Source organism: Chrysemys picta, chromosome 6 (genome assembly GCF_011386835.1).
Source record: "Chrysemys picta bellii isolate R12L10 chromosome 6, ASM1138683v2, whole genome shotgun sequence".
NCBI lineage: Eukaryota > Metazoa > Chordata > Testudines > Emydidae > Chrysemys > Chrysemys picta.
The window spans coordinates 30,720,941-31,297,656 of record NC_088796.1 but is presented as its reverse complement, the minus strand read 5'-3'; the positions used below and the strand labels follow the sequence as shown (position 1 = coordinate 31,297,656).

Here is a 576,716-nt window from a genome sequence, read left to right as displayed (position 1 = left end):
GTGCAGAGTGAATTTTAAAAGGGGCAGTTGAATTCCTGCAGTTTTAGAGGCTTTGATGGTTTCTGCAGCAAAAAGCCTCTTTGAACACCAGGGAGGCAAGCAGAATAAACAAGAGTAATTGAATCTAGCCCTCCTTATGTTGGAAAAAAACTATGATAGGAAATCTTGATAAATCAGAAGGCAGAAACCTACCACCAAGAAATATCAAGGAACACAGCAAAGAGACTGGAGCCGAGAAGAATTGCTGCAACATTGCAGCAGCAGTGGTTAAAAAGGAACCGGTTTTAAGAGGATGGTGAGATATATTAGGGACTCCTATATCAGCTAGGCAGATGCATGTGTATGCCTCCTGTTGGGGACACAGTTAAGTAACTTTAGAACTGTAGGCTTAACTTCTCAAATCTGAGTGCCAAAGTTAGGCTCCTAAATCCATAGGCAGGCACCTAATGGTACTGATGGAATTTGCAGCTGTACTTGACTTAAGAGGATGCTCAGGACCACTGAACACCAGGCCACTTAATATGTGCAGCTGCCACCCATCACATACTGTGACCACAGACCCAAGAATGGACATTTCCTATCATTCATACTTTTCAAGGAAGGAATGTGTTGTACAAATTTGTTCAGATAATGAATGGGACTTTGTGTCAGCTGTGGAGTGCAGCGTACATTTAAAGTATAATATTACTTTGGGTCCTGAAGAGTATTTTCCTTAAGGGGAGGGTATTTTGATTTAGGGATAGGATACATGCATATGAGTAAATAATAGACTTGCTCAAACTGTCATATCATTTTCATTGTGTTTTACCAATGCTTCAGTTCCACCCAAATTGACCAGGGTGGTGGATCTTGGAAATAAGGTGATTTTGTGAGAGGTCTGAGCTGCAAAGTTAAGATCTGAAACAGAATTTTCCCCAATTTTAGGATCTTCTGATGGGAGGTGCTTTTTTACCCTTTGTTTAGAGATAGAGGCTAGTTAATACATTTTGATCCTGATTTACACTTACCACAAAGTCTACAGGTCTCTGCATCCAAGATTTCACTTCAGAGCCATCTCCTTAGAAAATCCTCACCTCTTCACACTTCCCTGTGTGAAACATGTTTTGAAATTGCACTACTGTTGCACTACATTTTTTTAAATTGTATCTCTATGTATGATAGAGGCCCAGATACTAGGCTATGTCCAAGTTGGAGCAGCACAGGATGGGGAGCAAAAATGGCATAAGTATGGTTTAAGGCTTTCCGAGATCCTCAGGCTGCCAGTTTGCTACCTGACGTAGTTTCACTTGTACAGTAGGTCACAGTGTCCCAACAGCACTATCTATTGGGTAGCTCAGTACAATATTATTAATCGCCTTTGAGTAGTTCAGCTGCGTCTCATGTAATTGACAGTAGAGAAGCTCGTCATACATAACAGAAAACCATGCAGTATGCTGTATGGGGTCTATGAGAGGGGCCTCAAGCACATACTAGAGCCCTATTAATGGCTGCCTGAGTTTGTTTAAAATTGAAAGCTGATCTGGCTGTGGTCCAGTTCCCAATGACTGATAACTTTGCTATACAAGTCATGCTGACCGTGAATGCAAAAAACACTCATGCACAAACACACAGAGTGCCAGAGAGAGTCAATTATACCAGTGGTTTTCAAACTTTGTTTCTAGCGACCCAGTTAAAAAAAATGGTTGATGCCCGCAACCCAACAGAGGTTTGGGGTGTGAGAGGGGCTCAGGGCTGGGGCAAAGGGTTGGGGTACAGAGGTGAGGACTGTGGGGTGGGGCCAGGAATGAGGGGTTCAGGGGTTGGAGTGAGCTTTGGGGTGCAGGAGGGGATCAGGGCTCTGGACTGGGGGTGCAGGCTCCGGTGTGGGGCTGTGGATGAGGGACTTGGGTTGCAGGAAGGGGCTCTGGGGTTGGGGGGGCTCAGGGCTGGGGCAGTGGATTGGGGCGCGGGGCCTGGGCTTACCTTGGGCAGCTCCTGGTCAGCGGTGCAGCGGGGGTGCTAAGGCAGGCTTCCTGCCTGTCCTGGCACCGCGGACTGCTCTGCGCCCCGGAAGTGGTCAGCAGCAGGTCTGGCTCCAAGGCGGAGTTGTGCAAGTGGCTCCGCGCGGCTCTCGCCTGCAGGCACCATCCCCCAGCTCCCATTGGCTGGAAACCAGCCAAAGGGAGTGCAGAGCCAGTGCTTGGGGTGGAGGTAGGGCACAAAGCCCCGTGGCCTGCCCGCCTAGGAGTCGGACCTACTGCTGGCCACTTCCAGGGCGCAGCGCGGTGTCAGAACAGGTAGGAACTAGCCTGCCTTGCCGGGAGGTACCGCTGATGGGACTTTTAATGGCCCGGCCGGTGGTGCTGACTAGAGCTGCCATGACCCACTCCCTTAAATTCTGCAATCCATACTGGGTTGTGACCCACAGTTTGAAAACTACTGAGTTATACCACAGTTCCTGTAAAAATGTCACTAGATGGTTTCCTAAAGCCTCATTTTTTCTCCTTGTTTGGAATTATTGAGCTTAAGGATTGGACTAATTAAAAGGAATCATTTAACCATTTCTTTTAAGAATATTTCTCTAGCTGCTTTTGTAAATTTAAAAAGGAATCCATGAATCACTTGGATGCTATCAGAAATTCATAATAAGCACAATTACATTGACAGGCACTCATTAACAACATCATGCCGACCACTGATCATTTTTTATGTTAAATCTCTGCCAGCAAATGGGTTCCTACAGGCACTGTCTAACCAGTCCATTGGAAAGAATCCCATATTGGAAAATTCCTTGGAAACCAATGTTTTTCAAATTCTACATTGCTGCACATGTACCCACAGAAAGTTCTCTGGACATATTTTGGAAACAAACAAAAAACCATCCAGAGTCTTTTTAGTTATATATTATACATACTGCAGTGGCAAACAATGACTGAAATATTGGTGAATTGAATGATTTATGGAATTCCATGAATCACATAAAGCTCCATGCTAACAAAGGCTCATTGGTATTTTTCTAAATGTGAAAAATTCACACAAGGATTTGGAACAAAGGTGCTCCCGCAAGCGGTTTAGGTCCAGTTGTGACCAACTCTAAATCTGAAACGAACTGGTGTTCTACATCTGTACATTACCAATTTACAGCAAGTAACCAAATAACCGTATCATTATAAACTTTGTCCTCACTTCCAGCTACTCCCTTGTCACCCGCACAAAATTCTCTGTTACTCATACACTCTAGGGGCACCCAACCTTACCCTGTTCCTAGGGCTCAGGCATAACCCTGTTAATTTAGGAACCTCTGCGCTTACTCTTCCATGGGCACAGGGCAAAATCTTACATACTGCAGGTTTGTGGGGTCTTTTACCAGTGAAAGAGCCTTACACAGTAATATTCTACTTAACCTCTATTTAACAATTACCAAAACAGAATGCTCTACACGTACAATGTTCACCACTCCCAATGAGATAGAAGAACTTTTCTTGATGGGCAATCAGAATCAGGTCATCTGGGAGACTCCAGTTTCTGCACGGTGTCATTGGCAGAATGTTGAGGTCTGGCAGTTCTGTTCTTGGCTGTGTCCTGGAGTTGGTTCCCAAGAGCTTTCTTTTGGACCCCAATTTATATAGTGAAACTTGAATTCTGTTTAGCTATACCTTAACCAATCATTTTACTAAAATTTTACTAACCAATCATAACATACTGTAACAAAATTCTCTAACCAATTATACCCCACCAGCTTAATTAATTTACATCTAGAAAAATTAATTATGTAACAGACAGAAACAATCAATGAACCAGACAGAGATCATACAGACAAACAATGGAGAAGTAGGGACCATAAAGATAAAACAAAGAAATGTGGATTTCACAACCACAATTATTGATAAGTAATTTCTTGCCAGACAGAATACTATCAAACTAAGTTTTCTTAAACCATCTTAAGATCTGTTTCTTTATCTGGTGATAGTGGGTGCTATTAGGACAGGATCTCCTTTTTAACAGCCCGATATTACATTGTTTTAATGTAATTTAGATGGAATGTGAGGATGTGACTTTCTGCTTCTATGAGCTCATGGCTGCTGCTCCCGTAATATGGCTGCAGACAAAGGCCTTAGGCCTTACAATATGGCTACAGGAAAAGGCCTTATCCTTACACCCTCTCTGTATTGTTTGTGACCATCAATCATATCATGTAAGAATTTAGGTCCCAATCCTGCAAGGGCTTATCCGCATGCTTAACTTTACACACTGAGTAGTCTCTTTGGCTTCAGTGGGGAACACTGCGGGAGTTCAGATTCAGAACCAAACTTTTCAGCTCAGACTTCTCTCTACTGAGAAGGGGGACAGTGCTCTCTGGGGCTCTAGTACAACAGCAGTTGTACCAGACCCCCCCATAGCCAGTAAGTTTCTAATTCCAGCCATCAGAATATAAGGAAGGTGGGGGAAGTGTGGCCCCTAATTACACAAACAGAGGAGCCATTCTGACTAAATTCCACATACACAAGGGGGAGGGAGTAGGAGGAGAAATCAGTCGTCCCTTAATGTTAAAGAAAAAAATCAATAGGGAAAGGCATGTTATTTTCAAGTTCCCAATTGGGTGGTGCTTCTGGCATAAATGTCTGTTGTTATTAAGTCAGCTCTATAATTATTGCATTTGAGTGGATTTCTTGTTGAAATAAGGACATTCAAAAAGCATGGCGGTCACTATTTTGAGAGACGGCCAGTCAGATAAAATACCTGACATTTTCACTAGCTTCATAACACCTCTGAATTCAGAAGGTGCCCAAATTTCACATTAATGGTTTGGTCCATCTTTACCTATGATCTTTCTTTCTTATAAATAGATTCTTAAACAAACACAACAGCAGAACTATTTGTAGAAAAAGTTTCTGCTAGAACTGTGCCATGTAAGGATATAGCCATATTTCCCAAATATTGCCTCTGCTGTCTCAATGTTTCTAGGTTTCTGGGGGTGGGGGTGGGGTGTCTGTCCTCAGTCTCCTTTTCATCCCTTTTACTTGTCTGTTGGGTGACATCATTCCTATGGTCTCAGTTACCACCTCTACACTGATAACTGTCAATCTACCTCTCTGCCCACCCTTGAGACATCTCATTTGGGATCTCCACAGCTGATTCCATAACTTAATTTGTAACAACCAAACCTGTCTTTTTTTCTTTCCTGTTCCTTCCAGTCTCCATCACTGTTTACAATTCCACTATCCTCATAGTCAGTTAAGCCTACAAGCTTAGGGTCTCCAAATTCTTTCCCCATCATATCCAGGCATTTACCAAATCCTGCCACTTCTTCTTGGATCATATTTCTAAAACCCACTCCTTCCTCTCAGTCCTTCCTCAGACAGCTGTAGTTAATGTCATGGTCTTTTCTCAAATAGACTACTATAATTTTCTCTTCTCCAGCCTTCCCATTAGCTGCAGTTGCATTGCCTGGTGTGGTGTCTAATTTATACTGGTCAGGAACTTCCTCTCATATTTCTGTGCAGTACCATGTACATGTATGGTATGTTGTTGTACAAATAATTCTATATTGAAAAAGAGTGTGTGTTAAAAAAATTATAAAGTTGCAAACTGAGGCACTCCAAATGTAGAAAAAGCCAGAATTAATGCATCTCCATACATTCCATCATGCTCATTCGTTCCCTCTGAATGTTCACAGTACAACTTTAGCTGAACTAATTTTTCTATAACACACTAGATCTGATGAGTGTGATCCTGCCACTCCTGTACCTACCACATATGTATTAAGCAAAAGGTTTCTTGTAGCCCCATCACCAAAATGTCTAAGTGCTTCCAATTTAAATGAAATCTGCATTTTGGGGCACTGGATTACAGGTTGTTTTCTGCTGTTTTCTCTTCTCTGAATAAGGAATAATTATTTTAAGTTGCTATCGTCATTGTGGAAATGCTTTCTCAAAAAAGGAAGGTCTTGCAGCCTACTGGCAAAGTGGCCAGACTTTGGATTAGTCTGACTTCCTCTAGAAATTCATTCCTGAACTGAATCCCCTTGATCAAAGCCTGATCTACACACAAAGTTGTACCAGTTTAACTAAAGATGCGTTTTTAAACTAACTTCATTAAACTAGTGCAACTACTCTTCTTTGGATCAGGGTGATAGCCCTGAGAGAGTGAGGATTACACAAAGCCATTTCTTCTGCTAAGTTCTTCTCTCTAGGTACTTCCTGGTCCTATGGCAGGGAACGTAAAGTTTTCCTGCCATTCTTTATTAGTTGGTTTATGCCTATTCCCATTACTTGTCCCAGTCTTTCCTGGAGATTTATTCTGCCTGCTCCAAAAGCACATTCATTGTGCTCCCCCTCATCACAGGATGGGCACACCAGGGCTTTATACCAAACACCTCTTATTGAAAGATCCATCCACCGTAACACATCAGTAACATTCTCAAGTACCTGACAGTTTGCTTGAAAGGTCCATTGTTTATCTGGAGCACTTTCTGACTGTGTTCTGTTCCATGAGATTCCCTTTCAGCATTTTCTACAGAAAACATTTGACCCAGCGTGTGAGGTCTGGGTCAAACAACAGGCATTTTTCCATTGCCTCTCTAAATAAACAACAGACCAGTTAGCCATGGGAAGTGTCATGTAACATATCCATCAGGTTCACAATGTTCACTGAGCCTATTTAGATTCCGATAGGATGTTTTCCCCTCATTCTTTTTTATTTATTTATTTTTTAATGCAACAGGAATCTCTCAGCCAAATGTGACAGAAGTAGTTGAGCAATCAGTGTATATGATTTTATTCCTGGACTATCTAGTTGTATCAAACTATGTAATAAGGTGAAAGCTCATGGTAGAGTTGCCATCATAGTAATTTGCTTAAAGATGTTATCTTTGGAGTGCCCCAGAAGCACTTGCCCCCAGCAACAATCCTTCAACTCTCAAGATTCCATTCATTCTGCTACTGATACCGTTATCTTTTTCTTTCAAGGAGTAGCTCTTTATCTGTTATTTGAATAGTATCCATAATCCCTTACCCTTTATGATGGGGGCTTTCTTTTTCATCAGGGGAGGTTTCTCTCTTACAAGCCTTCAGAGGCTTTGAAAATACATAGAGCTCAAAAGTTAACTGTGTTGTTATTGTCAGGTAAAACCAGTCATTACATTGTTCCTTCTCTTTCTCTTTCTATAAACACTGCCCAGTTTTTCTGTGTTATTCCCCTCCCCACACACACCCTTTAGAGGACTCATAGTGGAATAATAATCTTTTCTACAGTGAACTTTCAAATGCAAAATAAATGAGAGAAACACCAGCCTCCAACTCAGCAAACTCTCCGTTCTGAAGCTGCTTTTGTGCAAAGCAGAAAGAGATAAGATGTCTGTGGCTATCTCATCGGTTTTAAAGTCAGCTGTTAAAGGTAAGGTGGGCTATTCCTGTACTGTAAAGCCACATATAGCAACAACCTTCACACAGAAAAGAGATTCTATCACTAATTAGAACAGAAAGCACTCCACTCTACCTTCAGGAAAAGGCAGACACTTGTTAAGCTCATGTCTTCTCTGTGGAAGAAAAGGAACTGGGTAGTTGAGGACTTGGCACATTCTACTTAACCCTTCAGTTATATGGCAGTGGCTCTTGCGTGATTCCTGAATTCTGAGCCTGTTAGTGAGCTTCCAACCTCTCACACCTGAGCCTTGAGAACCCAAGAATGGGTATTGACTATAACACTTACCTTTGGAGAATAATGAGAATAGCTATTACTGTTTCGGGCTGCAAGTGAGCCAGTGACTTACAGGGGAAAAGTCACTCACACCCCCATTTCTCCCCTGCCTTGGTTTAGGAAGCCAAGTGGAAATACCACAGTAGATCACACAAGTGGAAATTGTTAGAGGTTTGCTCTCCAATTCAGAGTCTGACATCAACAAGCCATTTATTCAAAAAGCAGAGTTTGTAATTGATATGTTGCTGGAGTCATCGGTATGATAGATTTGGAGGTATCTTTTAGTTTTTCTAATGTTAGCAAATAGCCAGATTATCCGAGGCTCTGAGCACTCATTTCACCTCTGAAAATCAGACATAAGTGGTTAGAATGAGAAAAATAAGATGAACTCAAACTACGCTCTCTGTTAAGCCATTGCAATCCTATTGAAAATAATGGGATTGCAATAGCATAAATCATGGTAGTATTTACAGTTTATAGTAGTAGTGACAGTTACCTTAATTCTTTGTATTTCTGCACCAATTCTATCTGTTCCGTACTCCCTCCATTAACCATAATAAATACAAAGATCTCTCTTCGTAAATAATTTAAAAATTCCCTTAAACTTCTTTGCCATGATCGGTTTCTCTTTCCTCTTTACATAAACTAATCTTCTTATGTCAGCCTCTGAACACAAGAACAAATTTATTCAGAATTGTTCCTTTTGAGATCTGCTACAACCAGTTGTTCACAAACAATTGTCTTCAGAGTTCTAACTGGTCAAATTGTGCTGGCTTTGTTGCTTGCCTCTCCCTGCTAAATTACATTAAAAGCATATAAAATGCATTCATTGCTTTCCTATGGTACTTTTCCATGTAGACGATTGCTGTATCTGTCAGAAGGATGTTATGCAGTAGAAGAAGGTGGTTTTCACAATCATGAATGAGTGGGAAATTGGTCCATGAGACAATATTTCTATATAGATGTAGTGCACACAATGAAAAAGTTTGAGAACCCTTGTGCTACTGGTATTTCAACATGTGCTGCTAGACAGCAATATCAATAACCCGAGGAGGTTCAGGAAAAGAGAATAAAGGGATATCAGGTGGCCAAGTTTCTCATTTATGCCAGGAGATGCAAAAAGAGTAATGGTAATATCAGGTGGCCAGGATCGTGTGAGCCTCAGCCACATGAGATTGGTCTCAAGTTAACCCTCATATATTCAGGCTGAAGAGAATGGCTATGCATACAGATAAGGAGGAGCATAAGCTCAGAAAAAATGCTTTATCAAACTAGACACTGATACTGCTCTTCTTAATCAAGAGTGCAGAATTTACACCGCTTCATTTCAGTATGACTGAATATAAGTTAGCTGTGTGTAAATCAAAAGCCATACTGCAAACGTAGGTAAAGCAGATAAATTATAAGGTTGTTGATATAAATAAAGAAGGCCTGACTCTGTTCACATTCACTGCAGTTTCACACTGGAGTAGCTCCGTTGATTTCAGCAGAGTGACTGCTGTTTTACCGCTTTAAGACAGAAGAGAATCGGGCTAACACTTGCTAGTAGTGATTATAATGTCACAGTGGTAGGTTTACATGGCTATTCATCAATCAGAATGAATAGATTTATTTTATGTCTTAATGAAATTAAAATATTCCATCCAGTAAGTATAACAAACACATTTGGGTCAGATTCTGATCTCATTTATTTGGGTGAAGTTTTGGAGCAGCTTCCGTCAATGGAGTTACTCTGAGTTGACACCGGTTTAATGGAGATTAGAATCTTACCATCTGTATTTAAAAGCTAGCAAGATTTAACTAACTACTTGATGCAGATCATTTCCTACCCCAAAGAAAAATCCATTGGAGGGGGAAACACTATGCAGATGAGCACGGAGCCTGGGATCTAACCATGTGGATCTTGAGACTTGAAAGGAATCTTGTCCCCTTGTCAGTCTAGTGGATTTCAGGGCATCCAACTAGAAGGTCTGTTGTTCAGACTAATCCCCAGGAGCCTACCTCACATGCCAAAAAAGGAATGTCTCTCTCAGGAGACATGCTGCCATGGGCTATATCCACCAGCACCTCCCCTCCATCCTCCTTCCAATGGTCACACATGTGCTCATGGCAGAGTGAAATTCTACTGGATTATCAGGGGACAGCAGCGGTCACCCGGCTGTACCTTACCCTGCTCTGATTGTCTTCCTCACAAAACTCCCCCATAGAATCACAAGCACACAATGTTTACATACAGGGGCCTTTTGGAGGCTCAGAAAGAAGATGGGTGTAATTGGGTGACTTCCTGGCTTGCCTTTGGTCTGAACATCCTGGGGCTAAACCAGCCAAGATTACAAATTAGCATCACCTGTGGGGAGTAGGGTGATCTACATGAGAATGACTATACTGGGTCAGACCAATGGTGCATATGGTCCAGTATCCTGTCTTCTGTGCCAGATGCCACAAACGGAATGAACAGAACAGTGCAACTGTTGAGTTATCAATCCCCTGTCATTCACTCTCAGCTTCTGGCATACAGAGATTTAAGGACACCTGGTGCATCGAGTTGCATCCCCAACCATCTTGGCTAATAGCCATTGATGGACCGATCCTCCATGAACTTATTTAATTCTTTTTTCAATGCAGTTATACGTTTGGCCTTGACAACAGTGAGAGTGAGAGTGACCACACCTCAACACAATACAGGAGTTACAGAAAATGATTTGATTAGCAGCACAGAGTGACTGGATTGGATAACTCTGCATGCCCCTCCCTATGCATCGAGGATAGGACAAGAAGCAATGGACTTAAATTGCAGCAGATTTAGGTTGGACATTGGGGAAAAAATTGCTTTCAGGGTAGTTAAGCACTGGGACAAATTGCCTGGGAAGGCTGTGGAATCTCCATCACTGGAGGTTTCTAATAACAGGTTAGACAAACACCTGTCAGGAATGGTCTAGTTAAGTCCTGCTTTGAGTGAAGGCCACTGGACTAGATGTCCTATTGTGGTCTCTTCCAGTCCTACACTTCCATTATTCTTATGATTCAATAACTCAGGCTCATTTTGCTGAGCATGTATGTTATGTATACTGGGGCTAGTTACTTAGCTACTGGATATAGACATAGCTCTCCTGACTTCTCTTTGATCTAAGGAAAGAAGAGGGAAGCTAATCAATAATTGATTTATTTGGCTAGGAGCACTACTGAAAAAAAATGGAGTAGGCTACGGGTTTTAGCTTACTATTTAAACAGGTATTGTGAAAATGAGCAATGCTGAGTAACTTACTTCTCCCAGATGCTTCCTAAAGAGTAAAGACAATTCTTTATATTTAAATAGCTAAATACTACAGATAAGCTCTCAAGTGTGACCTTCCAGATGCCATTTGCAATAGCACCATTGAAACTCTCAGACAAGTGTTTGGACTTAAAGGCTTCAAGATGCAATTTTTATTGAAATAAACACAGTATTGAGATTAGCTGGCACCTCCTAGTGCCTGTGGTCACTACTAGTGTATCTTACAGTGAAGGACCCATATTCCACAAACAGAAGGAACAGACTGTATATCTGACTTGCATGTGGATTTAACATGATGGCATGGGATATGGGCTAACAGTATACACAAGGGATGCACGGATCGCCAGTTATGATTATTTTGTGTGCAGCTGTCCAATCAGAATGCATAACTGCAGTAATTATGTGAACAAATTGGGCATGTGATTGCATGTGCATTTTGCTCCTAATTTATTTTAAGATCAAGCCCTTTCCTTTCTTGTATTGTGAGACAGAAAGACTATCTGAGCATTGTAATGAATGTAATAATATATGTTGATGTCTGCTACTCAAGTGCTGAGTGATCATCTTTAGAATACTCAGGTGATTCTGTTGAATACAGATGCCTACATATTTTCTGAACTTGAAAGGTCATCGTAATTACATCTGCAGCAAGCTGCTGCAAGAAATGTAATCTCTGGGTCATCAACCTCATCTAAACTAAGAAATTTCTGTTCCTTCATTCACGCCTGAGCGTGTCAGTGAAGGAAGAACCTAAATTGTGCCATTGAACACCGTGGGTGTAGTCTGTAATACCTGTGAATATCCCAAATATCTGGCTGCTCCTAACTAGCTGGAAAATGTAAGATCAGAAAAATGTGTGATGGACCCTGAAATCGATTTGGATTGGTTCTGTAATAATTTATGAATAATTATGTTGGCCTGCTTATTGGGATGCTTACTGTGTGACTAATTGGTTTAACTCAACAAGACTGCCTGGAAAAACAGGCAGGAAGGAAAAGCATGGCTTAAGATAAAACATCCCTCAACAAACTCTTGAGAGTTTTTAATGGACAATGTCAGAGCCAATGGCTCTCAGGACTCCTGCTCAATGTCTGGCTGAACCTACAGGAACTGGTTTGACCAGAAGACTCAAAGCCTGGGAAAACAGAAAAACCAAAGAACTATAGCAAGGTTTAAAAGGGACCCCTCTCTCAAGAGAGAAGCAATAGTTGTTTGGGGGAACCAGACAAACACAAGGACCCATTACGGTTGTCTGGAGAAGCAAAGCTTGCCATCAAACAATGGTAGGGCTTTAGGTAAGAGCAATATGCGTTCTCTGTTGTTTTAAAAATCATTTTTCTCTAACTGCTTTTTTCCTACTGCTAAATAAACAATATTTTTGTTTTAAGAAGCCTGTCTGATAGCTGTACACTACTGGTCACAGAGTATACCAAAAGGAAAAACTACAGGAGCCTGAAGTCAGAACTGATGGATGAACACAGTTGATGCACAGGGTACTGTAATACAGGGCCCGGTCTAGGAATTGGTCCACCTTGGGACAGGTAAAGGCATGAGGCCTGAGACCTGAGGGGGTACACAGAGAGATCATAGAATCATAGAATATCAGGATTGGAAGAGACCTCAGGAGGTCATCTAGTCCAACCCCCTGCTCAAAGCAGGACCAATCCCCAACTAAATCATCCCAGCCAGGGCTTTGTCAAGCCTGACCTTAAAAACCTCAAAGGAAGGAGATTCCATCACCTCCCTAGGTAACCCATTCCACTGCTTCACCACAGAGGGGGACAGAGAATCAGTTAGCCTGTAACTGTGACAGATCCAATTATCCTTTCAGTCACTCCAATTTTACAGCACTGTAGTTCTATTGACTCTAGTGGGGATCATCTTGATTTACACCAGTGAACATGAGAGGAGAATCAAGCTGGCAAAACATGCCATTTGCCAATTGCTTCACTTAGAAGTCACAATGTGTGATTTGTTAGAGAGCAAATTCAAAGCACAAATGAAGAACATGATTTATTTATTTTTTATCTTCCCCACTCTCTACTTTTAATGTACTTATTCTTCTGCAATTTTCTGATTCCTTTACACTTTCTCTCTAGGCTCACAAAGAAATATGCTTGTTTGCCACAAAAGCATTAAACTCCACAGACCAGATTCTCACTTGCATTCAAGGAGCACTGGGTACAACAATGGGAGAGGGCACAAAAAGCCATGTGTGCTCTCCCTCAAGCCAGATCCTGGGGCTGGTTTTGCAGGCATAGGTTAGAGCAGTGAAAGGGTCATTCTGGCAGCTGAGAAACACCAGTCATGTCTTTTTTACCTTGGACACACACCCCTACACTGCTGGTTGGGAGAACAGACGTTGAAGAAGGAACCATTATGGTGGGCCATTACCACTGGAGGATTTCTCCACTGCTGAGAACTGCCAGCTTTAGAGCAGTTTTGTTCCAGGGTGCTAGAACAGACCAAGAACTGGGCCCTATGTCTGCAGTCATGATGTTCCTTTTTCACATTTAACATCACTTTTGCAGATATCTGTAGGTCTGAATCATACGTACTATCATTGCTTGGTCAGACAAAACTCATGCATTTCCTTCTCAGTCAGACATAAGGCAAATATTTATCTCCATTAGTTTTCAGGCATTTGTCCTTTAAAAAGAGACTAGCACTCCTGGATTTTCAGACTGAGGTAAATTCCACCTTTAGGTTATATACTTAAACTCTGGAGTCTTCAGGTAATATAATTTTGACATAAAATTTACCATATACTTTCTTTTGTAGGATTAGATCAAACCCTAAACTTTCTTTTAATGTGATTACATTGGGCCAAATTCCAAGAGGTATTGAGCTTTCCAATGGAAATACCTTGTGACAATCCTCAATGCAAAATGTCAGATTATGACAAACCTCATTATTCTCATAAACCACAACTTCAAACTTCAGGGAAAGGCCTATGTTCCTGTGTTTAACATTTGTCACTAAAATGTACAGTTCAGGGCAGTATGTGGTGGATTAAAGGGAAAGCTATAATGAGGGTTGTGGGCCTAATTCTATACTGCCCTGCATCTTTGTAGCCCATTATATAAGTACAATGTAAGTGCAAAGTGGGTGTAAAATGTTTGGTAGCATCTTGCACAGATGTAGATGAGTGGACAAAGGCATAAAGTACACATAGCACCGGTTTAGCAGCCACCTGGTGGCTCCCCCAATGCAGAGGGAATCCCTGGGTGGTATAAAGCAAGCATAGTCAGCCCTATAGCATGCTGTTTCCAGCCCCCAGCATAGGGAGTGTTGGAGGTGGAAAGAGACGTGGCGTGAATGCACTGCACTCCACAATCCCTGTCTAGCTGATGACACTTTGAAGGCCACAGGTAGGACATGGGGAATAAGGGATAAACTCCACCCTCCCAAGGAAGAATACAGAGGAAACTCTTCAAGGGAAGTTTGTGGAGGATCATCATCCTAGCCATATTTCAAATATCCCCCTATAGAGCTATGATATCCCCCAAATATGGAGTTCCTGGATTTAATACACAGTGAGTGCACTAATCATATCATAGAATCATAGAATATGAGGGTTGGAAGAGAGCTCAGGAGGTCATCTAGTCCAACCCCCTGCTCAAAGCAGGACCTAATCCCCAACTAAATCATCCCAGCCAGGGCTTTGTCAAGCCTGACCTTAAAAATCTCTAAGGAAGGAGATTCCACCACCTCCCTAGGTAACCCATATTTCATGGCCCAAATTATAATTTAAAGGGAGTCTTGCTGCCTTGGGGCTGCTCTACATAAGATGTGGGACCATCTGGCCCCCAGTTCAATCCAAGATCAGGGAGTCACATGTAGGGAAGGCAGATTCAAGAATAGTTAAGAGTCCAGGGCCCAGAGGAGGCTACCATCTTCCTCTTTAAATGATGTTGTGAGGTTTGACAAGGGCAAGATGGGTCTGGGATGAGATAAACAAATCTGGAAAGGTATTAGATGGGGTCTCAGTCTTCTTCAGGGCAAAGCAAACAGGATCTACATGTTCCTTCCATAGTTATATATTCTCTGCAGTACATATATCAATGAAGTTAATGTAAAGAAGTAAGACTGACCTGAAAGGGGTAGATATATGCAGCAACAAATTTTCTTTAAATATGAAAATTCAGAGAGTATTCTCATTTTGCATACTTGGCTCTTCTCGGATTCAGCACAGTCTTTGGTGAGACAGGCAACCTAATTTATAACATTAATGCAATGAATTTAGAAACTATATACTGGTTGGAGAGATATCACAGAATTTCATTGTACATCAAAAAATAAGCTACCTGGGAAATCATGATTTCCCAGGGAAGTTGCTGCTCTTCATACTTTTTAATTTGTATAATAATCCTCTCTCCCCCTTTACAAGTAAACTTGCAATTAACATGTAGGTGCTGAGTAAACAAAAAACCCTTTGAAGCTCTGCAGAATATATCTAAAGTGGTGCAAAAGACAGGAAAAGCTCTACTTGTGATTTAAAGACCTACCATTGGTTGAGGTGTTAATCTTTCAAAAGTCAGTCTCTTCTCACTTATATATGGTTCTAATGCACAGTTTTAAAGTTTTTTTTTTCATTGATAGTAAGATCAGTGGAAAATTTATCTGAAATCTACAGTACATACTAACAAGCACCCCATTCATGTGATATAAAAGCCTAATTCCAGAGTGACATGTTTCCAATATAAATATGACATTTATAAAATTATGCTTTATTGTGAAAGAAGAGTTTAAAAACACATAAGTTAGGATAAAGTGTGGTCTTAAATGGAAATCAATAATGTACACTGTCAACAGTTCGGAGTTAGCATTTCATCTTAGAACAAGTGTAGTGCTAGTTTACATCTCATATGGTCTACCCCCTTTATGGGGAATACAACTGGCACTTGCAAGTGGATGGACTAGGGGACTGATCCTGGGACGGGCCGAGTTTCTTCAACTCTGATTGATTTCACATACTGACTTTACAGCACATAGGAAATTCAGTGGAAAATGAGGATGCTGAACATCCTTCAGATGGTGATCAGCATTTTGCTGGGTCAGATCCTAGATAATCCAATGGATCTCCTCCAGCTCTGACTTCGGTTAACCAGATTCCGGAGTGGTCACGGCCTAATCTGGACTGCTGTTTGCTGCTATACAGGAAGCCCAGATTAGACAGGGTTGCACACCTTGACAACAGGCCTCTCTTATAGACTTGCCCTTCCCTCTTGGAGTGTTTATGATAAAGGGCCCCGTTACCTCCCAAAGAGATGGGCAGTGTCATGGGACTTCCTTGTGCCCCCAGGAATGGTAGCAGGGCTGCTTCCCCTCAGGAGCAGATGGGAATTCTTCTAGAAAAAACGGGGTGGCAGCACAGCCTCCCCACTACTTAGCTGAGATGTACCTGCTGGGTGGGCTTGCTGATTCCAATCCATTCTTCTCCTGCCACACACAGAGTTCTATTCTGGAGTGATGGTGGTGGGCCCCCCAGACCAATGGGGCTTGGAGTTAACACCCCATTCAGATGCCTGGGGATGCTCACACCTCCCTGGGTTTTTGGTTCATGCTGTCAGGTAAAAAATCATTGCATTTGTCACACTTGAGTTACATTTTCAAACTTTTCTTCACAACAAGGAGGGCTTTATTTCTATCTTTGTTAAAAATTAAAGCTGAAATTCTGGTGTAATCATATGGCTCCAGGAACCTATAGTGCCTATGCCTTAATCTGGCCCTGAGGTTAGATGTCCTTATCCAGAGCTGCAGATCAGTCAGTCTATCATACTACTGCCACAGAGGTCACATGAATGTGGTACAGAGTCAGACGGACCTCTGTGGATCCTATATTCACTCTACCCAAAACAGCAGGAAAACTCACATAGCTGTATCACTCACATTTATGACCCCAAAGTGAGCCTCAAGTTTTCAGCTTTCAGCTAATTCAGTTTCTTTTTGTTTTCCATTTTAATCCTTCTACTGAAGATGTACACACACACAAACACACACACAACTTGCACTTCCATGGTAACTAGGTTGATTTCATATTGTTTGAGAGAAGAATTAGAAGCATTTTTGATGGCAAGAAGCTGTTCACAAATTAAAGCCTAGTCACATGAAATGCAAGGAATTCTGCAGTGGCCTGTCAAAGATGAAATGTAATATTAATGTGCACCACAAGGTCTGTCTCAGAAGCTAGCAAAGACATGTGAAAGTGAGAAAATTAAAAATAAGAACTGTGCTTGCTGAGAAGAGTATAGGCACATAAAAAGGTTTTAAGCAGACTGGAGTTCTGAGGCTGTCAGCTTTTCTGTTTTAGTAAAACAAACCGGAGACAGACTCTGTTCTTTATTTTGACAGCAGAGAAAGATGTTAAAGCAGTGAAATAACTATCATCACGATCTAAGTGGAGAGGATCAATATTTGAAGAGTTTGTGTGAGTGATAGTTCAGAAACTTCTAGTTTTGTTATAATTATGTAATGCAAGTTATATAATTCCCATAGATTTTACTTTGCACTTTAATTATTTGTATATGGAAAAATGGATTCATTCAAATATAGACAGGGCCAACGTTCTCCAATGTTGATGTTTAAAGTTAAGCACCTAATTCTGCATTTAGCAGGCTGATCTTCTGAAGTGCAAGCATGGACTGGAGCATCCAACTTTACACAATGTGTTGAAAAAATTTGGCTACAGTATATCATACAAATAGTCAATGACAACAGCTTCATGAGGCCACAGAGCCACAAAAGTTGGTCGCAACTTCAAGGGTAATTTCCCCTTGGATCGAGGCTATGGAATGCTACTTGAGGCATTCTGTGGCTTCTTGCTATTAACCACATCTTCCCTGCAAAGAATCTGTGCCTACACTTGGAACTGGGAGTGTGATTCCCAAGTCGAGCAGACATACTCACGCTAGCTCTCATTCAGCTAGCACTGTAATAGTGTAACTTCATTAGCATGAGTAATGTTAAGCAGATGCACAGGCTAGCTTCCCTGGGTCCAGATGTGTTTGTACTCTAGGCCAATACTTATGCCACTGCTCACGGCTGCCCATGCTACTGCAGCTATACTACTGTTTTGAGTGCACTAGCTCAATGAGAGCAAGTGTGAGTATGTCTATGCTAGCTGGTAAATTTAACTTTGGACAGATCCATCATTTTTTCAATCTCCTATCCTGTTTCTTTGATTAGTTTAATCAAATACTTGCTATAAATGTTGACTAAAGTTGGTGACATTATACAATATTGTCTCACTCCTCTCTTGATTTCTATTAGATTTTCAGTTTCATCTCCCATTATAATCAAGTGTTTGATTAAAGTATTTGAAGAAACAGAAGAAGATATTAAGAGGAATGAAAAATGGGTGAATAACACTTGCTATACCAGTGACACAGTGCTGTTGGCTGATTCAGAAGAAGATCTGATGAAGTTAGTGGAGTTTATATGAATATGGCAAAGAATATGGTGTAGAGTTGAATGTGGACAAGGCAACAACAATGGAGGTATGAAGGGAACATGGGAAACCATGTGATTCCAGAGAATGGCACAGCTGTACAGCAAGTGAAAATTTATTGCTACTTAGGAAGCATCATTACAGAAGATGGAAGATCAGAGCCTGAAATCAGCACCAGAATAGCAAGAGTGAAAGAGACATTCGGAAAGAATAAGCCTCTGATGAGAAGGGACATGAATCTGAAGACTGAATTCTGATTCTTAAAACCTTACATTTGGTTTATGTTACATTATGTCTGTGAAACATGGACACCAAACAATTGATAGTAAAGAAACAACTATCTTTTGAATTATTGTGATAGAAGAATTCTGAAAATATCATGGATAGAGTGTGTAACCAACGAAAAAGTTTTGGAGATTATTGGAACTCCGCAAACACTATTTAGATATCTTATGAAAAGAGAGATTCACTTTGCAGGATACATTTTAAGAGATTCAGTGGGAAACCCATGTTTACAGGCAAGAAAAGTTGGTGGCAGAAGAATACAAGGCAGACAAATGATCTTGGATGGACAATGTAGTATCCTTGGTGGATCAACAGGACAATTCACCCACAAAGAGATTAGCAAAGGATAGTACAAAATGGGCTACCATGGTTGCAAACTTCCATTAATGGAGATGCCACATAAGAGGAAGAATACAGAGTCAAGCCAGAGACCATGCATTTCATAGGCAATAGCCCTCAGCCAAGGAAAGTACTTAAGCAGTGTTTAATTTTAAGCATGTAAGTAGTCCCATTTAAATCAATGGAATTACTTACATGCTTAAAGTTCAACATGTGCTTTAGTGCTTAACTGGACTAGGGCCACAGGTGAGGTAAAGAGATAAAGGATCAAATTTTGCACTGGTTTGCACCCCATGAAATCCCATTGAAGATTATTTGGTTTCATTGGATTTTAATTGGGACAGAATATAGCCTTTGGGACAAAAGAAGGGTGGTAGAATTTGGTTCTCTCTCTCTTTACTTATTTACTGTAAGGTCTTGATTTACACATGTGTTCTTAATATGCCATAATTATGAACGTCTTATGTGCTTGACTGAAAAGTGTCAGATGGTAGAAAGAGAAAAGAGAGAAAAAATTGTATTTTCTTCTGCATTCATGAAATCATAGAAATTAGACATGGAAAAGACTAATTAAGTCATCCAGTCATTCCCCTACTGACAGTTCAGAATAATTCCCTATATTTTCAAGTCTTGAAAATGCAGCATTTACATACAGATGATAAAATACATTTTAATGAGCCAGGTTCTTTTCCTGTGCAATCTGGGCAGAATTTTTCAGATGAAGGCATCTCTGTCTTACAGTAGAATACTTCTAAGAGATCTATACACTGCGTCTGAGAAGAGTACATTACCATATTAAAAGGTGTATTAAAACAGGTAATTAAACATTCTTTCAAGTCAACAGTATTGCCATACCACATAGAAAAATAACACACGGGATTTTAGATGAATCAATAAGTCTTCCAAATGTCAATATGGCTATTAAGAGGTTAAATATTACCTTAGATATTATGCAAGTTGTTCCAGTGGCTAAGATTAGGTAACCTTAGATAAACTCTATTCAGTGTCATTCAATTAAATAAAGATTAGGGGTTCCTTCATTAGTTAGTCTGACAAAGTGCCATGTGGTCAAGGATTGTAACCTGAGAATATCTAGCTATCAATGAATAATAAGGTCACGGTGTATTTATAGTTCAGAAGAAGGCCCCAAGCGGCCCTGGTAACATAATGTGACTCCTTTTTAAGAAGTTATGATCAATATTTTGATCTTCAATGCAGTCCCAATTAGACTGCTGAAAATACTTTCGAAAAAAAAATTACAGATGATGAGATAAAGTAGGGTTCAGAGATGCTTTTTCATCTTTTGGTGGATACTAAAAATTGCCTTTCATATGTTTTTAAATTAGATTTTATTTTTAGACACAGAGTTTTGCATCACAATTCAGAAGAATGTCCAGACCCTGAATATTATACTATTTTATTTGGGGATCCTTTCCCTAAGCCATTCTTAGTGAATTTTTTATTATGTTATTTTATTAATAATACAAAGGACAATAAATATGTGCACAACATCCTTCACAAATATTGGAATATGTATTCTTTGCCTGAAAGAGAGGTACTGGAGGCCAAATTTAAATTGCTAGGAAAGAGATTAAAGTCCAGCACTTCCACAGTAGGATTCTCTGAAATGCTTCCAGTTCCATGTGCAGGACCAGTTAGACAGCAGAACTGCAGGGTCTCAATGCATGGATAAGATAATGCTGTTCGGAGAAGGGATTTACCTTTATTAGGAACTGGGGAACCTTTGGAGAAAGGAGGAGCTGTGATGCGGTGGCCACCCCATACAAGACCTGAAGGGTTTAAGGTGGCTATGGGGGCCAATTAGGCTGCACCTGGAGTAGGAGCCAGGGAGCTGTGAGGACTAATTAGAGATGAGGCTCAACTGAACTGGAACTAGTAGCTGAGTGAAGAAGGGGGCTGCAGAGATAGAAACTGCAGTAGGAAGTAGCTCAGGGACACAGCAGTTAGGACTAGGACTGTGCAGACCTTAACTGCTTGTTGTAGGGTCCCTGGGCTGGAATCCAGTGTAGAGGGCAGACCTGGGTTCCCCTAGTAGCTACAGGGAAAGTGGCACTGTTAAGGGGTAGTGGATGGGAAGATTGTCTGGGACAGTGGGTCCAAGTTGATAAAGTTCAGGTAGGAACTGAAGCATAACAGTCCAGTGAAAAAGAGTCCTATTCAATTACATCACATGCAGGCAGAAAACTAAATATTGACAAATTTTATAAGGGCTTGTACAAAAATGAAAGAAGTCTAAATACTAAGATAGGTGAACTTGAGTGCCTGATATCAAATGAGGACATACATAATAGGCATCACAGAAATTTGGTGGAATGAGGATAATCAGTGGGACATGGTAATATCAGGGTACAAAATATATAGGACTAACAGAGTAAGTTGTGCTGTGGGTGGAGGAATGGCACTAGATGCAAAAGAAAGCATAGAGTCAAATAGAGTAAAAATATGAAATGAATAAAACTGTATCATAGAATCTCTATAGATAGAAATTCCATGCTTGAATAATAAGAGTACAGCAGTAGGGATACACTACCGGCCACCTGACCAGGATGGTGATTGTGAATTGCTCAGGGAGATTAGAGATACTATAAAAATAGAAAACTCAATAATATTGGGGGATTTCAACTACCTCCATATTGACTGGGAACAGATAACCTCAGGGTGGGATGCAGAGATAAAATGTCTTGACAACATTAATGAATGTGTCTTGGAGCAGCTAGTCCTGGAACCCACAAGGGGAGAGGTAATTGATTTAGTCCAAAGTAGTACACAGGATCTGGTTCAAGAGGTGGATATAGCTGAACCATTTGGTAACAACAACCTTAATGCAATGAAATTTAACATCCTTGGGGGGGGGGGGGGGAATACAAAGGGAACCCACCACAGCTGCATTTAAATTCAAAAAGGGGATATGATGTCCTACCCTTTAAAATATTTGAGCACTCTCCCCTCTCCAGTGCAAAGCCTCATTTAATTTTCACTTCAGTTTCGCTGCAAAAACAGTGAAGCAAGTACAGCAGACAGCTATGTTTCTATCAGTTGCCTCTGTGTCTATGCCAATCTCCTTCTCGACAGGGTCCGAAATATAACATTGGTGAAACAGGATTTATATCCCATAAATTTCCAGATCTCCCATTGCCTGAACAATAAAAAGAGAAACGAAGCAACTAAAAATTTTATTAAGGCTAATGTTAAAATGATCTAATATACAGGTTAAGGAAAGAGTGCATCTATATAGCTGCATATAATGCTTAAATTATCCCAAAGTACAAAGTTTGGTTTAAAAGTCATAACATACATATAGTATATAATCTACAATAATCCAAATTAAGGTTAATACATTTAACAATACAGTTGAAGTATTAGTATTCAAATATTCAGGTACATAACAATGAGTGTAGATTGTCCCTCTGTACTTGAGAATTTGGGGTAGGTTGTCCCTCAGTAAATACAACCAGAGGAGTATTTCAGTTACTTTTCCAATGGCACTCCAGCTCATCTCTGCTGGTATTGCTGATGTATGGAGATATGTTCTAAATAGATGTCCCTTGATGGCATCTGACACACCATGAGTTGCCCCATCAGCCGAGCATAGCACTGACCAATTCCACATTCCCAGAACACTTGCTCATTACTGGGATCACATGCACACAGGGCTTCGATGATCAGCGCATGTGTTTGAACCTGGTAACCCTTAGCTCTCAAGGCATCAGCCAGAGGGGCGTATTTCTCCACCTTTTGAGTTCGGGTGTCACAGAAGGCTGGGATCCTGTTCTCAAAGGGAACTGTGACATCCACCATGATGATCTTCTGTTCCTCATTAGTGATGATGATGTCTGGTCACAGTTGACTCTCTGTTCCTGAAATAGCAGAGTTCATGGCAACCTTATCCACAGGTAGCAGGATGGCTTTGACTTTCATACTACTATGTAAAAGAGGACAAAGTTCACCTAGAGGCACAGGGTGACAGACTGCTGGTTTTGGTCCTGGCTCAGCATGAACCAGCCAGCTAGAGAGGGGGAGGCAGGAAAATAAAGATAGAACAATGGATAAGAGTTCTGCAATTACAGCTGGAACTGTTCATACAGAGCAGTGAAGTGGAAGCAAGCAGCCATCTTGACTGACCTCGTGCAGAGGCAGAGAAACAGGTTAGCCTGCACTGAGAGTTTATTGCCAGCAGAGGGAGCCCAAGTAAAACCAAAGGAAGAATTCTGTAGTTTGCAGTGTGAGCACACAGCTTGTGAGCACACAGCCAGCAGAAGGTGTTCAACTGCACATCGTGCAGTAACATAAACAGTTTTCTTGTGGCATGAGATGTCCAGGAGGCATGAAGTCCAACCGGAGAGCAGTGAAATGGGACCTTTCTGGGGCAATGTTGGTGAATTCGATGACAACTGTGAATCATGGGTGGTGTATTGAATGTTTTGAGCAATTTGTACACTGCAGCACCATTCCAGATGGACGACGAATTTTGACCTTGCCGACAGTGATGGGTCCAAAGGCATATGGACTGTTGTGTTATCTATCTATGGGTCCAAAGACATATGGACTGTTGTGTTATCTTTTGTGTCCAACTGTGCTGGAATTGCCATGTACACTTCAATTACTGCAGCAATGCAGGAACAGTTTTCTCCTATCACGATGATAGCAGAATGATATCAGTTTAATCAATAACAGCATGGAAATGGAGAGTCAGTAGCAGTTTGTGGCTCTAACAAAGTTGTCAGAGCATGGACAAACATTAAGTGATGCCCTGCATGACAAATTAGTCTCTGGATTACACAATGGCCAGGTCCAAAAGAAGTTATAGACTGTATCATGCTTACATTCAGACGCTATGGAAGTGGCTGGTGCAATGGAAGCCACAGAGAAGGATTCTCTGGAATTAATGTAACCAAAAAGTTCATCTCATGAAGCAGCAGGACAGAGGACCACAGGAATGTAAGGAATTTCCATGTGGCTGTTGTGCACAAACAATGCATGCTGAGAAGGATTGCTGGGCATGCCAGATTACTTGCAGAAAGTGTCAGAAGAAAGGACACATTGCTGAGACACAGTTCAATGGCCAGCAACATAGAGTAACATTACACGCAAGAAGACACCTGTGAATACTAAACCAAAGAAAGGACAGAAGTCGGGAAATCATACTGTGGAAAAAGACAAGAGCTCTAGTGATATTGATCAAGATCTAGCATTGCACATGTTATCGAAAGCTGGAGACAGAAATGGCGTCTAGATCATACTGTTGATCAAAGGCGTACCTACAAGAATTGAGTTTGATACTGGAGTTTCCATGTCACTGATTTCTGCATTTAGCTATCACCAGACTTTGTCCCAAGTTCCTCTGGAAGAAACCTCCACAATTTTGAAGATTTATACCAGGTGAAAGTTCAGCTAGACAGACAATTAGTTGTTTTGCCCTTTTATGTGACTGAAGGAAAGTATCCACCTTTATTTGGCAGATCTTGGCTTGAGAAGCTCAAGGTGAATTGGACTGAGATCAAGGTGATCATGAAAGCACCTCAAAATCTCCAAGAAATACTGGACATACACTCCGAAGGTTTTGAAAAACAGCTTGTAAAGGTAAGCAACATATCAGTGAAGCTCACTTTTAAGTCTGACAGCAAGCCAAAATATTGCAAGCTCAGCTTTGTGCCTTAGGCTCTGAAGCCTCTGGTAGAAGCTGATTTGGACCATCTAGTGAACAGTTTTGTTACCAGTTTCACATAGTGATCAACAAGTTTTCACAGTACCAGTGATCAAGAAGGATAGCTCCGTCTGAATTTGTGGAGATTTCAAAGTAACACTGAATGTGGTTTTATGTGTAGACCAGTATCCACTACCTTGTATTGAAGATTTGTTTGCTACTCTTAGTGGTGGACAGTGATTCAGTAAATTGGATTTTCTCAATGCATACGTACAAATGTAGATTGATCTGGCATCTTGCAAATCTCTCACAATCAACACACAAAGAGGCTTATTTTGTTACAGATTGCCTCTTGGAATCACATTGGCACCTGCCCTGGTCCAGAAAGCCATAAATGAGATTCTGAAGGGACTGAACAGAGTTCAGTGCTATTTGGATGACATCCTTGTTACAAGGAAGGATTATCTTTGAAATTTGGACACTGTTTTACAATGTTTGAAAGACCATGGACAACATGTGTTGAGACAAATATGAGTTTTTCAAACCTTCATTTGAATACCTTGAACATGTAATTGATGCCATGGACTTAAGGAAATCACTAGAGAAAGAGCAGGTAATTCTTGAAGTGCCACCCTCAGAGAATATGTCACAGTTACATTCATTCTTAGGACTGCTTAACTATGACAGTAAATTTCTGCCTAATCTGGTGACAGTATTGGCATCTTTACATGAACTGTTACAAGTGAAGAAAAAGTGGAAATGGACTAATGAGTGTGATGGTGCATTTAAGGAAGCAAAGAAACTGGACATCAGCCAAAGTTCTTATGCACTTTGATGCCTTGCTAACATTAACATTTGCTTGTGATGCTTCACCATATGGAATCGGTGCAGTTCTTTCTCACATTTTTCCTAATGGCATGAAGAAACTAATTGCCTTCACTTCACAAACACTGTCTACTCCTGAGAACAATGAGCAAATAGAGTTAAAGGCTCTCAGCATTATCTTCAGAATTCAAAAGTTCCATACCTACCTGTATGGTAGACATTTTACCCTGTTGCTGGATCATCACCCATTATTTTCGATTTTTGGACTGAAATATGGAATTCCATCATCAACTGCTGCTTGAATGCAATGATGGGCATTGCTAATCTCAGCTCATTCCAATACTATTCAATTCCATAAAGGGACTCAGCACACAATGCTGATGGGCTCTCATTCCTGCCATCCCCAAGCTCCTGTCAACCCACAGAAACTTCAGATGAACTGTTCTATCTCCATTTGATGGATAGTTCCCAATAATTGGTACAGACATCAGTAAAGAAATGGCTAAGGATGATGTGTTTTCTCTTGTGAAGGGAAATGGTACTACAAGGTAGTGTTGGATCAAAAGAATCCCATTTACACAATTTGTGTCACATCAGCGTGACTTATCTATGAATTCTGGTTGCATCTTATTGTGAATGCAAGTGATCATTCAAAAATCACTTCAATCTCAGGTTTTGGAAGCTTTTCGCAAAGGTCATTTTGGCATTTTACAGTTGAAGGCCATAGCCCAGAGTCATGTCTGGTGGCCGGGGATTGACAAAGATAGTGAAAGGAAGGCAATGTGCTGTGCTGTACTGTATGTCAGCAAATTCAACATGATCCTGATCCAGCTTGTCTACACCCTTAGCTGTGGCCTCCTTGGACACCTATTCATATGAGCTTTGCTGGACCTTTAGAAGGTTCTATGTTTTTGGTCATAGTTGACACCCACTTGAAAGGGCCAGAAGTTTTCAGAATGAATTCAATTACAGCTACCAAGACCGTTGGACATCTTTGTACCTTGTTTACCTTTACAATTGGTGAGTGACACTGGACCTCAATTCTGCTCTGAAGAATTTCAGCGGTTCCTAGCTTCAAATGGAATTCAGCACATTTGCTCTGTTCCACACCATCCTGCTACAAATGGACTATCAGAATACTTTTTACAAACACTTAAGCATGCCTTAAAGCTAAGTCATCAGCAGAAACTGGACAATTTCTTGCTTGTCTCCAGGAACACTCCACATGCTACTACTCAAGAGTTACCTGCATCTCTTTTCTTGAAGTGATCTTTGCATACCAGTTGGAACTGCTACATCCTGATATTGCTTCACATGTGGCCAAATCCCACACTATGCAAATTGACCAATGACATGAGACTTATTGTTTTCTTTATGTAGGAGTTTTAGTGTGAACTTGCAACTATGGTTCTGGAGTGAAATGGTATGTGAAGAACTTGTAAAATGCACATAACCTCTTTCATTCATGATAAAACTATCCAACAGTATTTTATGGAGACAATATATGGATCAGTTATAGCCTAAAAAAATATGGGAGCCCAGGGATGTTCCAGTAGGATTTTCTATTCCTCTGATCAAATCTCCTGTTACAACTCCTAATTTCAACAACTTGTTGGGAGAAACTTTGGAACCACATCCAGTTGATTCTTTACCACCAACTGCCCACTGCCCACTGCCATCATCATGTTATCCCAACAGAGTGCGAAAACTAGTTGTGTGTCTGAACTTATACATTGTTTAGTAACTGAGTTGCTATTCCAGAGCAGAACAATTCCTTGCAATTTAAGATTCTCTGGCAGTCCACTCACATATTTTAGTCAGGTTATACAGTGTTTATCGTTAGCAGGTAAACTGATAATATATAGGTGTTTGAAACGGTTTTTCAAGTATGGTGGAGGAATCTGATGTCCTGTCCCTTTTAAATGTTTGAGCGCTCTCCCTTCTCCTACGCAAAGCCTCACTTTCGTGTTAGTTTGTTTTACTGCAAGAACAATAAAACAAGCACAACTGTATTTCTATCAGCTCTCTCTGTGTCAATCTCCTTCTCTGCTGGGTCCAAATATAATAGAGGAACTTTACAAAAATGAGAAGGCTAGTTAAACAGAAATTAAAAGGAACTGTCAAAAGAACGAAATGCCTGCAAGCTTCGTGGAAACTTTTTAGAAACACCATAAAAGAAGCTCAAACTGTATGTATACCCCAAATAATAATAGTAATAGGACCCAAAAAACTCATCACACCACGATAGTTAAAGAACAGAGTAAAAGAGGAGGTTTGAGACAAAAAGACATCCTTTAAAAACTTTAAATCAAATTCTACTGAGGAAAATAGAAAGGAACATAAACTCTGGCAAGTCAAATGTAAGACTATTATTAGGCAGGCCAAGAAAGAATTTGAAGAGCATCTACAGAAATACACAAAAACTAACAACAATTTTTTTTAACTACATCAGAAGCAGGAAACCTGCCAAGCTACTAGGGAGGCCACTGCACAACGGATGTGCTAAAGGCGCATTCAAGGAACATAAGGCCATTGCAGAGAAGCAAAAATGAATTTGTTGCATCAATCTTCACTGCAGATGATGTAAAGGAGATTCCCACACCTGAGCTATTCCTTTTAGGTGACAAATCTGAAGAACTATCCCAGATTGAGGTGTTAATGGAGGAGGTTTTGGAACAAATTGATAAATTAAACAATAATAATAAGTCACCAGAACCAGATGGTATTCACCCAAGAGTTCTGAAGGAACTCAAAGAAGAAATTGCAGAACTACTAACTGTGTTATGTAGGCTATCACTTAAATCAGCCTTTGTACCAGATGACTGAAGAATAGCTAATGTGATACCATTTTTTTTCAAAAGGCTCTAGAGGTGATCCTGGCAGGCCAGTATGCATAAATTCAGTACTAGGCAAATTGGTTGAAACTATAGCAAAGAATTGAATTATCAGACACACAGATGAACATGATTTGTTGGGGAAGAGCCAACAGGGCTTTTCTAAAAGGAAATCATACCTCACCAATCTGTTAGAATTCTTTAAGGGGGGGGTCAACAAACATGTGGAGAAGGGTGATCCAGCTGATACAGTGTCCTTAGACTTTCAGAAAGCCTTTGGCAAGATTCTTTACCAAAGGCGCGTAAGCAAAATATTGAATAATGGCACAAGAGTAAGGTCCTTTCATGGATCAGTAACTAGTTAAAAGATAGGAAACAAAGGGTAGGAATAAACAGTCAATTTTCACAATGGAGAGAGGTAAATAGTGGGGTCCCCCAAGGATCTGTACTGGGACCAGTGATGTTCAATATATTCATAAATGGTCTAGAAAAGGGAGTAATCAGTGAGGTGGCAAAATTTGCAGATGATATAAAATTACTCAAGATAGTTAAGTCCAAAATTGACTGTGAAGAGTTACAAAGGGATCTCCCAAAGCTGGGTAACTGGGCAACAAAATGGCAGATGAAATTCTGTGTTGATAAGTGCTAAGTAATGCACATTGGAAAACATAATCCTAACTATAGCTATAAAATGATAAAGTCTGAATTAGCTGTTACCACTCAAGAAAGAGATCTTGGAGTCATTGTGGATAGTTCTCTGAAAACATCTGCTCAATGTTCAGAAACAATCAAAAAAGCTAAACAGAATGTTAGGAACCATTAGAAAAGAGATAGATAATAAAACAGAAAGTATCGTAATGCCACTGTATTAAATCCATGGAACGCCCACACCTTGAATACTATGTGCAGTTTTGGTTGTCCCATTTCAAAAAAGAAACATTAGGGTTAGAAAAAGTACAGAGAAAGGCAACAAAAATGATTAAAGGTACAGAAAAGCTTCCATATAAGGAGAGACTGGGAGTGTTCAGCTTAGAAAAGAGATAACTAAGGCGGGATATGATAGAGGACTATAAAATCATGAATGGTGCAGAGAAAATGAATAAGGATGTTTTATTTACCGGCTTCATAGAACACAAGAAGCAGGGGTCACCCAATGAAATTAATAGGCAGCAGGTTTAAAACAAACATAAGGAAGTACTTTTCGCAATACACAGCCAATCTGTGGAACTCATTGCCTGGGTATGTTGTGAAGGCCAAAAGTATAACTGGGTTAAAAAAGAATTAAATACGTTCATAGAGGATAGGTCCATCACTGGCTTTTCCACTTTGGACTCTGCAGAGAACTTTGATAAATATCTGAAAAACAGACCATTTTGAGCTTTTTTTTTACGTCAGCATAAACAGACAACACAAATTATCTGTAAAAGCTAAAAAAACATCATTTTTAACCTTTGAGCATCTGTCTGACTAAACATAATATGAAATGGCTGATCAAAGGAAAACCAATATCTTTATTTTTTTTCATCATAGAGCTGCAAACGTAAGCTTGGCATACTTTTAATAAGACTTGATACTCTACCAGTTTTAGGAGCTACAGAGTGAATTCTCACAGAGATAGTTGGCTCAGATTCAAAATGATAAACACATCAAGATAGGAAAATCATCTGTTTCCTTAAAAATTAAATAAAAACATGATTTGAGATGTCATGCTTTGGCTGCATAAGCGATATTTCCCAAAGCAATAATCCAGAATAAGCTCTTTTATTAGTAGTGTGGTGTCTGAAGGCACACAAGCTAAATGTATGTATTTAACATGCCAAACATGCTTGGAGTAACTCACTAGGATCTGTTTTATCTCTTCATGCATATATGGCATTTTTTCATATTTAGAATTTGGTGTTTGTCATATGTCTTACATGAAAGTTGTGATCTGACTGGCTGAAGGCAATTCCAAATTCATGAGATTATCTCTAAATCCATACAGTTGTCTCTAAACAAACATATTTAAGGGCCTTTCATCATTGCATGTGATAGATGCAGGTAGAAACAGTACTCCAGCATCTTTGGGCACATAGACTTCATCTGGCCACCTTGACCCATCTCTATTTTATTGTCAGTCTGGTCTGCCTTACTTTCTGATTTAACTCACTCCATGTGACTTCCTGAGCAGTCACCAACAGGGCCTGATCCACCTACCTGTTATTCAGTTGATAACTTTTCCTTGGAATCATTTTATTGGGTTACTCTTCCAGGGTTCCACTCACTACACTGCCCCTCATAGAATAATGGGCCATATACTATTTAGAAGTCAAAATCCTAATTTTCAAGGCTCCCCAGGGAATTGGCCCAGAGGATGACAATCTCCATTAGCAGCTTCACTCATCGGGAACTAGAAACGTGTCCACCTGGTGGTAAAATTTGTGGCAGCAGGAAACAAGGCTTTCTTAATAATAGGGCCAAGGCTTTGGCATTTACTACTGGAAGAAATTAGAATAACCACTAATCTCATGGTCTTCAGAATCTCTCCTTTTTGATGTTGCTTTCCCATAAGTGCAACAGGAAAGGTTGAGAGAGGGACGAATGAGGGGCAAAACGAGGTGAAGGCAAGAAGGAAGCAAAAGAAAATGAAGAACAGTAGAAGAATGAACACAAGAGAGAAAAGGAAATAAAAACTGCTCCAAAATTGCCCGTATCAGGAGACGAGGGGAGGAAAATGAGGTCAGAGGATATTTGTGGATTTGGGGACAGATTCATAATTTATATAATTTGTCATCACTCCATTCAAGTCAATGGAGTGATGACAATTATCTGTTCATTGGTTTATAACTTTGAGAAGTGCTCAGATACTACAGGGGCTGTTATAGAAACTGAAAGACAGACAGATAGATCCATTTCAAACTGGCAAGTTTCACACAGCTCTTCTCTAGATTACTTGAGGCAGCTGGGGGATCAGCTATTTTTGGCAACAATACAGTACTAAAGCTTCTCTTTTTTAAGTTACGAGGCAGGGATAGAGAATGTATCTTTTATTCATGATACACTGAAGTCATATGAATAAAGCTTAATTTCACTGCTTCAGAGACTGAGGTGCATATTGTTTATGCAAAACAGTTATGAACAGTATTGCTGCATTTTGACGGTGAAGTAACCATTTCCTGCAGACTTTACCAGCATACAACATGAGCAGTGTTGCTAGTCTTTCATATGATATAGGGGGGAAAAGAATGTAATGTGTGCATATTAAGTAGAGAATTAGAGGACAAGTATTCCCACAGTTGATCTTAAAAGGCATGTTGCACGGGCTAGAAAGTCATGCTTTTTCTTGTGTATTTTATCTTGTTTTTCCACAGGGCCCAAAAGAATTTCCGTGGAGAAAAAACTCTATTCAGATGAAAAACTGGGTACCCCAGGGATATGTATCACTCACAAAAATAATTCTGTCTATTCTGTCTGTTACAGCTGTCCCCCGCTGCATTCCTTTTCCCCCTCTCCTTTCTGTTTGTCCTGTGTGGCCGCCCCTCCCGGCCATTGTGCTAACTAAAGTCACAGCCCTATTCCTAGGAATGGCTTGTACAGACTAACTGGAGCCATTGCTCTGCCTAGGGAGGGGGCTTCTTGCTTCTTTGTTCGGTTCCTTTGTTCAGACCTGGGCTCGGTGTGGGGGGCGCTGCCCAGAAATGCAAGACCTGAAGTGGCCAACTAATTAAGCATATGAGTCATACCTGTGGCTCAGAACATGCCCAGGCATGCCTATGCTTACCTGCAGCCTTTCCCTGCCTTCTCTCCTCCCCTGTATCAAGAGGAGTCAATCAAAAGTACTGGTGGGAAACTGCCTGAGTTTGCCTTTAAAGCCGGACATTTTCTGATCAGACCTCGGAGAAGGGCCTTGCTTTGCCTCCTGGTCTGATCAGCTATGGGTCTTTGGGGGGCCCTCTCCCCGCTCTCGTTTGTTTTTGAGCGTACCCCCGTTTTTAAACTCCTCTCCCACGAACAACAAATTTGTGCCTGGAGATCTCCTGTTTATTGTAAGCGAATCGAGTCCTCTCTCCATCCTCCGATGCTACTGCCGTTCCTGTCTCTGTGCTTGCTACTGTCCTGGGGATTGGTAAGAACTCCCTCTTGCAAACTTCCCCTGTCCTAGCTGCTGGCCTTGTTTCCCCAGTAGACAGACCCAAGCTAACTCCTTGGTCTGTATCTGTAATCTGTTTCTTGCTCCGCAGTGCCTTTGCTGCTGGAAATAAGCCTGTGCCGCTGCTAGGCTGTGCCTTCCTGGACTGTATCCTGGGCTGCCGGCTTGCAGCCACCCCACTGCTGCAGCCACCACTAGTTAAGCCCCTCCCCTCCCGGGGCTGTACCCTGGGCACACACCACTCTGCCCTCCGGAACTGCTCCCGCTCCCGATCAAAGAACGGCATAGTGTAAGGTGCACCTATTAGAATCAGGCTCTTAGTCTAGATAAGTTGTAATTTCATTTTGCATAGCTGTGGTTAAGTTAGGTTTAAAGAATTGTTTGTATTGTGCTCTGTAAGTTAAGTTTAAAAAATTGTTGCATTGTGTTCTGTTACTTGCTAATTTGTGTAGTCTTGGTTAAGTTAGATCATAGATAAGATTTGTGGTTAAGTCTGTCTTCCCGCTGCCCTAACCCCCCCCCCCACCCCCCGAGTTTGCCCGTGTCTCCCCCTGAGCTCCCCAGTCACTCGTTGCAGTCTCTCTGCTGTTTAAACTTGCAGCCTGTCTGCTCTCTGTGTCTCCCTGAGTTTAAATCTCCCTCCGCAGCGTCTCTGCCTTTGGTCTCTGCTCCACCACGTGCTCCTCTTCCCCCATCCCCCAACCTCACTCCTCTACCACTGCCTTTCTCTCTCTCTCTCTCTCTTTTAATCCCTTCCCCCACGTGCTCATCCCGCTCCTGCTGCTGCCAAACCTCAATTGTATTACTGAAGTCTAGCATAAAACCCCATTGGTTACCCTTTTTCTCTCTAACACATTTTACCTCACATTTTACATTTACACCACTGTGACATATTTTTACCTAGAGTTGTTGGTTATTTAACACATTTTACCCATAACTGTTAGTTGGTTATATGCTGCTGTGACACACCCTTTACATAGGAACTGTTAGCTACCTGTTACATTTATACTTCAGTGTTAATTGGTTACCAACTGTATTGGACCCCACTGTATTGTACCCCACTATTGAAACCCCCTATCCTATTTACTAAAAGAAACCCCTCCCCAATTGTCTACCTTAACAAACCCGTACCCCTCACTATTGAATTTTCCCTGTTTTTGCATTTTCTTAATAAAGTTTATTTTGCACCCCACCAGTGCAGTAGTTGTCCCCCAAGATCCCCTGCCTGCTGGCAGGGTCATATCCAAACTGTAACTAATGAACAAATGAATCAGTGAATTACATTCCATATTTCTACTCACTGCCATCTGTTACTGGCAAGAAATTTTCTGTTTGTTCCTACCTACAAACCTCAAAGAAGCTGATTACCAGCAATTTAGGAGAGAGAACAACATTGAGTGCTGCAAAAATGGAGTGCTTCAACACTTCTAGAGATTCAGTACCTCTGCACTTCTGTGGCTGGTAAAAGTCGGCAGTTACCAAAATAGGTGCAATACATTTTTTTGATCTTATGGTTGCTTTTTAATTATTTAAATATTGCAAGGGCAGACTGAACTGCATTACATCATTATGTACTTTACTGCAGGGAGCAATTCTTCATAGATGCATTGAGAAACAAAATGGTCAGATCTTTTCCATTTTTATTGCCCATGCACACCATAACACTGTGATCCCATCACATCTCACATGTTAAGAAAATTGGGCTGCAAGGTACGCAAGGCTCTCTCCCTAGTGTTACAGAAAGTGGTGCTGCTGATACCATAGCACTGTGCTGCTGGAGGTGCTCTCTTTCACAAGGATGTAAAACAAAGGTTTGGACCAGAGCTGGGCAACACTGGTGAAACTTTTTTTTGAACTTAGAGTGACTTTTTTTGTCAATTGATTCCACATGGTTTTCACACCCTTCAAATTCTGGGGAAATGAAAATTATTCACAGTGAAGCAAGTGTGAGAAAACTCACATCAGTGTTTGGATCAAAGCCATGTAATGAAGAATATTTCACATAACAGCATTTTGTTGAATATTTTTGAAGCTTCATAAAATTGATGCAGCTTTGTATTAGTTTGTGAGCTCAGGGAAATTTCTAAAACAGCAACAAAAGTCATTTCACCTTGTTTTAGCCCTGATTGTTTCTAAACTAGTCATTAAAGATCCTATGGTATTCTTTGTAAGAGTCAAGGTTATTTCCAGTGTCCTCCTGTCCAGCCTGGTGAAGTTATTAACAGGGTTTGTTATTTTTATTCAGAATAAAAATGGATTTTGTTGGCTAATTTCATGGAGGCATAATGACAGTAGTGAATCTCTAAGGAAGGATTTGAAGCAGAAGAGAATAATGGCTTTGCAGATCATCTCAGGAAGGCTGTACATTGTCACAACCCCAGTTTTCCTATGCCCCAGGTTTGAGTAAGTGCTGCCACCACCAAGCGTCACACTTGGAAATTTTACCTTGTGCCACTCCATGCTCGGCTCCCTTATTCCAAAGGCCCTGCCCCCAGAAGGAGTGTGTTCACTGACAAATATGGTAGGTGCTCTTTGAAGGTCACTGAAGGAAAACCCAGCCTCCACAGATCCACTCTGGGCTTGTTTAATGAACACTTACTTTCTAATTCCAAGTAAAGTCACAAATAAATTAATTTAGAGTCCTTCCCTGGCACCTTGAGCGTTGTCCTGGAAAAACCCACCTCCAGCTGGAAAACCTCAAATCTCCCTTCCACTGGTCCTCATGCAACTGCTCCATAGTGGCTCCTAGCAACAAAATGGGCCTTTGCTTCCCACAACTCCACACAAAACAGCATTAACTTAACACACTATCTAACATGTGCAGGCAGTGCTGTGGAAGATAATACAGAGTTGGCTATTGGAGAAGAGGACAAATAGGGTCATGAGGCTGGTGTCATTAGAAGAACAGAGGAAATAAGAAGTAACATAAGCTACAATAAATAGTTTAGACTCATTTTATTTAAAAAGCATGGCTGTGTCCTAAAACTGAGATGCTGTTACGTGACCTATTAAGTTGGAAGCCGGAGGCTGTGAAGGGACACACACACAGCAGGTTGCCTAGGGAAGGAGAAAGCTGCCAGCACCACTTTACCTGCTTCACTTAGATGGCTTCGGGTGCTCCACCTGTCTGTGTGAGCCACAAATGCGAACATCAAAAAAAAAAAAGGAATTTAAGGAGAGTTGGGATCAACCAGTTTGCAAACTTTGAGCAAAAGGAAGGTTATTTAGAATCCCAAAGTAAGGCTGGTTTGAGAAAGAGCCATGGGAATATCATCTCAGCTACAATTTACTCATTACCTAATTGACCTACCTTTAAAATCATTGTAGGGCTCCTAACATGTTATCAGGTGATCAGGGGAAGGATACTCTTTTAAAAACTGTCATGAACCCAAGTGATGGACAAGGTAAATGTAAGAAACACACTTTACTTTGTGAAAGATAGTTACCATTGTATTGTATTTAGATGGCAGATTAATTTGAATTAGACCATGGAGATGGACTAAAAAATCCTTTCCACACTTAAGATAGTCAAATGTTTGAAATCTGCCCCCTGCTATCTCTGCCCAAAGGAGCAACTAACCTCATTCCAAAAATGGTGGCCATTAAGCTAGTCTGCACACATTGATCAGATAAATTAAGATCCATACTCTATTTATTCTGCATATGTAAAGTGGTAGCAGGGTACCAATCAAAGAGCCACCTTTAATATCTGAAATAAGGTGGTTGGATAAGACTTTTCTGCTTTGAAATAAAGTATCTGAAAATGTATTTTGCACATTTTAAACAAATCCCTCTGACTCACTACTGTGGCTCAGAAGGGAAGTATTCACAGTTAATAACATTGTATATATTACATCTCATCTCATCTCCTCTTCTTCTCTGGCTTCTCTAGTCCCTAGTCCTGCTTTGAAGCCTTTCTATCAGAGGAGGAAAGTGGCACATCTACCGCACTGGTTGCAAAGTTTACTAATTGAGGTACTGCTGCTGCCTATCACCTCTTAGTGGCACTACAAATAATGCCCCTTTTTCTAGAGAAATGAATGGCATTTACCACTGAATCTCTTCCAAATGTTCTATAAATGTTAAGAAGTGATATTGTTTTAAATGGTGGCTGGTTGGCCATTCTCTGTCAGGGCTCTAAGACTTTGGAACATGGTCTGAAATAGCATATATTGGTGGCCCTCCAAGCAAAAGACACCTGTTTGGCAGGTAGTGTGGACAGGGCCAGCTCTAGGTTTTTTGCCGCACCAAGCAAAAAATAAAAATAAAAAAAATCTGAAAGCGCAGCTGCCGAAGCAAAAAAAAAAAAAAGGGCGGAATGCCATCCCTGAAATTGTGCCGCCCCAAGCACGTGCTTGGTTTGCTGGTGCCTAGAGCCGGTCCTGATGTGGATGGTTGAGGATATTCTTCTCACAATGATGGAGGGATGGGAAGGAGTTCCTGTGGTGTCTGGCTGGCTGAGTTTCCATTGGAATTAACCTTAAATGTAGTCCATAAGGAAAATATTCTCTGAAGTCTCCATTGCACTGTGAAATCAGAATGAAATCTAATTTTAACTAAAAAAAATGTATGTTGCTGTAAACAATGTATGTAGACACAATGCACCATAAATTATACAGAGACAGTTTTGAATGTGGGTAGGCTGTGGGGTAAAAGGAGGGCTTTCCTGTATGGATAGTAAAAGAAAGGCACTGAAGTGATTAATTCTTCTATAAAATGTGGTAGCAGTTTAACTACTCTGTATGTTTGTCCTCTATTTCCATTCAAGCCATTCTTATTGACTTATGTGGTGGATCTGATTCCCTCTTTTGGAATCTCTTGTCTACGTAAAGGTATGTACACAACTCCCTCTCCTCCATTACTGTAGCATCTGAGTGCCTCACAACACCCTTGTGAGGTAGAGAAATGCTATCACCCCGTTTTTTTAGATGGAAAATTGACACACAAAATTGCCCACGATCACACAGGAAGTCTCAGAAAGAGCAAGGACTTGAAGCCAGGTCTCTCCCAAGTCCCAGGCTAGCATCCTAGTCACTCTATCCTTCTTCACCTAGATTTCTGAGCATGGAGACAGGCAGCAATTTAAATCAAGGGTGGCATGCAGGTGGCATGGGGTAAGTATTCTCTATTAGTTTTGAGCAATTTGCCAAATGTTACTTGTTTTATAGCATGTCATTACACAGTATGGTTTCCTTAAAAACCAGCTTTACACGTGGTGGATCGCCTATGAGGCAAAGCCCAAAAGTTCACTTTTTGAGGTACAGTTTGAACAATTTGGGTTGGATTCAGCCTTAAAACAGCTGCGAAAGCCAGTACAGGATTGTACAGTGCAAGGGAATCTCTCCATTGTCTTAAACGCAGTTATAGGCAGTTCTGCTGCTTCCTGCACTCCCCTGGCATAAGGGGAAGTAAGAGGCACATTGGGGTCTTTTGGAGATGGGGTGTGAGTGGGAGAGGCAAGGGAGTGGTTGTGGCAGAGTCATGCTCTGCTATCCTACTCCTCCTCTGGCATAAAGTAGGGCTTCAACCATGCAGCCCTAATTTGTGCTGGGGTGAGCTGACCCTGACTCTCTTCAGGTGGCTCCCTTCAGCTCCACCCCTTCACTCCATCTAAGCCCTGCTGAGATTAGCCCTTTATTCTCTAGGCAAAAAGCAATAGAGAATTGATAACCCTTGTCCATTCTGTAGAATTTAATAGAGAATTACATACATCCCTGATTTTGAATCCTATATGTACATTTAGGATATAACCAATAGGATATAATTCATCCATTAATTCAATAGGTTTTAGAGTAATCTCTATACAACCCTATTAGTTACATCCCTATTAAGTTCTAGAGGGCATGTCCATAAAGGATAAGTTCAGTGCACTCAATATTAGGGCCAGATTCTAACACCTTTACTCACTTTGACTTCAGTGGAGCTATTTCTAGAGTAAGTTACTACTCAACATGAGTAAGAGGACAGGGGTCAGAATCTGGGCCTTTTTCAGTAATTCAAATATTGGTCCAGCATTTTGACTTATATAAGCCAACCAATTACAATAAAAGAACACAAATTGGTGGTGGGAGGGGAGGAGAAAGGGATGTTTGTTTCCTGGGTTTCCCACGCAAGCCATAACACTATGTTTCATGTATAGTTTAAACATGTTAGTTTATGGTGTATGTTAATATGGTATATTATTAAATGTAAATATGTTATTAAATCTACTGGAAATATGTGTTTCAGAGAAAAAATTCAAAAGCTAATAAGTGACAATTCAAAAACTAATATTTATCAAGATACACTGCATGCAACTTTCATTTTCTTTTGGGGCTGTGAATTGAAGCAGATATGGTGAAAAATACCTTTAGAAAAAGATGTATATTTACTTATATAAAATATATTAACTAACACCTATAACATAGTATAAATAATTCATTGCATGCTATTCCGGTCAATTGCATCATGTGAGTCTATGTGAGTACTCTGCATATCTATGTTAATATTTAAATGCAAATATATTAAGACTGATGCTTAAAGTTGGCACTTAAGAAATCTTTAACAGCCATTAAATATTTATGAGGATTATTTATAGTATGAAAGGTTTTTATTTTACTACTTTGCATTCAGAACAACAGCAATCTAATTTATACTAGTGAGTCATGACAAACAACAATCATATATGCAAAATCTGCAATTCAAATAGGAGGCTGGAGTCCAGTCTGATAAGAGTGGAGTGTATTTCAATGCCACTTGTCTCATTACTTTATCTCCATCTGCCCTTCCCTTTTACTTTCATAATCCTCTATTTATTGCATAATAGTTCAGCTAAAGTGGACCAACGATGAAGATATAAAATCTAGAGGAACCAGGTCAGCAGTTTAATTAGAGAATTTTCAGTTCTCCAGGAGCACCCACTCTAAAGAGCAATTAAGAGCTCTCTGACATATACAGCATTACTATTTAGATCACTACCAATTGTATCTTCTCATTCCGATCAGGTGGAGAGATAGAGAAATGGTTTAATTGAGATCATTATGAAAAATCTTGATTGCTTTAGTTTCATTACAATTCCATAAATCTTCATTCGTCCCACAGTTTTCTAAATTGTTTAGAATCTGTGTGGTTTAATAGATGACATGCAGTATGAATGCTTATATGTGCTAGAAGTATTTGAAGTATCAATTGTTATGTAAAAGTAATCCATTTTATAAAGTGGTTCAAGCTCTATTAAAGAGAATGAGACTTTTAAGATTTGCAGATGCAAATATAAACTTTTTTTTTGCCTCAAAAAGATGTGTAAATCCATTACATCCATTTTATAGGTCTGATTCTGCTTTCACTAAAGTAGGTACTCAGAGGCATAAGAACTTTTAAAGCAAGGCAACAGAAGCCTTTCTATTGACTTCGGTAGGAAGATCAGACCCTATTGTGTACAAAAGCTAAGTTATTGAAAAAAATGTGAGATGAATAAAGCCGTGGAGTGACAAATTCTGTTCTTGGGGAGAAAATCCTCTTTCTCATGCTCAGCTCAGGGAATGTAGCTGAAATTATGGGCTCAAATCTCTGCTCTGGGAAGTTTGCTTTGTGCCAATTCCTAGCAGATCTAGCCAGTTGAGGATTCTATCCGTGTATGTGTATCATCTGGTGACACTGGGCTGATATAGAAGCTCCTATGCCATTCCTGCTTCCCAGAGGAGAGGAGTGTTCAGAAAAGAGGGAGTGTGGTTAGAATATCCCCACCCCAACCCCCATAATCCTGGGCTAGCAGAACAGCCCCACTGGTTGCTGAGGTACTTTAGAAGAGCCATGGAGGCTTCTCTAAACTATGCCAGGAACTGGGCTGATAAACAACTGGCTCCAAGGAAGATGATTTTTTGTGTATCACTCTCTGTAGTTGCTCTCAGTCCTCTTTGGCACAGCTGAGAATCTGGCACTAAATGAGGAGAAACAATGCAAAGCTTCTGAGGACACAGATATAAATACATTCTTGAGCTGTGAGAAAATGAAGATAAGACACACAGCTTCTTTTTGCCCAAGCACTGCTTTGTTGATCTACCAAAAGTTATAATAAAGTCAGATGTCTGCATGGTCTCTCCTCCTAGCAGTCTGTCATTTGATGGGATTGGGTTGCTTGAGGTTAAAACAAGTTTCCTATATATGTACTTCCAAATTTTTTGAAGGCAGGTAATCTAATTGGAAGTCCAATTAATAGTGTTTGGCCAGGAAAACTTGACTGGGGGTGAGCTACTCTCTTTCACAATTTACAGTGCTGCAACTTTCTTGCTCAGGGGTGTGAAACACCCCCCCGAGTGCAGCAAGTTTCAGCACTCTAAAGCGCCAGTGTAGACAGTGTAGCACGGCTCCCAGTGCTGGTATGCCTCTTGTGGAGGTGGGTTTTTAGAGCACTGGGAGAGGTCTCTCCCAGCACTCTGCTGCGACTACACAAGCCATGTTAAAGCACTGTCACAGCAGCGCTTTAACATTCCCAATATAGACTAACCCTTAGTCTGTGGGCTTTGCTACAAGACCCTTTGTTTAGGGGATAGTGTTATATATAATTAAAGGTAGAAAAAACCCCAAACTCTGGCATCATTTACAACCTTGGGGAAGATAGTCGGAAAACAAAAAAGCAAAAGAGGTTACAACTTTTCTTAGGGAAGCCATGGCCCAGCCAAAAGAGGACTCAGTCTCTCAGTCCTGGCCCAGATGCAGCTACATGGGAGAGCCAATGCAGAAGTTGCTGCACAGCATCCAGAAAACTACTAACAACTTACAGGGCAAATACAACTAGTATCTCCAGCTTTGGCAGGTGTTGAAAATATTTATGGGCTCCTCTAAACAAAGAATGGTGGGCAAGAAAAGACATTGAGGAGCCTGGAGGATACAGCGGCCAGTAATAATATAATGCAGTGAAGAAGATGAGCCATGAAGTTATGAGACTGTCAACAAAATAAAAGAGATTCAACTACTTAGCTGCAGTCTTAAATTAGTTGGATACCCCGAGTGGGAAGAAGACAGTATCATTCTCCCATCTACTAGCTCTTTGCTGCAGGAAATATTCTCCATAGGTTTCTCCAGAATGTGTCAGAGCCCCAAATCAGTGAGGAAAGCCAGTGCATGTTAGAGGCTCTACTGACTTGCAATGCTTCCCTCTCAGCACTGTGAAACTCCATTTTAGGATGATCTTGTTAAGAGCTGCAGCAAAAAGAAACCTAGGTCCTACAAGAGTTGCCCTCCAGGGTATGTCTACACTGCAATTAAAAACCTGCGGGTGGCCCATGCCAGCTGATACAGGCTCCCAGTGCTCAGCATGTGGGGCTGTTTAATTGCAGTGTAGACATCTGGGCTCAGCTGGAGCCTGGGCTCTAGGACCTGAGCTGGAACATCCCGCAGCCCAAGTCCTGCGAGCCCAAATTAACTGGCATGGACCAGCCGTGGATGCCTAGTTGCCGTATAGACATACCCCAGGAGACAGCAGAGACAGCGAGGCAGATGGCAGCGCAGGGCAAGGAGCAGCTGCATGTACATCCATTGCCTGTTGCAGACCCCAAAGGTTCTGGGGGGAAAAAAATCCTTGATTCCTGAGGGTGGGAGGGAGTAGGGGAAGTAAAACTTGCAGAGAGTTTAATCTAGGTGGGTTATTTCTGTATAGGGAAGAACAGTGTTTATAGTGATCTCTGATTATTCTCCCATATAGGCCTTAATTAAATTTCTAGGAGAGAAGAAAGCCAAAGACATTGAACTTTGACTGAAAATAATCTGCACATAATAATAATATAAAAGAATTCAAGAAAGGTATTAAAAACACTTAGTAACCAATGGTATAGGGGGTGTTTTGGATAGAGCATTATGGGAAGCTGCCAAGCTGTGCGGCAGGGTAAGTTAATAGTAATTGGCAGTAAAAAGACAGAGAAGAAAAATGCAAAGTTTTTCTTAGGAGGAGAAGAATTTGGAAGCCTTATTTAACCAAACAAATGGAACACAGCAATATAAAATCTGAATACACATACATGGGGAATTCAATTTTCTTTTCAAGAAATGCAATGAAAATTGTAGCAGAAAGCTCCTGTTTTTAAAGATAGCAGTAAAACAAATAGGATTTTTGTTGATAGGTTCTAAAGAAAAGGCATAAGTCAGATAAAAGGAAAAGCCCTAAAAGTAAGCTAGTGACCTGAAAACAAACTCATTCCCAGATCCCTACAGTAAAGCATATACCTCTCAATACTTTAATAGTCAATAACTAGAAAAAACTGAATTTGTCTAAATTGGTTTTGGACAAAAGGGCCATTTGCCTGGAAAAAGAGGGGAATGCAATAAGTAGATTGAGGTCTGGGTTACAAGATAATAGGAGGAGCATTTTACTGTCAGTAAAGATTAAATGTGGAAGAATCCAGTATATATGGCTAAGTAAGACAATTTAAGATAATGTGTAAAACAACTTGGGGACATCTGAATGTGGCATTTGGCAGCCTGCAGGTTGGGTTGTTGCTCTTTTCTTACCAAAGCCACTTCTTGCACACAGTAGGGAAGGAGTATTAAACATGTAAGTCACATTTCCTAGCAAGTAATTGCAAATGTTTTTAGCTCTCTAAAATGTATAGCACTATGATCACTTTATTTTGATATTTGTGACTTTTTAAGCATGAGTGAAAATAATTTGTCTTTACAACTAAACAGGAGGTTGAATCACTGCAATGATTCAGCAAGTACATCGTAGGTGACATTTTTAATATTCTATGCATGAGGTGGCATAGTAACAAGCTATCAGCTACAGCAGGTTTGAAAACAATACTTTCATTTTAAGAGAATTTACTGTTTATTAATACCCCTGCAGCCTGAAATCAGTGCTTCAGCCTGGACCTAAAAGACCACCTCCAGCACAGAGAGGGTAATTCACTCTTGATACCTTAAACTGAAACCAACTCATTTAATAGATCATGATTTGTCACTATCTATGAGGGCTAGATTTGAATTGGTGACTTGCAGGAGAAAGGGTCTATAGCACATTATTTCATATCATCCACCACTAGGTCCACCAGTAAGTAGCCTGTCCCCAATTATATAGACGAGGTAGCTATAGATACAATAAGAAAAACCACAACGAAAAGGCCAACTTGGAAAACTACCTTCTTAATCTACGCAGAGGGTCTGTCACCCCCTTATTCAGCAGGAACTGGGAGTGATGCATAGACAGCAAACTCAACAGGACACTGGAAGGAACTAATCTCAGTTCAGTCCTCCTAAATAGAGGCTAGGAATGCTGACATAATGAATGAAAAAAGAAGAACAGGAGTACTTGTGGCACCTTAGAGACTAACAAATTTATTAGAGCATAAGCTTTCGTGGACTACAGCCCACTTCTTCGGATGCATCCGAAGAAGTGGGCTGTAGTCCACGAAAGCTTATGCTCTAATAAATTTGTTAGTCTCTAAGGTGCCACAAGTCCTCCTGTTCTTCTTTTTGCGGATACAGACTAACACGGCTGCTACTCTGAAACCTGACATAATGAATATATACAAGGAAGGAAAAGTCACCAAAGTTCTATACATGTTCTATGACAACAGGTGCTGCCATTTTCTGATTTTAAACAAATTTTCATATCAGAGATAAAGCAGCTTAGCTAGTAAAAACAAAAAACAAACAAAAAAAACCTGTGAATGCTTAATGTTGCAAGCTACTTTAGACTGATTGCATTCTTTATGTTGCATGTATGGCACTGAAGTAAGCAGCTAGAAGACTGCATGACTGCTGTCCCCCTGGAATCGTCATAAAATGGGGATCACATGGTGCTATCCCAAAGAGGAAAAGTTTACCTAGATAACTTACAGCCTAGGTCCTTATTTCATGACCTTCTCTCATTTCCTCCCTCAAGTTTACAATAGGTAGGGAGGCAAAATAAATGAATACAATTAATCAAATTTTATGCTGCAAGACATAACCCTTCTTTTGTAAAACCTGCCGGCAGTGATCTCTCTCCAATAAAGTCCCCATACTTTCTTCCATTTAAGACATTAACCTATGTATCCAAATTCTCTCTAGTGGAATGTCAGATCTTAGAGGTAGGAGCTTTTCTTTCTACATACTGTGTAAGGCTCTTTGAATATTTATGATGCTATAATAACAATAATTAATACAGTAGCTCTTCAGTATATTATTCTAACACTAGGAGATGCATTGCAAAGTACTGAATTCTGCAGAGTGGCAAATAAGTGAATTTTGCAGATTAACAGATGAACCGATTTTTACAAATGTATTCATTGTTTGCAATTGCTTAATGACAAGTTTGTGCAAATATATTTTAGTTTATGGATTGTTTGCCAAATGAATACAGAACATTTGCCATTTATTATTCATGATTTGACCCAAGTTCAGCTAAATCACATGGCATTGTTACTTTTTCCTTAATGGATAACCTGAATATTATATCGTAGAAGCAGCTAGAGGCCCAACAAATCAGAATCCCATTATGCTAGGTGCTGTACAAACAGAGAAAAAATGATAGGTCTTGTATTTAGGTTGTAAGCTCTTCTCTAAGAGCTGAGGGAAAACAAGCATTCTTAATCCATCAATAAATTCAACTCACCACCTGCCTTCAGGTTATACATGAAATAAAACTAATGGAGAATTTATGTCACATTCAATGTATAAGAGATACATTTTGTATCACACTAAAAAGAAAAATCACAATGAAGTAATAATAATATTGCAACGGTAGAATGATGTCAGAGTCCATTAAACCACCCAAATATAATATTCATGTCTAGGAATGATAAATCTTTCATGGTGAAGTCAACAAAGACAATTGTAATTTGATGTTTAGATCTAGTGAAATGTTGTAAATAATGCAGTGTGTTAATCTGAACAATGTAATAAAAAAGTAAAATTTGCATGGTTGATTTTCTCTCATTCCATCTAGGCTCTGCCATTGCAGCCTGACTGTTTATGCTTCATTTAGTCGGTAAATATTTGGAGTTATGCAGGTGTTTTCCTGTACTCAGCCATCTAAGGGTTAACTTGAGGTCAAAGCTGTGCATTCATTAGTTATTTATAGCAATGATTTGTAGAATGACTAATATCATAACAATTAGATACTACTTACAGAGATTTAAAAACACAGGGCCATATCGTCCCTTCTAGCTCCGTGGATGATGGGAACAAAAATCAGATCCAGGTGGATGTGCAGGGGATTGCTATCTTTATGGTATTCTCTTCCCTTCTCTTGTAGAGGCTCCTTTGTGAGAACCCACAGGATTTTGTTTGTACAGTACTGGTAAAAGAAAGAAGGTGGCAGGGCCTTGTGGAATGGGCGCTATCCATACTACCTTCCCCCAAGCCTTATGGGACTATGTTTCCTGTTAATTCATATTCAGTTTCCTCCTCTCCCACTCACTAATTTACTGTAAAAGTGCATGCCTCTTGTTTCTATTGCCTGCTCAAAATGTCTGAAAACTACCACAGGTGGACACTTACGTTCTTTTGCTTCCTGATTGTTTCATTCACATGGTGAAAATGAGGGAGCAAATCATACTAGTGTCACTGCTAAGTCAGCTAACTGATTTGCAAAGTCCACTTTAACCAATTGTAGTAAATAACTTATAAATGTTGATGGCTATTTTGCATCCTTTCTTACTGTGTAACTATACTGAACTATCCTGCAGCATTTTTTCATCTGTTGCTAAACATCTTGCAATTATCCTAAGTCTTTAAAAAAATTAATTGCTATTAGAATTTGATCCTCTTTTATAACAGGACTAGGGATGCATGAAGTATTTGCATAAACCCCATGCAAAAGTGACATGGTTGTGAGTTCATTACAAACTCAACATTCAGATCAGATTTAATAATTCATGTAGATTAATCATGTTGAGATTTCATATGGAAGATACTATCACAGTGCAAAGCATTATGACACAAGTACATATTATTTATAAAACACTTCAATCTAAATATTTGCCCTTCACCAAACCCATTATTCTTTTTATACAATGATGAAATTGTCTTATCTTATATATTTTTATTTTCTTCCAGTAGATAAGGATTTTATATTTGCTGATACTTAGCCTCCTAAATACCCCTCACAAATTGTGTATGTGTGTATGTATGTATATATTAAGGGAAACTCAACAAATTGCTCTGTAAAAGATGGCACCTTTAAGTTGTCATGTATTTAGTGGTATAATTTTTCCATCTAAAGTCCGCTATGATTTCCATAATACTAAGGATATAACCATCTTGTCATAATAGCAGACATCTCTACATGAAAGGAGGAAGGCTTCGTAAGCATAGGGTGAGCTATACACAGACATAATCTCATAGGATAGTCATTTGAGGACATAGTATTTTCTTATGTCTCTTTTCTGTGCAGTAAGGGACCAGAGATAATACTCCATAATAAGTAATGTAATGTAATTAAGGATAATCTGTAACTTTAAATTTAGAACCACACCAGCAATGTTCTCTGTGCCTTAATTAGATATTATTAGATTAGATATTATGAAAAGCTTTCTAACTATAAGGATAGCTAAACACTGGAATAGGTTATCTAGGGAAGCTGTAGAATCCCTTTTATTGTTTAGACAGATATATGTCAGGGATGGTCTAGGTTTACTTAATCTGACCTCAGCACAAGAGGATGGACTAGATGACCTCTCAGCATCTCTTCTGGTCCTACCTTTTGTGGTTATCCATCTAAGTATGCATATGTTTATATCTTATTGTTTAGAACCATCTCTCTCTCTATTTGTAGAACTCCAATAAAGCTTCACTTCTTTAAGGCAAGGTGAAATTGGTGTCTATTATAGGAGGCAGTTGCTGGCTGATGCCTCAGGGAGAGATGAAGTTGTTTGGTCTCTGAAGGGAATCAGAGTAAAGAGTGGGCAATATTCCTGTAGTATGTCAGGGGCACAGAGAAGTCTGCAATCTTCCTCTGGACTGCTTCCAAAGAGTAGCTTATAAAGGATGCTATACATAAAGAGAATCCAAGTAATTTAATAAGGAAAAGACTCAGTTATGCATTGTAGGCCTGATTTTCTACTTCCCTACAGCCCCCTTCCACTGCTCCAGCTTGAAGCTACCTTTGTTCTCCTATTACAGCACTAACAAGGGCATAGTGGGAAGTGACACTCAAGGCATTCTGCCTCATGATTTCTGCAACTTGGGAGCTGAGATAAAACTCTGGAAATGTTTTTCAGGTAATTTATAACAAAGAAGGCATTATTGTACTTGATGCCTATCGCTCTCAGTATCAAAGTAAGTCTAACATTTTCCAGCTGCTGTTTAGCTACTTTGCTAGTTGGCTGAAAGTGAAGATAGATTAGTAGTAACAGTGTTTATGTGCAGTTCCTGACATACAGACTCTAGTCCCTTCCTAGATCTTTCACTTGTAAAACTCACAACAGGTCAGTCAAACAGACGCAAGGTACTTCGTATGCCTGAGGCTGAGCCCCTGTGAGGTGCAATTTATTGAAAAATAGAATGCGATAACAGTACCACCTGCCCTTTTAAAGCCTCAAACACAGAGACAGAGAAGGGTTCTTTCATCCGAAGACTAAAAGCTATAGAAAAAGGATTTCCTCAGACACAATGCAAAGTAAAAATATAGAGGAAGAACAAAGTAAGAAGTCTTTTTCAGCCATAATGGAGATAAAAGGAACCCAGGGAACTCCCACTCTAAAATCAAAGTGTGTGAGTGTTCTCTTTTCCCCCTCCTGATTTACATAACCTCCTTCCATTAAGCATGCAGATGCTTGATGCCAATGAAGCTAATGGACATTACTGAGAGGAGCACCTGGTTAGCCAAGTTCAAGAGTCAGATTCCTTTATAAGAGATGTTAAAATAAATTGGGAATATATAAAGATGTCAGTTACTCTTTTAGATTTTTATTGAAAAGAAAGTTTTTGTGTTAGTCCAGACCGCACTTCCAATATAGGAAAAGTCATGCAGGAAATTGAATCCCACATTACATCTATGAGTCACAAAATTTAGCATGATGCCAAGGAACTGCATACACAGTGAAGAGCAAAAGGAGTCTGTTGTTCCCTGTATGAGTATATATGACTCCCATTAGGATGAATGAGAAATGTGCATATGTGAGATCAAAGGGAGATCAAATTGGTAAGTAAAATGACCTCTTTAACACTACTTTCAATACCTTGAGAAGGATAATCCTTAAAATTAAGAAACTGTATAATAGAATGATGCAAGATAATTTTATTACTATGTATGACTTGTGCATCAGTATATTTTAGTACCTATTTTCTATATATTATCCTCGGACAGTTGCTTAACTGATCAGAGCACTTTTTTCTGTGCAATAAAAGACAACACACTATCATAGTATCAGAGGGATAGCCGTGTTAGTCTGAATCTGTAAAAAGCAACAGAGGGTCCTGTTTCAGAGTAGCAGCCGTGTTAGTCTGTATCCGCAAAAAGAAGAACAGGAGGACTTGTGGCACCTTAGAGACTAACAAATTTATTAGAGCATAAGCTTTCGTGGACTACAGCCCACTTCTTCGGATGCATCCGAAGAAGTGGGCTGTAGTCCACGAAAGCTTATGCTCTAATAAATTAGAGGGTCCTGTGGCACCTTTAAGACTAACCGAAGTACTGGGAGCATAAGCTTTCGTGGGTAAGAACTTCACTTCTTCAGATGCCAAAGAAGTGAGCTTCTTACCCACGAAAGCTTATGCTCCCAATACTTCGGTTAGTCTTAAAGGTGCCACAGGACCTTCTGTTGCTTTTTACACTATCATAGGAAGTTAGCAATCAAGTAAACTTTGTAAACTATCAGCAGTCTTCTGATGAAATGAGCCAGCTACCGTCCTTGGATCGTCCCCTACTCCCACCTCAAACCTAGGGGAAGTTCAGATCTGAAGCTAGACTTTGTAGCTCAGGCACCTGTTCAGCCATCTGTGATTTTTTTGCTCTGCTGGTGCAGAATTAGGATAGACAAACTGCAGCTCCATTAAAACCACTCAGGCCTCTTTGGTCTATATTCCTAGAGGCAAGGGCGAAAGGGTTCTCCCCAGGCACCAGCCAATGCAGCACCCCTAGAGAGGGAGATGAGGGGTGATGCCCAGTGGGGCTCTTTAAGCCAGAGCAAGAGGGTGGCCTCCGCCCCCGTGTCCAGTCATCTTTCGCCACCTTTGACCCTATGTTCTTAGTCTAGCATGCAAATTGGATAATCACACAAATAAATGCTTTGGAGTAACTTACGTCTTTTCAGTATTCCTGCCCACTTTTGTCTGAATTTGACTGGAAACACCTTGGGGCAGGGACCTGTCTTATTTCATATTTGTAAAGCCTTATGCATCTGAGATGCAACCCTGCAATTTACAATTCATAGCAAGGCTGCTGATTTCAGAGAAGCTCCCCAGGGGCACAGCAGTCTTCTGGTCTATTGGAAATTTCAGAATCCGGACTTAAAACACGAATAATATTAAAATGTGTGGTTCACTGAACATACTGTATTGTTTCAAGACAAACTCTTCACTTACAAAAAACATATTATTTTAACTGAGGCTATCAAGTCACCTGCAATAGGAATGAACAAAATCTGAACATTTTTCCCTTTCATGCATGTGATATTTTGCTTGTGAATGCACGAATAGGGAAATTAAGGCTGTACTTTAACAAGTCAATTTGTTTTCTACTTATGGTAGATGGAGTTGCACTGGGTAATTATTTTATTTCCAATGTGATATAAGATTAACAAAGGCTTTTCTCTTTCAAGAAAAAACAATATAAAAGAATGGGATTGATTTGAAACTGTGCCTGGTGCAGATGGTAATCATGCTGAGATAATTGCTTTAGAGTTACCGAATAAATTGCCGTCTTTGACTGTAATGTTTGATCAAAATGAAATTTGATCAAATGCTGAATTTCATTGACAGTTGTGGCTCTGAGAATATTTATTCAAATTCTGATATGCCTTCAAGATGTTCCTAATTGTTCTGGGGACACTTTGTCAGTCAAGTAAAGTTTCACAAAATGTAAAGCAATATACAATTATTTCCTCTCTCTAGAGTATCAGTGACATCTATGAAGCTTAGCAACATTTTCACCTGAATGTGATGTATTAAATTATAGTACAGACTGCCATAAGACTAAAATGCATCTGTGTATGCAGATGGGAAAGTACAGTTATTCACAGGTGTTCAATTCTTGGTAATAGGAAGGCGAAGGAGAGTGTATGCTCTATGTGTGGTTGTGACAGATTTCTGTTACCAATCTGCCTGAGGCGTCAGGTGATTAGGCTGAGGCCGCAGGATCGTTTGGGGAGAAGATGATGAAACACACCAAGTGCCTAAGTTTTAAAGCTTTATATAAAATAATAAAATAACAGCGGAAAGTGCTGGGGATCCCCCACGTCATTCAAGGGGAAAAAAGCAAAGTGTTAGTGCCCCAAGCCACTTTCATACTCACACATGCACTACCCAAGGCTGGCCAAGCCTGGGTGTAACGTAAGAAGAAGAGTGGGGGGAAGGGTGGACGGTAGTTTTTGTTTTGGGCCCAGGTCATCCGGGGTCCGCTGTGATCTCTGAGTTGCTCTGGCTCTCAGGAGGGTTTTAAAGTCCTGGGTTTCTTTGGGGGTGTTCCGTTCAGGGACCTCTGCTCCTGATGCTCTTTGTACCAGTTAAAACCAGCTTTTTGTAGTCTTCTCAACTTTCCCAAAACACACTGGCTAGACTTTGTTGTCCTTCTTGTTTTCCTCCGTGCTGGCCTTTGCTTGTTTTGCTCATTAGGGGCTGCCTCTGCAGGTCTGTTCAGCTGAATTTTCCTTTTTCATGGCTGGTCAATGGATTCCAGGCCCCCATCTTTCTCAGCAGGCAGCAAAGTGTCAGTTGTGAGCTGCAGCCTTGGACTGGAGTCAGTGCCTTATCTCCAGCCTGAACAAGCAGGAGTGTTGAATGAACCCGTTCTCTGCTTTCTTTTTCCTTCTCCCTCTGGCCTCTGCAGCCTGCAAAGACATTTTCCATTTCACACTCACACCTTTAACCCTTCCCCAAAATGCCTTGCAATGTTTGCAACAGCGTTAGCAATATACAATGCTAATCTGCTTCCCCAGGGGACACCCTGAGGGAGGGGGCCACTGGGTTGTAACATGGTCAGTCACTGCGTGTTTGTCAGGGATATTTATTTTGGAGTCTGCTCAGATTTAGTAGCATTATGCACTCCATTTTTCAGCCAAAAGCCATTTACGTGTAGAAGCTTGTTGAGGCTCAGTCTTCTACAAAGCTGCAAATTGGGACTGAAAAAAACACCTCTCTCTCCTGGCTCTAGGAGCCACAATTCCCTCTGAAACTGGGCACACACTCTTCTTCATCAAAAGAAAACTGTTTTAAACAGGGGCTGACTCTGGTCCCTATATATTGGGATTTTTTATAGAAGTATTTCCATGCTTCTAGTCAACTTTGTAGCCTGTCTCTGGACTGCGTCTATTTCTGGTATGTCTTTTTCACTGACTTTGTAAAATGACAGCCAGGTCTTTTTCCTTAGTAGGTACAATTAATTTAGAACCCACAAGGCACATGAGTAGTTAGGATTATTCCTTCTAATGCCCATTACCTTGCATTTGTCAACATTTAATTTCATCTGACATCATGATGACCAGTCACCTAACTTTATTAGGTTCCTGTAGAGTTCCCCACAGTCTTGATAACCCTAAGTAATTTGATATTATCTGCAACTATTGCCTTTATAAGAGCTAAATGTTATTAGCCTAAGGAACTCTTAATTTCTTTTCCTGTCTGCTGCTATATTTGTTAAAAACCAAACCAGACTATACTACACCATTTTTTCATGTTTCTTTTCCCACATTCATGACCATATTACCAGAAAGCTACTAGCTGGTGTGTGTATGTATTTTGACCTATTTTGGAGACTCTCCTTTAGATCAAGTGACAGGGCTCTGTGTTTTTGGAGAACGAGATGCTGAGTTATATTCTTATTGCCATTCTGAAGTTCTGAGTGATCATGATGTGCAGCACTGTGACAGCTGTGAAGTTCCAAGGTGGCCAGGGATTCATTTCAGAATAATCAGCACATAGCAATGAACATCACAAGCTGCTCTGGCACCACACTGTAATTCATAGTGTAGGGGTGTATTGTAGCATAGAATAATCAAAACCATATTTGCTGTAAGGTATAATGATTAATCAATTCAGCCTGCCACTTTAAAAAGGCATGAAGCAATTATGGACTGTGAACTCCAGGAGTTAGTTAACAGAATTCAAAGGGTTGATGAAGCTTAGTTTGTAGTCACAGCAGGTGGGATTAATACTCTTCAAAAATACTATTGATACAGCATTAAATATAGTCATCTTAGCAGAATCTTGCTGCTCCTATTATTACTGTTCTTCCTACAGCTGTTATTCAATAGGCAGCGTCTCATGAGCAATAAAACCTTGCACTGATGGTTACTCGGGAAGGAAATATTTGTCGTCCAGGATATGGGCAATTATTTTCTCATTCCACTCTAAACTGCTATGGAAAATTTGGGAAACTTTTTTAATACTGTGCATGTTTATACAAATAAGAAGAGAAAGATGAAAAGTAGAAGGCTATTCATAATTTAAAACAGTTCCTTTACCTAGAAAACCACTCTCATTTGACATATGAACAAACTAATCTTTGAGTTTCTCTCAAAAAAACAGGCACTCCTTTGACATGAGAGTAGGAGAAAATAATGGAAGAATCAAAAAGAAACTCTTCCTGGTCTCAAAATTGTCTAAAGCTTTAATGGACAAAATGCATTAGAGGAACGTTAGTCTGTTGAATTATTTATGTTGACTTTTAGTTGTTTTTGATATGGTGTCTGAGTGTCTCTGTTTTACTCTTTATGCCCCATCTAACATACTTCTTCAGAGGATAAGACTATAGCTGAGGGAGAATAAAAAGAAATTAATATCAAAACCTCTGCCCATACTACTCATTAGTAATCTTCAATTTTATCCCATTATAGTATGATGTAGAGAAATCCTATCTCTGAATCACTGAAAAGCATATTTGCTCCGTTTTATCCATGAGACACTGTACTCTACTAATACAGGACTAATTTATGCCTTTGGGCTATGCAGCTGTGGAAGGAATTGTGACTTCAGACAACGGTGAGAGACAAGGGGCTGAATACATGACATTCACTACTGTGAGGAAGTGGATGTGTGGGGAGTGAGCAAAGCCCACCTCCCAAACACATCAGCCACCAAAGCCAGTTGGAAGGGATTGAGCAAGAGTCCAGGTTACTCTTGGTGTTATGATAGCTTCCAATTCAGGGGTGCACAAGACAATATTTGGGAACTGAGAGAACAATACTTTTCAGAAATGCTCTATGGGAGAGTACAGCCTTAACGTTGCATAATGTTAGTTCTCTCTTCTTGTGCTTGAACAGAGAACATGGTGTCAGAAGTGAGTTAGCTTCTAGATTCATAGAGATTAAGGCCATAAGGGACCAGTAAATCATCTAGTCTGACCTCTTGCATCTCATTACACCTCACCTAGTCACCCTTGTATTGAGTCCAATAACTTGTGCTTGATTAAAGCATAACTTGTGTTTGGCTAAAGTATATCTTCCAGACAAGCAAGACAGTCCTGACTTAAAGGCAACAAGAGATGGAGACTCCATCCAGTGCTGGATTTAGGGGCAGGCGACCCAAGTGGTTACCTGGGGTGCCAGGCTTGGGGGACGCCAGGCTTGGGGTGCTGTAAGGTATACAAAATAAATGGAGGGGGTTGCCGAAGATGCTTCTTGCCTGGGCACCATTTGGTCTAGTGCTGGCCCTGACTCCACCACTCCTCTTGGTAGTTTGTTTCAATGGTTAATCATCCTCACCATCAATAATTTTTGTCTACCTTCTAATTTGAATTTGTCTGGCTTCAGCTTCTGGCTACTGATTCTTGTTATGACTTTCTCTACTCAACTAAAGAACCTTTTCCTATCTAATATTTTCACCCCAGGAAGATTGTTATACACTAATCAACTCAACTCTCTATCTTCTTTTTGATAAGCTAAACAGATTGAACCCTTTGAGTCTCTCAATGTAAGACTTTTTCTCTAGTCCTTAAATGTGGACACCATAACTAACTGTACACAGTACTCCAGTATCAGTCTCACCAATGCCATATGACTTACTTAACTTATGACTTTGTATCCCATGTGGAACATAGAGCCTTCACCACTGCCTTCTATGATGATCTCTTGCTGCGGTCTTAGCTTCTTCCCATGTCATTATAATAGCATTCAGTTATGCATTTCTACGTTGTTCTTGGTCTACCTCTTCACCTCTTGCCCTCTGGGTTCCAGTCCAGTGCCTGTTTTGTTATACCATTCGGTTCTTTCCTTCATATGTGTCCTAGCCATCTCCATTTTCATTCCATAATTTCCTGATCTATCAGTTTTGTTTTGTTCTCCAAACAGTATTGATTTCTGATTTTTTTCCTGATATTCAGGATTTGTCTAAGACGGGTGTTTATAAAAACTTGGAATTTAGATAAGGTTTTGATAAGTCTCTAAGTTTCAGTCCCATATAGCAAAACAGACTTTACAATCATGTTAAATATTCGAAGTTAAGTTCAGAGGGCCAGGTTTCTGCTCCTCCAGATCAGCTTTGGGGATGCGAAGGAATGTCTGGCTGTCACTATTCTGGCTTTAACATCTTCATCTGTTCCACTTGTTTGGCTTATGATGCTGCCAAGATATGCAAAGTGTCAGACCTCTTCTATGTCTAACCCAGACTTTAACCTGTCTGGTCATTCAGTGACAGACCTGCGGGTGGCTATATTACAACAGAAAAACTTCAAAAACAGACTCCAACGAGAGACTGCTGAGCTAGAATTGATATGCAAACTAGACACAATCAACTCCGGTTTGAATAAGGACTGGGAATGGCTGAGCCATTACAAACATTGAATCTATCTCCCCTTGTAAGTATTCTCACACTTCTTATCAAACTGTCTGTACTGGGCTAGCTTGATTATCACTTCAAAAGTTTTTTTTCTCTTAATTAATTGGCCTCTCAGAGTTGGTAAGACAACTCCCACCTGTTTATGCTCTCTGTATGTGTGTATATATATCTCCTCAATATATGTTCCATTCTATATGCATCCGAAGAAGTGGGCTGTAGTCCACGAAAGCTTATGCTCTAATAAATTTGTTAGTCTCTAAGGTGCCACAAGTACTCCTGTTCTTCTTTTAACCCAGAAAGTGTTATTGATGTTTCTTGTTGTGCATTGATTCTCATTGTTTTAGATTCCTTTGTTGATTTTCAGCCCTACTAACTGTGCATTGGTATGAAGATGATTTGTTTTAGCTTGCCTTGAATATGGAAAAGCAGGTTGATGTCATCTACAAAGATGACATCTTCTTCTAGTTTCTGTCTGTAAGTCCATTGTATACCCCTTGGTTGTTCTGTAGTATCTCATTACCCAATCCATTACTAGTAGGGAAATCATGGGGGTGACATAAGACATCCCTGTTTGATGCAGATAGTTACCTCAAAGTCTAATCTGTTCACTGTTATGTATTTCTTGGCATGACATTTTTTTCATGGAAGCTCTGAATAATCATCACAAATTTCTGGGGGATCCCATAATAGTATAACAACTTCCATAAGATTGTTTTATCCATGTGTCAAAGGCTTTATGGAAATCACTTTTTAACGTATTGATTGCCTTCTTTTCTTCTTCTATTCTAACGATAAGTCCTAATTCAACATCCAGATATTGTCCTTCCTGTATGGCTGGGGATTGACTACTGGCTTGCCATTCATTAGTTGCTTAAATACTGCCTCCATATAATTATTCTGATGTCTTCATGGTTAAAATAACCTTCATTGTCTTGAATGGTCAGTTGGTGTTCTTCCCAACAACTGTCTAGTGATGTTGCACAGTCTCTTCATCTGTTGCCATTTTGTCTATAAAATCTCATTTGCCTTTCCTGGCACTCGTTTTGACCTTTTTTTGTGGAATATTCCTCTTGGAGTCACTGCTTCTGTGTTCTTGCTTGAGTTAATTTATTTAATTTTACATCTTTCTTCTATTTTTGGTCATGTATCCTCAGACAAACTCTTCTTCCTCAATCCCAGCACTTCTTTTGTAGGTTTTGTTGAAAATTTCCTTTACGCATTTCCATTTGCCTTCTACTGTTGCATTATCTTAATCTTTAAGTGCCTGGTAACTGTTTGCTAATGCAATTCTAAACTCTTATTGTGTTATCTGTTTTAGCTTGGTGGTTTTATAATGTGGGCATCTCAGTTGTTTGGTTCTCATTTTTGTTCTTATTTTTATTCTAAATATAGTTACTACTAATGCATGGTCCATTCCTGCATCTGCACCATTCCTGATACATACATCCTCTAAAGTTAGTTTCCATTTGCTCCAAATTGTAATGTGATCAGTTTGGTTCCCTGTTCTGAGGTCTAGTAACCTCCAATTTATCTTGTGCTAGGACAGTGAGGGAAAATAGTTCCTCCAATGAGCAGGTCATTCATTCTACAGAAATTACCAAACATTTCACAATTTTTGTTCATTTCACGAAAGGCCTGTTTCCCCATAATTAGGCCCCTGCCAGTATGTTTCTCCCCACATTAGCATTCATGTCTCCAGTTACTAACTGGACATCCCTTTTAGGGACCTTGTCAACTATTCTCTGTCCATTAAAGTTTAATTTTTTCTCTCTTGGATAGCTTGATTTGTTAGTGCATAGCATTGAATAATGGAAACTTGCTGGAACTTCAATGTAAATTGTGCTGTTATAATCCTTTCTGAAATTGATACCAATTCTATCAGGCTTTTAGCTACCATCCTTGAGAGTATCTGACCTAATTCCATGTCTACGTATGTCACTGGTGTTCAGTAGCCCAGAAGATAGTAGGTTGTGTCCAGTTGACAAATTATTTGTTCTGACGTTACCCATCTCATTTCACTTTGACCTAGTATATCTAGGCCATTTCTTTGGTTACTTGGCCCATTTTACCAGACTCATAGTGTCTGCATGTTCCATGTATCAATTTTAGTTATAGATTTAGGAGAGAATAAATTTATCCCTGGAGTAGCTTCCTTATGGGTTTGGCCACTTCCTATCATGCCTTTACTCGGTCTAACTGAGTTGAATTGAATCGAGTTGGGATTGTTGAGCTGAACAGTAGTTTAGGTTTCCCATGTACTGTCTTTTCATGTATTGGGAAGGCTTGTGTGATCCCATGACCCTGAGAGCTATGCTGACAGGAATATAACTGGTAGGGCCACTCATGCCAGAAGTGTAGGAGCCAGACCAAAGGTAGTCAACTGGTCCTTCTGGTAGGGGGTTGGAAGTGGGCTAATGACCTACCTCCTGTACATAAGTAAGTAAGTAAATAAATAAATAAATAAATAAAAATAAACAAAGGTGTTACAGGAACCTACCTATGTCATATACAGAGGTACAAAACGCCCCCCTACTCCTGCCTTTAATACATCCAAAGATCACATTACCACTTTTTGCTACATCATCACACTGGAACTCATGTTCAGTTGCTTGTCCAGTACATCTCCTTTAAAAAAAACAAACTTTCAGATTCACTGTGTACCAGACCAGTCCCCAATTCTGTAATTTTGGGGGTCATCCCACTTTCCCTTTTTAGATATTGGCACAACATTAGCACTCTTCCAGTCTTATGGAATTTTACCTGTATTTCAAGTTTAATTAAAAATGCACATTAGTGGTCCAGAGATCTCCTCAGCCAATTCTTTTAGGACTCTTGGGCGCAAGTTGTCCAGGGCTCCTGATTTAAAATTGTTTATCCCTAGTATATGTTGTCTAATCTCCTCCTCAGTTACTAATGGACTGGAAAGTACTTCATTCTCATATGATATGAGTACATCTTCCTGCTTCTTTTCATATACACTACAGAAATATGTATGGAACACTTCTACCTTTTCTGCATAATTATTATGGGGGGAGGCATAGCTCAGTGGTTTGAGCATTGGCCTGTTAAACCCAGGGTTGTGAGTTCAATGCTTGAGGGGGCCATTTAGGGATCTGGGGCAAAATCAGTACTTGGTCCTGCTAGTGAAGGCAGGGGGCTGGACTCAATGACCTTTCAAGGTCCCTTCCAGTTCTAGGAGATGGGATATCTCCCTTAATTTATTTTTTTATCAATTTTATCATTTCCATCTAGTAATGGGCTTTATTCTGGTCCTAAAACATTTTTTAAACTTCTTTTTGTCCTTACCCCTGCCACCCATAAATTTTTCCCTGATGTATTTAGCATTCCTTATCAATTTTCTGTACTTCATAAATTTGCTAATTTATATCAATTGTTTTAATTTCCCCCTTTTTTCCATTTGTTATATAGTGTTTTATTTTTAAACATCCAATTCATGTCCTCACTTCACCACTGAACCAGGATGGGCTTTTAGACAAAGTTGTCTTCTTGTTTTCATAGAGTCAAATGTAAGAAGGCACCATTGTGATAATCTAGTTTGACCTCTTGTATAATTCAGGCCATAGACCTTCCCCTTACAGGTTAAATTTAGAAATCTTAAAATTTCTAATGATTGTACTTTTGTGGAATGTGCTCATAAATTGATGGGGTTTTGTCTAAAAAGTGGGTTATGGGAGCAAAAGCTTCTGGGAGTTTTGATAAATTTCTAGACTTAATTACTTTGGAACAATTATTAAACATTGCTGCTTTAATATTTTCAGGTGCTATCTGTGCTAGAGCACCAGATTCTGTTTTAAGGGCTGCAGCAATTGCTGATGCTTATCTGGAGAATAGAAATCATGAAAAGGCTAAACCCCAGTTTAAAAGGAATGAAGGGTTTAAAAGTAGGTCTAGGTCCAGTTCTTTTAGAAAAGCTCATGGGATTCCAGAACATAAAAACTCTTACCCTAAGGGGAAACAGGTTATATGCCATTTGTGTGGTACACCTGGCCACGTAAAGCCAGATTGGGGAGTTTTTCAGATTCAGACAAATACCACAATAATACTAATGCAATTACTTTAAGCATGGAAGGTAACCAAATAAACCACAGCACTGCTATCTTGTGTGCAAATGCTGTTACTGTGATTTCAGAAAGAGTTAGCTTCATGACTCATATTAATGCTAAGTATGGGAATAATAATAAGGAATCCATTAGCAGTGCAACAATTAATGGGAAAAGATGTTTGGCATGGAGGGAGACTGCAGCTGATATTACTTTAGTTAAAGCAAGTCTTGTCAGGGAGTAGAACTATTTACCAGATCAGAGTGTAGACATTGTGGCACTCTTTGAGTATTTAATGAAAGTGCCTTGGGCTAAAATCCACCTTAAGTGGAAGGGATTTGATGGTGTTATGGTGGTTGGTATAAGGGATTTGATTCCTGCCGATATTTTAATTGGAAATTATATTAAAGCTATGTTCAGTCAAGTTAATGTCATTTTCCCATCAGTGTACCTGTGTGATACAACTCTACCTGAATGCATAGAGTTAGATCTAAAGCAGGGGTCGGCAACCTTTGGCACGTGGCCCATCAGGGTAGTCTGCTGGCGGGCCTCGAGACATTTTGTTTACATTGACCGTCTGCAGGCATGGCTCCCCACAGCTCCCAGTGGCCTCAGTTCACCATTCCCTGCCAATGGGAGCTGTGGGAAGTGGCGGCCAGAATGTCCCTGCAGCCTGCAGCACTCCCGCAGCTCCCATTGGCCGGGAAAGGTGAACCGCTGCCACTGGGAGCTGCGGGGGGCTGTGCCTGTGGATGTAAACAAAATGTCTTGTGGCCCTCCAGCAGATTACCCTGATGGGCTGTGTGCCGAAGATTGCCGATCCCTGATCTAAAGAGTTCTTTTAAAAGAAAGGTAGGAAAGGTAAACCATAATGAGTATTACCCAAACAGCCACTAGGCTTGGCACCAGGGTTGCATGCCAGGGCTGATAATCTGAAGATCACAAGACCCTGTCAAAGGTTTGGTCCCACAGAGAGGAGGGGGAGAAACAGTCAGCCTGCCATGAGACTGACATCCAGATGGAAACTTAATGAAAGCCAGGATCTGCGGCAAGCAAGCTGTAAGTTGATGCCAAGGGAAAACAGAGGACACTAAGGGCTAGTCTACACTGGCAATGCTAAAGTGCTGCCGCTGCAGCACTTTAACATGCCTTGTGTGGTCTGTAAAAACTCTTACCCTAGTCTGTAAAAACCACCTCCACGAGGGGCGTAGAAGGGACAGCGCTGGTGCACTGTCTACACTGGCACTTTACAGCACTGAAACTTGCTGTGCTCAGGGGGATGCTTGTCTACACTGGTAATTTACAGCGCTGCAACTTTCTCACTCGAGTGTGAAAAAACACACCCCGGAGCGCTTTAGCATTGCCAGTGTAGACTAGCCCTTAGGGCTAAAACCTGTACCTTGGTGCTCAAAGGGGCATGCCAAGTATTGGTAGGACAATATGCATGTAGATCTCTGTTGTTTTAAATCCACTTTACTAAGCATTAGGTAAATCATACTTTGTTTGCTGCTTCCATGTCCCTGAATGCTGTTACTGTCCACAGTCTCCTGGAGGGGAAACTCTTGCAAGTGCCAAGCCCATTGGCACCTTGGAGGGAGGATGAAACTTGGAGACCCAGTTGATAGAGGTTGGATTGTGGGATCATACCCCAAAGAGAAATGGAGGCACAGGCCTGCCATTTGCAAGGGGTGAACTTGGGGAACTGGAAAAGGGTCTCAGAAAGGGCAGCCTACCCATAGACCATGACAGAAGGCATAAAGTCCAAATGTTGCACTGTCTTGGATCTTTCTCATGCTTGAACACAGAAAACCTGGGGCACTGCAGCCTCCACCCTTCAGCTTTCTCTGGACTGAGGCAAATAGATCATTTAAGCCAAAATATGTAAATATATTGTTTATATTTTATAGTTCTATTTTAATTTAATTTAATTTATTTACAGGGAGATAAAACATTCCAGCTAGGGGACTACTAATCAGTTCAGTTGGTGTTTCTCAGCGAGCTAGTCCTGCATGGTGAATATGCTTCTTTTCAATTTAAAATACAAAAGATATCAATACAAATTAATTACATCCTCAGAATATATTTCCTTTCTCCTAGCAGACGATTTCTACATTAACTTAAATAAATTGTAGACTACTTATAGATTGAACCTTAATGTTAATACTTGTTCCTCTTTATTTTGTCTCCTGCACTTTCCACAACTGAAATATTATGGCAGGGATCAGCAACCTTTGGCCCGTGGCCCGTAAGGGAAATCTGCTAGCGGGCTGGGATGGTTTGTTTACCTGCAGAGTCCACAGGTTTCTGCCAATCGTAGCTCCCGCAGTCCCTATTGGCCCTGAATGGCAAACTGTGGCCAGTCGGAGCTGCGATTGGCTGAACCTGTGGACTCTGCAGGTAAACAAACCGTCCCGGCCCACCAGCGGATTTCCCTGACGGGCCATGTGCCAAAGGTTGCCAATCCCTAATCTATGAGCTAAGACACATGGCGTAATCAGATTTCATCTTATGCTGTTACTCATGTTATAACAAATTATTTTCTTTCTTCTGAAAGAACACAATAGTTGCCTCACAAGAATATTTCATGTATAGTGTGTGTATGTACTTGTGCATTTACCTGTATCCTTGAAAGGTGCAGAACTGTATATTACAAGAAAAAACATAAACCTATTAAATAAATGGCTTTCAGACTTTAACACTAGATTTTCTCATTTACCACAATTAAAAAAATAAAATAAAATAAGTCAATGAGAGCACCATCCAACTGTCTTATTTCCTATATTTGATGGTTGTAGGCTGGTTTAAAGGGTTAGAATATATACTTAATAATGAATACCTATGCAATGGGATCATCATTTTTAATTATGTAAAGTATTTGCATCTCATTACATTACTAATTTTTAATTTAGTTCCACTTATAAAAATCACAGTATTAGATCGGCTGTCTTACTTACTACATAAGAGGCACATGCTTTGTTTTCCAACTTCTCAGAATAGCTTTAATTTCCATCCAAAGTTTTTCTTTATAAAGATAACAACAATACTTCAGATAACATCTGCATTTCTTTCTGTGTCAGTGGGATACTATGACAAACCCTCTATATTGCATTGGCTTCTAATGTTGTCATTACCTTTAAAAATGGTATCATCCAAATATTTAATTGGTTCTCCTTTTTGGTATTAAGTTCTTTCATTATAGCTCTAAGACATGTGTATACCATTGTACTGTATGCATTATTTAATACTGAATTGGCAGAGTTTATTATGTTCTTTGTCTGATATTATGTTGTTGTGTTATTGTCTCATCTGGCCTTGGCCTTAAAAAAACCAAACAGGTTAGAATAAGGTAGTGGCTGCATTTAAAAGAGTGTTCTATGTTTTCAGAACCACATATATTGTATTGTCAGGGGTTCTTAGCCTTTTCTTTACTGTGTGACTGCCAAAACATTCAGCTACTTTAAACTGATCCGATTCAGATGTGAACCTGAATCTTCTCTGGCACTTCTTTCAGAGTAGCAGCCGTGTTAGTCTGTATCCACAAAAAGAACAGGAGTACTTGTGGCACCTTAGAGACTAACAAATTTATTAGAGCATAAGCTTTCGTGGACTACAGCCCACTTCTTCGGATGCGCATAAGCTTTCGTGGACTACAGCCCACTTCTTCGGATGCATCCGAAGAAGTGGGCTGTAGTCCACGAAAGCTTATGCTCTAATAAATTTGTTAGTCTCTAAGGTGCCACAAGTACTCCTGTTCTTCTGGCACTTCTGTGTTCCTTCAAAGGAGGTACCATGGGAATTGGTGAAATGGTTTATAGAATTTCTGGCATGTGAAGCACACCCAGATGCAAGTTCATAGAAGCAAAGGGTTTATGTGAAACTAGAAACAGGGAATTGAAACTGGAAAACAGCCTCCTAATCAATGGCTGGGGACCCTCATGGAGGTTGTGAGCCAGTACCTGACGACTCCTATAAAATACCGGTATATACATCAAATATATTTTAATATGTAGGTTTTGTTAGTGATTAAACACACCAACCCATTACATCTAAATGATATTTAATTATAGTAACCTGCTCATTACAGTGACAGTAATTCTCACTAGCTCCCAATAAAATCTCTTGCAATCATCTTGTAGGCCGGATTTTGAAGCAGGCCAGATGTGGCCAAATATATTTTTTTGTCTTTTCTGTACTACTAATAAAGAAAATTCATTTACCTACAAATTGCCCTAAAAAGTTCCCCCTTCTGAAATATTGGGCTTTGATTTATTAGTGTAAGCCTTTCTTTATTTAAAAGATGTGGATTGGATCCTCTGCTGGAGTAAATTGATGTAGTTCCATTGAAGTCAATGGAAATGTACTGATGTACTTCAGTGCAGGGTCTGGCCACTTATTTTTAGTCCCATCCGAGAGTCATATTCAAAGCTACTGACTATTCAATTACCTTGATTTGTCATCCCCCTTCCCTCCTCCCCCGTGCTGAGCTTATTTATGCAAGAAGTAATGATAGTGCTGTAGTGAGGCTTTCATTTTAGATCTAAAAGGTACTTTTATTAGAGCAGCTATATAACTGCTCTCTACGGTATTGCAAGCATCAGCTAAAGTATCAAGAAACTATGCTGGCATCATGCTTTTTAATCACATTATTTGGACCAAATAGAACTTTGCATACAAGTTAAAATAAGTAGACACAATTCTGTTCCTGGATTCCTTCTGAAGTTAATGGGGGTTGTTCCCATGTATCTGAAGGATCACTTGAGCTTAACATGTCAGAATATAAAGAACAGGTCAGATCCTCATCTGGTGCAAATACGGAAAACTCCATTGACTTCAGTGAATCTAAGCTGATTTGCAGCAGTTTAAATGTTAGAATTACACATACATCAATAAAATAGGCTTGAGTAAGCTCCAATGATTATGCTTAGAGCTAGGTTTTGTCACAGAAAATGCTACAAAAACATCTTATGAATGAGTCATGGCAAATTATGGTTAAATCACAGATTTTGTGACTCATTGATTTTTACATTGTTTCATCCCACCCACTGTTTTAGCTGGATCCTTTTCATCCTTCTACATGAGAACAGGCATGACAAGTGTCTTCCCCCCTATTTCAGAGGTGACAGGAGCAGGAGCAGAGGGTCTATTCACCAACTTCCACCCCCTCCAAAGAGCCAAGGAGGGGGAGCGGCCACATCCTTAGGGAGAAAAGAGGTGGCCTTTCCTGGCACCTGCAGAGAATCAAAGGAGTGGGATGAAGCCCAGGATGTTCCAGAAAAGTAGAAAGCCACAGTGTGGAGGTGACAGAACAATCCTAATTATAGCATATTAGCTTTGCCATGATTTCTTTGGTAGGCCTTGGCTGAATTCAGCAATACCACTGATTTAGCAAATAGTGTAGCTGTATCAGTGCTGACTACCAAGTGAATACAAGGGCATGGAGTAATAAGTTAACAGGTGTTAACCTCCATTTTGAACCCTTTCCCTAATATAAACAATTGGGCCCTCATATGGAGGTGACTTATCTGTGCCCAGTAAGGCTTTCCCCTGCAACTGTTCTCTATTCCTAATCTCTACACTTTCTGCCTGAGTTTTGGGAGATGGAATCCTGTCTAATCATGGATAGAGGTTAAATAATTGTGCTGTTAGTTTCCCCTCAACTCTCTGTCAGTACACAGCCCTTTAGTGATGTATGATGAGCATATTAAAAACATCTGCCCCAACATTAGAAAACCAGATTCCATCTACCGGATAAAGAACTGGACAATTGCAGTAAATCCTCTCATGCCTGACCACATTCCCTTTGATGATGAATATAATTTTTCTCATCTTAATTAATAATGCCCTCCCGTGACATATGATCTACCCTGTCAGCTCCCCACTAAGCTTATCAAGGAAGCATTTCAGACCAAACTAACACTATACTTTGGTAACCCTGCTTTGACTGTAAAGAAACCCTATTTATCCTGATGAGCAAATTAATCTTAGTTTTAATTACCAAATCATCTCCTGCAAATGAATAATCAAAATCTGCAGCTGGCCTAAACGTCATCTCATAGAGCAGTAGCAAACTGATGAGCAGATTTCACAGCATCTCTTGTGCTCTTTGCTGGCACAAGATGCCTTAATGTACATCAGTTGAAATGTATTCATTCAAAACATTATTCATTAGTATAAGATCATGGATACACTGAGTTTTCTTCAAAAGCAAAAGGATAGAATATCAAAGTTTTATCCCAGAATACTTGAGTCCAGTACAAAGCAGGACAACCCAAAAACAAACAAACCAAAAAAAGTCAATAAATTCACCATTTCTGTTTTTTTTATATTGAAAAGACTTCTAAAAACTACAGATTAAAAATTTCTTAATCCCAAATTCCTGTATGTCAATGCCTTCCACCTGATTAGAGGTATAATTCCTAAAGTCTGTCTCTTGTAGACACACTTAGCTCTAAATTAATAAATATGGACCATATTGTACTATTGATTTTTTTGAAAGCACAACTCCATATTGATTTTAATTGGGAGTTGTGGTTTAAAAAAAGAGATGACACAATATGACCCCAAATAAATGATCATTCTTCACATGCTAGTCTGCTTTTCCTCTGTCTCCTAAATCTGACCTAAGCTGACTCTTTCAAATGAACAGAGTGATTTTGGTTTTCTGTTGGTTTCTGATTAATATTAAATTTGGCAATAATTGTGACACAGCAGGGGAAAAAACTCAAATTTGTGAGTTTATAATAAATTGTCCATAGAGATTAACTGCGCCCAATCTATGATAACTTTCAAGAACATTTGTGTTATCTTAAGTAGAATGCCATATAAGTTGCCTGGTGGTTTGGAAGAAGACAACATGCTTAGTTTCTTGAGTAAGGGATTGAGTGATTAACATCTGGAACAAACTACCAAGGGAATTGGGAAGTGGTGGATTCTCCACCTCCTGATGCCTTCAGATCAACACTGGATACCTTTTTGGAAGTTATGCTTTAGTCAACCTCAATAGAGAGGTAAGTGGGTGAACTTTAATGGCCTGTGATATACAGGAAGTCAGATTAGATGATCTAGTGGTCCCTTCTGGCCTTAAACTCTATTAATCAATGAAAATGAAAACATTTAACTATATGAAAGTATAAGATATAGTATTTTTATGATGAAATATAAATGCTTCTCTTTATTGTTTTATATTAGATAAGGAATAAAACATGACCTTAGTGCTAAATTTAGCCTCTCCTTGTTTGGTACAACTGCAGAGGGAAGAAAGAGAGAGCCACAAAACTTCATATAATCACCACTGCTTGAAGTCTAGCACTCAAGGAAGTGCTGTGAGAGTTGCCTAACCAACAGGGCAGTCCATGCACCACTCTCCCCAATGTGCTTGGTCTTCAGGACAAGACACAACAACAGCTAAATCATCTGCTGCCATCAACATCAAGTAGATGTATGAAGAACAGAACAGTTCAGCTGAGCTGAGCAGCAGAGCCCCACGGTGCACTACTCTGGAACGCACTATGGAATTCTACCCTACCAGGTAATAGTTCCTTAGTAGAGAACTAACCTGGCTGCATATTTGATTCTCCTTGTGGGCTATTTTGCTAGTGCCAGGACATGATTTGTCTCACAATGTACCATCTAAAATAGGAATACAATACAAAAGAAATGAGCTTTATTTATCTTCCTATAGCATCTTACAACCACAGATCTCAAAAGTGCTTTATAAACAAGCTAATTATGCCTGTCGCCCATTATCCTCATTTTAAACAGGGGGGAGGGGGGAAATGAGGTACAAACCACTTAGAAGACTTGCACAGGATTATCCAGGAAGTCTGTGGCACAGCCAAGGATTAGATCCAGATCACAGATAGAACCCATATGCTTACAAAGCAAATTACTGTTATTTAAATCCTCACACGCGCACACCTGAGACATCACACACAAAGAAAAGATTCCACTGAAATGAATGTGTGGGGAAGAAAAATCTGTTCATTTTTAAAAGCCCTTAATGTATTCATAAACCTCTTCTAGGACTTTGTTTAGCCATAGTAGGTGTTCTACGTAAATCAACACATTAAATAATTAAATTCCCCATATAAAGTATTCCACATTTGCTCTCTGCAAGAGATTTCATTTTGCACAAGCCTAGTCATGTTTGTACTTAATTTACTATATTTGTCAAAAGAAGTAGCAAAGCTAAATTATCTCTTCTGCATGGTGGACTTGAAAGAAATGAATGGTAACAGTGTAATCAAAGATGAAATAAGAGAGCACAGGAAAATTAAACAACTGCGGAGAAGAAGTATTTTTTTTAAAAAAACAGGAGAAATAAGGAAGTGCTCCAGCGGAAAAGACAAGAAAGTTGGGAAGTGGGAAAGCATGATATTTTGATGTAAAACACATTTAGCCAACAAAGAACCATTACAAAGAAGAAATGTGGATGACAGATGTAATTATGTATGAGCAAGACATGCATTATAAACAGAGTTACAGCTAGAGCTGGTAAAAAAAAAAATCCCCATCAGAAAATGACATTTTATCAAAACCAAACCATACCAAGCCAAAATATAGCAAAATAACAGATTCGCTCTCGCCTGGTGGTTAGGGCACTGGCCTCGGACCTATAATGACCCTCATTCAAATCTCTGCTCTGTTTTAAGGTAAGTTGGGGTGAAAAGTTCTCAGAATTAGGCAGAGCAAGGACTTGAGCTAGGCTATCCCACAACCCAGCCAGCATCCTAACCACCAGGTTATGGAGAGTGATTTCTCTTTCCTCCGCCCCCACCACCATACAGACAAGAGGTTAAACTCATTCTGAGGGGTCTCATTATTTTCAAAACATGGATGACCCTTAAAATGGTTTTAGTGACCAGTGAATGTAAAAAATTGAACTGGATTTACTCTTTACAGTATTAGGCATAACGAGAGCAATATAGTCTTGTATGTATCTGTTGGTATACCCGACTTAGGCATCATTTTGCTAGATGCTGCACAGACATAGAAGTAGAAACAGTCCCTTGCTGGAAGAGTCAAGAAATAGTAGTAAACACAGCAGGAGAGAGAATAAACGCTGATTTTGGACCCAATCCATTCATTGCCGCAGGAGCTGAGGATGCTCAGCCTTTTGCAGGATCAGAGCCTTAATAACTATTTGCTTGAGCTCATGCATTTTTCTCTTCCTGTAGCATTTTATGGATTTTTCTGACTTTAAGTCTTCATGAGATCCCATACTGTAGCACAGTAAATACTAATATGTTAGTGCTAACCAAGGTAAGTGTCAGCTAGTGATGGAAAATCCAGTCATTGATACCTCTCACATTCATAGTCCCCGATCCTGTAAACATTTAAGCACGTGCTTTATTTTAAGCATGTAAATAGTCCTATATAAAGCTAACCTTAAGCACAGGAGTAGCCCCATTAAAAACATGACTTTGTGCAGGATCAGAACCTTAGAGCATATTTTTCACCAGATAGGACAAAACAGGATTAGGGACTATTGTTGTTGGAGTTTGGGAAACACATAATAAAACTGTGCTGAGTTAACTAAACCTCTGATCTGAGTATGTTCAGAAGCCATTGAGAGTCGCTGCTCAACATATGGCAAGAGTTCACCCTTTTTACCATTTAACAATATAGCAAATGACCTTGCTTCAGGTTATGCCAGATAGGACTCTGTGGTTGACTGCTCTGGAAACTGCGTAAGCACATCAGCTTGGAAAAAGGGCCGGCTAAGGGGAGATAAGACTGAGGTCTATAAAATCATGACTGATGTAGAGAAAGTAGATAAGAAAGTGTTGTTTACTACTTCTCATAACACAAGAACTAGGGGTCACCAAATGGGTCACAAATAGGCAGCAGGTTTAAACCAAATAAAAGGAAGTATTTCTTCACACAACGCACAATCAACCTCTAGAACTCCTTGCCAGAGGATGTTGTGAAGGCCAAGACCATAACAGAGTTCAAAAAAGAACTAGATAAATTCATGGAGGATAGGTCCATCAATGGCTATTAGCCAGGATGGGCAGGGATGGTGTCCCTAGCCTCTATTTGCCAGAAGCTGGGAATGAGCAAGAGGGGATGGATCACTTGATGATTACCTGTTCTGTTCATTCCCTCTGGGGCACCTGGCACTGGCCACTGTCGGAAGACAGGATACTGGGATAGATGGACCTTTGGTCTGACCCAGTAGAGCCATTCTTATGTTCTTATCTGGCACTGGATCAGAGTTCCATTTTGGGGATTGAAATGATAATTTAAAAATTTAATTTTTAGTGAAAACAATTAAAAGTCAAAATTGAAACAAAATATTTTGAAATCAAAACAAAACATTTGATGGCTACTATATGATTTATTTTCAGTTTGCAAAAAAAATTGAGATTTTAAGTTTTAATCTTGATTTGTGACAGGAAAATTTTCTGAAATCTTGAAAATTCTCATAGGAGAGGATAAGGATTTTCTACTCAGCTCTAATATATGCCTGCTTTTCATGACTATGAGTAGTTCACACACATGCAATGATGCTGGAGCTTTGTTGTAAGAACATATATAGGATGGGTGGGGGGAGATCTGTCTCATCTTTATTGCATCTTTCCTAATAGCAGTTAACTCACATTTACATCAATAGCTCCTCCCTGCTTCCTCATCACCTTAATTCTATAATCTAGGGATGTTACTGGTACCTCATTAGGTGCTGCTGATGAACAATATATCAATGCCTGTAAAACATTCACAGACCCTGCCATGCAAGGAATTGGGTCAGTGGGTCTAAGAATTTAACTCAGCAACCAGGCTTTTTGCATAGGTGAGTGGAATGACACCACCACTGAAAGCATGTCAGGCCCTGATACTGAATTGTGTATTATTTGTAGAGTAGAATTGCAGGTACAGTAGAGTTATAGGTGTAGTAAAACCTTGTTAATTTTCATGAATGACTGGGAGACCAACTGCAGATCACCAAATGTTTGTAAAATAGTTAGCAAGCAAACCAACATGATTTAAAAAAATGACGGGAACACTGAATCACACAATGTACTTAGTTCTTTATTTTGATCAGTTTGGTTTGGCTTTAAATATTAGTGACAATGCCACATATTTTATTAATAGATCCATTGCATTATACTTAGCACCATTAGGTCCCAATTCAGCAAAGTACGTAAGAATGCACATAAATAACTGCTGAATTGGTGCCTAATTAGGCTAAATATAACTACAAGTGGGTGGGAAATGGTTTTCCCATTCCACAAGAAGTTTTGAGATTTAAAAACAATAACAAAAAACACTCCCATCTCGAGCTGGAACAAAAAATTAAAATCTGGAATTTTTTTGTGAACTGAAAATCCAAGAAAAAGTTTGGATGATGCCAACTAAAATGTTGTTTCAATTTTTATTTCTTAAATTACAGTGTAGTAATAAATGTGAGTTTGAAAATAAAATTGTTTCAACCCCAAAACCCAAATTTTTTCATCTTAAATGATGAAAATTTTGAAACTTAAAAAAAAAATTGAAATTCATCAAAGCCAACTGTCTTGTGAACAGTTTCATGTTGGTGAACTGGCATTTTCTTATGAAAAATATTTAGTGAAAAGATTCCTGACCAGCTCTAAATATAACACAACATAACACATTTCCTATAAATATGTGGCATCTTCATGAAGTCAATAGGACTAGTCACTTGTTTAAAGTCTAGCATCTTCTTAAGAGCTTTGTTGGCCTTAATGAAATCTTAGTAATCTGAGATCGTCTCAACAGCATTTGTTTACAAAATCTTTGTTGAGAAAAATGTGAGATTTTGAGCACTAATGGATTTAAGGATTACTGAAGTGAATTATCAAGTTTCTATTGCATTTTTTCCTCTTTGGGTAGCGTATTACAGTGTGTTTGGAATAAAAAAATAAAAACCCATTCTTTCTTTAAATAAAATAATTTATCACACCAAACATAAGCCATAAAACCTAAAGAAAACAAAACAAATACTTTCCTATGCTGCATAGTTCTCAGGGTGCAATACAGTGGAATGTTTGATCTGAGATATTAATAATCAAAAAGAATATTATAGCAGGCTTTAATGTGTCACTGGAAGTACTTTATTATTCAGACAAAATATAGGAAAACAATTAAAATTTAAACCAAGCTAAAATGAAGAGAGATGTGTTCTAGAATTGAGCACATATAATGCTACTGTTCCTTCAAATCGATGCTTGAGTAGAAGGGGAAAGTAGTGTTTAATTTTGCAAACTTTCATAATTTGTAACACTAGGAATTCTCAAAATTTTGAAGTACCAACACATGAACTAAAATAAGATTGAAAGCTGTCATTCTTTAAATTGAAAGGAAAAAATCCATGTTAACAATGTATTTGAAAAAAGTGCATTTGGGACAGTTTTGGTGGTGGTACATATCATTTGCTTTTTGCAGTCATGGCCCAGTTTGTGAACTAGCACCATTGAAAAAGTAAGCCAACTGTTTACTTATGAATGTTGTTCCTGCAGCCATCTAAAGAGTGTATAGATGCTATTCCTGGTACTCTTACAAAATAACCTAACACAAGAAAAGAAGATGCATCCTTCACGTAGTAGCCTACTGCTTTACTTCTTAAATGATCTGTTGATCTTGTGATTTGTCATAGTGCATATCACATAGCATCTAAGGTGCTTAATAGACTTCATGAAGTTTTCACCATTCTTCCCTTCTGTGGTTGGTGCATTTATAGTTTGTTTGTTTATTTTTCAGTCCACTTATAATGGGAATGTTTTTAAATCAGAGGAGGACCTTGCAGTATGCCCTAAACAGCTCTTGGCATCTGACACAAAGCCCACTGAAGTAAATGGACAGACTTCCTTTGCCTTCACTGGGCTTTGGATCAAGCCCTTGAGTAATATCATTTTTTCTGGGACTCATTCCACACCCCAACTCCCTTGACCAAGAATGATTTGTCATATGCTTCACATCCTAGGCTTTGCAAGATGCATTGCTCTAGAGGAGTACAACCGTCTTGCTGGATCATGGAGGAGAAACAGCTGCTGGGTCTTGAACTGGTGATGGCTTTGATGATCAGGAACAACATCTTGAACTGGCAACAGATATTATCTGGGATCCAGAGAAGGGTTCACCAAGTGGATCAGAAATGTGTTCATGGTGGGCTTCCGTATTCTGCATAGCCCTCATGTTTCTACCTTTAGCCCCAGTTAGTGACTTTTACAGTAATAGTGTGCAGATGACATATGCATAGATCACATCAGCCAGATGATCATTTGAAAAGTAGGGGTAAAGGACAACAAGAGTGGTGTGTAGCAAAAATTATTAAAAACAAACATCAGAGGAATTGTGTTAGGGGTTGCCCCAGGAGAGAGTGTCTCTACCCAGTTATCCTCAGTTCCTCCCCATGGTTTGTTGCTGCATAACGATATCTAATCCTTTTAGGAATTTGTTTTACTCATTTTAGCTAAACAGATATAGAGCCAACGTTTAGAAATCTGTGGCCACCTGCACTCAGAAAAAAAATCATATGATGTTTTTAAAAGGCAGCACATAAGTAGTTGTTCATAAGTAGAAAAAAAATCTTCTAGATATCTTCAGTAGTGTTTAACTACATTCTGAACATCATGGGTTATTTTCAGTCATGTAAATACAGAGTAACTCTACTGACATCAATGAAGTTGTTTCTGATGCAATGGAGAGCAGAATATGGCCTTATAAAGTAAATCTGAGGAAGATCTTCAGTAAGTTTCAGGAGCCTTCCTTCCCTCTCCATAATCAAACATAATATCTACAGCTAAAAGAAAACACAGAGTTAAACAGCAGAGGTGGCAATTAGAAGAAGACCATTTAATTTTGTAAAATATTACAAATTTGATTCAGAAAGTTCTTGCCATCTCGTTTTTCCTATTTATAAATCCTCTCAGCTGTTTATTTATAAGCATTGACCTAAAAAGTAAGATAAATACAGACCAAAAAAGTGTGCATCACAATTATAAGAATTAAATGATATGGAAAAAAAGGAATCTCTGGTGTAACTCAAGTGAATTCAGATTACTGTTTGTGTATTTTTTAAGTGGACTTTTCCTTTTGATACTTAAAATTGAGATAGATTTGTTTTCTGCATAGCTATGTATGGCAGTGATTGAACATCAGAAACCATGTGTTGTAGAACTCAAAATATGTTGAAAGAAAGGTTCTTATTCTGACACTGCACTGGTATTTATTATAGTCATAGCTGATAGTGCCTCCTGTAGTTAAGATTGCCCAATGCTTTTCATTACAAGAAGCAATTTTCATTTGCTTATAACTTTTGCCAGCCTTTAACTGTTCAAGCTGAATTTTTCCAGGTGTGTGCCTCAGGCTGATTTTTTGGAGGAAAATTTCAGAAAAAATGCTTCAGCCAATTCTGAGAACAAGGTTTTGAGAAAAATACATTTTTAACGTGTTAAATTCTGTACAACCATTTCACTGATGAGCTCTTGAGCCACCATGCTTTGATGCAGGGACTTGAAATTAGGCAGTCATGTTGCTCTAGTGTCAGGGATGTGCTTTCTTTTGCTGTTCTTCTGAAAGTCTATCAATTTTTTTCCAAGTTATAAGCCGCTGAAAAAATCTTAGTTCAGACATGCTCAGTAGAGTCTTGTACACTCTGGCCATATGTTCTGAATATTCTATCTCTGAGCATGCTTCAGCCCAGAGCTGCTTGGGTTGACCAGGATTTTCCCTGCAAGTGTTTTTTCTGGGAGCCAGGGACTGCTGTGGTGAAAGTTACAGATAATGAGATCAGGGAGATTGTCTTTTCTGCACTCTCAATGCTTTCCCTGATGGCACCCAGGCTGCCTGGAGGAGGAGGAAGCTACATGACTGGAATGCATAGAGATGAGGATCTAGGCCTGGGGGTGGTGTTGAAAGAGGCTGGGGCAAGGAGCCAAAGGAGTGGGAGGATTGGGTGAAGAGTTGGTGAGGAAGGGACTGGGACGAGGTGTCAAGGAGGAATAGGGGACTGGAATTGTGATATGGAGCTCCACCGCCTCCTCTCCAGCCATGGATCTTCCACTAACCTGATGATGGTGCCCTTTGTCAAACTCTGGGAGGCGTAGTGCCCAGCTGGGGTAGACATACACGTGCTAACTCTGCTCAAGCTAGTGCCTGTAAATAGCAATCACTTAGCAGCATCAACCAGCTGTCAAAAAAACAAAACAAACCCCCTAAGAATGTGTATTTGGTCAGAGATCTTCAGAGTTATTACCTACTTATCTCAGACTACATTGAAAATCATGGTGCAGCCCAAGATTTTGACTGATAGCCTGACAGCTCCAAGGGGATTGTGTGAGCAGAGGGGTATAGCCTTGGCCCTTAGCTGCCCAGTAACATGATTGCTCTCTCAAAGCTAGTTGTCTCATCACTAAGTAGCCTGCACTCACACTGCAAGGTGAGCGGGTTAGAGACCTTGTTGAAGTGGAACCCATGCTCTAACTTATGTCCTTAATTGGGTCAGCTAGCCCAGGTTTACAGCACCTTCAAAGCTGGTGCATGTATTTGTGTATAAACAATAAGGGGATTTGGGGGAAAAACCCATATAAGACCACAGGTTAACTCTGAAGTGGAGACATACCCTAAAGTTTAGTCTTAAACTCTGTTGCTTGGTTACTTTCCTTCCCCGTGTGTGAATGTGCTAAGAGATCTGATCCAAAATAGTTGTAAAAAGTAGCAAGAAATTTAAATAGGAGCTATGTTCAACTCATTGTCTTTCCTGAGACAAGACTCAACAACCCACATCCAATTACAATTCCACCCACATTTACTGTTTTCAGGCTGCTGCTTTCACGAGTGAGAACTGGTTGCTATGGAGGACATATAGAATACCAACCTGAGATGCAGTTCACTGCTTCTGTTGTGCTAGATCGTGTCTACGAGGCACTGGCCCATGTTGAGGGTATTGCAGAGCCACCCCAAAGGGAGCTCTGTGAGACATTATGTTCTTTGTGCCACTCTTTAAGGGCATACAGCACGTAGGCTCCCTCATGGAGGGTCAATATTTCTGTCCAGAGCAGAGAGGAGACAAGGCCAGGGGTCTGCTTCGTCCAAATCCTTCTCCCTTTGGAATGTCTGCTGCCATCATGGTTTGCCTCTGTGAGGAGACTGTCAGCAAAGGGCAGATGAATGCCTGGCACCCTCCACAACTGCAGAGCTATGGAGGGCCCATCTACAGTCTTGCCCTTAGTCCAGGCAGGATATAACCTCACATTGCATCATACTTCTCAGCATCCATAACATTTCTAATAGACTATTTCTGATATAACTAATGGCCCATACAAAAGGTGAGACTGGAACAGGCTTGTGTAAATTTGAGTAAAATAAGAGAAAGTTTTGAGACGTGGAAACATTACACCAACATCATGTCACAGGCACTTAGGGCTCTACCGTAAAAAAATTGTAAGTGGCTTTTACCCTTCCCTGGACCATATTTTCCAACAGCTTCTTACCCGTGGGCCAAATTCATTTCTTATTTACAGGTTTAAATCTGCATTAACTCGACTGAAGTGACTGACTGTCACCGACGTCAATGAGATCAAAATTTGGACCAACATGTTCAGAGCTTAATCGCTTATCTTTTCAAATCAGAGGCAACAGACTTCTAAGAGGTGTGGCCTTAGTATGATACATGCAGACAGGCTTTAAAGAGATGTGGCTTCATTCACAAACAACTAACTCTGTATTTTCCAAGAGCATATCTGAATTTGTATGCTACCCTGCATTTTATTCTTGCTAATACCTCGAATAGAAATAGAATTTGTGCTTTGCACAAAACATAACAGATTAAGACATTTCAGTCCATATTCTTGCTCTGATTCATATCTATTCATTCCTTCAGCTCAAAGTGTAAGAGGACAGAACTATTACTCATATTTTAAAGGTTTCCTACTCCTTTCTCTCTTTTTTTGTGAGAAAGCAGACAAGCTTTTGTGTTGCTGTGGAATGCAAGGGAAATATGGTTGCTTCTGAAAGTATATATGTTAAAAAAAACATTGCTTGCTCTTAATTTGAAACTTTCCTACCTTTCTTGAACCCTAGTTTTCTAGATTATGTACAGTTCTCGCCCTCTGCTTTTAAGCCAAACCAGCCTACGTAAAAAGAAGAAATGACTCTTAGTTGTGGGGAGAGAAGAAGCATAAATATTTGCAAAAGTAACTGGAGCATCCACTCCCTCCATAGCCATTCCCATGCTGACCTATGGGCCAGATCCTCAGATCCACAATGGACTTGAATGGAGTTATGTCAATTTTACACCAGCTAAGAATCTGACCATATGTGATTACTCCCTCCACATATTTATCTCCTCCTCCTGCATGGAATGGAGGCCTCTCTGCTGGTCTGTGGATGTATATATGGGAGGAGGGCAAGGTCTAGGTAATGTGATGGGGCAAGTCCAGATGGCTACAGTAAAGTAGTGAGGAACAGGTATGTTAGCCCCAAGCTAAACAAATCCCTGGTACCATGGTAACCAAATGGCAGTTGCTCCAGGTTAATCAAGACACCTGGGGCCAATTAAGATCCTTCTAGAAGGCAGGAGAGACAGCTAGATTGATTGGGACACCTGAAGCCAATCAAGGACTGGCTGGAACTAGTTAAAAGCCTCCCAGTTAGTCAGTGTGGGGTGGGTGCCAGGAGCTATAGGAGGGAGCTGCCCTGTTGGAGGAATGAAGTAGTATGAATCCATATCAGGTGCAAGGAAGGAGGCACTGAGGTAATTGTGAAGAAGATATTGAGTGGGGGCTGCTGTGGGGAAGTAGCCCAGGGAATTGTACATGCCCTATTTCCAAAAAGTCAGCTTTCATAGCTGCTAAGTTTAGGGTCCCTGGGCTGGAGCCTGGAGTAGAGGGTGGGCCTGGGCTCCCCCCCTCCCCTCCCTGATTAATCACTGGTACTGGGAGACAACAGAGACTGTGTGAGGGAGGGTTGTTTCTCCTCACCTCCCTTGCTGGCTTATGATGAAAATGGCTCAGTAGACTGTGACTCTTCTCTCTAGAGAGAGAAGGGTTATGTGGAGGGTCACAGTGAGCGTCCGAGGCTAGCAAAATCCATCAGGAAATGCAGGACCCACGGAGTCAAGGACAGAACTTTGTCACAGTAAGCTAAGGGGAAAGTGTTCTGGTTAAAGGAAGGATATGGCAAGGATATGTATTTATTCCCCCCTGATGAATCAAGAAGCAGCCTCAGGACTACAATTCTTTAGAGTTCCCTCTGCTGTAGGGATCTCACTGTAGTAGGATTGGGTGGTGGTGATGGGGATAGAGGGGGTTGGGGGTTTCCAGGATCATCTTTGGCTAAGGGAAGCCCTGGTGATGCTGCACTGCCATGGAATGGGACCAGATATGCCATAGGCACACAATTGCTATGGAAGCTCCATTCAGATAGTCAAGGCCTCCCACTGACCTATGGGTTTTGGAAGGGAGGCCCATGGCCCTCTCAGCGGGGATCCTTCCACAGGCCTCTTCCTTCAAGATTTACAGTGGGATGGGACAGGTTGGCCTAGAATTGAAACCTAGAGCTCTTGAGTATTAATTCTGACAAGTTACCTTTTATAATTTGCTAAGCCTACCCTGTTCCTGAATGAAGTAAAATATTTACATTTTTAAGATGCTAGCCACAGTACTTAGGGGCTTGCACACTAGTCTAGTGTTGCAAAAATGCAAGATGAAGCCTCTGGGACAAATTCTGATCTCATTTACTTCATAGTAAATCCATTGGCTCTAGTGAAGTTACTATGGACTTACATGGATGTAAACTGAGTCAGAATCAGACTCTTGTTGCAGCTGAGGAGTAAAACAGAAGGTGAGTATGAGAGGGCAGGGAGTTCAACCCAGACATAAGAGGATAGTAAACTTGTTTTCCTTTTGTCTGGTTTAAGCAGAGAGCTTGTTACAAGTGTTACTATTCTAAGGGCACATGCAGAAGCTTAGAGCATCTCACAGATTGAATGGTATTTGAAATGAAGATTTAGCACTGCTTGAAAGTGCCAGCTTTTTCTAGAGCAAAATAAAGGGAAGGAAAAGAGTTTTTTATTTTCTCTTTAGAAAAGGAGCAAAGTTGGGAGGCTGAAATATGGAAAGTAGAGAGTCCACTTTTCAACATCTCTGCTTACCTTTCACAGGAAATCAGTCTAACAGGAGGACAATTTTACTTCTAGAGAAAGGGATATTTTGTCATGAATCATGCTCAAAGTCCAAACTAGTCAGTTTATATGAATCAGAAGGTAAAATTTATTTATCCGGAGATAAAGTATTTTTTTGTTCATTCCCAGCCCTTCAGATCAAAAGCTTCTTTTTATCCACAGAATAGGGACAGCTTGGGTAGTAGTAGTACAGAATTGAGCACAAGAGCCTCAATCCTGACGTGAACTCCTGTGGGACTTTCCCAGTGGGTGCGAAGATGCTCCACCTACCCATTCCATCCTTGATCTCTCTGCTAAGACTGACAACAACAGAGTCAATTAATAACAATTCTGTGTGTGTTAACATCTGGGCTGAGGCCACCAAACTCATTTCACATAGTTCTCCCAAAAACAAAAACAAAAACCCTCAATTGTTAGTAACTTTTGATTACTACTAATTGGAAGTGAATTTTATCAGAGTATCTTGGGGTAAGAGACACTACGTCCCATTGAAAATCTGGCCTTAAACACTTATTCTTCCTTCGAGGCACCAAGGCAAGTGGCCAGATTTTCAAAAGAACTATGCATGTTGGTTGCTGAGCTAACCAAGTCTTCTAAATATTTGGTTATAAGTTTCACAATGGAAGCTGCTGGGTACTGAGCCTAAATGGGAGCAGAACTCCTAAAAACCCGGCCCTTAGTATTCCAAGTTCAAGATTTTGGGTGAAGACCAGTTTAAATCTGAAATAACTTCATTGACTGGTTTTAAATAGAGCAGAATCTGGCTCCTTAATTTTAATGTAACTAGGCTTTTGGTGAAATCAGAATGAAAGATAATAAGCTATAACCATAATAATATAGTTTATGAATTAATGTATTCTAGCAAGAGTTATTCCTGATCGTAAAGCCTGATATGGACAGTACAGAATTGTTAAAGGTAGGCAAATAAGTAAAACATCAAATTGAGCACTAGGGATGGACATATACTCAGATAATACAGTAATAGGCATAAATACTGTGGTGAAACTGACAGATTGTAAACTTCTTGGGGCAGGGACTGGCCGTTACGGTTGATTCAGCACCTAATACAATAGGGCCTTGGTCTATGATAGAGGTCTCTAGGCGCTACCACAACACAAATAAAAATGAGACAATTAGGCAATATCTTTTAATAGCTCTCAAAGACTTCATGTTAAATCATGGCTGGCTCTAAGTAGGCATGGTAGGAGTGTGACAGGAATGTCTTCTCCTTCACTGCTTCTATGAAGAAGCCAGAGATAATTTGTGTTGGTGTGCAGCAAAGAAGGGAGGGAGGCCAGGTAGTGTTGCATCCAACACACAGTAACTGGAGGGACCTGTATGGGTAGGGACAGGGAAGCACGTTACTTTGCACAGACAATACTTGTCTTGGCTACATAGCATGGCACTTACTCTGCTGTTCCTGAAATCAGCAACACAAGTTGCACTGGGTATATAAGTAAAGGGAAAAATTCTTAGCTGGCTATACATTGAACCATGAACATCATTTATCTGTAGACTAGTGAGAGAGTTATTTCCATTACATTATTTAAGAAGTGAATAGGCTTTACTGAAATTGCTATTTTAAAATGCCTCTGTGATAGTGTGAGTGTGAGAGGGAGAGATATGCAGAGACCTTGCCAACTTTCAGTACTCCGTTTGATGCTTCTTTGTATTGGAAATAGTCTCAAAAAAGAAGCTGCAGTCAGAAATGTGTATTGCCAAGAGCAATGGAACAGTGAAACCAGAAACAAGTTTAGCAAAATCATTACTTCTTCTTTCTATAGTATTTCTGATATGCTCCTTTAGTAACACATCTGGTGGTACTTTTTCAAACACAACTCAGATGCTAATAAGGATAATAAGCATTTTGCCCTATACATTTTTGCTTAATATTGAAATCCCTGGAGTAGCTCCTAAACCCTTTCACCAATAGTGCAGCTCCCCTTGACGTTGATAGGGAGTGTTGTGCCTAAATCCCCATGCACACTTTGAAAAAGGCAAAGGTTTGGGTTTTGTAAAATTTTCCCTGTTCTCTGCTGTTTCTCTATCTGTTACATGGATAAAACACACCTGTAATGTGGAACAATCACCTTTTGAGTGCCTCTTTGCCATTAGGTGTGGTACTGTAGTCCTTTTCTTGCCGCAGCACCCTCTGCAGGCTGCCAGCTGACCTTGGCAGGTCTTCAGTGGCTTGGCTCACCACCTAACTCACAAAATCCAAATGTACCCTAGGAGATGTTCTAAAGAGTCCAATAACTAACACTATGTGCCCTCACTAGTCTTCATCCCCAGCTCTAGGTCCTTTAAATTCAGCTCTTTTTTCAGGCTCCAAAATAAGGCCTGGTTCCTTCTTGGGTTTAATACCACTTTACCTGTGGCCAGTACAGGAACCCAGGCTCACCCACTACTCTGGGTTCTAGCCCAGGGACCCTATAGACAGCAGCTACACACTGCTCCATTTTAATTTGTTGCTGCTGCTTCCCAAGGCCTCTCCCTATCTGGCCCCTTTTAGCTTCACCCTTAATTCAGGGTTAAGTTCTTAGATCTTCTCTCTTCCTGCAAACTCAACTATATAAAATGCAGCAGAAAACAAACTCTAGCTATCCCTCAAGCACCTTTGACCAGAGAAGAGCTCCTTTCCTTATACTTCTGGTCCCCACACCTGCAGCTCATTTTATCAGAGCCTGCTGGACTCTAACTGGCTTCCTCCATAAGGCCTCTTTAGGCAGGTCTGGAGGACCCACCTTTGCTGACCCCTTTCTGTCATTTTGCTGGGGGGATGCAGTAGAACTATAGGGTCTCCTGTATGACGCTGCAAAGGTCAGGCCCCATCACAATGCTGTGATGCATGCCCCAGGCGAGGGGCCCATCACAATGCTGCTCTCACTTCCTTTGTGCTATTAATAGTAAATATATGTAGGAATACAATAAGAGGTCCTTGTTTATGTATAAAATCAGTGGTTTTTGATTTAAAGGACTCCAATAGACGTACTACTGCTACTGTTTTTGGCTGTGGGGGAGGGAAGGTGTTTGGTGGTTTCTTAGCTTTCTTTCCTTTTTTTTTTTAACTTTTCTAAACTGTAGTTTTCTTTTTAAAATCCCTGAAAGTAAAGAGTGTATTAAGCTGCCTTCTCTTAGATCAGAGAGAGTTGCCATATTAAAAAAAGTCATATTAGATAAAAGAACAGTTCAACCCTAGAAAGCCTTACTGTTAGAACCCACCTTCGGATCTCTCAAAGCCCATAACAGAGGAAGGGGGAGAGGCAGAAAAAGAGATGGAGAGAGAATAAGCAAAACTGGATAGGTCTCAACATCACAAAAGGGACAGTGCTGTGTGTGCTGTCTCTACACCACTGCACCCTCTGCCTGACTGGTAGCAATGAGTCAAGTGAAGTGAAAAATCAAGCACCGATTCAACTGATACTATTGCATTGCAGTACTGTTAGACTGTACGGCAGATGGCTTTGTTCTAAGGAGTTTGAATTACATCAGTAATCTTCTTTTCTTGAAATAGTGAAGAATCTTATTAGCCTGTCTCTTCTGTCTTGTGCAGCTCCAGCAAGCTCCTTCTGCCCAACTCCGGAATGGTGTTGATGAGCTCTGGAGGGAGCAGAAAAATGGTTGTGATGATGCTTGACCTTGACAGCATGAAAGTAAAGTAAAACCAAATAGGGCATCCAAGTATAGCGTGTAGCAACCCAGGGGGAAAGAATAAATCTTGAAACAGTCTGGGACAAAGTAAATTCTCATTTACACCCACACAATCCACTGAAGACATAGGTTGGATGTCAAAAGCAGACTATGGCTGTTTGTTTGTATTTAATCTATTTTTTTTAGGTTCCCACAAAAGTAGATACAGTAAACAGAAATGTAAATGTATTGAATATCCAGATCAGACTCTGCTGTGGAATGTTGTCTGAGTAGCCTCCATGCAAAAAATAGATTAATTTACACTGATAAATACCCTGATACAAAATCCAAGATGGCAATGTTGTGTATAAGCAGAAATAGATGCAAAGTCTGCTTAATTGGCTCATTACTTTGGGAAAGCACATGAATGTCAATTTCCAACTCATTACCAAACATCTGCATATTTGATATGTAGGTAGAAATTAAAATGAGCATTTTCTTCTGAGTTAGATTAATCATTCCAGCCTATAAACCAAGAAAAAGAAGTCCAGCAGTCTCCTTTTTTCTGGGTTTCCTATATCACGGCACACCACCCCTCATGGTTAAAAGCAAGGCCTTTTTCTATTGTGAATGTTCTCTATCCATACACTGAATCATTAAAATTAGAAAATAGAGGAGTGATTTTTTTTTTTAAAAGGCCTCTCAATCCAGGCTATGCTTTGTGGATGCAGTTTGACACACTGAAATAAATAACTGCACCAGATATTTTGCACCCACAGTTCATTGTAGACACAATAATATGCTAGAGCATAAGCTTTCGTGGACTACAGCCCACTTCTTCGGATGCATATAGAATGGAACATATATATATATATCACACACATACAGAGAGCATAAACAGGTGGGAGTTCTCTTACCAACTCTGAGAGGCCAATTAATTAAGAGAAAAAAACCTTTTGAAGTGATAATCAAGCTAGCCCAGTACAGACAGTTCGATAAGAAGTGTGAGAATACTTACAAGGGGAGATAGATTCAATGTTTGTAATGGCTCAGCCATTCCCAGTCCTTATTCAAACCGGAGTTGATTGTGTCTAGTTTGCATATCAATTCTAGCTCAGCAGTCTCTCGTTGGAGTCTGTTTTTGAAGTTTTTCTGTTGTAATATAGCCACCCGCAGGTCTGTCACTGAATGACCAGACAGGTTAAAGTGTTCTCCCACTGGTTTTTGAGTATTTTGATTCCTGATGTCAGATTTGTGTCCATTAATTCTTTTGCGTAGAGACTGTCCGGTTTGGCCAATGTACATGGCAGAGGGGCATTGCTGGCACATGATGGCATATATCACATTGGTAGATGTGCAGGTGAACGAGCCCCTGATGGTATGGCTGATGTGATTAGGTCCTATGATGATGTCACTTGAATAGATATGTGGACAGAGTTGGCATTGGGGTTTGTTACAAGGATAGGTTCCTGGGTTAGTGGTTTTGTTCAGTGATGTGTGGTTGCTGGTGAGTATTTGCTTTAGGTTGGGGGGTTGTCTGTAAGCGAGGACAGGTCTGTCTCCCAAGATCTGTGAGAGTAAAGGATCATCTTTCAGGATAGGTTGTAGATCTTTGATGCACTGGAGAGGTTTTAGTTGGGGGCTGAAGGTGACAGCTAGTGGTGTTCTGTTATTTTCTTTGTTGGGCCTGTCTTGTAGGAGGTGACTTCTGGGTACTCGTCTGGCTCTGTCAATCTGTTTTTTCACTTCAGCAGGTGGGTATTGTAGTTTTAAGAATGCTTGATAGAGATCTTGTAGGTGCTTGTCTCTATCCGAGGGATTGGAGCAAATGCGGTTATATCTTAGAGCTTGGCTGTAGACAATGGATCGTGTGGTGTGTCCTGGATGGAAGCTGGAGGCATGTAGGTAAGTGTAGTGGTCAGTAGGTTTCCGGTATAGGGTGGTATTTATGTGACCATCGCTTATTAGCACAGTAGTGTCCAGGAAATGGACCGCTTGTGTGGATTGATCTAGGCTGAGGTTGATGGTGGGATGGAAATTATTGAAATCATGGTGAAATTCCTCAAGGGCTTCTTTTCCATGGGTCCAGATGATGAAGATGTCATCAATGTAGCGCAAGTAGAGTAGGGGCGTTAGGGGACGAGAGCTAAGGAAGCGTTGTTCTAAGTCATCCATGGCCCCACAATATGCCAACATTTTTATGGCTGACTTAGAACAACACTGCTGAGCTAGAATTGATATGCAAACTAGACACAATCAACTCCGGTTTGAATAAGGACTGGGAATGGCTGAGCCATTACAAACATTGAATCTATCTCCCCTTGTAAGTATTCTCACACTTCTTATCGAACTGTCTGTACTGGGCTAGCTTGATTATCACTTCAAAAGGTTTTTTTCTCTTAATTGGCCTCTCAGAGTTGGTAAGACAACTCCCACCTGTTCATGCTCTCTCTGTGTGTGTGTGTGTGTGTGTGTGTGTGTGTGTGTGTGTGTGTGTGTGTGTGTGTATATATATATATATATCCTCAATATATGTTCCATTCTATATGCATCCGAAGAAGTGGGCTGTAGTCCACGAAAGCTAATGCTCTAATAAATTTGTTAGTCTCTAAGGTGCCACAAGTACTCCTGTTCTTCTTTTTGCGGATACAGACTAACACGGCTGCTACTCTGAAACCTGTCAATAATATGCTGTCATTTAGAAAACTAAGTACAAACTTTATAAGCACACTCAGGTATTCAGACACCTGAATGATAACATATCTTCAGTTAACTGAGGGCACAATTATTTGCAAGTGCAAAATTGAATCTACAGAAATGGAGGTCATTTTCAAAATCAGGTACTTTTAATATTGGTATGACCCTGAGTCTGACTACATTCAATGCTAAGCTAAATTAAAGCTAAGCATGTGCTTAAATATTGTCCTGAATAGAGATGCTTTCCTGAATTATGGAATTAGTCTCCTGGCAAACACTGCAAGTACAATCAGACAGACTATACCTGTTGTTCTGCTGAAGGTTCCAGGTACATTCTAACATTCCAGTAACGTAAATGTAATCTTAATAGAATAGTAGGTTCAGTGTAGGGCCAGCATGAAAAAGGGTTAATGATCACAATAGCCCAAAGTAACATTGAATTTTTATTTACTGTCTTTCAGGCCCAATTTGATGTAAGAAACAACATTCAAGTTTCTGCAAACAGTGCTTCATCAATGACTAAAACCCTTAGCCAGAGTGACTACCCATTTGGGAAGTGATGAATTATTCATTTCCTAGGCTAGTTCAGTAGTGAACTTCTCCTAAGCAGAATCTGACAGTCATGCTGTCTATTGCCTAGTATGTGGAGATTTTTGTAATGGGAACTGTATTTCATCAGAACTGAACTGAGTACCAGATTTCTTTTGTGTTCAGTTACAATTTAATTTTCCTTTCTTCCAAGAACAAGGGAATAGAACCCTGTGCAATACAGATGTGGAAGTTTCTCTGTGTGCTTCCCTCTTGTTTTTGCCAAGATAGAGAATGTGAATTGAGTCTGAGAGCTCTACTAACATGTATAGTGTATGAGCAAGTTTCTGCTTGGATCTGTGAATGGGCAATGGGAGACACTGAAACTCCAGTGGGCATGGAGAGTTCACCAGAAGATGGATGGAGGTCTATATGGATGGGCTGAGAAGCAGTCTCAGGGAAATGGGGGGAGAAAGGAGCTGCTAGAATGAGCATATGTGCATGCAGGTGTGGGGGTTGGGTATACACTGACTGAGGGTTGTCTGGCCAGTGGCATGTGTTTAAACTGTACTAAAAGACCCACATGATAACTACCAAAGCATACACGACCTCCTGTAAGACATGGATTTAGCAAACATAACTTTGAATATGGCAATAAATATATTTCAGGAATTCTACAGTATATAAATACCTTTAGCAGTAAAGCTCAGGAAAAGCACTAAATAAGTGTGGAGTTATATTGCCCATTTAGTGTCTCAACAAAAAATATGATAATGGCATTGCCAAGTAGCTTCATTACAAACACAGAAATTAAAAGCATGGCTAAAAGTAGTCATCTTTCTTAAAATGATACTTCACTACAGTAACAGCTCTATAGACATTAGCATATTGAAGCAATTCTTTTGCAGCAAAACTGCAACAAAACTTATTCTGCCAGGTTGAGCTGGTTCATAAAAGGCAGAACATTTCCTATCCAGCCTGAGTTGATAGTTAACAAAAATTGTTCCCAGCTGATGGCTATTAAGTGGCATATGTGAACTGATTTATTTGTTCTCAGTGAAGCTCCCAATGAACAAATATCTTTATTTCTAAAATCATAATTGGCATTGGCATGAATGTGTTCCCTCGCTGGTAGTGGATTAATAGGTATGGAATGAAATTCACCCCAGTACAGAGGGCAAGCACTAGACTTAGGCACTGCTTAAATTCCAGTTCACTCATCAGAATAGGAGTGAACTTCTTCCACAGAGCATAAACTACTCCCTAGCCCATAAAAGTAGTCTTTCCAGATCAAGGGTGAGAGAGACCCCTGTGAGACAGCATGAAGTGTCAACCTCAATTGCCCTTGCTGTAGCAGTTCTATTGATACACAAAGAATATAATTCTCTAGGACTGTCAATCTAATGCTTTCCATTTGTGATAGTCTGTTTAGTAACAAATAGAATCATGCATGCACCAAATATATTTTTAAAAAAGAATTTGTGCTTTGGAGTCATTCCAAATTGTTCATTAAATATCTAACTAGACTTTTTTTTCCAAATGTATTATGAAAGTAATATAATGAAGTCTTGAGAACATCATTTATTTTTTGACATATCAGGAAAAAATATTTTATTGCAAATCAGACATGAATCCCATGGAATTAAACACTCAAAATAACAGTTATTTTATCCAGTGTGCCAACTTAACTCCTATTAACAGTAATGAGAAACGCATGCATCAAGAGAATAGACACACAAACTAGTAAAATTAGCTTAAGAAAAATTAGTTTCCCTTTTCTTTAGTGTGCAGGAACACCGCTGAAGATTCTCCCTACCCTCAGTTTGTAATTCTCCACGTAGCTAGACTTTGCGAGTCCACAAAGCCCTTTTAATTTGTGGACCTGAAACTGTAAAATAGAATGTTGGCTTTCATTTGGCAAAAAAGTGAGTTTCTAGCCCTTTTCTTTGGGAAGATAGCCTTGAAAAAGTATATATAAACCAATGCAAATCAATCACTAGAGCTGAATACTTCTTGTGAATTTTCCTGAATATTTTTCTAAAATATTGCATGCTATTTACATACCCCTTTACAGACAGCCAAGTCTGGTCTTTTGGATCTAGCAAAACCATAACCAATGGACTCTGGAATTAAGAGAAGACCCGCCACTCAGTTCACACTTAAGGATATGCATGATCCCCATCAGCCAAGTGCCTATGGTTGAGACAGCTCTTCTGTTACATTGACAGCATGACCTCTGGCCATAAAGAGGTTCTTGGGGTCAGGTGTCAACATTATATGCCAGATGTTGAGGTGGTACCTGAGCTGCCTGCATGCTCACCAAGTTTACTGTCAGTTCCACCAGCACAGATGGCTGTTATCTCCTTCAGGTGGCCAGTCTGCTGGTGTTTTCAAAAGTCAGGAGAAAAGTGTTTTCTGCAAAATTGAGAGGGACACAGGAACAGTCCCAGAAAACGAGATCTTCCTGGTTTACCCTATTTATCGATAAGAATAGAGATTGTGTGGTTCATTCTCATTAATGGAGTAGGAGCATGGGGACAAGAGACAGTGGGGCGGGGGAGCGTTGCTGGCCATTTGGTTTCAGGAGAGGGAGTTGCCAGAGTGAAGAAGGAATCACAGGTTTTCCTGCAATCTCTTGCTTCCGGTAGTAACAAAAACAAATCTCATGATACTCCTGGTAAAATTGTGAGACTTGGCAATACTGCTTGCTTCCTATGCTGGTAAGAGCTGTGAGCACAGAGTTAACAGTACAAGCAGTGCATCTGGGAATGTGGAGGTTAAGGGAGAGTATCTTAATGTTGCTCATTGGTGTGGTGTATTGAAAACGGTGTTAAAATTGTGATCAATAGATCTAAATTTCAGGGGTTTCCTGGACCTGCTTGCAGGCAGGGGGCTCTGTAGGGAAGTGCGTGGTTAGACTCAGTCTTTAGAAAACCAGTTTAGAGTCAGGTGTGGTGTGTGTTGTGCTTCTGTTTTAGGGAGCAGCCTGCTTTGTCTCTATCTGTTTTGGGGTTCCTCTGTATTATCGTTCTGAATCCTCAGAAATAAAGGAGTGTTACATTGCAATCTCTGAGCAAGAGTATTATGGTTTTTTTTTTAAATCTATTCTCTGTTTGTATGCCATGAAACATAATCAGGAACTTCTTCACCTAATGGGTTGGCATTGTTACCGACTGAAAGAAATCCTATCAAACCCTTCTCAACCAGAAGAATGGGATCTATGATGCAAGCTCTTGGGTGGAGGAGCTAAAGAATGGCCAATCCTCAACCTTCCAGCTCTTAGCTGCAGCCCTATCTTCTGGAGAAAAAATTACCAAAGCCCACCAATTTGTCTGGTAAAAAAATCTTTACAGTAAGGTTTATCTGTGACAACAAGAAGAGTATTTCAGTGCAGCTGCATTACACACACTCTTACAACATTACATTTAAGAGTATTGTATTTTTTCTGATTAGAGTACATCTGTATCTTTCTTGTTAATATCAGTCATTCCAGTTCTCATTATATATTTATAACCCACCCCATATGTCATAGGGCACCTGGAATTTCCAAAGGAGATTGCTGGGGTAAAATAAGATCTGCTCCTGAAGTTCTCTTCCTCAGCTTATCATTAGATATTAGGGGAGAGCTCATTCCCACCCTGCTGGACTCCTTCAGGAATTAAACTGTGCTTTCATAAGCAATTTCTTTACTGTTCATTACTAGAGCTGGTTGAAAATATTTGAAATTCACAATTTTGATAAAATCTTGCTAAAATTTGTACTTTCAATTGAAAAAAAGGTCAGAATTTTATGAAAATATTAATGAAAGAATGAGGTCTTATTTTTCAACCAGCTCTGATTGCCACAAATCATAAGGGATTCCTCCAGAATCACCATATAAAATATAATACCAGGTTGTGTTTGGCAATGTGTCTCGTGCCAGTGAGAAATGCCAATCTAGTGATGCTGATCACCTCTTGTGATTTGCTGACTGCCTACAATTCCCACTGTAGTGATTTGATTTGAATGTGAGTTGAGACAGCTTGGCACCTTTCAGGAGCGGACCCTACAAGAGCATAAATTATGCATAGTAGTGGTCATGTGCAGCAACTGATCTGTTTTGATCAGTATTAAAAAATCAATACAAAGGTACAACAAGAAACTGGCATCAGCTAATAAAATGGATAGTTGACAAGTAAAATCTGGGGCACAAACTATTGCAGGATGTGCTTTTATAGCACAGTACAAATGATCTGCACTTCCTGCTCATTTCAGACGTCAGCAAAAAAATAATCCCTTGAGGATTAACACCTTTCATGTTTATTGTTATGATAACCTGTCCTTGAGATGTATTATCCTTGGAAATGTATTTTCAGCTATAATTTCATACATCTCTCTGCAAGTATATGTTTTTTGATACTATTTATATTCATTTTAGCATATCTCATCACTTCACTTTCAACTCAAATACACTAATTGTTTAAATGTATTAGTGTAAAAGGGTGATGGGAAAAAATCTGATATAAAATTTAGAAATTAAAAAGACAACAAAAGATTTCATGAAATTCCCGAGCACCTGCCAATCTCATGACTCATGGTTTCACATGGTTCTGTTTTAAATTGTTGTGATATTCAGTTCTGCAGATACACTGGAATATAGAGTTGAACGAATATTTCTTTCCCCATTATTTGAGCCATGTCATTGTTAGTATAAGTAGAGAGTGCGATGAGAAAAAAGTCATTATTGAAATCTTTAGGTCTTTTTGAACCAGCTTAGAGCTAACAAGCTTAGAACTAACAATCGTGGCGGGAGCCTGTGTTAGCAGAATGTAATATCAGGTAAAATTATAGGTAGAGGTATTACCATCCCAACAATACCTTCTTCTGAAGAAGATCCAAGATTCTACAGATGTCATTTTATCTGGTGCAGTGAAAAATGCTACTGGATGGTTTGTCTTCTGTCCTGAGTGAATGAGATTAAGTGACTAATAATATATGCTTGGACCAGGCAAGATGTAGGCGGGTGCTGTACAAGCATTCATCCACCTGATTAAATGTACCTCAGGTCTGAGATGAAACACGCCTCCTGTTCTAGGCTTTCATATCTCTTGATCAGAGTCAGTCCAACATCTTGAATTGTGTATTGATTTTTGTTACCATTCTGTAGAGTGCAAGAAAGAATCAAACAAACATACAAATACATAATGCAGGCAGGTTCTCTTGTTCCTGCCAGTGTCCAAAGTCATCATTACTGTTAATTTAATCTGTTAGATAGGACCATTGTCATGCATGACATTTTACAGACATATAAGGAAGACAAGGTCCTCACCTTGAGGAGATAGATAAGTAACTCACCAAATAATGAAAACAATCAGTGGGTATAGGATGGGAAGTAAATGGAAAGGGAAGACAGCTTTGAGTGTGTAGCACATTGGTCTGTTGATAGAATAGTCATGTGATATGCATAATCAGTAGTTGTTGATGTCAATAAGTTTCAGGCCCATATTCAAGTCAAGAAAATAGTGACGGATTAGTGTGTGTCCTGAGCTCCCCTCACTATTCTCTGGACTGGACTTTGGGACTGAAACTTATCAACATCAAAAACTACTGATTACAAGATAGATAATCTTTTTATTTCTTCCCTACATAATAAAGAGCCCTATCCTGCTTTCCAATTGGTGTCATATATACACATCTTGAAAAATCATTTGTGGATGTACTATGAATGTAAAGGAAAACATAAATGTCATAGTATTGCACAATTTCAAAAACATATGTGCAATGATGTACAAAACAAAAACAGCTCAGATAGTTCAAGAAAAACAAACAAACAAAAACATTAGAAACTCTTTACAAAGTCTTGAGCCAATCAAAGACCACATCTACAAGTGCCTTTTTTAACCAGGGCCATTGTCCTAGGCAGATACAAAACAGGAAGGAGTTTGATTCTCATCCAGTGAAAATATCATAAAGCCTTTTGTAGAGGTAGAAGTGTCTTATGATGACAGGTAACTGGCCTTGAGCCCAGATCCAGATATCACATCACTATAGATTATGATTAGGGACCGAGTCTTTGTTTGACGAAGCATCTAAAAGTTCAGATCCTTATCCTGACTTTAAAATGCAGTTCTACTCTGAAAATGGCTCTGTGAGGCTCCATGTTGTTTGTTGGGGCTCAGTGAAACATGCTCTGAAAATTAAGCTGTGTTCTTCTTGGCTCCTTCTCCAACATCAGGTTTTTTCCCTACATAGAGAAGAACTTTCAGGCAGCATGACTTTTATTTTATCTTAAGGAAATAACAAACCTAGACTGATTTCCACTGTAGTATAGAAAAGCTGCTCCCCTTGACTTACTATACTGCACCAGGACCCTTTGTTGTAACATTAGGCCCTACAGGCTGTGGTTAGTTAATGGGGGAGCAAGACAGCTGGAGAAAACTAGTCTTATTAGTCTTCTGCTACCTTCATAAAATAGGCATTTATTACTGAGTTGTGTTAGTTAAGGTTGAAGTTAGATTCCCATTATAAGCTTAGTTCAACCCCACACTTAAGTTCCCTAAAAAGAAATCAACCCTACTGTTTTCACATTTTGCCCAAAGTTACATAATATGGGATTTCACAGGTTGCGCTAATTATATTACACTGGTGTGATCCTACTGTAAATACATTAATAGGGTCAATAGTTAAATGCCACAATTTAAATCCAAAATCCTTTTATTTTTTGTTGAAGCACTGAATTTGGGTAGCAAACAGTTTGGGGTGACCATCCAATCGGATAGATAGCAGGTATGGTTAAGACAAGGAGCAAGTAACAGGCAGATGAGGTGAAAAATGTGCAATATACATGAAAAAATGAAGCAGTGATATGTGATCCCAGTGCATAGAGCAAGAGAGGGGCAATGGATGATGCGCACTGGACCAGGGAACAAACAATAAACCGATGAGATGCAATTTATGGCAATGGAAATTAAACAAATGATCTATAGTCCAGCCACCCATAATGAAGGTATGATATGAAACTGCCCTTGGTAGCTGTAAACTATGCCACTTTAATCTGAATGCAGGGTTTTCAGGACTAAAAAGAGAGATGGACCAAAACCAAAACTCTATATCTGAACAACCCAAAACTTTGAAGGAGTTCATAATCTGAACACAAATCCAAGTGCAAATTACCAGGTCTCCCTCCAGTTAAAAGGGAGGGAGGGATTTGAGGGCTATCAAGCTGTTTTTAGAAGGAAACCCAGTGTTCAGATTGCTGAAGCTATGCAAAGAGTATCTCAAAGAATCATGCGGACTAAATGAGCTAAATTTTGTATCATGTGCCTTCATGGCATTTATAATACATATAGTTGCACATTGTCTACCCAGTGTAACAACTGATGCATTATTTCAGCACTGAAATAATCAGCTATGTGAAATGAGCTGTTTTACCCAGCATCACAGTCTTTTGCATTAGCTATCAGTGCAGTAACTTAGTTGATGCTGGGAAATCATTTATATGCATGCATACTTCCAATCAATTACATTTTTAGACAGTTTTGTTGCGCATTCAAGCTTGGATGCTATAACAAATTTGTTATTCTGGGCACTGCTAGAAAGCCATAAGCTGCATGGGCAGAAAATCATTTTTTCCTTTCTGAGCATGGGCATTTCTATCATTTATAACATCACCACCATTCCCTCGAGGTATGTCTGTCTGCCAGGCTTCTGTGATGGCAGAGAAAACCGCAAACTTTTGAACAGTGCTTGTGGTATTGACTGCTTGTTTGTGAAATATACTTAAGAACCTAGAATGGAACTGGTTACCAGGGTACTCATCCACTGCAGCTTTTGTTGCCAACATGAACCATAAGTTCTGATTTCACAGCAGTTTCATCGATACCCAGTGCTCCTTTTGTGCACAGGCAATACTGAGGGTGAGTTCACCAGACGGCAGCAGGAATGTTTCTTTTACTTGAGTATTTTCCTTTATTGTCCTTTGTGGGCAGAAGTATTGCAGGATATAAGCATTTTAGTCTTTATGCATCCCTAGAAGATTTTTCCCTCATCAATCAGTCCAACCAGTCATAGACATAAAAATGTTGCTTCATGAATATAATTCCTATTATCAGATTCAAAATCATTTACAAGCCTGATTTTTTTAATTCTAACCTCGTGTTTTAGTATGTATTATAAGTGGGTCAGTTCCTGTCCCTAACCACTGGGAGGTAGCAGATGTATTATGCATTTATTATTTTAAGATCTCTGAAACTGTGCTGGAGACATCACCTACAATATAATCCTGCTTCCACATGCTGGTAACCTCGGATCTACTATGTTTAGTTGGAAACAGTACATTATGTAAAATACACAGATTTTTAAAATATCTACCTAACTACAAGTAGTAAATGAAAAAACATATTCACATTTTACTAACCAGGTACCGAGGCCTAATTTTCTTCTGACAGAGTGTGAGCAACTTGCACTGCAGGCAATGGGAGTTGTTTGCAAACTGCAATGAGAGAATAGGACTCCTAAAATTGCACATAAGGTTATCCCTCCCGCACAAAACACAGGGTAAAACAATGGCTCTCCTTCAGTTTTTCTCTCTCAAAATGAATACAGTTTGCACTAAGATCATTTCAAATGAGGGAGGCTTTCCAGGACCTTAGAAAATTTCCAACTAAATAGTGAAATTTGTACAAATATTTAAAAATACTTTAGATTCAGAAATAAACTATTTTTAACAAGGGCTTTCTCTGCGTTTGCCTTTTCTTTTGAAAGATTAAAAACATTGTTACAGCATAAGTACCTGCTACTTTCTGGATGAACTCTAGGCTAGAACTCTCACAAGAAAAGAATTCCTGTTTCTATCTGATCTGGCAATATCATGAGAACAGCTCTTTTCCACATGCAAATTGTTTATTAAAATGTATAGTAACTATACAAACAATAAAACTAACAAAACCTACTTGCACAAATGAATTATAGATAAGAATGGGGAAAAAATAAATATTTTTGCACCAAAACCCCCAAAGCCTCTCTGGTTTGGCTATCATCTGAATAGGATCTATTTAATTACAGTTATAACTTCCCTTGCATCACTGCATGGACTATATAGACCCTGGATCTAGGCAAGTGGAAGAAAGTGGGCATCCCCTGTTAAGATCAGGTGGTTGAGAACAGATGTAGTGAGGCAGAACTTTAGTTCCTCCCTCCAAGATGCCAGCTAAGCCAGAATAGTGGTGCTTTACTTTTTTCCTAGTATAGGTCAGCAGCAAATTACTAAATTCTACATTTCTTACTCGCTCACACACCAGGAGCAAAGGGGAAACAAGGAAGGAATTGTACCTCGGAGAGGCATCTCTGAGGCACAGTGCCTCCCATGGCTACTCCACAGTACAGGTGGTTCCATTGATGCACCACCCCTTGCATACATGGCTATGCTAAAAGGCACAATCTAGGTTTTAGTGAGTCATCTAGGTTCACACCACGAATCATTGGCAGAGAAAGGTTTAGAACACCCTTATTCCTGAGCTCATTCCTCCAGGCAGTTTGTCTCCTGAAAGAATTCTGTTGCTGCGGTCCTTACTTCTGGAAAAAGATAAGGAAATTGATAAATTAGAGCCAGATGTAACTCTTTCAAGCATAGTGGACTGTAGTCACCGCAATTAGTCCTGGTAGATAAGGATCTTTTTCTCTCTTGCTCTGTTCACACTATGGTAGCAGTAACCAAGTTTATATATGATTGCTGTTAGCATGTTTCTAGCCTGAGAATTTTTTTTTAATTTTCTGAGAGTTATGTTAGAAAACTGTACTCTAAATGACTTAGGCAGGCCATTGATGCAGTTTGGTTAACACAGTTCTTTTAAAAACAATCTCTGTTCATTCTGCTTAAAGAAACTGGGTGGGCGGCAATCCAATTTAAACATGATTATTGCTTGCATGGGCTCACCTGTAATGTAGCCTGCATTTTCTATCTCTTCCCCCATAAAGGAAATTCTAGGGTTATTCTCCCCCACTCCTCAAATGGAATTACTTAAGTCTAAAATCATTTATTTGTGCCCTGTATATTAGCTCTTATATGTGTATCACCATTAACATGTACACAATATACACCATTTGGTTTCATAACCAAAGATAATCTGGGTAGGGATCCAGTAGGATGTAAGGTCATAGCATCATTCCAAGAGGATATCTTCTTTTCACTTCTCTCTCTTTATCTGAATCTTCCATTCCAACCTGAATTTAGACTGTGGCTTCTGCTTCACAAGAACAATTCTTTGCACTTTCATAGCCTATTCCCTCTGGAGAGCACAAAGTGCTTTACATAACATTTAATGCATTCATCCTCACATTGTCTGTACTTAAATAATAACGGCATTATGATGAAGGTACATTTTTATTATCTTTATTTTACAGATGGGTAAAATGAGGCAGAGTAAGGTGAAGTAATTACCCAGGTTCACAGTGAAGGTCAGTCAGATTTCTAGTCTGTACTTCAACCACAGCCCATCTTTGTATTATGATTTTGATTTGACTTCAGACACTGATGATTCCAGTTCTGACATTTAGTTGTTGCTTAACAGATAAGCACAGGAATTTGGCTCCACTTGCAAGGCACATCGAATGACACTTATAATAAATGCTAAAACACTGAAGAAACAAGTTCCTGTTACAACATTTCTTATAATAACAATATACGTTTTAGTATAGCACTATGGGTGAATCTAATATGGTTCATAATAGATATTTATTCAAAGTATATTCAAACATATTTAAACATCTTTGGTCTGGAGACTGGTCTGAGAATTTCATAGGATTTTCAGACCTGCCTGGATTAAAAAAAAACAGAAATACTGTAAAAGCAGCCTTTCTTTCAGTCCTAGATAAAACTCAAAAAAACTATGGGTTAAGGTTTTGGTTGTTTGTTTAATATTATTTAAACAAGTCTAGATTTTTGTGCACATTCAGAATGTATTTTACCCTTGCATTTTTCATGGATTGGAAAGTTCTACCAATTATGGTAACTACACTGGTAATATTTCATTTCCAATACATTTCTATTTTATTCTCTCCCTGTACTTAGTTTCCTTTAGATAGTAATGGCCACATTTTAAAATGTTAATGCTCACACAGAGGTTCCGAAATATAAAATATACAATTAGTGCTTATGTTTGCTTGTATTCTTTTGTTCATACAAATGCCAGATGTGCTTGTACAACTGGTGCAAATGCAAATTTTCTGGAAACAGTAAAGGCATCAGACTTAAAACATGACACTAATTTTTCATGAATGAAAATCACTTGCCCATCAAAGTTTCATTGTTTCCCTCTTTTGTCTGAGCTTTTTAAAAAATAAAATGGTGTAGAAAGTGGGGGTTGACTAGAAAATACTGACAAGAACAAATATCTCTGGTTGTATGTTTTATTATTAGTATGCTGGAATGGAAAGGAGAATCTGACTAATTCAGAGGATTTATCACATGAGCGGCTAGTAGTCAGCTGATACAGCTCTTGGATGCTAAATGAAGCTACACAGATGGCTTAGAAAGCTTGACAAGGAGCAGGAGAAAGTAATTAATAGCCGCAGACCTGTGAGTGTTATGAAGACGTGATAGTGAATCAGTAGTAAGAAGAGCTGTGTGGTTAACTGGCAACAAGCAACTTATTTGGGGAAATATAGCTACTCTTCCTGTTCACAAATTAGCACTATTTATTTCTTTAGTGAAGACTTCAGTGGGTTGGACCAACAGTGTATGACATATGTGACTTCAAATAACAAGTAGTATTTCTTTGGGGGAAATTATTTTCTTGTTGTTTATTATTCCATTGAATAGGAACTTCATGCAAGTCAAAAACTTTGTCAAAACCAAATCTTTCCTGAAAAAATGTTTTGTCAAAAAATTGCCACCCAGCTTTACTTATAAGTTCTGCATGGAAACCTGATAGAGACATATTTCTCAATATTCAATAGATCTGATTATGGGCAACCTCAGCTGGTGCTTGTTTATGGGGTGATACTGCAGCATGATTCTTGTTAGAGGAGGTCAGTCTTCTAAAAAGCAACCAGCTAATGCAGCTCTTGAATGCTGAATGAAGATGCACAGATGGTTTAGGAAGTTTGACAAGGAGCTGGAGGAAATAATTAAAAGATCTGCAAGTATTATGAAGTGCGATCGTGACTCAGCAGTAAGTAGAGTTAGATGAACATCACAACAAATAATGTATCGGGTGAATATAATCACCCCTTTAATGAATTAATACAAGACTTTTGATGTCAAAGCAAAAACCAGATTTTTAAATATGTGCAAATTTGAATACTGAGATTGCCTACATAGAGGAAGAGGGGAAAAGGCAGAGATACAGATGCATGCAGAAAGGAGGGCAAGAAGAAAGAGAAACAGTGGCAGGGGAACTGAATTGACTGATGGGAATGAGAAGCAAATAACAGGGAAATGTGGAGGCCATAGTTGCATTGTTTCAGGGGTGGGATTGATTAACAAGATGTTTGTTTCTATCTTAGGTATTGTCATGACCCTCATCACTGTGATATCTGAGCACCTCACAGTCTTTAATGTAGTTAGCTTCACAACACCTATGTGAGGTAGGAAAGTACTATTAGCTTCATCATATAGACATGGAAATATGGCACAGAGAAGCTAAGAGAATTGAATGTGAGTTTTCTAGCTCCTAACTTAATGCTCTAGCCACTGGACCACCTTACTGCTAGGAGGGGTTGATGCTCCTCCCAGCCTGGAAGAATAAAGTGTTCACCTTTCCCCTCTACAACTCTCTGTCTCATCACCCCTTCTGTCTCTCTCTTCCCTATCACACCATTTTGTTTTCTAATCCTGGCCAGCCTATACCTTTAGGGAAATGTTTAGCTCTTCACCCTTTGCTAGGCATGGGCAGGATTTGGCAAGAATTCACTCTCTTTCAAGCCAGAGTCACAAGGAGCAACAGCTCCCCAGCTAGCTCTCAGGTGAGAAGGCAGAATCGATCAGAACCACTTCTGGACCTTCAGCAGGGAGAGAGGAGAAAGTTCAGTACTCTCACACGAGGAGGAGGGGAAAGGATGAAAGGCAGCCAGCCAGAGACAGATTTCCATGTAGACTGGAGGGTTCCCTCACTGACTGGAGGGTTCCCCAGTGCTATGGACTGGCAGTATGTGAAAGGTTTGGCATTGGGGAACTATTCTGTGCTCCCCAAAGACCCATCGTGACCTAGTCAGAAAGATCCAGATCCACAAAGACATTTAGGTGGTGGGATGCTCAGCACTGAAATGCCTAATTTTTAGGCACCTAGAAAATCACAGGAACAACACTGTGATCCTAAACCTGAGTTAGGCACCCAGGCTACCAGTACAATGAATGGGGAGAGATAGGTGCTTTAGAATGTGATCCATAACACCCAGCATACCTAAGCTAGCCAATGGGAGATGGTGACAAAAGGGGTGTGTTTCAAGCCCCTCCCCTCTCATAGAAATAGATGCCTCCATGTAGCCTGGACTTAGATGCCTATCTATGCTAGCCATCCATGAACCAGAGGAAGATAGGTGCTCTTCCCCATACCTTGTATGAGGGGCCCGATCTGGTAGGCAGGCTCAGAGGCCTCCTAACTCTGGGCTATAGAATGATTTTCACTCTTTCTGGGCCATTTAATATTTAGTTATACATTTAAAATAGAAAAACTTCCCTAGGAGAAATTGTGGCAGCCCCACATCCAAATATTCCATAGTCTAGTGGTTACAGCACTGACCGCAAAGGTTCAAAACCCTTCTAATCCGGTAGATAGGGGACTGGAAGTGGGGGTTATTCACATCCAAAGTGAGAACATGAACTGTTGGGCTAACATGTTATATACAGAAGCCTGCCTGCTGCTACCTCCTGGCTGTTTTGTGTGGCATTAGGCAGCTTCTGAGCGCAGCTGCTGGATTGGGCCCTGTGTGCAAGTTCCGCAGAGGAACACCTATCTTCCCCAAGGTCATAGATTGCTCTGGGGGGGTCAGGTGTTCAAGCACTTAGAATAAGGCAGCAGTGCTCATGTCAGAGGGAGTAATGTAGGCACGTAGGGAACTTTTAATGCAAAAACAGAGGTGCTGAAGGAGTTTAGGCACCTACAAGGTTCAGCAGCAGCCAAGTAAATGTTTCATGGATCACAGTAGTGCCTAAAAATGGGACTTAGGGTCCTAAGTACCTTTGTGGATCTGGGCCAAAGTGGTCTGTTCCTCTCCTTTGTGGATCTGGGCCAAAGTGGTCTGTTCCTCTCCTTAATCCCCCCCACCAATCTTTTCAACAACAAAACAAAGTTTTCATAGAAATTTTACAAAGGGATCTCTCTAACCTGTCAACTTTGGATCTTCTGGTGCTTTACATCTTCTGTATTGCTATTCAGGGTCAAATACTAGTACCAGCAAAGTAATGGCAAAGCTTCAACTGTGCCATGGTTTGGCCCTTCCCCAAAATGGCAGAAGCAGCATTTATGTTCCTATAGAGAGATTTCTTCATGCTGTGCTAAACTAGCATAGCCTTCATTCAAGTATGATTCTGGTTTGCATCCTTTTTTATGTGTTAAGCACTGACAGCATGCCCTGTACTGTACAAGGCACAAAGGAAAAGCTATCTGATTCTACTGTGAGTGACACATGCAGATGCTATCCACTATCATCAAATGTTACTCAAAAAAAGTTGATGGTGCTTAAAGCATTTCCCAAGAATCATAGAAAAAGCTTTTAAGCTTATTAGTAAAGATTGGAATTCATAGGCAGTAATAGTCTTCTAGATAAAGTGTTCCTATGGTAATGTTGTTTTGCACAGATTAAATTCAATAACAATTTTCATGTGGAAGTACCATATCAGATTTTGATCCTTAACACGATTTTACAGATAGTCAAATTTACTCAAATAGTAGCTTCTAGACACTATGTCCTTCATGAACTCTGTGTCCGAAATATGACATCTCAAAGAATATAAAAGAAGTACATAGATGAAAATACTATGGCAGAACAGTGATCCATTGATTCTCCTCTCACACTTGTGTAATTCCATTAATTCAGTGGAGTTATTACATATTAAACATCTGTAAAACTAGGAAGAGAATCTGTCCCACTGTGAAGAGATTATACTCTCTGGTAATGAAGGACACACACCACTGGGCTGTTGCTGATAATTTTACCATAATCCTGAGATTGCATGCAGTAAAAAATAATGCTATGCTATTTTCAGATTGGTGTACTGAACTAGTCCAGCAAATTTTACCAATATGATGCATTGTTCTCATAGACAACAGTAATGGCAGGAACACATAACAGGGATACATTGATTCAAGGGATCGAAACCAGAGTAAATATTAAAAATACAAGCGGTACATTTTCTTACTTACTCTGCCAATTTCCAGACTGTGAAAGTCAACCAATATTTCAAAGCAATATAGTTTCAGCAGACAATCTTTGCCATTTCAACTGGCATAGGAGTGTTCTGAATTAGACCTTGCAACTCCATGATGTAAAAAAAAAAAAAGACCTTTTTGCTAGCTTGTCACAGTTCCAAATCATTTTAGCTACACAGTAGCACCCATGCAAATGACTTCTGTAATACAGAGTATTTCACCCTACTAAGTAGAATGTATTTTCATAGTTTTGCATTACAAAAATGTAGCAGAAAATATACTGGAAGAAAACTTGAGTTGATTAAACCTGCAACATTTGAGGAACCAGTGAGATTCAGCACACCTAACGTTATTATAATGAAGTTAATTATGATGGAATTAAAAAAAGAGAAGCGATGTATTCTGTACCTGAAAACAAGGAAATATTTGATATCCATACTGTACAGTAAAATAACCAGGTCTCTGAAGCAAAGTTGTCTTCCTGTTGACACTTCAGCTGTGTTGCAAGGTTTGGATTTAGCAGGTATACCCCCATTTTCTTAAGAAATTGGTAAAAGTTCATAAGATGTTAACAAGCACTATTACAAGTTATTGTGACAGAAAAGGGATGAATGGGAGACAGACTAGGCTAGTGTAAGCGTGAACATATGTATCTCACATTAGTACAAATGAAAATGTGGTAACACAAGGACCATGTTGATAGTGATTTGTAAACAGAGACATTAGAACCAGAAAAGGACCAAAACAAGTATGTAAGAAATTAAGCCTAGTTGGTGGTATGATGCGGTGTTCACCTCCCACTAGCTTAAAAAGGGTTAATGTAGCTCAGCAGGAGCTAAATAACCTGATGGGCCATTCCTGAGGGAGAGTTACGCTGATAGGCAAGCACTGATTGAAGATGGGCCCTGGTTGGTCAGGAGCAGGCAGGACTGGTATAAAGCGAAGAAGTTTGCAGCAGCAAGGTGCCTGCAGTGTGGAGGTCTGCGGTTGTTCACTGGGCTTAGGGTAGGAAAAGGAGATAATGCAGGGGGAGAAGCCCTGAGGGAAAAGTGTACCCACAGGGAGGTGGAGAAGGAAGCTTGATAAAGGGGGAGTAGGAAGCAACCCAGGGAAACAGCAGCAAGGTTTGGGGCAGTGCAGACCTTGGCCGCTGATTATAGGGTCCCTAGGCTGGAATCTCGAGTGGTAGGTGGGCCTAGGTTCCCCTACCAGCCATTGGGAAATTAGCACATCCTTGAATTGGAGGGCTGCCAGGAACAATACCCAGACAGACCCTCCACTGAGATGTTTGATACCCCCAGAAGGGAAAACTATAGTGACCTGGCTGGAGGGCAAAGCCACTAGGAACACCCCAAGCTATGGAGAGGAAGCACTGCAAGTCCTGGAGTGTGAGAAGAGCTGCAGCATGAATAAGACAGAAGGTGGCATCAGACCAGGCAGAGCTATTCCCCACATGATGCCACAAGAAGGTACCCCAGCAGTGAGTAGAAAAATAAGGGAAAGACTTTTTCTGCTCATCCTGTTTCTTGGGTCTTTAAAAAGACTTTGGGAAGCAACATGGACCACTGCGGAATTCCCTTGAGAAAGGCCAGTAGGCCTCTGCTTTGCTCCATAGACACTATCCTTCATTGACAAGCCTCTATAATCATTGTGACACCCAGAATTTAGCACCTGGGGGGATAACAGACGGTCACTTTTGGACTAAGAAGGACGCCAGGATGATACATGAGATCTCTCTGTCCTTCTTGCCTTCTGCATTCCATTCCATCCCCCACTATTTTTACCTACCCTTTCCCCCCCTTTCTGCTTAAACTGACCTTGAGGCCAACTGCATTGCATAGCACCAATGGGATGAGATGGCCCATCCAGCTCTGCCCCACCTGAGAAGAACCAGTGAAAAGAAGGCCCTGAGTAGACGAGCCAGATGATATTCCAGACCGAGGAAGTGAGCTAGGGTCCAGAGCAATGTCTGCTGTGACTCAAAGCATCGTTCCTGACTCACTAGTCCTGAGAATGTCAACAATAAATGTTTGTTTTCTTTGCTATTCTAGCTCTTCTCTCTCCTTGAGTCTGTCTTGTCAAAGGCAGGAATAGTGATCAGAAAACTCATAGCTGAGTCAAACTTCAACAGAAGTAATCCTTTCTTCTCCTTTTAAATATGATTGCTTCTGAGAATAAGACTCAAATTGATATTTTTCTCTCTGAAAAAGAGACTTTTTTTCATAACCACTCAGTTTTAAAACACTTTACATTTTGGTTTTGATTTTTTTTTGCCTTTTATGTATCTAAAACAATAAATTTCCAAATGTTGGCATCAGTGTTCTGGGGTGTTTGCTAGGGGGAAAAGCAGACCAAAATCTCTGTAGTGACATGTGCACATTAACATCTTTGACTCACGCGCCCTATTTATTCCATTGGAATTAACACAGCATCAGGAACTCCAAAAATGGGGAAATATTTGTATCATCATGGATAGAATAAGATGGCTATGGCCACAGTTCAGCAAAGTACTTAAGTACATGCCTAACTTTAAGCATGTGAATAGTTCCATTGAAGCCAGTGGTACTATTAGGTCTTCAAATGTTTTGCTGAAACAGGATGTGAATAAATAGGGGTTGGAAAAAACGGAGAACCTTCTCCTAAAACTCCTGCAGGTTAGAAGCATATAAGAGATCTACAATACAGATAACACAAACAACTAGCAAAGTCTATTCAAAGTTATGAGAATGTGTGTCTTGTAAGGACAAATCCTTCATTGTTTATTTCAATGAGCAAAACAAAAAATAATCAAAAGTTCTTTAGTGCCACCAATCCCTGCCAACAGGCTGACACCAATTTCTTTAAATATCAATATCGTTAAAGAGTAGCTGTGGACAGTAAGCCTCTAAGGCCTGGAATGAAAATATTGTGCAAGCAAAATGGATAATCTCTTGAATATACTGTAATTTTCTGCATTTTGATTAATTCATGGCTATAGATGAGGTGACCCACGTGGCTGTGATCTTTCTCAATATTTTTCACTAGAAAGGCCACTTTATAGCTCAGCAAGCCATTCTGACCATCAGTTAGGGACACTCTTACAGAGAAAGATAAAGTACACTACATTTTAATCATTGCTGCTATATAGGCCAGTGGTCAAACAGCTGATTAGATGACCATCGTGGCACACTAAGCAATCTTATATTCTGATGTTTTTGCCCTATCTAAATCACACAGAATCAGGCAATGTGCAGCTCTGTATTTTATATACATTCTTATGTTAAAGATTATATATATATATTAAAGATTTGGAAAAAGGACTATATTGCAGTGAAAGGCAGTAAGCATTTATGTGCCTATATGATAATAGTCTCAATTGTCTATAGCATTTGAGTTAGAAGATTCAGTTATGCTGGTATAGAGCAAGGGGGGATTGTACCCACCTATGGAATTTAATTTGAGGAAAGGACAGACTGTTTCTCTACTACCACCTTATTCCAAAATTCCACTAGGGAGGTCAGCTTTAATCACAGCTATGGGGTCTGGGATCCCCATGGGAGAAGAAATTGCAAGCATGTTGTGTATCCTCTATGCAGGCAAGTTTTCAAAATGGGGGAAACCTCAACCAGAATGTAGGCTAGTTTTCACTATAGGGTCTGCTCTAGTGGATCTGGCCCATAGCGTATATTGCAATTACTTCGATATATCACGTCCACTGCTTTCCCCATATCCACAGAGCAGTTATCTCATCATGGAAGGCAATCAGGTTGGTCAGGCATGACTTGCCCTTGGTGAATCCATGTTGACTGTCCCTGATCATCTTCCTTGAATTCCTTGAGGACCTGCTCCATGATTGTTCCAGAAACTGAGGTGAGGCTGTAGTTCCCTGGATTCTCCTTCTTCCCTTTTTTAAAGGTGGGCACTATATTTGCCTTTTTCCAATTATCCGGGACCTCCCCCGATTGCCATGAGTTTTCAAACATAATGGCCAATGGCTCTGGCCAATGGCCAATCACATCAGGCAACTCCTTCAGCACTCTTGGATGCATTGCATTTGACCCCATGGACTTGTGCATGTCCAGCTTTTCTAAATAGTCTTTAACCTGTTCTTTCATAGGAAATTATTTTTAGATCATTTTAAGAGGTGGTGCAAATGCATTGGTTTTCATTTTTCTCTCTCCATGTTTAGGGTAGTACTCACAAGAAATGGAGTCTGGTTTAAAAGGTTGAGGGATACAAAGTATAGTTCCAAGAGTTCTTAAAAACTCCTTGAAATATTCCTAGAAGGTTTCCGTAGAAGATATGGGGTATTCAGGCCTTCAGTACCTACTGGAGTCAATGGAAAAGTCTCCTATTGACTACAGTGGGCTTTAGGTCCAATAGAGAATACATACTGTGTTATAAAACTTTTGGCACACATTTGCAATGACCTGCACACTGACTTGTGAATAATAATATTCCATTTCTAGTTAAGCAAGATAAATCCATTCTATTACACCAGGAAGATTCCTCTCCTCATATACAGTAGACATACTCAAGGAGTTCCAACTGATTTGAGGAATATTACTGATTCTACCACTATGCCTCTTTTAAGTATAGCAAATCTCTCAAACCAATAAGGGTATAAAAGATTATAAAGTGAAACCACTTTGTGCGAGTGTATCTATATGTAAAATGTACTGAGCCACACTTCAGAGACAAACTTCTACAGCATTCCTCAATATCATTGATGCTGAATATTACTGATTTCCACCCTTCAGAACTGATTTTATAGATTAAAATTCAAGCAACACATTTAGCATTTTACTTGATTCTAATATTAAAAAAAATGTTTTTAATAAAACCTCAAGTGAAAACTGTGAGGCAAACCCACAGCCAGACCAGGGCTGCTTACTCAGCTGCCATTACTCACTCCTGGACTGTATTATCTTTAATAATCTCTAACTGGCCCAGGACCTTCACCATCTTGGGTGTAGGGATGGTCTGTTCCTGGACCAAGAGTATCTTCTGGGCATTCGGCTTCAGGCTCTGGTTTGTGGGCTTTTTCTAGGTGCTGTACGCCTCCATGGGTGCAGAAGGGGGTGCGAGGTGCAGGCTCTGGCCGGGAGGCGCTTACCACAGGTGGCTCCCGATCGCTGGCACAGTGGGCTCAGTCAGGCTGCCTGCCTGCCGTGGCCCCATGTTGCTCCCGGAAGCGGCTGGCTGCTGGCACGTCTCTGCATATGGCCCCTGGGGGGAGGGAGACAGCGGGTCTTTGTGTGCTGCCCATGCCTGCAAGCACTGCCCCCGCAGCTCCCATTGACCAGGAGCTGCAGGGACGGTGCTGGGGGTGGGAGCAGCACATGGAGCCACCTCACCCCTCCCTTCCCCCAGGGGCTGCAGAGACGTGCCAGCAGCCAACCACTTCCGGGAGCGGCATGGGGCCATGGGACTTTTAGCAGCCCAGAGATTGAGATCAATGGGCTGAGGCTCCAGGATTGACCAGTCGTTCGCAATCAATGGGGTGGTGACCACTGGACTAGGATAATGACAGGTTGGAGGGGATGGCACAGAGAGGGTCCAGCTTAGGGGAAACAGAGACTGTGCCCTCCATAGCATGGAGTGAAACCTAAGATTCTGGGCTTTTGCTATTCCTCTGCTGTCAGCAAATAGCTGTGAAACCTACTAGCATCTCCCCTCCCTTCTAGTGCTGGTCCACAGAGAGGCTGACAACCTACCATTGTTATCAGGTACTCCATTAGTGGGAGAGGTCTACATGCCGGATCTAAAGTGGGGGTTTTTTTGTGTGTATATTGCCATCTAACATGAATAATGTGTGGTATTCAGACTGTAACAAACCATTAGAGGGATCTTTTGAGGTGAATAACTTTATACAGTAAAGGGAATATCATTTAAGCTTTTCACTTTTTTCCTAGTTGTTCCTTAGAGTGGTATACAGATCCAATTATATCAACCAATTTTTTCTCATTTCCTCCTACGTGCTCAGTCCTTGTGGTCAGCAACATGCATTTGGTGGTTTCACAAAGAAAAGGGTTTCTACTTACAGTATGATAGAGCTTCAGAATCCAGACCTGTAGCTCAAAAGCAGCTTTTTATTCAGACAAAGGGGAAAGGATAGCAAAGTGAACTGCTGTGTCTAAATAGGTCTTGTATTTTAGCAGAGATATGTGAAATCAGAGATGCATGAGTAAGCTTGTCACATGAGCTAGTCATCTAGCTAATTTTGTAATCAAGTTAGCAGGTCACATAAATACTGGGATTCATTTTATTCTTTCAACGGTGATCTTTGTTCAGTTTGCTCATTTCCTCTAACCACAGGTGATGAAACTTTAAGAATTAAATACTTTACAATAACTAGTCCTTTCTTTGATTTTTAAATTGTCTGTGCATCACGATTGCTATAAATTGATTTGTTCTCAATTGCTTAATGAACAGCCTTTGTGATCACATTTGGGTCTATAGATTAAGTGTTCTTAATAAGTATTCAATAGCAGATATTTGGAATTCTAATAATAATTCCATCTGGTCATCTAAATCTAGGGTGACCAGATGTCCCGTGTTTAAAGGACAGTCCTGTTTTGGGGACTTTTTCTTATATAGATGCCTATTACCCCCACCCCCTGTCCCGGTTTTTCACAGTTGCTATCTGGTAACCCAATCTAATCACATGGTATTGTTCCTTGATTAGATAATTTAATCATTACAAGATGACTGAAACAAATTTTGTTCCATCACAAAATAAGTTTTTTTTCTTGGTTAAACAAAACTCAACTAATTATTGTTATTGAAGCTTATTGTTCTCAAATTATTCATTTGAACAAAAGTGTACTTACACATCTTTGTAAACAGTAATAAAGTATGAAAAGTAGAACACAAAATGATTTCTAAGATGAGCAAACTGTTCATGAACGGATTTGTACATTATTCAACCAGCGCCACAACTCCACACTCCCTAGTGTGTGGGGCTAGCTAGCGTGGGGGATCTAGCGAACAGGAGTGACTAACAGGGGAGTTTTGCAAGGGAGTTTAGAGGAGGGAGTGTGAGTTGGGGGCTAGATACACTTAACATTCTTTAAATTTAAAGCCAAACACCCCCTAATAAAAACAAAACAACAACAAAGGAACGAGCTTCAGGAATAAAAAGGCAGAAGTCCAGCAACAGAGTGGGAGCTATCCGTTTATTGCACCAAATGCAGCATGTATGTTTACCTGCCCTATGGGCAGGTGGCATATTTGTGCATTCGGTGCAAAGAACTCCTGGCCCTCAGAGACTGTGTACGGGCTTTGGAGACCAGGGTGGCTGAACTGGAGGAGCTAAAGGAGACAGAGAGATACATAGATGAGACTTTCTAGGACCAACTGGAATTGATGGCAAAACATTGCCATTATGCAGTAAAACAGCTTTAAGACTCGTCTTCGATGAATCAATGAACAGTCTCCACTCATCTGGATCGTGAACGATGTCGAGGGCTGCCATCACACCATTGATGTTGTTGCAGGCTACAAGATCACCTTCCATGAAGAAGAATGGGACAAGATCCTTTTGATGGTCACGGAACATGGAAACCCTAACATCACCTGCCAGGAGATTCCACTGCTGTAGTCTGGAGCCCAACAGCTCTGCCTTACTCTTGGGTAGTTCCAAATCCCTAACAAGGTCATTCAGTTCACCTTGTGTTATGAGGTGTGGTTCAGAAGAGGAGGATGGGAGAAAATGTGGGTCCTGTGACATTGATGGTTTAGGACCAGAAGTTTCATCCTCTTCCTCGTCTGACTCAAGTGAGAATGATTCTGGTGCATCAGGAACTGGCAGTCCGTCTCCGTGGGGTACTGGGCGTATAGCTGATGGAATGTTTGGATAATGCACAGTCCACTTTTTCTTCTTTGACACACCTTTCCCAGCTGGAGGCACCATGCAGAAGTAACAATTGCTGGTATGATCTGTTGGCTCTCTCTAAATCATTGGCACTGCAAAAGGCATAGATTTCCTTTTCCTGTTCAACCACTGGTGAAGATTTGTTGCACAAGTGTTCCAGCATATGTGTGGGGCCCACCTCTTGTCCTGATCTCCAATTTTGCAGCCAAAATAAACGTGATAGGCTTTCTTAACCATAGTGGTTATACTGCGCTTTTGTGATGCAAAAGTCACTTCACCACAAACATAGCAGAAGTTATCTGCACTGTTCACACAAGTACAAGGCATCTCTGCTCACTTTGGCTAAAAGAAATGTGTCCCTTTGCAAAATCAAACACTGACAAATAAGAGAGCATGACACTATTATTTCTAGAGCTGATATAGGGCAATTTGTTCAGCAGAGTGATGTAAGCTTCGTTATGATTGCATCATCCATGACTTCTAGGAATAACATGATGCAATTCATATCATGTATGATGCAATACCAGCTTCAGATTGCATCATTCATTGTTTTGTCTAAAAAGCAAGTACTGTCCAAACCCAGTCATAGATTTTTTCATAGATCCAGTCAAAGATGTATTTTAGTCATTTCTGGTTTAAATTGAGATCCCTTCCCTTTATAACTCACTTATCCTCCGCCATTCCCAAGTCAAGGGTCGTATATACTGACCCAATAGCATATCTTGAAAACTAGAGCCAATCAACAATTTTAAGCATCATTTTCGTTCTCAGTAACCCAGAATTAATAAAGTTTGACTACATTTATTTCAGAAGCATTTTGGCTGTAGAGCAGTGTTATCTATCCTTTCCCAATGGTTCTCAAAGGATGTATGTGATGAAATAGTAGGAGTAGGTGAGAATTAGAATTCTCCTACCTGACTTGAGATACTGTGGCTTAATCGGGCTCTGATAATTGTTATTGTTTACATTGCAGTAGAGGCCTCAACTAGTTAAGAGCCCTATTTAAGGCACTGCACAGAGTAAGTCCCTGCCCCAGAAAGCTTAAAATCTACGGGACAAGATGTAGCAGGTGGGTGAAACAAACAAGTAAAGAGGATAACAACAGGATTGTTTAGCATAGATAAGCTGAGTTCACAATTCATAGGTACATTAAACAGTAGCATTAGTTACATCAATCAGAATTTGTCACCTGCCTAGTCCTCATTACACGTTAGTTATCTACAAGCACCACAGTAGAAGCAAATTTCGAGGATTTGCTTTATGTTCTTTTCTTCATCTCTACTGATACCTGGTTACAGCTGGACCAGAGAAGTCTTTCATTACATTCCTCTTTCTATCAACATGTCATGAGTATCCAGAATAAAATATTAAAGTTACATTTTCACACTGGAACTCCATTACTTTTGTACAGTAAGTCTATGCCTTTGCATCATGTAAGACAGATAATGTTTTCACTGTTCTTAAAGTCTGATCACCATCTGTCCTATCTATTGTTATGCTATCTGGGAAACAATTTGGGTAGATAGGAAGGTCTCATGCTTTTAAAAACAAGAAAGACTAGAGAGTTCTCTGCTAAAATACCAGATATGTCACCTCAGAAGTACCATCTACATTTCATTTTAGCTTACATGGGATTACTGCATAGAGTGTGAATACACCAAGGGGCTTTTTACAAGCTTTTTGGGATGAATTTGTTTGGAAGTTGTATTTCAGGTTACTTTCTGTCCTATTATAACTGGTCAGAGCCATTTTGTACAGATCAAAGATCACCCTCTTGCTTTATCCAATATAATCGCCTCCACTCCTAATTCCATTTTCATGTTTTCCTCCTCTTCACAACTATAATCTTCATATAAACACACTTTATTTCTTTTAAATCTGCTGGCATAAAGTGATATTGACATCAATTGAGCTACACCAATTTATGTCAGCTGAAGATCATCTAGCTCTCTATTTCAGTGTGGTACACCTTGACACTTAAGTTTATTTTTTCCTCACAATGGCTCAAGTTAAACTAGGAAATCTAAAATGTGCTTAATTGGTGTAAGTCACAACCTTATTTGCATTTCTCATAGAAATATAGTAATGCTGGTCTAGAATACTGTGTCAAGGTACTATTGTAGTAGTATCAACATTATCACCAATAAATATCAGTGTAAATTTAAAAGCAAAAATATCACAATTTTAGTTCTGGGTATCTGCCCATCAGTCACTAATCTATCCACTTCCCAGAGGGAAAGTCAGGGAGTATGGAAATCTGCTTCCAAACACTTCTAGTATTTGAAGTGACAATAGTTCGCTTCAAGCATTTATGCCACTTACGGAGCTTTACATTTTTTCAGCAGCTCATGTTTTACTCTTTGCTTTTGCCAGTTGTGACAGCTTGTTCACCTCCCCTGCACCTAACACTGGCTTTAGTTACAGGAAAGGCAGGAAACTTGTCAATACTGGTGTGAAGAAGAGACAAGAAAACCTGGCAGCAAAAATTGGAACAGTTCTTCCTGACTTTTGTGTTCAGTGTTATCATTCAGCCTGCACCGCAAAAGCATAAGAATCAGTAGAGACCAGAACTGTAACACATATAATTAGAAGCATACATTGTTAGAAATGCCCATATCTCCTGCATATCCATGATTAACAGCAAGTTTCCCACAGGTAAAATTACCTAGTTTGCCAGATATCCCAAAGAAGACAAGTGGTAGAACTGACTCTGGATTGATCCAAACTTTGGACAGCAGAATCATCTATAAGGTAATCTGTAAATAACTGCCTACAAAATTGTTATTACATAGGACTATAGTGTCACTAAACTATTTTTTTTTTTTTTTGAAAAATTGAAGCTTTCTACTTGTATTACTTAATGAGTTTTTCCATTGCAATATGTAACCCATGGGGCTACATCATGACATCAGTAATTAAGGAGAACACCCTGTCACTGACACCCATTCTCCTTCTGGCCTTCTCCTAGGCATGATCTTAGGAACCAGCTAGTTGAAACCTTTTAAATATAGAGCTCCCCATATATATACACCTTTCTTTTAAAGAAACAGGAGGGATCTTGTGTCCACATTTACATGCTGAAAATAAATGTATGGTTCTTATCAATGGTGTATGTAAACAGGTATTCACAGGAAAATGATGTTGTCCCATTACAGAAATCTGCAAATCTAACAAATGACTCAGGCATATTATGTGCAGTATGAGGATGAGTATTTGTAATGTCTAAATCAAATGAAATATGATGTTTGATTAATAGATCTTAAGTGCTCAGACTGTCCAAGTTAATCAACACATAAAAGTAGATTATAGAATTAAAATTGACAGCTATTAAGACCTTTAAGAGACCTAAAGATCTACAAGAGGATGTATATCCACCTATTTTAGAAATGCCTTACCAACTCTGTCAACTTATTGAAGTTAACATGAACAAGTGGTCAAGACTGCTGATTCCTGGAAAATTTTGATTATAGAGAATATTTCTCTAAAGGCACCATATTAACCAATAATATAACTCCTATATTTGTACTATACCATAGCTAAAGATTGAATGTTTTATTTTACCATCACTGTAAAATGTTATGGAAATAAAGCAAAAATGTAAAAGCTTACCTATGCTGGCATGAAAGCTTAGATAAATTAATGGCATTCTTTTTAAATTGCCACTGCTAATGAAATACAAGTTCTTGTATTGCCACTGTAGCTACTGTGTAATATTTACACAATTATGTAAGAATTTTGTTTTATAACAGGAAGCAAGTTAGTTATATTTTACATGGAATTGTATTGTCAGGTAGATTATAAATTTAACTTTTTAAAAAAAGATATGGTCTATTTAGTTCATTTGTTACAGAGGCAGAGATTAGAGGATCTTGCAAATACTAACAAGCATAGAGCTTATCACTGTGAGTTGACCCATGTGACTATTCAAGCAGTAAACACTACGCTCAATACTGTTTGCAGGATTAGCCTTATATTAGATTGGAGCGTTTTATATAGACATTGTTTCTGAATATTTTCTGTTTGTTGTATCAAAGTCTTAGTTCCTCAAATCAATAAAGTTAAGTAATCACAAAAGAGAGTCATTTTTTCTTCTAAAGAGAATTGAAGTGTACTGGATATTTGTATGTTTACATGTAAATACACAAAGTACTCTAAAATTCACATTGCTTAAGGATTCAGGTTTCTTTTCAAAACAATTTTGCTTCTAAATCTTCCCTGATTTTTTTTTTTTTTTTTTTTTTTTTTTTACAATTTTCATAAGAAAAATCATTTCTGTGGGACTACAAGTGTCTGCAAATCCAAAGGTAACAAAGAAAAATGTGCTGTGATTTATTGATCTCATATTAAAGAAGAACTTCAGGTATAGCTCAGTTCTGTCTTTTCACTAAGTTTTATTACTTCTTAATAATAGTCCGGGTGTATGTTAAGTGCTGCCTCTACAAAGAAGGTTAGATGAAGATGTGGCAGTTTATTTAATATACATAATGAAGAATAACCACTAGTATTAAAACATTTTTCAAAAGAAGGTAAAGACCAAAGTATAAACCTTGAGACCATGTGAAAACTCCCATTGATTTGAAAGTAAATTTTACATACAATCATGTCCAGAGAATTAGTAGCTGGCAAGCATGAATTTCAGTACTATAATTCCATCAGGGGATGTTGGCAACATTATAAACACCTCAGCTGTCCAGCCAATTGTTGTCCTGAAGCCCAAAAGTTGATTATTGTATCAGGGATTTACCTGCTCCAACATTGTGACACAACTGCAGACTCAGTTTTCTCTCAATGATGCTTTTCCTCAGGGCTAGTAAACTGATTTGGCAATCCTGCAAGGTCACTGCAAGTCCTTCCTTTCTGGAACAAACCAAAATGAGTACAGACAAGAACAGGCTCTTCACCCAGTTCCACACCATTTCTCTAGGGGATATCATAGGGCTGCCCAAGCCCTTCATCTACTCAAGTTACCAATCCTATCATTCTAAATTGTGGACAGCAGAATGCCCTGAATCCAAGGCTGCCGTGGTCCACCCATTTCCTACACTTCCTGTTGCTGGTCAAGTTTTCTTCTCTGGCTATACAGTACATAAACCCTCTCCAGCATCCTTCTAGACCCTATCCCTTAACTTGTCCCAGATTTTTCACCATCTCTCCATCTCTCTCAGAAGGGAAGTTTCCACCAGTCCTCCCACAGACCATGGTTCCTGGAGAACTTCACAGTACTGCTTTTGCATATCCCACTACTGAAAACAGGCTTCTTATATTTCCCAGAAGACCTGGCTTTCAGTCACATGGTCAGAAGTGTGTGGCAGGCAACCAATGATAGGTCAAATTTGGGAGTTGAGGCCCAGCTCACCCATGGAAGTTATCATTATTAGAAATATGAATAATTGACAGTTAATGTATTAATCCAGCTAGTCTTGCCTCTTCTACTATTTGTGAACTGCCCCCCCCCGATAGATCACTGTTTTCTCCAATTTGTTATTCAAAATTAAAATTACTTCCTGAATAACTTCAGTAATTTTGTGGTGTATATCTCATTTACAAGCAGTTCATTAAGTATTCAAAATCAGCCTGTTGTCATGAATACAGGTCCCCTGGTCCCCTGTGGATGAGCATAACTTGAAATTAGCTTCCTGCTGTGTTTATGGATCATTACAAGTGTAAAATTATTCTCTTTCTATAGATACTCTGCAACATTCACTTAAAATTAATTGTTTTGGCAAACAAATATTCTTACCAGTAAACTCGTTTGATGGAATATGTATGTCACACATTACAAAAGGGGTATGGACACAGTCAAACTCAGTATGGTTCAAACTTCAAATGAATAGAGATAGAAAATGTTCTGCAGTATCTGCCCAGATTTAGTCTTTATTTTAGCTTGCATACCTTGTCTCCTTTTTAATCCAGCATTTAGTGTTTGACTTCGTGAACTCCTACTGTGTGAATTCCATAGGTTCAATACACACTGACTGAAGAAAAATTTCCTTTGTTTTAGGATTATCTGCCATGAACTTTGAGTGTCCTCTTATTTTTGTATCATGAAACAGTATAAAAAAGGTGATGAAACATTTTAATAATTTACAATCTTAGATAACCTCTTAGGGCATGGTAATGAGTCTCAGGAAACCTATGTTTTGTTCTCAACTCTGCCACTGTCCTCCTGTGTCATTTTGGGCAAGTCACTTCCCCTCAGTTTTTCCATTGGACTATCTACATACACTTTCACATGCTTTACTTCATGTGAGAAATATCAGGCCCATTCATTAAAATTGTGGTTAAATTAGAAATGAAATCCAAAATCAGGCTCCACAGAAACCCAGCCTTGGATTCATCTCTGGAGAGACACCATCTTTTCATAATATGGTCCTTAACCACATTCTTCAGACCTACACAGACTTGCTATGCCCGTTCTTCCAGTTCCATCCTTTGATCTTCTATATATTAGAAATGTGAACCTAAAGATCCTCTAACCACATTAATGTGCCAGACTGGGACATAGGAAGTCCTGGTTCAATTACCTCCCCTACCAGAAACTTTCTGGGTAACCTGGAGCAAGACACTTAGGCACAGAGTCTCAGCTTCCCACCTGTATAGTAGGGATTATAGTACTTCCCTACCACACAGTGTGTTGCGAATATAACTATATTAAAGATTGTGAGGCACTCCTATACTAAGAGAACAGAGAGCACATAAATACCGAAGATAAATACATTATTTGGCAGACTTCAGATTCTATACTGTCAAATTCTGGGGTGCAATCCACACCAGTAAGGGGTTATGTCACTGCCTGCTCTGTAACCTTGGTTACCTCACAGTGCTTTTGCTGTTGTAGCTCCCAACCTAGGCCCTGCTCAACCAGCCTATCGGGATGCAGGTCATACCCTGAGTGTCCGTGTGCTAGCCAGCCCTGCTTCAGCAGCTCTTTCCCCAGCAACCTGTCTACAGCCCCATGTTGGCTTCCACCAGCCTTGGTTACTACTTGAAGAGAGGCCCTGACACACTCTCAGTCCAACATTTCTCCCAAACTGTATGCCCTGCAATGTCCAGCCTCTTCTGGATAGTTCAAAGAAATAATATGGTTTGTTTGCTCTTTAAAGGAGACAAAACACACCAGTTTGTCACATTAACTGGAGTTGACATCCACTTTCTACAAACACAGAACTATTGGTTTAGATGAATAGTAAAACAAGTGTATTAACAAAAGAAGATAGGATTTTAAGAGATAAGTTAGAAATCGTTACCAACAAATAAAAGTGAAAACACACATCTAAAAGTCTAAAACTTAATCTAGCATATTTTGGTTCAAGGTGGCCTTTTTCACCCTCAATCTTCCAGTAAGATGGTAGCTAACCCTGTCCTGGGTCAGGATCTCTTCCAGAGGCCCAAAGGTGCTAGTGCCTTTGTCATCTTAGGTGAAAGAGATAACTTGGAGTTTTCTGCCCTGTTTTTGTATATTCTAGGGAACCTTTGAAATGGATTCTTCTGAAGGTTACCCCTCAAAATAAAGTTTATTTAAGCAGTGAGGAAGGCAACATGGAGCCTGGCGGTGAATGAGGCGCTACACTCTTTCTTCTCCCACTTGTGTTTGCTGAAATACAAATTGTTCTGTTTCCTGCCATCTCTTACCTCTGCCACCTTGATGATCCAATTTACTTCTTACATGTAAATTGAAGTAAACACACATTCCTTTGTTTAGGATAGACCTGTTTAACAACTTTTGCTTAAGTAGGGATGTCTGGTTTTGAACATGTGCTAATGTCATCATAAAGGGGGAATTCATAATTTTACATATAATGTTGCTACATACATTTCACCAAGCTATTATTATTGACCAACAAGTTACTAGTCTTCAAGTGATACTGCACAAGACAAGTTTTGTACAAAGATTATTACAACGGTGTGTAGTGTGTGAATTAAGGGTGCCTTGGGTCACACATACGTCATGTGTGCATATACATTTATTTTAGATTTGTATGACTTTTGTTCTACGTGATTAGATAATATCCAGAGAGCTCAAGTGAACACAATCAGAAAGTAAACTTTAAAATATGTTCCTGTGTAGTCTGTATTGCTTAATATAAGTAGGATGTATATCCAGCATATATGTAGGAGGGATAGCTCAGTGGTTTGAGTATTGGCCTGCTAAACCCAGGTTGTGAGTTCAATCCTTAAGGGGGCCAATTAAGGATCTGGGGCAAAATCAGTACTTGGTCCTGCTAGTGCAGGTAGGGGGCTAGACTCAATGACCTTTCAGGGTCTCTTCCAGCTCTATGAGATAGGTGTATATCTCCATATATATGTGTGATGTACAAAGCATATATGATGCATACATTGAAGAACTTGTTTTTGCATAAGTTCTCTGAAATCCTAGGAGATCATCATTGGCAGTCCCTCAAAGTAAAGGATAACTGTATTTCATGGATTGTCCATTTCAAGTTATCTATGGATCCACCGATGGTTGAGGAGGCCTATTCTAGAGCCACAGACTCTTCCTCATTGCAGACATGTATTTCCAAGCAGGATGGGTGAACCTGGGATGTTGGTTTGATCCATGGCACACTCTTTTCGTTGCTCCTGTTTTTCTGTTACATATAGTCACATCTGGTTCTCAAAGTACTTAGTTCCCTTCGTCAAGCAATTCCTCAATTGTTGTTGGTCCTGAACTGCATTCCCATGAGTTAATGTCAATGTTGCATTTCCTCATACTAGCCTTGAGGACATCACTATAGAATTTTTTCTACCCCCCTCTAGCACATTTGCTTTGGCTGAGTTGAGAATAAAAAACTTGTTTTGGCAGTCTGGAATCAGGCATCCAATCAACATGACCTGCCCAGCAAAGTTGATGATAGATAATCATTGGCATGATGCTCATGATATCAGCTTGCAAGAGAGGACACTGATGTTAGTGTATCTATCAAGCCATTTAATTAAAATAATCTTACGCATACAGTGTTGATGATACTTCTCCAGAACCTTAAGAGGTCTCCTGTATGTTGCCTCATTTCAGCTCCATGCAATAGGGTGAGGATCACAACAGCGTTATAAACTATATGTTTGGTTTTAATTCTGATGTTGTAATCTTCAAACACTCTCTTTCTCAGATGACGAAAGCTCAGCTAGCACATTTGAGCCAGTACTGGATTTCTCTGTCGAAGTCAGCTGTCTGTGAGGTGGCTTCCAAGATATTGGAAATGCACAATGTTCTCTAGAAGGTTATTGTGGATATGTATTGATGGTGCTGGGAGTTGTGCACCAGGAGCTTGCTGATAGAGGACCTTTGTATCCTGGGTGTTGAGTGTCAGTCCCATTTTCTGGTATGCTTCAGCAAAGACTTTGATAATCACCTGAAGATTTGTTTCTGAGTGAGCACACACTACAGCATTGTCAGCATACTGAAGCTTGATGACTAAAGTTGGAGACATTTTTGTTCTGGTTCGAAAATGGGCCAGGTTGAATAGCTTACCATCCATTCTATAGATTAGCTGCACTGCTGCCGGGCTCTTGTCAGTGATCAACTAGAGCATTGCAGCAAGGAAGATGGAAAAGAGCATTGGGGCAATGGCACAATACTGCGCAACACCCTTCTTAAACTTAAAAGGAGCTGGAGTAGATCCATTATGAAGGGATCACTGCTTATGTGTCATCAGGAAGGAGATGAAGAATGGTGACAAATTTCAGTGGACAGGCATACTTCAGGGTTTTCCACATCACTTCTCTGTTGATGCAGTCAAAGGCTTTTGTCGGGTCAATGAACATCAGATATAGTAGTCTATGTTGTTCTCTACATTTTTTCTGCAGCTGGTGAGCAGTAAAGATCATGTCAGTAGTGCCTCTAGATGGTCTAAACCCACATTGAGATTCAGGAAGAATGTCTTCGGCAAGAGGAAGAAGACAGTTCAGGAGAAATCTAACGAGGACTTTTCCTGAAGTTGCTAGCAGAGAGATTCCTCTAAAATTTCCACAGTCAGATGTATCTCCTTTCTTAAAGATCATCACAATCATAGCATTTCTAAATTCATCTGGAATTTCTTCATGATTCCAGATTTTCAAAATAAGAGTGTAAGGTGAGTTCCTCTCCCCCCGCTTCTAGATTTCTGCAAGAACTCCATCAAATCCAGATGCCTTGTTGTTCTTCATCTGCTTAATAGCTCTACCTGCTTCTTCCAGGGTTGGAGGTATTCCAAATTCATCTCTGTTCTGGTGTTGTGGAATGAAGGTGAAGACACTGTCATCAACTGCAGAGTCCTAATTGAGGAGATCTTCAAAATGTTCCTTCCAGTGTGCATTGACGGCTTTTATTTATTTGATCAACTACTCTCTATCCACCAATCTCAGGGGGGTTGGCCCCCTGCTGCATGGGCCATAAATGGTTTTAACGGAATTAAAGAAGTCACGCGTATCATGAATTTCAGTAAGGAGTTTAAGCTCATTACTTCTCCAGCCATGGAGAACTCATGTTGTGAGTTCTTCTTTGAACCTCTGCCTTTGCTTGTTGATGAGCTGACTTCTTTTGCACAGAATTTATATCAGACAAAAAGGCCTTCTGTTTGTGATCGATCAGGTCTTGTATCCCCCAATCATTTTCATCAAACTAATCCTGATGTTTCCTAGTAGAGAATCCTAGCATCTCTTCACAGATGCTGAGGATGCTAGATTTGAGGGCATCCCAGATTCTGCTGACAGATTCCAGTTGCCTTTCTTTGGAATTTGTCAGTTTTTTGCTGACTTTGCTGATTTCGACTCCTACAGGGTGATTCCTCTGGATGCAGCAATCCAGATGGAAGGTGTGAGGCAGGCTATGTAGATGGAACATTTTCTAGCCCTCTCCCCATATAGGGTAAGCATAGCAGATCCTAAAAAAGATTGCTCAGTCGCAGTTACAGCTGTCAAAAACGCACTCCTGCCTCATCCACGTGCTTGACGACCATCTTGTAACTGCAGTCTCCATGCCAGTTCATGACTAGGAACTCCCAGACATCACGATCCTGTTCCTGTTGCCATTAGCTAGTCGATGAAGGACTTAAGGTATGTGCTGGTAGATAGTGGTTCCATGAAAGACCTCTGTGCATGGATTCTTTTAATGTGAAGAAACCGTTGCACACTAGTTTCCCCTCAGATTCTTGACAGGACATGATCTTAATCCAATGGCAAGTAAAGCAAGATGATTGGGAATCTAGCTGCCCTGCAGTCTATATCTACCTTTAAAGCTTTTGAAGATATTAGAGTCGACATCTGCCTGATCTGCCATTAAAGGTTTTGTTCCCAATAGTTTGGGGCTAGGCAGGCTTATTATAATGGCAGCCTGAACTCACCATGTCACAGCATTGTGAGAGGGCACATGTGGCTTTTCAATAGGGACAACGTTGCCATCTGCTGTCTCCACCATGCCCTGATGATGTTGCTGCTTGGTCTGTGACTGCTTACTCGTCAGAGTTACCTCTGCTTATTTGGCAGCTAACCTTCACAAGTCATTCCACTATCTGCCACCTGTGAACATGCTGGGTAGTAGTGAAGCTCTGCCCCAAGCCTAGGAGATACTGATGTTGCAAACACCATCAAATAGTTTTATTATTTTTAAAGATCCGTTCTTGGGATGTAAGATAGGGTTAGTTTCTTACAACATCTAAAAAGATGAATCATGTAGGCAGTAGTAATCATTTTCATGAGCCTTCCATTCTAGTGGCTGTGGAGTTCATACCAATTAAGGATGGTCATGACATAGGGAGAGATTTCCTCGGCTGAACAATCTGAAAATAAAATTTGTTACAAATAAAATGGTGACAAACAAGAAGCAAGATGCCCCTGTTGTGTCCAACAGGTCTTCATTTCCCCATCCCTCATCCTACTGTTCTGCATACACACAAATTCACATACAAAGACAAATAATAAAATTAATATGGACACAATATACACACAGGTGATATATATACTAAATACACATACCCGCTCATAGGTTTTACTCAGCTATATTCATACAGGGCATATAAACCCAGAGACATGCAAGCATTATATATACATATACCCCCATATTAATACACACATACAAAATAAAACTTTGCTGTGAAGCAGGAAGTATTGCTATACTCACACACACACACACACACACACACAACATGCCTGACACAAACCCACAAAAAGCAAGGCACTGAAAAGCTAAGACACTTATCTATACATACCCTCTACTCCTTCCACAGGCACACACTTTATCATTATCACAGCTGCTGTTCACCCTACCTCCATTTACTCTTTTGTACACACCCCTTTACAAAATTATATTTCCCCCTAAAATTAGCAGCTGTGGTTGTTTGGTGAGGGTTGGGTGAGGGTAGTTTGGTAAAGGGTTGTTTGCAGAAAGACACTTAAAGTGTGTGGTGAAAGGCAAGCATCCTTATAGAGGCAAAGTCAAGTTTGCAACATGTGGTCTGACATATGGTAGGTGTGATAATGGTAAAGTGTATGTTTGTGCCTGAAGAAGGACTTAGCTTTTCATTTCCTTGCTTTTGTGGATTTACATTAGGCATGGTGTGTGAGTAACAACCCTAACTGCTTCACAACACAGCTTATGTGTTAATTGCATACATTTTTAATCATTAACTGGAGGTGGGCATTGGATGCAGACATTGGGATGCAAGGAGCCCCTGTGGGAGCAGAAGTACATCAGAAGAATATTTTATCTAACTGCAGCTATGCATGGACCTTTCTCTGTTGCAGAATGAAGTCTGAAAGAAAAGCCTAGCTCCTGACTGAGAAGGTTTAATGTGCACCTGGACCCCATCAACTAATCATCCAGTGCACATACTCCTCCCTCCTCCATCAGTCATGCTTGCATGATCAGCTCCTGTCTGTCAGTCTTAGATGTATCTCCCTCCACACCCGATCATCAATAAACTCTATGTATACTTTGCCCCCTATCAAGTTTGTGTGCACAGTGCATGAACCCTCAGTCATAACATGAATGGTTAAAAGCGACCTTAAAGTGATTAAAAACCTCTCATAACCTAACAGCTACCCCTTGGACAAGATTCACATCAATCTAATCTACTTCTCTAGCGAGCTTTGAGTAACCAGACTTTAAGAGAAGATATAGGTCAGTAACAGAGAATAGGATGCTTGAAGAAAACTTTCACCCTGAAGCTGACTTCAGAGGCATTCTATTAAAAATGTATTAACAAAACAACCCTATATGGAGAATTTAAGTGGTCTGAAAAACTAAGCCAATGTGACATTTACACTGATTGGACTCTTTTTTTTTTAAGTAGAAGTACTTATGTTCCATTTTAAGCTATCAGACATTTCCATTATATAGTCACACATACACAGTTATATCCATGTTAGATATTGACACAACTTTTACACTCTGTAGCACGGGTTAGTAATTTCTTCTCTGATATCACCTGTGGCCACTGCTTCAGCCACCCTTTCACTGTTGGCAGTCTCTGTCCTGTGCTCACCAAACCAGGGTAAATTCCTTCCCTTTTAGTTTAAAGAGATGTCTAAAATTTTCATTCTTCAAGGCAGAGTCTAAACCTCACACCTTTCAGCCAGGGCTTACACAGAGTTATTTTACCACCACTGGGCTTCTTTCAAAGCTCTTTGGTGGAGGGAGACCTACAAACACCTCCTGGTCTCTACAAGTAGCTAGCTCTCTTGCTTTCCCCTCTTCACCCCATCCCTTCTGGCTTTCTAACCCCAAACACCCTGCCTTCCCTGAGATATTTTCCTCAGCCCTTTGGCTATCCCTCTAGGCATTTTCAATAATCATCCCCAGGTACTTTCGTCACAAATACCCAGCAACATGTCCTACCCCCTTACCACTAAGGACCTGGTTCTTATATCCTGGCTGCTTCCCTCCCAGCAGGCCTTGCTCTTCCTGCAGTCCCCAGAGCTCTTCTGAACTACAAGCCCTAGACTCCTTCTATTCTGGGCAGAAAATACTAATAGGAATGTGTTGGACCTGTGCCAACCCTTAAAGGGCCAGCATACCATATTACCCAGACAAAGAAACCACATGCAGACATGCACACATACAGGTTTCACCTATTTGCATACCCCTACAGTTTCTTATATGCAATAAAATGTGTGGTCATACAGACACACAGAATTTCAAAAATAGCACATTTATTCACAGAAACACAATCATTTAGGCACACAATAATACATATTTTCAATATTATCCAGAGAAAGAGCCTTGCTCAAAAATATACATTGTCTCACATATAAAAGCACACACACACAAGACATACTGTCAGTCACTGCAACATACAACAACACATATACACTGTTATAGTAAGAGACAATTACATAAACGCCTAATGAGAGATACATGCTTGTGTGATTTTGTGTCGCTGTTCGAGTTATCTTGTGAGTGAAAAAAATAAAAATCACTAAGAATCTCATGCACATAGCAGACTCTCATCTCATTTTCAGCGATGTAAATCCACAGTAACTCCATTCATGTGAGTGGTGTTTCTTTGGAATGAAATTTGTAATTTAGATTAGAATATATCTCTTGCTATTTCTCACACACATAAGTCACACAGAGGCCAGGTCAATAATATTTTATTGACAAGTGTTGTCAAAGATTACAGGAAACATAATCCTCAGGGAGTCTGTCAGGTAAGTACAACCTGCTCAGGACAGAGCTTCCCACTGTATTTTGGGTTTCATCTTCTGTGACCATTTATCATTATTGTCCATTTCTGTTCTGGTGGTAGGTTGCTATAGGGTGCTACGCCCTGCCTCCTGTCTCTTTCCTTTCTCCCAGGGGTTGGCATATTTTTTTCCCTATTTTTTTAATAAAAAAAAATCTTTAATCATTTGTGATCATCTTAATACCAGGCCTCCTACATACTGCAGACACAGGATTAAAAATCACCACTCTTTCTGAGTCTTTTTCTTGTCAAATTGTTTGCACAGGTTTGCGCATACACACATACACAAATGCAGTCTCTCTCTCTCTCCCACCCACAGGCACAGAGTGACACCCCCAGACAAAAGGCACACTGTGGCCCCAGAAACAGGCCCATGTGCAACACAGGCAGCGATGCTTTCCGTGCACACACACAGAGGGCTCTGCTGCATACACCAGGCACAACACAACCTGATTTTGAGTCCGTGGCTCCCACTCGCGTGGATACACGCAATCCCACACATCCGCTTCCAGGGGGACACACGTGCAGTTAAAGATGGACACACGGAGCGAGGCGCGCGCACACACACACACACAGAGTCTCTCTCTCGCCCTCCCTGTCTCCCACACACGCCCTTCCGCTGCCGTCTCCCCCTCCCAGCTCCCGAGCCCCTCAAGGACTGCGGGGCGCTCAATGTCAGGCCAAGGGAAGCGGGCGGCCGAGCAGAGCGCGGTACGGCGTTGCCGCCAGCAGAGGGCAGGCGAAGGGAGCTGTGCGAGCGCCGCGGCTTCCCTCCCTCTGTCCCCGGCGTGTCAGTGCCGGCTGGGCTCGCAATGCCAGGAGCAGCAGAGGGGCTGAGCTGCTGAAGGGCACCGGCGGCGGCAGGGAGGGAGGCGGCCGGCCCGCTGGCTGCGCTGCCCCGGACTCCCAGTGCCGCAGGAGCCCGGGCCAGGCTGGAGAGCGCTCCCCGCACAGCATGGAGGCGGGCAAGCCGAGCTCCTCGCCCGGCAGTCGGGACGATGGCAGCAGCAGCGCCAACGCCTTGCAGGCGAAGCCGGCGTTGGGCAGCCCGGGCGGCGGGAAGGAGCACGGCAACTCGGTGTGCTTCAAAGTGGACGGCGGCAGCGGCTGCGAGGAGCCCGGGGTGGGCTTGGAGGAGGCCGAGGGCGCCGGGCGGCAGTATGGCTTCATGCAGCGCCAGTTCACCTCCATGCTGCAGCCCGGGGTCAACAAATTCTCCCTCCGCATGTTCGGCAGCCAGAAGGCGGTGGAGAAGGAGCAGGAAAGGGTTAAAACTGCGGGGTTCTGGATCATACACCCCTACAGCGACTTCAGGTGAGTCCGGGCCCCCCGCGCGCTCCCCGGGGAAAGACCCGCCCGGCTGCCCCGGGGCGAGGGCCGGCGGCTCACAGGTGCCTTCTGCACTCAGGGACCCCCGCCCCTCCGCTTCAGCGTGGCGGCTCCCCTCTGAACAGGGAAGGGGCCCCCACCAGGCAGCGCGTGGACAAACTTTGGCAAATAAAGTGCAGCCAGCCGTGCAGAGCGCCGCCGTTTGTAGCGCGCCCCGGGTCACGCCAGTCCCCCATTGTGCGCACCCTGCAGCGTGTCTAATGGCCGTGCGCTGGGGACTTTCTCTGGGAGGAAGGGCGTTGGGGGACAGTGGAAAGGAGCTACCTGGGGGCAGGCGGCATGGTCCCCCGTGTGGCTCTGAGGCTCGGGATAGCCTGGGGCGGCATCTGGCATCTCTTGTCTTCAGACGCCGTAGGAACCCGGTGCCATGGCCAGCACCGAAGCCCCGCCGGGCTGTGCAAGGGCAGGACCTGAAACCCAGCGCTGGCTTCCGAGTCCCCGAGGGGGGTGGGGGGGAGAAGTGTTTCCAAAAACGCCCGACGACCTTGGCTACGAGTCTGTGATTACAACTTTGGCGGGGGGTCTCTTCCGGTCCCAAATCTATGTAATATACAGCTTCACGGGGAGAAGAAGGAAACAGGCAAGGTAGAGAGGCAAAGCTCAAGACGAGAGTTGGTGCGAAAACAGTCAAGCTGGAGGGTACTTTCTGCCAGTCGGTGCATTGTGCGAAGGTTGCAAACACTTGAGACAGACATCCCTTGTCACGTTATTTTAGAGTGAGAACTCGCTGTTCGAGCTTTGCCATTTGATGCTGAACGCACGGCGTGAGCTGTTCAGAAATGTTTAAAGGTTATATATCCATGTGAATAAAATGCATGGACTTGAACAAGGACTAGGTGGACGGAGGGGGAATGGAGGTTTGCTTAATGATTTTTTTTGCACAGAAAGAGGTTTGTTCCTATTTAATTTACCTGGAGCTTGAAAGTCATCTAGAGAGCCCTCCCACCTTGAGCTATAACGTTGTGTACTGGGGAGAAGGAAAACAGGGAGAATTTCTACCCGGCCCCTAAGTGGGAGCTAGCCGTGGTGCTGAATGATATGGTTTCTGAAAATCCCGGTCCAATGCTAAGCATAACCTTGGAATCCCTGCCCTTGTGTTTCCTGGAATATGAAGTATGTCAATGTCCATATATACCGTAGAAAATATAATTGTGCACAGAAAGGGCACAAAAGATGCTGAAGAAGCAGACAATGTTAAGAATCGATGACCTTTTCAATTTAATCCATTAATAGTTGGTTTGAAAGCATTTCCAAATTCATGAGGTCTGTCAGGTAATATAAAGCTAAAAAGGTTCTGTAGTATCATCAGAGAGGGGAAAATGACCTTTCCCACATCAGGAAAAGCTTATTTTGTTTCACATAGTGTCACATTATCGTATTATGCCAGGAATATATTGGAGTTCATGCTTCAAAGGAACTCAGAAATCACTTATTTATTTCTATTTTTTCAAATACTATACAAAATTTGCTTATGATTTAAGTATATTATAGACTTTAACTGCACATACATTTTTTTCAAAAAATTAAAGTGCAATATGACTTTTTATAGTTAAAACGGTAGATGTAATATTCAATTAGAATGTTAATGCCAAAATATTTTGATTCGCTTTCAAACTTCAAAATATACAATTAAAATAAAAATGTATTTCCAAAAGGTACAATCATAAACATATAGGGAGAACTGTATTTATATTAAAAATCAATTCTTGTGAAGAATTAGTTGTTTTACTACTTCATAAGAATTGGTTGGATGCCTTTGTACAATTTATTAATTGCAATTATAGTAGTACTTTCTGAAATAATAAATGTGCTTAAAAGGGTTGATAGTGTAAGTAAGCAATTCATCAGTCTCTTCATATACATAGAATAGTGAGTGACTGTCATAGAAAGGGATACACCTGTTTAAATCAAATAGTTACACTGTTCTATTAAAGAAAGAAGTAGGTTAAATAGTACATTTTTCAAAAGAAATGAAAGAGAGATTCTTATTAAATCCTTGGTTCCAAAGGGACTATTTGCAGAGTGATGTATCACTCAATGGGATGTACTGGAACCTTGCATTCAAGCCCAAGTAAAGGTCAGCACAGCTATGAGAGGAGCAGAGCAGTCACTAAATTGTGACTCTCAGAGTCACGCTTCAATCCTTGCTTTGTCCTTGATCCCTAGGGGAAGTAAGCTGCATTAGCTCTTTTCTTGGAATAGTTTTTTTCCCCTTTCCATGCTAGCTCAGCTGCACTGGCAGGTGCATGTGGAGAGTGGAGCGGGGAGTCAAGCTCCACCTATTCCCCACTTGTCCACCCACGCCCTTCCTGCCTAGGAAGGGAATGTAGCAGCCTGCACAGGGTCTGGTGATGTGGATAGCATGCGCAGGCAATTAAGGAGGTTCATTATGCCCCCTTGTTTCCCTGCATGAGTGGGCAGCCAGGCTCACAGTTCAAACTAAAGTGAGTAATGGTGGCAGAGTCTCGAATTTTAGGCAAATGTAGAACATGAGTAACTTTACTCATGTGAGTATTCCCATTAAAATCAAGTGGACTACTCCTGTGATTAAAGTTATTCAGGAGTATACGTAGTTGCAGAATTGGACTCTTAAATGATATATACAGTAGAATAATGTTTTATGCGATATTAGTTTATGAATTAAATAGATTTCTGCCTTACAGGTGGAACATTTTATCTGATAGACTCAGATGAAATAGATGACAAGTATACTGATGGTAATCTAACACAATAAGGACTGACTTTAAAAAAAATGGTATGAACAGTAGTGTGGAAAGCTCATTGCATAATATGTAAAAACTCAGTAATTTGATTCAGTTACTAAAATTGTTGCTGTGTTTAGCACCATGTTTTCTGGAAGCATTAGCTTGTCTGTGCTGCAGAGAAGACTGTGTTCTCCATCAGATACGTATGCTTTTGGGGAAAGAAGTTCCATAAGTATTACGTAGTTTCCCCGTAAAGGGATCATTTGTTTCCAGTAGTCTCTTGCAAGAGAACAACTCCATCTTCTGGGGTTTAATGTCTAATTAGCAAACCATTATGTAAGCTCTGTACTAAATACATGTCAGAAACTCTGTAGAATGCCTCCATTTATCTCTTCACAATCTACCGGTGATTACTGAATCTGTAACCCTGGATAAGATTTCCTTTTGACTGTGATAAACACACTGTTGTAACTCATACAATTGTTTTTGTTACAGGGTGTTTATTAAAATGCTGAGTGTCTTCTGTGGGATGTAGAGTGTGATCCATTGAAATCAATGGGCCTGCTCACATGTGTAAGGGCTACCCATGTAAAAGATAGTCGCAGTATTGGGCCCTTAATCTATCAAACATGCTGTGAAATAGAACACCGATAAGGAGATATTTGAGTTGCTCTGAATGACTCACTTATTTTTGTATATGTTTTAATCATTTGATCGCATGCTCATTATTGTAATTAATGGCTAACCTTGAAGTAGTGTGACTTATTCATTATCTACTTCCTCTATTAGGGATATTTTATATGGCTGATTTTCAATTGGGTGCTTGCCCCTAATTACTCAACCCGGCAACATTTAGGTACATCAGTAGTCCTATTAACTTAATTGGGACTGATCATTTGTGTTAGGGTCTCAGGGTCAAGCCCTATGAAATCTTTCTTTTATACATGACAGACTCACAAATCAGCTCACATCTTCATAGAATCTATGCCATTGTGCATATATTATATAATATCAGGCAGTATACATACAAAAGTGAATTAGGAAACAAAAGAGAAAAAACCTTAAGATTTAGAAGGGTGGATATTCTGCTTTACAAAAATGGCATTCAACTCTTGACAGTTTTAATTGTCAGAATCCCTGTGCTGAAACCTTCTATGTTAGGAGTTCAAATCCTCCTCCTCCTTTTATGATGCCTGAAGAAGAAAAAAATAAAGCCAGTTCTAAAACTTCAGCAATTAAACAATAGTGGTTTTTATTTATATTGCATCTACCCAGATCCACAAAGGTGCCTTAGTCCCAGTTTTGGCTCCACTGCAATCCACAGAACTATACTACTACATTAGCTAACAGCTGACATGACAAAATTGCAACCTTAACTCAGTTCACGGAAGCATTTAATCAATATCAGGGAATACTTCCTGGCAATAAGGTCTACTAAGCTTTGAAATAGTTTCCCAAGTGAAGTACCAGATGCTCCATCATTTCTGACATTTGAAAGTAGATTGGACAAAGCAATAGGAAGTGTAATGTAGGGTCTAAAACTTTGTCTTCATGGAGGAGGGATGGACTAGATGACTATTATTTTAATTTGCATAATGCCTCACGAATGGCAGTCACTGTATGACTTGTTTGTTTAATGCTCAATTATCCAACTTGACTAACTAAAGTTAGTCATCAATATTTATTTTAGACATCTAAATACCAGTTACAAATACTTTTGTTAAAATTTAGGTGCATCGATAGTATCCCAGTGGGATGAGCGACATGGTTTCTTGCCCCCCAGTCCTCTCACCATCATCAAGCAGAGCTGATCAGACATGCAAGTGAAAGCATGCTTCCCTGACTAAGGTTACTGCAGTAGGCCCACACCCTCTGTACACCCTAATGCTCTGGGAAGGACTATGCCTTCATTTATTTAAAGAAATCATTTCATTTTACTGATATGTTATCCTTATGGCTGAAGATAGTGTAGCATTAAAATGCATGGTCTCAGCCCAAGTGCATTTCCAGTATTTCACTAGAGTGTTGTTGTACTCTAGTATAATAATACATTCATTACATTGCATCTCAGAATTAAAATATGCAATTTTCTTTAGCATTTTTTCCCTCATCTTTTTACAGGCAGGTCAGTAGTTCTAATTTACAAACAAATTCTAAGAAAGTTAATTTAGATGCAGCAATATATCTAGTCACAGCGGGAAAGAGAACTCAATACACTTAGCAAAAAAATCCAAACTCTCATTTTTTCAAACTACTTTCAGTTTAACTTAGAATTTTCCCATAAATTCTGTAGCACCCAAAGGAAGTGCACATCAGTTCTTGTTCTTCATAAGAAATGTTCACCTTTTAGTATTCAGCTAGTCGCTGCACATTTCAAACAAATATATGTATGTGTACTGTGTTCACTTGTGCCTCTAGAACATGGTGCTTCTTGGGCATTTTTGAGTCTTTAAAATTTTGTGCATGATGGTTAATCATATCATGGTAATTTTTCACCTTTGTTTCCTGTACTATTTGCTGATTTGTTTGTACTTCAATGATATAAAGTTCTTTATTTTATTTTATTTTGAAACGTATACGTTGTGAGATCAGCATGATATTTGGAGTTGGACAAGAAGATACAGGTTACATTAGCAAGGAGAAAACTGTTCTTATGAGCTGCCAGTCACTGTATTTTGCAACCTTTTTGTTGGCCAATTATCCTAGGCAGCATTGGCATCCACTTCAGCAGAGCTCTGTCCTTGTTTGTCATTTTATAAAGGTATTTCTGGAGTGACCCATTTGGAGGAATTTGAAGTTAGTGTATTGTGTGGTGTATGCATGACACAGTGATTAGAGTACAGAACTGAGAGCCAAGGTTGTTGGGTTTATTCCCAGCTTCACCCATAACTTACTTTGGCAAACTAAAAAGACTTCTAATTTTGAATGTCTCTGTTCTGAGAGTCCAGTGTGAGATAGCTAGGTGTCTCAAGATACTCAGAAATAATACCTACTTACCTAAGAGGAATATTGAATATTGTGAGGCTTAATTAATGTTTGTAAAGTTATTTTGAGAGTCTCAGATGGAAGGCACGATATAAATGCAAAGTATTATTTTTATAAAATATAAATGTACAAACAACAGTGAAAATTCACTTAGTTTGGTGAAGTATGAATTTCTCAAGCAATGTGCTGTCTCCTTGTGCTTTCACCTGTATGTGCGAGAGCCCTACCTTTCTATCAACATGAAATTTTTAAGAGAAGAAACTCTTAACCTAGTTTGTAACATTTAATTTTTAACCGTACAGTGCAGTGCTTGTTAATTGTTTGAAAGGCCTTTAGCCATCTATTTCCTTGGTTCTTTCCCAGAGGCTTGATTTAATTTTAAAAATTAGAGTATTCAGTTCTAATTATTGGAGGGCTCATTCTAGACATATAGCAAGGTATGTTAATAACCAAAAACAGTATCAGCTGGAGTCAATGTCAGTGGTATTTGAAGGACACTGTCATTTAGCTTTCATAAAAATTGTATGTGAGTAGAGTGTTGGTAGTCAGAATACAGAAATTCAAGCAAGTTGCATGATATTTTGAAATAGACCCTTTCCTCCCCTAAACTCCTAATGTTACTGCTTTTGTTCATGATACAACTTAGTACAAAGCCAGAATAGACCTGTTTTTGGAAAATGTTTATTTCATTTCCACAGAAATACTTTCCATCAGTCTGCAGAATAAAATAACGGAGGCCAAATTCTGGTCTCAGTTACACTGGTGAAATTCCCTCAGTAGGGGTTGTAGCTGTGTAACTGAAAGCAGAATTTGGCCCTTCCACTCTGTTATATAGAAATCTTATACAATGAAGTATGTTTTTCAGTAAGTTGTTGATTGATATCCTAACAGATTTCAACAGACTGCTGTGTCAAATCAACATATTTTCCAAATATGAAAAAATATCACAAATAAGTGATACTTGTTATGCCATGTAGCTTGTTTTGTCTTGAATAGGTAAATGCTGAAATAAGACAGGTTCCTTTGAATATGAGATTAGAAATGGTCAAAGCAGTAAAAGAGTTTAATTATAGACAGTTGTCACCATGCTTCCGTGGGTCACAACTGAGAATACCAAATTCAGGACAAACTGCTGAGGAATAGGGCAGATATACCCAAAAACTTGAGGTTATTCTCCCATGAGATATACCAAACCAGCAACAAAAGTAAACTTCTATTTCACCACACTGGTGAAGTCAGAACAGCAGTTTACTTAGGCATTCCAGTTCTTGTATCACCAACAAAAACACTAGACTTAGAGATGAGTGGTTCTTTAAAACCAATGTAATCAACTAAAAGGTGGTTCTGATCCCAAAGGACCAGCCACACCCCCAGGTCAATATACAACTCAGATCTTACCCAAAAATCACGCTGTTGCCAATCCTTTAGAATTTAAAATCTAAAGGTTTATTTATAAAAAGAAAGAAAGAAAGGTGAGAGTTAAAATTGGTTAAAGGAATCAAATACATATAATAATTGCAAAGTTCTTAGATCAGGCTTGTAGCAGTGATGGAATAAACTGCTGGCTTATGTCAAGTCTCTGGTTGCTTCCAAATCATTGGAAGGTCCTTGACTCCTTGGTTAGAATGCACCCGTTAGTATAAATCCATATTCCAGAGGTTTGAGCAGGAAAGAGGCAAAATGGAGATTTTCCAGTGCCTTTTATAGCTTCTCCCATGTGGCGGGAAACCCATTGTTCTCACTGTGGAAAATGACAGCAACAAGATGGTGTTTGTAGTCACATGGGCAAGTCACATGTCCATGCCTGATTCTGCTTAGTTATAGTAGAAACCATTACCTATACCTCAAATAGCACATTCACAGGAAAGTCCATTCAGGGTAGGTGGGCGTCTTCCATTGTGAGTTAGATGTTCTTTTGGTGGGCCACTCAATTTGAATAGTCCCTCCAAGATGTGCTGGCTAATTACCTTGTGGGTCTTACCCCAGGAGCAAACATTTAGAAATACAGGTATAGAGCCAATACTCATAACTTCAAATACAAAAATGATACATGCATACAAATATCATAATTATATTCAGCAAAGCATAACTTTTCCATAGACATGTTATTTGACCTTTGTACAAGATTTGTTGCAATTATATAACAGTGGTAGCAAAAATGATCTACATGGTCATAGTTTATCAGATAATGTCACAACAATTATAGAGTTAAGTTTGATAGTGTTTGGAATTAATCTGTTTTTTGCATTTTTCTCCCTTTATCTATCAAAAGAGGAAAAATGGAAAGCAAGCATTGCAAATATTCTTTAACAATATCATACTAAATACCATGGACCAACTTCTGCTTTAAATTACACATGTACAACCTCATTGAAGGCAAATCGATTTAAAGAAAAATGTGGCTTGTTGCCTTTTGAGTGTTTTTTCTTTTTTTACTATAACTTTAGGCTCCACTCCTGCCAAATGTATGCATATGCTTAATTTAAAGCATGTGAATAGTTCTATGAGAGTTAAGCATGCCTGTGTTTGCGAGACTGGGGCCTGAAGCTCAAATCAGGTACATAATATACTGATAACCTACAGATTTGCTTCTATCACCATAGTAAAGAGTTTGTCAATCTTCGAGTTGTGACACTTCCTCTGGATTTCAGAGGCTTTTTGATGATAGTCTCCCTCCTCCCAAACTAATAAAAATCCACAAAGGTGCCTCTCTACACTTGTATGTCTGGCTGATTTCAATGGAAATCAGGAGCCTAAATACTTTTGTGTATTGGGACCATAGACAAGTGACCTAAAGAAAGTTAGAGTAGTCAGAGTTGTGGGCAATATGAGGAGATTTTGCAGTAATAAACATAAAATCCTGCACCAAGGAGAAGAAATAAACAGAACAGATACAAAATTTCAGTACCCAGGAAGATAATGGAACAAATAATTAAGCAATCAATTTCCAAACACCTAGAAGATGATAAAGTGATAAGTAACAGTGAGCATGGATTTGTCAAGAACAAATCAGGTCAAACCAACCTAATAGCTTTCTTTGACAGAGTAACAAGCCTTGTGGACAGGGGGGAAGTGGTAGATGTGGTATAGCTTGACTTTAGTAAGGCTTTTGATACTGTCTTGCATGACCTTTTCATAAACAAGCCAGGAAAATACTAGATGGAGCTACTATAAGGTGGGTGCATAAGTGATTGGAAAACCATTCCCAGAGAGTCGTTATCAGTGGTTCACAGTCAAGCTGGAAGGGCATATCAAGTGGGGCCCTGCAGGGATCAGTTCTGGGTACTGTTCTGTTCAATGTCTTCATCAATGATATAGATAATGGCACTTATATACTTATAAAGTTTGCGGATGATACCAAGTAGGGAGGGGTTGCAAGTGCTTTGGAGGACAGGATTAAAATTCAAAGTGATCTGGACAAACTGGAGAAATGGTCTGAAGTAATTCTGAAGGATGAAATTCAATAAGGACAAATGCAAAATACTCCACTTAGGAAGGAACAATCAGTTCCACACATACAAGATGGGAAATGACTGCCTAGGAAGGAGTATTGCAGAAAGGGTCCTAGAGGTCATAGTGGATCACAAGCTAAATATGAGTCAGCATTTTACACTGTTGCAAAAAAAAAAAAAAAAAAAAAAGAAGCAAACATCATTCTGGGAGGTATTAGCAGGAGTGTTGTAAACAAGACATGAGAAATAATTCTTCTGCTGCACTCCGCGCTGATATGGCCTCAACTGGAGTATTGTGTCCAGTTTTGGGCACCATATTTCAGGAAAGATGTGGACAAATTGGAGAAAATCCAGAGAAGAGCAACAAAAATGATTAAAAGGTCTAGAAAACATGACCTATGAGGGAAGATTGAAAAAATTGGGGTTGTTTAGTATGGAGAAGAGAAAACTGAGAAGGGAACATGGTAGCAGTTTTCAAGTACATAAAAGGTTGTTACAAGAAGGAAGGAGAAAATGTATTCTCCTTAACTTCTGAGCATAGGACAAGAAGCAATAGGCTTAATTTCAGCAAGAGCAGTTTAGGTTGGGACATTAGGCAAAACTTCCTAACAGTCAGGGTGGTTAAGCACTGGAATAAATTGCCCAGGGAGGTTGTGGAATCTCCATCATTGGAGGTTTTTAAGAGCAGGCTAGACAATACTAGAAAATACTTAGTCCTGCCATGGGTGCAGGGGACTGGGTTAGATGACATCTTGAGGTCCCTTCCAGTCCTGTGAGTCTATGATTCTATGAAAATTGGGGAATATAACCAAGTATGCACACCTGTCACATTAAAGCAAAAAATCTATTTTAATCACATTATAACAGGGTGGTCTGCCACTTTTAGGGCCAGTTCTGGAGAGGAGCTCAGCAGGCAGGTACTGGGAATCATCCAACCTATCTGGACAGCATCAAGTGATTGGGGTAGATGATTCCCAGCTAGGGCTGTGCATATGAGGGAAGTTGGACCAGAAGATAGATGAGAGTACTCTGTCCTGTAGCTGTGGCAGAAGACTAAAAGAGGGCCAGCAGACCATGTGGACATGTCTGGGCTGGGGGGAGTTCCTGACTGTTAAACTGTCCAAGGTCCTCATAATCTCGGTTGGGAACAGGACTATGACTTTATGGAGGTTTTTTGTTTGTTTGTGTTGACTAAACATGGCTCTAAGGTAAGGGCTATAGACTGAACTGGGTGTGGCTAACTTTTATGCCTGGGCTGGTGATCAGGCCCACCAGCCTACACATGTCTTTAATAAATCCAAGCAGTATAGTTGCTGCAAAGATCAAGGTTGGGAGTAGATAGGGCAGTGATCTTCCAGAGTATTTCTGTTTTAAGAAGGGGTGAAAAATATGAAAAACTTTATGAGCCAGAGACTTATTAAACAATAGAGGTTGCATGTGGGATAATTCAGAGATAAATAACCTGATTTAGGGGCCTCCAAGACCAATATAGGATTTTAATTGTATGTATTCTCTCAGTGACTATCCAGTGACTGTTTATCACTTTGTATTATAGGTGCTTAGTGGAGTTAGAAAAGTAACTCAGATGTGTGTTCTACTGCCTTTTTTATGGTCTACTAATCTATTATTCATCAGTCTAAAAATGGTGGCGGTGAGCACCTGTGTGTGTGTACATCTGAGGTGAGGGATGGATTTTTTTACTGTAGCTATCCTTAGAACAGAATACAATATTAAGAACAAAAGTTTAATGTACTAGAAGAGTCACATCCCTTGGGCTCCTAAGTGATGTGGGATTTACACTCTCAAATCACTTAGGTGACTTTTGATAATTTTACTCCATAGTCCCATGCATTGTCTGAAATGAATCTGAATCAGTTTCATATTCACTGTTGGTCGGATTACATACTTGCACACGCTGTGTTTTCCAAGCTAACATTAACTTTTCAAAGTGTGTCCTTCTTTCAATAATCTGAATGGATTTTGTGTTTGTTGTTTAAGTTCTCTTTTTGGCACATTAGCATAACATTTAATCCCCTCGGCTTCCCCCGTATTTTCCCTTACCTCCAGCATTGTTGAATTGGTGTATTGATTATTGTTTGATTTCTTAGACCACAGTAGTCAATAAAGGTTCAGTCTCCTAAATGGCTACAGTATCAGGAAGATTATTATCAATGTTATTAGAATGAGAGACACGAGGAGCACGAGACACAATTGCGATTTACCATTAGTCTCTTTATTAACACATCCACAGAGCGGATAAACAATATCACAGTAGAGCGACAGAGAATGTACAAAGAGTTTAGCCCTACAGCTGTCATTACTCACCTCTCATGCGGTGGAACCACATAGTGTCAGTCATCCTCCTCCTCAACTTCATGGTCCTAATCATGACCAGTGGGTGTCACCCTGGTGTGTTCCAAGGTACACAGGCTGAGATACAACTTTTATAATGGTACATTGATGCCCACTGAGATTCATACATATTTATGTAGGTTTCAACCCCTTTTCCTTATCTACACTTCCACACCCAACTAAATTTAGGGTGCCCCACTTTTCATAGGCTAACTTGTTAGTTCCCCTTACACTTATTAACATTTACATTATTCAATCACCATAAAGACTTGTGGTTATCATATTACTAATACCCTATGTCTGCAAAAATCCCCAGAATACTCTAACTGGCTTTAACTGGTACATTACAGAACATAGCTCCTAAATACCAGCAGTATAAAACACTTAATGCAGCATTCTGTCTCATGACATCTTGAGATACAGGGTCATTGCGCTCTTGTGACAGCTTACAATCATTCTAGGGTCACTTACTGGGTAGTTGCTTTTGTCAAGTCTTTCCTTAGGCCTGGGGTCTTTTTTGGCTAAGCTAATTATCTTATAGAGCCGAGGCCTGTAGACTCTATTACAACGTTAATTAATACTTATATTTATGATATAGAGGTGACATATAACTGATAACTTCGTAGCCAAGGATAAAATATATTGTCTAATTGGATGTTTTAGTTAATATTGGGATTCAGCGTAAATGCCAGCCAGTCTGTTTGAATTGTTCATAACTGACAGTCTATATACTATATGGACTAAAGCAAATTAACATTTCTTCTTTTAAAAAATTAAACCTATCTTTCTTAAGGAACATTAACATCTGACTAAAAATGTTTTCCCAAATCTCTCAAATAAAATCTCTTCTGCTGAAAGAAAGATCCATTTTCATTATATTTAGTCAACTGAATTTAAAGTGAACCTGGCTGAAAAGTGAAAATAGACTTTGACTCAAGTGTTTTTTCAACCCAGTAAGTTAGAAGGTTCCTTCTAGTTTATCAAAACAATAATAGTTTTAACTGTTAGAAATAATTTCCCTTTTACTTTTCATGATTATATTTTCAGATCATAAGTCTGTCATTGAAGCTTCTATGAGTGCTACTTCTAGCAGCTTATCAGTGGTTACAGCTATAGGCAACTTTACTTGCAGGCAAACACTTTCCTTTGTCACCTTTAACCCATACTTTGGGTGGATGATGTGAAGAGCAAGTACTGGTGCTGTGCAGAATCATTTAAGAATAGGAAATACTTTGTCTGAACTCTCAAAGATCAGAAAGAATTTCTGTACTATGACACTTCATAGTGGATAGTGGAGAATAAAACATTCAACCAAAATATAAATCTTGCTGGTGAAGTAGATTTTTAAATTCTCTTTATATTTTATTGGTTTTGATTTTATATATATTGATAAATATTTATAGGTGGAGCATGTAGTTAATGTTGAACAAGTTTTCATTTGTGAGGATTCTTTTTAGATACTTAGAACTCTATCAGTCTTCTGCCTCTCACCCTGAACATTGGCATATTTCTTCTCAGCTGTAGAGTGATTTCTTTTCCATTTTGTGTAATTACACCTTTTTGTGTGACATTATTTTGAATAGTTCTGTTGTGTGAATGGGACAGGAGAGAAACAAAGTTTGTCAAGGACATAGCATGTAGGTCAGAAATGTGCCTTTCAGTGGTTCAGTTAACATCAGTTTTCATGTAGCCAAATTACAATGGTTTTAAAATGCATTTTGTGCATACATGCTTGTTATAACCTAGTGGTCTGCCAACTTTCTATGAGAACTGTCAATGCATACATATACAAGTTGAATGCAAATTTCCTTTTTATAAATGGATCTTGATGTTCTATTGCAAAGATACATACATTTATTTAAAAAAAGTAAATGTCATTTCCATTAACATGGACTGTGACTTGTGGCAATGCTGATGACAAAGGTACGTGTTGGAAGAGGCAGAGCTCTGGAGGAGTTCTGCCTTGCTGTATCAGCTAATGTGAATATGCATATGAAATGAGGCATGAGCTCTAGCCTCACTGGTTGCACACATTTTTCAGGATAGAGCACTTTACTGCTTTCTAGCAAATAGTTGCACACTTATTAAAAATAGGCAGGGAAATTCCATTATTATTTGGTATTGAAGTAGTCTGCAAAGGACCTATTGAGGAATGGAGCTCCATTGCACTAGGCTCTGCACAGACACATGAAACACTGTTCCTGACTTGAAGAGCTTAGTCACTGAGCTTCAGGCTGGTGGACTATGTGGGATTTGTGCAGCTCTACCGTGTGGAGCTCAGTGAAGCTTCAGAGCTTTTCTGAAGGAAAATGGAACAACAAGGGACTTGTAATGAACAGCAAGAGCCTAAGGAGAAGGGGCAAGGGTAATAGTAATATGTTTACATGGTTATACAGGCAAAAAAAAAGGCACATATTGATGGCACACCCTCATTTGGAAAGTCATCTTTTCTGTAAATGAATAATTTAATAGATATCAGCTATATTTAATAACTGTGCAAGTTAGCTGACAAGTTTGGCTGATTCATTTTAGGCACCACAGCATAAGTAACCAGGCTAAAAGAAATCTAGATTGCACTTCAGACAGTAAATCACTTTTTTTTAAGGTCGCTGACCATTATGATACAATCTCTAATTGCACATTATTTGCTATTTTCAGCACAGGATTCATGATCTCAATCAATGCATATGTTGGATGGTGAAAAAGGCAGTGTTGTATAAATGAAGTTGGGTATGGAAGGAGAAGTGCATAGGAACTTCTGACTCATACAGTGTAGGGATGGATGATTTTTGTCTTGCTTTGAAAGATGAGGATAAAATTAAATATTGAAGTGCTGTTAGTCACTGAACATTGTCCACCCTACATACCAAATGAGGCAGGATTGCTGCTGAAAATATAATATGTCATCATTTAATAAGATTGCATCATAATAGATACAATCAGGGGGCAGAGTTAAGGTTGCTTACACAACCTTAACTTTGTCATTTCCTGTATGTTTTGTGTATTATGTATAGTCTTAAGTATTCTTTACTGCCTTGCTATCAGAGAATGACATAAAATAATATTTCTGTACAAAAAGTTCCATCCCTTGAAAGCACAACAAACAATCTTAATTTGTATATTCTAATATGGTACTTGATTGAGGATATAATACCAACCACTGTCTGTAAAAGGTAAAATGAATAGATATGTTACCTTTATTTAAAGTTTGCAGGTGCAAACATAGGCGTGGGAACTAGCGGTGCAGCAGGTGCTGCAGCATCCCCAGGTTTTACTGTGAGAAGTTTGCTGGTGCTGTCAGAACGAAGCTAGCATTATTTCGCGGTTCTTTAGAATGCCGGAGCTGTGCTGCACCCATATGGTGTGAACGGGAATTGTGCTTTTTCACATTGCTTTTGAACACACATGATTTACAGTTTCGTTAGCTGGCTTTCAGCATCCTGGCTATAAAAAGTGTGCCATTGGATGCAAAATCTGGTCACTATAACCTTGTAACGCCCAGGTTTACAATAAAAAGTTTCTTGACCCTTCAATGATGCTTTTATATGAATATGCTGGAGATGATAATACAGAAAGGATTACCTGAAAATTTTTTACACTACATTCTCTGTATTTATTGACACATTCAGAGTAACAGGGAACTCAGAGCAGAAAAGTCAGACACATAAAGTGAATCAGCTAAGTAATCATGTAACTCGATGTAACAGTATCATGCTTCTACTTACATTCATTCACATTCTACATCAATATCACATTTCAGCCACATATGTATCTGTTAATAGGTAGGGGGATCACACCACACACAGCACTGGGTATATTTTGCCATCTAGACCTTTGTGGAATTTTTTATACAATTATTAAATAATATAAACATGTTGAATATCTTTTACCTTTGTTTTCTGCAGTGTACTTTGCATGCAAAATATTAAAGTCTTCCTCATTTTTTAGGTTGTAACCAGGATTTTGCTCCAGGGTTTTTGCCACCCCAAGCGGCGGGAAAAAAACCCACAAAAAACCCCAAAAAGCCACTATCACAATTGCGATCGGCGGCACTCCGACAGCAGCTCCACCGCGCCGCTTTCTTCTTCGGCAGGAATTCAGCGGCAGGTGCTTCCCTCCAAGAGGGACCTGCTGCCGAACAGCCCGACATGCCGCCCCTTCTCCTTGGCCACCCCAAGCACCTGCTTGCTGGGCTGGTGCCTGGAGCTGGCCCTGGTTGTAACACCATTTTAGTGTGGTCTTGACTGTATACCTAGTTTTGCATACAACAGGCCCAGTTTTACCATGTGATAACATAAAATAAAATGTGTACAAATGTTTTTGTTTTCCTCAGCTCTGATAACGAACTCAAATTTTTGTTATTCAAGCTGCCAAAGAACCATGTGATCAATTTCTGAGCACAAAAGGGAGAGGGTAAAAATGGATATTTGAATTTACACTCACCTAATGCCTGCTCACATGTAAGTGCTCTATATGTCCTCAGAGCCTTTTACTTAGCCACATAATGAATCCATCTTCTACCTGAAAGATCTTTCTGTGACCCAATGCTATAATGGCCTTACCTTATAAATATTTAGGCCTCAAGGACTCTAATCCTAAAATTAGGGAGGTTATTCCCATTGTATACTTCTGAGATATTGCACCTGCTAAACCCTAACACAAGTCTTACATCCACAATATTCTGCTACTCTATATTATTCAGAGAAGTCTGATTGTAGGAAAATCTCTGATTGCTGTGTAGCCTTAAGTCACACCAACCTATGCCCAATTGAGAGATGCAGCCTCTCTGCTTATTGGAGTTGTGAGCCCACTGACAACTTATGTTAGATCAGCCTGGAAGTGCCTTAAAGAAGAAATCATAGATTGTAAATAAACATCATCAAGGACATTGTGCCTTGCTGAAGCGCTCATTATTCCCCATGCTGCAAGACAGTGGAATACTGAAAGGAAAAACAAACCTGAGTAACTTCTTCCCCAAATATATATGGCCCTTTCAGTTGGAATAAGCAGGGTCTCTGCAACAACTAAAATAAGTGACAGTTGAAATGATTTAAAATAAAATTCAGTTTCCCCAAGGCTAGTTGAATAAGGTAGAGAACAAAATACTACATAGCGCTCATATACTTCTTTGCAATGCAAAACACTGTACAGACATTAAGTAATGCTAATTAATTCTTAATCACTAGTGGGTAGGCATGCATTTTAAACTGACTCTTCGTCTTAACTAGGATGTCCTGGGGCAATAAATAAACCAACAAAGCTTCAGTAGATTCCAGAGGTGTCAAAAGCACTATATCTTCAGTGAATGTAGAGTAGAGTGACTGTAAGTAAAGAGGTTTAGCAATCTGTAGTGGGAGAGATGTAACTAAAAGCAAAATTCATATATTAAAATAAAACAGAAAACACTTTAATAACAACTATAACCTGATTATATCTTTTTGCTATTTAAAATAACTCCTTTCATAACTGAAAAGTCATACAATTTATTTTGTGACTTTCTTATGAAAATTTGACTAAGAAATATTAGAACTCCCAGTGATTTAGAAGTCAGGCTATTTAGTTTCTGGGTTGATAAATGCATGTAAAATTAAAAAATTCGGATAATAACGCACAGTGAACATGAATTGAAAATTATGGTTTAAAGGAAAGGAGATACTGTTATCACCATCCCAGTCTGCACTCTTCAGGCTCTTCATCCTGTTTCCAGTCTACTTGCCCAGCCAGTCCTAGTCTCCCTTTCTGAGCTTCACGTCTAAGGGATTGTCTTCACTACTGTGCTACATCGGCGCCGCTGCAGTGCATCAGGTGAAGACGCGCTACGTTGCTGGGAGAGTACTGTTCATCTTGTCCAATCTCAGTCTATGCCACCCTTACTCCTTCCCCCGCCACAGTTTATTTGATTCCCTATGTGGTTTTATACCACGCTCATCACCATAGTGTCTGATCAACTTCCAGTAGTGCTTTAGGCAATGAAACTAACATCTGTCATGTGATGGGCTGCTTGTCTCGCTGTCTAGCCAGTCCCAGTTCTTCCCCTGAAGCCTGAGTTTTTGATACATCTGTTTCACTTCTCCCGACAATGGTTCCTACTCCTAGTCTCCTTGTTCAGCTGGTTCGTTTCTTCTCCTCCCCCAGTTGCTGGGGTGATCTCAGTCCCTCCCCACTCATTTCCCTCCTTGGCTCCCAGTCAGTTGTCTTTCTCAGCCACTCCAAATCCTTCCCCAACTCCCAGTCACTAGATTTATTTTTCTTTTCTCTTTTCCTTCCCTACCCCTTCCAGTCCCAATCTAGTCCTTTTCCTCCTCTCCCCACACACCCCAGGTCTGGTTGTTTTTCATCTGCTGTCAGATCAGGTGGTTTCTTTCTCTATGCTGCATAAGTACCAACTGGGGGGCTCATTGAGAACACAGGAGAGCCAGACTGTTCTCAGTCTCAGTACCGAGCCACACATTGGCCCAGAGCAACTGGGAGCAGCAGTTACAGTGAAAGTCCATCTTATCCCCTGTAGCCCTTGCCTTGAGCACGCTCATTTGCTGTATGGGGGTGGTGCAGTGTCAATCTGGTCACATGCAAGAACTGTGAAGAGATGGAGCATGCTCAGACATTCTGTGAGGGTGGTGCATGCATAGCCTGCTTACCTCTAGGAATGATGAGAGGATGGAGTACGCTCCATGAGGATGGAATCTTCAGAGATTTTAGCTGCTAAAATCTAATAAGACTATAGTGTGGTGGGTGATTTCCTGTCCTTCCAAAGACTTGTAACTTGCACAGATTTTCATGGGAATGGCAAAAGGTACATGTGTGACTCAAAGACTAGTCCCCTATCAAATTTCAAGTCCCTGCTCTAAATCAGGGGTGTGCTAGAGCACTTCAGAGGAAAGATAGCTAGTATTTTTTAACATGGGCTAAACAATGCATTTTCCCCAGCCCTTGTTTTTGCAAATGGTTGCACCAAAAGAGTTCAGTCTGACTCAGACACCCATGTAAAATTGCAGTCCAAATATTTAAGTTGGCAAAGTTATAAACAACTGAAAACTGGGTCTATTAGGGGAAGTATAAGGCAACCTTAATAGGTAGTGCTAACAGCCCCACCTGTAATAAATATAAAATATTTTAACAGGCACAATAACATATATAGAATACTGACAATCGCAGATAATGAAACTGAAATTTTAGGTATAGAGATACAAATGTTCAGTTAGGTCCAAAGGACCTTTACTGGACTTAATTTTTAAACCTTGAATAAGAGGGTTCCAGAGAAAATGCCGACAGACCCATAACTACATTGTGGCTATTGCTGAGGTGCCATGTAAAAGCTCAGAAATTAGAACCTCTGGGACTCAGCACAGATATTTTTTAAGTTCATTTGGCTCTAATTACTGTTTACTGCAATATTTCTGTATCTTTATATTAATACTCCCAAAGCACTGTCGTAAAATTCTTGGATGCTTTTTTTTTCTTATTGGACTTTTAGACCTTACCCTATCTACACCCTAGTTCCAAGTCAAATAACTCTGGATTAGGCACAGGGATATCCTGACTTGTCCCACTAGCTCGAGGATATAAAGCAACAGCAGAGCTGTCGTAGTTGTTCCCCAGCAGAGGGAGGGAACTTACTTCGGAAGTTTCTGGCATAACACACCCATCCATTTACCTGTCCCTGAACACCACCTGCAAACTGCTGTTTCTACTATGATGTTTTCAAAATAATGAATCAAATTGAATTTTACACTACAAATATAATGAGATACAACACTGGTTCTTCTCAAATTCTCCTCTTATAAAAGCTTATAGTTGTACTAACTTCAGAAGAGTCTTTATAGGATTCATGGAATTCTAAATTTTCAAGACAAGGGTTTGGTTTACAAAAAATAAAGATGTTTTAAAATGAAATGCTCTCTCTGTTCTAGTGGCAGCTCACAGAACTGCCTCGTGAAGCATTTGAGCATACACTCTCTTACCTGAACAGTAGAATGGTCTGACACTGTCGGTAGGAAATGCACTTTATTACTTTCTATTTACTTCCTTTGCCGTTCTGCAGTAGAGGCTGTAGAAAAAGATTCTGAAAAAGATTTCGTGGTTGTGGTAGATAATCAGCAGAACATGAGCTCCCAGTGTGATGCTGTAGCGAAAAGAGCTAATGCAAGCCTGGGATGCATACACAGGGGACTCTCAGATAGTAGTAGAGAGATTATTTTACCTCTGTATTTAACGCTGGTGTGATTGCTGCTAGAATACCGTGTCCAGTTCTAGTTCCCACAATTCAAGAAGGATGTTGATAAATTGGAGAGGATTCAGAGAAGAGCCACAAGAAAGATTCAAAGGTTAGAAAGCATGGTTTATGGTGATAGACTCAAGGAGCTCAATCTAACAAAGAGAAGATTAAGGGGTGACCTGATTACAGTCTATAAATACCTAGACAGGGAAAACATATTTGATAACTGAAGAAGTCCATCTGACATGATCCAGCAAGTGGAAGTTGAAGCTAGACAAATTCAGACTGTAAATAAGGTGTAAATTTTTGACTTAGGATAATTAACCATGAGAAAGTATGACATGTCCAAACTGTCTTCGTTCCATACAATCTGCCTCAGGAAAATCCATATCTTTTGGCCCAGAACAATCTCAAACCAAGATCTATTGACACAGTGCAGCCAAGAGGATCTGAGCACCATCATTGCTAGGAGGCGCTGGAGATGGATCGGTCATCTGCTTCAGATAGAAACTGATTCCATCACCAGAGTAGCAATAAGATGGACACCTGAAGACAAGCGAAAACGAGGCCACTCGAAAACAACATGGTGAAGAGCTGTGGAAGCCGAGCTGAAAAAATGGGCACAGCTGGGGAACCATTGAAAGACCTGCCAGAAACAGACAGGAGTGGAGGAGCTTCGTCACTACCCTAAACGCCAGAGGCGTAACAGGAACATGATGATGATGAGGAATTAACCATTGGAACAATTTACCAAGGGTCACGGAAGATTCTTCATCACTGACCATTTTAAAATCAAGATTGGATGTTTTTTTAAAAGATCTGCTCTAGGCATTATTTTGGGGAAGCTTCATGGCCTGTGCTATATAGGAGGTCAGACTAGATGATCACAATGATCCCTTTTGGCCTTAGAATCTATGACTCTAGATGCAAGGGGGTGGGGCATGTCCAGCCAGCCCATCTCTCCTGAGAGAAAGATACACAATACAGAACAAACAGAAGTATACCAGAGAATTTTCTAAAGGAAAAATGAATACTTTCAAAATGAGATAGTGATCTATTTTCTTAATAACTAATCAGATCACATTATAATTTGTGGAATAAAAACTATTCAGAACTTTGATACAATCCTATAGTCTAGATTTTTTATCTTATTTTGTGCTATAAACTCTGATTTTGATATAAATTTTTGCTGACATTCAGTGCAAGGAAGAGCATAGTGGTCTGCATAATCACAACGTATAATTAATCCATTTATACATTGGATTGTTCTGGGATGAAATTTCTCCATTCAGCATTCCGGATTTTGTTTTGCTCCGTTAGTCTTAGTTATATAACTACTTCCTGTGACTCTTAAACTTCCAGGTCAATTAGAAGTCAAGCAATGGCTTGTTTAGGAGTGAACCATAGATAAATGTGCTTATGCTATGTGATTATTCAGGATTTCTTGGCGAAGTTCATAAATGCTCTCAAAGCAGTTAAATCACTTTGGGAGATAATTTTGTAGAAGTGATTGCAGGGATGGTAATTATGAGCTATAGCACTATTGTATGTGAAAGTAGAACAGCTTTCTCATCTATGCGGCAGTTCTAGCATGTCCAACAACCCTATTGTTGTATAAACTCAAGATCCTTTGTACTAGTTTTGATAATGAACTGTTAGGCATTTACTCCAATGAATGTGCACCTTACCAGCAGTGTTATCAAGCTGTTAATCAAATTGGAGCCACAATTTGTCTGGAAAAAATGGGAACATTTTGTAAGTTTTGCTTTCATGCTTTGTTTATAGCAAGGTTTCAAATGCACCAGAAAGAAATAAGAGTGCATGAAATAGAGGGAATTACTTGCAAGAGTCTGTTCTGTGTGAATTTTTGAATTTCATTTTAAAGATACTTTGATAATAAAGACTAATCTCTTTTGACTTTTGTTGGAGCAAAGATTTTTTAGCATATGGAATCTTTCTGGTTGCCCGATAGTGCACTTTCTAGTTGTTTTTAGTATCAGAGGGGTAGCCATTTTAGTCTGAATCTGTAAAATGCAACAGAGGGTCCTGTGGCACCTTTAAGACTAACAGAAGTATAGGAGCATAAGCTTTCGTGGGTGAATGCCCACTTCATGAGACGCAAGTTGTTTGAAGATTTGGATGTTGTTGTTTGGGTCTTATTTTTGCTTCTGGGTTTACTGTTTTTTTCCAGTGCAGTCATGGCATGAGTATACTTAGTGTGTTATCTGCTAGATTTTGGGTTTCCATTTGGATGGAAGGCAAGAAAGAACTTAAGTCTGATGAAGTGGGCATTCACCCACGAAAGCTTATGCTCCTATACTTCTGTTAGTCTTAAAGGTGCCACAGGACCCTCTGTTGCTTAGTTGTTTTTAGTCCTTTGTATAATTAGTTAGATCATTTGTCTTCTGACCCTATATAATGTATCCAAATTAATAGGCAGCAAATTTAAAACAAACAAAAGGAAGTACTTCTTCACACAACACATGGTCAACCTGTTTAACTTGTTGCCATGGTATGTTGTGAAGGCCAAAAGTATAACTAGGTTCAAAGAAATAATTAGATAAGTTCTTGGAGGATAGGTCCCACATCCCCATGCTCCAGTTGTCCCTATCCAACTGCCACAAGTTGGTACTGGATGACAGGGGATGGACTACTCAAAATTGTCCTCTTATGTTCATTCCCTCTGGAGAATCTTGCACTGGCCACTGTCATAGCCGGGATACTGGGTTAGATGGGCCATTGATCTGACCCAGTATGGCTGTTCTTATGTTCCTTAAGACGTGGAACTATTCCTTTCCAATTTCTGTCCTCTTTGACACAAAGCCTACCTTCCCTTGAGTTGTGTCCCATAGAAAAGTCATGCAGCCCCCTACTTAAAGTCCCAGCCTGAAGCCCTTCCATCCCAAACCCAATGGATGCATGTTCTGTATGGCAGGTTACCGGCCTGACTCCCATTTCTGCAGTAAACATTCAGGATTTGAGACTGATACACCACAATTGGGGATAATTCTCAGCCTCAAAATGTTAAAGGTCAAGAAACATTGGCGGTAGAATGGCCAGCAGAGCCTTTCTGGGTATTTCTGTTGCAGTATGGAGTAATATGCTACGCACCAGGCATCTAGAAGATGAAACTAGTGGGATTCTGACATGGGAGTACCTAAAACTATTCAGTACAGCTGCGTGAATAATGGATTTTTCAGTTCACTGTCAATTCTGGGAAATCATAACATTTCATTGAACCAAAAAATATTTAGAAATTTTCAGCAAATCAAAAGGTAAAAAAACCTTCAAGTTGAATTGAAACAAAACATCTTGTTTTGACCCAACTCAACATTTTTCATTTAGACTTTGGGCATTTTGACAAAATCAAAACAGGCCTAGATTCACAAAATGGAGAAGGCTAACGATTAGAACTCTCAGCCTGCTAGCTGGGGACCTCACCCCAGATGTGGGAGCTCCCAGGTCAACTACCATCTCAGCCACAGAAGTGATTTGAAAATGGGTTTCCCACCTCCCAGATGAATGATCAAACTACTGGCTATTGGATGTTTAGGTATTGGTTTTTCTTCATCTCTCCTGTTGAAGCTGTTCCAATGACTTTTGTCATTCATAGTGGCAATTCACAGTCATTGGGCCAGGGGAAGAGAGTGAGAATGAATCTGTATAGCCTAGTGATCAGGGCATTCACTTAGCATGTGGGAGGTCCAAGTCTCTGCTCTTATGACTACTTAGTTAGACGAAGTGGGACAGCTTCAACAGGAGAGATTGAGAATGACCCATATCAGAATATTCCAGTGTCCTGTGTTCCCTAACCACCAGGATAAAAGTTATAAGGGAGGTTTCCTTCTTCTCTTCTCTGTCCCCAGGCCATTTTGTGATTATCATCTTACTTTGCTTTTTCGTCAAAATGCCCAAAATTGAAAGGAAAATTTTCAAGTGGGATGAAAACAAAATGTTCCATTTGACAAAGCCCTGGCTGGGATGATTTAGCTGGGAATTGGTCCTGCTTTGAGCAGGGGGTTGGACTAGATGACCTCTTGAGGTCCCTTCCAACTCTGATATTCTATGATTCTATGATTCTATGACATTTCCAAAACTTTTCAGTTTGGCTGAAAATATTAGGTGAACTCCACATAAATTCATTAATTATTTCTGGTTAACCAATGCTGCATTTTAGAGTGAATAAATTATTTTCCAAAAGCATTTTTTCCCCAGCCCTACTGTCCAAATATTTTAGTACCCCACAAAAGTTTTGTTCAGGTTGAAAAAATGGGTGAAGATTTGGATGTTGTTGTTTGGGTCTTATTTTTGCTTCTGGGTTTACTGTTTTTTTCCAGTGCAGTCATGGCATGAGTATACTTAGTGTGTTATCTGCTAGAATTTGGGTTTCCATTTGAATGGAAGGCAAGAAAGAACTTAATTAGCTTGCTAAAGCAGTCATGATTGACACCAGGCATCAGCACTTTTTATGTAAACATACTGATAGGTTTTGACAGGAAGTCTGGGGAAATCTACTGAATTACATATTCACCTTTTAGATATGCTATGGAGGGAATAAACTAATGCCTTGTCACAATTCTGCATTTATCTCAGATGCCAATCACTAGTAGGCAGATTGTGAAATTTTTATATAATTATTAGTCTTTACAGTGATGGTGCATGTTTCAAATGGCTTAAAAGAAAGAACTCTCATAGCCTTAATAGAATAAATAAAATACACAGAGGAGATAATATTGTATATGGGTCTCATCATGTAGTCCTCTCTTAGGCAAAGCTGCCACTGATTTGCATATTGCCTACAGTGTGCCAGGTTCTTTACAGACAGCTGCAAAGACAAGAACCTGGTCCCAAAGGGCTTATAATATAGATACTCAATATTAAATTGATGTTTTTTATTTTATAACTGCATCCATAATTCTATTTGTTGTTTTTATTTCTTGTAGGTTTTACTGGGACTTAATAATGCTTATAATGATGGTTGGAAATCTTGTCATCATACCAGTTGGAATCACATTCTTTACAGAACAAACAACAACACCATGGATTATTTTCAATGTGGCATCAGACACTGTTTTTCTATTGGACTTGATCATGAATTTTAGAACTGGGACTGTCAATGAAGACAGCTCTGAAATAATACTGGATCCTAAGGTCATCAAAATGAATTACTTAAAAAGCTGGTTTGTGGTTGACTTCATCTCATCAATACCAGTGGATTATATTTTTCTCATTGTAGAAAAAGGGATGGATTCAGAGGTTTACAAGACGGCTAGAGCACTTCGCATTGTGAGATTTACAAAAATCCTCAGCCTGTTACGTTTATTACGTCTTTCGAGATTAATTCGATACATACACCAGTGGGAGGAGGTAAGACATATATTTATATATCCATTCACTAACATTCTATTCCTTTAAAAATGAAGAATTAGAACTCTTTAAAGAGCTATAGATAAACTGGGCATGGAGAATCATGAAATCTATGACTCAGAAAAAGGCATCTTCGTTGCCCATTCAGATTATTTACACATAAGGGCTAGTTGATGTGCCTGTTTGTATGACGAAGACATACTGGTGTTACCAGTTTCTCTCTATATAGAGAAATGTAGAATATATATGGCAGAAGAGTCTGTGTGTGAGCAGGGGCTCAGAATGAGACTCTGTTGTAAAATTCAGGGGTCAGTTGGAATCCTGTCTGGTAAAACTATTTCTTTATACTGTCCCCCATTTGTTTCAAACAATTTAGGGTAGGTCTGCGTGGCATCTGGGAATGAGCCTCTCAGCTTAGGTTGATAGACTTGCATTGGTGGGGCTCGTGCTCGCAGGCCAAAAATAGCTGTGTAGACATTGTAGACATTGTAGCTTGGGCTGGAACTTGGGCTTGCAAGTCCACCCCACCAGTCCCCAGGCTTGAGATCCTGATCCACAATGTCTATACAGATATTTTTATCATGCTAGCATGACCCCAGGCAATCCAAGTCTGTTGACCCAGGCTGGGAGACTCGCTTCCAGATGCAAACTAGACGCTCACTGTGGTTTCATGCCCATAAAAATTAATAGGACCTGCACAGCTAAACCCTTGTGTTAATCCTGGACGTTTTAACTTTGACTATGACAGTGAAAATGGAAAGCATTTCCAATCTAGCAGGTCTCTTGGAATACAAATGTCTGAAGGCTTGTGTGTAGGTTGAATATTTTGAATACTGACCTGGTTTAAAAATGGTGATTGCCACAATCTTGAGTTAGCTCCTTCTTACCTACCCACTTCCAAAAGTAATACTTTGGGAAATGATCTCATGCTATCTATCAACTTGACAGAGGTTACCTTTCCAGAGTTCCAGGAATGAATGGCATTCCCTAGTATTTGGCATGCCAGGAAATATAACCATAGCCAGGAAAATGTATTTGGGAAGGCTTTCATTACAAATCAGTCATTTAGTTTCTTGCTTATATCCATTTTTGAAATTGCAGACCATGAGTGTTTTGTTTTTGTTGTTGTTTATTTTTTAAGTGTGGGGAACTGCCAAAAGTAACAAAATATAACTGACTGTTAAGACTTCTGTTGAGTAAGAAACCTGAAGAAGGTTTTGTGACTAAAAAATATTTTTGTGAAATGAATGCTGTAGGATATTATGGTGCCCTTTCCATCTCATATGTTTATCAGCTGTACCCTTTTCAGTGCACTAGATTCTCCTGCTCCTTTAAAAAAAACAACACTAAGTTTGTCCATAATATCCAGCAAACAGATCAGTTTGTGTTAAAGGCCTGGCACTGAGAGGTGTAGAGTACAGTATAAAACCCTTGTTCAAGCCAGTGGTGATGGCTGGAAAACAGAAATCCCATGCAGGTTGATGAGAGCTGCTGATGCTCAGTACCAGTTGGACTCAGTCCCTAAATTTTCTTTGTGAAAACTGCTTATTTTTGCCTTCTTGAATGACATGGTAGGTGATACTGTATTACAGTGTAGTTATTATTGAAATGTTAACAATACACTGCACTCTTGTACTCAGTTTAGCTATGGCAAGTGATTAAGAAACTCTTGCAGGCCTCCCATAAACCTTTGCTTTTACCTCTGCCGTTTTTTCTAGAGGGATATTCTTGTGAATTGTTTTCAATGACATTAATTTGGTTCAGATCAAAATAGGTTAATGACATGCTACAAATCATGATGCCACCATTGATTAGTAAAATTTCTAATTTCCAATTTATGAGCAAACACAATATTTTTAAATCAATATAATAGACGTGAGATCTCAAATCCAATATAGGGACATAACGTTTGTACTCAGAAAGGTTTCTCTTCCAAAAGGCAAATGTTTTGTATCATCTCTGTTGGCCAATAAACTGGCACAAACAACATTCCTTCCCACCAAAAAACAAAAACAAACAAAAACAAAAAAACACCTGACAACAAACAGAGAAATGAGTCCAAAGCAAAGATAATCGAGTAGATGCTCCATCTAGTTTACAGCTGGCAGCCACTGAGAATCTCCAGGGCAAACAAGCTCTCTTGGGCTGCCATGTTACTTCTTCCTTGATTCCACTTGTGAATCCTCAGAAATGTTTTTGGGTTGACAATTTTTGTGTTTCTTTGGTTATAAGCAGTGGTAGTCCATTTCTCTGGGAATTTCTACCATGCCTATCACCTTGATATCTGAGAACCACTAGGAAGACAGAAAAAGAATCCAAAACAAGCTATTCATATTGGTTTTTAAAAAACAAATATTTTGTTTTTTTTTTAAAAAGATCCCAATGACCTTGAAAATGTACAATTGTCTTAACAATGTGGACTAAATCAGAAATTGTCACCATAAGTATTGATGAATACATGAATAAAATTCATCCAATGAAAAATATTTCTCTTCCCATTCTATGCATTTTTTTGATATTTTAGTAAAGTTCCTCATGGATTTTCATACTTTGCTTTCATGTCCTCTAATACCATATTGCTATTTTAAATTTAGTGAAGTCTTTGACAGTGTTCTACATGATTATCTCAGCTACAGATTATAGACTGTACATTAGGATATGATAACAGCTTAAAAGGAAACAAAGATAGTTTAAGTGTAGAATGAGCTGAGCTTGAAAGAACATTAGCGGTATGATCCCTCAGAGTGCTCAGACCTTTGCTGGTATTTATTTACACTGCATTAGGAGCATGCATGCACAGGCATGAGAGAGAACAATTGTTAACTTTGTTGATGACACAAAATTAAAACCTGTTTCTCTGTATACAAATTAAAGGATTTGATCCTTTTTGCATATGGGCTGATGTGGGATTTTAAATGTGATTTAGAAAAATCTGAAATACTACATATTTGGATCAAGAATGGTGAATACTAGGCCAAAAACACCAGAAGGGCTATAAGTGATTCCTTATTTTAATAAACTGCCAACAGAATGCGCTCAGGAAAACAGAGTAATAGACAAACAAGTTTGTATAATAACACTGATCCCACTGAGATTCTTTTATAATCTAAGCTACAAAAGACAGGTTGGAATTGTTTGGGATATCCCCAGAACTCTAAGATGAATAGGCTGCAACTATAAAAGGATTTTTATTTGATATCTTTCACACAGGTTCACATACTCTCCTTTCTTTGTTCATTTTTACATAATTTAGTATCCAGCTGCTAATAGCCACATTCAGCAATTTTGAGACAGTAATGTGGGTAATGTTGAAGATTTCCCTTTAACCACGAACCATTATGAAGGAACACAGCTGCAGCCTGCAGTATAATTTATATAAATTCTGACTAGCTGTCATGGGGTGTCTCCTGAGAATCCTTAAAGATTAAGTACAGGACACAATACTTCAGGTCTCCTTCACCACCACCATGTTGTATTTTGTTGTTCCAGTAGGCTGCCACCTATCGTACTATTTACATATATTTACAAGCTAAGCTAAGCAAACTCCCCCACTTTTTTCTGGGGAATGAAATGGGGCTTGAACAGCCAGCTCTGCCTTCCGCCAGCTCTCCCCTTTCCCAGGGCTTCCTTCCTCTCAATTTATATGCTCACAACTGCTGGGATTTCTTCCCCCTCTAATTAGCCCCTGAGCAATAGCTCTGCTGTGTTGATTGACCTTCCAGTTAGGTCCCAATTAACCTATATTGAAGGGGATTTGAGTGACAGGATGCTGTCACAGGAGCATAGTTAATGTTAGTAGTTAGACCGGGGTGGGCAAACTTTTTGGCCCGAGGGCCACATCTGGGTATGGAAATTGTATAGCAGGCCATGAATGCTCATGAAATTGGGGGTTGGGGTGCGGGAGGGGATGAGGCCTCCAGCTGGGGGTGCGAGCTCTGGGGTGGGGCAGGAAGTTGGGATGCGGGGGATGGGGAGGGCTCCATCTTGGGGTACAGGCTGTGGGGTGGCGCTGGGGATGAGGGTTTGGCGGTGCAGATGGGTGCTTCAGGCTGGGACTGAGGGGTTCAGAGGGTGGAAATGGGATCAGGGCTGGGGCAGTGGGTTGAGGTGCAGGAGGGGGTCGGGGTGCAGGCTCCAGGCAGTGCTTATCTCAAGCAGCTCCTGGAAGCAGCGGCATGTCCCCCCTCCGGCTCCTATGCAGAGGCGCGGCCAGGCAGCTCTGCACACTGCCCCATCTGCAGGGGCCGCCCCTGCAGCTCCCATTGGCTGTGGTTGCCGGCCAATGGGAGCTGTGAGGGCAGTGCTTGGGATGGGGCCAGCGTGCAGAGCCCCCTGGCTGCCCCTACACATAGGAGCCAGAGCGGGGACATGCCGCTGCTTCCTGGAGCCGTGCGGAGCCACAGCACGTGGGGAGTGGGGCAAGCCCCCAACCCTACTACCTGGCAGGAGCTCGAGGGCCAGATTAAAACGTCTGGAGGGCCAGATGCGGCCCCCAGGCCGTAGTTTGCCCACCCCTGAGTTAGACCGCTGTCAGTCAATGAGTGGTAATGAGAGAAAACATTTAAACGAAGATGGAGTGGATAATTTGACAGGAATTTAGTTTCTTTATTTATAAATTGGCATTAACCTAGACCTATTATTTTTTACTCTGGCTAATGTACCCTACACTCACAACCCATACATCAGTAAACAGATGATATCTTGTTAAATAAAACCACACAATTTTAAAGTAAGTAAATTTTTGAAAGAAAAGGGGGAATTAGTATGCAGTGTATTCTTTTTGGAAAAAGGTTCCTTTCCTCCTCTGACAGCTCAGCATGCACTTCCAAAAATATTAAATATAGAATACTGGACCAAATTTCTACCTAGTATAATTTCATAGAATTCAAAGAATCAGACAGAAAGGACAATAGTATGTGATTTAAGTGACTGATCACACAGCACAGATATTGAATCATGGGAAGTGAATACTCAAATGCAGTTGTCACAATGAATAGTTCAGAAGCAAACTGATAGGGGAAACTTGTTCACCTAAAATATTCATTGAATTTGAATTAACAAATTTAAAAACTATTATTTTTCATGGTAAAACTTCCAGTAGAAAATGGGGATATGTTGATCAAATTATTTACTTTTGATAGGTCAGAGGTCTGTATGGGACTAATCAGCTATTCAAAAAAATGTGCAATCATCTTGAGGGAATGGACCATTAAGTAGGGAATAACTCATGTTAGGCTCATGGCTTTACGTTTTTCTGTAAAATTCCTACTTTACTGACAGCACTTTCAATTCTTATTTTGAATCTGGCATATTACTCTTGAGTTTGTATTCAACTATTTTGGTTGTATAAATTTCTTTCAAACTGCTGCTTTCTTCACCAAGGTACTTCTAAAAACATGATTTGTAATAGACATAGAGATTGCTTTTTTGCATTGCTACTTGTAATTACAGAACAGGCATCAATAATATTGCTCCCTCAGCCTGAATGCTTAGCCAATATTTGGGTCCTTTCAGGTTTGTTTCAGTTAGGAGGAGAAATTTGATAATGCAAGTCAGGTCTATTTTTTGGTTCAAGGCTGTTTATTTTTTAAAAAAAAGGATATAAAATCGTGTTTCCCTGAATATAATAGAAACAAACAATATAAGGCAGTTTTTGCTTTCAATTTCTAAGACTGCCCCTCCTGTCAGTTCTGTGCCCTGAGGAGCTCTGCCTCTCTGCTCCCTCTCAGCACCAGGCTCATGACTAGGACCCTACCAATTTCATGGTCCATTTTGGTCAATTTCACGGTCACAGGATTTTAAAAATTGAAATTTTCATGATTTCAGTTATTTCACGGTGTTGTAATTGTAGGGGTCCTGACCCAAAAAGGAGTTGTGGTTGGGTTACAAGGTTATTGTAGGGAGGGTTGCAGTACTGCTATCCTTATTTCTGTGCTGCTGCTGTCAGTGGCACTGCCTTCAGAGCTGGGCGGCTGGAGAGTGGCGACTGCTGGCCAGGAGCCCAACTCTGAAGGCAGAGGTTCTGCCAGCAGCAGCGCAGAAGTAAGGGCATGGTATGGTGTTGCCACCCTTACTTCTGCACCACTGCCTGCAAAGCTGGGCCCTCGGTCAGCAGCCATCACTCTCTAGCTGCCCATCTCTAAAGGCAGCAGCGCAGAAGTAAGGGTGGCAGGGTATGGGTATTGCCACCCTTACTTCTGTGCTGCTGCTGGAAGGGCGCTGCCTTAAGAGCTGGGCGCCCAGCCAACAGCCGCCACTCTCTGGCCACCCAGCTCTGAAAACAGTGCAGAAGTAAGGGTGGCAATACTGTGACCCCCCCCCTAAAATAACCTTGTGACCCCTTGAAAATCCCTTTTTAAGACAGAATCCCCAATTTGAGAAACACTGTTCTGTCCCATGAAATCTGTATAGTGTATGGTAAAAAGCATACAAAAGACCAGATTTCATGGGGGGAGACCAGATTTCACAGTCTGATGCATTTTTCATGAACGTGAATTTGGTAGGGCCCTACTCATGACTGCTTCGCTTGCTGTCTACTCACTTTTCTCCTGCCTTTCTGTCCTTAACATGTGTCTAAGATTTGCCAAACAATCCTCTAGCCCCTGCATTTGCAGTGAGGAAGCCCACATGCTAAACTTCTGTTCAGTTCTTGCCATGTGGTCCATTGACTTGGGAGGTGGCTTCTATTGTTTCCAGTGATCTCTGTATATAAAGGAGCTTAATCACCTTCCATTTAGCCAGAAAGAAACATGCTGAGCACACCCACTGGCTTTTAACCATGTTTGTGATTTTCTGTAGGTCAAAGACCCAACTTGATGGTTGGCACTAACACCTTCCAGACTAACAATAAATAAAACTGTATTCCTGGAAATGCACCATAAATCTATGTGATGTTGAAACACCTGTTTATTTGGGATTTAAACACATTTCAAAATGGCTACCCAACTGCTAATTTCATCTGAGTAGGGATGGGCAAAGAAGGCAGTTTTGCAAAATTCAGTTACCAAAAGTAACTATAAATTTAAGTAAAGCCAAAAATCACAATAAGGTATGGGTGACCTCTGGTTTTAATTTTGCCTGAACTGCCAAAGTTTAATGAGTCAAGAGGATTATAGATTTCGCTAACACTTACATCTGAGCAAGTCAAAACTCCACAGAAATGTCTTACTGTTTTTCTGTTTGCTATATTGTTGTAATAGCTGACTTTTACAAGCCACACAGTAATGGGTGCCCACATCTGAGACGATTCATGCTTGTAGCCTGGGAGAAGCATTCAGAAGAATTAAGAGAGTTTATTTTGGCTGTCTTGATTTGGAGCAGTTTGTCCCCAAAGCTCCTGAACGTTCAGGTAGCAGGCATCACCAAAATTCACTTTTCATACTGGCATTTGGCTAGAAGGTTTCAACCTTTTTTTAGAATGTGAACCTGACTATGATGGTGGTGTGACATACCAGGATACAATCCAGACTAATAAGTAGTTGTGTCACCCTTGCCCTGTAACATCAAATGCCCTTTATAATACCTTGCTGCTGTAGCTTCCAACCTGGACTACTCACAAACAGCCTTCAGCATGCAAATCGCTCCCAGCTGTGTCTCTGTGTGTGCTGCAGCCAGTCCTTGACTCTTACCAGCCTTGGGTATGCTGCAGGGTGAGCCCACCATACCCTCAGTCCTGGATCTTCCCCCAGAAATGTATGTCCTGTATTGCCCAGCCCTCTCCTGGATAGCTCAAACACAATAAATCCATTATTCCTTTAAGGGAATAATATGCACACAACTTGTTAACCCAAATGGAGTTACCCAGGCATTTCAACTTGAATACATTGGGTTAGATAAAATAATAAAACAAGTTTATTAACTACAAAGAGAGAGATTTTAAGTGCATATAAGTAATGAGGCATAAAAGTCAGAAATGGTTACAAGAAAAATAAAGATAAAATGATAACTGGTGCTTAACTTAAACTATATTATATATATGGAGATAGCACTATCTCATAGTGCTGGAAGGAACCCCAAAAGGTCATCAAGTACAGCCCCCTGCCTTCACTAGCAGGACCAGGTACTGATTTTTGCCCCAGATCCCTAAGTGGCCCCCTCAAGGATTGAACTCACAATCCTGGGTTTAGCAGGCCAATGTTCAAACCAAACTGAGCTATGCCTTGTCCCACTGGCATAAATTCAAAGCAATGTTTTCTGATCACATACTTTCAAGCAGTCTTACTGACCAAACTCTTTCAGTCAGGACTGCTCCCCCAGAATCCAAAAGCTGCTTCCTTTGTTTCTTCAAGTGCAGTGAAAGCGATGGGCAGGGAGGAAGAAAGAGGTTCCTTGGGGTTGTTTGTCCTCCTTTTCATAGTTTCAAGTCTCCCTCTTGGAAAACATTTCTTGCTGACACCCAGGAGACAAGGGGTATATACAAGAGAATATTCTCTGCTGATTTTTCCATCTGTATGAACTTCCTTTGTTTTCCCTCACTGCTACCGTAAATGCAAATTAAGGCAAGTATACATTCATTCATTCGTTTGTTTAGGACAGATTTGACTTCTGCATGGACAGGGCTGTGGGGGTTGGCACATGTATAATAACACAGGGGAATCTTATAACTTCACATACAATGTTGCCACACATACTTTACCAGGACAATACTGATTTTCAAATGATACCTGACAAGGACATACTTGGTACAAAGATTATTACAGTAGTGTGTAGGGTGTGAATACAGGGTGTATTCTGTCATAGGTGGTTATCAAGATCAGATTACATACTATCCTCTGCCTGGGGCTACCCCAAAAGACCATTTAGAAACTCCTGGTAGTGCACAATGCAGAACACAACTTGCTTAGCCTTGCTTAGCTGTGTTTCCTGTAGGGAAAGTATTTTGCTCATGTGCTGCAGTAACTGCTAGTTCACTTCTTGGTGCAAGCCATAGTGCTGGCACTCATTTATAATTTAATTTTGAGCCTTGACAGACTCTCAAGGAGATTCTTAAAGCATTTGAAATCAGCTAAGGTACTTGATCCATCACTCTTGATCCTATAAATCCAGAATCTGTTGACTTTCAGGTTATGTACAAAGTCCATCTCATTTCCCAGGCACTCATGGAGGGGCTGGGCTAGTTATAAGTGAGTAAAAGGGGGTTGTATTTATTAAACCAGATAGGTGGAAGGGCTAAGGAGAGTTCATAATATGTTTTTGGTTTATTGAGTATGGTTCGCTTATGTTTTTAAATGCCACATGTGCTAGAAGTGAAAGAGTAGGCATATTTTAGAAATCCACATAAATTCATAAATAAAATATCATTGAATCCAAAAGGTGACCAAATAACTGCACAATTTCTCAATGAATAATAATCCCTGAATGTAAAGGTATACAAATCTCAGCTCCTTTCCCAGTATGTTAAATTTTGCTGTTTTGTGGTTAGCAGTCTAATTTATATAATTACATAAAAGTACACACTAAACTGCTAGTGTTCCAAATGAGACATGTTCATAATTTTTTCTTTTCCCTCAACTATTTGCTCTTCTGTGGAACTGCCTATATTTTGCATATAATGGGATAAATTCTCTTCCGGTTACACCAGAACAACTCCATTGACTTCAGTGAAGTTACACTGGTCCAACCAACTGGAGAATTTAGTTTTGGAGCAGAAATGTGCACTCATGGTTTATGGACATACTGTAACATGCTTTGCAGTGAACTGTATTTTTTGAAATTCAGGAAAACCCACGTAGCTAGAAAATAGAATTAGAAGCCTTATTAAATTTTGGTCCATGTGGCCCCCCTGATGAAATAACTGATGTGAAAAAGGAACACCACAGTTTGGTTTTATAGCAGGTAATTAATAAAGTACTGGCAAGACCATAAAATGCTTGTTTTTATTTTTTTGCCCTTTATGGTACTGGTTTAAGTATAATCACTGATGTGAGGGGATAAAACCTCCTTTTACTCCACAGAATTAAAATTTTCATTATGAGGTATTGCCAGAGCAAGGTTACTTACATAATCTTTTTACTCTTCACTGTGATTATTTGAATGGGGCCTCCTGTAATTTATACTTTGTGTGTGTGTGTCTTCTCTAGCAGCTCAGCCACAGAGAAGGCCCTAATAGTACAAGCAACTATGGGAGTTTTCATTTAGCTCAAATGGCAGATGCCTCTGTTTTGGCAATGAAGGACAAGGGTTCCAGTACTGCTTTTTCCCCTCCGAATGTGTGTGACTGTAGTAGTTTTTGTAGTAATATTGTCCATTGTCTGCAGTCATGGATTTATTACACTGCCTCTCTGTATCTTACCTATAGTAGCATTTCTCAGTCATTCCTATCAATCACTTTTGCAAATAATCAGAACTGAGTCTTCCTGGGTTTGAAAATGAAATGCAACCCAAACTTTAAAAAAAATCATTTAAATTAACAATGTTGTTCATCTCTTTTGTGCAGATGATTGCCTAATTGTAGTGAGTGATCCCACGCTTGCTGTGATTCTTCCTGAAACCTATATGGATAGTCTTGACTGCAGCTTTGAAGGAGATCCTCTCATTCCTTCTCTAATCAAGGCTTGTAGTACAGATAAGCCTACTCAGCAGTGCTCTTTGCAAGCCTTTTGTAGGAAGTTTAGGCTTTAATGTTAAAAAATGTATGTAGAATGACTTTCATTAAAAGGGTAATGCATGCAAAATAGATACCAAAAAAGTTTAAGTTAAGGTTCTAAGTTAAACAGGAAGGTATATTGTGGCAATGCAGAATTTTTATCATACGTTAGAGCAGGGGTTCTCAAACTGGGGGTTGGGAGTGGGACCCCTCAGGCGGTTGCAAGGTTATTACATGGGGGTTCGCGAGCTGTCAGCCTCCACCCCAAGTCCTGTTTTGCCTCCAGCATTTATAATGGTGTTAAATACACAAAAACGTGTTTTTAATTTATAAGGGGGGAGGGTCTCACTCAGAGGCTTGCTATGTGAAAGGGGTCACCAGTACAAAAGTTTGAGAACCACTGCGTTAGAGTCTTAAAACAATGCACAATACTATTGTATGCAGTACTGCTGACCTTAAGTGTTTAGAAAAGAATGTTGGGTCTATTTTTATTTGACTTCTGGATTTTGAGCCTTTAGGACAAACATTTTCAAGCACCAGGGCCGGCTCCAGCATTTCTGCCGCCCCAAGCAAAAAAAAAAAAAAAAGCCACGATCGGCGGCGGCAGTTCGGCGGCAGGTCCTTCGCTCCTAGAGGGAGTGAGGGACCTGCCACCCCTGAATTGCCGCACATGCCACAACTCTCCCTTGGCCGCCCCAAGCACCTGCTTTATAAGCTGGTGCCTGGAGCCGGCCCTGCCAAGCACTTCTTCACAGCCATAAGGATTGCACACTTCCTTTTTATTAATCAAGTTTGAGATTCTCACATAATGAAATGACTCTAGGAGCCTACTCCTGATACAACAGTGAGTGCTGGCAACATGGTGTACATAACAGAATATGCAGCTATATTTGACAAAATAAAATTTAGACAGAGGAATCTTTACCTCTAAGTTAATGTTCTTGGCTAAAGTTAGAAATATAATTATGGCAGTGACTGGCAAAACCATGAAACTGTGCAAATGTTTGCAAAATTGAGGCCTTATATGAGGGTTGCTGCATCTTCTGAGAGATCCCTCCCGGTGGTGACCAAATGTTATGCACATTCATTTGACTCTCTACAGAATGAGACAGACGTTTATCAGTCCCTCCTTGCTAGGAATTGGATTTTTCAGGTGTTTTTGCTCCATTTGAACCAGAGGAGTGTGTGTGTCTGTGTGCGGGGGGAATTATTTTTGTTTTTTTGTTTTTCTTGATTATGTTCCTTGGAGCCTAAACAATATCCGTTTGTTGGTTTTATGCATTTTAATTTTTATATTTTAGTTGGTACCAGTTAAAATGACTCTTTCCTTTGATTTTATTAATTCATGATATCTTAACCCAAATTAGCATCTGCTTTTCGCTAATGCCTTGCTTTTTTCCCCTTTGTTAATATAATGTCACATCTTGGTTGACTGAGGCAGGAAGAGATCAAGTGAATGAGCATTCAGGTCTCCTCTAGGTTTCTTTGCTCTTTTTCTGTAACTGCTAAACTACATATCTTCCAAGTGAGCTTAACAATACCCTTTGGCTATTCTATGTAGTATCTAAATATGGCTTACTCAGTTTGTGTTGTTTCAGAAGAAAAAGATGTACCTTGGTTGATAACCTGATGTGTCATGATGTGTAAACTGAAATGGGAGATTCATAATCCACTGAAATATGTGATCTATAGAAAAGCAGCAAGTCACCTTTACAGGGAACAGTTACTAAATGATGAAATTTGAGGGACAGATTATACAGTAAGCATTAGCTATACAAGGCTTTATGGTCAGAGGATGGGTAGGAAGAATTTTAACTTCTCTCTAGTGTCCTGTTGATGTGCACATTTTAGTTTTTAAATTAGAGCAGTCATGTCTTAACGGATGAAAAAGTGATGCATTAGATTCCAAGATTATATAATCATAGAGTCTATTTTGAGTAAGGGCTGTCAATTAGAATGATTTTTTTTTTGGTTTAAAATAGAAAAACCAGAAAACCTTTTTTTATGGCTGTGGTGATTGGAGTTTTGGGAGTGTAAAGGGTGGGGATAGTTAAAGCAGTGGTGGAAGATGGGTTTTGTTGGGGAAGGGGATGCCTCAGGCATCTCAGGAAGGTTTAGGCAGCTGAGAGGTGGTCAGGATGATGTGCTTGTCACTAGGACCTGCTGGTTAGGGGTATTTGTACACCATTATCTTATACTAGGTATGTCACTTTACAATGATGGTGGAATTTTATCAGTTTATAACAACTGCATGGCTGGGACTGCTTATTTAAATATTTGGTGCTATTGCTTCTTTACTGGGGAACAGGGTACTGTTTTAATACTAGAGAGTGGAAGCAGAGTGCTCTTCTACAAAACTGAAGTGATTTGAATTAAATCATTTGGAGAGTGCTGTGTGATTGCATCAGTCAACTTATAGTGACTCTGGCTGGCCAATGGGAGGCAGAGAGCCCATAGAGGAATAATAGCCACCCTTGCATTTCTCCAGCATGCAGTATTCCCTCCCTGATTTTTTCAGCGGGTCCCCCTTCCTGCTCCTTGCTGGTCCTACCAAATTTCCCATCCATTGATTTTTGTGGGTGACATTTCAAAATCTTCCATGAGCCAAGGATGGCATGTAATTGTGCTGCATCAGATGCAGAGCAGGACCCAAATGCATGAATTAATGTGCTTTAAACTCAAACTAAATTATATGGGCATATTTACACAAACATGAACCTAAATGTGAGAGTTTTTTAAGAATAGTCAGAGGCTAATATCTGAAGCGTCAATAAGTCCCTCCAATATCTACAATAACTGGTGGTTTGTTTTTTTTTCATGGTTTTTTTTGGCCATTCTGAAAACTGTGTGTTTGGCGAGGTGGGGGGAGGACTTGCTTCAGGTAGAAGAAAACATTTTGTTTGACCTAAAAGGAAACATTGTTTTTGAGCTTTTTAAAATGCTTTATTTTAAATAAAATGTTAGTACATTTCAAAATGAATGCTGAACTTTCTTTTGGTGAAAAAATTATGATGCAAGCTTGAAAACCAGATAGAGAGAGTAGAGGTATATTTTAAAATGAATCTATCTTCTTGAGGCTCAGAGAGACTTTGGCTGAGATTTCCCAAAGTGCCTTACTGAATTAGGAGAACAGTTCCTATTGCCTTTAACCCAAAGTGATCAATTCCTTCTCCAGATAGAGACATGAATTGTCCGACAGCCTTTCAAATGAGTGATAGTGAAAGAGCACACAGCAGCAGTAGATAAGCAGCAAGGGGATGTAAATCATGCATTGATGGATGCTAGCGAGAAAGGGGAGCAGTGAGTATGGCCTGCCTATCCACCACTCCCCCGTGAAGGATTGAGTTGTTTTCCTCCATTCCCTCAAAATATTATTGTTTAGAGTTTGTGTATAATAATGTATTACATTTTCAGTGCCATAGAGATGCATGGCACTTTAACATACAGATAAAAATGAATTCTCTGCCTATGACAGAGTCCTGTTAGCAGCTATAAACTGAGCATTTTGGAACCCAGCACCCTGGCCACTTAGAACACCCAGGGTACCGGATGTAGTGAGAATAAAAGAGACTGCTTGCACCTATAGGGAGCCTGATGAGCTAATGAGGTAACTAGCTTTGAGAGAAGGGAAGCAATATAAACAGCTGTGCCAGGGAGCAGGAAAGGGGACTTCACATAATTGAAGCTATGTTGTGATGTACCTGGAGCATAAAGATATGGTGGAGATACCCTGCTGGACAGCGTGTGCTGCTTACTTCACAAAGAGGGCTTACCAGCCAAGGTATCCAGGAGCTGAAGGGGGAACCCATACGCACTGCCCCAGAGATCGACTAACAAAAGAAGAGAAATTAGATGTCACTAAGACAATGTGTGCAAAATAATTTTCCAAGGGAAGAAGTGGAAGTCCCATTGCTTGAAACAAAGCACTTGCATATATACTGTAGGGAATAAGTCAGCACTAGGCAGGAGTAGGACTAGGCTTTTTCTGTCTCTGACTTCTGAGACTCAGATGCTCCCAAACAACAACACTGCATGCTCCATTTTTGGCAAAAACTTTGGAGAGGATGAAAGCAGTATGAACTGAGGCCAACATTTTCAAACTTAGGTACTTTTAGTTAGATACCTAAATCCACACTTAAGTGCCTAGGGTGAGATTTTTTAAAAAGTGCCAGTGGTATTATTAATTTAATTATTATTATTTATTAAGGTATCCAGGCATCTAAAGATGCGCACAGGTGCCTAGTTGGATTTTTCAGAAGCCCTGAGATGCTTAACTCCCATTGATTTCAATAGATGCTGTTGAAAATCCCACTAGGTATGTATGTGCATTTTTGGTTGCTTAACATGACCCAATGACTGGAAATTGAAGCTAGACCAATTCAGAATGGAAATAAGGCATATTTTTAACAGAGAGAGTAATTAACCATTCGAACAATTTACCCAGGGATATGGTGGATTCTCCATCACCGGCAATTTTTACATCAAGAATGGATTTTTTTTCTAAAAAATATACTCTAGGAATTATTTTGTGAAGTCCTATGGCCTGTGTTATATAAGAGGTCAGACTAGATGATCACAATGGTTCCTTCTGACCTTGGAATCTGTGAACCTTAGGAGTACAAATTCTAGTGACTTTCAAAAGGAGTTGTGTCCCTCAGTCACCTCGAGATAACATTTTCAAAGTCATTTAAATCCCATTTTCAAAAGTGACTTAGGCACTTTGAAAGCTAATAAGTCTTAGGCTTCTGTTGTGGTTCTCAGGGTACCCAGGACTGAGTCACCTTGTTATCCCCTTGTGAGAGAAAGCCTTGTTTGTGCTTAACCAGATGTCAACTTCCTGATATTTCAGTCTAATAGTCACCTAATCTCCTTTGGGCAAGGCCAGTCCTTACTTTGCTTGCAGGTAAACAGTAGGTGCAGCCCAATCTCTGTGCCCCTTTTGAAGTATTTGCCTATAGGTTCAATCACTCATCCACTGAACACCCCCAGTACTGTCAGGTATGCTCTCCCCAAAGGAACAGAATACACACCAGCTTTAATGATTCAACTCAGGATTAGCTCCTTTTACATTACCACAGCACTAAGTTATATTTATAGCGAATAAACGTATGGTTGTTTTTTTTATCAAACATTAAGATTTAAGAGATAGAGTAAGAATAATGGAAACAGAAGGCTTACATATAAAACAAAATCATGAAGTTTAGTCTGCTTTCTAGGAATCATGTTAGCAGTCTAACCATTTGTCTAAAGAAGCTTATCTCACCCCACATATCCTTTGCAGAGTTTCTAACCAAGGCTGATTTGGATTCTGTTTTCATGAATGTAAAATGCACTGTCTGTTTATTTCTTTGGTGAAAGATGAAGGGGTGTCTTCCTATACTCCCTAAAGTTCATTGGGTGCCCTAAGAAACTGGATAAACCCCTGTGGTTCAGTCTCCAGTGTCTTGACTCTCTGTTGATTTCCCCTCCGCCATTAACTTGGTATATAAGTAGAGTTTCCATTGTGTTGGCTCACAATGCTAAATTTATATCTGAAGTGAGATAGACAGGTGAATATACATCCTTTGTCTGACAGAAACCTGTTTGTCAACACTGCCAGAATACAGATTTTAGGAATATATATTAGTACACATACATAACTCTTTACATAGTACTTGCACATACATTTCATAATATGAATATGTAAATGACCAGAGTGACCCTGGCATTCGTTTAAGACCACACATGACATCATTTATGGATAAATACCATGTAGTTATAGTGAGCTAGGTGTAGCGAGTGCTATAGTGCGTTTGTCAGGCGTGTTAGGAGTTGCTGTTATGCAACATTGAACCCTTTGCCAGCAGGCACCAATGGGCCTCTCTGTCATAGGTCCTAAGTATCTAGGTCACTTTTGAAAATGGGACTTTGACTATTAAATCTTCTAGAAGCTTTTGAAACTTTTACTCTTAAACACCTTTGAAAACCTTGTCCTAGGTGCCTAAATATAAATTTAGGAGTCTAACTTGCATCCAGGTTTGAAATTTTTGTACTAGGGCTGTAAACAGACCTTTCAACTGATTGTCTTTTTTCTCTTTCTCAAATCTTGTCCACAAAAATGAGAGAGGGGAGAAATGTGATGGGGAACTTAACATTTTAAAACTGCCTTGATCTTAAAAAACTGAAAGATTGATCAATAAAATATTCACCAAACAATTCACAATAAGACAAATAATGGGCAAATTCACTGCTGTTGTGCTGCCCAATTATTTTGCCATTTGACCATTTCACATTTTTTTTAAATTCCCAAGACATGTGCTTTGAACCGTAGTCATATAGCTGAAGCATTTCACACATTATATAACATGAACAAGGTCTGACTATCAATCCAGAGGGGAGCCATGCTTATCAAATAAGGGAGCAAAAATAACCCCCCAAGGCAAACTCCAGGGTTGCCAAAATGACTTTATCACCTTTCTGAACATCAGTAGTTTGTCTAAAACCAGACAGCATAGGAATTGCTATGTCATATGAATTCAAATAGTACATTAATTTTTAATTCACTAGTGACTAAAATTCTGACTAAAATACTTGAAACTAGATAATTGGTCCCATCTAATAGTTAACCTGATTTAACATTAAAATGAGTTGGCAAGAGCCAGTAAATCCCTACTGATTCTTTTTATTTAACTATTTAATGAAATGATCTGGATAGTGATTAATTTTATTTTCACAGTATTGTTTGATGTGGCTTGCAATGGGAAGCATAAATGAGAAACAGATTGAGAAGTCATCTAAAGATTTTTTGTGGCTTGTATCTCAATAACTTCCATGGAAATTTTATGACTTCCTGCAGAAATTCTTCTGAACGAATTACAGTAATTCATCACTCAACTGCCTAGAGTAAATGAAAACACTGAGGCACTATTTTCCCTTCTGTCTTCCATGGAGAACGCTCATAAGTATTTCAAAAGGCTATGCTACAATGGTGCTCCAGCACTAGCTACACTAATACCAATATATATTCTATACCTTAATAGAGATGGAGAAAGGAACCATGCATTACTTTTTAATACAGTGATTTTTATACTTACCTTATTTTTTCAATTGAATGTTAAAGGGGCACTATCAAGGTAAGTGAATTTAGACATACTTTAACACTTACATATTAAAGTTTAATGATCTTTTTAATATTAGAGAAGCATATTTTACTTTATTTAAATTGCATTACAGAAACTAGAATAACCTATAATTGATTTGTGTGTGTGTGTGTGTGTGTGTGTGTGTGTGTGTGTGTGTGTGTGTAAAAAAGGTTTCTTAACTTTAAATTATCGGGAAAGCTACATGTATAACTTATTTGTCCATGAAAATTATCAGCATGGAGATATTTAGTTCCTGATTTTCCATAGTCTTGTGCACAACTGCTTACACAAATGTATACATAATTTCATGCATGCAATTACCATGAGTGTGTATTCAGATTATTTAGAGTTCTATCTGGTTATTGATTCATGCAAATACCTGATTAGTGTGTGCAATCAAAATACCTGTCTAATCTAGCTGCTTACCTCCATCACCAAAATATCTGAGCAATTTGGGAGACTCACATTTTGAAAATCAGGGGGCGAAGTAGGGCAGATCAAGCAATTAAATGGTGCCAAATTCAGACAGAGTACAGGTAGTTGCTGCTCACCTCACACACTTCAGGTTTCAATTTTGCATATAGCTCTCCTTTATAGAGACAAATTTTCAACTACTCTTCTATCTGGACTCCATTTTGTCACACACAATTGCGCATGCACATACATATGCCTGCACTTTTAACCTGTTCATGTAAAATTAAAATACACTCAGATGTATAAGGCTTTGCACTCACAAAAACAATTTATCCCAATGAATATATGATTTCACCAGTGTGGTTTATTTTATCACTGTTCTATATTTAATTAATACTTCACACTCAACTTGGAACATGGATTAAGCTATATTTTCTCCCAAATCTTTCAAGAATAGAAGACCGTGTTATAGTCTAAGTTTAAACAATGTTTTTTTATTTTTATTTTTATTTGATTTCAAATATAGGCCCAGGCATTTTTTCAGGTCATGCCAGGAGACAGTACTTTATATGCAACATGCATTTTTCATGTTCTTTGAAAAAAGAAGTAGCCTGTGCCAAATGAGCAGTTCATGGATTACTTTGGCACACTGAATATTTAGGGTTGCAACTATTTCTACACAGTCTATTCATGCAGAGTGCCATGCAGTGGATTCATGGAGAGTGGCACGATGCGGCCAATCCTAGTGCATGGAGCTGCTCTTTCCATATATTCTTTTGATACTGTCAAAGTATAGATTGGGAAGGTGGGTCAAAGGCAGTATTACTAGCTTCAAACATTAAAAAAAACCACAAGATTATCTTTCAAATCATGAGATTTTTAAAAATAATATATTCTGGGTTCTTTTTATTTATTTTCTAGATTTTGAGCCTTTAGGGTTCATGTTTTCCAAGTTTTTCTCTGCAACCAGGAGGGCTAGTGTGCTGGGGTGTACTAGGCTCAGAGGCCCCCTGCTGGATGCCTCAGGGTCCTGCCACACTTGTTCCAGGAAAGGAGCAGTGGAGGTAAGTCCTCCAAGCAGCCTAGAGAGACTGCACAGGAAGCAGCCAATCAGGAGGGGAGGCTGCAAGTGGCTAGCCAATCAGAGGGTTGCAGGCTAGTATAAAAGGAGTTGCAGTGCAGCTAACAGTCAGTTCCTCACTGGAGTTTGAGGAGTTCACCTGGTGCTCCTGGATGGCTATAGGGAGCTGCAGCACCATGGATAGCTCAGTGCTGGCCTGAACACAGACAAGCCCCGAGGTAAGGGTGAAGCATTGGTGAAGTCTGTGGCCACACAGGGCCAGATTAACTCTCCTGTGGGTCTGGGCTATTAGATTTTGTGGGGCCCCTGCATACAAGTCTTTTTCCTGGGAGGGAGTTTGGTGCAGGAGGGGGCTGGGGCAGGGGATTGGGGTGCAGGAGGGGGATTCTGATCTAGGGCATGGCATGGGGTCGGTGTGAAGTGCAGGCTCTGGTTGGGAGGTGCTTACCACAGGCGGCTCCCGGCCAGCAGGGCTCAGGCAGGCTGCCTGCCTGCCATAGCCCCATGCTGCTCCCAGAAGCGGCAGTGATAAACCTCCAGAAGGGGAATCTACTTAGTAGCCAGCTGGGAGTGGACGGGCCCCCAGAGGGCAAACCATTTCCTCCAGGGATTTAATTAATATTCCAGTACCACAAACAAGATGAGTATATTTATGGTTCTTTTTAAAAGAGTAGCAATTCTGTGCTTCCAACTCTCATCATTTTATAGTGTCTCCTAGCATTTAGTGTGTGAGTGGTTTTTTTTGTTTTGTTTTGTTTTTTTGTTTTCTCTTCCCCCCCTGATCCCTTAAGATCCCAGTTCCTGGATTGATGTGATATCAGAATCATTTTTGAAAAAGTGTTTCTAGGTGTAATGGCATGACACCTACCTCTTGTGAGTACCCCTTATGGTTGGGGTGTCACTGTTTATCTAGTCCCAAATCATCCCTTCCACTGCCAGGCAGAGAAGAGAAAAGCCTACAGAAATCAGTCTTGTATAGAGGACGGTGCTGGAGAGTGTAACCTAAGACATCATCCTTCCTTCCTCCTCCAACCCGATGGAGTTTGCTTTATGGTTTGGATGAATGAGGGAGGGGCAATTGATAGGGCAGAAACTGGGGAAACATCTGCTCCATAAATGCCATCCTTTGGCAAAACCACAAGTTTTCTGTGGAAAAACTCCAGCAGGAATTAATGCTGTTCCTTTCAACTTTAACTCTTGTTCCAGGCCTTCTAATGCCTCAGAGGGCAGGGATTAAAGTATAGATGGGAAGCCACTGGCCAGGATGGCTCCTCAGGAAGCCATGCTGCCAGTAGGATGGTAGTCTGCAAAGCAGAAAGGTCCTCCCATGGTGCTCTGGGATTGTCCCATGATTCTAAAAGCTCTGTGCAGTTAGAGGATCATGCTCCCTTCCCATTTGTGGGACAAGGAATTTGAATCCCCACCTCATCCAAGGTCAAATGTATATATCCAGAATCTGAATTAAAAATTAATGTACTATTTGAATTCATATGACATAGCAATTCCTATGCTGTCTGGTTTTAAACAAACTACTGATGTTCTGAAAGGTGATAGTCATTTTGGCAACCCTGGAATCTGATGTTCATAAAGAAACTTCTCTTCCCACAGGTTTTTCCATGGGAGGGGATGATTAGTCTCAAGTTAATTATGACTAAAAACATAAACATCTGCAGTATCTTAGACTATGTCTACAATAGAGACCTTACAGCAGCACAGCTGTACCAATGCAGCTGTACTGCTGTAAGGTCTCCCATGCAGCCATGCTCCACCATTGTGCAAGAGCTCTTCCATCAGCATAATTTAACCACCCCCAACGAGCAGCAGTAGCTACGTTGGCAGGAGATGCTTTCCTGCCAATGTAGTGCTGTCCACGCTGGCATCTCGGTCAGGGGTGTGGTGTGTGGTTTTCCCCCCCCCCACACCTGACTGACACAAGTGCTAGTGTACACATGGCTTAAATGTGGGAGACTATGACAGTTCACATTAGGGAAATTGTGACAGCTGTAAGTATTGAATGCTGTACTGGTACATTTTCATCTGGAATGCAGTGCTGCTCGCATCTCATTTGTCAAAGCCAATATGCTAGTAAATCCAGATATCTGTCAAGAGAGTGGGTCAGATTCTCTTAGCTTTCTAGCTACAAGAGAACAAAATCAAAATGAGTATGTCTTGTTAGCAGACTTCTATTATAATGTTAGTCAAATAAGGAGCTGTCACCTAAAACCTTGTTTTGTATCAATACAATTTCCATGCTGAAGAAGGACCCAGAGCAATGATTTCAGTAACGTGCTCTACATCAATTCTGACATCATAACTCTTGCCTTTAAACAGGAGGCTTTATGTTTTCCAAGATACTTCTGACAAAATTTTACAACAACAAAAGTGACTTAAAGGATACTACAGAATTAATGTCTGGGGGCACTTTTTGTGTGTCAATAACTTACAGGAGGTCATTAAGTATATTCATACCTAAAATGAGGCACAAATCATGTGCATGAAGTGCATCATCAACACAAATCATTGTTAAAGGTGATAAAAGCTATAAAATGTTAAATACATTTGTGTGCCTGTGGTGTAATTCCTCACGATGTTCAGTTCAAAACAAAGCATCCAGCAAAGAGAGCAGTTAGGAATATATAGCAATATCTATTCTGCTAATCAATAGGAAAAGTGTCCATCTAAAATATTTAGAGGTGAAATGATGAAAATGTTGCACAGTGAATATGTAGTCTTGAGATACACTACACACACAGCTTCTCATCAATTTGTGGTTTAAAGGTTATTGATATACCATCTCATGCCACTCAACTAGGCCAGCTAGGGAAGAAGGCAGCAGTCAGGTATATGGTCCTGCTGAATGAGGGACCAGCAAAGCAGGCTACCTTCCTGTACATACCAGTGAGATGTGTTTGCATGGCTGGGTGTTGCAAGTTCATCTTGCCAACTCCCCCCACCTCCCAAGGACTCCAGACTGGGAAGTCTGTCTCCCAGAGATCTTCTAGTTGAGTGAAAAACACAAGGAGCAAGCACAGTGTCTATTTGAGAGGGAATTCATAGGGTGGGGGAGAGATTAAATGTTTGTTAAAGTGTCTTTGTTTGTGGGCTGAGTTTCAAGTTAGTAAGTAACAAAGCTCCACACCTGGTGAAAACAGAGGATTGTCAGTTATAGGGTCCTAAGAAACAACACACACACAATTAATCTATATGATGCAGTTATATAAGAATATACTTTCAATGTAAATCAAACATGTAATCCTCTGCATTCCCAGACTGGTATAAATGAATCCACTTAAGACCTAAAAGTTGACACTTAACAAATATAACTAGTACTACTTAAAATAGTACTAATACAACTGGGCATTAAAAGCACAAGGTCTGTAACTACAAGTGGAACGCTGCTCTACATGCTATGGGAATACAATGCATGCACCCTAAAAGAAAGAACTGACATGATTCTAGAAACAAACATGCCCCTTCATTTTATTCCAGAACGTGTTGAAAATCCATAAAGAATAACTAATTGGTGCAGAACAACCCTGAAGAAAACAGCTCTTTTTTTCTAATCAGGGGACCTTGCAGAAAGAGGAAATCCTTCCAATGTTGGTACCGAAAAGGTGCCCATCAAGACTGGGGCCCTCACTACGTGAGGAACTGCACACTACATGCTAAAATGCCCCAAAGGGATTGCAATCTAATTAAGTGAATGAGTAAAACTTCAAACAGTCTTGGAAATAAATGACAGGCTTCCTGATTTCCAGTGTCTCCCCCCACCCCCTTCCCACCTTGAAGTTTTTTTTTTCACCTTTGAAAATCCAGTGTCCATTTGATTAACCAGCCCTACTTCTGATACAATCACAGAGGTCTCTTATTGACCTGAGCAATCGTTTACAGCTTAACCAAAATGAAAAACAAAGATCAACAAGTTTCAGAGTAGTAGCCGTGTTAGTCTGTATCCGCAAAAAACAGGAGTACTTGTGGCACCTTAGAGACTAACAAATTTATTACAGCATAAATTACAAGATCAACAAGCACGTTAAAACACAACATTTAATTAAACTCCATCTCACAAGTTAAGATAGAAGTCAAGTCCAGAATGCTTTCTCCCATTAGTATTCAAAGAGAGACATGGTTTTGTGGGGCAATTTTTACTGATTTTCACGCAGTTGTCTTCCTTCATTTGACTCCTTCCTCTGTGTATTTGAGATGGTAAGAATGCAGTTTTATGGAGAGAGAAATAAGTCAGCATTTTGCTGTACTTTCAGCCATGGAGTATGTCAATGTAACTGTCTATAAACACACGAAAAACATCTTCTTTTTGCCCTGCCTCGTAGTCCCTTTCTAATTTTCATGTAACTTGAACTAAAAGATAGTATTGAAGGAAAATCTCTCACTGGAACAATATGATGTTGATCCTCTCTTACATCTTGGGAAACATACCAGTTATGTTGTGGCAGTGAAATAAAAGAGATTATTAGAAAGACAGGGTCAATATTCCAGGAGGTTACATGTTTTTATCTCTCTAAAATGTGTTAAGATATTGCCCCAAAAGGAACTTTCCTGATCACAATTTACTCATCAGCACACCCAAATGGCTTGAATTACTACAGAGTTTCTCAGGATGAACTGCTCTCTTCTTGTACAGTCTCTCTCTAACATATTAAGCTAAGTACTGCCTTTTCTTCAGCATCGGTCTTCTCCTGCCATCTATTTATTTTGGCCATGTCAAAACAAATCCAACTTGTCATAAATGTTTGCATTTCCTTTGTCCTTTTAATATTATCACATCTTAGTTACTGATTACAGATTCTAGTTCCTCATTAAATTATTTTTTTCTTGGAAATAATCCTCAATTAATATTCAAGTACCACAAACAACATGGGCATATTTATGGTTCTTTTCGAAAGAGTAGCCTGTGTTGCCAACTCTCATCATTTAGTAGTGTCTCATGATATTTGGTGTTTTTCTTAAGGTCCCAGCTTCTGGATTAATGTGATTATATCAGAATAATTAAAAACAAAAGTTTCAAGCTGTAACAGCATGGCATCCACCTCTCACGAGCGCCCCTTTTGCGTGACTACCTAAATTGAATTGTTCTACTACAATTGTGATAAGGATGAGACAAAACTTATGCAGTGTACCACTTGATTATAGGGTTCATAGCTTGAAATACCTGTTTTATCACAACATAAGGTAATAGAACAGAAATGTAATTGAGTGAAAGGGATCCTGTTCCCTGCAGTTGTTAAATTGGAAGGTAAAACCCTTTCTTACGTGTTGTGTATCAGAATTAAAAGATCAGTGTGCTTTCTTTTTTATATTGTCTGCTTTTTGGGTCATGGCTCTTGTTATTTGTTACAAAGTTTATGCAAAGTTAATTGTTCAGAACCATGTGAACTTTTGATGCTATAACTGTGTACTGAACAACCAAAGCCTTTATCCAAATCTGTACTAACTCCACGGTTAAAGGATGCTGGATCCAAACTAGCGTCTCTTTACAACTAGAGTTTTTCCTCTCTTAAGCCAACCTTAACGGATAATTTTGTAATACCGATTCAAGGTGTTACACTTTAAAAAATCCTTCATTTAAGGAAGGTCACATTATGTTAAAACAGTGGTTCCCACCTTTTATGATCAATTATAGCCAAATGCAATAGTGGGTGACTAAAATAACAAGAATTAGGGAAAGGCCAACAATGTCGTCTTGTAATCATCATCTTTGCTGTATAATTTAAGAGTTCACAAGTGAATTTTTTAAAAAAGAATCTTAGTTACACTAAGGCAACTTAAAACAACTTTGTACTGTCAAAGCAGTGTAAAGTGTCCACTTTAAAGTCACTTTTTACTAGACCTGGGCAAAAACTTTTGCACAAAACTTAAGTGAAAAATGCAGCTTCAGTGACACCAAAATATTTTGCAAATTCATGGTTTTTTTTTTTTCTGAATATTTTTAAAATAAGTTGTGTGGAGATTTATCAAAACAAAAGTTGCAATTTCAGTTTGAAATTTTCATTTCAAGATTTCCTTTTAATTTTTTTAATCAAATATTTAAAATAGTCAAATCAAAATGAAACATTTTTGTCTAATCCAAAACCATTTTTTCAACTTTTAAATTTGCTGAAAATTTAGAAAGTTTGACCTCAAATAATCTTTCCCAGTTTTTCAGAATTGCCAGCAAACCAAATGTACTACAAGTGTATAATGTAGCTAGCCACATGATATCAAGACATTAACATTTCTAATGTTAAGTTAACTTATTTCTGTTAATCAACCTATAAAAGTTAAATTAATAACTTATAGAATAATTATAGTCTTTGTGCACTGCTGTAAAGTTATGAGACAGTTAATTAAAAGGTTCTCTGAAATACTTCTGACCCTTTTGGCAGTGTTTGCTGTTCATAATTTTTTAAAATTACCAACTTATTTCTAAATACTATTCCTCCTGATTTTAAGTGTATTCTTCTTAATATCCCACAACTCTCAAGGAAGTAGAGAGATACTGGACCAAACTAAACCCTGGTGTAACTCGTCAGTGACTTAATATGATCCATTAATCATATCTGTATCATTGCAACCAACTGGCTAAAGTCATAGAATTCTTCTGTATCAGAGGTATCAACCTTAAGTTTGGGACTGGCCTATAGTTCATATGGATCATTGAGTTCAATGGGGCTACTTATGTAGATGAGCAGCTTTGTGTTCACAACAGTTTGCTGGTTTTGAACCTCACACTGCAGTCTCCTCGGGGGCAGGGACCATCATGGGTGAGATTCTGTGCGAGAAGTGCAGCACAGGAATAGTGACCAGGAGTAGGGAGAATGGAACTCAGATGGCTTTGAGACACCTTTGCGCCCATCTATTCCTGGGCGCTTCTGTGGGTTGGAGCAGTTGCTGACATAAACTAGACTTCCCTAGGGGCCTATCTAACTTACAAAAGTCTCCCTAGTCTTCCCTATGGCCTACAGCACTGCTTGGAATTTCCTTAGCACTATGTGCTTCAGCCCCAGCTTTCTCCCCTGAGGCTAGTGTGGGCATCTTTAGGAGGCAGCCTTATAGCTGTCTCCCTCAGTCCCCATGCCAGAGAAATCCTCCCCTGGCCAGTTCTGGAACTTTTGGGCCCCTTTATGCCACTGCGGTCCTCTGACCTGAAATAAAGGTGGTGGAGCAAGGATGAAGATCTCTCCCCATGCCTACAGCACATACCACACTTTTTTTTATGCTTGAAGAATGATATAACTAAATTGTTATAAAGTGCTGATTTTCCACAAATTAAGTAATTATCACCCTAGATTTGTAATCCCCCCCCACTTTTGTTGTTAGAATTATTTATGTGCTCAAGTTCCAAACAAATGACAATTTAACAAAATTGCCCTTTAACTACTCTGGCTATTTCCTTCAAACTGTTTGAAGATTTTAGCTTTAAGTGCTTGCTTGTGGATAGAGGAAATAGATGTAAATGGCATTTGGGGGCCTAGAGAAAAATGGAAAGAAGGAAGTTCACAGAATATCTCCTTGTAATGTGCCAAGTTCTGCAGTTATATCAGTGCAATTCAAATGAATCACTGAAGTGGCATCAGTGTAAATTAGATAATGGACAAAATTCTTCTCTATAAAATCTTATTTCTCCTAGTTGGTTGCTTTGCCACCCTGCATTCATCTGCTGGGGATGGGGAATAGAGGAGAAGAGGGAGATGTTTATTGAAAAGCTTTTTCAAATACAGCAAGAAAATCAAACGCCTTTTAGCATATGGTTTTTATTTAAGTTCCTGTTTTTTTTTATTTATTTTTTTTAAATCAAGTAGGTAACTGATGAGGTCTGTCCCAGTTCTCAGATAATGCTAGAGAAGTTTGCTGAAATGTTGCTGTGTCTCATATTGTACTTTGTGTGACTTCTCAGAGAACCTGTAAGGTGGCTGAGGTAGAATAATTAAATAGCTGGTCTTCCTGACAATCTTTCCCTGGATAGCCCAAATGTGCATACCTGTAGGACTAACATCATACTCATGTACCATCCTTTAGCATCTTATTTTTGTCCGGGGAGGGGGGAGAGTAGCTTGTCAGGATGGAGGGTGGTCACTCTCATGCTGTCTAGAGTAGCTCACAACTGAGCTAGAGGTCAGACTGTCAGAAAACTGGGCAGACACTCCAAACTGGTGGTATACTCTATAATTAGATTTCACCAAGACAGTAACAAATGTGAACTCCTGGATTACTATTTACTATATTAGTTTTACATGAAGTTATACACTGTTATATACAGCTCCTTTAAGCTCTCCAGTGCATCTTGCCACCCTGACAAAACTAGTCTTTGTGATGAAAGATTATTAAAACCAAAAATCCTCACATTGGAAGTAACCTAATCTCAAAGGATTGATTATTTAGTCCCCCAGATCAATGGATAGTCTCGATCTTATGCCAAAAACACTGCTGACAGCCAATTTCTTTAGTAAATTAACTAAAGATTTATTAGCTAAGAAAGGAGTTAGAGGTTAAAGTAGGTAAAATACATTAACAGGTGAGTCCAAGTTTGTAAGTCCAAAGTGGTAGCAGATATATAGTAATTGCTAGTTTTCCATAAATCTCTCAGGGCTACCCAAAATAACTTTGGGGATCTCTGTCTTGCATATGGAATGCTCACTGAAAGTGTCCAAACATCAGAAATACAGGATCATTCCCTGGATCCATTATTATAGCTGTCTTCCCCAGAAAGCAATCTGGCAACTGTTTCCATCACAGCATGGGTTTTTCCTCTGTTGCCTAAATGCAGACTGGGTCTGTGGATTTCCCATTGTTAAACACAGTGACCCATGCTTTGAAGTTAGCATGCTGCTTCATTTAGAGTTCCAATGCTCTGATCCTGTTTGATGGGCAATCCAATTAGAGATATACACAATGCATTTAGTTACAGCAGTCCAAACAATCTTTCATTAAATTTCATGCAGTTTACACATCAAGTAAATTCTTACTAACATACACTTTTGATCTAATTAAGTACAGGGTATACATAAATGTAATGTGATAGTAAACAGGTTATAGGTAAGTGAAGACAAGAACATTAACGTTTATTTGATATTCACACACAAGTGAATTGGCCTTTGGCTTTGATTTGAGCTGATCTGTGAGCATCACACTGAGCTGGTTTATCAGCATCATAGTCACTCATACTATTGACAGACCTGTGAGGTGGAAAGAGCAATTAAAAATCCTTTTAACATACAAACAGGCTTCAAATTCACCAAATTTTGCATGTTAGTAGTTTATAGTCCATCTAAATAAAATGCTCTTCTGAAAGATGTTACTATTTTTAAACTAGTCATTAAAGTGTAGTATTTCTGCCAATTAGCAATACACATTTTATTGTACCAAACTTAAAACATCATGTGTCCAGTCTGAGCCATTAATACGATGTCTGTGAAGGAGCTAGGTGACTTAACGTCCTGATTCAAAGTAGGATGGGATAAGCTACCAGTAAATGGGGGGAGGGAAAGGAGACAAATGGGGGTCTAATACTAATCATCATAGGGCTGGAAGGGACCTCAAGGAGTCATCTAGTCCAGTCCTCTGCACTCGTGGCAGGACTAAGTGTTATCTATTTAACACCTGACAGGTGTTTGTCTAACCAATTCTTAAATCTCCAATGATGGAGATTCCACAACCTCCATGGGCAATGTATTCCACTGCTTAACCAGCCTGACAGGAAGGTTTTCCTAATGTCCAACCTAAACTATCCTTGGTGCAATTTAAGCCCATTGTTTCTTGTCCTATCCTCATAGGTTAAGGAGAACAATTTTTCTCCCCTCTCCTTGTAAGAACCTTTTATTTATTTGGAAACATATGTATCCCCTCAGTCTTCTCTTCTCCAAACTAAACAAACCCAATTTTTTTCAATCTTCCCTCATGGGTCATGTTTTCTAGACCTTTAATCATTTTTGTTACTCTTCTCTGGACTTTCTCCAATTTGTCCACATCTTTCCTGAAATGTGGTATCCAGAACTGGACACAATAATCCAGTTGAGGCCTTATCAGTGCATGCAGAGGGGAAGAGTTACTACTTGTCTTGCTTACAACACTCCTGCTAATACATCCCAGAATGTTTGTTTGCTTTTTTGAAACAGTGTTACACTGCTGACTCCTATTTAGCCTTTGATCCACTATGACCCCCAGATCCCTCTCTGCAGTACTCTTTCCTAGGCAGTCATTTCCCATTTTGTATGTGTGCAACTGATTGTTCCTTTGTAAATGGAGTACTTTGCATTTGTCCTTATTGAATTTCATACTATGTACTTCAGACCATTTCTCGAGTTTGTCCCGATCATTTTGAATTTTAATCCTATCCTCAAAAGCACTTGCAACCCCTCCCAGCTTCGTATCGTCTGCGAACTTCATAAGTGTACTCTCTATGCCATTATCTAAATCTTTGAAGATATTGAACAGAACTGGACCCAGGACTGATCCCTGCAGGACCACATTCGATGTACCATTCCAACTTGACTGTGAACCTCAGATAACCATTCCCAGAGAGAGCAGTTTTCAAACCAGTTGTGCACCCACTTTATAGTAGCTCCATTTAGGTTGTATTTCCCTAGTTTGTTTATGAGAAGGTCATGCAAGACCGTATCCAATGCCTTACTAAAGTCAAGATATAACACATCTACTGTTTTCCCCCTTTCCACAAGGCTTGTTAACCTGTTGAAGGGTACAGAGAATACAGATCTGCTGCCCCAAATAACTAATCACCATAACAAATAGCAATGAGGCAAATTGACTCAGCAAAATGTGAGTACTATGCTCAGAGGCCTGGGGTTGAGTCAGAATTCTGCAGTCTGTAGCTCTTCATAATCATGCGTCAGAGGTTTTTTTAACTATACACCTCTACCCCGATATAACACGAATTCGGATATAACGTGGTAAATATATTATTTACACAATTTTTATTTAAGCCAAAATTTTAAAAATTAACCTTTGATTTTGGGTGCCTAATTTGGCACATCTTGAGCCTGACTCTGCAGAGGTATCAAAGACCAGCTGTTCCCAGCATTTCTTGACAGAGGCTGGAATTTAATGGAGCCCAAACTCTGCTAGCTGGATTTGGTATTACTGTAGTTTTAGTCCAGTAGAGTAAAGCACTTCTGCTATGCAGTAGCCCAAAGAATGAACAGAATAAGTACAAAGAGGAGAGTCCACACCAAATGAGCAAGTGGTCCAGATTTAAAATAAATAAATATATTTTAAATCTGGACCATATATATATATATATATATAGGTAGCTTCTTTAAAAACCTATCTAAACAGTAGATTTCCATGTAATTATTTTACCATCGCAAATAAGTAAGCAATAAATAACCCAAAATCTCACTGATCATGACACTATTACAAGACAAGTTTTGCTTAATGGTCAACCATTTTTGAACAGTATATCCAGCATATAAATTGTCACAAATATGTTCTGCTCGAAATTAGACATGCAAGTTATTGTGTTCAACCTCTCTTTTGGGTAGTGGAGGAGGAGAGAGGGGAATTGTAATGAATGAGGAAAATTCTACTGTTAATTTAGGATTGAATTCTTATCCCTAAACCAGTAGTGGGGTTCATACTATTGTCTGGGCTTGCCATACAAGAGACAACTTCTGCGATAGCGATACTAATGTTTACCCCTGTGTAAGAATAATACTAGTAGCACAAAAAAAGTGGTATGCTGTTCTTGTATTTTGTTTTGGCTATGTTAACTCTGGGAATGGTAAGATAAGCAGAGGATCATGAGTAGAGATGCACAGGATCTTATTTTGGGAGCTTACTTCAAAATCCCAGTATAAAATAGAAACAACTGAATTCAGGAGCTTTCTGAATCAATAGTTCCATCTTGTACACCTTGAGGATGGATATTACTCCTCTTGGTTCCCAATTCCTTGATCCTTGCCAGTTGCCCCATCACTTGTACCAGTGACAAGATGTGGAAGTAGTTGCTCCTAGAATATCTGAACTGGCATAATGAGAAATGTTAGCATGGACAGACTTTCAGACAGTCCTGCTGCTGTTTGCTATCAAAATGGTCAGTGCCAGTGTGTGTGTGTGTGTATGTATATATATATATATATTTTAAATACCCATTTCATTATATGAAATATCAAGAAGGCTGGTCACTTTACGCAGTCAGTCAGTTTATATATATATATATATATATATATATATATATATATAAACTGACTGACTGCGTAAAGTGACCAGCCTTCTTGATATTTCATATAATGAAATGGGTATTTAAAATTAGGCCTTCAGATATTAGCAAATCCAATATTCAGATTGGTTTAACCAGTGTTTCATATGCTTTGTGCAACTAATGCACCAAATCTGTTCATATAATTCAGGGTAGAGAAGTGGAACAGAAGATGTAAATGTAACTTCTAGATCAGAGTAGATCACATCTTCCTTCTTTAGCCAAAGGCTGAAAAGAATCTGGAGACTCACTTCAATCTGTGTTATTGGAAGACATGTCTTGTCATAAAAATAAGAAAATTATTATAAGATATAGTGCCACAATGCTCATAGCTATTTATACTGTTTCCCTTGTTCATTTTTGTTTCATTTGACACGTCTATTTCAATTGTTGCCTTTTAAAATTTTATATTGCATATAACACAAAATAAGGTCAAAACAACGACATTTTAAAACGTAAAATTGAAACATTTAGTTCTGAAAATGTTGAAACAGGATTTTTTGCCATTGTTAGAGCTTTCCCCCCCCCTGCTTTTCTCCAAAACAAGTGCAATTTCACAGTGTTTTAACTTCAGTGGAATTGCATTCTCCAATGGAAAATGGTTCCACCATATATTTTTCTGATCACCTCTACTCCTCAGTCATGGAAATGGACATAAGGTTCTTCGTGTGTGTGTGTGTGTGTGTGTGTGCGCGCGCGCACACACAGAGATGGGGTTAGCATATGTTTGCTTAAATGTCTCATTTTCCAGAACAAATAAAACAATTACAGGGTCTGGAACAATTATGATGCTATTAGTCCTTTACTTTTCATTTGCTGCATACCTAACTTAATGCTAAAGACATTACTTTCTGGTGAAAGACGTGATGCCATCTTTGCTCATTGCTAGAGTAAGAAATTAGGAACATTGGAAGAGACTGAAATCAGTCATAAAGATCCTCTTTGAAGAGGAGTCTCAATGGCTAATTTTTATACACTACTATGTCTATAAAAGAAATGGTCCAAGAAGATACTTGCTAATCAGTAGAGATCTGAGGATGATATTATACTGTATGGTGTTGTGATTTCCTGTTTGAAAATAACTCGCAGCCATGAGTGGAGAAATGACTGTTTTTTTTTTCCTCTGACTCTCACACCTCTTCTTTTGAGTTGTGGCATATTTTTTCCCATTTCTAATTTAGTTAGTCAGCCCCTCTAAATATCAGCCAAGATGGGTGTCTGAGGTTTATATCAAAAGGAACACCTGAGGTCAGTTAAGATCATTAAGGGTACATCTACACTACAGGGGGGAGTCGATTTAAGATACGCAAATTCAGCTACGTGAATAGCGTAGCTGAATTCGACGTATCGCAGCCGACTTACCCCGTTGTGAGGACGGCGGCAAAATCGACTTCTGCGGCTTTCTGTCGGCGGCGCTTACTACCACCTCCGCTGGTGGAGTAAGAGCGCCGATTCGGGGATCGATTGTCGCGTCCCGATGGGACGCGATAAATCGATCCCCGAGAGGTCGATTTCTACCCGCCTGAATCGGCGGGTAGTATAGACCTAGCCTTTGACTCTAATGCTCACACACAGTAAAAGATTTCTCCTCCCTTGAACCTCACCACTATATAAAGACTGAGGTTTCCTTTTCACTATAGGAAAGTGAGTACAGTTTCTCTGAGGGAGGAATAGGCTGTATTCTTTAATAGAGTGACTGATACTCCCTGTAAAGCTTGGCTCTAATGTTTTCTTATGTTTTTTATTCTCTTCCCTCCCCCCTTTTTTGTGTGCCTGTAACCAAATTCATTTTTACTTAATAAATATGGAATTCCTAGCTCTCTGGATATTTGGACTCTTCCATGAATCCTGTTCTCCAGAGAGTCTATGATTTTTCCATCCCCCTTTTTAAAAAAAGTTTGGCTTTGAAGTTAAAATTAAGGTCAATTTTTAACTATGATTAAATGCTGCATTTGTTCATCCACCCATTGTGCTATTAAATTCAGTCAACTTCTACCTCACTCTGTTCTGCTTGATGGTATATTGTTCTATAGGAATCCTTTAATGCAACCATTCTTCATGGTTTGCACTTCCTTTTATTGCATTTTGGTAAATTTGATGTATTATGTGAGACAGGGAATCACACTATTGTTTTTTAATGATAGGAACATAACTGTCCATGCAGTCACCTTCCTGAACCTGAGCTCTGAATTTACCCAGTTGTCTTATCATAAATCTGGGGCTGTTGTTGGATTCTAAGGCATGTTTGTTTTTCAGATGTGGTGGGAGAGAGAAGATTTTTCTAATATAATAGGCCTGATGGGTATTTTTCATGAACTATCTTCTGTTTCTCCTCTCTGCCCCCAACTCCCACCACACATCCAACACCCCCCCCTTTTATTTTATTTTATTTTATTTTTTTTATTTTAGCATAAGGGAAGCTGTTGCCTGCTTGCCTTCTCTGAATTTTGAACAATATTTGTGATTCTATGCCATGCAATGGCGGGGATGGGGAGGAGCATATAGTCTTCAATTTGTAACTAATGAGAATCAGTAGGACAGGGTAAACCAATTTATGCATGTCTGTAACTAGACTTTTTGTAATATGGACCAGTTACTGAATTTTAAGGTAATTTTAAGTTGTTTGATATTCACTTAACATTGAGGTCTATTCAGTTCTCCATTAAGCTGCTAAACTAATCCTGAAATGCAGTAACTAGAGTTAAGATTGATCATTTTTAATGAATAAAATGGGAGCTGTTCAGGAAGATAGCAGCATGAAAGCTTTGGGGAAAATAGTGTCCTGATTTTTTTCCAGTGAAAGTATGGTAATTTGATATCATTAGCCATTATTACATACGAGCACAATTTTGTCACATCCATTACTAGAGTCATGAATCAATCTGTTTTCCAATAAATGGAATAAAAATCTATGAATTTTGATCCTGTGGATGAGAGAGTATGAATGAACTGAATAAACCCATTGATACTCTGACAGAATTACCTGAAAGAGTTGTATTAGCCTAGGCAAGAGCAAATTGGTAGGAACACTAAGGACCAGATAGCAACACTGGAACATAGCAAACCCCAAGTGTCCAAAATGTCAGTCCTTTTTGGGGTCTGGTATAGTCTTAAACATTATGGAAATAAAACCCCCAAACATTGAGTCTTTTTGCATTGTGTTCTATATTTTGATCCTTTAGGGTTCATGTTTTCAGGATTTTTTTTTTTTTCTGCAACCCTAAGAGGTAGAAGCTACTTTAATAATAAAAAAAGTAGCAAATAATTGAACGTTGAGATTCTCAGTTGTATAACTCAGAACACCAGGAAGAAAAATGCCTGATATTATAGACTCACATGAGTTAGCAACACTGAAACTTGCATTGGATTGTATAAATTACATGTCTTCATCACGATATAAAGCATCATACACCAGAGCAGAACAAAGAGAATATAACCATATGGCCATCTAGCATTAACCTCTTTCCCCACCCCTACAGATGTACACACATTTATGGAAAAGAGAGGGATGATATAATTACATGTTGATCTATTACAGAAGTGCCAAATTGAGATTGGAGTCACATGTTCGGTACAGCACAAACACAGTGAAAGACATGGTTCCTGGAATGAAACAGCTTACTATCTAATGTAAGACAAACAAATTAGTTAAATGGGAGAAGTGGAGAGAGAGCAGGTAACAGTAGAAAGATCAGTTTGGTTTTGGGAGAAAAAGTAAAGCAGTTCCATTCTGGCGAAGTTAAGTTCAAGCTGATGGCAAGCCATTCAGGAGGAGATGTCCGAGAACAGATAAGATACAGGGTAGGATGGATGGAGACAGATCAGGATCAGATGGATAGAATCATGAGCCATTGGTGTAAAGATGGTAACTGAAATTGGTGCTTTCATCCACTCATACCAGAGAAAAGGGCACCAAATGAGAAGAGCAGGGGGCCAAGGAAAAAGCCCAGAAGGACCCTTTCTGTTTAAACTGTCACCACAATGTTTGAGTACATTGGAGATTGAAAGAGGAGGAGGAGCTGGACTCTCTAGAAGAGATGCTAAAGGGAGGCATGGTAAGAAGGAAGAGGAAATAGAAGTAGTGGTGGGAGGAGACATAAGAGGGAGGAGATGATGATTCAGAGAAGTGTGAGCAAATGAGGGGACTAATGTGAAGAGTGAAGGTACAAATACCTGAGCACCAAAGGGGAGAAGGACTTGCACAAGAAATATGAGATCCAAGCCTCAGGTCCCAGACTGGTGCCCTACTCACTAGACCATCCTTCTCCTCTAGGAGTTCTTGTTGCACCTTAGCAACTAACAAATGTATTTGGGCATAAGCTTTCATGGGCTAGAACCCACTTCATCAGATGCATGGAGTGGAAAATACAGTAGCAGGTATATACATAGTACATGAAAAGATGGGAGTTGCCTTACCATGTGGGTGGCCAGTCTAATGAGACAATTCAATTAACAGTAGGATACCAAGGAGGAAAAATCACTTTTGTAGTGGTAATGAGGGTGGCCCATTTCAAACAGTTGACAAGAAGGTGTAAGTAACAGTAGAGGGAAATTAGTATGGAGAAATTTAGTTTTTGTAATGACCCATCCACTTCCAGTCTTTATTCAGGCTTAATTTGATGGTGTCCAGTTTGAAAATTAATTCCAGTTCTGCAGTCAACTATACACCACACAACAAAAACACTAACCCAGGAACCAAATCCTGCAACAAACCCCGGTACCAACTCTGATGGTGTCCCTTGAATAGATATGTGGACATAGGACCTAATCACATCAGCCATACCATCAGGGGCTCATTCACCTGCACATCTACTAATGTGATATGTGCCAGCAATGCCCCTGTGCCATGTACATTGGCCAAACTGGACAGTCTACGCAAAAGAATAAATGACATCAGGAATTATAACATTCAAAAACCAGTAGGAAAACACTTCAATCTTCCCAGTCACTCAATAACAGACTTAAAAGTGGCAATTCTTCAACAACAAAAAAACTTCAAAAACAGACTCCAACGTGAAACTGCAACTCCCATCTTTTCATGTACTCTGTGTGTGTGGGGAGGGGGGGGAAATAGTAGTGAGGCGGACAGGCCTCCCTCCCCCATGGCGAGTGAGGGAGTGTTACACGCCCCTAGGAGGGTGGAGCCTAAATCTCCCCGCCCCCCTCGCCGGAGGGAGAGGGGCGGGGCCGGAAGTATAAAAGACCAGACCTGCAGCCCATTTGGGGGGAAACCTGCAGAGGAGAAGGACGTCCCGCTGGTTCCAGAGCAGCCCGAGGTGAATCCCCCCCACCTAGCTCAGTCCACGGCCCAGACGCGGACGACAACTGGCCTGGAGTGCCCGCTGCCGTTTACCCGGAGGAGCCGGACAACGTCTGGACACCGGAGATACCTACTCCAGGGGAGGCAGGAAATGGCCCAGGGGCAGCTACTGTAGAGCTGGCTGCAAAGCCCAGACCCCCAGCATCAGCGTGTTGCGGCTGGATCCCCGCCAACCCCGGGGCAGCTAGTGTTGCCCCTGCCAGGGCTCTGGGCTGGGATGCGGTGGAGTAGGGAGGGCCCGCGTCCCCCTGCCCCTCCCCCTGCGTGGCTGACCCTCATTCCTCTGCAAGGGGCTCCCACTCTGAAGAGGAGTAGCCCCAGCCCCCTTGAGACTATTATTTGCTGGCTGCCTGAGCCCCGCCCAGGCTATAGCCAGCCCCCTGAGACTGTTGTCTGCTGACTTCCTGAGCTCTGCAAGCCCAGGCCCCAGCCTGTCTTTGAGACTGAGGTGGTTACTGGCTGCCTGAGCCCAGGCAAGCCCAGTACTCAGCTAAACAGAGATCAGCCTGGAGGTGGGCTACCGCACCCCTCCAGGCGCCTCCCTCCCCCGGGGTGAGTGAGGGAGTGTTACAAAATTTTTATTTTTATATATATATATATATACACACCTGCTACTGTATTTTCCACTCCATGCATCTGATGAAGTGGGTTCTAGCCCACGAAAACTTAAGCCCAAATACATTTTTTTTAGTCTCTAAGGTCCCACAAGGACTCCTCGTTGTTTTTGCTGATAGAGACTAACAGGGCTACCACTCTGAAACCTTCCTCCTCTAGTGTTTGTAAGTATGGAAAATACCTCACGATTCCTAACAGAATATTCCATCAGGATAAGACAAGCTATGGATCAATGAAAAGACCAAACAAAACCAAGCAAACCAGCAATACACACACAACCTGCTCACATATGCCACTTCAAATAATATCATTCATGTGTTTCTGCAGAAACATATTGATGTAAGCGGCTTGAATAATTCAAAGTACAGGCACTACACTTGGACCACAGCTCAAAGAGCCAGGTACTACTGCTGCTTTGCTGACAAATCTGTCCCTAATGTATATCATAATTTTAGAGGCTAGTCACATTTTGAAATGTGAAGATTTTTTTATATGCAGAAGAAGACATTTGCAGCATTCAGGAAAACATGAAGTAAACGCTAACTAGTAAGAGGTGTTGTTATTAGCGCTTTGGATTTCTTAACATTTTCTCCTAGTTATATTTTCAGCACCATAATTGAAAGAATCCACCTGGATGGATGGGTGTGAAGTAGATGAATACTTATATAAAATGCAGGTCGGAATAAGTTACTTTTAGTCCAAATAAGACACAATAAGCAACGGAACAAATGATATTTATAAAATAGGAAAGTAGAGTGCAACCAGTAGCAAAGAAATATTTTCCAACCAGTATAGCAACTCACTTTACACAACATGGCTTTAGCTGGCTGCCTACACTTTTTATTTTGTGTGTGTGTGTCAAAGGTGAACCCTAATGCAAACATATAAAAGCTTTTGGAACTAAAAAGCAGATAGTGTGGTGGTGCTATCTATTTAAGACTCTTCTACAAATTAGTATTATCAAACAAGTAGTCCCAGGAACCAAGGAGTGCATCTGAAATAACTGATAAAGGAAGACATGAAGCCCCAGAAATAAATTTTAATTGGGCCCCAAAGGAATGTTTGTCATCACACTGGGAGAGAAGCGGAATAGTAGAAGTTTTCCAAATGCTGCTAAGCTCACTTGTGGTCTCTCAGAGGCAGAGAATCCCAATACTGGGTTGTACCGCTGTCTGATGGACTAAATGTCAGATATGAGACAGTATTTCTAAACTGGATGCTCACATGGTAAGAGGCAGTTAGAACTCTATTTCAGCTTGATTATTATTTACCAGAGTCATTAAACTACTACTGCTAAAGTGGGGCGCTCAAACACTAGTTTCCGTCCTTTACTAATCTCTTAAGGAACAGTTCTGAATTGTCAGCAGAGAAAGAAAAGAATCCCGGAAAGAAAAGACTCTCACCCCTGAAATGGCTTCTGGGATACCCCTGCTAAAGATGTCCAACAATTTGTGGCTATATTGATTATTACATTTTATTATTAACAGGAAAGATTCTTAACACTTTATTTTTTTCAAAGAACTGGGAGATAGGGAAGAAGAAAGTCCAAATAGTTCAGTAAAGAAAATAAGTTGTTTCTAAAAAGGAAACCTGAGCACACTTCTTTACTGTTTGGAAATTTTATATAGGATCACAGAAGTTAAGCATTCCCTGGGAGACTATCCTATTGCCCATTCTAAATGAGGTTTTGATGACATTCAATTTAAGTGTTCCTTTTCATAACTGAATCCTGGTACTCCTGGTTATAACTGTGAATACCATACTAAGAACTAGATTGTACCTGTCAGACACTTACTTTCTTTTTTGAAAAATGAAAATGATCACAATTAAAAAGTAAACAGAACAAATAAAATAGCAAACAGTCTCGGCCATTTGCCAACTGATCTGCAGGGCAGAAGGTATTCCTACAACTAAACAATGTGAATCCTGATATTTGCTAGTATAGTCAATGGGAGGTTTTATATATGACACCTGCAACCATTCATTGAGAGCAGAAAGATTATACATCAACTGTACTTTTTATTTTTAATAGGAGACAGTCACAAGTTCGTACCCCCGCAGAAATCTTGAAGCAACTATGATCAGTAAAAAGGATGACTTCAGCATTCTAAAAAAGTTTATGAAAAGAATATTTGTTGGATATTGGGTGGGTGGATGGAGTTGGCATTCTGGCTTTGTATGTTTTATGTTTTCTGTACCATCAGCTTTAGTAAAAGTTAACTTTTTTTTAAAGTGTGTGCCTCATACAGCATTGGACTAGGTCTCAGGAGATGTGGATTCTATTCCTGGCTGTACCACTGATCTGCTGTGATATTGGGAAGCCACTTCCTCTCTTTTGCCTCAGTTTCCCCATCTGTAAAATGGGGATAGTTATACTGACTTTTGTAAAACACTATTAGATGCACTGCTGAATACTGCTATTTAAGAGTTTATTATTTTATTATTAATGCTGATCATACTCTGCATAAAAAAATCATACACTATGGTAAACAGCTGTTTTATCAAAATGGTGTGAAAGGAAGCAGAGATTGTGGAAACACAAATGGGAAGCTCTTGATAAGTCAAGCAGTGGGGGTTTTTTTTTTCTTCTGAAAATTGAAAGGATTTTGATGTATCCTTTATAAGATGCTGGATCTGAAGATAAAGGAAATAATATTCAGCAATGGTTATCAGGATTTTTTAAAAAAACTTTTAAACTCTCACAACATCATTGTGGATGGCTTCAATTTGTGACAATTGGCCAGAGGATTCTGCTGTTCAAGAAGTGTTAGAGTGGATTAACTCCAATGAAATTTCTCCTAAATTTACTAAACTGGAAACCAGGATTGGAGGGGAAAAAAAGATGAAAAACTGCAGGACTTAGACAGCAAGATCAAGTTAAATGAAAATTACAGATCTGAACAGCAAGGGCAGTCTACAGATCTATTACCATATGGCACCAAACCATCGATGTGACTACTTAGATAATTAAGTAAAATTCAAAAGTGTAAGAGTATTTGGTATCACACAGAGGAAGACTCCACAGTCTTACTCTGTTTGATAGAAGATCTTATGCAAAAGATTCTGAATCTAAATGTAGGAGATGGCCCTATCTATTGGAGAAAGGAATGCAGTAGGCTATCCGGAAAGTCCATGATAAAGCCAGGAAAGTACAATTAGAATTCTATCTGATCAGAAGGATGAAGATCAAATTCTGCTTGAACAAAATTAACAAAATGTAGAAGGCCAAACACTGATTTTGCTAGATCTTTGTCTACTCTGACAAAGAAATATTGGACAAATCAGTGACGCTTCATATTTTCTCTCCAGCAAAACTGTTACTTTTGATGGAAAATTACATACATTCTAGAACCAAATATCCATGGCTATATTCTATACGCTATTCAAGGCATTACTGAAGGCAAGGATTATGAAAGAAGAAATTAATCAGGACTGATATAGGAGTCAATGTCTAGAATATTAACATTACCCCTTGGTTTAATTTCTTCTTTTGCAAAACCATTGTTTCACACAATGTGTCTTTGTTACATATTACTGGTGACTCTATATAATTCTTTATGCTGCATCAGTTAGTAGTTATATTTTATATAAGTGTATTCCCTTTTCCCAAATGGTGGACTCTGACACATAGTAATTTGGTTCTCACAAAATGGTCTTAGGTTACTAACAGTGCTAGGAAATCTCAGTGTAAGACTGCAGGTTTTACAATAGGGTTTTTTTACTTATCTCTGATGGGATTTTTTTTTTTTACTTGTAAATTATTTGTTATCTTGTGTTTTCACTTACTCCAATGCAAAGCGAGTGAAAAATAGATTGAAATACTGCCAAACCAGAAGACTGCAAAAGACACATTATAAAATGATTTTGGGAAAAACAGAAACAGCACTGTCAATGTTTTTTTACAGAATGACTAGTTGGACCAACCAATCATGAACCAGCACTCCATTGTACTAGGTACTATTGATCCACTATGTTGTGACTCTCAGTGGGAGTTGAATTAGGTACTTTATGCAACAGGACTGAGATTTTCAACAATGCATAAGGGATTTGGCTGCCCCGTTTCCAGTAAGAGTAATGAGAACTGGGTGTGCAAATGCCCTAAATGGCTTTGAAAATCTCAGCCTGGCTGTTCATATTTTGGTCATTTAGGTTTAAAGTCTAATTAGGGCACAAATGAACAAGAGTTTAATGATCTCATCCTAGAATCTAGCATAAAATCATAGAATATTAGGGTTGGAAGAGATCTCGGGAGGTCATCTAGTCCAATGAGGTGTGTTAGCATGTTTTGGGGTGTTCAAAGTAACTATCTCAACACACTTGTACAGTTGGTAGCTTCCAATGAGCAGAGATCTAGTACTAGAATTAGCAGATGATATTGCTGGTCATGACTGAATTACACTGGCAGAATTTTGTGGTTGTCTTTGCAACCTATATTGTATGGTAGCATAGGTCCCCTTACACACCTGACTTTCCTGCCAGAATGCTACCCCTGATTCCACGTAAGTGGTCCCATTTGAGTACAGGAAGCCAGGGTAAAAATTAAAGCTCCCTGTTCAGGGAGTTGCACTCTTATTTTCCATCCTGTCTGCCTGGCTCATATTTGGAGGACTAGCAGGGGCTGTAGAAGAGAGCTGTTGTAATTTTTTTGGATGCAACATTTTTGCCATTGAAAAATGCCACTTATTAAAATGAAAATGTGAACATTTGAGGAAGTGAATTGATTTTGAGGAAAATATTTCCCAGGTGAAAATGTGCATGGAGACTATCACCTAGTCGTTAGGGCACTCGCAATGGATGTGGGAGACCAGGTGTCCAAGTCTCTGCTCCAAATCAGGCAGAGCAAGGACTTAAACCTGGGTGTCTCCGTCCAAGTGAGTACCCTAATCACTGGGTTATTGGACATTCTAGGTGGCGGGAATACATGGGCTCAGTCATCAGTAGGGAGGAAAATTAATTGGGGAGAGGGAGAAGACTCACATGGATTACTTTTAATATAGAATAGGGCCCTGCAAAATCTGGAGCTAGCTTTATGAGAAGCTTAGTTGGTGCCTAACTAGCATGCTGTACCTGAGTCTAGCCAAAGCCCCTCATTTTCAAACACATCAAATTCTACCAGTGTCTTATTGGCAAGAGTCTAGGCTTCCAAACTACAGATCTATACACTTTCCCCCCCCCCACACACACACTGTTCAAGCTGTTGCATTGTAGTATGTTATTATCTAGTGTGGCCATGGTTCGCCATTCCCAGCCAATGGGAGCTGTGAGAGGTCATACCTGCGGACGCTCAGGTAAACAAAGTGTCTCATGGCCTGTCAGGGGCTTACCCTGAACAAGCTGCGAACCAAGTTTGGGTACCCCTGATTTAGGGGTTTTTTATTGCTCCCTCTGGGAAAATGTAAATGATATTGGACATCAGTTGGGTAGCTTTCATCTTTAATGCCTACAATGCTCAGTTATACGGTGTGTGAATTTGGAGTTACCAAGGTGTGCAATCAGAATCAATGTGTGGACATCTGAACAAAGATATTACTATAATACAGACAGGTCTACCGGTTAAAGAATTCAGGCATAGAAATTTGGAAAATTCCTAAAGATTAATTAAAATATTGGTAAATGTCACCTTTTTACCCTGTTCATGAATTGTTCTAAAATTCATTTATAGGTTGAAATTATTTCCCATTTCTATTTCTGCAATTAACTCTTGGTCTGCAGCTTATTCATAAATAGTTTACTAAAAACAAACCTGGTCTTGAACAAATGGGTCACACAATGTTTCTGTTCCCTCACGGAGAGAATACAAGGCTGCTAATCAGATTTCTGGTAAATACTCTCAAAAATAAATTAAAATGTTGTTTTCTGATGGTCTGAAGTATGTGCTTAAAATTTCCTGTTTTTTTTTTTTTTTTTTGAAAGTATCCTTGACACAAACTAGCTTGCTGGAATATTAATGAGAAGTGATCAGAGGATGGTTGGGAACAGAATCCAAGTGGATTTGACTAAAAATTCAATGTAATATTAACTGAAATTGTTTGGCAGTATTTCCCCAGCCATAATATTCCACTGTCTAGCATACTAACTCATTCAATTGTAACAAGGCTTTAATCTCTGTGACATGATGATGTTTTCAAATGTATCCAGTTCACTAACCACTTCAGTTTCAGAAAGTAGGAAAGAATATCAATGTAAATGAATTCCTCTAACAGTCCTCCTATGAAACATCTCATTCCAAGCACTGTCTCTGCAAAAAGAATAGTTCAAGAAATGTAATCACAGTTTCTGGTAATCAGGGTTTCCTTTGCTGCAGTATCCTATCCTAAAAAAATGCAGCATTTGATGGTTGAAACATTGAAAAACAGAAATGACATTTAAAAACAAAACACAACATGCTTCAACTGTTGCTCAAAAAACTGAGTTAATAGTAAAATACTGGCCCTACCTCTGAGTACCCATATTTTTCTAAGTATAGTAGACTATAGAATAATTTTCATCTTTTATTCTGCTTTGACTCCATTTCCCAGACAGCCTCTCTTTTGCTCCTAGTTTGGTTACACAAGTATTGAGCTGACTTCTCTGCTAAACTGGTTGTTTTATTGCAACCTCATCAACCCAACTCTGTTTTTTTTTTTTTGTTTTTTTTGTTTTTTTTTGTTCACCTGTTGTGTCCTGTCTGAATTTTCAACTGAGAGTTCTCTGGGGCCTGAACTTCTTGTTAGTTTTCTGTATAGTGCCTAGCAGAGTTGAATGCTAGTACTTGATTGGAGTTTCTAGACCCCACCATAATACAAATCAAAACTATTAATATTTTAATCTGAATTCTGATGTCTCACTGCCTAAAACTGTTGGAGCCTCCAAGGTTATAAGTGTTGCTTAGTTTTGTATTACTGTGGTGCCTGGATTACCTGAAATCAGGGCCACATAGTGCTAGGCACCGTAAGACACATGGCAACTGTCCCTTACCTCCCAGCAATTGAGCCATGACCATTTGTATAAATAGAGGATCTGTACCAGAGACATTAAGTGACACACAGTCTGGAACTATGAACCTGGGATATGAATTTAGACCCCCTGATTCCCAATCTAAAGGCTTAACCAAAAGACCACCCATTCTCTCTAAACAAAGTAGTCATAGCAAGGTATGAAGAGATTTTTTTTTTCTGTTTATCCAGGTAGTTATTTATGATGTGTCCATCCCACAGTATATAGGTACTATTCATCTAATTTCTGAAGCATAATTTCCATCTGAAAAGACCATACTCTCCTCCTTTTAGTCATAAGTACATACTTTACTTTGACATAGCTGAGCCATCTGTCGTTGTCATTATTAATGTTAAGTCTGTGCAAAGAGAACCCTTGCATTGAGTTTTAAAGGTGGTAATAATCCAGCCTATCTTAATTTTTGCCAGGGAGTTTCATAGCTGATTTAAAAAAACAAAAAACCCCACACATTGCTCCCAGTGGTTTAGTATTCTGTTTCAAGCTTCTCACGTTTCCTCATTATGGATTCTGATGGATGTTAAGGATTCAATTCTGAAAGGTGCTGAGCTGTCTGCTCTCCTTCCTGCAAAATGCTTAACTGTAAACCTGAGTAGTTCCATTAAGTTCCAAGACACTGAAGGGAAGAGTTGAGTGCACAGCACTTTAAAAGATTGAGCCCCAAATTGTAGAGTTCACAGCGAACTCCATCTTTTTTTCTTTATGCAGTTCTGCCTTTCCCCACATAATGATGTTCACTATAAATACAAAACTAAGCTTATTACAGCTAAAAAGTAGAGTTTAGCAAGCAGTAAGCAGATTGATTTGCATAATAAGCAATTCTGAAATGTTGCTTAATATTGATCTTATCTGTGTAGTGCACATTTAAATTTAAGCAATAGCAGTTAGTGTTAAGACATTTATCTCCTTTCAGAATTGCCTTGGGGTTTATGGAAAAGCATATAATACTGTAGTTAAACATGCCTTTAAATTTTAGAAGACAACCCATTAATAGCACATTTATGAAAATTCATTTAAAACCACAACCACTATTTTCATAGACAAGTAAAGAGATTTGTTTAATCTGCTCTATTTTTAAAGCAATGTTTTAAAACCATGTGACACAAGGTATTATTGTTAGAGAACTAGATAAACACATTACAGTAATTAACCTTCCTGGGAAGAGGGAGCTTCTGACTCTGGACTTGGTTGTCTCTGTTACAAAGTTTAAGCTAAAAACAATGAGGAGTCCTTGAGGCAGCTTAGAGACTAACAAATGTATCTGGGCATAAGCTTTTGTGGGATATAACCCACTTCATCGGATGCATGGAGTGGAAAATATAGTAAGCAGGTACAAATATACAGCACATGAAAAGATGGGAGTTGCCTTACTAAGTGGGGGGTCAGTGCTAACAAGGCCAATTCAATTAGGGTGGATGTGACCCATTCCCAACAGTTGACAAGAAGGGGTGAATATCAACAGAGGGAAAAATTACTTCTCGTAGTGCTAACGAGGCCAATTCAATCAAAGTGGATGTGGCCCAGGGGTTGGCAACCTTTCAGAAGTGGTGTGCCGAGTCTTCATTTATTCACTCTAATTTAAGGTTCCGCGTGCCAGTAATACATTTTAACGTTTTGAGAAGGTCTCTTTCTATAAGTCTATAATATATAACTAAACTATTGTTGTATGTAAAGTAAATAAGGTTTTTAAAATGTTTAAGAAGCTTCATTTAAAATTAAATTAAAACACAGAGCCCCCCAGACTGGTGGCCAGGACCTGGGCAGTGTGAGTGCCACTGAAAATCAGCTCGCGTGCCGCAGGTTGCCTACCCCTGTGGCCCATTCCCTGCAGTTGACCAGAAGTATCAACAGAGGGAAAATTATTTTTTGTAGTAACCCAGCCACTCCCAGTCTTTATTCAGGCCTGATTTGATGGTGTCAAGTATGCAAATTAATTCCAGTTCTGCAGTTTTTCGTTGAAGTCTGTTTCTGAAATTTTTTTGTTGAAGAATGGCGACTTTTAAGTCTGTTATTTAGTGTCCAGGAAGCTTGAAGTGCTCTCGTACTGTTTTTTGAATGTTACAATTCTTGATGTCTGATTTGTGTCCATTTATTCTTTTGCATAGAGACTGTCCAGTTTGGCCAATGTCCATGGCAAAGAGGCATTGCTGGCACATGATGGCATATATCACATTGGTAGATGTGCAGCTGGTGAGGCTGATGTGGTTGGGTCCTATGATGGTGTCCCTTGAATAGATATGCAGACAGAGTTGGCAAAGGGGTTTGTTGCAGGGATAGGTTCCTGGGTTAGTGTTTCTGTTGTGTGGTGTGTAGTTGCTGGTGAGTATTTGCTTCAGGTTGGGGGACTGGCTGTAAGTGAGGACCTGTCTCCCAAGGTCTGTGAGAGTGAGAGATCGTCCTTCAGGATAGGTTATAGATCCTTGATGATGCGCTGGAGAGGTTTTAGTTGGGGGCTGTAGGTGATGGCTAGTGACGTTCTGTTACTTTCTTTGTTGGGCCTGTCCTGTAGTAGGTGACTTCTGGATACCCTTTTGACTCTGTGAATCTGTTTCTTCACTTCCCCAAGTGGGTATTGTAGTTTTAAGAACACCTGATAAAGATCCTGTAAGTGTCTCTGTCTGAGGGATTGGAGCAAATGCGGTTGTATCTGAGGGCTTGGCTGTATACAATGGATCACGTGATGTGTTCTGGATGAAAGCTTGAAGCATGTAGGTAAGTATAGCGGTCAGTAGGTTTCCTGTATAACGAGGCGTTTATGTGACCATCGCTTATTTGTACTGTAGTGTCCAGGAAGTGGATCTCTTGTGTGGACTGATCTAGGCTGAGGTTGATGATATGATTTGGGCATTAGAATTTATTTAATCACAAAAATATTACCATAAACAGAGTGTTGTTCTATTTGTTTGGTACTAGGGTTACCAGGTGTCTGGTTCTTGACTGGAATGCCCAGTCAAAAAAAGGAACCCTGGCAGCTCTGGTCAGCACTGCTGACCGGGCTGCTCAAAGTCCGGTTGGCGTGGGGCTGGCAGGCTCCCTACCTAGCTCTGCCCGGGTCCCAGAAGCAGTGACATGTCCCTCCTGCTTCTAGGCATAGGAGTGGCCATGGGGGCTCTGCGCGCTGGCTCCGTAGCTCCCATTGGCTGGGAACCTTGGCCAATGGGAGCTGCTGGGGTAGTGACTCTGGGTGAGGGCAGTGTGCAGACTCCCTGTGGCCGTCCCTGTGCCTAGGAGCCAGAGGGACATGTTGCTGTTTCCCAGGAGTCGTGTGATGTAAGCGCTGCCCGGAGCCTGCACCCCTCACCCCCTCGCTCATCCCAACCTTGTGCCCCAACCCTGAGCCCCCTCCTGCACCCAAACTCCCTCCTGGAGCCCGCACCCCTTCTTGTGCCCCAACCTCCGACCCCAGCTCAGAACCCCCTCCTTCACCCAACTCCCTTGCGTAGCCCACCCCCTGAACCCCTCATTTCTCTGTCCACCCCAGAGCCTGCACCCCCAGCTGGAGCAACCCCAGCAGCCCCCGCCTACACTCCAAACCCCTCACCCACTTCTGCACCCCCAGCCTGCACTCCAAACCTCTCACCTGCTCCCGCACCCCAGACCAGAGCCCCCTCCCACACCCTGAACCCCTCATTTCTGGCCCCACTCTGGAGCCTGCACCCCCAGCCCAGAGCCTGTACCTCCTCCCACACCCCAATCCTCTGCTTCAGCCGAGCGCCGCCTCCCACACTCTGAACCCCTCAGCCCACCCCACCCCCCAGCCCGGAGCCCGCATCCCCAGCTGGATCCCTCACCCCACTCCTGGACCCCAATCCCCTGCCCCAGCCTAGTGAAAGTGAGCTAATGAGTGAGGGTGGAGGAGAGCGAGCAAGAGGGGTGGGGATGGAGTGAGTGGGGGGCAGGGCCTCAGAGAAGGAGCGGGGCAAGGGTGTTAGGTTTTCTGCCATTAGAAAGCTGGCAACCCTATTTAGTACACTTCAATAATATTGCTATAAAATTACAAACCTTAGATTTTCCATCCTCTCTGGTAAAATACAAGTGCAGTCTGATATGAAGTAGATGAAAATTGCAAACTAGCCAAAGCTTTGGATTTTGATTCTACTTTTAGTATTTTAACCAGATATGAACTAAGCAGTTATTTAAAATTAGCAGTACTCATAAGATGATCTTATTCTTTCTTTGTATCATGTTTTCCCTCCTCATACTTTCTTTCTAAAGCTTAAAATATTTTAAAGTCCTCTTGTTGCCTTTGCTCCTATTCAGCTTTCACCTGTCTCTGAATTGATTCCTTTTGAGGCATCATTTTTCCTTTCACATACTGTATTACACTGTACTCATTTCTCTCAGTACATTTTCAGGTGAAGTAGACACAAGATTTTTTTTTTTAAGTCACTGGGGTTATAATACTGCCCCATAAGGAATCAACAAAAATGTGGGTTTTAGCATTTAGAAGGTGGCAGATTAACGTGAAATTCCAATACTTCATAATGCAGTGAAGTCTCTCAGTGCTTTCTACTTTTCCCTCTCCATCTTTGGGTGTGCTGTATGGTATCAGGTATGTGCAGGTTAAATCAGGTTTAGTGTCTATCCTTTAAACATGCAAGATGGTGCCATAGAAAGATGCCCAGCTGCTGTGGATATTTTCCAGTGTTGCTATCTCACTAATGTAGCCCTCCATCAAGGCTAAGTGAGCCTCTGATGAAAATTGAACTTGTAACTTGCTAATGTGACCACACTGTTGTATGTCTGTGTGAGTGCCATTACTCTTCAAAATGAAACTATAAAAATTAGTTGTGCAGGAAGAAGCCTTATGGAGAAAAGTAAAAAAGCTAAATATCAGTTTTGTGTGTTCTAGCTGATATGAATTTTTTTTTCAAAAGAGGAGAAATAAATAAACTATTTATTGAAAAAAATATTCAATTGTAGATTTAATTTTTTTTTTTTAGAAAATCCATTTTATAATTAAAAATAGGAGACATACAATAGAATGAGAGTACATTAGGCACAATGGTCTGCTCAAGATTTCATCATGGATATCTGAGTGCCCAACCCTGAATGCTTTTTTATTTTTCCACTTAGACTTCAATACCTGCTGGATCTCTGGTCTTTGAGATGTTTAAATACAATGGTGGGAACATTGATGGCTTTTGATCAGAGAAATGGAAAATCTACTTTATGAGAGCAGACTCAAAGAGCTGGGCTTGTTTAGCATAACCAAATTAAGGCTGTGGGGAAATATGATTGCTCTCTATAAATACATCAGAGGGATAAATACCAGGGAGGGAGAGGAGTCATTTAAGGTAAGCACCAATGTTGATTCAAGAACAAATGGATATAAACTGACTAACAAGTTTAGACTTGAAATTTGATGAAGATTTCTAACCATCAGAGGAGTGGAACAGCCTTCTAAATGGAGCAGTGGGGGCAAAAAACCTAACTGGCTTCAAGACTGAGCTTGAGGCAGGAGGTCAGACTAGTTGATCGTGATGGTCTCTTCTGGCCATAAAACCTATGAGTCTACATGTCTTAGCAACAACTGATAAACCAAATCATCCTAGGCAAAGGAAGGTTGCCAACCAAATGTAACAGGAAAAACTAAAACTATGGTAAAATGGAACACAAGAATTCAATAGGACGTTAAAAAAAAAAGTATTAAGGCCTAAATTCCAGATCTAATGCTAGAACAGAAGGAAAGGAATACTACACAATTTCTCTAGTTTTGTTCAATATATGATTTCCAATATTCAAAATAATACTCAAATACATGAATTGAATTAAAATTTTAAACATGAGCTCTCTGAGCTAGTTCTGAATCTGGCAAGTAAATTACTCCTTTAAATAAAAATAAACATAAGTGACATTCTGTACCTCTCTTGCTTCTGTAACATTAATACAAGTTATAATAAATATAATAATGAATAAGAGATACTGTCCAAAGCATGACCTCATATATTTCCCAGCAGTGTGTTAAAGATGTCACCAGTAGATTTAAAGCACATTCCAGAAAGTGATTACAGCTGATTCTTCTTGGCAATGAATGTAAACTGACATTAGTCTCAGGCGTGATAGTGAAGTATTTAAGCCTTTTGACCTAACATGTAGTACGCATTGTTCTTACTCTGCTACCATGGAGAAAATAAATGCAAGAAGTAAACTTCACTTCAGGCACACTTGGAGTTCAAACTTGCAGTCTTTTACTTAGGCAGAAGTCCCAGGACATGAGTGGGACTTTAGCCTAAGTAGGACTGCAAAGTATTCTCTTACTTCAAACTTCAAGATCTGATGGAACATGAACCCAAATGCATTTGTAATGGACACTCTGTACATCAGGGTATCGCTGTTAGTGTGGTAGTACACCAGTCCTCTCTAGGTATCTGGCACTATGCCTGTGTATCATGAACTTGGAGGAAAGCATTGTAGGAGCTCCAAGCACTGCGCTCTACAGGCTTTAGCCCTCAATGGGTGCCCATAAATGCTCACAGATTCTATGCAATAGGATTACTTTCCTAGGAGTGTCAGAGATAGAAGAAAAGGAGCACTGATATCAAGAACCAAGGTGTTTCTACATGGAACTGAGAAGAGCAAGAAGATGGTCAGGAAGAAGGCCCTGCAAGCTGTGCCTGTTCAGTCTTCTGACAGCCTAATGAGCACACCTGGGTTGCATCAACTAGACCACCTGGTAGAACACCCCTCCTGATTGACTGGGGAAGCTAGCAGGATTGCTCTGAACAGGGCCAGCTCTAGGCACCAGCTTACCAAGCAGGTGCTTGGGGCGGCCACACCAGAGAGGGGCGGCACGTCCGGCTTTTCGGCGGCAATTCGGCAGTGGGTCCCTCACTCCAGCTCGGAGCGAAGGACCTCCTGCCGAAGTGCTGCAGATCGCGGCTTTTTTGTTTTGGTTTTTTTGGGGGGGGGAGGGTGGCCGCTTGGGGCAGCAAAAACCCTGGAGCTGGCCCTGGCTCTGAAACCCAGCCACAGTAGTTTGTTGACTTCTCAAAGCATGGAGCCATGATTGTGATAGCTCCTGTGACTGCTTGCTCCCAGCCCTGCCTCGCCTCACTTCAGGTAACCTAGTTCTGGCCCTGAGCTCTGACTTCTACTTTGTCTCTGATCCTGGGCCTGATTCCTGGCTACCAATGCCTGTACTAACAACTAGGAACCAATGGAATGTTCTGTTAAAAATCAGTGGAACGACATGTTTCTCATATCTTGCTGTCAGCGAGCTAGATATTCCTTGATTTCCACCTGCAAGAATTCTTGGCACTTAAGTAGCAGGGTGGGATATTTTATTAACAATTGGTTGTTGACAGAGTGGCACTGCTCAAATTCCCTTCTTTGTTTTCCCCTTTGAATTTCACATTTTTTCAAAATCATCCTTTGTCTAAAATCACTTGTTTTAATATCTGATCCCTGTTACTCATTTCTACTGATCATGCACACGTACTATTGTATCCTGCTATTCGCTTATCTCTGACCCTATGTTTCTCTGGTGTGTCAACTTGTATAAGTCTCAAGATTTCTAAACCATATGGTGCTTCTTGGACAAGTCTAAATCTCTTCCCACACAAGATCATCTTCTCAATAACCTTACAAGGTATCAGACAAACACCTTGAATCTAGCAGCAACTGGATTTGATCTGTTTCTAGCTGACACTTTAGCAGCTCTGTGGCCAGATAGGACTTTATTGCTGTGAATCTGTATAGAGCTCAGGCTTTTCTGCTGCAAAATACAGTTTGCCACTGTTTTTAATATGAAGCCAAATCTTGCACTGCCTTTTCTGTAGGACAGTATTTTCCACTCTAATCAGTATATAAATCAACTTTGTTCTGATGGCTGGAATTCTAAAAAAATTAGGAAGAGAGAAAAATCACTGATTGCAATTAAAAAAAAACACTTTTGACTTCTATTCCATTATCATTTTCTTTCTTAGTAATAATATTTTACAAAACAATTATCTGGGAAAAAATAGGCATTGTTTGTTTTGTTACACCTTTTTTAACCAGTTTTATATCTATATTTTTTTCTTGTTTGCTACTATGGCTATCTTTCATTATGAAAACATTGAGCTTCAGAGCATGTTTAGTGATATATATTTATGCTTTTCTCAACAACAGCAAGGTTTTGTGGACAGTAGTCCAAAAGCATTTGAGATCTCATGGCTAGAGCTGGGCAAAAATTTTCCGGTGAATGGTAAATTTGCCAAAAAATGCATTTTTGGGGCACCAAAATTCCCAAATTTGGACAATATGGTGAATAATTTTAGCTGAAACAAAAAGACTGAAAGATTTTGGAAATGTCAAAACAGTTTTTTGTTTTGGAAATGTCCACACCATTTCATCTTTTTGTTTTGAATCAACAGTTTGGAAACAAAATGTCAATTTGAATAGATATTAGAAACATTTCATTTGACCTGAATAAAACCTTTTTTGTTACTTTGTGAGCTAGGATGGGGAAAATTTCTGTTCAGAATTAGACATTTGTTTTACTTTATTTTTTCAGGTCAGCCATCAAACTGAAAAAATCAACTATTCACTCAGATCTACGCATGATGCTGTGTTGGCCAATAATTAAGAATATATAAAAGTATGCAATAACTTATACATTCTGACAAATTGTCCATAAAACTGAAAGCATTAGACTTTCAGAATAAGACCCCGTTAATAAATCCATTCTATGATACCTGCATCTGAGAGATTTAGGCTATAACGGCAATAATGTGTGCATCATTCTGCTCACTGTCGATTAGAATTTTCTGATTTTTAAACTCTGATTAGTTCCATGGAAACACACTGATATAATAAAGGACTATGCTGAAAAGTACAGGATTATTAGTATTGATTAGTGCTGAGATTTCAAAGTCTCAATACTTGTGGACAAGTAAATACACATGTATTGGGTCATTACTTGTTCAGTTCTGCTGCTGCTGGAACAGGATGCGTCATCTCATCTGAGCTAAGCTTAGAGAACAAATATGTGACTTGATATCTCTATTAGTTCTTGGCACTGCTGCCGGTAGCTTCAGTTTATCTTTAAGAGATGGGAAGCATCTGCTACTGGGGAAAAGAATCTGCCTCTCAACTATATATGTGGGTGACAGTTAACATCAGGGTGAGCTGGCACCTCTCCCAACTTCCTAGCATGTGGTATGAGTGACTAACATGGAGGGGAAACATCCACTGAGCCCTGCACCGGCCCCTCCCCCTCCCCCCCCCGCCTTCCCAACAAGAACTGGAAGTAGAGGTCAGCTTCAAATGGAGATGTTAGCCAGCAAGGGGACAATCAGAGCAAAGACACTCATTACCCAGGAAAAAAGTTGTATTGGAGGTGGGACGCTGACCCCATGATTCCATTTCCTGATCCCTATAAGCACATTTGTTTTGGGGATTTCCCCAATTCTGGTTCTCCCCTCACCCACCCTCAGGCTTGTGGTTCCATGTCATAGTATGAGGGGTGGAGAAAGGGGGTCAGCATTTGCAGAGAACCAGTGGACTGCGTTAATTGGTTTCAAAATTTCTGACAAACTGGCATTTTTTGATGGAAAAACATTGTCTCAGTAGACACATCATAAGAAAATGGCTCAATTTTTGACTAAAATTTTCTGGTGGAAACCTTCCTGGTTTTTGCAAAACACCCAAAAGCAGGTGCTGGTAGGGAGTCAGGAAATGGAGTCATGGGGCTTCTCAAAAGCCACTGAAGTCACCTCAGAGTCTGGGAGCCCTGGAATGAAACAGGGCTTCCAGGTTCCCTGCCACACAGCTGGGAACCTGACAACTCTGCCCTGGCTCAAGCTGGTGCTCTCAAGGATTCTATGCTCCCTGCTCTTCATTGGTGGACTACCCCAACTCTGGAGACCCCCAGAGTCAGGGACAGCCTAGGGAGTTCTCCAGGAGCCAGGAAACCAGCTGCTCTGTTTTGTTTGTTTTTGGTTTTGGTTTTGAAAAAAAAATCAAATATTCTGATTTTTTTGGGGGCAAAACAATTATTTGGGGGGGGATTATTTTTGTTTGTGACTCAGAACAGAAATATTTTCAAAATGTCAATTGTCCATGGAATGGAAATTCTAAGTTTTGACCAGCTTTATTCATTTGAATGGACTCCACATGGAGTGACTGAACAGCTCTAGCAGTTGTCATTGCCAGCTTTACTATCTTCAGGATCAGTCAGTTTTTGTGGAGCTTCCATTTATGGGATTGGGGCCCTTTTGATCCCTTATTGGCCCTTATCACCCATAGGACAATGTAATAAAACTGTCTGTTTCAAGACTTTTCCTTGGGAAAGATTTTGTGTAGCTGAGAGAACTGCAATGCTTGTGAAATAATGCCTGAAGCAAAATACTCCATTATCACATTGTCATACTGAAGAATGCTTATCACAATTTCTGAGCTGATTCCATTTCTTAGAGATAGGCAGAGATCAATGTTTTAAATAAGAGCACACTCACTCATGATGAGCAGGATTTATAAATTAATGACCCAACTGTGACCTATTCCTTTTATATGCAGATATGTAAAGGTTTGCACTATACACTGGAGGCTTACTGGCAAACAGCCTAACTTCAATGTTTGCTTTCTTTGAATTGTTGAAATACAAAGTACCTAGATCAATATTCCACAAGCAGCAGAATTTAAGACAGGTACAATTATTGGAAAATAATTGCTAGACTGTAGCTTAAAATTAAGGGAAACCAAACGAGATTACATAAACTATATACAATTTAGAGGCTTCTATGCCTAGGTTTAGAATTTCAGATAAAGTTTCAGAACAAGTGGCAGCAAAATGTCCTGTAATAGCATGCACCATTGATTAAGGAGAGCTATAACATCAATTTCAGTGGACACAGAATCAAGCCCTGTATGTGTTTAACTGAAGGCTAGCAAAAGCAGACATTTGTTAGCTTGTTTGACAATAGGTGCCCTGCAAGCAATCTGGCTTCTAGAGTTGCTTTTTACTTTAAAGATCTCTCTATAGTTAAGCATGGACTAAACAGGTTTGGAAAATTAGAATAAGTGCAAACGGGGATGATATTTTGTCCTCTGCAACTGTTGAAGAGTCTGGGGAAATGAACCAGGTTAGCAAAATGAATCAACGTTCTTCTATAAGGATGTAAACTTCAGCAGGATATGAGCAGTTCTGTACTACAGGATTAATCAGGTAATAAAATATCTAGATATCAATCGCAAGTGTTTGCATTGTGAATGTGGGTATTTGAAATCAATTATATCTTCAAGTATATTTTAGATTCAATACAGGATGCTATTGCTTAATATATCCTGATGAAAACTTAGTTTTCATACTGGAAATAATGAAAATCTATTCTCTTAACAAAAGTTTTTTGCTATTATGAATTTACACCAAATAGAAAGTTACTAGTTTCACAAAAAATACTTCACCATCTTCATAGTGTAAACAGATATTTGAATTTAGCTTCTATTTCTATATGCAAAACTTTCCTTTAATTTTTCATCAGTAATTCAGAGGGGAACTTTCCTAAACTTGTGAAAAGTTTCATCAGTTATAATAAATGTTTTCTCACAGATCTATTTTTCTTCCTATTTATTCATCTCTTTTCAGACCTCATATGAATCTGGATCTTTTCACCCTAGCCTACGTGTAGAATTTTCAAATGCACATAACTGACTTCGGGAGACTTGTAAAGAGGCATAAAAGTGACTTAGTGCCTTGAAAGTCAATGGGGATTAAGTGCCTGAGTCACTTCTGAAAATGAGTTAGGCTCCTAAATCACTTATTTTGAAAAGTATATGTTATGCCTCTTAAATAATAGCAGCAGGAAAGAATAATTAAGTATTTAACCTTGTAATTAGTGCAACTATTATTTCTAAATGATTTTGGATCAGGATGAGATGAAGGATCCTCTACAAAATGACACATAGGGTTGCTACTGTATTTTCCCTTCTTATTCTGTACTTATGTACCACCCTTTCCTGTGCCACTAGGAAAGTTAATCTCATAATTAAACATAGGGCTGGGCATTCAGACTCTTTCATGGACTTGCTGTGTAACCTTGCACCTAGGATCCTACACAATTATTGCACAACCCACCCAAGACACCAGGGGGGTGCTCACCACAAACCTCCCTCCTCCCCGCATCCACCAAGGAAGACTGGCAAGATCCACTTCTGAGGATAAGCAGGAGGGTGTTGGAGAGGAGCTGTACCCTAAGAGCCGGGATCCTTTTGGGACTCAGGACCCTGTCTCTGGCCAACTGGGAAGCCGGCCACATTCATTTCCTGCTGCAATGTATCCTGATTCCTGCCCTGCATGAACCAAGGACAGAAGATACAGATCCCCTGGAGGGAACTTTAGCATGTCAGCTCTATCCTTACAATTTATTTATTATTGCGCTATGTTGCCTTTCTACTTTCTATTCTGGGTGCCCCATGGACATGGCTATTTTAGATGGATGTGAGCTAGGAGCCCTTATAAGTTTCCAGCCCCAGCCTCCCTCAATCAGCACCCACTATTAATTTGGCCCTCTCTTACACATTTCCAAAATGGTGGCTGCTTCTCCCAGGCCATTGGCCTCTGTCTCATGCTAAAGCCATGACTTTTGACAGTTTTCAGGACCGTGGCACAGAGAGCACTTGCTCATCTGCCTATTTTACTTCCCCCATCCCTCATCTGTCCTTCCAGGTGAACAACCTTCCCCCCCAGTTTCATTCGCCAGCTGGTGGCTGGCAGCATGGTGCGGCCACATATTCCACCCCATACCCTCCCACGGAACATTTGAATAATGAAAAAAAATCATTTGTGTTAAATGCAATAGCCTATTGAGACAATAGTTGTAGGAAAAGAAGTCTGGCTAGTATTCATAGTTTACATGAGGTACATATAGATGTTGTATGCCCAGTAAAGGTACAAAAATACAATCCGTATTGTTCCCTGCAGAGGTTTAAATGGCCTTTAACATTCATTGTAGCTGACAGTCATTGCAGGACCCTGTCCTGCACTTTTCTCTGCACTTTCTCCATGTCTGCAGGGATTGATAAAGCAGGACAATGACCTACTTGCAGGCTCCAGCCCAAAGTTGCACAGCTGTTTTGGGAGCTAACAGATCAAAGGGCTAAAGCGACTTCCTGTCTGGGAAGGGAGGTGATCAAAAACACTTTGTTGTTTTTAAAGGACAGTCTCCCAAAAGCAGATGGGAGTGAACTGGAGAACTGAGAATATGGGAGGTATAATCAAAAGTCTTGGCTGGGGAAGGGGAGGTGGAGGAGGGCAGGTGTCTATAGGAAACTAAGTCCTGCCCTGATCTCCATGTGGAAGATTGATAGATATCTGATAACCTAGACCTGTATATAGGTTATTTATTTATTGTTTTAAGATCTCCTTTTCTTTGAAATGCTTTTGTTCTGAATTATAGAATATTAGGGTTGGAAGAGACCTCAGGAGCTCATCTAGTCTAATCCCCTGCTCAAAGCAGGACCAGCCCCAACTAAATCATCCCAGCCAGGGCTTTGTTAAACCGGGCCTTAAAAACTTCTAAGGATGGAGATTCCACCACCTCCCTAGGTAACCCATTCCAGTTCTTCACCACCCTCCTAGTGAAATAGTTTCTCCTAATGTCCAACCTAGACCTCCACCACTGCAACTTGAGACCATTGCTTCTTGTTCTGTTATCTGCTACCACTGAGAACAGCCTAGCTCCATCCTCTTTGGAACCCTCCTCAGTCTTCTCTTCTGCAGACTAAATAACCCCAGTTCCCTCAGCATCTCCTCATAAGTCATTTGCCCCAACCCCCTAATCATTTTCGTTGCCCTCTGCTGGACTTTCTCCAATTTGTCTACATCCCTTCTGTAGTGGGGGGACCAAAACTGGACACAATACTTCAGGTGTGGCCTCACAAGTGCCGAATAGAGGGGAATAATCACTTCCCTCGATGTGCTGGCAGTGCTCCTACTAATACACCCCAATATGCCATTGGCCTTCTTGGCAACAAGGGCACACTGCTGACTCACATCCAGCTTCTTGTCCACTGTAATCCCCATGTCCTTTTCTGCAGAACTGCTGCTTAGCCAGTTGGTCCCCAGCCTGTAGCAGTGCATGGGATTCTTCCTTGCTAAGTGCAGAACTCTGCACTTGTCCTTGTTGAACCTCATCAGATTTCTTTTGGCCTAATCCTCCAATTTGTTTAGATCACTCTGGACCCTATTCCCACCATCCAGCATATCTACCTCTCCCCCCGGTTTAGTGTAATCTGCGAATTTGCTGAGGGTGCAATTAATCCCAACATCCAGATCATTAATAAAGATGTTGAACAAAACCGGCCCCAGGACCGACCCCTGGCGCACTCTGCTTGATACTGGCTGCCAACTAGACATTGAGCCGTTGATCACTGCCCATTGAGCCCAACTATCTAGCCAGATTTCTATCTACCTTATAGTCCATTCATCCAATCCATACTTTAACTTGCTGGCAAGAATACTGTGGGAGACCGTATCAAAAGCTTTGCTAAAGTCAAGATATATCACATCCACTGCTTTTCCCATATCCACAGAGCCAGTTATCTCATCATAGAAGGCAATCAGGTTGGTCAGGTATGACTTGCCCTTGGTGAATCCATGTTGACTGTTTCTGATCACCACCTTCTCCTCCAAGTGCTTCAAAATGGATTCCTTGAGGACCTGCTCCATGATTTTGCCGGGGACTGAAGTGAGGCTGACCGGTCTGTAGTTCCCCGGGTTCTCTTTCTTCCCTTTTTTAAATATAGGGACTATATTTGCCTTTTTCCAATTGTCCGGGACCTCCCCCAATCGCCATGAATTTTCAAAGATAATGGCCAATGGCTCTGCAATCACATCAGCCAACTCCCTAGGCAAATGCTTTGCTTTAAGAAAGACAGTGGGTGATCTTTTATTGGACCAACTTCTGTTAGCGAGAGAGACAAGCTTTTGAGCTTACACAGATCTCTTCTTCAGACCTGAAGCTCTCTTCTTCAGACCTGAAGCTCTTTAGAAGACAAGCTCTGGGTAAGTTTGAAAGCTTGTCTTTCATGCCAATAAAAGATATTACCTCATCCACCTTGTCTCTCTAATATCCTGGGACTGACATGGCTACAACAGTATTGCTTTAAGAAGGCAGTCTGGTGATTTGTTACCACTGTCATTGCTCTTGATGGGAACAGAATTGCAGGTACTGAACATAAGTCAGGCCTGCTAAAGTGATCATAATTAGAACCTGTGGACTGCAGCCCAAGGTCCAGTCTGAGAGGAGAACTGTCATGAGAGATGTGATGGCCTTTGTTCCTACAGAGGTGCACTCCAAAGAGACCAGGAGGGGTCAGAGGTTCAGTTAGCCCTATAACTGACATGCAGTATCTGTTTAATCTCATCTTATAAAATGCTTTAAACTGCATCCTGTTTTGAAAACTCATCCTTGATAAATAAGACAAGTAGACTGCCCTTGCTGATCGGAATGCAGATTCTGAAATATTTTGATGTAGAGCCTAGTTAGAACTGTATTTATTTTAAACCAAAGACTAATCTGTTATTGCTTCCTTCGCAAGCTGCCGCTCTGTAATCTTTCTCCCATTTTTGTTTATTGGAACAAGTATTGGAACAGGTATTCACAGGAGTTTCTTTTGGTAATTGTAAATTATATTAATCTTTCTCATGCTTCTGTTTGTTGACCGCAAAGTCACAGTGTTCTGTGTTTTCAGGCTTCTGAGTCCATTGGACTGCCATCCTTTCTCTTTGCGAGCCAGCTCTCCTCCAATAACTTGACAGCTCCTTCCCCAGAGTTCTGCCTGATCACTCCAGGGGCTGCTCCCTCTGGCTGTTATCTTATCCAGGATGCAGCTTCAGTTCCTTTCTTTGGCCAGCTGGCATTGATGGAATATTAAAGGAACTTGGCACATGAAATTGCAAGCCCATTAGCAAGAATTTTTAATGAATCTGTAAACTCAGGGGTTGTACCGTATGACTGGAGGATTGCTAACATAGTTCCTATTTTTAAGAAAGGGGGGGAAAAAGTGATCCAGGTAACTACAGGCCTGTTAGTTTGACATCTGTAGTATGCAAGGTCTTGTAAAAAATTTGAAGGAGAAAGTAGTTAAGGACATCGAGGTCAATGGTAATTGGGACAAAATACAACATGGTTTTACAAAAGGTAGACCGTGCCAAATCAACCTGGTCTCCTTCTTTGAGAAGGTAACAGATTTTTTAGACAAAGGAAACGCAGTGGATCTAATTTACCTCGATTTCAGTAAGGCATTTGATACGGTTTCACATGGGGAATTATTAGCTAAATTGGAAAAGATGGGAATCAAAATATGAAAATTGAAAGGTGGATAAGGAACTGGTTAAAGAGGAGACTACAACGGGTCCTATTGAAAGATGAACTGTCAGGCTGGAGGGAGGTTACTAGTGGAGTTCCTCAGGGATCGGTTTTGGGACCAATCTTATTTAATCTTTTTGTTACTGACCTTGGCACAAAACATGGGAATTTGCTAATAAAGTTTGCGGATGACACAAAGCTGGGAGGTATTGCCAATACAGAGAAGGACCGGGATATCATACAGGAAGATCTGGAGTAATAGTAATAGGATGAAATTTAATAGTGAAAAGTGCAAGGTCATGCATTTAGGGATTAATAACAAGAATTTTTGTTATAAGCTGGGGACGCATCAGTTGGAAGTAACAGAGGAGGAGAAGGACCTCGGAGTATTGGTTGATCACAGGATGACTATGAGCCACTAATGTGATATGGCCGTGAAAAAGGCTAATGCGGTCTTGGGATGCATCAGGCGAGGTATTTCCAATAGAGATAAGGAGGTGTTAGTACCGTTATACAAGGCACTGGTGAGACCTCATCTGGAATACTATGTGCAGTTCTGGTCTTCCATGTTTAAGAAGGATGAATTCAAACTGGAACAGGTACAGAGAAGGGCTACTAGGATGATCCAAGGAATGGAAAACCTGTCTTATGAAAGGAGACTCAAAGAGCTTGGCTTGTTTAGCCTAACCAAAAGAAGGCTGAGGGGAGATATGATTGCTCTCTCTAAATATATCGGAGGAATAAATACCAGGGAGGGAGAAGAATTATTTAAGCTCAGTACCAATGTGGACACAAGAACAAATGGATATAAACTAGCCATCAGGAAGTTTAGACTTGAAATTAGGTGAAGGTTTCTAACCATCAGAGGAGTGAAGTTCTGGAACAGCCTTCCAAGTGGAGCAGTGGGGGCAAAAGACATATCTGGCTTCAAGACTAAGCTTGATAAGTTTATGGAGGGGATGGTATGATGGGATAGCCTAATTTTGGCAATTAATTGATCTTTGACTATTAGCAGTAAATATGCCCAATGGCCTGTGATAGGATGTTAGATGGGGTGGGATCTAAGTAACTACAGAGAATTCTTTCCTGGGTGTCTGGCTGGTGAGTCTTGCCACATGCTCGGGGTTTAGCTGATCGCCATATTTGGGGTCGGGAAGGAATTTTCGTCCAGGACAGACTGGCAGAGGGCCTGGGGTTTTTTGCCTTCCTCTGCAGCGTGGGGCATGGGTCACTTGCTGGAGGATTCTCTGCACCTTCAAGTCTTTAAACCACGATTTGAGGACTTCAGTAGCTCAGACATAGGTTAGGGGTTTGATAGGGGTGAGATTCTGTGGCCTGTGTTGTGCAGGAGGTCCGACTAGATGATCATAATGGTCCCTTCTGTCCGTAACGTCTATGGTGCACTTCTCAAGGTCCCCAGGTGCCTGTCTGATTCCTTACACTACTGCTACCCTCTCCACCAGCCAACCTGTCATTCTAAAATAGCACCCCCAAAGCTACGGCTTCTATTTTCTCAACCAACTATGGACACAATAGAGCGGATTCCAAATCTACAAACCCTGAAACTACAAAGTTCTGTTGAGGCTCAGATGCCTTTTTAACCGTATTGTGAGATTGCATGTAACTTCGCTTCTAAGAAACCCTTGATTTATAGAAGTTTCATATGTCCCCAAAGACTTTTGCAAACTTGGTCTGTGGTGTGACAAGTGTACACTTTGGCACCCTCGAAATTTCCAGGAAGCATTTATAGATTGTGTTGAAAAACTGTAATTGACCATGATGTATTCATTCTTTATTATGGTGAGACAAGAGCTATGCCATGCACATAATGCTGTTTCTAAGTTATTTTGACACAGCATGAGTATGCTTGTGCATGGTACAGTACAGTGTAGCTATGTTCCACTTACTTTGCTTACCTGACAGCCTTTTTAGGAATGTGAAATATGACAGATCTGTTTCATTTTGGTTTAAATTATTTCCACATGGATTATAACGTTCAAAAACATGGAAGAGGAGAATATTTAGTGTATGCTTAACTTGTAACAAAGGGGTTTTTTATGTTGATGAAGAAAGGGACTTTTTTCTATTTATTTAATTCAATTTCAAAATAAGAATAAATTATGCTAGGATGAGAGAACACTTGTTTACCTGCAGAGCACATTAAATTCCAGTAGAATTGAAATGAGATTGCTATAGATTTTTACTCAGATAAACAAATCCCTTTAGATTTACTTGGATCAGGGCCGGCTCTGGCATTTTTGCCGCCCCAGGCAAAAAAGCCCCCCGCCTCCTGGCAGGGAGCGCAACAGCGGAGGGTGCCGAGCCCAGCCGCGGCCCCGGCCTTGCTCTCCTCGGCCGGCCAGAGCGCCAGGGGAGGGCGGCGAGCCCGGCTTGCGGCCCCCGCTCTCCCTGGCCGGCCGGAGTACTGCCCCCCTCCAGGTGCCGCCCCAAGCACATGCTTGGAGGGCTGGTGCCTGGAGCTGGCCCTGGCTTGGATAAGACATCAAATTCACTATTGTTTACACATTAATTTCCTGGTAACGAGAGAATCTAAAAGATGAGAATACTGATATTTTACCATGGCGTTTAAATCATTTTATCCGAGAGCAGGCCTGGACGGAGGCGGTGGTTCAGTAAGCCCCAAACAGAAAAAGCACATTCCAGAAACAGACCTAAGATGCACCCCCACCATAGTCTCCAGGGGACTCTACTTGATTACACAATGAATCTGTTCAGTATTGCAAGTGTTACTAATTCAAACATTTTACTGCATACTACATGTAAAGCACACTGGATATGCTGTAGTAAAGAAAGCAGTTCCAGGAGCTTTTTGCATTTGTTCAAGTTTGTATTAAAAAAAAAAAAGTCATTTTCTGCTCTTGTACTCTGGGATTTTAAAGCAAATATATCCTTCAGCTGATTGTTTGTTTTTGTTATACGTAGTTACAGGGTTAATGGGATTGCTTTGCATTTCAAGTGTAGCCTTATGCCAAAAGTGGTGCAATAATCCCACTTTAACACACACACAATGATAAAAATAGTGGGAATCAGAGCTCATTCTACAGTGTAAGTAGAAATGTACAATATTGCAACAGGGAATGTACTGAATTTCTAGGAAAATTACTTGAGGTATTACCGAGAGAAATTCTAAAAGATGCATGAATTAGTCTAGTTTGGAGCTTAAGTGGATGCTGGCTTTATATAAGCATGTGGCTAAAAAAATATAAAGTACCTTTTTGAAGGGCCTCTTTGTTAGAGGGATTAAGTGCCCACAACTTCCATTAAGGATGGTCCTTTAAAATAGTAAAGAGGAAAATAGGAATTTGCACCTGGGGTTTTTGTTTTGATGATGCACTATTCAGTAGATCTGGTCAGGAAATTTTGATCGAAGCAGTTTTTAATGGAAAATGTTGATTTGTCCAAACTGAAACTTTTCATAGGCATGTACCAGTAGGATTTCTCAGGTCCTGGATATGGGGGAAGGAAGAAAGAAAGGGACAACCATCCCTTACCATAATGCTTGTGGCCAGGGCATTCACTTGAAATGAGGAAGACCCATGTCCAAGTCCCGGATCTGAATCAGGTAGAGCCAGGAGCTTGAACCTGGGTTTCTCACTGAATAGTAGAGCCCCAGCTCTACTATTCAGTAGCATGATACTACATAAGACAGTGCTACGTGATGCCCTTCTTTGTAAAGACAGGCACGTTTTCATACTGTGCATTATATTTCACTGGTCACAGTTCTTCAGTCTGTATTGATAACTCCGCTATGTGGCCCAGCTATTCCTTAATGTTCAGCTGCCTTTTGATGTGCCATTCCCTTCCCTTGCCTTTTCAGTATCCACTTTCCCAGACAGACTGCTCTTTGATCCAAAAAGAAGAGCACATTGACAGAATAATTACCCAGGCCCATATTTTAAAAGATATTTTAAGTTTCCTCTACAAAATGGAAACAAGCAAACTCTTTGTAAAAGCAGATTTAAAGAAGATGTAGTCTCCACAAATCCACTTAAGTTTTTCTGTTGTCATTTTTTTCTGAGACAGCCTAATAGCAGGTTTAACTGGGTCCAAAAAGTTCAACCTTGTGTGCACTCCTTTTGTGTCACTGGACACTCCCATTTGTTTATGACTTACATACTCCAATGGCGACATTAAATGTTGTCCTGACTTTTCCAGCATTACAGATAAGTCTTGCATAGTTGTGAAGTTTTTATTTGGTTCCAGCATGAACAAATCCTTTACTACCTAGGGACCAAGACTTTTAGTGTCAGAAGTTTGACTTCACCTCACAAACCTATTTTGTAATGATTGAGTACTACTATACTTCTATAATATACTACTATATTTCAAAATACGACAGGATCTGTTAAGCAATTAATCCATGTGTATAAACTGTTAGATCTAAATTTACTGGCACTAAATATTGCCGTAACTGGTATGCTAGAGAGACAACTGCAGAGGGGCTAATCAAATTGATCTCTGGGTCCCTATACTGGTAACTTGGGGTCCCAAGCTGATCGTACGTGAATATCCTCTGTTCTTTTCTCATCCCTGTCACTGTGCTGACACTGATTCCTTTGACGCATGTCCATGTGATACCTCAGCATTTCCATCAGAATCAGCAGGAGTCTGAGAGTCATTGGCAATAATGGGACTATAAGCATCAGCCTGTGGATTTAGTGAGCTGGTTCTTATAGGTCGGCCGCCCTCCAGATGTTGTTCACCAGTGCTAACAGGCATGGTTTTATTCTGACTTTGAAGATTAAGGAACTGAACCTGTATGTCATCATCTGAACTGACAGAGGAGTCTTGTTGCTGGGGAATGTGTCTCTGTTCATGCTTTTCTTAAGTTTCCTTTTGTTAGGGTTACCATATTTCCACAATCAAAAAAGAGGACATGGGGGGGGAGCCCCACTGTAGCCCCGCCCCCTCCCTGTCCCGCCCCCATCCACTCCCTCCCACTTCCCACCCCCTGGCTGCCCCCCTCAGAACCCCCCCCGCTCCTTGTCCCCTGACTGCCCCCTCCTGAGAACCCCCCCACCCTAAGTGCCCCCCTAGGACTCTATCTGTCCCCTGACTGCCCTGACCCTTATCCACACCCCCACCCCATATTCACACCCCCGCCCCCAGACAGACCCCCAGGACTCCCATGCCCTATCCAACTGCTCCCCGCCCCCTGACAGGAGCCCCAGAACTCCTGACCCATCCAACCTCCTCTGCTACCTGCCTGCCTGGACCCCTCTCCACACCCCTGCCCCCCTGACAGCCCCCCCGAACTCCCGACCCATCCAAACATCCTCCCGCTCCCTGTCCCCTGACTGCCCCCCTTCTCCAACTCCCCGGCCCCCTTACCATGCCGCTCGGCTTAGAGCAGGTGTCTGGCTCCGCGCCCCACCCGAGCACTGCCGAGCGGCATGCTGAGACTGTGGAGAAGGGGGGGGAGGGGCTCTGGCCGCCACTGCCAGCCCTGCCGCCGCGTTCCCTCACAGGCGCACAGCCCCGCCCCCCAGCGCTGCCGGGCGGCGTGCTAAGGCTGCAGGGGATGGGGGGAGCTGGGAAGGGGCTTTGGCTGCCGAGGCCCCAATGCGAGCGGCGCTCGGCTGCCCTGTCAGCCGCTTTTTGGTCATAAATAGCTGACACCTGGGAAATCCCGGACATTTTTAGAAATCTCCCCCCCCCCCCCCCGGATGGCTATTTAAAGAGCGAAAAGCCAGACATGTCCGGGGAAATCCGGATGTATGGTAGCCCTACTTTTGTTGTTGGACTATCACTAGGCAAGGGGGGAGGGATAGCTCAGTGGTTTGAGCATTGGCCTGTTAAACCCAGGGTTGTGAGCTCAATCCATGAGGGAGCCATTTAGGGATCTGGGGCAAAAATCTGTCTGGGGATTGGTCCTGCTTTGAGCAGGGGGTTGGACTAGATGACCTCCTGAGGTCCCTTCCAACCCTGATATTCTATGAATCACTGGGCAGTAGCAGATTGCGATGTAGTACCCTGGCTTTTCCTGCTGACTGTCAAGAAGCACTTCATAAACTGGATAATTCTCTTCCTCCACATCCCCCCCATCCACCCGCCGGCTTTTTGGTAATAATGTGAATCTGCTTTTCCCAGTAGACTTTTAATTTTAAAGGTCCCCTATGCTCTGACAATTCTGGACAAGCACATGATCTCCTGAGAGATCATAGAAAGTACGCTTATTAAGTTTGCAGATGATACCAAACAGGGAGGGATTGCAACTGCTTGGAGGACAGGGTAATTCAAAATGATCTGGATAAATTGGAGAAATGGTCTGAGGTAAACAGGATGAAGTTTAACAAAGACAAATGTAAGGCGCTCCACTTAGGAAGGAACAATCAGTTTCACACATACAGAATGGGAAGAGACTGTCTAGGAAGGAGTACAGCAGAAAGGAATCTAGGGGTTATAGTGGACCACAAGCTAAATATGAGTCAACAGTGTGATGCTGTTGCAAAAAAAGCAAACATGATTCTGGGATGCATTAACAGGTGTGTTGTGAGCAAGTCACGAGAAGTCATTCTTCTGCTCTACTCTGCGCTGGTTAGGCCTCAGCTGGAATATTGTGTCAGTTCTGGGCACCGCATTTCAAGAAAGATGTGGAGAAATTGGAGAGGGTCCAGAGAAGAGCAACAAGAATGATTAAAGGTCTTGAGAACATGACCTATGAAGGAAGGCTGAAAGAATTGGGTTTGTTTAGTTTGGAAAAGAGAAGACTGAGAGGGGACATGATAGCAGTTTTCAGGTATCTAAAAGGGTGTTATAAGGAGGAGGGAGAAAACTTGTTCACCTTAGCCTCTAAGGATAGAACAAGAAGCAATGGGCTTAAACTGCAGCAAGGGAGGTTTAGGTTGGACATTAGGAAAAAGTTCCTAACTGTCAGGGTGGTTAAACATTGGAATAAATTGCCTAGGGAGGTTGTGGAATCTCCATCTCTGGAGATATTTAAGAGTAGGTTAGATAAATGTCTATCAGGGATGGTCTAGACAGTATTTGGTCCTGTCATGAGGGCAGGGGACTGGACTTGATGACCTCTCGGGGTCCCTTCCAGTCCTTGAATCTCTGAGAGGGGAGAATTACTGTGAACTGTATGATCCCTTGTTTATGGCAGCTGATTTTCTTGAGTTTTCCTTGGCTAAATCAAAAACTTCTCTCATCTGTGCTTTCTGCATTTGCACATAATCACTACAGTTCTCCAGTATTTCCTGGTTCCCTGTTATATATAAGCTTGATTGGCAAGGAAGGGGCTGTCCCATACAAAAAAGGTAAAATGGAGAAAATCCTATTTCATTATGTGTACGTTGATAACCATATATGAGCTGGGTTAAAGATTCTTTCCAATTAGATTTCTGGTCTTCCAGGAGAGTTCTGAACATTTCCAATTTTCATTAAATTGATCAATTTCCCCATTTCCCCGGGGATGCTGTGGGCGGTGGCAGATTTAGAGTTAGTGGGGCCCTGTGCTCAGCTTCATTTTTGGGGCCCCTCCTTGGGACCCAGCCAAGAAAAAGAACATTCTCTCTATCTCGCCCTGTTTTTCATTCTCTTTTTCTTCCTCCTCCTCCTCCTATAAGTAATAGGAAGTAAATGAAAAGAAAGTGAGGTACCTTGATTGTTTTTTGTAGTCTAACTTATTTTTCCTCAGACCACTTGAAAATCGCTGAGGGTCTCGGCGGACCATTTAATGATCTTTCCAAATACTGTTTGTACTGTTAGCTAACTATTGTAAAGCGCTTTGGATAAGAGTGCTTTATAAAGAAAATGTAAAAAAACATTGGTGTGTGGGGTCTGGGGAGGGGAGGGGGTGCAGGAGTCAGGATGGGCAGGGATCTGGGGCCGTGGGGGGTGCAGGAGTCAGGGCTGGGGGGTGGGTGCAGGAGTCAGGGAGGGCAGGGACTGGGGGTGTGTGAGGTGGGTGCAGGAGTCAGGGAGGGCAGGGGGTTGGGTGTGTGTGAGAGGGGTGCAGGAGTCAGTGCTTGGGGTGCAGGTGTGGGATGAGGGTTAGGGTGCAGGGTCTGGCTGGGAGTTAGGATGCAGGTTGGGGCAGGAGGTTGGGATGTGGAGCGTTTACCTGGGGCAGCTCCCATTTGGTGCGAGGGGCAGTGGTGAGCTGGAGCCGGTTCGCACCGGTTTGCGTGAACCAGTTGTTAAATTTAGAAGCCAGTTTAGAATCGGTTGTTAAAGGGGTGGGCAATTGGGAGAGGGAGGTTTTTCTGTCGTTACACCGGCCCGCGGGACACATCCGGCCCGCCTAAGCTCCCGGTTGGGGAAGCTCCCCCGGCCCCTCCCCCCCTCTTGCAGAGCCTCAGCGTGCCGTGCCGCCGGTGCCAGCGCTCTGGACCGCTCCTGGGCAGCTCTGCAGCTCCTGCCGCTTTGAGGGGCATGGTAAGGAGATGGGGCTGCGAGCTCCAGAGGGCCATGTGGTATCCATAAACGCTGCCCTGAGCAGCATGGTAAGGGGGGTGGGCTGGGGCTGGGAGGAGGGGTTGGATAAGGGGCAGAGAGTGGAGGTTCTGGGGGGCAGTCAGGGGATGGGGAACGGGGGGGTTGGATAGGCGTGGGAGTTCCGGGGGTCTATCGGGGTGGTGGTGGTGGTGGATGGGGTCAGGGCAGTCAGGGAGCCGGGTGGTGGTGGTGGTGGGGGGGGTTTGATGGGTTCTGAGGGAGGCAGTCCGGGGAAGGACGTGGAGGGGGGGGGGGGGGCGACAGACTGTTTTGGGAGACACGTGGGGCTTGTACTCACCGGGCGATTCCCTACCGGGTCTTTGGCGTCACTTCAGCAGCGGGTCCTTCATTTGCTCTGGGTCTTCGGCGGCACTGAAGGACCCGCCACCAATGTGCCTCTGAAGAACCGGTAGGGAACCGGTTCTTAAGACTTTGGCAGCTCATCACTGGCGAGGGGTGCAGGTGGGGTTGGGGGGGGGTTTGCAGGATCTCCTGTTTGGTGCTCAGGGTGGGGGTGGGCATGTAGGGGGGATTGCAGGAGTTGCGGGGGGGAGCTGGGGATGTGGGGGGGGGGGTGCAGGAGTCAGGGAGGGCAGGGGGCTGGGGATGTGTTGGGGGTGCAGGAGTCAGGGCAGGAGATGTGGGGGTGCTCCCAACCCCCTGCCCTGAGTGGCTCATGGCAGGGGGCTGAGGGAGGTATGTGTAGGGGGAGTGCAGGGCCCCATGCCTCTATGCCACCCTCTTCCCCAAGGCCCCACCCCCGCATCTCCTCTGCCTCCTCCCCCGAGCGTGCTAAGGCCCTGCTCCTCCCTCTCCCTCCTGGAGTGACCTGAGCACCAGCAAACAGCTGTTAGGTGGCAGGGGCACAGCTAGGGGGGAGGGGAAGGGGCGGGATTGCAGCACGCTCCGGGGAGGAGGCGGGGAAAGGGGGAGCTTGGCTGCCACTGGGTGCGGAGCCTGCAGCAGGAGTCCCAGGAGCCAGCAGGACCAAGCTTCTGCTCCCCAGCTGCCTGGCCCTGGGGGCCCCTGTCATTGGGGGGGGGGGCCTGGTGCCAGGGCACCCTATGTTTCACTGTAAATCTGCCTCTGGCTAGGGGGTTAGTCTCAGCCCCACAGGCTGGCAATACTGGCAGACTATGGACAGTGCTTAATTTGTAATGAAAGAGGTGTCAGGGGTGAAGCAATTAGGTGCCAGGGCTCAAGCAAATTTTTTTACTTTCATAAGTAAGGCAGAAAGTCCAGAGGTGCTGGGGCTATGAACTGCCAAGTCTCTAGATGTTGGTGATCAAACCCTGCCACACATTAAGCACTGCCGATGGAACAGCTGTTTTTCAAATTTGCCATCTTGGTCATGATGAATTCATTTAGGGAATCCAAATTTTAAAACAAAATAATTTAAAAAATTGTTAGATGCAGTTTTCCTGGATTTGTTCCTTGTGGGATTAGCCTGTGGAAGCTTGGTAAAGTAGTCCATAACAACCAGGGTATATTCAGAACCCCCACTGCTTTTCTCAAGATGAAGAAAATCATTTGAGACTAGCTTAAATGGTTTTATGCTGTAACCAGGCTTTGGTCCGTTGGTTCAGTCTCCTCTCTTTCTGGCACTGACAGAACTGAGCTACATAGTGCTCAATATCCTCTTCATATGGAGTCAATAAAAATGCTCTCTAGCAAGATCAGTAACTTGGTCAGTACCTATGTGATACACGTTTTTGTGCAACTCTGCATAGACTAGCCTTTGGTACTTTTCAGGTACTATCAATTGATTGCAGGATGTGGTTTTGCGATAAAGGACACCATCCTTATAAAGGTAGATTTTCCCACTCAAGCCATAAAGGGGAAGCCTAGTTTGGATGTCATCTTTCCCCTACAGATGGTCTGGATCCTTTGGCTTTTTGTTTCAAGAATTGCTTTTATGATTGGGTCAACATCCTGTACTTTATGCAGTTCCCCCTAGACAGTGAAGCTGCACTAGTTAGAGTAGGGAGAGCTGGAACTAGTGACCAATCCATGGTTCCAAAAGTCTTGCAAATAGATTTTTACCCCATGGTAGAGGGCGTGGGGGACTGCTAGATAACCACTCTGTACGGACTGAACCATGGAGCTTTATGTGCATTTTTAAACTCTCAACCTGGCCTGTGTCCTGGCCATCCTTTGCAAAAGCCCCTGTCTCCTTTCGTAGCATGCCTTATATGGCCTCCTGCTTCTCCTCACTACCGTGATCAAAGTTAACCAGTAGTATCCAGCCTAACACTTAACAACACGGGTAACAGTGTCACATCTAACTCTCTTTACTTTTGATCCTCTCTCTGGTTCAGGGCTAGGCCTGTAGAATTACTGTTTGGGTTATTTTTAACCATTCCAGCTTTGTGTGCTGGTGAAGTGTAATATCATGTTGGATTGAGCTACTGATTGGAATATTGACTTTGTGATGACCTCTGTCCATAGGCACTGCATCTGTGGGTGCTCCAGGGCTGGAGAACCCACAGAAGAAAATTAGTGGATGCTTAGCATCCACTGTCAGCCAGATTCCCCTCTCCCCCCCCCCCCCCCCCAAGTGCCTCCTGTCTCCTGGTGGCCCCGCCGATCAATTCCTCCCCCTGCCTCCTGCCTGCCGCAATCAGCTGTTCCACGGTGTGCAGGGGGAGGTGCAGGGATGGGGAGGGGGCAGAACTGGGCTGGAAGAGGTGGGGCGGGAGCTTGGGGGAAGGGATGGAGTGGGGGTGGGGCCTGGAGCTGAGCAGGGGTTGAGCACCCCCAGGCAAAGGAAAAAGCTGACACCTGTGCCTCTGTGGAATTTTGAGTAGGGTCTCCCCAACCTCTAAGCCTTCTGACCAATGACCCTGGCTCAAAAATGGCTGATATTCCAGAAACACAATTTATGAGTCTAACCTTTCAAATGTATCATGTCCCCCTTTTTTAAAATTTTGATCCCACATTTCCCTACTCATACCATACCAAGGTCACCAGACTTTGTGGCTTTAGAAAGTGTACCAACACATTCATCTATTCCCTCTACTGAACATGAGGAAAAGCCATTGACAAATGACCGTGGAAGTTTGTGGATACTGTCATCTGGCCATTCCTGACAATACTGTTTTAACAACCTCTTCAATAGCATTATAGCCAATGACAGAGTTCTATTGCATGATTTGTGACCAGCATGGGGACTTTTAATGTTTTCCCCCCATTTAACAGCTGAAACCATGTTTCAACCCACCTTCATAGGGAATAGAGATGGCATTAGCAGCTGTGAGTCCCAGGCCTTAATTGCTCTTATGCAACTCCATGGGCTCCCTTACTGTTATATTAGGAAGGTTCTCTTTCACCCAGCGATGTGGCACTATGCATACCTGTTCATCAGTGTCCACAAAGCTCCTAATTTAACCCCATTCAAATTAAATCAAACCATACACTCCCCCCAACCCGCACACGTGTACGTACGCACACACGCGCGCACACACACACACACTTTGTTAGTTAACTCAATATGCTGCTTTTGTGTCAATGAACAATTACCTCCTGTCCCTTCAGTATTACAGCTATACTCACGATTACCCTTCTTCTGTTCAAGTGCATCTATACCAGATTTTAACATGTTCTTCTAGTCCCATGGATTTCTCAATTTCTTGTTTATTTTTGGCAATTGTCTCTCTGTGGAACCTCTGAGGATGGCTGGTCACTTGAGATCCCTTTGGAGAGAGTGGGTGTATTTTCTCCTCCAGTCCACTACTTTGAGTCTCCTGATTAGACTACATCCAGGTTGGTACTGCTCTTCACTCCCACACTGAAAACAGTGGTTGCAGGTATAACCTTTGTTCTCCTCCCGGCAGTTGTAACAGCCTTCCCTGGAAGGAGTTCTCTGTGGGGTGGATTTGAGTGGTGTCCTTTCCTCAGAATGGGGTACCCTCAGAACTTGTGGATAGTAGTGATCTCCATTATTTTAACCCTCTAGACATCTATATAACTTAGTATCTAGGCCTGAAACTTCAGCAGTACCTTGTTTCTCACCACTGGACTTACCACAATCCATCTGCAAACAGGTAGGCTTTCTAAAGAATCTGTCAATACAGCTGTTCTACATCAAGTCTGAAAATATGCAGGATCCTCTGATCACTCTAGAAGGTAACTCAGATAAAATAAATGTACCTATAGTTAATGCAGAGCAAAATGTTTAGTCATCTGAGACAGGGATCCAGACTTGTGAGAGAGAGAGAAGATTAAAGTAAATCAGTGACAAACTTGGAGGTATGAAGCTGAAATACAAATTGGAGAAGGCTGGAGAAACGAAGGCTCACATTTCAGGGATTTGGGTATCAGATTAAATGTCAGATCCCTTGGACTTTAACAAATTACTTTCTGAAGAGGTAAACTTACATGCTAAAGAGGACCGTTTCTATATTGTGATTGGTGTTCATAAGTGCTACTACAATATTAAAATAACAATCAAGTATCAGTGTCCCACTGAGTCTGTAAGGAGAAGCAACAAAGAGAACGGTCTCTGCCTCAGAGTTTTCAATCTATGGGTTAATCTACGCTGTGCCTGGAGATGTAATTCCTAGCTCAGGTCAAAGTATGCATGCTAGCTCTCCTTGAGCCAACACACTAAAAATAGCACTATGGCCTTAGCGGCAGCTCAGGCTAGTCACCCACATGTACGATCCCATCTGAGATTCTAGGTGTGTAGTCAGGTGGCTAGCCCAAGCCTCTGCCCGTGCCACCCCAGCTAAACTGCTAGTATTCCTGTGCTCTCTCTGTCAAAACAAACACATGTACATCTACCTGAGCTGGAAATTATGCCTCCAGCTGAACTGTAGACATACCGTAAGTGTCAGAAATGAGGCAAGGGATTGAGGACACAGAGATCGTCTATATACTGAAATATATGGCCAAAATGTTGTTCAGTAACTACCTGAACAATTTCAGAGTAGCAGCTTTATTAGTCTGTATCCGCAAAAAGAACAGGAGTACTTGTGGCACCTTAGACTAACAAATTTATTTGAGCATAAGCTTTCGTGGGCTACAGCCCACTTCATCGGATGCATGTAGTGGAAAATACAGTAGGAAGATATATATACACATACATACACACACACACACACACACACACACACACACACACACACACCACACACACAGAACATGAAACAATGGGTGTTACCATACACACTATAAGGAGAATGATCAGTTAAGGTGAGCTTTTATCAGCAGGAGAGAAAAAGAGCTGTTTGTAGTGGTAATGAAAATGGCCCATTTCCAGCAATTGACAAGGAGATATGAGGAACTGTGGGGTGTGTGTGTGGAAATAAGCATGGGGAAATAACTATGCTTATTTCCCCCCCCCCCCCCCCCCCCCCCGCGCCTACAGTTCCTCATATCGCCTTGTCAATTGCTGGAAATGGGCCATTTTCATTACCACTACAAACAGCTCTTTTTCTCTCCTGCTGATAAAAGCTCACCTTAACTGATCATTCTCCTTATAGTGTGTATGGTAACACCCATTGTTTCATGTTCTGTGTGTGTGTGTGTGTGTGTGTGTGTGTGTGTGTGTGTGTGTGTGTGTGTGTGTGTATATCTTCCTACTGTATTTTCCACTACATGCATCCGATGAAGTGGGCTGTAGCCCACGAAAGCTTATGCTCAAATAAATTTGTTAGTCTCTAAGGTGCCACAAGTACTCCTGTTATTTTTACCTGAAAAATGGAAATTCAGGCAGTACAATGTTATCTATATTTTCTAACCTAATCGATAAATGGTCTGATCACACCATCCCTGCTGATGCATGTGAAATACTCTGACCAGCTTCTGTGGGAACAGGATCAAGCACAATGGGAGCACTTTTTAACAGTCAGGAAGGAAAAAGATACAATCTAAAAAGAAACCTAGAATATCATCTTCCTCCGCAATGTCTGCTCAGCAATGTAGAATAAAAGGAAGGCAATTTGCAATACCGAAGAAACAGTTAGCTGAGAAAGGAGCCAAAAGGGTAGTTTTATGCCCAAATATAGTCTATGTGGATCTGTACATCTTGATTTAGCTTTTCTGTGCTGGGATTCTAGGTCAGCCCAAGTCTCCTGGAGAAAGTGAAAGTGAACATCAATTTGAGCAACACACAGAATGAAACTATAGAAGATTTAAAGGAGGATGAGCCTTTTTACTTTAATTTAGATTAATTCTCACTAGAAGAGAATCTTATTATTTAAGAGGACTAATGTTTCTCATATTTGATGCTATAGAACAGTTTGAACTGTTAATGCTGTGGGTTAAGTTATCATTACGATACCATCATTTTTCCTCCACTTTGTCCACAAAGATGAAAGACAATAGATAGAGTTAAATTAAGAATGCAAAGTAATGTAACATTTTAAGGGGAGGAGTTCCTTTATTACAAGACTAACCATATGAAAGGACTATTTCTGTTTAATATATTTCAGTAGAAGTTTCGCTGAATGCATTATTGACACGTTACTATATACAGAGTAACAAACACAAATAGACAAAACCAAACCAAGACAAAACCCAACAACCTCCCCCAACATTAAAGTAATCAGGCTGTACGGTACCTCCTTAGTCTGGGAATGAAGAAAAAGAGATTGCTGTTAGTGTTCACAAATAATTGGGAGGTGCTCAGCTGCTACAGTGATGGGGGCAGTAGAAGTACAGGTAGTCCTCGGACTTGTGACACAATTGGTTCCTGAAAATTGAAACATTGTAACTCGGAACTGCAATCCACTCCATGGTGGGACTGAGCATCGTAAAGACTAAAGCAATTGCCGTACGTCCAATTGGTGTCAATTCAGAAATGTTGTAAGTGTTGTTCATCGTAAGTTGAACTTCATAAAAAGATTTGTAAATAAGAACGGCCATACTGGGTCAGACCAAAGGTCCATCTAGCCCAGTATCCTGTCTTCCAACAGTGGCCAATGCCAGGTGCCCCAGAGGTAACAGAACAGGTAATCATCAAATGATCCATCCCCTGTTGCCCATTCCCAGCTTCTGGCAAACGGAGGCTAGCGACACCATCCCGCTTAATAGCCATTGATGGACCTATCCTCCATGAATTTATCTAGTTCTTTTTTAATCCCTGTTATAGTCTTGGCCTTCACAACATCCTCTGGCAAGGAGTTCTGCAGATTGACTGTGCTTTGTGTGGAAAAAAAAATACTTCCTTTTGTTTGTTTAAAACCTGCTGCCTATTCATTTCATTTTGTGGCCCCTAATTCTTGTGTTATGAGATGGAGTAAATAACACTTCCATAACATATAATATAGCAATAACATATCTGTTTTGTTCCATCCAATGACAAACCAAATTGTAGCATGGTTAAATAAAACTGTTTTACTGATTTTTTTTTTTTTTTTTTTTTTTTTTTTTTTTTTGGTAGTCTTCCCTCCCTCCCCCCAATGCTATGGAGAACTTAGAATTACATCCTGATATAAGAATGGGAAAATTTGCAAATCAAAGTTGATAACAGAAGTGCGTGGTGGGATGAAGTTCTAATACCTGATTTCTCTTTCTGCTTCCCCAGTGGAACAAAATAGCAGTGAAATAAACTTTGACCCAAATCCCTTCCCCGAATAAATAAGATGTATGCAGGAAAAATCAGGTGTAGTGGGAATAGAATTCTCAGACCCAGGACACTACTTGTCTGCAAGCTCAGTGTTGCAGAACACCTCTGGGGGGGAATGTTTGTTGGCCAACGAGTCTGCTCTATATGTGCCCTGGATCCAAAACCATCTACAGTAGATAGGCACTGTGAAACCCCCATAGACCACAGATCTACAGCATGCTGCAGGTGAAGATTTGATTTCTCCAGATTCTGTTCTCTGCAGCAGATCTGCACTGCTTCCACTGGATTCCAGGAATTTTTGTGTCATGTTTATTTGGCGCAGTAAACTTGTTTCGTGCTGTGAAGAGTAAATTAACGCATGCATTGATAACTCCAGAAAAAAGAAATTATCAGGCACATGATAGGCAAGGAGGAAAGCATATATTTTAAAACAGAATTAGAGAATAATGGAGAATTGGTAGGGTGGGTAGGTGCAGGAAGATGGTAGGGAAGGCTCAGATGATGATCGTGAGGAAGGCAGTTGGGAAGGCTCACATGATGATCATGAGAACACAGAGGACAATGAGAAGAATGGTGCTAGATGAGTGTGGATGAAGACTGGACAAAGAGAGACGATTTATGAGGAAGTTTAGAGATTATGGAGAGATTTAGAAACACAGTGGAATTCTGAACTAGATCATGAAATGCATGGGGTATTAGTGAGAGTGTCTTGAGGATGGAGTTAGTCCGGCTCTATTCTTGGTATGCATAAAAGAAATGAGCAGAGAATTTGGTATATGTTGGTGTCTTCAGAGCTGAAATTTGGAAAGAGTTGTGGTAATCAACATGAGGGTGTATGATGCCACAAATGAGGATGTTAGCATAGGATGTTAGCAGTTTTGTGCATGGTCAGTGTTGTGAAAGAGCTACTGCAATAGGCAGACTTAAAGACATAGGAGGAGGAAGAGAGTTCTTCAGGGTCAAAGATTGACACAGTTGTTGACAGTGGAGACACATGGGAGATCTCAATTGAAGAAAAAGACAGTAGTGATGGAATTGTTTGTGCTGCTTTTGCCCAAGAGAAGTATTTATATATTCAAGACATTCTAGTGAAGGAAACTGACACAAGGAATCTGATTTATTTGGCTGATATAGTCAGGGCTAGCATCTGATTTTTTTTATCTTGTGGTATGGATTTAAGAAGCTGGGGGTGGGGCAGGGTGCAGTTCTGTAGAGCATAAGAACGAATATATATAAATTACTACTGAACAATGACCTATCCCTATTTGTGGGTAGATAGCCAACATGCCCCCTAATTGCAGCTAAGGGTGGATATACTCTTGTTCAGAGGTTCCTGGATTTTCACAGGTATAATCTGTGACCTCTGTAGATTGCTGTTTGAGGAGTTTGTACGTGGGCATAACTAAACGCATTCATTAAGGCCAGGATGTATGGAAGACAAATAGCTAAAGTGGGTTATATAATTGTGGCTGCAAGCATATAATGGAGTTTGAGGAGGGAGTGGAGTGAGGGAAGTTAAGTTGGGCTTTTGCCTGCTTGTGTATAAAGGGCTTGGAAGCTGATTTTCAATGGACTGTTTGATAGAGAACACTTGAAAGTCCTTCAAACACTTGTAGCAAACATCCACATGGAGAAGCAACGGGGAAAGGTCATTTACTGATACACACTCTTATTTCTGGCTCTATATGAAATATAACCTGGTCTCACTTGGGACATTTGATGCACAAAACTAACCTTGCCTCTAATTTGTGTAAAGTTTTGCCCTTTATGTGTGGGGAAACACAACACATGCATTTCTTACTTTAGAAGACACTTACTTATTTCTGATGAAAGGAAAGAAAAAAACAAAACAAAAAATATAAGGTCTCAGAGAGAGAGAGAAAAGAATTCCCACATTTGAAGATTCAGAACACAGAAACAGAAAGAAAGTCTCTCCTTTCAGTAACATAATGAAATACAACAAAATGTATGCAAAATGAAAAGGCACAGTGTTTCCAACCTCAGGCTTTCAACAATCATGAGTCAGGCCTCCCCAAAAGTCATGAACTGGCTTTAAAAATAATGAGATTCCTCTTACTTGCTGTCTGACGTTTAAGCCTTTAAGGTTCAGGTTTTTAAGCTTTTCTCCTCAACCATGAGGGCTAGAAAGTTACTTTATTTATTTTTAATAAAACCTGGTACTCTTTTAATCATATCACTTCAGGAGCTCAGACCTTAAGAAATTTAACAGTAAATACCATGAGGCTTGTGATAACATTTAGAGAGTTGATAATGCTGAGGCTACTTGTGTGAGTAAGGGTCTACAAAATTGGTTCCTTAATTAACTTGGTATAATTAGCTCTTAAAATAAGCAAGTACAAGTTATTTCACTGACTACAAAAAAAGTAGAAAATTGTTTAGTGAGAATGAGTATAAAATATACATCTTGTATTAATATTTTTGGAGTATGAGAGCTGGAATTCAACTTTTTTTACCCAGAGTCTGTAAGGGAACTGGCAGTGTGGCATCTGCAAGAAATCTGTGTATGTTTCAGGTTGTACGCTCCATTAGGTCTGTTGAGTGTTAGTGTTTCATCAGGAATTGCATTGTGTATCCATAGCCTGTGATGTAAAGTAACAGAATTCAAGTTCTGAACAGGAAACGTGCCACAACTAGATATAATGGAGATGTCAAATTTAATCATTTGACTTTGCAGTCCGAGAATATGATTTCACTGAGAAAGATATTTATAGAATCCAGTTTCACTGATGCAGAGCTGGGAGTTTTGGACAAATTTTCCTTGATGAGCAAGTCTCTTTTTGTGTGGAAAGCCCTCCTGACTGATACACAGGAAAGCCTAATTAAACTTGAGGGAGAAATGTTCGTGATAGGGGAATTCAACACACAATAAATGTGTTTTGATTTTATTTGATAATCTTTCCTTCCTCCTCCCAGTTTCCTCTGCAACAACCTTATATGGTCTACCATTATACACCCTGCCACCAGCAGTTCTGGTGTTTGGAGGAGAGGGTGGTAGTGAAAACACTCAAATAAAATAAATAAAATAGTGGCTGCTTTAAAGCTTATTTTTCATTCCAAGTCTAACAGCAATTAGTTTGCAAGCTTTTCAGAATAAGCCTGAAGGGACTGTTTATTACTGTTTAAATTTATAGTGAGTAACTTGCTGAATCTCTTTACAGTAGCTGAAATGCACAGGCAGAAAAAATAATTGACAGTAATATGAATTATTGCAGAAAATTATGCCATAATGGCAAAATGAGTGTCCTGTAGCCATGAGACTTAAACTGTGAACAACTATTAATATTATTTTAAATAAAGTAGTGATATGATGCCTACTTACCATTGTCCTTCAGAAATTAGGAGACATGCGTATGTTTGTTATGTTTTTAAGAGCGTGTCTTACATGAAACAAAGTAGGTCTTCACCACAGAGTTTTAGAAGCTGCCTCCAAGATACAGATTTCATTTTTGTTTGTTGTGGACACTTTAAAGGCCATAGCATTAGGCTTTGTAGTATTAAACCCCTCGGAACCAGAGACTTCACAGGATAAACTTGACACTTCATCCTTAAATTGTAAGCTCTTTGGGGGCAGGGACCATCTTTTTGTTCTGTGTTTGCACAATGCTTAACCTAAGGAGGTCCAGGTCCTTGACTGCAGCCCCTAAGCACTACCACAATCTAAATAATAATAATCCTCCCAGGGCCAGTAATTAAGCATTCATGAACAGCAGTCACAACCTCGGTTTTGAAGATTGCAGCTTACTAGAGGAGTGGGTGGGGGTGTCTTTCTGACACAATCTTTAAAATGGAAGTTGTGTCTGGTCTTCATGGAAAATAAAGATCCCTCATTGTACGAACAGTGGTTTGTCTAGTGCCCTTGGTCTAAGTTCCTTCACTGTCGCTGTAGGGTACAGTTTGGCCTCTGCCTCTCCCCCCAAAGAAGTAGCTGCATTTCATGCATGCTTGCACTGTATATATTATTTGAAATACTTTGTGATTTTTTTTAAAGATGAAAGTCCTATATAAGTATGAAAAATTATGATAATTAGAGGGAGCAAAGTGGTAAATCCCATGCAAATGTACTTTTTTAAAAAAGTCCCTAGAAATGTGACTGGTTTCATATACCAAAAAAAATCTGTGCTGCTCTTCATGATACATATTTTCAGATGAGGAAGACCTCTGTCATACCACAGGGAAAATAGGTGATGTTCCAGTTGAAAACAAGTATTTAAAAAGAGATTAGAATAATCTTTGGAATTGAAGGTTAGAGAGTAGCGCCTTCCAGTAAATGTTGGGCTGCAAGTATTTTATATGAATACACTAAGTTATTGTATGTTTATTAACAAAATTACTTGCTGGAAATAAAAGTGCTAACTTCATTGATATGGAATGAAGAGAGTGAACTACCCTGTCTTTTATACCCAAGGTGTGAACCCGTAAAATATTAAGGGGTAATTAGTTGGACTTCTGCCACTGAAAGGCTGGGGCATTGTTCTCAGAAAAAATCTAATTAATGGGAACTAAATGTGCTTTCGTTCCAGTTCACAGCAGTAAATAAATAGTTTAGTTTAATGCAGTAGCCTCCAACCTTTTTACACACAAGATCACTTTTTGAATTTAAGTGCAACCCAGGATCTATCCCACCCCTTCCCTGAGGCCCCGCTTCACTCACTCTATTCCCCCTCCTTACGTTGCTCGCTCTCCCCACCCTCACTCATTTTCACTGGGCTGGGGCAGGAGGTTGGGGTGTGGGAGGGGGTGAGGGTGCAAGCTCTTGGAAGGAGTGTGGGTGCAGGAGGGGGCTCTGGGCTGGGGCAGAGTGTTGGGGTGCAGAAGGAGGTATGGGGTTCTGGCTCCAGAAGGGACTCAGGGCTGAGGCAGGGGTTGGGATGCAGGAGGGCATTTGTGGTTCAAGAGGGGGTATGGGATGCTGGCTCTGGGACAGGGCTCAGGGCTGGGATTTGGGGTGCAGTCTCCTGCTGGACGGCACTTACCTCGGGGGCTCCCGGTCAGCGGCGCAGCAGGACTAAGGCAGGCTCCCTGCCTGCCCTGGCCCCACGCCGCTCCTGGAAGCAGACATCAGTCCCCTGTGGCCCCTGAGGGCGGGGCACGTGGCTCCACCCCCACAGTTCCCATTGGCCACAGTTCCCTGTTCCCGGCCAATGGGAGCTGCGGGAGTGGTGCTTGCAGTCAGGAGCAGTGCACAGAGACCCCTTCCCCGGGGCCTCAGGGGGCATGCTGGCCACTTCTGGGAGCGGCGCGTGGCCAGGGCAGACAGGGAGCCTGCCTTAGCCCTGCTGCACCACCAGACTTTTAGCTGCCGGAGATCACGATCAACTGTCAGAGGCTCCAGGATTGACCAGTCGATCGCGATTTGCAGGTTGGTGACCACTGGTTTAGTGTTTTTCAACCTGTGTCCCTCAACCTCAGAGGGTCGGCAGACTATATCTTAGATCTCAAAAAAGGTCGGCACCTCCATTTCAAATTTTTTTAGGTGTCTGCAAATGAGAAAAGGTTGGAAAAATGCTGGTTCAGTGCTTGCAGACTAAAGGTCCCTATAGAGACAGAGGCTTCAGAATCAGAGCCCCAGACTATACAGCACACATTCTGTGAGGTGCTTCCATAGTAGAACAGCTGGATTCAGGGAGAGTGCCTGTATGTCATTGCACAGCCAGACAGCCACAGCAGAGGACCAATGGGAACTGTAAAAAGGCCCTTAGTTATTTTGTACATGTTTAGTTAAGGAGCAGGGAAAGAATCCTCTTCCTTGCCCAGGACTGCAGAACAAAGTGAGCTTTTGTGCTGGTTCTACCTGGGGATTTTAGGTCATGATTGTAGATTTCCCTCCTCCAGTCTCTTTCTACCCACCCCAAAACATTCTGTGTCATAGCACAAATAAACTTCGTGGTAAGACTGGTTCCTCTGCCTCCGAGACCCCCTTTTGGCCCTTTTGCAAGCTTCAGGATCTGGCCTTGTCAGAGGGCTATCCCTTTTCTCAGCTATCAGTATCCTTTTAGTATAATTATTTCCTCCAGAGTCATTCTATTCTCTCATTGTTTATTCTCTCATTATTCTCTTCAAAACTCCATGATCAGTCTATTGCCTCATTATTTCAAACGACAGGCACAAATAAACAAAAGTGATCATGAGATTTCTTGTTCTTCTGCATATTTAAGTAGCACAATTACAAAGACAGCAATTTGTGCAAGTCAAAAGTGCAAAGGGGCTTGAAAACAGCAACATGACACCACACTCTTCTTCTAGGAGTTTGAGAAAGTGATGTCAATTGGTGATAGTGGAAAAGAGGAAAGGGAAATGTACATTAGTTGCATCTTGCAAAATGAAATGCATGCTGCCAATGGGTTGGATTCACTCTCCTATCATGAGCTACGGAGACTGTAAAGGCACACGCATCTCCTAACACAATGTAAAGATAAATGTGTTTTGTTCTTCTTTAGAAAGTTTGGATGTCTATTTCAATACATCCCAGCAAGCTGTCTGAGCAGCCTCAAAATAAAACCTGGCTACATCTTCCATAATACTCTTGCCATTTAAATATTTTACACATTTGCTTTTTGTGTCTGTGCACAGCATGTTGTAGCTCTCCATCAAGCCTCTTATCTTCAGCCCAATGGCACAGGGGAGAAATCTCTAACAAAGCTTAACTTTGAAGTCAAACATGGTGAAAATGGCAATAATTAAAACACAGGGAGCAGGCCACAGAACTACTCCTTACAAGTTCCAGTGTAGGAGACTCGACAGTTCCTTTGGTTCTTCAGCCAAATCGAAGTTACGGGGTCACAAGACGACCTCTGTTACTACTGCTGCTTCTCTGTTGTTACCAGGGTAACATTAATCAAAATAACACCTCAGGAAAACATCAGCAGTGTCCATTCTAGCTGCCAACCTGAAAGAAACCAGCTACGCTATTGAACTGCTTCCTCTGCTTAACAAACCATTACAAAACCCAAGTCTGTTGCAGAGATAAGTAGCAGGCTACTTGCAGTAAGGGCAGTGAACATTACAAGATATGTGCCTGTATAATTGAAGCCAAAAAACAATCTCCTGTCAGATTGTGAAGAAAATAGGGCAGGCCAGGATATTCCTGACCGCAGGTCAGGGAGAGAGAGGCAGGGTAAGGATCTAATCAATGAGCTGAGAGAGCAAGCAGTGGTAGAAAGATATACTTTTGAAACTACCTCTCTAGTTTGTGCCAGGGTGGCTAATATTGCTAAAAGGACAAAATGCATGAAAAGAACCAATTACCATGGTCCAAGGTAACTCCAAAAAGTCAGTATAGACTTTCACTTTCCAGTGATTCAAAAGGCTGAAATATCTAGCAGGATGGCAGGCTTTTGTTTTTTGTTATTTTGTTGTTGTTGTCATGTTTGTTTGTCTACTTTAATCCTAAGAAAGATGCTTGTATGACAAATATTAAAGTTCTTTCATTTTTTACAGTGTATACCAGACCATTTTTAGCATCTGTGACACAAGTGTCAATCAAAGGAAATAGAGAATGTACTGAGGTGACTGAGAACATTGAGCAGAAGGAATATGTGTGTATGACTCCTGAGTCCAGGAAGCCTCCCTCATTTTCTTCCAGTTAGTTTCATATTATACAAAATTATTAGTTAATGCGCAGTTAAAGCTGGGAATTGAAACTTTAAGGGACTGATCTATGATTCTTTTCTGAGACAAAACTGTCACTAAAGTCAAACAGAGGTTTCTATGAGTAAGAAGTACAGAATCAAGGCCAGAAAAGTCAGGGATTCTCAGTTAAGGTGCCTGTAAAGTCATGACTTCTATGTTACATATGTGTGATACAATAGGGTTTTTATTTATATTATCACAAAATACCTATAAGAGATTAATACCAAACACTGTGTGTCAGAGCTTAAGAATGTATTTTTATGTTCCTTTTATTGTGTCATTTGTTTCTCTTTTTTGGGGCATCTAGGGGAAAGGGGCAGTGGTATTTTCTGCATGCAACGCCCATGCTTTGAAATTTGTCAGTTTAAATTAGTAAATAATTAAGATGGGTTCCCGCTGGGGTGCCACTTGGAACTGGGGTATCACCTGACCCACCAGCCTGGGTTCCCTTTACACTATATTGCTGTGACAGGCTCTGAAGCTCCTTCCAACACACATACAGGTAGGGAGACACCCAGCTGCAACTTCACACAGATGCTGAGATCAGTTCTGCATGGGAAGGCTCAGCTAAGGAACTGCACATCCCCCTTTGAAGGTTAAACCCAAAATTATACCATCTTGCACTGCACAGGGAACTGTACCGCGTGAGATCATGACATTCACCCCCTCCCTCAATGTGAAGGAAGATATGCAACCGCTTTCTGCCCCCAGTTGGGATTTCCACACACTGATTTTTAGACAAAACAAAAACAAGTTTATTAACTACAAAATTTTAAGGGATAGCAAACAGATTGAAGCAGATTACCTAGCAGATAAACAAAAACGCAGTCTAAGCTTAATATACACTAGAGAAATTGAAAATGAGTAGTAAATTCTCACCCTAATTGTTGGTTTAGGCAGTTTACAGAGATTCTTGAGGGCACTTGCTTGCAGCTTAAAACTCCAAGTATTCCTTTTACAGACTAGAAATTCCTTTAGCCTGAGTTCAACCCTTTTCCCCCCAGTTCAAACCTTGTTTTTTAGGTGTTTCCAGCAGTCATCTTGGGCGGGGAGTCAGTGAAGAAGAACCATGATGATGTCACTCCCCTGCCTTAAATAGCTTTTGCATATGGCAAGAACCCTTTGTTTCCCACTTTAATTTCCACGCCTTTCAGTGGAAAAACACTGGTATTCAATGATGGAGTCCAGTACCAGGTGACTTGGTCACATGCCTCTGTAGGGCCATAGCAACCATGAGACCGAGGCTGTTTGCAACATCCTCATGAAGGCTCCCAGGTGGGAGATTAGCATCTTCTAAGACCTATTATTCTCCCTAATGGCCCTTCCCAGCCAGCCATCTAGACTGATTGCATTCTGCCTAGTGGGCATTCCCCAGGTGTAAACACATTTGTAATAGATGCATAGACAATATTCCTAACTTCAGATACCAAAATGATACATGCATACAAATAGGGTAATCTTATTCAGTAAATCATAACATTTTCAATACTATCTCACATGACCTATCTCTCATAAAGTACATCATAGTTATGCCATAATCATATCCTAACAATATCTCTATGAAGAATATGGGACGTAGTGTCACAATAATGTTACTTTGAGATTTGGTATAGGGAATACTGCAATCTATGCTAGCCAGTTCTGCTCTTGTTTCACGGCGGCAAGGTTCGTGCTTTTGCTGGGGCTGCCAGGGGAGTTCTTCGGGGCCTCAGGATTGGCTGGTATGTATGGCTAGCTCAGGGGTCGGCAACCTTTCAGAAGTGGTGTGCTGAGTCTTCATTTATTCACTCTAATTTAAGGTTTCGCATAATACATTTTAACATTTTTAGAAGCTCTCTTTCTATAAGTCTATAATATATAACTAAACTATTGTTGTATGTAAAGTACATAAAGTTTTAAAAATGTTTAAGAAGCTTCATTTAAAATTAAATTAAAATGCAGAGCCCCCCTGGACCGGTGGCCAGGACCCGGGCAGTGTGAGTGCTACTGAAAATCAGCTCGCGTGCCGCTTTCGGCCACATGTGCCTTTGGTTTCCTACCCCTGGGCTAGCACCTTCTTTAGCACATTTTTGCTTTCCCTTTCCTCTCAGCATGACTCCCACCTTTTATCTTGCCCACAATTGTGCTGAAATGGTAGGACTGGTAATTTTGGTTTGTTATGTGAGCTATAATGGGGTAGCTGGGGGGGAGTGTACGTTTGCTAATATATTGTGGGTGAGGTTTTATTTTCTGTATTGTGATGTTGCCAGATGTCTCTTATTATTGCTTCTCGTTTACGACTTAGTGTTTGTGGGATAGTTCTTACCAGAGAAATTTGCAAGCCCAATGGGCAATTTAAATTGGGGTGAGATTTTTTTTGAGGCAGACACTCCATTGACGTCAATGGCACTATAACAATTCAAAACAGCTGAGGGGCAGCCCCTTTGTGTGTGGTATTTGGGAGATTGGGAACTGTGATGGCTCAGGACAGTGAAACCTGTTAATATATGACTCCCTGGAGTTTATTCTAGCGCCTTTCTGATGAGGAATATGTACTTGCTTGTGTTCTGAACCAAATGATGTTTTAGGCTTCATGGCTAAGTTCATCCATTCTCCTGCTGGAGGGAAAAATCTTGGAGTCTCTTTGTTATCATGTGGGAGCAAAAGCTAGTTTGTGGTCCAGTGATCGGCTGCAATAACACCTGCTTGTCGAGTAATTCTGTATTTTCCCATGTATATTATTATTGTGTCCAAAAATGTTGTGGCCTATGTGTTGCTCTTTTCAGTCTGAGTATGAGAATCATCCTTGTGGTATCCTTGGCAAGTCTAGGGAATACTGCAAATATTAAAGTAAAGTTATCAAAGGCAAACTTGGGAAGATTTTAAGCACAGCCAGTGGACATTATTTAACCTTAAAGTATGAAAATTATGGCATTTAAAGAGAGGCTGACATTTTGTAAAAGGTGAGGTTGCTATGTTCTTATTGTATCAGTGGCTTTAAAGGTGGGCATATAATTAATTTGTATGTGTTATGTAATTCCCCACAACTGTGGTGTTTAAAAATGCGTTTCATTCCATTTTGTTTTTGAAATTTGTTCCTATTTTTTCTTGGGGGCTTCTTAGGTTTTTGGTATATAGAAGCAAATTCCTTCCAGCCCAATAAAGTATTCATTTGCAACCTGCTGTTGTTGATCAGATAAGTCCAAAACTTCATGGGAACTTTTTTTGTCTTGTTGTCTGTCACTACAATCTTATTCTGCAGCTGCAAATATCATATTGTATAACTAACACAATATTTAGTGTGTCAGTACAAAGAAGTGAGTGAACTGAAACTGAGAAATGGGTTATTTTATTTTGGAGTGAAAACGAGTGGACATTTTCATATTAGTCTACTTCTATTTACAAATATAGAGTATATGTAGGCTTTGAAGAGAATTTGATCTTAGCAGCAAAATTCTCACAAGGTCTTCTTGGACATGTCACAATTCAGATTCTGCAACTCCTCCCTTTTTCCTTTTCTACAGTTTTACTGACAATTGAAATTCTGTGTTTACAGATCTCACTGTAGAAATTCTGGTCAAAATTTTCAAACATTAATACTTAAAGTTGAGTTACTAAATCCATGAATATGTCATGCCTTTGAAATTTACAGAGAACTCCCAATTAAGTCAATGGGATCTGATGTGTGTTCAGCACTTTTAGAAAATCAGGCCATTTAAACTACGTAAATATGGTACACAGTTTTGTAAATTATGGTTCTAGGACCTTATGCTATGTTCATCCCTGCAGTATCTGAGCACCTCCTTGTAATAGCTAAGCCTTTTTGTTAGGAAGGGTAATGAGGTGAGGGCTGTGATAGGAAGACTGTTTACTAGATAATTATAGCTATGAGCCAAATTCTTTTCTCAACTGTCCTATGATGAGCAATCCAAACTATAGCCCACTGGGGCATTAGAGATTAGATTGTATTGTAGAGAGCAGTTTTATAAATGTTTCTTGGAAGAGAAGTTTGCGGAAAGACATTCATGTGCAATATACAGATGTTCCCGATCCTGTTCTTGCACGATTTCATCAGTGTAACTGCATTTGCCATCAGTTATCACCAGGGATCCTAGAAATCCATTTGCCATGGAAAAACACAGAATTTGAATTTTTACAGAGAATCTTTAGTTTTTACATTTTGTGAAAAAATAAAAACAGAAATAGTAGAACCCCATTTATCCGAGCCTCTGTTATCCGGCTCTCCATATCAAACAAACAGGCTGTCAGCCCCAGGTGGCAGGGCTAATAGACATAGAAGTATTTGGTATAGGTAAGAAATACAAATTGCAATTCTATGGATTTTATTTTTTTATAATGATTGATGGCACTAGTAGGCTTCGAACTTGCTTAAAATTGTTAATATATCAATAATACATTGTGTTCAACTGATACCTATATGTATATTGTGGCTAGAGAAACTAAAGTTCAGCATTTAATTTTAATCATAGAAAAACAGACTTATATGGTTGTTTTTTTTAATCAGAGAATTTTCTGTTTTTTTAATCATGGAAAACTAGAATCCCTGGTTATCACGTTGGCGTATCAGAAACCATAGTTTTCCCTCTATGCTTGGAAGGTACCATAACTATTGACTTTTTAAGGGCTTTTCTTCATGTATTCATTTAAAGCAATAAAAATATTTTTCTCATCTCCTTTTTTGTTTTGTTTTGTTTTGTTTCCTACAGTTATAAAAAATACTGCAATCAGTGCAACAAGGTTTCAGTGATGTAAACTTCCTCCCCTGTGTATTGCGAAACAGAAACGAAAGTGAGTGGCCACTGCTGTGTATTATCTGATAAACATATACCAATAACAAGATAGTATTTAGCTCAGATAGTCAGAAACGATCAGTCACTGGTTCTAGAGAGTGTTGGTATTTTTAAATCCTCTATTAAATCCACTTTTATTTTTGTTCCTAATTCCCAGCAGAACACTAGGTTTTGGGGAGTGCAAGTCTGCACACAAAAAATCGACTTCCACCAAAAAAAGCCTGTATGTTCTTCAAATAAAAACAATTTAAAGCTTTTTCAGCATTTTAAAATAATGCCTAATGTTTTTAAATTGTTTGCCCAAGATAATATAAAAATAAAAGAGGATTATGGTCCACTAGCACAATAAAGGAACTGCTAGATAATGTGGCTGAAGTTTTTTAGTAATGCTCACAACATGCCCAGGAACTCATTTCAATAGTTGCATTAAACTTCTCGTGTAGAAAGTATTCAGTCTTTGGGCCAAACTTTGATCAATTGCAAGAAACTCCATCTAACTGTTCCGAAACGTTGATTTTATTAAGTCAGGCACCTCAAAATGATTAGATTGGCTTAAAAATCATGAGATTTAAAAATAACACGTAGGGAGTTTACTTGTCTTCTCATTTTTGAGCCCTTAAGGTTTATGTTTTCTCTGCAACCACAAGGGCTAGAAACTTTTTAATGAAAATTTAGAGTCTCAACATTATCACATGTCTCCAGGAGTTGGGACTTTAAGAACAACAATAAATACCACAAGCCCCATAATAAAATGTCAAGAATTGACACACAGTAACAACCTTTCTAAGCAATACTCATATTCTGTAGTTTGGACTATCCATGCACATAATGCATATCAAATCATTATTTGGGCTAGGATGAAGAGTGTTGATGGAAAATGAGCCTTCTGTAGCTTGATTCAAAAACTCTAATAATATCCTGCACCTTTGACGTTCCCAAGTAGTGAACGTAATCATACTCTAGAACTTTACTTTATTTGAGCAAGCTTAATTTTCATTCTTGGGGAGGCTACATAAAGTATTATATTTAATATGGTAGTTCAGTCATCTTTCTTGGTATTTACAGAATTGGGGACTGACATCTAATGAAAGCAGTGCTTTCTAGTGGTTAGGACAAAGGGATAGGACCCAGCATTTCCTTGCTCCAATCTCTGTTCTGCCAATAACTCACTGTGGGCTAGACCGTGCTCTTGTCTTAATCAGCCAAGCGGGGCAGTAAGGGGGAGTAAGGCTTTGTCATAAACAGATAGTTAAGGGTTAATGCCTCTTTTACCTGTAAAGGGTTAAGAAGTTCACCTAGCCTAGCTGACACCTGACCAGAGGAACTAATGGGAGGACAAGATGGTTCAAAGGGAAGGAGGAAAGTTCCCTTTGTGAGTTTTACTTTGGACCAGAATGGGAAAGCTCCAGAATTCAGCCTCTTATTAAGTAGTGAGTATTAGTGAAGGAAATACATAGGTTTTATGTTTATTTCTTTGTAACCTGTCTTGTGCAATTAGAGGAATAGTCAAATTGGGTATTTGGGTATTTTTTGTGTGTGTGTAACTAAGGGGAACATCCTCTGTGTTTGGAATCTGTTGTCTGTGAGAGTAGCTGGTATGCTAATCTCTCCCAGAGGGTTTTCTTTTACCTTTCTTTTCTTTAATTAAAAGCCTTTTTCTTAATACCTGATTGATTTTTCCTTGTTTTTAGATCCAAGGTGGTTGGATCTGGATCCACCAGGAGTTGGTGGGAGAAAGGAGGGGGGATGGTTAATTTCTCCTTGTTTTAAGAGCCAAGGAGTTTGGATCTGTATTCACCAGGGAATTGGTGAAGAGTCTCCCAAGGCTACTCAAGGAAGGGAATTATCACATTGGGAGTGGTGGCAGCGGACCAGATCTAAGCTGGTAGTTAAGCTTAGAAGTTTTCATGCAGGCCCCCACATCTGTACCCTAAAGTTCAGAGTGGGGAAGGAGCCTCGACAGGCTTACATAGATCTTTGGTCAAGATCTGGTGTGTAAAGCTGACCCTAATCTCTAGATACTCCCCACTCTGAGCAGGTGTGTGGAGAGAAATGGGGAATGATGGGGGAAGCCCAAGCTCAGTCCCACCCATAGCTAGAGTAGACCCTCAGTCTAGCTTTTGTATTTTCTTTGGCTAAGTCATTTACTACCTCTAACATAGCTGTAACATTAACATGGGCTTGCTTAAAACTTATAGCAGCATTCTGAGGCTCAATAAGTAATGTTTGGAAAGTGCTGTGAAATCCTCAGATGAAAATCACTCTATATTATTATGCAACAGAGAGTCCCGTGGCACCTTTAAGACTAACAGATGTATTGGAGCATAAGCTTTTGTGGGTGAATACCCACTTCGTCAGACGCACGAAAGCTTATGCTCCAATACATCTGTTAGCCTTAAAGGTGCCACAGGACTCTCTGTTGCTTTTTACAGATCCAGAGTAACACGGCTACCCCTCTGATACTATATTATTATGACAACCACAGTTTTTTAAAAAACTACATTTTGGTAGATTTGAAATGAAGTCCACCTAAAATCAGTAGCACCTTTAATTTACTGTGGTCAGCAGCTGGGCAGCGGTAAAAATGTTCTGAGTGTCAATAGAGTCTGATTATTGTGCCAGATCCTGAGCTGATTTACACCAGGTAAGGATCGGGCCCATTTTTTCTGTGTTCATAACAACATTTCTGATTTGGATAGTTTACTGTACCGCTATGAAATTATCTTGTATCTCGTAAGGTCATGTAGAAGACTCTGTTGCATAACAGTAAGCAGAATTCTGATATCGCTGTGGGCATCTTTTGCAATCGGTTGTACTGTACGTTTTGAAAATTAGTTATTCAAAACCAAGGGAAAAGTCATGGAGTCCAAAAATGCTGCTCACAAGGCTAACTGCAAGAAGAGAAAACATCACAACTTGTGAGATGTTATCTTAAAATATTTCACAGTCAGGCCTCTCCATTTCACCAAATCAGGATTTATGTACAGTACTGCTTCTTTCCATTTAAGAGGTTGTAAATGCGCAGCCTTATCAGTTAAATAGAGTAGTATGTTACTTTAGTTGAACCCCTAGAAGCAGTTTTTATATGTAGCATTGTGTTTTTCCAGAAGCCATAATATACATTTGACTGTGTGTAATGGACCAGTCTTTTAAGCTTGTTTGTTTCATGCATTCCTTTCAAAGACTGCCACATTTCTTCTTGTCCTATGTTATCTTTAACAGTATCTAAACTACCTAGGACTAATAAGAAATTTGCTGTCTAGCCAAAATTTCAGTCCCTCTGTCCTGATTTTTGTAATCACATTACTAATCCTAAATTATCATGTCTTTTAGGCTTGCCTTCAGGACCACTACCTTCACCTTGAAGTGGCTTATCTTTCAAGTTTTTCACATAACTTAAGAGATCTTGTGAGTGCAGGTTAATCTTGAGAGATGCCACCTTCTCAAGAATTGTTAGACCTAGTTATATTTAATGTGGATTTATTGTCCAACCACATAGGTATTGATTTCCTTTCAGGTTTTTCACACCAAAAGTGTCTTGTATACTTACCCTCTCTACTTACGTTTGCCATCCTTTTAAGTATCTCCCAATAATATCTTTAGCTCTAGCAGTGGCCTCATACATAAGTAGGCTCAGCATCATATTGGATACATATAAAGGTTTGCAAAATATAATATTTGCCAGATTGCAGTGAACCTATTTCTAAGTATTAGGCATATTGTTGTTTTTAGCAGTTATGCATATATATTTGAAATATCTTTAATATTATTGTATAATGCTAAAAATGAATAAACTGAGATTTTATATTAATGCTTCAATGAGAATTACTTGAAGAAAATCCTTAGATTAATTTAAATTCTTTGACTACAATTATAATAACCAGCTAGTACATGATCTGCAAACCAACTGTTCAAAAGTGCAAACAAAATCCCTTAAATTGTCAAGCACTTAGTCATTCTGTATATCACAAAACCATCCCTTACTTACCTATGTGCCAATAGCCAGTTGAAACTCTGCCCACAAGTTTGACAATTACAATAGGTATATGAGGGAAGGAGAATTGTATTTGCATGTCTGTACCTCTTTTCTGGATATTACAATTTATATATTACTTTTAAAAAGTGCTAAATTATAAACCTATAATTCAGTTTGTGTAATGTGCAGAAGTTTGCTGAACTTCCCCAGCAAACAGGGCAGGAATTCAATTGTCATACTTCCCCTTTGCTCCTAGTTGGGGTGTGCGTAATCTCTCAGTCATTTTGATGATGCAGATTGCTTCCCCCTCAGCATCAGCTCCAGAACACTTGCATTGGGGGAACAGACTGGAGCCAAGGGTCCATCCAATCCCTCAGCCATTGATGAGTAGCAGCATTCTTGGTGGCAGCAGCTCCTTCTACCTACTCCAGAAAAGCGTTAGCAGTATGGGTCCATGAGAGGGAATAAAGTGGCTCACCAGGTCTTACTCCTGAGCCCTACATAAATACGACAAAAGAGCCAATGGGTATTTGGGTTACATTAGCAGAGGTATTTGGTCAGAGACTAATTAGGTGGTAGTCTACAGAGAGTGCTTTTTGAAAAGTAGGTCCTTGAAAAATGTGTGTAATTCTGGACATCTTAGTAGGGTGACCAGATGTCCAAATTTTATAGGGACAGTCCTGTTATCCAGGGCTTTTTTCTTATATAGGTGCCTATTACCCTCCACCCCTTGTCCTGATTTTTCACACTGGCTATCTGGTCACCCTACATCTCAGTACTAGAAATAGTGGGGTGGGGTGGGGGAGATCAGAAAACAGTAAATAATAATTGAGAAAGAACTGATCTATAAGGGAAAAATAGAAAGGAAATAGCTTCATCATCTATGACATACTCACCTTTTGAAGTCACTGGAAGTTTTGCCTATGTAAGGTGTTGATGGCTGGACTCTCATTCCCTAATTATACAAGTGTGGACAGGTGGTTCCATGCAGCTGCACAAAATAAGTTACAGGATTAGGGTCTAAATTTCCATAGCTTCATTAAACAATGACTGAGCAGGATTTGTTAACCATCTGGAAGTTTCAGAAGTGGTAAATGCCAAAGAGAAAAAGATGAGAGATGTCCAGTATATAATTAGGGAAAGGTGTCCTTCCTCAAGAGGGTGAATGAGGGGTGCGGGGGAAAGTACTTCTGTTTCACCAAACCTCTACCAAGTTTTAAAAACAAATTTGAATGGAATCCTTTTAAGGTTCTGAATATATAGCTGCACCTTGCCCCCTGTCCCCCGCCCCCGTCCCCCACACCCACTTCCTGGATTCCTGCTTTCTGTCTGGTACAGGAAAAGTAAAACATTCCTTCCCAGTTCTGCAGAATGTAGAAAATGAAATAGTTTGTGGATAATCTTCTCCAGACTGAATTCAAACACCAAAGTTTTTGGGGATTGTTCCTCACCATGATGGATGAAATTAAGTAAAGAGAAATATAATTCTCTGTTTTGTTTTTAATTACTTTGACTTTTTGAAGCCATGAACAGGTAACGTTAGGTGGAAACTTTCAAAAGGTGCTCTAATAGACTGTGGAATGGTCTTCCAAAGGATGTGGGGCAAGTCATATTTGTTAAGTAATTTAAAACTAGACTAACCAAAACACTTAAACATACACTGTAGGGAACAAGTGTTCCCTGAGAGAGCTAGATATTGTTATTGTTGTATTCACTATGCTTAGGTAATTATACTTCGTATACAAGGATTATTCTGAATACTGTGGTAATGTTGTTTAGTTAACAAGGAACTTGAAACAGCTTTAAAGGTCTTTTCCAGCTGAGTTTTACCTCTTCCCCTCTTTGCTTCCCAGTATGTATCAAATGACTCCAGGGGTGGGGTGGCTTCTGGCCTGCTTAGTATCTCCTAGGATGTTTGGCGCCTCACCTTTTCGTGTGTTCTGTGGGAGGGTGGGCAGCAAAGTAGGCCTACTGTTGAAGGATCCATTCAGCCTTACCACAGCTGTCTCTGCATTACACAGAGGTGCTATAAAATATAGTAGTCCTATCGGGATTCCGTTTTTGCTCAGGATGAGGCAAGGGCCAGACTTACCCAGCTGGCTCTCCTAAAACCAAGAGGAAGTGGGAACAAGCTAGTCAGCTTTCCCTAAAAACATTGGAGTACAAGGTAGGGGCAAGCAGAATAAGATGGGGTGAAAAGGCATTCAGCTGCCTAGCAAATGACACCAGGGTGTGAATAGAAACTTGGTGGTTGCAAAAGCAAGAGTGCTGGTGTTTCTGGTGAGAGCTTCACCTTCCTTCTCACTTGGGCTAGCGGAGGAAGGAGCTGTGTGAAACTGAGAGTGAGGTGAAGTTTCTGTTTTCTACCCTCTAACTCATCCCCCAGGGCCACTAAGGTATGTGGGCTTTTCCTTTGTTCATTTGGCCAAGGGAAAATGAATCAGGGCTACATATTGCTTGGATGAAGCATGTCTGTATATGGTCATGTCCTCTTCTGCCACATCTGCATTGATGCTAGTGGACAGAATTCCAACAGGAATACTCTCTTCTCCTACCTGAAAGAGGGGTAATACTTACTGTGCTTCCAAGAAAAGAGGAGAGTGGGAAGCTGAATTGGAAAATGTTGTGTATTCACTGAAATTATTATTATTATAATGTCAATTTATTAATTATTAGCATATAAATGGCAGAGTCTGAAAATGCATTTCTTCAATTCATCTATTCTTAATAAACAGTATACCAAGTGGGTGAGAGTGTAATATTGTTCTTGTGCTTACTGATTCATGCCTGAGGAGATGGACTTTACTAGTTATAGCCCTTACTTCTAATGCCAGTGCCACCAATTATATTAAGTTAACTCACTCACTCAGAGAAGGATGGTGCCCCTTAGATAGGTAGTGCACATTCAGAACAAAGCAACATGATGAACATAATATTCAAATTTCATGTAGGATGTCAGGCTCTGCAGAACGTAAAATATAAATGAGTGATTATTTACATGTTGCTTTTTTGACTGTTACACCAGAGTCAACACAAGTGTATATCTTGCACTGCAGAAATTTGCATTTGAATTTCATTTTCTTAAAGATCTCAAAAATCTCTGCTGATCAAAGTGCTTTTTCTCTTGTCCTGGGAGCAGGGCCAGCTCCAGGCACCAGACGAGAAAGCATGTGCCTGGGACGGCACACTGTAAGGGGCAGCATTCTGGCCAATTTTGGGGCGGCCAGACCAGCCCTGCAGGGGCACCTATTAGCGATCCCTGCCGCTCACCATGCCGCTGGGCTCCCCAGGACGCGCCACTCCCCGCCGCCTGCACCGGCCTCGGCCTCCCGTGCTGCTCTGAGCCCGGCCCGGCCGAGCCGCCTTTAAAGGAGCGGCTGAGCCAGCACCTCCTGCAGTCCCCGGGGGCTCCGCCTGCCCGGCCGGGAGAGGCACCCCACAGGAGGAGAGAGCGGGCGGGTGCCGCCCTTCACCCCCCCTGCAAGCTGCCTTGAACGCCCTCCACGCACTCCCTGCGGCTGCCGTTTTTGTTTGTTTGTTCGTTTGTTTTTTGCTTCGGCAGTCCGCCCGCCGTTTGTTTTTTTTGCCTGGGGCGGCAAAAAAGCTAGAGTCGGCCCTGCCTGGGAGTGTACTTTGCACTACAGCTTCTCAAGTAGAAAGAAAAATAGAATAATAGAAATCATGAACAGACAAATTGGAGCACATTGATTAGTTTTTTCCTTATTTCCACTTCAAGTTCATTTGCTTTGCCTTATCAGCTGCATTTGAATTTGTTTAAAAGTGCCAACATGTTCATAACACTAGCAGCTCTGCATTAAGACAGTGACTATAACCAAATCTTACCTGCAGGGGTAATGAAGAATGTTTTCCCCTGGTACGCTATTGGCCAGATGTATTCTGGTTTGGGTTTTTCCCCCCCTCCTTCCTCTGAAGCATCAGTAATTGGCCACAGCTGGTGGTGGGACACCAGACAGGCTAGACCAATGTTCTGAGATGGTACAGAGAATCCTCTTTCTTATATCACTGGCCGGTGTGTCTTGCTTTATATGCACAGAGTCAAAGTGATCATCAGATGTGGGGTTGGGAAGAACTCCCCTTCCCCACCAAATCAGATTGGCAGGGATTTTGAATGGTTCTCCTTCCTCGGCAGCATGGGATGTGGATCATTTTATAGGATCATCTAGGCATATCTCACCTAATTAATTCCCTGCCATTGCAGGGGCCTCAGGCATTGGTGGAGCCTTGGTCTCTCCTGTTATCTGCCTGTGACACAAGTCATTTGTGTTCAGTACTTGGGTATCTGGTTTAAGAGTAATAGCCTGTGATATGCAGGAGGTCAGATTAGATGATCTAATGATTCCTTCTGGCCTTAAACCCTATGAAACATTAACTGCGGAATACTTCATAGCATCATAGATGTTAGAGATAGGAAATAGGTCTAATAGGGTATCTCCCTAATAGGTAAATCTCCCTGCTAATGCAGTATTATTGCCTGCAAAACATTTTCCGGTGCTTTCCAGTTTAGTACATATATCTGTACATACATGTCCAGGCAAAGGCTTTATAAATTTTCAAGCAGAGCCTCTCCAGTGGTTTAACTGACATCAATGGCTTCCCCTATTCCTTGTCTGTCTCCACTCCCTTTGATCAACTAGCTCACAGGTAGAGCAGTGGAAGTGGAGCCCCTGCACCCAAGATCTAGTTTGTCCTGATACAATTAATGTGGTGGATGAGCTGAGATGGGAGTGGGGAATCCTTGTGTGTTTGGGCTAGGGCAATGGACAATCCTATCCCTTGTCTCTTACACTTCTGATGTTTCTTGTCCTATGAAATGGTGAGTTCTTTGAGTCGGGAATTGAGTCTTATTAAATGTCTGAAAAGCACCTGGCACACGGTATGCACTACCCATCACCAAATTATACCATTCTGAATGAAAGACAGTTTTCTCGAGCCTGAGGACATAGTAACCAGCGGGAAAGCCCCTAGAGAACAACTTAGTGTAATAATTTAGAGACCAGTTGTGTTTTCCTTAAAAAGTTCAATGTAAAATACTAAGATGTAAAGTGTAATTCTGTTGGAAAGCAGTGTATTGAGCTTAGAGTCAGAGAAATGTACTTATGGTTTTGGGTTTTAGCTATGTGTCTAGCAGCTGGGTTTTGAATTGCATGCAGTCTACTAATCAGCTTTTCTGATAGACCTGCTGAGAGAGCATTACAGTCATCCAGTCGAGACATGAGAGAGAAATGCATGGAGTAGCTTTTCTGAATCAATTTTGGATCTATCTTTGAGCAATTTTTCTTACATGGCGACAAGCAGACTTAACAGTGCCAGTAATGAGTTACTGAAAAATGACCTAAGTCGAAGGAGTCATTTTCCCCACCTTTCCCTTTTATTCCTTAAGAGCTGTACCTCAAACTTGCTAATTTTCATGGCCCTTGGTATGCAACTGGAATATTGTAACTAATTCTGTTCTTTGATATTCATGGATATAATCTATATAGGCCTGAGCATGAATGTTTTTGAAAAATTAACCTCCATACACATCTGACTCAGGAACCTGAGTCTCACTTTCAAAACTGACTTAGACTCTTAGGACCCTAAGTCAAATGGAAAGTTAATGGGACTTAGATTCCTCATTTCTTTTGAAAATGGGCCTTAGGCTCCTTAGCCACGTAGGCCCAGATTTTTAAAGATATTTAGGCATTGCTGTGTTCAGAGTTGCAGAACCTATCAGATCTTGGGAGTCTAAATATCATTTTTCAAAAGGGATTTAGGCACCTAGTCTATATCCCAATGGGATTTAGGTGCCTGTCAACTTATTGGGTAACCATGTGGGGCTGTGTGGGCACAGTGGGAGACGTAGATCTTCCTGACCTCAGTGGAAGGCATTGTGCAGAACATCACAGGGAGAACACTCTCAGCTACTCTCATGTGCACACTGGGCTTGCTCTGCATACTGGGGCAGATGTGGAACCATGGATCTCCCTTCTCCCTGTTTCTTTTGGGTTTTTAGAACCCTTAGGGGAGCACAGAAGACACATCCTTTAGTGTAAGGATGGCTGCTGTCCCTGGCTTCATGCAGGCCATGCAAGCATGCAAGGAGTGGGACGGTTCCACCTACTCTTACTCCAGGGGTGGTATGGCCCCCCGGGGGGGGGGAATATTTGGCTGAAACTGGGTGTCAGAATTTGCATTTTTTGCCTGTTTATAGGGAGTAGCTTCAAGCAGCCAAGGGACCCCAGCAACAGCTCCAGTCAGGGGCAGCAGCTGGGTTCTTGAAGTGGGGGATACAGCCACTGGGAAAGGAAACTGGAGAGCATGTGAGCCCAACCAACAAGTAGTTCCCTAGTTCCCCTACCCTTACATCTCAACAAGGAGAGCCAGGGGGCAGCTCCTGAAAGTGTGGTCCATGCCTAAGGTGTTCTCCATTGTTCCTGAGGGACAGCTTGCCTCCTTGCTTCAAATGGCCTGGAGAAAGAATGGAGCGGGCATTGGATTTTTTTCCCCAGCATGTACTTTTCCAGGGACTAAGGCTACTATCCTGGAATAAAATATATGTTCACCACCACATGCCTCTCCCTCTTAAAGCCATATCCAAATCTTTGCATATTTCATTTCATGTGGCTCATCTTCAGTCCTTCCAAATTCTATCCCAACCTTCCTCTTCACACTCACATTTTTGGTTAGGTTTCATGTTAATCTGCAGGGTCCATGCATTAGCTTTGCCATGCCCTCTATCAGTTGTGAATTTCTACTGGGTTTTCAACCCAGGGGAGGTGACATGCAACGGCTTTTGCATGAGACCAATCTACAGAGTTTTTAACAAGTTCTCCCTTCTGCTTATTTTTGCTATTTTGTCTTGAAATTTGTGTAAGATCACTGCCACGGGGTCCTAAATGAAAGGTAATGATAAAAAGAAGTGGATCAAGTAGTTAGGAGAAACAGGAGGGGGCAAAGAAGGGAATGGCAGGGATTAGAATTAGGGATGATGTTATTTTATATCTTCTTTAATGCTCTGGAAGATGGAGTGAACAGCATATTAATCAGATTCACATAGAATAGGATATTCAATCGGGAGATGTTGCATACATGCCAACACAGATTGAAAAATAATACATTGGATCTTAATTTTTAAAATATGGACAAAAATAAAATGAAACTCATTTTTGAAAAAAGATGACGCTAATAAATCAACAGGAAAATAATTGGAAACCTAGATATTTGATGGATGCGAGAAACCTGGAAAGCAATAAATGTCAAAAGAAATTGACTGGTTTGGTGCAGTAGGCCCTTAGTGTCACTCAAGAAGGTTAGAGAACCAGAATCCTATTGTGTGATCAAATACAATGCTATTTCACATTTATTTGTGTACTTTTTTCTTTCATTATTATGTGTTCAATAAATAGCAGAACACCCCCCCCATAAAAGAATACAGTAGAAGCACAAAAATTCTTATAAAACACAGCAGTAAAACTGCCAGTACTTTGTTGGATTGCATCAAGTGGGTTTCACATCATGGAACAGGAAAATGATAGGTCCTCTTTGTATGTCTCTATCGTGAGACAACAAGGGGGAATTTCAGAGAAGAGGAACAAAAAATAATTAAGGGGTTGGTTGGATCGATTTATGAGATGAGATTTAATGAGCTCCACACTAGGATACAACAAGGCCAGCTAATACTGGTTCAAACATGTTAGCCTGCATCTTAACAGATGTTGTGATGGTTTTTCAGTCATGTTAAACTAAGTCACTTGACCTAACTTTGAAAAACACATGTTTTTTGCCATCAGAGTCAATAGGATTACACACATGCTTAAAATAAGGCACATGCTTAAGTGTTTCCCTGGACTAGGACTGGAGTAGTCAGCATTATGCATAATTGAGCCCATATTCAGTATGTGAAATATCCAATGTTGTCAGGACAATCATTTAACTAGGATGCTTTTTGTTTCTTAGTGGTGTTCTGAATAATTGGATTTTACTGTAGCATGTTGATGCATCTGAGCGCTTAATATATTATGAAGACTCCTGCAGATGGCTCCAAAGTATGTTTGTATTGACATTTGCACTTAAAGTAGGACTAAATTATTCTGCCCCACCATTTAATGACTGTTTGTTATGGATATTTTAAGATAAAGTAGTTGTAGAGAAAATTTTCTGAACAGTTTCTGGAAATACTCTCTATAATCCTCACATTTATTGGGTTCTGCTAACTAAACAATCCACACAAGTCTGCATAAACTCAAAGTTTTACAGACACATTCTTATAACATCTGACTTCTGAGAGTACAGATTTGTGGGTGTGTTTTGATGTAAAAGAGAAACCTGAGGTTGAGAAGGGGAACTGATATGTGGAGTAAAGATAAGGTGTTGAGTGACTTACCTGCTTATTTCCTTGTTTATTACACATTGCACTGATGGGCGGTGACTTCTTGCCACCTTAACTTAAAATAAACTTAACAAAGGATTTGATATGTGCAAATGAAAAGCATCAGAAAGCAGTAAAAAAGCACTCTAAAGAGGAAAAGTGACAACTACTTGAGCAAACTAACAGTTTTTCCTAATCAATATTACAGAAACAAGATAGAAATGGAATTCTTAAGCCTATACTCTGTAAAAGTGATGAACACTTAGGTTAAATATAGTACTGTGGACCAGGAAGATTGACATAAGGCAGACTAGAGTCTGTGATAAGGTCATTCAGGACCATGACAATTCCCTGTCTCGTTGCAGGGATATTGTGGAAAGGTGCTTGGAATATTTTGTACAGTAAGAACGTTAAGTAGCTTGTGACGACATTGCCCATTCTATCATATTTGACAAGAATGGAAGATCAGAGATGGGCCAATAATTGCCTAACAAATCAATATCCAAGAGCCTTTTAAAATCTAGCTATAAGAAGTCAGGAACAAGTAACAGCACAGGATCTGCAGAAAATGAATAATTTATTATTGAACAGATGAATATATTGAAGTTACACTACAGCGAGAGACTCAGTGTTTTTGAGGGGGTGAATTCAAAAGAGAGGTTTTGAAATGGTTTTGTAATATGCTCAGAAATGTCATGGTATCATGAGGTGACAGCATTTTATATATTGATGCAGCATGATCAGAGTCAGTTAATTTTCATTAGTGTGGTAAATCTTGGGTTCCTTGTGTAAAATAATTGAGAAAAGGAAATAGCCCCATGTTGTTCTAAATTTTCTAAAGTGTTTTCAATTCAGAATCCAGCTCAAAACCAAAGTAAATCATGGCTGTATTTGAAATCACAGTAGTACAATGTTAGCAGCTCTCTCTGCTGGTAGCATGGTATTGAAAAGGATTTACCTGCCTGTGAGATCAGTCTTCCTACTGTTAGCCAGGATGGGCTATACATGTAGCCAGTCACACAACAGGAGTAAGGGATTGACCTGTGTGTTTCCTCCCCCAGAGATAACTTCACATATCCCTTCTGACAAACATAAAGCAACTTACAGATACTAGAAGAATTCAAACCTATGGTCCCAGTGCCACTGAATTGTCTAGGAAATCTTCCCATCTGTGTGATCTTTAGCTGGAGTGGCAGGGCTAAAATGGTGAAAGTATGTGCCCCTGAGGAGGGGCTGGGAGTGTAGAAGATTCCTGATGCTAACTGTTCTCAAAGCAAGCTGCTCTGCATGGACAGGATTCTGTGCTAAGAACCGGAAAATCTGATAGCAAACTACCAATGGTGCTTCAAGACCTACTGGTAATTTAAAGTGGATGTGCAACCACTTTAACTACTATCATGAAACAAGACGTGTCCCACATCTTCCAAGGAAATAAATCACCAAAAACATGTAATTCAACCAAATGAAAGGCTGTTGGTGTTTTTTTGTTGCTGTTGGTTTTTTTTAAAAGGACACCTCATCACACACACCCTACCGAAGTGGGAACTGTTAGATTAAACTATGTGAAGGTGGACATAAGTGGTTGTAGTTCCTTGAAATACCCAATTAAATGAGTTTTCTTTGTTTTTCAATATTTCAGTGGGTTTGATTCCTTGTTATATATTTCTTTGGAATGTGTGCCAATCATTTTGGGATTTTCTGCATGTGTGTATTTTTTTAAAAATATATTGATTAAAACATGAAACAGCTTAATTTTGTACCATCCTGGAATTATTTTATGCAACACTATTAGAGTGGTGATATGGAGTTAAATAAATCTCCTTTGGCATACATTTTCTTCCTGAGAATGTGGTAAAGAAAAACAAAAGTAATTCATAGTATTTGATCTCTCATTCCAAATTTACAAATTAGTATGTACCCCTAGGTGGCACTACGTACTTTTTTTGTATAAAAGTAAATTAAATAAATTATCTTAAGATAAAAGGGAATTCAGAACAGCTTAATACACCTGATGAACTCTTAAATGTCAACTGTAAAATAATTTCATATTTTCCCCATTAAAAGATTCCAGCATGTCCTTTCATCATATATTAAACAAGACTGTTGTATGCTTAATTCTATATGACAGATCATTTTAGGACTTGTAGCAAAAAAGATTGTGGTTGCACATCCAGGGATAATTGTTGGGCAAAGATGAAAAGCCATTATATTTAATATCTATTTTTTTTCTTAGCTCAAGTGGAGAAAATAGTTAAGATTCAAAGATGCCTTTGAATAGCATTGCTTTTTTTTCTTCTAAAAACAGCTTTTAAATCAGGCATTTCAAACATAAATCAAATGGCAGATAGGCCTGATAGAACTAATATCTTTTTTGTTTTTGTTAAAGTTGCTGAAGAAATAATTTTGCTTTTCTTGAACTAAAAATAAGTTATTACTGGGCCATTTATCTACCTGCATAATTTTACATTGCTTCAATATCTATGTTTCAGTTTGAAAGGGACTGACAAGAACTGATATACATAACTGTCTTAATAACTTCACAGTTCACTCATTTAATTCTTAGATTCAGATATATCGGTCAAAAATGAGGCTAGGAGATATTCAGTCTGAAGCTGATTTAAGAAAATCAACAGATCAAATGTAAAAGGAATAAGACAGAATATGAAATAAAATGTGTATTTTCCATCTACACAGACTGAAAATATTACCCTCTCATTTTTATGTCCTTGAAAAAACAAATATTGCCTTGTTGTCAGAAATACTCATTTAATGTTCATATGATCATTGTTTGTAGTTTGTTTAAACAAAGTTCTCAGTTCAAAATTAAATAATATATATTTGGAAATTGTTATAGTATTATCTTTTATTAAGAAAAGGATGGAGAATATACTGCAAATATTCTAAAGCTCTTCTATAAGTCGATAGTACCCCTTCTCCAGTGTTCAACTGTGTTCGTCCCATCTCACAAAGGAGAGCACAAATAAAGATTCAGGAACTGGAACAAAAATTATTAGAGGCATGGAAAGACTTCCATATGTGGAGAGATTAAAAAGATTAGATCTAATCAGAGAGGAGATAAATAAGAGCTGACATGATAGAGATATAGAATATAATGTATGGTTTAGAGAAGGTAAGTCAGGCACTCCTATTTACTGCTATAAACAATAAGGGGTCAAATAAGGAAAATTAAATGTAACAAATTTAAAACTGTTACAAGAAATATTGTTTTTTATACAGTACACAACCAACAACCAACATGTGGAACTCTTTGCCACAAGACACTACTGAGACAAAGAGCAAAGTGAAAGAAAGGTTAGACATGGATATAAATAATGTGACTGTCTACAGTTACACAAGATAAAGTAATTCATAAAGTTCAGAAGAGGTAAAAACCCTCAGGAAATAAGCCAGCCATTAACTACCTGGTTACCTACCCCCATTTTTGTTGTTGTTGTTCATTTTTCTCTCTGCATAATTGTCCATTATAGAGGTTTAAAACCTTCCTCCTAACCATCTGCCAGAGACAGGGCACGAGTAGACTATTCTTCAGTCTGATCAGATATGCCAATTCTTATGTGTCTATGTTTAATCTTTTGATTCCATTGATTTTCAATGAGGAGTTATGCTCAGTAATCAATGGCATATTATGCCTCTGTCTTGATGAATGCCCTGCTCTGATCATCTGAGCCAGATTACACTGTGGGGATTGCATGCAGAAGGATCCCTCTGTCTGTCAGCTTCTGCCCCGATGAAAAAGTGATCAACCAATGACTCTCTGCTGCAGGGCAAAGGGTCCATGTGTTGGAAGGGAGTCAGTAGAGCAGAGGAATAAGTATCCTTCCTTCCCCACTTCCAGAACAGTGGGAAATTCATTTACAAGTTAGTGCAGCCAGGATCTCTGTTTTTAAATGGAGCAAGATTCTTTGCACCTTTAGGGAGGTGTCAGAGGTCATGGGACTGCTGTGGAATTAGGAGAGGCTCCAAGGTGGTGCAATGGAGTTCTGGAATTCTGCAGTTTCTGTAGATTGAAAAAGCTAAGGGTGGGGTTTTTTTGTTTTGTTTTGTTTTGAAAGGGTAAAGGGGGCAAACCCAGCTGTCCTAGTGGAAAAATCTATGGAGTAATCTGACAAGGGGAATTCAGATTTCCTTCCCCCTTGCATACCTACCAAATTTTCTGTAGCATCATATGATACTTTATGCACATTTGCAAATATATAAATTAGCTTATTAAATATGTAAAAAAATTTAATATAACCATACATTTCCTTTACCTTAAGGTCAATAAACTCTGCCCAAGTAGGGAGGACTGACTGGATGTGAGTGTTTGGGAATGGGAGATGATTGGTTGCTGGGATGGGGAGCATGGGACCAGTACTGGATCCCCTCACCTTCTGTCCTATTACTTGCTGCTGCTGCCACCCTTTTCCCATCCCCGCTGCTTGGCTGCTCAGCTCTGTGCCTTCCCCTTTCCCCAGATCCAGCAGCAAGATAGTGGCCCCTTTTCTATTTGCACAGCCAGCTCCACAGCAGCATCTCCAGCTAAAGCAACAAGAGCAGAACATTCCTGCAGCCCAAGTGAATGCATGGCACTGAGTCTGGGCTGTGGGGCATGGATCAGCATTCACATTGCACTCCCCATCAGTAACTTGCCCGGTCCGGGGAAGATAATGATCCAACCAGTGGACCAAATTTGGTGATGAATCCTGGTCATGTGCCACCTGAGGCACGTTGTGCATACACTAAGAAGTCTGGGCTGGGCTATTCTCAACAGTTGACAAGAATGGGTGAATACTAATGAGGCCAATGTAATCAAGGTGGCTCATTTCAAACAGTTGACGAGAAGGTGTGAGTATCAGCAAGGGGAAATTAGTTTTTGTAGTGACCCAGCCTCTTCCAGACTTTATTCAGGCCTAATTTGATGGTGTCCAGTTTGCAAATTAATTCCAGTTCTGTAGTTTCTCATTGGAGTTTGTTTTTGAAGTTTTGTTGTTGAAGAATTGCCACTTTTAAGTCTGTTACTGAGTGTCCAGGGAGATTGAAGTGTTCTCCTACTGGTTTTTGAATGTTACAGTTCTTGATGTCTGATTTGTGTCCATTTATTCTTTTGCATAGAGACTGTCCGGTTTGGCCAATGTACATGGTGGAGGGGCATTGCTGGCACATGATGGATGGGTCACTACAAAAACTAATTTCCCCCTGCTGATACTCACGCCTTCTTGTCAACTGTTTGAAATGAGCCACCTTGATTACATTGGCCTCATTAGTATTCACCCCTTCTTGTCAACTGTTGAGAATAGCCGACTTCCAGCTTAACTGAGTGATCATTAGCACTGAGCCACCCATTTGGTAAGGCATCTCCCATCTTTTCATGTGCTGTATATTTACATCTGCCTCTGTATTTTCCACTCCATCTGATGAAGTGGGTTTTAGCCCACGAAAGCTTATGCCCAAATAAATTTGTTAGTCTCTAAGGTGCCACAAGGACTCCTCAACATTTAGTAGGTCTGCCCTGACTCCTTTCCCTTGGCTTTTCCCCCAGGATTGGATGATCTGCCACTTTATGAATAATTGGGAAAGGTACTGTTGTACTCTAATTTCTTACATATAGCCTGGGTTTTCTGTTAAATTGATGTTGTGGAATGTTTAAAACATGATCAAAATGATCAGATGTGCTAATAAACTTAATTTAAAACTCTGACATTAGAGCTGTTAGTGATATTAATGAATACTCTAATCTCCATGGCAATATTTCTTGGCAGTTATTGCTACTCTGTGACACCTATGCCATTGCTGAATTAGCATTAGAGGAGTTGTTTGTTCACTCTGTCCTTTCATCCTGAGGTAAATTGATTCTGTGGCATCTTTTATAGAGAAACTGCAAAGTAACCAGGTGCAAAAAATAAATACATAAAATGGATTTAATTGTGATCTGCAATGAAAACACAAAGGCACATCAGTCACAAGGCACTTTCACAACTGGCCTCACTGTATTGTGATGTGGGAACTTTGCACACTTAAAACAGAGTGGGAAAGAGGTAGAGGAATAGATGAATTCTGAAAGCCAGAGGAGAGGATAGCAAATTAACTCCTATTTCAGAATAACTGGAACTGCTGCATTCCAGGGTTTAAAATAATACACAGATAAAGAGTTAAGATACTAGGTTTTGTTAGAGGAACAAAATATTCAGTGTTCAATTTATGGATTGTCACCTGGTATTTTTTCAGGATCATTGAATGGCAAAGCCTACTCTTTGTGCTTAGCAGAGCCATTTCTCAGAGCTGATTTCTCAGAGCTGGTGTGAAGGAGGGAATAATGCCTCAAAAAGTTGCCAGGTGGGACTCTGGTGGTGCCATTTACCAAGTAGGTTACCTGTCCCCATTTTTCCAAGCAAGAAGAGACCAGTTATGGAGATACTGGGGTTGTCATTGGGAAGAGTGGAATAGTCTGCAACTGGGCCTTTAGTGGGAAGTAGGGATTGTATGTGCCTGAAGCCTACACTGTAGGGCCTTATATTGAAATACAGTAGCTCAAAGAGATAAACATCCAAACCAAGCCCTGAACCTTTAGATATTTCCACAACTACTATATATGGGTTTACTGAGTGCTCTCATACAAAGTTTTACTTTAATAATAGTGGGGTTGGTGGTTTATATGTATAGTGCCTTTTGTAGTTCTAGAAGTAAGGCAATAATTATTTAAAGAAAAAACCAGGAAAGGTTAATAATGCATATTCCTGTAAACTAGGAACTGAAACCAGCTAATATCCTCCCATGTTTAGTATTAATGTGGATAAATTTAGAATTTTATTGTCTGTCCTTTATAAATACAGAAATGTCTATTTGCACTAATGGGGGGGGGATCAGCCCTGTATATTTTCTTTTGGGTTCTCATTATTTATCTTGTACATATTATGTAGCATCTGCCACAAAACTTTTTTCTTTTTCCTCTGAAATACCTTTGGTATCCAGTTGTGGAGAAAGTGTCTACAACTTCTCCATGCTAGCATTCAATTTTTTTCTAATCTTTAATTCTGTGACTGTCTCGGTGCAGAACACTCCCTGCACAGGTCACTCAGGCAGCTTAGGCTACACATTAAGAACACTGCAAAGAGATCCTGGGTAGGGACCAAGAAGAGAAGTTTATGTAACTCTGCCCCTTCTGTTGCTACCGTGTGCCACATGTTCAGGAATGTGCTGATGACCTTCCTTTTTAGTGGTGCCTGGGTGGGGTATGTGGGTACAGGACCAAGTACTCTTTGGATGCTGTTAAGGTGCATTCAGATTACTGTGTTCCCTATGCAAAGATCACAGCTAGCACCTTCTCCTACATTCTGTGCATTAATCATAATATCACAAGTCCTGTTCCTTATCCAAAGTAAAATACTTTCAAATCCTGGATGTTCTGTCATCTGCCCTTTGCCATCCTCAGCTCTAGCCAATATCAGAGTTCCTCAAGCACCACATTTTCTTGAGAATGGGCTTTTTCATGTTGTCTGAAATGTGATTGGGATTTAGAATCAAGACATTGTTATCTGAACCTTTTTAATAATTCTCCCTTATTTTTATATGATTCTCTGGCACGATCTTGTTCAGAACATTTCCTTACTTTTTAGGAGCACTGTTTTTTACCACTTTAGCTGAGAACCTTAGCATATAGACATCTATAGGAGCTGCTGATGCTTAGCACTAGGCTGCAATAAAACTGTGGATTTCTGTATATGGAATAAACACATAACGTTTTCTCTCATATTGATCTAGTCAAATGGGGCTTAATTTAGGACCAAAGCATCTATAAAGTCACATTAGTCATTTTCTGAGTGGTTATAAGATGAAAGACCTAGTCATAGTAAAAATAACCATTAAAATAGTTTCTAAATGGTAGAAAATGATCAAACGCATCTATATATACTAATCTTACAAAAACTGTCAAAGAAGCAATAACTATTTCCTTGTTTACTTTTTGTGAAATAATATGTTCAGAGCATGGTCAGCTTAATTTATACACAAAATAAATGTAGAGCAAAAATATAATAGACTTCTGTTATATTGCGGTCTGATAACAAATGTCTGCACATTATCACACAGTATCAGAAGAAAAACATCCAGAAGAAGATCTGAGTTTTACTTTTATTTTGAGGGAAGGGTGTGATTGGAAAAAAGGGATGAATATTCTCTCTCTCTCTTTCCAAAATTTGTATTCAGGCATTTACTACTAGACCTGTGTAATATATGTTAGCTGTTATCCCTAACATATGAGACTAGAGAGAAGGAAATAAAAAGAGCTAAATGAAGTAAAGATTTGAGGGGTTCAGAAACCCCGAAGATATCTCAGATCAGGACTAACCCCACCTCTCCATAGGTTCCTCTCTGTTATTACTATTAATAATCATGTTTATTATGGTAGTGCCCAAGAACCAGCCCATTGTGGCACATGCTAGACCAGGGGTCGGCAACCTTTCAGAAGTGGTGTGCTGAGTCTTCATTTATTCACTCTAATTTAAGCTTTCGCGTGCCAGTAATACATTTTAATGTTTTTAGAAGGTCTCTTTCTATAAGTCTATAATATATAACTAAACTATTGTTGTATGTAAAGTAAATAAGGTTTTTAAAATGTATAATAAGTTTCATTTAAAATTAAATTAAAATGCAGAGCCCCCCGGACCGGTGGGCAGGACCCGAGCAGTGTGAGTGCCACTGAAAATCAGCTTGCGTGCCGCCTTTGGCACGCGTGCCATAGGTTGCCTACCCCTGCACTAGACAGATACAGTATAGCAGACAGTCCCTGCCCCAAAGAGTTTCTCATCTATATAGAAAAGACATGGTGGTGGAAGGGGATCTAGTGTGCAAGCAGAGTGAATAATGTGACAGCAGCAAAATATCATGCTAGTTCCATGATTTTCTTTTCCTTTTTTTCAGGAGAGGGGGTTTAGGAGGAGATAAACTAAATAGAAAAGACAGGAGAGAGGGGACATTGAAGCAGGGTGGGGTGATGGGTACAGGGAGGGGAGAAGGTAAAAGGGGCATCTTCACAGTTGTCTCCCTTCCCCTCCTGTCTGCTTGGGAAATGGCTGCCTACCAAATTCCTGAGTCTACTAGTAGCTGGGGCAGACAGACTACCTACTGACCTCATTCCGCAGCAACAAGATAGGGAATGTTAGGTGGAATCTTGAGCTCACTGAAGTCAATAGGAGTTTTGTCATTGACTTCAGTGGTGCCAATATTGCACCAATCACATCTCTCCTATCTTAGATATTCTTAAGGCACCAATTGCCTTTTAAACAAGAGGAAAAGTATAAGTAGTCCTCAGAAGTAACAATGTATACTCCTGTGTAACTATATCTTTTTCAGGGAAGTAGTGTGTTTGAACACAACCGGTGGGGATGTCAGGGCTATATTTCTGTATAGAACTCTGCTGAGGGGTCAGGAACATGCAGCTCCTAGCCAGGTGTGGTTACAGCAGAGATTTGGGCTTCAGGTAGCTTTAGAAGTTGGGATACACACTTAACAGTCTGATATTGCATCCAGTAGATTAAACAGGCACACGTAGGCAGGGCTGCCGAGAGCGGGTTCGGGCCCCCCAGCAAGGGCGGACTGGCTAAACAGGGCCGACGTTGGCCCTTCACGTAGGCATTAGCTAGCACATTACATGCCCTTTAGCAGCAGCATGCAAATTATGAAATCTTTTCAACTTTAGAAGTTATTGTTGCACGATGAGTGAAGATCTAAGAATTTTCTAATGGAATGACATTTCCATTTATACATTTTTGTTGTTGTTCTACCAGATAGGGGAATACTTAAGGAGACCAGATAATTGTTTTAAAATTATTCTTCCTAAGACAGAAAATCAATAAGTGCTAAAGAGACAAATCAATTGAAAGGAAAATGTAAAAAGTTTGAAAGGAGAACCTCAGAGAGATTGCAATTGAACTGGAATGTTTACACTGTATGTAGCAAATTAGTAGAGAATCCACTTCCATCACTTGAAAAATAACCAAGCATTTAGTTAGTCCTTTATTTTCATCTAACCTGCAGGATTTACACTGATTACACTGCTCTACAGCCAAAATGCTTCTGAAATAAATGTAGTCAAACTTTACTAATTCTGGGTCACTGAGAACGAAAATGATGCTTAAAATTGTTGATTGGCTCTAGTTTTCAAGATATGCTATTGGGTCAGTATATACGACCCTTGACTTGGGAATGGTGGAGGATAAGTGAGTTATAAAGGGAAGTGATCTCAATTTAAACCAGAAATGACTAAAATACATCTTTGACTATGAATAAATCTATGACTGGGTTTGGACAGTACTTGCTTTTTAGGCAAAACAATAAATGATGCAATCTGAAGCTGGTATTGCGTCATACATGATATGAATTGCATCGTGTTATTCCTAGAAGTCATGGTGCAATCATAACGAAGCTTACATCACTCTGCTGAACAAATTGCCCTATATCCGCTCTAGAAATCATCCAGTGTTGTGCTCTCTTATTTGTCAGTGTTTGATTTTGCAAAGGGACACATTTCTGTTTAGCCAAAGTGAGCAGGGATGCCTCGTACTTGTGTGAACAGTGCAGATAACTTCTGCTATGTTTGTAATGAAGTGACTTTTGCATCACAAAAGCGCAGTATAACCACTATGGTTAAGAAAGCCTATCACCTTTATTTTGGCTGCAAAATTGGAGATCAGGACAAGAGGTGGGCCCCACACATATGCTGCAACACTTGTGCAACAAATCTTCGCCAGTGGTTGAACGGGAAAAGGAAATCTATGCCTTTTGCAGTGCCAATGATTTGGAGAGAGCCAACAGATCATACCAGCAATTGTTACTTCTGCATGGTGCCTCCAGTTGGGAAAGGTGTGTCAAAGAAGAAAAAGTGGACTGTGCATTATCCAAACATTCCATCAGGTATATGCCCAGTACCCCACGGAGAAGGACTGCCGGTGCACCAGAATCATTCTCACTTGAGTCAGACGAGGAAGAGGATGAAACTTCTGGTCCTGAACCATCAATGTCACAGGACCCACATTTTCTCCCATCCTCCTCTTCTGAACCACACCTCATAACACAAGGTGAACACGGCTGCTACTCTGAAACCTGAATGACCTTGTTAGGGATTTGGAACTACCTAAGAGTAAGGCAGAGCTGTTGGGCTCCAGACTACAGCAGTGGAATCTCCTGGCAGGTGATGTTAGGGTTTCCATGTTCCGTGACCGTCAAAAGGATCTTGTCCCATTCTTCTTCTTATTGTAGCCTGCAATAACATCGATGGTGTGATGGCAGCCCTCAACATTGTTCATGATCCAGATGAGTGGAGACTGTTCATTGATTCATCGAAGACGAGTCTTAAAGCTGTTTTATTGCATAATGGCAATGTTTTGCCATCAATTCCAGTTGGTCATGGAGTCCATATGAAGGAAACCTATGACAACATGAAACAACTTTTGAGGTGCATAAACTATGACCAACATCAGTGGCAGCTTTGTGGCGATTTGAAGGTTGTTGCTCTCTTGCTTGGTCTGCAGACTGGATACACAAAGTAATGCTGTTTTCTCTGCGAATGGGATAGTCGTGCACGAGATTCCCACTACATCAAGAAAGATTGGCCACTCCGACAGTCATTGGAGCCTGGGAGGAAAAGTGTGCAGCATCCACCACTTGTTGAATCAAGGAAGATTTTGTTACCACCCTTACACATCAAGCTGGGTCTGATGAAGAACTTTGTCAAGGCCATTGACAAAACACAAGCAGCTTTCAAGTACCTCCGTGGAAAATTTCCAAGGTTAAGTGAAGCTAAGATAAAGGAAGGTGTCTTTGGTCCTCAGATTCGTGAACTTCTTCGAGATGATGCATTTGACCATGCACTGCGTGGCAAGGAAAAGATGGCATGGAAAGCCTTCCAGTTAGTGGCAATAAATTTTCTCAGAAACAACAAGGCAGACAAGTACAGGTGGTTGGTGGAAAACCTCCTCAAGGCATACAAAAGCCTTGATTGCAACATGTCACTAAAGATACATTTTTTGCACTCTCATCTAGATTTTTTTCCACCGAACTGTGGAGCAGTGAGCGACGAGCACAGCGAGCGATTTCACCAGGACGTTGCAACAATGGAGAAACGCTATCAAAGCAAATGGAGACCATCAATACTTGCAGACTATTGCTGGACAGTGACAAGAGATGCTCCATTTAATGAATACAAGAGACAAGCCAAGAAGCACCGAGTAGACACTGAATAGGACTAAACTATGTACATAATAGTTTTTTGCCTTTTGTTTCATAATACATTTTATTTATATAACCCTTTTGCTGATTTTTACAGTGTTACATAAACAGGACAGGTGAAATATTATCATGTAAAGCAACCATAAACACATGAAAAGACCTAGGTTTACAATTTATGATTAAAACTCTACTATCTACACAATATACATAGACATAAAATGTAAAAACTTAAATATCTTTAAGTGTTCCAACAAGGGCACCACTCTCAGGCTTCCGGCTCCCAAGCCATTGCATTTCTTGGGAGGGAGCGAGACATGGGTCTCCACCTGACTGGCATACTTTCAGGCTGCACAGTTCTCTGCTTTCACTGTTATTCCCAGCACAGACAGGGTTGCCAAAGCACACCTGCTTGTTTTCTTTTCAGAGATGGATAACTGTGTGACTGCCTACAGTTGTAGATACCACATAGCTCTTTTTGTGCCAGCCTATTTTATTCTTAAAGTAAAAGCACTACAGAGAGACTATATTAAAGACAATAAAGGAACCAACACACTTGCTAATTAGCTTACCAGAGATCATTTCCCTCACTTTGATAAGGGTGCGGGTTGGTGATTAGTCCTTCCAACCTTTCCCTAGAGATTGGGGCCCAACTTGGACCAGAGGTTATGTCAGTTTGCTGATTCAGATAGGTGCCACTGAGCCAGTTTAGAACCAGGCTGTTGGTCCAAAATATCCTTTCTTTGTCTGTTGGTTCCTGGAGAATCCAGTTTGAACTAGTATATGTGGATTTCTACAAGAGATGTTACAACCTGAGTGAATTTGCTTAATTGCCCCCTGCTGTTTTCCTATTTACCCTTCCCATGGGAAATCATACAATTCTCAATGACACATAGATGATTGCATTTTTAATACAGTGGAGTCCAAAGATATGAAACTCAGTTCAATAAGATGTGTCCAGTATATTACAGGATATTGTCAGTCTGTCACAAGTAGGTTTTACAGGGCTGAGGGACCACTGCTCCCGACACTGTAAGGTCAAAAAATCTATGCAGATGGAGTGGTAAAAAGATACTCTACCTCTGAGTTTGGAGTAACTTCCAGGGTAATCTGTGCTGCACACTAAGCCCAGGCTGTGACTCAGGTTTGAGCCCAAATCCATCTGACTCAGGTCACTAAGCACTCAGGACCCTGCTAGAGGAAGGTTTCAGAGTAGCAGCCGTGTTAGTCTGTATCCGCAAAAAGAAGAACAGGAGGACTTGTGGCACCTTAGAGACTAACAAATTTATTAGAGCATAAGCTTTCGTGGACTACAGCCCACTTCTTCGGATGCATATAGAATGGAACATATATTGAGGAGATATATATACACCTGTTTATGCTCTCTGTATGTGTGTATATATATCTCCTCAATATATGTTCCATTCTATATGCATCCGACGAAGTGGGCTGTAGTCCACGAAAGCTTATGCTCTAATAAATTTGTTAGTCTCTAAGGTGCCACAAGTCCTCCTGTTCTTCTTCCTGCTAGAGGAGTGGGTCAAAGCCTGAGACCCACTGTGACTCGGGTCCAAACCCCATAATTTTTCAGTGCAGATGCAGATCAAGCCACAGATGCTCTGTGTAGTGCAGTAGAGACTTGTTACTGTGACTGTGAAATCCAGGTTCAGTAATGCAGATTGGATGCTGAAGCGCAGACTTGGAAACACCAAGTCCACAAGCCCGGGTTCCACGGACCCAGGTTTACAATGCAGTGTAGACATACCCCCAGTGTACAGCAACAGGGTCATTCCAGGGCATCCATAACCCTAATTTCACTGTCACTGGAAAATAAAGTGGTCTGTAGCAAAAGCAAGCTGCCATTTATCCCCACACAGATGCTCTAATCACAGAGACATTTAGGTACCCTACATGCCAAATTCAACATATCCTGTGCAACCACAATGGACAGACACTGATGTCAGCAGAAAAATGACAAATAGTCACTAGCATATGTGCACTGGAGAATTGCACAACAGTTAGGACTGGCTGACCCAGGTGCTATGCTATATCACATTCAGAGTAGTCAATCTTGGCCAGGTTACTGCAACTCACTATTGTTTCCATATAATACCTCTATAGCTATAGTACCCAGGACTATGCCATGTTGCATCCTATCCTTTCAGTTCCACCATTGTTTCCAGCTTGTGAAATTCTCATGCAATCACCTCCATGTTTTCTGCCATGCAGGCCCCACTTCTGCATCATATGCCCTATCTGAGCTCTTCCACACGGCTCCTCTTAAAGACCCCTTCTGCTATGCTGCTTACAGCAAATTGAGTTGACATGTCTATAAATTGCTAATTTTTGTTCTTCTGCTACCCCCTCTGTTTACTTTTCTATCTTTAGATTGTGAGGCCCCCAGAGCAGAGACAATCCCTTCTTGAATATCTGGAAAGCATGTAGCACAGTGGGTTCTACCATAAGTAACTGATAAATATATATTATTTATTTATTTAAATATAACTCTCCATCTCGCATTTGTCTGTTGGCAGTCGTGTGACATCACATTGCTCCATTTACATTGTGGTACCACCCAGCCATCTACGATTGCAGCATTGTTAGCCCCGCACAGCAAGCAGATTTAAGACTTCAATGTTTGCAACTCTTATGACACAGTTATCACATATCTCCTATTCTAAATATTGGGGACATTGTGATAATCTAACAGTGTCGCCAACTCTCGCAATATTATCATAAGTCTCATGATATTTGTATGTTCCTTAAAGTCCAACTTCTGGAGTCATATGATTATGAGAGACTCTCAGATTCCTTTTTTTTAATGCCCTCATAGTTGCTGAGAACAGCTTGAAAACATGAACCCTAAAGGTTCAAAAACCAGAAAGCAAATAAAAATAGCCATAAAATGTATTGGTTTATATCTTAATCTTGTGATTTATTTTTAAGCCAATCTCATGATTTTTGTTGAGTGCCTGGGGTTGGAAATACTGCCACTATGTGGTAACTGCTAACAAATGATGATTTTTTTTTTCATGGCAGCCACTGTACACAATCATTATGACAGAAGATGGGCAAAACTGAATGTTTTTACCTTATCAAAATGAAATATTTGGACATTATCAAAATGACACAATCTGATATTATCAAATAAAACATTTTTATGGTACTGAATTGAAATTTTTCAGAATTTTTGTTGCATGGGAAATTCCAAAATTCCAGCTTTTTTTGCCCCTAATTTGGAACAATTTTTTTCCCCCAATTTTTTTTTGAATTTCCCTCAGAAAGGAAATGCCAGTTTCCAGCCAGCTCTAATTCTCATCATGTAGCATTGTATTGATGATTTTACTTGCACTCTGTTATATCATTCTCTGATCACTTAAGTACTAAATCTGAGGGTTAATAATACTTAACTAGTTGAATTGCTCAACAGTCAATACTCTACTTTATGTCCTGTAGCTTTGATGGTATGTAGTCTTATTCTGCCGGTGCTACTCCAGGCTAAAATCCATCCTCAATCTTAATCCTGTTTGAATTTTCAACTCCTTTTGTACAGCAATTATTGCTAGGGAGGCATGACCTGTAATATACCATTCTGAATGTTGAAAATTGCTACAATAAATGTTTTTATCTATTTCTCCATATGCCTGTTTTAAGAAAGTGTACCTGTAATTTCCAGCTTGAATTGGAAACCACCAGAAGCCAAATATCGAATATGGCTATTGTTGACTAGAGATTGATTTTGCTTGAAAACCTCTGTTGTCCAGTGGATATCCATAAGGTACACAGTTTCTCATGGTTAAAACTGAACTCTATCATTACCCTGAAACCCTCCTTGCATGTTCTTCCCATTATCTATTACTGTTAACAACATTATACTCAATATACCCTGTCACCTGGGCCTGTCACCAGGGGGTCATCTTTAACTCCTTCCTCTCTTCCACACATCTAGTTTATATCCACATCTTACTATGTTTTCCTCTAAAATATCTGTAAGTTTCAGATTTTATCTGATTCTACCCTTGCAGCTAAAACTCTGGTCCTCATTTCTTATTCAGACTAATTCAGTCTCTCCTTCTCTTGTCTCCTTGTCACTATACTGCCCTACCTTCAATCAATTCAGGATGCTGAAATAATCTTCCTCAACCACTGTGCTGACCATATCATACTCTTTGAATTTCTCCACTGGCTCCTCCATTTACAATGGATCAAGTACAAGTCAAACTTCTTGTCCGGCTCTTCCTAAGTCTTCCCGTCCCTGCTTCTCTCTTGTATCTTGGCACATTGATCCATGCCACCTTTGCTGCACCAGCAATGCCAGCCTCATCCACCTCTTGGGTGCTTCCCCAAATCATCTTCACACATTGTTCGGTGTCTCCTTGTATGCTTGGGACATTGTCCCTAATGTGTTTCAGAAAGCCACTCCCCTTACCACCTTCAAATCCTTCCTTAAGACCCACTGACTTTGATTTCAGTAGTGCGGGATCAAGCCTTTATTCTGATGTATTATGATGAGCTGGAATATTAATTTCTAGTTTAGAAATGCAGGAATTCTGAAGTTGAGGTTAGGTACAGTGCAAAAAGACCCAAGAGTGATAAAATAAGAACTGACATGAATCATCTCCTAAAAGTTCAAAGGGAGCCTTTTTGAGATACAACATATGTGGGATATCTTTCTTTTCACTCTTTCATGTACCTCAGAAGTACTGGGTTCTGGGTGGGACAGAAATAAAAAGGAGGTTATTGAAGTATTTCTAGTCTGACTAGAAGCATGATGCCCAGAAAATCTAATGAAAGGCGTACTCTTGAGAGGATTGTACACTGGTTTTGCAGACTCAGATAAAGTTTCGATAAACACCCAGACTTTTAGATATTTATGCAATCTGAACTTTTTGTATTTCATCCGTGTTCTTAAAATGTACAGTATGTTCAATTTCAGCGAATGTTGTAGGGGATTGTGCATGCAATTTGAATATTAAAGAGTGAATAATTTTTAAAAAGCTAATAAGGTTAAATTTAGCAAATATGTCTGTGTGGAAATAGTTTCTGGCTATAAATGTTGGTTACATTTGCTCAGTATTTATTTAGTACATTCTATTATTAATGTTGAGATGGTACACTATTAACTACTTGTACACGTTAAAGTATTTCCAGCCGCACATTTATTATAACTTTGTTTTTTCTTTAAAAAAAGCAAACTAGACTTCAGAGGAAATACTGCATGATAGAAATAATGTCTATTACAAAGTAACAACAAACTACACCGGTGAATATTCCAATTAAACCTGGAGCCTCCCTTTAGCAGCAGAGACAATTTTTGAAAGGGTCTGTTTTTTGTTTAGGGTTTAGAGAGAAACATGGTACATGGCTACATGTAGAACTAAAACACTTGAGAAGGGAGCACTGGAAACATTAGGCGTGCTCTGTTTTTATTGTAAGATCAATAAAAACAATGGTTACACATGTTCGAGACTTTCTGATTAGCTGTTTTGATTATAATGCTGTTCAACATGGTGGACTATTCCTGTGTTTCGACTGGGTAGAGTGCACTCAAATCAAAGCAACGAGCGTTTAGGCAAAAGACTCCGCATGGATGGTTTAGAATATGAGCACTTGCCGGGTTTCAGTTTAAACACAGAAATAAAAAAAGCCCTCTGTCTCTTTAAGGACATAATTGCTGAAATATCTCTATTGTCCTCTCTTCTCCGCCCCGGCCCCCAGCTGCCCCGTTCGCTGGGCAGGCGGCCTTCTCCCTCCCTCCCTCTTCAGCTGGCCGGCTGAGGGCTCCAGCCTCTGGCTCTGCCGCCCCAGCCCCGGGAAGCCCAGAGCGGCATGGTGTCCCGGCCCACGGCCGCCCAGAGCGGAGTCCCTCCCTGGACCCTGCCTGCCTGCACCGCTCAGTCTCCCGCAGGGGCGGGGCTGGGCTGGGGCAGGGCCAGGACAGGAGGAGCGAAACTTCCACGTTAGTTGGGGGTAAGAGGGGGGGGGGATTAAAGTGACAGTGCGCTCACTGTCTCTCACACTTCCCTAAAACACACAGTCTCTCTCTCACACAGACTGGCTCTCACACCCACATACACTGCCTCTCACGAGTCAGTCCCCCAATACAGATTGTGTGTGTCTCTCTCTCTCACACCCACATACACGCACACAGAGACACACAGACTCACACTCCCCAACACACTGTCACATAGTCCTCCAACACACAGTCACACACAAACACTCTGGTTCTCTCTCACACACATACTCTGTCATGCACACACACCTGTATTGTTGTTGTTGTTATTACTGCTTGGTACTTCCTGTCAAAATGCTAATGGTGAGCCAGGAGTGGCAAGGGGCTGCAGGAGGGCCGTGGGCTCTGGCAAGATGCAGCCCCCTTGTGACAGCGTGAAGCCTGCCTTGAGCCACTGCCACATCATCTGCTGCGTACAAAGCATGGTGTGTGTCAGCAATGGGGGGATTCTGGGGATCCGCGGGTGGTGGTGGTGGCTGTGCCTCCTCGACACACTGGGGTCAACGGTGCCAGCTGGGGACTGCCTTCAGTGGAATCATAGAATAATAGAATATCAGGTCAGGAAGGGACCTCAGGAGGTCATCTAGTCCAACCCCCTAAGCATAGGGGCACCAGTTTAATAATACTGTATAGGGTCCCATAAATCCTAAAGACGGCTCTGCAAATGGTTTCTGGTATATCTTGCTTCAGTTATCACTCAGGGCTGCTTTTATCACCCTGAGGAAGCCTGTGCCTAATGCCACTGAGGCTAATGAGCATCACTGCAACCTGCTAATCTATGCTCCTTATTACAAGAGTGCACGGGAATTTTAACCCCTATACTTGCCAGACTTTGTGTGGGATCCATTCAGTACTTCACAGTGGTACTCCCAAAAGTTAAAACCAATCTTGCTTCAACCTTACTCTTCCCTCCTCTATGGCTCCACACATATGAAACTGAATAGAAATCTGCCCCAGTGGAATATACGACCACATAGTAACAGATTAAAGTGCAACATATAAAAGGTTGTGGTCTGCTAAAAGCTCTGGTTCTTGATTAACGAGAAGTATATGCTCTGTCCTTACAGACCACTCTGTTTCCAAGGCAGCATGTTTTTTTGTTGTTGGGTTTTTTTGGGGGGGAGGGGGGGAGGAGGGTTGTTTTTAAATAAAAACTCAGTTGTGTACTTGTTTTAGGAAGCACTGATGAGGAAACATGGAGAGTGGGAATTTCAACTCCCAAATGCTTCTGGGCTCAGTGAAAATGTCTGCAATGGGTTTCTGAGAGCTGAGCATGCATAAATAGGATAGGGCAACTTTTATCTAAAAATCTCTTGTTCATAAATTTAGATTCCATAAAGAATCTACCTAATTTATCCTGACATTTATACTACATTTGTAGTAGAGAAACACATATTTAAAGTACTTAATTGATGTTTTGGGTGCTTCTGTTTTTCATTTTATGTTTAGTAATCATGGATTAAAGAAGCTCTGCCAACATTTTCAAAATTGGGAGGTGGAAGTTCAGTTGCTAATTTACATGCCTAAACATGAAATTAGGTGCCTAACTTTAGAAACTGAATGGATACCCATGTTTGAAAATGTCAGCGTTAGACATCGTCCACATAAAAATTATATTAGTTTGAACCCATTTTTGTAACTGTGCCCAGCTAACCTACTCAAACACTTTTTGCCTGGTCAGAGTGTGCAAGGCAGGCAAAAGTGAGCATTCCACCTGTTTTAAAAACCTCTTTTTTAAGCTACAGAGTAGCCGCAAAAAGAACAGGAGTACTTGTGGCACCTTAGAGACTAACAAATTTGTTAGTCTCTAAGGTGCCACAAGTACTCCTGTTCTTTTTTCTAAGCTAGAGACCATAAAATCATAAAAGATTAGGGTTGGAAGAGACCTCAGGAGGTCATCTAGTCCAACCTCCTGCTCAAAGCAGGACCAACCCCAACTAAATCATCCCAGCCCAGGCTTTGTCAAGCTGGGCCTTAAAAACCTCCAAGGATGGAGATACCACCACCTCCCTAGGTGCTTTACCACCCTCCTAGTGAAATAGTTTTTCCTAATATCCAGCCTAGACCTCCCCCACTGCAACCTGAAACCATTGCTCCTTGTTCTGTCATCTGCCATCACTGAGAACAGCCTAGCTCCATCCTCTTTGCAACCCCCCTTTAGGTAGTTGAAGGCTGCTATCAAATCCCCCCCCCCCGCCACTCTTCTTTTCTGCAGACTAAATAAGCCCAGTTCCCTCAGCCTTCCCTCATAAATCATGTGCCCCAGCCCCCTAATCATTTCTGTTGCCCTCCGCTGGACTCTCTCCAATTTGTCCACATCCTTTCTGTAGTGGGGGCCCCAAAATTGGACGCAATAGTCCACATGTGGCCTCACCAGTGCTGAATAGAGGGGAATAATCACTTCCCTTGATCTGCTGGCAGTGCTCCTACTAATGCAGCCCAATATGCCATTAGCCTTCTTGGCAACAAGGGCAGACTTTTGACTCATATCCAGCTTCTCTCGTCCACTGTAATCCCCAGATCCTTTTCTGCAGAACTGCCACTTAGCCAGTTGATCCCTTTCCTGTAGCAATGCATGGGATTCTTCCTTCCTAAGTGCAGGACTCTGCACTTGTCTTTGTTGAACCGTATCAGATTTCTTTTGGCCCAATTTCTCAATTTGTCTAGGTCACTCTGAGCCCTATCCCTACCCTCCAGCATATCTACCTCTCCCCCCAACTTAGTGTCATCTGCAAACTTGCTGAGGGTGCAATCCATCCCATCATTCAGATCATTAATGAAGCTGTTGAACAAAACCGGTCCCAGGACCAACCCCTAGGGCACTCCGCTTGATACCAGCTGCCAACTAGACATTGAACCATTGATCACTTCGCATATTCCGTCCTTTGGGAATTCACCCCTCATTGTACCACTTCTGCCTTCCTCCAGAGTTTCCATAGGGGCTTCACTGTTGAAGGAGAAGTAACTGACTTTGGGTGCCCATTTCAGAGATACATTTGCAGATACCTGATGTCACCAACAACCTCCCCGTCAGCACTAGGTCCCTTCATCAGTGTTGACCATGGGTAATTTTAGTCTTGTGATAAATGATATGAACTAACCTAGAAAATTATTTACCAAAACTGTGTTGTGTTTTACCTGGATCAGGCAAAGAATGTTAAACCCTCATTAGCTGTTTTATAAATGGGTTCAGCTGGCACAGTAATGGGGCCTTAACATCTCTTCTGCTCTTGGTATGTGCACATAACTCCCACTGATGCTAATGGACTTGTACCCAAAAAGAAAAGTGAGACCTATTGTCCTTATAATATGCAAGAATATCTCCCAAGCACGCTAAGTACTTGGGAATGTTCTACAAGTATGTTTATACTGTATAGCAAAAGGAAATAAACCATTTATTAACTCTGTAAACACCTAGGACTAACTTCTTTACTTGTCTAATTATTTTGCTCTTCACTCATTTGCTGCCGTATTCATTTGGCCCACAAATTTACAGTTGAGGTAAATATCTATGCCAGGAAAATCCAAACCAAATTATGATGATTTTTTTCTCTGTTTTTACTTGTCTTGTAACATTAAAAACTAAAAGTACTGGTATAATTAGCTAGGGTATTTAGTATCCTTAAGTGAAAGATTTACTGTGTTGGCTTATGAGAGTTAGTTATTTCCCAAAGGCCAAATATTGCTGTCAATCTGTGGCAAAACTCTTACTGAAGTGAGTGGAGTTGTATCAATCGAGTGAGGATAGTGTATAACTCTAGTGGTCCAGTTCAGTAAATGATTTTATTTACTGTGTAGTAGAAACTTATATTTCACTAAAGAAACAGTATGAATAACTTCTAGTTTGCAGATATAGAGTTGTATTTCTTTCTTGTATAGAGTCCTAAAGCACAAAAGACCTATTTGCAATACAAACATTCTGTCAATACATTTTCCATATTATTTAGTGTAATTGTATATAAATGTGACATATAAGGACATTCAGCACTAGAGTTTGACCTCAATGGGCACAGGTGGAGTGGCTGATCGCATTACTCCGCATCTAAGGGAGACTGGACTGCATGAGAACAAGCTAGCTGAGACTCCATCCAGACTAGAGAAGGGTAATGCTGGTTTCTTGAGGGAAGCAGAGGAGAAAGAAGAGTTAATTGCTGGTCTAAAAATGATTGGTTTCTTACATACCATTGACCATGATCTGGTTACCTTTACCATGTGCAAACAGAATACGACAGCAACCATTAACATGTACATTTGGAATTTTGAAGAGGGCACTTTTTCAAGGCTTTAAGCAATTGTTAGCATAACTGACTGTAAATATAATTTTAAGGTGGGAAGTGTTTTGTTTTGGACAGGATTATAGCTCTGGCTGATAAAAGCAACTCCGTTCAACATGTGTACTTGGATTTGACTTAGTACCCCATGGGAAAAAACAAAACAAAAAACCCAACTTGTGTTTATATGGAACTATAGACACAGATTAGATGATTAAAAACTGGCACACTGTCAGATTTCAAAATGTTGTTAATGTGGCGGTATTGATTAGTGGTGCTATTTCAGCTAGGTCTCCATGATCCATTATCGGTCCAACACTATTCAGTATTTCAATATCAACAATCTAGATGATGATATAAAATCTGTGCTGGAAAAGCTTGCCGATGTCACAAAGATAGGTGGGATAGTAAATAATGAGGAGGACAGGTTATGGTTAGAGTGATCTGAATTGGTTAAATGACCAAAATCCAACAAAATGTTTTAATACAGCCAAATGAATGGTAATACATCTGGGAACCTACTATACAAGTTATACATACAGGATGGGAGACTGTCTTAGAAAGCAGTGACTCAGAGAAGGATTTAGGGGTCACTGTAGATAGTTGCCTCAACATGAGCCCTCAGTGCAATGCTGTGGCAAAAGGGGCTAATGGGATCCTTTGTTGTATAAAAAAGGGGAATATCAAGCAGAGGTAGGGAAGAGATCTGTCCTCTATACACAGCATTAGTAAGACTGCTACTGGACTACTGTGTCCAGTTCTGGTATCTGCACTTAACGAAGGACGTGGAAATGCTGGAGAGAATTCAGAGGTGACTCACAAAAAAGATCAGGACTTGAAAACAAGTTTTACAATGTCGACTTATGGAGCTCATCTTATTCAGCTTATCAAAGAGAAGTGACTTGGTCACAGTGCATAGGAAAATATGGAAAAGATGTCTGGTAGTAGGGCCTTTTCAATGTTGATGACAAAGGCATAACAAGAACCAGTGGTTGGAAGTTGGAGTTAGACAAATTCAAACTTGAAATAAGATGATTTTCTACCAGTTAGGGTAATTAAACATTGGAACAGCTTACCAGGGGAGGTGGAGGACTCACCATTGCTTTCCAAAAGATTTACCTTAAATCACTTCTGGGAGAAATTATGTGGCCTGTTTGCAGAGGGTTGTGCTGGGTGGTCATGGTGCTCCCTTCTGTTCTTGCAGTCTGTGAATGTGTATGTCTTCCTGCTTTCCCCTTCCTTCATGGGCCATGGAGAGAAGAGGATTGATTGCATTCCCCTCAGCATGCTCATAACAATTGCAGCTCTGAAGTAAGACAATGACTATAATCAAATTTCACGCTTCAGGTCTTCAGTCAGTTTCATGCAGGGATAAGGAATTGTTTTTCCATGATGCCCATTGTCTTGATGTATTGTGGGAGAATACCTTCCTCTGAAGCATCAGAGATTGGCCACATCTAGATATGGGACACCATATAGGGTGGTTCAGTATCTTTTCAAAATTTCTGGATGGTGTGTCTTCTTGCTCCAATGCTCAGATTTGAGGTTAAGAAGGAATTTTCCCACAGGTCACATTGGTAGGGACCTTGCGGGTTCCTCTGCAGTATGGGACATGAAAGGCCTGCTGGAATCATCTAGAATCTCTCTCAGTTCCTTGCTATTGCAGGGACCTCAGCACTGGTGGCACCTTGGTCTCTTCTGTTTTCTGCCGGTAGCACAGAGTTCAGTTTCCTGAGGACTGACATGATTTGAACTAAAGATTTTGGCTTAATATAAGGGTATCTGCATGAAATGTATTGGGTTGTGTTATACAGTAGGTAAGACTACATGATCTGATGGTCTGTTCTGGCCCTAAACTCATGAAACCAGAAGCTATGGCAGGAATAAAACTGCCTTTTGACTGAGGGCATAACTCTGCCATTTGTGGATTGGGTTTGCAGTTTGAGGTGGGGGCAGGGTGTGTGTGTGTCAGGGTCTAGTTAAATTCTCAGCTGCTATTAGCAAAGCAAAAGGCAGCTACTGCCAGGTTAGAGAATTCTGCTGACAATTGTTATAGTCCTATTGCTACCAGAGTAGTGCCTCCAGAGGATATTTGCGAGACTGTTTATGTGTAAATTACATTTCTAAGTGTAAGGGCACTCAGGCCTTAGAATGGATGGGTTTTTTTAATAGTTAGTGCAAATCTAAATAAAGAAATAAAATCAAAACATAAATATTGCAAACCAAAACCCCAAGAAAGAAACATGAGTAGGCTGCTACGATGTAATTGTCATATGGAGCCAGTTTTGAAGAAGAGTGCGTCTTAAAAGCCCCTCATCAACTAAAGCCCAAGGGAAGGAAGGTTAGCTCTGGCAGACCTAAGGAAGTGCAACATTGAGGCTTGTGATTGGTCAAGCAGCAACCTACGCTCCATAAGAACAGGGACTTTGCATCTACAGAACTTGGATTTCAACGAGGGAGAGTAAGGCAAACAGGATTTAGACAAATACATGTGAATTAATTATGTTTGTAATTGCTTTGTTGTTTATTGGTAACTTTTTCTGTGCACTGCCACTCGCTTACCTTTGGATAGTCCTGCTCCTTCATAGAAGAGTTGTGTGAGGAGATGAAGGACAGAGTTATTCTGCTCTCCACTCAGTAAGAAGAACATAGTGAGAAGGGAGGAAAGGAGGGGGGAAGAGAGGAGAAGGGGGAGCCACTTGTCATGTCATAATTCCACAATGGAAAATTGGGGGGAAAAAGAGATTTCACATGAAAGATTGTTGTTCTAATATGAAAAGTATTCTAATAACCTTTGCAAAAATGAAATAATAACAGTACTATCAAATCAATGGTATAATGTATATCTGCGACCGTCAAATATTTTTCTAACAATATATATCAAATAGTTTTGTGATACCATTCATGAAAATGAAACCATGAAAGACTTATCAAGCCAATATGACTGTGATATATTTCTACCTCTAATTTATAATGGTACACAGCCATTGTGGAGTACTTTCACTCTTTCATTTTCACAAAGACAGGTTTCAGAGTAGCAGCCGTGTTAGTCTGTATCCGCAAAAAGAACAGGAGTACTTGTGGCACCGTAGAGACTAACAAATTTATTAGAGCATAAGCTTTCGTGGACTACAGCCCACTTCTTCGGATGCATACAGAGTGGAATAAATATTGAGGAGATATATATATATACACACACACACAGAGCATAAACAGGTCGGAGTTGTCTTACCAACTCTGAGAGGCCAATTAAGCAAGAGAGTTGATTGTGTCTAGTTTGCATATCAATTCCAGCTCAGCAGTCTCTCCTTGGAGTCTGTTTTTGAAGTTTTTCTGTTGTAATATAGCCACCCGCAGGTCCAAGGAGAGACTGCTGAGCTGGAATTGATATGCAAACTAGACACAATCAACTCAGGATTGAATAAGGACTGGGAAAGGCTGAGCCATTACAAACATTGAATCTATCTCCCCTTGTAAGTATTCTCACACTTCTTATCAAACTGTCTGTACTGTGCTATCTTGATTATCACTTCAGAAGTTTTTTTTCTCTTACTTAATTGGCCTCTCAGAGTTGGTAAGACAACTCCGACCTGTTTATGCTCTCTGTATGTGTGTATATATATCTCCTCAATATTTATTCCACTCTGTATGCATCCGAAGAAGTGGGCTGTAGTCCACGAAAGCTTATGCTCTAATAAATTTGTTAGTCTCTACGGTGCCACAAGTACTCCTGTTCTTTTCACAAAGCTTATCAGAACAATGAACAATTTAGGAGGGGAAGCAGATTTTTAAAATAAAACATTTTTTGAGATTTTCTGCCCCTAAGTCTAACTTGGTTCTGTGATTTGCTAGTAACTATTTGTTTTTTAAAGTAGTTTTTTGTTTTTGTTTTTTGCATTAGTAAGTTATGGTTTTGGTAACATGTATATGCATGTTTCAGAATTCATAGGAATTAACTATTTGTATTTGAAGTTATGCAATACATATTGAGGGTCTGCCAGCAGATATTAAGTTTATACAAAAGATAATTATGATTATATAATATGTTTTAAAAGTGCCAGTAGTCAACTCTGTGCTGTACAAAACACACAGAAAGACGCTTGCTCCTAGGAATTTTCAAGCTAAGGACCAGATTGTACCATTTGGGTAGAGCCCTGAGTAAGTAGTGATGCAAAGCTTCACTGCCCCAGGAGGAGGTTGGAGAAGGATTGTCCTTTGGTAGGACAACTCCTGGCTGCAGGATGGAGCGAGTGCATTCGATGGTGTATCTTGTTCCTCTGTTGTTCCCAGCCTGCTCTGCTGGAAGTACAGAGGGTGATGGTCCTTGCCCCGCCTGCTCCAGCACTGCGATTGACCTTGGCCTTCGTGTGAGGGATGATGGGAAGAAGCACCTTGCACCCTTGCTCCCCGCCACCCACCACACACAGGAAACACTGACTCTAATTAAGCAGAGGAAACATATCAGACAAAAATGTCCTAGGCATCTAGAGAGTGTTTCTATTTTAGTGCTGTGGGTTTGTTTGTGTTTCATGGCTGTGAAACAGTATTTCTGACATCAGCGGTTTGAAATTGTTAGACTTTGTGGAAGAAATTAGTTAATTCACATAGTATTGGCTAATTTGCTGCATAAGATATATATGGCAGATGAATAAAGCTTGCTTTCTGAGCTATACTAGACCTTTCCAAGACCTGTCTAATTCTTTCTCAAAATTAGTTGCATTATAGCTTGCATGTTTAACCAAGATTTAGAGCTCTACCACATTTATATGCGGTGGTGCAGTTCCTTTTGCTACTCACAAACTGACTTCCATTTGTACATGCCTTGGAGTGGAATAAATGTGGCTTGTGTAATAAATTGAATGTCAGATTGACTAGATCTAGAAAATAATTTTAAAAGGTCACGTAAAATAGGCTGCCCTCAGCTCTTTTTACCAGATATGTTTGATTAAAAATAGTTTGTTCTGTTTATTAAAACTCTACTGTTTTCCCTTCAGGGTCAACTAAAGTGAATGCAGGTTAAAATGCTGACAAGTATAACAAAGTTCTGAATATAACTAGATTAAATAGTGTTGTATACCTTTCCCCACTACACAATTATTAGCTATAAAATATGTATGATAAAATTAATCACAGGTATCAGGATTCAGTTGAGTACACAATGTTACCATTTAGGCATATCCAAGCATTCCAATCAATAGGCGTTTACAGGCTACTTTTCCAGACATAGTTTCAGTTTAGAATGTTATCTGTTACAAAACACATAGACCCATCGGGCCAGACTGTCTCCCACTGAGATCAAATGGAATGATTGCGCTAACAGTTGGATCAGGAACACTGTGTCTCACTGATCTTTACAGAAAATTGCTATAGGCATCAATATCTGGCATATGTAGTGCAGAATATATGAAATAACAATGTAGAGCAATGGTTCTCAGCCAAGGGTCCAGGGCTCCCTGGGGGGGCTGCAAGCAGGTTTCAGTGGTTCCACCAAGCAGGACCAGTGTTAGACTTGCTGGGGCCCAGGGCAGAAAGCCTGTATTCCACTGTATGGGGCTGAAGCCTGGGGCCCTGTGCCCCACCACCTGGGGCTGAAGCAGGAGCCTGAGCAACTTAGCTTCATGGTGCCCCCTGTGGCATGGAGCCCTGGGCAATTGCCCAGCTTGCTAGCCCTGGCTTTTATATGCAGAAAACCAGTTATTGTGGCACAGATGGGCTGTGGAGTTTTTATAGCATGTTTGGGGGGAGGGGCTCAGAAAGAAAAAGGTTGAAAACCCCTGATGTAGAGAATCCCAAAGAGCTCATATTGATTTAAATGGGCCCCCTCAAGCCGGTATAAATGGTGTCCAAAAGAAAGGCTTTATTCTCTCTCCCTCTCCCTCTCCCTCTTTTTAAATTATTTTATTTATTGTGGAGCTTTGCCACTATATAACTATTATCTTGCTGGAGACCACATGAAAACTAAGCTCAGATAGGAGATTCTGGATCTTACAGTTTTCAGTCTGTCTCCATGTGCTGTTCTGAAGGATAAAACCAGTAATTTCAGACTGATGCAGAGAAGGAAGCAAAAAGACTGTAATTTTTATTACTAATATTTATTCCAAGCAGTCTGTTTTAATGTTCTATTGTTGAGCTTTAGATTTGATTTCAGAAAACACTCGGAATCACTGTCAACAATCAACTTTTCAGATCTGCCCACAGTGGCTATTTAATATTTCAGACTCTGTGTATAGTTTCCTTTAGTTCAAGTGTCATCTCATGTTGCCTGCAGCATGATGCAAATCATGATCTGAGAATTAAAAGAAAGATACTGTTGCCAATTGTGCCAGTCTTTCAATATTGAGCACCCTTGGCACCAAGGCAGTTCTACAAAATGGTTTTGAGGAAGAGGTACCTGAACAAATTCCATGGCATCACAGTTTGTAACATTTTCCAAGCACTCCTCAGATTTTTTTTTGGCCTTCCTCTAAGAGTTAATGGCATTTACCCAAAACAGCCTGAAAATCAATACCGAAAAGCAGCAGGGATTAACTGCATTCCCTGACATGGAGTTCAATAGATACATTATTAACTTAATATGGCAGCCTGCCTCCAGTATCATTAAGGAAGTGAACTGGCAGTTAGGACTGCAACAGTTCTTTGTCTTGAGTCAAAAATCAGAGCTAGATAGAATAGAATACTCTGAAGTATGCACTGTATTGTAAATATGGGAAGGCAGCAGTCTGCTTTATCCTTCACACATGGGAGTGAAAAGAGTCATTACTAAAGTGTGACTGAAAACTGAGATAATCATGGAAGCTCTTTGACTCTTAGAGCAAATTCCTATTCTTAACAAGTAGGTGTTGCCAAAACATTCATAACTGAACTCACCCAAAAGTTATATTTCAGCCATATTAAATTAAAGGGACATTGTCAACTTAGTTTAGGGAGAAAACTTTGGGTTCAAGTGTTATGGAAAAGGGTTATAAAATTAATATACAAATGATTTTGATTTTTAAGAAATCAGCAAAAACAGATTTTTATAGGTAAACAGTTTCCTGAAGTTTTTGCAAACTGTACATTTTAGCATTGTTAGTGCATAAAAGCCAGATAGTAAAATGGACAAATAGTCGGAAGCAGTAGTATCTTTGTCTAATCAGAGTTAACTACAAATAGTAAACAAAGACAGAAAAACAGTGGAAGATACATTAGGTTTTATTTTTTCCCCGTTTTCGTAATTTAAGGTGGTGTTAGTAAAAATTGTTTAAATCCAAATTTTTCAAACCTTGGTGCATAAGTGAGACTCCTCAGTCCACATTTAAGTACCAAAATAAAAGTGGTCTGATTTTCAGAGGTGTTCAGTACCTGCAGCTCTCACAGGATTTGTAGGTGGAGTGCACTTATGAAAATCAGGCCACTTATATTTAGATGTCTGAGTATGGATTTAGTAGCCTAACTTTAGGTACAAAGGTTTAAAGTTTTAGCTATTAATTTTATCTTGACAGTGTCTCTTTTAATGTCAAAGGATCTAGCTTAAACTCTTGGTCCCACAGAATGTGAGTTAGGTGACCTGAGTCCTATTCCTGTCACTGGTATGCCTTCTTTGCTGCAGTTTGGCCAAGTCAATAATGGTTGAAATTGGAAAGACTATAGATTTCTCTTAACTTTCTGTATCTCTATTACCCTATAGGTAAAGTTTGTTGTCCCCATTTTATACATCTCATAGGCGTTTTGGTGAGGCTTAACTCATGAATGTTTGTAAAGTACTTTGTGATACCTTGTATGTGTACCGGTATGTCTTCCAGTAAACATTATTGTTATGGTTATTAATTTACTTCAGTGTATGACAATTGTTCTACTATGCAAATAGAAAATGTTACGTAACAGATTTCTGAGATAGGTTGTCTGCCCTGTTAGTGAAAAATATATCAAAGAAGTCTTTATCAATACTATGACTGAATGTAGTGGTGTTAAAGCCAGTGGACACATTGTAGTCAAAGGGGCTTAACACATGTACAGGTTTTTTTTTGTTTGTGTCTGTAAAACATTTACAAACTCAAATTACGGTTCTGGTGATGTTCTGTAAAATCCTCAATAGTTTGGAATCCAGGTATTTTGAGAACTCACATCTCACTACCTGTTTTATATTGATAATGGATCCTTCAGGGTGCAGTGGCTTGCAGCATCAACGTATAGATGGGAAGGGCCCAGTGGAAGGTTGTTTTCAATGAAGGCTTCTCTAAATCTGGAATTTGTTACTTCACCCTTTTTGCCCAGATTCTGAATGTATTGATCTTTAGGATATGTTGTGAAACTTGTCTATTTAAATGGACCTTTTCAGGAGGTTTAGCTTCTAGAGAGCTTGTGAAAATATAATATTTGGGAGGAAAGTTTGGAAAACTTTTAATTTTTTTCTTCAAAACTTTATAGGAAACCAATGTATTTGTCAACAAAAAGTTGAAAACCAAAATTTTGGGTTTTTCCCCCCTCCACTTGTTTCTTTACCCTTCCTCCCCTTTTTTTCACTTGTTTCCATCTTGCCACTGAGAAAGGGGAAAAAAGTAGATGGTAAGAATCCCCAAATCAGAACATTTCTTGGTAATTTGCCTCTATCAAAAAAAACAAAACAAAAAAACAACCCAAAACAAAAACCACACAGAAAACTGCAAAAGAAACAAAAAATATCCATGAAAATGTTCATTTAAAAATAATTTTTTCATTGAAAATTTATTCCAATATGTGCACTGGATGATTTGAGGATTTTTATTATTTCTTTGATATTCATAAGGTAATTTTGTACAGCACAAAGATATTGTATTAAGCACTATAAAACTATAGAATATGTATGAATAGGAGTGCTAAAATAGGATGGATAAACAGTATGATTGAAATGCTAATTTAATATACCACACTAAGCTATCTAGATGATACCTAGAACACATTAATGCATGTGTAATACTGATCCTGAATACTAAGAAATACAGGAGTCATTCCTTGAGTGAAACCTTTCACAAACAATGAAAGTGTTACATACTGACAATTCACTCCTCTTATGGAGTGTGGATTCACATAAAATTTTCAACACATGCTATTGCTCTTATAATGTATGATCACTGTTAAAAAGGCACACCACTAATGAAGAGACAGACATACTTGCACGGTGACAAAAGGACACAACTTTATTCAGGCCAGCCATTGTTACAGGATAGGCACTGGGATAGTCCTTGCCAAATCCAGCCAAGCTAATGGTTTCCTAGTTTGCACACACAATCCCAGACCCAGCCACAATCCCTCGCTAAGTCCCAAAGATTTGAGCAGAGTGCCTCAACTACTAGGTTTAAATTTTAGCCTGTCCCTGTGATAGCTCCTTATTTATACTAATCCTTGTGGCTCATAAGAAGAGCCACATTGGGTCAGTAAGCAGTTTCACAGGCAACCAGGGGCTGATGTTGCCTTATGCTACTATTGTTACTGTAACCATGTAGGTGTCATGTTAGTACCCTACAATAGTTCATGTAAATTTCCCTGGTAGTGCAATCACTCACTTGCTTTGTTATGCATTCCCGTATATATTCCCCACATCACCTCAATGAGTAATATCCAGTTTAAAGGGTCTAAAATAAAGATGGATCAGAATCAAGTCCACACAAAGAGATATTTAAGAGTAGGTTAGATAACTGTCGGTCAGGGATGGTCTAGACAGTATTTGGTCCTGCCATGAGGGCAGGAGACTGGACTCAATGACCTCTCAAGGTCCCTTCCAGTCCTAGAATCTGTGGGTACGTCTTCACTACCCGCCGGATTGGCGGGTAGTAATCGATCTATCAGGGATCAATTTATCACGTCTCGTCTAGATGCGATAAATTGATCCCCGAACACGCTTCCCGTCGACTCCGGAACTCCACCAGAGCGAGAGGCGGAAGCGGAGTCGACGGGGGAGTCGCGGCCGTCGATCCCGCGCCGTGAGGACCCGAGGTAAATCGATCTAAGATACATTGACTTCAGCTACGCTATTCTCGTAGCTGAAGTTGCATATCTTAGATCGATCCCCGCCCTCCACCCCCAGTGTAGATCAGCCCTATGAATCTATAAAAATAAACTTCTCCAAACTTTGGGAAAGCATAAATCAAGATCTGAGCTTTGCTTGTCAGGCCCTTCCCCAACCCAAAACTATGCGAAAGGTGGAACTAGCCCAAGTGAAATGGCTCTGGCTAATCAATTTTTATGCATTCATGTCTAGTGGGTATATGCGCAACCATCTTTGTGGTCTAAAGTAGTGCTTAGAGTAGAGGGATGAGAGTTAGGAGATCTGTGTTTTGTTCACAGCTCTGGCAGTATAATGCTGTGTGAGTTTGGGAAAGTCACATCGGGCCAGAGTTTCAAATGCTCAGCACCAACAATAAGGACAGTATTTCAGAAGAGCTATACTCTCATTTAGGCATCTAAGAAAGGGGAAGATTTTGATCTCAACACTCAACAACTCCTTTTGTCACACTTCTGACCAAATTTTCTGAAAAACTCAGCACCCAATGTATTGATTTTTTTTTTAATGAAAATCTCACCACTTACTTCGGTGTGTAAATGAAAGTCAAGCTCCTTTTGAAAATATGGCCCAATTGCTGACAGATCTCTTCTAAACATCTAACCTTTAATCTTCTGCTTTAGTATCTCCAACTGTAAAATAGGGATGTTACCATGTATGTTAGTACAACATTTGAAGAGTCTGGGTGAAGGTGCAAAGTACGTGCAAACCATGTATTGCTACTAACTAAATTTCCCAGATTTGTTTATCATGACTAGAATAGGTACTATGGCTGAAATCCTGGCTCCACTGAAGTCAGCGGCCAGGCTCCCAATTTAATAGGGTTGGAATTTCACCTCCAGAAGTGTTTATGGTTGCAGTAAATGTATCTTGACAGGAAGACAGGTGCTCAATTGCAGCCTAGCTTGGGGCATTCCCCAATAGTGCATATTCCATATTATTTACTGTCAATTACTTTAAATAAAGTTATTTCCTGCCTAGTTTCTAGGTGCATTCCATGCAACAAAACACACAACTTTTTAATCAAAATACAACAATTACATCTCTATTTAAAATTCCTAAACCGCAAAACCAATTTTTTTTCTGTTTATTCCGATTTGCAGGAATTTCTCCATGAACTTACAATACCACAGCCTGAGTTTTGACAGGAATTAAATGGTATTTGGGTAACACATGACATTTCAAATAATGTTATAAGCACCTGTCACCCATTTCTATCAAAATTGGGACTTGGGACAAACGTTTTAACAATAGTCTGGCTGAGAGAAAAATACTTTATACGTAACATTAGTATCTAGATAAGTGTTTGAATATCCTAAGTAGTTTTGGATTTTAGATTGAAAAATACACTATGGAGGTAATTTTTGAAATCATTGTATTTGGTTTGTAAGTCTAATTGATTCACAAATTTTAAGGCCAGAAGGGGCCAAGGAACATTATGATTATGTAGTCTGACCTCTTACTATGTCAAGGAGGTTCTTAATGTATCATGTAAAAGGTTATAATTTGGAGTAAAAATCAACAGGATCTTCAGTAAAAATAGTTTCAACTGAGCTTCAATGGCATTCATAGATTCAGTGTAAGAGTACACAATGTGTTTGTGTAATGTCAGTAATATGATGTAGATTTTTTTCACATGCTAAACCCATTGCATATTTGTTCATCATCCTCAGCATAATTATCTTTATTCCTTCTTCCCTCCCTCAAAAGGAAGCTTATTTTTGGAAGACTGTATGGTCTTCCCTTTTCTTGTTCCATCCTCCAGTCTTTTTTGAGAGCAGTTAAATCTTGTCTTTTTTTCTTCTTTTCCTTTGCTACTCTCTATGTCCACCTGCAGGAGAGTTCATTCTGGGTGGCTGTGGGAAACTGTTGCCCTTTTTCAGCAGTAAGGACTCAGGTTTCCTAACTCAATTTCATATGGGAAATTATATTCTATTTAAAAATCCCTTCAAATTTTGTTTGGACAGGGCCTTCTTCACCTTCTTACCTGAACTGTTGGATAATGTTGGTGTGCACTGTTAAACAGGTAGCACGTTTTACCTGTAGCAGGCTGCATTTCAGGAGTAGCTAAATTGATTCACATAAAATATTAATAGTTTGGAAAATGTTTTAAGATACTTGTGTATAGTACCTTTCCTTTAGATGTGGGACATAATTCTTATTTTCTATGTCAGTGAAGAAAGTGTCTGCTTCTGAACATGCTAATTAGGTCCAGTAAAATTGCCCTTAATAATGTGGCGTATGGGTATTTGCATGTTCTCACGCATGTGATTATATAGGTTTTTTTTCGTTGTAATGGATAATGCAGATACAAGCATTTTTGTCCAGCAATGAAGGGACTAATTGAGCACACCAAGTTATAATGAGTTGGTCCAGGTGTTTTGTAAATTGCAATACATTAGGAAAATTAATAGTGTTTAATAACCATGAAATCTACACTTCCATCTCTATGATTGTGGTATAGTAGGGCAGGTGTTTGTGTACTGAATTGGGAAATAAAGAATACAGGAATATGACCCCAATATGATTAAAGGCTATTTCTTACTCTTCATTTTCTCCATTTATATGTAGCACATATTGAAAAGGGACTGAACACACACAGAGATATAGTAGCATAAAACAACTATGAAAGATTGAAGAAAAATTCTTGTGAAATTTCTCATTTGAAGATGCTTAAATATTACATTGACAGATATCTTAATATAGATTAAATTATATGACATTAGATTAAATAGATGAAATAAAGATATAAAGCTAGTTTTTATACCTGGACATCTCCTTCACTGCACAGTGTACCATATATGGAGGTGAACATTTGGGGAATTGTGCTCTTGTAGGTATTGTAGTAGTCTAAGGGGTAGGATTCATGGAATCTGTTCTGTTCTGTCATTGTCTTCTGCATGACACTGGGAATTTAGCATTTTTATGCCTTAGTCTGCTTATCTGTAAAATGGTAATAACTACTTTCACTGGTGACGCATAATTCATATTTGTTAAGCACTTAAAGATCCTCAGGTGAAATCTTTAAATCATGATTTGAGGACTTCAGTAACTCAGCCACAGGTTATGGGTCTATTACAGGAGTGGGTGAGGTTTTGTGGCCTGCAATGTGCAGGAGGTCAGACTAAATTATCATGATGGTCCCTTCTGGCCTTAAAGTCTATGAATCTATGAAAGGCACTATAGAAGTGCAAAATATTGGCATTATATGTGGAATATGGTGATGTGATTTTATATAATAAATTAATCCCAAAGTATAGTAAGACAATCACAGTGTGCTTGCCTCTCTTTAGTTTGCTTGGATGAGAAAAATCTCATGTTGTATTACCTGAATTTCATCATCTAAATAATTTGTAATTTTCCCCCCCAGATTTTCCATATGACATATGATCTGGCCAGTGCTGTGGTGAGAATCTTTAATCTAATTGGAATGATGCTACTTCTTTGCCACTGGGATGGTTGTCTTCAGTTCTTAGTACCATTACTTCAGGATTTCCCACCAGATTGCTGGGTGTCCCTAAATGGTATGGTTGTAAGTATTGTTCATTTTTCATTGTGTTTTTCAAACATTCTTCTAAATTGTCAGTAAACTGCTAGTTAAACTTTTTAATGGAAAAAAAAGTATATAGTAATACATTGCACTACATGTTAATATTTAAGATTGCCTTTTTCTTTTGTTGGTTGACTGACTGCTAACTTTTTGTAACCCGAACCTCCGAATCACAGCTAGAACTAGTTGTTTTCCATGACTGTTCAAAATCAGAAGATCTTTCAGTTTTAAAATCATCTTTATCTATCAATCCCCACTCTCTCAGCAAACTACCTAGAAGAAAGTTGGATGAAGTTTAAAAAAGACTAGTAGGTAGGGCTGGCCAGAAAAGATTTCCATTTTACAAAAAATTTGGTTTTGTTCCAAAGCGGCGACCAGGGCCTCCCGGGGGGGGGACGGACAAGTGGGGCAATTTGCCCCGGGCCCCACGGGCTCCCACAAAAATATAGTATTCTATAGTATTGCAACTTTTTTTATGGAAGGGGCCCCCAAAATTGCTTTGCCCCAGGCCCCCTGAATCCTCTTTGGGCAGCCCTGGTGGCAACAGGAGAAGGTGAGAAACAGCATGTCTAATTGAGAGCTGGGACTTGAATCTGGGTCTCCTACTCACCTGGGATGTGGGAGACCCAGGTTCAAGTCTATGCTTTGAATTGGGCATAGAGACGCAGAGTCTCCAGCATCCCAACTAACTGCCCTAACCACCAGGTACCTGTATGTTCTGGGCTCTTGCACTCTCCTTCTCACTCACCAGAAATGACATCCTGGGCCTGAAAAATCTTAACTATGAACATTTTGTCAAAAAACTGGAATTTTTCAACAGGAAAAGGTTTTGTAAATTATCCCACCAGGTCTATTAAAAAGACATTTTACCCATGTGTTATTAGTCCAGTTTTGCCCTCAGTTACATGAATACAACATCCTTTAAACCAAATCCTGAAGTTGTTTCACAATTTTTTCCTTAGCATTTACTCTGGCCAAATTTCCATGGAAATTTTTCCTAACAAACAGTGAGGAAAACTTAAGGATTTACTTCTCTTGGAAGGTGTGTGTGTGTGTGTGTGTGTGTGTATGAAGTGCTAGTTCAAGGGCAGAACTTGGCTGCATTTGTGTTACTTCTCATCTGTTGTAAGAGAAATGGAGCCACACAGCTTTGATAACTGTCTTGAAGGCTGACAGCTTCAAAGAGCTAGGTGGTGTTTGTGTTGAAGCCTTCAGATGATGAAGAATAGTTGATACACTGGGAAATCTGTTAAAAAGATGCTAAAATTAAACTTTTCCCATTTTAATGTATTCCACCATTAGGATTTCTTATTATTATGTGGAACAACACAATATTGCGTATGTGGAAGGGGAAATGTGATCAAGGTAAAATAAAAACAAAAACAAACAAATCCATTTAGAAATAGATAAGCCAAACGTCACAGAAACTGGGCAAATTGTCAAGTGAATGAATCCAATAAATGGAACAATTTTTGGCAGTGTCTGTCTCAGTTTGTTGATGGTACAGACAACATCAAGGAAGTGTTTAAGCAAGGAATCTCTCTGCTGGGATTTGAACCAAAAAGCCTCAGATCTAAAAGCAGCAACTCTACGCTACTGATACTCAATGGAGCCACACAGCAAAACAAACAAACAAAAAATTCCTTTAGTTGTCAATAGTGGCAGCACTTATATTTTGTTTCATACCTTTTGTTACTAAAATACGTCATTATATGCAACCACAGTAAGAATGGACTAAGTTATTTGGCCTTATTTTCAGCTAATGAAAGCCTTGCAGGTTTGAAATGAGGCTGTTGTTTTGAGAACTTTTCCAAGCTCATGTTTTTCCAGAGCCAAACACTATGCATATAAACAGCTTTACTGAAGCCCACCATTTACTGAGCACATTATTCTATAAAAGGGAGAGAGAGACAGTACAGAGACAGGTACACAATAGTGTAAGCACAAATGCTTGTCTCGTTCAGCAACCAGAAGTTGATCCAATAAAAGATATTACCTCACCCAACTTGTCTCTCTAAAATCCTGGGACCAACAAGGCTAGAACAACACTGCAAAGAGACAGCCTCCCACCCCCAACCTGTCATTTCTAGAATTTAAGAGCTGAAGAGGGAGATGTTCTTAATCAAAGAAAAAATATTTTATACAGATATCTTTGTGTTCGTATGAAACATACAAAGGGGCAAATCATTTTTTTCAAATTAGAGAAATCATTTAATAGTCTTTTACTTAAAAGTAAATACAATTTTATATAGCAAAAATAAATTTCAGGAATAAAGGAGGAAAATCTTTTTACTGAATAAAAGAATGTCAACCAGATGTTTAGAAAATGCCTCTAAGAAGAAGAGAAGTGGGAAACAATATCCCTACTCTGTTGCCACTACCCATTTGGTACAAATTCATTGGTGGCATAAGTTGGTGCAATGCAAATCAATGTAGTTGTACCCACAACCACCATGTTTTCTCGTCTGACCTCTTGTATAGCACAGGCCACAGCTTCCTTGCATTCATTCCTGTTTGAACTAGTGCATATCTTTTGGATAATTTTAAAATCAAGGTTGGATGTTTATCTGTAATGGAGAATTCACCACAACTCTCGCGCTAACGGTTGTTGTAATGCTTAATTAACCTCAATGTTAAAAATGTGCACCTTATTTCTCGTCTGAATTTGATTAGATTCAACCTCCAGCCCTTGGATCTTGTTATAACTTTGTTGAGTAGATTGAAGAGCCAATTATCAAATTTTTGTTCCTCACTTAAGTACTTGTAAATGTTGATCAATCATCCCTTAAACTTCTCTTTGTTAAACTAAAGGGATTGGATTGCATGAGTCTGTCACTATGAGGCATGTTTTCCAATCTTTAATCGTTCTCATGGCTCTTCTCTGAACCCTCTCCAATTTATCTACATCCTTTTTGAATTGTGGACCTCAGAGCTGGACACAGTATTCCAAAAGCAGTCACCACAGAGCCAAATACAGAAGCAGAATAACCTCCCTACTCCTACTCAAGATTTTCCTGTTTATATATCCAAGGACTGCATTATACTTGTTGGCCACAGTGTTGTACTGTGAGCTCACATTCTGCTGATTATCCACCAGGACACCAACCCCCCCCCCCCCCCCGAAGTCCTTTTCAGAGTCACTGCTTCCCAAGATAGAGGCCCCCCTATCTTGTAAGTATGGCTTCAATTCTTTGTTCCTAGATGTATGATCTTATATTTAGCTATATTGAAACACACATTGTTTGCTTGAGCCCAGCTTACCAAGAAATCTAGATCACTCAGTCTCATTAACCTTCACCCTTCATTAGTTACTGCTCTACCAATTTTTGTGTCACCTGCAAACTTTATTAGTGATTATTTTTATGTTTTTCTTCTAGGTCATTGATAAAAATGTTATATAGGGTAGGGCCCACAACCAATCCCCGAGGAACCCCACTAGAAACACACCTGCTCAATGATTCCTCGTTTACAATTGCATTTTGAGATCTATCAGTTAGCCAGCTAGCCAGCATTTTTAATCAATTTGGAATGTGCCAAGTTAATTTTGTATTCTTCTAGTTTCTCAATCAAAATGTTCTGTGATACCAGGTCAAGTGTCATACAGAAGTATATGTATATTACATCAACACAATTGCCATTATCAATCAAACTTGTAATTGCATTAAAAAAGATAATTAGTTTTGACAAAATCTGCTTTGCATAAGACACTGCTGATTGACATTAATTATATTACCTTCCTTTAATTCTTTATTAATCAAGCCCCATATCAGCCATTCTATTATTTTGCCAGGGATTAATGTTACACTTAAATTCCTATAATTACCGGAGTGGTCCCAAATATCCTTTTTACATATTGTCACAATATTAGCTTTCTTCCAGAAATTCCCTGCCTGTATTATAAGACTTATTGAATAATCAACATTAGTGGTCCAGAGAGCTCCTCTGCCAACTCTTTTAAAATGCTTGAAGCCTGTTGTTTGGACCTGCCAACTTAAAAAACTTCTATCTTAAACTGCTGTTTAACATCCTTCTTAGTTACTGTTTGAATGGAAAGTATTTCATCATCATCATCTATGAATATATCATCTGGGCTTCTTTCCCCAAATACAAATATTTATTGAACATGTCTTCCTTTTCTACATTATTATTGACAATTCAACCCTTTCCATCTAGTAATGGAGCAATACCATTGTTAGGATTCCATTTGTGTCTTCCTCAGGCTGAACTTTTCTGGAAAGTTACAGCCAAAATGGTTCAGCCATTTCCGAGAATGAGGGGAAAATGTTTTTTGAAAAGGTAAAAAGAATGTGGATGGTATTTTCTTTGAGAAGGTCATGGAACTTATAATATGGCAAAGGAGTGGCCTTTGTGCCTTTTGCCATCTCCAGGAATCCACCCAAATTTGGCTAATTTATAAGCCTTTGAAAAATTTCAATTTACACATGGTCAGTAGAGTATGTAAACTCTTCAAAGTTTATCCTCACTGAGCATGCTTCATCCCCTCACAGCTCCTGTGTGTGACTGGGCATGGGGAAGGAGTAGATTCACCAGGCTCCATGTCCATAGCTGAGACAGCAATGAGGGATTGAAAGGGAAACTGTGACTAGGAGTGGGGTGGGGGGAGGGAAGACTGGGAATGGTTAGGTAAAGAGGCAGGAGGGAAGACTGGGACTGGTTGGGCAAGGAAACCAGAGGATCTAAGGGAGAGGGGAGGCTGTAACTCATTGGGCAGGGAGACTGGGGCTGATGAGGGAAATGGGGAGCAGATGGTATTTGGAGCCAGTTGGGAGGGAAGACTGAAATCAGAGGAGAAACTAGGGGAAGACTGGGACTAGTTGAACAAGGAGACTGTAGCTGGGACTCAGTGTGGGAGGAATGGGACAGGGAAGAACTGAGACTGGCTAGGCAAATACACTGGGACTAGGAGCCAGGGAGGAGTGTGTGTATGCTTAGTGGGGTGAACAAGATTGGATGAGGAGACTGGGGAGAGAGAGAAATGGGCAGCATGTGGGAGAACAACTGGCAAGCCAGCATGGAAGGGAGAGACAACTGATGAGGAGCTGGGAGGGAAGAATGAGGACTGGCTGGGCAAGAAGACTCAGATGGGGAGCCCAGAGAGGACAACTAGGTCTGCCTTGGCTAGGTGACACACTGGGATAAAAAGCCTGAGGAGTGAAGAGTTGGTTTGAGAAGAATGGAACTTGGAACAAGGAGCTAGGGATGGAGAAAAGACATCACTAGGACAGAGGAAGGTTGCAGGAGACAAGAAATTAAAGACTATCACAAGGGGGTTGGATTAAGACTTAATTAATTCTGGCATTTCCAAACTTTTGAGTGCTTGACTTGTAATGTTACTGTTCTTTTAATGTGTGGTGTGTGGGTATTGTTGTGCATAATAAGTGTATATAACATGTTAAAGAAAATGACTGCTGGTTGTGGTGGCGACAGTAAAGAGACCAGTAACAAAGATGGAAACAAGGATCTGCCCGTGTACATTACATGATCTCTGTTTGGTGCTTAGGTACCATGTTGATGAACATGGTGTAAATGAGAGAGAGAAATATAGTGGATGTTGTGACAGAAAAAATAGCAACTCTGCGTCCAACAAAAAGCCCATTGTCTCAATGGGCAATCAAAATATGAAATCCAATGTTATTTTCTCAACAAAGAAAAACAGCAAGTAATATATTGGTTAGGAAACACTGGGTGACCAGCTGACAATACATGTCTTTGAAATAAGAAAGGATACTCATTTTCTACTAAGAAAATAAAAGCATATATATAAGGAAGAGGTTGCAGTGGTTACCTGTATGGCAATAGATAGAACAAATGAAAGAAGGTACTGCTGTTGTGAATAATTTCTCTAGTTAACAATTCAACATCCAATCTATCTTTGGTCTAGGAGTGCTAAAATCAAAATTGCAGTGTCATAGTGATCGTCCATTAAACTGGGGGGGAAAATTCCAAGAGTTACCACAGTTATTCCAAGAATAGAAAATAATGATGGTATTTCACATTCTGCTGTGTGATAACTGTTGGTAAATTTTGACTTTTTCATGACAAGCACCACACTTACGATAGTAATTACTAGATCATTCATTCACATGCATCCGTACATCAGCTATTCTCTTCAGAAAGGTAATGTATTCTTAAACTACCATTTCTGTTCATCCAAGATCAGTTAAAGGTCTCAGTTCTTCAAACCTTACTCACAGTGAGCCAGATCTAACACCTATTGGAATCATTAGAAAGACTCCCATCCACTTCAAAAGGCATGGGATCAGGCTAATTATGTGAGAGTATTATAGATGTGCTTCATAATGGCCTGAAATTACATTTACATGAAGGATCCTTTATACCACTCTGGCCTTAAAGTTGGTTTGAATTATGTGTATGCCCATTTTAAGAATACCAGCGTTTTGTAAAGAGCCCTTAATGTAAATGAGAATCCGATCCAATGTGATTGGGCCCAAAGGAAGGGAAATGCTGAGCTATTTGCTTGTTTCAAAACTTATGTGAAGCATTTCTTTGATCACACACTTTTGTTTATAGTTGAGAGATAGGAATGAAGCTAGTGATAAAGAATGAATAATAACAAGTCTGTAGATTAATAGCCATGAAGAGTCCAGCTGCTGCTGGCCAAGTGCATGGTTTAATGAACTCCCATTTTTAGCATGGACTAGTCTCTCTTAAGTTAGATTTGGGAAAAGGTGATGTTTTGAGATGAGAAGCAATCCAGAATTCTCATCTTCTCATCTTTTTGGAACAGAGCAGTTGCCATATGGAACTTATTCCAGGGTTTAAGCCAATCTCTAATTAGAGATTTTGATGAGGCCTTCACAAGCACAAATTTTACCCCACATCTCTTCTATCGGATTTCTTGTACCTTCCTCTGGATCATCTGGTGCTGGCTGCTATCAGATGCAGAACACTGGACTAGATGTATCATAGGTTTGGTAAATAGTATGGCAATTCCTTTGTTCCTATGTAACATCTATTCTGTCTCTGACAATGGCCAATGACAGATATTTCAAAGGAAAGTACAAAATCCTCATGTTTCATCAGACTACGCAAAGGGACATTTCTCTATAATTTAGCTGATGATCAGCCTTAAAAAATGAAGATTTATAACCTTCGTAATTTTATCTTAGTTTATGCAACTGATGATGGTGGTATTCTTACTCAAACAAATGTGTACCCCACATTACATTTTAGCTATTTGTCTCACAAATATTTCCTTAACCTCCTTGATAGTGCCTGGGCGCAGCTGTCCCTCCATCTGTCTGGGGGGGAGGCCACACACCCTTGCTACAAGGCCTCTGGAGGGGCACAGTTCAGGGGGGAATTAATACCGGGGCCTCTGCCACTCAGCGGGATAAAGCAGTCAGTAACCTCAGAGCCCAGGCCCTCAGGCAGGGTGGGGCATCAAACAGAGAACTTTATACTGCAGTTAGGGCAGAGCAGTAATGAGTCTAGGCACCCAGGCCCTCCAACAGGGTGGAGCACCAAACAGTTAGCGGGCTCTTGCCTGTAGTCAGGGCCAGGCAGCAAACAGTCGGGGGTTCTGGCTCTGGCAGACCACCGACAAACACAGGCCTTTTGGCCTAGACTAGCTAGCCTGCTGCCCCCAGGTATAACTTCACACATACTAACAATTTACATATTTGGACAGGAGAATGGGTTTCAGCAGATCATGACCTTTCATATGATATCTTACATGGCATGCTTCGTATGAAATATCTCATGATTCTATGACCGGGGTGAATATGGGGGTTCCAGTGCTGCTTTGAGGTACAGAGTGCCACATCAACCTAATTTCCACCACTATGACTTCACCTTCTAAAACATGGAATTCCAAATCACTTATGTTTTTCTTTCCAAGTGTTTCATATTGGTACCATATATAGACACTTCTTTTTTATTTGCAATGTTATGGACATTTATCAGCTTGGTCAGGTCTTTGTTCACCTCTTTGTCTTTTCCCATTCCAACTATAATTGCTGTCCATATTGTCACTTTTTATTCCTGTTTATCCTAGCAAATTTTATTTGTTCATATGAGACGTCCTCAACATCCATTGGCTTTTCCTACGATCTTTGAAAAAGCCTTCATTTTCATTGCCAGTTGTCTGATTCCCTTTTTGTTAAGATGGATACTATGCTCACCTCTCAACATCACTTTTAATCTACAAACCCTATTTGTCCATTCCTATGTACCGAATCAGGAGCATTTCACAGAAGGTTATTGTGGAGGCTTTGGATTTAAGACTCTTCCCTAATAATATAATTTTGTCTTCCAGGACATCTCCCTTTGTATTTCGTAAGTCCTTCCTACCGATATACATCATCTATGTTTTGCCTCCTTGTTGTAACTCCTCTGCCACATTGTGACATTTCACATCTCCCTTGTCTAAGATAAAAACAAATGCATTAAGAACACTTTTGTGTGAATATATTGCATTTATATTTGTGTTACCTAGCCAGCACCAGTATAATAAACAATATTTTATTTATTTGATTTTAATAAAAAGATGACAATACAAGACTCTAGCCACCTTATCATACAACTAATTTTACTCCAGAACCAAAGCAGCAGTAAAATAACTGTTCAAAAGAAACCTGCCACCCTGCAAAAAAGGGTTTTTTCCACCCTTCATCATTCTGGAGAATATACCCTGAGCTCCCTCCAAAACCCTATCAAACAAAGGTCTTTTGTAGCCTGCTCAGTCCCAAATGTTTGATCAAACATTATATACTATTGCAGAAGTACAATATTTGTTGGTTTTGTGATAGTAATTTTATACAGAGTATTATTGCAGGAGTCCTTTGCCTTAAGTTGTCAGACACAAATGTTTGCAGATATCAAGTTACATCTTTAATGATAAGCAGCACATTTGCTGACATCGCCTTTTGCAGCTTTCCTGACAAAATAGTGACATATCTTCAAATATGTAATTACTATAGTAAAATAGGTCACCAGGATGCTGACTGGCATGTCTTTGCATTCTATATTCTGCCTTGTGACATCTTTTCCACATTTTCTACTGGACTGCCAAAAAGCTAACAGAGCGTTAAAAAAAGTGAGTGTTAAAAAGAAAACAAAAACCCTACACACATGCACTGTACAATCAGCTAGTGAGAGGAAAGAAAATATACCTTGTACAGTGCTTGTTTCAAGCAGGATTTAATATTCAATAACTAAGGCTCTCAACTTGAAGCCATCCCTATTGCTTAGAAAAACAGAAAGGAGGTTCCCACTAGCCACATTTTGTCTCGGTGGACTGTACAAACCCTCTGGGACCTCCTTCTCTCATCCTCCATACACTCAACTCTGCATTGACGCAGTATTTCTTCTGGTTGAAGAGAGAGAGAGACAGAATTCCCTAGAAACTTTATAATGTTGCTTTTCAGTCAGCTGGCGTTGTGGCTTCTGAGAGAGACAATGTGATCTCCGGGGCTGAATAATATTGTCTTTCTAGCATATACAGTTCCTACACTAATACTATATAGGGTCCTATGCGAGGCTCATCACTGTGGTACCTTAATGCCGTCCAATAGCGACTAATGTCTGTCATATGTTGTTCGCTCACCCATACTCTCCCCAGAGGGAGATGCATGTGCAATGGAGTGTCTTGTTATGATCACATTTTAAGGGGAAGTTATTTCATTTTTATTTAAATAGTCTTGTCTTGGTCCTACAGTATTTTGGTTTGGCAGCTTGCTATCTTAGAGCATCTGCAATCTTTCCACATGTTGTATGCAAGTTTCTGTAATCTATGAGGCATCACACCTATAAATTATGGTTTGAGGAAGTCAAGTGCTGATCATGTGCACCATCTAAAGTCAGTTTTTGGTGACTTAAAAACAAAGGTCTTGTGCCCATCATATAATGTCAATTGTGACATGACATAAGAAGTACTCTTCATTAGGTATCTCTCTCCTTGTATTTGTATATTATAGTGGGGCAGTGGCACTAGAGTTAAGATTGAGACGAGCTTACTATTTAACATCCAATTTTTCCAAGCTTACTCTCATTGTCTTGAAAATTGCTGTGCCTCATGGGGGTCTGAGGTAAGGTTAGTGGTCCAAGTTTGAGGTTAATTGAGGAAGGGATTCCTGAGACAAGCCCCTTAAAATTATGTGATATCAACATTTCATTGTCAAGGGAAATAGCATTCATTAAACAGAGAGAAGATGAAAGACTGTCATAAACAGCAGCATTAAGGTAATGAAATCATTCTTTGCCTGAGCAATGGGACTGAGTGTGATCAAAGAAAAACAAATAGTTGTGACTTTCATCAATATCATCATGATCAAAGGGGTTGCTGAGCATCAGAAAACACCAGAATAGACCGCCTTGTTCTGAGGACTGGTGCAAGGTCAGCAGGGACTAAGGCAGTGGCTGGATACTATCAGAAGTCAAAATAACTTGTTTATTATGAAAAATAAGCACAAAAATTTTAAACTTCATACAATAATGTATCCAATCTAGCTGAATCCAGGGTTAACACTTTTCATTTTCACCCCTCAAAGCGCTGTAGTTTCATTGAAAAAAGGGGTCTGATATAAGTGTCAGACACTAGAAAAATGCCAGGCACTTGACTCTTTTTTTAGAACAGTTCTATCAAACCTCAAATGACATTTTCCTCCAGAAATTGCTAAAGAAAAATAAAAAAGTGCACAAGCTACAGTAAACATTTAAAAGTGATGCTCTAATCCAAAATAGAATTTTCACCTGTTAAAATGGAAATCCACCAGAAGAATGGTGTGCCAAATTAGGGGCGCTGTAGAGTTAGCGGGGCAAGTTTGGCGAACTTGACTAAGAGGTTTCTTAGATATAGCCCTCATTCCCCTCTCCCCAATAAGGATCTTATTTCAATAATTAAAGTGCTTTAACATCCACATACATAGGGAAACTCTTCTGAAAATTGGTATGCTAGAAACAGATCCTGGGGTGCAAATCTAGGGTCTTTTGATTGAGAAATCCCAAATATATAGTCTCCTACATTATGAGCTTCTTTTAATTTTTGAAATAGAGTGAGATTATCTTGAATACTGTTATGCCATGATAGGGGCAGCATCATATATTTTGGTGTTAAATTGGAACAATTTGGATAGCAGGTTCCTCAGACACAACTCCAGCCAATAAGTTGTGGATTTTAATATTCCAATTACTATGAAACTCATGAGTATAACAAAATTGTTGTAGAATACTGGTTTTGAAGACAGAGGCTGGAGTTGACTGTGGGATAGTGGAGAGGAGACCATCCATTGAGAGTGAGTCAATTGACACATCACAGGACTAATGTAAGTCTTTCCTCATCTCCAGGGGGTGATCTGTTACATCTGAGAATATCCCATTAAAATTAAAAGTTAAAAATTAAAATATGGCTCCTCTGTATGGCTCCTCCATATTCCCACTAGGGCTGAGGGGACCAAGAGAGGGGCAGAGCTGGTGGCTGAGTGGGTGAGGTGTTCCAAGGGAGCCTCCTAGTGCCCCTCCACAGATGGCTCCCAATCATGCCCCCCTTCCTACCACTATTTCTCCCAAAACAAGGGAAATTTACCACCCCAGCTCGTCATTAATGCAGAGTTATGGCTGACCAGCAGTATCTTGTACCCTTCCAGAACATTTAGTCCACCTATATTTAAACCTCTGAAAACAGGAAATGCAGAGTTAAGACACACTCCAGTTCTGCCCCACTACCTTAACTCTGCCCTCTTTGCGTGATATTCCAGCTGACAAATATCATAGCCCTCTATCCTTCCAGGTGATATGCAGAACTAGTTTTATTAATTTTCTCTTTTGTTGTTGGTAGGAGGTTATTGGATAAAAGGGAGTGTTGATCTTATCACAGAAAGGCTTTTTTCAAAGAGAGAGGTATTACAGCATTTCCTGAAGCTGGTCGGACTCTGGCTTTGCCTGATCTCCTCTGAAAGTTTGTTCCATAAGCTGGATCTTTTCAACTTGAGAATGCTTTGTCCCCAGCTTCTCATGTGCTTCATCCTGGGCCTTGTGATCTGCATTTTCCGAGTGGAGCACAGATTCACAGTGGTTCATAGATCAAAATTTGGTCTTTAATATATCTGGAATTTGATCCATTGATTGCTTTGAAAATTAGAATAAAAACCTTCAGCTGTCATGGGGAGCTGACTGGGGGCCTGTGGGGAGGGATTTCAACATGAACCTGATGTGCTTATGGCAAGCTAACCTGTGTAGTAGGTGGGCAGCCACATTCTGTCCCAGCTGGACCCTGCACACTTTCCTTCACATTTAGCTTCAGATACAGTGAATTACATTAATCCAGCCTGGACATGACAAATGCATGAGTCAGTGTGGCCATGTCTCTGACTGGGGCTATGTCTGCACTACATACTACTGCCAGCGGTGTGTGGTGTATGAGATAACTACACACTGCAGTGAAAAGCAGCCTGTGTCTAAACTGCAGTGTGGGGCTACGCAAGAATGAAAGGCGCTGGCAGAAGGTAGACAGCAGGGAAAGGCTTCAACCTTGACCTGCTGCCAGAGTCTTTCCCTGTGGTAGGGGAGGGCTCCAACAGGCTCTGCCAGCTCTCTGCTTTCTCTGCTGCCTCCCCCTTGCCAGAGCCTTTCCCACTGAGGGGAGGGGGAGTCTTTACCTGAGAGGAGAGAAGGCTCCAGCATCAGGGAGGCAGCGGGACGCTGACCGCTACAAACGGCAGTGCTGATGGGGAGGCATAGGCTTGGGCGAGAAGAGAAAGTACTTGTATACATATCTGCACCTGTCACTTGCTTAACCTGTGCGTCACTGGCTACATGGCTGTGCATACCCATGCTAGAGGGGCTAAGTGAGTATGTACTCTACGCACCACTGAAAAAAAGTGTACAGGGTCACTGTAGCCTGGGATAAAGGGACAGTTTCGTAGCAAACTTGAGATGAAAGAAAACATTTTCAGACACTGTTCCTAGCTGGTTGTCCAAGCATTAGTACCTGTAATATGCAGAGAGCATCTCTCCTGACAGATTTATGCTGTTGTTGCTGGATTTTGAAAGGTTTTACTTTTGCTTTTGACACTATATCATGATGTAAGCTATTATAGCGCTAGAAAGACAAACCGTCCCTTGAAGTGATACCATCTGAAGATCAACAATATACAGTTGCCAGCCAGTTTATTTGTAACCAGTGATTGCATGGCTACCAAAAATGTATCATCTTTCAAACAAAGGCAGTTGTGATAAATGAAGGGAGGGGGGATAGCTCCCTTTTATGGACACTCAGCCAGCCATGGCTATAAAATCCCTCTTAGTAGCTATTCTCTAATTGCTCTACCTGTGAAGGGTTAAAAAGTCTCACTGCTATGCGTAGGTAAAAGGAAGTGAGTGGGCACCTGTTCAAAAGAGCCAATGAGAAGGCTAGAACTTCTGAAAAAAGACTCCCCTTTTGTCTGTCTGTTGCTCTCCCGGGGAGAGATGGACAGGGCAGCAGCTATTCTGTAAGAAGCTTGGGGCCAGGTATGAAAAATTCTCGGTATCATACCTAGAAACTACTAATTTAAAACCCCAGATATGTAAGTAGATCAGGAAATGTCTAGTAAGACGCAATTAGGTTTATCTCTTTTTATTTCTTTATGGCTTGTGGACTCCTCTGTGCTAAACCAAGGTGCTTTTGTTTTGCTTGTAACCTTTAAGCGGGACCTCAAGAAAGCTATTCTTGGTGCTCAGTCCTTGAAGTTGCTCTTTTAAAAATCTAGCAATAGCCTGAGTTCCCAGATATATTTTTTCTTTATTAATAAAATTTACCTTTTTTAAAGAACAGAACTGGATTTTTGTGTCTTAAGAGGTTTGTGCACATGTTGTTTAATTAGCTGGTGGCAACAGCTGATTTTTTTTTCTTTCTCAGCTCTTCTCCGGAGAGGGGGTGAAAGTGCTTGAGGGTACCCCACAGGAAGGAATTACCAAGTGCACCTTCCTGGGCTCTCAAAGGGGTTCTGCACTTGGCTGGTGGCAACAGCTACCAATCCAAGGTTAGAGAAAAGCTGTAACCTTGGGAGTTTAATACAAGCCTAGAGTGGCCAGTATTAATTTTTAGAATCCCTGCGGGCTCCCATCTTCTGCGCTCCAAGTGCCAGAGTGGGAATTAGCCTTGACAGCAGTTGTCTGAAATGAGCCATATCTCCCATGTTATTGGTCCAATAAAAGATATTGCCACACCCACTTTGACTCTAATGTCCTGGGACCGGCATGGCTACAGCAACATTGCAATACCATATCTTCCATGTTCTTCACAAACGTTTTTGTCTTGATCAAATACATGTCAAACAGGGAACTGTAGAATTTAACCTGCAGCCTGAGTTTGAAAAATTAAAAGGGCTTGTGAGGCATTTGAGAAGGGCTTATTTTACTAGTATTTCTGATCGTAGTGAGTCAGCAATTACTTAGCAAGAACCTCGTAGCTACTGCAGTTTGTCTTGGAGCACTTACCCATTGCCCAGAGATTAGGGATGTGCCATCTTTGGATGCTTTCCTGTTCTTTAAAATCTCTCAAAAATGCCATTTGCTAACATTCAGGGACTGCAGAAATTCTGGTCCTTGTAGCTAGCCTCCCTACCCTCATCTCTGACAGTGCTGCTATTATAATGGGGGAGGAGTTTGGCTGAGGGTCACATTATTCAGGTTTGCAAGCAGTTCTGGCACAGAATGAGTAGGTGGGCTATAGATATGATAGTGACATCTGAAAATGGACAAGACAGCTTATATAATTGTCCAAAATTTATACGGTGTTTCATTTATTATTACACACAAAACTATGTTGAAAGAACATTATTAAGGTTGCAAAATAGGACACTCAGAAGTTAAGAATGCTGAATTTAAGGTTGTCCATGCAACCTTAATTCACTCCCCTTATGCATCATGATGCAGTTTTTAAATGCATGATAATATGCTGTTTTTTTCTACAGGACCCCATGTCATTCTGTGCACAGTGTTTACTTCAGAATTTTGTTTTCTCATCATTCAATGTGTGATCCTAGCCCTTATTTACTGCACACTACTCAAACCCTGCCCTGAAGACAAAATTATTCCATTTACTCTCATGTTTTTCCTATGGTGCTCATCACTACAGTATCTGAATACTTCACAGACATTGAATTATTTTCACAACAACACTCTGAGGTGAGTGGGTGTTATCATACCAATTTTACAAATGGGCAACTGAGCACAGAAAATTAAGGTCAAAAGTATCTACTAGTTTTGTATGCCTAATTTGAGACACCTAAAACCTGATTTTTCAGAGTAGTTCATTTTATATAGCAATTTGTATGTTCAAAGCACAGCTGCCACTGACTTCAGTTGTGAGTGATCAGCAGTTTTGCAAATCAGACCCCAGGGTGTCAAGCTGGCCCACAGCAAATGAGGAACATACAATTAGTGACTAGCTGTGAATGCTTGGTTTAACATCACATTCCGCACACTGAACTGAGTCGCAGTTCTGGTCGCCTCCAGCACAGGACTGACAGGTTTGCTGTGGCCAAGAGCTGTAACTGCTGGGAATATCCTCATCAGCCCACAGCTGGAGCATGCCACGTGAAGATGCAGTCTTTGGGGAAGCTAGCTGTGAAGCTCTAACAATTTATCCTAAGCATGTGCGAACTGTTATTTTTTTTTTCAGATACTTATAACTTGGCCAAATTTGGGCAGATTTTTATGGGGACAGGAAAAAGCACAATCCTGGCATGAAGGTCAGCCCTCTGCCAAATTTTCAAGTCTCAGCTCCAAAGCCTGGGGGAGTTACAGATTTTTTTAAAAAAAGAACAGGAGTACTTGTGGCACCTTAGAGACTAACACATTTATTAGAGCATAAGCTTTCATGGACTACAGCCCACTTCTTCGGATGCATATAAGAAAATGTCTCCAGAATTTTTTAACATGGTCAAAACAATGTATTTTTTCCTAGCGTTGTTCTTGGCTGAAATTTTCCACCACAATTCAGCATGAAGCAGACATCTATTATGGAAATATTTCAGCTGAAATGGTGAATGTCTGAAAAAGTCATTAACAACTGAAAATAGGACCTTGTATTGGGAAGTGTCAGGCAATCTTAGTAATAGTCTGTGCAACCAGTACACCTATAATAGCATTAGGTCTGATGGCTTTTGTGAGGTATAATATACCTTATAACTAGAAATATGTCCTGTAAATATTAATTGTTGGTGCATTTTCTGAATTTTTAAATCAAATAAATGGAATGTAAATTTATTTACAGCAAGTACTTCTAGCAACAGGCAAGTAATCATGCTCCCTAGCTGAGATTGTCTAGGAGCATGATATTAATGAAACAGGAATAGCATCTTTTTCATTAAAATAAACCGCACTTGAGTACAACATACAATTAGGATATAATGTATGAATAAAGTAATAGTGTTGGAATGACATATTAAAGTTAAATGTATTTATATTTTGGGGGGCCTATATAGGATGACAGTCCGTTTAATCATATACAACTGCAAAAAACTGATTTCTTCAATCTTCCTCGTTCCTCATATTGGAGATTACTGAGTCACTCTTTGACGGGTAATCCATTGTCTGATGTGTCAGGTATATATAGCTTTGAGAGAGTTGTTGTTTGTGATCTGACCTAAGGGGTTAGGAATCAAGCTGTAGACCTGGGAATATAGTATGCAGGTATGTTAACACTGTAGCATGCTACATCAGCACACTGTCATCATGTGTAATTTTTAGATACAGTATAAGAAACATGTTATTGTTGATGCTAAAGGAAGACACGTGTTAACTGCAATCCTGAATTTTTATGTGAAGCTTGCATGTACTGGAGGATGGGGCAACTGAGGACACTGTTGATTTAACTCAGTGTGTCATGATCAATGAAGAGGAAAGCAAAACAAGTCCTAATTTTTACAACAGTTGTTCAAGCTTTAGGAAGACCATACAAGTCCTGGCTTATGTTTTTTCCACTCTGTGGTAGGTTATAAGACCATCTTCTTTTGAAAAGGTAGAACACCGTGAAAAGGGGAATTAATAATGTCCCCTAGCTCTTCTGTGTTTGCCTGTGCGATAAGGTCATATTTTCACTGATGTCCTGTGTGCTTGCCAGCCTGTTTATTTTTGACTGGAAATTTGTGATGTGCTTAGCCAACAGAAGTCATTACATTCACTGTGGTTCTTATTTAATGCAAACTTTTCCATTACTTCTTTTTTGTTATTTATTATTACTTACCAATAGGAAATGGATTACAGACACTAAGAAAATGGCTGTGATTGGATTTAGCAAACAACTGATGTGCATGCCCTTTGCAGTTATTCCTATCATGTCCATTGTTTGTAATCTTGAAAATTATATATAATTAAACATTGTTATCAAGGGTTTGTTGCCTTCCCCTTTCATCCTCAATTCACATATACTGTTCAGTGCAAGACATGTTTTTTCTGCTACTTTTCTGGAATATAGCAAAGCTCTGTTGATTTTACTATTTTTAGTTTGTATGAAAACCAGTTCTCAGTGTTTGCTAACCTGATACTAATTTAGTACCATAGCTATATTTCCAGATATTGTTTTATTATATATGTAACAACTTTGTAGTAATAAAAAACAGTATCTAGCTCTTAGAGCTTTTCATCAGTAGATCTCAAAGATGGTGTAAAGGGATACCCATAGATGGATGGGATACTCATAAGGAGCTACAATTCATAGGGCTAAAGGTTTACTCCAGTTGAAGATAAAGTTAAGCAGGCAAAAGCTTCTAGAGAGGACTACAACAACTGGTAGAAAACTGGAAAACCAACTTGTCAAATGATTTATTTGACTAAATATGGCAAAATGAAAATAAAAAATCCCATCAAATAATATATTCAATCAGCAGTATTCCACCAGCTATCGGTGATACTTGTATAACTTAATGTTATGAACTGAAGAGCTTTCATATGTCTTGCATCTACCCATTATCTTCCTATTATCAAAATTTTATGAAACTCAATTACACAGTATTTGTTTTAGACTGTGTGTGGAGATGGCATTAGTATGGAGATGGAATTTCATGAGAAGGTGTTAGTGCTCAGCACTTCTGAAATTCAGGCCACTTATTTAGATACCTAAATATGGATTTGGGTGCCTAATTTTGGTCTCCCATGTTTGAAAATGTTGGCATTAACTCTTTTAGTGTGTGTGAAATTAGGTCTATAATGGATGTTCTTTAATAAATCAATTCAACCAGCAGCAAAGTCTTCCTTAGCTATGAGATACTGTTCCCCTACATTATCTTTAGTTAATTGGAAGATGGAAAAGAAAATGTGGATTATTTTGGTCATTTTTCATCAAAATTTATGTCAACAATTTTGTTCCAACCTGATGTAGTCATTAATGATTATATGATAGTATAAACGACCAGGAATATTGTGAATTCTTCATGTAAATGACCTTAATGGTTTCTTTCTGGCATACACATAATATGCAGTACCACAAGATACTTCACTTCATGTATTTAAGGTTGTAGAATATAAATTATGATATGTTGCATAGTATGAAATATAGTATCAGAATTTGGTAATATATTAATGATACTATTGTAATGCATGAATACAAGATAAGATTATGCATCATTGTCATTTCCTGTCTTTGAGTGCATCACTGTGCAAAGTTCAACATTAATTTGCATCCATCTGTGAGCTGCTGTGGCGCTTTGGGGGCATTGCAGTTTGGATACTCATGCCTTCATTATTTTGTATGAGCCAGGCTCACTGGCTGGACTACATCTCCCATGATGTACCAATCTTTCCTCTGGTTGGAATACTGTGGGCTCCCTGGCTGGATTACTAATGGAGAATGTGAGCATAAGCAACCCAAACTACAACTCCCATAAGGCACCACAGGTACATACAGCTCAATATGAAACTAACATTTCTCAATCCATTTTTTTTCTGTTCCATGAAAAAAAAATATTTCAATTTTTTCCCCATATTCAGTACAAAACCAAATGTCAAATTATTGGCATTTCCTGTGGGACAGACATTCTAATTTTTCACCAGCTCTAGTCAGAAGAATTATACATAAGGGAGAAACTGTGGTTCTTTTAATCTCCTGTTCCCAAAATGTCTGAACTGTCTCTTGCTTGAGTGCTTTCTCTCTCAACTCACACACAAAATCACCTTTGGGGGGAGGCCAACCCTAGAATAAATTTGTTGTAAAGTGAATGTTTCCGAAATTGATGTAATTGAAAACAAAGGTTAGAATGGAAACACACAATACAACCTTAGCTATAAAGGTTACTGCAATTCTTGTTCTAAAAGTATATTTGCTGTAAGGGAAATATACTGCAGGGGATGTTAGGCACAGTTAAACCTGGCTCGTGGAATGATCAGCATCTCTGTTGTGTTAACATTATTACTTGTGTCATTGCTTTTGGAGTGTGTGTGAAGAATCCTGTGGCATATACCTTGAACTCTGAATAAACTGCCACCTGCATAGCCCCTTTGTGAGCAAACCTGTGAGCACTTTCTTGAATCGGTGCCCTGTAAACCGTATAAAATAAAGGCACCTTTTAAATATGTTTTGTTTTCTTTCTTCTCTCTGGATGTTTCTATCAGTTACATTTTCTTTATTGATGTAGCTGGTAGCACAGAAACCAAAATGTCCTCTGATGGTGATCTTCACTGGTTCACGCATCTCTTAAAATTTTGTAATGATTCCTTATTGTGCAGGTGGGATTCTGTTTTTAGCACTGGGAATTCATGCAGGTGGTCATTAAAATAAGCTGTTCTGTAGCGTAGTTACTGAAGTCTACTTGATCGGTTCTGTAAGTATGGACTCATTTAAACTGTGCAGAAACATGATGCAATAGTCTTAAGATATCCTTTCTCATTGTTTTGCTCTTGCCATGCTGTAGGGGGATTGATTTATTTATTTATTCATTGGTAACAAATAAATTTTCTCATCCTGATCTTATATATCTTAAGCATACAGGGATAGACATTGACAAATCTACTATACTGATATACTTTTCAAAATTATGCACTAATGCAGAGCTAGAAGATCAAACACTCTCCTTGATGTTCATCTAACTCTGATATCCTGTGTCATATGAATGAGCCAAGAAAATAGTTCTCATCTGTACAGAAGGACTAATGCAACCTTTTTTTTCAGTCCATCTCATATTTTAGCCCATGACTTCTTTCATTTTCATAAAAGAGAGAATGTAAATTTCTGTATCATATTTGCATAAAGTATTCTAATACTTTTCATTAAATACATTAAGTATTTTATTTTAATATTCCTGGATTAAAGCAAAATAGTGTATTGGGATTGATCAATATACTTTGGCATTTAATACTTTTATAAGTTCATGTGAGTGCTAGTATCACATGAGAACTGTTCTAAGCTCATAGTGTGTTGCTGAGAGAGGAAACATACAATTCTGGATTTGAGCATCCTCTTCCTCAGTAGTTCTCTTTCTATAGAGACTTTGTTTGGATATAGGTTTAGTTAATCCATGAGAGAGGTTTTACTGGGGAAAATGTTGGCCCAGAATAGGTAGGCAGGTAAAAATCACTTGACAACATTTGAAACAGGGAAAAAATCATCCCATAGAAGTGAAAATCCCTTGGCTTGCCTCTTTCCATTGTCAGGAAGGACTAGGAAAGCTTTAATGCCTGAGCCCAAATTCAACTTTAAAAAAGTGCACAAGTGATTTAGTCATAGGCGCTGACTCTGTGGGTGCTCTGGCGCTCAGGCACCCAGGGGAAAAAATATTGGTTACTCAGGAGTCAGACCTTGAGTGTGGAATGTGATGAGTTCTGTGCTGCTAACAAGTCTGTCCTTGGGGCAGGGAGTTTGTTTATAAACAGAGGTAGGGTGATTAAGATAACAAAAGGCGTGTCATTAAATTAAGGATCTTTAGATGATCCTGAAAGCATTCCCAGGCACTCCAGGTAAAAGGGGGAGAGGGGGTAGGAATAAATGGTCCATCTTCAGAATGGAGAGAAGTAAATAGAGGTGTCCCCTGAGGGTCTTGTTATGGTCTGGGATCAATGCTGTTCAACATATTCATAAATAATCTGCAAAAAGGGGTAAACAGTGAGATGGCAAAGTTTGCAGATGATACAAAATTATTCAAATAGTTAAATCCAAAACAGATTGCAAAGAGTTACAAAGGGATCTCACAAAACTGGGTGACTTGGCAACAAAATGGCAGATGAAATTCAGTGTTAAATGCAAAGTAATGCACATGGCAAAATATAATCCCAACAATACATACAAAATGAAGTACCTAAAGTAGCTGTTTCCGATCAACAAAGAGATCTTGGAGTCATTTGCAGTACTCTGGAAGCACTATGTACTGCAAATTCATAAGAATCCTTCTTACTGTGCCTCTATCATCTTGAACTGTAGAATGCTCATTCTCCTGCTTCAGAAAATTTAAAAATTATCTTCAGTCATCAATGGGACAGATGCAACTGAATAATGTAGCTGTCCTTAACGTGCATCAAAACAATACCAGGGAACTAGATGTGAATAAGATTGCTGACAGTTTCATCCAGAAAGCTACAGTGAGACATAATGTCTTTAAACTGGGACATTAGAGAAGACAGCTTGTAGGTGATTGCAATGATCTTAATATATTGTAATTCATGATAATGTAATTATGTAGTTCGTAACAACTGAATCATTATTAAAATAGTAAAGATATCAATGATAGACCCATTCAATAACTAGAATATGAAAGAAGTGTATATGCTGAAAATAACCTTCCCTAAAACTGGCAGAGTGCCCCCTGCTCTCCAAACACACACTCCCCTCTTCAAAAGCACCCACTGGTAAAAATAAAAGTCAGTGCCTATGGATTTAGTTGTGAAATCTATTGACAAAATAAAATGGTTTGTTTGTACATTTTCTCCTAAGAGGCTAAAGCAGATATATTCTATGCAATAGGAATTTACAGTAAATCAGAAGCAGTGATCTAATTCAGATTTTGAGTTTGGAAAGAGAAAATATGATTTAATCCAGAGCCCTCTATGAGGAAGTACAGTAATGGGAAATGGACAAGAATGGTACATCTCAACTACAGTAGAACCGATTCAGAATTGGAATGGTTTGATCTTGGCACTTATTTGAATGTCTGTTTGAGAATTTCAGCTCACATAAATCATACAATTCACGTGTGTGACACCTTGAGACTCTCACCCATATTATTTGATTTTATACATGGCTGCAAGTGCAGAATGTATCAAATGTTCCTCTTTGTTTTTTTCTCCTTTTACTTTCTAATATTGTATACAGAATTGCTATTACAAAGTTTATTTTTCCAGCAACATCTTTCCATATTATTTCATTTATAATTAAAATGCTACAAAACTTACTCTAAGAAAAGAGTCAACTCTGTTTCTGAAGAGAATAAATATTCAAGAGTGATTGCCATTTGAGCTTTAGCAAGTAGCATCTTTACCCAGCAGTGGATTGCTAAAAGGATAACAAATATTTGCAGGGAACACACATTGCAAATGTCATATGTCCTTAGAAATGACAGTATTACATAACTTCACTGCTTTTAATGATGGTGACTGGAGATATAGTACTGGGCATACCTTGCAAAAGGGTAAGGTAAATTAGATCTAAACAAGTTGGGTTAAATTGTGAAGGAAAATTTGTATGATAACATGTTTACATTCCTCTTACCTCCATTAAAAAAAATTCTGAAAGTGTAAAATCTTAACTAATATTTCCTGTTAAAGATTGTCACTATAAGCCAGTACAGTTGACTAACTTGCTTATGACATAACGGAAGAAATAGAAGAGGAATATGTATAGGTGCAAATGAGTAAAGAAGTTTAAAAGCTTGTTTCTTTTATTTTTTCTTTAAAATCTGACAGTGTGAAGTTGAATAGTAGAAGATTTATTAATAATCCATTTATTCTTCTATTGTAAATAGAACTCTTTCAGCTTTATTTAATATGGATGTTCAGTTTTTATATATATATATATACACACACACACACACACACACACACACACACACACATATATATACAAAAATACTTCCTTAGTGTAATGATTCCTGTCTACATTCCAAGGACAAACAATACAATTCAATAATACATTCCAAGGACAAACAATACATAGTCAACAATTTTCTTCACTTTGCACATCTTTTATGCATGCTGGAAAAACAGTTTTTATCACTGTGAAGAATGCATGTATACAGAAATTTTGTTCACAGCACTTGGGCTTAACTCTCAAGATTAAAGTTGGAAAATATATTTAGATGTTTGCTTTTGTGTTTTGGTTGGCTCAGGCAGGCTGGGGGCCAGGGCTGGCTGGCCAGCCTGCATCCCGCAGGGATTTAGGGCGGCTGGTGCTGGGGCTTGCTGCTTGGTGCACCAGGGCTGGGGGCACTGCATCCGCGTCGCCTGGCACACTACGGATGGGCCGCAGGGCGCACCGGAACTGGGGGCGCTGCAGCCTCCTGGAGCATTGCGGCTGGGGTATTGCTACCCGGCGCACCAGAGCTGGCCACACCACCCAGCTGCTCGGCGCACCAGGGCTTGGCCCCCAGAGCACCGGGACTGGGGCCTCACCCCCCAGTCACCCAGGTGGATGCTATTAAACTTCAGAAAGGGGTATTTAAATAAAGGAGAGGAAGTTAGGCAAAAAGCCCCTGATGTCAAAACTGAAGAAATAAGCCCTTATGCTCTGCATGGACACTACCCAAGCAAATGGTAATGGCCACAGAAATCATGTATGTCCCCCTTCAAAAAATGAATCAGGAAGTTAAGGAAAACAAATATTGTTAAATAGCAAGATAGAAGAAGTTATTTGAGCTAAACAGATATTCTAAAGGAAAACAGAAATCCATCTGTCATGAAGTCAACAGAAAGGAATACAAAGAATGGCAGGTAAAATGGCTATTAGGAAGGCTAAGATGAAATGTAAAATGCAAACATCGAAAGACATAAAGACCAAGAAATATCAGAGTAGCAAGCCATGTGAAAAAGGGTGTTTCTGCTAGACAACCGAAAAGCTAAAATGGCAACAAAGGGGGGGAAGGGCAGAAGAGGAGGGGCGGGGCCTTGGACACAAGGGGAGGGGCCAGTCTCCCCCAATGGCCGGGACACCTGCCACCTATGACTGGATGAGGTTCACCACCGGCTGTGATAGGCATGTGTAGGACCCATGGATCTTGAAAGGTGTGATATGGGTTTATTGATCATCATAGCAGTGCAGATATGTCTATAGGCTTTTCATCTGTTGCTCTGGCAAGGTCTGGTGCCACTTTGAGTTAATGTGTTTTGGTTTGTGGGAAGCTTGCTTCTGATGGTGAACTTGGAGAGGTTGTGGGGTGGTAGGTGACAACTGGAGGTGTGCCATCACAGGAAATTTTATTTCTGTATTGAAGCAGGTTCTTTTAGGGTACTTGGGTGGCCCATTTCATGATGCGATCTACTTCTTTGGTGGAGTGTCCTGGTTTGCTGAAAGCAGTTTTAAGTGTGTTAAGGTGTATATATCCTGGACTTTTTCCTGAAAGCATATTCTATGGTATCTGAATGCCTTGCTGTAGATAACATATTTCTGAGTGTGTTTGGGGTGGTTCCTGGATCTGTGAGGGTAGGTGATCCATGGGTTTCTTGTATAGAATCATCTGTAGGGTTCCATTGTTGAAGCTAATCATGTTGTCAAGGAAGTTGATGTTAGTGTGGGAGTGTTCTAGAGAGAGTTTAATGGATGGGTGTTGCTGACGAAGTTGTGGTGGAAATCTATATGGCAGTTTAGGTTGTCTATCCAGAGGATGAAAATATCACTGATATATCTCAGGTATATCATTGGTTTTATGGTTCATTTGTCTGGAATTTTTTCTTTATGGTGGCCCATGAAGAGCTTGGCACATTAGGGAGCCATCCTAGTACTTATAGCTGTTTCCCTGGTTTGGGCAAAGTATTTGTTTTTGAATGTAAAATTGTTATGGGTGAGGATGAAATGGATGAGTTTGGGGATATTTTTAATACATTGTAATTTCAGCATGTGCCTCTTTTTTTGAGATAGATTCAAATATCCAAATGTTTGCCCTGAAAATTGAAAAGCTTATTCTCAGTACTCTGTACTTTGTCACATTCACAAAAATATAAAGGAATGACCAAGATGTTCCTATGTCTGTACTGGGAACACTTATAATTTCATTGCTGGAAGCCTTGTCCTGCCTCTCCACACTCCCTCTGTAATGTTTATTGCTCCCCACTCATCATACAGTGTCTAAAATAAGGCCCTAGGACTGCAGTCAAATCCATATAGGGAATCTCTTTGCACCCAGGTGGAGTCCCACTGACTTCAATGAGAAGTTACACTGGCTTAAAAGTCTGCCTACACAGACCATGCTGCAGGATTACAACCATAGATTATAAACACTTCAAGGATGGGATGAGGTCTCTCTCTCTGTTTCTGATGACTCTTCCAGATGGTTTACAGGATTAGTGGACTAATATAACACTAAATAAAATGTTCCATCACTCATTGACTTCATCCCCCATTACTCCCCTTCTTTCCCACATCTAGGTAACTCTCCCCAGTGTTTGCTCTTAGGGCATAGAAGACTGAGTTGTTTTTTCTTACTATTATCATGACAATATCCATTTAAATTACAGAATTGGAATATTCAATTTCAAAACTGGTTTCCTTTAAACTATCCAGCAGGTGGCTGCTAGAGTTGCTCTGCAGGCTAATTTTGTAGCTCCTGTAATCAAAGGACTGTGGTTTAATTTTTAGATTTACATAGATACTTTCCTGCCTTTTATGTTACAGCTCTGAAGGCATTCCATGTGCTTTCCAAACGTTACTGCAGTTAAATAGCATTACCATTGTTCCATGAATAGAACAGCTGTCTCATGAATAATTATTATTGAGTTGTAGGAAACTCAAATATGCACAAACGATTAAAGAGACATTAGACCTACAGAAATTTTATTACTTATTATTGAACACTTTACTGTATTCACTAAACTGTGCAAACCTAAGAATGGGAAAAAAATAATTTGTTTATAGATTGGCCACAGATCTCTTCTGCATTGGTTTCTGCATTGAAAATATATCTTTTGCCCATTTTTGGCTGCCTAGTTAAATTTTATACAATCACATACAAAAAAACCCCAACAACTTTGTGGTGAAGTTAACGTTAAAGGCAAATGCACTCAAACCATTGAAATGTTACCTTTCAAGAATATTAGAATTTTTGAAAAAGTGAACAAAAATAAACTCCTCAAAAATGCAGGTTGCATTTCCTATATTTCAAACTCCTAAGACAAGGCACCGAAACTCCAAATTGTTTCATCTGTTCCCCCAAACCATAGCAATGTCCTGAAAGTCCCCTTCTCAGCTCATAAGTTCCATTTTATCAGTCACAAAATCTAGAATGCCTTATTTTTAACTAAGTAGTGATCATGATGCTTTAAAGCCTTTTTTACTCAATATGCACACTGTTTGAAGCTGCTGACTAGACAGCCAAATGAAGGCAATCATTAATCATTCTTCGTTAAGGGCCTGATAGTGTGAGGTGCAGTGAGAGGGCCAGCTCTAACTTTTTTGCCACCCCAGGCAAAAAAGAAGAGCGCCGCCCCACCGTACCCGCCCCCCGCGAGCGCCGCCGAAATCCCCGCCCCCCCAGCACCACGCCACCCGAAGCCCCGCCCCCTCCAAGCACCGCACCGCGCCAGCCCCTGCCCCCAAGGCCCCGCCCCCCCCCCGAGCACCACGCTGCCCGAAGCCCCCGCCCCCCCTCCGAGCGCTGCGCTGCTGAATCCAAAAAAAAAGCGAGCGCCGCCCTGCCCCAAGGTGCCGCCCCAAGCACATGCTTGGTCGGCTGGTGCCTGGAGCCGGCCCTGGCAGTGAGGTATGTTTTCTCATGGCCACCAGTTCTTGGTGTCATTTGAGAATGAACAACAGTTTAGAGGTATGTTTTGAAGTCTGTCTCTGCAAGGGAAAGGGCTTGAAACCCGAGCTTTTCAATAGATCCCCAGCAATCACACTGGTCTACAATTTTTGAGAAGTCGTCTGCTTCAGAGATAAAATGTGCTATTTATTATATATTTTGATGTGCTGAATTCAAATATGACAATTAAAACAACTGATTGGCTACTGCTTCTAAGATATTTCAGTTTTTACATTTTATGTCTATGTATATTGTGTAGATAGTAGAGTTTTAATCATAAATTGTAAACCTAGGTCTTTTCATGTGTTTATGGTTGCGTTACATGATAATATTTCACCTGTCCTGTTTATGTAACACTTTAAAACTCAGCAAAAGGGTTATATAAATAAAATGTATTATGAAACAAAAGGCAAAAAACTATTATGTACATAGTTTAGTCCTATTCAGTGTCTACTCAACGCTTCTTGGCTTGTCTCTTGTATTCATTAAATGGAGCATCTCTTGTCACTGTCCAGCAATAGTCTGCAAGCATTGATGGGCTCCATTTGCCCTGATAGCGTTTCTCCATTGTTGCAATGTCCTGGTGAAATCACTCGCCGTGCTCGTCGCTCACTGCTCCGCAGTTCGGTGGGAAAATCTCTAGATGAGAGTGCAAAAAATGTACCTTTAGTGACATGTTGCAACCAAGGTTTTTGTATGCCTTGAGGAGGTTTTCCACCAACTGCCTTGTTGTTTCCGAGAAAATTTATTGCCACTAACTGGAAGGCTTTCCAGGCTTTTCCTTGCCACGCAGTGCATGGTCAAATGCATCATCTCGAAGAAGTTCACCAATCTGAGGACGAACAAAGACACCTTCCTTTATCTTAGCTTCACTTAACCTTGGAAATTTTCCACGGAGGTACTTGAAAGCTGCTTGTGTTTTGTCAATGGCCTTGACAAAATTCTTCATCAGACCCAGCTTGATGTGTAAGAGTGGTAACAAAATCTTCCTTGATTCAACAAGTGGTGGATGCTGCACACTTTTCCTCCCAGGCTCCAATGACTGTCGGAGTGGCCAATCTTTCTTGATGTAGTGGGAATCTCTTGCACGACTATCCCATTTGCAGAGAAAACAGCAGTACTTTGTGTATCCAGTCTGCAGACCAAGCAAGAGAGCAACAACCTTCAAATCGCCACAAAGCTGCCACTGATGTTAGTCATAGTTTATGCACCTCAAAAGTTGTTTCATGTTGTTATAGGTTTCCTTCGTATGGACTGCATGACCAACTGGAATTGATGGCAAAACATTGCCATTATGCAGTAAAACAGCTTTAAGTCTCGTCTTCGATGAATCAATGAACAGTCTCCACTCATCTGGATCGTGAACGATGTTGAGAGCTGCCATCACACCATCGATGTTGTTGCAGGCTACAAGATCACCTTCCACGAAGAAGAATGGGACAAGATCCTTTTGACGGTCACGGAACATGGAAACCCTAACATCACCTGCCAGGAGATTCCACTGCTGTAGTCTGGAGCCCAACAGCTCTGCCTTACTCTTGGGTAGTTCCAAATCCCTGACAAGGTCATTCAGTTCACCTTGTGTTATGAGGTGTGGTTCAGAGGAGGAGGATGGGAGAAAATGTGGGTCATGTGACATTGATGGTTCAGGACCAGAAGTTTCATCCTCTTCCTCTTCCTCATCTGACTCAAGTGAGAATGATTCTGGTGCATCAGAAACTGGCAGTCCTTCTCCGGGGGTTGCTGGGTGTATAGCTGATGGAATGTTTGGATAATGCACAGTCCACTTTTTCTTCTTTGACACACCTTTCCCAACTGGAGGCACCATGCAGAAGTAACAATTGCTGGTATGATCTGTTGGCTCTCTCCAAATCATTGGCACTGCAAAAGGCATAGATTTTCTTTTCCTGTTCAACCACTGGCGAAGATTTGTTGCACAAGTGTATATGTGTGGGGCCCACCTCTTGTCCTGATCTCCAATTTTGCAGCCAAAATAAAGGTGATAGGCTTTCTTAACCATAGTGGTTATACTGCGCTTTTGTGATGCAGAAGTCACTTCATTACAAACATAGCAGAAGTTATCTGCACTGTTCACACAAGTACAAGGCATCTCTGCTCACTTTGGCTAAACAGAAATGTGTCCCTTTGCAAAATCAGACACTGACAAATAAGAGAGCACGACACTGTATGATTTCTAGAGCTGATATAGGGCAATTTGTTCAGCAGAGTGATGTAAGCTTCGTTATGATTGCATCATCCATGACTTCTAGGAATAACATGATGCAATTCATATCGTGTATGATGCAATACCAGCTTCAGATTGCATCATTCATTGTTTTACCTAAAATGCAAGTACTGTCCAAACCCAGTCATAGATTTATTCATAGATCCAGTCAAAGATGTATTTTAGTCATTTCTGGTTTAAATTGAGATCCCTTCCCTTTATAACTCACTTATCCTCCACCATACTGACTCAATAGCATATCTTGAAAACTAGAGCCAATCAACAATTTTAAGCATAATTTTCGTTCTCAGTGACCCAGAATTAGTAAAGTTTGACTACATTTATTTCAGAAGCATTTTGGCTGTAGAGCAGTGTCATCTGATGTTCTATATCCAAAGGTGTATAGCTTTTGAAAGTTAGAATTTAGTCAACTACATTATGGTGCTATGCAAAGGGAGTGCAATTAGCTGTTTTATTTCTTTCCTGCATTCTGTTTGTTTGTTCGTTTGTTTGTATTAGAGGATGTTTTCCTATAAAATAACAGAGGTAAAATTTTTGAAAGTGCATAGGTTACTTAGACGCCTACGTCACATTGAATTTCAATGAAACTTAGGCTAATAAATGTCTAAATCACTTTTGAAAGTGGGAATTTGGTGCTTGTAAAATATTTGCCCTAGATGACTTTTTGAACCTTATTGGGCACCTCTTTTTATAGGGTGTCATAATTCAAGATCTCATCTTCCAATTAAACTCAATTGTGGTAGGAAAATAAATTATCTTTGAACCCTGATCCATTCTGAGGACAATACATTTTCTGTTTGTGGTGCCACAATAGGACTTAGAATGGAAACTCAATTGCTTCCTGTTATCAATTCATAATACAATAGTGTAGAATGTCAACTAGCTGGGAAAGGGCTCTTAAAGCTTTTAACAACAGGACTGAATTTGTGACCATAACAACTATGCACCCCACAGTCAAAAGATATGGTGTAAAATGAATCCCTTCTTAGACTAATGAAAGAAACTTCTGTATTTTCTCCATTCATCTGTATCAGGGCCGGCTCCAGGCACCAGCCCACCAAGCTTGTGCTTGGGGCGGCACCTGGAGTGGGGTGGCGCAGTGCTCTGGCTCCGGCCGCCGGGGAGAGCAGAGCCGCAGTGGGCTCGCCGACCTCCCCCGGCGCTCTGGCCGCCGGGGAGAGCGGAGCCGCAGCAGGCTCTCCGCCCTCCCCCCAGTGCTCTGGCCGCCGGGGAGAGCGGAGCCCCGGCCGGGCTCTCCGCCCTCCCCCCGGTGCTCTGGCCGCCGGGGAGAGCGGAGCCCCGGCCGGGCTCTCCGCCCTCCCCCCGGCGCTCTGGCCGCCGGGGAGAGCGGAGCCCCGGCCGGGCTCTCCGCCCTCCCCCCGGCGCTCTGGCCACCAGGGAGAGTGGAGCCCCAGCCGGGCTCTCCACCCTCCCCCCAGCGCTCTGGCCACCGGGGAGAGCGGCCCACGGCCGGGCTCTCCACCCTCCCCTGCTGCGCTCAGAGCCGGCCCTGATCTGTACAAAACTGTGGTTTACCATTAAGAGAAAGGCAAGTCTAATTCTTAAACACAGGTCTGGTAATGTGGAAATCCTCAATTCTAATCCCTGTTCTGACATGGACTTTTTGTTTTTCGGTAGCCTTCTGAAAGTCACTTAGCCTTTTTGTTTTAGGTCGGTTTAGAAAGTTGCATTGATTTAAACTTCATTCATTTAAGCTGATTTAATTAGACTTGTTCCAATACTCTTGCGGACACTCAGATCAGTTTAAGGCTGGATTATGTTGCTTTAGTTTAAATGTGGACCCAAATATCCCAGTATCATCTACTCTTAAATTGAAATAAGGGGCTTGCATCAGTTTAACTAATCTGGTTTAAATTTTTACCTGAAGTTCAACCAGTGCAACTGCTTTGTATAGACAAGCCCTTTGTTTCACTATATGTAAAGTGAGAACAATACATACTTATTGACCATTCCCACTTAATTGCTAAAAAAATTATAATCTACAATCAAATATTTCCTTTGCTGAATTTCTTATTAAGGGCCTGATCCTGCCAACCCAAGAGAACTACTCACTGGGACTACTTATGTGAATAAAGTAAATTTGTGTCTATGTGGACCTAAAACTGAAAATGTTCCCAGCGAAGACAAACAGTAGGCTCTGATTAGTATTTGGAGGGTAATTATTTTTTCTTGGCAGACATATTCATAATAGTCTTTTATGCTGTCTAGTTAGTGATTTATTGTACATGACTTCCACCAGTCACCAGTGATTCTGAGACTAATGATGACACCTCCCAAAGGAATAAAGGTCCAAAGCCAAAGAATGTTTTCTATGTTATCTTTAAGACACTTTATCATTTCAGGTCAGGAACTCTGCATAATATGTTGTCTACTCTGAGCTGTGTACGGAACTCACACATGCCATTTCCTACTAGGTTCCCTATCTGCTGCTGCTGCATTTTTGTAGAATGCTTGTAAATATCATTGCAAACTGGAGATTCCACTTACAATTCCTAGTAAGTCATACTGTGGAGTTGCTAGTCAGGTTTATATCACTCTGCTCCTTGAACTGCCTCTAAGAGTTGTGCTATATAACACATTGTCAACCATTGTAAATTGAAAGATTTTCTTGATGCCATTATAATGGCATTTCATAAATGGATCGATTCGTTACTCCAGATCTGTCAACTTACAATACCTATAACATCATGTCTATCAACTTTTAACTATCTGAAAAATAAAGTTGTTGTCTCTCTAGTCCACATAAGATTTTAGAATCTCTGTCATTATCCCCCAATCTTTAAAATTCTCATTCAAAAGGTTTCTTGAAGGATTTAAATTCTCTACCATTAAGTCACATGCCTTGGCTTTGACCTTGAGTTTTTCTTCCCCTCATCAATCAACAAACCTTAGGGCTGCTTCTCTTGTTTGCCCAGCCAAATTTAATGTTATGAAATCTTTGAAAATGAACTCCTATATTTATTTTCATTAAATATTTCTTCCTGCACTTCTGCAGACCTTTGAGAAAAGTGTTTGATTCTTCCTCTGTATTGTATATTTAGGTTAACAGGATTACAATTTGTATTTTTTCAGTCAGTCTTAAGGACTTATTTCTTCATATAATCATCCTGTGGAACTCATTTTCAGGAAATGTTGTGGAGGCCAAAACTATAACTAGGTTTAAAAAGAATTATATAAGTTCATGGAGGATAGGTCCATCAATGTCTATTGACCAAGAGGAGCAGAGATGCAACCCCAGGTGTCCCTAAACCTCCAACTTCCATTAGATAGGACTAGATAACAGGGGATGGATCACTTAATAATTTCCCTGTTCTGTTCATTCCCTCTGAGGCATCTGGCAGTGGCCATTGTTGGAAGACAGGAAACTAGGTTAGATGGACCATGGGTTTGACCCTGTATGGTCATTTTTATGTTCTTATGATTACAGTCTTCCTGGACATTGAAAAAACATATGAAATGCTATAGTGGGAAGGCCTCCTTTATAAACCAGCCAAAATTGGAATAAAAGGGAGAATGTTTTGGTGGATAAGGGACTTTTTATGTGACAAAATTATACAAGTGAAAGGGGGAAAAGCTTTATCGAAAACCTAGAAGATTAAAAATCAAACGCAAGGAAGTTATTACAAGCCCTACTTTGTTTTCCATTATGATAAATGACCTCACGGAAAGTGTGTAGATGGGAGTACGTATTTCCTTTTTCACAGATGACTGTGTTATATGGACTAAGCATAAAAGACTTAAAATAGTTGTGGAAAAGATAAATGAGACACTCCAGAGAATTTCCAAATGGGGAAATGATTGGGGATTGAAATTTTCACTTGCAAAAACTAAGGAAATGCTTTTTAACGGGAAGAAAATTAGGGAAGAATGGAACTTACTTTTTTTATGGTGAAAAAATTTAGATAGTTAAAAAGTTTATGTTCCTAGGAGTAGTGTTTGATAAATTAAATTGTATGATATTACCTATGTGACTTTTCCAAAAGTGTAAAAGTAGGATGAACTTTAATAGTGTAGCTGGAAGCAAATGGGATGCAGATAAGAAGGTACTGATTATAATGGTATAGAGCATTGATAAGACCAGTTTTATGGATGCCAAGATTGTGGTTCAGCCTCAAAAACAATTCTTAGAAACTTGGAACTGCTCCAGGCCTCAGCTCTGCAATTCGCATGTGGTGCAATGATAACACCAGTGTGTGTGTTGCAAATAACCACTGGAGAAGCACCTATAAATCTAAGGGTGAAACTATTAGATCTAACCTTTTGGGGAAAGGTAAATGAAAATCGTGAAAATAGAAGTACACAACCAATTTATGAGGACTGCTGGGAGCTGAGTAGACAAAATGATTTAGGTTGCCACAGACTTTCTCATACTATCAGGGTCAAAAAATATGCAAAGGAGATACATAAAAAAGAAAAACTGAGAGAACTAAAAATTATTAGTCATGGGAAATCAAATTACAGTTGGATAATTATTCTCCCATTTGTGGATTTGGAATGGCATGAAAGAACTGAGGGAAAGAATAAAAACACATTATGACCAATGACATTTCTGAATTTATTTATGAAAAATAGGTCCAGATGAATCAAAATATGACAGCAGAGGTAGAGTAGCAACAGCCTTCTGTGTTCCTAGTCTTTGAATCCAGAAATTTCAAAGGCTATCAAATTGTGACCATTCCAATGGCTGAACTAATGGGATATTGGTGGCACTAACCTGGGTAAGAGATGTGCAGCCAGCTGCAGCTGTAATTTTATCTGCTTCCCTGTCAGTTATAGTGGCAATGAGAACAGAGACTCCAGGAAGCAGAAATGACATAAGTGAAATAATGTTCCTAACTATGGAAATAATGCAAGCAGGTATCTGTGTAACAATAGCATGGATTCCAGCGCATATTGGAATACCTGGAAATGAGGTGGCTAACAAAGCATCAAAACAAGCTCTAAAAAATGAGGAGGTGGATATTAACATTCCCTTAAGTTTAGAAGAATTTAAAAGTGTGGTCAAAAAGGCACTTGTGAAGAAATCGCAAGAACTGTGGGCAAAGGAAACAAAAGGTCAAAGGTTTTATGTGTATGCTCAGAATTGAAGATAATAGAATACTCCACTGTCACCACAGAAAAAGTGAAGTCATTTTATAGTGTGAACACGTCACTGTGCCCTAAATGATAAGTTAAACATATTAAAAAGATGTAAAGATGGGCCATGTAATGTGTGCAAAACCAAAAGCACAGTTGATCATTTCTGTGGCATTGTGGGCAATATTTTATGGAAAGAAAGTTGAGTTGGTTTGGAATCAAAGATTTTTCCCTAGAGGTACTAGTGAGAATGTCAGGAAAATGGAATAGTGGAAAAACAGCCTTTCTGCATTTCCTTAAGGATACTAGACTGAGTGAAAGGATTTAAAAAAACAAAACCAATTCCCTTCCCTTTCCCTCACCCCCCCCCCCCCCCAAAAAAAAAACCCCACTGAAGCTTGGATACAAATGAACGAAGAAAGTGGCAGTCATAGCCTGTAAGATGGGTCTGCTGCACCAAAAAACAAAGACAAAGATTTGTGATCCTGCTTTGTTTTTTGTTTAACTGATGGCATGTGGGACACAGCAGCAAAACTGTAGTGTAGTGTAGTGACAGCAAAGTCATATAGCAACTCTGAACAAAGTAAATATATAAATGTGTGTGTGTGTGTATTTACTTTGTTGTATAGTGAATATGTATCGCCACACTGTGCATGTGGATGGATAGATAGCTATGGATGATACAGTCATTGCTTCTCTCAACAAGACTTTTTTTGCTGTGAAATGCAATGCCAACGTTTTTTCTCCCCCATTCTGAGAGGTAGAGCAAGTTGGTAGACAACAGTAACCATCAATATGCGCATTAACAGTCAAATTGCAGATTACACTTTAAGGGACTGATTCTGATCTCATTTTACCCCAGTGTTATACCAATGTAACTTTATTGACTCAGAGGAGTTACTCTGATTTACACCAGCATAAGCAAGAAGTATCACACTTGATTTCAAATAGGTGGCCAACCATAGCATTAGAACCCTCTGAGTATGATAAAACTTCTCTCTGTAACAAAGTGTAACAGGTGAGAGAAGAGTTGGACATGCAGGATGGGTGACACATGGCTTGATAAAGAATGCATGGCACTTCTTTCCTATTCCAAACCTCTTTCTCCTTCTCCTCCTTTTGGGTGTTAATTACCAGTGCTATTGTAAACATGCAGATACAGTCCTCTCTCAACTCTCAATTTTTGTAAGAGTGTTTAATATATTATGCAAATGCTTGTGCTATGCATGGTTGATTAGTTTCTTAATTGAATTTTAATTTTAAGAACTTTTCGAAGTCAGTTTCTAGGTGCCCATCTTGTATGGTATTCTAGATAAATATTTAATGAGAAAGTTAAAATAGAATCAAATTTAGGGTATTAGGGCCTAATCAAATGCCCATTGAAGTTGTTGGAAAGACTACAGTTGACTTCCATAAGCATTGGCTCGTGTCCTCAAGATTTTGGTAGGACATTTCTCTAGAGCCACTACTGAGCTACATTGCAGCTGGTAAAGATACATTTTGCCTCCTTACACTTTCTTTGACCTCAAGTGGAATTTTTTGTTGTTTGTTTTTGTGCTTGTAGTACTTTATACGTTACATTATATTGCAGTGCATTTATAGCAAAAATGGGCCCAGCTAAAACTCCGGCGCTTTAAACTATTTCTATTCTAGTATAATGGGCTCCCAATTTCCCTTTATCAAACCCCTCTTAACATACGTCTTTTCACAAAGTCCACAGATGCTATAGTGGTCATTCCTGAAAACATTCCGTTGATTAGATTGCAAGCTCTTTGAGGTAAGGACTATGTCTACCTCAGTTTATACATCACTTAGCACAGTATAGCCCTAGTCCTGATCAGGGACCTGGGTGCTACTGCAATATTAAGGGGAGGGAAGGGAAACAAAATCAGAGATTTTGGATACAACAATTTAATTTCCCCCTAGTAGTTCAAATCAAATATGTCTGGTCCACAGTGAGTAAAGCATGCCCTTGCAAACTCACCTGCACCTTCCTTTGATACCTGCAGTTAGAATAATCTGGAAGGGGTGGGGGAAGAGTGGAATCAGAATGTGGGAAAACCCCACTGCCATCTGTGAAATAACCTGCTTGCTGCAAGATTTCTAAATCAGTTTATATCTGAATGCAAGGGAAGGCCGACTGACAATAAGTAAAGCCACAATTTAGTCACAGAGGTGACGGCAGGCATGGATTCCATGGCTTTACTGGACCTCTGTGACTTCTAGGGCTTCAGGAGGAGGAGGCGGGACTGTGCGCCCCTCCCCTGCTGGGACTGGCTGGAACCAGGACCCTGCAGCCCCTAGCCCCATGGCTTCTTCTGGGGGCTGCAGCTGGGGCTGTGCACCCTTGCCCAGCAGTTGCACCCGGGTCCGTGTGCCTCCTTGCGGCTTCCCACGGCCGTGTGTTCCACCCCGTCGCTGCAGTTGGGACTTTGTGGGGGCTGCAGTCGGGGCCACACACCTCTCTTCTGTAGATGGGCCTGCTCTGGAGTGGGGGCTGTGTGCCCCCTGTGGCTGCGCTCCCCACAACGGCTGCTGCACCATGCTGGGGGGCTCGGCCTATCAGTCCCTCCCCCCATGGGACTCCATTCCTCCCCCCCCCCCCCCACCTAGCCCTGCTCCCTACCCACCTCCCCCCCCCCCCCCCTTTACTATTTTTAGTAAAGTAATGGACACGTCATGGGCTCCGTGAATTTTTGTTTATTGCCTGTGACCTCTTCGTGACTTTTACTAAAAATAACCGTGATAAAATCTTAGCCCTAATGATAAGCTGTGCCTGAGGCAAGGACTGCAACGTGGGAGTAGAATTGATTTGTCTGATGACAACAGAATCTTCTAGTAATAACCTCTTCAGATTCCACTAAAACAGAAACTCTTATTCCATTGAGCAACATAGTTTAGCTTTCCTTTTTTGTCCCCTAAATGTGTCCTATAACCTTTCTGTGAAATTATGCTTATGAGCTGAGAAGTTAACATATTATAAAACAGTTATTTATAACAGGCTTATGTAGAGTTATGAGGGAAAGGATAACATCCTTCGATCAGAGGAAACAAGTGTACTCTCAATGTATAAGACCCTTAAACATCAAGAGTGCAGTGTGCTGAATGTGCTCTGTGGGATAACCGCTCTAAATTAATGCTTATACTCCCAAAACTAATTGCAAATGATCAGTGATCACTGCTTTTACACATCTGAGGATTTCCTAGTGTCATCAAGCTAGATTATGCAATCAATCCTTGGATAAACAGCTTTGGTATTTCTCACAGTTACTGTCTTTAATAGTTTATTCCAAATTAATGTCATTCCATTTAAAACAGTTTAAACCGATTACTGCTAATCTGGAACCAGTGATCAACTCACTGTCAAAGAAGAAATTAAATGCCCTTTTTTACCTATCAGTTGGAAAGGCTGGATAGAGGGTTTTTTTCCCACAGCAAGAACAGAATATGGGTCATTTAGGGAAATATTTTAAATGGCAACAATTATATTAAAGAAAAGCTGAATGTGTAAACAAAACGTGGTTAGCTACATAATATGGACTTTGGGTAATTCAGCAGTATTAGTTCAGAATGCATCACATAAAATTGCCTCATGGAGTTGGTGGGGAAATGCTGCATGCAGAGAATTCTATACTCTGGTAACAGAGGAATGATGCACTCTGCACTTTTGTCTATAGCAAAGACCAGCACTTTGGCGTCCGGTTGTGGAAAATTCCAACCTGTGACACTGACAAATCTAAGGCCGATGCTGACGAACCCTAGGCTTAAACAACATGCATTGAAAATACTGAGATCATCTTTATTCTTATTTCTGTAGATTAAACTTGGTATTAGTGTGATGTATTTAACTTGAAAAAGATGAAAACCGCACATTTTATTTTAAGTGTATGCTATATTTGGGGACAGATCAATGAACAAAGAAAGCAGCATCTTGAATTCTATTGAGACTCCACCTTCCCTTCCAAAAATAGTATTGAATCAGCATATCTCTTACTCTCTCATACACACACCAGAATTTTCCAGATCACTTTTTAGGAATTAATTGATTATTAAGTAAAAAAATAATGGGGTTAGTGGATGAGTGCAACAAAATCTGAGTTTACGTATATAAGTCACTGCTAAAGACCCAGTTCTGCCGTGCTGACTCCAGTGAATGTAGTTGACCTGTGTGTGTATGTGTGTTACACCTCCCCAAATTTCTCTGAGAGAAAAACAATTTGTTTGCTTATGTTGTGCTGTGCAATGGCCTTTGCTGAGTAACCACTGAATCTTGTTGATTTCATCATTGTTTTTCCTCCCACACACCCTCATTGTGTCATGTCTGAAATTATATTGGAAGCTGTCTGTGGCAGAGATCATTTTTTCTCGTCTGTACTGTGAGGTTCATAGCATGATTTGTTAATAAGAGCAACAGATGGTTAACTGGTTTAAAGCAGTATTAGTTGTATTCCTCTGGCAAAGAAAATAGGAAAAATCCAAAATAAGTCCCATGGCTTCTTTGTCAGCTTTACAATGTCTGGTCTTGTTTAGACATAGCTCCTTTGAGCCTATACAAGGCTAAAGCAGCACTTTGCAAACACCTATACAGTTTTAAAAGCTTGTGAATGAGCTGTAGGTACTTTCTAATCTCAGAGGGAATCCAGAATGATAGATACATGTCATATGTGCAGAATTCATGAATCTAACCCAGTCTAAAGTTGTTTCTGTATCTGTGGCTGTGAAAGATGTTTAGTCATTAGTGCAGATCATATGTAGATAGATTCTTTGTGAATTGTGATGTTTTTGATGTATATTAGGAATATCACAGACAGAAAAATAAGTAGAAAAACACATCATTCACCCATGAGAATCAAAGGTGTTCTTAGGAAGTGAAATAGCTAATAGCTGAAAATGATGTAGCAGTTTGTTAAAATTGCCATAAGCCAGTGTTGATGCATTGTATATTTATTAAATGCTGATGTATTGTAAATGACATTTATCTATTTAAACTTGTTAAAACAAAATGCATGGCTCCTGTAATAACTGTGAGTGAGGACATCTATAGCGTATTATATTGAAACTTCATTGCAGGCAGAACACAGGATAAAAAGGCAGTGTGGGAACCAAATAACTCTTAAAGGTGGACACAGTGTGGGATACCTTTCATTTGTAGAGAGGTTTAATTACACTTCTTCAAATGGAGCCTGAAAGGTCTATATAGTTGAGGTTTTTACCTGCAGAAATGGTGGGTTCACAGGTGGGGAGCAGAACCTCTTTTCAACAGGCAGAATTTTGTCTAAAATTTTAGAAAATAAAATTCCAAATGAAAGTGGTAATACACTAAAAAAAAAAAAAAAACCAAACAAAAAAAACCCCGCAAGCAGCTTTGTGTATTTTCTATACTATCACATTCACAGATGGCAACAACATAAACAATTAGTTAGGGAAAGAGAGAGAAAGAAAGAAAGACCTACATTGCTTCTTTCTGTCTTACTGGACATGAAACCAAAATATTGCGTTTGGGTTCTTGGAAGGTCTGGATGCTCAGCTCTTTCTAAACTCCCTGCACTGGACTTTAAAATAAAATTGACTTTTATCCTTAGCTTAATTAGGTTAACATACAAGTGTGAGAAAAAATATTTGTTTTTAAAATAATCCACTTATTTTCTGTCACTGTGCTAAGTAATATCTGACAGTCTTCCCAATGCTTTATGTAACAGAATATCTCTTTCCTATACACAGAGGGTACATTACCAGGATGTTCCTTCAAAACCAATGATCTATAATGTTCCTGTTACATAGGTCAAATATACTTTGTCCTCCACCTTCTCGCTGGCTGTGTCACTTTTCTCTTTTCTTGCAGAATGATTCCTGGGGAAAGCAGTATTCGTATGCACTCTTCAAAGCCATGAGCCACATGCTTTGTATTGGTTATGGAGCCCGGGCCCCTGTCAGCATGTCCGATCTCTGGATTACCATGTTGAGTATGATTGTGGGGGCTACGTGTTATGCCATGTTTGTTGGTCATGCCACGGCCCTAATTCAGTCTTTGGATTCCTCACGACGACAATATCAAGAGAAGGTAATTACTTTAAAATGAATCTTCCATTTCAAGAATGATTACCAAGTTGTGTTCAATGTGAAATAAGTCACAAATCCATATGCTGTAGCCTAGTAGAGTTGAATACTGCAGTTAACTTTACTGAACATGCAGAAATATAAGAATGGGCCAAATTCATCCCTGGTGCAACTCCGTGGTAGTCAATGCTTATGCAGATCTGTGTGCCCGTGCCCTGGGTGAGAATTTGGATATGAGTGAACAATATTTTCTGATTTTTAATTTATTGTTTAGTGTAATAAGTATTGCATCAGTTCTAGTCCTTGAAGACAATGGGAACTTTTTTCTGACCACTAGTTGAACATGGGAAATTATGTTGTTGCAGTGGCCAGCAGTGGCTTTCTTCAGCTTCTAAAATATTCAGAAGCTGATGCTGTTTTTCCCAGACACCAACACCCTACCAGGATGTTCCATGTCTTAGAGACTTCTATGCTGACAAGATTAATGAGCTTTATCTAGAGATAACTCTGAAAACCCTTCAGAGGGTCAGATCTGCAGTCCTTATTCACATTAAATTAATAATATTTTATTAGTTTACAATAGCATCTACAGTGTGCTGGGTGCTTTCCAAATATTAAGGAAGGTATGCCCCAAGGAGCTCCCAGTCTAAAGATGGAAAGATAGACAGAATTTAGGGGAAAGGAACCAACAGTTTTTTTGTTTGTTTGGTTTGGTTTCAAGTAATACAATTAGATCCACTGTTGGCAGCATGGTAGAAATGGATCTTTAAAAGAGACTTAAATGTGAATGGGGAAGTGGGCCTTTTGGACAAGCGTGAGAAGGTGATAATAGGCATAGGTGTTGTTGTTAATGAAGACACAGAGGTAAATGAGGGAGAAGTGTCAAATGGATAGATGAGGGTGGGAATGCTGGCAGAGCAGAGGGAATGTGAAACATTGCAAGGGAGAGTAAGGAGGTGCACAGTTTATAGTGTTTTGGAGGTAGTGACGAGAAGCTCAAATTTCATGAGATAACACCTTTGGAGCCAAATTGAAGAAGGGAGTGATATGATCAAACTGACTAGCAAAGAGGAGCATTTTGTATGGGTGCTATAGGGTGGCAAGAGAGAAGGATATTGCAGTAGTCCAAGCTGAATATAATGAGGCCCTGAACAAGCAATTTGGCCGAGATTATGGAAAGTAAAGGATGAATCTTGCTAGGGTGACCAGATGTCCCGATTTTATAGGGACAGTCCTGATATTGGGGTCTTTTTTTTATATAGACTCCTATTTGTGTGGGGCAGAGATGATTTCAGGAAACATGCCACTTGGAACAGCTTTCTGTTATAAGTAGTAAAAATACCTGCATTCAGTTGGATTCTACAGAAATATCTATTCAGTATTATTTGATGCAGAGCAGTGGAACAAACATAGGATAAAAGATGCAAAAATCATGTCAACACCAACTTAATCCAGATCTGAAACTAAGCACAACCTCCCTTCTCATCATTCATTTCTAATTTAATCTCACATTCTTCAAAAATGCCCTTAAATTAACCCCATTAGGTGCAATATCTCTCCTCTTTTGGATACCGTAGCACCAACAAGTCCATGATGCTGCATGTAAGACTGATATATCAATATGAAGATACTAATATATAAATCCAAGAAATCTAATAAAGCCACTATGCATATCAGTTTTCACAAAATATCTTGAACTCAAAGTGCAATAACTACAACAAAATCTCATTCAGCATAAAGCCACGTCTGCCACATTTATATTACATAATCCTAATTTGGCTGCAGATTTGATTTACTTTTTCTGAAGTTACTAGTAATGGGAATATAAGACTACTTTTAACATTCAGAAACTTTAGCAATCTTTAGCTGGCAAAATGCAACAGCAAAAACTGGTCGGTGAAACATCCATTTATCCAATTTGCAAGCTAAAGGAACAATCCTTATCAGAGGTATACACAATACTGTAACTGAATATGACCGTGCTTTACTTAATCTTTCATTAGAATCCATTTCAAAATATATGATAAATTAACAGACTAAGCTGATGAACAATACAGAATCAAAAAATATTTCTAAGCTAAAGAAATAGATGGTGCTACCTAGAACCTGATATCAAGCCCAGTTAAGACACTGGAAAGTCTCCTTTTGATTTCGGTGGGCTTTGGATCTAGTCCATTGCAACAGCACTCAAGGAACAAATAGATTAGCCTGACAGATGTTCTTTCCGTAAAGAAGAAATATGCATTTACAATGTTGGATTGCCAGATAGAATATATGAGAATTTTCAGTATGATTTTTTTAATGAACACTTGTCAATTTGCAGAATGTTAAAATTATGTTTCCTATTGCTAGCCAGGTATAAATTTTAGAATATGTTGGTTTTTTCTATTGTAGGTGTAATTCCATTTTGTTAACTTCATATTAAATTGTCAAAATCTGAAAACTTCTGTAGTTTATGGTAAGGAAACATCCATATGTTTATTAAGAGTTATTTAGAAACATGAATTGACCACTTTACAGAGATTAGGAATGTGCAACAGCTTCCATTTGAGAAGACATTAATAAGAGTGGGACTTTTCAGCTTGGAAAAGAGACGATTAAGGGGGGATATGATAGAGGGCTATAAAATCATGACTGGTGTGGAGAAAGTAAATAAAGAAGTTTTATTTACTCCTTCTCATAACACAAGAACTAGGGGTCACTGAATGAAATTAATAGGCAAAACGAACAAAAGGAAGTATTTCTTCACACAACGCACAGTCAACCTGTGGAACTCTTTGCCAGAGGATGTTGTGAAGGCGAAGACTATAACAGGGTTAAAAAAAAGAACTTGATAAGTTCATGGAGGATAGATCCCTCAATGGCTCTTAGCCAGGGTGGGCAGAGATATAAAGCCATGCTCTGACGTGTCCCTAGCCTCTGTTTGCCAGAAGTTAGGAATGGGCAACAGGGGATGGATCACTTGATGATTACCTCTTCTGTTCATTCCCTCTGAAGTATCTGGCATTGGCCACTGTCGGAAGACAGGATATTGACTAGAAGGAGCATTGGTCTGACCCAGTATGGACATTCTTATGTTCTTATTTGCAGAAAAAATCAGTGTAATCATCAGAGACTGTAGGAACATTACAATCTTTGTTGAAATCAAAAATGATTAAGCCGTAATTAAAAGGCGTTCTATAGGTGCCACCATTAATACCTTACAATATCTTAAGATGATGTAAAATAACAAGGTTACAGCTCTCTTTAAGAACTGAAAAAGATTGCAGATGTTCTCAACTGCAGCAAAGAAAGAAAATGGAGATTTTCTCCATCCATTTCTGTGTTCAAGAAATTACTTACATATAGGGTTGAATGAAAATTCAATTTAATACCTTTTTGCCGTTATGTCTAAACTTGAGCTATGTAATGCTATCTGATTTTGACTACAAGAATGTTAATTTAGAAGCCAAACATTGCTTACAAAGACTGTGCTTATCATTTTTTAAATGGATTATTAATGTTTTCATAATATTATTTTAATTAAAACAATACCCTAGGGCCTCTATTTCACACAACTTAAACTACACTACATATACCATTTTAACATATTAACTAGCATTCAGAAATAATTTGATTTATGACATGCAGAAGTCAAGAAAAATATAAGTGAAAAATGATGGATTCTCTTTTCCAGTGTTGGTAGATTCCTTTTTCTTTAACACTGCTATTCACCTGTACAAAATACATTATTTTGAATTTTGGTGCCCATGCCAATAAAGCTCTGGGAACCTTAAAAAAGGAGTACTAAAAACATATTTATCATGAACAGGACAACATGCTCAAATATATTTTAAAATGGGATCAAATACTCAGTATCTCAGTCAGGATTCTTTTGCATGAATCCTCTTAATGGGAACACATTGATGGACAGCCTCCTGATGAAACTGCTGTCCCAATTAAAAGGAGGACATTCAAAACAAAACAGGCTAAAGTACTCAAAATGAAATAAAATAATGGGTTAAATAAAAGTAAATTAGACATTTTATTTACTCTATTTCATCTTTATTACTCCATCGGGCAACTTCTGTATTAAAACACCAGAGTTTTGAATGTTACCCCTACTTAACACCTGGTTAAACACCACTAGTGATCCTTTGACACTGGTGAATATACCATTAAGTGGAATTTTTGCTAAGGCACAGTAATTTTTGTAACTGTTGTAACTATTTTGGTTAGGGGGGTGATTTTTACTGATATAGTTATGCCAGTACAACCACTAGAGTGAACAGTTATCTTGGCATAAAGGTGTTTTGTACTGATATAGCTTATTCCCATTCTTTGTGTATTAATGCTCATTAGCCTGCATGGATTTTATTTCCTGCTTAGCTACGTGGCAGTGAAATATTTGATGCTGAAAACAATTTGTCAAAAATCCCACGAGTGATCACCTAATCATTACAGTAAATTCAGATGTAGTCAATGCTATCTGTTGTCTCATACCTTCAATAACTAATTTAATTATGACTGCTGTGCCAAAAAAATTAAACTCAAACGCACTACTTAACCCTTAAAAAAGAATGGTAATTGTGGAATGTTGACTTCTGCTTCACTAGCTTTGCTTTGTTTTTGGTATGTGAAGATTATTTTTCAATTTCATGTTCTTACTTGGATCGTCATATGATTTACTCGTTAGAAGACGAGACTAGAAATCTTGATTTCTGCATTTTTTGCAGCTTAAGACCAACTCACTATGTCGTCTTTTGTGAGCATCAGTTAATGGTTTGCATGTAAACTTCCTGCATTTAATTAATCTGTGTAAAATGCTCTAAAATCCTTAATACAAAGGTGCAATATGAGTTTAAAGTATTACTTCAAAAGGTGATAGCTGTAACATTTACACACTGTTCTAGAAGGAAAAAATTAATGGCTGGCATTCAAAGGAAGGACCTTTTCAGATATTCTATTTCAAAAGGCATATTGGTATTCTATAAGTCTATATTTCTGATTGATTTGTAGGTTCTTTTATTAGTGAGTATTCTGTAAATATTTTCAGTACACAATTAGGGCCAAATAATCTCCTTGATCCATTGTGGACTCAAAACTCTGACATATCAATTAATATTTAATGACAACTGTGGGACTACAGGCATGGATGTCGTCAACTATATAACTCTTCAACAGTAAAGTCTTGTTTTGAAAAAGGGTACGTGCAGATTTGATCCGTAAATGTGCCATCTATCACAAAAAGTGTGCTATGGCACATTCACGATGAGAAAAAGTTTTGAATATTGTGGGAGGTATGTGAATGTACTGGGCCTTAAAGTCACTCAGGCTTGCTCATTTTTTCATTCTATCAGTTCTGCATACATGATTTCCATTCATTATAACTGTAATGTGTACTAGGTTTTTTTGTTTTGTTTTTGTTGATTTGGGGAGGGGGGCAAGGTGTATATAGCATGTATTTTGACCCTGGGTCTTTTCTGAGAAAGACCAGAATTTGAAATGGGAAAAGGCATTAAATATGTCTGTGGTATATTAGGGAAATAATTATTGTTCTCAAAAATGTTTTAAAATCACAGAGGTTATTCACCTTAATTTTAAAGATCAAAGATATAAGATAATGGGCATTTGCTTCTTTTCAAATGTACATCAATTGTACTTACTGTCTAGAACAGAATTCTTATCGTCTTGTAAAAGGGAATATAAATCAATTTGAATATTCTTATTAGAATATTCACTTGTTTTTTTTTTCCTCTTGTCATAATACTCCATTTTTGTGCTCTAGATTCGCTTTTGTTGTAGCCTGTCTTAGAGGTTTCTGATTATTTTTACCTTGTACCTTTAAACAAATACCAGTTTCTTCAGATAACATGTACTGTGCAGCCAAGTGCTATCCACCCTGCTGTATCCTACCTAAGTGAAACTGTAACAGACTTCACTGCTTCTATAATGACAGATGGGACAGTCCTTGATCTATTGCTCTGTCATGGGTAATTTACCTTTAAAATGATCTTCTGGCTTCCAATATAGATAAGGTTTCTAGCAGTTTTCCATATAAAAATGTGGAGCAAGCTCATTACAATTGCAGTCATGTTCATAATTATATTAAATTAGCTCTGAAAGCTTCAAGTTATACTGGGCTCAGATTTTACAAACAACCTGCTTTCTTTGTTTCTCTCTGTGTGTTATCTCATGCAGTAATGATTTTCCCAAATGAGGAAGGTATATATAACTTCTTGTTTCTAAAAGTATGTCTTAGAATATGGTAGAAATTGCCTTTTAATGGAAGACAAGTATATGATTCAGGCCAGATGGAGATAGCTGCCAGTAATTATCCCAGTTGTACCAGTGGTCCTGATTGTGTCATCTGTGTAGAAGGAAACAAGCCTCAATATTTTTCTAATACTATATTATGGCTGACAAAATATTTCTCACTGTGCAGATTTTAGGATTCTCTCAATTTAGTTTCCTGTGGTTTGAGTAATTAAGGGCACATGCATCTCTGCCTTCAGAACATAATAATTTGTATAGCCAAGACATGTAGTATAGATCCATAAAGAGTTAGGAGTATACCGGAAATGAATGGAAGTGTGACCTTCCCTTTGCAATACAGAGCTTTATGCGACACTTTGTGCACTGGCTCCTAGCTGTGGAAATCTATTCTAATTTATGTATTCATGTAAAAATAGACTGTCTGTGCTAAATTTAAAGTGCAGTACTTTTAGCTGAATTTTTACATGCTGTTCAATATACATACCTTTTTATAATAAATTTCATTTCAGATACAGAAAAAAAGTTTTAAAACTCTTTTTGTGCACATTGTAACTATTCTAAAACCATAATGAAAGCATACCGTTAGATAAGAAATGCATTAAAGCTAAGCATTATCAATATGATTCTAGAAAAATATAACATAACTTCCACATATTTATCTATATAACCTGCTTTTTTTTAGACCCCCTGCCCCTCATACCTTATAATTTTACATTACAGTCAGAGCTGGTCAAAAAACAGGGATTTTTTTTTCCAGTTCAGATGTTAACAAAAACAAATAAAAAAAAAAAAAGAAATCATTTTTGTATAAATTTTTCATGAAAAAAGCTGACTTTTCATTTTAAAACGATGGCTGAAAAATGTTTGTTTGTTTTCAGTGAAAACTCATTCTTTTTTTGGGGGGGGGGGGGGGGAAGTTTTCACAAAACACTATATAGTTGAAAACCCAATTTTTCCTGACCAGACTGGTCCAAAGAGAGGGATCCAGATAATATCACCACCTCCACTGGCCCTGACTAAATCCTGAACACCATCTGGGATGTGAGACTTTGTTGTTCTCTCTACCTTTTATGTGTCCTTTTCTTTCCCTACCTTATTTTTTCTCTTTCCTATCCCTCCCCCATTGTCTTCAGTTTAATAAGAGTCTGTCTTAGCCAGCCAAGACTGGAGCGGAGCGGAACGATTCCATAGTTGGGACCCTTCTTCCAGATGATACCATGGTATCCTCTCACACTGAGGATACCTCTCTGGAGGGGGGAACTCCAGTATTAGGAAGAGACAGGAAATAGTAGGTAAGAGGTAATATAATAGGTAATATAGTAATGGGGGATTCAATCATTAGAAACAGAGATAGCTGGGTTTGTGATGACTGGGAGAACTGCATGGTGACTTGCCTGCTGGGTGTGAAGGTTGCAGATCTCTCGAGACATCTAGACAGACTTATGTGTGTTGGTGGCGAGGAGCTGGTTGTCGTGGTACATGTAGATATCCAATGACATTAGAAAAAAAAAAAAAAAAAAAAAAAAAAGGATAGTACCAATTGATTGAAGTCGCATGATATCTGTGTTTGCAAACATGTATTTGCACATGTAAATATGTTTTTTGCAAGTTAATATGCACAATTGTTGGCATTGTTTCAGGGGACTCTTGGAACATTGTGACTGAATGAACAGCGAATGAATAGTCTGAATATCTCTATTGGCTGCAAGTGCCTTTTTTTAATCTACTAAAGAACTTGCTTTTCTTAGAATTTATTTTAGTATAACATACAATATGAGAGAAGAAAACTAGCATAGAAAGTTTAGCATGTTTTGAATTCTTTAGAGTATTTCCTCTTTTTTTTTAAATTAAAGATAACAGACATGGACTTTTTATTTTATTAATAGACTTGTTTTTACCTATTTTTAAAGAAATCATTCTGCTCATCTCACTGAGATCTTTCATTCAGTTTTGAAGCTTTCCCCAGATACTTCCCCCTCCCCGACACCATTCCAGAGATATATCAACATTCCCCCCACCTTCCATATTTTGGTTGAAGACAAAAAAAAAGTCAAATATTGGATAGAACATTCATTTATTAGTGTCTTTAAAACATGTAGCTTTTGAGTGAACCCAGACACACTGGATAAACCAATACTTCTGTTAAAGTGGTCAGCAGTGAAATAATTGAGAGTGTTGACATTTAATGGTCATAATTAGTTTCAGGGTTAAAACCCCATAGAGATAAAGGGGGCAATTCCCAATTCTTAAAGCTCTCTTTTCAGTCTCTTTGGAGACTCAGGAAAAAAAACAGCTCTGTATTGGTTAATGCACTTAAATATTTCTTTGTCATCAGAAGTGTTAGAATTTTTCTTAATTGAAGTTATAATTCAGCCCAAAACACTGGGAATACAAAAAAAATGCAAATCTGTGAGAGATTGCAGATACAATGCAGTGTACGTTTCCAGTGGCCTTTCCCATTACCACTGCTCTAGATCAAACCAAGCTCAGATATGACTATACATGCTGCAATCATATTGCATTTTAGAAATACGCTAACAGTGATTAGGAGACAGTTAATGATACAAATGTGGAGCACAAGAGGATCTGAGTTTTTTGGGGGGGGAGGGGCAAAATACAGAAAAATACCATAATTCAGCAACATTGAAATGTTTAGAAAATTCATATTGGTTTTGCCAAATTGTTTTGGTCAGGGAAATAAAGAATTCTGTAAGAGTTAAGACAATACATTTTGATATTTTTTGGTTCAAAATGACTTTGTTTCAAAACTTTTATTTGGACAGTTATTTATTAAAAAATAAAAAACATTAAAAAATTTAGCCCACTAACATCATTAAAAATTGCTTTATTCATTTTTACATCAATTTAAAGACTCAGGGCACTCCTGCAGCTTCCCCTCCTTATGCTGCTACTCTATTTAGCACACTAGACATTTTCACAGAAAAAAGTAATGTATAATCGCCTAGAGATCAAGGTATGACGTGCAATGTGGAGATCAGTGACTGTGAAACAGGAGGGTCCTGATTAGTTCCTTATGTATTATGTGCCCTAAACATTATAATATATGATAACTCCTTTCGTTTCCTGAAGAGGTGTATGATGTGTCTTTCCATCAGCTCTTTATCACTGATGGAAATGAAATGATTTTTTTTAGCCTAAAAGCGATCATCTGTTGGCAATATCTGTTGTTCACTGATTATCCCCGAAAGAGTTCTCTTGCTTGCAAGAATGCTTTCCTGCTGTCATTTTACTTACAGGCAATAATCAAACATTTCCTCTCAATTGCCACAAAATACACAACCTCTCGTTATTGTTCTTTTCAATTACAGTGATTGAGAAATTAATTAAGTTATAGTGAATTTCCTGAATTCATGTTCTCTGCCAATTCCCATACAAATCAGCTTTTTACCTAAAAAATAAAGACTCATTACTGCTCCCAGTGAAAACAATGGCAAAACTCTCATTGACTTAAATGGGACAAGGATCAAGGTCTCAAGAAATTATCCCTCTTCCATGCTGCCACAGATGAAGCCACCTCAAATCTCAGCTGCACAGTATGCCGGGAGCATAGACTTTACACAAAGAAAGGAACTCTACAGTGGAATGAAACTGCATTGGTTCTGCTACCAGTCTGGGTCCTATGCACCTATGAGTAGAGAGGTAGGATTTGAGCCTAAAGTGAAGTTAGTAAGCGTCTAGTTAATTTGTTCAATTTCTTTTCTTTTTCGTGTGTGTGTGTGTCTCCATTAAATTTTCATGCACCTGTGAAAAAATCCCTAGACTGAACAAAGATTGAAGTAGTAGTGTGAGATCTCCCCACACCAATGTGCCTGCCAAGCAGAGTGGGGACCATTTGGGTAAAAGCAATCAGTTTAGTCTTCATGCCCACTCAATTCCTCTTTTGGCTCCTAGCAAGGGTGCCAGTTAGTGCCAGCTGTAATGCTTGTGATAGGGACACCTGTCTACCAGGAACACAACTGAGATCACCAGGTCACTTGACATAGGCTTCTGAACAAATGGTGACAAATGTCAATCACCACTTCTGCACTCAGTTTGTTTTCTGGAAATGTCTATTACCTCTGTCTGTTAAAAGCAGTGATTGACTATAGCATAGTTTCTGTAACACAGGGACATACCACAGAAACTAAAATCAGCACCTGGTATCATGCCTTTAGCAAAACTTGCATACTAAATTAGCATCTTGCCCAGCTCCAGTTATCATAGAATCATAGAAGATTAGGGTTGGAAGAGACCTCAGGAGGTCATCTAGTCCAACCCCCTGCTCAAAGCAGGACTAACCGCAACAAAATCATCCCAGCCAAGGCTTTGTCAAGCCAGGCCTTAAAAACCTCTAAGGATGGAGATTATACCACCTCCCTAGGTTATCTCAAGAAGCAATGTGAAAGTAATAAGCTATATATGAATGCAGATTAAAATTAAATTACTTTCTATCTACTGTTAAATATTTATTTTAAAAAGAAAAATTAATGGCTTATAGGACCATATTCAATGAAAAAATATGGCTGAGTCCTGAAAAACTGAGCTGACGTTAGGGGTAAATTCTGCTCTCCCCTTTAGGGACACAGAAGTTCCTGCCTGTAAAGAGTTGGTGGCATAGAAGGAAACAGGATTTGAGTACCCAGTACTAGGGGTTTGTGCCTTCTGTGTTTTGTGGAGTTCAGCTCTGAAGGGGATTCCCATGTAATACCATATAGTAGGGTTTTGGTGGAGGGGCAGAATCAGTGGATCCACCATTATGCAGATATAGCAGTCATTCCCACCCTGCGTAGGAGGGAACAGATGTTGCAGAGGTTATTCCAACCCTAAATATGAAACAGTGACCATAGAGGGTAACATTTTTGAAAGTGAAGTGAAAGTCAATGGGACTTAGGCTCCTAAGTCACTTAAGCACTTTTGAGAATTTTACCCAAAATCTTCTGTATCCTGGAAAGGTAGATTTCTGCACTTTATCCCCTATCCCAGCAGCAGAAAAGCTTCTGTCAAGTGCTTAGACAGTGCACTGAATACACAATCTAAGAGTAAAAGATTTTGTTTTACATAACACCATATGCTTTTAATAACCAGAAGTCCTATCCTGCACTAATTAGTCAGGCAAGACTTCCTTTGTTGATGAAAAGTGCCCTTCATCAGTGAACATTTTCTTTGGTATTTCACTGCATTTATAGTTCACTGTAGGGATCTGCACTGGGAGGCCTAGCACAAATATAGCTATTCCAGTGAGGTAGACAAAGTATATGACAGCTTTTTTTTTTTAACTGGGACTCAAGACACATGTACAATTACTAAATTGACTGTGTGGTTGACAATGATTGCAGAGAGGTGACAGAAATTGTGGAGACCTATACCAACCAAGCAGTTGACAGATATATTAAGTAGAGCTGTGTGCAATATGAAATGGAGAGAATGCACTTAACGAGACCCAACAGTTCCACAATCCTGGCAATCAGTCAAATTAGAGAGACAAGAATAGCGAGGCATCCCCACCCCCTTTGTAAATAGCAATGCACATGTATATACAAATGCACACAGGGTCTGTTTCTTCTCTCACTTACAGCCATGTAAGTGAGTGACTCTTTTAAAGACACTGGGATGGCATGGAATAAAACTAGTGAAAATGAGAGGAGAATCTGTTCCTTTGAGTGAATGTGACAATAGAAAATATTGTCTATATATTCTGTTTCTCTCCTTCCTGCCCATTAGGATGGAAATACCCTAGATTTAAAAATACCAGTATGGTTAAAATTCTTTCATGTGGAAACAGAAAAAGAAACACTTAAAATGTCCTAAAATTCTCTGGGTCTCCTGTGCTTGCCTGTCTTTTTCTCAAATGCTGCTTCATCCTCTCTCTGAGAATCAAGTCCCATTGATTTGTACAGGCACTATCTTTATTTACATAAATTAGATTATCAACTCAGGAAACAGGAACAGCATCATAGAAAAAGAAATCAGCAAGGGACCTTGAGAGGTCATCTAGTCCTTTGACCTTGCACTGATGCAGGACCATCCCTAATAGGTGTTTGTCTAACCCATTCTTAAAAAATTACACAACTTCCCTTGGTGACCTGTTTCAGTATTTAACAATCCTTACAGTTAGAAAGTTTTTCTTAATGTCTAACCTAAATCTCTGTTGCTGCAGATTAAGCCAATTACTTATTGTCCTACATTCAGTGGACATGGAAAACAATTGACAACTGTCCCCTTTTATAAACCACACCTTAACATATTTTAAGACTGTTACCAGGTTTCCCCCCCCCCCCCCCCCGCTCAGTCTTTTTTTTCCCCACAAGACTGAACATGTCAAGTTTTTTTTTACCTCTCCCAGGAGGTCAGGTTTTTTAAAACTTTTATCACTTTTGTAGCGCTCCTCTGGACTCTGTCCAATCTGTCCACATCTTTCTTACAGTGAAGCACCCAGAATTGGACACAGTTTTCCAGCTGAGATCTCAACAGTGCCAAGTAGAGCAGAACAATTACCTCTTGTTACTATTATCTACTGCTTAGCCAGTTATTCCTAATTTTGCATTTGTGCATTTGATTTTTTCTTCCTAAGTGTAGTACTTTGCCCTTGCTTTTATTGAATTTCCTCTTGTTGATTTCGTACTTGTTATCCAACTTCTAAAGGTTGTTTTGAATCCTTATTCTGTCCTCCAAAGTGCTTGCAATCCCTCCCCTTCATTTCATCTGCAGATTTTATAAACATACTCTCCACTCTATTATCCAGGTCATCAATAAAAATATTGAATAGTACCAGGCCCAGGACAGACACCTGCAAGATCCCGCTAAATATGCCCTCCCTTTTTGACAATGAATCATTGATACCTACTATTTAACTAAGCTTTTTCAACCAGTCGTGCACCACATTAAAGTAATTTCATCTAGACCACATTTTTCTAGTTTGTTTATAAGAATGTCATGTGAGACTGTTTCAAAAACCTTACAAAAATCAAGTTATATCATGTTTGTAGCTACACACATGCATCCACTAGACCAGTAGCCCTGTCAAAGAAGGAAATTAGGTTGGTTTCATATGATTTGTTCTTGACAAATCCATGTTGGCTATTCCTTATCACCCTATTATCCTCTGGATGCTTACAAATTGACTGTTTAATAATTTATTCCAGTATCTGTCCAGGAATTGAAGTTAGGCTGACTGGTCTATACAGGGCCGGCTCTAACTTTTTTGCCGCCCCAAGCAGCAAAAAAAAGCGCCGACCCGCCGCGCCGTAACACCCCCCCCCCCCAGCGCCGCCCTGCCCCAACACCCCCTCACCGAGGACCGCACTGCCGAACCCTCCCCGCCAAACAGCCCCCGCCGCGCTGCCGAACACCCCCTGCCGAGTGCCGTGCTGCTGAACCCCCCTGCGCGGAGCGCTGCCGAACACCCCCCGCTGAGCACTGCTGAACACCCCCACCCCCCGCGGAGCACTGCGCTGCTGAACACCCCCCGCGGAGCGCCGCGGTGCCGAACCCCCCCTCCCCGCCGAGCGCCGCGCTGCTGAACCCCTCCCCGCCGAGCGCCGCACCGCCGGAACCCCCCGCAGAGTAATGCACTGCCGGAACCCACCCCCCGCCGAGCGCCGCGCCGCCCCCCGCCACCCCAAGATTGGCCACCCCTTACCAGGTGCCTCCCCAAGCACGTGCTTGGTTGGCTTGTGCCTGGAGCCGGCCCTGGGTCTATAATTCATCAGGTCCTGTATGTTACCCTTTCTAAAGACAGGTATTATGTTTACCATTTCCAGTTTTCTGGGACCTCACCTGTCCACAATGAATTATTGAAGATGAGTAATCTTGGAACCATTAGCAATTCAGCTAGTTCCTTAAGTAGCCCAGGGTGAATTTTGTCAGGACCTGTCTACTTGAATACATCCAACTTATAAGAATATTCTTTACACTTTTCTTTCCCTATACTGGTTTGTGTTCCTTGCCCCTTGTTCTTAATATTAATTATGTTTAGTGTCCACAGATTACCTTTTTAGTGAAGACTGAAGCAAAATAGGCATTAAACACCTCATCCTTCTTGGTGTCATCCATTATTAACTCTTCTCCTCCTCTAAATAGTGGACCTCCATCTTTCTCTTACTCCTAATGTATTTATAGAACCTCTTCTTGTTGCTTTTTATGTCTCTTGCTAGCTGTAATTCATTTTTTGCCTTAGACTTTCTGATTTTTATCTTTACATCCTGATGCTATTGTTTTGTACTTATCCTTAGCAATTTGTCCATGTATCTAGTTTTGTAGGGTTCCTTTTTGATTTTCAGATCATTACAGAGCTCTTGATTGCGTCGTGTTGGCCTCTTGCTGTTACTCCTATTTTTCCTGTACATTGGGATAGTTTGTTGTTGTACCTTTAATATTGTCTCTGGGACCTGCCAGTTCTCCCAAACTCCTTTTTCTTTTACATTTTCTTTCCATGGGACTATACCTATCAGTTCACTGAGTTTGTTAAAGTCTGCCTTTTTTGAAGTCCATTGCCCTTATTCTGTTGCTCTCACTCCTTCATTTCATTAGAATCATGAAATCTATCATTTCATGATCATCTTCACCCATGCTGCCTTCTACCTTGAGATTCATCATCAATTCCTCCCTGTTAGAATCTAGTCTAAAATGATTGCCCTCCTGGTTATTTCCTCCACATTCTGAAACAAAAGTTGTCCCCAACACATTCCAAAAACATGTTGGACATTTTGTGTTTGCCACATTATTTTTCCAACATATGTCTGGATAGTTAAAGTCCCCCATTACTATCAGGTCAAGTGACCTTACCCAGCTGATCACACAGCTCAGCTATTGATTTGTGATTACTGAATACTAACATTAATAGTCCTGTTTAATATTCTGCAATCAGTCTATTGGCTGAAATTTATATTCACAAATCTATGTTGAACAAGTGAAAACAGCAAAATCATAGTTTGTTTGCAGATAATTTCTCCCCCACCAAAAAAGAGGGAAATTTGCCAAGGAAATTACTCATTATGATTGTTTTATCAACTCTAGTCTCAACATACTGTTTCTGTGGTTATGAATAATGGAATATATGGACTTTAATTAAATCAGCTTTTAAAAAGTGTTTCAACAGTGTGGTTGTTGTAAAATGCTTCCATTCAAGGTAGTCTCAATAAAAATGCTAATCACGCATTCCCATTTTGTAGCCTTCATATTGACTTTTATAAATCTTCTCTTATTCATAAAGAGTATATTTTAATGAATGAAATTGGTTGTCAGCTTTAAACAAAATAAAAATGGTTTTCCTCATTGTTCCCATTAATGAAAACATTTCCCCTTTATATTCAGCATGTGCTCTAACAATTATAGTTGCTGCTGTGCCAGAAACAAAAGGTCAATAAATGAAAGACAGTGATGAAAAGTATTAAATGTAAAAATTAATTTCATGTTCTCTTCTGGCCATTTCTAAGAATTGAATTTGTAGTTTTAAAATGTCTCCATCATATAGTTCCTAAAAGCAATCTGGTCATGCTTTTATTAAATACAAATCAAACTTAATGGAGATTGCAAATGTTTCACTGAGCTATAACTGAGAATGTGATTTTGATACCAGTTTCATTTTTGACTAAAGGGTAATATTTCTGAATGTTTATTTATCCTAAAAATGAACTACTCCTGCTTCCATTGTTATTTATTTATGAAGACCAATTATGCATTTGCAAACACTGTGCTAATTACAGTGTTCTTCACCAAAACATTCAATCTTGTATTGGATCAAAATATTCCGACTGTTAGAAAGAGATGTTATTCCGAAGATAGTAATTACTCTAAGTTATTTAGTAGAGCTGGGAGCTTTAGTAGTATATAGTTTTATTACTCAGGATTCTGATAACAGGACATAGACTAGAGCCTTTCCTCTCCAAGTTGCCAGTTCAACTAGGATCCAAATCAGTAATGAAAATTGCTTATCATCTGATGACACTTTGAAGGCAGTTCCCCTAATATCTATATCATGATTGGTATTAACTGGCTGTCTACATAGTATAGATGGACAGGAAATTTCCAAATGTGTTTTGTAAGAAAATGCAGTTTCCATAAAATTGAAATTTTCCTTGTGAAAAGTTTGATTCTCCCAACATTTTTTAATTTACCTTCAGAAAAATAAAACAAAATATTTTATTTTGGTTTGCTGAACTGAATCAAAATGTTTTGTTTTGGATCAGTTCAATATTAAACTGCGTCCTTGAGCTGCCACAATGCTTCATGGGCACTGAAGTTCAAATGCCCATGCCTCCATTCTCTCTGTGCTGGGCTCCCTGGAAAGATCACATCTCCCATGATGCATCACAGTCTGCCCTCCGGTTGAACTGCTGTGGTGCATCTTTGAAGACGTAGTCAAGCTGTAGTCTCCCATAGAGGAGAATGGGGCCATGGAGCAGCAAAAAAATACTCCTATGAAGTACTGCAGCAGCTCAGGCAGAAACTTTAAAGTCAAAGTGAGCCCAAATGAAATGTTTAGCCATTTCTAAATAATTTTTTTCTGAATTTCCCACTGTATGAAAAATTTTATATTTCAACATTTTGCCCCAATTCAGGATGAAAACAAATGTTGTAATATTGAAATTTCCTGTGGGATGTAAATTCTGATTTTTGACCAACTCTACTGTCAAGCACTTCATGAGCATAGAGACTGAACTCCATGGTTCTCCAGCAAAAAAACTGAGACTCATCACATTTTACCACAGGGAAGAGGGTTGTATTGATTCCATGTTGTATTTGTTCTGTGGGCAAAGAGAGGACTTCAGTGTCCTGGGTATCAAACCAGAGACCTTTCACAAGGTCTAATATTAACGCCAGAAAGTTGTTAAAAATAAGTATTACAGTCTGAGTATAATGTGCTTATAAAAACACATTACTGAGGTCTGTCATGTGCTACTCAGAATGGTAAAAAATGGAATAATCTGAAAATATTTTAGCATGGATTTTTATTTAACATTTTCATCATAGCCTGTTCAAGACAAGACAAGATTGTTATAGAAATATCAGACAAGATTGCAAGTTGAGATGCAATTCAGCACAGTCATCTCAGGCTAGGTTATAACACTGGGAAGATTAGGCAAAAGAAGGAAAGGCTTTATTTGTCCTGTTTTATTAAAAATAAATCTGCACTTATCTAAGTAGTTCTGTGCATCATAGCAGTCCTCATTCAATTGAGCTTCACCAAACTAACTATGATTAGCTTACTGAAATCCTGAGATGAACCCAGTTACTGCACCTCTATGGTTAAGAGAGTTGTCTACAATTCCAGTGTAAGCTGCTTTTTTTATGGAACATGAAAATAGAAGCTACTTGCAGCTGATAATTGAAATATAAAGGCCCTGAGAATGCTCACCATTTCCCATGTTTTCTTTGTTTTATAACCAAATTTGTTTTAAATCCATTTAGTCCCTATAAATTGTATTACATCCTTTTGGTTTCTAAAAAAAACATAATTACAAGGACAAATTATTGAATTTTAAAGTGATCCCTAAGGATGCAATGCCATTATTTACACAGTGCAGTCGCATAGTAGGTTTTTTCCCACTGGCTTATTTATTATTTAGGCTATACATGTGTAGTACTCTAGATAGATTATATATTTTTTAATACACAAATACTTACTGATGCTGGTTCTGGAGTATTGACATGATCAACACTCATTATATAATGGATAAGAGGCTTATCAGTTATTCTTGTTATCATATATATAATTCATAACTGCCAATGTTCTTGATGCGGTGCAAGAGAATCATAGAATCATAGAATATCAGGGTTGGAAGGGACCTCAAGAGGTCATCTAGTACAACCCCCTGCTCAAAGCAGGATCAATTCCCAACTAAATCATCCCAGCCAGGGTTTTGTCAAGCCGGGCCTTAAAAACCTCCAAGGAAGGAGACTCCACCACCTCCCTAGGTAACGCATTCCAGTGCTTCACCACCCTCCTAGTGAAATAGTGTTTCCTAATATCCAACCTGGACCTCCCCCACTGCAACTTGAGACCATTGCTCAAGAGAACACATATAAATAGTCCCAAAGGAGTGTGATCTTTATATATTTTTTCTTTCTATTTTAATATTAAACACAAGAAATGAAAGCACAGTCCTCCTATTTTAAAGTTACATTGTACAATCCCAGAAGAGCACATAAATCCAGACCTCCAATATATACTTAAAGGAGAATTGCAATTTTTTAAACTTCTTTTAAGGGCCAGATTTTCAGACACTGTCTTCCAGACAAAGTTACCTACCTAAAGTTATGAATCAGTCTCAGTTCTTCCAAGACACTGAAAGACCCAAGGCTGTGAGCTCAACCAGTATCAAAAGTCAGCAGCATTCGTCAATTATAGGGTGAACATAAATAACTCACACAAAACACCACTGTATTGAACTTTCAATCCTCATCAGTTTATATTTTCCAAGTTTTTCCCCTACCCCAAATGGAAAGAGAGAGAAACTTAAATTTAAAGAAAAGAGCTTAAAGTATACTTGTAGTTTATTGGGCCTCTAAAATGTGAAGCTCTATGGTCTTATGCAAGCTTAAAGCCCAGCTGAGGTGATTGTCACTGTTGCTGCATTCTGCCCCCGATTTGTTGAATTGTAGTGCAAGGTGACAGTTTCGGTATCGTTTTGATTCTCAAATTGCCTTCCTTCCTGCTGCGTTGCATAGACCCGTCGTAATGATCTTCTGCATGATGTAGTGGTGTTATAGGTTCTTACTGTTCTTGTAGCATGCAGATTTCAGGCTATGTTAGAGCACTGCTGGATTTGGCCTGTAAGTGTTCTAGGAACCTAAACTGTTTCATTCCATTGAGGGGTTTTACAAATGATTTCAGTGTTTTTTTTTTTCTTGTGGCAGTTATAGACAGAGTTTTATTTTTTCTAAATATCTGTATAAACTGTTCTCTTTGTATAAGGCTTTGACTTCAAAATGGGAAACTGTGTTATAAAATATAACTATATTTTGCCCCTTTCTGTTTTTTTCTTTGTGGATTTTTCTCTCTGCCCCTTTTTAATCATAATGGTTTTCTTTCCTTGTCAACATATGATTTATTTTACATAAACTTATTATGTGGCATCTGAAAAATATGTGTGTCATTAGGGTTCATAATTTATTATTTTAATTTATTTCAGGGAGCAGGATCGCATTTTTTAAACTAAAAAGAAAATTAACATAATACAATTTTAATGATGATTTTATGGTTTTCATAGGGAAAGTTTTAGAGGACGCCTTAGTGAGTGTTGAAAATCTAACCCTCATTTTCACTAAGTGCATAACACATGTAATTCAGGCTGCATTTTCAAAACAGCTCATCTCTCATTAATCTCTCACTAATGGGGAGCTGGAATCTCTTGAAAATCTGACCACTTATTAGATACCGGTTAGGTGCTGACATTTTGGAAAATCTGGCCCTTACAAGTCAATCCTGGAAGGTGCTTAGTGCTCTAATTGTGATCCAGCAGGGCAATTAAGCATGTGCTTAACAAAGTATGTGAGTAGTTCCATTGACTGCAATGCATGTTCTTCAGGTTAAGCTTATCTTTGTGTGTACTTTGTTGGACTGAGGCCAGAGTGCTCAGCATCTTGCAGGATGGAGTGCTAAGGGCCAGATTTTCCAAAATGTCAGCATCCAACAGTTCTCATTTAGGTACCTAATAAATGGTCAGATTTTCAAGAGAGGCCAGCAGGCTTTTAGACACAGGAATGAGAGGCGAGCTGTTTTGAAAATCAACAAAACAAAAAACAAACACACATATGCACTTGATTTACAACAATCCACTATGAGGTTTCTTACAGCATCCTTTAAAGCACTGGATGTTTATCACTGTCAGAAAGAGGATACTGAACTAGCTGGACCACTGGTTTGATCTGGTGTGGCAATTCCTATGCTCCTATGTTGCTCTCTTTCACAAACCTGCCTTCCCTTCCTCTCACATTTATACACCTTGACAAATGCACAGAACAACCAGTTTGTGTGCAATAAGACAGGGGTACGTCTACCTCTGGAGTACACGGCAGTCTTCCAAGGGGTACATCAGCTCATCTAGATATTTGCCTAGTTTTACAATAGGCTACATAAAAAGTACTAGTGAAGTCAGTATATTTCATACAGACAATGACTTCTTTATACTGCTCAATATACTATACACTGAAATGTAAGTACAAATTGATTTATTTTATAATTATATGATAAAAATGAGAAAGTATGCATTTTTTCAGTAATAGTGTGCTAACACTTTTGTATTTTTATGTCTGATTTTGTAAGGAAGTATCTTTTAAGTGAGGTGAAACTTGGGGTATGCAAGACAAATCAGATTGAGAGCCACTGCAGTAAGACACACCTGAATCTTATCTGAATTTTTTCACCAAAACAAACTGAATATTGTTCTAGCTTCAAAAGATTTGTGATAAGTAGCTTTTGTCCTTTCATCTTTCTATCAGCACAGGCTGGCCTGGCTCTTCACTTCTTGGGATCAAAAGCAGAGGATAACACTGCATTCTGAGATCCTCTGGCCAAAAGGCTCTAAAATATACAAGGTGTGATTAAAGTAGCTAACCAGAGCCTAGAAGGCAGAGCATACCCCATTTTCCTTTCCCTTACTCCTTTACCATACTGGAATGTTTATAAATTCTGGAAGGGGCCAGTTGGTCATCAGGGAGGAGATGTTGTGAGTTGAACGAGGCTGTTTGAGATTGGAGAGTAAAATCAGATTAATCAATGCTTTTTAAAGTGATACTCCATACCACTGGAGATTCATCTGTTACTGGTCATCAACTCACACTTAGAGATGGGCAAACCTTGGGAAGCCTAGTGCGTTTGAACATTTCTCAAGCTAGTTTTGGGTGTGCAAAACTAATGGGAGGTTATTAATCTTTTCTCCTGTAACTTAACTGAATGATTCCTTTCCCTGAGGATATTTCAGTTGGCTGTGCAGTAGCTGCATACAGTCTTAATAATAAATGAGAACAAATATTTTAAAATAGTGATTAAGCTGAACAAAAATACCAGAAACATGGTTTCGTAGAGAAAGAGAAGGCTACGCTATTAATTAGAAGTAAAAGAACCTTTCCACCAATAGGCTGGCACAATTGTGTGGCGTACTGTACAACACATACAGAATCTGTATTCATTTTTTGCTGTTTTTCCCCCCTCTACTCCCTTACTAATCCCTTTTCACACATTTTCTCCTGGTCAGAATGTGATGTCTCCTAGCAACGTGTGAACTGAAGTCAAACTGCCAATATCTAGCAGTGATAACCTAAGCATTCAAATATTATGAATCAGGCCTCCAAAAATCACAAAATTGGCTTAAATCATGAGACTCTTAAAAAAAATGTTTTGGGTTCTTTTTACTTGCCTTCTGCCTTTTGAGCTTTTATGATTCAATCATTAAAGCTGTTCTCCATACCATGAGATCTAGAAACTTACTAGTTTTTTAAAAATGAAGGCTAAGAATGTCACAAAATCACCATAAGGTAGGACTTTAAGAAATACACTTAATATCATGAGACTCATGATAAATGGCAAGAGTTGGCAACACTTTTAAGTGCATTTGAAATTAGACAGTTTCTACTCATAATACTACATGTCTAACATCACAAAGGAAGCAGTGTTTTCTAGTGGTTAGTGCAAGAAACTCTGAGTCTGAACTCATAATTTTTATTTCTAACTCTCCCACTGACTCATTGAAAGACCTGAGGCATGCTAATTAATTTCTTTGTGCCTCAGATTACCATTTTGTGAATGAGGGTTAATAACACCTACTTCATGTGGGGTTTTGTGAGGCTTATTAATTAATGTTGTAAAAGCACTTTGAGACCCACTGGTAAACAAGTACTATATAACTTGAAAATATTATTAGCTTTACAATTTCTGTCTCAGTAAAATTTCCATGTACTAAGCACAGAATCAAGTAGAAAGTAGAGCTGATTTGTATGGGAGAAAATTCCCACTGAAACACAAATAACTGCACTAATGAAAGTGAATAGGCAAATTGCTGTTAGTATCAATGTTCTCTTCTTCAAGGTTGTTTGTGTAGGAAAGTCTTCTGTGAATCTCTCCCTATTCTATGTATCTCAAACCAGCATACATTTTTAACTAGTGCAAAATGTTGAGATTTCATTTTTTATTAGCATTACTCAAATATAGCATTTGAAAATTTCAGTATGCAGATAAATTGTAACTGATTTGTAGGATAACTCTATTTGAATATTTTTAATGGGTAACTGATCTTAAGTGGCTACAAACAGAACACAATACTACAGTTCCACTTACTATGGGGCAAACCAACCATGAGCACACAGCTTGAGTCTCTCAAACGGGTGCTTGAGTATTTCTTTGGAGTAAAAGGGGCAGGAATTCTTCCCCAAGGTTGCAGAATGGAAGTGCAGAGAGAGAGAGAGGCTAACCCAGACTAATGTATCCTCTGCATGCTGCTGAGCTGTTAACCACTCACAAAGTTAGTCACCACATCATACAGGGAGAGAACACCGCATGCGTAGACCCATCAAATCCTGTAACCCTTTGCAAAGCAAACATTGATTCTAATGGATTTGTATGCTTCACCTGAAGAAGTTGCACATGCAGGGCAAGATTTGTACCATATTTAATGGAAAGGATATGTAAGATATATATACCTCTAATTGCATTGTAGTGCTACCATAGTTGGAAATGCCAGAGACATCACAATAAAGGCTGTGTTGAGTTATTCATTTAAAGCAGAGTTCAGATCACCTAATTAAGCTCGAAAATACACAGGAAGAAAAAATTTAATATGGACTCTCAGAATAAAGACAGCAATGTTCTAGGTAGTTTCCACCCTCCTTTTAACCTGTGAGCTTCCCCATCTCCTGTCCCCTCTCACCATGACTCAGTGCCAACAAGCTGGAGGTATGGAGGGGGCAAGGTGAAAGAAAGACATGCAGGCGAAATCACTTGACTGGTGAAGCTTGTTGCTCTGCAATGATGGCAGCTTGTCCATCTGGCGAACCTCATATGCTTTCTCCTATTCACACATTTTACAAGGTCTGTTGGATTGGGACTTCCTGTTCTGTAAGGTATATCCACGAGGGGTTGGGTGAGGAGCTGGCAAGTCTGTAGTATTGGAATCAAGGAAGCAGACAGGGCAGAAGGCCTAGAGATGTCCGGAGGCAAGATATACTGAGAAAGGGGAATGCAAGTCCCTCTGACGCTTGGGTCCTATGGCTGTCCCAATCTCTAGACCTGCTTCCTAGTTCTTCTTTGAGTGCTGGCTCCTAAATGTATTCCGCCTTGGGATACGCATGTGCTCCAGGCATGTGAGACTAGAGGATTTTTTCCAGTAGCGTCCATTGTCCATGCCTGCAGTCTTCCTTTCCTTATGCTCTGAACCAAGGGCATAAGGTGTGATGTGGACTGACAGCCTCTCTGGTTTCTTCTTACTACTGTATGATCTAAGATGGAAACCTCCAGTATCCATGAGCTCTTCCTTCAATATTGAACCTGTAAATAGTATATATTGTAAATATTGTAGATAGAAAAATGTAATTAGTTATTAGTTAAGTGCGTTATCCAAGTTACTGAGTACTTGCCCGACATCCACATTGGACCCATCCTTCCCGGTATGGGACACCAATTATGCCCAGGATTCCAGGCTTAAGAACAGTCTCCTGGCCCCATGCCTTCCGGTTAGTGATGATGACCAGAGGTGCCTCTATTATCTTGTAGAAGCCCATATCACTGCCAAGTGCAGTATCTGGCACTCCTTTCTGCCATGACCCCAACAAACACCGGAATTCAGGTTTAGAAAACACCTTATCGAGCATTCTATGAGGTCTCAGTTGGAACCAAGCTTCTGGTAGTACTGGTGGCATACTCCTCAATGCCTCCACCTGAAGTACAGGGAGTCTGCCCAGCTTATAAGACTCCTCATCTTAGGCTCAAGACAAGGGTAAGAAACCTTCTTTAAAGCCTAGAGAAAAATCTCCCTCCAGATCCACTTCAAAGAGAAGGGCTGATTCCCCTACACCCTTGAGGTCGAGTGATTCTTCCCATCTGGTTCAGGAAGCTAAAAGGCCAAATGGATCATGGTCTTGACTCACAGATTTTGAAGACTAAGAGCCCCTCCACATTGGGATCAAATAAAAAGAAGCATTTACCTAGGACCAGTACAAACTCTGATACCCGCTAAGGACATAGAAGCACTCCATATATCGTCGGCACTGAAACGCATTTCCACGCTGGCACCAAAGGTACACAGGCAGGAGACTCTTCAAGCCCTGGTGGTGGGTGACAAATACACCACTTTGAAGAATAACACCGTCCTGCTGGATCTGGAATCTCCCCTCCTATCTGACCTGGTGCTTACAAGAGAGTTCCTGGCACCATTGGTTGTATATTATGAGAGAAATTGATCTCGCATCCCCTCTGTAAGTTGGGGTATTTCTTCATCAGAGGTTTTGATGGAACCACTTTTGGTGTTGGAGCCAACATTCTCCTCATTGGGTGATTCTGTTATGGGAGAAGGACTATTATCACCTCCACTGAGAGATATCAGCCCTGACAGAGCATCCAGAATTTCCTGGGGTCCACCAGGAACTTGTAAGATGGGGTATTCCCCCGGGGACTGGTACCCTATGTGGGCTTCCTCAGCCCATGACCTTACGGGATATTGTGTGACCTGTATGTGCATTATCCAGAATGCGTACAGTTGCATCAAAATGCACACCATCCTTCTCTGAGGGCCCAGCCTGAACTCCTCTCAGAGCCCATGGCCAAGGAAAAACCTGATTCAGCAGCACCTCCAGTCCCATTGGGCATGTCGTCTTCCTCTCCTGACGAGGCAGTTGCCCCAGCCTTGTCTCCACTGAACGATCGCAAGCAGTTCCAGCAATTGTTCAGAAAGATTGCTGATGCCCTCCAGATTCCCTTGGAGGAAGTCCAAGAGTCATCTCACGAAGTCTTGGAAATTTTTAAGTTGGGGCTCTGTTAGAGTAACGCTCCAGGTCAATGAGGCTATCCTAGAACAACATGTCAGATCTACCCTTGCTGATCAGAAGGCTAAATGCTTAGATCTCCTAGGGTGAAAAGTGTGCACATTTACCAGCTGCCAATTCTGAATAGCGAATTATCAGGTGCTATTTGCAGAGTATGATTTTTTTTCACTACTTCAAATTTGTGGAATTCAGGAACTAGCTCCCTCAGGTAGACTGAGCACAATTCCAGACTCAGTTTGAAGAAGGTAGGCTGATATCCAGGTCTTCTTTTCAAACAACTATAGATGCAGTCTCTATATTGATGGAAACTGCCATTGTGATGCACTGGGAATCCTGCCTTAATTCCTTGGGTTTTCCCAGGGAAGTTCGCTGTGGAGGATTTGCTCTTTGCGGGAGACAACTTGTTTAGATAGAACACTGGTGAGTCATTGCACTCATTAAGGAACTCAAGGGTAATCCTCTGTTCCCTAGGTATATAGAACCAGCATTCAAGAAGTAGTACATCAGACAACCTATTATGGCTAGACAATATCACAGCCCTTCTATCTCCATAGAACATATGAACTGCCATGAAATCAACAGAGGGTGCAGTGCAACAAACATAGTGCACCTCCTTTCTCCTCTTTCCAACTGGAATCACCTGTCAATAAATACTTTTGACAGGAACTTTGAGAGCTAAGAACCAACCCAGTTGAAATGTCCGTCCATATCCAAAATTTGATTTGGTGTCCGACTAGCCCATTTTCTCCCATAGATGGCAGACAAATGCGTTCTCAATGTCTTCCACTTCAGTTATGCCATAGAGTTCCTCTCCCCTCCTCCTTCAAAACCCTCTTCCCTGTCTGTTTTCAGTGGCCCACTCCCACAAGAAGATACTCTTGCAAGAAGTGCACTCCCTACTCCAATAGGGGTCACAGAGCTGTTACCACGTCAGCACTGGGGAAAGGGATTTTATTCCAAATACTTGCTGATCTCCAAGAAAAAAGAAGGATGGAGACCCATCTTAGACTTCTGGCGCCCAATGTCTTTAACCAAAGAGTAAGATTCAGGATGGTTACCCTCGTATTGACTATGATATCCATAAATATAAACTAATGATTCATAGCTCTCAACATGAAGGATGCCTATTTTCATATAGATATCCTCCCCTTCCACAGGAGGTTCCTGAGGTTCATGATAGATGAGAATCACATTTAATACAGGGTGCCTCCTTTTGGACTGGCAACAGTGCCCAGAGTATTTATAAAGGTTTTTTCAGTAGTGGCAGCACACATCCAGTGCCACAGTTTGATATTCTTTCCATCTCTAGACCATTGGCTTCTGATAAGGAAATCTCATTGGGAAGTAGTGACATCAACCTCATCGCTGCACAGTCTTTTAGCTACAAATTTATGTGAACATAGAAAAATCCACTTTAGTTCTAACACAGCCCATAGAATTTAGTGGAGCAACTCCAGACTCAATCAGAGCCAGAGCTTACCTCTCTATGGACAGATTTCAGTTGAGAAACATTCTTAGTCATCAACTCAGAAGGAACCCACAAACATTGGTTCAGGCATGCCTCATCCCGCTGTGCACTTATGTGACACTGTTTGTGAGGCTCCACCTTCATTGTCTACAAGCCTGGCTTCAAACAGTAGGCACAATATACACAAGTTAGTTATGCTCCCTCCCAGGGTACAAAACTTTCTAGCTTGATGATAGGACAGGGAACAGGTGTGCATAGGAATTCCTTTTGCTCTGCCACCTCCTCAAAAAACATAGCTCACAGAAGCACTTATGAGTTGGGGTGGTGCTTTACCGTTCATCCACTTCCATGATGACAGGCAATATGACAACTATATTCTACCTCAATGAACAAGGGGAAGAAAGATCTAGGTACCACTCTGGTAGATAGTCTCAGCAGATGCTTCTTGACAGAACATGAATAGGAGATCCACAACTCAGTGATAAAAGATATATTCCAGCTATGGGGATACCTGTCTTTAAATTTCTGTGTCACAAGACAAGAAAAAAATGCACTATGTGCTGCTCAAAGGGACACAAAGTCAGAACTCCAAATAAGATACCCTTCTACTTCCAGGGATGGAAAATTTTATGTCTACCTTTCCCTCCCATCCTACCCTTACATCGAGTTCTCCAGAGAATCTAACAGGACACAGCAATGATCAACCTCAATGCTCCCGGATAGCCAAAATAATTGTGGTTTCCCATTCTTCTCCATCTGTCATCCTGTCAACAGATCAGCATCTAATCTTCCCCATACCTTCTGATGCAGGACAAGGGCAAGATCAGGCATATGAATCTGGAGCCTTTTCACCTCACAGCCTGGTATTTGTATGACTGTTAAACCCAGAGCAGAAAGATTCAGTAGCTGTTAAAGCCATCCTGAGCAACACGAGGAAGAATCCACCAAGCGGTGTTACTTAGCCAAGTAGAAAAGATTCTCTGTTTGGACTAACCAAATTTTCCCAGAGGAGATGGACGTTCCCACTATTCTGGACTATCTGCTTACCTTGAAGATGCACCCAATGAGTGTGTAGTTTCTGAATGGTTTACTCAGAACCTTCTTATAAATGATTAGATTCAGTCCTTCTTGGGATCTTAATTTGATCGTTTCAACACAAACTAAGCCACTATTTTAACCACTAGTGGCATACTCATTATCCCATTGATCTGGGTAGGTTGCCTTCCTGCCGGCCATCGCTTTAGCTTGATTGGTAGACGAACTTGGGCTCTTCTGGCCAATCCACCCTATACCATATTCTATAAGGTTTCCTTGAAACTGTGCCCTAAATTCATCCCCAAAGTAATATTGGACCTCCACATAAATTAGACTATACACTTACCTGTATTTTTTCTTAAACCTCATACCACCAATGTGGACCAGACTTTCCATACCCTGGATGTGCATTGGACATTCGTGTTCTATCTTCAAAGAAAAATCCCTTCAGGAAATCACTGAAGCTATTTGTTACCATTGTGGAATGCATGGAAGGGCAAATGATATCTCTTCAAATACTGTCCAAGTGGATTTGGGGCTGTATTTTACTCTGTTACCAGTTATCTGATGCTCCACCACACAAAGTGAAGACCTATTAAACCAGAGAAAAGGCTGCTTCAGTAGCTTCACTTTGGGAAGTTCCATTCATTGACATATGTAAAGCGGCCACCTGGAGTTCCATTCAGACTTTCAGAAAACACTACGCACTGGTACGCATCTCCTCAGCTAATGTGTCCTTTGGATCAGTGGTCCTACAATCTTCAATACCGCTGAGGCCCTCAGACTCCCCCTCCCCCTTCTTGAGTGCTTCTTGTCAGTCACCCACATAGGGACCAGCACGTGAAGAAACAGAGGTTACCTAAGTTCCAGAACCAGAGTTCTTTGAGTTGTGTGATCCGTGTCTGTGTTCCAGTAACCATCCTCCTTCCCCTCTGCTTCAGATTGTAGAATTTATGCACAGTAGAGCATGAGGTTCAGAGCATGAGGAAAGGAAGAACATGGGCACAGACCAATGGAAATTACTAGCACAAGTCTTCTGGTCTCTGGCACATAGAATGCATGCATACCCAACAGTAGACTACAAATAGGGATGACACATCTCTAAGAGCTCTGATTACGGAAGGTAGGTTACTTATCTTTTAGTTCCATGGCTCTAATTCCAAGCATACATTCCAGTTCCAAGTCCCACCCTCCATTCCTCTAAATCCGTACTACATTCCACAGGAAAGTCCTTTTTGATGTTTATTTATTTAAACACATCCAGCTCCTCAAATTGCACAACTTTAACTCCAACCTCAGGATTAAAGAGGTAGAAATTACACAATATACCGGCTTTTTTCCAGTTACACTTGTTGGTAAATGAAGCTATCTTACTGAGTTGGAAATTAAGGTGACTTAGGAGTTCTATGTGTTCATTGAAGTTGGAAAGTAAAGGGAGTTTGGTGTAGGCGTGAGGATTCTGAGAGTGCATTTGGGTTTTGTAATGTTTGGATAACAAGGCTTTGAGGTTGGTGTGGATGTTAATATCTTAACTGTTGATTTCTTTGATTTTAGTGATTGCATTGCCACCAGTATAACCTTAACACTATAAGTTATTTAAGTTATTGGGCACATTTACTGTATATAAAAAAAATCTCTTAATAAAGTACATACAACACTCCTTACAAATCATAGTTCATGTGTACACATCATGAATGGAAAGTTATCCATCTCCATAATTGGTGCAATAGTGGACACCATGTCAGCATATATGCTGCTTACTTTATATCTTATATCTGGATATCTGACCTTATATCTGGTGTCAATGACCTTCCTTTAGACTGACCTTTGTTTTAATACCTTTTTGAAAACAAACCTTATTATAGATGAATCACCAAATGGCTACACTGTGTTTGTTGTTTAGAATTTTCATTTGTTAAGCAGTTATCATTCAGATTTGTTTAACCTGATCATTTAGAAGGATAATTTATTTGTTTTATGACTGTTTTTACATTAAACAACTCTTCATATGGCTCAATTGTTCTTTTTTCTGACTTGTCTTTTTTGAAAATACTAGGTTCTTTGTTAACCCATATGTTTTATAAATAACATTATATCAATTGTCAGTGTTTGGAATCAACTTCAATCAATGTGCTGTCACCTGTCTTCCATGGGTATACTGTGTTTCTTTGTATGATAGAAGCTTTTCAACATTGCATTTCCTTTTCTTTAAACAACTGCATTATTTAGGTTTCATTTTACAGGCACTTTAGATGGCTTTAGCTTATAAAAGAGTAATGGACTGATCTTTTATTGACTTTCTTCTTCATTTTTCTTTTTTTTTTAGTACAAACAAGTGGAACAATACATGTCATTTCACAAGTTACCCGCTGACATGCGCCAAAAGATCCACGATTATTACGAACACCGTTACCAAGGCAAGATCTTTGATGAGGACAATATTCTCAATGAGCTCAATGATCCTCTTAGGGAGGTAAGACAAAAAGAAACAAACAAACAAATACAGTTCTGCTTGATTCGGAAAGACTTTTTCTCCTTGGTGTGGGAGATTTCTGTGCTAATAAAAAAACTATTTCTGTGGCCATTCTGTACTATTTTAATCTCTTTAGGTTCTTCTACTACACTCATTACCAGGGTATCTGAACACCTATCCATGAACAACAATATATGAATAGGAACACAAATCCTATACTAGATTGCTGCATAGATTGTAAATGCAAAGAACTGGTCAACTGGTTGTGTCCATTGATGTACCCCATATATTGTCATAGCCCTTATTTGACCATGCAAGAATGTTAGGGCAACTAAAACCTATTTACTCTCCTGTTCAACCAAGTAAGGGCTGCTCAGATTGTGTCTCCATCACAGTGAAGAGGGCATGGGCTAGTCACTTGATACCCTCCTCTGCAAGTATGTTTTTGGAATGGGACAAAATGGGATGGCAATGGGAGAAGCCTTGGTACCACCCTTCCTACATGCTAGACACACTAGCTGCAGGGAGGAAGTAAACTGCTTTAGAAAAACGGGCAAGAGGGGAGCAGTTTATTAGCTAATAGTATTATTATTATTATTTATTAACTTACATAGCATTTTCATCAGTAGATCTCAAAGTGCTTTACAAGAGAGGTCAGTATCATTATCCCCATTTTACAAATTGGGAAACTGAGGCATGGAGCTGTGAAGTCACTTACCCAAAGCCACACTCAAGGCCAGTGGCAGAGCTGGGAATAGAAGCCAGTTCTCTGTTCATTAAGACACGCTACCTAAACAGGCCTCCTCTTGGGGTAGTGCAGCATAAAAGCACAATCAGACCCACTGTGACTGCAAAAAAGCATCAAATGGCAAAAAGACATAGTCCTTTTTTGGAAGAAATAGCCTGTGCTGTTTTTTATTTTGCACGGGGGAGGCATTAAGGAGTTCTGTGGAGGGGGATATTGAGTGGGGAGAAAGAAAAGGTTAACTAGTATTAACAAAGCCATATATTTAACAATTATATAGATAAGTCCCTGCGTGATGTACTCCTCTACTGGATAGGTTTCAGAGTAGCAGCCGTGTTAGTCTATCCTCTACTGGATAGTAAGTCATTGGCAGCCTACTCAAGTGTGTGTATGTGATCCTAATACCCTCTAGTGGCTGCAGTCTACAGAGGATACCTTCTAAGGAGGAGGAACTGGGAAGGATAGCAGGAGAGAGAGAAAAGGGGAAGATGAAGGAAAGATAGAGAGCAGAAGATGCAAAGGGAAAGGGAGGAAAGTAGAGAAAAGAAGAGACATAAGAAGGGAGGAAGGGAGAGAGAACCACCTATTGTGATAATCCCCCCAACTTGTGAAATTGGCATGAGTTCTGGTAGGTGCCTTTTAGTATTCCTACCATGGGAGGTATAATGCTGAATGCCACACATCATAACTCACTACAGTGCCTCATGGCAGCTGTACAATTTGGAAAGATGTGTGAGGGGTTTTGTTTAGCAAGGTTTGCAGTAAACAAGACACTTCATCTTTTAAAATATTTTTTCCCCAGTGCCCATGAAAAGACTCAGCTTTGGTGTTTGCTCCTGACATTTTACTCCTGACATATAAATCACAGAAGTAACCTAGTCTGTCATCCTGCCAGTGTAGCATTTTTCTCTTGCATAGATATTAAAGTGATTCACAGACAGTTAATTAAAATATTAGTTTGTTTTTCTTCACTAGTGAAGGTAGGTAATTCAAATCTCGGACATCTTTAGAAAAAAGGCTATGTATTACCAGCTCCCAGTGTTTACCCAAACTCCCAAAATAGTTTTCATGGAAATTCCAGGCTCTCATTACCATAGTATTCCAACTGCCAGCACAGCAATTTATGTGTACTGTATGGTACACTCTGATATAAATGTCAGATCGCTAAACTAGTAGCAGTGAAACACACATGTTATGTGAATGCATTACGAAATCTTGTGCAATTTCCAAGAAGAACTCAAAATGGCTGCAAGCCATTCTTTCGACTGTAAACCAGCAAGATGCACAAATTTCAGCAAGATGCACAAATAGCATTATGTTATCATCTTATAATATAATTGCTTATTTGTATCATCACATGGATTTTCCCATTCTCATTATGGTGCCCAATTCACACATGTTTAATTAGATTCCTAAAATCTGAAATGCATTTTTCCTTAGTGGCTTACTACTGTCAGCAACAGAAATAGTAAGTGGTGGCAGAACCCACTTCCTTACCTTACAATAGACCAAATTCTGTACGAAGTTACACCGCTGTAAATCCAAAGTTACTTGGATATGATACCATGGAAATCATAAGTTACTGTGTGACTGAGAGCAAAATTTGGCCCCATCATTTTTTGTGGATGACAACTACAAGACTGTGTTAGGAGTTTTATAATATGTTACAATTATATATCACTCACAATGTACCCAAGCATATTCAAATTTATTTGTTATGTTGTAGATCTGAAACTCTGTTGGATTTTTTTGCACTGGTTCTTCATGTTATTTGAAGTGCTGTTCATGAAAGTAAGAGCAGAATGCACTGTGAAAATACACCTACACTCTACTTTGTGCATGATTGAGAGGGGGATTTTTTTCCTTTCTTCTCTCCAATCATGTCAATATATATGATTCCTAACACCTTGACATCTAAGTTCCAGACAAAATTTTGAAGGAACAAGAGAGTCCAGAAAAAAAGTGATCTAGACCAGAGATAGTAAACCTATGATTCCTGAGTTGCATGCAGCCTTTCTTTTGGTTAAAAAATCTATTGTTCGTGATCATTGTTTAACTTACAAAGGGTCATAAGCTAGTCAAATGAAAACCATTTTTTTTCCGGAAAGAGCATAGGCATTTCTCTTCAGTGAGGGCTATTTCCCTACCAAATTATAAATTTTATCCACAAGACTTTTCAGCTGCAGAGCTGTTAAAAATGTATTTATAAGCAAGCTTATATTTTTCACTCCTCACATACTCAAAAACAACACAAGCAAGTTTGTTCAAGCTTGAAAAATAACTTTTGGAGAGAGACCAAGCATGGAAAAGGTGAGAGTTATGAGCAACTAAAAACATGGAGTAAGAGTGGAAACTGTTATGAAATGTTAACTATGGAAGTCACAGCCTCTACGATATATGTTGTAATTTCTTCTGTTATACATATTGTATATTGGGGAAAATATCATTTCAGCTGAATACTTCCATCAGGAGCCACATTGTGCACCTGAAAGATTAATGTCCTAATAAAAATGTAGCAGGTGTTCTCGGAAAAATGTCAATATTGAATTAAAGGCTAGAAACCTCTAAAGGAACACAGATATGGTGGTAGTGACATTTATAGAAGCAGGCTTCTCAAAACTGGTGACAGCATTCTAGTGACAGCTCTCTTATTCAGCCCTAAAAACATTGTTCAGATTGGTTTAGGTCTTTCAAAGAATATATTAGCTATTACTACATTACAGACATTTTTCTACTCCAAGTATTCGGTTTTTTAATGGTTCTTTGACTATTCAACCATAAATTGGCTCTTCAGCAGTTAAAGTCTGAGTACAATTCTTCTAGGTCTTAAAGAACATGTCCCATTTCATCTGCCACCAACGGTAGAAGGCAAAATACATATAGTAGTTAAAACAAATATCCGATTGCATATATTCAGGTCTAAATATTTACAGAATGTATTAAGTGTTATTGAAGTTTGTTTTTTATATTAGCCTCTGATGAAGGCATTCATCTAAAAACACTATTTCCTCACATACAGTAAGGAGAACAAAAGAAATCACAAGTACAGCATACAGTAACATCAGCAACTGCTGTAGTAAAGGTCACACAATGGTTTCTATTCTAACTCCTTGTTTTCTATCTCTCAAACGCTCATGTTTCAGGCTAAAATTTTCCAAGTTTCCCTTGCTCCAAAAATGATTATTTTTTGCAAGTTGGAACAAACTCAGCTCAATCATTTCTGAGTCTGAGAAAAGTCTGAAAAATATAAGTGTTGCATTATATAAAAAAACCTCTTGCCATCACTTTTCAAAATAGTTCTACAGCTAAAAGGGCTAAAGGTCAGAAGTGGAAATTTTCATGGAATTCTCTTCTATTCAGGTTCTATACATCCATCACTATGGGATGTGTGTGTCCTCACTGAGGAGAAATTCCTTTACTTCGTACGATAGAGAAATTGATCTTCATTTAACTGAGCCCCTGAAAATTTTATACTGATCAAAGTAGACTTTTTGACTAACTTAATAAAATGTGCAGTTAAGGAAGGATGCGCTGCACAAGTGTGAGTAGCTAACTCAACTGTATAGATAAAAAATGAAGTGATGGATATGGGGAGGAGCCGGTGGTCGTGGTACTTGTAGGTACCAATGACATAGGGAAGGGTAGGAGAGATGTCCTGGAGGCCAAATTTAGGCTGCTAGGGAAGAGACTGAAATCCAGGACCTCTATGGTGGCATTCTCAGAAATGATCCCAGTTCCACGTGCAGGGCCAGGTAGGCACGCAGAGCTTCAGAGTCTCAATGCGTGGATGAGACGATGGTGTAGAGAGGAGGGGTTTACATTCATTAGGAACTGGGGAAACTTTGGGATGGGCGGAGCCTATATAGGAGAGATGGGCTCCACCTAAACCAAACTGGAACCAGACTGCTGGCACTAAATATTAAAAAGGTTGTAGAGCAGTTTTTAAACTAGGAGATGGGGGAAAGCCGACTGCTGCAGAGGACCATGTGGATCGGACAGAGACTTCTCTTCAGGGAGAGTCTAACGATAGAGAATATCCAGGTTATAGTCAGGATTCATAGATTCATAGATTATAGGACTGGAAGGGACCTCGAGAGGTCATCGAGTCCAGTCCCCTGCCCGCATGGCAGGACCAAATACTGTCTAGACCATCCCTGATAGACATTTATCTAACCTACTCTTAAATATCTCCAGAGACGGAGATTCCACAACCTCCCTAGGCAATTTGTTCCAGTGTTTAACCAGAGGATGGAAGAGGATAATGTAAGGGCCAGATCAGATGATAAACATTCACATAAAAAAGAATCTGACACATCAGAAAAGGGCAGACAAATAAACAGTAACAAGTTTTTAAAGTGATTGTACACAAATGCTAGAAGTCTAAATAATAAGATGGGTGAACTAGAGTGCCTTGTGATAAAGGAGGATATTGATATAATAGGCATCACAGAAACCTGGTGGACTGAGAGCAATCAATGGGACACAGTCATTCCGGGGTACAAAATATATCGGAAGGACAGAACAGGTCGTGCAGGAGGGGGAGTGGCACTATATGTGAAAGAAAATGTAGAATCAAATGAACTAAAAATCTTAAGTGAATCCACATGTTCCATAAGATCTCTATGGATAGAAATTTCATGCTCTAATAAGAATATAACATTAGGGATCCATTATCGACCACCTGACCAGGATAGTGATAGTGATGATGAAATGCTAAGGGAAATTAGAGAGGCTATCAAAATTAAGAACTCAATAATAGTGGGGGATTTCAATTATCCCCATATTGACTGGGAACATTTCACTTCAGCACGAAATGCAGAGATAAAATTTCTTGATACTTTAAATGACCGCTTCATGGAGCAGCTGGTACGGGAACCCACAAGGGGAGAGGCAACTCTAGATTTAGTCCTTTGTGGAGCACAGGAGCTGGTCCAAGAGGTAACTATAACAGGACCACTTGGAAATAGTGACCATAATACAATAGCATTCAACATCCCTGTGGTGGGAAGAACATCTCAACAGCCCAACACTGTGGCATTTAATTTCAAAAGGGAGAACTATGCAAAAATGAGGGGGTTAGTTAAACAGAAGTTAAAAAGTACAGTTACTAAAGTGAAATCCCTGCAAGCTGCATGGGTGCTTTTTAAAGACACCATAATAGAGGCCCAACTTTAATGTATACTCCAAATTGAGAAACACAGTAAAAGAACTAAAAAAAGCCACCGTGGCTTAACAACCATGTAAAAAAAGCAGTGAGAGATAAAAAGACTTCCTTTAAAAAGTGGAAGTCAAATCCTAGTGAGGCAAACAGAAAGGAGCATAAACACTGCCAAATTAAGTGCAAGAATGTAATAAGAAAAGCTAAAGAGGAGTTTGAAGAACGGCTAGTCAAAAACTCCAAAGGTAATAAAATGTTTTTTAAGTACATCAGAAGCAGGAAGCCTGCTAAACAACCAGTGGGGCCCCTGGATGATCGAGATACAAAAGGAGCGCTTAAAGATGATAAAGTCATTGCGGAGAAACTAAATGGATGCTTTGCTTCAGTCTTCACGGCTGAGGATGTTAGGGAGATTCCCAAACCCAAACTGTCCTGTGTAGGCGACAGATCTGAAGAACTGTCACAGATTGAAGTGTCGCTAGAGGAGCTTTTGGAATTAATTGATAAACTTAACATTAACAAGTCACCGGGACCAGGTGGCATTCATCCAAGAGTTCTGAAAGAACTCAAATGTGAAGTTGCGGAACTATTAACTAAAGTTTGTAACCTGTCCTTTAAATTGGCTTCTGTACCCAATGACTGGAAGTTAGCTAATGTAACACCAATATTTAAAAAGGGCTATAGAGGTGATCCCGGTAGTTACAGACTGGTAAGTCTAACGTTGGTACCGGGCAAACAATAGTTAGTCGAAACAATAGTTAAGAATAAAATTTTCAGAAACATAGAAAAACATAAACTGTTGAGCAATAGTCAACATGGTTTCTATAAAGGGAAATCATGTTTTACTAATCTATTAGAGTTCTTTGAAGGGGTCAACAAACATGTGGACAAGGGGGATCCAGTGGACATAGTGTACTTAGATTTCCAGAAAGCCTTTGACTAGGTCCCTCACCAAAGGCTCTTACGTAAATTAAGTTGTCATGGGATAAAAGGGAAGGTCCTTTCATGGATTGAGAACTGGTTAAAAGACAGGGAACAAAGGGTAGGAATTAATGGTAAATTCTCAAAATGGAGAGCAGTAACTAGTGGTGTTCCCCAAGGGTCAGTCCTCGGACCAATCCTATTCAATTTATTGATAAATGATCTGGAGAAAGAGGTAAACAGTGAGGTGGCAAAGTTTGCAGATGATACTAAACTGCTCAAGATAGTTAAGACCAAAGCAGACTGTGACAAACTTCAAAAAGATCTCATAAAACTAAGTGATTGGGCAACAAAATGGCAAATGAAATTTAATGTAGATAAATGTAAAGTAGAATCATAGAATATCAGGGTTGGAAGGGACCTCAAGAGGTCATCTAGTCCAACCTCCTGCTCAAAGCAGGACCAATTCCCAACTAAATCATCCCAGCCAGGGCTTTGTCAAGCCGGGCCTTAAAAACCTCCAAGGAAAGAGACGCCACCACCTCCCTAGGTAACGCATTCCAGGGCTTCACCACCCTCCTAGTGAAATAGTGTTTCCTAATATCCAACCTGGACCTCCCCCACTGCAACTTGAGACCATTGCTCCTTGTTCTGTCATCTGCCACCACTGAGAACAGCCGAGCTCCATCCTCTTTGGAACCCCCCTTCAGGTAGTTGAAGGCTGCTATCAAATCCCCCCTCATTCTTCTCTTCTGGACACTAAACAATCCCAGTTCCCTCAGCCTCTCCTCATAAGTCATGTGCTCCAGACCCCTAATCATTTTTGTTGCCCTCCGCTGGACTCTTTCCAATTTTTCCACATCTTTCTTGTAGTGTGGGGCCCAAAACTGGACACAGTACTCCAGATGACGCCTTACCAATGTCGAATAAAGGGGAACGATCACATTCCTCGATCTGCTGGCAATGCCCCTACTTATACAGCCCAAAATACCGTTAGCCTTCTTGGCAACAACAGCACACTGTTGACTCATATCCAGCTTCTCGTCCACTGTGACCCCTAGGTCCTTTTCTGCAGAACTGCTACCTAGCCATTCGGTCCCTAGTCTGTAGCAGTGCATGGGATTCTTCCGTCCTAAGTGCAGGACTCTGCACTTGTCCTTGTTGAACCTCATCAGGTTTTTTTTTGGCCCAATCCTCTAATTTGTCTAGGTCCCTCTGTATCCGATCCCTACCCTCTAGTGTATCTACCACGCCTCCTAGTTTAGTGTCATCTGCAAACTTGCTGAGAGTGCAGTCCTCACCATCCTCCAGATCATTAATAAAGATGTTAAACAAAACTGGCCCCAGGACCGACCCTTGGGGCACTCCACTTGAAACCGCTGCCAACTAGACATGGAGCCATTGATCACTACCCGTTGAGCCCAACGATCTAGCCAGCTTTCTATCCACTTTACAGTCCATTCATCCAGCCCATACTTCTTTAACTTGGCGGCAAGAATACTGTGGGAGACCGTATCAAAAGCTTTGCTAAAGTCAAGGAATAACACATCCACTGCTTTCCCCTCATCCACAGAGCCAGTTATCTCATCATAGAAGGCAATTAGGTTAGTCAGGCATGACTTCCCCTTGGTGAATCCATGCTGACTGTTCCTGATCACTTTCCTCTCCTCTAAGTGTTTCATAATTGATTCCTTGAGGACCTGCTCCAGGCAAAAGAAAAAAAAAGTAATGCACATTGGAAAAAATAATCCCAACTATACATACAATATGATGGGGGCTAAGTTAGCTACAAGAAGTCAGGAAAAAGATCTTGGAGTCATCGTGGATAGTTCTCTAAAGATGTCCACGCAGTGTGCAGAGGCGGTCAAAAAAGCAAACAGGATGTTAGGAATCATTAAAAAGGGGATAGAGAATAAGACTGAGAATATATTATTGCCCTTATATAAATCGATGGTACACCCACATCTCGAATTCTGCATACAGATGTGGTCTCCTCATCTCAAAAAATATATACTGGCACTAGAAAAGGTTCAGAGAAGGGCAACTAGAATGATTAGGGGTTTGGAACGGGTCCCATATGAGGAGAAATTAAAGAGTCTAGGTCTCTTCAGCTTGGAAAAGAGGAGACTAAGGGGGGATATGATAGAGGTATATAAAATCTTGAGTGATGTGGAGAAAGTGGATAAGGGAAAGTTATTTACTTATTCCCATAATATAAGAACTAGGGGTCACGAAATGAAATTAATAGGCAGCAGGTTTAAAACAAATACAAGGAAGTTCTTCTTCATGCAGCGCACAGTCAACTTGTGGAACTCCTTACCTGAGGAGGTTGTGAATGCTAGTACTATAAGAGCGTTTAAAAGAGAACTGGATAAATTCATGGTGGTTAAGTCCATTAATGGCTATTAGCCAGGATGGGTAAGGAATGGTGTCCCTAGCCTCTGTTTGTCAGAGGATGGAGATGGATGGCAGGAGAGAGATCACTTGATCATTGCCTGTTAGGTCCACTCCCTCTGGGGAACGTGGCATTGGTCACTGTCGGTAGACAGGATACTGGGCTAGATGGACCTTTGGTCTGTCCCTGTATGGCCGATCTTATGTTCTTATATTGCTGTGAATTGGCAGGGACACCTGCAGCAGAGGAAAGGGCTCCTAACCACTCCATAAGTGAGAATAGGGTTGAGAGTGATTTAATTAACACTTTGTAAGTTGTGCAATGAGAAACTCCTCTCAGATATACCTTAGGTGCTTCACAGTTGGGAAAGTGATGCATTTGCCATGTAGTACATGACCATGTAATTAAAAACAGAGTTGTGTTCACAAGGAGGTTGAGTTAAGGTTGTACACAAAGGGTAGATAGAATATATCACAAAATGGGATTTAAAAATCTTAGCTTTTGGCTACATGATTCCCATGAAAATGTAAGCAATGGTCCAAGATCAGGTCCAGCTGCCTGAACCAGACTTCATCATATGTTCCATTCTTCTACTTTTGTAGCACTGCTTGAAAGCAGCTTGTAAAGTGAGAATAAAATAAAATATATATTTTGATTGGATTCAGGTATAAAGATCTTAGAAATGTCAATCACAGCAGGGAAAAGTATATTTTTTTCAAGCTGACTTCTCTGATCATCCTCCCAGCATCAATAAGATCCAACCATGTATTATTTATTATTATTTGTATTACCATAGTGCCTAGGAGCACAAGTCATGGACCACTACCCAATTGTGCTAGTCAAAAGATTGTTAGCAGCTGCTTGTTACACACAGATGGAAGGATTTAAACTTGCTTAGCTGGGTCACTTAAATGACCTTTCACCAATAAAAATTTTTCCCCTGAAAAAAGTTTCTTTAATGCACCGGTTATTGTTTTTTACATGGTGCCAGGAATCAGGGCCTGCAGCAGATGTAGTCTCCAGGCAACATAACAAGTGCAGATTGGCTGTAGCAGGCTGCCTGATTGGCTACACCACCTGATTGGTTGGAAGAGTCAACAGACCAGCTCTTAAGCCCAGCAGTAGCAGCAATTTGCATGCTGCTCAAAGCATTCACCCATGGCTGCAATAGCTCCTGCGCCTGCTTGTACCCAGCCTTGCTCCTGCCTTGTTCCAGCCCTGATCTTGCTTTGGATCCAGCCCTACCCCTGCCTTGCCTCACTCCAATTAAGTTGGCTCTGACCCTGGGCTCTGATTCCTGGCTATTTATTCCTGCTCTAACCACTAGGCATGACTGCTGCTCCTACCACTAGGCATGACCACGCACATCCCAGTCACTGACAAATAGAAAGGTCTCTGATTCTTAGATGGACAGAAATACTGATAATTTTCCTAGATTTTAAGTTTCTGGGGCAGGAACCCTCTCACCTGAGCACAATGGGACCCTAATCCTAATTGAGGCCTCTGCACTACCACAACAGAAATAATTTTGATGGGCAAAAAAAGATTTTAGCTAAGCCATCTCTTCACAAAAATAACAGTTCAAATTTTCAGAATTATATGCACATATATTATGCATAAGAAGTTACTGTGACTGTTCTTGCAATTCAGGCAACTGCATGTGAAAATGACCAGACACCTAGCTAATTATATGTATGCATGCAATAATTGTAATTGTGTGCAAAAGCACAGAAATAGTGTGCAAATCGTGCACATTTCAAAATAAAAATGGACCAAAATATTCACCATCTGTCCTGTTCATTTAGACAAATTCAAAGCATTTTTAACAGTGTTTGGTACCGCATGCAGCATGTTTTTAATTACCTCAATAACATAAAACAACTGTGATGAAAAAGCCCTGAAAGAACAAGAACTGCACTTCAGCATCAGCCTCAGTCCACAAAGCTGAAGAAAGTGTGCAGATTCTTTTTGCAAGTTAAATATTTCATACCAGTCCTCAGATCAACTTTTAAAATGATTAATTTTGTTACTTCATTAATTTTTCCTCAGTAATTTAGTAATAATTATTCTCAGTAAAACTTCTGAAATATTTGGGACTATTTCCTTCAAGTGTAAACTTACACCAAATTAATAAGATATTACTTCTTTCTCCTAGTGTTGCATGTTTATTTTTAGGAATTAATGAACTTTGTGATGTGTTCTCATTGAAACTTTTTATTGTGGACTATGGGTAAATAATGAAACCTCTCCAAAGTTAATGGCCTGAATAAAAAAAACAGCTACTGATGTGTGTCATCATTAGATTATAATACACACCCTGCTGTGTTTTATAGCGTAAGCCTTACAAGTTTTTGGTATACTCCATCAAGCATTAAAGCAATAGCAGAAGAACTAATGACTGTAACAAAACCCATAAAGTATTAGCCATTATTCAAATATTGGAGCTTTCAAATATTTTGCTTTCATAACAACTTTTATATACATTTGCCTATATTCATAGAAGAGCTGTCTTACGATTCCTTCATAATAAATAGTACCCATCATATGGGGTTCATACTGAGAAAATAGGGCAATCGGCTAGTTATCTTAGGTGCCTGTACGCAAACGCAAGAAGCCTGGGAAACAAGCAGGAAGAATTGGAAGTCCTGGCGCAGTCAAGGAACTATGATGTGATTGGAATAATAGAGACTTGGTGGGGTAACTCACGTGACTGGAGCACTGTCATGAATGGATATAAACTGTTCAGGAAGGACAGGTGGGGGAGAAAAGAGGGAAGAGTTGCAGTGTATGTAAGAGAGCAGTATGGTTGCTCAGAGCTCCAGTATGAAAATGGAGAAAAGCCTATTGAGAGTCTTTGGGTTAAGTTTAGAGGTGAGAGCAACAAGGGTGATGTTGTGGTGGGCATCTGCTATAGACCACCAGACCAGGAGGATGAGCTAGAAAGCCTTCTTTGGACAACTAACAGAAGTTTCCAGATCACAGGCCCTGGTTCTCATGGGGGACTTCAATCACCCTGGCATCTGCTGGGAGAGCAATACAGCAGTGCACAGACAATGCAGAAAGTTTTTGGAGTGTTGGAGACAACTTCCTGGTGCAAGTGCTGGAGGAACGAACTAGGGGCCGTGCTCCTTTTGATCTGCTGCTCACAAACAGTGAAGAATTGGTAGGGGAAGTAGAAATGGGTGGCAACCTGGGCAGCAGTGACCATGAGATGGTCGAGTTCAGGATCCTGACAAAAGGAAAAAAGGAGAGCAGCAGAATACAGACCCTGGGCTTCAGAAAAGCAGACTTTGACTCCCTCAGGGAACTGATTGGTAGGATCCCCTGGGAGGCTAATATGAGGGGGAAAGGAGTCCAGGAGAACTGGCTGTATCTTAAAGAAGCCTTATTGAGGGCACAGGAACAAACCATCCTGATGTGCAGAAAGAATAGCAAATATGGCAGGAGACCAGCTTGGCTTAACAGAGAGATCTTCGGTGAGCTTAAACACAAAAAGGAAGCTTACAAGAAGTGGAAACTTGGACAGATGACTAGGGAGGAGTATAAAAATATTGCTTCAGCATGCAGGGGTGTAATCAGGCCAAAGCACAATTGGAGTTGCAGCTAGCAAGGGATGTGAAGGGTAACAAGAAGGATTTCTACAGGTATGTGAACAACAAGAAGGTGGTCAGGGAAAGTGTGGGACCCTTACTGAATGGAGGAGGCAACCTAGTAACAGATAATGAGGAAAAAGCTGAAGTACTCAACGCTTTTTTTTGCCTCGGTCTTCACAGACAAGATCAGCTCCCAGACTGCTGCACTGGCAGCACAGTATGAGGAGGAGGTGAGCAGCCCTCAGCGGTGAAAGAACAGGATAAGGACTATTTAGAAAAGCTGGACATGCACAAGTCCATGGGGCTGGATGCAGTGCATCTGAGGGTGCTGAGAGAGTTGGCTGATGTGATTGCAGAGCCATTGGCCATTATCTCTGAAAACTCATGGCGATCAGGGGAGGTCCTGGACGATTGGAAAAAGGCACACATTGTGCCCATATTTAAAGAAGGGAAGAAGGAAAATCCAGGGAACTACACCCCTGTCAGCCTCACCTCAGTCCCTGGAAAAATCATGGAGCAGGTCCTCAAGGAATCCATTTTGAAGCACTTGGAGGAGAGGAAGGTGATCAGGAACAGTCAACATGGATTCACCAAGGGCAAGTCATGCTTGACCAACCTGATTGCCTTTTATGATGAGATAACTGGCTCTGTAGATATGGGAAAAGCGGTGGACGTGATATACCTTGACTTTTGATACAGTCTCCCACAGATTTCTTGCCAGCAAGTTAAAGAAGTATAGATTGGATGAATGGACTATAAGGTGGATAAAAGTTTCCAGAAATCTTATATTTGTATGTTAAAACACTGGTCAATCTTGCAGGATGGATTATTGTCTCCTATGTCTCATCTGGGCATGTGAATATTTGGAAGGAAATTCCACATTTGGGGACTGAAACAGAAAATGTCTTGTCTGGTTGATTACTTATCCATTTGATAAATTGAAAAAAATATATCCCCACCTGAAGATAAGGAAGCAAATAATGTAATTGGCCTTTTTCCAGGAAATCATAGACTTTCTACCTTCCATTTTCTCCAACAAACCTACAAGCTTAGGATAACCCTTGTAATTTTTTTTTGACTTGCCTTTCTGAAGATTTCATTTAATAGCGAAATAAGTACACATTATGCAGACATTCACAAAAAATCTTGGGTAAAAATATGTCTTGAGAATGGCAGTAGAACCATTAATTATGAACAAAGTCTTCCAACAAAGGCTAGTTCCCAGTGAGAGTTTGCAATGCACCCAAGTGTATCGCTTGCAGTGTGAAATTATTTATTGTAGTACAGTGTGCTACAAAAATACTATGACATAAGATATACATTACTGCAACAAAATGATTTTCCTTAGAAAATTAATAGAACTACTTCACCAATGGAGGCGTATTATGTCAAAATTTTAGCAGTTGACCTAAATGACATGAGGGTGTAATTTACACACCAGATGGAAGTTGAAGTGGCAAAGTAACCTATACTAATTTTTCCTTATGAAAAACAAATTCAATTTGCAGTGATTTGGTATTCTTTGGGGCCAAAATTCATCCCTGACATAAGAGTGCAAATCAGTTTTGATATGTCTTCACTGTAGACTACCTTGTTATCTACACTTGAGTAACTCTTCTCAAGCTAGCCTGATTCAAGTGAGAGTAGCCACAATGTGAAATAAAACGCATGATGATGCACTCATTTGTGTGTGGCACTGATTTCTTGGTCCACATCCCTTGATTCTGAGTGTTGGAGTAATCTAAGCCACTCTATGAATTCTTTCCCAGTGAATTTTGGGAGAACTTGTCTGTGCTCACTCAAGCTTTAGCCTATGACACCACTTGGGCCACCCAACTCAAGTTTAAAGCACCACAACACTCAAGTTAAGGGTTTTTGTGTTCAGTCTGGAATTGAGTTAGAGGGAACACTCAAATTTTAACATGAGTTAACTTTGTAGTGAAGACAAGTCATTGAAATCCCAGGTGTGTTGGAGATGGGAAGTTAAAAGAAAAAGCAGCTCCTCACCTCTTGCCTATCGTGCACACCCTTCTTGCTCTGTTTACCAAAGCTCTTCTGCTTTATTGCCATGTAAATTACACTGACCTTTCACAATCCATGAATGTCAGATTCATGCTAGTTACACTGATTTGCCCCTTATACCCATTTATATCTATTTCTGACCAATTTACACTAAGCTTTGGATTATCCCAATCACTTTTATCACCACTGATTTTGCTCCAGAAAGTTCCATGGGAGTTCCTTCCACTTACTCTGGGATCCCAGGAGCGCTGCCAGATTTTCTGCCACCCTAGGCGGCGGAAGGTCCTGCCCCAAAATGCTGCCCCCCACAGAGGCAGCGGAAAGTCACATCGCCGAAATACCACCGTGGTCTCCGCCCCCCAAATTGTAGTGTCCTAGGTGACCGTCTAGGTCGCCTAATGGGTTGCGCCAGCCCTGAGGGTTCCATTAATGAATGATTCCTTCCTAACTGGGTTTGCAGTAACTTTGACATCTGGGAAAGCCTTAGGATATAAGTAGGGCCCTACTAAATTCACAGTCCATTTTGGTCAATTTCATGGTCATAGGATTTTTAAAAGAATGAATTTCATGATTTTAGCTATTTAAATCTGAAATTTTATGGTGTTGTAATTGTAGGGGTCCTGAACCAAAAAGGATGTGTGTGTGGGGGGGAGGTTGTGGTACTGCTACCCTTACTTCTGCGCTGCTGCTGGCGGCGGTGCTGCCTTTAGCACTGAGCAGGTGGAGAGTTGTGGCTGCTGGCCAGGAGCCCAGCTCTAAAGGCAGCAGCGCAGAAGTAATAATGGCATGGTATGGTATTGCCACCCTTACTTCTGCACTGCTGTTGGAGGGGCGCTGCCTTCAGAGCTGGATGCCCGGCCAACAGCTGCTACTCTCCGGCCACCCAGCTCTGAAGGCAGCACAGAAGTAATGGTGGCAATACCATGACTGCCCTAAAATAACGTTGGGACCCCCCTGCAACTCCCTTTTGGGTCAGGACTCCCAAGTTGAGAAATGCTGGTCTCCCTGGTGAAATCTGTATAATATAGAGTAAAAGTACACATAAGACCAGATTTCACAGGGGGAGACCAGATTTCATGGTCCATGACGCGTTTTTCATGGCCGTGAATTTGGTAGGGCCCTAGATATAAATCTCTCAACTTTCCTCCTTCTCAAAGTTTGGCAGTGACTAGCATGACCACATAGGCTGGCTAAGCGTTGTAATATACTGTAGATATCTAACCAGCTGCAAATGTGTGAAGTCCAAAATTGCAAAAGTACCTTATTATAACAATACAGATATTGATATGTTAACAATAAATATAATTATCAATTTAACAACCTCATTGTGGTTCCTTTGTAATAACGTAAAAAATATTTCAACATGAATCTTCTTGTGATCATTTTAAATAATGTATTAATTTAATGCAAACCCCAAATCAACAGCACAGTAATTGATCTCAATAAAAAGGTTTCTTGTCTGATAAAATGTTGGGGAATGAAGATACAAAATGCTAGTTAAACCCATCAAACTAAATAAAGTGTGAGAGAGTCATTAGGAGTCAGTTATAGTAGGGTTATCTATATTTTGTATTTTGTGATCTATTATTGAAGCATCTGGAGAGTGGAATTACAGTAGAATAAATCACGCCATTCAGAAGAGCTTTCTTAGAAAACAATTTTTGCTTCTTTCAGAGAATAACAGACATTGCAACAGTGGTGCTGTCCATCAGAGGAGTATTCCTCATCATTGCCTAATGCAGTTCAGCATCACACTTCCAAGTTCCTGTCAACTTCAAATAAAGTGAGAGACTATTCTCCCTGGCTCCTTCTCAGAGTCTGATTACTGCCATCAGTTTCTTTTATGTAGCTTTTACAGCTTCTGCTAAAAAGCCAGGATAAATTAATATATAATAGACTATGCTTACCACAGCATGACCATTCCTATAATATGTGAAACTACTATTGCACTTACAAATGTGGTAACTGAATTCCTGGGTGGCAGGCATTAACTACATACTCTACATGTGCCTGCTGAGCTAGTTTCCTCTATGAGAACTGATTGATATATTCTCTTTGAACAGCGTGCATGCTTTTTCTTGATGACAGTCTCTCTATGTAAGGGTTTTTAAAAATATATAATTTTGAATTATCTTTATCCCTATCTTACAATTTCTGGTACTTTAGAGACCTCTTCATTGGATGCATGTAAGCCATCCAAGTATCAAATTATAGAATGTGTTTTTAATGCTATACTAGGTGCTGCAGAGGTGTGACATGACAAAGAGTTCCAGTGTAAAGTGCTAACAGCATATATCAAGAGTCTCTATTTTCTCCCCAAAGTGTATTGTTTTTGAAATATAAAATTTTACTGTAGTCTGAGATTTTGCCTGTGATAAAGAAAAAAAGTAATTATCTGCCAAGCATAAGAGAGGGAAACTGTGGTGTAGTAATGAACCTATTGTGGTTTCTATGTTTCAGAACATTCACCTTCTTTTAATTCATGGAACTTAGATGTATATTTGATTATGGAAAAATACAGGTTAAACCTGGACCACAAAGGCAGGCTGGAAATCCCTATATACTACTACATCTTCTTGAAATTGGTAGAGTGCTTTTGGGATCATTTGAAATAAAAAATGTTGGATAGAGTGGGCGTACTTTTAACATTCGACCCAACATGAAGAGAGTGAATGTTTCTGGGTCTGGCAAAATCTTTGAAACTAGAATGTATGGGCTTGATCCAAAGCTTTTTGAAGTCAATGAAAATCTTAACATTGGCTTCAGTCAGATTTGGATCAGGTCCTGTAAGTTTGTCCACTGTAAGTGCACATTGTTGTTGTTCACCACAAGGAAGAGGTGAACGTGATGGCATGCATTGACCGGTATTGAAGAAAATGGATGTGTCTACTTGTGTGCACAGTCACAGACACCCACTTTGCACTTTAAGTTATGGCAATTGTATGTTTAAAATAGGAAAAATTGCATATGCATTTTTCCATGCAAACTTTCAGCCTTCCTGTTTAAAAATATGGCCCTAAATAACTGCAGTGCATGAATAGGGTAAGGAAACCAGGCAAGAAATGCCCTGACTGCTCTTTTATAGGTGAATTCTCCAGTTGATTCACTGGTGGTTTAAGAGGGTAAATCCTATTAATGCTAAGGAAGTTATCCAAGTTAATCCTCTCCACAGCAGTGCAAGAATAGATTTCTTATCATACACTGGTTTCTTTCCAGTGCCACTCTCATAAAAAAACAACGGTGCAGTATTCTGCAGCAATAGCCCCAAATACAATAGTACCTTTGCTGTAAATTGGCATTTTGGACCATTATTGAGAGACATTGCACAAAAGTAATCGTGGTACTTACAAAAATATTTTGTCAACTAGCACTTTCAGTTGAACTGGGTCTAATATATCAATCCCTTCTTATTCTTGTAGTTACTGATTCCTGAAAAGGTGTTGGTCTTTTCTTCACTACCAAAACGTAACCTCTGCATGAACATCTCCTTTGCTGGCAAGTCTTATACAAAAGATTAAAATGTAGTAGGAACAGGAGTGATGGTTGTTCTCTGTCCAAAATATGATCCTCTCTCACTGCATCTTTACATCTTTTCAATATGTTCTTTTCAGTATGTCTTCCAGTACCTCTAGAGATAACTTACACATGGCCATACATCCACATGAATGGAGGCAGTCACCTAACAAGACGGTGAATTGAATTGATTCACCATGAGAAGAATCTAGAACTATAGGAGGTTAATGTTTGGGAGTTCTAGTGGTTAGCAAGAATAACTCTACTATATGCCTTTGTCACCTCAAGACTAGACTAGTGCAATGTGAGAGGGGAGAATAATAGAATCATAGAACTGGAAGGGACCTTGAGAGGTCACCTAGTCCAGTCCCCTGCATCGTGGCAGGACTAAATATTATCTAGACCATTCCTGACAGGTGTTTGTCTAGCCTGCTCTTAAAAATCTCCAATGATGCAGATTCCACAGCCTCCCTGGGCAATTTATTCCATTGCTTAGCCACCCTGACAGTTAGGAAGGTTTTCCTAATGTCCAACCTAAGCCTCCCTTGCTGCAATTTAAGCCCATTGCTTCTTGTCCTATCCTCAGAGGTTAAGAAAAACATTTTTTCTTCCTTCTCCTTGTAACAACCTTTTACATACTTGAAAACTGTTACCATGTCTGCTCTCAGTCTTCTCTTCTCCAGACTAAACAAACCCAATTTTTTCAATCTTACCTCATAGGTCATGTTTTCTAGACCTTTAATAATTTTTGTCACTCTTTGGACTCTCATCAATTTGTCCACATCCTTCCGGAAATGTGGCACCCAGAACTAGAAACAATATTCCAGTGGAGGCCTAATCAGCTTAGAGGAGAGCGGAAGAATTACTTCTCGTGTCTTGTTTTCAACACTCCTGCTAATACATCCCAGAATGATGTTTGCTTTTTTTGCAACAGCGTTATACTGTTGACTCATATTTAGTTTGTGATCCACTATGACCCCCAGATTCCTTTCCGCAGTACTCCTTCGTAGGCAGTCATTTCACATTTTATATGTGTGCAACTGATTGCTCCTTCCAGCTTGGTATCATCCGCAAACTTTATAAGTGTACTCTTGATGCCATTATCTAAATCACTGATGAAGATATTGAACAGAACCAGACCCAGAACTGATTCTTGTGGGACCCCACTCATTATGCCCTTCAAGCATGACTGTGAACCACTGATAACTACTCTCTGGGAATGGTTTTCCAACCAGTTTTGCACCCACCTTATAGTAGCTCCATCTAGGTTGCATTTTCCTAGTTTCTTTATGAGAAGATCATGCGAGACAGTATCAAGCTATACCACGTCTACCGCTTCTCCCCTATCCTCAAGGCTTGTTACCCTGTCAAAAAAGATTGGTTTGACACAATTTGTTTTTGACAAATCCATGCTGACTGTCACTTACCACCTTATTATCTTCTAGATGTTTGCAAATTGATTGCTTGATTATTTGCTTCATTCTCTTTCTGGTACAGAAGTTAAACTGACTAATCTGTAATTCCCTGGGTTGTTCTTATTTCCCTTTTTATAGATTGACTATATTTGCCCTCTTCTAGTCTTCTGGAATCTCTCCCATCTTCCATGACTTTTCAAAGATAATTGCTAATGGTTCAGCTATCTCATCAATCAGCTCCTTGAGTATTCTAGGATGCATTTCATCAGGCCCTGGTGAATTGAAGACATCTAATTTGTTCAAGTAATTTTTAACTTGTTCTTTCCCTATTTTAGCCTCTACTGGTCCTACCTCATTTTCACTGGCATTCACTATGTTAGACGTCCAATAACCACCAACCTTCTTGGTGAAAACCTAAACAAAGAAGTCATTAAGCACCTCTGCCATTTCCACATTTTCTGTTGTTATTTTTCCCCCCTCGTTGAGTAATGGGCCTACACTGTCCTTGGTCTTCCTCTTGCTTCTAATGAATTTGTAGAATGTTTTCTTGTTATTCTATATGTCCCTAAGTAGTTTGATCTCATTTTGTGCCTTGACCTTTATAATGTTGTCCCTACATACTTGTGTTATTTGTTTATATTCATCCTTTGTAATTTGACCTAGTTTCCATTTTTTTGTAGGACTCTTTTTTGATGTTTAGACCATTGAAGATCTCCTGGTTAAGTCCGGGTGGTCTCTTGCCATACTTCCTATCTTTCCTACTCAGTGGGATAGTTTGCTCTTGTGCCCTTAATAATGTCTTTCTGAAAAACTGCCAACTGTCTTCCATTGTTTTTCCCCTTAGACTTGCTTCCCATGGGATCTTACCTTCCAACTCCCTGAGTTTTCTAGTCTGCCTTCTTGAAATCCATTGTCTTTATTTTGCTGTTCTCCCTCCTACCATTCCTTAGAATCATTAACTCTATCATTTCATGATCACTTTCACCCAAGCTGCCTTACACGTTCAAATTCTCAACTAGTTCCTCCCTATTTGTCAAAATCAGATCTAGAACAGCCTCTCCCCTAGTAGCTGTCTCCACCTTCTGATATTAAAAAATTGTCTCCAATACATTCCAAGAACTTATTGGATAATCTGTGCTCTGCTGCGTTATTTTCCCAACAGATGTCTGAATAGTTTAAGTCCCCCATCACCGCCAAGTCCTGTGCTTTGGATGATTTTGTTAGTTGTTTAAAAAAAGCCTCATCCACCTCTTCTTCCTGGTTAGGTGATCTGTCGTAGACCCCTACCATGACATCACCCTTGTTTTTTACCCCTTTTATCTTTACCCAGAGACTTTCAACAGGTCTGTCTCCTATTTCCATCTCAACCTCAGTCCAAGTGTATACATTCTTAATATATAAGGCAACACCTCTCCCTTTTTCCCTGCCTGTCCTTCCTGAACCATCTGTACCCTTCTATACCAATATTCCAAAAGGGGAAATGGTGCAGAATGTGGGTGCCTAATCATTACGCTGGTCTTCACATTGATAGCACATGGACATTATGAATTGGGACCTAGTTTATCTGAGATTCCATTTCTCTCACATCTGTGATCAGTGGACATGCTGAGTCATAGCCCCCTGCTTTAAATAAGAAGGGGTTGTTGGCAGGTGATTTTCCTCAAAAGATCCTTGTTCTCCATTATGGTTTGCCAGAGTTCATATTTGTTAACTTTCCATCCATATCATGAGGTCCATCTTCTCAGGCATTGGTTAGTGGGTGAGTTGCAGGATCTTCATGATTAGATGATAGGATGTTATGATTATCATAGTGAGTAGAGTAAATACAATTTGTAGTTTTATGCCCTGATCTTTATAAAATGATATTTTAGAACCCTACTTTAACCTATCTCTGATCACAGTAGAACAAGATGCTGAAGTTCTATTTGTACAGTAGGTAATGTGGAAATTTTCTACCAAGTATAAAGTCTCCCATCAATGATTAGTAGAAGTAAAGTAGGTTGTGTTCTCTGACATCTGTCACAAAATAAGGCCCTGCAGAGAGAGATGCTTTTAATATTATGCCTAACTGCATTAAAAACATGACAAACAAACCATAAAAGAATGTAAAGACTAAGACATCTGCCTATCTGTTGAGCAGAGCTTGGCTGATATACAGTGTGCCTTGTCATTCTCTAACCCCAGACACAGTCTTATTATATTAGTACTTATAGCAATTTGACAAACTTAGCGTGTGAGAAAGAGGTTAATACCGTTTCTGAGCCACTATTTAAAGTTCATAGCTGGCCTATTTTTAGGCCACAGTGCTAGATGTTGGCTGAATATAGAAACAGATCATGTGTCCTTGCAGAATATAGAACATTGGGATATTTCATTTCCAGAGAACATAATTAAGACTGAGAGAAGAATCTTCTCACCTCTGACTTTTTGTACATAGATTATATACTTTTGTTATACAAGTATAAACCTTTATATGAATTATATTAGCTTCCTCTGACATTTAAATGAAATTAATTGCAAATGTAGTTCTGATGTGACATATTATGTATAAAATTCAATTTGTATTTGTAAACTTAAAATATACTGACTTAGTGTATCAAAGCCCTTACACAAAATCATTGGTAGGTTATTCAAAGAAAGGATGGTCAAATATACATCCTGTCTCATAACTACAGAGGTATCCCATATTCAACAGTATAGTAGCTTCACTTGTCACTCTTAAAATACATCACTGATATGCATTATCTATGCCACCAACCTGTAGTTATAATATATCGTGTTACTCTGTACTGCAATAACAGGGCTTTCAAGTGATTTCCTGTGATATAAAATCAGTAGAGTTTAAATGTATTCATAGAAATAAAAATTAAGATGTAGCCTTGTTTAACATAATTTGAAACTTTCTGAATAAGTCATGGGACCATATTTCTTATGGAAATAATCCTCAGTCCATATTTAATTCATAAGGTAGGTAATGGGCACATAACTTAAAAGCTATTAACTGTTAAATAAATGTAATGCTTCAGCTCTGCAAATGAACAGAGATTGTTTTTGCCCCACTTAAATACTCTTTTTAAAATGTCTTCCATATTGCACTGACCCCGTTCCTGAGGTCACTGAGAGTGTCATGGTACACCAGTCCCATTCAGATATTTAGTAGCCTGATTGTTACTAGGTCCACAGATTCTAGCATTTGGTTGGATGCCCTATACACACTAAGAGACATATCTAGTACAAAAAGAGGCTCCCCTTCTAGCTTGGCAGGAAAGAAAGGGTGCAAATACTAAAGTCTTAGGGGTTAGTTATTGAGAACAAGTACAGTATAATTCCTAAATAAGCCTGTAGGAGGTAGTCTAGTACAATGATTCAAGGCTATCTTTATCTTGCAGGGCTTCTTGGATCCACTATTAATATTCCAACTAAATTCCCACACTCTCTGGAAAGGAAATCTTGTGTGTTAGATCTACGGCAGATATATTGGCTGATTTACACTAGCTGAAAATCTAGCCTTTGTGTCCTGTATCTGCCAGGTTTAGGCTTGGGATTGGCTGTGTGTCACCTGGTGGTCACATTAGGGACTCTTCTTCATTGTCCCCCTGTCACTCTCATTGTTGGCCTACGTGCTTTGCCTGCTGGCTTCTGCATCTGAAAGTCTGACTATAAGACCCTCTTCAGATGACTGAGTGAAACTCCCCCCACAATCCCATTCACTGTGTCCCTCAGCTTTGTCTTAAAGTCATCCACTGGAGAACTTGTCCTTTAGTTGATGACATTTGGTTATCTCAATCAACCATTCCAAGTTTTGCCTCTTTAAGGTTGGCTGGCTACTGGCCATTTAAAGAGCCCCAAGAACTGATTCTACTCCAGTACCCTTGTCCAGATTATTCTACTCCTGATAGTTTGTCTTCTCTTCCCCTCTCCCCCTTAATTGTTTCTTATCAACAACCTTGGTCCTCTACTGAGGTTGTTCCCTCAGTCAGCTGTTTCATCTTGTGCTACCAACAGTTGCTGAGTCTCTTTATACATCCTGTCCACCTTGTGCATCTGTCTTGTCCCACAACTACCAATCATCAGTAGCCACTCCTCTCAGCAGCTCCCTAGCCCGACATGTGTCTTTCCATTAGGCTACTCAAGGACAGCTCATAGTCAGTTTTATCAGCTGTTCAAAGGCTCTCTTCTGGTCACAACTCATCAGGCTTCCTCTATCAATTATCACTTTCTTGGATGACATCCCTCACACACCTTGCAGTAAATTTGTGCTCCAAAATCTGTTTTCATTATTCTTCTAGCTCTACATGCTTATGAAGATACAGTCGGTTCATACTTTCAGGATTAACAAATGCGATATAGTCTTCCTGAGACTTCAGGTAGCACTAATTGTGATAACAGCACTAGCTAGCTATAGTTTGGGATAAGGGCTTCATTATACCCCTGCCACACAGTGGCTGACCACACCGCTTTGGCGCTATAGAACACTGGTGACATTGTTAGCTAGACCACCTACCACCATCCCTAGCATTCAGGAGAACACTAGTTGATCCTGCTCCAATGCCCACCCCCCCATCTAACAAGGCAAGTTAGAATTTTGTCCTAAGTGACTTGCCCCAGCTCATATAGTAAACCAATGATAAAGATGGTAATAAAATCTATTTACAAATGCTCTTCTCTCCTTCCTGTTTGTCTTTCCCTTTAGATCTCTGTGAGATGTATAAAACCTTGTTTTTATCTGAAAAAAATCCTAATTTGTAGTAAATAAGATTATCACTTGTTCTCTTGTTTCTCCCGCTTGAAAAAAGCAAAATTAATCTAAGAGTTTTTCAATGGCTGCTCTTACCCTGCTTTGCGATGCTGTGCTTTACCTAATGTTGGACTATGTTCACAGCATATCAATGCAGTAAGATTGTGCATTAAAAAAAATTAATTCCTAACTTCATCTCTATTCATAATATTAAATTTGAACTTGATTGAATGGCTAAAAATCACATTAGATGCAAACAGAAATGTAACTATGAAAATGCTAAACATAATTTGAATCTTGATATTTCAAAGCTCAGCTAACTATGATTTATCCAGTATAATCAGTTAGATTTAATTAAACCATTACATCATTTTATACAGCGAGATTATGGGCTTTTAAGTCATAATAGGAAAGAACTATTAACCTACCAATTAATGAGATAGCAGCATTTCTGAACCAAAAGTCCTTAGATATTTTTAAAAATATCAATGCACAAATCACCACTGATTTTTTAAAAAACTAATTTTTACTCTTATTGTGTCTGCTGTACTATATATGTAGGATCCTGAAAAAGTCTGTTCCCTTTAGAGCCTTCTCATTTGCTGACTGATTTCATTTCACTAAATAGGACTGCAGCATGCAGATGATCTGAAGAAGAGAGCAAAGCAGAAAAAAAGAGGGAAGAGTCGGAGGAGTACAAAGAGGCTGAGGTGGAAATAGGAGAGGAGAGGGCAGAGTGACTTTAATATCTTGGCACAGATACACCACTCACTAGTGAGCTCATGGGCAGCAGCAGACAGGTTGTCAAATTCTTTTCTCACTTACACCATTATAAATCAAGAGTAACTGAGACTGGAATTTGACCTGGATGTGCCATGGACACTTCTTCTTCCCTATTCCTAGCCCTTCGAGAGCTTTTCCTATAATTCATTTCTTTATTTTAGTCCTTTCTTTCAGTCCCAGCCTATCTCACAATGGCATCCTAAACACAGATTCTTCCTTCCAACTCTTGACCCCCCACATAATTTGTTTTCTTCTGCCCACTGCTGAGTCCTCCCATGTGAGGCAGCCCAGGTAGCTTAGCTGTGTGCTGAGCTATCACCTGCTACTCTACTTCACTATTGCTTATTGCCTTCTGACTGTGAGGCACTGCTGCTAGGATCATGCTTTAACTTGCTCTGATAACAGAGGAAAATACCAGGTTGAGGAAAGAAGTGGAGATGAGTTACTTCTAATGGATGTCACAGTCCCACTACTTCATACAGAATTGTTTGAAGTCAACTCAAAAGGAGGAGAAAAGAGGAAAGGGAGAGTAGAATAGAAGAGGAGGAATAGGAGCTACATCTATTAGAATTGCACAATACTATGTGAAAATAACATTTATATTCTGATTTAAGTTTACCGAAACCAGTACATTCATCTACATCTGAAAAGTCAAACTTCAGTTTATTGTTTATGGTATCAATTACAAAGATGGACCCAAACAATAAACTTCTGATCAAGAACTGGGTTCAAAATTACCGAAAGTTTTGGGATGGTCAGATCCAGTGGTGAAATCACAGCCCTATTGAAATCAGTGGCCGTTTTCATTGACTTTAACTGGGCCAGGATTTCATCCCAGGGCTGGCATTTAAATATGTTTCCAGTGTGTCATTCAGATCCTGTATGTAGTGTAATTGTAAATATGTTGTTCCCAGGATATTAGAGAAACAAGATGTCTCTCTTGCCAACAGAAGTTGGCCCAATAAAAGATATTACCTCACCCACCTTGTCATTCAGATCCTGAGTCAGATTCCCCAAAGTCCAAGATGTTAATGTCTATGGTTTTGCTTCAAGCACATCATTAATCAGTTGTAGCTAGGAGCCAATGATATAATGTTGTTACAAATCTGTGCATGCATAAACAGGGCTTTGGTATGCTACTACTCAAAGCTAATTATAGAAATGTAGCCCTGGAAGGGACCTTGAGAGGTCAGCATGTCCAGCACCCTGTGCTGAGGTGGGGCCAAGTAAACCTAGACCATCCCTGACAGGTATTTGACCAATCTTTTCTTTAAAACCTCCAATGATGGGGATTCCACGACCTCCCTTGGTAAACTATCCTTATAATTAGAAATTTTCTCCTAATATCGGACCTAAATCTCTGATGCTACAGATTAAGCCAATGACTTCTTGTTCTACCAGCAGTAGGCATGGAGAATAATTGATCACGGTCCTCTTTATAACATATTTGAAAACTGTTCTCACCACACACACACACACACACACACACACACACACACACACACACACACACACACTTTCTTGTCTCAAGACTAAACATGCCCAGTTTTGTTAACCTTTCCTCATAAGTCAAGTTTTCTAACTCATCATTTTTGTTGTTCTCTGGATTTTCTCCAGTTTGGCCATGTCTTTTTTAAGGCGTGGCACCCAAAATTAATTACAATACTCGTCTTCATACTGCCAAATAGAGCAGAATGATTTTCTCCCATGTCTTACATATGACAGTCTTGTTAATACACCCCAGTATGATATTAACCTTTTTGCAACTGCACCACATTGGCTCATGTTCCATTTTTGATCCACTATAATCCCCAGATCCTTTTCTGCAGTACTAATGTCCATCCAGTTATTCCCCATTTTGTATTTGTGTACTTGATTTTTTCCTTCTTAAACATGTAGTACTATGCACTTTATTGAATTCCAGCTTTTTTATTTCAGACCAATTATCCAATTTATCAAGGTCATTTTGAATTTTAACCCTGTCCTCCAAAGTGCTAGCAACCCCTTCCAACTTGGTATCATCCATACATTTTATAAACATACTCTCCACCTCATTATCCAAGTTGTTAATGAAAATATTAAATAGTTCCAGACCCCTGAAGGACCCCACTAGATACATCCTTTGAGTTTGACAGTGAACAATTAATAACTACTCTTTGAGAACAGTTTTTCAACTACTTGTGCATATACCTTATAGTAATTTCATCTAGGCCACATTTATCTAGTTTACTTATGAGAATGATTGTTTGATAGTTTGTTCCAGTATCTTTCCAAGTTAGCTTGACTAGTCTATAATTCCCTGGGTCTGCCTTTTTCCCCATTTTAAAAATAGGTACTATGTTTGCCCTTCTCCAGTCCTTTGGGACCTCTCCTGTCCTTCATGAATTCTCAAAGATAATCACTAATGGTTCTGAGATTGCTTCAGCTAATTCCTTAAGTGCCCCAGGGTGAATTTTGTCAGATCCCACCAATGTGAATACATCAAGCCTATCTAAATATTCTTTAACCTTTTCTTTCCATATTCTGGCTTGCATTCCTTCCCCCAGTTGTTAATATTAATTGTGTTAACTGGTCACAATTAACCTTTTTCATGAAGACTGAAGTAAAATAGTCATTAAATGGCTCAGCCTTTTTGGTGCTGTCCATTATTAGCTCTCTTTCCCCTCTAAATAGTGGACCTACACTTTTTCTCATCTTTCTCTTCCCTGCAATTATTTATAGAACCTCTTCTTACTGTCTTTATGTCCCTTGGTAGATGTAACTCATTTTGTGCTTTATTCTTTATGATTTTGTCTCTAATAGTTTGCTTCCTTACAAAACAAATGTAAGGCTTAAAAATACGGTAAAGTACTTGAAGAAATGTTTGCAATAAGGACAGTAACCTAATTAACCAAACAATAGCTGCACCCTTGTATGAAGAATATTATGGGGGAAATTACTGGATATATAGACCACCCAATTTTAAAATGTTGGTTAAAATATTTATATGTTTGAAGTACTGAAATATCTGATATGTAGTCAAAACTAAAAGCCTCTGTAAGTTTCATTACAAAATATGGGGGTCCTTTTTGTAGTAAATGCCATCACTTGGAAAGTAAGATGAGACTTGCACAACATACAAGATGTTTAATAGATTGATAGATTATGAAACCAGAAGGGATCATTTATGTGATCATCTAGTCTGACCTATATAACACAGGCTATAGGACTTCCCTGAATTAATTCCCGTTTGAACTAGAGCAAATCTTTTAGAAAAATTTCCATTCTTGATTTAAAGATTGCCAGTGATGGTGAGTCCACCATTACACTTGGTCAGTTGGTCCAATGGTTAATTACCCTCACTTTTAAAAATCTGTATATTATTTCTAGTTTGAATTTGTCTAGTTTCAACTTTCAGACATTGAATCTTGTTATACCGTTGTCTGCTAGATTGAAGAATTCTCTATTATAAAATTTCAGTTCCCCATGTAAATACTTGCACACTGTGATCAAGTCATCCCTTAACCTTCTCTCGGTTAAACGAGTTGAGTTCCTGGAGTCTATCACTATAAAGCATATTTGTCACATGCTTTAAATATTCTTACATCTCTTGTCTGAATCTTCTATTTATTAACATCCTTTGAATTGTGGCCACCAGAACTGGTCACAGTATTCCAGTAATGATCACACAAGAGCCAAATACAGAGATATTATAACCTGCCTATACTCCTACTTGAGATTCCCTGTTTATGTGTCCAGGGATTGCATAATGCTTTTTGCATTGGTCTTCATTACAGAGGATTTGGGGCCTAAGCTATTCTTTTTAGTTGAAAAATCTAAGTAACTATCCCAGACTGAGGTATCAATAGAGGAAATTTTGGAATAAATTTATAAATTAAACACTAATAAGACACCAGGACCAGATGGTATTCACCCATGAGTTCTGAAGAAACTCATATATGAAACTGCAGAACTACTAACAGTGGTACATAACCCACTGCTTAAATCAATTTCTGTAGCAGATGACTGGAGGATAGCTAATGTAACACCAATTTTTAAAAGAGGCTCCAGAGGCAATCCTGGCAATTACAGGCCAGTAAACCTAACTTCAGAAGTAGGCAAATTAGTTAAAGCTATAGTAAAGAACAGAATTATCAGACACATAGATGAATACGATTTGTTGGGGAAGAGTTAACATGGCTTTTGTGAACATGCCTTACCAATGTAATAGAATTCTTTGAGGGTGTCAACAAGAATGTGAACAAGGGTGATCCAGTGGATATAGTGTATTTGGACTTTCAGAAAGCTTTTGGCAAGGTACCTCACCAAAGGCTCTTAAACAAAGTAAGCAGTCATAGATTAAGAGGAAAGGTCCTCTCATGGATCAGTAACTGTTTAAAAGAGAAGAAACAAAGGGTAGGAATAAATGGTCAGTTTTCACAGTAGAGAGAGATAAATAGTTGGGTCCCCAAGGATATGTACTGAAACCTGAGCTCTTGAACATATTCATAAATGATCTGGAAAAGAGGGTAACCTATGAGGTGGCAAAATTTGCAGACAATACAAAATTATGTAAGATAGGTAAGTCCAAAGCTGACTGTGAAAAGTTACAAAGGGATCTGACAACATGGGATGACTGGGCAACAAAATGGCAGATGAAATTTGATATTGAAAATGCAAATTAATGCACACTAGAAAAATACTCCCAATTATTCATATACAATGATTGGGCCTAAATTAGCTTTTACCACTGAAGAAAAAGATTCTGGAGTCATCATGGATAGTTTGGCTATTCTTATGTTTGTTTCTTTTTTATTAAATTATTTATAGCTGTTTTGACTTCCTCTCTGTAACATTGGGCTGGTTATCTCACAGTCATAGGCTTCCTTACAATATTTCCAGCACTTCTGTTCCGGGTGATATTTTGACACTTCTGGTTCTCCTCCCAGCTGGAAACCAAAGTTAAAAAGACATATTAGAACATTTCAGAACCTTTAAGAAGTTGCAGACTATACTCAGTTATAAAAACGAACCAAGGCTTTTTGGCTGGGTATAGGAGGCCTTTTTTCCTTCATTGCTGTCTTTCTAAACAGCTCTAGAAAGTGCAACAGAAATACAATACAGGAGGCCCAGTAATGTTCTCTCACAAATGTCAAGCAAGGAAATTAAGAAGCAATGAGGGAAGTTGAATATTCTTTATCAGACTGACTTTACTGAAGATTTGGTTGAACCATATAACGTTAAAAAGATTACGCTATCTGCAGTTAAATTTAATATAATGATAATTCCATTGTATAAAAATGTATACAAACAGTTGAATAGAAAACAACAATCACATAGAAAAGGAAGGAAAAGTATCCAGAAGGCCAGCATTTAATATAGATTCCCAGGAATATATTGAGTTAACTCTACATCCCATGGGTTGCATATACACAATTACCTTATCTTAATGACTCTGTATTATCTTATGCATTTATGGAGGCTGACTTACACTAATGTAACTGCAATGAAGTCTTTGGAATTATCCTAGTGTAAAACTGGTGCAGGTGAAATCAAATTGGTACCTGAGTGTTCTTAAAAGTGCTAATTACTCCAGTATTCAAACAGTGGAAGAAGATAGTTAATACTAAGCACTGAACTATTAAACCTAGCACCATGCCAGTTTTTGACCACAGAGGAAAATAGTCAGTGCACTTTAAAAAACGAGAAAGAGAGATGAAAATGTCATTGATCTAACAGATCAATGTGTAACTATATAGTTTCAGGTATAATATTTTTTTAAAGTACATTGTTAATGATTAATCACAAGATATCAGAGCAGTTTAAAAAATATACTTAAGCTTCCAGAGTCGCTGGGCATAATGTTCTGTAGGTTTTCCTGTAGTTGTCTCTTCTTACTTGCAAAGAAAAAATTGTTTTCTCAGTACTGCTCCTTTTGTGCTGATCTCTTCCTGGGATAATTTGTTTGCTCTGGAAGATGAATATTGACCATATTCTGTGCAGTCTACTGTGTCAAAAGACCAGGAAATCGAGGTAAAGATCACAAGTTATTTTTAGTTTCCTGAAACAGTTCTTCCTCCTTTTAAACAGAAGCAGAGTTTAAGAAGAGTATAAATCAGAGGCTCTCTGAATTAAATACCACATTATTTGGTTTAGCTACTCATGTCGTACAAGCCACTGCAAGTGTAGACAAAGGCTGTCTTTACTGGTGATGATTTTATGTTTTTCTTTCAGGTCATTGTTAAAAATGTTAAGTAGTGTGGAGCCAAAAACCCATCCCTGCAGTACCCCACTAGAAAAACACCTGCTTGATGACAGTTCCCCATTTTCAATGACATTTTGAGATCCCTCAGTTTACCAGTTTATCATTTAATGTGCATTCAATTTTGTATCATTCTAGATTTTTAATCAAAATATCATGTGATATTAAGTTGAATGCCTTTCGGAAGTCTAAATATATTATATAAACAGTACCTTTATCAGCCACACTTGCATCCTCACCAAAAATAAATATCAAATTAGTTTGACAGGTTTTATTTACCCACGTTGATTGGCATTAATTATATTACCCTCCTTCAATTCTTGATTCATCAAGCTCAATATCAGCTGTTTCATTATTTTTACTGAGAGCAATGTATATAATTACCCAGATGATGTATTTACCCTTTTAAAATATTGGCACAACATTAGATTCTGGAACTTCCCCAGTTTCTAAGTCTTACTGAACATTAACTGTCCAGAGTGATCCTCGTCACTGGCATAATTTTGTAGAGCATAATGGTTGCTGTAAATTCCCCCAGCTAGAATATTTCCTCAGTGACCCCTCCAGTGCATCCCAAGCACATCACAATCCAGCTCCGTCATCTCACGTCTCTGTCACACTCTTTCCCTGCTCTAGCAAGTCCTCCCACTCCCGCCATCAGGGGCACAAGTGATGTAAAGTGAGGTATGCCAGTTCTGCACACCACATGGAACAACTCCTTATGTCCTCCCTGTTGTCCTAAGGAAGTTCTCCATCCACTGAGCACTGGTGTACATCTCCCTCTAACAACCAAACCACAACCAAGATATAGAGTCTGATCAGCTTCATGTGCTGGGCCCAAACAAACTGACAGTCCCATGGTTGTCATAGCAACCACTGCCCTTTGGAAAGATCATCAATCATCTTCAGGCATATTGAAGTCATACAGAGCAAGAAGATCTGATGATTTCAACAAAGGTTGAACAAAACTGTCAGGGAATCCAAGGTGCAATAGGGCAGTCTGTAAACCAGTGTTCATCCCATTTAAATCTTATCCTGAGACTGTCTCTGTGCTGTTTTCTCTTTAACCACTTTATATATAAATATTTTCTCCCTAAGAATTCACTCAGTTGGGTAGTTTTTTGGTGTGGAGGGGAGGAGCAAGAAGCTTGATCCTGATGGTACCATATCTTGTAGCACAGTCTGGGTCCTATCCTGAAGAACTTACTTGGGAAAAACTTCTGTGAGAGATTTTTCTCTGTACAGAATTCAGGACTGAGTACTGTTCCTTCAGTTTGTTCTTACCATTTCTTGAAATACCAAGCTATTTCTTATCGTGCTTTTCCAATTAGATAAAACCCACATCCATAATCTTTACTCATTTCTATTTGTCCAATAAATACAAGATGCAATAAATGTAATATGATATACAAGAACTTCAGGTTACTGCATGACTTGTGATTAAGACCAACAACAAAAAATCTATATTAGTCACCTTGACAGATCTAAATAAAAGAACAATTTAAGGAAAAACAAAGCACTTAAAATGCCATTTTGTTGCTCAGTCTTCGTGCTTTTCTCTCTCCCTTTCTGGTAATTTTCCACCTTCTCACATTTTAAATAAGGGAATTTTGTATTTTAGCTTAAGCTCGTATGGAAATAAAAACACATAAAATGAATGCATCACTAGAACAATAATGGCTGAAATTATTACAGCAGTGGTTGTATAAATCAAAGCAGCCACAAGACAGCCTTACCTGATAAACTATGTGTGTGTGTGTGTATACATGGGTGTATATATAGCTTATACGTAGCAAGAAAGAGAAGTAGATAGAGAGATGAGTTCTCGAGAGGAAATATATATTTTCAGAGAAGGAGAAAGACTTATAATTATGGTTAGATGTATTTTGCAAGTAGACAGTGGTTCCCTCTCTTTTGGAGTTGGAAGCTCTTTATGTGATGGATGGGCTCCCCCTTGTATCCTTTTATGTCTTGCTCTGGAGTTATTTCCATATTTCACCCATCACCTCCATTCTCTCCTTCTCACCATCACCTTTCCAATTTTCTTATTTTCTCTCTCCCCCCCCCCCAATTTCTTATTAATTCTTTCTCTTCCCATCCCATCCTCCCCTTCCCTGAAGATCCCGCTTCAGTCTTTCTCACAATTCACTTTCGTTTCTCCTCCTGTTCTCTCTCTCCTCAATCCTTCTTCTTTCTGTCTTTCCCCTTTTTTCTCTCATTTCTCATCCCTTATCTCTCACTGAGTTCCATCTTCATTCTTTCTCCCTGCTGTTCCATCCATTTCTCTCTCCCCTTCCCTTCCTGTCTACCAGCTCGCTGTCATCTTCTCACTCTCCTGGCCTTCCAGTTCCCAAACCTCTCTTCTAGCTCTCTTACAAAGTCTACCCAACTTGCCCTCTTTCCCTGGTGGCTTCCTTTCTCTCCCTCCCTGCGCTTACAGAAGAGATCAGTGCTGTTACCAAAACAGAAAACAGGCTGGGGTCAAATGGCTTGATGGGAGGCTGGTTGAAATCATTGGACAGGCAAACAAGGAACTGCCAGCTATTGTCTTCTCCCTGGCTTCAGCCAAAGCCAAATTAAGGTAATCTGATGTCCCAGGCACATTTGTGACATAGGTCCCTCCCATAGCTCCGCCCCCAACTATGAATGGATATGTCAGGGTGCTCCCTTCTCAGAGACAGAAGTGACAGTAGCAAGGAACCCCCTAATCCCCACTAAGAAGTGGCAGTAGGGAGAAGAAGTGGGTGTCTCTTCACCCCTCAGAGAGACAGGAGAGGCAGCAGGGCTTTCCCTGCAATACTTACCCATAATATGGGGTGTATCTACTTGGGTGGCTGGGTCACTGCAGTCTTCTCCTCCTTCCTCTGATGGGCAGTGTCAGCAGGACCCCTGGGAACAATTATTCTGGATTTCTAGCCCCCCATGGAGAAGAACTGGACATTTCATACCTTTCAGAGCTCTTGTTTCAGGCTGTCTGCATACTCACATGGACATCACAGCATCAGTTTACACTCACTTCATATTTTCTATCTTTTCTTTGCAAACACAGGGGCTAGAGGCTTTTTTTTTTTTAAATGAAAGCTCAGATTCTGATGTCATGTGAGTCCAGGAGCTAAGGCCTTAGGACTGGGACATATGCCTTAATGTTGCTCTGGCTTCCGCCAAAGATAAGCAATGATTTTGTATTTTGAGAAGGATCGAGGCAATTGCCCCAACTCTCAGTCGTCCGTCCTGGTTTCCTTTGCTGCTATACTCTCCTCCTACCACTGGTTTCATGGGAGCCAATCAGAGTAAACACAGGGACAGGGTCAGTTTTTGGAGGTGAGATGTTCCTTCTATTTATTTTCTACACTACCATTGCCTCTGACTAATTGGCTCCAGCAGTCACATGCAGCAAGAATCACTATGCCCCACCATGTGCAATAAGCCTATGCCTTGTAAGGGAGCCTGACTCATGGGTTGGGAGCTGACAATAAGAAAGAAAACTGAGTAAAGGAGACTGTATTTTCTCTCCATTGCTTAAAGAAGAGCTTGTAAATAAAACTGAAATCCTGGCCCCAATGAAGTCTATCTGAGGCTTGTCATTGATTTTAGTGGTGTCAGGATTTTACCATCTGCCGTTTTGTACCCATGAGACCCATTTTGCACTCCTTAGAGCTTTACTTTTTGCACATCTTATTTTTCATTCACTGACTCAACACTTCCTTAGCCAAAGCTGCAGTCTCCAGCCATTCTTTGAGTTTTATATATATATATATATATATATAGAAATATACCTCTCTCATAGAGCTGGAAGGGACCCTGAAAGGTCATTGAGTCCAGCCCCCGGCCTTCAGGACCAAGTACTGATTTTTGCCCCAGATCCCTAAGTGGCTCCCTCAAGGATTGAACTCACAACTCTGGGATTAGCAGGCCAATGCTCAAACCACTGAGCTATCCCTCCCCCTGTTTCTCCCTGCTGTGTTATCCTGTAATTTTTGTTTGTCCCCTGAGCTCCCCACCCAAAAAAAGAAGAAGAAGAAACTGAAGGAAAAGCGTATATAGCACAGAGCTATTGAATTGTTGAGACTAAGGTCAAAGGGAATGACTATAGTTCTCCTTCCGAAGAGGCAAAGTCCCCTTGTCCTTAGAGACCCTACTATTTTCACCTTGTTATTACACAGTGACATTTTCCTGAGTGAGTGTCCTAAGATGTCATAATTCTGTCCCAGACGTAGGAGAAGGAAGTACATTTGCTCTGGGCTTCTTTTAGTGGGGAATAAGAAATTGATGGGAATAATAACTTCCTGCCACTGGGACACTTGTTTTGCCTTGTGCTCTTCTTCCAGTTTCATTTTTTTCATGTTGGAGGATCCATTCTTTAGTTTGGATTTTCTCTCCTCACTCTTGTGCCATACATGTGCTTCTTCCTTGGTCAGCAAGTAACACAAATCTAGTAAAACCTAAGGCAATCTTTGTGATTGGCGCCATCTAGTGGGAACCCTTAAAATCTTCCTAGATGACATTACCTCAGTATTTGCTGCATTACCTATAAACCTCCTTGTACTTGCTGTAGTACTGCCTAGGATACCCTGCTGTTACTGAAGTAACATTGAGCTTTCTAAGGCAATTGGCATGATATAAATAGTACCACTGTTTGCATGTTTTTGTGTTTTAATGCAGTTGTGCAATTTTATACAGATGATCATATATAACATTGGGTCAAACTGTTAATACATTGGTTGCTAACTGTACCCAATGGGCTGTGTCCTGTTGGAATCCCTCTTCATGTCCAATACCAATCAATCTCATGAAATGTTCTTCAGTTTGGTAGCTTGTAAACCCAGTGCATGGAATTGAATATATTGTCCAAGAGAGTTTTTTAATGTAAGGCAAAGTAAGGTCTGCAAGATTTGTCTTACAAATCACTTTCAGGAATGACACATATTTAAATTTAAAACAGGTAGCGTATTTAATCTTGTAGTGTTCTCCTTTGGATGTAATGCCTGCCAATGGCCCTGCTAATGCAAATCGGTTTGCTACCTTGGACCCTTAAAACCCTCATGGAGTCCCATGAAATCAACAGGATACTATGAGGATGCAAAGGTCCACTTGTATGGATTCCTTTGCAGGATTGTGGCCTATAACTCTATGTTTAGTTACCATAAGTTCAGATCTGATGGTTCCTGATCCAAAGGCATCTTTCCATTGATTTCAATGGGCTTTGGAAGAAGTCCATAATGTGCATTTGTGTTACCCATAAAGCTGCTGCAGTTGTATAGATACCATTGATACAAATGTCAAAAATAAAAGTTCAGATTTTCTGCTGGTATAACTTCATTCAATTTATTGGAGTTATGCCAGCAGAGAATTTGTTCCATCTTCTTTTGCAAGCTGTGCCCTTTTTACAGAGTTTTCAGTGGCTGTAATTCATATGTAGTGTCTGTTTGTCCATCATTTTTCTTAAAAGCCTAGGAGAATAAATAAGTTACAAGGAGACCCACGAAGAAACTACATTTTACCTCAGTGATATAGAAATAGTGGTGTGGCTTCTTTTGTGAGGTGGGGAAGTCTGAGGGGTTGTTTTGGTTTTTGTTAGTTTGGTTTGGTTTTTTTTGTTTCATTTACCATTTTAGTGGCAACAGGAATGAAAATGACTAGAAACAAGCCACAAAATGAAGGAGTTATGTCTAATAAGCACACACAGAATTTCTACTGAAAAAAAGTCTTGTCTTATTGTGTACACCCTTTTTGTTTGTTTGTTTTACCTACCCACTCTAGAATGTCTATTTGCTGACTATTACTATCATTATGTTTCCCTACCATTTAGGAGATAGTCAATTTCAACTGTCGCAAACTGGTTGCCACAATGCCTCTTTTCGCTAACGCAGACCCCAATTTTGTGACAGCCATGCTGAGCAAGCTTCGCTTTGAGGTGTTCCAACCCGGCGATTATATTATCCGAGAAGGGGCTGTGGGTAAAAAGATGTATTTCATTCAACATGGGGTCGCTGGTGTCATCACTAAATCCAGTAAGGAGATGAAGCTGACAGATGGCTCTTACTTTGGAGGTGAGTAATAAGGAAATGTATGATAACATATGGGGTGAATGTGCTAGAACAAAACATGTTCAAATGTCAGACATATATAGATATTAGAATGTGTCTAGTGAACATTTGTTGCTTAGAGAATTCTTATGGCAGAGAATAGTGTTTTCAGTAGTTTTGAATAATACATTTAGAGACTGCTTCCCATTTCAGTGATGGGTTATCCTCTACAGCTAGTTGCTTTCTCAGGTATTTCCTAAAGTAATATTCTCAATTAAACTGTCTGATTTCAAAGTGACATTGAATTAAGAGCACTCTTAGGTAATGTGCTGTATATTACTAAGGAATGCAATACTTTGCAAAGTAATTTTTAACAGACTGAAATGTTTCTAAGGTAAAATAAGCATAATTCATCTTCTTTAAAGGGGGTTGTGGGTTTTTAGACACCAATGTGAAAGTATATCAACATGATAAACTCCAATGTATAAAAAAGTTAGAGAGTTGATAAAGGACTATTAATGTATGGGATTCTTCTGATATCTCCCTGGAGTTTTCAGACTGGTATTAGTGTTCTTACACTAATTTTTAACAATCAGCAATGATTAGAGTTCAAGTATGTGCTGTCATAGACTGGCATCTCTAATGGACTAGACAACTCCCTGTTAGATGTAAGTTAATAAGAACTAAACATAAATTTTGGTCCTGTTTAATTCAATTCACTGGTAACCCTAATGAAAATCAGATTTCCATTTAACTGGAAGTATATGAAATATTTACATATGGATGAGGATATACCTTTTGACATATAATATCTGACCAGCATGAAAATATATCAGCTGTGATAAGATATTCTAGTGCAATAGAATAGAATCTTCTACTACGAGTAGCAATAGGCCTGATTTTCAGAAGTGCTGAGCACCTGGAGCTATCATTAGCTGCAACTGGAGTTGCAGGTCTGGCTCATAGCTAGTTAGTTTTTGTATTCATTGTAGCTGAATCCCATGACGCATTGAAAAATTATGTCAAAAGCCTTTCAGAATTGTTTAGTTGCATTTAAAGCCTAACAAGTGACATTTAGATGTACAGAAATGAAAAGCTCAGAGCTGTGAACTTAGCTCAGTTCTTGTTTGAACTGGGGCATGTAGTTCTTTAACCAATTTCATCTTACAGAAGTATGTTGAAACCTCTCCTACTGTCCTGGCCAGCAGGCCTTGTCACTCCACAGTAGCCCTTTCCAGGTGATTTATGCCAGTGCTTGCAGTATCCGTTAAATAAAGGAATCATGTGCTTATCCTATCATGTGCTTGGAGGCAAGTCACAACATTGGATTTACTACAGAGTGGAGATTAAGGAGAAAGAAAAGGTTGAAAGATGAAGAAGTAAAGCAACCTTGGTCTCCTTTAGGCTTAGGCAGTGCACCAAAAAATTCCTGATTCTGAGAGTGGATGGGCAAGGAGCTGTATTCTGAAAATGTCAAAAACACGTTTTCTAGACCAAAAGAGCAAAAATGCATGTCTATATGCTGTGTTGACTAATTGCAGCAGCATTCCTGAGGACACTACAGTATCATATCGTGAAAATCCAGAATACGTCTTATACCCTAAAAGGGAAACACCAACATCCTGCTGTGTGTCAAAAAAATGTGAACCAAGTTACAAAAACATAGAACAACACTTAAACAAAGGAAACTCAAAGTTCTGTCCTATATCAATGGCTGTAAAAATTATTATAGATGGAGCTGAAAGTGATGCCTACAAATAAGGCTTTCTGACATTTTCCCCATTAAAAGACTCTATTTTCACTTGCTTATAACTTTGCCAAACTTCAGCCAGTTGAAATGAAATTTTCAATACTTGGTGTCTGCCTTAGGCTCAGTATTTTTTAAAAAAGTTTCAGCAAAAGGGCTCAGATGTTTCTGAGAATAAAGGTAAGGGGAAATATATTTTGCTCACATTTTAAAAACTCCAGTTATGGAGATTCCACAATCTCCCTAGACAATATATTCCAGTGCTTAACCACCCTGACAGTTAGGAAATTTTTCCAAATATCCAACCTAAACCTCCCTTGCTGCAATTTAAGCCCATTGCTTCTTGTTCTATCCTCAGAGGAGAACATTTTTTCTCCCTCCTCCATGTAACAACCTTTTATGTACTTGAAAACTGTTACCATGTTCCCACCTCACTCGTCTCTTCTTCAGACTAAACTAGGGTGACCAGATGTCCCGATTTTGGGGGCTTTTTCTTATATAGGCACCTATTACCCCTGACCCCGTCCCGATTTTTTACACTTGCTATCTGGTCACCCTCGACTAAACAAACCCATTTTTTTCAATCTTTCCTCATAGTTCACATTTTCTGGACCTTTAATGATTTTTGTTGCTCTTCCCTGGGACTTTCTCCAATTTGTCCACATCTTTCCTGAAATGTAGCTCCCAGAAGTGGACACAATACTCCAGTTGAGGCTGTATCAGCGAAGAGTAGAGCGGAAGAATTACTTCTCGTGTCTTGCTTACAACACTCCTGCTAATAAATCTGAGAATGATGTGTGCTTTTTTTGCAACAGTGTTGCACTGTTGACTCATATTTAGCTCCACAATGGCCCCTAGATCCCTTTCCTCAGTATTTCTTCCTAGGCAGTCATTTCCCATTTTTTTAATGTGTGCAATTGATTGTTCCTTCTTAAGTGGAGTACTTTGCATTTGTCCTTATTGTATTTCAACCTCTTTACTTCAAACTATTTCTCCAATTTGTCCAGATCGTTTTGAATTTTAATCCTGTCCTCCAAAGTACTTGCAACCTCCCCCTCTCCGTCCCAGCTTGGTATCATCCGCAAACTTTATAAGTACTCTCTATGCCATTATCTAAATCATTGATGAAGATATTGAACAGAACTGGATTCTGACTGATTCCTGTGGGACCCCACTTGATATGCCATTCCAGCTTGACTGTGAACCACTGATAACTACTCTCTGGGAATGGTTTTTCAATTAGCTATGCAGCCACCTTATAGTAGCTCCATCTAGGTTGTGTTTCCCTAGTTTGTTTATGAGAAGGTAATATGAGACAGTATCTAAAGCCAAGATATACCACATCTACTGCTTCTCTACTATCCACAAGGCTTGTTTCTCTGTCAAAGAAAGCCATTAGGTAAGTTTGACACAATTTGTTCTTGACAAATCCATGCTGACTGTTACTTATCACCTTATTATCTTCTAGGTGTTTGCAAATTGATTATTTAATTATTTGCTCCATTTTCTTTCTGGGTGCTAAAGTTAAGCTGACTGGTCTGTAATTCCCTGGGTAGTCCTTATTCCCCTTTTTATATAGTAGCACTATATTAGCTGTTTTCCAGTCCTCTGGAATCTCTCCCATAACTTTTTGAAGATAAGAGATTAAAAAGATTGGGACTTTTCAGCTTGGAAAAGAGACGATTAAGGGGAGATATGATCGAGGTCTATAAAACCATGACTGGTGTGGACAAAGTAAATAAAGAAGTGTTATTTACTCCACATAACACAAATGAAATTAATAGGCATCAGGTTTAAAACAAACAAAAGGAAATATTTCTTCACACAATGCACAATCAACCTATGGAACTCTTTGCCAGAGGATGTTGTGAAGGCCAAAACTATAACAGGGTTAAAAAAGAACTAGATAAGCTTATGGAGGATAGGTCCATCAATGGCTATTAGCCAAGATGGGCAGGGGCGCAAAACCATGCTCTGAAGTGTCCCTAGCCTCTGGGAATAGGTGACAGGGGATGGATCACTTGATGATTACCTGTTCTGTTCATTCCCTCTGACGGATCTGACATTGGCAACTGTCAAAAGACAACATGGTGGGCTAGATGGACCCAGTATGGCTGTTCTTATGTTCTAATCGTTAATGGCTCCGATATCTCTTCAGTCACCTTCTCGTGTATTCTATGATGTATTTCATCAAGGCATGGCGACTTGAAGACATCTAACTTTTCTAGCTTACGTTCTCTATGGTAGATGTCCAATCGCTACTAAACTCTTTGGTGAAAACTGAAACACAAAAGTCATTTAGCACTACTGCCACTTCCACATTTTCTGTTATTGTTATTGAGTAACGGGCCTACTTTGTCTTATTTTAATCTCATTTTGTGCCTTAGCCTTTCTAATATTATCCCTACATGCTTGTGTTGTTTGTTTATTTTCATCCTTCAGAATTTGACCTTGTTTCCACTTTTTGTAGGACTCTTTTTTGAGTTTCAGATCATTGAAGATCTCCTGGTGAAGCCAGAGTAGTCTCTTGCCTATGTAATGGAATAGTTTGCTCTTGTGCCCTTAATAATGTCTTCTTGAAAAATTGCCAAATTTATTGAACTAGTTTTCCCCTTAGGCCTGGTCCACACTAACCCCCCACTTCGGACTAAGGTACGCAAATGCAGCTACGTTAATAATGTAGCTGAATTCGAAGTACCTTAGTCCGAACTTACCGCGGGTCCAGACACGGCAGGCAGGCTCCCCCGTTGATGCCGCGTACTCCTCTTGCTGAGCTGGAGTACCGGCGTCGACGGCAAGCACTTCCGGGATCGATCCCAGAAGATCGATTGCTTACATCCGGACCAGGAAGTAAGTATAGACGTACCCCCAGACTTGCTTCCAATGGGATCTTACCTACCAATTCTCTAAGTTTGTTAAAGTTTGTCTTCTTGAAATCTATTATCTTTATTGTGCTGTTTTCCCTCCTACCATTCCTTAGAATCATGAATTCTATCATTTCATGATCACTTTCACCCAAGCTGCCGTCCACTTTCAAATTCTCAACCAGTTCCTTCCTATTTCTCAAAATCAAATCTATAACAGCTTCTCCCCTAGTAGTTTTCTCCACCTTCTGAAATAAAAAATTATCTCCAACTTGTATAATCTGTGCTCTGCTGTGTTATTTTTCAACAGATGTCCAATATAATATTGTGCCAATATTTAAAAAGGGTAAATGCAATAGCCCAAGTAATTACCCAGGTAATTTTAGGCCTGTCAGCCTGATGTTGATCCTGGGAAAAATAATGGAGTGGCTGATACTGGACTTGATTAATAAAGAATTAAAGGAGGGTAACGTAATTAATGCAAATCAACATGGGTTTATGGAAAATAGATTCTGTCAAACTAAATTGATATCATTTTTTGCCTCAATTACCAGTCTGGTTAATAGAAGTAATAGCATTTTCTTAACATACTTAGAAAGGCATTTGACTTGGTACCACTTGACATTTTGATTAAAAAACTAGAAGGATATAAAATTAACTTATTAAATGGATTAAAAACTGGCTAACTGATAGATCTCGAAATATAATTGTAAGTGGGGATTGTCATCGAGTGGGTATTTCCAGTGGAGTCCCACAAGGAATGGTTCCTGCCCCTACATTATTTAATATTTTTATCAATGACTTGGAAGAAAACATTAAAAGCATCACTGATAAAGTTTGCTGATGGACCAAAAATTGGAAATGGTAAATAATGAAGAGGACAGGTCACTGATTTAGATTCATTGGGATTGTTTGGTAAACTCAGTGCAAGCAAAGAAATATGTGTTTTGATGCTACTTAAATGCAAATTTATATATCTAGGAATGAAGAATATAGGCCATACTTACAAGATGGGGTACTCTATCCTGGGAAGCAGTGATTTTGAAAAGGATTTGGGGTTGTGGTGGATAATATGTAATTACTGGAAAGAATCTTGTTATATAGCCCTGATCCAACACATCATTTAAGCATAAAGTTAGGCATGTGTTTATGTGCCATGCTGGATCAGGGCTAGTACTTAAGCATGTGCCAAACTTTAACTTTATGCTTAAATTATGTGCTGGATTGTGATCTATATTTCTGGATTAGGAAAAAGAGAGAGAGAAGGAGAGAGAGAGAGAGAGAGCTCAAGCATACTTTTCTAGTCATAGCCTCTTTAGTACCTACTAGAACAGATACTTCCAGGAGCCAGTTCAGTGCTCTGTTGTTGTTTTATTTGCTTTCTTGCTCATGGACAAATGGCTGCTTTCTCACCATTGTCCTGATCCTTCTCTTATTGAAATCACTGGCAAAACTCCCACTGAAGCAGGATCAGGCCTTATGTCCCCAAGCCAACTGCCTCTAGCTGGTGTCCTCTCCAACTGGTTCCCTACCTATGTTTATATAAATCTGTCCTTTATTCAAATCCCAGGAAACACATTCCAAGCAACTATAGTCCTTTTTACAGATATGCTTTTCGAACCCAGGGGAATCAGATATTGACCAATTGCTATAAAACCTCAAACCAAAGCCACTTTCTCTATAGTTTCTTTTTAATGGTTTCTTCATTAAATAGTTTCTAATTACTGATATACAAAAGAATGCAGTCTGATACATATCTATACATTATTTGACAGGGTACTTTATTAATAATTTTAACCCTTTAGGGTTCCTTAATGATGTTTCTGTGTCTGCAGCTGGAAAGGATCTTAAATTTCAAATGTTCAAGTGTTCACTGATTGTGTCCCGATTAAGATACCTATTCAGCTGTGTCTTTCTAATTCCTCTCCTACATTGGTCCTTCCACACCTCTTTTCTATTTTCTCAGGCTCTCCACTGGTCACATGGCCAAGATTGTGAACTTTACCTTTTATTGGTTCATAAATTGCTCAAAATCTCAGTTTGCTGTCATCTTATTCTGAGAATTTCCAGGAACTAGACATAAGACCAATAGAAAGAGATGCATACCTGATTTTTATGAAGGGCTGGCTCAAAGTTTAAGTATCCAGTGAACAAGCTCCTAGCTTTGTGAGAGAAGACAAAATATATTTTGTGTAATTTATGCAAAGTCAGAGAAATACCACCAACTCTGTTGGACAGCCTTATCAGGGTAGTACCAGTATAAATAAAGCAGATTTTTGTGCCTGCTGACATTTTAATTTGCTTAAAATAGACTATTCATTAACATATTTATGGCATCTTACTTTCTCCCCTGGTTATTTACAATAATACTGTTCTCTGTGTATCTCATGGCACACTGTGGGGGTTTTATATTTTATTTTTCTTAAGTTATTGACTATCTTTTTAACAGTAGTCCTTCCATACTTGAACATCCAATAAATTGTATCTTCTGTTCACTTCAGCCTGGTGAAGACCAATTAGGCAAAACTATTTTGATCTACCTATTATTTATAAACTTCTTCCCCATTTCAGAAGCGTAACTGTCAGTATATTTTAGGTCAGTACAGTGGAAAATAATACCACGGGAAATGTTGAGTCACTTTAGATTATATTTTGTCACTCCTGTTTTTCTGGGTGCACTGTAGGTAGCACATTTTTACTGGGGTACATTTAAGCAATCATAGTATAATGTACCTCTAAATTCAGGAAGAAATTGCCATTTAAGGACCTGGTTATCCACTGATTTGCACCTTGTCATTTACACCTCTGCAGGGTGATGTGACAGGGTTTTACACCCACTTTACACAAGGGCAAACTACTATATAAATTTCAAGGCATTGGAGAATTAATGCTTTCAGGGTATACACCCCAATCCAGCATAGCATTTAAGCACATGCTTAACTTTAAGCACATAAGTAGATCCATTTAAGTCAGCAGGACTATGAACATACTTAAAGATAAACTCATGCTTATATGCTTTTCTTGATGACATTCTTTGTCCTCAAACCAACTTATGCATATAAATATAGTTTTCAATTGAGCTACATTGGGCTGGATTTTTAAAAGTAGTGTCTGTGTACAGTTGCTGATAATATACTTCCAGTTTTAAATAAACTATACAGCAATTGTGTTGACATGACTGATTTGGACTAGTCACTGTATTGTGTGTGATATTGTATACCATATTTTGCTGTGTTTTTTTAAAAATGGAACCCATTACACGTGGGACCAGAAGTAGCAACTTTATGTGATTTTTTTTCAGGTAACCTCTTTGTGTTATTGGAAGAAGATATGGAAGTCAGGCCATTGTCAGAAACATGCAGCTGATTTTTTTTCCACATTAGATCAAATCTTAAAGATCGATAGTATATAAACATCAAATGCTCTTCAGCACAAATTATGGCCCTCACTTCTATGCAGACATGTACAAATCTTGCTAGAAGTGGTATTTAAAAGTAGTTTTAGTAGTGGACACAAATGAATATCAGAACACCTTTACAGTTTGGGCTCAGAATCGGATTTTGCAAGTGACACCTTTCTTTATAATGGGCCAAAGGAAAACTCAGATCCAAACTGTTGAGTGTTCAGGATCCAGATCTGAATTTTGCAGTTTAAACCTAGTTGAGCGAGGAGGCCCTTACATTGTGTATAAGAAGAATTTAAGAAAATTGAATATAAACAGAAATGTTTTCATTAGATGTTTGATTTCAATTAGAATAATTTTATTTATAATTAATATTATTTATTAGTAGTATTTTAATATTTGTGCTCAGCCTTGTACAAAATGCAGAAAAACAAAGTCATTGCCTGAGGAGTTTACAATCTAAAGACAAAATTTTCAAGCTAGCATGCCTAAGATTGAAGCTAACCCTAAGACATCTAAATAAGTGACCTGGTTTTGAGAGGTATTGAGCATGGCGTCAACAAAAAAATCTGTGAACAATGGAAGCAAAGTCAAATATGGTTGCTCCACATCTCCGAAAATACAGGTCACTTACTTAGACACCTAATTATACATTTAAGTTCCTAACTCTTGGCACCAAAATGTAACATTTTTGGCTTTAAAAAACAAAGCAAAATCAGACAATGAACGTACTACGAGACTCACACATGAGAACCAGAAAGTGCAACTGACCAGAAAAAGACCAAATATATATATAGTTACTTTTGTAGAGAATGGAAACCAGTACTCATTTAGACTGCCTTAGCTACATTCAGATTGTAATCTGGATACTCATGGCTGACACTATAGTATGTAGTCTATTCAAAAAGACCTAAAGTAAAGTACAGAATCTTTCATGGTTTTACAGTTAATGCCCCAGTGAGAAATTGATGACATTATAAGGTAGGTCCTACTCGAGGTTTGCAGGGAATAAAAAAAAAAAAAAAGAGAGACAGAAATACTGAAGCCCAACATTCAAGAAACCAAACCTTATCGTATAAAACGTTTTCTCTCCCTTTCTGTTGTGGAGATAGCTAAGTGAAAATCTAATTCCCACTGACTTCTGAACTAGAAGAATAATAGTGGATAAAGTTTACAATGGACCCAGGAGTGTGAAATTGTATTTCCAGTTCTGTGAACGGTGTATTAGGAAAGTTGATGACTGAATCCTTTATCCAGTCCTTTACTAGTAGGGAGGGAAAATCCTTGGCTTGCAGATAATTGCCATAAAGTTGAGGAGCAGAAAAATTCCTCTGTTAAGCATTAAAGCCCCATTGGTAATAGTTTAATTATTTCTTGATGCATTTAGAATATAAAAAAAGAAATAACACCAGCATGCTAATATCATGTCCATTTCACCTAACAAAAAAATGAAAAGATTAGATTGCCTGTCCAAAACATTTAGATTGCTGTGATTCTCTTTCCTCCTTCAGCTGATGAAAGCTGCCATATGGCCTAAATAGTGGCTTGCCTATTTAGACAACAATGTAATATACCTAGTGCATGATGAAACACCAGCTCCCTGCTGAGAAATTGGAGCAGTAGTCAGCTTTCCTCAGCTGGAAGGACACTGTTCATTAAATCCTGCAATCTGGATTCTGTAGCAGACAACAAAAGACTGAACAGGACTTTATTCAAAGTTCTTCAGCTCACAAATACATAGCAGATTTGGAAATCCATGTAGCATCTTCCAACCAGTAGTACTTTATTTTAATATGCAGAGCCATCATTAGAATAAATAGCAGCCAGTTTATTTAATCATCTCTGTACCAAAGTTATCTGTAAAGCAAAAATCTGCCTCTAGGGCCCTCTACAGTTTCCGATCTTTGGCTCCTACTTCAAACGAAGTATGTGCACATGTTTTTGACATGCCATCTACCAAATTGTTGGATGTCTCTTTTTTTTAAACTACTATTCTAGCCCATCCCTAAGCTAGGGCAGTGTCTGATATGATGAACAGGGCCAGTTCACATTCATCTAAAGTGCCAACTAACCATTTGACTCATTTCTCTTTCTTGTATCAGCATAATTCATCTCTTTGTCACCAAATTATTGCTTCAAGGCAACTGCACACTGTTATGTTGCTAATTTGACTTTATTTTCAATCTCTAATCAAATGTTAATGTGACATTGCAAGTTGAGTAATTATATTCTGAGTGTAATTTATATAGGAAATGAAGTGACAATAACTGGATAGGTGCCACTGTGTCCGCTAGGCTTTACTGCTTCTTGAAAAGAGAATGGTGCCACACTTTTTCATAGGACCATACAACTGGAGATAGAAAAGCCCTGTTATGGCATCTAGTCTATCTCCCTCCTCATTCACCAAAGGGCATTAACTTTTATTCACTGGTTTTAAGCAATGGCTCCTATGCATGATGCTGGAGTTGGCTTGCCACCACCTTCACAATAATTTTCTGTAAGGGCATTGGGCAGAAAATGGCAAAAAATGTTAACATCAAAGGTGGCATGTTGATACAATTAACTACGGCCATGATCATCTTCCCGCTAAAATCAATACTAAAAGTCCCACTGATTTCAGTGGTGCTGAGTCAATAACTATATGTATACCTCTGCAAAGTCCTAAGTTCTTCTTTGAGTGATGGTCCCTATTGTATTCCACTGTGGGTCACGTGTGAGCACCATGCACCTGGAGCCGGAGCATTTGAAAGTAGTGCCTGTTGGTCCGTGCATCAGTGCGGGTGGGGCAGACCAACCGCCTCTCAAGTTCTTTCTCACCGCCGCATGGTCCGGGTGGGAACCTCCAGTGTCCGTAGCTTCGACTTCATCCTACAAAATAAGAATTAGGTTTAGTTTTGTAAATAGGTTTTACAGTTTTTATAGTCTATAGTTTAATGTTTTATGGATTTATTGATATTTAGACTTAGTCTCTCAGGGGATCTCCCCCCAGCCCTGTACACCATTCGAGTACTAGACTATGCCCTGGACTCTGGGCTTCAAACTCTTCACTTTGTGCCTGCATACCTTCTGAGTCAGCAATGACCATCGTGCTGCTTGTATTACCTTGGGGAAGCCCACATCACTGTGAGGTGCAGTATCTGCCCATCATTCCCCAGCCATACCCAAGAAGGGCAGGAATTTTGTCTCTGCAAATACCTCATGGAGAAGGCCAGGAGGGCCCAGATCAGACCCAGGCCATGGAATCCTGTTGTATGTTGGTCTAATTCAGTAAGGAGTGCATCTTCTGCTGCAAAATCTGACTCAGGAGATTCAACCGCACATACTCTCTGTTGGGATGTCGTTGGGAATCCTGGAAGCACTCTCAGAAGCATAAGACTCAGACCTGGTCTACACTGGGGGAGGGGGGGAGAGATCGATCTAAGATACTCAACTTCAGCTACGAGAATAGCGTAGCTGAAGTCGACGTATCTTAGATCGACTTAGAATCACTTGCTTCGCGTCCTCGCGGTACAGGATCAATGGCCGCCACTCCCCCATCGACTTTGCTGCCACCTCTTGCCGAGCTGGAGTTCAGCAGTCGATGGGAGAGTGATCGGGGATCGATTTATCGCGTCTACACTACACGTGATAAATCGATCCCCGATAGATCGATCACTACCTGCCAATCCGGCGGGTAGTGTAGTCGTACCCCAAGTCTTCCTCTAAATCCACTCAAAGAAGTCAGATTCGGCTCTAAGCAAGCCCATCAGCTTGGCCTGTGAGGACTTAGCATATCCTAAGTCCCAGAGGCACAACAAGAAAGCCCATAAGCACTGGGCTACATCAGTACAAGACTGTGATCTGTCAGTACCATCATCCTCAGCACCTCCAAACCCCAGGATCCATTGGCATTGACAAGTCCAATTGCTATAAGCTTCAGGCACCCTCTTCCTCTTCAGCTCCAGGGGTTTGAACAAGTAGAACCGCTTTTACACCAGGGAGATCTGAATCCGTTGCCACTCCACAAAGCATTTTCTCTGGATGGAGTTTGTTGCCCGTTCCATACAGAGAATACAAGTCCCCTCCAACGGCACTGACGGTATTACTACTGGAACCGGAATCAGCATTCTCTTCATTGGGAGATTCCTAACCATCCAGTGAACCTTTGGGGACTGCTCTCACAAGCATATCCTCAAACAAGAGGTGAACTCCCTATTACAGCAAGGAGCTATACAATACATCCTTCCTCAATACCAAGTCAGTGGGTTTTACTTGACTTATTTCCTGGTACCCAAAAAGAAGAGCAGTTGGAGACCAATCCTCGACCTTTGCCATCAAAACTGCTTCATTCGCAAGCTCAGATTTTGCATGTTCACATTCGCATCTATAATCCCATCTTTAGAAAAGGGCATGTAGTTTATAGCTCTCAACATGAAAGATGCCTACTTTCACATAGATGTTCATCACACTCACGGATGCTTCCTCAGATTATGGTGGGCTCTGACCATTTTCAGCACATAGTGTTCCCTTTCTGAATAGAGACCTCCCTCAGATTCTATACCAATGTATTCTTGGTACTAGCAGCTCATATCAGACAATGTTGTCTCATTATCTTCCACTATCTCAATGACTGGCTCCTTGTCGCCAAGTCCCACCAGGAAACCTATGTGCCAACTTCTGTGATGCTGCACCTTCTTTTCTCACTGGGAGTCAGAGTAAACAGAAAAATCTGTTCTTAACCCCATACAATCTCAGAACTTCATCACAGTCACCTTGAATTCTATCACTGAAAGAACATACCTGCCCCAGGACAGATTCCAGCCCATGAAAAATATCATAGCTCAGATCACAAACAACCCTTGAAAACCAGTCAACATATGTCTTTCTCTTAGGTCATATGGCCTCAGGCACCTAGGCCACCCTGTTTGCAAGGCTCCACCTTCATTGCCTTCAAATGTGGCTGCAGTCAGTATACTCTCAAAACCGCCATTACACGAACCTCATTATAATAACCAAGGTAGTGTCTTTCCTGCTACAAATGGACAAATACTTGCCCGATATATGTAGGCATCCCCATTATCCCTTCTTCTCTGGAAAGAACCATTATTACAAATGTGAAGGGATCCACAGGGTACAAACTGGAACTATGGGACCGCTATGCCCCTTAACTCTCCAGCTTGGGCTGTCTCTCACAATGCTATGCCAGTGACAAACAGCAAACCCCTCCAGGCACCGTGAACACTCAGCCATAAGCATGTGGAGACTCACATCCAGCTAAATTGTATTAATGGTCTCTAAACCGCTCATGAATCATACAGAAAGAGGCACTGGCTAATCTCCCCAGCCCCCAGCCATGCACCCAGAACTATACTGTTTTACACTGCTCAAGACTCCCTTGGACAGTGCAAGCTCATTAATTAGTTCGCCACTCTGACAAAGGGTAGTGGCTCTTGTTAACTTCATCTGAAATTCCCCAAGCACGTCAACCAAATCCACATTGTTTTAGGTAAAATATAAAACAGATTTATTAACTACAGAAAGATAGATTTTAAGTGATTATAAGTAGCAGGCATAGAAATAAAAATTGGTTAAAAAAAAATAGAAATGCAGTCTAAATTCTAACTTTAACAGACTAAGCAAGATTTGACTCAGAGCTATTCTCGCCCTAATAGATGTGACAGGCAGCTCAGAGTCCTTAATACACAGGCTGTATTCCCTTTGAGATAGGGAGGAGAGAGTCCCAGTGATGATGTCCCTGTCCCTTTTTATACTTTCTTGCAACTGCTAAAAAGATCCTTGCTGTGACGTGGATTAGGCCACCTTCATTGCATACATGCCGTCTCTGAGGAGTCTCTGGGATGGCCATTGGGAGAGTGGATTCCCCTTAATGGCCCATAAACACATGTCTGGTTGGTCCTGATGTAAATCTGTCTTACTGGATGCTCCTTTGTTGCCACTGAAAGGCTGACTGTGGATGTTTCCCAACCTGACAACATATTTTAGTAACACACACATAGCAAAACTTCATAACTTCAGATTCAATGGTAACACACATAATTCAACAGGATATTAATGTTCAACAAATCAAGACTTATTAAATGATGCCTCACACATCATAATCATATCGCAGTGGTGAACATGGGGTTCCTGGTTGCTATTCTGAGGTACACAGTGTCACAACAAATGCATCCCTATTAAGTTGGGGAGTCCACACGAAAATCCAAATAGCATTAGGTACCTGGACACCTTGGGAATCCAGGATGCATACCAATATCCTGGAGTTGCAAGACGTTTCTTCCATTCATCCATACTCGCCATGTCCTTATAATGTCAGGCAATGTTATGACTGTCTTCTGCATCAACAAGCAGGAAGGAGCAAGATCCATCTTCCTGTGAGCAGAAGTGGTCAGCCTGTGGAACTGGTGCATCAGCAATTGAATCATCCTGTCAGCAGCCTCCCTTCCAGGGAAGCAAAGTATGGTTGCAGATGTAACAGATATTTTGCAGTCAACCACAAATGGGAGCTCTATGACTTGGTATCATGCAATACTTTCACTCTATGAGGAACCCCAATTAGGGATCTGTTCACCTCTCAAGAAAACAGGAAATGCCTCACATATTGCTCCAGAGGAGCCCTAGGTCACCACTCCCAGGGCGACACTCTGCTTCTTCCTTGATCAGATCAGTTCAACTATACCTTCCGTCCGCTACCGCTCCTGCCATGAGTTCTACACAAAATCCAGCAGGACAGAGTCATCCTGATTGCCCACTTCTGTTCCAGGTAGTTTTGGTTTCCCAACCTCCTATGCATGTCACCCAACCCACCTATCATCCTCCCAATGTTTCCCAAACTCCTGACTCAGTGGAACGGCAAGATCAAGCACCCCAATCCACATTCACTCCACCTCAGGGATTGGTATTTGGATGGGCATCCTTCTTAGAATGTTCATACTCCACAACCATGTGAGACATCTTTTCTAATAGTAGAAAGGACTCTGCTAAAAGATGTTACATAGCTAAATGGAGGCGTTTTGTTTCTTGGGCACATCAAAGAGGCATTCTCCCAAAAACTGCAGATATTCCTCTCATCTGGACTATATCCTCTCTCTGAAGACATTAGGATTGCCCATCAGCTCCTTGTGATTCTGCTTGGCAGCAATCAGTGCATACCATCCCCTTCTTAGAACTATTCGGTCTTTGCACATCCACTGACAATAGATTTTGGAAAGGACTAATAAGAACCTTCCCACCTATTCAGAAGACTACTTCCCAGCTGTACTTAAACCTTGTTCTCTTGGTATTCAAAGGACCACCCTTTGAACCTTTAGCTTCTTGCTCCATGTCTCTCTTTTCCTAGAAGATCACTTTCCTTGTAGCCATCACCTCAGCTAGAAGGGTTGGTTGGCAAGTATGGAGAAATGATGGCAGAGCCTCCTTACACTACATTCCATAAGAACAAGGTTTCTTTGCTTCTACATCCCAAATTCACCCCTAAAGTATTTTCAGGATTTCACCTTAACTAATCCATTCACTTACCAGTATTCTTCCCAAAACTGCATGCATCTGCAGAAAAATGAAGACTCCATTCCTTCGATGTTCAGCGGGTCTTAGTCTTTTACCTGAAAAGAACAAAACCAATCAGGAAATCCACAAGACTATTTGTTGCTATAGCAGAAAGAATTAGGGGGCATATCATCTCCACCTAGAGCAGTAGGTGCAATATACCATGCAATGCCACCCTTACCGTAAATTAATTAATTGTAACAGTTATGTTTTCACTTATTCTGCTAATTTAAAATGCTCTTGGTAGACATATGCCCATGTTGAAATGAAAGGTACTATATTGATTTGAATCGTATTGCTGTCATATAACAAATACTAAACCTTATGTTTTTTTAGATGTACAGGTAGTGTATATATAGTGTGTGGATGCAGCCCATATAACACATAGATAGCTGTATATGCGGCCCACAATGGTAAATAGGTTAAGAACCACTGACCTATAGGATCTCCAAATGGATCTCTGGCTGCATTCTACTCTGCTATCAGCTATCGAACCCCCCACTCCCTCAAATGGGGAAAGAGCTCGTTCCACCAGAGCACAAACTACAACTATGGCATCACTTAAGGATGTTCCCCTCCTTGACATCTGTAAGACAGCCACGTGGGGCTCCATTCACATGTTTGCAAAACATGTCCCGGTACGGGACTCCTCTGCTGATGCCGCCTTTGGGATGGCAGTCCTCCGCTCAGCCCTACAGTCTACATCCTCGTGCCCTCCTCCTACTTAGGTATTGCTTGTCAGTCACCCACGGTGGGATACAATAGGGACATCGCTCAAAGAAGAAAAGGAAGTTACTGGCCTGAAACTGGAGGGTCTTTGAGATGTGTGGTTTCAATCTGTAGTCTACTATCCGCCCTCCTAAATAATAAGATGGGTGAACTAGAGTGCCTCGTGTTAAAGGAGGATATTGATATAATAGGCATACCAGAAACCTGGTGGAGTGAGGACAATCAATAGGACACAATCATTCTGGGGTACAAAATATATCGGAAGGACAGAACAGGTCAGGCGGGGGTGGAGGGGGAGTGGCACTATATGTGAAAGAAAATGTAGAATCAAATGAAGTAAAAATCTTAAATGAATCCACATGTTCCATAGAATCTCTATGGATAGTAATTCCATGCTCTAATAAGAATATAACAGTAGGGATCTATTATTGACCATCTGACCAGGACAGTGATAGTGATTATGAAATGCTAAGGGAGATTAGAGAGGCTATCAAAATAAAGAACTCAATAATAGTGTGGGATTTCAATTAACCCCATATTGACTGGGTACATGTCACCTCAGGATGAAAGGCAGAGACAAAATTTCTCAATACTTTAAATGACTGCTTCTTGGAGCAGCTGGTACAGGAACCCACAAGGGGAGAGGCAATTCTCGATTTAGTCCTGAGTGGAGCACAGGATCTGGTCCAAGAGGTAACTATAACAGGACCTCTTGGAAATAGTGACCATAATATAATAACCATTTAACATTCTTGTGGTGGGAAGAACACCTCAGCAGCCCAACACTATGGCATTTAATTTCAGAAAGGGGAACTATGCAAAAATGAGGAGGTTAGTTAAACAGAAATTAAAAGGTACAGTGAGTAGAGTGAACACTTTTCAAAAACACCATAATAGAGGCGCAACTTAAATGTATACCCCAAATTAAAAAACACAGTAAAAGAACTAAAAAAGAGCCACTGTGGCTTAACAACCAAGTAAAAGAAGCAGTGAGAGATAAAAAGGCATCTTTTAAGAAGTGGAAGTCAAATCCTAGTGAGGTAAATAGAAAGGAGCATAAACATTGCCAAATTAAGTGTAAAAATGTAATAAGAAAAGCCAAAAAGGAGTTTGAAGAACAGCTAGCCAAAAACTCAAAAGGTAATAACAAAATGTTTTTTAAGTACATCAGAAATAGGAAGCCTGCTAAATAAACAGTGGGGCCCCCTGGACAATCAAGATACAAAGGAGCACTTAAAGACGATAAAGTCATTACAAAGAAACTAAATTAATTCTTTGCTTCAGTGTTCCTGGCTGAGGATGTTAGGGAGATTCCCAAACCCGAGCCGTCCTTTTTAGGTGACAAATCTGAGGAATTATCACATATTGAAGCGTCATTAGAGGAGGTTTTGGAATTAATTGATAAACTTAACAGTAACAAGTCACCGAGACCAGATAGCATTCACCCAAGAGTTCTGAAAGAACTGAAATGTGAAATTGCAGAACTATTAACTATGGTTTGTAACCTGTCCTTTAAATCAGCTTCTGTTCCCAATGACTGGAAGATAGCTAATGTAACACCAGTATTTTAAAAAGGGCTCTAGAGGTGATCCCGGCAATTACAGACCGGTAAGTCTAATGTCAGTACTGGGCAAATTAGTTGAAACAATAGTAAAGAATAAAATTGTCAGACACCTAGAAGAACATAAATTGTTGGCCAAAAGTCAACATGGTTTCTGTAAAGGGAAATCATGTCTTACTAATCTATTAGAGTTCTTTGAAAGGGTCAACAAACATGTGGACAAGGGGGATCCAGTGGACATAGTGTACTTAGATTTCCAGAAAGCCTTTGACCAGGTCCCTCACCAAAGGCTCTTACGTAAATTAAGTTGTCATGGGATAAGAGGGAAAATCCTTTCATGGATTGAGAACTGGTTAAAAGACAGGGAACAAAGGGTAGGAATAAATGGTAAATTTTCAGAATGGAGAGGGGTAACTAGTTGTGTTCCCCAAGGGTCAGTCCTCGGACCAATCCTATTCAACTTATTCATAAATGATCTAGAGAAAGGGGTAAACAGTGAGGTGGCAAAGTTTGCAGACGATACTAAACTGCTCCAGATAGTTAAGACCAAAGTAGACTGTGAAGAACTTCAAAAAGATCTCATAAAACTAAGTGATTGGGCAAAAAAATGGCAAATGAAATTTAATGTGGCTAAATGTAAAGTAATGCACATTGGAAAAAAATAACCCCAACTATACATACAATATGATGGGGGCTAATTTAGCTACAGCAAATCAGGAAAAAGATCTTGGCATCATCATGGATAGTTCTCTGAAGACATCCACGCAGTGTGCAGCGGCAGTCAAAAAAGGAAACAGGATGTTAGGAATCATTAAAAAGGGGATAGAGAATAAGACAGAGAATATATTATTGCCCTTATATAAATCCATAGTATGCTCACATCTTGAATACTGCGTACAGATGTGGTCTCCTCATCTCAAAAAAGATATACTGGCATTAGAAAAGGTTCAGAGAAGGGCAACTAAAATGATTAGGGGTTTGGAATGGGTCCCATATGAGGAGAGATTTAAAAGGCTAGGAATTTTCAGCTTGGAAAAGAGGAGACTAAGGGGGGATATGTTAGAGGTATATAAAATCATGAGTGGTGTGGAGAAAGTGAATAAGGAAACATTGTTTACTTGTTCCCATAATATAAGAACTAGGGGCCACCAAATGAAATTAACGGGCAGCAGGTTTAAAACAAATAAAAGGAAGTTCTTCACACAGCGCGCAGTCAACCTGTGGAACTCCTTGCCTGAGGAGGTTGTGAAGGCTAGGACTATAATGGTTTAAAAGAGAACTAGATAAATTCATGGAGGTTAAGTCCATTAATGGCTATTAGCCAGGATGGGTAAGGAATGGTGTCCCTAGCCTCTGTTTGTCAGAGGGTGGAGACGGATGGCAGCAGAGAGATGACTTATGTTCTTATGTTCTCCTTCCCGTCTGCTTCAGCTCCATCTGATTTGTGGTAGAGAAGGAACTGTAGAGGCAGTCAATCCGCCCCACCCTTTATCCTGTGGGATGGAGACACAGCATGAGCCAGGGTGCACGGAAAGACCACCAGACATGACTTTCAAATTCTCCGGCTCTGGGCACATAGTGCACATGTATAAGCTACAGTGGGACCACAAATCTCAAAGAACCTTCAGTTACAGGTCAATAACTTACCCTTTTAGCCACTGCTAGCTAGCACTGGCTATTTCTAGGAGTCAGTTTGCCCCTTATTCTCTTATTGTTTTCCTACTCACTGCTCCTTGCAGAGATCTTCCTTGTGCTAATCCAAACTACTAAGGAGTCATTTAATATGGGCCAACTCATTTATTTCATCCCTATTTAATTTTTCTTAGCTCTATCATTTGGGCATCTAGAGGTGCCTGTCCAGAAAGTCTGTTGCATTTATGCATTATTTCAGGAAATTCTGCTTGCGGACCTAGATTTGTAAGTCCACATATTTTCCACTCAGTTTTACATGGTGCAGATATAGATGTACTTTTGTTTGTACAGGCTTCTTTGGAAATGTATATTGTGTAGCAGTCTGAAAACTGACCTACTTATTTAAATACTGACATGTAGGAAGATAACTGGGAGCATCACTCATTTAGGCTCTTACTTGGATTGTTGTTCATATGTTTTAATATTACAGATAGTCAATATGAATGCCCATAATCCTCAAAACATCTTTACCTTAAAACTTTTATTACTACATATGTTTTACTTTGACTTTTTAAAAGGTACGTGTGCATTGTAATTGATCCACTTGGTTTGAGCATTGGCCTGTTAAACCCAGGGTTGTGAGTTCAATCGTTGAGGGGGCCATTTAGGGAACTGGGGTTTAAAAAAAACTGTCTGGGGATTTATACTGCTTTGAGCAGGGGTTGGACTAGATGATCTCCTGAGGTCCCTTCCAACACTGATATTCTATGAACACTTTCCGTATACTTTTGAGTTGTATGGTGCCATCTGTGAAGCAGTCCCATGATAGCGAAGTACAAATCGTGGCTTTCCCATTTAATTAAACTGTTGAGTTAATCACAGTTATGTAAAAGATGGGCTATAAAAATAAACTGATGTCTGTAGCGTTGTTTAGTGCTTTCAAATAGCCATTTCTCTTTAGGACTGTGATTAGCATTTGTTTTATAATGTTCCAGGGAACAATTGTCCAAAAAGGTTGTGTAATTAAAGTAAACCTACATAAGAGTTGAATTACAGATTCGTTGTAGTCTAACACCTAAAATCACTAATTGGAACTGAAGAAATAGTTAAGCTCTAGGCCAGCAGGGCCCCACCCTCCACCCCATTTCCTGCCGGCACTGGCTGCGCGCTGCAGTGGCTGGTGAGTGTGGGTAGGTGCCAGGCAGCAGCCTGTTAAGTGTCAGCTTTGCTGCCCACAGATCTGCCATTTATGTCCTCCCCTTCTCGCTGTCTTCTCCCTGCTTTGCCCCTTCACCCCCACAGCCCTGCTGCTCCTCCTCCATATCCCATCCCATTCCCAGTGCTGTGCGGAGAACCAGCCCCTTGTTGGAGCGCTCAGCTCCTTCCTTCCCCCACTGCCTCTGGCTGGGTCGACCCTCTGACCTGGGGCGCTGGCCAGGAGGAGCCAAGCCCTGCATGTGCCAAAGCCCCGCCCAGTGCTGGCACACGGAAGCCTCTCTGCCCTTCAACTAAACTCTGGAGTGGGGGGGAAGCAGTTTCCAGCCTGTTCATGCCCCGACCCTGCAGGCTCCATAACAACCCTCCCCAGGCAGGAGCTTAGCACCCTCTTCACCCTCCACCCACCCTGCCCCCAGGGACAGTGGAGCTGCTCTGTCCCCTAGGCACCCTCCCCTGCTGGGCCACCTCTCTGGCTGGGTTCGCTGAAGCCCCCTGCAGTCAGGTTCCCTGGGCCCTTTGTGCACAATGCATCCTTAGAGTTTAACCCCTTCTTGCCCGCACTGTAGCCAGAGGCGGCTGGGTTATGTCTGTGGCCAGCAGAAGCCTGGAGGTGTTAGCTGTCTTTCATCACTGTGCGGGCAGGAAGGGACAAGCTGCTTCCAGCCACAGGGGATGGTGGGGGAAGAGATGAGCTCTGCAAAGACACGGGCCAAGTCACCCCTTCCCCTGCTGCTGGAAGCAGTTCCTGTCCCTTCCCTCCACCCAGTGCCAAAAGGCTGCTGCTGGCCACATTCTGGTGTAAACCCTGGCAGAAATCTGGGGCGGGGGAGGGTATGTGACCCTGCATGCCCCCCCCCCCACCCATGTATTGCCTCAGACAGACGCAGTGCCAGGTACCTGGAGAGGCAGGTCCATCCTGGGGGCCCAGCCCAGCATGGAGAGCGGAGAGCGCTGGGCAGGGAGGGTTGGGTCAGTTAGTCATTCCCCCCTGTGTGAGAGAGGTATATGGGAATGTGTGTGTGTCACCCCTCCCCATGTGAACTCTAAAGCCTTAAAGATAAGAAGGTAATAATAATAATAATATATGGAGATATACTATCTCATAGAGCTGGAAGGGACCCCAAAAGGTCATTGAGTCCAGCCTACTGTCTTCACTAGCTGGACCAAGTACTGATTTTACCCCAGATCCCTAAATGCCCCCCTCAAGGATTGAGCTCACAACCCTGGGTTTAACAGGCCAATGTTCAAACCACTGAGCTATCCCTCTCCCCTAGCCCACAGGTAAATAAAAAGAATCCAACTATGCAGTATTTCTTTTTAACAGGGGCTCAGTCAACCTGATGTTAATTTGACTTGTTTGTACTGCATAGTTCTGATTGATTGCTGTTGAACTCACTTGAATACCAGTAATTTTACCAGGCATTCTGCATTCAGCATAGGGAAATATGGTCATCCTACCCAATATGCTTTGTTCATCTATTTGTAATTTAGTTTTTAACATTTGTTATGATACTATAGCTGGCAGGAAACAGGTTTCCCATAATGTGAGTGTTTTGAGATTTCAACATTTTTTTCTTGCCCTGAAATGGGACACAGTAAAAATCTTGACAATTTTTCCGAACCAAAAATCTCCGAAAAAGTCAGAACAGCTCAGCTGAAATGTTTCATTTTGATAATTTTTGAAATGTTTTGTAAAATAAAAAGATTGAAAGTGAAACATTTCTTTTGCTGTAAATTAGCTTAAATTTTGAAACAAAAAGACATTTTGACCCAAAAAAGCAGAACATTTTGTTTCAAAAAAATTTAAACCAGGAAATTTGTCAGCACTGACCCTTTCCCATGAATACTTTCGGTTTAGACTTTCTGGCAAAAAATTCTTTGTTGAAATATTCCTAATTAGCGCTATATAATATGTAGTAGTTAATGTTCTGTTGCATAACAAATTATGTACTACAAAACTTCACTAACGCATCTTCATTGAGCAGGGGGAAAAGACTGGGGCAAAGCAAATGATGGGGTATAAATATTAGCAAATTTCAAATTAACAATATTCTTCTATAGTGTCAATTTAAAGCATTAACGTATGTGAGAGTAATATCTATACCCACGTGTGTACTGGACACTTTTGGTGACTTCAGTGGGGAGCCTTGCCTGAGCCGGGCCCTGTTATGTTCTTGCACAGGTATGGTATCTGAAGGTAACTTTGGCCCTTATCCAGCAACTGCATGCATTTGTGGATTCAGGGGTCTACCCACGTGGAGCCAGTTGCAGGACTGAGGCTCTTGTTATCCAGTATGAATCTACTATCACAGATGCTTTAGATTTACTATGTAGCCTTAATAGGAAAAGTAGTAAAATGTTAATTAATATCCCAAATGTTTCCCCATGTTAATATTAGGAAGTTGTATCTCTAATAACTGTTATTAATATTATTTATTATAATATTATTATTTATTATTATATTGATATTATTTTCATTATAAGCATCAAATTGTGTTACCAAACTTGTTGGAATATTGACCCAGTCCCTCCACTCACCTGACTATTCCTACTAACATCAACAGAACTTCTTGGATGAGTCAGATCAGCAAGATAAGTTTGAAACTGGATAGATTATTTCAGGCATCTTAAGAAAAATCATTTAAAAATTTAACTAATTGTTATGTGTATATATTTAGAAAAACTAAGCAGAAATCATTGCCTTTAAACCAAACTGATTTCCTTTAGTTTCTTGAAGAGAACCAGACTCTGTCAGAATTACCCCGGGAACCTTAATGAGCAGCAGCAGCAAAAATGGTGTTGTGTACTGAATTATTATTTGTTAGCACTAAATCACTTTCTAGCTGTGAAGTTTCACATGGTTCACTGACCTTTTCATTTCCTCTGTGTGTGTGTGTTTGTGTTTGTGTGTTTTTCCCCTTTCCCCAGAGATTTGCCTTTTGACTAAGGGCCGCCGCACCGCCAGCGTCAGAGCCGATACGTACTGCCGTCTCTATTCCCTCTCCGTGGACAATTTCAACGAGGTTCTAGAGGAGTACCCCATGATGAGAAGGGCCTTTGAAACGGTGGCCATTGACAGACTAGACAGAATAGGTATTATTTTCTTTGATATTTGACTTTATTCTTAAAACATTAACTTTTTTTCTGAGTGGAAATCTAATATTCCAAAATTAAACCCTTTTTTAAAAAAAAATTACCTTACTTTTCCACTGCAGGAATATTCTGTTGTCTTATGAATAAGAAATGTGGTAAGACAAGAAGTTCTGGGGTTTATTTTCTATACCTTAAGTATCAAGACTGTTATTTATTAATCATGCATAGTGATGTTAATATGCAACACATTGTTCATTGCTATAGGTTAGTGAAAAATAGATAATATTTCCCTGGCCCATATAGTTTATAGTCAAAGAAACCAATGCTGGGAGGAGCTGAGTGCTTTCAACACCCACAAAAGCCAATGGGAGTTGAAGCCACTCTGTGCTTTGCTTGAAGCCCTCATTTACCTCACAAGCTGGTTGCTATGGATTTGATTTCCAAAGGTGCTGAGCATCTGCAACTTGAATTGAAATCGCTGGAATCTGCTGATGTTCAGAAAATCAGGTCTAAGATGTCCAAGTGAAAGACAAAGTGATGAGGTAGAGTCTCCGCCACTTGAAATCTTTAAATCAAGATTGGGTTTGTTTCTCAAAGTTATGCTCTAGTTCAACTAGTGGTTGTGGGCTTAATACAGAAGTTATTTGGCCTTTGTTATGATGGAGATCAGACTAGATCATCACAGTGGTTCCTTCTCGCTTTAAAATCTGTGACTCCTGCAAGATGCTGGACACTTTGAACTCCCACAAGTACCTTCCAGGATCAGACCCTAACGGAACAGAGAGACAGAATTTTCACTCAGTAAGGTGTTGCCGCTAGAGTTTAAACACTTCACCAAAGTGATTTAGTTTTAACAGTTTCTTCAAGCGGAGATTATAGGGAGATTGAAGTATGTTAGTCATAGGGGCACAAGAAGCAGCATAGAAGAAGGTGTACACTGCTTAAAATTTACTATGAAAAACAGGCAAATAATTCAATATTTATAACAAACCTTTGCTAACATTTATTCAGCAAATACATTTAAAAATATTTGTGCAAACCTTTTTGAGACATAAAAAGGGACACCAGCTGTTGAGAATGTGGTGCACTGAGTTAGCAAATCAAGATGCTGCAAGTTCTTTTGTTCTGGGATCATATCTTTGTTTGCATCTTGCACAGAACTAAGCATGTGGTCAATGCTTAACAAATAATAAATATTATTAATGGTAGTATTTAATAGAGTTTCTATTAATAGGAATCTACAGATGACAAAAATAGTACAAATTCTCATATAAAAATAAGATCAATTTTTTTTTGTTATTCTTGTATGTCTGATTCAATTGACCCACAGAGAAATATTGCCTGCCTGCACCTTCACAGATGGGCAGAACACTGACAGTTATTAGTCAAACCATAACCTTTGAGAGATCCCAGGTATTCAATTTACAGTGGTCATTACACAACCAGGTACCACATAAGCAGTGAGTTTATATTAGGTCACAGATATTTAGAGAGATTACGTCTCTCCGTCTGGTAGTCACTAGTTACAAATGTCTAATAATTAGTTCCAGGAAATGTGCTAAATGGCAGATATATTTATAACTTATGTAACAGTTTATATTCAGGAAATTAGGACAGCTTGATAAAGAGAGAGATGAATTTTTTACAGTTAGTCTAGTCGCTTTTCCCACCCCCTGTTGTTTGGTAAATTTTCATGGTTACATGTTCAGAATAATTTTAATAATAATGGTGCATTATAAGAAAAGAGGTACCATGCTGCTACAGAAAGTTCACGTATCATTCAATGTACAGGGTCGTTAAGACAGGCAGTTCAGCTACAGAGCATGTGGGGTGTGTAGCAGAGTCAGTTGATCTGGGTTGTGTGCGCAATATGAGAGCTAGGAAAGAAGAATTCTTTCATCCCTCACCCCCTAGGAAGATCATTAGAGCACTAGTATGTAGGCTGTCTGACACCCAGGATGTGAGCTGTACTGCATGACTGATAATGGACTTCGTGTTTTATCATGGTCTTAAGACACCTTGCATGCACTCACACTGTGAGTGTGAGAATCTGTTACTGGGCACCAGACGTGCTAACCCATCTGCTCTTGTACCCCTTTCTTTCTAAAGGAAAGAAGAATTCACTTCTCCTGCAGAAGTTCCAGAAAGATCTCAATACTGGAGTTTTCAACAATCAGGAGAATGAGATCTTGAAGCAGATAGTAAAACATGACAGAGAGATGGTGCAGGCTATTGCCCCAGTTAGTCTACAGCAAATGCCAGCACTGAATTCTAGCTCTTCAACCACTGCATCATCATCGCGAATCAGGACACAGTCTCCTCCTGTGTATACTGCAACCAGCCTATCTCATGGAAACTTGCATTCTCCAACACCGAGCACACAGATGCCCCAGCAAGCTGTCATTCTCTCTCCTTGCTCTTATACTACTGCAGTCTGTAGTCCGCCAGTACAGAGCCCTCTGGCAGGTCGAACTTTTCAGTATGCATCCCCAACTGCTTCACAGTTGTCACTGATGCAGCAGCAGCAGCAGACACCTAGTTCATCGCAGAAAAATGAAGTTCACAAGAGTACACAAGCCCTTCACAACACTAACCTGACAAGAGAAGTGAGGCCTCTCTCTGCCTCACAGCCTTCTTTGCCCCATGAGATTTCCACTTTGATTTCTAGACCTCATCCAACGGTGGGAGAGTCTCTAGCCTCAATTCCACAACCCGTCTCTAGTGTCCAAGGTCCAGGTATGCAGGTTGGGAACAGAGGTACAGTCCCTCAGAGAGTTGCTCTCTTCCGTCAGATGTCTTCAGGAGCAATTCCTCCTAACCGAGGGGCCCCACCACCAACAGCTGTTCTACAAAGGGATTCTTCCACAGTCTTAAACACAGACCAAGAAGGAGACAAACCGCGATTTGCTTCAAACTTATGATCCTTGTTAACTGTGAAAAGCAAAGACATTTTAATAAACTGAGAACATCCCAGAAACTATTTTAGCCTGTTTCCTGATAGACCCTGGCAGCCTACCATGAAACAAAATATTTTAGACAGCTCTGCCCTTCATAACAAATAAAAAGTATAGATCCAAAAAGGAATTTAAAAGACTTGGTTAGAATTTGTCTTTTTTTCATTAAAGGAGGCTAAATTTTGTTGTAATATTATTTATTTGTAATGTGTGTTGACTTTAAAATTAGTCTAGCATATTTCTCTACTTCTGAAGAGATGTCCTATTTTGGGGGTGGGGGTGGGGGAGGAGAGACAAAAACAACCCAATGATAATACACTTTATATGTTAAATGACAGTATTATTTATTCCAGGAAATAAACTTAAAAAAAATCCCTCAAGCTAGCTAGGAAATAGCACCTATTGAATAATAACTTTTAACTTTCATTAATTGCATTTCTGTATAAAAATTGTAAATCATTTATCATGAAAAATCAATCATAATCTCCCATTTTATTGGTCCAAATTTCATTTTAGTGCTTTCCATTGAGAATTAGATTGAAGAAGAAATATACTCCAGCTGTCTGCAGTAGAAGAACTAGCATTATCATTGCTCTGGATAATTGTAATCTCAAAACATGTAAATCATTCTGTTATTTCAGAAAACTGGGTGGACTTCTATCTTCATATTGCAAAAGACTTTTATGAAAACTATAAATATTGTCATTGTAAAAAACTTTTTAGACCCAAACAAAAATAGCTGCTGTGTGGTGTATCATTGCAAGGTCTTTGTTTAGGAATTTAGTTTCAGCTCTTCACTTCCTAACTTACCGTTTTAAAATGTATTAAATCTAAGAGCAACACAACTGTTAAATTGTAATGCAATGGCAACCTACAATGGCAATGTTACTTTTACATGCACTGTTTTTATGCAAAATTGTACGCTTGATCCTGCAAACTACTTGTACTTCACCAATGCCATCACTTTTCCTCCTTGCCCTAAACAACATCTGAAAATATTCCATGCATGCTTTTTAAAAATAAATAAATAAAAAACAATATAAGTTCAGTCAGCCATTGTAGGAAAAGGCTTACAGTATCTCTTTGTCTTTAGAAAATGATAAACATTCATTAATTGTGTCTACCTTAAAATTTCCTATAATGCTGACTTTGAATCTCTGTTTTAAGGCTAGAAGTGAGGTTTTTCATTTAAAGGATTATTCGTAAACCACAGCTTAATTTAGATTTTCAGGTGCTTTCTGTGTCTTCACTGTAGTTTTGTAGTTGACTGTGGTGTTAATTTAAAAGAAATAAATAGAATATAGCATCAAGTCTGTCTGGGATTGCACGATTTGGTCTGTGTATATTGTAATTAAATGGATAGTATATCCTATGGCATGTAGTGTCAAACATAGCCCATAGATACGAGGTTTATTTTTTTAAAGTCTTTAAAAATAGAAGGGAAAAGGTGACAGAAAGCAGGGTTAAAGCATACTGTTTTGTGAACGTTTTCTTTCGTTTGCTGAGATCTTCACATTATCTTGTGATTAGACAGCATCTCCACAAAAGAAGTTCTTTAATAATCATTTGTGCCTGATGTGTCACAGTAAAATAGAAATTGAAACTGAATATGTCATAATTAAACTTTTATTGATAAAACAGCATTATTAACTATAATACAAAGCATATATCATATTCCTTAAGAAAAAGCAAGCTAACCATGTGAAAGGAATGAATTCAGAGGAGGCGTTTTTGCCATTAATGCTGGCCTTAATGATCAGTGATAGAATTAAATAACATCACAAACTACGTATTGCAGTACATCCACATATACGTGAGAGCCAAGTAAATTGTCTAAGGCTAACGGAGCTTGAACCCATGCTGCCTGTTATGCCTTTTTACTTAATTGGGTACATCAAATTTTAAAAAAATAAAACTTTTTGCAATTTTTGCCAACTCCCACTCACCAGTACAAATCAATGTAATTATCCCATTAACATGCTGCTGACATTATTAATTGGAGTGGTCAGGAATAGTGTACAAGGAAGCAATTGTTAAAAATGTTTGAAGCATTATGGATACGCTGCAAGACCATTTATTTATCAGTACAATGTCCCTTATTTTATTTTAATACTTATAATAAATTAGATCGAATTTATTAAGATCATATTCTGATCCTTGACACTATTTAAGGTTTACATTTAATAGGTATAATGGGGTTAGTAGTGAAATATTTTTATATATATATATTATTTTATTTTAAGCACTATGAAGAAACATTAACTCACATGGTCTTTCAGTGAAACCATAAAAAAATCTTTTTAATGACTTTGTAATAGAGTGGACAAAATCTAGGATTTGTATGTTAATTCAATAAAAATGGTACAGGGTATACAATTATATACATTATATATATATATATATGTATGAATGTATATATACTTAGGTTAAGAAACAAATGACTCACATTCCTGTAATATAAATGTTCATTGCTAGTTCCAGAATTGACCTATTTTCTCTGTACATAAATAAGCCCATATGTATGGAATCTCACATCTGTACAGGATGAAATGTATTAACGAAAAAGTTGGATCTTACTGCTGCTGGGAAGACAATAGTTTAACTGATTCTTACAATGACTGTATGATCAGGGACGAGTTAGATTTTTTTCTTTTGTCTTTGCTCAAAGCCATAAATATATATAAAAGATTATTAATAAATTGAACAAAATATGTAAAAAATGAATATTTGATTTGATCTGATATGTTTACAACCAAGCATGTCTTGTTTTACCATGAAGTACAGATTATCTGTTTTTTTTCCTTTTCATAATCCTAACTTCTGAATTAATATGCTGCTGATATTAGAAAAACATGAGTCGTTATGGAGAAAAGATGGGTGAGGTAATATCTTTTATTCGACCAACTTCTGCTCGTGAAAGAAACAAGCTTTATAGCTTACACAGAGCTCTTCTTCAAGCCTGGGCTGTTTAAACTCAAAAGCTTGTCTCTTTCACTGATAGAAGTTGGTCGAATAAAAGATATTACCTCACTCACCTTGTCTCAGATCCTAGGACCAACACAGCCACAACAACACTGCAAACAATGTGTAATTATGGGCACTCAGTAACTTTAGAAAGAAAGAGGGCTTAGAATATTATGAGAACATTTCCCAGTATGCAATATCTCCTGGGCAGGATAAAGGAAAATTGTATTCCAAAATATTCTCATTTTTGCTAAAGATCTTAAACTAATAAGCTATTGCCATTAAAATGTCCCACTTTTTCAAATACAAATATTTGAAACTGAATTTTATTTTTATACAATTTTGACTCAAAAAAGAGGTTTTTGTTTTGACAAATTGTATTCTGTCATATTTGAACTTTATAACATTATCTCACTATATTTTGCTAATCCCATGTGATATATATCCAAACTTGTATGCAGTTTGATACCTATTTCAAGCGAGCATATTTTGAATTAAAACTTTCTGAAGTGGTTGGAAACCAAAGGCTTGAGTCTGCATCAGTCAACTCAGTGGGAGTTTTTCCAATAATTTGAATAGGAGCAAGATACTAAATAATACTGAATAATACTACCCCAATAAACTGCAATTTTTTGTAATAATATTTTAAGAAGCATTAATGGTTGTATTTGTAAATTATGCCTTAATGTGCATCATGATTCTATATTTCCCTGCACAGATGCATTCTTCATTAATATTTAAGTGATTTTGTACCTCATATTCCTAAGGTCAAATCCTGACTAAAGTCATTGCAAAACTCCCATTGATTTCAGTGGAGTCAGGATTTCACCTGAATTTTTTTTAACAATGGGCCAAATTCTGTCTGGATATATACCTTGCTCAGAACCACTGAACATTTATAGAGATGTAAAACAGGGCATAACATGGGTCCGCTGCCTCGAGTCTTATTTTTTCATTTAATGTGAATTCTGAAGGATTTTACAAGTTTCTGGAGAAACACTTAAAGAAGCACTGAAATTCCATTCATCTGCTCATGTATGGAAAAAGCCTCCCTATTCTTAGGATTTAGGACCTGATTTTGCCACTGCTGAGCTACACCTTATACTCATTCAACCTGATTAAGGGTGGTTTGGAAGCAAAACTGGACCATAGTAAATTTTATTTTAATCAGTAGAGTTCTGCATTCGCTGATGTGCATCTGATAGGACCTCACTAATGCTTATGTTATTGGGGTGTATTCACATTAGTTTACTCACCAAATTCAATATGCCTACCCATGTGAGTATCTGCTCAACAATGTAAAGGTTGCCCAGTATAGCCTATATTTAGCCTAAAATGTCTCTGCTCTTTCTGAAGTATTTTTCCCCACATTTTCTTTTTAAACTTTTAGAACCAGTTTCAATATAATTTGCTGACAATGTCCAACCAGAAAACAAGATTCAGATGTTTTGATTTTTAAATAAACCACTATCTCAACTGCACTGGGAATATGTGGTCATTTCAACAACTTTTCCTTCTCTCAAGCTCTGTAATTGCTTCTCCCCTATTCCCCCCTCCCTCCCTGCCCCCTGCCCCCTGGTTACATTCCTTTAATTTTTAGATAGTCACACAAATAACAGAGTTTCAATATAGGAACAGAAAACCATTTCTGTCATAAATTATGCATCTATGCCATAAGCATTGTCTCATAAATCCCAGCAGATGTTATAACTAAAGCTGATTGAGCTCTTTGTTGTGCACAATTTATCCATTGGTTTTGGTTTACAAATTGTCCACGAGCAGATTATATGCCTTTGGTAAGTTACAAACCTATTTGAGCCTGTGGGTTTTCACAAACAATCAATACCAAGTGCTCCTTTGAATATTTAATATTCTTAATCAGTATGGTGGGGTCAAGTGGTGAGGTTTCTGGACCATGATTAGATGACCTTTACAAACAGCAGTAGTGCCTGACAAAATCATTGTGGCATTGAAACTCCCAGAATAAGGGTGGGTACCACTGGAGAGAGAAACAAGGTAGCAGTAGGATAATTGGATAGTTGTCTTTTTTTTTTCATAAAAAAGAAAAATATTTGGCTACGTACATGGACAACGAGGAATAAAAAGATATGGATTCCTTCCTTACTGAGGAAGGAAGAAAGAGACATAATAGATTTATTGACTTTAACAGACTTTACATTCAATTCCCTCTTCTTCACACATACACCACGGTCTAGACCAGGGATCGGCAACCTCTGGCACACAGCCCGTCAGGGAAATCTGCTGGCGGGAGGGGATGGTTTGTTTACCTGCAGCATCCGCAGGTTCTGCAGATCGACTCTCCCACTGACCGCGGTTCGCTGTTCCAGGCCAATGGGGGCTGCAGGAAGTGACATGGGCCGAGGGATATGCTGGCTGCTGCTTCCCGCAGCCTCCATTGGCCTGGAATGGCAAACTGTGGCCAGTGGGAGCTGCGATCGGCTGAACCTGCGGACGCTGCAGGTAAACAAACCATCCCAGCCCACCAGCGGATTTCCCTGACGGGCCGCATGCCAAAGGTTACCAATCCCAGGTCTAGATGGTCTGTAAGAGGGGATAAAGAAGAGGAAATGCTAAAGGATACCATCTAGGAGCTTTCTCCAAATCGTTCTGTATGCAGAAAGGGAAAAGGGGCACCAGCACTCATCCACTGAAAGAGCCACAGATCCATCCTCAAAGCCTGTGATCCCTGTGTCCCGGCACCACTTCTACTCCCTTACAGCACAGCTCTTGATTGTGGCTGTTCATGAGAATTGTTTGTTTCTCATGGGGAGAGGGGATGCTGAAATGCTAATTCAGCCACAGGTGCTAGTGTCCATGAGGAGCTCACTTCCAGATGTGAGGAGTGCACTTGGGATGGGGTGGGGGGGAATGCTGTTAAATGTTCCATCATTTCCTATACATTAGATATAGAAAATATTGCTGTATATCTATAAAGTACAGTTACTACATTTACTGATTTCTAGTTTTCTGACCTCTATTGATGTAGCTGGGTGAGTGTGTGTGAAAAATGTCCATTAACCGTGTCCATCATACTCATTTTGATCTTGTTCACCATCCACCACACATGTATTTTTCAGTTCAAACAATGTCCTTCAACATCCTCCATTTGGCTTTGAACTGCTTAGAGTGACATGAATTATTGCTCATGTTGTGGCCCACACCTCAAGAGCCTTATTAAGCAGCTTGGGCTGAAACACAAGCATTTATCTTCCCCCAACACAAAATAGATTCAGCCACCACAGAAGGCACCAAGTTGAGTCTGAGTGATGTTACCCACAAAATAATGGGACTGAACTGCTCATAAGGCCGTCACAGAGGTTGTGATGATGCTTCCTGAACAACTATAGCATAGGATCCAGGCTGGTGCTGTAGTCAACTTCTCTTCTACTTCTTTATTTGCAGGTCATCTGAATTATGTTGGCCTGTGAGAATGACACCAGGCAGCCACTGTATGGTGGAGCACAACACATCATGATAACATCCTCTGAATCAGTAACCATTGATTTGTTAGCAAGGAAGTATTTTTCTTCAGAGTCCTTGGCACCCTACAATGCAAACAGGTTATTTGCTTTGATAGGTGAAGTATGCCCCAGCCACAAAGCAGAGGAGGTAATGGTCAGGGAATAATTTCCACCACACTATCTCAACATCTATCTGTAAAACAAGTTCTCTAAACCCTTTCCAATTTATCAACATTATTGAACTGTGGACAGCAGAACTAGACACAGTATTCCAGTAATAGTTGCGTCAGTGCCAAATACACAGAAAATATAACCTCTATCCTCCTACTCAAGATTCCCCTTTTCATACATCCAGGAATCACATTATCCCTTTTGGCCACACCATCGCACTGTGAGCTCATGTTCAGCAAATTACCCCCAAGTCCTTTTTAGAGTTGTGGCTTCTCAGGATAAAATCCTCCATCCTGTCATCATGGCCTATGTGCTTTGTTCCTACATCTATAACTTTATATTTAGCTGTATTAAGTAGGGTTGCCACCTGTCCGGTTTTCACCCAGACAGTCCAGGTTTCAGCTTGTGTGTCTGGGTGCAATTTGACAGCCCTGAGGTCTGTTTTTTTTTAATCTGGGGGTAGGGGTGAAGAGGCAGAGCAGGGGTGGGGCTTTGGGGGAAGAGGCAGAGCCAGGGTAGGATCTGCGGGAAGAGGGGTCAGAGCCTGGGGAAAGAGGCAGAGCAGGAGGGCCCAGATATTCTCTACTATTTTTTCTCTTTCACCAGCCAGTTTGATCCACAGAATCCCTATTTCTGGGCTGATGCATGAGCCAGAAAGAATACAGCAACATTTTCTTTTCCCAGGGCAAGTGTTCAGGTCCGGCGGTTAGGAAAAATTAAATTTCACTTTTACCCTGAACAAATTTGCCTGGAGTCACTGAGCCCCACTAAACACAGAGCCTCAAAATGCCCCTGTACATTCACTTGTCAGAATGGACCTCCACTGTAAAGAATACTTTCTGGGAACAATGTGATTGTCTAGTTACATCTCTGACTGAGCTGAATCTGTATTTATAACAGCATATCAGTCCTTGCACAGCACTGCATTATGTTTTCGGGGCACTAGGTGGGATTTTTCATTTTGTACATCATTTTCAACCTGCTGCCAGGGCCGGATCCAGGCACCAGTTTACCAAGCAGGTGCTCGGGGCGGCCACTTCGGAGAGGGGCGGCACGTCCAGCTGTTCAGCGGCAATTCCGCGGAAGGTCCCTCACTCCTGCTCGGAGCGAAGGACCTCCCGCCGAATTGCCGCCGATCGCGATCGCGGCTTTTTTTTGTTTGTTTTTTGTTTGGCTGCTTGAGGCAGCCAAAACCCTGGAGCCGGCCCTGCCTGCTGCAGTCACGTTACCTTATTCTGCAGTCATGCAAAAATAAAGTGCTTAAATGATTTGAGAGAGGGGAGTTTATCTGAGAATCTAAAAGTTTTTATCTGCAGTTTTTACCTGAAAGGCTGGATGCTAAGTTTGTGCTTAGAATACTGGGACTATGAAATTTGTCCTTTGAAACTTCTGTATGTATGCACTAGGCAGATCTGATATAGATACATTTTTCTAGCTACTGTTAGAATCAAACACTCATCATCTTAATATTAATTTTCCTTTCCCTGTTTTCTGCATCATCCCCTTAATCAACTAGTTCTTTTTCTCTTGCCCCCAATTGCTTCATTTTAATGTAACACCCTAACATTGCATTGGCTTGGTTATTAAATTCCCTTTCATTAGTAGCTAATCATTTGCCTATATTATTTAAAACTGACCTAAAATATGTAATGATGGATTGCAGGGCCTACCTAATTAATTGAAATTGGCCTAAAGAAGTTTCCAGCAAATCTCTACATCTGCCTTTGCTACGAATTCAGCTGTTGTCTGCCTCTGCTCAGTCTTATTTACAGTGTCAGTACTGTGATCATTCAAACAGAGAGGTCTTAATAGGCTCTGCTGGCCCAGGAGTGAGCAAGCAAATCCTAATGTGCTGGCCATGCAACACAAGATACAAGAGATGTGGTTTAATTAGGCTGCAACTTCATTACTCATCTGGGAAATACCCGGCAATAAGTGTGCAGTGCAGCTCCATTTTTTCCTTATTTGTTTCCACCTATTTAGGGAGGGGCTGCTGTCCCCCCCGTCCCTTCACACTTAGGCCCAGCCTGTTGCTGGGATTCAACTGCTCTCCCCTGCAATGAGGGAAAGAGGGTTGTCTCCCTTCTATACCAGACATTTGGAGCCCAATCCCTCTTCCTCAGCTTCCTTAGGGAATGCCCTTCCTCTAAGTTCACCTCCTCTCCAGTTTATCTGGGAACAGGACCCCCTATGGAATGATTATCTTACCTAGACACCTGCCACCAGGAGGCACCAGCAATTAACTTGGCTACCTCTCCAGCCTCTATTAGCTGGGTTCCCAGATAGTTAACAGTTCCCTCACTGAAAGTTGTGAAAAATACATCTGTTCCCTGGTCAGATAGGTGTTCCACGTCATCCCTCAACAACTCAGGGGCCCAATATATTTTCTAATGGATAATTACCAATCCTCCCTGGTTGCTACCGCTCTGTTCAAGCACCTTCTGGCCTTGTCAACCCAGGGATGCTCATCACTTTCCCCCACACTCTGCTGCAGCATTTTAAACCAATGGATAAGCACCCCTGAGAAAAGACCATGACTCTACCTCAAATCTCTCTTTGCCCTGATGATCAAGCCAACCCCCTTAAAAAATCACAAGTCATTTTCACGAAGAGCATGGTAATCATCTCCACCAGCTGCTCGCTGCCTCCCAAAGCATGTAAGACGGGCATCAGCTGGTCCTAAAGCATGCCCCTCCTTTCATGCCAATTCAAGATAGCCTTGCTACTGAGGCCCAGTTGTGAACCTCCAAGTGAACTGTGGGCCCACATCCTGGGCCCAGATACTGTGTCCACAGCTCTATATGCCTGACTCATTGGTCCACTTTTGAAATTGGATAGATAGGAAAATTAGCCATTCACACTGACTAGGGGCCTCACATATGTCCTGTACACATTTTAATGCCAGCATCTAATTGACTGTATCCCCTAAGCCCAGTTAGCCAGCAGCTGTCACTGCCCCAATCCTGAATGAGCGGGATCCAAATTCACAAGCGAGACACCCTTACACTATCTGTTCCTTTTTAAAATTGCCACATTTTGGAATTTTGTGATGGGACTCCTGTCACCATGAAGAAAAAAAGGCCCATCCCAACTCAGCTAGCCTCATTACCATATAATTCTTTAATGCCAGAACAGGCCAAAGCCCTGCCTTGCCACACTCTTTTAGTGCTATGGACATGCCTTGCCCTCCCTACCCTGTTTTTACCCTGATCCACAGGGTAAAGATGACCCACCCCATTGTAAGTCCCTATACTGCAAAGCCCTACCTGAAGTATCCCTTGCCTACCCAGGGACCAGTTCTCTGACTCTAAATGCTCCAGGATATGCCCCCAGGAAGGTGGCTTTGAAGAAGGCCACCTCCTGGTTGCATTAGCATATTTGGGGAAGAATGTGCACCAGGTCCCAAAGAAACTGAACAGTGATAGGAAGTCAGGAATCTTCCCTAGGGCCTTAGGTTTGAGACCACTCCTCTATCAACCTCTTAACTAAAAATCTGCCACAAGGATCTGAGTAATCTTTTCACCTACTAAACTATACATCTGCCTTTGCTACTGATTCTGCTCCCTCTGCCTTGCCACAACTACAATGGCACTATTGTGATGCTAAAACACATAGGTCCTAATAGACTCTGTTGGCCAAGGAGGAAGCAAGCAAATTTTAATCTCAAACTCAGAAAAAAACAACCACACTCAGAAAAAAACAACCACCTCATTAACTGATGATGCACAGGAACCAGTTTATCCTACAATACATAGAAAGAGCTGCCTCGGCATTTTAGACTTATGCAGATTCAGACGTTATCTGATGCTTTAAAAGCTATTGCTGCCAAATTCACTGCTGTTGGTTTTTGGAAAATGGAGGTCTTGGTCTTGCTGTGGTAAGATAATGATAATCATTGTCAATGCCCAAAAGTGAGGGGCTAATGTGATATATATGAATAATGCCAGGGCCTTCTATACCATAAATGTGAGTAGCTTATCTCAGCCATTAAAAAACAATTCCCCTGAGAGATGCCCATTTGCAAATCTTACTTGAGCTAATCTATGAACTGAAGTTGTTATGCATTGTTGGTCCCCAGAAAAACCATCCATCTGATTTTTTCTTCTGAGTTTTTGCTGAAGCTACAATCTATAGCTTTCCAATAGATGGCTGGGTAAAGTCCCATTACTACCAGATCTTTTGTTCTGAATATTTGTTATATTTCTATCCCCTATTTACCACACACACAATGTGACTCTCTTCCCCCTCTCTATTGCCCCACTTCCCCCTTTCCCCCATACTTCTTGTCTTTTTTTAGTTTTTTTAGAACAATCAAATACTACTGTGAGGGCATCAGTATAATCTAGATAGTGAGGGGCAAGGAGGGCTATTCTTGGAGCATAACAATCCTCTCTTCTCTTTCCTGATGACAGAGTGAGTTATGGGATCATAGGCCATAAAGAACCAGTTGTTACATGTAAAACTCAGCTGAGGAAAATGTAGCTGAAAAGTTGTTCCATTGCATTGCCCCTCTCCATTCCAGTTCAACCTCTGCAAATCTGAGATTGATTTGCTAACGTCCATAAGGTTTACACACAGTATTTATTTGAAAGCAAGAATCACTGACTATCAAACTGATTACTTCTCTTTGAAAAATGGTTGTGAAAATGAGTGAAGGGTAGGGGAGTAATAAATACATAGGCATGGTTTAGGAACCTACATACATTATTTTTAGGATACAGTTAGAAAGGGAGGACCATTCTAGAGAAGACAGGGGAATTAGAAGATGGGATTTTAGTCCCAAATTACCTTTAGGACTATGTCTCTTTTATTAATATTTGTTAGTGACAGTGCAAGCAGTAGCTTGCTTTGCTAACATTTTCCTGTGCTGTTCTGCAGGAAATATACAAATAATATATTCAGAAACATATTCGTATAAAAAGACAACATGTAAGTAAGGCTTAGGAAAAAACTTAGGTGTTAATGAGTTCTTGGTTGCTCATATCAGTTTTATATCACTGCCCTGCATTGTCAATTCCATGCCTCCGCCATGCTGTGAAGCTACCTACCAAGCACATGGAGACACAGGAATCATCAGCAGAATAAAACTCAGATGTGACCACTAGCAACAGCATCACAGACCATCTTCCCTTCTGCCTTTTGATTTTATAATTTCCAGTATATGAGATGCTGTGTAATGGTTTTGAGAAGGTGGAGAAGAAAAGTGGTTTTTCTACAAGCAAATAAATAGCTACTTAGAAATTCTTAAACAGTGTCTTGAGTGTGTTTGTTTCTTTAAATTCTATTAATTTAATTTCCAGGTCTATACCCCTTGGGGTACATTTATATATGGCAGAATGTGGGTAAAATAGAGCCGGAGACATACAGTTCTCCCCCAAGGAGCTCAGGCACAAATTTAATTAACTTTTTTTTTTAAATGAGTGTCATCAGCATGGAAGCCTGTCCTCTGGAATGGAGGCCAAAGCATGAAGAGGCATACAAATGTTTAGCATATCTGGCACATAAATACCTTGCACTCCGGCTACAAAAGTGCCATGCAAACGGCTGTTCTCACTTTCTGGTAACACAGTAAATAAGAAGTGGGCAGCATTATCTCCCGTAAATGTAAACAAACTTGTTTGTCTTAGCAATTGGCTGAACAAGAAGTAGGACTGAGTGGACTTGTAGGCTCTAAAGTTTTACATTGTTTTGTTTTTGAGTGAAGTTATGTAACAAAAAAAATCTACATTTGTAAGTTGCATTTTCACGATAAAGAGATTGCACTACAGTACATGTATGAGGGGAATTGAAAATATTTTTTTCTTGAAATCACTAGCTACAGTAGGGTTTTGTTAGTAGAAAGAACACTGCAGAGTTAAAAAAGAAAAATATACTTATTAAATGGTGCACATCTATAAAATAAAGGTTGTCAGTTTCAAATATTTTCTTGAAATACCTTACAAACAGGCAATTAAAAAAAAAATTATAACGGTTCATCTTTTCTGATCACCGTGTTCTAGGAAACTGGGATTGCTAGTTTCATCCAAGATGGGCTGTGCCTTCAAAAGCAGTGTTGTTTGGCCATAATGGCCTGATCCAAAGCCCAGTGAAATCACTGGAAAGGCTACCATTGACATGAGTGGGCACTGGATCAAGCCCTGAATTAGGAATGCACAGAAGCCCAGGTTAATTCCTGAGCTACCCCAAATCGGGCAAATCTGAAACCCCATTCAGACAGTGTGCATTCATAGATTCATAGATTCTAGGACTGAAAGGGACCTCGAGAGGTCATCGAGTCCAGTCCCCTGCCCGCATGGCAGGACCAAATACTGTCTAGACCATCCCTGATAGACATTTATCTAACCTACTCTTAAATATCTCCAGAGATGGAGATTCCACAACCTCCCTAGGCAATTTATTCCAGTATTTAACCACCCTGACAGTTAGGAACTTTTTCCTAATGTCCAACCTAGACCTCCCTTGCTGCAGTTTAAGCCCATTGCTTCTTGTTCTATCCTTAGAGGCTAAGGTGAACAAGTTTTCTCCCTCCTCCTTATGACACCCTTTTAGATACCTGAAAACTGCTATCATGTCCCCTCTCAGTCTTCTCTTTTCCAAACTAAACAAACCCAAATTAAAAACTAAGAAACAGAAGTGCAAACTTCTGAGATTCACATTCCATTGGAAGGAGATGTTTTGGCAGTGTCAGTGCTCAGCTGGAGTAGGGGAGAATGATAATATTCCCTGACTTTCACTACATCTTAGAAAGTGATGGGATGTTGCAACATCTTTTTTTCCTTTTATGAACCCCCTCCAACCCCTTTTTTCAACCTATAATAGTGAGAAGCAGGGCCGGCGGGGGGGTGGGGGGGAAGTGGGGAGGTAAGTGGGGCAATTTGCCCCAGGCCCCACAGGGGCCCCCATGAGAATATAGTATTCTATAGTATTGCAACTTTTTCTTATGGAAGGGGCCTCTGAAATAGCTTTGCCCCAGGCCCCCTGAATCCTCTGGGCGGCCCTGGTGAGAAGTGGGACCTGACATGACCATCTATTCACTCTCTTCTTATATAGAGCACTGGCCAGTCTGCCTGTCAGGAATCAGGGCCTGCAGCAGAGCTAGTTTCCAGGCAGCCTTATCAGCACAGCTGTCCTGCAGTACCTGCCCGATTAGACACGCAACCTGATTGGCTGCCGAAGCCAGCAAGCTGACTCTTAAGCCAGCAACAGCAATAGCTTGCTGGCTTCTCAATGCTTATGCTGGCTCTTGCATTACCTTGTTCCTGCTTTGCACTCAGCCTTGCCTCTGTTCTGTCCCCACCTTGAGCCATTGCTTGCTCAAGTTCCTGACCTCTGGTTTTGACCCCTAGCTCTGGCTCCTGACTATGGACTTGGACTTGACCCCCTGGCTCAGGTACCCAGTTCCTGACCTTCTGTTCTGACCCCGGTTGTGGTGACTGACTGTGACTCTGACTACTGGGTCTGCTGACCACTCTGGCCGCTAGGATAGACCACCCTCACCTTGGTCAGCTGACACTGCCACTGTCAGTATCCGCATTTTTCTAAAAGCACCGTGGAAGGGACGAAAATAATTACACAGCTGGCCTTCCTTTCATGGTCCTTGGAGAGGAGGAGGGAAAAAAAAAACAATTTCTCTTGCTAGTCTCCTCATCCCCTGGTCTCTTTCAGAAGCATGTCAGCTCTGTCCCTTCCTGGATGCAAGAGGTAAAGATGTTGGTGCTCTACAACCTTGTTTCTTCAAAGGCCCCCTGGCTCTTGCCTTTCTTATGACTGATATCCTCTGCCTCCCACCATTCCTTCCATAGTCTTTGTTGGGTAGCAGTTGTTCTCCTTCCCAATCTTCTATCCTCCAGGGTAACTCTAAGAAGGACTAGTTCAAAGGCTAGATTTCCCCCCATACACACACACACACACATACTCCTTAGTGAGCAGCAGCACTTCAATCTATGAGTATTGATGCAAAATGTGAGTGTGAATGGCAAATCTGGCTCAAATTGAAGATTCTTCTGGGAATAGGCAGCCTTCACACTTTGTCTTCTGTCAGGGGAAGGACTGGAGAGAGTCTTTGGCCACTCCCCTGATACTATTATTTTAAGTTGTTGTGGCCAGAGATCCTTTAATAACTCAGGCATAATGGGCAGAATTGTGAACTTTCCTATTGCAGAATCTTTATTGTTAGTGATGTGCAACCCAACCTTTCTTGACTTTCAGATCCCAGGGTGAGAATCCAGGTCTTTCAGTTGGGGGGAAAATCCCACCAGTGTATTTGTACACGGTGCAGGTGCAGTGAGGAAGTCACATGGAGACAATAAACTTGAAACTCCACAATACCATTTTTACAGTCCCTTTCCAGGTCGGAATCACACTTTTCAGTTGCAAGCATTGGGCAGCTTAATCAGTGTTATGTGCCTGTCTCTTTAAATTCTCTCTGCTGCATACAGAGGCTCACTGAATATATGCAGGTTTCTCCAGCTCAGTGGAGCTGAAAGGGACAGCAGGGAGAGTTGCTCTCAACCTGGCCTGCTGCCAAGGTGTGGAGAGAACAGAGAGCTGGTATTATTGAGCTATCCCTTCAGAAAAACAAAAAAATGGTTGTAATCTCTACAGAAGGGGTGAGCAGCCACCATGGAATCATTGTCTTTCCACGCTAGTAAAGGTCTGTACAGAATTCAGGAACTTGTGTGGTTTTTTCCAATTCCTTTCACTTGCTTGCTGGAGGTGAAAACACAAGAATTTCCTTGCTGTGCTTGAAGGTGACTTGTAGGAAACGAGCTGCTGTATGAATATCGTAGTCTTATTAACAGACAGCTTAATCCTGCAAGGTGCCACATGCCTTTAGAGAGGTTGTGACCACAGCACCTCACAGGATCAGGCCCAAAGATTGCTCGTAGATGCTGTTATACACTAATGGCCTGACTTTCACAGGCACTGAGCAGCTGCGGCTCCAACAGACTCCTAAAAATCAAGTCACTTGCATTAATTTAAATAATAACTAGATCATAGATGGCTGGTGCCTCATTTTTGCTTGGAGATAGTAATATTTTTAGTGAAAACATGTTGTCCGGGCTGAACTATAGCACCTGAGTCACCACCAGGGTTACATAGCACCAAGTATTGTCTTATTCTGAATGCTAGTCACAAAAAGAAACAAAACTACTGCCCAAGCATGGATTTAAAAAAACCAACAACTTAGAAGTATGTGACCAAATTCTGCAGGGCAGGTGCTAACAGGTGTAAATTAAATCTATACATGTCAATTATTTATGTTCTATGGAATAAATCCAAGCTGGGATTCTATAGCACAAAGTGTACAGATCTGACAGGTGGAAACCCATGGTGGATAGGATAGAACAGTATAATTAATATAATTGTCAGTCTAAGAACCTTTCCCCGCCTATTTTACAGAGACCAGTAAGAAAGATGGTCATCGACACAGCACTTGACACAGGCAGAAAGCTGAGGGTTTGTTTTTTCTTCCTCTTTCTATCTTGCTTTCTCTGTGGGCTGGGCTGCACGCAAAGTTGTACCAGTTTAACTAAACGTGATTTTATACCAATGTATTTAAACAGGTGCAGCTTCACATGAGGACTCTGACACTGGTTTAAACTTGTCTGATAGTTATATAACTTGATTACTACAGTTATGGATTCAAGTTAAACTACAACCAGTTTTAAATCTATAAGAGTGCCAACACAGTGGTTTGCACCAATTTAACTTAGGCTAGGTCTACACTACCCGCCTGAATCGGCGGGTAGAAATCGACCTCTCGGGGATCGATTTATCATGTCCCGTTGGGACGCGACAATCGATCCCCGAATCGACGCTCTTACTCCACCAGCGGAGGTGGGAGTAAGCACCGTCGACAGGAAGCCGCAGAGGTCGATTTTGCCGCCGTCCCTACAGCGGGGTAAGTCGGCTGCGATACGTCGAATTCAGCTACGCTATTCACGTAGCTGAATTTGCGTATCTTAAATCGACCCCCCCCGTAGTGTAGATGTAGCCTCTAATAGATTCTTAAACCAATTTAAGTTAAACCAATTTAAGTTAAACCTGTGCAACTTCTGTGTGTAGACAAGCCCCCAGAAGAAGAACCAGTTAAAAACACCCCTCTCAGCTGTTCAAGCCACCAGACAAAGCAACTCCTTTTAGCATCACATAGTCCATTCACCACCTATCAGAAGAATATATATTGGGCTGATGTTTAGAGAAACATACACCAAATATACGAAACAGATTTTTAACACTGAAGTAATATTTTAAATGATAGGAAACCAGAACATTTTTATTATATGTAAAATATAAACCAAGGTTTTCAGAAGTGTTTAGTGATTTTGAGGTGCCTACAAATGTAACTGCTATAATTTGTAAAATACAGGGCTCATGTATCAATAGGATTCATGAGTTTTAAAATATATACAATATTAAAATACATAATTATCAATGTATCTTAATATTTAATATCAAGTAAAATATACACAACACTGATAATTGTCATATTAACTGATAATTCTGGGAGTATTTTCTGATACTACCATATTTTCCAGAGAGCTCAGCAGAACTCTAATCCATTCTGAGTTCTTTCAAAAATCTAGCCCTAAGCATCAAAGGGAGCTCAACACCGGAAAATCTGGCCCCTATTTAGGTACCTAAGTGGAAGCTTAGTTCCTTTGAAAATCTGGTCCCAGTTGTGAGTAGAGAACATTTGAAATTCTGCTCCATAGAATAAAGAGCTGTAAGTGGATCTAAATGTGGTTTAGACCGATTAAGTTACCTCCATAAAGTGTGTAAATCTAAAGTGGGATGCTGCAGTCAGTGTAGTGCAATCAGGGAATGCAACAAGGTGTATAATGGTTTGCATGGTATATAACTCGGTGACTGGCAGGTGAACTGAAAAGTAGAGGTTCATTTTCCACTACAGTAGTAATGGATATTACATTTAGCATTGGTGTTCAAGATACCAATATTCTTGATTATAAGGGAGAAACAAGCTATGTTGATTTAATGGGGGGACATAGTGGTTAAGATCAGCTGGCAGGAGACAGTAGTTAACAATGTGAACTGTTGGGGATGAGATTAACCATCTAGTGAACACAACAGACTTAATCAAGATACTTATGGTGGGATTGCCATCTGGCCAGTTTTTAACTTGCCTGGCTGCTTGTTTTGTACTGCCTTGCTAGTCGAAAAATGTAATGTCCTGGGTTTTGTTTTTTGTGTTTATGCACAGCTTGCAATCCTGTGTGTGTAGTTACATCATAATATAAGAGCCCAGACATCTAGAACCAAGATCTGTAGAGTTACCAGGTAACTGGCAGCTCCAGGCTGCCACCCAGTAGCAGCTGTAATGCTTTGTGCTCTACTTCCCATGACCTGCTGTGGACACAGCCCATGGGAAGTTCTGCCTCAAGGGTTTGACAAACAGCATGCAGCCTCACGGCTCCTGCTTGGCTCCCTGCCCTATATAAATCCAAGGGGCATTCCAGGAGGTGTCCAGGCAATAGTGTGACTCCTCTGTAGGTATCATGACTGTTCCTGGGCCTTCATCCTGAATTCTTAGCTTTGAACGTAGCTTGATTTGGCTGTCACCTCCTGATTTGGACCCTGAAACCTGACTTGGACTCTGACATTTGGTATTGACCCTGGACTGGATCTATGAACTTGGTCACTCCCAACCTCAGCTTTGCCCCTGCTCTGACCCTTGGCCCTGACTGCTAGGATCCTGATGCACAGCTGGTAGCATGATTGGCACCTGGGTTCTGCTCATGCCAGGCCCTCACCTGTGGAAACTGTGGGGACTCCTCTCAGTGCTGGGGGCTGGGAAACAAAATGGACCCAAGGATCACCGCCAGAGAGGGGTAAGGAACAGTGTGGGGGAGATAGAGGGGCTTCTGGGAGGGACAGTAGAGGGGCTCCTGCAAGGGCTCTGGAAAGCAGGGTGGACCCAAGTCTCTCCAGTAGGGTTAGAACTAGGACCTGTTTTGTTGGGATGGGGGCAGAGGTCAGGTTTTCTGGGCCTCAGAGGTGGCAACCCTAGCTTGTGGGAGTGATGAGATGGTGATGGTCTGAAGCAAAGTGACCTGGTGAGGAATATTATGAAGTAGGTGAAACCATAAATATAACATGAAAGTGGAGAATGAATCTTACTAATAATGAGATTAAAATGGTCATCTGGATATGGCTATGGGAGTCAAGTTTTGGGAGGAAGCTAGAGGATAGATAGTTCTCAACCTTAACATCCAAATCCCCAGTGAGAGACCCATTGGGCATAACAAATCAGAAAGAGGAAGGGTGGTGTCTGACTTGTTTGACTGTCTGGGAAGGAAGCAATTAACTACCTAGAAAATGAGTTTGAAGAAAGAGGGAGGGTAAGGATTAAGGGCCAAATATTCAAAAATATTTAGACACCTAGTAATGCAGATGGGCACCTAATAGGATTTACAAAAGCAACTATGCAGGCTAGGCACCTACCTCCTATTAAGCCTCAATGGAGGTTAGGCACCTAATCTGCATGTTGCTTTTGTATCTGCATCATGCCTTTGTAAATCTGACTCTATTTGAATAAGGATTTGGGAGTAATGTGAGAATTTGACTGTATTATGGAACAGTCAAAGTTAGATCCCATTCTATATATGATCAATGTAATTGTGAAAATAACTGATGTATCTTTAATGACTGTGGCTAAAACATAAAGCCAGTTAACTCTTCTTTTCATAGGGGGGGCTCAAGTAATGCTTTGCGTAGACGACCTCTGTCAACAGTGATAGCAAACATTTCATTTTCATGAACTAATGTCCCACAGTAGATATTGATGAGTTAAGGAAGTTGAACTTTAATTTTAACTGACAAGATTAGTTTTAGCTAAATCACATTTTAAGTGCCGGGGGGCCTGAACTGGAATCAAACCTAGGTCTAACACTCCCTTCCCCTGAATGCACCAAAAAAACCCACAAAACCCTGGGAAAGTTTGGATTTGTATCTAATTCATGGTGTGAAATTTGGGGCTCAGGCCCATCCCTGTTTTCACGCATTCTTATAGGACTTCAGACCTGAGACCAAATTCACACACAGGGTAAGCATGTTCACTTCCATTCATTTACCAAGGGAATTCAGCCAACGTCCACAGTCTCCATTGACTTCAATTATCTTTGGATCAGGTTCTAGTCTGAAAATGGCCCTCTGTCTATACAAACAGTTAGTGTGTGGCAAGCTGGGGTGTAAATCTACCTCTCAATAGCCTGCTGCACAGTAACTGTCTGTGTGAAGCCTGCTCAGAGCACACTAAAGATCTCTTAGGGTATGTCTACACTAGCCGCCGGATCGGCGGGCAGCGATCGATCCAGCGGGGATTGATTTAGCGCGTCTAGTCTAGACGTGATAAATCAACCCCCGAGCACTCTCCTGTCGACTCCTGTACTCCAGCACCGCGAGAGGCGCAAGCAGAGTCGATGCGGGAGTGATAGCAGTCGACTCACCACAGTGAAGACACCATGGTAAGTTGATCTAAGTACATCAACTTCAGCTATGTTATTCACATAGCTGAAGTTGCATAACTTAGATCGGTCCCCGCCCCACCCCCCCCCAGTGTAGACCAGGGCTTAGTGTACAACAGCAGAGTTCACACAGTGCATGACTGGCTGCTACTAACTAGATTTACATCCCAGTTTGCTGTGTCCTAACAGTTTGTATAAACAAGCCCTGAGTTCACTGTGGGCCTGATCCAAAGCCTACTAAAGTCTAAAGGAATTTTCCATTGACTGCAGTAGGCTCTGTATCCAGTCTTATTAAAAAAGTGAGTGCTTTGTGCATTCACCAAGCAGCTTTTAAAAACCAGACCACTGCTCAAAATTTCTATTATCAATTCAACTGTGAAATTAGCTGTAACCTGTTAAGTTGAAAATAGAACAACTATTAACAAGACATGAGTAAAGGCAAAACACATGATTCCAAGAGCACAGGCCCTTTCATTTTCCTTTATTTATTGTATCCTGTGGTAAACAGTTATGAACAATATAGTGTCTGGCCTGATACAGTAGCTATAATTACTTTAGTCCAACTGCCACAGTGCTCTTCTAAATATATGGTCAGCTGAGATCTAGTCCCAATAGCAAGTCTTTTCAATGAATTAACAGCCTGTATGTCTGTTTAGTGTAGTAGGATGTAACAGCCTCTACATATGTGAATGTATGTAGACTGGGCGAAATCTTATCCCATTAGTCAATGGGACTTTGGCCATTGACTGTAATGGGACCAGGATTTCAGCCTGTGAAAAGACTGTAGAACGATAAATAGAATGATGGCCAAAATTCAAAATAATTGTTTTAAATGTCTGTCTAGATGACTAAAACTGATAGCATAAACAGCAGAAATAAAGTTAATTATGAAAGTTCTATTTGTTTTCTTTTTGTATTTCTGAGCAATGAGAACAGATTATTTGGTTTCACTCATGGACTAGCAGAGGACTAAAATATTTGGGTTGCAACTCCTGTTTTCACTTTTTTAATATCCATGCAAGTTTTTCTATGAGCATCAAGTTTAAGGGGATGGTGAACACATAGCCCTTATTTTAGGAGAGGTCCCTTATTTGGTGCCTAATATTTTGTATCAAGCTAGTACAATCCTTAATTTCAGCAAGAATAGGACACTGTGAAAAAGTGCATTTTGTACCAAATATGATTCTATGACAAAAATAAAATGTGGTCGGTGTCATAGCTCCTAGTGAATGCCCCCTCCTGACCACCCACTTGCACTGATGTGAGGGGAAAACAAGCCTCTGTGCTCTGGATTCTCCTCCCTTCAGAGTGGTTAAGCTAAAATTGGATTTCCAAGGATACAGCTTTTTTTTTTAAGCATAACCTTTGTGAGGGCTAAGTACCACCATTAACCTTAAATGTTCCCCATTGTATCTGTCTGGTGTGTCCCTGCTACAGGATCTATCAGCAATGGTGTATCTACATACAGCTAGGCAATCATGACCCAGCAGTTTTTGATAATACAACTTCACAATATCAATCAGAATTCATAAGCTGTATGGCTATCACTCAGTTCATCACAGAATGTCCCTTAAAATTAGCTCTGTCCTGCATTTTTGGGCTGGGGTGGCCCTGTCCCATGGCACCTGCAAATCATGTCAGGACTGGAGGAGGAGTTACAAGGAGGGAACTCCACTCAGATGGGGGCGATCTTGGAAAGGCAACAGAGTGAGCTTCTCCAGACCTGAAGAGAGAACTGACAGCCTGCAGAGCCCCTAACCTCACAGATGGAGGGTACAGAACTTCTGAGTTGAAGGGGAAAAGGACTAAGACTGGCATTGGAGCCCAGTAAATTATGAGGTGGGCAGAGATACTCACAGGGCCTCTCTGAAGTAAGATGTGCAGGCCCATATCCTGGAGGAAGCAGATTACAGATTTTTCTCTACCTTTCTTTTTTAACCCCTTTTCGATTACTGGAGGTTTTGTGGCACACCTAGGACCCTGAGAGAGGATGAGACCGCAAAGAGGCGTTGGCTGGAGCATGAGTGCTGACCCATTAGAAAGATGCCCCACAGCACCCGCTAGTGTGTGTGTGTGGGGGGGGGGATACTTGGACTCGTATGCACTCTCCATGTAGTGTAAAGGGGGGCTCTCTGCCACAGACAGATTCATGACAAGGTGACCATCATATCTAAGGTTCATAATTAAAAATTCAAATATATAAAATAGAAGTCTAGGCATACATGCAGAGTAATTAAATGCATTATCTGTCTCTGTTATACATACATGCTTGACTGTATTATGGATATATGCATAATACATAATGTGCATATAGTAACTGATCTTATTGAAATATTATACTGAAAGTTGTTAATGACTACCATCAGGCTAGTCTTAGAGCTAAATTGCAGGCCTCATTAAAGACAATAGGTGTCTCAAAAGAAAGAGCAATCAAGCCCTTTTATATAGTAAAAAGAGCTGCACACAAGAGAGGGACTCTGAAAAGGATTTAGGGATCAGAGTGGATAAGTAACTCAGCATCAGATCCCAGTGCAACACCAGAACAAAAGAGGGCTAATTCCATCCTTGGATGTATAAACAGGAGAGTAATGAGTGGAGCAGAGAGGTAATTTTACTCCTGTATATGAATTTTCAGACTGATACTGGAATACTGTGTACAGTCCTGGACTCTGTAATTTTAAATGGAAAAATTGGAATGGGTTCATAAAAAAGCTTCAGAACAACCAAGAAACCCCAAACAAACAAACCCACCCTGAGGCTGGAGAAAATGTCTTACATACAGATGCATGAGGAGCTCAATCTGTTTATCTGATCAAAAAGAAGATTGAGAGGTGAGTTGATTACAGTATATAAGTACTTTCATGGGGAGAAATTACTGGGTATTATAGGTCTCTTTAATGTAGCCTTGAAAGACATAACAAGAACCAATGGCTGGAAGCGGAAGCTAGACAAATTCAAATTAGAAAAGTATAGCCAAGGATAAAAGATATCATTTATATTTCACTTCTATCTTAAATTTAAGTATTAATTCATGTTGTACCAGAGGCCCCAGCTTGTAAAATATTTATTTTAGCCAAATTAGGCCTTAGGATAAATTAGCCATATTATAAATCAACCTATGGTACACAAGCTAGCCATGGTTGGAGAGTTATACACGTTACGTCAGATTCTAATGTTCGTTCACATTTCGTTGTATGTTTATCCCTTTTTTTGTCTCATTTTTCCATGTCATAAATACATTCTAATGTGTAAATGTTCTGCAAATTCCTTCATATAAAGTGACAGTTGTCAAAAGACAGGTAATTCTTCTGATGTTTAGGTTTCAATTAGGAACATTCAAGGTAAATGATTACTATATCAGGCATTCAAAGATGTTACGCACTGTGACTATGTGACATGATGGACTTGGACAGGGCCTGAATTCCAGTTCTTCCTATGATATTGCTGAGACATATAGTGCCAGTTGTTTGGATCTATTAGCACTCATGCACATTACATGATGGAAAAGATATATAATTATTTTGACTATTCCTTGCTAATGCAAGGTTCTTTCCTGCTGTTTTTTTCTGTGCAGTCCATTTGTAAGTGTCTTCAATGAGAAAGCTTCCTTTACTTTTTTGGGGAAAATATTCCACAACCTAATAGTTCTTAACCTCTATGGAATCTTTTGTAATTTTCAGCCTTAATTATCATTTGCTCTCTTTCATCCCATTACTTATAAGTAACTCCTCTAAAGCTATCCTAAATCATTCTAATTCTTCTTTGAATTGTATATATTTCAAATACTTGTATAACTAGAACATAATCTTATCTCCTTTTAGCATAACTTAGCCCAAGCAGAGTTCAGCTGAATTTAGCCAAATCAGAGTTCAGCTATCAGTTACACTGATGTAACAAGGACTTAAAATTAGGTGAGACCATGATGGGACAAGACTCCCACATCTCCCTGTTTTGGAGGAGCAACATATCCCCACAGTTTCTCATCTTCTTAGCCTGCTGGTTTCCATTCCAGTTGAAAAGTAGATTCACTTGAAGAACACTGAAAAACAATACCTACTAGTGATAGTATTTGGAGTTTTGATTCAGATAAGCATCTATAAATCTGATGCTCAGCTAAATGTATCCAAACATCTTTGAGAAATTGCCTAGAAATCTCACAAAAAAGGCCCCTTCCTGAGATTTCCTATAGTACTTGGCAACAGCTAAGTTGGATGTACTGCTGCAGTAAGTAGGGTGCATATGCTGTATTTACAGTGCGTGCTGCAGATGTCATGAGATTCAACTTTCAATCCTGAACCAGTTTGTTTAGAAAAGTAAGACTTTTAATGACTCTCACAAAGGAATATAAAAACAAACCATTTATTAATCCTGGAGGAAGAGGAGTTCAAGTGACATGTATGTAGTACCGGTGACATTTGTATTGTTCCGGTCAAACTCCCCAGATTTACATAAGCTGTGCATAATATTTTAAAAAAGAGACAAAGAGTTAAATCCTTTGCTGCACCCAGTCTCTCTGGTGGGCACGACTGAGGTAAGGATGCTGCAATGGAGTAGGTTGCAGTTCTTGGTGCTGGGCAAGGGGCCTATTTAGCCCACAATATAGTTCACAGGAACTCTAAACCACATCCTCACTTCAGTGGTCCCCATTTCCAGCCATGGCTCACCACCAGTGTCCCTACTGCAGTGTCCCTACTGGACTGCATAGGGAACCCCAAGATGGATGTTTAAACTTGCAATATGGAGCCCAAAGTGCTTAAATGGGAAGCCGATATTCCATCCCAGCAAAGTGTGAAGTTCTGATTTGATATCCTGTCTCTCCTTTATGCATGCGATCAACTTCTTTGTGGCTTTCAGCAACACTTGGTTTTTTTTATAGCCAACATAGCTTTTTTTTTTCAGCATCTCGATGTGTTGTGCCTTCTAGAGCATTCATCCTTTCTCATGAGGCTTCTGCTGCTCACCCCACCTAAGAATCTGTCAAATTTGAAATTGCCTTCCTGAGCAGCCGCTCCGACAGGTTGTGATCCCAAGTGTCGCAGACTGTTCTGTCCCAAATCGGAGAATCTGCCAAAAACCCCAAATTGCATGTAGCAGACAGTATGAATTAGGCTGGTATACTCTCCTTTATGAGAGTCATTAGAAAGTCTTACTTTTCTAAGTATATATAGAGTTGCTGTGAACTATATTGTGGGCTAAATAGGCCCCCGTTATCTCCTCCTCTTCGGACTGTCTCTAGTTTAAAAAAAAACCAAAACCTTGATTACTCCACAGTTTTCGTCTGCTTTGAGGAGCAATAGGTTCCCTGGGCTCCTATGACTGTTGTGAGGCTTGAGACAGTGATGAACTGAGTGGTGCAGACCTTTCTGCCTTGTTTCCCAATAAGATCAAATAGTAGTTGTCATTGTCCTGCATGGCCCAGTCTACATACAGCTCAGACTCCTCCTTCCATTGCTAGGCTAAGTTTGTGTCTTCAAAATTCAGACCAAGTTTCCTGGCTCACATTGCCAGCTGCTGCACTTCAGAGAACTCGCAGCTCCGAGCTGCCACCACGTTTAATTCACAAAAAGTGAAGCTGAACATAGGGTAAGTTGAACAAGTGGAATTTTATTAAACCTTATGCATTTCTCTGGCCACATGGCTGAGTTGTTTCCAGCCTAACTACCCACATTCCCTGTCTCCCTAGTGTCCCATCAATCACAGTCTCTCCAGGGAACATGGGGCCTCTGAGTCTAGTTCCACTAATTATGATACAGTAAGATCTGATCGTCTGAATTTGTTCTGCAAGGAAAAAAACAAATAAGAAATTCATCTGTCCAAAGGTGCCTTGGTGAAAGGTGTCTTTCGTGTCACATAAATTATTCACACAAATAGTTCATCCAGTACTGCTGCTATACTAAAAGTGTTCATGTTCAGACAGGAACATAAACAGGAATAAGGAATGTCTTGCAAAACATTATTAATTTTGTAGTAAGTGCCACTAATCTAAAAAGTCTCAGGACAAGAAACTTGTCAGTTGCCACTGTATTTGAGAAGTAAAAGCAGAACTTGCCCCTAAGGGTGCATCTCCATCAGGAAAAAAGGCTTTGTTCTTAATTTGTTAGAAACACATAGTATTAGTTACTAGACAAGGAAGTTTGCTGTTTCAGGCAAGTTAGAAGGTCAAGTTAGACTGTTAGGGAGCCTAAGGTTACCTCAACCTGCTAACTCATGTAAAAATTACATACTGCCTTGTCTTCACTAGGGTTTAACTCATGTTAGCTAGCATGTGTTAAGATAAGAACACACCATTGTTCCAAGTGAAGACAAAGCCTGAGTGGTGGTGTTAGTCTAGTTCAACACAGGTTGAAGCTAAGACTAACATTCATTCAGCATTAAACATAAAGCTCTGAGATCAGACTGTTCAAATAGGTACATTGAATTTCTGTGGCAGAGGCTATGTGCAACCCTCTATGCAAAACTCTGAGAGCTAAATGTTAATGGCCTTTCTGAGAGAAGCAAGGTGAGTGAAGCAACTGTGAAAGCATTCTCTCTCTCTGAACAAGCTTTTAAGAGTTCCACAGGTAAAGAGGAGTTCTGGAAACCTCCTTTCTGTAATAAATAAGAACTCAATATTTGTTCTGTTCTCCCTCTTCTATATCCACTGTGTATATAATATTAGGTTACAATAACCTATGCATTCTAGTTGTACTATAAAACTGAATAAGAATGGAGAAAATCCAGGCCTAACAGGGGCCTAACTAGTTTGTTGTTTGTTTATGTTCAAGAAGTTTACAAACTGAGCAGAGCTAAATCACACGAAAGGGAGGTTAATAGAGAGGAAATCTCTTCTGATATTTTGGCATATATCATTCTCATATTGTTGTATGTATTCCTATTTGTACAATGGACCAAATTCTGCTCTTTTTTACCAGTGCAACCTGGGAGTTTGACCTTACTAATTACATGCCAGTAGGGGTGTATTATTATTTGTTCCAACAATTCACCTAGTATTGTAGTCCAATCAACTGGTTAACAGATGCTGAGACCCAACCCTTTCATTTTCAAACTCTTTAAAAACTGGAAGGACTATATTTTCATATTTAATTGTTCAGTGTTTTATCTGTTTCCTAACATTCAGAAAAAAAAGTATTGTTTTGTAGTTCTGTGATTTATTTTTCTGTGCCAGGGTGCCTCTCATCTGGCCTTGATATTTGTGTTTCATTTATTTCACCTCCCTTCCCTTTTCCAAGTGATATTCACACCTGCACCAGCTTTATGCCCTGAGGTGAATTTCACCCTTTGAATATTTCCACGGATAAATATTGGATATATATTTAAACTGGATTCTGCCTCTCCCTTGTTGTTGTGCTGGCTGACTACTGAAAGAGAACATCTCTTAATTTCTACAAAACAATAAGCATGCACATTAGGTGACATATAACACATTATCCCTGCCCTGAACTGCTTGCTGTCTGAAGGCACAGATGGTCAATAAAAAAGAACGCAATACAGAATAAACAGTATATGGAATGGTCATGATAGGTAGAATGCTTCATGGAGCAGGTCCTGACTGGCATGTAATGAAAGCCAAGAAGGAATCATTACCATTCACTAGATAAAATGCTATAGATACAAACAAATCAGACCCTGAACTTTTTGCTACATAGCTGCTCCGTGTCTCCTAGTTTGCAAAGTTTTCATTTTCCCCTGAGCAAAATCCCTGGATTTTTCACACTTTTTGTTGTGTTAGCCTCAGAGTTAAGAGCAAGCTAACATTCACCTCCAGGCTTATGATGGAGAATGGTTAGCAAACTGGATGAACCATCTCTTCAGAGCATCTTTGCTAGAGGTCAGTAGAGGCTGAAACAGTTTGCTGCAGTTCTAATTCTGAATGACTTTCTCTTCCCTCTGTTTTTGTTTCATCCCCTCTTTGTGACCTTGCAAAGCTCTCAGGCTTTCATCTTATAAGAGAATTAAGGTGAACCTGAGCCAAATTTTGTTTTGGAAAAAAGCAGCAGCAGCGGCAAGCTTTCCCCAAAGACTATATAAGCAGTGAACATTGTTTTGATTTGGTCTCCTCCTTACATTTATATTTGATGAACAAAACCATTTTCTGACTGAAGTCATCTAACTTGTTGGAAAAGGGCCACACTGCTGCAAAAAGATAGGTCTAAAATATGACCGCCCTCTAGCTACCATGTTCAATATTGATGCGAACACTTTAAAGGATATTTTTAGACATGTAAAGAAGGGGACTTTTTGTCTCTGGTGATACAATTGGATAGTAGACTGGCCTTTCTAGAGATCAAGAATCAGATTCTCAGCTGGTAAAAACTGGTGGAGTATCACTCAAATCAATGGAGCTATGCCTCAATTATGCATATCTCTGGCCATAAATTCAAATACCACCATAAGTCAGAAACAAAAAGAGGTTTGTTATCCTAGGTACTGATCCAAGAAAGCATTCAAGCAAATGTGTAATTTCAATGGTACTATGGAGGTGCTCAAGTGAATTGCAGCTATAGTTCACATTTTCCATCTCTGGCCTGTCTCTGTTCAAGAAAAAGCCAGGGTTGGAAGAGCAAGAATATTGCAGGCCAGGACTGAGTTAGTAGTGCCATCCAGATAGTTACATGGCTCTCGCCACCCTAGTATCAGCACTCAGTTACTAGGGTGATGGGCACTAATAAAACATCCTAAAATAGCAATTACAGAGCAATTTTTGCCACACTTATACAAGACTCAATAAGAGCTCTGTCTAAAGGTGTCCCAAGCATCAACTCCACCCTCTAACTGAAATAAATAATTAAATGTTAAACGAATGTACCCTAATTAAAGCAAATCTAGATCTATGGATTCAGGCAAAGAAAATCTAATTTCAACTGTTTCAAAACTCTAGTTCACCTGTCTTTGAATTATCAAAAAGTTTGCATTTTTTTAAACAATGCAATTTATTAATGACCGGAAAGTAGTGTACAGTAGTTAATAACTCTTACCTAACTTTTGCACGCACCTGCCTTTGATGTTGTAATAATAGTCAGCAGTTCAAACTGCAACAATGCAAATATATTGTAGCACAGAAAAGAAGACACATCTGGGACAGTGCACACCAGCCTACTGAATCAAATGCTGCGAGATTCCCAAACAGCAGAACTTGCAAAACTAGAAATAGCTTGTGATATCTAAACTTAAAAAAATACTCTTAAAATAGTTACACGGGTAGGGAAATGTTACCTTTTTTTGCTCACTAAGCACTTATTCAGTAGTTTATCATGCTTGTTAAGCAGGTTCATTAAGCTTTCACCTGCATTTCTGGGAATGAATTGGTCTTTTGTCACTAAACTGAGGGTTATGTTCTGCAGGATACAATTAATCAAAGTGTGGTTGCTTTTGCAATTCATAAATCAAAATAATTCCCCTTAAATCACACTGGGTGCTTTGGCTTCGTGTGTATGACCCTGTGCTGGTCAGATGCTATACATTATTGAGAAAACACTCAGTTATAAGGTGATGCAGTGTGATATTAAAAAACATTGTTTTGTACCATATTTGTAATTCATACCTAATCCAGCTAGTATTAGCACTACTAATTATGTTAGATTAAATGCACAGATGTAAGAAAAGAGTCACACTGCTCAAACACATTAACACAAACTTACGGTATACGGTGAGAAAAGGATGCAGAGTAATGCATGGTTTTAATTTTAGAAGGCGTGAAAGTCTCCCCGGGAGCAGAACAGGTGTGTTTTCACAATGCAATGGAATATGGGTTTGAGGTGCCACGTAGGGGTTATGTGTTCTATAGTAAAGCAGTGAACAGGAAATCACCAAGCGCAGGGAAGGGGTGGGACCCTACAATTTGCTGTTAAGTAGATCTTCCCTCCCACCCCACTCTTTTTGCAGACAGTGCATATGACCCTTCGACTAGTGCAGCTTCAGGCTAGTAGCAGCAGTAGAGCAGTTTGTTCTGCAGTCATTCCATAGCCTCTGATGAAGGAATCCTTCTGTTACCCCACTCCTTCCCAGCCTATCTATGAAGATACCCCATGACCATTCTAACTACTGAATGGAGGATCTAGGCTTTCGAGCCTGATCCAAAACCCAATGTAGTCTTCAATAGGCTTTGGATAAGGCCGTGAATGAACAGGTGCATATCATATGCATGCAAAGTCCCCCTGTGCTCAGATAGCAAATGTACATATGCAAATGCAAATGCTAGTGATGCCTGTCTTTTTTTGGTTTTTTTTAAACATCGTAATAACGAGGTTCACGCAAAGCAAATGGTTCCACTATGTAGAATTAATGAGTGAATAATGAAGTCGTCAGTGGATCAGTTCTTCTGAGAAGAGACCTGTCCAGTACTGATGGTGTTTCACCAGTGGCATACCCCACCTTGCCAGACAGAACCAATAAGGAGCTGGGGAAAACATTTTCATCAGGATGGACTAGATGGAGTGTCTAGTCAGCTCAATTGTTTGACCTCTCTTGTGAAACTCTAGCCCAGTCCTCCAGAACTCCTGACTAAAGGGGAGGTAAGGACAGGAATAGTGGCTGTTTGGGTTACTATGAATTCTCTGGTCTGTTAGGATGATGGGACTACATGCCTCCTCTCCCTCTACTCAGGACAGATTGTGATGTTACAATCTAGTGCTTAGAACATATGGCAGTACTTCTACGGTGCTGTCATGTAGAATTTCCATGCTCCTTTTGAGAACTTGCAATAGGATGCTGGTGTGCATGATTTTACTTCCACTGGAAATAATGAGCTATAACTTTGATAAATCATAAAATGTGTAATATTGTGGGTCTCAAGATCAGGGGATTGTTAACTACCACCATTATAATTTGCCATCAGTTGTAAGATCTCAAAATTAACTATTTGATTTTTGGCTGATGTGGAGATAGTTTATTCTTGCAGGTAAGATGGAAAGATCTTCATTTCTGATACTTACCCAGACTTGATCTGTGAGTCAGACTAGAAACTTAAGCCTGACATGGAACTTATTTTACTTTATGTAAGGGCTTTTCTACACACTGCAGCAATGTGCACTATGAGGGTGTTAATTTTTAATGTCCACCAATATGTTGCACATTAAGAGGCCCCTGCTGTGGCAAACTAACATCCCCTATTTCGCTTCTACTACATTAAAGAACACTGGAGAACTTTTAGTTCACCCCACCAGGGTCTACATGGGCCAGTTAATATGCAACACAGTGCAAATTAGAATTCTCATCCTCATAGTGCACATTGCAGTCACCATGTAGACAAGGCCTAAGTGAGTAATTAATCTAATTTTCCACTGGCTTCTCTCTCTCTTACTGATTCCTCCGCAATGGAGTTGAGTGAAAGTGATGTCTAGGCTTCCTATTTCTTGCTCATCTCTTGCAGAGAGATGAAGATGACACAACTTCACACCTGAGATGTACATATTTTTTTGGATTTTCTTGGTGAGGAAAAAACACATTTCTTTTCTACCTGATTCATAGATTCTAAAGCCAGAAGGGACCGCTCTCATCATCTAGTCTGACCTCCTGTGTATCACAGGCCATAGATCATCCTTGAAATAATTCCTGTTTGAATTAGAACCTACCTTTTAGAAAAAACATCCGATCTTGATTTAAAATTTCCAGAGCCTCCTCTAGTTCTTTAAAGTGCAGTTCTAGTCAGAAAAGTGACAGTAAACTGCATCATGAAGTTCCATAGTTATCTCAATGACTTTTCATATCAAATTTGGTTGTTTTGGTTTCTCCTCCTGCCACCCCCAGCTGTTAACTTGGAACAATAGATATTGAGAACACTAGTGAGATGAGTATTATCCCTTTCTTTTCTATGGAAGGTGTAGCTTGTGATGGACTTAGTACAATTGTTAACATCTATAAGAGCATACAAACGATGTGGCTGCACTTTAACGGGTAGTGGAGACTAAGGACCATAGAATCATGGGGTTAGAAGGGGCTGCATGGGTCATCTAGTCTAATCCCCTGCCAAGTTGCAGGATTTCTTACAGCTAAACCATCCAAGACACGTTATTTCCTATGAAAGTTAAGTGCAGAGGAATGGATAGCTTACACTCCCAAAGTTTCCCCCTGGGATAGCAGGAAGAACTTGTTAATAACAGGAATGTACAGACTTTCCACTCCACTATTGAACAATAGGCAGCCTCAGGAAGTATTTAATTAGTTCACTGACACTCCAATACCAGTTCATAATGTTTAAGCCTTTAAATGCTTTCATTTTGGAAGAATCAGGCTTTGAGTTATTCATCCAACTCAATATAAACTGTCTGTATGATTTGTTAGTTGGTACTTGGGTCCCTTATTAGAAAAACTTTAGGAGCAAAGAGAATACAGCTGTGCTCCTCTAGCATCGTAATTCTTTGAAGCCTCTTATCCCAGAATTTATGTACATATTTACACATAGGTATTAGGTTACCATTCAAAACTTGATCTAGCACCCATTGAATCAATTGAAACATTACCATTGATCATATTGGGCCTTGGATCAGGACCTCTATGCACCACAGCTCTTGCCCCTCACTTGCTTTAATACTTATCATCCTTGATGAAGTCCAGACAGCTCTAAAAGTATTGTTTCCTTTTTTAGACTCTGCTTCAGATCTCTGGTTAAACTTTCCATCTTTCTATTCAATTAGATAAGCTTCTTCCTGAGACTACTGTAAGACATTTCACTCCCCCTCCCCCAGTTTAGGCAATTCAAGATGTCCAAGCAGTTTGCTTTCTCTCCTCCTCCTCCCATTAATGAGAGTCTCTCAGCACAGCTTCCTGCTCCAAATTCCACCCAGCCTGTCAGAGCACTCAACACTTTCTCAGTATGGCTTCCAGCTTCCAAATGATTTGGGTGAAGCTAGTCTCCAAAAAAACAAAACAAAAAAAACCTGAGAATGTGCATTAATGTGTTGCAAAAGAAATGCCATGAGACATCTCTTCTGTTTCTACAGCACCCAGCTTCTACACTCCAATTTATACATCACCGGTCAACAAAAGGATATCTAAAATTACAAGAGAAAAAGCAATTAAATCAAACTCAGCTCTACAACAGCAAGATCTGACTACTGAACAGGAAGCACATGCAAATAAACGAAGGTAAAAATTACTGCAGCCCTTTTTGCATTAAAGACTTTATTTTTATGCTTGCAAATGCTCCCAATGCTCGGGCTATTGGGAGTGCACCAGTTTTAGGGTTATTGGAGGTCAAAGTCACACATAATTTAAAGAGACTTAACTTTCTTTGCCCAGCTGAAGCCTTTATAAAATTAATGACAATATAAAATTAGAGGAAGACTAACCTAGCTGGAGAAGTTCAGGATTAGATAATGTGGATATATTTATGTGACTAAGAAATGTAATGTTACTGATAGGTTAGATTATGAGCCGAATCTGGCTCACTTTGCTCATACAATACTCGCATTGAAGTCAGTGGGAGTTTTGCATGACTGAAGTGCCATTTAGGGTTGCCAGGTGCCCAGTTTTTGACTGGAAAGTCTGGTCAAAAAGTGGACCTGGCAACTCTAAATGGCACCTGAACCAAAAGTCCAGTTATCATGGGGCGGGGGAGGCACCGGGTCATTAACCTGTGCTGGCCCCTGCTCACTCGGGGCCACTTTCTACCTGCAGGCAGGCTTTATGAGGAGATTTAGTGAGCAATGGGGAGCAGAGGGCATAATGGGGGAGGGGCCTTGAGGGAAGAGGTGGGGCGGGTCATGGTCTCGGGAGTCCAATTACCAGCAACTCGGAAGGTGGCAACCCTAATGCCACCCTTGTATTTAATGTATTAGTCTATTTGCTGTACTAAGGTATGTTGAAATATTAATCATAAAGTATACTTCTCTCTGAATCTATTTTGCCTACTGTTGCTACAAGAATAGGTGCTGGAAATAGGGGAACTGGGGGTGCTCCTGCACTCCCTGGCTTGAAGTGGTTTCCATCATCTACAGGGTTTACAGTTTGGTTCAGTGTGTGATTTGTTCCAGCAACCCTGGCCACAAGTAATCGACAACATCACTGTTACAGGCTAGCTCACCCCTTAAGGGCTGGGGCTTGCCAAGCCTGATTACAGTTGAGCCATACTTGGGAGAGATCAGGGTGACTGCCCTGTAAAGAGCAACAGGAGGCTGCAATGAAGGGGTGGAAAGCTCAGAGAGAGATTGTTAGGGGTGAGCAAGCTCTAGAAGAGAGTCCTGGGAATTAGGACTGAGACTCCAGCCAGTTAGGCCTGAGAGTGGCCTGACAAAGCAGGAGGGACCCCTGGCAGGAAGAGAAGTGTTTGTTTATTCCACTTCAATTTGGGAGTTTAATTCGTATTTTAAGTTTATCTTGAGTGAGTAAATCCAGACCCAAGGAAGGGAATTCTGACCACAGAAAAAGTATGTGGCATCTGTTTAAGGGACCCTGAAGAGAGGGAAACAGGAGTGTGCAGTAAAGTCTCTCCTGGCCACAAGGGGAGGCAGCCAACCCTGTTACAATCTCAAAATATGAGATGATTTTAGAAAGTATTTCTTAATTTAATGTTTAAGTTTATTTTTGTCAATCAGTTTCACTGTTTCTCCAGTTTGTGTAGGTCTTTCACATAGCAATGAAGAAGAGCAATACATTTTTTTAAAAAATAATTGTAAAGCCACAAACTTTGGCAGGGACATTCTGGGGCTGGTTTAGCACTCCAAACTTATTTATTTATGTATTTCTAAACTAAATTGCAGAATCTCTTTAAGAGGTGCCTTGGTCATACCCAAAGTGACAAGAAGCTAAAGAAGTTATTAGTAAAAGGCTAATAACAATATCATCTGGGGTGTCAGAATTCTGCTGACCATCCTAAGCTTGGATGTATGCAGGTCTTATTTTATAGAGCTGTTACCAGGTCAAGTAATTGTTCCTATGTGATGAGCTGTAGTCCAAGGAAATATGTTTAATAACCTTCTGAGCTTTTGTGTCAGGTTGCCTTACTTTATGTATTCCAGTTTATATACATTAAAAGGGTAACTCTCTGGTGCTTTTAACAACCTTAAAGCTATGAGTTGTCCCCCCCCCCCCCCCCAAAAAACCCTTAACCAATCAAGCCTAACAAAAAAAATGCAATAGGCATGAAATGTTCTGTTTTCCTTCTTATCACCTCAACTTTCCCTCCTCCAAAAAAGCTAGCAATAAGAGTTGGGTTTTGCAGTGTGCCATCAAAGCCAACACATTTGTGCTGTTTCAACCCAACGGTAGGGGAATGAGTTCCAAAGTGGAAGAAGTCTCATGCAGAATAGCTTGCACACAGCTGCCTTTGTTGTATACTAAGGGAACTCCAAGTTGAGCTCCTCTGCTGATCTCAACTATGACAATGTGGCATAGGGAAATAGGCAGGTACTACCCAGACCACTCAGGGCTTGGTTGGTCAAGCCCAACGCCTTACAATCTACCCAGAAACCAATAGATAGGAAGTCCAAATCAGACAGTACCTATGTAATGTACTCATAGTGTGATATACCATTTAATAAATGGGCTGCTAAATTATGCATCAGCTTCAGTCTAGAGATAGATTTAAGATACAGAGTATATTGCAGGAGGCTAATCTTGAGGGGATGAATGCATAGATGACAATAGCAAAGTCCACATCCAAAAGGATTGGTTGAAATATCCTGGTCTGACGTAAGTTGCGGGTGAAGGAGCCATCCTGTCTGTTATTGCTAACTGATCATCATTAGCTGCTAAGAATCTTACTAGGCTGCAAACATAAGCATCAACTGCATAGTGTGCACCATCAGTGTAAGAGGCAGACAGTATCCTTATCAACCTATGGATAATTTTTTTCTGACAGTTTCTGTTCAGAAGAAAACACTCAGATAGATGAGCACCAGAGAAATTCTTCAGATACTGATCAGAAGAAAAATGGTTCTGCATTACACTTGAGCAATAGGATTATGTCACTCCCCCATCAGTTTATTCTGTATGACTTCAACACTTACAGAAAAATGCCTATTTACATTTTAATAACCAAAGTTATCAAGCAACCACTGAAGACCGTTGATACAATATGAATATTCAAGGTAATTTAACAGCCTAATTCTATTTATTATCCAGATAGATTTATAGTTCCATCTCTTTAAGTTGTTTTCAGATGTTTACAAATCAATACCAATGGAAGATAAGGCATCTTCATTACCATCTTTCCTAGATTTGTTCTTTGTTTCTTGGCTTTAGTATTGCTCACAGTTTTGGAATGATAGTCATATGTAGCTTTCTGTCATTGCACCTACTGTAGTTCTAATTTTTTTCCATTTAGTTCTCAGATTTTACAGTAAATATTTTTATTTACCTTAAGGGTATTTCTGGACTTTTGTGTATAAGATGTGACTAGAACAAAGAACTTTTAAATGACTGTATCTCATATCCCTGGTGTTTGATTTCCCTTTTCACATCAGCCAGGACCTGTTGCATTCTGCAATTTGTCCTGAATTGTGGTGCTTTTTTATTAGACACACTTGAGCCTTTAGACTGAAAGCACTTCAGGGCAGGGATAATGTGTTACATACCACAAATCACCTATTGTGTTGTGTACTCTTATAGTTCTATATAAATTATCTCTAGTAAGGGTTGTATGTGCCCTTTCATCAGTCAGCCAGCACAATACAGGAAAGGCAGACTCTAATTTAACAAACAATATGCCCAATTCCAACCTCAGATATTTAACTACCATGAACATCAGTACTTGCATATTAAGGACTAAATTATACCTTCTTCTGCATGATTGGGCTAGTGTACAGATGACTGACTTAATCTGTCTCCCAGTGCTCTGGTGCTCAAGGGAGAGGAACCAACTAATGCAAATGTAAGCAGGGGAATGGTCCCGCTATTGTGGGGAACTTTCCTGGCTTATACACTACCCGGTGGAATGGGCTAGCGAAAAGATCTGAGTCCTTGCTCTCACTTCCTTTACCCAGAGGCCTGCCTGACCTTGAGGGCTCCACTTCCACTCTCCTGGGTGCCAGAGTCCTCGTAGCCCCAACAAGGCTGGGCCCAGGATTCCTGGGAGGCTTGACCCCCCCGAATCTTGTCGTGGTCACTTAGGGCAGGGACTAGGGTATCCCCACTCTAGGGTGCTCTCTCTGCACTGGATGCTTCCCTGACCCACTGATCATTGCATACAGTTCAAAGCAAATACAACTTAACAGCAATCAATTTTTAAAAAATAAGGAAAAAATGGGAAAGGTTAATGGACAACACATCATCCCACTCTGTGGCATGGGGACATCACAAACAGCGTCTCTGTAAAGGCAGTTCACAGTCTGTTCCTCGCACATCCCAGGCCTCTTTCTCAGGCCCTGGCTGTGCTGCAGGGATGCTGTGGGTTGGACACTTGCTCTGGCAGTGGGCACACGCCTTCAGGCTCTTCCTAGCATAAGCCAACTCTCCCCCCATCAGGGTTAAGATCCCCTTCCAAGTCTAACCTGCAAGGCATCTTGGCTGAGGTGTCCCCCTGCGCTGGGCCCACTGCCCAGGGTCCCCCCTTGCTCTCCCCAGATACTCACTGCACCTGGCTCCAGACTGCTCCAGCCTCAGCTCCAGCGACACTGTGCCTCAGCACTGATGCTGCTTTGCCTCAAGTCCTCTGGGCTGCTTTTCTGGCCCCTCTGGCTCTGAGTGGTACAGCTCTGCTCCCAGCACAGGTCTTCTCTCTGGGTTGCTACTATGGTTCTGCTCCCTGGGCTGCTCCTCTGGTTCTCTCTGGCTGGCCTGGCTCTGCTCCCCAGCTCAGCTTGGGCCCCTGCTCTCTCCTTAGCTCAGCCCTACTCTGTTCCAGGCAATTCCAGCTCACACGGAGGACAGGATGCCCTCTTGGCCTACTGACTCCCTCATTAGCCTGCCTGCCATGTCAATCAGGCTGACCTGGAGCATTGGCCTCTCCCCATTGTTCCTGGGGACTGTCAGTCTCAGGGTTCTGATTTCCCATCGACCCTTCTCCTCTTTCTTTTGGTACTGGGAGCTAGCCAACCAAAAAAACCCCCACTGAGGTTTAGTAAGGGACCAACAGTCCCCTTACACAAAGATGGTGCTGCCTAATGCCAAAGGATGCATTTCTGGGTTGGGAATTGGATTAAACTATTACTCCACTCCCTCTGCCAAAGGATGGCCTTGGCAGGTGAAGTACTTTTTACACCTTTTTTAAAACTGTAGTAAGAGATGTCTCTAGGTATGCCTTCTGCAATGCCTGGGAGGCTTAATTCATTCCTAGTGCACAATGGCAGCAGCCACTGGTATTCCAGCAGTGTGCTACCTCCTTCCCAAGTGCAGACTAGCTGAGGAGAATCATAACTCCTCTCCAAGTATGGGACTAAAATTTGTATCCGGATCCTTTTTCTGTTTCCAAAATAAAAACAGTAAATTGTAATAGGAAGGTTTAATTTATACAAGCATTCTTATCATATCCATCTCTGAACTTCAGAAGGTTTAGTCAAAGAGAGAACCAGAATTGTCCTTACAGCAACCTTGATTTTTCTAGTAGAATCTGGTCATTGTTCTCAACTGACTTGAAATTGGAGAGTGGAATTCCTATTAGAATGGATGAGGAAAACAAACATTCTGACCTTTTCAAAATGCATTATAAACACAAAGATCAAAGGCAATTTTGGTTGCAAAATTCCAATTTTCAAATAGACCAAAAATGAAACAAACTTAAAATGTATACAGTAAAACAAAGAGAAGGGAGCATGAACAGGTATCCCAAACGAATGTATTCTCTCTCTATCATAGCTTGTTTAATTTTGCATATCTAGTAATATGAAGGAGGCAATAGAAAGAGCCTGCCAAACAAACAAACAACCACCCTTGAGTACCATATGAGAGGAGCTTGAAGACAATAAGATATTACACCACAGAGGAGAAGCTTGTGGCTTCAGTTCTGAATCAGCACAAGTATGACAGGAAAGTTAATTGCTAAAAATATTCTGAGATTCTGGATCACATCTCAAAGAACTTATCTTGTCTATTTTGGTTACTGCAATCTTTTTATAATTCATAGGTCAAGCACTCAGCATTCAGCCCAATGTTCTTGTTATTGATCTTAGAAAAATCATGCCAATTAGCTAGAAACTTTGTGGAAGAACATTTTAATTCATTTTAACATTAGTATCCATGCCCATGGGCAGGAAGGCACATTTGAGAATCGCCAGAAGCAAGGGTAGATCAAGGTCAACATTCATAACTTTTTTTTTTTAATGAAGTTTGGAACTTGTATCCAGAAATCCTTAAGTAAAGGGCAATCATATATTAAGAAAGTGAGACTCACAACGGACTTATATCTCCAGCAAGATGGCTCTGTAGGGAACATAAAGAATGCTGACTGCCACATAATGGCAGATTGAGATATTAAAAAAGCTTCCCCAAATGTATTCTTCACCTACCCTTCATGATATAAATGTATCTGGTGATCTGGGACTTCAGTCACCACAGCATGACTATAGTAGTAAACTAGTGTAACTCTCTTTAGGCCTCAAGTGTGGTACACTAATATAAAAATTAACCAACAAAATGGTGAATCAGGTACCTGAATCTATTTCTACTTGATTTCTCTATGCATTGACCTTCTTAGCTTCAGTTACTAGACTGTATTGTCTCTATTAATCATCTGTGACATTGGGTTTAGTTTGGAGAAGCAGCCACAAATGCTTATGCCACGTTATTTGAAACTTTGTCTAGATAACTTGAGAACACACAGGATATTCTATTATCGCTGCATCAGGTCCTGATACTCTAAACAACTGTGTATCTCTATATTATATGGTCTATTTTAATGTATTTATCCTCACAGCACCCCAGTGAGTCAGGGAAAGACTGTATTGCTATTTTACAGATGGAGTACTGAGGCACAGAGAGGATGAGTGATTGCCCAAGGTCACACAGGAAGTCTGTGCAGGACCGGGAACTTGAAACCAGGTCTCCCAAGTCCTAGACTAGTGGCCTAACCACTGGACCATTCTTCCTCTTATGAATAGCTTAATTGAATTCAGTAGGGCTAATTACAAATATAAAGTTAAGTGTGTGCCAAGTGTTTGCAGCACTAGAAGTGCCAAGTATTTGCAGCACTAGAAGTCAATTTTTTAATTTTTTTCATGCCTCCTGTACTTCCTGGTTTTGTCTGAAGCATAGGTCAGTTCTTAATTTTTCTAAATGGGTTCCCTTCTCTTATAATCTCTGTTGAAATTCACTCCATTAACACTGGTCTTCAGTGATCTAAAGAGACTCGCCTAACCCTCTAACTGGGATGAATTTCATTCTATTGTTGGAAAATATTTCAGTAAAGTAATATATATTTTATTCCTATTTTAACAGTGTCACTAGAGAGGAAACTAAAGCTCTGCAGACTGATACCTACATTTCCTCTATCCCTTTCTTAATAGGTCTTAAAATATTAGCTGTTTGCCCAATGCACCGTGGTAGACCAGATATTTTTATTTTCCACTGACACTTAGGTTGTTTTCCTAAATAGTTAACATTTTATTTAAAACCCAGTATTCCCTTGCATTAATTTAATCTGTCATCGTGTTGTCCAATCACATAGCTTTGTGAGGTCCCTCTGAAGTTATTTAGTCTTGACTAACCTAAATAACTTTGTCACAGTCAAATTTACCAACTCACCATTTAAAATTCCTCCAGATTTCTAAATGTTTAGGGCCAGAGGTCCCTCATATGACCTCTTGTGTAACACAGACCATAGAATTTCACCCACTGGATTCCTGCATCTAGTCTAATAACTTGTGGCTGAACTAAAGTATTTCTCTTGGGAAGATATTCAATCTGGATTTAAAGACTCCTGATGGTGGACAAGCTACCATATCCCTTGGCAATCTGTTCTAATGGCTAATAAGGCTCGTTAAAAATGCTTCAAGAAAAATTTTTAAATTGTTGCCATTTTGCAGGGCTTGAAACCTCCTCATTAATTGTTTTCACAAAATTTTTGCAGGTTTTTAATCAAAATTTTCACTACTGATACTGTTCATTTGCCAGAAATCATGTAATAATTGTTGTATTAATTGCTTCAGTAAGAAAACATGAAAACATGAAAAATATTGCAAAAACAAAATTTGAAAAAGTCTAAAGCTTTTAGTGAACTTTTCATTTCTGAACGAAAAAACTTTCATTCAAAAATCTCAGCCAAGTGTACATCTTTCCAGATTGAGCACTGCTGACTTGATCTTCTAGTCATTGGATTCTGTTACACCTTTATCTACTTGATTACAAAGATTTCTAGTGTCAGATATCTCCCTTTGTGGGTCTTGTATACCATGATCAAATTGCCCCTTAACCTGCACTTTGATAAGCTAAATCATATGAGCTCCTTTACAGTCTCATAATTAATGTATGTTAAGTTACCCTTAAAAGAACACAGTTAAGGTTGCAAAGTCAAGAGGTCAAAAAAAAGTGCCAGGATTAAGATTGCCTGTGCAACCTTAATTTGGCCCCTCTCTCTGTATTCATTATGATAATTTAATTATATGATCATGTACCAAGAAGAAGGAAAGCATCTTTGTGCACAGACTTGCCAACCTAGTGATGAGGGCTTTAAATTAGGTTCAAAGGAGGAAGATGACCAAAACTTGCAGGTAAACATAAAAAGACAGCCTGAACAGAGGACTAGATGTTGTGGGGTGGGGACATGGAAAATTACAAAAGTCATAGGAACAAGACCAGGGAAATCCATGGAGGAATCTGCTGAACATCTTAGATGTATTTTTTACAAGGAGGACAGGTTGCAATATATATCAAGAGTATATATACTTGTTCTGAGGTCCTGAAGAAGATGAGAGGCAGATCAGTTAAGTCTCTGCAGAAAGATGAAAGGGTTAAAAATAGGGATGATATCATGGTAGGGGGCTCCTGTAGACCCCCGCATAAGGAAAAGGAAGTGGAGGAGCCATTTCTAGAAGAATAAACAGAAATATCCAAAACACAAGTGTAACGCTCTGCTCAGAGAGCCAGAACCACACGCCATTGTTACCTCTCTGCTTCAGCAGGAGTTTTGCTGGAGCTTCAACTGTATGAGAACTCCTTGCCACACCAGTTTGTCCACGTAACTAGCAAACTCCTCAAGACTGTGTCAGTATAAACCTTGCACTGCAAGTAACATTCAGTGAACCCTAGTTCCCGATTTCCCCAGAGGCATCTCTCTGCAATGTCCACTCCCTCCCACTGACACTCTCAGCAAATAATCGAGTCCTCTGTTTCTAAAGGACAGAATCCATACCAGTTTGTTGACTCAGCTGAGAATGCATGCATTACTTTAATATAACAGAACGGAGAGGTCTCATATTAAAACTAAGAATAAGTTTATTAATAAAGACTATAGATTAAATGATCCTAAGCAAGGAAAAAAGAGACAGGGTTACAAACAAAACAAAAAAATATGCTTCCTAGTGACTAAAGCTTAACTTTAGCAAGTTATAATCTTTGCCTAAGCAGCATCTTCACCCCTTCAGTCACGAGGATCCATCATTCACAGAATCAGAGGGCGTGAGCCCCTTCTTCTCTAAGCGATGGATGCCAAAATGGCTCTTTGCTTCCCTTTATATTTCCTGATACTCATTATTTTGTCCCCACAATAAGAATGACCCCCTGGGGTTCAGACTCTGGTCATGCTGTTTGTTTTCTAATAAGCTGGGGCCCTCTTCCTGCTGGTTTGATGACTGTTTAACTTAGATGAAAATGTACATTCACAGTCTTTTGCTTGTAATCAAGCCATGCTGTTTCCTCCTTTGCCTGTTAGCCTCCCATCTCCCTGTTGACTTCCATAAATGGGGCTTCCATTGCTTTGTTTCCACAACACTTAATTTACATTAGAGACAGGAAGGTAGCCACCTTCCCTCCTGTCTGGGAAAATCTGTTTCTCCCTTTGTATGGTCACAGACTTCAGAAAGTATCCATAATTTCTCATATAGTTTTAGCACATACATTTCACAATGACATTAAGCATGAGTGAGTTCGTGTCTTTCATAAAAGACTCGATACACTTTTATAGTACAGTATACAATCAATTGATTCAATTGCTTATTCTTTGGGGTTCAAACTCCCCTTTTCTCGCTGGCATGTCTGGATCTTGATTGTCACAACATGAACTTGTAATAATGGGGGACTTTACCCAAAATTTCCAATAAATTATCAGATTGCACGGAGACTACTTCTTGTTTCTGAAAGTGAAGGAAATAACCAGGAGGACAGCCATTTTGATTTTGACCCAAAGGGAGGAATTGGTTGAAACTCTAAAAGTGGAAGGAAGTTTGGGTGAAAGATCATTAAATGATAGATTTCATGATTCTAAGGAAAGGAAGGCATGGAAGCAGCACAATAAGGACAATGGAGTTCAAAAAGGCAGACATTAAGAAACTCAGAGAAATGGTAGGTAAGATCCCATTGGGAAAAAAATTGCTGAATAAAGGAGTTCAAGAGAACTGAATATATTAAAGGCAAAACTATAAACGGTTCTGATGCAAAGGAAACATAGGAAGAGGCCAATATGGCTCCATCAAGAGCCCTTTCATGACCTGAAAATTAAAAAGAATCCTAAAAAAAAAAAAAAAAAGGAAACTTGCACAAATTGCTAAGGAGGAGCACAAAAGAATACCACAAGCATGGAGGGACAAAATCAGAAAGGTGAAGACACAAAATGAGTTATACCTAGCAAGGGACATAAAAGGTAAGAAGAAGAGGTCCTATAAATACATTAGGAGTAGGAGAAAGATAAAGGAAAGTGTTGGTACGCTATTCAGTGGGGAGGGAAAGCTAAGAGTTGACTTTAAGAAAGCTGAAGTCTTAATTATTTTGCTCCAGTCTTAATTAAAAACATTAATCGTAACCAGATACTCAACACAATTAATAGTCTCAACAAAGAGGAAGGATGTAAGCCAAAATAGGGAAAGAACGGATTAAAGAGTATTTAGATAAGTTAGATGTATTCAAGTTGGCAGGGCCTGATGAAATTCATCCTATGGTACTTAAGGAACTAGCTGAAGCAATCTCAGAACTGTTAGCAATTATCTTTAAGAGCATATGGAGGATGGGTGAAGTCCCAGACAAACTGGAGGGGGGCAAACATAGTACCTATATTTAGAAAAGGGAACAAAGAGGACCCAGGAAAATATAGACCAGTCAGCCTAACTTTGATACATGAAAAGATAATGAAACAAATTATTTAACCATCAGTTTAGAAGCATCTAGGGGATGATAGGGTTAAAAGGAATAGCCAGCATGAATTTTCCAAACCAACCTAATTTCCTTCTCTGACAGGTTTACTGGCCTAGTGGATAGGAGGAAGCAGTAGATATGATATATCTTGAATTTTAGTAAGACTTTGGAAACAGTCCCACATGGGATTCTCATAAACAGACTGGGGAATGGGGTCTAGATTAAATTACTATAAGGTGGGTGCATAGCTGGTTGAAAGACTATACTCAAATAGTAGTTATTAATGATTTGCTGTCAAACTGGGAGGGCATATCTAATGGAGTCACCCAGGGGTCAGTCCTGGGTCTAGTACTAGTCAGTATTTTCATTAATGACATGGATAATTGAGTGAAGAGTATCCTTACAAAATTTTTAGATGACACCAAGCTGGGAGGGGAGTTTCAAGCATTTTGGAGGACATGATTAGAATTCAAAGTGACCTTAACAAATTGAAGATTTGGTCTAAAATCAACAAGATGAAATTTAATAAAGACAAGTGAAAAGTACTACACTTAGGAAAGAAAAATAATATGTACAAGTACAAAATGGGGAATAACTGGCTAGGTGGTAGTACTGGTGAACAGTATCTGGGGATTATAATGGAACACAAATTGAATGAGTTAACGATGTGATGCAGTTTCAAAAAAGGCAATCTACTCAACACTGTTGAGGCCTCAGCTGGAGTACTGTGTCCAATTGTGGGTGCTACACTTTAGGAAAGATGTGGAAAAATTGGACAGAGTTCAGAGGAGAGCAACAAAAACGATGAAAAGTTTAGAAAACCTTGCCCACAAGGAAAGGTTAAAAAACTGGGCATGTTTACCCTTGAGAAAAAAAGACTGTGGGAGGAACCAATACATCTTCAGATATGGTAAGAGCTGTTATAAAGAAGATGGTGATCAACTGTTCTCTATGTCCACTGAAGATAGCAGAAGTAGTAATGGGCTTAATCTGCAGCAAAGGAGAGTTAGGCTAGATATTGGGAAATACCCTCTAAATATAAGGGTAGTTAAGCTCTGGAATAGGCTTCCAAAGGAGGTTGTGGAATCCCCATCAATGCAGGACTTTTAAGAAGAGGTTGGACAAACACCTGTTGTCCTGCCTCAGCACAGGGGAATGGACTTGATGACCTCTCGTGGTCCCTTCCAGGCCCACATTTCTATGATTTTATTATACTATTTTTTCTACAGGACTCATGCCTCATTAAGTGCAGAGAGTAGATAGAGTTCTGGGGATGAATCATGGTTGCATAAAAAAGGAGGTCGTTGTCTGTAGGATCCCCATCTTATTTATTGCAGAAGTTGGAATGGGTGTAATAAATAAGGCAGAAGACCACAGGAAGAGAAAGGATAGCCTTGTTGAATCATGTTTACACCCACCAAGGTTCATCAGCAGGATTATAACCTTTAGAACTCCAGTGTAAGCGCCTCTGAACTGTAACAGTCCTCATCTGCCTCAATAGCCTTTTTGAGACATTGGCAACTGGCAGAGTTTAGAGGAGCCACCAGCTGCTCTAATCCACGCCCGATAACTGCGTCAGACCAGCTCCTGGATTAGAGGAGCATAAAAGGTACAAATATGGACATCCCTCCTTGACTGAGCTGACTACTGAGGATTTGGCCACCTATTCTTTAAGTCAGGGATGGGGAACCTTTTTTTCTATCATGGGCCATTGACCCACAGAAAAAATCAGTCCTGGGCGACACACAAGTAAAAAGCAACGGTTTTTTTAGAGAGAAATATAAAACGGTCAACTCACCCATCTGGGGTGTGTGTGGAGGCTTGGGGATTCCCCCCCCCCCGGCTCCACCCCCATGGGGGGAGGTGGAGGCTCGGGGTTCCCCCCGTGGCGGAGCGAGCCGGAGCTCATGGCTCCAGCCCCACAGTGGGGCACCGAGAGTTGCTGCAGGCCGGCTGAAATTAAGCAATGGGCCAGATCCGGCCTGCAGGCCCTAGGTTCTCCACTCCTGCTTTAAGTGTACCTATTTCTGTGTGACTCCTTTATGTAAAACTGTTACTTTCTTGGCTCATACCTCATGACCCCAACCCCGCTTCCTCCAGCGCAGGTGTAATTTCTGCCCTACCTTGCATTGCTGGATTCACAGTTTCCCTGGTGTTACTAACATCCCCAGCATACGTCCCCAGCATGCTTTAGATATTCCTTAGCACCTGTCAGAGTTCCTTGGTTCCTGGTTGTAATAATTCCCCAGCAGTCTCAGTCTACTTTAGTAACCCAACCCTTCTTATCTAGGCTCTCCGTTTCCCTAAATGTTCCCCAGTGCCTAGTGAATTTAAACTTATATTGCACGTGTCATCTTCTCATTCGTGCATCCAGATCCATAAATCTTCCTGCTTAGCCACAGTGGTGCTGTAATATTTATTACTGTAATGAGTCAATAATGATCACTCTTAGGTTCCATGTATTAACTATCAGGAAAAACACTTAAGCAATTTTCTCAATGAGACTCCTCCTTTGAGGCCAAGATAACAATGGATCGGAAGCATAAGCTTTGCCAAAACAAACTCTGAAGCTATATCATTACACAATGGTGCTAAAGAATTTATGGGATGGTTTTAAATGATGATGATCATCATCCTCATCCTCTTGATTCAACACATTCATTAGAATTATTATTCATACATTAACTAGCTCAGTCTCTGAGACAAAAAAGATAGAGATTCATTTAAACATTAAAATGTTGGAATGATGCCATAATGACAGAATTGGAAGCAAAATCCCACACCTACTGATAACACATTGATAAGCAATAGTTAAAGAGGATTAGTAAAACACCTAATGTTTTTTCTACTAGATGTCTGAGCAGCTTTTAAATTAGTGCATATTAATGTAGACACACCATATTTTATCTTTATTTAAGGAATTCAGGGGCAATACTTAAAAACGGAGTGGGAGGTTGGTTGGTTGGTTTTGATTTTGTTTTGTTTTTCTCTTTGGATTGTTCTCTGAAAGTTAAATAAATGGAATCTATCATAAAGATATACGCTGCCTCCAATTTCCTGCTGCCCACTACCATCAACATGCTGGGGACAATAATTAAAGCTAGAGGTTGCTCAAATGGTTTCCTACAATTGAAATGTCTGTAAACCTTGCCAGTTTACCCATCAGTATTAAGCAGACACTCAATGCTTGGCTATCTTAATGGTCAACTGCCATTTTTTAGCTGACAAAACCCCTCTATGAGCCCATGGTGGTTTTCCTGGATGTGTTACTCTGAATGATTGAGACACACTCATTTTTTTATACATTTAGAACTCTGTACTCTTTAAGAGACTGAACTTTTGCCCCACCACAGAACCTGATACTATACTAAGGGTATGTCTACACTGGCAGAGTTACAGCGCCGCTCAGAGAGCACTGAAAGGAAACCGCTGTGGTGCGTTCACACTGTCAGCTGCCTGTGCAATAGCGTGTTCACACTTGCGGCACTTACAGCTGTATTTGGAGCCGTGTACTCTGGGCAGCTACCCCACAGAGCATCTCTTCTTCTTCTGCCGCTAAGAGTTGTGGGAAGGCGGAGGGGGTCACGGGGCATCCTGAGCGCCACGTTCTCCTTTCAGTCCCTCTTCTCACTGTCCTGACACTCATTCAATTCTTGTTTTTCGGCCGCGGAGTGCATCATGACATCACACAGAAAGTCCTCTTTAGTTCTTCTTGGCTGCTTTCTAATTCTGCACACCCGTTCAGCCGGCGATAAAGAGGGAGGCTGGGCTCCCAAGATCATATCTGTGAAGCCAAAATGCAACATTTTACAGAAGCAGTATTGTTTGAAACACATGGACCACTGATTCAGTGATGTAAAACACAGCCACTATTCACTAACTGGCTGATCCCAGGCAAGCACACATGAGCCACAAGACCCCCAAAATGGTGAGTAACCTCATGGGCAGGGGAAATCGGTGTTCCAGGAGTGTATTGTACACTGGGCACATCGCTCTTGGGGAGAGCCAGCACTGTAGGGGGGGGCCCTATAGTCATTCCTGTCCCCACATTCTCCACAGGCTGTGTTCATTATGGAAGATATCTTGCTGCTGAGGGTGAGCAGGGAATCAAGGGAGGGTCTTTTCCAAGACTGTAGCTTCCTCCATGACCCTTATGCGGCTCGCTTGTGTGCAGCAATGGTCCCCCCACCCCACCCCGTAACGGCAGAGTGGTGCGGGAAAGTTACCCTCAATGGGGCAAGAAACAAAGCAGCTCTGCCAAAGAACCTGTGGCAGTGGATTGTCCAGTATCTCCATGAGAGTTTCATGGAGCTCTCTGAGGCAGATTCCCGTGAAGTGAAGGAGTCAATCAACACTCTGTTCCACCGCTCAGACTAGACATGTGGTGGTACGCGCATCATACAGACACAAGCTGCTTTCTGCAACCCTCCTGCCCCCAACAACTCGCTTCAGCGATTCCCAAAATCAAAGTCACTTAACATGGGCCTCCTCTCCTGTTTGCACTTCGCCAAGCTCAGACAGCTGTGACTGGCTAGCCTCCTCTTGGGTAGAGAATTGCTCCTGGCTGCATGCATCTCTGACTTCCAAGTCGTCCTCTGCCTCTGGGTCCCCCTCCCGCTCCACATCCTCGTCCAAGATTTCCTCCTCCTGGCTTGTTTCACTCTTGACTGGCACGCCAGCCACCAAAGTATCCACAGTGGCCTTCGCAGTGGAGGTGGGGTCGCCACCCAGTATTGCATCCAACTCTTTGTAGAACCGCCCATGTTGACCAGAATTTGATGGGTTAGTTGTTATGGCTCACCACTGATCGCATCTGACCAGAAGATTTATAGGTTCTTGTCCAATTCAGACTACGGAGTTCAAGAACTCAGAGTTCTAGATCGGGAGAGGACTCTTGGGGTGCTTGGCAAGAACAAATACACTGAGGACAATACCAAATTGATAACATCTTTATTGAAATTAACATAAAAATAAGAAATGCAATAAAACGTATAACAGCAAAACAGTAAAAGAATTCCAAAATTCCTGGTGGTAACATTTCTATTATAAGTACCTTACCCTAACATACTCACACCCTTCCTTGAACATCCGGTAATAGGAGGAAGGACCAGCCTCACTCCTGGCATGCCCGATTACGCGATGGTGCTGGCTTCCCCAATGGTTAGCAATGTTGAGTAGTTATACTATACTGCACAAGCTGAGCTGATAGAGTAATAGAAAATAGAATAGATGAAGAGAGTATAGAAGAACTGGAAAAAGCCCTCCAAGAAACTGAAGCTTCAGGAGTTAGAAGAGCAAGAACTTAGAAAAGATTAAGACCTTAAGAGCTTCAGAGAGCTCTCTTACAAGATATTTTATAGGATCCTTACCTATGTAATTCAGGCCAAACCTACTATACCCAAATCTTATTTCCGTACCCTAAGAAATTTATGGGTACCCTTCTCCTATAGGTTAGTGGATTATGACACTCACTTTCTAAATACATTAATAAAGATTATCTCACTCCAAAACTGCCAACCTAGGCTTTCTTGCTGACCTCCAAATTGTGATGTACCCTGCGGTTACTAACCGGTTGTAGATGCCAAATAAACCTGTGATGTGACGTGGATAGTTCCTCCCTTTGGTTCCCCAAAGTTCAGGGACCATTCTTATCTGTGCTAAAGGTTGCCAGCTTTTATGCTGACATATTCATAACTGATTATACTTTTTGCTATATAGCAGATCTTACCGGATCTTACAGGCCAGTAGGCTTCTTGCATTTCAGCAAAACTTATTATTAGGAAACACATGCCTCAACACATCCTGAATTCCAAGGAATTAATACTGATAAAATATAAGAATAAAATGGATTAATTTCAGAAAAAGAAACATATTAATTGATATTGCTGTCTGGATTAGTAGAGTATAATAGCGAGCAAAATAATCTTATGGGCTACAGCAGCTTGTGGGCGCAGCACTGGAGTGGCGGTTTGTCTCCCGCATCTTGTGGTAGGCGTTCCGCAGCTCCTTCACTTTGACCCTGCACTGAAGTGTGTCCCGGTCATGGCCCCTTTCTGTCATGCATCGTGAAATCTGTCCATAGGTATCAAAATTCCTACGGCTGGAGCACAGCTGGGACTGGAGAGCCTCTTCTCCCCAAATGCTGATGAGGTCCAGCAGCTCGGCATTGCTCCAAACAAGGGATTGCCTGGTGCATGGAGCAGGCATGGTCACGTTGAAAAATGCTCTGAGACCACTGCACGCATCACCAAACAAAGAGGAAGGGGATGTTCAAAATTCCTAAGAAATTTAAGGAGTGGGGCTCACAGTTGGTGACCTGACAGCAGGGCAGTAGAGTTCAAATGGATGACCAGAGAGGTGAAAACAGGCATTGCGGGACACCACCTGGAGGCCAATTGCAGCACTGTAATCAACCAGGGTGTCTACACTAGCACTGCTGCACTGTAGTCCTGGTGCAGAAAACTGTACATCTCTCGTCGGGTAGGTTTTTTTACAGTGTTGCAACTGTGCAGTTTCTGAGCACTAAGTGACGTGGCAGTGTGTACACCTCAGGAGTTACAACACAGAAAGATGCTTTACTGTGCAGAAACTTGCCAGTGTAGATAAGACCTAAGGTGGAGAACTAGAAGAATTTTTCCTCCAGCTCAGCTTCAAAGAATTCTTGCACAACAACGACGACATCACCATAAGTACCACATCCCCAGTGACAATCATAAGAAAACGGAATAATCTAACTGGACACCACAGAGCAGACAAACCCACACTCTTGATCATTGCGTTGATTGCGTCAGGGGAAAAAAATGATTTTGAAATCCTTAAACATCATATCCACCACTATATTTCCACCATTGAGATGACAGCTATAAAATCCTTGAAATCTAACCTTTCCCCATTGCCAGAGCCTTTCCCTGCAGCAGAGGAAGTCTCCAGCAGCTGAGAGGCAGCGGGACACTACACCACTAAAAATATCAGCGAAAACTGGAGGCATGGCTTGGGAAGTAGAGAGCCAGATAGGGTATGTACTATCATACATTCTCACACTCTCCAGGTGTGTCTGTACTCTGTTTGCCTAAGCAGTGCCTCACCGTCTACACTGCTGCTTACACCCATGCTGGGGGAGGAGCTACCCAAGTACATACTCTACATACATATGCTGCCGAAAGAAGCGTCCAGAGTAGACATAGCTTAAATGCACTCCAATGTGAAGGCTTGGAAATTTCTTGTTTTTCTTTGGAATATACTGAACAAAATACATTTCAATTGTCTCTCTTCTTAAAAAAAATGGAATGTGTGTCAGTTGCTGTAGAAAAAGGTGTCTTAACACATTCAGTATATAAAATAACTCTTCTTAAGATTGTGTTTACAACAGATAGTGTATAACTCCATTTCTTGCACAGATGCCAACTGTAACGATTCACCATTAAGGACTCTATCTTATTCAGTGCTGCTGCATATTTGTTCTCAGTACTATTACAGTCCTTTATAATTATTTTGTATATAATATCTTGAGCTAGCCCAAACTGCATTAGCCCAAGCTCCAGAAAGTTCATGGACCTTGGCTGACTCTCCATGGATTTGGCTGCCCAATTTTTTCACATAACTGTAATATCAACCCTTCACTGTCACTTCTTATTTGATGTGTGAGATATAGTAAGCCATGAATATTAATTTGTTCTTTAGTGTTATTCTTTTCTCTGCCATTTCTACAGAGCTCCTGTGTGCTCTAAGAGTCAGGGGGAAGACAACAAAAGCCTCTGTGCTTAGCATTCTTAACTTGGTGCTGGCTGTCAGTTTTGTCAAATGTGAACAAGGCTTTAGCTAGAATAACATCATTAAAATATATGGAGAAAATCATTTTACTTAAGGCCTAGATTAAAATGAAAGGTAAGGTGGATTTTTACAATTACTGTAGACCTTTTTTTAACTTTCTTAAGTAAATGTTGACTGGCGAGTTTCTTTTTTTAAATGTTACATTAAAAAAGAAAAAAGCCTCAGCACTGATCTTAACCTGGGCATAGCATTGCTGAGATTAAACATAGAATTGCTAGATCCTTATTTACGATTATTTCAGAGAGCCACTAGCCTTTCTGTGGCTGTGGCTGGCAAAACACATGTTGGGATTTTGACTCAATAAAACATGGGCCATTCTTGTCATGGAGAAACTTACAAGTCTAATATATATGATTTTTTTTCAATGTTGTCAGTTTCATACTATGTGTTTGCAAGTACTGTATATATGTAGTATGTATGTTAATAAATATAGATTTTTATCTGGCCACCATTCATTATTTTTCTATCTAAATAGGATACATCCAATAAAGATGCTAATTAGGCCCATCAAACCTAATACTACAGAGAAAACATATTAAAACACATAACAAGCTTTACAGAGATCACACCAACTCCAACAGGGGCTGTAGCCAGTGATTAGCCTTCAAAGCCCACAAAGGGGTCTTTTCTATGCTCTCAAATTCATAACAGCCTCAGCTCAGAATTACCGCCCTCATGACTCTGAGAGATACTCTTTTATCTAGCTTGGGCATATGAAGAGACCCTGAATAGGTAATCAGCCAAACTGAGGTGAAGACTCAAAAGTGGGGAAGGGTCATTTGCATTCCCCTCACCCCAGTATTTCCTAGGAAATTAACTTCACAAGTATTATCCCCCAAAGTCCTTTGAAATCCCTAATATACCTCTACCCCAATATAACGCGACCTGATATAACACAAATTCGGCTATAACACAGTAAAGCAGTGCTCGGGTGGGAGGGGGGGGGGCGAGGCTGCGCACTCTGGTGAATCAAAGCAAGTTCGATATAACACGGTTTCACCTATAACGCAGTAAGATTTTTTGGCTCCTGAGGACAGCGTTATATCGAGGTAACAGTGTATTTTCCAGAGATTGCATTAGTCATGTCTCCTATAGAAGGTACATGCAATTCTACACTAACACATAACTGATTGCATTTTTAATGCAATGGATCCCCAGCATTATTAAACTTAGTTCGCTAACATAACTCTGGCAGGATATTGCAGGAGATTTCCCTGTTTGTCACAGATTGCACTGCTGTTTGCCCTCAGCATTTAAAGTCCTCATTTCCTGAAAGTTAGTCTTCAACCTGTTGCTATAAGCAAGATTTCTGAATAATCATAGAAACATGACAAGTGCAGTGTGTTTTGACTCAGTCAATAAGGTTAGATGTTTTGAGAAGGGAAAAAAGTTTGGTATTTCCTGAACTACTTTCCACATCAGACCATCCAGCTAAGGCACTGAGCTACTTCCTGATAGTTTGTGTGTCTCGATGGGGCCAGGATGGGGATTTAAACTGATGTAATTGGGCTGTCCTGATAAATGATGTTTATGTACAGCCATTATTGCAGGTGGGAGCGATAGCTCAGTGGTTTGAGCATTGGCCTGCTAAACCCAGGGTTGTGAGTTCAATCCTTGAAGGGACTATTTAGGGAACTGGGGTAAAAATCTGTCTGGGGATTGGTCCTGCTTCGAGCAGGGGGTTGGACTAGATGATCTCCTGAGGTCCCTTCCAACCCTGATAGTCTGTGTTTGTATAGTATAAAAACTATATTTGGATAATATGTGATTTTAACAATACAAGCATGTTTGTCAATTAGTCCATGTTCATTTAGTTTTCTAACAAAGGAGCAGTTTAAATGGTGGCAGGTATAACTTTATTTGATTGTTCTGTGAAATATGTTCTGCTACTGGTTCCTCTGACCCCAGTTTGCTCTCTGCACTAGGTGGCAGTAAACAGAAGGCTCGTCAGGCGGTCATTTGTTTCGCCGAGGAGTGACAAGTGGAATTTTGGAAAAGGAAGCTATAAATCTGCTAAAGAGCTATGAAACCAGCTTCTGCTCACGCTCTCTCTCTCTCTCTTTTAATGAGAACAGCCAGCAAGCCATCAGGAAGAGCTGAAACAGTGAAGTTTTTTTGAACATGGCATGGTGCAGTGTTCAAAAGCACAAGCTGTTAAAATAAGGTTACTTGATTTCAGTATAAATGGAAGTATTACACAAGCCTACAATCTGGCCCATAATGACAGAAGTGAATTTGGAAAGTGTGATGGGATGTACCAGGCATTTTCTCCCCCCTGCCGCGGACCCTGCTGCCTTGGTTCATACCGCCTCAGTAAGTGGCCCTTTAAGAAGAGAAGGGCAGCAAGTTTTGAACATCCAGGGTTGCCTAGAAAGGCCTCCCTGTGTCATCTTCTGGTGGAACCATAGAGACTTCATCTTCCAGTGACTATAAGGGCTGGGAGCCGGCCTCAACCAATTAGGGGCCAGTAGGCCAAATAAAAAGGTCTGACTGCATCTATCTAATGGCAGTTCCTGGGTGAAGCCAGGGGCGGGAGCAAGGATCAATTGGTGATTTTCCCTTCACCATAACCCAAGAAGCCAGGCCAGTCAGTGACCACACTTTGTGTTTAAGTCACTAAGAGACCTTTAGATTTACCTTGTGGAGTGTAAGGCCATGGCAGGCCAACCTGAGTCAGATATAGGTTGAACTACTGAAAACTAGCTCACTTTGCAAAACACCCACTGGCTCAGATGAGCCAGTGACTGAAATAAAGAGCAATCTCACTGTTCCATAAATACAAACCTTCAAAGCTAAAAGCAGATACTCCTTAGGGAAACTAAATGCTAATATGGTAGTACTCCTTGATGCTTTGGGAGTTAAGTAGTTTCCCCAGTGCATTGTTTTACACCTGGCAGCACTACAGACTTGATGTGGTATAGAATTGCTCCATAGATCTTTATTTTTTTCACTTGGCTGACATAAATGGTGAAGGAAGTACAGACATAGGCATTGGCTTCTTAGTGTAAATAGGGTTAACTCATAAGAATGAGCATTTAGGACTTTGTTTTCCAAGAGCCTATGCCAAATGTTTAGAAATATATTGATATGATAGAAATTAATCTCATGATTGATATGACCAACTGTGACATTAAAAACAGTACCCCAATTCTTTAATGTCATGAAATATATGCGATGTGTCATGCAAGGTGTCAGTGAAAAACTCATAACTCACTGGTTATTAATATCATCGCATAATATAGGTACAAGCAACTGATGCAAAGTTATGGACAAACTGAAATTATAATTCTTAAAATGTGTTTGACAGCCAAGCAGGAGCTACTCCACCATAGACAAAGGAATGTGGTTTCCCCACCTTGAAGTTACATCCAAAGTATGTTTGAAAGACAATATGAATGTATTTACATATTGTGTAAACAGACCCATTAAGCTAGCAAGCAACAGAGGCAAACCTCACACTATCATGGCAGGAGAGGAGACTGACAGTCACATGTTTAGTTGCAGTGGGTGGGGTAGGAACTAAATAATTTGCATTTTAGCAGATAACCCTAGTGGGAGAAGAAGAAGCAGGACACTTCCTTGTGTCATATAGCATGCAGGGTTTGTTTGTTTTCCGTGTAATTATGATACTTGTTGCCTCCGTTACAACTGGAAATAAACTTTTGTTTGGAGGTCTCCTTCAGAAAAATCTATTTCAAAGATTCAGTGGACTATAAAAGAGAAGGGTTCAGAATTCCAATTTATTTATCTTTCAATTAAGTAGACAAAGTCCCAGCCCTTTGACTTTGGGGACTAGATCTTGACCCAGTCAACCATCTTGATGGAAACATGGTGAGGATTTTACATTGAACCAAGTCTAGCTTGTTAAGTTTTAATTACTAGAAAGTAATGTTAGAAAGTGTTTTATTTTTATTTCTCTTGTAACCATTTCTGGCTTTAATCCTTATACAATTAAATAAACTTGTTTTACTTTTAATCCAAATGAGTCCAGCGCTGTGTATGAATTGAACTGTTTGGTAACCAGTTAAAATAACAAACTCTTGGATATTGACTCTTTAAAGGTGCAATGAACCTTAACACTCCTCTAGGACAGGGCCGGACATTTCAGAACACATGTTTTTTAGGCAATTCGTGGCTGGGGAGAGTGTGGAGTCACCTTACCAGTTGTTAACCAAGGCTTGTGGAAACCAGCAGAAGTCTGTGGTATAGCAGGCAGGCTCCTGGATCCACAGTGTTGGACAAGGGCTGCCCAATACATTGACATAGAGTACATTCTGGGGCATCCCAGGATGAGAGCTACAGTAGCAAAGCTTTAATGCATGTAAGGGTTACAGGGTAAGACACAACTCTTCACTGGTCTGGATTGCAGCCCAAAGTGTAACACCAATTAAGTAAGAAAAATATTTAAATATCCTCAACTGTGTACTGACCCTACTCCTGAAGAATTAAATATTGCATAGTACCAAGAGAAGAGCAGCTGTGGTGAAAACCAGTGTCATGACAAGAATGCACTAGTTCTGAGAGTACTGAAGTCTTTGCTAAAAGAGATTTTTATTGCAACAATGGCTCTTACTTGTGAAAGCAGGAAGCCAATGAAGTTGTGTTAATTTAAACCAGACCTGAATTTTAATTCATTAGTTCCAAGGACACTTTCACAGCAAAACAATGATAAGGGATGACCATATATTTCACAAAGTATTGTTTGTTACAATCAATATCCCTACCTAGCTCTTAGGAAGCTTTTTTATTATCACTTATCCTTTGGAGTGGCCTACATGTATTTTCAGAAGTGGAGATAGACAATATCTTGGTGGCCAATCTGAAAAAGGAGTCTGGGCTAGTGATCGCTTTTTAATAGGATGAGGCGGGGTGGTGGTTATCTTCTAATTAATCATTATGGAGTTGGCATTTTCCCACTCTGGATTTCATGTCAGTGGGTCCTACGTCACTTGGTAAACAAGCGAGTTCTAAGGCAAGGGCATGAACCAAGATAAAAAAGTATGGTCTGCCTGTCATTTCGTTTGATTTAAAATCAGCTTTGTTCCAGTTGCTAATAATCTACAGAATCCTCGGTATACTCCAACAGTTACCAGGTTTCCTTGCCTACTAGCAAACTTTATTTAACATGAGAATTCCCACTTATGGACAGAAAATAATCTTTATAGCTAGCACAGAAAGTGAGCCTTGCTTTTGCTAACAATTTATACTCCCAGATAACCATGGGAACCAGAACTTTTCCCAGGAGCCAAAAGAGGTCTCAGTCTTGTCTCTTGCATTCCTATAAGCAAGAAGCTCTTTGCTTTGGTGTCTGGTGAGTAAAGTCAAACCATATTCAGATCTAAAAAGTGCTCTTAGCTTGCTGGCTATCTGCCCAGACACAGCATACTAATCAGACTTCCCCTTTCACACACAGAAATAATGGAGACAGATCCTTTTAACTGTTAGTGGGTTGGCTCCTGCTGTACTAACTCTGGCAAAATTCCCATGAAGTTCAACAGGAGTTTGGTCTTAAAAGATTTTAAGATAACACTTGTCTCGGGTGGTCTAAGTTTGTCAATTGGCTAGCAGAAGATTAAACAAACTATCTCAAGGCCTTCTGGAGTGAGGCAATAAACCAGAGAAGAATTGTAGTTCACATATTGTGTATTCTCTATCAAAGCATTATGTGAGGTGGGTTCTTGTCCTTCCCACATCCTTTTCCATATTCAGTGATTCTCAAATATCACACGTCTTACTGTGAGAAAGAAAATTGTCATCAGAAATATAACTGTCATGGGATTTTTCAAAATACTCGCTTTAATTCAGGCCTAGTCTTCACTTACCGGCTGGTCCGGCGGCACGCCATCGATGTTCTGTGATCGATTTATCGCGTCTGGTTAAGACGCGATAAATCGATCCCGGATCGATCCTGGAAGTGCTCACAGTCGGCGCCGGTACTCCAGCTCGCCGAGAGGAGTACGCGGCGTCGACGGGGGGAGACTTCCTGCCGCGTCTGGACCGCGGTAAGTCCGGACTAAGGTACTTCGAATTCAGCTACGTTATTAACGTAGCTGAATTTGCGTACCTTAGTCCGAAGTCCGGACTAAGTGGGGATCAGGCCTCAGTCCAGATTGTTTGGTGAGCACCTGAGGAAATGGTAGAGTGTCTTCTAGTTTACTATTCCCCATGGACTCCTTGGGGATACTTCTGTTAACAGTTCATTTTCAGTTTTTTAGGTGAAATCTGCATAGAGGGCTAGGGCTAGTTCCACAAAGGGGCTTAAGCATTGCTTTACTCAACTTTTATGCACCTTGCCATCCAGTGGAATCCTCACCACTGAGTTAGACTCCCCAGGTTCCCTATACAATGTATGGAGAGAGCCGACCTTCAAAGGTTGTTAGGTGCTTATCCCTGGCCAGAAGGAGATACCTATCTCCACTCAGGATTCACAGCTGTGAACCCTCTCCTGGAGTTAGGTGAGCCAGGTCACTCTTTTCTCATGGAAAAAAACAGAGGGTTGGTAGGAGAGTGAGAGAGACACACCCCATTACATCCAATAGCCCCATGATGAGGACACTCACCTCGAATGAAGGAGACCTGTTTTGAAATCCCACTCTGCCTGATTTCAACAGGGAACTTGAGTCTCCCATATATCAGGTGACTCCTGTAGCCACAAAGTTATAGAGTTAATTTCTCTTTTTCTCTTTGGCCCAATGAATATTTAATTATTACTCAAAGTGGAATAGCTTAAACAGGAGACTCCAGGATGCCTAATAGCTTGGGGGTTAGAGCACTTATCTAGGATATGGAGACTTGGGCTCAAGTACCTGTTTCAAATCAGGCTTAATAGATATTTGAAAACAGGTCTCATAACTCCTAAGTGAGGGCTTTAACCACCAGGCTATAGGGTACTTTGGGACACATACATGCACACATACAGACTGCCCACCCCAAAAATTCCTCATCTTTTGTGGGGAGTAGGCATGCTCTGAGCATGCCTAATGCATTGGGCCCTGTAGGTGAGATCGGCAGAGGAATGCCAAATTTGAGAATCCCATTGGGACTTAGGTACAACTGAGGGCTCCAAGCAGTTTGGCAGCATCAGACAGCTTGTTTTGTGCATGCTCACCAACAGAAATTTAGGCACCCGCACGGTTAGGCAGCAACTCAGTGGGAGTTTTGAGTGACACCTAAGTGTTAGATTTAGGTTCCTAACTGCTAGTTTAGGTGCCTAAATCCCTCTGAGGCTGAGCCCCTAATTCAGAGACTCGCGTGGACATCAACAAACAAAGCTGTACCTAAAGAAAATAGCTAAACTATTATAAACATGAAATCTGGGCCATGGGATTATATTTGGGGAATGTAGTCCTCATTAAAATGTAGTACTCATTACATATTTATGTAATTTTCCATATATCCCAATGCATGTAAACATATAGTTGCATTTAATGGTTTCATAATTTTAAGTCTGTAGAGAAAAGGAGGGAATATGAGTGCTAGTTAATGCCTATGAATATAACCAAAATATAGTGTGTCATCCATGGCTGGGCATAGGCTGAAGCTGGGGAAGAAAATACTGGCCTAGAAGTATTGATATTACATGTAATAATAGGAATATTGTAAGTACTCCAGTAAGTATCCGGAATCAATGTCAAATGGTGAGGCATGGTGCAGAAAACATTTGAAAGAAAGAGGTGGCAGGAATGAGAAACAGGAGGATTGAAGATGGAAAGAGATGTTATGGAAACAGAAGGCGGTAAGGAGCAAAGGCAAGGAAACTGGTTCTTATCTGGCCTGAACCCAGGTCATAGAGGTTCTCCAGTCTAAAGGAACTAGATCATATCCCTGTAAATAGACTGTGAGCTCTTCAGTGGCACTCTCTGTGTTCTGTGTTTACAAACCTGCCAAAGCAACAGTGAGCATATGTAGCTAGCCTTTGTATGTTGTGCATAAAGAGTCAAGGTGGGTGAGGTAATATCTTCTATTGGACCAACTTCTGTTGGTGAAAGAGACAAGCTTTCAAGCAACACGGAGCTTTTCTCCATCAAAGAGTGCTGGGTGCAAAGAGCCTCACTGGAGTGTATGAAATATGTACATGCAAGCACACACTTGTGCCAGTGGGCATGAGGATCCATGAGTTCTGAACCCAGGCCTGCAGGCTGCTGCTGCATCCACAGCACCACACAATGGACCAGACGCTCCATTAAAGGTACTACCCACAGGCACCTGATTGGAGAGCTTCAGAGTCCCTAGTTAGACCAGGTACACCACAAAGACACAGAAAGTTGTCCCCGAAACTGGGTAAATTCCTGTCTGGCTGCTACATTCAACCCTACCTTCTTGCCTGACCTCTTGAGCCCTGCCTTCCTAACTGATTCCAGCATCAAGAGAAGATTGCATCACAGTCTCTTTACTGGCAAAATGTTCTGAAATGGCTCTTTGCCATTGTGAGAATGCTTGCTACCCAAAATCTAGCACTGCATGGCACTTCAGATCAGCTGTATGTGCCAAACAATGGAAACTTCCTTAAAATTGTGGAACTGATGGCTGATGGCTGAGTTTGATGCTGTACTCCAGGAGCATCTAAGAAGAGTCACCACCCAAGAAATGTACACACATCACTACCTTGGAAAAACAATTCAGAATGAGATCATACAGTTACTGGCAACAAAAGTCAAACAGAAGATTGTGGCAGATCTGAAGCCAGCAAGATATTACTCTGTTATTCTAGACTGCACACCTGACATCAGCCATATAGAACAAATGACTTTAATGGTGCATTTTGTAACAAGAGAACCTAGTTAAAAAGGCCCTGCAACGGTGACTATCAGAGAGCATTTTCTAGAATTTATTGACATTGATGATACTACAGGAGCTGGTATGACAAATGTTCTTCTTAAAAAGCTGGAAGATACAGGAATTGCGATACTGACATGAGAGGTCAGGGCTATGATAATGGTGCCAACATGAGAGGAAAGAACCGAGGAGAGCAGATACAGATCCAAGAGTTAAACCCTCAAGCTTTTTTTGTCCCATGCAGTTCTCATTCATTGAACTTGGTGGTCAACTTCTAGTGAGGCTGCTGAATGTTTTAATGTAACTCAAAGCATCTATGTATTTTTCTCTGCATCAACTCATTGATGGCAAATTTTGAAGCAACATCTGGGAACATCCTCTCTGACACTGAAACCACTGAGTGCCACATGATGGGAAAGTCGAGTGGAGGCGATAAAGCCTATCAAACACCAATTTGGGAAGATAGATGATGCCATAGTTGCCATTATGGAGGTTAATGCTATGACAGGAACTGTTCGTGGGAGAACAGTGGCAGAGGGAAATGGAATCACCAGAAACATACATAACTTCAAATTTCTGTGTGGCTTAGTGTTGTAGCATAACATACTGTTTGAAATAAATGTTGTAAGCAAGAGACTCCAAGGTGTTGACCTTGATATATCTGGAGCAATGGAACAACTGGACAAAGCAAAATCGTACCTATAGTCTTACCAGTCAGATGAGGGATTTCAAAACGTTCTGAAGACTGCACAGAAGTTGGCAGAGGAACTTCACACTGAAGCTATTTTCCCACCCATTCAAGACTACAAGAGTCACCGAAGAAGAAGACATTTTGATTACAATGCACGGGATAATCCCATAAGATACCCCAAACAACAATTCTAAATTGAATTCTTTAACCAGGTGCTAGATTGTTCAATACAGTCAGTTGAAGAACATTTCATGCAGATCAAGGAACACAGCAGTATATTCGGGATGTTGTATGATATTCCAAAACTCCTCACTATACCTGAAGAAGACCTACACCAGAAATGCAGGGCACTAGAGACAGTGTTGACACATGATGACATGCGTGATATTTATGTGAGTGATTTAGGTGATGAACTGAAAGCCCTTTCAAGATACATTTCAGCAGGATTAACTCCAAAGGCTGTTCTGGAATATATAGTCACAAATAAGATGACCACTCTGTTTCCAAATGCTTTTGCTGCTCTGCACATACTTCTAATGCTTCCTGTAACAGTTGCCAGTGGAGAACGCAGCTTCTCCAAGCTGAAGTTAATAAAAACACATCTACACTCCACAATGACACAGGAGAGGCTGGTCGGCCTTGCAACCATCTCAATAGAGCATGAGCTGGCCCAGACTGTGGATCTTCAGCAGGAAGCAGTTCAAATCTTTGCAACCAAGAAGACATGGAAAGCACCACTTTGATTACATGAAACAAATAAAAATGCCAGCGTTTACTACACTTTGCTGTCCAGGTGTTTGAAAGTTAAGTGTTACTTAAAATTTTTGAACAAGGCGTTTTAAGTTGTTAGTTCTCCTTTATTGGGGGAGGTAGCAGAGCAGTACTATGAGAGGTGTAGAACAGGAAGAAGGCAAAATTGAGACCTTTCAAGTTTTGGTCCAAGCGAGGGTGCATGGGGGCGTCATTTGAGCTCCCCGCCTCAGGTGCCAAAATGTTGTGGGCCAGCCCTGTCCTAATTGCATTCTTCTGAAGCAACTGGTGTAGCCACTGGTGGAAGTAGGATAAGGAATGAGATAGCCCACTGGCCTCATACCATATGAAAACTCCTATATGTTCCTGTGGTCCTGTGCTTGGAAAAACCATAGTGATACCCCATATTCTTCAGGAAGATATCAATTCTTCTCCTCCATAAGCTGTTTGCTCCTGTAAATTAGTACTCACTTCTTACTTAGCTTGACTATCTAACAATACTGTGACTCTCCATGTTCAAGTATGTATCCAAATCTCCACACGTACTTTTGTAAAATTAAACAAAAAATGTCAACTAACATCTGTGCTTGTATGAATTCAAAAATACAGGATTTGTCAATAGCCAGCTACAGAGAGTTCTAAATGTCACAGTTTTACATTCACAGCTTTCAAACTTGTAATTGAGGAACTTGCAAAGACCAAGTCTTTTCATGCTCAAAATAACTAGACTTATACCATGTGCGTCACTAAAAATATTTAACAGGCATTTCCAGGGCTTCTGTCAGAGGACACTTGATTTTTCAAAGCATCATCCATGGCGAATAAACAAGATTATCAGCTCTTTAACAAATGTAACATCCTTTCCCTGAAAAACCCTACTCAAGGGCAGTGATGTTTTTTGGGAAGATTCTGATTTATTCAGTTTTCTAGCTAGGGACAGGGAGGCATAAGGAGGTCAAGTCACATTTGCAAATCATGCTCCAGCTCCTGTCCTTCCTCCTCACTCTGCACTCACATCTCCATATGGAGGATTTCTCCCTTTCTGCACACAGGGTGGGAAGAGGGCAGACTGTCTGTCTAGCCCCTAGACATCCTGCCCTGCATCAGCACAATTGTTTTTAGACCAAACAATGCATGAGTCTGACCTCAGTTAAATTGTACTCTGCCCACAGAAAAACAGTCTAAAATCTCTAGCAACAAAAAAGAAAAATTCACATTAACTGGAGGAACAGCTCTTTAATTATAAAATACAATTGCAAAATGTATTCTACCCTTGGATGCTATGGTATTTTATACTCAACTACAGTATAGTCTCTGTATGATCTGACCACTTACTGTACCTTTACCACTCATGGAAATTCTATGAAAGTACCAAGAAAGTTGTGCAGAAGAGAAATATACATCCATATTTTGAATTATTGTCTATATAAATCTTCATTATGGCAGCTTGATGTTTGTCATAATATTTCTGTTGGTGTGTGGAGATCCAGGATCAAAATCCGAATGGATTTTATGTATATAACTACCAGAAAATATTTACAATCTTTAATAAACAAAATCTTCCCTAAACTCACTAAGAAGAGCTACTATATGTATCAGACTTTATTTCAAAACTATCTTCTTCTTTGCCTTGGGACTGCCAAAGATGAATGCCAGGAGAACTCTATTAGCTTCATCTCTAAATGTACCTTTTCCCACTTTAGTACTGTAGTACTTAAATCCATTTGTAAAACACCACAAACATCATTTAGCTAAATATAGTGGGCTTAATATTTAATAAGGTTGGTTTTGTAACACCCAAATATTGAATTTAGCAGTGATGTTAATAGTGTGAACTATATGCTGGATGCTAATTTGGTCAAAAAAACAGTTTAAGTGCAAAACAGTGTAACTTTCACCACCTTGGCATTCAGTCCTGTGCTAAATGGGTTTCGTTTACACTGAATTGATATTTCCTTAGAGCCAAAGTGTAAGCAAGTTCATTTCCCATTCTGTGTAAGGGGAGTTGTGCTCACTTATGTCAGGCTGACTTTAGCCTGAAGTACTCAAATAGTGAAAAGGAAAGATGAAATTAGACTCTTAAGCTGAGATTTCCAAAGCCAGCTAGAGATTTGAATGCCTATCTTTTATTAAATCTAATACCAACGAGGCATCCACATCCTATGGTGGATTTGAAAAGCTCAGCATAAACGAATATTAGCAGAGCTAAGGTCAGAGGACCAGACTGTCTTAAGTACATGGCACAATCAGATGGACTTCAGTGCCGTTGCGCTGGTGTAAGTGACAGCAGCATAGTCCCCTGACCCAGTCAGTCAGGGCTTCTCTCCCTCTCTTTACTGTGTTCTACAAACCAGCTGCTACTTCTTGTAGGGTTTTGTTGGGGGGAGTGGAGAATGGTATTTCCAATGTGATTTTTAATTAATATTCCTGGAAATTAGGGTGGCTAGGTTATATATGGGAACTTACATTTTAAAAACATCTATAGGTGGGGTTTGCTAATGGAAAGGAAGGGATGCTTGATGGAGTTGTTGCTGGTGAGACAGTTGCTAGGCAGAGGCCGCTGCTTGGTGGACAGGCTGAGTGGAAGTAAAGTGGTTGGGCCTGGATAAAGGTAAGAAAGGTGGTGGGGGCTATTGAATGGGAATGTGGATACTGCTGAGTGTGGGGAGTTGGGTGGAGAAGTGGAAAAGGGGCCATTTTGTGGAGGGATTTTGGAGCAATGTTATTGGCTGTTGGGTCGAAGAATGTTCATTGGCTGCTCATGCGCAGATTAAAATTTAACTTCATACATCACACTCCCTACATCCCTCAAACTTTCTCCTTGATATCTACGCTGATCACAGAAACTGTCCTGCTCATGGTACCCAGGTGACTCCCAACCATTTGTGAGTGATGAAGAGCAAGAAGCTGCAGTGGAGATTGTACAATAGACATCAAAGGAGGGAACTTTCTCTTTCTTCCATCTCCTTTTCCTCCTGGGTCTTTGCAACCATCTCTAGCAAGCAAGTGGATTTTTTAAAAAAATTTATATGGTAGTAATATGCCATGCCCATGGGACAATGCTCTGAGATCCCACCTAGAGGTCACAATCCTCATGTTGAGAGACCATCTGCTAAGTGATTCGAATTATTTTTTACTTTTCTGCATAACAAAAATCCTGATCTTGATTTGCCTGCCAAACTCTGCATATGGGAAATGAGTATTTGGAAGATGGCCATGTGACCTAATAGGACTTTCCATCTCCATCATTAGTGTTTCTATTTTACTGTCTTATTTATTGAGGGTTCCTTTGGAGAGAAAGCAATGACTTCCACACTACACGATGTATTTGCAGACTAAATTCATACCCTAAGGCTCAGAGCATCATCTATAGGCTGAACCAAGAGAAAATCTTAAAAAAATAATATTTTTTAAATTTTTATGCTGCAAGCAGTTAGATCACCCTGAGCCACCAATAAATGTTCCAGTTCCATGTGACTTTCAATGATTGTGAATGCTTTCCCCCAGTAGCACATACGCAGACACAATGCCAGGACTCCTTACTAATGAAAATTCAATGAGTCTTGAAGAAGTGTATTATATATAATTTACAATCATGTATAATGCACATTTTAAATGGCTTGGATGATTTACTGCTGGATGGTGTGTTTCTCAGAAAACACAGAACCATGAGGTTCCACTTCTGAGACCAAAAATTGACTGTCCAACCTCATCTATACTATACCCATTACAGCAGTTAAAACTTCATCCCACACTAGTGGCTTAATGGCAAAGGCCATGGTCCTGCAAACAACTATCCATGTGCTTAATTTCACTTAAATCAATGCAGACTTTCTTTTCTCACAGTTACACAGCTCAGAGTAATGATGCCAAGCTTTCAAGTGGTACCAAATATAAGTGACTAGAAGGTAATGACACTTTTTGAAATGTAACTGAGGTGGAGATATTGAGTTGCTTTCCTTCCCCCTTGGACCTCATTCCTCACTACCTTGCCGCTTGTGTTGATGTTAGTCCCTATGCAAAAAGTGGGTACAAAGTGCTGGCCAAACAGAATTTTGCCTAGGACCCCTGTTCCTGGAGTCATGTCTCAGCTTTTATTTTAACTGGTTAGTAACCACCTGATTGAGAAGAAAAGCTGGCAAACATGACTGATGCACTTATGCCTGAATCTGCAGGCACTCTGAAGGCGGGGAACCCTGCTGTGATTCCTGGGTGGGCAGGATGGCGGGGACCCAGGTTGCATCCCCTGCCACCCTGAGAGGGAAGAGACGCTCTCCCATACAACCACTCCAAGTAGTAGATAGAGCAATAGTATGGGGACAGGGTGATGACCTGAGGACAGGCCACAAGGGACCCCATGTCAAGGTGAGCCTAGAGTCGTAGATTGCCTGAATTCAGCCCTGCCAATGGTAGCATTATCCTTCCACTTCTCATAGGTGTAATTGACAACACCAGCGACAAAGCAATGGAGGATTAGGCCCTCTGTCTTGTACTCAAACATGTATCAAGACCAGTTCTTTGGAATACACTGTGTACTGCAAAAACTCCACAGGCTGGACGATGGAAATTCCCAAAGTACAGTCAGCACTGAAAATGTTTCAGTTTTAGAAACACAAGACAACATAACATTTTTTTCTGACTATTCTAATTATGCTATGGTATTCCCAGAAGTTCACCACCTCTCAAAGCTGGAAATTGAACATTTCAGCTCCTAACTTCTAGGCACCTTGGCACCCAGTGGAATTCCCAACTCCAAATTAGCCACCCACGCTCCCTATACGATGAATGGGAAACATTGGTAGGTGCCTAAGAATGGGCTCGATGAAAGCCACCATGGTGAGCAGGGAACTGCTAAGCTAGCCAATAGGAAATGCTGTGGGGTGCTAAGTCCTGTCCCTCTCAGGGATTTAGGATATAAACTTTTTTTTTTTCAAGAAATGCTGGGATGGGGTAGGAAGAAGGCAGCAGCAGCCTCCCTTATGACCTTTAGCCTAATGGTCAAGGCACTCGGCATGTGAAAGACCTTCCTTGCTCATTGTAGAGAAGGGATTTGAACTTGGGTTTCCCTACCTCACAGGAGAGTGCCCTAACCACTGGGGTAAAGATTGTGGAAGAGAGTGTTTCTACTAAGTCCCCTTCATCTCATTTTGTGTGAGTTTAGAAAACACCTATCAGACTGATCCCTACATGCAAAGTAGCTGGAGTCTAAGTGTCCTGCAAGGCTTGGGCTACTTGGTGAGGTAGCTGTGCATATGCTCAGAAAGCTAGGCACCTCAGGGACTTTAATGGTGGGAATTTTAGGCACCTTCAGAGTTAGGCAGTAGCTGAGTAGGGGTTTTAAGGATCTCTGTGGCACACAAATGTTTGGCTTAAGCACCTTTTGTGGGTCTACTCCTTAGGGACTTCCAACAAAGAACAACATCCCTTATCTACAACATATGAAAAATATTTTGGAGGGAAAATTGATAGAAAATCCTGAACTTAAAATATGTTGGTTTGGGTTTTGTGATAGTTTTTCCATCCCTACATGTCAGGCCAAATCTTTCTGCATTTGAAGTCTCTGGGAACCTTCGAGCTCTATTTAGTGGCGGCAGGACTTGGTGCATTTAATTAAATGACACTGTATTCCCTAAAGGCAGCAATGTGCTTGCATAAGACAAATCTTCAAAATTTTCCACCTCAGTGGGCTATGCATTTGACATTCCCTGGGCAAAATACTCCTTTTCCCCTCCCGCACAAAACTCCACACGCACCAATTACATCACTCTTTCTCCTCCTGCTTCCAACATACTTACAACTTCCTAGTATTTCATGGACACTCCTCAGTGTGATTCCTCTGCCTGGCAGTTGTTCCTCACAACACCAGTGGTAGTGAGAGGTAAAGGTAAAGTTTCTGCTGCTCTCTGTAGTAAAAAGTGGGTGACTGGTTGGGTGGCATTGGGCAGGTAGGCACTGGGGAAAAACAAAAGTTCTTCCTTGTTATTGAATTATTTTTTCAGAAAAGAAGACTTCAACTTAGTGAAGCAGCATCTTGGCTCTGCTTTCTCCTCTTGTTCTTGTGCACTGTAGCAACAGCTGCCCTTGTGCACTGTAGGAACAGCTGGCCATGTGCGTTGGACTGTGTGTTGCAATACTTATGGAGAACACAAGCTCTGAATTCCCTTTGCAATCACAGCCCTGTCTGAGTGAGCCCCATCCAGCTCTGTCCCAACAAATGCTGAAAATTGTAACAAACAGAACCAGCCTTAGCAAATATTGTGGCAAAAAAATTTTTTAAAGGGCCTTTTCTGACCTTAAACTTTATGATTCTATGAATTTTTGAGCAAATCTGTGAAGCATTTTTAATGTGTCCACTTCCACACCCAATCCTAGGGGGGAAAAAATAAACTTCTGCCACCCAGCAGTCACATTCTTATGCACAGGCCCATCCTGAGGATTTTGGGGGAGTGTCTGCAAGATGGTTTCCATTGGCTTATATCAGTTTGCATACATTCATATTTTCATGGTTATCTTCTCAAGGAAGAGGTGAAGTGGTAACGGAGCATGCATGGAGAAACCAAAGGCAAGTACATATTGTAGAGTGTTGTTGTGGCTAGTAGTGTACATAGTACGAATATTGATCAATCCTCAGTGTTCGGATAGGATGATCACAAATAATTTAAACAATTTCCTGTTGAAAGAGTTTTCTTCCTTTCATTCACATGATAGGAGACGTGCACTCTGGTTTTCGTAGTGAAACTGCATCTTTTGTTCTTGGTGATAAGTGATAGATTTCAGTACCCTTTCCTTTAGACGTGTGTTGATGTACAGTCAATAAAATTCTTCCTTTTACGAAAAAATTACCTAAAAACTTCACCTCCAGTTGTCTTGCTTTTTTTCTTACAGCTTTATTCCTAATCTCCAGACCAGAAATTGCCTTGGTTGCCATTTTAGATTCAAGCTTTTTGTTAATTGTATTTCATATATATCTATATATATTTTTGTATACTTCATTATGCAAATTTACATAATTTTGTCAGAAGCATGTCAAGTCACATTATGTCATGTTGCCATTTTGTTATGTCACTTCAAGAGGTCAAAGAATGCAGCTGTTAAATAGGGAATCAACACTCAATGTTTTTCAGATAACTTTTAGCTCAAGTATGATACCTGCAAACAGTGGGAATTATGGGGTCTCTTTTCTGCCAATGATTCTTTTAGCCACATTCCATGAAGGATAAAATAATTGATTGAGTTCACTGGAAATAAACTGAAGTATGACTAAAATTCAGAAAAATAAACAGCAATGACCTTCAGTAATCTGAACACAACAGAGAATGTGATGGGCTGTTACTAAAAATGTAAAATAAAAATGAACATAATTTTTATGCTGCCTGTTGACCTTTAACTTTCACAAGCCTGAGTTGTAGATGAAAGGAGAAAGGATATTTGCAATACCAGGATTTGAGTAGAAATTGGGAAAAAGACCATCTACCCTAGTTACAGACAGCAGCTAAAGAGCACATGAAATTGATCATTGTATGAACTGAATAATCTAATTTTTATTAAACTTCCAAACCAACATATGCATGGAATAATGAACATTTTAAAAAAATTCCATGTTCATAATCATAAATGAGGGACGATTAAATGTATATAAAAAGAATGGCAATATTTATGTGTTTACATTGTGCTGATCACAGAGATATCTGGATGCATGCAGCATCACAAAAATTAAAACACATGACTGCTGCTAACTGTTGGCATAAACCAATCCCACATCTACAAATACCATTTCTATCCATTGATGAAATTAGTAGTCCTGGCTGCAGCTCCAAGCGAGAGGGAACAAATACATCTTACACTGCCTCCTAAAAAGCATCAAATGCTGTGTTTGGGTAGAACAGAAAACAGAATGACTTCCAAAACTGAGATTTCTCCTGCGGGCAGAGACCAAGACATTCTCAGTGGCATTTAGGATGGGAGAGAGACAAAAAGAGATTATTGGTGGAATAACAATTCAATAAATAACAGAAATGGTGGCTGAGTAAAGCTGGTAAAAAAAATCATCAATTTTTTGAAGAAAATATCTTTTTGATTAAATGGACATTTTCTTGGGAAAATTTCCATTTTTTGTCAACCTTTTCTGGGGTTTTGCCTCTTCCTCCTGCCTCTCCCCCTCCAAAAAAAAAAAAAGTTTTTAAAGGGGTGGTGGTTTCCTATTGAAACCCCCCACATTTTGATTCTCTAATGCAGAATGTGGCAACCCAACTCTTAAAGCTGTCCAAAATTACTATGGCAGTGGCACCGATCAGAAAAATGTTGCTTCCACTGAAATTTTCAGTAGAATTTTTTGTTGAAAATTCGAAAACAGAAAACGTTCATTTTTCAGCTGAAATATTTCCATTTTCAGCCAAAACAAATCATTTTTTCCAATAAAAAAAGTCAAAAAAATTTGAACAAAGGAGATAAAAGAATTTTATGGAATGTGTTTAGTTGAAAACCAAACTGTCAAAAAAAAATGTTGACAGAAAATTTTGAGCAGCCCTATGTATGGGGCTCGTTTGAACTAAAACAGATAAAACTATGAGGGAGGTAGGCTGAACCAATTATAATTGAAGGCGGGGGGGAGGGAAAGCTCCCATAAAGTCCTGAGAACTAAAGCTATGGAATTTGCAGTTCTATTTTTGACTTTTAGCTATGGGCCCAATTAAATATGTTTTAGAAGTACAGTACCTGGTGGAAATCACTGCAGAAATCTCTATAAACCTGTGAACTCTGAGGTTGTTTCCTCCTAGATGCCCACTTCATATAAAAATAATAGTCCCAATCCTGCTGCTACGAAAGTTGATGACAAACGTTTGAGGCTTCAGTGGGTGCAGGGTGTGGCCTGATCCTGAGAAGTCTGAGCATCCACAATTTGCCTCACAGACAATTTGAGTTGCAGATGCTCCACAAGTTTAAGGATCATACCCTGTGGCCTGTCCCTAGTAGCTCAAAAAGGCAATAATACTGGGCCCCAGCATAGTAAATTTCCATTTCTCTAAATATTTGTAGAATCCCTGTTTTTCACATTTACAAAATATCCTAAAATCTAGTGATGTGTTAGTTTACTATCTGATATGTCATTTCTCAGGGGACTGGATTGAAAGATAGTAGGTGTTTTCCATATGTCAATATTATATTATACTACTGAAACTTACTTATAGGGATGTTGTGAGATTTCACAAGTGAATGTTTGTGCTGCATTTTGAAAATGTAAACTGTTCTATAAGTGCTAAGTATACAGTATTATTACTGTCTAGTGCTTCGGTTGATTAAGACCAGTGGTTCTCAAACTTTTTTTATTGGTGACCCCTTTCACACAGCAAGCCTATGAATGCGACCCTCCCCCCTTATAAATTAAAAGCTCTTATTAAATATTTAATACTATTATAAATGCTGGAGGTGAAGAAAGGTTTGGGGGTGAAGTTTGACAGCTCACAACTCCCCACGTAATAACCGCACGGCCCTCTGAGGGGTCATGACCCCCAGTTTGAGAACCCCTGATTAAGACATTTATTTCTGACCTCTATATTGACTGAACTCTTGCACCTAACCTTAACTCTTGTTATTGCTTTGCTGCAAATGCATCAAGATGTTATATTATTTACTATAAACGTAGGATGAATAATGGGTTAGATGTGGGAAAAGATCCAATACATCAATATCTGGGACTATTTATAGTTTTTTCATTGGATGTCCCTTGTCGCTGCTATTATTTAATTTAGCCTTGAGCCTTTTATTTAACTGAAAAGTGCACATTTGCAAATGGATTTTAGTGAGCTCATAGGGCTGGCATTTAGAAGAAACTTTTCCAGCTAATTAGCAGTTCTACCCATGGTAAGATGAACTACTTAGCAAATTTGTCTTCATATCAGCTACTAATGTATAACAGAAACAAATCTAATTTTTAATCCATAATACACCACAAAATCAGCCCTAATAAAAAATGACACCATCAAAGCATAATACACGTTTTAAACATTTTTCCTTTTCATTTACTACAAATGCTTCACTGGAAGCTTCTTACAACTGAAATTTAGCGCATCATCAGAGATCTACAACCTATCCTGAAAGATGATCCTTTACTCTCACAGATCTTGGGAGACAGACCTGTCCTCGCTTACAGACAACCCCCCAACCTAAAGCAAATACTCACCAGCAACCACACATCACTGAACAAAACCACTGACCCAGGAACCTATCCTTGTAACAAAGCCCGATGCCAACTCTGTCCACATATCTATTCAAGTGACATCATCATAGGACCTAATCACATCAGCCATACCATCAGGGGCTCATTCACCTGCACATCTACCAATGTGATATATACCATCATGTGCCAGCAATGCCCCTCTGCCATATACATTGGCCAAACCGGACAGTCTCTACGCAAAAGAATTAATGGACACAAATCTGACATCAGGAATCATAATACTCAAAAACCAGTGGGAGAACACTTTAACCTGTCTGGTCATTCAATGACAGACCTGCGGGTGGCTATATTACAACAGAAAAACTTCAAAAACAGACTCCAACGAGAGACTGCTGAGCTGGAATTGATATGCAAACTAGACACAATCAACTCAGGATTGAATAAGGACTGGGAATGGCTGAGCCATTACAAACATTGAATCTATCTCCCCTTGTAAGTATTCTCACACTTCTTATCAAACTGTCTGTACTGGGCTATCTTGATTATCACTTCAAAAGTTTTTTTCCCCTCTTACTTAATTGGCCTCTCAGAGTTGGTAAGACAACTCCCACCTGTTTATGCTCTCTGTATGTGTGTATATATATATTCCTCAATATTTATTCCACTCTATATGCATCTGAAGAAGTGGGCTGTACTCCACGAAAGCTTATGCTCTAATAAATTTGTTAGTCTCTAAGGTGCCACAAGTACTCCTGTTCTTTTTGCGGATACAGACTAACACGGCTGCTACTCTGAAACCTAGTAAAAATCAGTAGTATAGTGGATTTCATATAAAAATCTACCAGACTTGAACTGGAAACCTCTTAGGAGCACTTCAAGCTTTTTTTTTTTTTTTAAAGGAAAGTTTGGTCAAGACCTGCTGTGGGCATTACGCTAACCACCCCTTTTTTAGCAGAGCTGGGAAGGAATTTTTCCCTTACCGCCAGATTGGCTTAGGTTTTTTCACCTTCCCTACAGTGGGTTCAAGTGGGCTCTGTTCATGTCCAGTGCAGGTACTCCATAGGAAAGGTATACAGTGACCGGATAAATGGCTTGAAAAAGGATGGTTGTGGACTCCTATGACTGGTATGGCTGGGAGCCAACCCCCCATTCTTATAGCCCACCTTATCCCTCCTACAAGGGGGGATGGATGGTAAGGTCCTGGCAATGGATTTGCTGGAGGGACCTGGATGGAAAAAGAGGGGGAATTGGTAAAAGGGACTTTTATGGATAATTACAGAATAAACATGGGGTTACCTGCACTGTACACTGTTGTCTGCCAGGTAGTCCCAGACATCTAATACTAAAGTTGCGGCCTGATTAAACCCATGTCAAATGTCTCCTTTCCTTCTTTCGGTATGGACAGACAATGGATTTTAGTGAGCTCATAGAGCTGGCATTTAGAAGACACTTTTCCAGCTAATTAGCATTTCTACCCATGGCAAAATGAACTAATTAGCAAATTTCTCTTCATATCAGCTGCTAATGTATAACAGAAACAAATCGAATTTTTAATCCAAAATACACCACAATATCAGCCCTAATCAAAAATGACACAATCAAAGCATAATACACATGTTTTAAACATTTATCCTTTTCATTTACTACAAATGCTTCACTGGAAGTTTCTTACAACTGAAAAATGTTTTCAATTTGAATTTATGTTTCTCTATTTATGCTCTGTATAGCTTTGCTATATATTTGCATTGGAACATATCTTAAGTGTCCACTTAAGAAACTAGTAAAAATCAGCAGCATAGTGGATTTCAACTAAAAGTCTACCAAACTTATACTGGAAACCTCTTAGGAGCACTTCAAACTTTTTTTTTTTTTTTTTTTTTTTTTTAAAGGGAAGGGCCCATTGGTGTCACTTTTTTGTTTAATTATGTAGCAATGCAGGTCTCTGCATAATTAAAGCTGAAACTGTTATAAGGCTGATCCTATGTATATATTTCTTTAATATTTGTGTAGCATTGTAAATGAAAGCACTATATTATACAGCACAAATAGTACTTTGTGTATTAATGTATGTACATCTCTACAATTTCAAAGTGCTAAATAATATTAATTTTAAATACTTCCAATGGTCCTTGTTGAAAAAACACAGCATTTATTAATATATTGCTTCTGCTTCATGGTTCATGTTTTACCTTCTTCCATGATGATTCTTAATAAACAATATTAGTCTCATTTAAAAAAAAAAAAAAAAACGAGAAGAGGCCTGAGTCCTCTCCTCATAGGCTCCTGCTACCCTTTTTGTTTTTTTCTTCATGTTTTTGAATTATGTCTTTCTACCTGAAGTCTGAAATCCATCCACTCTGTAACTGCACTGTCAAACTCCTATAACTCATGCTGAATATTGCGAGGCAACTTCTCCATACTGTGTGTGTAGCTTGTGTTATGCTATTTCTCATCTGATTCTCACTTGTGTAGCCAGATTTTGTTGTATTCCAGACACAAGGATAGATGAATGGCATTCTTTAAAAGACCAGCATATCTGTTTAATGACGGTCATAGCGAATTCTTTTGTAAAGATACTGTGATATCATTTATTTTGTCAAGTAAATTCCTTACACAAGGTGTTTTCTGATTCTCTCAGTCAAATGCTCTATGACAGGCAAATAGGCTCTCAGGTACCATAGGCCCTGTAGAAATTATATCTTGCAGGAGTAATTTCTGTGCTCTTGCTTATATTCTGTCTACCTGCTGGTGCATGTAGTCATTCCAAGTCACTTCAAGTTGCATAGCCAAAATCACTCACCTTGAAAATTTGGCTTTATACAAATTAGGTATAAAAGCTTTTCGTCTGGTCTGTAAACATCTTCCCATAAGTAGTTCAGCTTGCACACATTTTGTATAACTTTATGGTGGCAACTGATAAGACAGCAGGAAAATAAGCTATTTTATGATTTAAAGATAGTTTATCTTCTTAGATGATTTTCATTGCAGTTTTAAAAGTTCTAGCAAGTGGTTCAGTTTCTCCCTTTAGATTTTGGATGGAAGGGAGCAGATAAAGCATCTTGAATATTAACCTATAATATTCTTGGTATGCTAACTTGGTTCATTGTTAGATTTAATTATCTGAGCTACCCAAGAATTGTTAAAAATGAATTGTAAAGTCGCCTTAATGGGTTCTATTGACAAGAACTGAGGATATATCATTGACGTGATGGGCATCCCTTGTTAAAATTCTTCCATAAAACCGAAAAAAGAATTGGAATGATTTATCTGTTTCTGATAAAATTCACCACCTCTCTGGATAATATAGCTAAAACATTTCTTATGACCTATAACTTGTGCTCATAAAAATACTTCTAAGGAGCAAATTTTTGCCTTTGGGATGTCTCACATTAAACCAAATGTTAGGTATTTAAAAACAAATGGGGGATGGGATATGCCCAATTTCCCATAAAAAGCTTTCACCACATTCCCCATTTCATATTATACATGTTTAACATTATCCAATACTACCAGTATACCCCAGATACCCTACTTCTCCTCTCACTGAAGGCCTGATCCGAAGCTTATTGAAGTCAACAAGAGTCTTTCCGCTGATTTAACTGGACTTGGCTCGGGCCTTTAGAGCATAACCTGCACCCACTGAAGTCAGTATCAAAACTCCATTGATTTCAATGGTGCAGGAACAGGCCCTTAGACAGGTTTTATACCATGTGACTCTATTGACTTCAATTCAGACATAATGGGGTACTCCCGCCCCACTTGCCACTAGGGTTAATGACGGCCAGGAAGGAGGCTAATTAATCAGACAGGCCACAGCTGAGGGGAATCAGGTAGGCAAGTAATCCGTGGAGTAAGTAAGGGAAGCCAGCTGTGGAGGAATGAGCTGGATAGGACATATAAAGACAGGAAATTGGAAGCAGTGAGGGCTGCTAGGAAAGGATGGATGTTCCCAGGAGAAGGGTAGAAGTGTAGGAGACTGCAGGGTGTGTTGGCTGCAGTCACTCCCTGGGCAGAGAGAGGGCGCTTTGGGAAGTGACAGACCAAGAAAGAAAAGGGGAGCCAGTGGTAGGAAGCAGCCCAGGGAAAGAGCAGTGAGGGTAGAGAGAGAAAGCCTGAACTTCTGAGCTTAGGGTCACTGTGCTGGAACCCAGAGAAGAGGGTGGGCTCAGGTTCCCCTACCAGCCACTGGGGGAGGCCCCCAAGCCAGTGAATGGAAAGACTGTGAGGAATTATAACCCTGGAAGGGGGAACATTGAATGACCTAGCTGGAGGTTGAGTCATGGAGAGGATGCCGAAGTTCCTGAGATGGAGAGAGGGGCTGCAGTCTGGACAGAGAGTGCGTGGAGTGCAAACCCCAGAAAAGGGTGTCAACTGAATGAGCTAATCCCCAGAGGGACCAGCAGGAGATGCTGCAAGCAGTGAGTGGTGCACCCTGACACAGAAGATAATCCAAATTTACATAAAGATGACACAGGTTCATACTGCAATAGTTGTGATATTAACAGGAGTGAGCAACTGGTAGGTCTTCTCTGTGAGGGTCTGCCAACTCTGGAGTCACTTCTCATTTTGGTCCATGAGAGTCCATGGCCCAGCACAGTTCAGATGTGTTATCTTTCTGGGCATGCTGCAAAGGACTTCCTTTCAGTTATTTGGGGAAGATGTAGAGTGAAGTTTTTCAGGGTAAGGAGACTACTGAGGTGCTTCTGCAAGGGGCATTTTATTTTTATCTTTATTTTGTTGGGGGATATTAAGGAGAACTAATTAATCAGTGCACTATAGTGTCTCATTCAAATATTGTTATAGTGTGGAGTGATTTTAACTGATATAAAGATGGGTGATTATTTAACATTTATAAGTGAAATAAATAACCAGCTTGATTGTTTGCTCCCACATGATCCTGTTTCTTCCACAGCCTAAGAGAGGCTATGCTATCTTGACATTTGGATCCTGGGTTTTGGCATTAGTGGGGACTCAGTTCTCATTTAACAGACTTCTTAGAATTTTTTCATATGGTGCATAGGGATCAGAACTAGGGGAGGGATTCTGCCCCTTCATTATACCATGAGTAATTTTGACCTGGGATTTTCAAAGGGGCCTTAGGGAGTCAGGGCCAGATTTGCAAAGGTATTTAGGCACCTAAAGAAGCAGATAGGCACCTAGTGGGATTTTCAAAAGCTTGATACCTAGGATTTTCAAAAGAACCTATTAGGCTCTTATCTTAATTTTAGACACCAAAATACCTTTAAAAATCAGGCCCTCAGTCACTCAACTGACACTGAAATCTGATTGGAGCTGGGTGCCTAACTCCCTTAGGCCTAGTCTACATTGGGGGAGGGGGATCGATCTAAGTTACGCAACTTCAGCTACGTGAATAACGTAGCTGAAGTCTACGTACTTAGATCTACTCACCGCGGTATCTTCACTGCGGTGAGTCGACTGCTACCGCTCCCCCGACAACTCTGCCTCTGCCTCTTGCGGTGGAGGAGTACAGGAGTCGACGGGAGAGCACTCGGGGGTTGATTTATCGCGTCTAGACTAGACTAGATGTGATAAATCAACCCCTGCTGGATCGATTGCTGCCCGCCGATCCGGCGGGTAGTATAGACATGCCCTTAGACTCTTTTGAAAACCCTACCCTTAATTTCTGTTGTAAAGAACTCCTGAAGCACCATTAAAATAGGAATATTTTACTATTATAGGTTGTTCTGCCAAATTCTGAAGAAAATTCAGAATTTCTGGTCTTTTGCAGCTAATTAACCCTATCAGTCACCGGCCCCATCTTATAGATAGTGTTACTGAAGCTTGGTTCAAGTTCTCTGGGCAGCCTACAATATAGCATTGAGGATTAGAAACGTATTTTTTATGAGCTGAAAAAGTAATCTGCTACATATTCGCCTCCCTGGCCAGATTAGGGCACAGTCTGGGAAATGCTTCTTAAAGCAAGCTCCATGTGGTACAAGCAAAAACAAATATGAGAGTGATTTCCTATAAGGGCAGTCTGATTAATTGCTCTATTTTACTCTCCATGACAAATACATTTTGCTGAGGTGGAATCATTACATATCCATTTATGTCACTGTCCTCATTGGACATGATTCTCTATACAGTATAAGGTGGAGGTACAAAGAGTCAAATTATTGCCATGTTACAAGTATAGGCACTGTGCTTAAGAGATTCAGCCACTTTCCATGAACATGGCTCAAGCCAACACACACACCATTCTGGCCATTTAATACTTGTCTCATTAATTGGTAAAATGCATAGGAATAGTACAGCTGGTAAATATTACCTTCAGAAGAGTCTAGGATTACACATTTGCCCTATGTCCCAATGGGCAGTGCTCTGAAAAATATACTGAGCATCCTAAACGTTCATTTAATTTCGCAGGTCTGGAATATATCTAAGGGAGAATCACCCAGCATTGTGATAATGAACATCCTAAATAGTCAATTAATCAATCATGATCTCAAACTATGTAAGAGAGAGACTGTAGGGCAGCAGCACAGCTTAGTTTACAAAATGATTAGTTCCAATGACCAATTACGTCTGACACACCAGTGTTCAGGCTAATGCAAGATCTTCTCATTGTAATCAATTAATTCCTGAATAATGTGCTCAGAGGTGTACATGCAGCACCTGCCACAGGTTTTCCTTTTAGAGCTGGGTATTTGTGGTGTTAATTACATTAAAAAGGGATCGAGCATCTATTAGATTTAAGTGCAGTTTATTGCCTAATCAATATTACTTTCATTGTCTACCCCCTCACACCATTTTTGACATTTATTAACATTAAAAAAATTGCTAAAAATATAATAATGGCTTGTCATCTTCACAGGTCATCCAAAGTATTTTCACATTAATGTGTCAGCTCAATATTATGCATAGATGTATAACAAATCACATTACTCTAGGCATAAATGGTAATGAAACTTTGTCGGATCATACTGCACATGACACTATGTATGTTGTAGGGTATTGCTACAGAATGGCTCAGCAATAAAACACGAGTTATTTTGGTGGGCACAATAAGCAAAATGTTTGGCAGGGTATGATACATCTTAAGCATGTAATGCATTGCACTAATTTTAACTAGACACATACACAAAATGTATCATGTTTTTTATTACGACCACTTGTGGTGGAAAATGCTACTCAACATGTACATCAGTTGATAGAATTCTATGATTCTATGATCAGAATCTGGCCCTAAATAAGCATAGCATTCTGTATGTAGCTCTATACCTGTTACTCCTAATGCAATACTCTATTTTTAAAAAGTGCTCCCAACATTTTGTTAATTGTCTCCCCAAGAAATTAAATCTACTCTCTTTCTATGTTCTGGATCTCTTTTGTTATTGGATTATTTCTACATTCATTGCTCCATCTTCTGTGGTTTAAAGGATCAATTTGGACTCCTCCTCTTTGTCTTCATTATAGTCTTTACTATCCTCTTTGGCATTATCTTCTAAAAGTGATCAACTGTCCTTCTTTATTGCTATCTTCAAATTAGTGTGAATGCCTAGGCAGGAATGGAATGTCATATTGCCTCAGAGAAAGAATCTCAGTAAAATAATATAACACCCTACCTAAATATTGGTCCTTAATTGACCATTTGCCTTGCAGAAAGTGTGCAGCCTAGAAAAACCCTGGTCAGGAGGGAGAGAGGTGTCGATCTCTGCCCAAGAAAGCTGGGGGCTCAGGAGATGGGAGCTGAGAGTGGGTGCCCTGCTGGACTACAGAGGGAGAATACAGGTGCAGATGCCCTGAACTGTGACACATAGGGTCAGGGATTGAAATGGTAAACTAAGTCCCTGTGTAATGGCTGATATATTAGTACACCTCTACCCCAATATAACGCTGTCCTCGGGAGACAAAAAAAATCTTACCGTGTTATAGGTGAAACCGTGTTATATCGAACTTTGATCCGCTGGAGTGCACAGCCCCGCCCCCCCAGAGCACGGATTTACTGTGTTATATCCAAATTTGTGTTATATCAGGTCGCATTATATCGGGGTAGAGGTGTACTTCTCTTTGGCTCTTATGTTTGTTCGCGTTTTCTTTGTTGCTTATAAAGTAGCTCCATAAAACTCAACAACATAGCCTAATCAGGGCTAGTGTCTGCCATAATAGAGCTGACTATGTTAACAAGCTGATTGAAATGTTTTCCGGCATGTGAGATTCAGCTCGCTTCATGTATGTTTTGCCTGGCTATCTTAGCAATTATTCTTATTTATGCACCAGTAGCTTGGCTTATCCATTAATGGTGAGAGGACACAGGCTATGAATGTTTTACACAAGCAGCAGCAAAATAGTTATGAGGTATAGCTGCTTACACAATCTATATGGGAGCATATTATAGTTTATGAGGCATGCGGCCATTGTATATGATGAGTGTTTAGCAGTGTAAAAGAACATTAGTGTTATTTTAAGTTGCACACACCTGCACTAAAAGTCTTACTGATGTACTTGCATGCTACAAGCTGAGCTCTCCTTTCTCATCAGCAACTTGCTGAGGGTGCTGTGATTTTCTTTTCCCTCTTAAATGCATAATTCAGTTCCTACTGGCCCCTACCACTAGCCAGTATTTGTCTGCAAATGAAGTTCTCTACAGCATGTGCAGCTTTGAAAAAACTTAGTGTAGTCAAAGTAACTTTTTACGCTAGTTCCTGATTTTGGTTATCCTTCTATAATTAGAAAGTCCATGATTTCTTGGTTAAATACGAATGTCTATTGCATGATAAGCAACTTTGCACTTTAGTAGGTCATAGCTTACCACAGCAGAAGTAAAACAGCTTGCACCAGCCTAACCAGGTGGTATTGACCAGATGGAATACGGATAGAAGAATCTGACCTTCAGTGAGGTCTTATAAAAAGCCTGTGTAGCATCCAGATATCAATAAAGAGACTGAACAAATGGTGAGCTGAAGATATGTTTGTTTGAGCCAGATTATCTTTCTTTCTTGTGCCTGCTATAGAAAAATGCATGCTGAATGGAAAAGAAGTTGGAAGTCATAGCGCAGATTGTGGACAGCTTGTTAGAAACCCAAGATGATGTTTACATATGGTACAGTAAATGTTCAGAAGGGCTCATTTTCAGATGTACAGTTTAAAGGTATTGTGCTGAGATTTCTGCCAAGGAATGGGATCATAATACAAACTGGTTTTGGCTGAAATCTCTAATGACTTCATATGGTAATTAAACAAAGAAAAGAAGCTTCTCCAGTAATAATAGGGAGTAAACTGAAGGAAGAGGATTGAAAAATATGTATGTTCTAACTTGGGAAATTGCCTTCCCACATCATAGCACCTCTCCTCTCAACAAGCACCCGCTGCTTCACATCCATTCAAAAACCTAGATCGGATTCCCTGCCCTTGATGTGCTCAAGGTATCAGAATGAATACGGAAATAAGGAATTTTCTGTCCCTATGCCATTTTGTTCCCTGTCAGAAATAATCAGCTTGTGATGTCTGACTGCTGGCCCACATTGGGGGTGCTACCGTATTGCACCCCCTTAAGGAAGAGCCTCTACAAGGATTACGCATAATTCCTTACTCAGCTCCTTGGCAAATGGGAAGCATGCAGTGTCTCTTTGGATGGTGAAGCCTACCCTTGCTGGCACAGCTTGCCGCCTCCATAATCATTACAGTTATAGAATGGGCAGAATTTAAAAAATGATTAACATTATATTGTACAGTCATTTCCTTTAGCTGATAACTTTTTGATATTGTTTTATTGTCTTTAATAAACACCAGTATATGTTTTCAAAAAGATAGTGACAGTCTGTGGATTTCCTTCCCTTTCCCCATTTTATGTGGGGATTTGATTTTTTTTTTTTAAAGTCTTTTGTTAAAGAACAAAGACTCCTATGGGGCTGCATAAAAAAGGAAAGTTGCCTGACATCACACATTACTCTTACTTTGATTTCACTGGGAAGGATATAAAAGAATGGGAGCTGAACTACAGCAAAGAAGAGATGAAAAGATTAAAGGAAAGGAAACCAGAAGTTGGAGAATATTATCACATAGCAGTTTGGAGTCCTTTCTGAATTTTCATCACAAGTCTCTGCTCAAATAGGGCTTCCTTTTTCTTTTAACTAGTCAAATCCTGAACTCCTGACTCACTTCATACCCTTATACAGGTAAACTCCCTCTGACTTAGACCTCAGCAAACAGTCAGATAAAACAACAAGCCTGTAGAGAGAATAGTCCAACCACTGCAAGATCCAGAATTTCCCAGATTCTTCAAATATAATGTATTAGACATAGTGCCAGAATTCAGTCAATATATACTAAATCTTAATTTAGCTACTAATATACTCTGTAAATGAAGGGCCAGATCGTAAACTGGTATGCAACAGCTGAAGGTCTGGTTCTAAATCCTTAGTGATATTTTGGAAACATATTTACAATACAAATTATACATACACACAATCACACACATACAAAAAAGTACATGTACAGTATTTACTATAATGCCCTCTATCATAAAATCTGACCACCACATATCAAGATAATCAACACAATAATATTAGACCTTAAACTACACAAACCATATCTTGCCTTCATGATAATTACTTATAAAGATAATGGATTCAATTCTGTACTTATGTAAAATGATGTGCAAGGCTTTGCATAGAATAAAGGAAGGTGCAAATGAGGTGTAAACACAATCTCTGTCCCTTCACCCATCTACTACTGTACTGCACGTGCAGTGCTATAAAAGGCATATAACTTCTTGCAGATGCTGGAAGCAGGAGTGCAAACTCAGATACGGGCCTAGCCAACTTAGAAGGGTTATTCTTAGGCTTGGCAGAGTTTGGTTTCTACTTTTATCATTTTGATGGATAACATCTATTTTTTTAAATCAACTTAAATGTTCACAGTTGTGGGAAGGTATGAGGGGTTAGACAATAATATTTACCTTTCTGAATCAGAATGTCTACCATCATTAAAGATTTAAAACAGAAATTATCAACATTACATGTCAAAATATGCAAAGTAAATATCCTTAAATCAAACTCTGATATGTTCTCAAGCAGCATTTTTCTTACTTTGCCTATCTGTAAATTTTGATTATCATCAATGGAAATATTTTTTCATTAGTTTGTGTGTGTACTGTGAAGTCAATGTTTGCCTACACTTGCAGACAAAAGTCTAATCCTTCTAAGCCTATTATACTCTATAAAAAAAAAAGGTTTTATTTACATTGTGGCCTAATCTACAAGTTAATGAGCTAGAACCAGTTCCTGGTAGAAGCAACCTATCTGTCCACAGGCTAATAAAGCAACTATTTTCTACAAGGATGCTGCAATTAGACAGGCCCAGGATCAGGCTCTCAAGGCCAAGAAGTATACTATTCTTAGCAGCTTGACCTCAGCTATTGAATTCACCACCTCAGCAACTCAGACGGAGTCTGAAACTGATCTAATTCAGGCCTAAATATCAGACTCCCTTCTTCAATAAGGTCTTCTCCCAGGAATAGCATCTTCCATTATGACTGGTTCACCATAAGACTTATGGGAGAAAGAGGAGAGAAGACAGAAGAATCACGAGGGAAGTAGGTGGAGGAGGAGTGGAGAAGAGGAATGGGAACATAGGGAGAGGGAAAGAATAGTCACTTTTGGCATGCTCAGTTCTATTTTTGGTGTCCAGTGCTTAGATGCCACAGTGACATGCACTTTGAAAATACCATAAATTAAGATTAATATCCACTGAAAACCTGTCTGACTATTATAAAAAAACACTCCTAGTTGGATTTTGCTAGCTCCTAGAACTCTGGCCTGAGCAGGGGCGGCTGTATGTATTTTGCTGTCCCAAGCACGGCAGTCAGGCAGCTTTCGGTGGCGCGCCTGCGGTGGGGTCCACTGGTAACGCGGATTCGGTGGCGCGCCTGCGGTGGGGTCCACTGGTAACGCGGATTCGGTGGCATGCCTGTGGGAGGTCCGCCAATCCCGCGCCTTCAGCTCCCCTGCTGCCGAATTGCCCCTGAAACCGCGGGACTGGCGGACCTCCCGCAGGCACACTGCCGAAGGCAGCTGGACTGCCACCCTCACGGCGACTGGCAGGCCGCCCCCCCGCAGCTTGCCGCCCCAGGCACACACTTGGTGCACTGGTGCCTGGAGCCGCCCCTGGGCCTGAGCCTCTAAGGGATTCTACCCTATGGACTACAAGAATAATGGTGATATGGTCAAGCAGTTTGCTGGGCCAGTGATGAGTTGGGGTTGCTCAGCTCCTCAATGGAAGGAGACAGCCTGCCTCAGAGATGAGTTTTAGTTTCAGTTTTGAGCTTCGAGTTTGCAGACCTGGGAGCTGACTGAGAATGAAACAGAACAGCTCAGGAGTCTATGATTAATTCGCCCTCCCCACAAGGGAGTCTTTGAACTGATATAGGATCTAGTGCATTGGTCAGACAGATCCAGTCCTGCAGACACCAGCATCCAAAGAGGCAGAGATCTGACTTGCTGCTGGCTACTGAGAACAGTTGAGACCCTCACAGGACTCCAGAGCAGTGAGCCAGGAGAGGACCCTGCCGTACACAAGGGCAATGACACTATAAAACGACTCTTTTTTAAATTTAAGCTGGCTAGCATTCACAATGTTTCTGCACTTGTCTCCAGACTGCTCCTCCATGTACAGTCTGACTGGTGGAAGGCCCAAGAGAGCTTTGGGGAGAGTTATGAGTGTTAGGAGGTGAGGAATTGGTAGATTTATTAATGTATAGTACTTATTAGGTAACCCTAACCCTTTCCTTCCCCAGATCCTATTTTCCTGCTTCCTATAAAGTTGTTGTTTGGGTGTGTTGTGGTCTGTTGTTATGTTGGGTGTGTCATTCACTTGTGATGTACTTTATTGTTTTTCATATAGGGGGTTTATACTTCTTGCCCATTTGTAGCATTACTCACTTTCCAAAGGTAACTCGAAGGGAGAGCATCTCCCATCAATGCAGTGCAGTGTAAACTCTTCAGTAAGTGCCTCAGGCACAGTGAGGAGTCACCTTGGATGGCGACACCAAGCACCACAAAAGAGAATGCAGGACCAACCCATGCAAGGAGAGGGGAGAAGACAGTCCAACTAGCAAGCACCAGGGTGCCATACCTTGAGGCAGGGGCTTCATATATTACTTACATATACACGTTTCCCATGTCATCTGCTGTCTTTCCTATTTATGCCTCTTCCTACAAGTCTTAACTGTGTGCCTGCCATAGGCTTTTGCAACATACTTCACTGGGAGAGGTCACCTCCCTGCGTGCACTTTTGACCAAGTCTAAGAGTGGCTGTTTAAGCTCTAGACATTCTTTTTGCCTTCTTTAACTCCCCTTAGAGACTGAGGTACTTTGATCTCTTTAGAGGTGGTGTGTATGAAACACACAGCAGTAGCTTCTTTAAAAATAAAACTTATTGAACACAGAGAAATAATCTTGTTAAACTAAAAAATAGCAGGCATAGAGTACCTTATGTGAATACTTTACAGAGCCCGGTGAAGTTGGTTCTCTTAGGTCAGTTACAGAGAAGAAAGGTATGTCTTACAGATCTGAGGAGCAAGTCTCATCTCTGACGCGCCTAGTCAGACTCAGGCTCTATCTTATAGGTTATTTAGTGTATTTATAGCCACATCTAGAGTACAGGTGCTACATGCCACAGTGAATGCCTCCTGCAGATGGGAGGCAACAGGACACAATACTATGTTGGTAAAAATAGCAGGGTAGATGAGAGAGGCACTGCTTGGGCGTGTAGAGAGCTGTGTAGGTTATATAACCAGGGGATCAGGGCATGTAAGTCATTCTACCATGCCTCACTGTCTAAACTGCTATTTATACCTAGGCTTCCTGGGAGTGCAGCATCTGTACCCTACACACCTCCTTAAGTGTAGGTTTTCCCTCAAATTCATGCTACTGTATCTAGTGTGTTCACTTATTATAACTCCCTCTGATCCAGGGTAGTTAGCTACTCCTTGCTTTCCAAACCAGCTTTCTCTAGCTATATACACAAACCAGAGGGGTTGGAGAACAGCTGTATCTCTAGGATGTGGACAGTTGAGGATTAGAAGACACTTTAATTACACATAATGGCCATCTTTCAAATTCATAAACTATTGAACATAGGTACAGTTCTTGGCAGATTGTTTGGTTTGGCTGGTTTCTCTAGGCATCTTTTTTTTAAAAACCCTTTTCTCAATTTTCACTTGCCATAAAATATAAATTAGTAGACTCTGGAACATCTGTCACACACTACAGCTACACTTTAAAACAAAACATTAAATAATATGCTATATATGTAGATGATATCAAACAAATGTTAGCTTCTTGATAAATGTTGCAATTTCACATCACCACAAAAGAAATTTTTAGATAGCAGAAATAGTTCAGATACATTTTACAGAGCAGTTCAGAGGAGAGAAGATACATTAGGAAGATTAGGTCTATAAGATCATCAGAGTTGGGGAAAAGAGTTAAAGTAGCAGCGTTAATGTTTCTTACTTTAGTAATCTTTTTAATGCTACACAGAGCACAATTGAGGCAATAGCTATCAACTGCTAATATGCAGTCAATTTACTACATACAATAATCAAATGGTTTCATTTGATTTTATTACAAATAAATCCAGAGACAGAAAATACTTTAAAATAAAAGCCTGTGTGCTCACCATTTCATTTTTTCTGTTGCCATACTTATTTTTTTAAATGAAAAAGTTTGCGGGGATATCACATGAATACATCCTGGGACCAACACAGATCCAACAACATTACAAATAACTATAGACTATAGAGGAATATAGTAGAAGCTTCCAAGTCATGGGGTAGAAGCCCCATTGCTTGATTCATTTAAATCAGGATGAGACAAATTACATGAAAATATCTAGAAAGGAACAATTCTGTATAAGCGTCCACAGAATAGACAACCTGGCCAGTTTAATTTGATTGTATAAAAAAAGTCAGTCTTGACTGTTACATTAATCAGATTAGCTACTGCCCTGATGTTTTGACATAAATGAGTATCCATGGTTTTATTCAAGATATACATATGGAAGCCTAACCTGAATGTGGCTTGATCCTTCAAGATGCTGAGCACTCCAGCCCTGATCTAGCAAAGTACATAAGGAAAGGCTTAACTTTGAATACGTGAGTCCTCCTGTTGAATTAAGTTTTAAAAAATCATTTTGGTTGAAAATTTAAGATTATTCAAAATAAAAATGAAAACCCAAATTTTCTTGTGTAAAAATGTTTGGTTTTTAGTAAGAAATTTGGGGTTTTGTTTTTTGAAAACTGAATATTTTACCAAAATAAAAAAAATTACTGAAAATATTTTTGAACACAGAAAGACTACCAAAATGATTTTCAAAAATGAGAACATATTTTGGTTTTTGGTTTCAATTTTTTGATGCAAAAATCAAAAAAAGTTTGAATTTTTTTTAAATATCCTGAAAAAAAATAATTGACATTTTTGACCAGCTACAATAGGCCTCATGAGCTCTACATCAGCTCCAGGTAAGTGACCACGGAGAGGCACATGTAGGGACTAGGGCAGCTATTGCAGTTCATAGACTGGACTACCAATTGCACTGCCTTTTGCCTATAGGTTAGGAAGTTGAATTCCACCCCAACCCATTAAAAAAAGGCTTAGTTTGCCACACAAAGCTTGATAATCAGGCGTTATGTGAGTTGGGAAGAATTTCACCCTAGAAATGCAGGCTAAGATCTGTAAAAAAAAAAATGTGTGCTTGAAGGTAGGCTCCCAAGTTACCTAAATAAGTGGCCAGAAGTGTTGAGCAACGAGCAACTCGACCCTGACGTCCATAGGAGCTGTTGGAAGGTGAGCTCTTTTGAAAATCTACTCCCAGTTGTAGGTGCAGGGCGCTCAAAAAAAAAGTCAGGCCCTTTTAAGGTATGTGAAGTGAGATACTGAAAAAAAAACCCACATTCACTACTCATTTGAAAATCTTGGTCCAGAATCACTGGGCCAGATCCTCAGTTGGTATAAATTGACATAGCAACCTTGAAGTCTATCATTTACACCAGCAGAGAAGCTGACCCGCTATCTATAAGCAACATTTTTCATATGTTTACGTTTAAACTAGCCTCATATTTATCAGTACAGATGGAAAACAGACAAGCCAAAACTCTGACCCAACAGAATGACTACGGTGCACCTTTAAGCAGAGGGGGCTGTTGTCCAGCTTGCCAGGGAAGAGAAGCAAGGCTCATAAGCAGCTGCGAAAGGGGAAGAGTGGGTCAGCATGGGGACACTGACTCATCCCCAGGAACCGGAAGGTCTGGGGAGGTCAAAAGGGGCAAGCCCGGCAAGAGAAGACCTTTTAACTCTGGACCAGGCCAAGCAGCACCCATCCTCCATCCCCTTGAGGTAGCAAAATACCGGGTTTGGTAAGGACCTGCTGTAGCCATTCCTTCCTAGGGGGGCTGGGAAGGAATTTTTTCCCCCCATCACCAGATTGGCTTAGGTGGAGGGGGGCCTTTTTTGCCTTCCCCACAGCAGCTTCAGGTAGGACTTTGTTATGGTGAACAGGGAAGGGTGTTAGGCTATGTTGTCACAACTCATTATGAAAGTGTGGGGCGGATGTCCAGTGCAGGCACTCCATAGGGAAGGGATACAGTGAGCAGATAAATGGTTTGGTAAAAGACTTAAAAAAGGAGGTGTTGGTTAAAGGAGTGGAATGGGGGACGGAGTTGGGGCCTCTATGACTGGTACGGCAGGGAGCCAACCCCTCTTTCTTATAGCCCACCTTAACCCTCGTATGGGCGGTGGTGGTGGTGGTAAGGTCCCATCAATGGGTTGGCTGGGGAACCTGGTTGGAAAAAGAGGGGGGCTGGCAGAAGATCCCCGGATAGTTATTGAATGAACATGGAGTAACCTGCAGTGTACAATATTATCTGCCAGACAGTACCAGACATCTAATAGTAAAGTTGCGTCCTCATTAAAACTGTATCAATTGTCTCCTGTCCTTTCAGTATAGCTGGACAATGCTGTGCTTCAATAATGCATGCTAACCTTAAAGTGAATTGCAATTAGTTGTTAGCAAAATGATTAGTCGTGCTGTTAGCAAGTTTAATATAACCAGACTTGCACATGCAAGTTAAAGTCACTGCAGGATTTATGTAATTTAACAGAAAAGCTGAACTGAATCAAGCATTTAATGCTTATTTTTGGATCTGCTTTCTACACCATCTGGGATGGGAACATTCTGATCTTAAGCTCTGATCTGCGCTGACCCCTATTAGTTACTGTCTTTGCAGCTCAGAGTACTGACATTGCTTTGTGCTACTGTACCATCTCATGCACAGGAGGTCTGCAGAACCATGAGTGACCTTTGTCTACTTAGTAACTTCAACTATAATATTGTTAGCAAGAAACTGAACTAACCAGCATCCGAGCACTCTAAGATCCTAAAGGGCACCCTTACTGACCATATTGATTTGATTTGCAACCTGGAAAATAAGACAACAAACATCACATGGTTTCTAAATGACTCTCTGGGATTCTTTCTGGCTTTTCAGAAGATTTCTCAACTTAAATTATGCTGCTATTAACATTTAGATATTAAAAAATAAAATAAAGGTCACCATTTAATTACTCCACTTCTGGCTCTCAATCAACCCAGTAACCAGCATGCAATTATATAAATGCTGTACTGTTACATTAGAGCCACAGCCACTACTAATTTACACTCCCATGTGCCAGCTAAGACCCTAGGAGGCATCCATCCCTACAGAATCAGCTGCTGTTATTGCCACTGATCTTCTTTTGAGGTTTCCTCTAGGGAGGCAGAATTCCAGGTTCATTATAGCTTAAGTTCTTAGAAACTTCTGATCCAACCCACAGGAAAGACTCATGAAAACCCCTGATGGTGGGATTACATGACAGCAGAAGGATGTGCCACAGATACACACACAAAGGGGAAAAAGAAATAAGGGGAATTATAACTGTGATCCTGCACTCTAGATATATTGTATTCATAATAGCTCTTTTGGTAAAGGAATCATCCTGTTAGATGTTCTCCTTCCTTCTGCACAAACACCCACCTTAGCAATTCTTCCAGTGAGAGCTGACATGCAATTACTCTGGTGATTTCTTTCCGAACCCTAGTCTTCTGTGACTCAGTCAGCACCAATAGAGGAAGGAAAGAGAAGTGCTCAAAGAAAAAGATAAATGAAATGTCACCCTTGTAGGAACATAGGATTTGTCACACTGAATCAGAACGCTGGCACTTTACAGTAAGCGTAGGATCTAGCTTCTGGTGCATCAGACGAAGGACAAAACTAAAACATATAATGTACCTCACACCTACCTAATTGGGAAAATTCCTAATTACTCTTCAGATAATTAGTTTGCATCCTGAAGCATGACACTGATCACACTGAGTTCAGTGGAACTATTTATATGCGTAAAGTTAGGCATGTGCTTAAGTGTTTCCAAGATCAGGATCACATTAGATACAGCCATACTAAGAATATTGCACCTGGTAGCTGATAGGAGTATGCCACAGAAGTGCAAAGCAACCAGCTAAGGGGCACAGCGTCAGTGAGCACTACAAGAGGATGACATTGTTATTCAGGCTTCCTTTAAATGAAGAAACCCATGACTAGAACATTTAACAAAACTTGATAATTATATCAAAAGTGTTCACTCTGGAAAATCATTTATACATGAAAAAGAGCAGTTTTGCACAACATTTCACCTTACAATCTGCCTGCCTCCCTCCCTCTCTCCCCCAACTCAACACATTTCCCTCCTATTTCTTTCTCTTGACTTCTCTTCTATTTCAGTGCTTATGGCACTCTTTTTTTAACTCCTTTGTGGCACTATTTTAATGTAAATGGTAGCTTTTCTTTTTTTCCCCCTTATCATTTTTATGTACATGTTTCACCAAAATTGCTAAATTTTGTAATTAATTTGTAATCGGTAAAGACTAAATAAAAATGAAAAGAAAAAAATACACTTAATATTTTTGTTTTCATAATGTCTAGTCCAGATCCCATTTGTTTGCCAAATTCTGCCTTTAGGTATATGCCAGCATATACTAAAGATCCAAAACCTCCATGGTAGAGTTCTCTGAAATGCTTCCAGTTCTAGGCACAGGGCCAGTTAGACAGGCAGAACTGCTGCAAGATCTCAACATGTAATGAGATGATGGTGTTCAGAGGAGGGATTAGGTTTACTAGGAACTGGGGAAGGTTTGGGGAAAGGAGATACTTATACAGGAAGGATGGGCACCACCTAAACCAAAATGGAACCAGATTGCTAGTATGTAAAAATTAAAAAGGTCATAGAGGAGTTTTTAAACTAAGGGAGGGGGGAACCAACAGGTGTGGAGGAACAGGTTCGGATAGACATATCCGTTAGAGGAGGATTTATTAAAGGAGATACTTTGTATCCTAGTAAAGAGGAGAGGATAGAAGTTGATAAAATACAGGTAGGAACAGAAGAGAAACAGTCGAATGACAAGGAGTCCAATTCAATTACATCACATGAAGGCAGACAACAAAATATTTACAAATTTTGTAAGTATTTGTATACAAATGCAAGAAGTCTAAATACAAAGATGGGTGGACTTGAGTGCTTAGTATTAAATGAGGATATTGATATAAGAGGTATCATTGGTGGAACAATGATCATAAATATAACACAATAATACCAGAGTACAAAATATATAGGAATGACAGAGTAGGATGTGCTGGTGGATGAGTGGCACTATATGTGAAAGAAAGCATAGAATCAATGATAGTAAAAAAAAAATCTTAAATGAATCAAACACTACCATAAAATCTCTATGGATAGAAATTCTATGTTGAATAATAAGAGTATAGCAGTAGGAATGTACTACTGACCAGGATGGTGATGGTAATTATGAAATGCTCAGGGAGAGAGGCTACAAAAACAGAAAACTCAATAATACCAGGGATTTCAATTATCCCCATATTGACTGGGAACAGGCAATCTTAGGACAGGTTGGAGAGATAAAATTTCTAGGCACGATTGATGACTGCTTAATGGAGCAGCTAGTTCTGGAACGTACAAAGGGAGATGCAATTTTTGATTTAGTCTTAAGTGGTGCACAAGATCTGGTTCAAGAGGTGAATATAGTTGAATCACTCAGTAATAGCAAAAATAATTTAATTAAATTGAACATCCTTGTGGGAAGTGGAGGAGAATACCCAAGAAACCCACCACAGTAGCATTTAACTTCAAAAAGGAGGAAGCTTGTTAAGTTGAAAGTCAAAAGAACAGTCACAAAAGTGAAATGCCTGCAAGCTGCATCATAATGTTTTAAAAATACCATAGTAGAGGATTAAACTAAAGATACTTTTATTTTATTTTATTTTATTTTATTATGGTAAGAGGGTGAAAAAATGTCCCCATGGCTAAACAACAGAGTAGAAAAGGCAGTTAGAGACAAAAAGACATCCTTTAAAAATTGGAAGTCAAATCCTAGTGAGGAAAATAGAAAGGAGCATAAACTCTGACAAGTCAAATGTAAAAGTATAATTAGTCAGGCCAAAAAAGAATTTTAAGAGCAACTAGCAAAAGACACAGCAACTAACAGCAATTTTTTTGGAAGTATATCAGAAGCAAGAAGCCTGTCAAACAAACAATTAGTGGGGCCGCTGGACAATCAAGGTGCTAAAGAAGCTCTCAAGGAAGATAAGGCCTTTGCAGAAAAACTACATGAATTCTTTGTATCAGTCTTCACTACAGAGAATGTGAAGGAGATTCCCACTCATAAGCCATTCTTTTTAGGTGACAAATCTGATTGTCTCAGATTGAGGTGTTCATAAAGGAGGTTTTAGAACAATTGATAAACTAAATAGTAATGTCACCAGGTCCAGATCATATTCACCGAAGAGTTCTGAAGGAACTCACATATGAAATTGCAGAACTACTAACTATGGTAGTGTAATAGCAATGTAACTGTGGTAGTGTAATAGTAACGTAACGTATTGCTTAAGTCAGACTCTGTATCAAATGACTGGAGGATAGCTAATGTGACACCAATTTTTTTTTAAAAGGCTCCAGGGGCGATCTTAGCAATTATAGGCCAGTAAGCCTAACTGCAATTACAGGCAAATTGTTTGAAACTATAGCAAAGAACAGAATTATCAGACACACAGATGACATTTATTTTCTCTTCTAAAAATATGCCTTTTCTTCACCTTTTTAACATGTGACATTTCTTGACTTATAGTACCTCCACAGAGTTCTCTATAATGGACACAGCACAATCTAGCACTTAGTGTTTCTACAGTCCCAGCTCCATCTTTAGTCCTCTTCACCAAATGACATTTTTCTATATATAGTAATGCATTTGTGTTAACAGGTGCCCTCTTCCCCCTGCTCTACAAACAGATCCACACACTATGCAACATCCAAGTTCTCCCAGTTCCTGGGATTTGGCTTTATTAATAAAGGAAAAAACAATAAGATAGCAAAGATCAGCTTTCCCCAGGCTTGGCTGCTTCAAGGGTTCTTCCATCAGAATTATGCAGCCTACACCCTAGACCAGTGGTTCTCAAACTAGGGCCGCCGCTTGTTCAGGGAAAGCCCCTGGTGGGTCAGGTCGGTTTGTTTACCTGCCACATCTGCAGGTTTGGCCGATTGTGGCTCCCACTGGCTGTGGTTCGCCGCTCTAGGCCAATGGGGGCTGCAGGAAGCGGCGCGGGCCGAGGGACGTGCTGGCTGCCTGCCCCTGAACAAGCGGCGGCCCTAGTTGGAGAACCACTGCCTGAGACCATATCTTTCCAGAAAGCCACTTCCACCTCCAGCTGTATTAATGAATCAACTGCTATAATAATCCATCAGAATTCACCTTATCCTTTCCAAGTAGGATCAGAACTTGCTAGCATTTCAGGCAAATCTTGATATATACATATAAAACTACATCTACACTAGGACATGCTCAGTCTGCATTAATAACTAGAAGGTGTATGACAAATGATTACATTTTATGAATGAGCAATTACAGATAAGAAGATTGCATGTGTTGTAGAGCCTGGACTATCTTTAGTTTGTGTACTGTGCAGTGCTAAGTTCACTGTTGGCATTTAATACATAATGAAAGTAAAACATAACAGGATATTGCATCACAAGATACAGTGTTCATTTATTTGAAAAGTGAACAGTGCTTTACTTGTAATGTTTTATGATGGTGCCAATGATCTGAATACTGTATTATAGTAATGAAATCTCAATAAAATGGGACATCACCACTGTATCCTATTGAGTTTTTGATGGAAAGTGAGGTTTGACTGACTACCATTTGTATGTGCATATGTTACTGAGTATTCAGAATGGCTATGTGAAAATCTTCAAGATTTCTCTGCCTTTATTTTAAGGAGTCTTAAAGTAAAAGTAAAGTAAAGTAAAGAGTGTGTGTGTGTGTCTCTATAATTTTGCATGACTCTGGCCTTGGTCATTTATTTTGCAAGGTGATGTGCTGCACACTGATTGTGCTGACGACATCACTCTCAATTAAGCCTCCCACATAGCCATTGGCAAATAGATTGAAAGGTTGCAAGTAAGGAAAGGAACTGCTTACTATAGGATAAAGGGATATAACTAGGAGTAATGGGTTGAAACTGAGCAAATTGGCATCTTCAAATGAATGTTGGGTAGTTCTGAATAGTGAGGTTTACTAGGCTATGGATTAGAGTAAAAAAGGAAATGGTAGAGACCCCATCCCTCAAGACATTTACAACAAGTCTAAATAAAGCAACATTAAGATAATATAAGGAGTACCCAAAGTGCCATTTCTAATATATTCTCCAGTGCACAAGGACAGCAATTCTTCTTAGCACTTATGTAGTGTTCATAAGTAGTGGGGTAGTAGTTCCCTTCTGCTTTCCTCTACACAGCCTACATAAGAGCCAGACAGAATCTGGCTGTCTATGAGAAAAGATACAGTGCACCCAAAAAATATTAAAGCGCAAATATTACAGTGTAGTGGTTTTATCTATTTTACTGTACAAAAGTAGCTCTGATTCTCAGTTAAACTAAGCCCCCATTATACTGCTCTGGTAGTGTAAGGGGCCTTAAAATAGGTATAAATTGAAATTAATGGAGATATCCCATCTCCTAGAACTGGAAGGGACCTTGAAAGGTCATCAAGTCCAGCTCCCTGCCTTCACTAGAGGACCAAGTACTGATTTTGCCCCAGATCCCCAAGTGGCCCCCTCAAGGATTGAACTCACAACCTTGGGTTTAGCAGGCCAATGTTCGAACCACTGAGCTATTCCTCCCCCCAATGTAATTTACACCCAATTAAAGGTCCCTTGATGCTGTCAGGGTGGTGTAAGGGGGCCTTCATTTAGCTCAGAATGCATATTGCATCTGCAATTTGCCAGGAGAGATACTTTTAATAAAACACCATTTACTGCTCATTGGTATATTGTAGTGTTTCAAAGCTACAGCAATTTAGAGATGGTATTTTAGTCCAGAATTAAATAATTATAACAACAAAGTAGGTAACCTTCTGAGAGTAGCTTCCCCCCCTCCCCCATCAAGCCTTAGAAACAGAAGAAAACAGAGTGAAAGTTCTAATGGTATGATGTTGATTCAGATGGTATAATTTAATGAGCAGCACTGTAGAGAAGATCAAAGAAGGACCATCAAAATATCAAGGTAGCGTGGCATTCCTCTCCTTTATTAAAATTCTGGCTGAATTTACAATTAGAATAGGCCCTGGCATTCAAAAATGAAATAAAGGGTAACTGTAACATTCAGGTCCTTACCTTCTCTACTTTGAGAATAGACAGCAACTAATTAGGCAGATAATAGTGTGGTGCGCTGCCTGTAATACTGTACCCTGAAAACTCAGACCTGGGAGGAAAGCTGTAACAAATATAGGTCTTGATCCAGCAATCATCATTCATGTTGAGTAGTTCTTGCTCATGGGAATACTACCATGTGTGAGTAGGGATTTAAACCATGGTTTTAAATTCAGTCCAGAAGTCAATGGGAAGTCAGTGGAGTGTGCAGAACATGCAAATAATATGCTCACATTGGCCTTTCTTGCTTAAAGGTGACCTGCAAAGTTAAAAAAATAGGTACGTGCCCTCTTTTGCTTCTTCATTGTATATGAAGAAAGCATGAAAGTTAAGGGGTTTTTGTTCGTTTATTTATTTAATGAAGTTTACAGTGGGCAATTAATACTTCTTCAGTCATAGGACAAAGGAAGGTTAGTTAGTTACAAATTGTTGTAATGAGTTATAAAGTGTCTCTATTCAGTCCATGATTTTTAGTGTCTTTCAGAGTTATGAATTTAAGTTTCTTGGAATTGGAAAAGGTTCAGAAAAGGGCAACAAAAAATGATTAGAGGTATGGAACGGCTTCCATATGAGGAGAGATTAATAAGACCGGGACTTTTCAGCTTGGAAAACAGATGACTGGGGGAGGGGAATATGATTGAGGTCTATAATATCATGACTGGTGTGGAGAAGGTTGTGACGGGTTGGATCACAGAACCCTCCTTGGGAGATGCCAACTGATGTGCCAAAACTACCTCTGCTCCTGCTTTCCCTGCCAGCTCAGGACTCCAACACCCTGTCTTGCTGAACCAGACACTCCCGTCTGCTCCAACACAGACCCAGGGTCTGAATTACTTGCCCCAAAGCTGCAGGTTTATCTGAAAACAGCTCACAGAAGTGTGCTTGTCTTTAGCACTCAGATGCCCAACTCCCAATGGGGTCTAAACCCAAATAAATCCATTTTACCCTGTATAAAGCTTATGCAGGGTAAACTCATAAATTTGTTCACCCTCTATAACACTGATCGAGATATGCACAGTTGTTTGCTCCCCCAGGTATTAATACATACTCTGAGTTAATAAGTAAAAAGTACTTTTATTAAATACAGAAAGTAGGATTTAAGTGGTTCCAAGTAGTAACAGACAGAACAAAGTAAGTAACGAAGCAAAATAAAATAAAATGTGCAAATCTATGTCTAATCAAACACTGAATACAAATAATCTCACCCTCAGAGATGCTTTAGTAAGTTTTTTCTCAGACTGGACACCTTCCAGGCCTGGGCACAATTCTTTCCCCTGGTACAGCTCTTGTTTCAGCTCAGGTGGTAGCTAGGGGATTCTTCATGATGGCTCCTCTCTTTTCTTTGTTCTGTTCCACCCCTTTATATATCTTTTGCATAAGGCGGGAACCTTTTGTCCCTCTGGGTTTCCACACCCCCGCCCCCTCACTGGAAAAGCACCAGGTTAAAGATGGATTCCAGTTCAGGTGACATGATCACATGTCACTGCAAGACTTCATAACCCATTTGCCAGCACACAAATATACATGAAGACTCACAGGTAAAACACAGCCATCTGCAGACAATGGTCCTGGTTAATGGGAGTTATCAAGATTCCAAACCACCATTAATGGCCCACACTTTGCATAATTACAATAGGCCCTCAGTTATATTTCATATTTCTAGTTTCAGATACAAGAGTGGTACATTTATACAAATAGGATGATCACACTCAGTAGATTACAAGCTTTGTAATGACACCTTACAAGAGACCTTTTGCATGAAGCATATCCCAATTACATTATATTCACTTATCATATTTTTATAAAACCATGTAGACTGCACAATGTCATAAAGGTAAATAAGGAAGTATTATTTACTCCTTCTCATAACACAAGAACTAGGAGTCACCAAATGAAATTAACAGGCAGCAGGTTTAAAACAAACAAAAGGAAGTATTTCTTCACACAACACACAGTCAACCTGTGGAACTCTTTGCCAGAGGATGTTGTGAAGGCCAAGACTATAACAGCATTCAAAAAAGAACTAGATAAATTCATGGAGGATAGGTCCATCAATGGCAATTAGCCAGGATGGGCAGGGATGGTGTCCCTCTATTTGCCAGAAGCTAGGAATGGGCGACAGGGAATGGATCATCTGATTATTCCCTGTTCTTTTCATTCCCTCTGGGGCACTTGGCATTGGCTACTGTCAGAAGACAGGATACTGGGCTAGATGGACCTTTGGTCTGACCCGATATAGCCATTCTTATGTTCCCAGGCTCACCTTTTGAACGTACTGTGCAGGTTTCCTTTTGAGGATGAGGACTGATAGGTCAGACATGAAATGATTGCTTTGTGTGATTTCTTGCAACATGTGTTAAACCCTTATGCTTAACAATCTGTCCCACTTTGTATTTAGCTGTGACTCTCTGGTTATGTTTTCCAGTCCTGAAGAAATGTCTGGGAAGGTCAAAAGCTTGTTTTTTCTATCAACAGAAGTTGTTCCAATAAAAGATATTACCTCATCCACTTTGTCTCTCTCAAAGTGATGGAGATTTGAATAGTATGTAAAAATAATAATAGAAGAATATCATACTATAAGATGCTTGTACAAATGACTAAGTGATCATGAAACACCTGGGCAGCAACAGATATTAATCATTACAGGAGTATAACACTTTCCACACACATATATATTCTTATCTATGTAGTATCTCAGATCAAGCATTGCTGCTGCATTGCATTCTGGAAATTATGCAAATTAAAATTTCTTATAATTTCTTATTATAGGAATTATATAGGTCAAATTTAAGTAAACTAGTTCTTGGAAATTTAAACTATTAAAGATCAATCACTTCTTGGTATGCCATTATAACATTGGAATGATTAATGGATACCAATTATTCCTGGTCAGTGAATTTTCTGGTTACAACTTAGTTCCAGGTCTGAACTTCAGTTATCTATAGTAGAAGAGGCCCTCAACAGATCTTTCTTGATATGCTTGAAAATATTAGTCAGTTAATAAAAGGTTAAATGTAGGGCTGTGATGGAATGTACCAGGCCCTTCATAGCCCCCTGCTGGAGGCCCTTTGGTCCTACTACACCCTATCCCAGTAAAAAAACAACAAGGAGTCTGGTGGCACCTTAAAGACTAACAGATTTATTTGGGCATAAGCTTTCGTGAGTAAAAACCTCACTTCTTCGGATGCATAGAGTGAAAGTTACAGATGCAGGCATTATATACAGGCACATGGAGAGTAGGGAGTTACTTCACAAGTGGAGAACCAGTGTTGACAGGGCCAATTCAATCAGGGTGGATGTAGTCCACTCCCAATAATAGATGAGTAGGTGTCAATTCCAGGAGAGGAAAAGCTGCTTCTGTAGTGAGCCAGCCACTCCCAGTCCCTATTCAAGCCCAGATTAATGGTGTTGAATTTGCAAATGAATTTTAGTTCTGCTGTTTCTCTTTGAAGTCTGTTTCTGAAGTTTTTTTGTTCAATGATAGTGACTTTTAAATCTGTAATAGAATGACCAGGGAGATTGAAGTGTTCACTTACTGGCTTATGTATGTTACCATTCCTGATGTCCGATTTGTGTCCATTTATTCTTTTGCGGAGGGACTGTCCCGTTTGGCCAATGTACATGGCAGAGGGGCATTGCTGGCACATGATGGCATATATGACATTAGAGGATGTGCAGGTGAATGAGCCCCTGATGGTGTGGCTGATGTGGTTGGGTCTTCTGATGCTGTTGCCAGAGTAGATATGGGGACAGAGTAGGCAACGAGGTTTGCTACAGGGATAGGTTCCTGGGTTGGTGTTTCTGTGGTGTGGTGTGTAGTTGCTGGTGAGTATTTGCTTCAGGTTGGGGGGTTGTCTGTAAGCGAGGACCGGCCTGCCTCCCAAGGTCTGTGAGAGTGAGGGATCATTTTCCAGGATAGGTTGTAGATCGTGGATAATGCGCTGGAGAGGTTTTAGCTGGGGGCTGTATGTGATGGCCAGTGGTGTTCTGTTATTGTCCTTGTTGGGCCTGTCCTGCAGTAAGTGATTTCTGGGTACCCGTCTTGCTCTGTCAATCTGTTTCCTCACTTCCCCAGGTGGGTATTGTAGTTTTACGAATGCATGCTAAAGATCTTGTAGGTGTTTGTCTCTGTCTGAGGGTTTGGAGCAAATTCGGTTGTATCTTAGGGCTTAGCTGTAGACAATGGATCGTGTGATGTGTCTTGGATGGAAGCTGGAGGCATGTAGGTACGTATAGCCGTCAGTAGGTTTCCGGTATAGGGTGGTGTTTATGTGACCATCAATTATTTGTACTGTAGTGTCCAGGAAGTGGATCTCTTGTGTGGACTGGTCCAGGCTGAAGTTGATGGTGGGGTGGAAATTGTTGAAGTCCAGGTGGAATTCTTCAAGGGCCTCCTTTCCGTGGGTCCATATGATGAAGATGTCATCAATATAGCGCAAGTAGAGGAGGGGCATTAGGGGACGAGAGCTGAGGAAGCGTTGTTCTAAGTCAGCCATAAAAATGTTGGCATACTGTGGGGCCATGCGAGTACCCATAGCAGTGCCACTGACTTGAAGGTATAAGTTGTCCCCAAATCTGAAGTGGTTGTGGGTGAGGACAAAGTCACAAAGCTCAGCCACCAGGCTTGCTGTGGCCTCATCAGGGATACTGTTCCTGACAGCTTGTAGTCCATCCTCATGTGGAATATTGGTATAAAGTGCTTCTACATCCATGGTGGCCAGGATGGTGTTTTCAGGAAGAACATCAATGCATTGTAGTTTCCTTAGGAAGTCGGTGGTGTCTCGAAGATAGCTGGGAGTGCTGGTAGCATAGGGTCTGAGGGGAGAGTCCAAATAGCCAGATAATCCTGCTGTCAGAGTGCCAGTGCCTGAGATGATGGGGCGTCCAGGGTTTCCGGGTTTATGGATCTTGGGTAGCAGATAGAATACCCCTGGTCGGGGTTCTGCGGGTGTGTCCATGTAGATTTGTTCCCGTACTGTAGCTGGGAGTTTCTTGAGCAGATGGTGTAGTTTCTTTTGGTATTCCTCAGTGGGATCAGAGGATAGTGGCCTGTAGAATGTGGTCTTGGAGAGTTGCCTGGCAGCCTCCTGTTCATAATCTGACCTGTTCATTATGACTACAGCACCTCCTTTGTCAGCCCCTTTGATGATAATGTCAGAGTTGTTTCTGAGGCTGTGGATGGCATTGCGTTCTGTACGGCTGAGGTTATGGGACAAGTGATGTTGTTTGTCCACAATTTCAGCCTGTGCACGTCTGCGGAAACACTCTATGTAGAGGTCCAGTCTGTCATTTCGACCGTCAGGAGGAGTCCACGCAGAGTTCTTCTTCTTGTAGTGTTGGTAGGAGGGTTCCTATGGGTCAGTGCACTGTTCAGTGGTGCGTTGAAAATATTCCTTCTCAAGGACAAACAACATCACTTGTCCCATAACCTCAGCCGTACAGAACGCAATGCCATCCACAGCCTCAGAAACAACTCTGACATTATCATCAAAGGGGCTGACAAAGGAGGTGCTGTAGTCATAATGAACAGGTCAGATTATGAACAGGAGGCTGCCAGGCAACTCTCCAAGACCACATTCTACAGGCCACTATCCTCTGATCCCACTGAGGAATACCAAAAGAAACTACACCATCTGCTCAAGAAACTCCCAGCTACAGTACGGGAACAAATCTACATGGACACACCCGCAGAACCCCGACCAGGGGTATTCTATCTGCTACCCAAGATCCATAAACCCGGAAACCCTGGACGCCCCATCATCTCAGGCACTGGCACTCTGACAGCAGGATTATCTGGCTATTTGGACTCTCCCCTCAGACCCTATGCTACCAGCACTCCCAGCTATCTTCGAGACACCACCGACTTCCTAAGGAAACTACAATGCATTGATGTTCTTCCTGAAAACACCATCCTGGCCACCATGGATGTAGAAGCACTTTATACCAATATTCCACATGAGGATGGACTACAAGCTGTCAGGAACAGTATCCCTGATGAGGCCACAGCAAGCCTGGTGGCTGAGCTTTGTGACTTTGTCCTCACCCACAACCACTTCAGATTTGGGGACAACTTATACCTTCAAGTCAGTGGCACTGCTATGGGTACTCGCATGGCCCCACAGTATGCCAACATTTTTATGGCTGACTTAGAACAACGCTTCCTCAGCTCTCGTCCCCTAATGCCCCTCCTCTACTTGCGCTATATTGATGACATCTTCATCATATGGACCCACGGAAAGGAGGCCCTTGAAGAATTCCACCTGGACTTCAACAATTTCCACCCCACCATCAACTTCAGCCTGGACCAGTCCACACAAGAGATCCACTTCCTGGACACTACAGTACAAATAATTGATGGTCACATAAACACCACCCTATACCGGAAACCTACTGACGGCTATACGTACCTACATGCCTCCAGCTTCCATCCAAGACACATCACACGATCCATTGTCTACAGCTAAGCCCTAAGATACAACCGAATTTGCTCCAAACCCTCAGACAGAGACAAACACCTACAAGATCTTTAGCATGCATTCGTAAAACTACAATACCCACCTGGGGAAGTGAGGAAACAGATTGACAGAGCAAGACGGGTACCCAGAAATCACTTACTGCAGGACAGGCCCAACAAGGACAATAACAGAACACCACTGGCCATCACATACAGCCCCCAGCTAAAACCTCTCCAGCGCATTATCCACGATCTACAACCTATCCTGGAAAATGATCCCTCACTCTCACAGACCTTGGGAGGCAGGCCGGTCCTCGCTTACAGACAACCCCCCAACCTGAAGCAAATACTCACCAGCAACTACACACCACACCACAGAAACACCAACCCAGGAACCTATCCCTGTAGCAAACCTCGTTGCCTACTCTGTCCCCATATCTACTCTGGCAACAGCATCAGAAGACCCAACCACATCAGCCACACCATCAGGGGCTCATTCACCTGCACATCCTCTAATGTCATATATGCCATCATGTGCCAGCAATGCCCCTCTGCCATGTACATTGGCCAAACGGGACAGTCCCTCCGCAAAAGAATAAATGGACACAAATCGGACATCAGGAATGGTAACATACATAAGCCAGTAAGTGAACACTTCAATCTCCCTGGTCATTCTATTACAGATTTAAAAGTCACTATCATTGAACAAAAAAACTTCAGAAACAGACTTCAAAGAGAAACAGCAGAACTAAAATTCATTTGCAAATTCAACACCATTAATCTGGGCTTGAATAGGGACTGGGAGTGGCTGGCTCACTACAGAAGCAGCTTTTCCTCTCCTGGAATTGACACCTACTCATCTATTATTGGGAGTGGACTACATCCACCCTGATTGAATTGGCCCTGTCAACACTGGTTCTCCACTTGTGAAGTAACTCCCTGCTCTCCATGTGTCTGTATATAATGCCTGCATCTGTAACTTTCACTCTATGCATCCGAAGAAGTGAGGTTTTTACTCACGAAAGCTTATGCCCAAATAAATCTGTTAGTCTTTAAGGTGCCACCAGACTCCTTGTTGTTTTTGTAGATACAGACTAACACGGCTACCCCCTGATAATATCCCAGTAAGGAGCAGTGGAGATGAGTCTTCCAGGCCTGCCCAGAGAGATCTTGTGGAAGCAGCCAATCAGAGCCCTGTAGACTCAGATAAAAGGAGTTGCAGCGGCTTAACAGGTTAGTTCTTGACTGAGACTGGAGGGATGAGGAAGGGTGCTCCTTTCTGGTTAAAGAAACTTGACTGGCTGCATTTACTGGACCAGGGAGAGAGAGCACCTGAGAACTCTAACCTGAAGTAGTGCAGGTAAAGGGACCAATTTGGAAGAGTCCCAGGGAATAGCAGCAGCAACTAGTTAAAGGATGCAGCACATGTCTGTTGTTTATATGGTCCCTGGGTTTGAACCTGGGGTAGTGGATGGGCCTGGGTTCCTCCACTGGCAAAGTGGCCTAAACCCCAAGAAGGGGATTAAGCTCCTTTAGAAGCCTGAGTGTAGTGTGGGATTTAAGGGGCCCAGAGATGGGGCTGAAGACCCTGGTGAAGGCTATCCTTTTTGCTATTCTGGAAAGGGTCCATTTTTGCCTGTGCGGCTTGGCCAGAGGGCTGATTTACAGAAGCCCTGCTCAGTGAGGTTGGCAACCTACAGGGGGAGCCAGGAGCAGGAAAAAGATTGCAGTATCACACCCAGCCACTCAGAGGTGAGTGCCCTCCAGCACAATTTAATACTAAGAAAAGGTTTGAGAGCTCATTCTTATATTCCATATTTTGCAGTCTCAGTCTGAACCCAGGTAGGCTGGTCTAGTAGCAGTAAAATGTTCCTGGCAGAGTTACGGACAACTGTCTGTTAATATCTGTGACAACGATAGTCTAGTGAATGGGGCACTGGACTAAGTCGGGACACCTGGGTGCCATTCCTGGTTCAGTCAGTGACTTTCTGTATGACATTTTGCAAGTCATTTCACATCTCTGCTTCTGTTTCCCTTCCCTTGTCTGTCTTTGTTCAGACTGTAAACTCTTCAGGGCAGAGACTGTGGCTATTTGCTCAATGAGGCCCAATCCTGATTGGGTTCTCTATTACTGTACAACAAATATTAAAGGGTCATTAGGAATGAGACCAGAATTTAGCTATCGGAAAACAGACTTTTGAGGGCAGGGCAAAGTAGAAGCTGGGGGGCGGGGGATGACAACTATTGAGGATTATGGGAGAAGGAAAAACAATGAGTCCTTGTGGCACCTTAGAGACTAACACATTTATTTGGGCATAAGCTGTCGTGGGCTAGAACCCACTTCATCAGATGCATGAAGTGAAAAATACAGGCGCAGGTATAAATACATGAAAGGTTGAACCCTCAAGCCTTGTTGTTTTTGCTACCACTCTGAAACCTATGGGAGAAGGCGTTAAGGAGAGATAGGTAGGGTAGGAGGGTAATGGAGGGAAAGTGCAGAGAGCAGTTGATAAACAGGAGGACAGAACAAATGATCTGCAGAAGAGGGAATAGTGGCAATGGAAAAAATGAAAGAAGAATGAGACTCTATAAAAAGAATAGCGGGGGGAGAAGAGAAGGGGGAAAAGGCAAAGGACAAGAAAGAAGAAGAGGATTCATGAAAGGAAGAAATAAATGGAAGATGTGATGAAAGGATAGAAGCAGAGCTGAGGAAACTAGAGACGGGAAAGGATAGGAAACTCCAGTGAGACTGAGAGACTAATTATAGCAGCACATTTCTGTCTAATCTTAAGCACTACAACATGATGAGGCTCCTTAACCATTGTCTTGAGTTTTCACTGCTCTGACTGATCCTTTGGAGGCATCAGGTAAACATTGGAATTGTATTTCTAATAGACAAGTTTGATCACCCTATCTGAAAGTCATTTAATTTTGTCCCTGTCATACCCTGTTCACTTAGGTGTTATATATTTTTATTTGAAACATGAATTAAAAATGATTTTTCTGCTAAAGTAAAGTAAAGCTCAGTGGTGTGTAATTTTTAAAGACTGGTGGAATGGTTTCTACTCTCCAGTTCTCTGGTGATTTCAATGAAAGATTGCTAACCTAACTAAACAACACAACCTCCTTCATTCTTAAGTTCCTCCAGAACTCACATCTATACCAGCTGATAGTGGTGACTTGTTGCTCACTAACTTATCAAAATATTCCAGCACCTCCTCTCGATACTTCAAACTCTGACTTACCCCATATTTGTTAACTGAAAAAATATAATTCTCAATATTCTTTTGGGTGAAAACTGATTGGTGGGGAGGGGGGGGATTTTTTTTTTTTTAAAGGCCCGACAGGTCCCTTATAATCATCTGGCCTCCTGCATAACACAGGCCAAAGCACCTCACTGGGTAATTTCTGTATCAATCCCCTAAATTCTGCTTGAGCTATTGCATGTCTTTTGAGAAGTATCTGGTCTTGATTTAAAGACTTCCAGTGATGGAGAACCCACTACATCCCTAGACAAATTGTTCCAATGGTTAATGACTGAGCACAGGAGGTAATGGGCTGGGGTGCCTGCATTCCCCCCCCAGTGAAAGAGCCACTGCTTCTCTCTCCCTCCCCTCCAGGCATGGGGAGGAGCCCTTTACTGCTGCATAGGCTAAAGGATCTGAGCATGTGTGCTGACTGCAGTGAGGCTGCTGCCCAAGACTTCTCCCTGAGCCAAGAAGGTGTCAGGTAGTAGTGAGTTAGGCCACTGTATGCTCACCTAATAGTAGGTGCAGCGGTCAGGAGGATTGACTTGTCTTCCCTTTGTGGATTCTTATGGAGGTTCCTCACAGTTTGAAGACTAAGGCTGGGTCTACACTACCCGCCTGAATCGGCGGGTAGAAATAGACCTCTCGGGGATAGATTTATCGCGTCCCGTCGGGATGCGACAATCGATCCCCCGAATCGATGCTCTTACTCCACCAGCGGAGGTGGGAGTAAGCGCCGTCGACGGGAAGCCGCAGAGGTCAATTTTGCCGCCGTCTCTACAGCGGGGTAAGTTGGCTGCGATACGTCGAATTCAGCTACGCTATTCGCGTAGCTGAATTTGCATATCTTAAATCGACCCCCCCCCGGTAGTGTAGATGTAGCTTAAGACTCTTGTCCCCTCCCCATGGCTGTGAACACCTCCTTGTGTAGGAAAGATGTTTTTGAAACTCCTTTATTAACTCAGTTTTCAGAGTACTTTCTCCTCTTGTGAAATTTTGCTTGGGCAAGGAGAACATAGATCTATAGGATAGCTGAATCACTTTTCATTGCAAAATCAACCCCAACATATATCAAGTTGCTTTTAACTACTCTTGAATTATAAAACATCCTGGGACTCTCAGCAAGGGGTCATATACATATTACTTGAAACTCACACTGCTTTATTTCTCAGTTTGGTCATTTCTGAATAAAGGTGCTCTGCAGTCCTAGCAAAGATCATGTCATATGGGCTGAACATTTTTAACCTCATAACTTTGGATAAAGAGCATCTCACACAGTGAAACAGTTTCCATTGTAACTCCTTAAGGGAAGAAGAGGTTGGTAGGATACTGGAATTTAACAGAACACTGCTTTATTTTCAAATTATATCTTTAAAAGATTATTAAACTCTTTCAGAATTACCTTTTATTGGTGCCTTATTTGAGGTTCAGAACCAATATAACCCTTTTCTGATTTCTTTGCGGTCAAGTTGCCTCAATGTCAGAAGAACTCCTCAGAGTACTTTTCATTCAAATATAGGTAGTCTTGAGGGGGACTTACGAGGTAGCATCATTTCTGCTGCTATGCAATTTAATTATCAACCCTTTTATTCAGAAGATTACAATTCAGCTACAAAAAAAATCAGCCCAGGCTGAAACTTGATGAGATAATAGCATTAGAAAATAGCCTATTAGATAAGTCTACTGATTTCCTTCTGCATGGCAGAAGTATCTATCCTCAGGTTTCCCAAGAGCATCCCATCAACATAACATCTAGGGTGAAATTCTGATCTCATTGAAGTCACTGGCAATATTCCCATTGACTTCAGGAGGGCCAGGATTTCACCCCAATAAAAATCAAAACGGCACCAATACAATCAGGAACTTTTTTTACCTGATCATTTACAGTGATTATTCTCAGATGTTCAGACTTTTTGACTAGTGTCCTACCTGGATAGTCAGGTGGGAGGAAGAATCTCTCTCTCAGACGCAGTGGAACAGCTACAAAAATCCTTCTATCTAGGTGTTTTTCAAATGTGCTCCACCATTGTATTTGAGTGCACAATTGCTAAATTAACCTCTTTGTCCCTGAGGAGCCAGAGATAACTACCCCCTTTCACTACGGACTTAGGCTGGATTCATACCAGCAACACAGAGATAGAAAAGTGAACCCCATAACTGATCCATCCAGTCCATTGTGGATTAGTTTGAATAACTTTTCCTTCCTTAAAGGAATTGTCATGATTGTTTTAGTAAGTTTTATAAACTATATAATTTTCTTAACCTGGAGTTAATTCTGACTTATTCCACAACATCTTCATTGACAATACTCTATTTAGAAGAGGGGGGGGGGAAAAAAAGAAAAAAAAAAAAAATCAATAAAACCTTTAAAATCAGCCCCTATCAACATTTCTGCCAAAGAATGAGGTTTTGTGATTGCAATAAGCTCCTGTTGTGCAAAATATTTATTTAAAAGTGGGTAGTCTAGGTACTACATTTAGACAATGTGGTGAGGATTCATCTTTTTTCATTATTCAGGATGGCTTTCAATCACCAATACTGGAATTGTTCTCTCCATGTGCTCAAACTAGTATAATGTAGAACCATGTATACTAATGTTGGGCTTGCTATCCCATTCCAAATATGGGATTTTGTATTGTGAACCCTATTATAACTAAACAGTTGTTGCTGAGACATTGTGGAGTGACTTAGAGCCTGCTGTTGCAGAAGTTCCTGCTGTGTCTTGTGTGTGTCTGATGTAAAACATCTAGACTATGAAACTGAACTTTTGCTTCCTGTCACCACAAGCAAGACAAATGAGACAATATACAAAGCAGCCCACATGTGTGCAGTGGAAAACTACCATCTCTGCATGCTTTCAGAATGTTATCAACATCTTTGAACTAAGATTCTAGGAAGAAAGTTATGGTTGTTTTAGTTCAAACAATATATTTTGCAAGAGCTCCTCCAAGTAATTTCAGGCATAGGAGTGTCACTTTCGCTTACTCTTTGCAAGTAGCTAGGGTGAGACAGAAAAAGAAAATAAACAGTGGTAAGTAGTGAATAATTTACATCTCAAACATCCCTCATTATGATGGATGGTCTCTTAAACCCATGTTTACTTTATATTAATGTCAGGAATGTTGAATTATGGAACTAAGATTCTAGACAAATGATTTAAGCTTACTGAATTGTTTTCATAGGGATTAATGCAGCTTTCACAATTATGTCCTTAATTTTGCCTCAGTGTTGTTTTTTGGGGGGTTGGGGGGGAGGGGGGGAGGATGTGTGAGATTTGTATTGTGGTAGTGGCCAGATGCCCCAATCAGGATCATGGACTTGCTATGTGTTTCTACAGCACCCAGCACAGTAAGATAATACCTGCCTTGAAGAGCTCACAATTTAACTGTGTCTGATTCTGCAAGAATTATGCATGAGTAATGTGAATAAAGTTACTCACCTGCATAAGTGTTTGCAGGGTGAGGTAAAGCAAGAAGCACCAACCTGCACTGAGACACAGAACCAGGCAACAGGGTTAGGAATGTATTCAGACTAGCAATAAGCACAACTTAGAGTAAACACAGATTTAAAATAACCAAACACAAATAGCGATGTGAGAACCTCAGGAGGTCAGAAGATTTGGGTCTGACTAGCACCCCAGGGTTAGATGCTTATCCAAACTGGGTCTGATCTCCTTATATTTGCAAAACTTGTGCTAAGACTTAAGAAAAACAAGCTCTTTTTAAAATCCTGGTACTTCCAGCTTTAGATCTTGAAATACCACATGAACGGACCGCTATACTTACCTACATGCCTCCAGCTTTCATCCAAACTACATCACACAATCCATTGTCTACAGCCAAGCTCTAAGATACAACCACATTTGCTCCAATTCCTCAGACAGAGACAAACACCTACAGGATCTCTATCAAGCATTCTTAAAAACAATACCCACCTGTGGGAGTGAAGAAACATATTGACAGAGCCAGAAGGGTACCCAGAAGTCACCTTCTACAGAACAGGCCCGAATAAAGTAACAGAACGCCACTAGCCATCACCTTCAGCCCCCAACTAAAACCTCTCCAGCACATCATCAAGGATCTACAACCTATCCTGAAGGACAATCCCTCACTCACAGACCTTGGGGGACAGGCCAATCCCCACTTACAGACAGCCCCGCAACCTGAAGCAAATACTCACCAGCAACTACTCACCACACAACAGAAACACTAACCCAGGAACCAATTTCTGCAACAAACCCCGGTGCCAACTCTGTCTGCATAGCTATTCAAGGGACACCATCATAGGACCTAACCACATCAGCCACACCATCATTGGCTTGTTCACCTGCACATCTACCAATGTGATATGTGCCAGTTGTGCCCCTCTGCCATGTACATTGGCCAAACCAGACAGTCTGTATGCAAAAGAATAAATGGACACAAATCAGACATCAAGAACTGTAACATTCAAAAACCAATAGGAGATCACTTCAATCTCCCTGGACACTCAATAACAGACTTAAAAGTGGTCATTCTTCAATAAAAAAAACTTCAAAAACAGACTTAAATGAGAAACTGCAGAACTGGAATTAATTTACAAACTGGACACCATCAAATTAGGCCTGAATAAAGACTGGGAGTAGCTAGGTCACTACAAAAAATAATTTTCCCTCTGATACTCAACCCTTCTTGTCAATTGTTGGGAATGGGCCACATCCACCCTAACTGAATTGGCCTCGTTAGCACTGACCTCTCCCCCACACTTGGTAAGGCAACTCCCATCTTTTCATGTGCTGTATATTTTTACCTGCCTACTTTTTTCACTCCATGCATCTGATGAAGTGGGTTATAGCCCACGAAAGCTTATGCCCAAATAAATTTGTTAGTCTCTGAGGTGCCACAAAGACTCCTTGTTGTTTTTACAAAGTTTCAGTGCAGCTTTCCGTCCTAGTTGTTGAACTTATTATAAAATTGCAATGGATTAACCAACCCTGCCCCCGCCACAAAAAAAACAAAACAAAACACAGAATTTTTACTCTGATCTGCTATTTGCATGAATTGTAGGAACATGAAACCAGTTATCAATGGAATCTTCTTAAGTGGAAAGGAAACTATATTTTTCATGCAAACTGCAGCAAATTTTAGGCTCCTGAAGAGTTCTAAACCCAATCCTAAGAACCATGAGGATTTTTGCTCAGAGTTAGTAGAAAACAAAGCCTTAAACAACAAATGCAGCCTATTTTACAACTCTGCCTTCCCTGGCACTGCTGCTGCCACCACTGGATGCTTAGTTGTGGGTTTGGCAGGGGAAGTTTTTGCTTTATTATGCCCCATGCAGGTTCTGGGGCAGCGGAGGAGGCCGTATGTGCTATTCTGATGAACCTGGGAAGCTGAGTAACACACACCGCCATCTCAGCTGCCCTGGAAGCTGCATGGGGCATATCAAAAGCTCAGGTTCTTCTTTGGGAAGAGACACTGTGGCTTTTCCCACGTGGTCTGGGAAGGGGAGGTGTGGCTGAAGTTGGCCTGGAGCTCCTCCAGGAAAGTGGTAGGGGAGGGAGGGGTCTCAGGGCTCCTTTGGGCAGGTGGGGGTGTGTGTCAGGGTTTTGGCCAGTCAGAGTTCCTCTGGCCAAGGTGAGTGCCACTCAGGGCTCCTCCAGGTGGAGTGGGTCATTACTCTGGCCACAGGGGCTGAAGGGAGTATCAGGGCTCTGGCCGTGGGGGTAGAAGGGATAGAGCTGGGGGATAGCCTCCCTGAAGTGGGGCTCCACCCGCCACCCATGCCACCTTGGAAGGTGGCATCTCCTCAGAATACCACAGTAAAAGTTTTCTGGCCACAGTGGGAAATGTTGGAATCTAAAGATGAAATATTGTTTATGAGATGGAAAATACCAGCAAGTAAGGAGTACAGGTATCAGCCAGATACACTGAAACAGGAGATTATGGCCCTCGCCCTGCTCCCCCCCGCCCCCAAAAAATTTAACCAAACACGGGAGAGGGAAAAAAAAATTAGTCATGTTTTCAGTTTTCTGACAAAAAAATTAAAATGATCAAGTTTAGCAGAGATTTCCAATGAAACTTTTCATGTAGGTGAAAATTAACCTATCAAAAAAAGATTTTCACAGAAAAGATTTGACCAAGCCTGAGTGCATCCTTTTTAAAGAGCCACATGAAATAGGTGTCAGAAAATGATACAGTATGATATGACTGTATACAAATGGGGTTGCATTTGTCTACAGAGCAAAGTTTGCTGAACTTCAATATCCTCACATTTCATTTCTTCCTTGTGTTCCCACAGAAAGGAACATCTACATTTTATTAAGATTTTAGTTTCTTTCTGTTGATAGAACGACAGAAGCAGGAACACATTTTATCGGCTGAAAGTAAGAAGCTTAACTCTTTTTTCCCCCCTTGTTGACAGAAGGAAAATAGACTTGAGGAAATTAATTCTGTCAATAGAACAAAATATATATTTCTCAAATCCACCACAAAATGAGATGTTTGAGAAAAATCATTTTGTCTTCAGAATTAATCATCTAACCGACTTCCCTGGCATTGGCATTTAGCAGATTTTCTGTACAGGTTCATCCTACATCATCTTCTATTCTATTAGAAAAGACTTATAATAATAGTAATAATAATATTTAATTTAGTGTAAATATTGCATAAATATTTTCTGCATATACTTTAAGAAGTGAATTTGTTTTGACCACAAAAGCTTGTTGTTTTGACTTTCAGCTAACATTTAAGTGCTCTAGTTTTACTCCTGCAAATCCAAAAGTAAAGTGGATTCTAAATGTGTATGCTCAAGAAGGCCAACCAGCTGTGATATAGTTTATACTGGGTCAAAAAGTATTTTATACAACCAGGGGAGAGGGCTTCCGAAAACCAACTCCAAAATATTGGTAGAGAAGCAATTAAACTAACCTGACAAGATTCTGATTGCAACTGTGTATGGATATGCAATTATGCTGCATAAATGCCATAAGAGAAAATTAAATATAAACTCTGCACACACCCCATTCCCATAAATCTAACATTAAACTACCTTATCTTGGAATGATTTCTTGGGCAAGACCTAATGGTTCCAGAAAGGAACTGGTAAAAATTTGTCTAAGAAGTTCTCTAATTTTGCTAATCTCTTATGTGTCTGTAAATTACCACCACTTTCTAAAAGATTCAAAACTCCAGTGACTTCTTCAAGTCATCTTCTTACCATGGAAATGATCCTCATACAATAATGAAAAAGAATCATCATGTGATCAGCAACTCTTAGAAGATCAGGCCCTCAGTCTCCAACATTGGACACCCAAAATAAAAGCATTCAGAAACAAAAGCATCTATTGAAAATTTTGCCCTAAATTATTATTTCACTGAAAGTTACCTGCTAAATTTTATTACATTTATATACTGTAATACTTCAACTGCCACTGAAATGCAGTTACATCTAGTTACTTGAGCCATTAAACAGCACAGGGCAATAATGTGTAACAGTTAGGACAAGAAGTTAAGAGCCTCATATCCATTGAAAACTGCAGATGGAATAGGGTGAGCATAGCATAACCACTCAAGTTGGAATTTGACCAGACTTAAGCCTAACACCACAATTTCTGCAAAAATTTTATGATCTTTCATGAGCCCAAATGATCAGGTCAGGACATATTTTTTCCCCACATGTACAAGACACTCAGTAGCTAAGTACACCCCATCTTGGGGGTATTGTCTCAATACTGACTCTGCAGACATTGCACCACCTGCTGAATCAACAGGCATTCTGGGTCTTCTCTATAAGCCTCCCAGCTGGTTTAGCTTATGAGGTCTGAGGACTGGTTATAGAGATCCTGATCCTCCAAAGTTACCAGAGACATTTTGCAGCAAGAGCTTAATAAACAGGGGAGATTCCAGATAAAAAAGGCAAGCAGCAGAGTTGAGCCTTCAGTTGCTGTATGGAGCTTGATGAAGGAGGACCAGGTGCCTGGTTGGCTAGACAAACAGCTGAACCACGGACAGCTCACTGACGAGAACTCACCAGACAGAACAGAGTCTAGGGAAGGCTGCCAAAGCCTGGATGCGTGGCTGGAGGGATAGAAGAGGAGCAGGACCATCAAAAGGTCAGAGCGGGCAGGCTGAGCCTGGGGGACTGAGCTCAGAACCTTGCGAACCCAGACGAGGGTACTGAGATGGTCCCTGCTGATCTAGTTGCAGTCTGAGCCCAGGGAGGGCTGCTGAAAAGAACACCAGCTGAGGGTACCAAGAAGAAAGCAGTGCCTCTGAGAAGAAGTCTAAGAGCTACAGCCCCATACCAGGGCCATGATAAAAAACTCAGGACTGTATACCCTGGAAAGGGGGACAGTGTGTGTGGCTCAGCTGGAGGACTGAACTGCCAAAGACCCGCAGAGAGAACCATTGGCCGGGGAGGGCCACTCGTGAGAGGCAGGTGCCACCCAATGTAAGACCAAAAAAGGAAAGCAGGCTCACCCCCCAACCAAAATAAAGGGGGGCACTCGTGAAAGGTGGGTGCTGACCCCATTGCAGTGACTTGCATGCTAGCACCATAGCGGAGACTGCATCAGACAACACTGCACAGAAAAGAAAAAAAAAGGCATAAATGTAAAAGGAGCAGTCAAACCAAATTTACAACATAACAGTGCATAACCAGAGAACTTTAATAGGAGGGAAGCTTAGAAAAGACGTGGAAGATGTGGCAAGACACCAAGCCACAGCTAGCAAAAATGTCCAGCTGAAGAGGCAGAGGTAGGAGATGCCACAAAATGGGACAAGAGTAGTGGAGACTATCCAAGAGGGAGTGTATCAGATAACGAGTCCAATAATTCCAGGGACTATATTCTCAGTAGAACAGACAACACCTTGGTACACAAGCATGAATCTAAATATTTGAAACCTTAAATTTAAAACTGATACTGGGGCAGCAGTCACTACAATTTAAAATTTTATATATATATATATATATAAAAATTGATCCCTGGATGGAGATCTGCAGAGAGCAAATAAGATTCTAGGTAGGGCTAGTAAAACTACAGTAGATGTTTGTGGCCAATTCCTTGGAAAACTGAAGAAAGGATGGAAAGATCTAAGAGCTAAGTAGATTGAGCTCCTTGAATCTATCACTGTAAGGCAGGTTTTCTAATCCTTTAGCATTCTTGTAGCTCTTCTCTGAGCCCTCTAATTTATTGACATCCTCTTTGAATTGTGGGAATCAGAACTGGACACAGTGTTCCAGCAGTGGTTGTACCAGTGCCAAATACAGAGGTAAAATAACCCATCTACTCCTACTTGAGTTTCCCCTGTTTATGTATCCCAGGATTGGACTCTTGGCCAAGCAACACACTAATTACCCACCTAATTATCCACCATGACCCCTAAATCTTTTTTTGCAGAGTCACTGCTTCCCAGGATAGAGTCCGCCATCCTGTAAAAGGTTGGCCTACATTGCTTGTTCCTAGATGAATATGTTTACATTTAACCATATTAAAACATAGTTTGCTTGTGCCCAAGTGATCCAGATCACTTTGAATCAGTGACCTGTCCTCTTCATGACTTACCGCTCCCCCAATTTTTGTATCTACAAGCTTTATCAGTGATGACTTTTTCTTCCAAGTCATTGGTAAAATTGTTATACCATATAGCCAAAAGCCAATCTATTCAGGACTTCCACTGAAAACACACCAGTTTGATAACCATTTCCCATTTACAATTACATTTTGAGGACCCATGAGTTAGCCAGTTTCTAATTCATTTAATTTATTCCATGTTAATTTCATATTTATCTAGTTTTTAATCAAAATGTCATATCAAGTGAATCACCTTACAGAAGTCTAATTATGTTACACCAACCTTCTTACCTTTATCAACCAAACTAGTAATCTTATCAAAAATATTAAACCTGGATTTATGAAAATTTGATCCTGTTAATTTGCATTAACTAAATTATTAATAAAAAATTAAATGAGGGTAAAGTCCTGTATCAACTGCTTCATTATCTTGCCTGGATCTCTGTTAGGCTGATAGGTCTATAATTACTTCAGTCATCCCATTTATCCTTTTTAAAAATTGGAACAGCATTATCTTTCTTCCCGTCTTTTGGAACTTCCCCAGTGCTCCAAGACTTATTGCAAATCAGCATTAATGGTCCAACAAGCTTCTCAGCCAGCTCTTTAAAAACTCTTGGATGCAAGTAATCTGGACCTACTGATTTTAAAATGTCTAACTTTAGTAGCTTCTGTTTGATATCCTCCAGAGATGCAAGTAGACTGGAAAGAGCATTATTATTATCGTATAACAAGACTATATCATTTCTATTTTCCCCAAATATTGAACAGAAATATTTATTGAACATCTCTGCATTATTGATAATTCTATCATTTCCATCTAGTAATGCACTAATACTATTAAGATTCTTTTTGTTCCTAATATAGTTAAAAAACTACTTAATGTCCTTAACTCTGCTGGCCATAGTTTCTCCTTGTGTTCCTTAGCTTCCCTTATCAATTTTGTACAACTCCAAACTTCTTGTTTATATTCATATTATTAAAGTCCCCTTTCTTCTATTTGTTATATGTATTTTATAGCTGTCTTCACAACAAAACCTTTTATAGCACAGTGTATTTCCTCAGTTGTGGGATTGTGGTTTTGGGGCCTCTAATAAGCATCTAGTTTTTATATTATCCATTATCATTCATATTTTTCTGATTAAATTCTTCCTCAGCTCATTTGGCTCATAATTCTTTTCAGCTTTGTGAAAAGGCTCTAAAGCTACGAGTGTATTACATATAAAATAAATTACTGGTCTAGACTTTATTCTGCTTGCACATTATAAATGTGATCAAGTCATGATCACTTGTACCTAAACTACCATTATTTTTTAGTTCTGTGATAAGTTCCTCTTTATCTGTTTAGGACAGTGGTTCTCAGCCTTTAGCAAGCTGAGGATCCCCATTTTTATTTAAAATTAAAAATTTTCATGAACCCCCAAGGCCCCCGCTCAGCCCCAGGTCCTGCCCCCACTCCACCTCTTCCCCCAAGGCCCCACCACAGTGGCATAGCCAGCATGGGATATTTTGATGGCCCTGAATTTGGGCAGGCAATTATAGGGAGACTGGGAGAACAGGAGGGATGGGGGCCCACCTCCCCTCACCCCCTGCAGCCAGCCTTGCGGGAGGTGATGGATGGACTCTCTGGCCAGGGTCTCCCCAGAACCCTGGGCGGGAACTCAGCTCTGGGAGGAGATGCTGCTCTCCAGCACGCATGGCTCCTGGCTCCCTTCCTGATCCCACCACCCTACAATGGGCATGGCTCCCCCAGGTGGTGGACCTACCTTTTTTGAAGATCTCCTCTACTGCTGCCGCCTGCTCACTTTCCTCCCAGTGGCAGATTAGCCACTGGGCCAACCCCAGGCCCCTGAAAAATGCAGAAGGCACTGGGAAGGAGGAGGAGGAGGAGTTGATCTGCAGAGCTGGTGGCCCTGGACATGGCTCGCGGACCACCTGGACTAACCTCACAGACCCCAATTAGAGAAACGCTGTGTTAGGACAAGGTCTAAAAGAATTCCCTGGTGTTGGCTGCAAAACTTCTTGAGTTAAGAAATTGTCATCTATATTGTTTAAAAATTCCAAAGATGTTTTAATACTAGCAGCATGAGACCTCTAGACTATGCCACTCAAATTGAAGTCCCCCATGATCATGCAGGTTTTTCCCTATGATTCACAGAGAGAAGAGACAAGGTCAGCTGGCTTGGGGATGTGACAGGGCCCCATCAGCTCTGGCCATATACTGCAGTTGGCAGCAGGCCCACATTTCTGTAGAAGAGAGAAGAGCTGTGGCACACATCATCCTGCCCGGAGAGGGCAGGGTAACTCCTGAATCCTCTGATTAGCCATTACCACTCTGCTTCCCCCCATTCCCAGACTCACCAAATGCAGTTTGTTATATTACTGCAAAATCTACAGTATAATGTAGTACATACACATCATAGGAGGTAGCAATGAAGTAAAACTATAGTTACTGCACCAGAAATACTGTAACTATACTTAAGTGGACATAAAACAGAACTATTATAGCTTAGCAGATTCTATATGAATCATTTTAATTTTCAGTTCCATGCTAACAAAAGAAGTCATTTGGATTTATTATGCAGTTGTTCTCAAATAACTAACGTTTTCTCTGTACTCATTTTAATACCAACTCTGAATCTATACTCTGTACTGTTGCTAGGAAGAGTGCGAGAATGCAAACCTGATTTACGGTGATCTGTATTTAAAGTACTATGTTAATATTCTTGGGCATATACATTTAGAAGATTTTGTTATAGAATTCTCAGAGTATTGTGGGTCTTCTTTACATGAGCTATATTTTCCTACAGGATAAACTTGTAATTCTAGTCAATTTCATGTAAGATTATTTGGTAATCTGATCAGGTTGTTTAAGAGTATTACTGAAGTGCTAAAAATCTGTTATAGTGCATTAAGTCAGACTACATTTTACAAGATTACTAAAACAAAAGCAATCCAGTGGAAATCACCTCCTTATGGAAATTGGTATAAGTAACTTTTTTTATGGTCAAATACAACTACTGTACAATATATGATGCCTGATTTTTTTTTCCAACAAACACCTCTACTTTAGTAAAGAGAAGATATGTTGTACAGTGGTTCTACAGTATTTGTAAGTGTGCAACTGCTGAACTGTGGGAATTAACATTGCAATATGGCCCATATGTGTAAAGACTGCAGGATAGCACACTGTTGGTACTATGCAGATAATAAATATTACTACAGTAGAAAAAATAATGCAAAGTGTCCAGAAAAATTCCTTAGAATATTTCTATTGGGGGACCATGATTCACTACTGGGTTCTCCCAAATACAAAGAGAATTAAAACCATTTACACAGAATGTTTTTGCTTTTTAACACTGTCCTCTATGTAATTTTGAGGTGCAGAATTTTACCAGGCACCTATGTTTAATAATAAAACCATTATAGAAGACTTGAATATAAAGCTTCTAAGGACTGTAAAGTGTAAGCCCTGGTCTACACTACGAGCTTAGGTCAAATTTAGCAGCGTTAGATCGATTTAACCCTGCACCCGTCCACATGACTAAGCAATTTTTGTGGACTTAAAGGGCTCTTAAAATCGATTTCTGTACTCCTCTCCGACAAGGGGTATAACGCTGAAATAGGCATCACCGGGTCGAATTTGGGGTAGTATGGATGCAATTCGATGGTATTGGCCTCCTGGAGCTATCCCAGAGTGCTCCATTCTGACCGCTCTGGACAGCACTTTCAACTCAGAAGCACTAGCAAGGTACACAGCAAAAGCCCCGGGAACTTTTTAATTTAATTTCCTGTTTAGCCAGCATGGCGAGCTCATCAGCATAGGTGATCATGCAGTCCCAGAATTGCAAGAGAGCTCCAGCATGGACCAAATGGGAGGTCCTGGATCTGATCACTGTTTGGGAAGACGAATCCATGCTATCAGAACTCCGTTCCAAATGACGAAATGCCAAAATATTTGAAAAAAAGAAAAAAATATCCAAGGGCATGATGGACAGAGGCTACAACAGGAACCCTCAGTAGTGCCGCGTGAAAATTAAGGAGCTCAGGCAAGCCTACCAAAAAACCAAAGAGGCAAACGGCCACTCCAGGTCAGAGCCCCAGACATGCCGCTTCTATGATGAGCTGCATGCAATTCTAGGAGAGCTCCTACCCCACTACCCCACCCCTGTCTGTGGACACCTGCAAGGGAGGGGGGTGGAGTCTCATGCAACAGATGAGGATTTTGGGGACGAGGAAGATGGGGAGGAGGAGAATAGCGCACAGAAACCATTCTCCCTGACAGCCAGGAACTGTTCATCACCCTGGAGTTTTGAAATGCAGTGTGGCCTTGTCCTTCCCTCCTCCCCACCCCTCCCATGCTACCTTGGCAGTTATCCCCCTATTTGTGTGATGAATTAATAAAGAATGCATGATTTTGAAACAATAATGACTTTATTGCCTCTGTAAGTGGTGATTGAAGGGGGGAGCGTGGTTGGCTTACAGGGAAGTAGAGTGAATCAAGGGGGGGGTGAGTTTTCATCAAGGAGTGACACTTCTGTTTGTTTCACCGTAGCCTGGCCAGTCATGAAACTGTTTTTCAAAGCTTCTCTGATGCGCAGCTCACCCTGCTATGCTCTTCTAATCTCCCTCGTGTCTGGCTGCACGTAATCAGTGGCCAGGTGATTTGCCTCAACCTCCCACCCCGCCATAAATGTTTCCCCCTTACTCTCTCAGATATTATGGAGCACAGAGCAGGCAACAATAAAAATTGGAATATTGGTGTCGCTGAGGTCTGAGTCAGTAAACTGCGCCAGCGTGCTTTTAAACGTCTAAATGCACATTCTACCACTATTCTGCACTTGCTCAGCCTATAGTTGAACAGCTCCTTACTACTGTCCAGGGTGCCTGCGTATGGCTTCATGAGCCATGGCATTAAGAGGTAGGCGGATCCCCAAGGATAACTATAGGCATTTCAACATCTAACAGTTATTTTCTGGTCTAGGAAGTAAGTCCCTTCCTGCAGCTGTTCAAACAGACTAGAGTTCCTGAAGATGCAAGTGTCATGTACCTTTCCCGGCCATCCCACATTAATGTGGATCACAAGGGACATTTCATCGACCAGTGCTTGCAGCACCATTGAAAGTACCCCTTGCGGTTTATGTACTGGATGCCAAGATAGTCTGGTCCCAAGATAGGGATATGCGTTCAGTCTATCACCCCACCAGAGTTAGGGAATCCCATTGCAGCAAAGCCATCCACTATGACCTGCACGTTTCCCAGAGTAACTACCCTTGATAGCAGCAGCTCAGTGATTGTGTTAGCTACTTGGATCACAGCAGCCCCCACAGTAGATTTACCCACTCCAAATTGATTCCCGACTGACTGGTAGCTGTTTGGCATTGCAAGCTTCCAGAGGGCTATCACCACTCACTTCTCAACTGTGATTGCTTCTCTCATCTTGGCATTCATGTGCTTCAGGGCAGGGGAAAGCAAGTCAAAGTTCCATGAAAGTGCCCTTACGCATGCAAAAGTTTCACTGCCACTAGGAATCGTCCCAGACCTGCAACATTATGCGGTCCCACAGGCTGTGCTTGTTTCTAGGGCCCAGAATCAGTGTTCCATGGCATGAACCTGCCCCATTACCACCACGATGTCCAAATTGCCAGGGTCCATGATTTGAGAGAAGTCTGTGTCCATGTCCTCATCACTATCATGATTGCGCTGTCTTTGCCTCCTCGCCTGCTTTTGCAGGTTCTGCACATACTGCAGGATAATGTGCGAGGTGTTTACAATGCTCACAACAGCAGCAGTGAGCTGAGCGGGCTCCATGTTTGCCGTGGTATGGTGTCTGCAGGAAAGCAGAGTTGCAGCAGAAGCGGTGGATGATGACTGATGCCACAAGAATAGATATTTATACTGAATGACGAGAGGACTTGCGAGGTGGATTCATGGCACCAGGAGAGCAGAGTTGCAGAGGAAGCGGTGGATGACGATGGTTTGCAGACCTATGGCACCATCTGCTGTTAGCAGCACCCAGGACACAACAGCAGTCGTGACAGTGAGCTGAGCCAAGCAGGCTCCAGGCTTGCTGTGGTATGGCGTCTGCATGGAAAAAAAGGCGCAAAATGATTGTCTGCCATTGCTTTCATGGAGGGAGGGGCGACTGACGACATGTACCCAAAACCACCCGCGACAATGTTTTTGCCCCATCAGGCATTGGGAGCTTAACCCAGAATTCCAATGGGTGGCAGAGACTGTGGGAAAGCTACCCACAGTGCACCACTCTGTGAGTCGATGCTAGCCACGGTACTGAGGATGCACTTCGCCGACCTACTGCGCTTAGTGGGGACATACATGATTGACTGTATAAAAATCGCTTTCTAAAGATCAACTTCTATAAATTTGACCTTATTTCCTAGTGTAGACATACCCTAAGTCTTTGTAGGATAGGGACTTTGGTCACCTTACTTGCAACCTGATATCAAGTGTGAAAAATCAGGATTGGGGTGGAGATTAATAAGCACCTATATGAGACAAAGCCCCAAATACTGGGACTGTTCCTATAAAAAAATCAGGGCATCTGGTCATCCTAGCTGCAAGTGAGTTTCTAGTATAAAACCATACTAAAACTGACCAAAGAAAGTCCACCGTTTCAAAATTGGTTGGGTCAAACTGGAGCGAAGGTCTTGAATTATAATGCACTGACCACAGAGGTGTTTACCGGAGTTCAAAAGTCTTCCAATTTCATTTGAGTATTTTCTTTGTCACTTGGTAGAAGCATGTGAGAAGTAAGAGTTTGCTAGATTCCTTTCACTACTCAGCACTCAAAGTTTGCTGATTAATATCTAATTTTAAAAGTTATTAAATTTTGAATTTGCGATGTTCTTGTGGCACACTGGTTCCAGCAAGCTTAGGGTAGGACTGCTGGAGACAAACTTTCATTAAAGCAAAATTAAGTTTCTAACCCTTTTCCCTCCTGAGACAGAGCTCAGAATTGAAAGTGATTGTAACAGATGCTTGTCAAATGGAAAAAAAGACTATTTTCCCCCCTACCAAAAAGCTTGTAATGGTCAATAAGTCTATCCAGGCTCATTGGTCTTTTGTGAAACTAAGTTGTTTTGAATGACAACTATTCCCATTGGAAAATGGGCTTTCATCAGCATATTCCCATGGAAAATGCTGATGTTGATGAAATGCTATTTTTCAACTGGAAAGTTTACAAATGTCTTCCCCCTGCCCGGTTACTGTTTTCTAACTTCTCCCAGTTGGAAAAAAGTAGAAGGTAGGAAAAGTGAGTTTCTCTCACCAACTTTCACTTTTTTTTTTTTTTTTTAAACTCCATCCCTCTACTTTTTCCAATGTGAAAAAGGAGGGGAGGCCAAGAATTCCTAATACTGGATGGAGAACTGAAAAATTTTGGCTTCCAAAAACTAAAAATTAAACACACAATGTTGAAATATTTCACTCTGAAATGTCATTTTGATTAGAAATATATTTTGTTTGTTTCATGAAGTTTTATGATGTCAGCTTTTCAGTCTGATTGGAATGAAAACAAAATGTCAAAATTTCCCACACGATGAAAATTCCATTTCCTGGCCAACCTAGATTTTGGCTCATTGGGGACCCACTACTCTGAGCTTTAAGCGACTTGTGAGAGGCCACTCTCAAACCACTCTGAGCTTTAGTAAGTTCTGAGCCTGCTTTGGGCCATAGGAGACCTGGTGAGCCCCACATAGCCTACTAAGTACAGAGTGGGGTTGAGGGCCCTGATGGAATTAGCTGAAGAAACCTTGGAGCCACTGGCAATAATATTTGCAAACTCACGGAAGACAGGAGAGGTCCCAGAAAACTGGAGAAGGGCTAACAAAGTTCACATCTTTCAAAGGAGGAAAAGGAGGAGCTGGGGGAACTATAGACCAGTCAAATTGACTTTGATACCTGGGAAGCTACTAGAGCAATGTATAAAACATTCAATTTGAAAATACCTGGAAGATGAACAGGTAATCATTAGCAGCCAGCATGGATTTACTAAGAACAAATCATCTCCAAACAGCTTGATTTCCTTCTTTAACAAGGTAACTGATTTGGTAGATAGGGAGGATGCAGTGAACGTAATATACCTGGACTTAATCGAGGCTTTTGACACAGTCCCACATGACATTCTGATAGGTAAGCTGGAGAAATATGGGCTTGGCAGAACTACCATTAAGTGGATACATAATTGGTTAAACAACCACAAACAATGAGTAACTATCAATGGAATGATGTCCAACTAGAGGGATGTCTACAATGGGGTTCCACAGGGATCTGTTCTGGGTCTAGTATTTTATATCTTTATTAATTACCTGGATGTAGGAATAGAAAGTATACTGATCAAATTTGCAGATGACACAAAGCTAGGGGGAGCTGCCAATATTTTGGAGGATAGAGCTAAAATTCAGAGGGATCTTGATAAATTGGAGAACTAGGCTATAGACAACAACATGAAATTCAACCAAGACCAATGTAAGGTGCTACACTTAGGGAAGAAAAAAATCAAATGCAGAAATAAATACAGAGCAGGGGATAATTGACTTGGCAGAAGCATTGCTGAGAAAGATCTGGGAGTTGTGGTGCATCACAACCTCAACATGACTCAGCAACGCAATGCTGTTTCAAAAAAGCAAATGCAATTTTAGGTTGCATTAACAGAAGAATAGCATGCAAGTCATGGGAGGTGATAGTAACACTCTACATGGTGCTGGTTAGGCCTCAGATGGAGTACTGTGTCCAATTTTATACACCAAAGTATAGAAAGGATGCAGAGAAACTGAAAGATCCAGAAGCAAGTGACAAAGATGATCAAAGGGATGAAATGTAAGCCATATGAGCAAAGGCTGAAGGAAATGGGTATGGTTAGTTTGAAAAAGAAGAGATTAAGGGGGGGGACATGAGAGTGATCTTCAGGTACTTGAAAGGCTGCCATAAAAAAGATGGAGAAAAAGCGGTTCTTTCTTGCCACAAAGGGCAGGACAAGAGCCAGTGGGATCAATCTACAAAGTAGCAGATTTAGATTAAATTTCAGGAAAAACGTCATAATTTTAAGAACAGTAGGACAATAGAATAGACTGTCAAGGGAGGTTGGCTAGATAGCCATCTGTCTTGGATGGTTTAAACACAACAAAGCCAGCATCTTGGCAGGGGTTAGACTAGATGACCCTTGCAGTGCTTTCTAACCCTATGATTTTATGATTCGGTGATTCTCTGAGCCAGTTCCTCAGCTGATGTAAATCAGGGTAGCATCACTGACTCAAAGGAAATTATACCAGTTCATTATCTGAATCTCTTAAATGCAAAGGGAATGTGAAATGCTCCTATTCTGATATTGGTAGCAGTTAATACCCACTCCACATTCTTATTGTGCAGATGTAAATACCCAGCCAGCATGGAAGGCAGTGTGGAATCAGGCCCTTAACTCTGTATTTCTAAAGCTACAACAGGTTAACTAAAGGTGAGATTTTGCACAGATATAGTTAAACCAATGCAACTTTGTGTGTGGAAACTCTTATGAGTTAAATCTACCTTACCGCAGGTTGGCCAACTTAAGTGTTGCACTGGTATAACTAAATCAGTGTAACATCAAACTTTCAGTTAAACCACTGCAGCTTTCTGTGTAGGTTTAACACTGTCTATTTTTTTTAAAAAAAGGTAATATATGCAACCTTAACTTCACCTTAATAGTTAAGGAGAGAGAATTCAGTAGGTAAAGCCACAGATCTCTGAGCATTGTAGCATTAGGTTACAATTATATCGAATTCCAAAACTTGTGACCAAAAAAATGTAAGTTAACAGATATAAATTGGTTATCAAAAAAGCAAAGTCTAACAGCAACTTCACCTGTATCTAACAGATCCCTTATTTTACAAAACCAATTTGCATTTATATTATACAACTGCTATTAGCTTTATCAGAGGGGTAGCCATGTTAGTCTGTATCCACAAAAACAGTGAGGAGTCCGGTGGCACCTTAAAGACTAACAGATTTATTTGGGCATAAGCTTTTGTGGGTAAGCTTTCACTTCAGACTCCTGGTTGTTTTTATTAGCTTTATGACATTAAACTTAATTGAACTGCTATTAATCTTTTGTGAACAAACTAAAACATGTTCAGTGCAAGTGAGCAGTGAAGAGAAGATAGAGAATTTTTTTTTTTTTTAAAAAGGGTTGGAAGACACCTCAGAAGGTCATCTAGCCCAACCCCCTGCTCAAAGTAGGACCAATACCAACTAAATCATCCCAGCCAGGGCTTTGTCAAGCTGGGCCTTAAAAACCTCTAAGGATGGAGATTCCACCACCTTCCTAGATAACCCATTCCAGTGCTTCACCACCCTCCTAGTGAAATAGTGTTTCCTAATATCCAACCTAGATCTCCCGCACTGCAACTTGAGACCATTGCTCCTTGGTCTGTCATCTGCCACCACCGGGAACAGCTGAGCTCCATCCTCTTTGGAAACCCCCCCCCCCCCTTCAGGTAGTTGAAGGCTGCTATCAAATCCCCCCTCACTTTTCTCTTCTGCAGACTAAAGAAGCCCAGTTTCCTCAGCCTCTCCTTGCAAGTCATTACGGAAGTCAATTATTAAACCATCTCAATATTTCTGGTTACATTTGCTGAGTTAGATTTGTGGTGCAACCTTTCCAATTTTCAGTTCTATTAAAGATCAAGCTAGTGCTACAAAAAATTAAAATGGTTCTACAATAGACTACTACTAAAATTCTTGATACATAGTAAATGCTGTTGCAAATTATATACATCACACACAGCTGTCTGTATATACCAATTTTGAACATACAATAGAATTCCTTCATAACCTGACAAGCTTTCCAAGTCTATCATACATTTCAAGGATTTCAGATAGTAGCCTACAAATTCTTTAGCTTATTGCCACTATTTCCCTTCTACTTTCTAAACCAAGGCTTTTGTTTCACCTACTCCACACACCCCAACAATACATCTAATATTGATTTCACAAAAGAAGCACCTGCTCCAGGATTCGTGTGCTTTTCTCTGCTAAAAAGGAGATATTTCAACAGCATGACAAAGCAACCAAAGCTGCTTTTACTCAAGTTTCATGAATCCAGTCCTGCAAGGCGCTGAGTGGGAAAAACTACCATTTACATCAGTTGCAGTCAATGAGTAATCTACTGCCTGAGCAAAGGTTGCAAGATTGTGTCCTTATTGACACGAGGAAAAGACATCTACCTAACGGAATTTCTAAGGCACCCATCCCCTTGGTATTCAGGTGTCAACAAAATTATAAGGAAGCATAAAGTTCTAAATTGTCTTCTTCTCCTCTCCATTTCCTAAAGATAGCAAGGTATGGATTGTCCATCTTTATATAAAAATGTTTAAGTTTTGTTCTTTATTTAGTATTATGGATGTTGTTCCTGGAGAATGGCTTTACTGAAGCGGCGCATGGCTTAAAGATGTGTTAACTTTAACACTGAGCACAGATAAGGATGCTCTGTTCTCATCAACTATGGAGTTCCATAGCCTGGGATTTATCACCAAGAATGCCCTGTCTCTTATGTGTGACCGTCTGAATCATGATTGCTCCAGCTGCGTGGTTTTCTGGAGTACAGTTGTACTGGAGTGCTAAGAATGTTAAAGTGATTTGGTAGACAGGTCCCAAATTAGTAAATTCTCTAGATTAGGACTAGGATTAAAATACATTTTCCCCCGTGTTTATCAACTGAAGAAAAGTGCATATGCAGTCAAAATATTTAATATGCCTCTTCATTGGTTTGTGATTTACCAGTCACACTTGTCTAATATGGGGGCCCAATGTGGCAAGGTCCTGAGCACGTGCTGTGAAAAGCTAAGTACCATCGATGCCCATTGAAGTCAATGGCTGTTCAGTTTACTTATCTGTAGGACTGGGGGAATAGATTATATGGTCCTTGGGATATAGGCTGTATATTTTGTACAAGGCTAGGCTATTGATACCACTCAGTAAATAAAATAAAAACAGCAAAAGAGGCAGATGGTTTGTTTTAATTTTAAAATGTACTTATTTACTATCCAGCAGTGAAAACTATTAGAGTCACATTGCCCTGCCAAAGACAGGGAACAAGAGGGCAGATGTTCATTACAGAGTGTTGTTGGAAATGTATTAAATTAATACTACTCTGCAATTTCACCTACAGAAAGGTGACTTGTGACATTAATGTGACAAAGAAGAAAGAGGAGATTGGGACAGATGTTTCTATTTTTTATTAGAATTATATTAAAACACTCATCTAAAGATTCAGTGAAATGTGGTTCAGCAGTGTACCAAAACAGAACAAACAGATGCTTCTAATATATATTTATATTTATAGTTGTTGCCTTCAACATAGGTCAAAAGTAAAAACACAAAAAGAAAAGAGGATGAGGACAAACCAGCTGTCCATACATTACAAGATAACTGACATAATGTGGTAAGCAGAGACAACCCAGGCCTGCAGATAGTGAGTGAGGACAGCTGATTTCAGCAGTGTTACTGAGCATGCTCTGTACACACCCACATTACCTCTGATAATAAGGGCAATATTTCAGAGTATCTTGGTCATTGTGCATATACAAACTCATTTAAGAAAACAGTTTGGCTTTGAGAAAGCTGTACATATTATGGATGGGTGAGTGATCCTAGTTAAATGAAGACCCCAACTCCCTCTCTGATCTCACTCTGGGGCAGATCCTCAGGGGGGTTAAATGTGCAGATCTCCACTGAAGTCAAAGGAGTTATGCCACTGTATATCAGCTAAGAGCCTGGCCCATTAAGCCTGCTTTAATATGCTCTGCAGACATGAGCATTTGTGCCTTTATATTTCAAAGGCTCTGTATTACTTTGTGATGTGACAGGACAGAATCTGGTATAGAGAGACATTTGACACATCCTTGTTTGACAGGAGATGAATCATTCACACTGGTTGTAGAGGTTCATGAGACGACAATGACTTTTAAAGGGCGTTATAAAGCAGACTTTGTATAAACTTAGAGTGGAGAACGATTCATAATGTAAAATACAGGAAGGATTCTCAAAAGCAATGTTACTAAATAGAGTGCTCTTTCTAAAAGGTTAAAATTGAGCTTATATAAAAATAGCAGTTTTATAGGGCTTGTTACTGTGAGCACAGCCACTTTAAGCATCCTATAAGACAGCAATTTAGATATAGATAAAATCATGAATTTTTTTTCCCCAGGCTACAGAGTCAGAGACACTCTAAGAACAGGCAGCAAGTACCCCATGTGACTGGGTGCCTGGGATGGGCCAAACTGAGGGTGCCACATTCTGGCCAAAGCAAGAATCAGGGCAGCCAATCCCCCCAGAACTGGTGGTTTATTCTACAATTAGATTCACCAAGCGAACAACAAAAGAGCTTCTGTAGTATCACACTGGTTAACCTGAAGCCAGACACAGAAATGGAGGGAACTGGGCTTATTCAGTCTGCAGAAGAGAAGAGTGAGGGTGAATTTGATAGCAGCCTTCAGCTACCTGAAGGGGGGTTCTAAAGAGGATGGAGCTAGGCTGTTCTCACTGAGGACAGAACAAGGAGCAATGGTCTCAAGTTGCAGTGAGGGAGGTCTAGGTTGGATATTAGGAAACACTTTCACTAGGAGGGTGGTGAAGCACTGGAATGGGTTACATAAGAATGGAGATTCCACTACTTCCCTAAGGTTTTTAAGGCCCACTTGACAAATCAAGGCCCTGGCTGGGATGATTCAGTTGGGGTTGGTCCTGCTTTGAGCAGGAGGTTGGATTAGAAGACCTCCTGAGGTCTTTTCCAACCCTGATATTCTAGGATGGTATGAGCCCCCTTTAGGCATTTCAGGCCTTGGCTCCTATCCAGACAGACAGGCCTAATCTAGTGAGAGGTTACTGAAAACCCATTTCACCATATGAGGTTCTTACTAATCCCTAAGGATCAGGCACTTAGCCCCAGATCAATATGTATTTCAGATCTTACCCAAATACCATGCTGTCAGCCAGCCTTAGTAAACTACCACAAGATAATAAAAGAAAAGTTTTATAAATGGTTAATAGATCATATACATACAAATGATTGAAAAGTCTGTCAGGTTTGTAGCCGTGATGGAAGAGACTGCTGCTTCACAAAAGTCTGTGGTAACCGCCAAAAGATTGGAAGGTCTTCGGTCCATAGTTCAAAATACCCCTTTTAGTTGCAAATCCACAGTCCCATAGGCACAGGACCTAGGAGTGCAGGGGGTACTGCAGCACCTGTAGGCTCCTGGGCACAGGGCTTTGCTGCCAGCCTTGTACCCACCCCAGCTGTGACCCCAGCCTTGGCCCCCCTTACCCATTTCCAGGTCGTCCCCCCCTCCTGGAGACAGCCCTGCTCCCAGCCCTGGGGGGGTGCAGATAGAGGTAAGGGGGCTGGCTTTCAGCACCCCCACTATTAAACGTGTTCTAGTGCCACAGCAAATGCAAGAGAATTTGGAGCAGGAAAGGCAAAATTGAGGTACCTTGGGTGGCTTATAGCCTCTGCCATGTGCATGGAAATTTACTGTCCCAATCAAAGCCCATAGCCTTTTTGTTTGGAAAGTTACTGGACTAGATGTAGTCCAGGGTCACATGAGCATATCACATACCTCTACATGTTTTGCTAAATCACAGGGGGATGGCCATTGGCTTCTTGCTATTTGGGGCATGCACAGGAAAGGCCTACTGTGTGGGATGAGATTCTTCAATGACCCATTGTGAGTGGAGTGTCCTTAGTGGGCCATCAACACATAGCTGGCTAGCTCTGATGCAAAAATTTATCGGGGGGGGGGGGTGTCAGCTAGGAATGCAACATGTTTAAGACACATGTCCATAGCCAATATTCATAACTTCAGATACAAATGATATATGCATATAAACAGGATAATCACACAGCAATTCATAACTTTTCTATAGAGACCTTACATGACATACACAATTTCCATAACTCTTGTACAAAGTAATATTGGTAATAACTGATATAAATGGTCATCTTTCTTACATACAGCATCATACCCCACAGGGTGGTGTTGTGGTCAAAAACACCCACGCAGTGATTTTAGTTCAAAGACTCAAGCCTGAGGCCAGTTTATTGACATACATACCAGTGCACTGGGGTGTCAGTGTTTGGACTGCAGAGGCAGGACTGTGGTCTAGTAGGTTTTGTGGGGAATATATGCATATTTACAAGGGTTCTGAAATCTCAGAGCTAGGATATCATTTTAAATAAGAAATTATATTAATGTAGGGTGTTTATTGTGAAAACTCCAAAACTAAAACTATATATTTTCTCCTCTTTTGCAGAAATGTCATCACTAGCATCATACACATGGGAGTCTATTAAAACCACATCATATTAATAACTATTTTGAACTTACATGTTGCCTATCTACCAAAATATTCTTGGCATTTTACAGTAGAACAAATACAGGCTAAATAATACAGACACATGGACTTGAAAAGAAATTAGTTTAGGTCTTATTTTTATTTCTTTATAATGCATATAGAAACCTTTTTAACCTTTGAAACTTTTTTGGATTTTTTTCTAATCTGGTTTTCCCAGTTTTGCTGGGAGTCTCAGACACATGGATTAGGAGCTCTCTCAGAGCGGCTAACTGAAGGGGTAGTATGTTGCATATTTCACAAAAACATCTTTTCTTCCCAGGCATTTGATTTATATATATCTTAACAAAAAACCACCCAGCAATTAACTCCCCCCACAATTAAACACTTAAATAGAGTATAAAACCCATGAATAAAATAAGCTTGCTGTGCCGGAGTACTTCTGACATGCAAAAGGTCTGTAAACGTTCTTTCAAAAGGTGCAATGTCTGTGGTAATTCCCAGACTGAAAGAAAAGGACATTTCACAGTCCTTGCACTGCAGAGGCAGAGATATGGACAATATCCTTCTAGACACAAACACTATGCTCCAACAACCCTGAGATCCCATCAGCACGATTGTGGTTTGTTTTTTTTCCAGATGACTCCAAAGGTGATTTTTCAGAATAAGGTGTGAGTGCACGACATGGGAAAGGGTATAAATAGCTTCTCACCCTTTGTGCCCCTGTACAAGAATGGTTTTTGAACCCATAGGGATCTTTGAGCCCATAGCAGAGCTAATCTATAGGGTGGAGAGAAGACAGGCCCATGGAGAGATGAAGCTGCATCCTTGGAAAGGCTCCTTTCTGCTTGTCTGAATCATGCTGCCTCCTGGAGCTCCTGCTAGAGTGGTTGACCTCCACAGCATTCACATCACTTCACTGAGCAATGGCTGAAGAACAATTTATCGAGTCTGTAAAATAGCTTTGTGTGGTTTTATGCATCCTGCCATAGTGACACAGAACGATTAATGGCCAGCAGAAGTGAAAATCACCTACCTAAGTCCTTTCTCTGAAATTTTTAACATTTGATCAGCATTGGTGCCATATGGACATTTTTATTGTTGTTATTTGATCACTAAGTTACAAACATTTGTTATTTGTAGCATTGACATGTTTTCCAACTCCTATTATATTAACTGAGCTGCTAATTCTGATTTGCGGCATCTAATGGAGAGGTTATCAACATTAATCATAGCACTTGGCACTTCTGCACAGTAGCACTTATGTTCAAAGCAGTCTACGGCCACTGGGCCGGATTCCTTTCAACAGGCAAAGCTCAAGAATGGAACAACAGTAATCTGCTGTTGTGTTAATTTAGATGGAATATATGGGCCCAAAGAGTTAAAAGGTGTTAACACGATCCTGAAACTATCTAACGTTAAACAGTTGTAATCAGGTTTGGGATTGATATTCAGAGGCATCAGCCTGCTTAGAACCATGGCAAGCACATCACTAAACATTTTTAACCTTTTATTAGAAACACAGGCATAGCATGTGGTCTTATTAGCTACACTGAGACCAGGCAAACTTGTATCCATATTGGGCTGTTCGGGGTATTGCTTTTAGCTGCCTTTTTGGCCATAGACTTTGAGCACCATTGCAAAATATACAGTTTTGACTGGCTAAACCAGACTTTTATTAAACAGAAGGCTAAAAGAAAGGGAGAGGAAAGAAAGGAAATAAGGTGGGGAGGGAAAAGGACACAAATGGGGTAGCCGGGGAAGAGGGATGGCAATCTCACATTGCAGGTGACATTTGGGATTTAGCCAGAGCTAGGAGAGGTGGCAATGTCATCTGAGTCCCTCTCTTGGCCCAGTCTGTCAGGGTAATTTAGATGAGGATGATGAAGGTCTAATGATATCACAGTAGATCCCAGGGTCCCAGGACATGGTCAGGGTGGCAGCTGTGATGATAAAACTCACTGCAGTAGTTGATGACATACAGTTGCATCTTCTGCTCTTCCCCACCTCCCCCACAAGAAGGCTTTTCCTTTGAAGGAGAGTGATGGGTGGAATAGCCCTTCCTCTCGTTGTTTTGTCCACCAATTAGGCCTAATTTCCAGCCCACCAATTTTTGTTCATTGATTTCTGAGCCTACATTTCTCTTGTTTACCAGGCAGGTTTTATCACAGCCCTTGAGTTAGATCAGTGGGCCTTTTTGTTCATACTAACTGAGTAGTTTGTCTCCCTTTTGCACCTTTTCCCCCCACCAACATTTGTTATAGGTTATTGTGACATTTTATGAACTTTCACTTGCTTTTTCACAGCTGTGCTCACAATTAGGGAAAGTTGGGCATGGAGCCAGCCAGTGTAAATGGAGAGGGGTGGGGGGAAGGGGAAGAGACAGGGCATCCAGGCAATATGCTGACTCAGCTTACCTGCCTCAAGGGAAGCCTTGACTGGCAGGGTTCCTGTGAACCTTGCAGCTGTTGTTTAAAGCAGTTCACTCTCCTGGTAGCAAGGCCACCACCTGGATGGTGGTACCACTGCCTGTCCTGCCCTAAAATGACTACTTCCACTGATACAGCCCCCTATATCAACGGAGGTGAATCATTCCCACTTTAATTTAATCTTACAGCACCCAGCTAGCTATAAGTACTGCTATGCCCATTTGACAGATGAGGAATTTCTGGCAAAGAGCTTTGGTAATTTACTCAAGGCCACAGAAGGGAATCAGTGTTAGCTGCAGGATTATTAAAACACAGGCATGCTTGATTCCCTATCCCACCTTCATACCACCACCCTCCTCTTATTTCCTACAGATGAAGATCACAAAACATTTGTTGTCCTCAGTTATTCAGCACAGCCTGTCTTTGGCAGTGCAAAGAGCAGATGATCACCTCTTTCAAATGAAAGGTGAAAAGGACAGAAGGAAACAGGCCCATGGTGCCTTTAAAAAAAAGTCCTTATTTCATGAGTGCATGATGCTATTCATCCCCCTCCCCCATCTGATACCCAGAAGATAAAGACTCTGTCCCTAATCACTGACTAGGGTATGGTGAGGATAGTGATGTCTCATCTGACCCTGCAGTGGGGTAGCACCTTTTCCCCCCTTCCACTTGACTCAGTTCTGTTTTGTTCCTAGAGGTAGACTGGGATTTTTACCTAATAGGAACGTCATCTCCCTGCACAGATCCTGATTATCATCCACAGAGATAGCACTTCAGGCCTCTAAGTCTTTCAGCTGATGTTGTCTGACATTGCTGATGTTATCTGAATGCTCCTGGTTGCCTTAGATGGCATTTGGGCAAGTCATCATTACTGTGTGCTTCCTCTATCCCCTATGTATCTGTGAACACCCTTTCCTGGTGAGGGGAAAGGCCTAAGAAAATGCCTAAACCTTTACATGGAGGCTCTATGGGAAAGGGCCCATTTGGCTCAAGAAGCAGCTGCAGACTGGAGTGAACTGCAGTGGAGGGGAGAGCAGAGTGAAGCAATGATTACTGTCAGTGTCCACTGCCAGCTTGTCTGTAACGCCACAACAAACTTTAAAGAATAGTAGCTTCCCCTTCGCTCTCTTTAGTGTGGCATGACAAATAAAAGAATGTATTCGGTATCTGCCTGTCTGGTTCTGGTCACCAGCAAGGTTTATAAGCTGGAGAAGACAGCCTTAATATAGTGAAACAAGAATCATGATGCATATCTTCAATAAATCCTGTGATTGACTTCATGTAACTTCAAAAATATATAAATATAAAGTTTGGTGCCATTAGGACCAAACTTCTGTTGGGGATTGGTGCAGAGCTGCACCAGCCCAGAGGAATATTCAGGAGACATTGTGCCTGTGGGAGAAAGGGTACAAACAGGGTTTCACAGTGGTACATGGGCCTGTCCACACAAAGTAATCAGGGCCTAGATCTGACCCTAGGCCTTCACTTCCTAGAAAAAAAATTCACCCATCATTTTTTTTAAGAAACAAACAAAAAAAAAAATCTATTGAACAACAAAAATAGTTAGTGAAATACATGAATGGGTGTCATGAGATTTAGTTAGTTGGTGCAATTTGACAGTAGCTGATATTAAAGATTATACAGGTCTAGTCTCTGCTAAAGATATACATGTAACCTGTTTAATGTTAATTGGATTTACTGTACATATCAATATAAAGAGAGAGACCCTGTGTAGGAACTGTGACCTATTGTTATCATGCACTTCCTATATCCCCTACAGGGCCTGTTAGCTTTGATTTTAGAGAAGAGTCTTAACTGAGTTAACCAGGCTTTAAAAGCAAACTGTAGAAGCTCTATGGGGTAATTTTATAAATCCTTCTCACTCAGCTTATGATGGTGTTTTGGAGGTAACCAACAGGATTTCTGTTCTATAAATCTGCACTGAGAAATTTCCCTAGCCTTCTTTCTACTAGGGGCTTTTTGAAGAGGGCCCCGGCCGACAGCAATACATGAAGAGTTGTTAAACTCTTCTCTCCTCCAGGGAGCAGACCCTGGAGCTGCAGCTGGGACTGACTTCCACGAAGGTAGGAAGTGACTTGTTCTGTATTTCTAGTATGACTGACAAGGTGAACTAGAAGTCAGGCTCCATATGTGTTCTGGTTCTGCAACTCAGAGGGATGGGGCCATGGGCTGCTGGAATGAAGAGCTGAGAGTAAGCTTAGTGCATGTTGGAGAAAAGGAGATGGTGCTTCCTACAGTTGGATAAGTCCATAGATTAGTGTGTGTGTTCTCAAGTGATGTTTTTAGTTCTAGTACTTTGTTTTCAGGGATAAATAACCCAATACTTAGAACAGTGTTTGATAACTTTTTATCCCAGCATGGATCATATCTACTTCCTCTGCAACATGTGTCATTTGCTACTGAGATCACTATACTCCTGACAAATCAGTACTACATATGGCAAATATGAAAAGCTAAAAATTGTTCTGGAAGCAATGGGCCCAATCCTAGTCAACTCCTATTAACTAGAATTGCTAGAAAAAAATCCATCTAAACATTGTATGGATGGAAAAAAGGGCTTTTCTATGAAACAAACTTCATCTGTAAAAATGACATTTCAATCAAAAATTGGGGGGAGTTTGTCCAAGAACTGAACACTTAAAAAAATGGATCTGTTTGGTTTCATTCAGCTTGTTTCTTCTCAGCATATTACAATGTAAAAGAAAATAAAAAAGACAATCTAGAGGTATTATGGGCCATAGAAAGGAGTACTCCATGACAGAGGATTTCTCTTTTCCCTCCCAGTACAATGTAAGATATTTTTAGGAAAACTGACACAAAAACTGACATTCTGTGACTCAGACTTAAAAGAATTATGCTACACATTCTGATTGGGCAGCAAAGTCCTTCCAACCATTCTGATTTGATCTGAGTGTGATTGAGATTAGGATGTGCATCATTTTCCCCTCAAACTTTATCAAGCCCTACTTGGCAGAGCAGCTGATTTCATTATAATGTAATTTCACTTTGTGCCTTTTGGGTAATGACTTATTACAACTCCTTAGCTACATTGAAGGCAGCACTGATACCCAGAGAGCAATGACTGCTGGAGTCTAGCACTGACGGCCATGAACTCTTTCCCCACAAAGAACAGGAGGTCTAAGAGTATGGCTGTGGCTGCTCCAAACCATCAAGCCCAGTTGAAGGAACATGTGCAGCATCTTTCAGAAGATGTTGCTAAGACCTGTCTGACTGCCACCACACACAGAAGCCTGAGTCAAGCACCATACCCCATATCTATAAAAATATTTAGGTGCCTATTCTCGCTGGTTTCAATGGGAGTTACACCAAAATACCTTTGAGGATCTGGGCCCAGGGCTTAAATTCAGCCAGAGCTGTCTGGAGTGGAGCTCTAGTAAATATTTTCAACCCCCATGGAGTTTATAGTGGGGAGGGGAGGGGGCCTCCAAAAAACACACCACACACTCTACAAGAATGTAAGCCCAGACTGGGCCTATGCCTCTGGGAGGGTCTGCTGGGGCAATACATCTTGTCAGTCCCTTATCATAGCTGAAAAGAGCTATGATTTAACCCCCAGATCATGTGTGTGATCAGTGGTACCTGTTACATTTCAGGACCAAACACCTGCCGTAGGGGCCTGATTTCCACCCCCCTGAATATGGAGCTGGGTAACACCATTGGGATCAATATTTTGCTTGATTAAGAAGTTCATGATCAGAACCTGTAACTCTATATAGTTTTACAGGAGTTCATAATGGTATATTAGTTAATGAAGATGGATGTTTGACTGAGGGATGCTGTTTGGCAAGCTCTCAGCAATCTAGACCTTGCTTCCTTCCAATGGTAATGCTCGGGATCTGTTCCCATATTTGCTAATGTGTGTTCTGCACTCCCTGATTGTAATAATTTTTACTAAGATGATAAATGACCAGCTGTCTCAATAATGCTTGTCAAAAATGTCAGCTTGATCAGTACTAATGGTCCTATATTTCATTAACTGAAATAAACAGCTTTGGAACTCCAAATAATTAGATAAAAATGTTGCCATGCCAAATCTTGTTTAGTATTTCTTCAAATGCAATCAACTTGTCTTTTAGAATATTGTATATTTTGGGGACTACTAATCCCAAGATCTGTAGCCTAGTGAATTTTGAATATCTTCTACAAATATACCATGAAGACTAAATAAAATAATTCCTACTGAAATATCAAAATATAAATACAGTAAATCAACTTAATACACCTACACTGAGCTGATATAGGGCATATTCCAACTTCCTTTTGAAACAATGGTATAGCTCCTGTTAACTTTGATGAGCATTGACTGGACACTTAGGTCCAGACCCTCAAAGGTTCCTAGATACCTAAATCGCACCTCAATTCCTTTGAGAATCTGGGCTTTAGTTACTTCAGGACCCAGTTCAAACTTGCCCTCCTTTAAAAAACCTGACAAAACAAGGACTTCCTCCAGATTTCCTCACAGACCTTACTCTATTTTCTTCCTGTCCCTGATTGTATAGTACCAATTCTTTGTCCCTTCACAAAGCCTCACTATTGTTGGTATAAGAGCCACCTCCTCTGCAGTCCATGAACAACACTTTGTTGCAGCATCCACTGCTGGTGCCACCATAGCCTTGGTTAACTTTGCTCTTCTGCCTGATAGAGTGGGCCAGATAGGTTGACAACTTCATAGCCTGAGTGTTGAGAACTAGGATCATGATTTTAGTTATTTAAATTATATGAACTTTGTAACTGTTTGACTGTTGATTAGATGGATGGGGGGGGGGGGGAGAGAGAGAGAGAGAGAGAATGGTTCCCAGTTGGTGTAAATTGGCATGGCTCCATTGAAGTGAAGGGCATCATAGCATTTTGAACCAGCTAAGGATCTGGACCAAGATATTGAATACCTAGAAGCAGACAGCTATTGAGCAAGAGAAGTGTTTGCCTGCCATCTTGAGCTTAATTACACTATAAAACTGACTCCATGTAGGACCCTAAGAATAGTAGTGGTTAAATATTCACAAGTTCATCATAAATGTACTCATGCTTTGAAACAGTGCACCCACAGTGAAGTATTTGCATGTTGAGCTTGAGTGGATTCAAAGTAATGGAAAGAATTCAAATGCTGGCTGTGATGGGGGTATACAAACCCCACACGGGGCAGTAAGGGGTTAAGGAACTGCTCTGGGATCAACTGGAGGAGGAATTAAAAGGCAGGGGAGCAGCTCATTTGGTGGCAGACTAGGGAAGAGAGCAGACTCCAACAGAGGAGAACTGACAGAAAGGCAGAATCTCTCCTCATGACAACTACCCAAAGGTCCCAGAAGGCTGGTCTACACCTCAGAAGGAGGCAATTGCCACCCAAGAGAGGAAGAGCGCTAGCATGCTACATGCAGAAGGTGCCTTGTGGTGAGCAGACACCCTTCACACCACCTAGACCCAGATGTCAACTTTGGGAGAATAATGCAGGGGGAGTGGGGGTGGTAGAGCCCTCAAAGGACCCTGGATCAGAGCCTGGTGAAGTGGGAGGGCCCAGGCTCCCCTACCAACAATCCCCCTGCAAGTCATGGGCCTAAGCTGTGGCCACTAGGTGATGCTACCATACCGACCAACCCCTGAGGTTGGCCACAAGGCACATAAAGGGGAAGAGAAGAGAGAATCCTCAGCACCTATCAAAAATAACTAGATGCTCAAAAGCTATGAGAAGAAAGTCAGAGACAACAGGATAATATGCTTTGAGTGAGTATAGAATTTATAACTGAACTAGCTGAACCCCTGAGTGCCGAGAGGTTCCTAAAATTAGGAGCTTAAGCATAAAATAATCTAACTTTAAAATCAATATTAAAATGACAGAACATTGGTAAAATGTACTTATACAGCACAGAGCCTGCCTAGCAGGCCACTCTTGTCATGTCTTCAAAAGCTTACTATTGTTTATGAAAGATCAGTGCCTCTGGATGATCAAAAGTTCTGGACTGTCCAATAAAGGCTATTTTAATTCTTGATGGGTATAGAAGACCCATGTCTAGCCTTTAGTCTCTGTTAAGGAGTATGAAGCACATGGAAATTTTTCCTTCTTGCTGCATTTTCCAGTGTAATTGGGGTCAAAAAGCAGTTGTCATGGACAACAGTCTTAGTGGGAAATAAGGGAACCCAACTCTCAGTGTCTGCACCAGCTGCTGGAAGTTAGGTACTTTAAAGAGCAATGGTCAAGTCTTATGGTGACTTGAGGTTGAATTTAGTAGGTCCTTTCTGTTTCAAAATGCAATTTAAAGTCAGCAAGCAAAATGAACCATTCAATGCTATCTCCTTAGTCTCTAGGATCCCTATCACTCAGGGCATTATCCTATTCCTAGTGTATTTTTACTATATTCACTACTTTAATATTTGATTGCCTTCCAAATTATACATACAAGGGAATCATTCTATTCCCCTAGACCCATATGTAACAGATACTATATTGTTATTTGTCTAGAAATATCTTTGTATGATGAACTTTAGATTTAACCATATATTATGATACTTCACACAGTTTAAATATTTTAATGACATACAGGATTTTTTAGGGTGAATATTGAAAATTTAGTGATCCCTTGAGAGAAGGAAAAAAATGTGGATCCTTTTAATTGAAAACACAATCCTAGCTGGTCTTGAACTTCTCTAAACATTTGAAATATGAGGGTTCCTGAAGATCATGTCTTCTCTGTGTAGTGCAAACAGTTCCATGTCTTTATAGGGCCATTGTTAGGATTTGTGGGGCCCTATGCACTATTATTAAACTGGTGCCCCTATGCCTGACAGCAGGCCCCGGCTTGCATGTGTATTTTAGATAAATCCTTCAAAAGACCAGCCTTATTTAAAAAAATCCCATGTCTGAAGATACAGCATTTAAGGCTAAATATGAATACTCAGATTGTACATTTAAAATGTATGCAAAGATTTTTATTTTTTAAAAAGAGATGTGCTCTCTCCCAGCGCTGGTGCCGTGACTACACAGGTAGTGAAGACATACCTAACACCCAGGGGTGCCCCAAATTTTCAGGTGCTCTATGCAGTATGCTTAAGGATGGCCCTGTGTGTTTACCTACAATCTGTATATGTTCATGATCTATATCATGATAGTTTGTCTCTGTCTGGAAAGTAAAAGAAATAACTAGAGTGTAGAATACCTTAAATTTGTATTGTAACTGCATAAGAAAAGTTATTTTAATAGCTTCATCAAAACTATATTTCCAGGTAACTTGTATTTATCACTGTGCAGTAAAGGACTTGTCATCTGGGAAAGTTTGAGATTTTGAAAAAATTGCCATCCAAAATAAAGTCAAAAAATTAAAATCTCAGATGTTTTGTTTTGACATTTTCAAAAGGTTTAAATGTTGATTATTTTGTTTTACTATCCTCAGCTTGAATAGAAAATAAAAAAAGTTGTTGCAAACTGAATTATGGAATATCCCATTTTTACACTAAATGAAACGTTTCAACAATTGTGAAGCTTTTCCAAAATTTTCAAATTGTCCAAACAAAAAAAACCTTCCAAAAAACCTGTCTCCTGAATAGTTTCACTTTCAACAAATTGCCATTTTATGACTAAAAGAATGTTGTCAAAAAATTCCTGAATAGCCCTACTTATAAAATCTTCCACAGCCCCACTCAAACTCATTGGCAATAGTCTTTTCATGTCACCTTTTGTCTCAGTAAAGCATCTCTTCATAGCCTAGTAGCTCTTTACTTTTAGAATCAAACTAGCAACATTCTGGAGCAGATCCTCAGCCATCTTAAATTATCATAGTTCCATTGGCTTCAAAAAAAGCTATGCTGATTTATACCAGTTGAGGAGCGGTCCCTTGTGGTTTATGTCAATTGCAACAATTACTAGCTCTGAAATCAAGGCCAGCTCTAGGATTTTTGCTACCCCAAGCAAAATCAATTTTGGCTGCCCCCATCCCCCAGCCCTGCCTCAACTCCGCCCCTTCCCCAAATCCCCAGCCCTGCCTCCTCCCCCGAGGCTCTCAAGCCTAGCAGGGAGGGGGAGAAGCAGTGCGCGTGCCGTGGCCACTCAGTCTCCCCCTCCCTCCCAGGCTCTCCGTGGTGCGCAAGTGGCGGAGGTGAGCTAGGGCGGCCGAGGCACATTTTTAGGGGTGGCAGGGGCAGCATTCTGGCACCGGCCATGCCGCCCCTAAAAATGTGCCGCCCCCAAGCACCAGCTTGTTTTGCTGGTGCCTAGAGCTGGCCCTGTCTGAAATTAAGGCACTTGCAACTCCTGTATTTCTCTCCCCTTATTATGTTTGAATGCTTTCCCCATTATTTCCTTTTCTTGGCCAAGACCACCCTATTGTAAATCATAACATTACATCACCATAAGTTGTAGTTTTAATGTATATCCCAGAGGTAAAACTCTGGAAGTAGAAATTTTAGACATATTTGATTTGATAGGAAGCTCAGTTGTAAATCTAACTGAATTAGGCTCTCAATTCTCATTCAAAACTAATAGTTTAAAAAGAAAGTAGTCAGTAATGAGAGCATGAAAGTTCAGATTTCCCCATGAAAGTTGTATCAGTTAGGATGTTTTACCTGGTGTACATTTTACAGTCTGAGATATGCAATATCTTCCTAGCTAGCACAATGTAGCATGAGCCAGATTCTGCTCTTACTCACTGAATAGTGACTTACTGATGAGTATTCTTGTTGAACTCAGTGCAACTACTTACAGAATAGGTGAGTGCAGCTATCCACTGCACCGCCATGTCCCATTGATCAAGAACTGGGGCCCAAATCTATGCTTATTGGTTATAAAATAAAAAGGAGTAAGAGGCACTGACTTGTAAACTTGTTCCTAAATCTAGATCTGCAGAAAAAGCGGCAAAGACTTAGTATAATGAACTATGCAGCTGAAACAGCAATAGATTCACCATACATGATGAATCATAACTTGTCAAGGTTTGGCCCTGGTATTTGGGTCTAGTTCGCTCCCAGGGAGGGTTTTCTGATCAAATGTTGGTTTATTAGTACATTTCAAACAATGAGTCACTGGAAGATTGAGGTATCAGCAACAACTCCAACCACATGCTGTTGGGAAAGATGTATTAGTGACACTGATGATATTGAAAAGCTGACACTATACAGATTATTTTACAGTAAAGAATGACTAAGGGGACTAGGTCAGATAGAGGGTAAAAATATCCAGACCATTAAGCTATCAATTTTAAACTGTTGCCTGCTTGCAGGCAATGGTGAAAACAGGCATTGACGACAGCTAGCATCTTTGGATTTAATAACTTGTTAAACTGTTTGATTTTTTTTTTAGTGTAATAGTGACCTTTACTGCAACAAAGTTGTTGAAGGCAATAAAAATAAACAGTTTTTGGGACCACTAGAGCTGCATCAAAATTGCAATTCCAGTTGTATTTTTTTTTTTAAATGGTGTCCTCAAATACCTGAGTGGGTCACCGTGAAGCCGCTCCGTAGGGGCTACCTGAGGATAAAGTGTGAAATAGCTTAGCTGAGTACTTATCACATACACCACATGCACACAGAAACAGAAGATCCATCTCCTCTTTACCCTTCCACAGAACCCTGCATTCAGGCCCCCCCTCCATAGGTCTGAAGACTACTACCATCTCAAGAAGGTGATGGGGCCCAGACCATTGCTTTGATTGCACAAAGATGCAGGGGGAAATTCTAAAACGGGTTACTGCAAAATCCAGCCTAACTATTAATTCAGTGGGGTTACTCCAGATTTGCACCACCACATCTGTTAACAGAATTTGGCCCTGACTAACAGAGACATGATAGCTTATGGTATAACCAATATATATGCCCTAGCACAACAAGCAAAACATCTGAAGTTGTCCATAGGAGATGCATAAAATCAATTCAGCCATACAAGAGAAAGAAAAGCCAGCTTCTTTGGTTTCAGAGGGAATTTATAGTCATTGTGGAAAGCAGCTTTAAATACAAAAGAAAGCAATCCTGCATGTGTCAATAGGAATTTTCTGAACCTGTCTCAGTTGAAATCAGTAGCTTCTCCATTATTGTGTCTTTTACTCTATTTTGCAGTTTAATGCAATGTTCTTTGGGGGTGGCAGTTGGCATTGAGGTTTTAATACATCACAATTGATCTGTAAATAAAATGTAGATCAAATCTGAACAAGACAAGACAAAACTGTGATGGGAGTGGGAGTCTTATGGAGTATTAGGTAGAAACATTGTCCTAACAAATAACCCCCAACATTAATCAGCTTGAACTATGCTAAAATGTCTTTACAAATTAAGCCAGTTGGAGGGAAATATGACCAGGGTGGCTGCATAGGTTCCCCTTCCTTAACCTTGGCAATCCCCTTTGGAGCTGGGAGCAGGAATGATGTAAACTCTAAGTAGGAAGACTTTGGAAAAGGTCAGAAACTGAATCTCCTGGGGAAGCTAGTGAATGGCAAGATGGGTGATGAGAGAAGCAGAATTAAAGAAACTTTGAGCAATCTCAGCTTCTGGTCTGAATGAAGCTGGGCCAATTTATTGCTTGGGATTGAAACCATACAAGACTTGAACCAATCAAAAAAACTCAGGGAATATAAATTCATGTGTATGAAAATCTCAGAAATGACCTGCATGAATTTCAGTGAAAAAAAAATTGCTATGTTTGGCACAGCTGCAGTGCAGGCTTGCCTATGCTTTACTACTATCTATAAACAAAGTTGCCTTGGTCAAGTAGTGAAAGGCATGACTCACTGCTTATGAGGTTGACAGAATTGAAACAGTTCTTAATAAAAATCAAGACAGCTAAGCAGTATGTTGTGTGTCCAATGGATCATCTGAACAATTCTTACTGCTGCAATGGCATGTTATACTCAGATGGAAGCTTTTCCTCAGGTTTAAGTCCATAGAGCTGAGTCATGCCTGAGCAGGGGAATAATGGGGCCTAAGGAGACCACTGTGTGCACTACCTATATTGCTAAGATTCTCCATAACTGAAGTAGCAGCCTCCAGAAGGCTGTTACTGTGTCTTACACAGGTGAGAAGGAAACAAGCCAGCCACTACAGCTGAGCTGGTACTAAAGGAGAAATAAGCTGCACCAGGAAAAGCTTTGGAGCAAGGAGGAATCTAGGGTTACCATATGTCCGGATTTTCCCAGACATGTCCGGCTTTTTGGGACTCAAATCCCCGTCCGGGGGGAAATCCCAAAAAGCCGAACATGTCCGGGAAAATCTGGCGCCGCTGGGCCAGGGGCTGGCCCGGGGCCGGCAGTGCCGGGCGGAGCGCCGGGCCGCCAGGGGGTGCGCCGGGCCGCCGGGGGTGCTGGGCGGGCTGGGGGTGCTCGGGCCCGGGGCCAGCACCCCAGGGTCCGAGCCGACCCAGGCTGGAGCCGCCAGGGGGGGCAGCCTGGGCCGCGCCTCCTCCCCCCACACCCCCCTTACCTGCTTCAGGCTTCCCGCGAATCAAATGTTCGTGGGAAGCAGGGGAGGGGGCGGAGACTTTGGGGAACGGGTGGAGGCGTGGGCGGGGCTGGGGGCAGGGCCAGGGCCCCATGGAGTGTCCTCCATTTGGAGGCACAAAATATGGTAACCCTAAGGAATCAAAGACCAGACTTGTGACTCTGAGCATTACAATTTGGTCCCTGTCCTTTTCCTGTGGTAGCACAACTAAATGCTGCTGGATTGTAGAATGAGGATTCCCCCTACACAGAGTCAAGATGGGCTTGAACCCAAGCTTAACTTTTTAGGAGGGGGTGAGAGAATTAGCTGGATGCATGATTTTTATTCAGGGGCATGTATAATCAGATGATACCAATACAAAATTTAGCTAGGCATTCTCTTTCAAGCCTTGACAACTTTTTAGTGGAAAAACATTTCCTACTTTATAGACTGACCGGTCTTTGCTGTTGAAGAGTGTGGGCACAAACTAATTAACTTTTCTGTAACTGGATTGTGAAATTTAAACATATGCAGTAATATTGTTTGCATGCAGACATTTGCTGACTCATGGTTGCCAATATATTTAACTGTAAGAAGTAGCCTTATTTTTCCAGTAAACTTATTGCTGACAAGGATAGCTCCTACCACAATACAGTCTATGCACTATCTACAAATAGACAAGTCTTCTGTTCCAACACAAAAGTCTCTGGCAAATAACTGAAACAAAAAACACTTTCACAAATTGTTTTCAAAGTAGTGAGATATTGTTAATAAAATTATCAAAAAAGTTTATACTGGCCCTGATCCAATGCTCATTAAAGTGAAATGATATACTCTAAAGAGGAATAATGTCTCTTAGAATATACAAGATGAAATTAGATACATTGAAAACTATTGGAGTGAAGAGTCAGGAGGAAACTGGGACTGTTCTATATTGTTTTGGTGAGAGTGTTTTGCAAAAGCATCGAACTGGAAGGGCCCCTGAGAGGTCATCTAGTCCAGTCCCCTGCACTTGTGGCAGGACTAAGTATTATCTAGACCATTCCTGGAAGGCTTTGTATAACCTGTTCTTAATCTCCAATGATGGAGATTCCACAACCTCCCTAGGCAATTTATTCCAGTACTTAACCACCCTGACAGTTAGGAACTTTTTCCTAATGTCCAACCCAAACCTCCCTTTCTGCAATTTAAGCACATTGCTTCTTGTCCTATCCTCAGAGGACAAGAAAAAACAACCTTTTACATACTTGAAAACTGTTGTCCCCTCTCAGTCTTCTCTTGTCCAGAACTAAACAAACTAAATTTTTTTCAATTTTCCCTCATAGGTCATGTTTTCTAGACCTTTAAATCATTTTTGTTGCTCTTCTCTGGACTCTGTCCAATTTGTCCACATCCTTCCTGAAATGTGGCACTCAGAACTGGACACAATACTCCAGTTGAGGCCTAAGCAGCACAGAGTGGAGCGGAAGAATTACTTTGTGTCTGGCTTACAACACTCCTGCCAATACATCCCAGAAGGATGGTCACTTTTTGCAGCAGCGTTACACTGTTGAATGTGTTTCAAAAAAAAAAAAAAAAAAAAAAAAAAAAATTAAACAAAACTTTCTTATGCTACCTTGAGAATACAGAGCCATATTTAGGGATATATTAAAGTTCAGAGTTGGAGGCTGAAAATACTGTTTGACTGATAAAGTATAAATCCTGGAATTTCTTGTCTAGTTAAGATTTAACCAGAGGTAGGAAGAAGCCTGAGGATATACACCAGCTGAGGATCCACCCCTTGTTCTTTCCCCATGATTTTTGCTACTCTTGAAGATTACCTTGTAAGAAACAAAGGAAAAAGGAGGGGAAAAAAATTCTCTATAAAGTTACTTGAGAAAAATTTGATTATTATTTCTAATAATGAATAAAAATCAGGAATGCGGAAGTCCTGATAACAGTATTTCCCCAATATATTTTTTCCTGGATCTCATGGGTGGAAATTAAGCCATGTCAGATTCCTAACTCTAGAGAAGCAATAGACACAATCCCATGGAAAACAATTGTCAAAACATTGTCATTGCCGAGTTACCCTATAGCGTAGAACTACTGCTAATAATGGTTGTTAAAGTTTACAGCATGATTACAGCTGATCTGATGCTGATCACAGTTCAGTATAGGGAAGGAACCGTGTCCAGTACCACCAGGTCAGCTGCAACTATTGTTAGCAGCCATTTTCAGCAACAGTTGAATTTTGTTGTGTGGACAAGACTCAGCTACTGGTTTGAGACAGTGGCGTGTGGTTAATGGCCACCAGTGGGTTGAGAATTTCCCCTCTGCTTTACCAATCACTCTTTAATAAAACTTTCATTTGTCCTGCCATTACAGTAAGTGCTTAGTATTCTAGTGCTTACTTCAATTATTCCATCTGGCGAAGAGTCCAGTCTCTGAGGAACCCAGTACAATACCCTCTTTGGTTGCACCCCTCTTCAGTTATAAACTCCTCAGATGCTAGGGTTATGTCAGTGTAATAGTGGTGAGAACAGTCATGCTTTAGTGAAAGCCACAGCAAGCAGACCACTCTGGCCAAATTTTGCTAGGCTGGCTTATCTGTTTTGTTTATGACCTTCATATGTGCAAAACAGATTTTAGTGACGAATTAGGTGACAGTTTTCATTTAGTAGCTACTCAGGTTATGAGAGGACATTTCAAATTATAGACTAACACCTCAACTGCTGTAACCGTTTTAAAAAAAAAAAAAAAAGGGCTTCAACTCTTTATTCTGGAAAAAATTCATCTGTGAAAGACCTAAAGCAACAGTAGCAGATAAGAATTTAAATGGAACTATTTGGTAATATTTATAGATTTAGACTGGACTAGAATAGATGATCATAAAGCAATCCCTAATTGGCTTGCCTTCTGACAAATGTTCCTGAAAATGTAATCATATTAGGGAAGGTTTTCATTCATTTCGAAAGAAAACCATGTTGTATGCTGGAAATGGCATAGCTGGCAGCATCATTCCAGGATTATGATAATGCTTTTATTTGAATAAAGATATCCCATTTTTCTTGTGAATTAGCAATGCCCAGATCTGATATACATGCCTAAGGAGTTAGCTGAAAATTCCTCTGGAGTGTTTTCAAAAGCAATTCATATTCCATGTATATAGAGAATTATCTTTAAAGTAATGAGCAAAGTAATGTGGTTTAATGGTTGAAGAACATTCTTATATTTGCCTGGTGTGTGCTAAATGTTGAAAATTTTTTTTGACATACTGATATGGATTGTGAAATATTTAGCCAGAGTTAAAGGGATTTGTCCCTTTGCTCTATTCACTAAGCATTTGTGTTGCCTTACATGAATTCTATGTGATCACTAATTAGAATACAAACTCCTTGGAATCTACACGAGTTCTAATTTGTATCCCTAAGCCACTTCTCAAAGCCTTATGCATTAGTATTAAGTGGAAAGGGGATCATAATTGCAGTTGATCCATGGAAGGAGAATAGGCTTCACTCTGCATTTATTAGGGAAATGAGAGCTTTTCCAAAGGCAGATATTGGAACACATCAGATCTCAGTTACTCATAGTTCTACAGTGATCTCAGTTGGCTAGAGTGTATAAATATCTGCTTAAAGGATGCAGGGTCTGATCTAAAGCCCATTGACCCTGGTTATTGGATCCAGCCCAGAAAACAGGCACAGAACAAATAGATAACAAGACACTCTAAGAGCCTGTTGAGTCTATGACAGACTATAGCTACTGTTGAAAATTTATACAATTGGGGATAAGTCAAAAAGGTAGTTTGGAAAGTACATAATTGATTTGTAAAAAAAACTGACGTGTACGAGACTTTGCTTACTATTTGTTATTCTATTGTAATTAGTCAACATATCTATTAAGTTGTGGTAATAAGCAGAATAGACAGTGCAAATACTGGAAAACATGTTAGAGGCAAAGTGCTGTTATCCCTGGGGTATATCATGACCTCTGTGTATGGCTTATCATGTGGAACAGGTATTTATCTAAATAAGCCTTAGATCACCATTTCCTAACACATCCAAGTCCATTAGCGATTAGGGAGCAGAATCTCTTACTATTATAACAAACATGATGGCAGCATAAGACAGAGTACATGACAAAGCTTTATTTGTAAAAGCTCATAAGCTACCAGATCAAACAGAATAAAAAGATTTAGAAGACTGATCAATTGCCCTGGCATAGCTTAGTACATTAGAGGATACAGAGGAGATAGTATTCCTACACAAATGACAGTATTACAAAACACAGCCTACCGTAAAAAACCCCAACCACCTGATAATATATTGTAAAGTTAAGATGTAGTTCAAATACAAAGGTGTATGTACATTTCATAATAAAAAATGAAAACTTCCCCCCCTTTCTTTCATGTAAACTGTTGGGATTCAGCATCAATTTGTATAATTAAATTGAAAGCATGCAAGCTACTGTATATGCTGAGTCTTAGAGAAAGTTCTTTACTTTTTTGTCCCATCACTAAGTACAACAGTACATGAAAGGTCTATATTGCCACCCTTGCAAAATATGATCTGGCTTGCTCTTGATTTGCAGACCAGAAGTTCAGAGCATACAGTATACCAAAGTTACCAAAAGCCATGTCAAAACTTAGAACAAGGAGGTGATTGCTGACCTAAGCAACTAGCAACAACATAATTGAATCTACTTCAAGTTCATTAGCTCCCCAAGAGTCTGTCAAAAGGTTTAGTCTTACTTTACACTTCACTCAAAGATTTCAAAGTGCTTTAGAAAATTGTGACAAAGCTCTGTCCTTGTCTCTATGGGTCCCACACTTCCTGGGAAATTTCACTAGCCTCAGAGGCTTACTGTGACCCTCCACATAGCCCTTCTCTCTCTAGACCCTCTAGAGAGGGTCACAGCCTACTGAGCCATTTTCATCATAAGGCAGCAACAGAGATGAAGAGAAGCTATTCTCCCTTGTACAGTCTCTGTTGTCTCCCAGTCTCAGTGATTAACTCAGGGAAAGGAAGGGGAGGGGGGAAGCCCAGGCCCACCCTCTACTCCAGGCTCCAGCCAAGGGACCTTAATAGTATCAGCTATGGTAGCTGACTTTTTGGAAACAGGATGTGTACAATTCCCTGGGCCACTTCCTCAATGTCTACTTTACCCTTACCTCAGGGCCTCCTTCCTTGTGCCTGAGATGGTTTGTACTACTCAGCTCCTGGCACCACCCCACCAGCTGGGCTGGCTGGGAGGCTTTTAACTAGTTTCAGCCAGCCCCTGATTGGCTTCAGGTGTCCCAATCAACCCACTGTCTTCCCTGCCTTCTGGAAAGATCTTAATTGGCCCCAGGTGTCTTAATTGACCTGGAGCAGCTGCCATTTGCTTATCCTGGTAGCAGGGATTTGTTTAGTCTGTGGCTAATATATCTGTCTCCCACTACTTTATTATAGCCATCTGGCCTTGCCCGGTCACAAAATATACAATGCAGAAGTGAAATGTTGGAGCAGCCCTGGCAGCGTGAAATATGTGATTACCCCTTTCACATACACGTAGGTAAACTGAGCTACAGAGAGGCTAAGTGACATGTCCAAGAGCATGCAGTGATTTACTGGCACAATTAGAGATAGAACCCAGGAGTCCTGACTCCTGATATTCTGCTTTGGCCAGATTACCACACTTGCTTTAGTAGAGTTGTAAGACCAATGGAAACAAAGGGTTACATATAAAATAAAATCATAAAACATGAACTAGAGCCTACACTTATTAACTGTTACCCTTACTCGCTAATAGAGCAGATTCTCACCCCAAAGGGCATAATTTTCAATAGAGTTACATTGTTCCTTAAATATTATCCATACACACTTCTCGCCATGATTCTAAGTATTGATAAGTTACAGACTTTCAGTAGAGATCTCATGTGCGACCCTTTATGAATAAATACCATGAAAATAATATATTAGATGTAATGAGTTTGTCAGGTCTGAGATAGGATTTGCTTGTAATGAACAGTGAACTATTTGTCAGTTGGCACCAATGGGCTCTACAGTGGGGCAGGGGGTTATTTCTAAAGCGCACTCACATGTTTCACATTAATTGGTCCATGTAGTCCCTGCTTGTGTGCATTAAATGTGCTCTTTCAAACAGCACTATGTTAAAGCGCACCAGCAGGGTCCACATGGACTCAATTAATGCACAAAAATTAGTGTGCTTTAGAAATCACAGCCTGTACAGCTTATTACCACACCGTGTAGACATGCCCTTAGTTTACGAGGCATAAAGCAATGTATTCTGAATGGTTTGGAGATTTAACAACTAAGACAACTTTGATGAAGAGCTTATTGGAAAATGGTTTCATCAATTATTTGAGGTAGATTGTAATGCAGTAATAAAATATATTTGTTTATATATATTTAAGAAGATGACTGATACATTAAACAAAAGAATTAAATTTTGAGCTACCTGTCTGCCACATTGCCACTCAGTTCTGTCCTTTTTTCCAGCTAACACCCTCCTTGGTTTACTCCTGAAACTAATGGTATGTTCCATATTTTATTTCAATAATAAATAAGATGGACCTTTGCATCAGGTTTCAAAGTTTGGAAACACTGATGCCTCTCATACCACAAAGATACCAGGCCAAATTCTGAGCAGATTTACACCCTAATCCACCTTATTGTCTTTCATGGGATTTCACAAGATGTAAATCAATGGAGAATTCAGATCAGCATTTCATATGAGATTGCTGCATCATGACTTTTCATGATCTCGTTGAAAACAGAGTTTGCATCTGCGTGCAGATGAGTGTATGTGCATGTGTATAGGCCTAACCTGACAGCTCCACCTGGAAAAAGAGATGGAAGCCTATGGGTTCTTCTTGCAGAAGGCTGTGAGTGGGGTACCTGGGGTGGGGGTTGAATTCAGGAAGTAAAGTTCATCTGTGCAGGAGACAGAGCTTTCTCAGCAGTTGCCTCAAGACTGTGGAATGAACTCCCTGGAAACTAGGATCCATCACAGATTTCACCACCTTCCATTCCAAGTGCAAGCTGAATTTTTTTGACCTTGCCTTCTCTAACAGACACAGAGCATGTGCGTGTGTGTATGTATCACAAAACAAATATAAATTGCAAAACAAAACACTCCAATGGACTTTTCCCCCTGGGGAGATGATGAGAGAACAAGCACATAACAGATGTTAGTCATATTGCTTAATGCTCTACTGGAAAGCACTCCGATACTACAGTGATGAGCATCATATATGAACCTATATGGAATAGAATAGAAAAAGTTCCTGCTCCAAAGAGAGTTTGTCTTTTTGTTTGGTGTTTATACGGTGCCTAGCACAATGTGGTTCTGGTCCATGACTGGGGCTCATAGGTGCTACTGCACCACAATTGGCCTTTTCTTGGTTTTCAATACGGATGGATGCAAAACCAAGGAAGGTGGATCTAGAGTTCCAGATCATGGCTCATCTCTATTATTAATTAAGCTATGAGTAGCAGCAGCAGCACAGTAATAATACTTAGAGTTTATATAGAGCTTTTCATCTACAAAGCACTTTCCAAACACTAAGAAATGCAATTCTATCCTAAAGAGGTTTTTATACTATGCTCATCACTGTAATATCTGAGCACCTTCCAGCAGCGCATTAAGCTACATGACCACACATCTGTCACATGTTGTTTGTACTCTCATCCTCTCCCCAGAGAAAGAAGCATGTGGAGCGGAGTGTCTTGTTATGGTAGGGTTTTGGTTTGTTTTTTGGTTAAAGATACCTGTTGCTTTGTGTTTATATTAGAGAAGACAAGGTCAAAGAAATGTGCCTTGCACTTGGCATGGAACATGGTGAGGTTTGCAATAGTTCTCTATGCAGTTCATTCTTGGGCAACCCTTGGAGAACATTCTGTCTCCTACACAGGCGAGCTTTACTCTGATTATTGAGGATTCCATTGTGCCAGAGAAGCAAAGTTGTCAACCACGGTCTTTGTCCCAGAGCATTAAAAGGTCTTTTAGGTATCCTGGGTCCAGGCTATGGAATGCTTTGAAGACAAGGACCACAACCTTGAACTTGATTTGAAATCTATGGGAATCCAGGATAGAGAGCGGAAGACAGGTGTGATGTGCTCACAGTAGCCCGTATTGCTAAGGCGAAGCATTACAACATTTTGTACTAGTTGGAGTTCCCTACATGCTGAAGTTTTCATGTCCAGGTACATGGCATTGTTGTAGTCCAGCCGAGAGGTGACAAAGTCATGAATAAATGAATTAAAGGCTTGATACTGACAGTGCTCCGTTTATAGAACATCCATTGACGTTTATGGGAATTCCCATTCCATTTTCTCTATTCAATTATTAATTATTTTATTATAGGGAGTGTGCTGACAGCAACCCATCTATTCAGGTTGCCTCACACTCATATCATTATACAAGTTTGATGTCTTTAATTTGAGAAGCTCTAGCACCTCCATTCTTTAGCTGGCCTGTGAGGTCAAGCCCTCGGGATAGCAAAGTGCCTTTTCTTTGTTCCATGAAATTCCATTCAGATTCTACTGGATAATAGATAGTTAAAAATGGCCTTTTCCCCTCCTCTTAATTGTGTTCCTCAGGAACATTTTGGCAGCCTGCCCTAAATAAAACAATAACATAAAAATTCTCAATAGGCAGGCCCTTTGCATTGCCAAAGCAGCAGCTGCAGCAAACATTGCACTGGGAATCCCTGGGAGCTGCTGGAGCAGGGTTAGGAGAAGAGAGTCAAGCTGCGCTCCTACCAACCATCCCCCAGACCCACTACATGACCCCAGCAGCCTATCCCTTCATTTAGGAGGTCCTCCAAGAGCCAGGCTAAGGTCTCTTGGACCCAGAACTTAGAATCATAGAATATCAGGGTTGCAAGGGACCTCAGGAGGTCATCTAGTCCAACCCCCTGCTCAAAGCAGGACCAATCCCCAACTAAATCATCTCAGCCTTAAAAACCTCCAAGGAAGGAGATTCCACCACCTCCCTAGGTAACCCATTCCAGTGCTTCACCATCCCCCTAGTGAAAAAGTTTTTTCCTAATATCCAACCTAAACCTTCCCCACTGCAACTTGAGACCATTACTCCTTGTTCTGTCATCTGCTACCATTGAGAACAGTCTAGATCCATCCTCTTTGGAACCCCCTTTCAGGTAGTTGAAAGCAGCTATCAAATCCCCCCTCATTCTTCTCTTCTGCAGACTAAACAATCCCAGTTCCCTCAGCCTCTCCTCATAAGTCATGTGCTCCAGACCCCTAATCATTTTTGTTGCCCTCTGCTGGACTCTTTCCAATTTTTCCACATCCTTCTTGTAGTGTGGGGCCCAAAACTGGACACAGTACTCCAGATGAGGCCTCACCAATGCTGAATAGAAGGGAATGATCATGTCCCTCGATCTGCTAGCAATGCCCCTACATACACAGCCCAAAATGTTGTTAGCCTTCTTGGCAACAAGGGCACACTGTTGACTCATATCCGGCTTCTCGTCCACTGTAACCCCTAGGTCCTTTCCTGCAGAACTTCTGCCTAGCCATTCGGTCCCTAGTCTGTAGCAGTGCATGGGATTCTTCCGTCCTAAGTGCAGGACTCCGCATTTGTCCTTGTTGAACCTCATCAGATTTCTTTTGGCCCAATCCTCTAATTTACCTAGGTCCCTCTGTATCCTATCCCTACCCTCCAGCGTATCTACCACTCCTCCCAGTTTAGTATCATCTGCAAACTTGGCCCTAATGGCCATCTCCCATCCACTCTCCCCAGGATAACAGCCTTCTTCTGCAGTCAGCTAAAAAAGTTAGATCTGTAGCTCAAGTGAAAGGACAGTGTGTTGTGGAACTGAAGATTCAGGGGTCAAACCATGCTCTTCATGTATAATAAGGTGATTGTTAAAGTTGTACATAACAGAATTTATTTTTACCCTTTTAAAAAAACCTAGGTAATTACGTACAAAACATTTAGG

At 40.3% G+C, this 576,716-nt stretch overlaps 1 protein-coding gene and 2 long non-coding RNA genes across 5 annotated transcripts; 2 read left to right on the top strand and 1 right to left on the bottom strand.

Moving 5' to 3' along the window:
- Nucleotides 1–76,881: 76,881 nt before the first annotated feature.
- On the top strand, nucleotides 76,882–89,143 carry LOC135984235 (uncharacterized). The gene is made up of 3 exons (XR_010602160.1): nucleotides 76,882–77,142; nucleotides 78,135–78,230; nucleotides 85,359–89,143. It is a non-coding gene; the product is annotated as an uncharacterized LOC135984235 (long non-coding RNA).
- A 34,940-nt stretch (nucleotides 89,144–124,083) lies between these two features.
- Nucleotides 124,084–423,371, top strand: HCN1 (hyperpolarization activated cyclic nucleotide gated potassium channel 1). 3 transcript variants are annotated; one of them, XM_024105633.3, is made up of 9 exons: nucleotides 124,084–124,598; nucleotides 149,326–149,749; nucleotides 287,087–287,248; nucleotides 327,348–327,566; nucleotides 357,622–357,768; nucleotides 395,102–395,342; nucleotides 418,943–419,107; nucleotides 419,554–419,649; nucleotides 421,217–422,797. In XM_024105633.3, the coding sequence occupies exons 1-8, from the start codon at nucleotides 124,240–124,242 to the stop codon at nucleotides 419,631–419,633; spliced, it is 1,797 nt and encodes a 598-aa protein (XP_023961401.2). In that variant the 5' UTR covers nucleotides 124,084–124,239; the 3' UTR covers nucleotides 419,634–419,649; nucleotides 421,217–422,797. The 3 variants fall into 3 exon arrangements, with proteins under 3 accessions (XP_023961401.2, XP_008166939.3, XP_023961402.2); XM_008168717.4 differs by lacking the exon at nucleotides 419,554–419,649 and having other exon boundaries at nucleotides 421,217–423,371; XM_024105634.3 differs by lacking the exon at nucleotides 421,217–422,797 and having other exon boundaries at nucleotides 124,101–124,598; nucleotides 419,554–419,650.
- On the bottom strand, nucleotides 406,061–419,652 carry LOC122174410 (uncharacterized). The gene is made up of 3 exons (XR_006176160.2): nucleotides 419,518–419,652; nucleotides 410,848–410,930; nucleotides 406,061–406,200 (listed from the first exon to the last, which is right to left on the bottom strand). It is a non-coding gene; the product is annotated as an uncharacterized LOC122174410 (long non-coding RNA).
- Nucleotides 423,372–576,716: the final 153,345 nt, after the last annotated feature.

Bases quoted from the DNA above. Each gene is read 5' to 3' on its own strand.
- HCN1 (XM_008168717.4), top strand. From the start codon at position 124,240: ATGGAGGCGGGCAAGCCGAGCTCCTCGCCCGGCAGTCGGGACGATGGC. The intron at 149,750-287,086 runs GTAAGACATATA...TTTCCCCCCCAG, and splicing joins ACATACACCAGTGGGAGGAG to ATTTTCCATATGACATATGA. The intron at 395,343-418,942 runs GTGAGTAATAAG...CCCTTTCCCCAG, and splicing joins AGATGGCTCTTACTTTGGAG to AGATTTGCCTTTTGACTAAG.